Source organism: Nuphar pumila, chromosome 8 (genome assembly GCF_984573655.1).
Source record: "Nuphar pumila chromosome 8, dmNupPumi1.hap1.1, whole genome shotgun sequence".
NCBI classification, from domain to species: Eukaryota; Viridiplantae; Streptophyta; class Magnoliopsida; order Nymphaeales; family Nymphaeaceae; genus Nuphar; species Nuphar pumila.
Genome location: NC_143256.1, coordinates 65,538,431 through 66,115,146, shown reverse-complemented (window position 1 = coordinate 66,115,146; position 576,716 = coordinate 65,538,431). Strand labels below are relative to the sequence as shown.

Sequence of the window (576,716 nt, the reverse complement as noted above, 5' to 3'; positions counted from 1 at the left end):
CATGATATAGCATCCATCTGTTTCACCTGTTGTCCAGCAGTCGATTTCTATCTATGATTTTACTGCATGTTGTACATGCCCTGTATGTTATAACTATCAGAATGAGTGTTTGAAAATTTCGATGATCTGAAGATCTAATGAGTAAAGTGAAGGGTCATATCTAAATAATTTTGGTTCATTTCGTCATTGAGATCATGCGGAATCATTGAATGCTACTATTCAACTTCAATAATTATTAGATGTTACTAATCACCTGAATCGATACCTTGGCAATGTTTAAAAGAGAAAAGGGGGGGGGGGGTCTCAATAGGCAATCATGATCCAGCTTCAATCAGAACCAAACTATTACAGTTTTCAGAAATTTTCAATGATTATTCTTTTAGTGAGGTGATTGTTTCTGAATTTCATTGAAGAACGTGGCCTTTTTGAGGTAAGTTTGATAATTGGTCTACAGTGGGGCACATTTCGCATTCGACAACAATTGCTAATGGGGAAGACTATATCTGGGCTACGCAGCAGATTTGTGTCGCATCCTTGGTTTGATATCACCGGCTATACTCCTAACAACTAGCTTCACATTTTTTTTTACCACAGCACACCTTCACACTAACAAAAACTCACCTGTTAATACCATTGGAGTCTCTCTTGCCAGAGCAATTTCTGATTAAATGAATGGTCGTTCATTGCAAGTTATCGGTAACCCACGAATAAGTATCAGTCTACAGCAGGTTTGTTTTCATCAGACCATTACATATTTCCATGTTATCCATTTAATTCCATTTGAGACCAGCAACATCGCATGGTATTTTTTTATTATTATTTTCATCATACCATGTTATATATGCAATCCATAATGAATCATGTTGATAAAGTGCCTTGTTTGTCTTGGTGCATCATTTTTCTTAGATAAATATGACTGAGAAACTCAGAAAGTGATCGTTGAGTGTTATTAAGTTAAATTCTTTATCACTGAGTTCCCTGCAAATAGCTAGTTTTCAACCAAACCTTAGTGATTGATTGGTATTTTCTTGCTTCGGTATTCGTTCAGCATTCACCACGTGTGGCTGCATCATCTCTTAAACCATACTGAACCGAGTTCCAGGTCAGATTTACATCACGCCTATGAGCTGATCATAGTTTCACAATTGCATTCCATCACCCATCGTTGCTGTAGGGAAGTTTACTGAGATTCATACCTGGGATTAGCCGAGCTCAAAATTACAAACATTCCTGTGCTGTTAGTTGAGTCAGACTCTATTGACTCAAGTGTACTCGTAACTGACAGTGTGCGGGTAGTGTGTAAATCATTATCAGTATATGGATCTATACCAGCCGCTGGTCAGACCTGAGGGTCATTGACCGCATGCGATAAGTGGGTTAAATAGCGGGTTAGTGTGGACTATGTTATGGTGTCATCGGTTAACCTATGCATGAATGGTTGACATTAGCATTTGGTCAGTATATGTGACTGACAGTGCAGAGTTAGCAGTAGGAGATTCAGCAGTGTATGCATCATAAAAGCAGTTTGGGGGTATAGAAAAACAACATATCGATGGGTTATATCATCACATCAGTAGGACAAGTTAGCAGTCAGCCTTAGTATCTTCTGAAATCAAATGTGTTAGGTAATAAATGTATAGTAGCAGGGATCGGGTGAGGCATATGGTACAGTGGGTGATGATAACATAGGATGTGCTGGCGATCTGTGTGATTAGTATATATTATGTTTTTAGAATATCACATGATTAATGTATATAGTCAGTAGCATATAGTCATGGTGTGAAATAGTACCATATAGTTATCATTTTTTTTTTAAGTTCTACATCCAACTAAGTTTAACTGTTGATCACATCGAGTTTTTATGATGTTCTAGCTGATTGTCGAAATAATGATTCTCAATGCCCTGTTTCTCTCATTAATTGCTGATCTTCACAATAGATATTGTATTATTTCTTAATATTTTCCTCAATGCATCCCGCCAAGCATCTATGGTAGCAATCTCAGTCTTGTCATGGTTTATATTGACCCCGGTTCCAGTATATGTTCAATTTCTGGTGTTCGCATAAATAGGCTTGAGCATTGACATATGTATCATAATATGCAACACTCCCGTTGGTTTAGCATGCCATATTGTATCCGATTTTCCCTACAGTTGGAATGTCATTCATACATATCCTCAGTTGGCTCTTAGATAGGAGTGTACATGTTAATCCTTTGGCGTGATGTGTCTTTTTCTATGTTTGCTTATTGCCACCTTGAGTTTTGCAGGACACATATGAGATGTGTTATTCTTGAAATTTTGTAATTTCAAATCTCGATAAATGTTGTAATAAGTTAGGTATTAATGAAAAACTCTACACTTCCTGTTTTAGATAGAATGAATGAGCATTGTAAATATCTTGAATCACTTATTCTCATATTTTCTCCTTTATTCTCAAATTCTCACAAATGGCAACACGAATGACACGTGCACCATTTCGTAAGAGGTAATTAATCCTAAATTGATGATTTACATCAATGGCCATAGTCAGGATGTAAACAAAACTTAGGATTTTTATCTTTTATAAAATAACACTGGATCCTTTTCAAAAATCATCGTATTTTCAAATATTTCATCTTTTATCAAGGTTTAACTTAAAATTAATTCAATATATATACCAATGGCCATAGTCAGGGTATATTGAGAGTTAATTTCATTTTAAACTCTATAAAAGCTCAAAATATGTTTTATTCTTCACCTGAATTTAAATATAGATTATTATATAATACATTCAATGACCATAGTCAAGGATGTATTATATTTTCAATCTTATTTCAATTCATGTAAAGAATGAAATATGATTTTCAAAATCCACTTTCAAAATTCTTTAAATTCATTCATCATAGAACTGCATCATATTTTCAAAGTCCCCTTTTTTCAAAAACTCCAAGTAATGTAAATATCTTCTTCAATCAATCCTCAATTCTTATAAAATCCAATTCATCCTTTCATTTTTCAAATTCCATTTCATTTTCAAATCTCAAAAGTTCATTTTAACTTTGAGATTTCAAAAATACATTTTATATTCAAATTCAAATCAGATTTCAAAGTTCAATTTGACTTTGAAATTCCAAAATTCATCTTATATTCAAAACTCCAATCAAATTCAAAGTTCAAATTAACTTTGAAATTTCTGATTCATCTTCAAAATTCAAAACCAAGTTTATTTTTTATCTTCAAAATCAAAGTTTGAGATTGATTATGAATCTCAAAGCTTGACCCTTCCTAAATTTTAAAATTCAACCTAGGTTTTCAAAACCCAGATCCATTTTCAAAAGTCTCATTTGGACCTTCAGATCCAAATTTTCCTTTAGGATCCAGAATCCAATTTCACCTTGGATTTCAGACTTCAGATCCGATTCCACTTTAGGATCTAGAATCCAATTCCACTTTGGATCTCAGACTTCAGATCCAAATCCATCTTAGGATCCAGAACCCAATTTTACATCGGATCTCAGATCCCAGATCTTAAATCCATTTTAAGATTCGATTCCATTTCAAAATCTAGATTTCAAATCCAAGTCCATTCCTAGATCTCATTTGAACTCCCTAAATCCATTTCTATTCTTAAATACCATTTGATTTTCTCAGTCCATTCCAATTTCAAACTTCAAAATCTAAATTCAATTCCATCTCAAGTATTCATTTCCTTTCCAAAATTCATGTTCAGAATTCAAAGTCCATTTCCGACTTTGAAACTTCATTTTCCTTTCATTTTCAAAAAGCTTCAAGTCATTCTTTCTCAAAATCAAGATTTATTCTTCCAATTCTGATTCACTTCAAAAACTTAGAACTTCTCTGATCTATCACAAGTTCTAAAGTTAAGATTCAAACATTTCTTCACCCCATTACCAAGTTCATCTCAGAATCCTTGGAAATCTTCAAAACATCTTTCAAAAAGAGCATACATCCTTGCATTGCACAAGCATGATTCTTTGTGCATTTAGATCTTTAGGATAAATTCTTAGATAATATTTAGGCAAAGCAAAAGGCATAGATTCGATCCTTGGTTCGATTACCCCTGGTAAAGGCGCCAGGAACGGTCGAACCTCGTACCGACGAGCGAATCCCGTCTCTCCATTTTTCCCGCAAATTTTCAAAACGGACGCGAGTTAAATTTCTAAATATTTTCAAATTAAGGTCAAGTGAGACCGCGCAAAAGAGTTCCTCTTCTCTTTTTCTTTCTTTCTTTTCTCTTCTCTTTCTCTTTTCTTTCTTTTATTCTTCTCCCTTCAAAAGGGAGGAAAATAGAGGTTGGAAAAGGAAAAAAAAAGGAAGAGAGAGAAACCACAAGCGAGGAAAAATTTTGCGATGATCACACCCAGGTCCATATATTAATCAGACCTTCGGGTCTGGACCCGAGTTTTAATCCGGTCTTAATTATCACTATACCTAGACATTATAGAGTTTGGTTCGGGTAGGGTTCGGGTAAACCAGACTTATTGACACCACTAATTAAGATAAGTGTTGAGCTTGTTATCAACTAGGAAAAATTAGAAACCAACGGGGACTCCCTGTGACTGGTCGGAGTGTCTTATAAAAACTGTAATTTTTTTGTACCCCTTTTTATTATAAAATAAATAAAGAAACTCTTGTTAGTTAAATTATTTACATAAAACATATTTCCTATAATTTTTCCGAAACCCATGTTCAGTTAGGAGGAAAAAAAGAGGGCTAAGATAAAAAATCATAATTTTAAAAACCTATTTTATAATTTAGAAATATGTGGTCTCATTTGTATATATATATAAACAAAAAAATCCAGAAGGACTGTCTTTATTTTATTAAAAACGGAGTTGACACATACACAAAATATGCCCGGCAAAATTCAGAGGTAAAATGATAAATTTTAAATAAGTTATTTACGACCTGTAGGTGATAACAGTCCTAATCAAGGTTGACCAACTTGTCATACCTCAACTAGATTAGGATCTAATTAAAGGAACCTAACTAAATCAAGTATAACATAGGTTTGAACTAGGTCACATGGGGCCTAACCCACACCCAAAACCGATAAAACAAAAGCTGTTAACAGGGTTAGATGCATGCTGGTATGGTCCTCCGGACCAGACTGCATGCTCTAATAAGGGTTCTGGTCTGAACCCATGGTTCAGACCAGACCCTTTGTCGGACTGAGTGAGCCCGAATTGGCTACCCAAACACCGAAATCTGAAAAAGAAAAAAAAATTGTGGCACCAAGATAGTGGAAAGAAGGATGAACCTGCCATAGGTCTGGTCCTCTGGACAAGACCATGCAGATGCGAAAAGAGGGATCTGAACCCATGGTTCAGACCGACCTCTACGCAGTGTAGCAAGTAGCTGCAACCCACAGCAGCAGCTCGCCCTTGGGTGACTGCATTGGGGTCGACGCTGAGCCAAAACGAGAGGGGTTGAGGACTGGTACCTAGGACCGGACCCACGCGGCCTGACATAACATTGGTCTGAACCCTTGGTTCAGACCAGGCACATGGGTTAGTGACCCTAGTCCCCCAAAACTGGGCCAAAACGGGTGTCCAAAGCTTCGGGTGACCCAAAATGCCAAGCTCCATAAATCAGAGAAGAAAAAAAGAAAATGGTAACACCGAAGGGCCATGGGCCACCTTTTTTTTTTCAAGTGGATCCTGGTCACACCGTGACCCAGGCCATGGTGCTCGTGTTGTGCCAGTCCCAAATGCATTGGGACTGGGTTGAGCCCAACACATTGACGCATCAAGAGAGGAGATGGCGGTTGCGATACACCACCCGCAACACGCCTACACTCCAAGGGGGTGTCGAAAAGGGCTGGGTGCATCTGGACGAGCCCAGCTTGGTCCAGAGCATGCCCAGCAAGGCTAACATGCCCACGGATGCGCCACCATGCTCAGCATCTGGAAAAGAAAAGGGCGACAACCTGAAAATCCAACAAAAATGCTAACGAAAGAAGAAAGAAGAAAAACAAAAGCATGACTACTCAAGGTAAACCTATGCAAATCAATGGTGAACAAATGTCGAAAAGAGATGCTTATCCAACTAATCTACTGATGGAGCATGCATGCATAGATGCATTGACTCCTCAGTTTCATGGTGTATTGCAACGAACATAGAACAAGTCGTGTTGAGCCTTCACCTTGGGAGCTCGGATGAAGAAGGTGGGCACAGTTGCAATGACGTTCTCCAATAAGGCTGCACCACCCACGGCTGGGAGGAAGAGAAGAGAAGAGAGTATGGGTGAGAGAGAGATGAGAGGGAAGAGTGGGAGCTCCTAGGCGTCACTCCAAAGGAATTCTCTCTCTCTTCTCACTAAAAGTTTTTATATCACCATGCTTGAAAGCCAATGGCTAGGATTGATGTTGCCATAGATGAGTGGCAGGGGTCAAACACGCCCCTCTAAGGTCTGAAAATTTAATGAGTGGCCACCCCATTTGGCCAATGCATGTTCTTTTTTCAAAAGGTCTATCATTTTTTTCAAAAACGCCCTTCAAAGGCCTTCACACTGCCATCAAAGTTTAATAGAATTACGCGGGGAGCCATTAGGCTGCCGCCCACTCTAGCCAAACGTTGGGCACTCTTTTAGGCTGCAAAGGAGGATTTATCAAGGTGCCATGGGCTGCCGCCCACTTGGCCAACCCATGGCTGGCACCTCAACCTAGGTGGGGCTATTACCTCTATGCCACCGCCCAGACCTGGTCAGCCCTTGACCAGCTGGCCCTTATGGCCACTACCATCCAAGAGCAAGCTCAAGTGGTCGACCATGGGCTTGGTAAACCCTTGACCAACAAAGGAATTAAATTATTATACTGATTTTATGGTTAAATGGGTTTTAAATATTTTTCCATCACGTATAATTATTTTTATTTTATATTATTAATATAAATAACATTTTGAAGCTACCCAAGTGAAGAAATCTCCATTACGAACGAAATGGGTCTCGTTTAGTCCCACGCTAAGTCTCTAGGCAATCTTCCGTAAATCACATGCACTGACGAAGTTTTTTCATCGTTCGGACCTCAAATTTGGAGACAATCACAATATAAGTATTATAAACTTGTCCTAAAAATTTCGGAGGTTAATTCGTTATAAATTTCCCTCAATTGCTTTTTATGTAAAATTATGTGATTTGACTTGTATCTCTATGTAGTCTTAAATACGAAAATTGCAATTTCAACAAAATTCTTGATCACAACACCATTCGTGTAATATTACCTCTAAATTAATCTTGTACCTTACATCCTCTCCTCCTTAAAAAGGGGTTTTGTTCGCGAAATCACCTATATTAGGTTACAAAAAGTTCTGGATATTTCTCTCTCATGCTCGCTTCTGGTTCCCATGTGCATTCTTCGATGTCATGGTGCTGCCAACTTACCTTAACTTATCGATTCTTTGCATGGAACCGCTAGGACGCTGGTGTTCCACCTTGACCTGCTGTAAACACCCCAAATTTTTACCCTCATCCAGTACTTACATTTCATGTGTCATTGCATATCATTGCATGCATTCGACATACCATTTCATTGCACTACATAGCATTGCATGTCATTGCATCTCATTTTCGAGATTCAGCACTCATGTTTTTAAAATATTTAATCCAGATTTGAGTTTTAAAACTTTTTCTTTCAAAAATCAATTTCAAAACCTGGGTTTTTATTCAACATTCTGTCATTTTCTAACCCCCAGGACCTTATATTTTGAAATACTTCCTTAGAAAACGATCTGGATTCATTTCAAACTCAATTTCAATTGATTTTAATTCTCAGATGAGGCCCATTTAGGTGGTGTCGCTTCTGGATTCCTTCACTTATCAAAAATCTCAAAAATCTTAGAGTCCTAGTTGGATCAGGACTCTTTTTCCAGAGTCTTAGTCGGATCAAAACTCTACTTTTCACTACCTTTTTACCTGTCTTTGAAGAAAACCTTTCAAAATCTGCTGTTTTGGCCAAAATTTTAGAGTCCTAGTTGGATCAGGACTCTTCTTCAAGAGTCCAGTCGGATCAGGACTCTTCTTCAGAGTTTCAATTGGATTGGGACTCTAATCTTTTACAGCTATTTTTATCCATTCTCAATCAAATCTTTCAAAATATTTCAAAATGAGTCAGAAACTTAGAGTTTCAGTTAAAACAGGACTCTGTTCAGAGAGTCCTAGTTGGATCAGGACTCTGATCTTGATTTCAATTTTGAGAGAATCTTTCAGAAATCTTTCAATCTACCAAAACTATTACACTTTTATCAAAGAATTTCAAAATTCTGAGATTTTATCTCAGAGTCCTGATCAAATCAGGACTCTACCCCAGAGTTCTGATCGAAGTAGGACTCTATCCAAAATTGATGTTCTCGCTTCATTTTCACTGGTTTTCAAAAGCTTTGCCCAAATTTCATCATTTGCCTACCAGAAAAACCAAAATGCTTAGATTTCTGATCGAATCAGAACTCTTTCTTAGAGTCCTAATCAGATCAGGACTCTGAACCAAAATTCAATTTCATCCTGTTTTTAACTGTTTTTCAAAATTCTCTCATTTGTTTTCTCAGAAAATCCAAAAATCTGGGAGTCCTAGTTCAATCAGGACTCTGTCCTCAGAGTCTCAATTGAATCAAAACTCTGTTTTATTCCAATATTCATTATTGTTTTCACTGTTTTGACAAGTTCTTTCAACTGTTTTTCAGAAAATACCAAAAAAATCTAGAGTTTCAGTCTGATCAGGACTCTGTCCCAGAGTCCTAATCCAGTCAGGAGTTTGTTCTAGAGTCTGTTTTTATTTCTATTTTCATTTATTTTCAAAATTTAGGTCATTTTGTAGAGTCCAGTTAATCCATGACTCTAATTTAGAGTTCTGATCGAGTTAGGAGTCTAACCCTGACTGTATTTTCTGACTTGTTTCACCATTTTCGATGAAATCTTTTCAAAAATTTCTTTATTTGGCTTTTAAAAACCAAAATCACAGAGTCCTAAAAATCCAGGACTCTAGCCCAGAGTCCAGTTCGCTTGAGACTCTATTTTCAAAAATCTTGAATTTCAAATATTGATTTTAACCCCTTTTCAAAACCATTTTCAGTATTTATTTCAAAATTCTTCAAAACTCGATGTGGGTCCACTCAGTTGGCACCATGTCCAGAGAAGTTCTAACCCAGTTAGAACCCTATGCAATTTCAAAACTTTTAATTTCAAGATTGCTTTCAAAAATCCTTTTGAAAATGCTTTCAATTTCAAGTTTTAAAATAGCTTTTTGAAAAACTCAAGTAGGGCCCACTCGGGGTGGAGCCATATTCGAGTAAGTCAGGGCTAGACTAGGGTTAGTCATTGTCCTAGTTAGGTTAGGGGTTTAGAGGAGTCAAAATCAATTTTAAAAATCCATTTTATTTAACTTTTAAACCATTGGTTTTTAAAGGTTTTAAATTCAGGTTTTAAAAACCAAATGTGGGTCCATACTAGGTGGTGTCACATTTGGACTTTTTAGGGTTTGATTAGGTATTAATTAGAGTTTAATTAGAGTTCATTTAGGGTTAGGAAACCACAAAAATTCGTTGCCCTTAGTGGATTTATTAGAAAGAGTCCTGAAAAAATGAAAAACCTCTTAATTAACCTTAATTAAGTGACTTTTTGAAAATCTATAAATAGGGGACCTAAAGGGGGTCAAAGGGGGGTCTTTTCTCTCTCAAATTTTCGTGGGTTCTCTCTCCTCTCCAGCATCTCCACCTTCCTCCATTGCAGCTGCAAGCACCAAGGTAATATTTTTAATATTTTTTTTAGTTTTATTCAATACTTTTTCATGTTTTAAATCAATTTTAGCCATTGGTGCCATCCCCTTCATGGATTAAACCATGGATTCAAGTCCAAGAACCTCAAGAGAGGTTCAAGAAAGTGATCTAACTCTGTTTCATAGTGTTTACAGGGATTCTAATCCATTAGAATCGATTTTAGCATTATCTTTTGCATTATTAACCAATAAAATACATGATTTACCCTTGTAATGGGTTAAATCTATGTTTTAAAGGTAATATTGAATTCCAGCCATTGATTCCCTGCTTTTATTTTATTTTCATGGTTTATTCATGTTTGTTTTACGTTTTATAGCATAGAAATAATTTTTATTTACTGTTTTATGGTTTATTTTGTTGTTTTTATTAGTTAATGCATATTTTCTCAAGTTTCTTAGATTTCTGTGTGTTTTTTAGTTTAGAACAGAAGAGAGCATGCTGTTTTGGATTGAAATATGTGTTGTTAATTTCTGGTTTTTTTATATGTGATGCATGCATATGTTATTGATCTACTGTAAAAAAAGCAGAGTTTTTAGACTTCATGAACCTTGTCAGAAAAATCAGTCATCAAATTGAGTTTTTAAAACTTTAAAATCGTTGTTAAAATCAAGAGGGTAACTTGCTGTGATGATATTTTTCTCATCTTTTATCCGATTTTAGATCTGTAAAGTGCCATGGATTCATGTTGATTAGATATGTCTACTGTGAAATTTTCAGAATTTTTTATTACTGTTTAGTATTTTTCCTCTGTCAGAGACTCTGATTTTCAATTTAAAACTCGTTAGGGTTTTCCAAAACCCTAATCAGACTTGTGTTGTTTATAAATCCCAAACTACAGATCCGATTCATGATCTTTAAAAAGTGAGTATTGTCATTTTTCTGTCAACTATTCACTGTTAAAATCTCAGATATTTTTAATAAGCACAGCTATTTATCCCGGAATTTTCAATTGAAAGTATCAGTTAAGACCAAAGTTAAAATCAATATATTCAAGTCCGGATTGTCGGATAGGGATCTCCCTGGTTTTAAAAGCTTTTTCATATCTGTAAAAAGGAAAAGTTCTGTTTTCTTGTCTATTTGTTCTCTGTAAAATTTCATAAATGTTATGGAGGTTTGACCCCTGGTTCGGGTCTTGGACTGAGAATGGTTGGTGAGCTAGGTCAAAAATAGCATATTTTTAGGGTTTAATGCAATTTTCGGATTAATTTAATACCAAAAAAATATTTTTACAATTCTAATTTGATATTAGGGTTATCACAAGTGCAGGTACCAATTTTGAGGATTTTTAGAATCCGTTTGATGCTTGAATGGCTTGAATTGCAAAACAGGGCACCCGAAGAATTCCAAAACACTGCAAAAATCACAAAATTTGTGATATTCTTGGATTATTTTGCATAAGCATATATTTTTAGGGTTTAATCATATTCATAATAATATTAGGATGCTTTAGGTTTAATTTGATGCTCATTTGATTTCATTTAGTGCATAAAACCTAAGTTTTTACCAAAATATTTTCTAAAAACCCTGATTTCAAGGCCATAGTCTTGCTGTCAGAGGCAATTTGGTCATTTAACCTCAATTTCGAAATTCCTAACCCTAATTTTCATATTTTGAATCATGTCATAGCATATTTAGTTTGATTTATTCTCATTTGTATTTCAAAACTTGCATTTTACCAAATATATTTCTAAAAACCCTAATTTCAAGGCCATAGTCTTGTTATTAGGGGTATTTTGGTCATTTTGACCCCAATTTCGAAATTTCATATCTTATCTTCCTTATTTATTCAATCTTATTTCATATTTTATCAATTTTGATTTAAGGGAATCATGGCAAAAAGGCTTATATCTAGCAAAATTAAGTAATTTCTAGATATTACTGGATAAATCTAGAAAAGCCAACATATCATCACTAACAAAGTTTTTTAGTTTTGCAGGTACATTGAAGACTTTATTTTTCATGTATTTAAATTTCAATAGTGATGTAAATTAAATTAACTTTGGAATAAGAATTTACATTTCCTGCTTAGCTTAGGCAGCATTGCATATAGTTTATTTTTTTAAATAATGTTAATGTGTGATGGATGATGATTCATGCATATTCAAACTCACTTTGGTCTACACGAATGGCACATACACTAGATTTTATGAAGTTTATAAACTTGGTGGAATTTGTATTTATGGCCATAGTCAGAATACGAATGATACCCAGATTTGTAATCTTCACATTAGCCACATTCAGCCTACACTCTTAGGCTAACTTCAAAATGCACTGCATTTCTCAAAAATACAAAAAGTATTTCTCAATTCCTCAAATCCATATTCATTCATTTCATGCATTTACCAATTCCAATTCAGAGAAATCAGTTTTCTCAAATTTCTCTAAGTCTTATTCAAAAATCGATTTTCTCAAAATATTGATTTGCCAATGATATTTCAAGTATTTTCCAAGTTCCAAATTCGATTTTCCAAGTTATATTTTCAATTTCAAAGTTTGAATTCAAAGAAATCAAGTTTTCCAAAGTAATTTCACATTTCTCAAAATCAATTTTCACAAAATCTCAAGATTTCTTCAGAAACCGATTTTTACTTTTCTGAGAAGAACATTTCAAATCCCAATTCACGATTTTCCATGTGATATCTATTCTAAGTGTTTCAGTTATTCAAAGCAAGCATCATGTTTTCAAATGTGCATTTTTAGAAATTCATAGCACATGCCTGATTTTATGTGCATTTAGAAATTAGAATATGATTTAGACAAGTTGAATAGAGCAGAGTAGTAGATTGGTCCTTGGTTCGATTACCCCTGTTAAAGGTGGCAGGAACGGTCGAACCTTGTACCGACAGGCGAGTCCCATTCTACGGAATTTTCATGCATTTTAAAACGGAGGCGAGTTATTTTCAAAATCTTTTTCAAATGTCAGTTTGACTCGCAAAAAGTTAAAAATTTTGCGATGATAACACCTGCAGACAAGTCAAGCACCTCGCAACGTACGTTGCTATCTCACGCTTCATACCGTTCCACCAATATTTCCATTGCAAATCCTTAAACATCTTCATTCTGCTTGGATGAATCGTATATCTTGACATATGTGCTTCATCAAAAATCTCTTTCTTCAGCTTAAGGTCGCTCAGAACTCAAAGTCGATCTCTCATACAAACACTACCATCATATGACAAACTAAAGGAGGTTTCTGCTTGTCTTGCCAAGGCTAGAAACTTACCATACTGGTCATCACGTTTCTGAGCCTCCACGATTCTAGGCAAAAACTCTGATCGAATGGTCAAACCAGACAATCTGATCGATCCGCCCCCAACTGAAAAAGGCTTCCAAACTACGAAATCTTCAATCATCTTTTGACTCCACATGAGACTAGCCAGAACACCACTCGACTTGTGACTAAGTGCATCTGCCACTACGTTCGCCTTATCAGGGTGGTAAGACAAAGTAAAGTCGTAATCCTTGATAAACTCGAGCCAACGTCGCTGTCTCATGTTCAACTCCTTCTGAGAGAACAGATATTTGAGACTCTTGTGGTCTGTGAAGACCTCAAACGATTCTCCATACAAATAATGTCTCCACAATTTCAAAGCAAACACAACTGCTGCTAGTTCCAAATCATGTGTCGAATAATTTCTCTCATGGGTCTTCAACTGTCTAGAAGCATAAGCAATCACCCTGTCGTGCTGCATTAGCATGCAACCCAATCCGGTACCAGAGGCATCCGTGTACACAACAAAACCACCTCTGCCTAAAGGTAAAGCTAACACTGGAGAGGTCGTCAGCTTTGACTTCAAGATCTTAAAACTGTCTTCACAAGCGCTATCCCACTCGAACTTGATACCTTTACTCAAAAGCTTCGTCAACGGTAAGGCAATCCTTGAAAAGTCTTCGATGAATCGTCGATAATATCCTACCAACCTGAGAAAACTGTGAATCTCTAACACATTCTGAGGTTGCTTTCAGCCTAAAACTGCTTCAACCTTTGCTAAATCGACTGACACTCCGTCCTTGGATATCAAGTGACCAAGAAACATAACTCGCTCAAGCCAAAACTCGCACTTGGAGAACTTGGCAAACAACTAATGCTCACGGAGAGTACTCAAAACAATACGCAAGTGTTCTTGATGCTGCTTAGGATTCTCTGAGTAGATCAAGATGTCGTCAATAAACACGATCACGAACGTATCCACGAATGGACGAAAAATTTTGTTCATCAAATCCATGAATGCAGCCGGTGCATTCGTGAGGCCAAAAGGCATCACCACGAACTCATATAAATCATACCTCGTTCGAAAAGTTGTCTTTGTAATGTCTTCCTCTCTAATACGAAGTTGATGATAACCTGACCTGAGGTCAATCTTCGAAAAAAGCTTTGCTCTCTGCAACTGATCGAAGAGATCTTCGATCCTGGGTAACGGGTATTTGTTCTTAATCGTCGCTTGGTTGAGCATCCGGTAATCGATGAACAACCTCAAGGATCCATCCTTCTTCTTCACGAACAACACTGGTGCTCCTCACGGAGAAGCACTGGGTCGAATGAAACCCTAATCTAAAAGTTCTTCCAACTGTCGCTTCAATTTCTCAAGCTCTGCCGGAGCCATATGGTAAGGTGCCTTGGAAATAGGAGTAGTTTCAGGCAACAACTCGATGAAAAATTCGATCTCTCGCTTTGGAGGTAAAACGGGCAATTCCTCTGGGAACACATCGAAAAATTCTTGAACCACGTCTAAGTCATCGATCAAAACCATCTCATGTTCGACTGGGGTAATACTGACCAAAAATGCAGTACCCCCGTTCCGCAAATATTTTTGGGCCTTAAAGGAAGAAATCATACGGCTATCACGTAAGGGCCGAGGAAGCTTGATCTCCAAGACAGGACAATCAGGCTGAAAAAGAACAACCTTACCTTCTCGACAGAAAACTTGAGCGTGATACTCAAAAAGCCAATCCATGCCTAGAATGACGTCAAACTCAGTCATGTCTAGCAGGATCACATCAGCTGACAGGTTCTGCCCTGCCACTGATACCACGAGGCTCAAAATGTAAGAATCACAAAAGGACTTATCACCTGTCGGAGTACGGACCTCCAACGGGTAATTCAAGGACTCTACGGTCAAAGACAATGTACTGGCAATTCTAGTAGCTATAAAAGAATGCAAAGCACCACAATCAAATAACGTAAATGTTGCATGTCCTGCGACTGGAATAGTACCTTGGACCAATTCACCCTTGGTCACCTGCTCCACAGTTGTCGCGTAAGCACGTCCGACAATGGCCTTCTGGTTGTCGTGCTTTGGCTGATGCAGTTGTTGCTGCTGATACGAATGAGGCTGCTTCGGTTGCGCCGACTAAGATGTATCGAGTGTGTTCCTTCGTTGATCGTCTGCTTGCTTCTTCCGATAGTTCTTGATATAGTGGCCCATCTTGCCACAATAAAGACATTCGCTTGTATCTCGTGGGCAGGGTCATCCTGGATGATCAACGGAGCACTTCAGACAACCTGCCGTTGTGATTTGCCTCTGAGGCTGCTGATACTGGCGCTGCTGTTGCTGATTCTGGGGTCGTCGGTTTTGGTATTGCTGTTGGTTGTTGTTGTTGTTGTTTATATTCTTCTTTGAAGGGGGATGAAACTTCTTTCCACCTTGATGTCTTTCAAACTGACGCTTTCTAGGTCAACTCTTTTGTCCTTGCTGTTGCTGTTGTTGTTCTCTAGATGCTAGTGTCCTCTGGGATTCTGTCCAATCATGCTCTAGAAGTGAGGCTGTCTCCAGAGCCTCGTCCACTGTCGTAGGTGCATGCGTATACACCTGGGTACGCAAAGCTGGCTTCAGACCTCGAGCAAACTTCAATGCTCGCTCATTCACGGTAGCGTATAGGTTAGGGCAGTATCTTTTAAGACTACGAAAATGAGTAACGTACTCTGCTAGCGTCGTACTTCCTTGCTGTAGGTCAAGGAATTCCTGCATCTTCCTGCTCCTCTCTTGAGCCAAGAAATATGCAGCATAGAAAGCCTCCACAAACTGCTCCCACGCGATCGGCTGGTTATCAAACTTGATCTCCCATGTGGTAGCCCACCACCTTTCAGCATCTTTTTGGAGACGATATGTCCCCGAAGTCAACCTTCCGATCGTCGCTCACCTGCAAGACATGAAAGATCCGCTCTGTCTCTCGTACCCAGTCTTCTGCTACTTCTGGTGTCGCCTTTCTGTCAAATGAAGAAGGATTCATGCTCATAAACTGCTTATACGGAACTACTGCGGCAGGAACTTGGGCAGGAGCTCCCTGGCCCTAGGCGGTCTGCTGTGTGTGTTCGCCCATGTTCCTCATCGTCTCAGCTTGAAGTCCAACCACCTCAGTGAGGTTGTTAAGCGTCTCCATAAGATCGTCACATCGTGTACGCCACGCCATCTAAGTAAGCAAAAATTACACATAAGCAACTAGGCAAGTACTCGAATGTAGAAAATTCATTGCATTAATAGAAAAATTGCATGCATTACAGAAACACCCTTCATCCAGACAGGGTTAACCAAAACACTGCTAACAACTTAATCAAAAACTCAAAAATGAAACACTGACTCAATGTTTCTAACAACATAATATAACATTCTCATGGCTTGCTAGTATAAAAATCTCGGTAGTCCTTCCGACTTCCACAATGTCGCAGCCTGATACGAGGAAGAGAAGCAGGAGTTCTCAACGGCGTATCAGATATCTCTTGGATTTCCATTAGTACTGGCAGCATAGGAGGTTCCAACACGTACTCTGATGAAACCGCGTAAGGATAAGATTCAGGAGAATACTGGGGAGAGTCCAGCGCTCCACGCCTGTCTCCATCCTGACTATCCACTTCAACCACCATGGGTCCAGTGACCGAAGACACATCATCAATATCGTCCGCATTGCTCTTCCAGAGCTCATCTCGCAGCTTCGTCTGACATTCTTCCTCAATATGCCCCCGAAGACTACAATAAGAGCAATCAAACAATTCACGGGGACAAATTTTTCCCGCGTGATCCACTAAACACCTGGCACAAGGAGGTGCATGTTGTGCCAACATATACACACTGTGAGCTAAGTGTTGCACAACTCCACCCAAGGACTCCTCGCCTCGGACCAAGTTCTGGAGAACTTCCAAAATCTTCTCGTAACTTGGGTTTGTCGCCATCTAACCCACACACAGAACCAAGCACACAATGCTAACTAAGAAGTAAAGAACATACAGATAAATAAAGAGTAATCATACTTACAGTGCGATGGACGATGCACGATGTTGTCTTGGACCACACTTAAATGTCGCTCTGATACCAAACTCTGTGGCGCCCCAAACCTCGAGCTTGGAAAAACCTTAGATTTTCTTATGATTTTTTTTTTCAAAGGTTTTACTGAAAACAGCAGAAACAAAGTGTAAAGACGGTGGCAATGCCGCAAGTCTGGACGGCCACAGGTAAGTACAACATAAGTAACTAACAACGTAAATAAAGGTACAATCACAAGTATCAAGGGGTATACATCCCAATAATTTAAAAGTTACAAAATGTGATAGTACAAAGAGTCTCAAAAATAGGGAATGTATCCCAACCAAAACCCAAAACCAATAGGAACAAGATCTGCAACTAAGTGTGAGTCTCAAGCCTCCACCGTATACCGTCGCATCAACACCGTGCCTATTCGTCACCTGCATCCCCATAAAACAGGGTCAGTCCTCTTGCAAGGTGGTGAAGAAACATCCACAATATATATATCATTTCTAAGAGGAAAAACATGAAGAAAAAATAAGAACTAACAAGTATATGTGTCTGTGTCAGGGTAGTGCATATGTGTCAAGTGCCAGCCAAGTGAAATAGGTAACAGATCTGAAGTAACTATTGAACAGGTAAAGTAACTAATACAATTGCTGAACAAGTAAAGTAACTAAAACAACTGCTAAACAAGTAATAGTAACTAAAACAACTGCTGAGCAAGTAAAGTAACAACTACAATATGTCAACTGTGATTGGTTAGTCCTTAAGTTCTTCTTGTTACTCCTTTGGGTACGCAAAAGAACCTTGCATTCTGTGAGACATGCACCCAGTGTCTGTTATTCACATTCTAATGTGGTAACCGGGGATGCTTCAGACCGAGTAAACCTCATGCGAGCAACACACAACTGAGAGAAACTCTCGCATAGGTAAGAATTGCAATCCATACTACTGCAGTAGTGAGGTCCTAAAAAGGCAACCTCGACCTCCCTGACTCTAAGTGACTAAAGATCAAAGGATGCTATAGCTCATGTCAAAACACGTGTCGTAGTAACGACAAGTCACTCAGGGTTGTACCATCTACCCTCTCCAAGGTGAGCCATTTTGTGAGTGGGGCGAAGCGGGTTTATCTTTCTTAGGCTCATTATTTAATCATACCTCTTGACGAAGATTTTATGCCTCGTGGTCCCCACGGGGTACGTAAAACAAAGACTTAGCCTGCCCATCCACGTGCTCAGCCTCACACGACTAACAAGAGCACATCGCTCGTGAAAGCGATCTTAACACCATATTATTTCTTTTCTAATTTAGGGTATAGTCACACGTGAGTTCACTCGCGACAGAAAGGGCCTTGCCTAGAGACTCCAACCGAGTCCAAATACAAATCATATTTATTCATACCCTATGGTGTTTAAACTTATGTTTCAGCCTTTTTATTTCATGAAGTAAGTGCACCTTGTGCACTCATCAATCCCTCAAGCAATGTACCAGTCGAGGTACACACTACTTAGTACGAGTGTCAGGATGTACTACGTGCAACATGTATATAAATACCACATGCTTTTCTATCAATTGCACAAACATAAGGAACAAAGGCATTATACAATTTCATATCTGAGAGACAAGATAATGTGCATGTGAGTGTACAGTTCATAAATTCCAAGAGACATACATATGCAATTTCATCACTCAAGTAGTTGGATCTAGACCATTAAGATTAGCACTTTACGTAACATGAGACGATTTCTGTAGGGAAGACTCATGATTTGGCGTACTTATGTGTTGAGATTGCAATCTACGATATTCCCAACTTATGGGAATAACATTAGCATTTCCACGGTTTCGGGTGCCGCGCCTGCGGACCCAATACAAAAATACTGAACAGTGTTCGTGACTTAAAACCACATAGGCTCTTGTGATCATCGCAAAAATTTTCCTCACTTGTGGTTTCTCTCTCTTCCTTCTCTTTTCCTTTTCTAACCTCTATTTTCCTCCTTTTTGAAGGGAGAAAAGAAAAAGAGAAGAGAAAAGAAGGGAAGAGAAGAAGAGGAACTCTTTTGTTGGGTCTCACTTGACCTTGATTTGAAAATATTTAGCAAATAACTCGCCTCCATTTTGAAATATATTGCGGGAAAATAGAGAGACGGGATTCACTCATCGGTACGAGGTTCGACCGTTCCTGGCACCTTTACCAGGGGTAATCGAACCAAGGATCGAATCTATGCCTTTTGCTTTGCCTAAATATTATCTAAGAATTTATTCTAAAGATCTAAATGCACAAAGAATCATGCTTGTGCAATGCAAGGATGTATGCTCTTTTGAAAAAGGTTTTGAAAATTTCCAAGCGTTCTGAGATGAACTTGGTAAAGGAGTGAAGAAATGATTAAATCTAACTTAGAACTTGAGATAGATCAGAGAAGTTCTAAGTTTTTGAAGTAAATCAGAGTTGGAAGAATAAATCTTGATTTTGAGAAAGAATGACTTGAAGCTTTAAAATGAAAGGAAATGAAGTTTCAAAGTCGGAAATGTACTTTGAATTTGAACTTGAATTTAGGAAAGGAAATGAATACTTGAGATGGAATTGAATTTAGATTTTGAAGTTTGAAATTTAGAATGGATCTGAGAAATCCAAATGGTGTTTAAAAATAGAGATGAATTTAAGAAATTCAGATGTGATCTATAGATGGAATTGGATTTGAAATCTGGAAATGAAATGGAATTGGTTTTGAAAGTTGGAATTAAAAATAGAACTTGATTTGAAATCTGGATTTCAAGATGGAATTCGAATCTGGATCTTTGAATCTGAAATCTGAATTGGATCCGAAATTTGAAATAGATTTTGGATCTGAGATCCAAGATGGAATTGAATTTTGAATCCTAAAATGGGTTTGGATCTGAAGTGTGAGATCCAAAGTGGAATTGGATTTCTGGATCCTAAAATGGATTTGGATCTGAAGTCTGAGATCCAAGATGAAATTGGGTTCTAGATCCTAAAATGGATTTGGATCTGAAGTCTGAGATCCAAAGTAGAATTGGATTCTGGATCCTAAAATGGATTTGGATCGAAAGTCTGAGATCCAAAGTGGCATTGGATTCTGGACCCTGAAATGGATTTGGATCTGAAGTCTGAGATCCAAGATGGAAGTTGAATTATGGATCCTAAAAATGGATTTTGGATCTAAGGTCTGAGATCCAAGATAGAATTGGATTCTGGACCCTAAGATGGACTTGGATCTTGAAGTCTGAGATCCAATGTAGAATTGGATTCTGGATCCTAAAAGGGAGTGGATCTGAAGCCTTAGATCCAGAGTAGAATCGGGTTCTGGATCCTAGAATGGATTTTGGATCTATAATCTGAGATCAAAGAGTGAAGATTTATACTTGGAAATCTGGATCCAAGTTGAGATTAGGATCTATCCTTGGAATTTTGATTTGAGATTTTGAACTCTGAATATATAAATGAATTTCAAAGTCAAATTAGACTTTGAACTTGAAAACTTGAATTTTGGAATTTAGAAGATGAATCAAGAATCTCAAAGTAAAATTGAACTTTTGAATTTGATTGGAGTTATAAAATGAATTTGGAACTTTTGAATTTGAATATAAAGTGAATTTGAAATCTCAAAGTTAATTTGAACTTTGAGATAGAATTTGAAAATGAAAGGATGAATTGGATTTTATAAGAATTAAGGATTGATTGAAGAAGATATTTACATCACTTGGAGTTTTGAAAAGGAAATTTTTGAAAATATGATGCAGTTCTATCCTAAATGATGAATGAATTTTAAATTTTGAAATTGGATTTTGAAAATCGTATTTCATTCTTTACATGAATTGAAATAAGATTGAAAATATAATACATCCTTGATTATGGTCATTGAATGTATTATATAATAATCTATATTTAAATTCAGGTGAAGAATAAAACATATTTTTGTGCTTTTATAGAGTTTAAAATGAAATTAACTCTCAATATACTCTGACTATGGCCATTGGTATATATATTGAGTTAATTTTAAGTTAAACCATAATAAAAGAATAAGATATTTGAAAATATGATGATTTTGAAAAGGAACCAGTGTGGATCCAGTGTTATTTTATAAAAGATAAAAATACTAAGTCTTGTTTACATCCCGACAATGGCCGTTGATGTAAATCATCAACTTAGGATTAATTTACCTCTTATAAAATGGTGGACGTGCCATTTGTGTTGCCATTTGTCAGAATTTGAGAAATTAAGGAAAAATGCATGAAGAACAAGTAATCTATGATATTTACAATGCTCATTCATTCTATCTAAAACAGGAAATATAAATTCTCATTAATATCTAACTATTACAATACATGAAATTGAATTTACAACTCCAAGTAATGATCTTTTCCTCATATTCTCCTGCAAAACACTTGATTAGTATGAAAAATAGAAGAAAATTGTATATAGATGTCAATGGTAAAACACTCATATGCCAAGATGTATATGATGAAGAAGATGGGATGGGGATACATATATACTTGTATTCATATATACAGGCATATCTATATATGTATATATATGTATATATATAGGTATATGTATAATCATATATATATATATATATATATATATATATATATATATATATATATATATATGTATATATTACACATGATATACAGGCAGCATAGGTGTTGATGAAGAAGAAATACAACAAGGAAGGAGATATACAATGTAAAGTGGTTCTATGAGAGTGAATGACATAGACATATATGCAGCTGGGAGGTTGAGTGAATATGCATAACATATGGTGGAAAATGCTGTATAGCAAGTGGTTGGAGCTAGATGGGTGTTATCACGAAGGGTAATGATACAAAACTAGGTTAGATATGATTGAAATAACAACCTATGACAGTTGGGAAGAAGTGTGCCCAGGTGCAGCTGCTTATGAGTTGCAAGGGCAGTTGTAATGGTGAAAGAAGCAAGGGAGGGTTAGACAAAGGGGAATTGTGAGGCAATAGGGAAAGTGGTTGAAGAGGGTATTAGGCAACCCAGGAAATGAATGGGGGATGGTGACAAGGTGAATGCATAACAGGGTGCAGGGGATAGGTATGCTACTGTGTTGACTGATGAAGAATTTGACATACTAGCGATGGTGTAGTGGTGTAAAGTGTTATGCTGGGAAATGATAACGATAAATGTGAGGTAAAGATGGAAGGGCTGGTCATTTATGAATAATAAGCGACCTGGTTATATGATCTTGCATATAATTCAGGGTTTATTAACATTTAAATATGCATGATTTTATGAAATAATGTTTCAAAAACCCAATTTTATGTTAGTTTTTGAGTAAATGTGCTAAAATAATTTAAAATTAGAAAATGAATAAAAAAAAAGTTTTATTTTACATTCTTATGCCTATTTTAGTTTTAGTTGGTTTTAGTTTTTATTAAAAAGAAAAAATTAGAAAAATAGTTTTATTCATTTTAAGTGTTGTGTTTTTTTTTTAGAAAAGAAAAGAAAAAATATAGTAGATTAGTTTTGAAGTTCTTTTATAAAGAGTTTTGTTTTTGAAAATTTTCACAGTTTTCTTTACTTTTGAAAAGAATAAAAATAAAAATAATAAATAAAAAAAAATAATAATACAAACCGGGCGGAACCGGTTTGTATTTATAAAAAGAAGAAAGTGAAAACCAAACCGGCTGGAACCGGTTTGGAAGTTTTGAAAATAAACAATGGTTGTTTCAAACCGGTTCCAACCGGTTTGAACCCTTTTAAAAAGGGGCGTAAAGCAGAATCGTGGGGGCCTTCAATTTGTGCGCCAAACTTCCCCTTCCCTCTCTGGTGTTCTGCAATTCCAATTTCTTCCATTTCACGTTGCCGGATATTTTTTCATCTCCTGCTGGTTCTTCTTCTTCTTCAGCCTATCTTCTTCATCCGGTGGTGGAGCTTCTTCAATCGGCGGCAGCGCATGAGGTGGAGGCCATATCTTCTCCGATTTCTTCCAGCTCCATTCCACGGTAAGTCTTCATCTTCTTCTTCTTCTTTTTCTTTCTGAATGATAATCTTCATGATGTTTGAATTTTAATTTGAAAAAAAAAAAAGAGAAAACATAAAAAGAAAAAAAATCTGTGAAGGAATCCGGCGATTGACAGGGATTCTGCCGGAATACTTGATCTGATGAATAAGTTTTGGTAATCTGATCTAGATTCAGTGGATTAATTTCTATTTAAAGAAAAAAAAAAGATTTGTTTCTAAAGAAGTATCGATCATCTGGATCGATCAAAATGTTATCCGATGAAATTTTTTTTCTGAAATCTTTGGCAGTTATTAAAGACTTCTGGTTCATTATCATTTTATCGATGAAATGAAATTCTGATCCAATCATTCACTGATAAATTCTGAGGAAACTTTGATTCAGCAAATAGCTGCCGGAATGATTTGTAAAAGTTGTAGAACTGTGATCTTCTGTCAAGATTCAATGTGAATTCGTCTGAGTTACTATTCATTGCTGGAAGTTCTTGCTTGTTCTGAAAAACTCTGCAACGGTCCAGCAGAGATCAATCTGATATCCATCTGCATAACAGAAGAATAATTTGCTTCATTACATTTGATGCATGAGCAACTAGAATCCAGAAATTTGAATGCTGGATTTCTGAAGTAAATGACTGAATTTTTTTTTAAGAATCCTATTACATGTAGTGTGAATTTTCATTCTGAAAGATATTGAACATATACTTGAATTTCTGTGAAATTCTGTTTTGTTGTTCTGTTCTCAATTAGATCATTTCTATTTTTTTTTCTTTTTTCCTTTTTCATTCAGTTCAGTTTGTCTTTTAAATTCCTTTTCTTTTCATTTTGATAAAATCAGTTTTTTAGTAAATTCATATTTTCTGTTTTGCAAAATCCTTTTTCTGATTTACATTTCATTTTCTATTTTTTTTTAGTTGACATAGGTCGATTTGCTGTTTTTCCAATCAAGGATTTTTCTTGTTTTGCTTCATTCAATATCTTTTACAAATTTGTTTCTTTTGCTATTTCTGTGTAATTTTCCAGTTTGTTTTTCATTAGTCATTCCTTGATGTTTACAATTCTTGATTTTACTGTTTTCAAATGTTTTAATATTGTATTTTTCAATAGTGTAAGTGCATAGCTTGTTAATAAAGTGTTAGTGATTAATTGTCTTCACTGTTCGTTAATTGAAATAATTAGATTTCATAAAGTTGAGTGTTAGTGAATTGAAATTTAGTTAATTGTGTTAGTTAATGTAGTGTTAATTGTCATTGAATTCTTTTGATGATATTCGTTAGTGTTTTTAGCATTTAGCTAGTTAATATAGGTTTCTATCTCTGGTACTGCTTGTGTTTATTTGAATTATGCAGGATAGCACAGACTGGAGCGGAAGCGATTACGTGACACGAAGTACAAAGAATAAAGTCTTTTTACTCTTTAGTTTAGATTTAGGAATTTAAAGTGGGTTTGTAAATATTGCACTTTACGCCCTCTGCGAAGGGTATTCATTTGTTGTAATAGCTAGTTGTGTTTACTTTTCTGAACATTTTACATTTCCATAATTCGGCAATAAAGATTAGTTTAGACTTGTGTACTTGAATACGATATATTCCCGTTCCCTGAGTTCGACCCGGTCTCATTCACTAGTGAGAACCGGTTTTTATTATTTGATGTCTGGTTTTCACATGTTTTACATTTAAAAATCTTTTCAAAATTACAACGATTGCAAAAAGACATCAAATTTTTGGCGCCGTTGCTGGGGAACGGCGTAATATTAGTATTCACTTTATTGCCTAGTGTTTGCTTTGCATTTAGGTTTAGAACCACGTATGTGCATATCTTAGAGAAGAGCTTACTTTTCTGCACAGCCAACATATTAGGATTCCCTTAGAGGTGACTGTGTACGATTGGTACCGTACACATAGATTTTATATTTCTTTGCCAAATCTCTATTATGTGTAACTGCGTGGTGTTTGTTTAGTTTTTGTTGTTTTTAGTTTACTCGCTTTGTGGTTTGTGTGGTTTGGCCGCTTAGTGCGTTAGTTAGGTAGAAAACCCAAAGTTAGGACGTGAGCTACACCGGTCTACTCTAAGGTGTATGCAAGGGCGACGCTCACTTGACCCTGAGCTGGTAGAGCCGATTGAGGACCCCGAGTCCCTTATTAGGAGAGCCCAGAGATCTGCAACCATGGCTGAGAATCAGCAGATTACTCGTCCCCTTAGGGAGTACTTCATGCCTAACACCTATACTCCCGCCTCCTGCATCACAAGACCTGATGTAGGAGCAAATCAGTTTGAGATTAAGGCCAGTGTAATCCAAATGTTACCCTCATTTTATGGCCTTAGCAATGAAGATCCATATCGTCATCTCGACGAATTCTTAGAGATTTGCTCTACAGTGAGAATAAACAACTTTGGAGATGATGCTATGAGGTTGACCCTGTTTCCCTTCTCTCTGAAGGATAAAGCCAAACACTGGCTGAAGGCATTAGATACAGTTAGAATTACCACATGGGAACATATGCAAAGAGAATTTTTAAAGAAATATTTCCCAATTGGTAAGACGAATCAGTATCGAAAAGCCATCACCAGTTTTACGCAAATAGAGGGGGAACTGTTTCATGAGACTTGGGAGAGGATGAAGGATCTTCTCCGCAAGTGTCCCTACCACCAGGTGCCTCGATGGCAACTGGTGCAATATTTCTATGACAGTCTTACTGAGAAGAATCGTCAAATGGTTGATGCCGCATGTGGGGGCACTTTCATGCTCAAGAGTGAGGATGAAGCGTGGTTGCTCTTTGAGACATTAAGCGAGAATTCGATGCACCACGCGACAGCTTCACGGTCTGATAGAGTTACACCTGTACATGATAGTGCTAAGAAGGCAGGTATTTTCGAAATAGGGATGAACCTTGAGTTAAGCAACAAGGTAGACCAACTGTCCCAGAAATTAGATCAATTGTTGTTGGGTCCCTCTCCTGCCATGCAGGTGTGTGCGTTGTGTGCGAGTCCTGCACACCATGTTCTCCAGTGTCCAGCTGCGTCACAGTATCCTGAGTTTGTCCAAGAGCAGGCTCAGATGGCTCAGAACTTCGCTAGGCCCGCACCCAATCCATTTGCCAATACTTACAACCCGGGCTGGCGAAACCATCCAAACTTCTCATGGCGTAACTCACAAGCCCAAGCTCCTAACCCTTCCCAGAATCAATCCAGGCAAGGTGGTTATACACCTGGATTTCACAGATCCAATGATCCTTCAACCCAACCTGCGTATAATCAAATCCATTTTCAGGAGCCTTCACATAGTCAGTCCTTCGAGGACAAAATGCTACAAGCATTTTCAGATATTAAGGCGAATTTGAGCTCACATACCCAGTCAATTTCAAAATTAGAAACTCAAATAGGGCAGCTCGCTGAAGCACTTAGCAGGAGAACTGAGGGATCATTGCCTAGTCAGCCTATAGTTAACCCTAGGGGTAAAGAACCTCTGCAGAGTTTGCATATGACAGATACACATCAAGAGCAGGCTCAGGCAGTAGTAACCCTTAGAAGTGGGAAGCAGTACCATTCGAGGGAGGCTGCAGAAGAAAGAGAGAAGATAAGTAAGAAGCAGCCAGTCCCTAATGTTGTACCTCAGGAAAGCGAGAAGGTTCTTCCATTTGAGCCTTCCACAACCCATATTCCTAAAGCCCCCTTTCCTGAGGCGTTAGAGAAACCGAGAGCATTAGGTAAGTCAGGAGTAAACATGCAAGAGATGCTTGAGATATTCAAGCACGTCCATATAAACCTTCTCTTACTAGATGCCATCCAACAAGTCCCTGCATATGCAAAGTTCCTCAAAGAGCTTTGTACGCAGAAAAGGAAGTTGAGGTCCCATGCGCAGAAGAAAATATATTTGACGGAGCAGATCAGTGCAGTATTGCAACACCAGACTCCACCCAAACTTAAGGACCCAGGGACCCCTATCATATCATGTGTCATAGGAAACATTACTGTTGAGCGTGCTTTGCTTGACCTTGGGGCAAGTGTTAACATTTTGCCGGGTTTCTTCTATGACAAATTTGGATTGAAAGAGATGAAATCCACACCTATGACGCTTCAATTAGCGGATAGATCGATTAAGGTCCCAAGAGGGATACTTGAAGATGTGTTAGTCAAGGTGGAGGATTGTTATTTCCCTGTCGACTTCGTGATATTAGATATGGAGGGAGTTGATAGCATCAGACAGACTCCTATTATTCTTGGTCGCCCTTTCCTAGCTACCGCCAATGCGTGCATCAATTGCCGCACTGGTGAAATGGATGTTTCATTTGGAAATAGGAAAATGAGGATGAACATTTTTTGTGCATCGATGGAGTCTGATACTGAAGAAGCTTCTTTTGAGGTTGATATCATTCAAGATATTATCGAAGCTGAACATGATTGGTTGTTGAGTGATCTACCTCAAGAAGAGATTGATGAATCATTCAAAGAGGATTGCCTTGATATGATAGATAGTGAGGCAGATAATGTCAGTGGGATTTGGCATCCTGAACCACTTCCAGAATTAGCTGAGAAGCCCGCAAAGCCATCAATAGAGAGTCCCCCAGAGTTGGAGTTGAAGCCTTTACCATCTTCACTCAAGTATGTCTTTTTAGGAAAAGAGCAGACTCTCCCAGTTATTATTTCTGCAAACCTGACAGATTCACAGGAGCATCAGTTGTTACATGTTTTGCATGAGCACAAGGAAGCTATTGGATGGTCTGTGGCGGATTTAAAGGGGATTGACCCCTCCTTTTGTATGCATCGGATCATTATGGATGAGGGAGCTAAACCTTCAAGAGAATCACAAAGGAGATTAAATCCTCACATGAAAGAAGTGGTGAAGAAGGAAGTAGTTAAATTGTTAGATGCTGGGATTATTTATCCTATCTCCGATAGTCAGTGGGTGAGTCCTACCCAGGTTGTTCCCAAAAAGTCTGGGCTCACTGTGGAAAAGAATGAGAAAGGAGAGAGCATTCCCATGAGGATTACTACGGGATGGCGAGTATGTATTGACTATAGGAAGTTGAACAGTGCAACTAGGAAAGATCATTTCCCGTTACCGTTCATCGACCAAATTTTAGAAAGACTTGCAGGCCAGCAATATTATTGCTTTTTAGATGGATATTCCGGATATAACCAGGTGGCCGTTCATCCCGAGGATCAGGATAAGACGACATTTACTTGTCCCTATGGTACATTTGCATATAGGAGGATGCCGTTTGGGCTTTGTAATGCCCCGGCTACATTTCAGAGATGTATGATGGCGATTTTCTCTGACATGATGGATGATGTCCTTGAGATTTTCATGGACGATTTCTCGGTTTATGGGTCTTCTTTTGATAATTGTCTCCAAAAATTATCTCGTGTACTTCAGCGCTGTAGGGAGACAAATCTAGTGTTGAGTTGGGAAAAGAGTCATTTCATGGTACAGCAGGGGATTGTTCTTGGACATATTGTGTCTGAGAAAGGTATTGAGGTCGATAAGGCAAAAGTGGAGACCATTGTCAAATTAGCTCCACCGACCTCTGTGAGGCAAGTGCGTTCATTTTTAGGGCATGCAGGTTTCTATAGACGGTTCATTAAGGATTTTAGTCAGATTTCTAGACCGTTGTGTAACCTGCTGTCGAAAGATCAGTCGTTTGTGTTTGATGATGCCTGTCTGAAGGCATTTTTAGCCCTAAAGGAAGCATTGACCACTGCTCCTATTCTCAGATCTCCTGAGTGGTCAGTGCCTTTTGAGATTATGTGTGATGCTTCAGATTATGCGGTTGGAGCTATTTTAGGACAGAAAATTGAGAAACGATCTCATGTTATTCATTATGCTAGTAGGACTCTTTCTGACACACAAATGCATTATACTACCACTGAGAAGGAGTTACTAGCCGTTGTATTTGCACTTGAGAAGTTTCGATCATATTTGTTAGGCTCCAAAGTTATCATTTACTCAGATCATGCTGCATTAAGATATTTGATGAGTAAAAAGGATGCTAAACCGCGTCTCATTCGTTGGATTCTTCTGTTACAAGAATTTGATATTGAGATTCGAGATAAGAGTGGATGTAAGAATCTTGTAGCAGATCATCTGTCTAGACTGACTATAGATTCATCTATTGATCAAGGACAGATGGTTGATTCTTTTCCGGATGAGCAGTTATTTCATGTCAAGCGTTTACCTTGGTTCGTGGATATTGTAAATTTTCTGGTTACTAGAGAGTATCCTGCGCACTGGAACCGAAATGAAAAAGATAGATTTTTTGTGCAGGTGAAACATTATTTTTGGGAGGAACCAGAATTATTTAGATCTTGCCCGGACCAGATGATTCGGAGATGTGTGCCTGAAGAAGAGTATCATTCCATTTTATCATTTTGTCATTCTTTAGCTTGTGGAGGTCATTTTTCTAGTCGGAAGACCGCTGCAAAGGTCCTTCAGTCTGGATTTTGGTGGCCCACACTTCATAGAGATGCTCACGAATTCTGTAGGAAGTGTTTGCGATGTCAGCAAACAGGTCGCATTACCAAGCGCGACATGATGCCTCTTTTACCTATTCTGATTGTGGAAATTTTTGATGTTTGGGGCATTGATTTCATGGGTCCTTTTCCACCATCATTTAGATTTACATATATTTTAGTGGCGGTTGATTATGTTTCAAAATGGGTCGAGGCTGTGGCCACCCGGACCAATGATCATAAAGAGGTGCTTCGGTTTATCAAGCACAACATTTTTAGTCGGTTCGGAGTTCCTAGAGCGATCATCAGTGATGGTGGTACGCATTTTCGTAATGTGCAGGTAGCTTCCTTACTTAGGAAATATTCTGTGCATCATCGGATTGCTACACCTTACCACCCACAAACCAGTGGCCAAGTTGAGGTATCTAACAGGGAGATAAAGAGGATTCTTGAAAAGACAGTCAGACCAGACCGCAAGGATTGGTCTCAGCGCCTTGATGATGCCTTGTGGGCTTATAGGACTGCTTTCAAGACCCCGATTGGTATGTCACCATTTCGATTAGTTTTCGGGAAACCTTGCCATCTTCCTGTTGAGTTAGAACATAGAGCATATTGGGCTATAAAAAAATTCAATTTCAACATGACCCAAGCTGGAGTCGAGAGAAAATTACAGTTGAGTGAGCTAGAGGAATTGCGTAATGAAGCCTATGAGAGTGCAAAGATTTACAAAGCTCGAACTAAGCATTTTCATGATCGATATATTGTTAGGAAACAGTTCGAGCCTGGGCAAAAGGTATGGCTTTATCATTCACGTCTTCATCTTTTTCCAGGTAAGTTGAAGTCAAGATGGAATGGTCCATTTGTTGTGCATAGGGTGTTTCCATATGGAGCGATAGATCTTTTTGACCCTCGTACGGGTGCTATTTTTAAAGTAAATGGGCAACGGCTGAAGCCTTATATATCAGATATTGTGACAGGACAAGACATTGAGGATGTTGATCTTTTAGAAGTTTAGGACTCACACATGTTTGTATATATTTTAAAAAATTTTGTAAATATTCATAGAAAAACAAATTTTTTTAAGAGTACTTTCATATAGTTCATGTGCATAATTCATAAACCATAATCATGGTAGGCATATGTTCACATTTTAGATCTCATTGAGTTTACTTTCTTTCCCTCATTGATTTTATCTCATGGGCATTCACTTAGTTTCACATAAGCATGGGGGAATGCCACTGGGACAGTGTAATTCAAGCATGGGGGAGGGTGTAGTAGCTCACCAGAATATTTTTGTCTACGTTCTTGCACATGTTTACACATCTCTCATAAAAAGTAGATTTTTAAAGAAAGAGTTTGAACTTATATGAATGTTATTTCAAATCTGATGTTTTTAGAGGATTTTTAAGCCCCACGAAAATTTTTTCTGACATAGATCTAAAAATTATGGTTGTTTATGTGGATTTCGAGGAAATGATGATAGATACATGTTAGAATTTATTTTGAGTCATAAATATGAATATGCACAGTTTTATTTTGAAAAACTAAGCAAATGAACAAAAGCATAAAAATGAGCTCAAAAAGTGAGAAAAAGCATGCGTTAGGTTGTTTGGATAATTTCACAATCCTTAGTAGATGGAACTTAGATGTAAGTTGAAACTTTTAAGTCCATTTGCATAGGGAGAGTGGAAAACTTCGTGATCCTAAGTAACTGAGAACAGATACAAGTTGAAATGTTTGACTCTCATGTTATAAGGGTGAATGAAGGAAGTCACTTTTATGTCTTAGTTGATATCTTTTGGTATGAAAAAGTATAGAAGATATTGACATTGCACAAGGCATAAAAGCAGACCACACGCAAGCTATATGAGAAAAATAAGTGCGCAAAAAGAAAAAGCGTGAAAAGAAAAAAAATAGAGAAAAGAGCTTAAAAAGAAAGAAAAGTTTAGTGCTTAGAAGTATGATTGAAAAAACCTGTGCAGAAAACATATGAGTGAGGATAAGTAAATAATAATATCTTTTTATTGGATTTTCTAAGAATAAAACATAAATAATTGTGATATTTAGAAAAGTGAAAGAAATTCTTTTTCTATGGTGGTACATAAAAGACTGTAATTATATTTTGATTTTGAAATAACAGGAAATATTTGTAAAAATAAAGTCTTTGATTACCTACTGATTATGAGGATGTGTAATATTATGCATACATGACAGAGATGTTTGTGGGTAGCATCACTGCAAACCCTCACGAGACCTTACTCGTCCACTGGGGTAACCCAGGGGGTGAAAGGGCTTGTTGCATGAGCTAAATGCAACCGTGATTCCTACGAAAGTGAGTTAGGTGATAGTTTGATTTCTTGCATTTTTATAGTTTGCTCGAGGACTAGCAAAACATAAGCATGGGGGTATTTGATCATGCATATAATTCAGGGTTTATTAACATTTAAATATGCATGATTTTATGAAATAATATTTCAAAAACCCAATTTTATGTTAGTTTTTGAGTAAATGTGCTAAAATAATTTAAAATTAGAAAATGAATAAAAAAATAGTTTTATTTTACATTCTTATGCCTATTTTAGTTTTAGTTGGTTTTAGTTTTTATTAAAAAGAAAAAATTAGAAAAATAGTTTAATTCATTTTAAGTGTTGTGTTTTTTTTTTTAGAAAAGAAAAGAAAAAATATAGTAGATTAGTTTTGAAGTTCTTTTATAAAGAGTTTTGTTTTTGAAAATTTTCACAGTTTTCTTTACTTTTGAAAAGAATAAAAATAAAAATAATAAATAAAAAAAAATAATAATACAAACCGGGTGGAACCGGTTTGTATTTATAAAAAGAAGAAAGTGAAAACCAAACCGGCTGGAACCGGTTTGGAAGTTTTGAAAATAAACAATGGTTGTTTCAAACCGGTTCCAACCGGTTTGAACCCTTTTAAAAAGGGGCGTAAAGCAGAATCGTGGGGGCCTTCAATTTGTGCGCCAAACTTCCCCTTCCCTCTCTGGTGTTCTGCAATTCCAATTTCTTCCATTTCACGTTGCCGGATATTTTTTTCATCTCCTGCTTGTTTTTCTTCTTCTTCAGCCTATCTTCTTCATCCGGTGGTGGAGCTTCTTCAATCGGCGGCAGCGCATGAGGTGGAGGCCATATCTTCTCTGATTTCTTCCAGCTCCATTCCACGGTAAGTCTTCATCTTCTTCTTCTTCTTCTTCTTCTTTTTCTTTCTGAATGATAATCTTCATGATGTTTGAATTTTAATTTGAAAAAAAAAAGAGAAAACATAAAAAGAAAAAAAATCTGTGAAGGAATCCGGCGATTGACAGGGATTCTGCCGGAATACTTGATCTGATGAATAAGTTTTGGTAATCTGATCTAGATTCAGTGGATTAATTTCTGTTTAAAGAAAAAAAAAAAGAAAAAAAAAGATTTGTTTCTAAAGAAGTATCGATTATCTGGATCGATCAAAATGTTATCCGATTTAATTTTTTTTCTGAAATCTTTGGCCGTTATTAAAGACTTCTGGTTCATTATCATTTTATCGATGAAATGAAATTCTGATCCAATCATTCACTGATAAATTCTGAGGAAACTTTGATTCAGCAAATAGCTGCCGGAATGATTTGTAAAAGTTGTAGAACTGTGATCTTCTGTCAAGATTCAATGTTAATTCGTCTGAGTTACTATTCATTTCTGGAAGTTCTTGCTTGTTCTGAAAAACTCTGCAACGGTCCAGCAGAGATCAATCTGATATCCATCTGCATAACAGAAGAATAATTTGCTTCATTACATTTGATGCATGAGCAACTAGAATCCAGAAATTTGAATGCTGGATTTTTGAAGTAAATGACTGAATTTTTTTTTAAGAATCCGATTACATGTAGTGTGAATTTTCATTCTGAAAGATATTGAACATATACTTGAATTTCTGTGAAATTCTGTTTTGTTGTTCTGTTCTCAATTAGATCATTTCTGTTTTTTTTTTCTTTTTTCCTTTTTCATTCAGTTCAGTTTGTCTTTTAAATTCCTTTTCTTTTCATTTTGATAAAATCAGTTTTTTAGTAAATTCATATTTTCTGTTTTGCAAAATCCTTTTTCTGATTTACATTTCATTTTCTATTTTTTTTTAGTTGACATAGGTCGATTTGCTGTTTTTCCAATCAAGGATTTTTCTTGTTTTGCTTCATTCAATATCTTTTACAAATTTGTTTCTTTTGCTATTTCTGTGTAATTTTCCAGTTTGTTTTTCACTAGTCATTCCTTGATGTTTACAATTCTTGATTTTACTGTTTTCAAATGTTTTAATATTGTATTTTTCAATAGTGTAAGTGCATAGCTTGTTAATAAAGTGTTAGTGATTAATTGTCTTCACTGTTCGTTAATTGAAATAATTAGATTTCATAAAGTTGAGTGTTAGTGAATTGAAATTTAGTTAATTGTGTTAGTTAATGTAGTGTTAATTGTCATTGAATTCTTTTGATGATATTCGTTAGTGTTTTTAGCATTGAGCTAGTTAATATAGGTTTCTATCTCTGGTACTGCTTGTGTTTATTTGAATTGTGCAGGATAGCACAGACTGGAGCGGAAGCGATTACGTGACACGAAGTACAAAGAATAAAGTCTTTTTACTCTTTAGTTTAGATTTAGGAATTTAAAGTGGGTTTGTAAATATTGCACTTTACGCCCTCTGCGAAGGGTATTCATTTGTTGTAATAGCTAGTTGTGTTTACTTTTCTGAACATTTTACATTTCCATAATTCGGCAATAAAGATTAGTTTAGACTTGTGTACTTGAATACGATATATTCCCGTTCCCTGAGTTCGACCCGGTCTCATTCACTAGTGAGAACCAGTTTTTATTATTTGATGTCTGGTTTTCACATGTTTTACATTTAAAAATCTTTTCAAAATTACAACGATTGCAAAAAGACATCATTATAGAAAGGTGGGGGCTGTGATAGAATGAAATGAACAAATTGAACACTTGTGAAAGGGGCTATGTGATGTAAGTAGGTTGTCGGTCAGTGGATGTGATGTTGGAGAAGCAACAGAAAAGAAATGCAGTGCAATTTGCAGTAATGGAGGCTGTGAGATGTGACTTGGTGACTGCCTGTATTAGAAAAATACTTTTAATGTATGTGAAAACACTGAGTTAGCAGGGAATTTGATTTGCAGTAAAACAGGGTTATGAATGAGAAGTAAAATTAGCAATGAATGTTATATGGATGTTGCTGTAAAGCACAGTTGCACCGGTGCACTGGGTTTGGAGAGGCATATCTTCATATTCTTTGTTCTTCCGCCTCAACAGAGATCGGGACTTCCTGTCTCTTACCTTACTTTTAGTCGACTGTACCAAACTTCCACTTGGAAAAAGATGACTTTGGCATGTGCTATGAATGTACCAAGTAAGCAAACCATATGTGTATTCCCCTTTGCAGGAATGGCTGATCTCCTGATTCTGTTGGGATTCTGAAAGGAGGGGCGGAATTCCTCCTTTATTCTACAGGGAATTTTACTCTATATTTGCAGATGCTCCAGAGTGGTCGTCTTCCTTCTGTCAGGTGAGAGAAACCCCAAGAAAGAAGAAGAAGAAGAAAGAGGGGAAGAAGAAAGAAGTAGAGGAAGAAAGTGATCGATGTGTGAAGCGCAATGAAGAAGTGGGGAATGGATGATACTTGAGCCAGGAGAGGTGAAGACGGATCATCGTGAAGGAGAATAAGAGGATGCTATGTACATGAAAGGGGAGGGGTGAAGACGATCCCTTTCTTCTCCTGCGTGATCCCCTTTTAAAGATGAAGAAGAGCCTTCGAGAGGGGATTTGTTGGAGATGGAGGGAGGAAAACCCATGCGCTGGTTGTAGATCGATGGTGGTGGGAAAAGAGGGAAATGCGCGGGAATGATCCGTTGTGGATTTTCCCCTTTTCTAAAAAGAGGTTTCCTTTTTTTTAGGAATTTCTTGAAAAATGGTTAAGAAATGAGGTTTTTGGCAAAATGATATCAAAAAAGCTTTAAAATCCTTCATTTTTCTTCATAGTCTTTCCGAATTTTTTGGTTTTTGTGTTTATTTATTTTTTTTTGTATTTTTGGAGTAGAAATCTAAGATTTTACGAGAAAACTAAGACTAAACATTAACTTTTTTTTGTATTTTTTTGAGACATATTTACAAAAGTGTTTTTCCGAGAATTTCAGACCATTTCGGGGAAATTTCTTCAAAAGAATGGGTTTGGACCCAAGTTTGGAGAAAATATTTGAGCCTTAAACCTCAAATCGAGGAATATAACGCGATGGATCCAAACGGATGTCGGATGTACTGTTCGAGCCTTTCAAAAAGCTGTTTTTTTGGAAATTTTGAGAATTTGATTTAAAAATTGGATAACGAAGCTTAGATTTGGATCTTTTATCTGGATCCTGATTCAAAATTGAGTCAGATATACAAAATGAATTTATTTTCAGAAAACTTGAGAAATAAAATAGGATTTATATTTAAAAGTGACTCAATTGCTCAGAAAATGTAATCAGGGGCAAAAAGAGGATATTTAAAAGATTTTGAAAATTTTTGGGTGTTCACAGATGCCCCTCTTTGCTACTAAGCCAGTTGAAAGCCGAGCTTAGTGGCAATGATAACACTCCAAATTTTGAAAATGCCCCAGTCAGCAGATCTGAACTGGGTGTGGAACAATTTATTTGAAAGACATGGTTTTTTTCAGGTTTAAAACTTTATCCTTGAATGGCTTGGGAGAGACGAAATCCTCGGAAATGATATGACTGCATAATAGAGATGAGGAAATCATGATGGGACTTTGGGCGAAGATCCCGAAATGATGAAAGATAAGAATTTTGATCCAGTCTCATGAGTGAGGCTAGATCAACTTTTGGAATGACTCAGGTTTAGCCCTTAACCTGGACGGGGTGAAGACATATCAAGATGACCTGAATGATGAAAGGAATATAAGTGGACCTTGATGGGACATTTTTTGGAAAATGCCTTGTGAGATGAAGCTTAAGTAGGATCCTATCCTGGATGGATATACAAAGCATGGATTCCTTTGTGGGGAACAATCATGATGGGACTTGGAAGAAAACACCTCGTCGAAACGAGACTCAGGTTTAACCCATATCTGAAAAAGGAAAATACCTCAAGGCACGAGGTTCGGGCTTAACCCTTAACCTGAAGGGGAACAACCATATGGATTTCTCGAAACCGTGATGGGACAGAAGAGATACTTCAGCTGAATGAGGCAACTCTTCTGGGAATGTGAGAGATGGAAAATAAGGAGATGTGAGACAAAATAAATGATGAATAAGGTAACAGGAGGCGAATCTATTGATGGGGTAAAAGATGAATAAGGCGAACCTCTTATCAAGGAGACGAATCTCTTGACAAGGCGAAAGATGGAAGAGGGCAAATCCTTTGGACAGGAGAAGGTGAAAGCGAGAAGACGGTGATGAAGATGGCAATTATTTTAGCAAGGAGAAGGTAAAATATGAAGATATGAAGATGGCAATTATTTTAGCAAGGAGAAGGCAAAAGTGAAATATGAAGAAGGCAATCCTTTTGGTAAGGAGAAGGCAAAATGTAAAATATGAAGAAGGCAATCCTTTTGGCAAGGAGAAGGCAAAAGAGGAATAAGGATATCCTTTTATCAAGGAGAAGATGAGTCTTTCGACAAAGCGAAAGACGGAGAGGGCAATCCTTTTGACAGGAGAAGGCAAGTCTTTTGATAAAAGTGAAAGATGAAGAAGGTGATCATTTAATCAAGGAGAAGGCAAGTCTCTCGACAAAGCGGAAGACGAGGAAGGCGATCATTTTATCAAGGAGAAGGCGAGTCTCTCAACAAAGTGAAAGACGAGGAAGGCAATCCTTTTATCAAGGAGAAGGCGAATCTTTCGATTAAAGCGAAAGATCTAGAAGGAGATCCTTTTAACAAGGAGAAGGTGAATCTTTCGATCAAAACGAAAGATGAATAAGGCGATCCTTTTATCAAGGAGAAGGCGAGTCTCTCGACAAAGCGAAAGGCGGAGAAGGCAATCCTTTTATCAAGGAAAAGGCGAGTCTATCAACAAAACGAAAGACGAGGAAGGCAATCCTTTTATCAAGGAGAAGGCGAGTCTTTCGACAAATCAAAAGACGAAGAAGGCAATCCTTTTATCCAGGAGAAGGCGAGTCTCTCGACAAAGCGAAAGACGGAGAAGGCAATCCTTTTATCAAGGAGAAGGCAAGTCTCTCGACAAAGCGAAAGACGGGGAAGGCAATCCTTTTAGAAAGGAGAAGGCGAGTCTCTCGACAAAGCGAAAGACGGGGAAGGCAATCCTTTTAGAAAGAAGAAGGCGAGTCTCTCGACGAAGTAAAAGACGGGGAAGGCAATCCTTTTATCAAGGAGAAGGCGAGTCTCTCGACAAAGCGAAAGATGAGGAAGGCAATCCTTTTATCAAGTAGAAGGCGAATCTTTCGACAAAGTGAAAGATGGACAATGCAACACCAAGATGTATCAAAACAGATGTCAAGTTCGTATTCCTTTATCAGGAAAGCTGGAAAATTTTGCCAAAATGATAAAATTTATAGTTGATTCAAGGTAATTTTAAGCACTTTCGGAAGATGTTCCCTCTTCCACCTAGAGTATTACCCCCAACTAGGTTAACTCTATAGAATCCAAGATCAAAGTCAAATTTTGTTGTTAGTTTTCTTCAAGAATGCTATCAATTTCCTAGATATGAAAGGAGAGGAAATATTCTTAGCTTCATAAAAGTAATTAAATGAGAAGATATTGATAGAAGAATTTTACATAGATAAAGAAGATTCTTTGTAGTTTGGGCCGTTTGATATCCTGGGCATTTTCCCATGATGATCTTTTTGCACTCTTTGAGTCATGGGGCTTTCTTGGGCTTTTACATCATCCTTCATTTTGGAGATGTCCTGACTTTTCTCTCTTTTTCAGGGAAGGATACGTCACAAACTCCTTCATCTTGGAGATGCTCTGATCCTCCTTTTTCTTTCTCAAGGATTAGGCTTGATGTTAAAAGGTCTTTAGATGATAGCATAAATCAAATATCTTTTAGGGTTTGTCGTAGGCTCATCACATCCGCCTTCATCTCGACGGTGATCCGAACTTTTCTTGGAAGGATTCGTCACAAACTCTGTCATCTTGGAGATGTTTCAAATCTTCTTTGGCCCCGGGGGTCTACTCGCTTAATTTGCCTTCATCTTGACGACAATTGAGAGATCCCTTTTGCGGATATTTGATTTACAGCTTAGCTGACTTGAGAAAACATGAATTGGGTAGGTTCTTTTCTGACTGCCCAGGATATTTCCACTGTCTTACTGCCAAATAATAATCTTTAAGAATGTGCCATAGCTATGATCAATATCAGCTCATTTATGGCTCTTCAGCATCATTGAATATTTCCTTTACCGGTTATGTCGAAGATTTTTCTTCATCCTCTTGGTTGACCAACAGAAAATTTGAAGTTAGAGCCTTTCTTCACAGAAGTTTCACCCTTTTGGAAGGAATACTAAGGAGATTTGAGGAAATTCTTTATGTAATAGAAGTTTGAGATCAACAACTATTTTATGGCAATTTGGCAAGATATTCCTGAAATCCTTGATGACGAAACCTTTGCTTAACATCGAATTTTGACATATCAGTGGGATTCTGGGGAAGAATCCAACATGAGGCTGAATTCTGAAGATAAATATAAACTTAAAGTTCTGAAGGTAAGCTTGGCATAAAACTGGATTTTGAAGGTAAGCCTTTGAAAGAATATTTGAATCAGGACTCGGATTCTACAAGGAAAATAGAAAAATTCGAGTCGAAACTCGAGTCTTCAAAGGAAAACTGGAAGGTTTGAGTCGGGGCTCGAATCTCAAAGGAAAACTTGAAAATTCATTTATTGAAGGCAAGAAAGCTCGAGATAAAACTCAAATCTTTGGGGCAAAGTAGGAGAATCTGAGTCAGGGCTCGAATCAAAACTTTGAAGGTTCATTTACTGAAGGCAAGAAAACTTGAGATAAAACCCAAATTTTTGAAGAAAAAGTAAAAAAATTCGAGTCAGGGCTTGAATCTTGAAGGAAAACTTGGAAAGTTCTTTTATTGAGGAAAACTCGAGATAAAACTCAAATTTTTGAAGGGAAGCAGAAAAATTCGAGTCAGGGCTCGAATCTCAACTTGAAGGTTCATTTATTGAAGGCAAGAAAACTCGAGATAAAACCCAAATTTTCGAAGGAAAGTAGGAAAGTTCGAGTCAAGGCTCGAATCAAAATTTTGAAGGTTTATTTATTGAAGGCAAAAAAACTCGAGATAAAACCCAAATTTTTGAAGGAAAGCAGGAAAGTTCGAGTCAGGGCTCGAATCAAAATTTTATAGGTTTATTTATTGAAGCCAAGAAAACTCGAGATAAAACCCAAATTTTTGAAGGAAACCAAGAAAGTTCGAGTCAGGGCTCGAATCAAAATTTGAAGGTTTATTTATTTAAGGCAAGAAAACTCGAGTTAAAACCCAAATTTTCGAAGGAAAGCAGGAAAGTTCGAGTCAGGGCTCGAATCAAAATTTGAAGGTTTATTTATTGAAGGCAAGAAAACTTGAGATAAAACCCAAATTTTTGAAGAAAAGCAGGAAAGTTCGAGTCAGGGCTAGAATTTGGAAAGAAAAACTTAGAAGTTCAGATTTTTGAAGGAAAGAATACTCGAGTTAAGACCCAAATCTTCAAGGAAAGTTGGAAAATTCGAGTCAAGGCTCGAATCTGATGGAAAGAGTTGGAAGTTTGAGCTGAAACTCAAATCTCAAAGGAGAATTGATGAGAAGGGATAGAAGAAGATTGGCAGAATTTAAGGAGAATTGAGGAAAGATTGTAACATGAAGGCTTGAATTTGAGATTTGAATGACCCGAAGGTTAACATTGGATTTAGAGCTTTGATTTTTGATGAAGGGTCAGCGCAAAGACTGATCCTGAGATGCTAACTGATCGGTCAGCCAGACACTAGCACGAGCGCTAGGCTTACCTGTATGAGTACTGGATTTTTCAAAAATGCCCCAGTATGAGTATTGGGTTTTCTGACGGAGATTTGAAGAAAAAAGGGACACCGACATTCTATGATACTTGAGAATTGAGCGAGAATGGTTGTCGGTGTTTTCAGGATTTTCCCTTATCCTGAAGGGGAAATGGAATAGACATTTGATGAGAATTTAGAAAGGAATGATTCAGGTTTACTCCTTAACCTGAAAGGGGAAAAAGAATAAAATTTATAAAAATGGAGAAGAAGAAAAGAAATTTATTTGAGAATTTATTTTGGAAAATAATTCTCACAGGTAGCACTAGTGTTCCTATGAGGGGTCTCAGGATTTTCCCTTATCCTGAATGAGAAATGGAATAGAATTTAAGGAAAATAAATGAAGATAAATTGATATAAGTTTAGGAAATCAATAAAGAAAAGTTGTGTTTACAAAAGAATTCTCGTAGGTAGCATTACTGCTCCTACGATGGGTTTCAGGATTATCCCTCATCCTGAAAAAAAAATAGAATTTAAGGAAAATAAGAGAAATTGATACAAATTTAGAAAATAAAGGTTGACGAAACTGGTATTTACAAAAGAATCTTCGTAGGTAGCGTTATTGCTACTACGAGGGGGGTCTCAGGATTTTCCCTTATCCTGAAACGGGAAAAAGAATTTAAGGAATTTTAATGAAGAGAAAATTTAGAAAATCAATGAAGGTTGACAAAACTTGTATTTACAAAAGGAATCCTCATAGGTAGCGTTATTGCTCCTACGAGGGGTTTCAGGATTATCCCTTATCCTGAATGGGAAAAAGAATAGAATAAGGAGAAATTAATATAAATTTAGAAAAATCAATAAAGGTTGATGAAACTTGTATTTATAAAGAATCCTCATAGGTAGCGTTATTGCTCCTACAAGGGGTCTCAGGATTATCCCTTATCCTGAATGGGAACACCTCAGACAACGAGGGTCAGGTTTATCCCTTAACCTGAGCGGGAAAGAAGAGTAAAGGAAATACCTCATGGGAAAGAGGCATCAGATTTATCCCTTAACCTGAAAGGGTAAAAAGAATTGATAAAATTTAATGGAATTTGAAGAAATATTTGATAAACTTGATAAAACTTGATAAAATTGATGTAAACTTGATAAAATATGAATAAAATGAATGAAACAGATAAAGATACCAAAAATTAACTGAAAATTTATAAGATTTGAGAAAAAGGAGTTTTTCTGATCCTGCCTGCATATGGGATTTTGAAAGGAAAATGTTTATTTAAAAGATAAATAAGAAATCATTTTGGGGGAAGAAAATTCACCACAAGAAGAATGATCAGCGCGAGATCTGATCCTTTAAATCAAACTTGAGAGATCATCATGAGGGTTAATTTTTTAAGGCAATGGTTTTGAAAACCTATTTTTGAAGAAGAAGATCAACAATAGATCTGATTTCTAAAAATAACAATTCGAAACTGATAATAAGATCAATACAAGGGTTGATCTTTGAATATAATGTTTTAAAACCAATCTTGGAAGATAAGACCAACACAGGGGTTGATCTTTGAATATAATGATTTAAAACCCATTTTTGGAAGATAAGATAACGCAAGGATTGATTCTTTAATGCAATGGTTCAAAAAACCTATTTTGGAAAACATGATCAACACGAGGGTTGATTTTTCAATGCAATGGTTCAAAACCTATTTTTTGGAAAATACGATCAACACGAGGGTTGAATTTTCAATGCAATGGTTCAAAACCTATTTTTTGGAAAAATGCGATCAACACGAGGGTTGATCTTTGACAAAACTTGGATAAAAGAATATTTGAACTTTTTGTTTACGAAGACTTTCAAAATTTCATGATTTTCGAAAAACCCTCATAGGTAATATCATTTCTCTCATGAATGATGTCAGGATTGGTCCCGCATTCTGAAAAGAACAGGAATTTAAATGTGGTTTTAATAGAAGCCGATGAAGAGATTTTTCAAATATAGATTTTCAAAAGCAAATGCCCCTATGTGGTAGAGGAAGAAAGTATTGTGATATCAAAGATATAAAAGAAAATTGACATTTCATTGATGGGCAAAACTGATAACAAAGAACTGAAATATTTACAAGTATTTTGACCAAAAAGTCACAAAAGGACCGAGCTGACTGGCCCCCTACAAGGTGACTGGTAAAAGGAGAGAAAAGTAGGAGAATTCTGGCATCTTCAATCTTCTGATTAGCCCGGGAAAGACTTGGTCATGACGGCTAGCTCGTCTTCCTCTTCGTCTTCAACAAAGAGACTCTTGTCGACGCAATCCTGAACAATATTTTTGAAGACGAAGCAGTGATCGGTGTCATGCCCCACTGCTCGATGGAACTTGCAGAATTGATTTGTGAACCTTCCCATGACCGTGGGAGGATCTGCGACTTTTGGGAGTTTAACCAATCTCTTGGCCAGCATGAATTCAAGGGCTTCTTCAAGCGTTTGCTTCAGAGGAGTGAACTCACGATCATTACTCCAACCTTCGCGCTTTATCTTTTCTTTCTGCGAAAAGTTAGACTGAGACGACTTGCTATTCTGCTTGGAAGACTTCTCCCTTTGAACTGCGTCGTGGTTCTGACCATTCTTGTTGTCATTTCTGTTTCTTCTGTTGCTATTATGATCATTGCTAGAGGTATCAACTGAATGAGCGAATTGCGCCTTTTTCTTCTGGTCTTGGACATTCTTGACCAGAGGCGTGCCCTCGTACAACCCACTTTCTATCCCTGCTTCGAGCCATTCAGCTCGCTCGATTAACTTGATGAAGGATTTCGCCGGTGAAGTGGCGATGAGGCTCCTTATGGGCTGAGAGAAATTGTTGAGGATTACCTGCAATGTGTGTTCCTCTGGAATGGGTACCTTCATCTTATTATAGGTGCTTCTCCACCTGTGAATGAAATCACTTGCTCTTTCAGTCTCTCCTTGCTTCAGGTTGTAAAGATGATTTAATGTAGGTGAGGCTTCAATGTTGAATAAGAAGCGCTCGATGAACATATTTACTACCTTATCGAACTCTCGTAGTTCGATAGGATTGATGTGGTCGGCATACCACCTGTCTGCTATACCCTCCAGACTGCGGGGAAAGCAAATAAACAACGCTCTGTTGTCTTTTCTGAAACGGTTGCACTCTGCATAAAAGGTGGCTAAGTGGGCTTTAGGGTTGCCAGTTCCATCAAACTTGAGAAATTTACGAGGAAGGTTCTCCAGGTTATCGTCCCCATCTAGACCATCGTAAAAATCTTCGCCAGTGTAGGTCTGCTTGCCCTTACCTTTGGCTTGAATGTCCTTGATCGCTTGATTCCTCTCCTTCATCTGCTTGCTCATCAGGTCCTCTGCTGGAGTCCCAGACTTGGGCTTGTTGACGGATTCATGCTCTTCTGTAGCTACCTTTACGGACTACCTTGGAGGATTCTATTTGTAAACAATTTGCTCTTCCTCTTCTGACTCTCCCTCGACTGACTCTGATTCCTCAGAAGTGATGTCTGGTTGTACCTTCTTCCTGATGATTCTGACTTGCTTCTTTACAGGCTTCTTCTTCAGCTTGCTTTTAGGAACTGCCTCTTTTAGCTTGGCTTCGGCTTGCTCCGACATCATCCTTGCCATCATCTTTTGGAACATATCATACATAGCGGAGTCAATGTCATCTCCCCTATTTTGACCTTGTCCCCTGACTGATTTAGGAGAGCTCATCCCTTCTGCCTCACTGTCGCTGAGTTGAGGAACTGTTTCTTTTCCAGCTCTTGTCTGAACCATTTTTGAATATCAGTGCTCTCTCTGTAGAGAAAAGTAGAGGTTTTTAGACCCAAGAAACTAGAAGTTTTTGACAAGAGGAAGGATTTAGGTTGAAATCTAAAAAAATTGTATCCCATTACTAGAGATTGAGTCACCACAAAATTTGTGACAATTGCGTTGTTTACCCTACGAGGGAGGGTAACCAACTAAAAAAAAAGAATATGAAAAAGAAAATATTATTTTGAAAAGGATATCTCTTGACGGAAAGAGATTTTTATGAAAATATAAACAAGAATATAAAATCAGATGAAAATAAGTAGAAAAATGGAATTTGAGAATAAATGGTAAAGATTTAAAATTTGAAGAACTTGCAGGCAGGATCAGAAGAATTTTTGAAGAAATGTAGAAGAAGAAGAGAAAGAAAAATACACCTGGGTTTTAGAAACAAAGAAGAAATTTTGAAATATATACCTAGGGTTTTGGAAAATATAAGGAAGATATAAAATATCACACAATCACAGATATACAAGCAAGGATGCACAAACAGCACTCCCTAAAGCTGACTCTATATGCAATATTTTAAAATGGCTGATAGGACCTTAATCCTAACTCTAAAATTTAGATCATCTGATTTCAATCAAGGTATGCCGATATACTCAAGCTGAAGCTTGAAGTATGTGGCATATAAGATATCTCTCCGGTTCTAAGGTAATGGCTTCCCAACATCCTTGAGCGCCTACTGATATACCTCAGACTATGGCCCTTAGGTACGTGGTAGGGGGGCGCGAACCCAAATAAGTGGTCCAGTTGTGAGGCTCTCTCCCGAACTATGGTTCAGTGAGACAGCCCAACAACGTGAAGACCAGGACATTATAGGTAGGGATGTTTTCAAAAAACATGATCAACATGCAAATAAAACCAGAAAAGCTCTAATGCAAGTCCTAAAGAGATAGATTTAAATGAAAAGAAGTATACACTTGCATACATTGTTTACATTCAATCCCTAGAATTGAGGAGAGTTGTATTTAAGACCTAAGTCTAATGTGAACATGGAATAATCTCCTCAATATAGTCCTACCAAACCATACTTAGATCCTATATGCAATGATGTCAGCTTTAGTACAGAATCTAGGCTCCTAAGGTTTACATGGAAAATGAAGCTGACATAGAAGAATAAAGACTTAGAAAATATTAAAGCAAAGCAAAGGCATAAATTCAACCGAACGAAGACGTGTCCCATCACGGTCGCCAAAACTGTGATCATCGCAAAATTTTTCCTCACTTGTGGTTTCTCTCTCTTCCTTCTCTTTTCCTTTTCTAACCTCTATTTTCCTCTTTTTTGAAGGGAGAAAAATAAAAGAGAGAAAAGAAAGAGAGAAGAGAAAAGAAGGGAAGAGAAGAAGAGGAACTCTTTTGTGGGGTCTCACTTGACCTTGATTTGAAAATATTTAGCAAATAACTCGCCTCCGTTTTGAAATATATTGCGGGAAAATGGAGAGACGGGATTCGCTCATCGGTACGAGGTTCGACCGTTCCTAGCACCTTTATCAGGGGTAATCGAACCAAGGATCGAATCTATGCCTTTTGCTTTGCCTAAATATTATCTAAGAATTTATTCTAAAGATCTAAATGCATAAAGAATCATGCTTGTGCAATGCAAGGATGTATGCTCTTTTAAAAGAGGTTTTGAAAATTTCCAAGCGTTCTGAGATGAACTTGGTAAAGGAGTGAAGAAATGATTGAATCTAACTTAGAACTTGAGATAGATCAAAGAAGTTTTAAGTTTTTGAAGTAAATCAGAGTTGGAAGAATAAATCTTGATTTTGAGAAAGAATGACTTGAAGCTTTAAAACGAAAGGAAATGAAGTTTCAAAGTCGGAAATGGACTTTGAATTTGAACTTGAATTTAGGAAAGGAAATGAATACTTGAGATGGAATTGAATTTAGATTTTGAAGTTTGAAATTTAGAATGGATCTGAGAAATCCAAATGGTGTTTAAAAATAGAGATGAATTTAAGAAATTCAGATGTGATTTGTAGATGGAATTGGATTTGAAATCTGAAAATGAAATGGAATTGGTTTTGAAAGTTGGAATTAAAAATAGAACTTGATTTGAAATCTGGATTTCAAGATGGAATTCGAATCTGGATCTTTGAATCTGAAATCTGAATTGGATCCGAAATTTGAAATAGATTTTGGATCTGAGATCCAATATGGAATTGAATTCTGAATCCTAAAATGGGTTTGGATCTGAAGTCTGAGATCCAAAGTGGAATTGGATTTCTGGATCCTAAAATGGATTTGGATCTGAAGTCTGAGATCCAAGATGAAATTAGGTTCTGGATCCTAAAATGGATTTGGATCTGAAGTCTGAGATCCAAAGTAGAATTGGATTCTGGATCCTAAAATGGATTTGGATCTAAAGTCTGAGATCCAAAGTGGCATTGGATTCTGGACCCTGAAATGGATTTGGATCTGAAGTCTGAGATCCAAGATGGAAGTTGAGTTCTTGATCCCAAAAATGGATTTTGGATCTAAGGTCTGAGATCCAAGATAGAATTGGATTCTGGACCCTAAGATGGACTTGGATCTTGAAGTCTGAGATCCAATGTAGAATTGGATTCTGGATCCTAAAAGGGAGTGGATCTTCCAATTTCTAATTTCAAACATCAAAATTCCAATTTCAAATATTCAAAATTCCAAATTTCGACCTTTTGGTCACCCAATAGCCAATTCCAAAAAATTTCTCTTGCGAGAGACCCTTTGTATAGGGAGAGTTCGAGGGAGCTCGCTCTTTTCGCATGCTATCCAATTCGTTCACTTAGCCCCTTTTCAGGGAGAGTTTGAAGGGACTCGTGTCTTTGTGAACCGTTTGCAAAAAAAAATTCCAAATTTCACAGAAGGAACCCTTTTTATAGGGAGAGACTCGACGGAGACTTGCTTTCCTTGTGGCCCCATAATTTCAGACTAGGCCATTTCATCATGAAGGACCCTCTTTTTAGGGAGAGTGTGATGAACTCGTTCCTTTATGACCAATTTACCCACCTCACCAATTTCGGCCCCCTTTCCATAAGAGAAGCCTAATGTTAGGAAGTTTTGACGAAAGCTTAATTTCTCTTCGAAAGTTCGTTTTGCAAACACCTCCTCTTTAGGGAAGAGAGGAGTAATTCCCAATTCTAATTTCTGAATCTTCTCCTTTAGGGAAAGGAGAAGAGAATTTCTGTCATGGATGTGTTGCGTTGTGCTTCAAATGCTCGCTTTCACAAAAGGATTTCAAGAAAGTTTTGCCAATTTGTCATTAAATATTTGTTGATTTCAAAAATCTTTATTGCATAAAATTCTTACCTCAGAATACCCTCAGTATTACTTCCGAAAGGACAAAGCTTTCGCGAAAAAAGATTCAAAGTTTTAAATCTTTCTATTGGCCAACCAAAAGGATGAAGAATAAATCCGCGATATGGCCAGTAAAGAAAACTCAATGATGTTGCAAAGCCATAAGTGATTGATATTGATCGCAGTCAATGACACATTTTTAAAGACCTTTCTTGAAAAATAAAGCAGTCGAAATATCCTTGGTGATACAAAAAAAAAATCCACTCAATCTCCATATCTCCTAAATCACCTAAGCTGCGATTAAAAATCTGCAAAAGGGATCTCTCAATTGTCGTCAAGATGAAGGCGAATTAAGCGAGTCGACCCCCGAGGCCAAAGAAGATTTGGATCATCTCCAAGATGACGGAGTTTGTGACGGATCCTTCCAGGGAAAGTTCAGATCACCGTCGAGATGAAGGCGAGTGTGATGAGCCTACCGACAAACCCTAAAAGATATTTGATTCCAGCTATCATCAAGAGATTCCCAACCAATGAGCCAATAATTATCAAGATAATCCCTGAGAGAAAAGAAGGATCGGCACATCTCTGAGATGAAGGAGTTTGTGACGTACCCTTCCCAAGGAAAAAAAGAGAGAAAAGTCAGGACATCTCCAAAATGAAGGATGATGTAATTCCCAAAAAATCCAAGAGAGCTTCAATCTGCTAAAAAAAAAAAAAAAAGAGTGCAGAAAGATCATCATGAGAAAAGAATCCCAGGATATTAGACTGCCAAATCTATCAAGAATCTTTTTAAATTTGTGAAATTCTTTTATCAATATTCTTTCACCAATAGCTCTCGCAATATCAAGAATACTTTGTTTCCCGTCCATATCAAGGAAATTGATAGCTTCCTTGAAAGAAAGCCAATTGCAAGCAATTTGAATTCGAATCTTGATTCTACGGAGTTAAGCCCAGTCGGAGGTAATACTTCAGGTAGAAAAGAGGGAATACTTTCAAAACAATGTGCATCATTTTCAATTATTTTGAATCAACAATAATTTTCAACATTTTGACAACATTTTCTAGCTATCCTGGCATAAAGCGAGAGCTTGAGGTTCATCTTTGGCGCATCCTGACACCATCCCTTTTAGGACTTGATAACGGGAGTTTTCAAGATTCCTTCCCTTCTTCGGTATAATCTGAGCGCACGGGCTCTCAGATTCGCACACTTCCCTGTGACCCCACTGTCCCACCATAGACAGTCCAATTTCGGCTTGAGGTTAAGCCACCAATTCCAGCAAAAGGCAATTTCAAAAGTTAATTAGTCTCAGCAATGAGACACCCAAAATCAATCCCTTTTCAAACTTTAGGGACCCCAATTTCCTTCCTTTTGCAAAACCCCTATCGGATTCATTGTGCGGAAATCCGAAGGTTCCATCACGGTCTCTTTTTTTTTAGGGTTCCGTCCATTTTCTGCCCAATCAGGTCAAGGGTACAAACCTGAGCCTCACTTTGATGAGGTATTTCATTTCCCAATCAAGTTAAAGGTTAAGCCTGAGCTTCGTTCCATACGAGGTATTTCCCGTCCCATCCAGGTTAAGGGCAAAACCTGAATCTTACTTTCTTTTAAAATAAAATTTTCTCCTTATTCTTCATTTCATATCTATCATCATCACTTGAACTAATTCTTTCATACCCAGTCAGATTTATCTAACTGGGGCATTTTTATGGTTCAAATTTGGTATGTTTTCTTTGCCACTAAGCTCGGCTCACAACCGGCTTAGTAGCAAAGAGGGGCATCTGTAAACACCCCAAATTTTTCACCCTCATCCAGTGTTTGTCCATTTCATGTGTAATTGCATATCACTGCATGAATTCGACATACCATTTCATTGCATCGCATAGCATTGCATGACATTGCATCTCATTCTTGAGATCCAGCACTCCAGCTTTTAAAACATTCAATCCAGATTTGAATTTTAAAGCTTTTATTTCAAAATCAATTTTAAAACCTGGGTTTTTATTCAATACTCTGTCATTTTCCAACCCCAGGACTTTATATTTCGAAATATTTTCTCAAGGAAACAATCTGGATTCATGTTAAATTCAAATTTCAATCGATTTCAATTCTCAGATGAGACCCATTGAGATGGTGTCGCTTCTGAATTTCTCTATTCATCAAATTTCTCAAATTTTTGAAAGTTTCAGTCCGATCAGGACTCTGTCTCAGAGTCCTAATCCGGTCAGGAGTCTGTTTTGAAGTCTGTTTTTATTTCATTTTTATTGTTTTCAAAGTTTAGGTCATTTTACAGAGTCCAATTAGTTCAGGACTCTATTTTAGAGTTCGGTCGAGTTAGGAGTCTAACCCTGACTGTGTTTTCTGACTTATTTCATCATTTCTTGATAAAATCTTTCAAAAATTTTTACATTTGAATTCTAAAATTTAAAATCTCAGAGTCCTAAGAGTTCAGGACTCTAACTCGGAGTTCCAGTTCGCTTGAGACCCTGTTTTCAGAAATCTTGAAGTTCAAATATCGATTTTAACCCCTTTTCAAAGCCATTTTCAGTGTTTATTTCAAAATTTTCAAAACTCGATGTGGGCCCACTCAGTTGGCACCATATCCAGAGGAATTCTAATTCAGTTAGAACCTTATGCCATTTCAAAAATTCTAATTTTAAGATTACTTTTGAAAATCCTTTTGAAAACTCTTTCAATTTCAAGTTTTAAAATCATCTTTTTGTAAAAACTCAAGTAGGGCCCATTCGGGGTGGCGCCATATTCGAGTAAGTCAGGGCTAGACTAGGGTTAGTCAGTGTCTTGGTTAGTGTTAGAGGTTTAGAAGAGTCAAAATTCATTTTAAAAACTAATTTTGAAGTTTAGTTTTTAAAACTAGTGTTTTTAAAGGTTTTTAAAAGGTGTTTTAAAATTCAAATGTTAAAAATGCCAAGTGGCATTACATTTGGGGATTTTTTAGGAGAGTCTAGGGGTTAATTAGGTATTAAATAGGATAATTTAGGCTAGGGGTAGGATAGTCTTTATACCCCAAAATCGCCCCCTCTTTAGAGTCCAAAATTTCCAAAATTTCCATTTTTTTAAAAAACCTAAAAATTTTCTATAAAAAGGGGCTATAGGGGGGACAAATGGTCCAGCCACCTCCTATTGGATTCTTGGAGCTTCTCTCTCCTCTCCAGCCTTCCTCCATTGCTGCAACTCCAAGGTAAATAATTTCTTCAATTTTTAATATTTTATTTAGTGTTTTTAATGATTTAAACCTAGATCTAGGCTTGGACACCCCTCCTTATGAAGATCCAACCATGGTTTCACCTCAAGAACCATCAAGAATCAGCAAGAACGATCCAAGAAGGTGATCTAACCCTGTTTTGGATGATTTACAGGGATTTTAATCCATTAAAATTGATTTTAATATGATTCTTTACATTATTAACCAATAAAATATATGATTTACCCCTTTTAATGGGTTAAATCTATGTTTTAAAGGTGATATCAAATTCCAGCCATTGATTCCCTGTTTTTATTTTATTTTCATGGTTTATTCATGTTTGTTTTACGTTCTATAGCATAGAAATAATTTTTATTTACTGTTTTATGGTTTATTTTATTGATTTACATTAGTTAATGCATGGTTTTTCAAGTTTCTTAAATTTCTGTGTGTTTTAGGTTTAGAACAGTAAAGATAATGTTATTTCGGATTGAAGTACTCATTTTTTATTTCTGATTTTTTTATATGTGATGCATGTATGAGTTATTGAGTTACTGTAGAAAAATCAGAGGTTTTGGATATCGGGAATCCTGTCAAAAAAATCAGACATCAAACCGGGTTTTTAAAGCTTTAAAATCGTGGTTAAAATCAAGAAGGTAACTTGTTGTGATGATATTTCTCTCATCTTATATCCGATTTTAGATCTGTAAAGTTCTATGGATTCACATTGAGTAGATATATCTTCTGTGAAATTTTTGGATTTTTTAATCCCTGTTTAGTATTTTTCCCCTTTCAGAGAATCTATTTTTAAATTTAAAACTCGTTAGGGTTTACCAAAACCCTAATCAGACTTGTGTTAGTCATAAATCCCAAACCACAGATCCGATTCATGATCTATAGAAAATGAGTATTGTTATTTTTCTGTCTAATGTTCACCACTAAAATGTCAAAGATTTTTGTTTAAAATTGCTATTTATGTCTGTATTTGCAATCTGAAGTAGCCATTTTAATCCCTGTTAAAAGTGATATATTTTAGCTCAGATTGCCGGAAGGGTTTCTCCCTAACCGGAGATGATTTTTCCAATCTGTAAATTGGGAAATCTCTATTTTTCTTCTTAGTTAGTCTCTGTAAAATTTCATAAATTTCCATGGAGATTTGTCCCCTGGTTCAGGTCTTGGATTGAAACTGGTTGGTGAATTAGGTCAAAAATAGCATATTTTTAGGGTTTAATGCAATTTTCGGATTAATTCAATGTCAAAAAATTATTTTTATAATTCCAATTCGACATTAGGGTTATAACAAGTGCAGTTACCAATTTTTATATATTTTGGAATCAATTTGATCTCTGAATTAAGCAAATTGCAAAACCGGGTTCCTGAAAGATCCAAAAACACTGCTAAAATCATAGTTTTTGTGATATTATTGGATTTTCGTGCATAAGCATATATTTTTAGGGTTTAATCATGTTCATAATAATATTAGGATGCTTTAGGTTTAATTTGATGCTCATTTGATTTCATTTAGTGCATAAAACCTAAGTTTTTACCAAAATCTATTTCAGAAAACCCTGATTTCAAGGCCATAGTCTTGCTATCAGGGGCAATTTGGTCATTTGACCTCAATTTCGAAATTCCTAACCCTAATTTTCATATTTTTAATCATGTCATAGCATATTTAGTTTGATTTATTTTTATTTGTATTTCAAAACTTGCATTTACCAAATATCTTTCTGAAAACCCTAATTTCAAGGCCATAGTCTTGTTATTAGGGGTATTTTGGTCATTTTGACCCCAATTTCGAAATTTCATATCTTATCTTCCTTATTTATTCCATTTTATTTCATACTTTATCATTTTCATTTAAGGGAATCATGGCAAAAAGGCTTATATCTAGCAAAATCCAGTAATTTCTAGATATTACTGGATAAATCTAGAAAAACCAACATATTTTCATTAACCAAGTTTTCTAGTTTTTCAGGTACATTGAAGACTTTATTTTTCATGTATTTAAATTTCAATAGTGATGTAATTTATAATTAAACTTTGGAATAAGAATTTACATTTCCTGCTTAGCTTAGGCTACATTGCATATAGTTTATTTTCTTCTTAATAATGTTAATGTGTGATGGATGATGATTCATGCATATTCAGACTCACTATGGTCTACACGAATGGCACATGCACTAGCTTCTATGAAGTTTATAAACTTGGTGGAATTTGTATTTATGGCCATAGTCAGAATACGAATGATACTTAGATTTATGATCTTCACATTAGCCACATTCAGCCTACACTCTTAGGCTAACTTCAAAAATGCACTGCATTTCTCAAAAATACAAAAAGTATTTCTCAATTCCTCAAATCCATATTCATTCATTTCATGCATTTGCCAATTCCAATTCAAATCTCAATTCAAAGACGTTTATTTCCTCAAAATCTCCTAAGTCTTATAGCAAAATCGATTTTCCCAAAAGCATTGAATTTCAAAGAATATTTCAAGTGTTTTTCAAGTTCATAAACTCAATTTTCCAAAGTTATGCAGTCAAATTCAAAGTTTGAAGTTAGAATTTTTCTAAGTCTTATTCAAAAGAATATGGATTTGCCAATGATATCTCAAGTATTTCCCAAGTTCCAAATTCAAATTTTCTAAGTTAGAATTTCAATTTCCAAGTTTGAATTCAGAGAAACCAAGTCTCTCAGAATCGATTTTCACCAAATGTCAAGGATTCCACAAAATCGATTTTTACTTTTCTCAGAAGTACATTTCAAATCCCAATTCACGATTTTCCATGTGATATCTATTCTAAGTGTTTCAGTTATTCAAAGCAAACATCATGTTTTCAAATATGCATTTTCAGAAAATTCATAGCACATGCCTGATTCTATGTGCATTTAGAAATTAGAATATGATTTAGACAAGTTGAATAGAGTAGAGCATAAGATTGATCCTTGGTTCAATTACCCCTGTTAAAGGTGGCAGGAACGGTTGAACCTCGTACCGACAGGCGAGTCCCATTCTTTGGAATTTTCCCGCATTTTAAAAACTGATGCGAGTTATTTTCAAAATCTTTTTCAAAGGTCAGTTTGATTTGCAAAAGTAAAAATTTTGCGATGAAAACAGGTTTGGCGACCGAGATGGGACCTGTCTTCGCCTGATCAATCTAATGCTCTACTTAGTTCAAATTGTCAAAATTGAGTTCCATGGAATGTCAGCTTTGCTTTATGATATCATGTGAACCTAGGAGCCTAGGCTTGAACCCAGCTGACATGGACTGCATGTAGACTAGGTATGGTTTGGTAGGACCATATTGAGGAGGAAATTTTCATGCTCACATAGACTTAGGTCTAATATAACCCTCCTCAATCTAGGTTTGATTGAAAACAATGTTTGTTTCTTCAAATTTTTCAAAATCTCTATCTCTTTAGGACTTAGAGCCTTTTGATTTGATTGCATGTGCTCATATTTTTCAAAAACCACCCCACCTATATTGTCCTGGTCTTCACGTTGCTGGGTTCTCTTCCAGAACCATAGTTCGGGACAGAGCCTCACAACTGGGCCACTTATTTGGGTGAAAACCCCCCTGCCACGTACCAAGGGCCATAGTCCAACGTATATCGACAGGTGCTCAAGGATGTTGGAAAACTTGAACCTAAAACCGGAGAATTTGATTTTATGCCACGTACATCGAGCCTTGGCTTGAGTATATAGGCATAACTGGATTGGACACAGATAATCTGAGCCTTAGAGTTAGGATTAAGGTCCTACAGCTATTTCAAAATTTGTGCATCTAGAGTCAGCTTTTAGGGAATGTTGTTTGTGCATACTTGTTTATGCAAAATTTGATTGAATATGTTATTTCCTTTTTATTTTCCATATTTTTCCCAATTTTCTAAAATACTGGACGATTTTCTCAAAATTCCTCAATCTATGTCCATGTACTGTCCATGTTTTAAACCTTGAATGATTTTCCAAATACTTTATTTTCCATTTATTTCTTCATATTTCATCAAACCCTGAACGATTTTTCAAATTTCCCTTAATTTCCTTCAAAACTCCAGGTGATTTCCCATCTTTCCTGTCTTCTGGATCTCGAATTTCCTACTTTATTTTTATCCTGCCTGCGTTTTCCTCAAATTTCCTGTATTTTTCCAAGTCTTATTCCAATTTCCATGTCTTCCAGTCCGATGGCATCCAGTCAGCTTGATTCAGTCTTCCCTGAGGGTCACATCTCCTACGACGTGTGACAAAGTCTTCCCGAACATCGAGTCCTCAGCACCGGATCCTTCTTTCCCCGGTGGTACTATTCATGGTTCAAGAATTTCTCTCGTATGTTTCCGGACCATCTGGACGAGTGTGGATTGGAACTGGCGTCCGCAGTGGGAAAGCAGACAGTCAACGGCAACTTGATCCATGCATTAGCAGAGCGATGGAATCCGAGCACTTCTACCTTCTGGTTCCCGTGGGGCGAGATGACAATACTGATGGATGAATTTTCAGAGATTATGGGATTGCCCGAGCCAGCCGGTCAGCCTGGAGATCCATTGGAGAAACAGTTTCTGATTAATGTTAAGGGTTTGGACCCTAAGGATGCCTTAGCTCGCATGACAGGACGCAAGTCTTGGCCATTGATAGAGGAGGATGGAAACGAATATGTGGACCTGCTCGAAATCTATAGACAGTATGGAACATTTGCAGAAGTCAGCTCGTTGTCCAGGACAGCTCGAGAAAGAATTCAGCATGCGATGGTTCTGTGCACGGTGGGATTAGCTTTCTTTCCCGACGGACGAAATTACATAGATATCAGGATAGTTCAGCTTCTAAGGAGATGGGGAAGTCGACAGACCAGCCGCCTCTCGATAGCCATGTCCGCACTCGCCTTTCTATACCGAGGGTTGACTCGTTTCGCACTCGGAGAGTCGATCCTAGTCGAAGGGTGCACCTACGCCTTGCAGTCTTGGTTCCTCCGGCATGTGCCCGCCCGAGCCAGTTCATTCAGATAGAACGGAGAGAAGCTTCTTCCAGTTGCGCGATACCGGTTCCTGATCGACAACCTTCAGGAGGAAGAAGTCGTATGGGATTACTTTGATCGTCAGGAATCACCTCCCAGATATACTTATGCATATGGCAAGCGATTCAGGCTACTTGGTCCCTTTTTCTGCGCATATTATCATCCAGAGCGGTGCGTCAGGCAGTTCTCTCAGAGGCAAAAGCGCGTAGAGATTCGTCCACTATCAGGGGTTTTGCCAGAATTCGATCTCACATCAGATCAGTGGTCCGGAGCATACCATTCTGCCAGGCATGGCTGGGATTCCTTTGTCAGTCTTACTATTTTTCCTGGTCCTCGTGTATCTTCTGATTATCCGGAGTGGTGAAAAATTGTTTGTCCCCCTCCCCTCTGTCAAGTGTATTATTGATAAAATCATGTTTTTCCCCTCAATAAAATTCCTCTATTTTATATTTTACTTTGGTTTGACAACCTCGCCTAGGTAACAAGGCATATTTTCAGTTGTTTATCTTGCAAAGAATAGCAACGCAATTGTCGTAATCCCAGCGATGACTCAATCCCTAGTAATGGGATATTATTTCAATTGTCTACTAAAATTCTCAACAAATATTTTCCTCCAAACCAAATTTCCTTCAGAAGCCTAACCATCAGTTCTACCTTGCAGAGAGCATAAGCAATATCCAAGAGAACATTTGTGATACCCGATGGTTCATACAAGGTGCGGAAAGAAAACCACATTAGTTGAAGGCGTCGCGTACTCAGTAGCTTCAGAAGAAGAGATGGACTCCCCCCGATAAGCTAAAAATCAGGGACAGCAGGTTGAGGATGACATTGATCCTCAAATGTACGTCATGTTCAAGAAAATGATGACCAAGACGCTGGCAGAGCAAGCCGAGGCCAGTACTGAGCAAATTCAGACCAAACAAAAGGATAAGGGTCATGCCGCCAAGAATGTGAAAAGTATCAAAAAGCAGAGTCGTCATGAGGAAGTATCTGATGAGTCAGAATCAGCTGACGATGCTGACAAGGAATGTGAAAATAAACATGAATTCAAAAGGTCGACTCAGGGCCAGAGGTCGGCTTACAAATCCAAAAATCAGTCTGTTGATGACCCTACTCAGTCACAGCTAAAAGACATGATGAGAATGGTCAAAGATCTGCAGGCCCGCGACAAGGGCAAGAAAGTCTTCACCAGCGAAGACTTCTATGATGGTTTAGATGGGGACGACAATCTGGATAATCTCCCCAGAAAATTTATCAAGTTTGATGCTTCTGGCGACCCTAAGGCTCATCTCGCCATGTTTTTCGCTGAATGTTCACGATTCAAGCGTGACAACTGGGCACTCTTCCTTTGCTTCCCTCGCAGTCTGGAGGGAACGGCAGCTAAGTGGTACTCGGAGCACATCAACCCCATAGAGCTGAAAGAATTTGATAAGGTGGTGAATATGTTCATTGAGCGCTTTCTGTTCAATGCTGAGGCGCTCCCAACCCTCAGCCACCTCTGTGGCCTGAAGCAGAGAGAAAATGAAAAGGCCCGAGATTTTATTCACCGCTGGAGGTCAGCTTGCAATAAGATGAGAGACCCCATATCAGAAGGGCATGCTTTGTCCTTGATTCTAAGCAATTTCTCGCAGCCTCTAAAAGGCCTCATCTCTACTGCACCATCCAGATCCTTTATTAAGTTAACAGAGCGGGCCGAATGGCTCGAGTTAAGCATGGAGAATGGCTTCTATGAAGGTTTCACTTTCACCAAGAACAGCGGCCAGAACGAGTCAAAGAAGAAGACTCACTTCACTAATTCTGTCAGTAATAATAAATGGAATCATCGCAAGGGACAGAATAGAGACTTCTGTTATGGGGCAGGAGGTTCAAACAGGAATGATCAGAAAGGGAAGGCGATCCCACAATTCAGCAAGCCGCTTCAACTAGAGCAGGGACCAAAACCCCGAGAGAAAGTGAAGCACGAAGGATGGAGCTATGAGAGGAAGTTCACTCCATTAGATCAATCACTCGAGACTGTGCTCGAGTACCTGTTAACCAAGGAGATGGTCAAATTGCCCAGACTGGTCGATCCTTCCGCTCCTATGGGAAAATTCAAACACCAATTCTGCAAATTTCATCGAACAGTGGGGCACAATACCGAGAATTGCTTTGTTCTGAAGAATATTGTTCAAGATCTCATTGATAAAAATCTTCTGGTAGAGGGTGCGGAAGATGAGAATATAGAAATTCTGAAATAACCATTTCCCCCTTATAATACAGTGGTCATCTCTGAAGGAATGCACTAAGGGCATTTGCTTGTCTTTTCATTTCCATTCTTTTATTTCCACATTCGGGATGATATCCCATTTCATTTTCATCATTGTCATTTTGATTAATTCTATCTTTCAATAAAGTTGCCAGTTTCCTTTGTCTGTCTTGGTGCCATTTGTCTCTTTACTCCTCAATATTAAATCTTCACAAAATTGAAATCATTTTGCTCTTTTATCTTTCCAATTATTTTCAATAAAAGCAATTTATTTCATGATGAGCAATTTCCCTAAATCAATTTATCCTCCAATTTTCAGAATGTCTTCCCGATCTATCAAGAAGCTCGTCTTTAATCCAAAAGCTTGTTCGAAATCAGCAATAATTCATCAGGTCAGAATAAGAACAGAATGCAGTCAGACTGCAAAGCAGTCAGAAGAATCCGCAGAGTTCGATTCAGCTCTTCAAGAACTGCCAGAATTTGCATCGGTTCAGAAGCAAGATGAGCCATCATCCTTAGTTCAAGACCCGACTGAGGATATCAATATCGGATAAGAAGACGATCCTAGAATTCTCAAGATTGGCAGTGGTTTGAGCCCAGGAGAGAAAGAAAGGCTTACTAATTTTCTCAAGCATCATGAAGAAGTATTCGCATGGACTTATGAGGATATGCCAGGTTTAGATCCGAAATTGGTGGAACATCGCCTCATTTTGAAACCTGAAGCGAGGCCAGTCAAGCAGAAGTTGAGAAAAATGGATCCTCGAATCGAACAACAGGTCAAGGAAGGACTTGAGGATCTGCTTAAAGCAGGATTCATTCGAGCAATTGATTACCTGGATTGGTTGGCGAATATCGTAGCAGTTCCTAAGAAGAATGGTAAAGTACGAATCTGTATCGACTTCCGTGATCTCAATAAAGCCACTCCAAAGGATGACTATCCGCTCCCGAATATTGATCTTTTAGTTGATAGCACGGCTGGGCATGCCATGTTCTCCTTCATGGACGGATACTCCGGATATAATCAAATCAAATTGGCCGCCCGTGACCAATCCAAAACATCCTTTACCACGCCATGGGGCACTTTCTGTTACACGGTTATGCCTTTTGGGCTCAAGAATGCTGGAGCCACTTATCAGCGCGCTATGGCCGTTATTTTCCATGATCAGATGCACAAGACTATGGATGCATATGTCGATGATATTCTGGTGAAATCCAAAGAAGAGGAAGATCACATCGAAGCTCTCAATCAAGTTTTCAAGCGACTCATTCTTTACAAGCTAAGACTCAATCCACAAAAATGTGTCTTTGGAGTCGAATCAGGCAAGTTGCTAGGATTCTTGGTCAGCAAGAAGGGGATAGAAATGGATCCCGCTAAGGCCAAAGCTATCATTGGCATGCCGCCCCCGACTAATCTCAAAGAATTGTGTAGCCTTCAAGGACGCATGCAATCAATTCGGCGATTCATTTCTAATTTGGCCATGAGATGTGAGCCTTTTAATCATTTGCTCAGAAAAGGAGTGAGGTTCGAATGGAGACCAGAGTGTCAGCAGTCGTTTGATCGCATCAAGAAATATCTTCTCAATCCTTCTGTTTTAAAGCCGCCAGAATTAGGGAAACCCCTATTGCTATACATTTCAGTTAATCAAGTTGCTTGCGGCGGATTCTTGGCGCAATACGAAAAAGGCAGCTTGATAGAACATGCCATTTACTATGTGAGCAAGACCTTTATTGATTATGAGAAGAAATACTCTCAGATAGAGAAGACATGCCTAGCTCTGGTATGGATGTGTCAGAAATTGCGACATTATCTATTGGCGTCTGAAGTCAAGATTCTATCTAAATTAAATCCTCTCAAGTATATTCTTGAACAACCATTTCTCAGCGAATGAATCGCCAAATGGCAAGTCCTATTAATGCAATACGACTTGGAATATGTATCTCAGCAATCTATCAAAGGCCAAGCAATTGCAGACCAATTAGCAGATTTTCCTCTAGCAGAGGATGTTAAAGCTGAGGATGATTTCCCCGATGAGCGGATCTGCAATATTCAACAATCCTCAATTTGGAATTTATTCTTCGACGGTTCCAAGAATATGGCAGGCATAGGAATCGGAATTCTGCTAATTACACCAGAGAAAGAGATGATTCTCTTTTCTCTTAAACTGGATTTTCAGTGCACTCATAACATGGCCGAGTATGAAGCTTTGATATAAGGTCTGAAAATTCTACAGGACTTCAATGTCAAAAGAGTGCATGTTTATGGCGATTCTTTGTTAATCGTCAATCAAGTTTTGGCCGAATGGCAAGTGAAAGATCAGAAATTACTTCCTTACCAGAAGATTGTCTCAGCTCTTGCAAACAAATTCGAAGAATTCCAACTTTTCCATATCAAGAGAGATTTCAATCAAGTTGCAGACAGTTTAGCTAATCTGGGATCCATCATGTCTTTCAGGAGTGGAGAATCTTGTCTCTCATTTGAAATTGGCAGACTTGATCAACCCGCTTTCGTCCCAGTAGAGTAGATAAACCAGGCTGAGCAAAAGAAGAAGCCTTGGTATCATGATATCAAGAATTTCATTAAAACTGGCGAATTTCCTCTAGAATTATCAAAGAGAGAGCAGCGAGCAATTCAACGCATGTCTGCTCGATATTTTATTCTTGCCGACGTCCTTTATCGTCGTGGATTCTGTTGTGAGTATTCTAGATGTTTGGACGAAGAAGAAGCCAAAGAAGTTGTGCAAGAAGCACATGAAGGCATTTGCGGTGGTCATGTTGGCTATCAGACTCTCGTCAAACAAATCATCCGAGCAGGATATTATTGGAGAACTATGCAACAAGATTGCTATCGTTTTGTAAAGAAGTGCATTCAATGTCAGATGCATGCGCCTTCCATATATGCGCCAGCGACATACTTGCAATTTGTCGTCTCACCATGGCAATTTTCCATGTGGGCTTTTGATGTTGTAGGCCCCATCACTCCTTCAGCCTCCAATGGTCATAAATATTTTCTTGCCGCAACAGAATACTTTACTAAATGGGTAGAAGCAGTCATTCTACGCACAGTAGAAGGTCAACACGTGGTTGCTTTCATCCATAAGAATATCCTTTGCCGTTTCGGTATACCGCATGATATTGTGTCGGATAATGACAGTCATTTCAAGAATGAGAGAATGAGGACATTATGCTCAAAATTTAGAATTCATCATCATTTTTCCGCTACTTATTATCCTTAAGGGAATGGTCAGGCAGAGGCCACCAACAAGATTCTGATTCGAATCCTGGAGCGAACTTTAGAAACGGGCCGTGGCTGGCATGAAAAGATTCATGATGCATTATGGGCATACAGAACCACCATTCGAACTCCAACGAATGCTACTCCATCAGAACTTGTCTACGGAACTGAAGTAGTACTGCCTCTACATGTTCAGAAACCTGCTCTGAAATTTGCATCACTTCTAGAATTACCTCTTGATCAGTATCAGCAACAGCGACTGGTACAACTTGATTTGCTCGATGAAATAAGGCTTAGAGCAGCAGAGCATGCTCAATCCTATCGCCAGAGGATAGCCCGACAATATGCAAAATCTGTCATTGAGAGAAAATTTCGGGTCAATGATCTAGTGCTCAGATCAACAGCTTATCTCAGGCACCGCCCGGGTGGCAAATGGTCGCCAAATTGGGAAGGTCCTTATGTTGTCAAAGAGGCACTACCTCGCAATTCATATCGGCTCATCAATGCTGATGGAATAGAATTACCAGATCCCATCAATGCTCGACATTTAAAAAAATTCTATACTTGAACAATTTCCTATTCTTTGTAATTCTTCTAAATTTTCTTCAATAATGATCAAAATTCTTTTTCCCAGTTACACTGGGGCATTTTAAAATTTTGTTTTTACTTACAAATGTCCTGTATGCAGGCAGGATAAACAAATCTCTCATTTCACGCACTTGTGCATTCATGTGCATCAATTTGCATTCATTTGCATTCAATCGCATTAATAATGATCTGGTCAGTATTGAGATTTCAACTATCAATCCCATCACAATTCCTAACGATTCAAGATTGAAAGACAATCACCAGAACTGAACCAAAATCCAGTATCCAAACTGGTATATTTTTAAAACCGGTATGCATAGCGGTGTCCTTTCAAAATTGAGCACTCGTGTTAGAATTCCACTGAATGGTCATGTCAGTCGACCTCTTGAGTTCAGTCCTCATGTTGATCACTCATCAAATTCCAATTTCCAATTATCAATTTCCAAATTCCAAAATTCCAAATTCCAATTTCCAATTATCAATTTCCAAATTCCAAAATTCCAAATTCCAATTTCCAATTATCAATTTCCAAATTCCAAAATTCCAAATTCCAATTTCCAAATATCAATTTCCAAATTCCAAAATTCTAAATTCCAAACTTCCAATTTCTAATTTCAAACATCAAAATTCCAATTTCAAAAATTCAAAATTCAAAAAATTTCCAAAAAATTTTTGGTCACCCAATATCCAATTCCAAAAAATTTCTCTTGCGAGAGACCCTTTGTATAGGGAGAGTTCGAGGGAGCTCGCTCTTTGCGCATGCTATCCAATTCGTTCACTTAGCCCCTTTTCAGGGAGAGTTTGAAGGGACTCGTGTCTTTGTGAACCGTTTGCAAAACAAAATTCCAAATTTCACACAAGGAACCCTTTTTATAGGGAGAGACTCGACAGAGACTTGCTTTCCTTGTGGCCCCATAATTTCAGACTAGGCCATTTCATCATGAAGGACCCTCTTTTCAGGAAGAGTGTGATGAACTTGTTCCTTCATGACCAATTTACCAACCTCACCAATTCCGGCCCCCTTTTCATAAGAGAAGCCTAATGTTAGGAAGTTTTGACGAAAGCTTAATTTCTCTTCGAAAGTTCGTTTTGCAAACACCTCCTCTTTAGGGAAGAGAGGAGTAATTCCCAATTCTAATTTCTGAATCTTCTCCTTTAGGGAAAGGAGAAGAGAATTTCTGTCATGGATGTGTTGCGTTGTGCTTCAAATGCTCGCTTTCACAAAAGGATTTCAAGAAAGTTTTGCCAATTTGTCATTAAATATTTGTTGATTTCAAAAATCTTTATTGCGCAAAATTCTTACCTCAGAATACCCTCAGTATTACTTCCGAAAGGACAAAGCTTTCCCGAAAAAGGATTCAAAGTTTTAAATCTTTCTATTGGCCAACCAAAAGGATGAAGAATAAATCCGCGATATGGCCAGTAAAGAAAACTCAATGATGTTGCAAAGCCATAAGTGATTGATATTGATCGCAGTCAATGGCACATTTTTAAAGACCTTTCTTGAAAAATAAAGCAGTCGAAATATCCTGGGTGATACAAAAAAAAAAATCCACTCAATCTCCATATCTCCTCAATCACCTAAGCTGCAATTAAAAATCTGCAAAAGGGATCTCTCAATTGTCGTCAAGATGAAGGCGAATTAAGAGAGTCGACCCCCGGGGTCAAAGAAGATTTGGATCATCTCCAAGATGATGGAGTTTGTGACGGATCCTTCCAGGGAAAGTTCAGATCACCATCGAGATGAAGGCGAGTGTGATGAGCCTACCGACAAACCCTAAAAAATATTTGATTCCAGCTATCATCAAGAGATTCCCAACCAATGAGCCAATAATTATCAAGATAATCCCTGAGAGAAAAGAAGGATCGGAACATCTCTGAGATGAAGGAGTTTGTGACGTACCCTTCCCAAGGAAAAAAAGAGAGAAAAGTCAAGACATCTCCAAAATGAAGGATGATGTAATTCCCGAAAAATCCAAGAGAGCTCCAATCTGCTAAAAAAAAAAAAAAGAGTGCAGAAAGATCATCATGAGAAAAGAATCCCAGGATATTAGACTGCCAAATCTATCAAGAATCTTTTTAAATTTGTGAAATTCTTTTATCAATATTCTTTCACCAATAGCTCTCGCAATATCAAGGATACTTTGTTTCCCGTCCATATCAAGGAAATTGATAGCTTCCTTGAAAGAAATCCAATTGCAAGCAATTTGAATTCGAATCTTGATTCTACGGAGTTAAGCCCAGTCGGAGGTAATACTTCATGTAGAAAAGAGGGAATACTTTCAAAACAATGTGCATCATTTTCAATTATTTTGAATCAACAATAATTTTCAACATTTTGACAAGATTTTCTAGCTATCCTGGCATAAAGCGAGAGCTTGAGGTTCATCTTTGGCGCATCCTGACACCATCCCTTTTAGGACTTGATAACGGGAGTTTTCAAGATTCCTTCCCTTCTTCGGTATAATCTGAGTGCACGGGCTCTCAGATTCGCACACTTCCCTGTGACCCCACTGTCCCACCATAGACAGTCCAATTTCGGCTTGAGGTTAAGCCACCAATTCCAGCAAAAGGCAATTTCAAAAGTTAATTAGTCTCAGCAATGAGACGCCCAAAATCAATCTCTTTTCAAACTTTAGGGACCCCAATTTCCTTCTTTTTGCAAAACCCCTATCGGATTCATTGTGCGGAAATCCGAAGGTTCCATCACGGTCTCTTTTTTTTGAGGGTTCCGTCCATTTTCTGCCCAATCAGGTCAAGGGTACAAACCTGAGCCTCACTTTGATGAGGTATTTCATTTCCCAATCAAGTTAAAGGTTAAGCCTGAGCTTCGTTCCATACGAGGTATTTCCCGTCCCATCCAGGTTAAGGGCAAAACCTGAATCTTACTTTCTTTTGAAATAAAATTTTCTCCTTATTCTTCATTTCATATCTATCATCATCACTTGAACTAATTCTTTCATACCCAGTCAGATTTATCTAACTGGGGCATTTTTATGGTTCAAATTTGGTATGTTTTCTTTGCCACTATGCTCGGCTCACAACCGGCTTAGTAGCAAAGAGGGGCATCTGTAAACACCCCAAATTTTTCACCCCCATCCAGTGTTTGTCCATTTCATGTGCAATTGCATATCACTGCATGAATTCGACATACCATTTCATTGCATCGCATAGCATTACATGACATTGCATCTCATTCTTGAGATCCAGCACTCCAGCTTTTAAAACATTCAATCCAGATTTGAATTTTAAAGCTTTTATTTCAAAATCAATTTTAAAACCTGGGTTTTTATTCAATACTCTGTCATTTTCCAACCCCAGGACTTTATATTTCGAAATATTTTCTCAAGGAAACAATCTGGATTCATGTTAAACTCAAATTTCAATTCTCAGATGAGACCCATTGAGATGGTGTCGCTTCTGAATTTCTCTATTCATCAAATTTCTCAAATTTTTGAAAGTTTCAGTCCGATCAGGACTCTGTCTCAGAGTCCTAATCCGGTCAGGAGTCTGTTTTGAAGTCTGTTTTTATTTCATTTTTATTGTTTTCAAAATTTAGGTCATTTTACAGAGTCCAGTTAGTTCAGGACTCTATTTTAGAGTTCGGTCGAGTGAGGAGTCTAACCCTGACTGTGTTTTCTAACTTATTTCATCATTTCTTGATAAAATCTTTCAAAAAATTTTACATTTGAATTCTAAAATTTAAAATCTCAGAGTCCTAAGAGTTCAGGACTCTAACTCGGAGTTCCAGTTCGCTTGAGACCCTGTTTTCAGAAATCTTGAAGTTCAAATATCGATTTTAACCCCTTTTCAAAGCCATTTTCAGTGTTTATTTCAAAATTTTCAAAACTCGATGTGGGCCCACTCAGTTGGCACCATATCCAGAGGAATTCTAATTCAGTTAGAACCTTATGCCATTTCAAAAATTCTAATTTTAAGATTACTTTTGAAAATCCTTTTGAAAATTCCTTCAATTTCAAGTTTTAAAATCATCTTTTTGTAAAAACTCAAGTAGGGCCCACTCGGGGTGGCGCCATATTCGAGTAAGTCAGGGCTATACTAGGGTTAGTCAGTGTCTTGGTTAGTGTTAGACGTTTAGAAGAGTCAAAATTCATTTTAAAAACTTATTTTGAAGTTTAGTTTTTAAAACTAGTGTTTTTAAAGGTTTTTAAAAGGTGTTTTAAAATTCAAATGTTAAAAATGCCAAGTGGCATTACATTTGGGGATTTTTTAGGAGAGTCTAGGGGTTAATTAGGTATTAAATAGGATAATTTAGGCTAGGGGTAGGATAGCCTTTACACCCCAAAATCGCCCCCCCTTTAGAGTCCAAAATTTCCAAAATTTCCATTTTTTTAAAAGACCTAAAAATTTTCTATAAAAAGGGGCTATAGGGGGGACAAATGGTCCAGCCACCTCCTATTGGATTCTTGGAGCTTCTCTCTCCTCTCCAGCCTTCCTCCATTGCTGCAACTCCAAGGTAAATAATTTCTTCAATTTTTAATATTTTATTTAGTGTTTTTAATGATTTAAACCTAGATCTAGGCTTGGACACCCCTCCTTATGAAGATCCAACCATGGTTTCACCTCAAGAACCATCAAGAATCAGCAAGAACGATCCAAGAAGGTGATCTAACCCTTTTTTGGATGATTTATAGGGATTTTAATCCATTAAAATTGATTTTAATATGATTCTTTACATTATTAACCAATAAAATATATGATTTACCCCTTTTAATGGGTTAAATCTATGTTTTAAAGGTGATATTAAATTCCAGCCATTTATTCCCTGTTTTTATTTTATTTTCATGGTTTATTCATGTTTGTTTTACGTTCTATAGCATAGAAATAATTTTTATTTACTGTTTTATGGTTTATTTTATTGATTTACATTAGTTAATGCATGGTTTTTCAAGTTTCTTAAATTTCTGTGTGTTTTAGGTTTAGAATAGTAAAGATAATGTTATTTCGGATTGAAGTACTCATTGTTTATTTCTGATTTTTTTATATGTGATGCATGCATGAGTTATTGAGTTACTGTAGAAAAATCAGAGGTTTTGGATATCAGAAACCTTGTCAAAAAAATCAGACATCAAACCGGGTTTTTAAAGCTTTAAAATCGTGGTTAAAATCAAGAAGGTAACTTGCTGTGATGATATTTCTCTCATCTTATATCCGATTTTAGATCTGTAAAGTTCTATGGATTCTGTGAAATTTTCGGATTTTTTAATCACTGTTTAGTATTTTTCCCTTTTCAGAGAATCTGTTTTTAAATTTAAAACTCCTTAGGGTTTACCAAAACCCTAATCAGACTTGTGTTAGTCATAAATCCCAAACCACAGATCCGATTCATGATCTGTAGAAAATGAGTATTGTTATTTTTCTGTCTAATGTTCACCACTAAAATGTCAAAGATTTTTGTTTAGAATTGCTATTTATGTCTGTATTTGCAATCTGAAGTAGCCGTTTTAATCCCTGTTAAAAGTGATATATTTTAGCTCAGATTGCCGGAAGAGTTTCTCCCTAACCGGAGATGATTTTTCCGATCTGTAAATTGGGAAATCTCTGTTTTTCTTCTTAGTTAGTCTCTGTAAAATTTCATAAATTTCCATGGAGATTTGTCCCCTGGTTCAGGTCTTGGATTGAAACTGGTTGGTGAATTAGGTCAAAAATAGCATATTTTTAGGGTTTAATGCAATTTTCGGATTAATTCAATGTCAAAAAATTATTTTTATAATTCCAATTCGACATTAGGGTTACAACAAGTGCAGGTACCAATTTTTATGGATTTTGGAATCAATTTGATTTCTGAATTAAGCAAATTGCAAAACCGGGTTCCTGAAAGATCCAAAAACACTGCTAAAATCATAGTTTTTGTGATATTATTGGATTTTCGTGCATAAGCATATATTTTTAGGGTTTAATCATGTTCATAATAATATTAGGATGCTTTAGGTTTAATTTGATGCTCATTTGATTTCATTTAGTGCATAAAACCTAAGTTTTTACCAAAATCTATTTCAGAAAACCCTGATTTCAAGGCCATAGTCTTGCTATCAGGGGCAATTTGGTCATTTGACCTCAATTTCGAAATTTCTAACCCTAATTTTCATATTTTTAATCATGTCATAGCATATTTAGTTTGATTTATTTTTATTTGTATTTCAAAACTTGCATTTACCAAATATCTTTCTGAAAACCCTAATTTCAAGGCCATAGTCTTGTTATTAGGGGTATTTTGGTCATTTTGACCCCAATTTCGAAATTTCATATCTTATCTTCCTTATTTATTCCATTTTATTTCATACTTTATCATTTTCATTTAAGGGAATCATGGCAAAAAGGCTTATATCTAGCAAAATCCAGTAATTTCTAGGTATTACTGGATAAATCTAGAAAAGCCAACATATTTTCATTAACCAAGTTTTCTAGTTTTTCAGGTACATTGAAGACTTTATTTTTCATGTATTTAAATTTCAATAGTGATGTAATTTATAATTAAACTTTGGAATAAGAATTTACATTTCCTGCTTAGCTTAGGCTACATTGCATATAGTTTATTTTCTTCTTAATAATGTTAATGTGTGATGGATGATGATTCATGCATATTCAGACTCACTATGGTCTACACGAATGGCACATGCACTAGCTTCTATGAAGTTTATAAACTTGGTGGAATTTGTATTTATGGCCATAGTCAGAATACGAATGATACTTAGATTTATGATCTTCACATTAGCCACATTCAGCCTACACTCTTAGGCTAACTTCAAAAATGCACTGCATTTCTCAAAAATACAAAAAGTATTTCTCAATTCCTCAAATCCATATTCATTCATTTCATGCATTTGCCAATTCCAATTCAAATCTCAATTCAAAGAAGTTCATTTCCTCAAAATCTCCTAAGTCTTATAGCAAAATCGATTTTCCCAAAAGCATTGAATTTCAAAGAATATTTCAAGTGTTTTTCAAGTTCATAAACTCAATTTTTCAAAGTTATGCAGTCAATTTCAAAGTTTGAAGTTAGAATTTTTCTAAGTCTTATTCAAAAGAATATGGATTTGCCAATGATATCTCAAGTATTTCCCAAGTTCCAAATTCAAATTTTCTAAGTTAGAATTTCAATTTCCAAGTTTGAATTCAGAGAAACCAAGTCTCTCAGAATCGATTTTCACCAAATGTCAAGCATTCCTCAAAATCGATTTTTACTTTTCTCAGAAGTACATTTCAAATCCCAATTCACGATTTTCCATGTGATATCTATTCTAAGTGTTTCAGTTATTCAAAGCAAATATCATGTTTTCAAATATGCATTTTCAGAAAATTCATAGCACATGCCTGATTCTATGTGCATTTAGAAATTAGAATATGATTTAGACAAGTTGAATAGAGTAGAGCATAAGATTGATCCTTGGTTCAATTACCCCTGTTAAAGGTGGTAGGAACGATTGAACCTCGTACCGACAGGCGAGTTCCATTCTTCGGATTTTTCCCGCATTTTAAAAACGGAGGCGAGTTATTTTCAAAATCTTTTTCAAAGGTCAGTTTGATTTGCAAAAGTAAAAATTTTGCGATGAAAACAATGACATAGACATATATGCAGCTGGGAGGTTGAGTGAATATGCATAACATATGGTGGGAAATGTTGTATAGCAAGTGGCTGGAGCTAGATGGGTGTTATCACGAAGGGTAATGATACAAAACTGGGTTAGATATGATTGAAATAACAACCTATGACAGTTGGGAAGAAGTGTGCCCAGGTGCAGCTGCTTATGAGTTGCAAGGGCAATTATAATGGTGAAAGAAGCAAGGGAGGGTTAGACAAAGGGGAATTGTGGTAGGGAAAGTGGTTGAAGAGGGTATTAGGCAACCCAGGAAATCAATGGGGGATGGTGACAAGGTGAATGCATAACAGGGTGCAGGGGATAGGTATGCTATTGTGCTGACTGATGAAGAATTTGACATACTAGCGATGGTGTAGTAGTGTAAAGTGTTATGCTGGGAAATGATAACGATAAATGTGAGGCAAAGATGGAAGGGCTGGTCATTTATGAGTAATAAGCGACATGGTTATAGAAAGGTGGGGGCTGTGATGGAATGAAAGGAACAAATTGAACACTTGTGAAAGGGGCTATGTGATGTAAGTAGGTTGTCGGTCAGTGGATGTGATGTTGGAGAAGCAACAAAAAAGAAATGCAGTGCAATTTGCAGTAATGGAGGCTGTGAGATGTGACTTGGTGACTGCGTGTATTGGAAAAATACTTTTAATGTATGTGAAAACACTGAGTTAGCAGGGAATTTGATTTGCAGTAAAACACGGTTATGAATGAGAAGTAAAATTAGCAATGAATGTTATATGGATGTTGTTGTAAAGTACAGTTGCACCGGTGCACTGGGTTTGGAGAGGCATATCTTCATATTCTTTGTTCTTCCGCCTCAACAGAGATCGGGACTTCCTGTCTCTTACCTTACTTTTAGTCGACTGTACCAAACTTCCACTTGGAAAAAGATGACTTTGGCATGTGCTATGAATGTATCAAGTAAGCAAACCATATGTGTATTCCCCTTTGCAGGAATGGCTGATCTCCTAGTTCTGTTGGGATTCTGAAAGGAGGGGGGGAATTCCTCCATTATTCTACAGGGAATTTTACTCTATATTTGCAGATACTTCAGAGTGGTCGTCTTCCTTCTGTAAGGTGAGAGAAACCCCAAGAAAGAAGAAGAAGAAGAAGAAAGAAGTAGAGGAAGAAAGCGATCGATGTGTGAAGGGCAATGAAGAAGTGGGGAATGGATGATACTTGAGCCAGGAGAGGTGAAGACGGATCATCGTGAAGGAGAAGAAGAGGATGCTATGTACAGGAAAGGGGAGGGGTGAAGACGATCCCTTTCTTCTCCTGCGTGATCCCCTTTTAAAGATAAAGAAGAGCCTTCGAGAGGGGATTTGTTGGAGATGGAGGGAGGAAAACCCAGGCGCTGGTTGTAGATCGATGGTGGTGGGAAAAGAGGGAAATGCGCGGGAATGATCCGTTGTGGATTTTCCCTTTTTCCAAAAAGAGGTTTCCTTTTTTTAGATTTTTTTTGAAAAATGGTTAAGAAATGAGGTTTTTGGCAAAATGATTTCAAAAAAGCTTTAAAATCCTTCATTTTTCTTCGTAGTCTTTCCGAATTTTTTGGTTTTTGTGTTTATTTTTAGTTTTTTGTATTTTTGGAGTAGAAATCTAAGATTTTACGAGAAAACTAAGACTAAACATTAATTTTTTTTTGTATTTTTCTAAGAAATATTTACAAAAGTGTTTTTCCGAGAATTTCAAACCATTTCGGGGAAATTTCTTCAAAAGAATGGGTTTGGACCCAAGTTTGGAGAAAGTATTTGAGCCTTAAACCTCGAATCGAGGAATATAATGCGATGGATCCAAACGGATGTCGGATGTACTGTCTGAGCCTTTTAAAAAGTTGTTTTTTTGGAAATTTTGAGAATTTGATTTAAAAATTGGATAATGAAGCTCAGATTTGGATCTTTTATCTGGATCCTGATCCGAAATTGAGTCAGATATACAAAATGAATTTAATTTCAGAAAACTTGAAAAATAAAATGGGATTTATATTTAAAAGTGACTCAATTGCTCAGAAAATGTAATCATGGGCAAAAAGGGGATATTTAAAAGATTTTGAAAAATTTGGGGTGTTCACAACTCTATATACGCAGAGTTTGCAATAGTGCTCACCCGTTTACAAAACTAGCCAACTGAAACGGAAACCAAGGTGTAAGTATTTTATTTATGATTGCATATTTATTGTCATTTTTACATTACCGATTTGTGGGTCTTAAACGAAACTTGGGTCGGGCCTAGGTCTGGTATAAAATTTCACAAACTATACCCAGGTCCATATATTAATCAGACCTTCGGGCCTGGACCCGAGTTTTAATCCGATCTTAATTATCACTATACCTAGACATTATAGAGTTTGGTTCGGGTAGGGTTCGGGTAAACTAGACTTATTGACACCACTAATTAAGATAAGTGTTGAGCTTGTTATCAACTAGGAAAAATTAGAAACCAATGGGGGCTCCCTGTGACTGGTCGGAGTGTCTTGTAAAAACTGTAATTTTTTTGTACCCCTTTTTATTATAAAATAAATAAAAAAACTCTTCTTAGTTAAATTATTTATATAAAACATATTTCCTATGATTTTTTCGAAACCCATGTTCAGTTAGGAGGAATAAAAGAAGGCTAAGAGCAAAAATCATAATTTTAAAAACCTATTTTATAATTTAGAAATACGTGGTCTCATTTGTATATATATATAAAGAAAAATCCAGAAGGACATTCTTTATTTTGTTAAAAACGGAGTTGACACATACACAAAATATGCCCGACAAAATTCAGAGGTAAAATGATAAATTTTAAATAATTTATTTACGACGTGTAGTTGATAACAATCCTAATCAAGGTTGACCAACATGTCATACCTCAACTAGATTAGGATCTAATTAAAGGAACCTAACTAAATCAAGTATAATATAGGTTTGAACTGGGTCACATGGGGCCTAACCCACACCCAAAACCGATAAAACTCAAAGTTGTTAATAGGGTTACATGCATGATGGTTTGGTCCTCCGGACCAGACTGCATGCTCTAATAAGGGTTCTGATCTGAACCCACGGTTCAGACTAGACCCTTCGTCGGACTGCGTGGGCCCGAATTGGCTGCCCAAAAACCGAAATCTGAAAAAGAAAAAAAATCTCTGGTGCCAAGACAGTGGAAAGAAGGATGAACCTGCCATAGGTCTAGTCCTCTGGACCAGACCATGCTGCTACAAAAAGAGGGGTCTGAACCCACGGTTCAGACCGACCTCTAAGTCGTGCAACGAGTAGTTGCAACCCACAACAACAGCTCGCCCTTAGGCGGCTGCCTTGGGGTCGACGCTGAGCCAAAACGAGAGGGGATGGGGACTGGTCCCTAGGACCGGACCCACGTGGCTTGACATAACACTGGTTTGAACCCTTGGTTCAGACAAGGCACATGGGTCAGTGACCCTAGTCCCCCGAAGCTGAGCCAAACCGGGTGTCCAAAGCCCCGGATGAACCGAATCGCCAAGCTCCAGAAATCAGAGAAGAAAAAAAGAAAATGGTAACACTGAAGGGCCATGGGCCCCCTTTTTTTTTTTCCCCAAGTGGATCTTGGTCACACCGTGACCCAGACCATGGTGCTCGTGTTGTGCCAGTCCCAAATGCATTGGGACTGGGTTGAGCCCAGCACACCGACGCATCAAGAGAGGAGATGGCGGCTGCGGTACACCACCTGCAGCACACCTCCACTCCAAGGGGGTGCCGAAAAGGGCTGGGTGCATCTGGATGAGCCAAGCTTGGTCCAGAGCACGCCCAGCAAGGCTAACATGCCCACAGACATGCCACTATGCTCAGCATCTGGAAAGGAAAAGGGCGACAACCAGAAAATCCAACAAAAATGCTAACGAAAGAAGAAAGAAGAAAAACATAAGCATGACTACTCAAGGTAAACCTATGCAAATCAATGGTGAACAAATGTCGAAAAGAGATGCTTATCCAACTAATCTACCGATGGATCATGCATGCATAGATGCATTGACTCCTCGGTTTCATGGTGTATTGCAACAAACAAAGAACAAGTTGTGTTGAGCCTTCACCTTGAGAGCTCGAATGAAGAAGGTGGGCACAACTGCAATGGCGTCGTCCAACAAGGCTGCACCACCCACGGCTGGGAGGAAGAGAAGAGAGTATGGGAGAGAGAGAGATGAGAGGGAAGAGAGGGAGCTCCTAGGCGTCACTCCAAAGGAATGCTCTCTCTCTTCTCACTAAAAGTTTGTATATCACCATGCTTGAAAGCCAATGGCTAGGATTGATGCTGCCATAGATGAGTGGCTGGGGTCAAACACGCCCCTCCAAGGTCTGAAAATTTAATGAGTGGCCACCCCATTCGGCCAATGCATGTGCTTCTTTCAAAAGGTCTATCATTTTTTTCAAAAACGCCCTTCAAGGGCCTTCACACTAGCCATCAAAGTTTAATAGAATTACGTGGGGAGCCCTTAGGCTGCTGCCCACTCTAGCCAAACGTTGGGCACTCTTTTAGGCTACAAAGGAGGATTTACCAAGGTGCCATGGGCTGCCGCCCACTTGGCCAACCCATGGCTGGCACCTCAACCTAGGTGGGGCTATTACCTTTATGCCACCGCCCAGACCTGGTCATCCCTTGACCAGCTGGCCCTTATGGCCACAACCGTCCAAGAGCAAGCTCAAGTGGTCGACCATGGGCTTGGTCGACCCTTGACCAACAAAGGAATTAAATTATTTTACCGATTTTATGGTTAAATGGGATTTAAATATTTTTCCATCACGTATAATTATTTTTATTTTATATTATTAATGTAAATAACATTTTGAAGCTACCCAAGCGAAGAAATCTCCGTTACGAACGAAATGGGTCTCGTTTAGGCCCTCGCTAAGTCTCTAAGCGATCTTCCGTAAATCACATTCACTGACGGATTTTTTTCGTCGTTCGGACCTCAAATTCGGGGACAATCACAATATAAGTATTATAAACTTGCCCTAAAAGTTTCAGAGGTTAATTCATTATAAATTTCCCTTAATTGCTTTTTTATGTAAAATTACGTGATTTGACTCGTATCTCTATGTAGGCTTAAATACGAAAATTGCAATTTCAACAAAATTCTTGATCACAACACCATTCGCGTAATATTACTTCTAAATTAATCATGGACCTTACAACGAGTGCTGGGTTTTGAAATACATCAGCACGAGCATGAGCACGAGCACTCGATTTTTGAAAAAATGTTCCAGTACGAGCACTGGGTTTTAGAAATGTACCGGTACAAGCACTGGATTTTGAAAAGGCATCAGTACGAGCACTGGATTTTCCAACTGGAAGTTGAAAAGGAGACCGACATTCTCAAGATGTTTGGAAATCGAAGCGAGAATGATTGTCGGGGTTTCAGGATTATCCTTTATCCTGAAGGGGAAGAAGGAAATACCTTGAAGGCCGAGGTTCAGGTTTATCCCTTAACCTGAGAGGGAAAAAGAATACCTCAAAGGACGAGGTTCAAGTTTATCCCTTAACTTGAAAGGGAAGAAGGAGATACCTCGAAGACCGAGGTTCAGGTCTATCCCTTAATCTGAGCGGGAAAAAGGAGATATTTTGAAGAGAATAAACCTGAGATTTGAATTTAGAAGAGAAATTCTTGATGAAAGATTATTAATTTATGATTTAGATGGACCAGCATGATTAGTTGTATGTGGTCCAATTTTCAGGATTAACCCCTTATTCTGAACAGGGAGGAAATAAATTTGAGAAGATAGAAAGAGATAGAATTTGATGGAAGATTGATAAAAATGGAGAAAAAGATTCCTATTTCGGGTTCTGAATTCAAAACTCAAGATCAGAGATCCCTTTTCAAAATTGATTTTTGAGAATCAAATTCAAATTCAAAGTTCATTTTAACTTTGAAATCTCATTCTTACTTCAAATTCTACCTTAGTACCAAATTCTTCTTTTCTCTTCATTTCTTCAAATCCAAGAGCTATTTTCAAAATCTTTGATTATCCCAAGACTTAGAACTTCAAGTCTCTTCTTCCAGATCCATTGTTCAAGTTCTGAGTAAGATTCAAAATCTAACTTTTTCAAACCAATTTCAACCTTTGGAATCATTTTCTTCAAGCATCTTCAAAATTTATTTCAAAAATCACTTGAAAAAATCCTAAAAATTTCTTAATTATTCTTTTCAAAAGAGCATACATCTTTGCATTCACACAAGCATGATTCTTTGTGCATTCTAGACTTAGAATAAATTCTTAGGCAATATTTAGGCAAAGTAAAAGGCATAAGTTCGATCCTTGGTTTGATTACCTCTGGTAAAGTTGCCAGGAACAATCCAACCTTGTACCAATGAGCGAATCTCGTCTCTCTATTTTCCCATAAATTTTAAAAAACGGAGGCAAGTAATTTCAAAATATTTTTCAAAATTTAGGTCAAGTGAGACATTTGCAAAAGAGTTCCTCTCTCTTCTTTCATTTATTTTTTCTCTTCTTTTCTGTCTTTTATTCCCCTTCAAAAATGGAATATAGGTCAGAAAGGCAAAAGAGAAGGAAAAGAGGGACACAAGAGGAAAAATTTTGCAATGATCACAGAAGTGGTGACCGTGATGGGACATGTCTTCGTCCGGTTGGATTTATGCCTTTGCTTTGCTTTAATATTGTCTAAATCTTTATTATTCAAATGTCAGCTTCGTTTTCATGCAAACCTTAGGAGCCTAGACTCTGTCCTAGCTGACATAAAAGCATATAGGATTTTAAGTATGGTTTGGTAGGACCATATTGAGGAGAATTTCTTCATGCTCACTTAAACTTAGGTCTGAAATACAACTCTCCTCAATTCTAGGGATTGAATGCAAACAATGTATTCAAGTGTATGCTTCTCTTTATTTAAAATCCATCTCTTTAGGACTTGCATTAGAAACATCTGGTTTTATTACATGTTGAATATGTTTTCAAAAACATCCCTACCTATATTGTCCCAGTCTTCACGTTGTTGGGCTGTTTCACTGAAGCTAGGCCAGGACGGGTAGCTACTCTTCTTCTTGATCTTCCAATAACAACTTTTTATCAATGCAGTCTTGGATGATGTTTTTGAAAACAAAGCAGTGCTCGGTGTCATGACCCATCACCCGATGGAATTTGCAGAACTGATCCTTGAACCTTCCCATAGTCACAGGAGGATCTGCTATCTTGGGGAGTTTGACCATCTCCTTTGTTGTCATATACTCAAAAACTTCCTCAAGTGATTGCTCTAAGGGGGTAAATTCACGATCGTATCCCCAACCGTCGTGCTTCGTCTTCCCTTGGGGCTTTGATTCTAACTGGATGCTCGAGGGAGTGATGTTATTATGTCTGCTGGTCCCATTCTCTTGACTGGAGCAATCATTTCTGTCTAATATGCTGGCATGGTTCTTTCTACCACCTCTTTTGTTTTTGCCGTTGTTGTTGTTAGAGGAACTGGTAGAGAAGGTGAAGTTGGTTTTCTTTTTCACGTCCTGACTGCCTCCTGCCAAGATGATGCCATGATAGGTTCCGTTCTCTAATCCCATTTTGAGCTATTCAACTCGCTCAATTAATTCAATGAAGGATTTAGACGGAAAAGTGGAGATCAGACCCTTCAAAGGTTGAGAGAAATTGTTCAAAATTATTAAGAGTGCATGCCCCTCTGATATCGGATCCTTCATCCTGTTATAGGTAGATCTTCATCTATGAATGAAATCTTTTGCCCTCTCATTGTCATTTTGCTTTAGGTTGAAAAGATGGTTGAGGGTAGGCGAAGCCTCAGTATTGAAGAGAAACCTTTCAATGAACAGGTTGATGACTTTGTCAAAGTCCAGCAGTTCAATCAGGTTGATATGGTCGGCATACCATCTTGCTGCAACTCCCTCCAGACTGCGCGAAAAGCATAAGAATAAAGCCCTATTGTTCTTTCTGAATCGGTTGCACTCGGCGAAAAATGTGGCCAGATGAGCCTTGGGGTTGCCGGTCCCATCAAACTTTATGAATTTACGAGGAAGATCTTCCCAGTTGTCATCCCCTTCTAAGCCGTCATAAAAATCTGCACCGGTGTAGATCTTTTTGCCTTTGTTCTAGGCTTGTAAATCTTTGATTGCACGAGTCATTTTTCTCATTTGCTCATGCACCAGATCTTCTACTGGGGTCTGAATCTTGACTTTGCTGGCTGACTCATGCCCCTCATTGACTTTTTTGGGTCGATACAAGGGATTGTGAAAATATGTCGGTTGCTCTTCCTCTGAGTCCTCCTCTGCTGACTCTGAAGTGTTGTTATACTGAACTTGCTTCTTGCTGACTTTTCCCTTGGCTTTGCTTTGAGAAGATATTTTCTCAGGGTTTTCCTCAGCCTGTTCAGACATCATTTTGGCCATCACCTTCTTAAACAACTTGTATGTAGCTGAATCAACATTGCTTTCTGCTTCTTGGCCCTGCTGCTTAGATGACTTGATGGAGTTCATTTCTTCTCCTTCACTGTCGCTTTGTTGTGGCACTGTTTCCTTTCCAGTCCTTGTTCGAACCATGATGAAATGTCAATGTCCTCTCTGTAGGTTAAAATGAAATATTTAGGAAATTTTTGGAGGAAATTATTATAAAGGAAAAAATCAAAGTCTGATAATGAAAATATCCAATTACGAGAGATCGGGTTGTCACCAAAAATTTGTGGCAACCACATTGTTTTTCTGTGAAAAAGGATAAAAATATGAATAAATATTTAATTTTGAAAGGGACATATCCTGACAAAAATTTTATTTTATCACAAAAGAGGGTAAAGAATAAAAAAGAATTTGAAAGAGGATATAAAAGAAAAATTTGAAGAAGTACGTGGCATAAAAAATATTTCTCCGGTTCTAAGGTAATGGCTTCCCAACATCCTTGAGCACCTACCGATATACCTCGGACTATGGCCCTTAGGTACGTGGTAGGGGGGCGCGAACCCAAATAAGTGGTCCAGTTGTGAGGCTCTCTCCCGAACTATGGTTCAGTGAGACAGCCCAGCAACATGAAAACCGAGACAAATATAAATAGGGATGTTTTCAAAAACATGATCAGTATGTAGATAAAAACAAGAAAGCTCTAATGCAAGTCCTAAAGAGATAGATTTAAAAGAAAAGAAGCATACATTGTTTACATTTAATCCCTAGAATTGAGGAGAGTTGTGTTTCAGACCTAGGTCTAATGTGAACATGGAATAATCTCCTCAATATGGTCCTACCAAACCATACTTAAATCCTATATGCAACGATGTCAGCTTAGGACAGAGTCTAGGCTCCTAAGGTTTGCATGGAAATATAGCTGACATTTGTAGAATAAAGACTTAGATAATATCAAAAGCAAAGCAAAGGCATCAATTCGACCAGACGGAGACGTGTCCCATCACGGTCGCCAAAACTATGATCATCGCAAAAAAATTTCTCTCTTGTGGTTTCTCTCTCTTCCTTCTCTTTTCCTTTTCTAGCCTCTATTTTCCTCCTTTTTTAAGGGAGGAAAATAAAAGACAGAAAAATAAGAGAGAAAAAAAAAGAAAGAAAAGAAGAGAGAGAGAGGAATTCTTTCGCGGGGTCTCACTTGACCTTGATTTGAAAATATTTAGGAAATTACTCGCCTCCGTTTTGAAAATATTGCAGGAAAAATGGAAAGACGAGATTCGCTCATCAGTACGAGATTCGATCGTTCCTGGCGCCTTTACCAGGGGTAATCGAACCAAGGATCGAATTTGTGCCTTTTTGCTTTGCCTAAATATTATCTAAGAATTTATCCTAAGTCTAAATGCACAAAGAATCATGCTTGTGCAATACAATGATGTATGCTCTTTTGAAAGATGTTTTTAAAAGTTTCTAAGTGTTCTGAGATAAATTTGATAATGGAGTGAACAAATGGTTTTTGAATAGTAGAATTTAACTTAGAACTTGAGATAGATCAGAGAAGTTTTAAGTCTTTGAAATAATCAGAGTTGGGAAAATAAATCTTGATTTAAAAAGAATGATTTTTGAAGCTGAGATAAAAGGAAAATGAATGAATTTTCAAAATCAGAAATTGACTTTGAATTTGAATTTTGAACCTGGTTTTAAGAGAAGGAGATGAAATTTGAAGTGATATTGAATTCTAGATTTTGAAGTCAGGATGGATTTGAGAAAATCAAATGAAATGGATTTAGGAAGTTCAAATGAGATCTAAAGATGGAATTTGGTTTTGAAATCTAGAATTGGGAATGGAATTGGATTCTGGATCCTGAATAAAATTGGATCCAAGATCTGGAATCCAAGATGGAATTGGATTCTGAATCCTAAAATGGGTTCTAGATCTTAAAATGGATTTAGGATCTGAAAGCTGAGATCCAAAATAGAGTTGGACTCTGGACCTTAAGATGGATTTTGGATCTGAAGTCTGAGATCCAAAGTGGAACTGGGTTCTGGATCCTAAAATGGATTTGGATCTGAAGTCTGAGACCTAATCTGGAAATTGGATTCTGGATCTTAAAATGAAATTGGATCTGAAGTCTGAGATCCAAAGTGGAAGTTGGATTCTGGATCCTAAAATAAAATTGGATCTGAAGTTTGAGATCAAAAAGTGGAGATGGATTCTGAATCCTAAATGGAATCGGGTCCAAGGTCTGGAATCCAAGATGTAATTTGGGTTTGGAGTCTAAGATCCAAAAGTGGTGATTGTATTTAGAAATATGGATCCAAGTTGATCTAACTTTGGATTTGGACTTTGAAAGTCCAAATGGGACTTTTGAATATGGATTTGGGTTTTGAAAACCCAGATTGAATTTAAAATTTAGGAAAGGTCAAGCTTTGAGAATCAGAATCAATCTCAAACTTTGATTCTTGAATTTGAAGATAGGAAGATAAACCTGGTTTTGAATTTTGAAGATGAATCAGAAACTTCGAAGTTAAATTGAACCTTGAAATTGAATTTTGAATTGAGTTAGGAATTTGAAGTTTGAATATAAAATGATTTTGGAATTTCAAAGTCAAATTGGACTTTGAAATTTGAGCAAGAATTGGAATTTGAAATAGAAATTTGAAAAAAAGAGGTTCAAAGATCACTTGGGTTTTTGAAAAGATTTTTGAAAATAATATGCAATTCTATCCTAAATGATGAATGAATCTAAATAATTTTGAAATTGGATTTTGAAAAGCTATTCCATTCTTTAAATGAATTAAACATAAGATTGAAGATATAATACACCCTTGACTATGGTCATTGAATGTATTATATAATAATCTATATTTAAATTTAGGTGAAGAATGAAACATATTTTGGTGTTTTTATAGAGTTTAAAATGAAATTAACTCTCAATATATCCTGACTATGGTCATTGATATATATTTTGAGTTAATTTTAAGTTAAACTTTGATAAAAAAAGAAGATATTTAAGGAAAACATGATGATTTTGAAGAGGGATCCAATGTGGATCCGATGCTAGTTCATAAAAGATAAAATTCCTAAGTCTTGTTCACATCCTGACTATGGCCATTGATGTAAATCATTAACTTAGGATTAATCACCTTTTATAAAATGGCGCACGTGCCATTCGTGTTTCACCATTGTGAGATTTTGGAAATAAAGGAAAATAATGAAACAAACAATATTTATATGCTCATCCATTCTAATCTAGTACTTGAAATGAAGTTTTTCTCATTAACATTTAGCTATTACAAATTTGAGGTCAAATGGAAATTGAAGTTCCTAAACTAAAAAGGAAGAAGCAATTTCTAACTGATTCCTGCAAAACTTCAAGTTAGCACAAGATATGTACAGAGGGCAAAGTCAGGGTTATTTGGGGGAAATTTCTTCAGAAGAATGGGTTTGGATCCAGGTTTTGAGAAAATGTTCGAGTTTTGAAACTCGAATCGAGAAATACAGCGTGATGGATCCAAACGGGTGTCGGATGGACTGTCCGAGCTATTTAAAAACTATTTTTGGTTTTTTCTGTAATTTTAATTTAAAAGTTGGATAACGAGACTCAGATTTGGATCTTGACAATGGATCCAGATCCGAAATCAAGTCAGATATATAAAGTGAATTTAATTTCAGTAAAACTTGAGAAATGAACTAGAATTTAGATTTAAAAGTGACTCAATTGCTCAGAAAATGAAATCAAGGGCAAAAAGGGAATATTTATAAGATTTTGAAAAATTTGGGGTGTTCACAACTCTTGAGGTCATCAGAAAAAAAAACCTTCATGAAAACTCTTATTCATTCCTTGAACTGGTGGTATCTGGATCATTAATCCACTCTGGGACAGTGGTAGGTGAATAGTACATTTCGCGAAATTCGTTTCTCTCTCGCAAGGGAGGGGAAAATTTTGCGATGATAACAGGTTTGGCGACCGTGATGGGACCTGTCTTCGCCTGATCAATTATGTGCTTTAACTTAGCTCAATTATCAAAATTATGTTTTATGGAATATCAACTTTAATTCCTGATATCATGTGAACCTAGGAGCCTAGACTTGAACCCAGCTGACATGGATTGCATGTAGACTAGGCATGGTTTGGTAGGACCATATTGAGAAGACTTATGTATGCTCACTTAGACTTAGATCTGAAATACAACAATCCTCAATCTAGGACTTCTATGAAAACAATGTTTGCTTCTTCAAAAATTTTCAAAATTCTATCTCTTTAGGACTTAGAGCCCTCTGTTTGTCTACATGTGCTCATATTTTCAAAAGCCACCCCACCTATGTCTACCCGGTCTTCACGTTGATGGGCTCTCTTCCAGAACCATAGTTCGGGACAGAGCCTCACAACTGGGCCACTTATTTGGGCTAACGCCCCCCTGCCACGTACCAAGGGCCATAGTCCAACGTATATCGGCAGGCGCTCAAGGATGTTGGAAAAACACAAGCCTAGAACCGGAGATGAATTTTTATGCCACGTACACCGAGCCTCAGCTCGAGTATATCGGCATAACTGGATTGGACACAATTGATCTGAGCCTAGAGTCAGGATTAGGGTCCTAAAGCTCTTTCAAAATCAATGCATTTAGAGTCAGCTTCTTAGGGATTGCTGTATGTGCATAATTGTTTGTGATTGAATGTATGATTTTTTCATCTTATTTTCTCATTTTTTTTTTTTCAATTTTTCCAAAATATCAGACAATTTTTCAAAAATACCTCATTTTCCATCTTTTGTGAAATATCTCCTTTTTCTCAAAAACCCTGGACGATTTTTCCAAATTATCCATCTTTTCTTCAAAACTCCAGGCGATTTTCCATTCTTTCGTTCCTCTGGACTTCGAATTTCCAGCTTTTATTTTATCCTGCCTGCAATTTTCAAAATTCTTGTATTTTTCCAAAAGTCTAATTTCTAATCTTCTTATCTTTCAGTCCAATGGCATCCAGTCAGCTTGATTCTGTTTTTCTTGAGGGTCACATCTCCTACGAGGTGCGACAAAGTCTTCTTGAGCATCGATCTCTCAGCATCAAACCCTTCTTCCCTCGGTGGTACTATGTTTGGTTCAAAAACTTCTCTCATATGTTTCCGGATCACTTGAGTGATTGCGGGTTGGAACTGGCATCTGCAGTGGGAAAGTTGACAGTCAACGGCAATCTGATCTATGCACTGGCAGAGCGGTGGAATCCGAGCACTTGCACATTCTGGTTCCCGTGGGGCGCGATGACACTATTGATGGACGAGTTTTCAGAGATTATGGGATTGCCTAAGCCAGCCGGTCAACCTGGAGATCCGTTAGAGTAGCAGTTTCTAATTAATGTCAAGGGTCTGGACCCTAAAGATGTTGTGGCTCGCATGACAGGGCGTAAGTCTTGGCCATTGATTGAAGAAAATGAAAATGAGTACGTGAGCCTGATCGAGATCTACCGGCAGTATGGAGAATTCACAGAAGTCGGCTCGTTGTCCAGGACAGCTCGAGAAAGAATTCATCATGCAATGGTTCTGTGCACTGTGGGACTTGCTTTCTTTCCAGATGAACAAAATAATGTGGATGTCAGAACAGTTCAGCTTCTGAAAAGATGGGGAAGTCGACAGACTAGCCGTCTCTCGATAGCCATGGCCGCACTTGCTTTTCTATACAGAGGACTGACCCGCTTCACAATGGGAGAGTTCATCTTAGTCGAGGGATGTATCTATGCTCTTCAGTCTTGGTTCCTTCAGCATGTGCCGACTAGAGCGAGTTCGTTCAGATACAACGGCAAAGAGCTCCTTCCAGTTGCGCGATATTGGTTCCTGATTGATTATCTGCAGGAAGAATAAGTGGTATGAGACTATTTTGATCGAGAATTATCGCCTCCCAGATACACCTATGCATATGGCAAGAGATTCAGGTTGCTTGGTCCATTCTTCTATGCCTACTATCATCCAGAGCGGTGTGTTCGACAGTTTTCTCATAGACAAAAGCACATAGAGATGCGGCTGCTATCAGGAGTTGTGCCAGAATTCGACCTTACATCAGCATAGTGGTCCGAAACATACCATTCTGCCAGATATGGCTGAGACTCTTTTGTTACTCTTCCACTTTTTCCCGACCCTGTTGTCTTTGCTAGTTATAAAGAGTGGTGGAAAATTATCTGTCCACCCTCTCTTTCCCAAGTTTATTATTGATACAATCATGTTTTTCTTTCAATAAATAAAAATCTTGCAAATTCTTTAATTCTTGGTTTGATGACCTCGCCTAGGTAACAAGGCATAATTTTCAGTTGTTTATTTTCTTTGCAAAGGAATGACAACGCAATTGTCGTAATCCTAACGACGACTTAATCCCTGGTAATGGGATATTCTTTCAATTGTCTACCAAAATTCTCAGCAAATATTCTCTTCCAATCAAAATCTCTTTCAAAAGCCTAATCATCAATTTTGCCCTACAGAGAGCATTCGTGATATTCGATGGTTCAGACAGGGTCAGGGAAGAAAACTGCACCAGTCGAAGGCATCGCATATTCAACAGCCTCAGACGAAGAGATGGATTCCCCGCGCTCGGGCAAAAATCAAGGGCAGCAGGTTGAGGATGACATGGATCCTTAGATATATGCCATGTTCAAAAAGATGATGAGCAAGATGCTGGCAGAACAAGCTGAAGCCAGTGCAAAGAAGACCCAAGTCAAGCAGAAGGCAAAGGGCCAGGTAGTCAAAAGGGTTTTGAAGTTGTCTAAGAAGCCTATTCAGGATGCTGATACAACAAATGAAGGGAAATCAGTAGAGAACACTGATGAAGAATATGAAGCTCAACAAGCATTTCAAAGATCCCCTCATAGACAAGGGATAGCCTATAAATTGAAGAGTCAAGCAATGGATGATCTAGTCCAAGTGCAGTTGAAGAAAATGGCTGAGGTGATTAAAAATTTGCAAGACCGTGACAAGGGCAAGAAGGTCTTCACGAGCAAAAACCTCTACGAAGGCATCACTCCTGTCAGGAATAATCAAGATCCAAAAAAGAAGATAAAGTCTGCCTTCTTCGTTAATGCCAACCGCGATGATTGCAAAGATAGCAAAGGCAATCATACAAGTCAAAAAGAGAAATCTTCTAAGCAGAGTGGAAAATTGAGTCAACAGAAAGAAAAGATAAAGCAGGACGGTTGGAGTTACGATCGCTAGTTTACTCCTCTCGAGTAGTCTCTCAATGAAATCCTTGAATATATGTTGGCCAAAGAATTGGTAAAACTCCCAAAAGTCACAAATCCTCCCACAATCATGGGAAGATTTATGGACCAGTTCTGCAAATTCCATTAGGCGGTAGGGCATGATACCGACCACTGTTTTGTCTTCAAGAACATTGTCCAAGATTATATCGACAAAAATTTCTTCGTTGAGAATGAGAAAGAATATTGGTCAACTATCTCGGCCAAGTCTCAACAGAAGTCAAGCAATCAGCAAAAAGTACAACATGACGGTCGGAACCAAGACCGCAAGATAGCCACATTAGATCAAATACTCGAGAGTTTCCTGGAATACATGCTCACAAAAGATATGGTCGGATCTCCAGAGGCTCATTTTACTCTTTCTGCCGATGATTGCAATCATGATAACTATTCAGAGGGATCTAAGGGCCAAAAAGAAAAGTTCTCCAACAATGATAAGCCTCTTCAATCTAGTCCTCAGCATAAAGAGAAAGGTCAAGAAAAGCCAAGCACAAGGATTGGAGAAAGGATCGAAAGTTCACCCCTCTAGATCAGACACTAGAGAGTGTTCTAGAATACATGCTCGCAAAAGATATGATCCGTTTACCTAAAGTAGCTGATCCTGCAACAGTCATGGGCAGATTCAAAGAAAAATTCTGTAAATTTCATCAGGCAATAGGGCATGACACTGAGAATTGTTTCGTTCTGAAGAACATCATTCAAGATCGCATCGACAAGATCCTTGTTGAAAATGAGGAAGATACCAGTTGACCATCCTCATCAAGTTTTCCAAGAAACTGATAATGTCAAGGCTATGTCATCTTTAATTATTTTGCTTTTGGTCATTTTAAAAGGACAATACATTCCCAGTTTTCTTACCAACTTGTTATTTCTCTTCAATGATTGAATAAATTACCTATTTTCCTCATAAACTTGATGTCACCTTTTATTCTCCTTCTCTGCAAAATGTTCTTTCATGAAGAATGACCCTCTTCAGAGTCCCAGAATCAATCCAAAGTTAAAAAGCATTCTTCAAATATCAATTACTTATCCTTTCCTCCAACTTCTCACTCCCCAGTTATACTGGGGCATTATTTTGAAAATTGTCTTCAAAACATCCTGTATGCAGGCAGGATCAAACAAATCTCTTATTTTGCATGCATGTTCATTCATTTACATCATTTTGCATACATTTGCATTTACATGCATTCATTTGCATTCATTAACATTCATTTGCATCAAATTCATTTCCCCTTTAGGTTAAGGGATAAACCTGAAATTCCCCTTCAGGTTAAGGGATAAACCTGAACAACCCATTCAGGATAAGGGATAAATCCTGAGACCCCGACAGTTGTCTAAGTCATCGTGAGGATGAAGATTGAAAATCTCTCATCAGAATCAGTTGGGTAAATTTTCAAAAATTCAGTATTCGTGCTGGTAAGATTTTCAAAAACCAGTGTTCGTGCTGGTAAAATTTTCTAAATCCAGTGTTTGTGCTGGTAAATTTTCAAAATTCAGTGTTCGTGCTGGTAAGATTTTCAAAATCCAGTGTTCGTGATGGTAAGATTTTCAAAATCCAGTGTTCGTATTGGTAAAATTTTCAAAATCCAGTGTTCGTGCTGGTAAATCTTCAAAATTCAGTGTTCGTGCTGGTAATTCTTCCAAAAACAGTATTTGTACTGATCCATTTTCAAAATCCAGTACTTATAATGGTTCATTTCCAAAATCCACTATTCACACTGGTACATTTTTCAAAATCCAATTGTTATTGGTTGGACTTTCAAAATCCAATTTTTATTGGTCAAACTTTCTAAATCTAGTTTACTGGTTAATGTTTTCAAACCTAATCCATGCTAGTCTAGTTTTCCTTCAGGATTCGAGTTCCGACTTGAATTTTCTTTCCTTCTAACTGGTCTAGTTGTCCTTCGGGATTCGAGTTCCGACTCGATTTTTCTTTCCTTCTAATTAGTCTAGTTTTCCTTCGGGATTCGAGTTCCGACTCGAATTTTGTTTCCTTCTAACCGGTCTAGTTTTCCTTCGGGATTCGAGTTCCGACTCAATTTTTCTTTCCTTCTAATTAATCTAGTTTTCCTTCGGGATTCGAGTTCCGACTCAAATTTTCTTTCCTTCTAATTGATCTATTTTTCCTTCAGGATTCGAGTTCCGACTCGAATTTTTTTTGCTTCCGCAATGGATCTAGTTTTCCTTCAAAGATTCGAGTTCCGACCCTAGTTTTCTTTTCCTTCTGAATTGGTCTATAAAATTAGAGTTCTAACTCGAATTTTCTTTCAAATCCAATTCAAATCTCTAGAATTGGTGTAGAAAATTAAAGTTCCGACTTGAATTTTCTTTCAAAACCCAATTCATTTAGTTTTTCCTTAAAGATTTGAATTCTGATTCAAATCTTCCCTTAAAACCCAGTTTAGCACCTGATCCATTCAAAGCTCATAAGTTGAATCCTTACTTCTTAGACTGTGATCCCTAGGTTAAATTCCTATGGAATTGATAGTTCGTAGGTCGAACCCCTACGGAACCAATGTGATTTGTAGGTTGAACCCCTTTCAAACTAGTCTCATCCTCAAAAATTCAATCTATAGGTTGAATTCCTATTTATCTCCGATTCTTAGGTTGAACCCCTTCGGAACTAATCCCACTGCCAAAAATTTGATTTGTAGGTTGAAGTCCTCCTGATCCACATTATTAGGCTGAATTCCTATTGAATCCATGTCGTTCCCAGTGAACCAATGTCGTTCTCAATTAAACCAGTGTCGTTCTTAGGCTAAATTCCTATTGAACACATGTTGTTCTCAATAAACTAATTTCCAATTTCGGCCTTCGGGTCAATCAATTTCAAAATTTCTAATTTCTAATTTCCAATTTCCAATTTCCAATTTCTAAATTCAAAATTCCAATTTCCAATTCCAATTTCGGCCCTTGGGCCACCCAATTACCAATTTCAGACCTCCGAGTCAACCAATTTCCAAATTTCTAATTTCGACCTTCGGGTTAATCAATTTCCAAATTTCCAATTTCGACCTCCGGGTCAACCAATTGTCAAATTTTCAAATTCGACCTTTGGGTCAATCGATTCCAATTTCGACCTTCGGGTCAATCAATTTCCAATTTCCAATTTCCAATTTCCAATTTCCAAATATCAAATTCCAAATTTCCAATTTCCAAATATCAAATTCCAAATTTCCAATTTCCAATTTCAAATATCAAATTTCAAAATTTCAAAATTTCAATTTCCAATTTCGACCCTTTTGGTCACCCAATACCAATTTCAATCATTTCCTCTTGCGAGAGATCCTTTTTACAGGGAGAGTTCGAGGGAGCTCGATCTTTTCGCATGCTATCCTTTGTTCACTTAGCCCCTTTTTAGGGAGAGTTTGAAGGGACTCGTGTCTTTGTGAACCGTTTGCAAAACAAAATTCCAATTTCATACAAGGAACCCTTAGTTCAGGGAGAGCTTCGACGAAAGTTTGCTTTCCTTGTGATCATAATTTCGTACTAGGCCATTTCATCATGAAGGACCCTCTTTTCAGGGAGAGTGTGATGGACTCGCTCCTTCATGACCAATTCACCGACCTCACCATTACCGGCCCCCTTTCCATAAGAGAAGCCTAATATTAGGAAGTTTTGACGAAAACTTGATTTCTCTTCGAAAGTTCGTTTTGCAAACACCTCCTCTTCAAGGAAGAGAGGAGTAATTTCTATTTCCAATTTCTGAATCTTCTCCTTTGGGGAAAGGAGAAGAAAATTTTTGTCATGGATGCGTTGCGTTGTGCTTCAAATACTCGCTTCCACAAAGGATTTCAAGAAAATCTTGCCAATTTGTCATTAAATATTTGTTGATTTCAAAATTTTTATTGCACAAAAACATTACCTCAAAATACCTTCAGTATTATTTCGGAAAGGTCAAAGCTTTCGTGAAAAAGGATTCAAAATTCAAATTCTTTCTATTGGCCAACCAAAAGGATGAAGAATAAATCCTCGATATGGCCAGCAAAAGGAAATTCAATGTTGTTGCAAAGCCATAAGTGATCGGTATTGATCGCAGTCAATGACACATTTTTAAAGATCATTCTTGGAAAATAAAGCAGTCGAAATATCCTGGGTGATACAGATAAATCCATTAAATCCCTATATCTCCTCAATCACCTAAGCTGCAATTAAATATCTGCAAAAGGGATCTCTCAATTGTCGTCAAGATGAAGGCGAATTAGGCGAGTAGACCCCCGGGGCGAAAGAAGATTTGAATCATCTCCAAGATGATGGAGTTTGTTACGGATCCTTCCAGGGAAAGTTCAGAGCACCGTCAAGATGAATGTGACTGCGATGAGCCTCCCGACAAACCTTAAAAGATATTTAATTTCTGCTATCATCAAGAGATTTCCAACCAATGAGCCAATAACCGTCGATATAATCCTTGAGAGAAAAAGAAGGATAGGAACATCTCCAAGATGAAGGAGTTTGTGACGTACCCTTCCAAAAAAAAAAAGAGAGAAAAGTCAGAACATCTCCAAAATGAAGGATGATGTAATAAAATCCACAAAAGCCCAAGAGAGCTCTAATTCTGCCAATAAAAAAAAGTGGGTAGAAAGATCATCATGAGAAATGAATCCCAGGATATCAGACTGCCGAATCTGTCAAGAATCTTCTTTAAAATCTGTGAAATTCTATTATCAATATTCCTTCACCAATTGCTTTCACAATATCAAGAATACGCTCTTTTCTATTCATCTCAAGGAAATTGATAGCCTCCTTGAAAGAAAGTCAATTGCAAGAAATTTGAATTCGAATCTTGATTCTACGAACTTAAGCCCAGTCGAAGGTAATACTTCAGGTAGAAAAGAGGGAATATTTTCAAAACAATGTGCATCATTTTAAATTATTTTGAATCAACAATAATTTTCAACATTTTGACAATATTTTTCTAGCTATCCTGGCGTGAAGCAAGAACTTGAGGTTCATCTTTGGCGCATCCTCACATCAGTTGTAATCCCTTTTAAGGACTTGATAACGGGAGTTTTCAAGATTCCTTCCCTTCTGATGGTATAATCTGAGTGCATGGGATCTCAGATTCGCACACTTCCCTGTGTCCCCACTGTCCCACCATAGACAGTCCAATTTCGGCTTGAGGTTAAGTCACCAATCATTTTCTCGCAAAAGGTCACCAATTTCAAAAGTTATTTAGTCTCAGCAATGAGGCGCCCAAAATCAAACCCGTTTTCAAGCTTTAGGGACCCCAATTTCATCCTTTTGCATAACCCCTATCAGATTCATTGTGCGGAAATTCGAAGGTTCCATCATGGTTTCTTCCTTCGAGGATTCCATTCATTTTCAACCCAAGCAGGATAAGGGTACAAACCTGAGCCTTCTTTGATGAGGTATTTCATTTTCCTCCCAATCAGGATAAGGGTACAAACTTGAGCCTCCTTTGATGAGGTATTTCATTCCCCGATCAGCTTAAGGGTCAAACCTGAGCTTCGTTTCTACATGAGGTATTTTCCGTCCCATCCAGGTTAAGGGCAAAACCTGAATCTCACTTCCTTTTGAAGTAAAATTTTCTTCTTTATTCTTCATTTCATATCTACCATTTTCATCAGGGCTAATTTCTTCATACCCAGTCAGATCCTTCAAACTGGGGCATTTTTATGGCCAAAATTTGGTGTGTTTTTCTTTGCCACTAAGCTCGTCTTCAAGCCGGCTTAGTAGCAAAGAGGGGCATCTGTAAACACCCCAAATTTTCCACATCTATTCTCAAACAATCCTCCTCAGGCAGTGCCAACCCTATTAGGTCAGTGTAGGAGTCAAACCCAGAGTCAGTTTCAGAAAATCACCATTTTACCCATTTTTACTAGGAAAATTACCATTTTACCCCTAGGTCATCCCAGACCCTAGTCAGTCGGAGTCAACAAAGCTCACTGGTCAGTTCAGAACATTTAGAATATCAGTCATTCCAAAGCTCATATGAGCTCACAGTGAGAAGACCATTTTCATTTCTGACAATTCCTGCCAAAATGGGATCATTTTTTCAGAAATAAGCTCATTTCTCACTCAAATCCAAGCCAATTGTTTTTGAGTGAGTCATTCATAGTCAGTCATATTCCCTAGAGTCTAACTTGAGCTCACTAGGAGTTTGAGTGCTCCAGTTTCAGTTCAAAACCATTTCTGAGTGCCCAAGAGCCCATTTTAGTCCATTTCAGCTCTTTCAGCTGAAATTGAGTTGAGTTCAGCCAATTGAGCTAGTGTTCGAGCTTCAATTTTAGTTCATGTCAGTATTACTGACCTTTATTTTAGCTCAAAGTCAGCTCAGGTTCGTAATTCATTTCGCTTCAGTGACCATTCCGTACTATTTCTCTAAAAATGGTAGCTTTTCTTGAAAATTTAGTCGGAAAGGTCAGTTGAGTCAGTGTCTAGTTAGTTCACATGAGTTTTAAAACTTTAAAACCCAGCTCAATCCAGCTCATTTCAGTTTAATTCAGCTCGAACCCCAATTTTCAGTGTCACTCTAGCCCAGTAGAGTCCCAAAAACCATTTCTTGAGCTATTTTGCAAATTTTATCAATTTTAATGCTTTTTGAACTGGTACAACTGTTAATCGGGGTCTAACATCCAAAATTCTTCATTCAGGGTCTGCATTTCGCATGTCATTTCTCATCATTTCATATCATTTCTCAGCATTTCATAACATTTCATCACATTTCATTTCATTTTCGAAGTCCAGAACTCCAGTTTTATAAATTTCAATCCAGATTGAGTTTTAAAAGTTTTCAGAAATCAATTTCAAACCCCGGGTTTCCAAAATTGACATTTTTACCCCCGGGAGTCTAAATTTGGAAATATTTTCTCAAGAAAAATAATCTAAATTTCTTTCAAAATCAAATTTTTAAATTCTACACTGGATTTGCTTCGCAACGGGGTATTGAACTTCAAAACCGAGCTCGTTTCAAAAACTTCCAAAAATAGCTTGTTTCGTCTGGAAATTTTCTGAAAAGACTATTTTACCCCTTTAATCAACAAAATGAATTTCAAAAGTGGAATTCGGACCCGCTCTGAGATGGCCCATCCATTTGCATTTTCTTGTTTTAATTTATAAGAAAAGAAAAAAAATGTATCTTTTTCTTTATTTTTTTTTGTTTATTTTATTTTATTTTTTTTTATTATTTTATTCTTCCTTAGGTGGGACCCACAAGGGCGTCGACCACCCTAGCCCACCTTACAGCTCAGCTCCTTTCTTCTTTTTCCTCCATTTTCTCTTTTTTATTTATTTTTTATTTTTTATTTTTTTATTTTTTTATTTTTTTATTTTTTTTCTTCTTTCTTTCTTTTCTTTCTTTCTTCTTCCTTTTTTCTTTCTTTCTTTCTTTCTTTCTTTCCTCCTTTTTTTCCTCACTCTCCACCTACGTACATCTTTTTCCAGCCTTCTCTTCCTTTCCCTCTCTTTTCCCTCCTTTCCTTTCCTTTTCTTTCTCCCCTCTTCTTTCCTTCTTCCCTTTCTATTTTTCCCTCCACAGCCGTATGACTACAGCCATTCATGTTACAACCCTTCTTGATTAATCAGGAAACTTATGGAAAGATAACATCTTTCCTAAGTTGCCAACCCAAAAACAAAAGACCATCATACGGCTGCCTCAAAAATCCCTCAACTTATCTCTCTCTCTCTCTCTCTCTCTCTCTCTCTCTCTCTTTCTCACCTCTTGGCTGTAGCTTTCAGCCATTGAAACAACACCCTTGCAGCCATCAGCAGCACCAGCTGGGCCTCCACGCACAGCACCCTTTTAAGCCATCAGCAGCATCAACGTCTTCATCTCCAACACCAACACAGCCACCATCTTTACCTTCCAACAGCAGCTGGTCTATTTTGCTCCAGCTTCAGCCAAAGGCAGACCAACTTCCATTGTTCCAGAAGCATGCTCCACGTTGAAGCCTCCTTCTAGCAGCCACCTCTGGATCTCCTTCTAGCATCCACCACGAGAGAACCGTCAGCCAACCCCTTTTGTGACAGCTACCACAGCCACATCTCCCAACAACAACCCCAGCTGCAGCTTCTTCTCTTCCAAGGCAACCCAACCTTGTAGCCGATCCAAGGTATTTTACTTGACCTCATCCAAGGATATATATATATTTTTTCTTTTGTTGCAAATCTGGTATAAAAATCATTTTTTTTTATGAAAAAGATGATCATAGTTTAGTATCAATCAAAACATGGTGATGTTCATTTTGAATCCTATTCTCTTTAGTAAAGACTATATGAATGAGAAGATCCATCCCTTCAATGGATCAGATCTTTCATCGATAGCCAATATCGAGGCAACTTCATGGATCCCTGCTTTTCTTCATTTTAAACATTATATTCAGGTTAAATATGCATTTTAAGCATTTTATTAATTTAGTTTTATTGTTTTATTAATAGTTTATTTGATATGCATATTAAGGCCTATAGAAGTTAGTGTTAGCATAAGTTACAGCCGTTATTTTATGCAGATTTTTGTTTCAATAAATCTAAAACAAAATCGTGGTAGTTAGGTCCGTTTGTCCGTAATCTCACCTTAAAAATTTGATTCAATTCAGGTTTCAGAACCCATCTAAACCGATCAAACCCTAAGTCGAGTTTTCTGACTCTCCAAACTTTTAATTTCTGCTTTAGCAGACAAAAACCTCCGGCACCACCCTCATGAAAGATTCGTATTGTCCTTTAAAAATTTCAGTGGATTTATAATTTAATCTACTAGTGATCTGGAAATTTTTAGGTTTTTCCAAATAGTTTTGTCTTCTGAAAAAAATCAGATTTTCCAAACTCTTGGGAAAATCTTGATTTTCCTTCGTCAGGGTATAGACAGACCTTAATGCACCGAGTCCATCCAATCTGTAACCTTTATGCAAAAACTTTAAACATTAAAGTTGTTACCAACATAATTTCTTGTCATTTCCCAAAATTTGGGATTTTTTGGATCTGTTTCAGTATTTTTTACAGATTTTTAATTTCTGTATGACAGATTTCAATATCCAGAAATCTCAGAGATTTAGGTCTCTGATAATAGTATGGCCTTTTCCAAACCATAACCCGAATCTCAATGGTGTCAAAAGATCAAACTTTACCCTGTTTTTCAGGGATAGTTTCCCATAATTTCAACCTTTTTACCATCTGTTTACTATTTTTCCCACATTTGTTTACCAAAACCTGTCTGTTTTCTCAAATCCTAGAGTCGCCGGATTCCGATCCGACTGGCCGGAGTGGCACAGCTCCAACCATAGGTCAAAACCAGAAAGTGTAAAAGGAACAAATCCTTGCCTTACTGTCCTATGTCACCCCATAAAATTTGGGAAATTTTTATGGAAGTTTGATATCCTAAATCCCCTTTAGAATCAACATTTTAGGCAAAAATCACAAAATTTAGGGTTTTTACTTGAATTTTCATATTTAAAAATACAAAAAAATTATATTTTCGAGCTCCATTCTATTTTTAAGAATATATTAGGTGTTCATGCCAAATTTGGTTCAATTCCAAGTTCATTTGCTCCATGTGTTAGTTTAACTTTAAATTCAGAAGCGAAAATCAGGTTAAATTTGATATTTTTGCCATTTTTGGGTTTTATTCATGTAAATTAGCATGTAGAATCATATTAGGGTTAATTTCAATGTCATTGGCATTTCACATTTTCCATTTTTGCAAAATTTATTTCAGAAAACCCTGGTTTCAAGGCCATAGTCTTGTTGTCGGGGGTATTTTGGTCATTTTGACCATAATTTCGAAATTTCAATTTCTAATTTCATCAATTTTCATGCATATCATCATATTTCATCATATTATGTTTGATTTATTTCATTTGATTTTAAAGATTCCAAAATTTACAAAAAAGTTTTCAGAAAATCCTGATTTCAAGGTCATCAGGGGCATTTTGGTCATTTTGACCCCAATTTCGAATTTTCAAGTTTATTTTCAAAATTTATTCATTATTTATCATGTTTATATCAAAGGGGGTATGAATTTGGGTTTATATCTGAATAATATCCGATAATTTCTCATATTTTTGGATAAATTCAGAAAAACCTACATTTTTTTGCTAACACTGTTTTCCAGTTTTGCAGAAATATTCAAGAAGAAGACTTAGCCATTTTATTTCTTTATTTTATTCAATTCAATGTAAAAAGCAATGTAATATTTGGAATAAGAGTTACATTTCTGCTTAGAATAGGACTGCATTGCATATAGTTTAATTTCTGCAAATTTCAATATTTGATGTATGATCATACATATTTATTTCAAATTCACTATGGTTTACACGAATGACACATGCACAAGCTCTTATGGAGTTTATAAACTCGGTGGGATTCGTATTTATGGCCATAGTCAGAATACGAAGAAAACCAAGATTTATGATCTTCATATTAGCCACATTCAGCCTACACACTTAGGCTAACTTCAAAAATGCACTGCATTTTTCAAAACTTCAAAAGGATTTCTCAATTCCTCAATGAAATTGCCTTTTCAAATTCATATTCATTCATTCATATTATTCAAATTGCATTATTTTCAAATTCATTTTCCAATTTCAATTTCAGAAAAATCAGTTTTCTCAAGAATTTCCAAGTCTTTTTCAGAATTAGGTTTTCTCAGAATTATGAGTTTTCAAATGAGATTTCAAAGCATTTTCTAAGTTCAAACCAAGATTTTCCAATGTTTTAAAATTCCTAAATTTCAAAATCCCCAGTTTTCAGAAATCGATTTTCTTAGATTTTCCATTTTCCTAAGGATCCAGTTTCCTGAGAATCTGTTTTCCATTTTAAGAAAAAAATCCTTTTTCAATGAATTTCTTAGATTTTCTCAGAATTCTCAAATCCATTTTCTCAGAAAAGCAATTCCAAATTTCAAAAATCGATTTTCCCAAGATTCAAGTTTTCCTGAGAATTCATTTTCCAATCCACTTTCTGATTTCCAATGAAATTTAATGGTTTTCCCAGGAATTCTAATTTCAAGCAATTTTCCAATTATTTTCTAGCATATTTCAAATTTTCAAAGCAAACATCATGTTTCTCAAACTTGCATTATTTTCAAAATTTCATAGCACAAGCCTGATTCTTTGTGCATTCTAGGAAAAATAGAGCATAATTTAGCTATTTGAGTCGAGTTAAAGCACATAATTGGTCCTTGGTTCAATTATCCCTGGTAAAGGCGCCAGAAACGGTTGAACCTCGTACCGATAGGCGGATCCCATTCCACGGAATTTTCCCACAAATTTTCAAAATGGAGGCGAGTTAATTTTCAAAAACCATTTTCAAAACTTTGGTCGAGTTTGACTCGCGAAATTTGTTTCTCTCGCGCAAGGGAGGGGAAAAATTTTGCGATGATAACAGGCGCCTCATTGCTGAGACTAAATCAACTCTTAAAACAGATGACCTTTCGCAGAAAGTTCAAGTTTAACCTTTATCTTGAGCGGGTGGTACCATGAGGAGCGAGGTAACAGGTTTAATCGCTAGCGTGAACGAATACAGAATCTTCGAAGAGCGAGAAAACTGTGATGGGACTTCTAGATTTTGCACAACAAATCTAAGAGGGGTTTGCAAAAGGAGAAAAATGGGGGTCCCTAAAGCTAGAAAAGGGATTGATCTGGGGCGTCTCATTGTTGAGACGAAATAGCTTTTAAAATAGATGACTTCTTGCAGAAAGTTCAGGTTTAACCCTTGAGCGGGTGGTACCTCGAGGAGCGAGCTAACAGGTTTAATCCTTAGGCTGAACGGATACAGAATCTTCGAAGAGCAAGGAAACTGTGATGGAACCTCTGAATTTTGCACAACAAATACAAGAGGAGTTTGCAAAAGGAGAAAAATGAGGGTCCCTAAAGCTGGAAAAGGGATTGATCTTGGGCATCTCATTGCTGAGATTGAATAGCTTTTAAAATAGATGACCTCTTACAGAAAGTTCAGATTTAACCCTTATCCTGAGCAAAAACTGTCTATGGCGGGACAGTGGGGAACACAGGGAAGTGTGCAAATCCGAGAGCCTAAGCGCTCAGATCAAAACAGAAGGGAAGGACTTTCCAGTCCTAATGAGGGACAACGCCAGAATATGCCAAAATGGACATCAAGTTCTTGCTTCATGTTGGGATAGCTAGAAAATATTGCCAATAAGATACAAAAATAGTAGTTGATCCAAAATGATTGAAATATGCACGTTTAGTGCAAAAAATATCACATCTTTCTACCTAGAGTTTTACCTCCGTCTCGAGCAGCAAAAGACAGAATCTATCATGCCATGATCCTATTCATAGTGGGATTAGCTTTCTTCCAAGATGGTCAGAATTTTATAGATGTCAGAGTTGCCCAACTCTTTCGAAGATGGGGAAGCAAGCAAACCCGTCAGCTTTCAGTCTCTATGGCAGGCTTGGCTTTTCTTTACCGAGGCTTGGCTCGATTTGCCCTTGGAGAGACCATTACGGTGGAAGAATGCACTTATGCCCTGCAGTCGTGGTTCCTGCGACATGTTCCATCAAAGGCCAATTCCTTCAGGTTCAACAGCAAGCAGTCGAAGTCCGCCATTCAGTATCGAGCATTGATCGAGAAACTACATCAGGAGGAGATCATTTGGGATTAGTTTGACAGGCGAGAATCAGTTCCTCATTACACTTATGCTCGCAGCAAGCGCTACAGATTGCTTGGCCCTTTCTTCCGTGTCGGTTATCAGCCAGAAAGATGTCTCAGACAGTTTTCGCAGCGGCAGGTTCGAGCCAACATTAACTTCCCGACGGGTAACATGCCAGAATTCAATCTGCAGTCGGATCAGTGGTCTGGGGCATACCATGTAACCAAATATACTTGGGATTCTTTTCTTTCTCTATCTATATTTTCGGGAACAAATGTATCTTCTGAATATCAAGAGTGGTGGCAAACTGTCTGCCCACCCTGTCTTTGTCCTTGAATTTACATCAATAAAGTTTACTTTTGTTCTACTGAAAAGTTTTTTTTGGGCAAAATTTTATTCTTTTATTTTGTTTTATAGCACAAATGGTCACAATTCTAGTGACGACCCCATCCCTGGTAAATTGGACATTCCTCCTATTCTTCTTTAATGTCTTTTATCATGGTTGACGACATCGCCTAGGTAACAAGGCACATTTCTCCGTTATCATAAAAATGGTAACACAAGTATCATAAGTCTTGTGATGACCCAATCTCGGGTAATGGGATAATCTCGCAGTTCTATAAATTCCACAAGGCAATGGGACATGATATAGAGTTTTGCTTCGTCCTGGAGCACTTGATCCAGGACTGCATTAACAAGAACATCCTCATAGAAAAAGAAGAGGAAGGAAAAATGGAAATCCTATCAGCTCCATTCCCAAACCATTCCACAACAACCATTTCAGAACACTCATTTCTTCCACAAAGCCATATATGTCCATGCTCCAGTGAGGACTTAAGTCTCCAGCATCAGGTAATGGTTCTGTATCGGGACCAGCCTACATCCCAGAAAATGAACATCATCTCAGTCCTAAATCAAATGAATTCGTCAGTTGAGAGCAAAAGGAGCCAAGGTTTCTCGAAAAGGTTCATTAAAAAAGAAGTCTTCATAGAGGAAACAGAAACCTCTAAGGCAGCCGAAGAGAGGGACAATATTCTCCAGAAGTTAGTCACGACACTCTCTAACATTTCAATCCTGGAATTAACTCATGATTCTCCCAAGCATCAAGAGGTGCTAGATGATCTATTAAGGAAAACTAAGGTGAAACCAGGCACCACGCCAGAAGATATGGCACAGATAGTAAATCAGGCAATGACTAATGCGCCTATCACCTTTTCTGATGAGGACTTGCGAAAACCTCATTCTTTCTATAATAATGCATTATACATCGTTGTAAGGACCAGGGGCATGACTGTCCCACATGTGCTTGTAGATGGAGGCATCAGCCTCAATATTTGGCCGAAAATGACAACAAAAGCCTTGGGATTAAAAGAAGAAGAATATGTGCCTGATCCAATTACAATCTACGGCTTCGACAATCATGGGCAGACTGCCAAGGGTAAGATCTTTTTGGAAATTTTCATCAATTATTCAGTGCACACAGTTTTTTTTCATGCCGTCAACCTATAATCTTCTATCAGGACGAACATGAATCCACAATGCTAATGTTGTTCCATCAACCCTCCATCAGTGCATAAAATGGTCCAAGGGAGGAATGATTACCACCATTCTGGAAGAAGATCCCGAAGAGAGTCGGCCACAATCTATGATTCTCCGTCCAACATTTACAGTAGACATTCCAAGCATCCGAGAAAGTGATAAAATCAACCTCAGCGAGAGTCTAGAAATGCTGAAGTTGAAAGATGTCCCGGAAGAAGAAAATATGGTTGCAGTAGTTCAATGGCAAGGACCTTGTTTCTTCAAGTTAAGATGACGTATCAATTACACTTCCTTCAAAGATCATCCCTTATTCCCTCAGTTTTCTAAAGCCAGAAAGGGATTTGATCTGCTGATAAAACACGGGTACCAGCCATTCTGAGGCATGGGAAAAAATGAGCATGGTATAGTGGAGCCTATCATTCCTGCTCAGCATGCAGATAGTTCAGGGTTGGGATTTACCGGCCAAACTTCCAGCAAAGGAACAATATTTGTCAGAGGGACCAAATGAGGAAGATGATGCCTTAGTTTTTCCTACTTTTCTGTTCTTGTTCTTTCGGTTAAATCTTATAAGGACGACATAGTCCCAACCTTTTTGTCAATCCTATAAATATCTCATTTCCAATCAATGAAAAGTTAATCTTCTCTTCATAATTTGGCATCTATCATTCTTGCTTATATTTTTGTTTATGCCATTGTTCTTTGCTTTGTACAAAAACTTGTTTTTGGGCTTGTACTTTCTCTTAAAAACCTTTCTTGACATTTTCAGAACCATAAAAAATGTAACTCTTGAATCGATGAAGAAATTTATTATCAATCCCAAATATTCCCAAAATAATTCAAAACTGGCAAGGATTTCTAAGATAAAGGTCAAAGCAGAGGTCATCCAGGCAACAGAGCAGACTGAAGAGCTAGCAGAGTTTGATTCAACTACACAAGAATTGTCAGAATTTGCTCACATTCAAAAGCAGGATGAACCATCATTTTTTGTTCAAGATCAACCTGAGGATATCAACATTGGTTCGGAAGATGATCCAAAAATCCTCAAAATCGGTTCGAGTCTAAATGCAGTCGAAAAAGCAAGACTCATCCAATTCCTTAAGCAGCATCAAGAAGTATTTGCCTGGACTTATGAAGATATGCCAGGATTAGATCCCAAGTTGGTTGAGCATCGACTCAAATTGAAACCAGATTCCAGACCAATCAAGCAAAAACTGAGGAAGTTAGACCCTCGAGTTGAGCAGCAAGTTAAAAAAGGACTTGAAGATTTGTTGAAAGCAGACTTCATCCGAGCCATAGATTACCCAGATTGGTTGGCAAATATCGTAGCAATTCCTAAAAAGAATGACAAAGTCCGGATTTGCATTGATTTCAGAGATCTCAATAAGGCTACCCCGAAGGATGATTATCCACTTCCCAACATTGATCTTTTGATCGATAGCACGACAGGCCATGCCATGTTTTCTTTTATGGATGGATATTCAAGCTATAATCAGATCAAGCTAGCCATTCGTGATCAGTCAAAGACTTCATTTACTACACCATGGAGAAACTTCTGCTATACTGTAATGCCGTTTGGGCTCAAAAATGCTGGGGCAACCTATCAGAGGGCAATGACCGTTATTTTTCATGATCAGATGCATAAGAATATGGATGCATATGTACATGACATTCTGGTCAAGTCTAAAGAAGAAGAGGATCACCTCGATGCTCTTGGTCAAGTTTTTAAAAGACTCATTCTTTATAAGTTGAGACTTAATCCTCAGAAATGTGTTTTCAGAGTAGAGTCTGGCAAATTGCTCGGGTTCATAATCAGCAAAAAAGGAATAGAGGTTGATCCAGCAAAAGCAAAAGCAATTATTGACATGCCACCTCCAACTAATCTGAGGGAACTGTGAAGCCTTCAAGGGCATATTCAGTCCATTCGATGATTCATCTTCAATTTGGCCATGAGATGTGAATCTTTCAATCATTTGCTAAGAAAATGAGTAAAATTTGAATGGGGATCGGAATGTCAACTCTCGTTTGAGCGCATCAAGCAGTATCTCCTTAATCCACCAGTTTTGAAGCCGCCAAAGTTGGGGAAGCCTCTCTTATTATATATTTTCATCACTCAGAATGCCTATAGTGGATTCCTCGCACAGTATGAAGAGGGCAGCCTGATAGAGCATGCCATCTACTATGTGAGCAAAACTTTCATTGATTATGAAAAGGAGTATTCTCAGATGGAGAAAACTTGTCTAGCTCTGGTTTGGATGTGCCAGAAATTGAGACATTACTTATTGGCATCTGAAATCAAATTCCTATCAAAGCTTAATCCTCTCAGATACATTTTGGAACAACCATTCCTCACTGAACGGATTGCGAAATGGTAGGTCCTTCTAATGCAATACGATTTAGAGTATGTTTCTCAAAAGTCGATTAAAGGCCAAGCGATCGCAGATCAGTTGGCAGATTTTCCCCTGACAGAAGAAATTAAAGCAGAGGATGATTTTCCTGATGAGCACATCTGCAATGTCCAACAGCCCCCAGTTTGGAACCTATTCTTTGATGGATCTAAAAATATGTTTGGCATAGGGATTTGAGTCTTGTTAATCACTCCAGAAAAAGAAATGATCCCTTATTCTCTCAAGCTTGGTTTCCAATTTACTCATAACATGGCTGAGTATGAAGCTCTAATACAAGGCCTCAAAATTTTGCAAAATTTCAATGTCAAGAGAGTGCATGCCTTTGGCGATTCATTACTTGTTGTCAGTCAAGTTAACATTGAGTGGCAGGTGAAAGATTCAAAATTGATCCCGTATCAGAAGATCGTCCTAGCTCTTGTGGAAAGCTTCAAAGAATTTCAGCTCAATCACATCAGAAGAGAGCACAATCAGATAGCCGATGGCTTAGCCAGCCTGGGCTCCATTTTATCCTTCAAAGGCAGTGAATCATGTCGTTCTTTCGAAGTTGGCAGACTTGAGCAACCTGCTTTTATTTCAACCATGCAAGTAAACCAGGTCGATCAGAAAGAGAAGCCTTGGTACCAAGATATCAAAAATTTCATTGAGACTGGTGAATTTCCATCAGAAATGCCAAAAAGGGAGCAACGTGCAATTCAGCATATGTCTACCCGTTATTTCATTCTTGCCAATGTCCTCTATCGCCGTGGGTTCAGTTCTGAGTATGCGAGATGCTTAGGCAAAGAGGAAGCTATGAAAATTATCCAAGAGGCACATGAAGGGATTTGTGGTGGCCATGTTGGCTATCAAACTCTCGTCCGAGTAGGGTACTACTGGAATACCATGCAACAGGATTGTCATCGATTTGTGAAGAAGTGCGTCAAGTGCCAAATGCATGCACCTTTCATTCATGCACCAGCCACATATCTACAATCAGTCGTTTCTCCTTGGCCTTTTTCTATGTGGGCTTTCGATGTCGTAGGCCCAATTACTCCTTCTGCTTCCAACAACCACAAGTATTTTCTGACCGCTACAGAGTATTTCACCAAATGGGTTGAAGCTATCACTCTGCGCATAGTAGAAGGCCGCCATGTGGTTTCTTTCATTCACAAGAACATTCTTTGCCGCTTCGGCATACCACATGATATTGTTTCAGACAATGGAAGTCATTTCAAAAATGAGAGGATGAAAACCTTCTTTTCTAAATTCAAAATTTGCCATCATTTCTCAGCTCCTATTATCCTCAAGGGAACGGCCAAGCAGAGGCTACCAATAAGATTTTGATCTGCATTTTGGAAAGGACCGTGAGAACAGGTCGAGATTGGCATGAGAAAATTCATGATGCACTTTGGGCATACCGAACCACCATTCAGACTCCGACCAATGCCACTCCTTCGGAACTTGTTTACGGAACTGAAGTAGTGTTGCCTCTCCATGTCCAAAAGCTCGCTCTCAATTTTTCCTCCCTTATAGAATTGTCACTTGATCAATATCAGCAGCAGAGATTAGTACAGCTAGATCTACTGGATGAAAAGAGGCTCAAGGCAGCAGAGCATGCTCAAGCTTATCGTCAGAGGATAGCTCGGCACTATGCCAAGTCCGTCATTGAGAGAAAATTTCGAGTTAACGATTTGGTGCTCAGATCGACAGCTCATCTCATACATCGACCACGGGGCAAGTGGTCACCCAATTGAGAAGGCCCTTATGTGGTTAAGGAAGCATTACCTCGCAATTCATATCGTCTAATCAACGCAGATGGGGTGAAAATGCCAGATCCCGTCAATGCTCTGCATCTGAAGAAGTTTTATAATTGAAATGTTCATTCTAAGCCTTTTGTACTATTCAAAGAGCCATTTCAATAAAACAAAGATCTTCTATCAATTCTCACATTCTTCTCCATAATACTGGGGCATTTTATGTTGATCTATAATTGTCTTCCTTCATCATATGCAGGCAGGATCAGACAAAAACTCTTTTTCTCAAATTTTACCAAATTTTCAATTGATCTTGTGATCTTTATTAATCTCATTCATTTTGGTTCACTTCTCTATTTAATCAAATTTTCATCAAACTATTGTCAATTTTTGTCAAGTTTCAACAATCTTTCGTCAATTTTATTTTTAAAATTTATCCATCTTTATCTTTAAAAATACCCTTTCAGGTTAAGAGATAAACCTGATGCCTCCTTTCAATGAGGTATTCTTTTTATTGTTTTTCCCATTCAGGATAAGGGGATAAATCCTGAAAGCAGACCACATACAGTTAAAACTATGATGGTCTATTAATTTTCACCAAAGATCTTTGATTTCTAAATTCTTTTTGAAAATCGAGCTCATCTTTAAAACTCGGTCCTCGCACTGGTTATTTCTCAAACTTTTCAATCATATATTGAGCTCATTTGGAAAATCCGGGCCTCGCACCGATAACTTTCTAAATTCAGTCTTCTGATCAAAGTCTTCCCTTCTACAAAATTCAAGTTCTGACTTAAATTTCTCAAAATTTGATGTATTCCAAAAGATCCAACACTCGTTGGTCATGTATACCAAAAGATCCAACACTCATTGGTCATGTATTCCAAAAGATCCAGCTTTTGCTGGTCATATATTCTGAAAAGATCTAGCTCCCGCTGGTCATGCATTCCAAAAGATCCAGTTCTCGCTGGTCGTGTATTCCAAAGGATCCAGCTCTCGCTGGTCATGTATTTCAAAAGACCCAGCTCATGCTAGTTGAGCTCCCAAATCAATTCACTTCATAATGAAACCTTCGGGTTTCGATTTTCCCATTCTATCATTTCCGAACCTTCGGGTTTCAATTTCTCAAATCTATCATTTTCTCAAACCTCGGGTTATAACATCCCAAGTTCAATCACTTTCAAACCATCAGATTAAATCTTTCATTTCAACATCCAGTTTTTTTAGAACTGGTTGAGATTTCAAAATCCAGTTTTTTATAACTGGTCGGGATTTCAAATCTAGTGTTTTCACTGGTCGGGATTTCAAAATCCAGTGTTTTCACTGGTCCGGATTTCAAAATCCAATTTTTCATAACTGGTCGGGATTTCAAATCTAGTGTTTTCATTGGTCGGGATTTCAAAATCCAGTTTTTCATAACTGGTCAGGATTTCAAATCCAGTGTCATAACTGGTCGGGATTTCAAAATCCATTTTTTCATAACTGGTCGGGATTTCAAATTCAGTGTTTTCACTGGTCGGGATTTCAAAATCCAGTTTTTCATAACTGGTCGGGATTTCAAATCCAGTTTCTTATAACTGGTCGGGATTTCAAAATCCAGTTTTTCATAACTGGTCGGGATTTCAAAATCCAGTTTCTTATAACTAGTCGGGATTTCAAAATCCAGTTTTTTATAAACTGGTCGGGATTTCAAAATCCAGTGTTTTCACTGGTCGGGATTTCAAAATCCAATTTCTTATAACTGGTCGAGATTTTAAAATCCAGTTTTTTCATAATTGGTCGGGATTTCAAAATCCAGTTTCTTATAACTGGTCGGGATTTCAAAATCTAGTGTTTTCACTGGTCGGGATTTCAAAATCCAATTTTTCATAACTGGTCAGGATTTCAAAATCCAGTGTTTTCACTGGTCGGGATTTCAAAATCCAGTTTCTCATAACTGGTCGGGATTTCAAAAATCCAGTTTCTCATAACTGGTCAGGATTATCAAAATCCAGTCTCTTATAATTGGTCAAGATTTCCAAAATCTAATGTCTTGCATCAGTCAAGTTTTCCAAAGTCTGATTCTTACACCATTTCCCTAAATTACAACTAAAGGTCTCATCAAAATCTATATTAAGTGATTATTTCACAAAGGAATTCTGGAACATTATGCCAATTTGCTAAAAACATTTGTTGATTCCAATAATCTGACTACACGAAAGAATTACCTCAGATTACCTCTAGTATTCTTTCCAAAAAAAGTGAATTTTTTTGCGAAAAAGGGATAAAATTCAAATATTTTTCCTATTGATCAACCAAGAGGATGTACGAAATATTCTTGGTATGATTAGTGAAAGAGATATTCAATGACGTTGAAAAGCCAGAAGCGAATTGATATTGATCATTGCTATGACGCATGTTTAAATATGGCTATCTGGCAATCAGACAGTGGAAATATCTTGTTCTATAAAAAGAATCTACTCAATCCATGTCTTCTCAACCATTTAAGCTGCAATCAAATATCTGCAAAAGGGATCTCTCAACTATCGTCAAGATGAAGACAAATATGCGAGCTAGACCCCCGGGGCCAAAGAAGATTTGGATCATCTCCGAGATGAAGGAGTTTGTGAAGGATCCTTCCAGGGCAAGTCCAGATCACCGTCGAGATGAAGGTGAGTGTGATGAACCTACCGACAAACCCTAAAAGATATTTGATTTCTGCTATCATCTAAAGACCTTTTGAGCTAATATCGTCAATAGAATTCCTGAGATAAAAGAAGGATCAGAACATCTCCAAGATGAAGGAGTTTGTGACGTATCCTTTCCCAAAAAAGAGAGAGAAGTCAACACATCTCCAAAATGAAGGATGATGTTAAAAACCCGAGAAAGTTCAATGACTCAAAAAGAGTGCAAAAAGATCATCATGGAAAAACACCCAGATATCGAACTACCAAAATTGCCAGGAGTCATCTCTTCTCATGTAACATTCTTTTATGAATATCTTTTCACTACTTGCTTTTATGAAATGAAGAATATTTCTTCTCTTCTCATATCAGGAAAATGGATAGCTTCCTTCAAGAAAATCATAAGCGCTAAAATTTTGAATTTGACTCTTAAGACCGAGCAGTTAACCTTGTTGGAGGAAATACTCTAGGTAAAAGAGAGAATGTCTTTTGCACATACATGCACATTTTTCAAGCATTTGTGTCAACTACAATTTTATCTTATTGGCAAAATTTTCTAGCTATTCCAAGAATGAAATAAATATTCAATATCCATTTTGATGCAACCTAGCGTTGTTTATATCTTTCCAAAAGAGCTGCCTCCTTCAGGAGAAGTATCTCTTCCTGTCCCATCACGGTTTTCTCATTCAAGAATTTCGTATGGTCATTCCCACTCAGGTTTGTTACGACAATGAAGCCATACATGATACTTCAAGTACAAGGTTTTGATGATGAGCAAGTGAAATCAACTGCATTTCAGCTAAGACAATGAAGACATTGAAGAATTCGATAAAGAATCTTTAAAGACTAGTGTCCAAATGTTAAATTCATTAAAAGTCTTAGATTCTTGTAAGAGCCTTACTTAGAGTGCATATTTAGATTGCATTTCACCTAAAAAATCTTTAGAAAAACTTTTCTAAAAGAACCCCTCATGAAAATCTTTTTTGAAAACTCTTTTTTTAAATTTTCGTGTTTATTAGTCGACCAATAGACTCACCAGTCGACTAATCCTTTCGCGCCATATTTTCTAAAAAGTCATTTTTGTCAAATTAGTCGACCAAAGGTTTTATCAGTCGACTGGACAAAATATCTGTTTTTTGGAAATTTAGCAGCAGTCGATTAATAACTTTATCAGTCAACTGAACAGAACATGTGTTTTCTGAAAATTTAGCAGCAGTCGACTAATGCTTTTATCAGTCGACCAGACAGAATGTTTGTTTTTCAGAAGATTTTAGCAGCAGTCGACTGAAAGGTTTTTCAGTCTACTGATGATATTATCAATCGACTAATTTTATCTCTAGTCGACTAAGTTTCAAAAGTTCGGATTTTCAAACGGCTCGATTAGCAGATCAGTCAACCGACGATAATTGTCAGTCTACTAATAACTAATTATTAGTTGACTAACTACTGTTCCAGTCGACTAATTTTGTCGTTTTTCCTGAAACATCAAAAAGGCGTGTCTTTTAGTTTTTCAAGCATTTTTATCATTCAAAATGGACTATTTTGACACCCTTTCATACCCTCAACGTATGGAAACTTTCAACTATAAATATGAGTGCATTTTACACTCAAAAGCACTTCAATTCAATCAATTTGAATCAATTACTCTTTGCTTTTCACTCATATTCATTTTCTCACTCACATGATATTTTCACTTCAGTTTTTCACTCAAATTCCTTTGAGAGATAGTGAATTCGTGAGTAGAGTATTTCGACAACCTCAAAATCCAATTGCATCTCAGTTGCATTCAAAAGAAGGGCTCATAGGTTGTATTGTAATTTGTTACTTATTTTCTGTAAAAGGAAGGACTCCTTGGTTTAAAGGAGTTGTTTGCTTTCAGTAGATGTGTTACTGAAAGTGAGACCGGATTTGGTCTGTATGATCTTGTAGTTACACAAGGTTGATAGTGGAAATCTCAAACGGGTTTTGCTTGGGGACTGGATGTAGGTCGGGAAAGACCGAACCAGGATAAATTTTGTGTTCTTTGTGTGATTGCTTTTCAAATTGCAAAATTCGTTAATATTCCGCAGACAATTTTTTTAAAAGCACTATTCACCCCCCTCTAGTGCTCGTTGCCTCGATCCTACTGCACTTTTATTTGGTATCAGAGCAGGTTAGCTATTATTTTGATTTGATCATCATCTAGCATGGCAACTACAACATCTTAGCACAAAGAAGGAAGCTCCTTTGTTCGTCCTCCTCTCTTCGATGGAACAAACTATGGATACTGGAAAGTGAGAATGACAATATTCTTGCAATCCATGGATCTCGATATTTGGAGAGTTGTTTCAGAAAAATACCAAACTCCATCAACTGATTTCAGTCGATGGACTGATGAAGAAAAGAAGACCGCTTCACTGAATGCCAAGGCGATGAATGCATTATATTGTGGCGTTGACAAGGTAGAGTTCAATCGCATCTCTCAATGCTCTACAGCAAATGAAATCTGGCATACTCTTCTCGTGACTCACGAAGGTACGTCAAAGGTAAAGGAATCCAAAATTGCTTCTTTAGTACATAAATTTGAATTGTTTAAAATGAAGCAAAATGAATGTATATCAGCGATGGTAACAAGAATGACCGATATAACTAACACTCTGAAATCCCTTGGAAAAGAATATTCACAAGTGGATTTAGTCAGAAAGATCCTAAGGTGTTTAACTCCTGAATGGGAGAGAAAAACCACTGCTATTAAAGAGGCAAATGATTTAAACACTTTCACTCTTGAAGATTTGGTTGGTAACCTAATGGCATATGAAGTTCAACTTCCAGACAGACAAGAAGAAGAACCCAAGAAGAAATCTCTTACTTTTAAGGTTACTTCTGACTCAGAAAATTCAGAAGAAGATGAAGATGAAGATATTGCCCTCATTATAAGGCAATTCAGAAGATTCATCAAAAAGAAAAGATTTCAAAGAAAGGTAAAGAAAGTAGATTCTTCCAATCCCATTGAAGTCAAGTGTTTTAATTGCAAAAAGGCTGGACATATCAAGAAAGATTGTCCTCTTCTCAAAATCAAGCCCAAGGACCAATTCAAGAAGAAAAAGGCATTTCAAGCATGTTGGGATGATAGTGACTCCTCTTCCGATGAAGAATCAAATGAAGAAGTCGCCAACATGTGCTTTGTAGCACAAGAAGATTCGGTAAGTCAATTCGACTATGATGAGTTATTAGAAGCATTTAATGATTTATATGCTAAATTTAAAAGTCTAAGTTCTAAAAACAAGGAGTTAAAAACTGAAAATTTAACTCTTGACTCTCAAAACAAAGTGTTACTTCAAGAGACAGAAGATCTCAAGAAGGAAAACTCTTGCCAAGCTTTTGAGATAAAAGAAATTGGAATCAGAACCGATCTCTTACAAAAAGAAATAATTAGTCTAAAAGAAAAATCAAATGATCTTATTTCTATAGTGACCAAATTCACAAATGGTCAAGAGAATCTAGAAAGACTTCTTGGTTGTCAAAGATGTTCGGTTAATAAAACCGGATTGGGATATAGTTTTTTTGATACTCAAAATAGACCAAACTATGTTGTGAAAAATCAAAGACAATATTCTCAACCATTTGTTTAAAGAACTAAATTTTCTAGTAGAAATGCATCTAATCATGAAACTTATAAGCCTAGACATGATTATTCTAGAAATGCTAAATCTTTTTATAGAAAGAATATTTATTATCAAAGGAAACCAAAATCCAAATGGATATGGGTTCCTAAGACTAACTCTCATGGACCCGAAAATAGAAAGGGGTCAAATGCTTTGTCTTCTAATTTTGTTGTAGGTACACAAAATAAAGAACAAATGGATATTGGACAGCGGTTGTTCCAAACATATGACTGGAAGGCCGGAGTTATTTTCCACCCTCCAAAGTAAGGATGGAGGAACCATCACCTTTGGTGACAATAACAAGGGAAAAGTAATAGGTATTGGTAATATTGGTAATTCAAAATTTCCCTTGATAGAAAATGTTCTTTTAGTAGATGGTTTAATGCATAATTTATTATCTATTAGTCAATTATGTGATAAAGGTTTTCATGTTTCTTTTGAAAATGATTTATGCTTAATTTCTGATTTTTAATCTAAAAAGATCATTTTTAAAGGTAAAAGAAAGAACAATGTGTATGAACTATATCTAGATGAGTTACCCATTTTTAATGAAAAATGTCTTATTGTTTCAAATGAAATTCAATAGTTATGGCACAAGAGACTTGGACATGTTAACTTTAAAATTATTTCAAAGTTATCCAAGAATGATCTTGTAAGAGGCCTACCTAGAATACCATATAAGAAAGATCACTTATGTGATGCTTGCCAAAGGGGTAAACAAATCAAGAGTTCTTTTAAAGCAAAAGATATAGTTTCAACAAAACGTCCTCTTGAACTTTTATATTTAGATCTATTTGGACCATCTAGAATTCAAAGTTTAAATAGTAGCAAGTATGCTTTTGTTATAGTAGATGATTATTCTCGATTTACATTGGTGATTTTTCTAAAAAGCAAAAATGATGCTTTTTATGAATTTTCCAAACTTTGTAGAAGAATTATAAATGAAAAATCTACATCTATAATTAAAATTCGTAGTGATCATGGTGGTGAATTTGAAAATGAATCTTTTCTAAAGTTTTGTGATTTACATGGTATATCTCACAACTTTGCTTTTCCTAGAGCGGCTCCACAAAATGGAGTTGTTGAAAGAAAGAATAGAACTTTGCAAGAATGTGCTAGAACCATGCTTCAAGATACCGACCACTGTTTGTCTTCAAGAACATTGTCCAAGATTATATCGACAAAAATTTCTTTGTTGAGAATGAGAAAGAATATTGGTCAACTATCTCGGCCAAGTCTCAACAGAAGTCAAGCAATCAGCAAAAAGTACAACATGACGGTCGGAACCAAGACCGCAAGATAGCCACATTAGATCAAATACTCGAGAGTTTCCTGGAATACATGCTCACAAAAGATATGGTCGGATCTCCAGAGGCTCATTTTACTCTTTCTGCCGATGATTGCAATCATGATAACTATTCAGAGGGATCTAAGGGCCAAAAAGAAAAGTTCTCCAACAATGATAAGCCTCTTCAATCTAGTCCTCAGCATAAAGAGAAAGGTCAAGAAAAGCCAAAGCACAAGGATTGGAGAAAGGATCGAAAGTTCACCCCTCTAGATCAGACACTAGAGAGTGTTCTGGAATACATGCTCGCAAAAGATATGATCCGTTTACCTAAAGTAGCTGATCCTGCAACAGTCATGGGCAGATTCAAAGAAAAATTCTGTAAATTTCATCAGGCAATAGGGCATGACACTGAGAATTGTTTCGTTCTGAAGAACATCATTCAAGATCGCATCGACAAGATCCTTGTTGAAAATGAGGAAGATACCAGTTGACCATCCTGATCAAGTTTTCCAAGAAACTGATAATGTCAAGGCTATGTCATCTTTAATTATTTTGCTTTTGGTCATTTTAAAAGGACAATACATTCCCAGTTTTCTTACCAACTTGTTATTTCTCTTCAATGATTGAATAAATTACCTATTTTCCTCATAAACTTGATGTCACCTTTTATTCTCCTTCTCTGCAAAATGTTCTTTCATGAAGAATGACCCTCTTCAGAGTCCCAGAATCAATCCAAAGTTAAAAAGCATTCTTCAAATATCAATTACTTATCCTTTCCTCCAACTTCTCACTCCCCAGTTATACTGGGGCATTATTTTGAAAATTGTCTTCAAAACATCCTGTATGCAGGCAGGATCAAACAAATCTCTTATTTTGCATGCATGTGCATTCATTTACATCATTTTGCATACATTTGCATTTACATGCATTCATTTGCATTCATTAACATTCATTTGCATCAAATTCATTTCCCCTTTAGGTTAAGGGATAAACCTGAAATTCCCCTTCAGGTTAAGGGATAAACCTGAACAACCCATTCAGGATAAGGGATAAATCCTGAGACCCCGACAGTTGTCTAAGTCATCGTGAGGATGAAGATTGAAAATCTCTCATCAGAATCAGTTGGGTAAATTTTCAAAAATTCAGTATTCGTGCTGGTAAGATTTTCAAAAACCAGTGTTCGTGCTGGTAAAATTTTCTAAATCCAGTGTTTGTGCTGGTAAATTTTCAAAATTCAGTGTTCGTGCTGGTAAGATTTTCAAAATCCAGTGTTCGTGCTGGTAAGATTTTCAAAATCCAGTGTTCGTATTGGTAAAATTTTCAAAATCCAGTGTTTGTGCTGGTAAATCTTCAAAATTCAGTGTTCGTGCTGGTAATTCTTCCAAAAACAGTATTTGTACTGATCCATTTTCAAAATCCAGTACTTATACTGGTTCATTTCCAAAATCCACTATTCACACTGGTACATCTTTCAAAATCCAATTGTTATTGGTTGGACTTTCAAAATCCAATTTTTATTGGTCAAACTTTCTAAATCTGGTTTACTGGTTAATGTTTTCAAACCTAATCCATGCTAGTTTAGTTTTCCTTCAGGATTCGAGTTCCGACTTGAATTTTCTTTCCTTCTAACTGGTCTAGTTTTCCTTCGGGATTCGAGTTCCGACTCGATTTTTCTTTCCTTCTAATTAGTCTAGTTTTCCTTCGGGATTCGAGTTCTGACTCGAATTTTGTTTCCTTCTAACCGGTCTAGTTTTCCTTCGGGATTCGAGTTCCGACTCAATTTTTCTTTCCTTCTAATTAATCTAGTTTTCCTTCAGGATTCGAGTTCCGACTCAAATTTTCTTTCCTTCTAATTGATCTATTTTTCCTTCAGTATTCGAGTTCCGACTCGAATTTTTTTTCCTTCCGCAATGGATCTAGTTTTCCTTCAAAGATTCGAGTTCCGACCCGAGTTTTCTTTTCCTTCTGAATTGGTCTAGAAAATTAGAGTTCTAACTCAAATTTTCTTTCAAATCCAATTCAAATCTCTAGAATTGGTGTAGAAAATTAGAGTTCCGACTTGAATTTTCTTTCAAAACCCAATTCATTTAGTTTTTCCTTAAAGATTTGAATTCTGATTCAAATCTTCCCTTAAAACCCAGTTTAGCACCTGGTCCATTCAAAGCTCATAAGTTGAATCCTTACTTCTTAGACTGTGATCCCTAGGTTAAATTCCTATGGAATTGATAGTTCGTAGGTCGAACCCCTACGGAACCAATGTGATTTGTAGGTTGAACCCCTTTCAAACTAGTCTCATCCTCAAAAATTCAATCTATAGGTTGAATTCCTATTTATCTCCGATTCTTAGGTTGAACCCCTTCGGAACTAATCCCACTGCCAAAAATTTGATTTGTAGGTTGAAGTCCTCCTGATCCACATTATTAGGCTGAATTCCTATTGAATCCATGTCGTTCCCAGTGAACCAATGTCGTTCTCAATTAAACCAGTGTCGTTCTTAGGCTAAATTCCTATTGAACCCATGTTGTTCTCAATAAACTAATTTCCAATTTCGGCCTTCGGGTCAATCAGTTTCAAAATTTCTAATTTCTAATTTCCAATTTCCAATTTCCAATTTCCAATTTCCAATTTCCAATTTCCAATTTCCAATTTCCAATTTCCAATTTCCAATTTCTAAATTCAAAATTCCAATTTCCAATTCCAATTTCGGCCCTTGGGCCACCCAATTACCAATTTCAGACCTCCAAGTCAACCAATTTCCAAATTTCTAATTTCGACCTTCGGGTTAATCAATTTCCAAATTTCCAATTTCGACCTCCGGGTCAACCAATTGTCAAATTTTCAAATTCGACCTTTGGGTCAATCGATTCCAATTTCGACCTTCAGGTCAATCAATTTCCAATTTCCAAATATCAAATTCCAAATTTCCAATTTCCAAATATCAAATTCCAAATTTCCAATTTCCAATTTCCAATTTCCAATTTCCAATTTCCAATTTCCAATTTCCAATTTCCAATTTCCAATTTCCAATTTCCAATTTCCAATTTCCAATTTCCAATTTCCAATTTCAAAATTTCAAAATTTAAATTTCCAATTTCGACCCTTTTGGTCACTCAATACCAATTTCAATCATTTCCTCTTGCGAGAGATCCTTTTTACAGGGAGAGTTCGAGGGAGCTCGATCTTTTCGCATGCTATCCTTTGTTCACTTAGCCCCTTTTCAGGGAGAGTTTGAAGGGACTCGTGTCTTTGTGAACCGTTTGCAAAACAAAATTCCAATTTCATACAAGGAACCCTTAGTTCAGTGAGAGCTTCGACGAAAGTTTGCTTTCCTTGTGATCATAATTTCGTACTAGGCCATTTCATCATGAAGGACCCTCTTTTCAGGGAGAGTGTGATGGACTCGCTCCTTCATGACCAATTCACCGACCTCACCATTACCGGCCCCCTTTCCATAAGAGAAGCCTAATATTAGGAAGTTTTGACGAAAGCTTGATTTCTCTTCGAAAGTTCGTTTTGCAAACACCTCCTCTTCAAGGAAGAGAGGAGTAATTTCTATTTCCAATTTCTGAATCTTCTCCTTTGGGGAAAGGAGAAGAAAATTTTTGTCATGGATGCGTTGCGTTGTGCTTCAAATACTCGCTTCCACAAAGGATTTCAAGAAAATCTTGCCAATTTGTCATTAAATATTTGTTGATTTCAAAATTTTTATTGCACAAAAACATTACCTCAAAATACCTTCAGTATTATTTCGGAAAGGTCAAAGCTTTCGTGAAAAAGGATTCAAAATTCAAATTCTTTCTATTGGCCAACCAAAAGGATGAAGAATAAATCCTCGATATGGCCAGCAAAAGGAAATTCAATGTTGTTGCAAAGCCATAAGTGATCAGTATTGATCGCAGTCAATGACACATTTTTAAAGATCATTCTTGGAAAATAAAGCAGTCGAAATATCCTGGGTGATACAGATAAATCCATTAAATCCCTATATCTCCTCAATCACCTAAGCTGCAATTAAATATCTGCAAAAGGGATCTCTCAATTGTCGTCAAGATGAAGGCGAATTAGGCGAGTAGACCCCCGGGGCGAAAGAAGATTTGAATCATCTCCAAGATGATGGAGTTTGTTACGGATCCTTCCAAGGAAAGTTCAGAGCACCGTCAAGATGAAGGTGACTGCGATGAGCCTCCCGACAAACCTTAAAAGATATTTAATTTCTGCTATCATCAAGAGATTTCCAACCAATGAGCCAATAACCGTCGATATAATCCCTGAGAGAAAAAGAAGGATAGGAACATCTCCAAGATGAAGGAGTTTGTGATGTACCCTTCCAAAAAAAAAAAGAGAGAAAAGTCAGAACATCTCCAAAATGAAGGATGATGTAATAAAATCCACAAAAGCCCAAGAGAGCTCTAATTCTGCCAATAAAAAAAAAGTGGGTAGAAAGATCATCATGAGAAATGAATCCCAGGATATCAGACTGCCGAATCTGTCAAGAATCTTCTTTAAAATCTGTGAAATTCTATTATCAATATTCCTTCACCAATTGCTTTCACAATATCAAGAATACGCTCTTTTCTATTCATCTCAAGGAAATTGATAGCCTCCTTGAAAGAAAGTCAATTGCAAGAAATTTGAATTCGAATCTTGGTTCTACGAACTTAAGCCCAGTCGAAGGTAATACTTCAGGTAGAAAAGAGGGAATATTTTCAAAACAATGTGCATCATTTTAAATTATTTTGAATCAACAATAATTTTCAACATTTTGACAATATTTTTCTAGCTATCCTGGCGTGAAGCAAGAACTTGAGGTTCATCTTTGGCGCATCCTCACATCAGTTGTAATCCCTTTTAAGGACTTGATAACGGGAGTTTTCAAGATTCCTTCCCTTCTGATGGTATAATCTGAGTGCATGGGCTCTCAGATTCGCACACTTTCCTGTGTCCCCACTGTCCCACCATAGACAGTCCAATTTCGGCTTGAGGTTAAGTCACCAATCATTTTCTCGCAAAAGGTCACCAATTTCAAAAGTTATTTAGTCTCAGCAATGAGGCACCCAAAATCAAACCCGTTTTCAAGCTTTAGGGACCCCAATTTCATCCTTTTGCATAACCCCTATCGGATTCATTGTGCGGAAATTCGAAGGTTCCATCATGGTTTCTTCCTTCGAGGATTCCATTCATTTTAAACCCAAGCAGGATAAGGGTACAAACCTGAGCCTTCTTTGATGAGGTATTTCATTTTCCTCCCAATCAGGATAAGGGTACAAACTTGAGCCTCCTTTGATGAGGTATTTCATTCCCCGATCAGCTTAAGGGTCAAACCTGAGCTTCGTTTCTACATGAGGTATTTTCCGTCCCATCCAGGTTAAGGGCAAAACCTGAATCTCACTTCCTTTTGAAGTAACATTTTCTTCTTTATTCTTCATTTCATATCTACCATTTTCATCAAGGCTAATTTCTTCATACCCAGTCAGATCCTTCAAACTGGGGCATTTTTATGGCCAAAATTTGGTGTGTTTTTCTTTGCCACTAAGCTCGTCTTCAAGCCGGCTTAGTAGCAAAGAGGGGCATATGTAAACACCCCAAATTTTCCACATCTATTCTCAAACAATCCTCCTCAGGCAGTGCCAACCCTATTAGGTCAGTGTAGGAGTCAAACCCAGAGTCAGTTTCAGAAAATCACCATTTTACCCATTTTCACTAGGAAAATTACCATTTTACCCCTAGGTCATCCCAGACCCTAGTCAGTCGGAGTCAACAAAGCTCACTGGTCAGTTCAGAACATTTAGAATATCAGTCATTCCAAAGCTCATCTGAGCTCACAGTGAGAAGACCATTTTCATTTCTGACAATTCCTGCCAAAATGGGATCATTTTTTCAGAAATAAGCTCATTTCTCACTCAAATCCAAGCCAATTGTTTTTGAGTGAGTCATTCATAGTCAGTCATATTCTCTAGAGTCTAACTTGAGCTCACTAGGAGTTTGAGTGCTCCAGTTTCAGTTCAAAACCATTTTTGAGTGCCCAAGAGCCCATTTTAGTCCATTTCAGCTCTTTCAGCTGAAATTGAGTTGAGTTCAGCCAATTGAGCTAGTGTTCGAGCTTCAATTTTAGTTCATGTCAGTATTACTGACCTTTATTTTAGCTCAAAGTCAGCTCAGGTTCGTAATTCATTTCGCTTTAGTGACCATTCCGTACTATTTCTCTAAAAATGGTAGCTTTTCTTGAAAATTTAGTCGGAAAGGTCAGTTGAGTCAGTGTCTAGTTAGTTCACATGAGTTTTAAAACTTTAAAACCCAGCTCAATCCAGCTCATTTCAGTTTAATTCAGCTCGAACCCCAATTTTCAGTGTCACTCTAGCCCAGTAGAGTCCCAAAAACCATTTCTTGAGCTATTTTGCAAATTTTATCAATTTTAATGCTTTTTGAACTGGTACAACTGTTAATCGGGGTCTAACATCCAAAATTCTTCATTCAGGGTCTGCATTTCGCATGTCATTTCTCATCATTTCATATCATTTCTCAGCATTTCATAACATTTCATCACATTTCATTTCATTTTCGAAGTCCAGAACTCCAGTTTTATAAATTTCAATCCAGATTGAGTTTTAAAAGTTTTCAGAAATCAATTTCAAACCCCGGGTTTCCAAAATTGACATTTTTACCCCCGGGAGTCTAAATTTGGAAATATTTTCTCAAGAAAAATAATCTGAATTTCTTTCAAATTCAAATTTTTAAATTCTACACTGGATTTGCTTCGTAACGAGGTATTGAACTTCAAAACCGAGCTCGTTTCAAAAACTTCCAAAAATAGCTTGTTTCGTCTGGAAATTTTCTGAAAAGACTATTTTACCCCTTTAATCAACAAAATGAATTTCAAAAGTGGAATTCGGACCCGCTCTGAGATGGCCCATCCATTTGCATTTTCTTGTTTTAATTTATAAGAAAAGAAAAAAAATGTATCTTTTTCTTTATTTTTTTTGTTTATTTTATTTTATTTTTTTTATTATTTTATTCTTCCTAAGGTGGGACCCACAAGGGCGTCGACCACCCTAGCCCACCTTACAGCTCAGCTCCTTTCTTCTTTTTCCTTCATTTTCTCTTTTTTATTTATTTTTTATTTTTTATTTTTTTATTTTTTTATTTTTTTTCTTCTTTCTTTCTTTTCTTTCTTTCTTTTCTTTCTTTCTTCTTCCTTTTTTTTTTCTTTCTTTCTTTCTTTCTTTCCTCCTTTTTTTCCTCTCTCTCCACCTACGTACATCTTTTTCCAGCCTTCTCTTCCTTTCCCTCTCTTTTCCCTCCTTTCCTTTCCTTTTCTTTCTCCCCTCTTCTTTCCTTCTTCCCTTCCTTCTTCCCTTTCTATTTTTCCCTCCACAGCCGTATGACTACAGCCATTCATGTTACAACCCTTCTTGATTAATCAGGAAACTTAGGGAAAGATGACATCTTTCCTAAGTTGCCAACCCAAAAACAAAAGACCATCATACGGCTGCCTCAAAAATCCCTCAACTTATCTCTCTCTCTCTCTCTCTCTCTCTCTCTCTTTCTCACCTCTTGGCTGTAGCTTTCAGCCATTGAAACAACACCCTTGCAGCCATCAGCAGCACCAGCTGGGCCTCCACGCACAGCACCCTTTCAAGCCATCAGCAGCATCAACGTCTTCATCTCCAACACCAACACAGCCACCATCTTTACCTTCCAACAGCAGCTGGTCCATTTTGCTCCAGCTTCAGCCAAAGGCAGACCAACTTCCATTGTTCCAGAAGCATGCTCCACGTTGAAGCCTCCTTCTAGCAGCCACCTCTGGATCTCCTTCTAGCATCCACCATGAGAGAACCGTCAGCCAACCCCTTTTGTGACAGCTACCACAGCCACATCTCCCAACAACAACCCCAGCTGCAGCTTCTTCTCTTCCAAGGCAACCCAACCTTGTAGCCGATCCAAGGTATTTTACTTGACCTCATCCAAGGATATATATATATTTTTTCTTTTGTTGCAAATCTGGTATAAAAATCATTTTTTTTTATGAAAAAGATGATCATAGTTTAGTATCAATCAAAACATGGTGATGTTCATTTTGAATCCTATTCTCTTTAGTAAAGACTATATGAATGAGAAGATCCATCCCTTCAATGGATCAGATCTTTCATCGATAGCCAATATCGAGGCAACTTCATGGATCCCTGCTTTTCTTCATTTTAAACATTATATTCAGGTTAAATATGCATTTTAAGCATTTTATTAATTTAGTTTTATTGTTTTATTAATAGTTTATTTGATATGCATATTAAGGCCTGTAGAAGTTAGTGTTAGCATAAGTTACAGCCGTTATTTTATGCAGATTTTTGTTCCAATAAATCTAAAACAAAATCGTGGTAGTTAGGTCCGTTTGTCCGTAATCTCACCTTAAAAATTTGATTCAATTCAGGTTTCAGAACCCATCTAAACCGATCAAACCCTAAGTCGAGTTTTCTGACTCTCCAAACTTTTAATTTCTGCTTTAGCAGACAAAAACCTCCGGCACCACCCTCATGAAAGATTCGTATTGTCCTTTAAAAATCTCAGTGGATTTATAATTTAATCTACTAGTGATCTGGAAATTTTTAGGTTTTTCCAAATAGTTTTGTCTTCTGAAAAAAAATAGATTTTCCAGACTCTTGGGAAAATCTTGATTTTCCTTCGTCAGGGTATAGACAGACCTTAATGCACCGAGTCCATCCAATCTGTAACCTTTATGCAAAAACTTTAAACATTAAAGTTGTTACCAACATAATTTCTTGTCATTTCCCAAAATTTGGGATTTTTTGGATCTGTTTCAGTATTTTTTACAGATTTTTAATTTCTGTATGACAGATTTCAATATCCAGAAATCTCAGAGATTTAGGTCTCTGATAATAGTATGGCCTTTTCCAAACCATAACCCGAATCTCAATGGTGTCAAAAGATCAAACTTTACCCTGTTTTTCAGGGATAGTTTCCCACAATTTCAACCTTTTTACCATCTGTTTACTATTTTTCCCACATTTGTTTACCAAAACTTGTCTGTTTTCTCAAATCCTAGAGTCGCCGGATTCCGATCCGACTGGCTGAAGTGGCACAGCTCCAACCATAGGTCAAAACCAGAAAGTGTAAAAGGAACAAATCCTTGCCTTACTGTCCTATGTCACCCCATAAAATTTGGGAAATTTTTATGGAAGTTTGATATCCTAAATCCCCTTTAGAATCAACATTTTAGGCAAAAATCACAAAATTTAGGGTTTTTACTTGAATTTTCATATTTAAAAATACAAAAAATATATATTTTCGAGCTCCATTCTATTTTTAAGAATATATTAGGTGTTCATGCCAAATTTGGTTCAATTCCAAGTTCATTTGCTCCATGTGTTAGTTTAACTTTAAATTCAGAAGCGAAAATCAAGCGAAAATCAGGTTAAATTTGATATTTTCGCCATTTTTGGGTTTTATTCATGTAAATTAGCATGTAGAATCATATTAGGGTTAATTTCAATGTCATTGGCATTTCACATTTTCCATTTTTGCAAAATTTATTTCAGAAAACCCTAGTTTCAAGGCCATAGTCTTGTTGTCGGGGGTATTTTGGTCATTTTGACCATAATTTCGAAATTTCAATTTCTAATTTCATCAATTTTCATGCATATCATCATATTTCATCATATTATGTTTGATTTATTTCATTTGATTTTAAAGATTCCAAAATTTACAAAAAAGTTTTCAGAAAATCCTGATTTCAAGGTCATCAGGGGCATTTTGGTCATTTTGACCCCAATTTCGAATTTTCAAGTTTATTTTCAAAATTTATTCATTATTTATCATGTTTATATCAAAGGGGGTATGAATTTGGGTTTATATCTGAATAATATCCGATAATTTCTCATATTTTTGGATAAATTCAGAAAAACCTACATTTTTGTGCTAACACTGTTTTCCAGTTTTGCAGGAATATTCAAGAAGAAGACTTAGCCATTTTATTTCTTTATTTTATTCAATTCAATGTAAAAAGCAATGTAATATTTGGAATAAGAGTTACATTTCTGCTTAGAATAGGACTGCATTGCATATAGTTTAATTTCTGCAAATTTCAATATTTGATGTATGATCATACATATTTATTTCAAATTCACTATGGTTTACACGAATGACACATGCACAAGCTCTTATGGAGTTTATAAACTCGGTGGGATTCGTATTTATGGCCATAGTCAGAATACGAAGAAAACCAAGATTTATGATCTTCATATTAGCCACATTCAGCCTACACACTTAGGCTAACTTCAAAAATGCACTGCATTTTTCAAAACTTCAAAAGGATTTCTCAATTCCTCAATGAAATTGCCTTTTCAAATTCATATTCATTGATTCATATTATTCAAATTGCATTATTTTCAAATTCATTTTCCAATTTCAATTTCAGAAAAATCAGTTTTCTCAAGAATTTCCAAGTCTTTTTCAGAATTAGGTTTTCTCAGAATTATGAGTTTTCAAATGAGATTTCAAAGCATTTCCTAAGTTCAAACCAAGATTTTCCAATGTTTTAAAATTCTTAAATTTCAAAATCCCCAGTTTTCAGAAATCGATTTTCTTAGATTTTCCATTTTCCTAAGGATCCAGTTTCCTGAGAATCTGTTTTCCATTTTAAGAAAAAAATTCTTTTTCAATGAATTTCTTAGATTTTCTCAGAATTCTCAAATCCATTTTCTCAGAAAAGCAATTCCAAAATTCAAAAATCGATTTTCCCAAGATTCAAGTTTTCCTGAGAATTCATTTTCCAATCCACTTTCTGATTTCCAATGAAATTCAATGGTTTTCCCAGGAATTCTAATTTCAAGCAATTTTCCAATCATTTTCTAGCATATTTCAAATTTCCAAAGCAAACATCATGTTTCTCAAACTTGCATTATTTTCAAAATTTCATAGCACAAGCCTGATTCTTTGTGCATTCTAGGAAAAATAGAGCATAATTTAGCTATTTGAGTCGAGTTAAAGCACATAATTGGTCCTTGGTTCAATTATCCCTGGTAAAGGCGCCAGGAACGGTTGAACCTCGTACCGATAGGCGGATCCCATTCCACGGAATTTTCCCACAAATTTTCAAAATGGAGGCGAGTTAATTTTCAAAAACCATTTTCAAAACTTTGGTCGAGTTTGACTCGCGAAATTTGTTTCTCTCGCGCAAGGGAGGGGAAAAATTTTGCGATGATAACAGGCGCCTCATTGCTGAGACTAAATCAACTCTTAAAACAGATGACCTTTCGCAGAAAGTTCAAGTTTAACCTTTATCTTGAGCGGGTGGTACCATGAGGAGCGAGGTAACAGGTTTAATCGCTAGCGTGAACGAATACAGAATCTTCGAAGAGCGAGAAAACTGTGATGGGACTTCTAGATTTTGCACAACAAATCTAAGAGGGGTTTGCAAAAGGAGAAAAATGGGGGTCCCTAAAGCTGGAAAAGGGATTGATCTGGGGCGTCTCATTGTTGAGACGAAATAGCTTTTAAAATAGATGACTTCTTGCAGAAAGTTCAGGTTTAACCCTTGAGCGGGTGGTACCTCGAGGAGCGAGGTAACAGGTTTAATCCTTAGGCTGAACGGATACAGAATCTTCGAAGAGCAAGGAAACTGTGATGGAACCTATGAATTTTGCACAACAAATACAAGAGGGGTTTGCAAAAGGAGAAAAATGAGGGTCCCTAAAGCTGGAAAAGGGATTGATCTTGGGCATCTCATTGCTGAGATTGAATAGCTTTTAAAATAGATGACCTCTTACAGAAAGTTCAGATTTAACCCTTATCCTGAGCAAAAACTGTCTATGGCGGGACAGTGGGGAACACAGGGAAGTGTGCAAATCCGAGAGCCTAAGCGCTCAGATCAAAACAGAAGGGAAGGACTTTCCAGTCCTAATGAGGGACAACGCCAGAATATGCCAAAATTGACATCAAGTTCTTGCTTCATGTTGGGATAGCTAGAAAATATTGCCAATAAGATACAAAAATAGTAGTTGATCCAAAATGATTGAAATATGCACGTTTAGTGCAAAAAATATCACATCTTTCTACCTAGAGTTTTACCTCCGTCTCGAGCAGCAAAAGACAGAATCCATCATGCCATGATCCTATTCATAGTGGGATTAGCTTTCTTCCAAGATGGTCAGAATTTTATAGATGTCAGAGTTGCCCAACTCTTTCGAAGATGGGGAAGCAAGCAAACCCGTCAGCTTTCAGTCTCTATGGCAGGCTTGGCTTTTCTTTACCGAGGCTTGGCTCGATTTGCCCTTGGAGAGACCATTACGGTGGAAGAATGCACTTATACCCTGCAGTCGTGGTTCCTGCGACATGTTCTATCAAAGGCCAATTCCTTCAGGTTCAACAGCAAGCAGTCGAAGTCCGCCATTCAGTATCGAGCATTGATCGAGAAACTACATCAGGAGGAGATCATTTGGGATTAGTTTGACAGGCGAGAATCAGTTCCTCATTACACTTATGCTCGCAGCAAGCGCTACAGATTGCTTGGCCCTTTCTTCCGTGTCGGTTATCAGCCAGAAAGATGTCTCAGACAGTTTTCGCAGCGGCAGGTTCGAGCCAACATTAACTTCCCGACGGGTAACATGCCAGAATTCAATCTGCAGTCGGATCAGTGGTCTGGGGCATACCATGTAACCAAATATACTTGGGATTCTTTTCTTTCTCTATCTATATTTTCGGGAACAAATGTATCTTCTGAATATCAAGAGTGGTGGCAAACTGTCTGCCCACCCTGTCTTTGTCCTTGCATTTACATCAATAAAGTTTACTTTTGTTCTACTGAAAAGTTTTTTTTGGGCAAAATTTTATTCTTTTATTTTGTTTTATAGCACAAATGGTCACAATTCTAGTGACGACCCCATCCCTGGTAAATGGGACATTCCTCCTATTCTTGTTTAATGTCTTTTATCATGGTTGATGACCTCGCCTAGGTAACAAGGCACATTTCTCCGTTATCATAAAAATGGTAACACAAGTATCACAAGTCTTGTGATGACCCAATCCCGGGTAATGGGATAATCTCGCAGTTCTATAAATTCCACAGGGCAATGGGACATGATATAGAGTTTTGCTTCGTCCTGAAGCACTTGATCCAGGACTGCATTAACAAGAACATCCTCATAGAAAAAGAAGAGGAAGGAAAAATGGAAATCCTATCAGCTCCATTCCCAAACCATTCCACAACAACCATTTCAGAACACTCATTTCTTCCACAAAGCCATATATGTCCATGCTCCAGTGAGGACATAAGTCTCCAGCATCAGGTAATGGTTCTGCATCGGGACCAGCCTACATCCCAGAAAATGAACATCATCTCAGTCCTAAATCAAATGAATTCGTCAGTTGAGAGCAAAAGGAGCCAAGGTTTCTCGAAAAGGTTCATTAAAAAAGAAGTCTTCATAGAGGAAACAGAAACCTCTAAGGCAGCCGAAGAGAGGGACAATATTCTCCAGAAGTCAGTCACGACACTCTCTAACATTTCAATCCTGGAATTAACTCATGATTCTCCCAAGCATCAAGAGGTGCTAGATGATCTATTAAGGAAAATTAAGGTGAAACCAGGCACCACGCCAGAAGATATGGCACAGATAGTAAATCAGGCAATGACTAATGCGCCTATCACCTTTTCTGATGAGGACTTGCGAAAACCTCATTCTTTCTATAATAATGCATTATACATCGTTGTAAGGACCAGGGGCATGACTGTCCCACATGTGCTTGTAGATGGAGGCATCAGCCTCAATATTTGGCCGAAAATGACAACAAAAGCCTTGGGATTAAAAGAAGAAGAATATGTGCCTGATCCAATTACAATCTACGGCTTCGACAATCACGGGCAGACTGCCAAGGGTAAGATCTTTTTGGAAATTTTCATCAATTATTCAGTGCACACAGTTTTTTTTCATGCCGTCAACCTATAATCTTCTGTTAGGACGAACATGAATCCACAATGCTAATGTTGTTCCATCAACCCTCCATCAGTGCATAAAATGGTCCAAGGGAGGAATGATTACCACCATTCTGGAAGAAGATCCCGAAGAGAGTCGGCAACAATCTATGATTCTCCGTCCAACATTTACAGTAGACATTCCAAGCATCCGAGAAAGTGATAAAATCAACCTCAGCGAGAGTCTAGAAATGCTGAAGTTGAAAGATGTCCCGGAAGAAGAAAATATGGTTGCAGTAGTTCAATGGCAAGGACCTTGTTTCTTCAAGTTAAGATGACGTATCAATTACACTTCCTTCAAAGATCATCCCTTATTCCCTCAGTTTTCTAAAGCCAGAAAGGGATTTGATCTGCTGATAAAACACGGGTACCAGCCATTCTGAGGCATGGGAAAAAATGAGCATGGTATAGTGGAGCCTATCATTCCTGCTCAGCATGCAGATAGTTCAGGGTTGGGATTTACCGGCCAAACTTCCAGCAAAGGAACAATATTTGTCAGAGGGACCAAATGAGGAAGATGATGCCTTAGTTTTTCCTACTTTTCTGTTCTTGTTCTTTCGGTTAAATCTTATAAGGACGACATAGTCCCAACCTTTTTGTCAATCCTATAAATATCTCATTTCCAATCAATGAAAAGTTAATCTTCTCTTCATAATTTGGCATCCATCATTCTTGCTTATATTTTTGTTTATGCCATTGTTCTTTGCTTTGTACAAAAACTTGTTTTTGGGCTTGTACTTTCTCTTAAAAACCTTTCTTGACATTTTCAGAACCATAAAAAATGTAACTCTTGAATCGATGAAGAAATTTATTATCAATCCCAAATATTCCCAAAATAATTCAAAACTGGCAAGGATTTCTAAGATAAAGGTCAAAGCAGAGGTCAGCCAGGCAACAGAGCAGACTGAAGAGCTAGCAGAGTTTGATTCAACTATACAAGAATTGTCAGAATTTGCTCACATTCAAAAGCAGGATGAACCATCATTTTTTGTTCAAGATCAACCTGAGGATATCAACATTGGTTCGGAAGATGATCCAAAAATCCTCAAAATCGGTTCGAGTCTAAATGCAGTCGAAAAAGCAAGACTCATCCAATTCCTTAAGCAGCATCAAGAAGTATTTGCCTGGACTTATGAAGACATGCCAGGATTAGATCCCAAGTTGGTTGAGCATCGACTCAAATTGAAACCAGATTCCAGACCAATCAAGCAAAAACTGAGGAAGTTAGACCCTCGAGTTGAGCAGCAAGTTAAAAAAGGACTTGAAGATTTGTTGAAAGCAGACTTCATCCGATCCATAGATTACCCAGATTGGTTGGCAAATATCGTAGCAGTTCCTAAAAAGAATGACAAAGTCCGGATTTGCATTGATTTCAGAGATCTCAATAAGGCTACCCCGAAGGATGATTATCCACTTCCCAACATTGATCTTTTGATCGATAGCACGACAGGCCATGCCATGTTTTCTTTTATGGATGGATATTCAGGCTATAATCAGATCAAGCTAGCCATTCGTGATCAGTTAAAGACTTCATTTACTACACCATGGAGAAACTTCTGCTATACTGTAATGCCGTTTGGGCTCAAAAATGCTGGGGCAACCTATCAGAGGGCAATGGCCGTTATTTTTCATGATCAGATGCATAAGAATATGGATGCATATGTAGATGACATTCTGGTCAAGTCTAAAGAAGAAGAGGATCACCTCGATGCTCTTGGTCAAGTTTTTAAAAGACTCATTCTTTATAAGTTGAGACTTAATCCTCAGAAATGTGTTTTCAGAGTAGAGTCTGGCAAATTGCTCGGGTTCATAATCAGCAAAAAAGGAATAGAGGTGGATCCAGCAAAAGCAAAAGCAATTATTGACATGCCACCTCCAACTAATCTGAGGGAACTGTGAAGCCTTCAAGGGCATATTCAGTCCATTCGATGATTCATCTTCAATTTGGCCATGAGATGTGAATCTTTCAATCATTTGCTAAGAAAATGAGTAAAATTTGAATGGGGATCGGAATGTCAACTCTCGTTTGAGCGCATCAAGCAGTATCTCCTTAATCCACCAGTTTTGAAGCCGCCAAAGTTGGGGAAGCCTCTCTTATTATATATTTTCGTCACTCAGAATGCCTATAGTGGATTCCTCGCACAGTATGAAGAGGGCAGCCTGATAGAGCATGCCATCTACTATGTGAGCAAAACTTTCATTGATTATGAAAAGGAGTATTCTCAGATGGAGAAAACTTGTCTAGCTCTGGTTTGGATGTGCCAGAATTTGAGACATTACTTATTGGCATCTGAAATCAAATTCCTATCAAAGCTTAATCCTCTCAGATACATTTTGGAACAACCATTCCTCACTGGACGGATTGCGAAATGGTAGGTCCTTCTAATGCAATACGATTTAGAGTATGTTTCTCAAAAGTCGATTAAAGGCCAAGCGATCGCAGATCAGTTGGCAGATTTTCCCCTGACAGAAGAAATTAAAGCAGAGGATGATTTTCCTGATGAGCACATCTGCAATGTCCAACAGCCCCCAGTTTGGAACCTATTCTTTGATGGATCTAAAAATATGTTTGGCATAGGGATTTGAGTCTTGTTAATCACTCCAGAAAAAGAAATGATCGCTTATTCTCTCAAGCTTGGTTTCCAATTTACTCATAACATGGCTGAGTATGAAGCTCTAATACAAGGCCTCAAAATTTTGCAAAATTTCAATGTCAAGAGAGTGCATGCCTTTGGCGATTCATTACTTGTTGTCAGTCAAGTTAACATTGAGTGGCAGGTGAAAGATTCAAAATTGATCCCGTATCAGAAGATCGTCCTAGCTCTTGTGGAAAGCTTCAAAGAATTTCAGCTCAATCACATCAGAAGAGAGCACAATCAGATAGCCGATGGCTTAGCCAGCCTGGGCTCCATTTTATCCTTCAAAGGCAGTGAATCATGTCGTTCTTTCGAAGTTGGCAGACTTGAGCAACCTGCTTTCATTTCAACCATGCAAGTAAACCAGGTCGATCAGAAAGAGAAGCCTTGGTACCAAGATATCAAAAATTTCATTGAAACTGGTGAATTTCCATCAGAAATGCCAAAAAGGGAGCAACGTGCAATTCAGCATATGTCTACCCGTTATTTCATTCTTGCCAATGTCCTCTATCGCCGTGGGTTCAGTTCTGAGTATGCGAGATGCTTAGGCAAAGAGGAAGCTATGAAAATTATCCAAGAGGCACATGAAGGGATTTGTGGTGGCCATGTTGGCTATCAAACTCTCGTCCGAGTAGGGTACTACTGGAATACCATGCAACAGGATTGTCATCGATTTGTGAAGAAGTGCGTCAAGTGCCAAATGCATGCACCTTTCATTCATGCACCAGCCACATATCTACAATCAGTCGTTTCTCCTTGGCCTTTTTCTATGTGGGCTTTCGACGTCGTAGGCCCAATTACTCCTTCTGCTTCCAACAACCACAAGTATTTTCTGACCGCTACAGAGTATTTCACCAAATGGGTTGAAGCTATCACTCTGTGCATAGTAGAAGGCCGCCATGTGGTTTCTTTCATTCACAAGAACATTCTTTGCCGCTTCGGCATACCACATGATATTGTTTCAGACAATGGAAGTCATTTCAAAAATGAGAGGATGAAAACCTTCTGTTCTAAATTCAAAATTTGCCATAATTTCTCAGCTCCTATTATCCTCAAGGGAACGGCCAAGCAGAGGCTACCAATAAGATTTTGATCTGCATTTTGGAAAGGACCGTGAGAACAGGTCGAGATTGGCATGAGAAAATTCATGATGCACTTTGGGCATACCGAACCACCATTCAGACTCCGACCAATGCCACTCCTTCGGAACTTGTTTACGGAACTGAAGTAGTGTTGCCTCTCCATGTCCAAAAGCCCGCTCTCAATTTTTCCTCCCTTATAGAATTGTCACTTGATCAATATCAGCAGCAGAGATTAGTACAGCTAGATCTACTGGATGAAAAGAGGCTCAAGGCAGCAGAGCATGCTCAAGCTTATCGTCAGAGGATAGCTCGGCACTATGCCAAGTCCGTCATTGAGAGAAAATTTCGAGTTAACGATTTGGTGCTCAGATCGACAGCTCATCTCATACATCGACCACGGGGCAAGTGGTCACCCAATTGAGAAGGCCCTTATGTGGTTAAGGAAGCATTACCTCGCAATTCATATCGTCTAATCAACGCAGATGGGGTGAAAATGCCAGATCCCGTCAATGCTCTGCATCTGAAGAAGTTTTATAATTGAAATGTTCATTCTAAGCCTTTTGTACTATTCAAAGAGCCATTTCAATAAAACAAAGATCTTCTATCAATTCTCACATTCTTCTCCATAATACTGGGGCATTTTATGTTGATCTATAATTGTCTTCCTTCATCATATGCAGGCAGGATCAGACAAAAACTCTTTTTCTCAAATTTTACCAAATTTTCAATTGATCTTGTGATCTTTATTAATCTCATTCATTTTGGTTCACTTCTCTATTTAATCAAATTTTCATCAAACTATTGTCAATTTTTGTCAAGTTTCAACAATCTTTCGTCAATTTTATTTTTAAAATTTATCCATCTTTATCTTTAAAAATACCCTTTCAGGTTAAGAGATAAACCTGATGCCTCCTTTCAATGAGGTATTCTTTTTATTGTTTTTCCCATTCAGGATAAGGGGATAAATCCTGAAAGCAGACCACATACAGTTAAAACTATGATGGTCTATTAATTTTCACCAAAGATCTTTGATTTCTAAATTCTTTTTGAAAATCGAGCTCATCTTTAAAACTCGGTCCTCGCACTGGTTATTTCTCAAACTTTTCAATCATATATTGAGCTCATTTGGAAAATCCGGGCCTCGCACCGATAACTTTCTAAATTCAGTCTTCTGATCAAAGTCTTCCCTTCTACAAAATTCAAGTTCTGACTTAAATTTCTCAAAATTTGATGTATTCCAAAAGATCCAACACTCGTTGGTCATGTATACCAAAAGATCCAACACTCGTTGGTCATGTATTCCAAAAGATCCAGCTTTTGCTGGTCATATATTCTGAAAAGATCTAGCTCCCGCTGGTCATGCATTCCAAAAGATCCAGTTCTCGCTGGTCGTGTATTCCAAAGGATCCAGCTCTCGCTGGTCATGTATTTCAAAAGACCCAGCTCATGCTAGTTGAGCTCCCAAATCAATTCACTTCATAATGAAACCTTCGGGTTTCGATTTTCCCATTCTATCATTTCCGAACCTTCGGGTTTCAATTTCTCAAATCTATCATTTTCTCAAACCTCGGGTTATAACATCCCAAGTTCAATCACTTTCAAACCATTAGATTAAATCTTTCATTTCAACATCCAGTTTTTTATAACTGGTCGGGATTTCAAATCTAGTGTTTTCACTGGTCGGGATTTCAAAATCCAGTGTTTTCACTGGTCGGGATTTCAAAATCCAATTTTTCATAACTGGTCGGGATTTCAAATCTAGTGTCTTCATTGGTCGGGATTTCAAAATCCAGTTTTTCATAACTGGTCAGGATTTCAAATCCAGTGTCATAACTGGTCGGGATTTCAAAATCCATTTTTTCATAACTGGTCGGGATTTCAAATTCAGTGTTTTCACTGGTCGGGATTTCAAAATCCAGTTTTTCATAACTGGTCGGGATTTCAAATCCAGTTTCTTATAACTGGTCGGGATTTCAAAATCCAGTTTTTCGTAACTGGTCGGGATTTCAAAATCCAGTTTCTTATAACTAGTCGGGATTTCAAAATCTAGTTTTTTATAAACTGGTCGGGATTTCAAAATCCAGTGTTTTCACTGGTCGGGATTTCAAAATCCAATTTCTTATAACTGGTCGAGATTTTAAAATCCAGTTTTTTCATAATTGGTCAGGATTTCAAAATCCAGTTTCTTATAACTGGTCGGGATTTCAAAATCCAGTGTTTTCACTGGTCGGGATTTCAAAATCCAATTTTTCATAACTGGTCAGGATTTCAAAATCCAGTGTTTTCACTGGTCGGGATTTCAAAATCCAGTTTCTCATAACTGGTCGGGATTTCAAAAATCCAGTTTCTCATAACTGGTCAGGATTATCAAAATCCAGTCTCTTATAACTGGTCGAGATTTCCAAAATCTAATGTCTTTCATCAGTCAAGTTTTCCAAAGTCTGATTCTTACACCATTTCCCTAAATTACAACTAAAGGTCTCATCAAAATCTATATTAAGTGATTATTTCACAAAGGAATTCTGGAACATTATGCCAATTTGCTAAAAACATTTGTTGATTCCAATAATCTGACTACACGAAAGAATTACCTCAGATTACCTCTAGTATTCTTTCCAAAAAAAGTGAATTTTTTTGCGAAAAAAGGATAAAATTCAAATCTTTTTCCTATTGATCAACCAAGAGGATGTACGAAATATTCTTGGTATGATTAGTGAAAGAGATATTCAATGATGTTGAAAAGCCAGAAGCGAATTGATATTGATCATTGCTATGACGCATGTTTAAATATGGCTATCTGGCAATCAGACAGTGGAAATATCTTGTTCTATAAAAAGAATCTACTCAATCCATGTCTTCTCAACCATTTAAGCTGCAATCAAATATCTGCAAAAGGGATCTCTCAACTATCGTCAAGATGAAGACAAATATGCGAGCTAGACCCCCGGGGCCAAAGAAGATTTGGATCATCTCCGAGATGAAGGAGTTTGTGAAGGATCCTTCCAGGGCAAGTCCAGATCACCGTCGAGATGAAGGTGAGTGTGATGAACCTACCGACAAACCCTAAAAGATATTTGATTTCTGCTATCATCTAAAGACCTTTTGAGCTAATATCGTCAATAGAATTCCTGAGATAAAAGAAGGATCAGAACATCTCCAAGATGAAGGAGTTTGTGACGTACCCTTTCCCAAAAAAGAGAGAGAAGTCAACACATCTCCAAAATGAAGGATGATGTTAAAAACCCGAGAAAGTTCAATGACTCAAAAAGAGTGCAAAAAGATCATCATGGAAAAACACCCAGATATCAAACTACCAAAATTGCCAGGAGTCATCTCTTCTCATGTAACATTCTTTTATGAATATCTTTTCACTACTTGCTTTTATGAAATTAAGAATATTTCTTCTCTTCTCATATCAGGAAAATGGATAGCTTCCTTGAAGAAAATCACAAGCGCTAAAATTTTGAATTTGACTCTTAAGACCGAGCAGTTAACCTTGTTGGAGGAAATACTCTAGGTAAAAGAGAGAATGTCTTTTGCACATACATGCACATTTTTCAAGCATTTGTGTCAACTACAATTTTATCTTATTGGCAAAATTTTCTAGCTATTCCAAGAATGAAATAAATATTCAATATCTATTTTGATGCAACCTAGCGTTGTTTATATCTTTCCAAAAGAGCTGCCTCCTTCAGGAGAAGTATCTCTTCCTGTCCCATCACGGTTTTCTCATTCAAGAATTTTGTATGGTCATTCCCACTCAGGTTTGTTACGACAATGAAGCCATACATGATACTTCAAGTACAAGGTTTTAATGATGAGCAAGTGAAATCAACTGCATTTCAGCTAAGACAATGAAGACATTGAAGAATTCAATAAAGAATCTTTAAAGACTAGTGTGCAAATGTTAAATTCATTAAAAGTCTTAGATTCTTGTAAGAGCCTTACTTAGAGTGCATATTTAGATTGCATTTCACCTAAAAAATCTTTAGAAAAACTTTTCTAAAAGAACCCCTCATGAAAATCTTTTTTGAAAACTCTTTTCTTAAATTTTCGTGTTTGTTAGTCGACCAATAGACTCACCAGTCGACTAATCCTTTCGCGCCATATTTTCTAAAAAGTCATTTTTGTCAAATTAGTCGACCAAAGGTTTTATCAGTCGACTGGACAAAATATCTGTTTTTTGGAAATTTAGCAGCAGTCGACTAATAACTTTATCAGTCAACTGAACAGAACATGTGTTTTCTGAAAATTTAGCAGCAGTCGACTAATGCTTTTATCAGTCGACCAGACAGAATGTTTGTTTTTCAGAAGATTTTAGCAGCAGTCGACTGAAAGGTTTTTCAGTCTACTGATGATATTATCAATCGACTAATTTTATTTCTAGTCGACTAAGTTTCAAAAGTTCGGATTTTCAAACGGCTCGATTAGCAGATCAGTCAACCGACGATAATTGTCAGTCTACTAATAACTAATTATTAGTTGACTAACTACTGTTCCAGTCGACTAATTTTGTCGTTTTTCCTGAAACATCAAAAAGGCGTGTCTTTTAGTTTTTCAAGCATTTTTATCATTCAAAATGGACTATTTTGACACCCTTTCATACCCTCAACGTATGGAAACTTTCAACTATAAATATGAGTGCATTTTACACTCAAAAGCACTTCAATTCAATCAATTTGAATCAATTACTCTTTGCTTTTCACTCATATTCATTTTCTCACTCACATGATATTTTCACTTCAGTTTTTCACTCAAATTCCTTTGAGAGATAGTGAATTCGTGAGTAGAGTATTTCGACAACCTCAAAATCCAATTGCATCTCAGTTGCATTCAAAAGAAGGGCTCATAGGTTGTATTGTAATTTGTTACTTATTTTCTGTAAAAGGAAGGACTCCTTGGTTTAAAGGAGTTGTTTGCTTTCAGTAGATGTGTTACTGAAAGTGAGACCGGATTTGGTCTGTATGATCTTGTAGTTACACAAGGTTGATAGTGGAAATCTCAAACGGGTTTTGCTTGGGGACTGGATGTAGGTCGGGAAAGACCGAACCAGGATAAATTTTGTGTTCTTTGTGTGATTGCTTTTCAAATTGCAAAATTCGTTAATATTCCGCAGACAATTTTTTTAAAAGCACTATTCACCCCCCTCTAGTGCTCGTTGCCTCGATCCTACTGCACTTTTATTTGGTATCAGAGCAGGTTAGCTATTATTTTGATTTGATCATCATCTAGCATGGCAACTACAACATATTAGCACAAAGAAGGAAGCTCCTTTGTTCGTCCTCCTCTCTTCGATGGAACAAACTATGGATACTGGAAAGTGAGAATGACAATATTCTTGCAATCCATGGATCTCGATATTTGGAGAGTTGTTTCAGAAAAATACCAAACTCCATCAACTGATTTCAGTTGATGGACTGATGAAGAAAAGAAGACCGCTTCACTGAATGCCAAGGCGATGAATGCATTATATTGTGGCGTTGACAAGGTAGAGTTCAATCGCATCTCTCAATGCTCTACAGCAAATGAAATCTGGCATACTCTTCTCGTGACTCACGAAGGTGCGTCAAAGGTAAAGGAATCCAAAATTGCTTCTTTAGTTCATAAATTTGAATTGTTTAAAATGAAGCAAAATGAATGTATATCAGAGATGGTAACAAAAATGACCGATATAACTAACACTCTGAAATCCCTTGGAAAAGAATATTCACAAGTGGATTTAGTCAGAAAGATCCTAAGGTGTTTAACTCCTGAATGGGAGAGAAAAACCACTGCTATTAAAGAGGCAAATGATTTAAACACTCTCACTCTTAAAGATTTGGTTGGTAACCTAATGGCATATGAAGTCCAACTTCCAGACAGACAAGAAGAAGAACCCAAGAAGAAATCTCTTACTTTTAAGGTTACTTCTGACTCAGAAAATTCAGAAGAAGATGAAGATGAAGATATTGCCCTCATTATAAGGCAATTCAGAAGATTCATCAAAAAGAAAAGATTTCAAAGAAAGGTAAAGAAAGTAGATTCTTCCAATCCCATTGAAGTCAAGTGTTTTAATTGCAAAAAGGCTGGACATATCAAGAAAGATTATTCTCTTCTCAAAATCAAGCCCAAGGACCAATTCAAGAAGAAAAAGGCATTTCAAGCATGTTGGGATGATAGTGACTCCTCTTCCGATGAAGAATCAAATGAAGAAGTCGCCAACATGTGCTTTGTAGCACAAGAAGATTCGGTAAGTCAATTCGACTATGATGAGTTATTAGAAGCATTTAATGATTTATATGCTAAATTTAAAAGTCTAAGTTCTAAAAACAAGGAGTTAAAAACTGAAAATTTAACTCTTGACTCTCAAAACAAAGTGTTACTTCAAGAGACAGAAGATCTCAAGAAGGAAAACTCTTGCCAAGCTTTTGAGATAAAAGAAATTGGAATCAGAACCGATCTCTTACAAAAAGAAATAATTAGTCTAAAAGAAAAATCAAATGATCTTATTTCTATAGTGACCAAATTCACAAATGGTCAAGAGAATCTAGAAAGACTTCTTGGTTCTCAAAGATGTTCGGTTAATAAAACCGGATTGGGATATAGTTTTTTTGATACTCAAAATAGACCAAACTATGTTGTGAAAAATCAAAGACAATATTCTCAACCATTTGTTCAAAGAACTAAATTTTCTAGTAGAAATGCATCTAATCATGAAACTTATAAGCTTAGACATGATTATTCTAGAAATGCTAAATCTTTTTATAGAAAGAATATTTATTATCAAAGGAAACCAAAATCCAAATGGATATGGGTTCCTAAGACTAACTCTCATGGACCCGAAAATAGAAAGGGGTCAAATGCTTTGTCTTCTAATTTTGTTGTAGGTACACAAAATAAAGAACAAATGGATATTGGACAGCGGTTGTTCCAAACATATGACTGGAAGGCCGGAGTTATTTTCCACCCTCCAAAGTAAGGATGGAGGAACCATCACCTTTGGTGACAATAACAAGGGAAAAGTAATAGGTATTGGTAATATTGGTAATTCAAAATTTCCCTTGATAGAAAATGTTTTTTTAGTAGATGGTTTAATGCATAATTTATTATCTATTAGTCAATTATGTGATAAAGGTTTTCATGTTTCTTTTGAAAATGATTTATGCTTAATTTCTGATTTTTAATCTAAAAAGATCATTTTTAAAGGTAAAAGAAAGAACAATGTGTATGAACTATATCTAGATGAGTTACCCATTTTTAATGAAAAATGTCTTATTGTTTCAAATGAAATTCAATGGTTATGGCACAAGAGACTTGGACATGTTAACTTTAAAATTATTTCAAAGTTATCCAAGAATGATCTTGTAAGAGGCCTACCTAGAATACCATATAAGAAAGATCACTTATGTGATGCTTGCCAAAGGGGTAAACAAATCAAGAGTTCTTTTAAAGCAAAAGATATAGTTTCAACAAAATGTCCTCTTGAACTTTTATATTTAGATCTATTTGGACCATCTAGAATTCAAAGTTTAAATAGTAGCAAGTATGCTTTTGTTATAGTAGATGATTATTCTTGATTTACATTGGTGATTTTTCTAAAAAGCAAAAATGATGCTTTTTATGAATTTTCCAAACTTTGTAGATGAATTATAAATGAAAAATCTACATCTATAATTAAAATTCGTAGTGATCATGGTGGTGAATTTAAAAATGAATCTTTTCTAAAGTTTTGTGATTTACATGGTATATCTCACAACTTTGCTTTTCCTAGAGCGGCTCCACAAAATGGAGTTGTTGAAAGAAAGAATAGAACTTTGCAAGAATGTGCTAGAACCATGCTTCAAGATAAAAATTTACCAAAATACTTTTGGGCTGAAGCAATAAATACAGCATGTTATGTCTTAAACCGTGTTCTTATTCGACCAATCTTACATAAAACATGTTTTGAATTGTATTATGATTGTATACCAAATATCTCATATTTCAAAATTTTTGGTAGTAAATGTTTCTTGTTAAATACCAAAGATAATCTTGATAAGTTTGATTCAAAATCATATGAATCAATATTTCTTGGATATTCCTCTAGAAGTAAAGCTTATCGTATTTTTAATAAAAAAAACATCTTGCATCGAAGAATCTTTACATGTTGCATTTGATGAGAATTGTGAGCAGGTTATACCTCTAAGCGAAGGAGAAGAAGTAATACTTCAAGAAGAACCCTTAATAGAGAGTACTTCTCAAGAAAATATTCCTCTTCAACCGGTTTGGAAAGAAGTTCCCAATCATCCACATGAACAAGTTATTGGAGAAATAAAGAGTAGTGTCCAAACTAGAAGGCAATTAGAAAAATATTTTGCAAATGTTGCTTTCATATCTAAAATAGAACCAAAGAATATCAATGTGGCTTGTGATGATGAATTTTGGCTTTTGGCCATGTCTGAAGATTTTATGAGAATTAAGAGAGAACTAGTCATTTGCTCATTTTTAGATTTATAAAAATGCTGATTTTTTAACAAAATCTCAAAATAGCACTATATTAGTCGACCGATGAAATTTTAGTCGACTGATGCTTTAAAATTTTAGAATGAATCGCACCATATTAGTCGACCGATATATTTCTAGTCGACTGTTGTTTTTAAAATTTTTAGAATGAGTCGCACATTCTTAGTCGACCGATGAAGTTTTAGTCGACTAAATTTTTTTTTTTAAATTTTAACTGAAGGGACCCTATACCCCTTGGATTTTTTTTAAAACACCCGTTTTTTTTTTAAAAGGGCATCGTTTCATTTCATTTTCACACCTTTTCGTTTTTCTTAAAAACGAAACCCTTTGAAAAACGAAAACTCTCTTTCTCTCTCTTTCCTCTCTCTCTTCCGAAAAACCCTCGGAGTGTCGTTCGAACCTATCCTCGTCGAGATTTTCTTGTCGTGACAGGGAGATGCCGGAATCCTTTGGCCGTGACAGGGAACGCCGGAATCCTCTTGCAGTAACTGGCGCATCTTCAAATCACGCCGGAATCCTCTTGCCTTGACGGTGTATCTTCAGCCATCGCCGGAATCCCCTTGTGACAGCCATTTCACCCGCCGTCAGCCATCGTATCCTCCTCTATTCCTGTTTCACAACGCCGGACATCATTTTCCTTCTGTCGGACGTCATTTGGAAGCCGACATTTTTTTTGGTAAATCTATTTTTTTAACCATGCCTCGTTCGAAGTCTACATCTGCAAAAGGTTTAGGTTCTCCTCCTCCTATACCTTCTTCAAGACATGGATTTTCGCTCAGATTACTTTAAAATCCTCTTTTATATGATACATTTGGATCAATTTCTGCACTACCTATTCTACCAGGCCGAAATGTACTATTTCACCTGTTTTCTCATTACAAAATAAGAGAGTTATTTCCAGGAATTTCACATCTTTTTGATGCTTGTGCAGATACCCTTCATTATCCTTTTCTGATTCACTTGTTTTATACGAATTTAAATATGGATCATGAAACTGGAGTTCTGTCTTCTCTTGTTCGTGATGTTGAAATCGAGTTTGATTCAAAACTACTTGGAGAAATCCTAGAAATTCCATCTTCAGACACTCTTTTCAACACTGTTGAACTGAACGATAAGAGAATTTTTGAACAAATTCTTCTTCCAGGTGCACCTCACTGCCCTTCTTTCAAAAATACTAATCTTCAAACTCGTGCACGCATTGCTAGACGAATCCTTGCCCACAATGTTCTACCTAAAACTGGTTCTTTTGATTATTATTCCACAGATCTATCTATGACTCTTTATGTTTTATTTGGAAATATTTCTGTAAATTGGGCCAATGTATATTTTACAAATTTGTGGAAACAAAAACCATTTCTTCCTTATGGATGTCTTCTAACTCATATTTTTAGACATTTCACAAATGAAAAATATATTGAGCAAAAAGAGTTCTTTGATCAAACAATTTTTAAAAGAATGAAAATTAAATATCTGCCTCCTTTAAATGTTGATCAAACTGAACCATCTGATCCTACTGAACCATCAATTTCTGAACCTTCACCTTCTACGACACCTTCATCTCATGCAAAAAGAAAGAAATTTTCTACAAGTCAAGACAATGATGAAGTTTTGCAGCGACTGGAAGCATTGGAGCTGCATCAACACACTTTTCGTGAAGATGTGACTCAACAACTTTCTTCGATTCAGAAAAATGTGACTACAATTAAGGATTTGCTCAACCAACTTTTCTGATCTTTATGTTCTGTCTTTACTAAACTTTGATACTTTATGGGTTGTAATATTTTAAACTTGTATCTCCATTTTGCTTATGCTATTTCTGCCCTTATTCTTTTTTATTATGACAAAGGGGGATAAAAAGATAAAAGATGGCATTACATTGAAATTGCAGGAGATCTTGCATGAGAAATGTGAAATTAAGAGAAAAAGAAAGCATTGAAATTGCATTTATGAAAAAGTTTTTAAATGCATGAAGTAATGATGAATGGAAATGCAAACCAATCAATATGTGATATATGTGCTTTAAATGTGCTAACTTTTAATGTTTTGCAACATATTGATAGGGGGAGTAAAATCTCCATCTATGTATCTAAATGCTTCACCTTTGATTAAGTTTGTCATCATAAAAAAGGGGGAGATTGTTACGACAATGAAGCCATACATGATACTTCAAGTACAAGGTTTTGATGATGAGCAAGTGAAATCAACTGCATTTCAGCTAAGGCAATGAAGACATTGAAGAATTCGATGAAGAAACTTTGAAGACTAGTGTGCAAATGTTCAATTCATTAAAAGTCTTAGATTCTTGTAAGAGCCTTACTTAGAGTGCATATTTAGATTGCATTTCACCTAAAAAATCTTTAGAAAAACTTTTCTAAAAGAACTCCTAATGGAAATCTTTTTTTGAAAACTCTTTTCTTAAATTTTCGTGTTTGTTAGTCAACCAATAGACTAACCAGTCGACTAATCCTTTCAGGCCATATTTTCTAAAAAGTCATTTTTGTCAAATTAGTCGACCGAAGGTTTTATCAGTCGATTGGACAAAATATTTGTTTTCTGGAAATTTAGCAGCAGTCGACTAATAACTTTATCAGTCGACTGAACAGAACATGTGTTTTCTGAAAATTTAGCAGCAGTCGACTAATGTTTTTATCAGTCGACCGGATAGAATGTTTGTTTTTCAGAAGATTTTAGCAGCAGTCGACTGAAAGGTTTTTCAGTCTACTGATGATATTATGAGTCGACTAATTTTATCTCTAGTCAACTAAGTTTCAAAAGTTCAGATTTTCAAACGGCTCGATTAACAGATCAGTCGACCGACGATAATTGTCAGTCTACTAATAACTAACTATTAGTCGACTAACTACTGTTCCAGTCGACTAATTTTGTCGTTTTTTCTGAAACTTCAAAAAGGCGTGCCTTTTCGTTTTTCAAGCGTTTTGATCATTCAAAATGGACTATTTTGACACCCTTTCATACCCTCAAATTATGGAAACTTTCAACTATAAATATGATTGCATTTTACACTCAAAAGCACTTCAATTCAATCAATTTGAATCAATTACTCTTTGCTTTTCACTCATATTCATTTTCTCACTCACGTGATATTTTCACTTCAGTTTTTCACTCAAATTCTTTTGAGAGATAGTGAATTTGTGAGTACAGTATTTCAACAACCTCAAAAGCAAATCGCATCTCATTTGCATTCAAAAGAAGGGCTCATAGGTTGTATTGTAAGTTGTTACTTATTTTTTGTAAAATGAAGGACTCCTTGGTTTAAAGGAGTTGTTTGCTTTCAGTAGGTGTATTACTGAAAGTGGGACCGGATTTGGTCTGTATGATCTTGTAGTTACACAAGGTTGATAGTGGAAATCTTAAGCGGGTTTTGCTTGGGGACTGGATGTAGGTCGGGAAAGACCGAACCAGGATAAATTTTGTGTTCTTTGTGTGATTGCTTTTCAAATTGCAAAATTCGTTATTATTCCGCAGACAATTTTTTTAAAAGCACTATTCTCCCCCCCTCTAGTGCTCGTTGCCTCGATCCTACTGCACTTTCAAGGTTAAGGGTCAAAACCTGAATTTTCTGCGAGAGGTCATTAATTTCAAAAGCTATTTCAGTCTCAACAATGAGATGCCCAAGATCATCCCTTTTCCAAGCTTTAGAGAACCCCATCTTCCACCTTTCGCAAACCCCTTTTCGAATTTCTTCATCCAAACTTGAGAGGTCCCATCATGGTTTCTTTGTTCGAGGATTCCATTTGGTCGTGCCCTTCAGGTTAAGGGTTAAGTCTGAACCTCACCCCTCGAGGTATCTTCCTTTTTCAGGTTTGGGTTAAACCTGAGTCTTGTTTCAACAAAGTTCCTCGTCTTGACGAGGTGTTTTCTTCCAGTCCCATCATGGTTCTTCCCATCGAGGAGTCCATGCTTTCTATGTCCATCGAGGATGGGATCCTACTTGAGTTTCATCTCCTGAGGCATTTTACAAAAATGTCCCATCGAGGTCCTCATGTATTCCTTTCCTCATTCAATTCATCTTGATATACCTTCGTCCCATCCAGGATAAGGGCTAAGCTTGAGTCATTCCAAAAGTTGATCTCGTCTCATCCATAAGACTTGACCAAAATTCTTATTTTTCACCATTTCGGCCTTTTCACCCAAAGTCCCATCACAATTTCCTCATTTCTGTTACCCAGTCATGCCATTTTCAAGGATTTCGTCTTCCCAAAGCCATTCAGGGTAAGGTGTTAAGCCTGAGAAGTCATATTTTCAAAATAATTCTTCCACACCTAGTTCAGATCTGCTGACTCGGGCATTTTCAAAATTTAGAGTGTTTTCTTTGCCACTGAGCTCAGTTTTCAACCGGCTCAGTAGCAAAGAGGGGCATCTGTGAACACCCCAAAATTTTCAAAATCTTATATATATTCCCTTTTTGCCCCTGGCCCCATCTTCTGAGAAAATCAAAGCAATTTCAAAACCAAATTTCAGTTATTCTTCAAATTTTCTGGATTAAACTCCATGTTGATATATCCAACTCAATTTCAGATCCGGACCTAGTGTTTTAAATCCAAATCTCAGCCTCGTTATTCAATTTACAAATTAAATTTATAAAAATGCCAAAAATATTTTCTGAATGGCTCAAATAGCTCATCCGGTATCCATTTGGATCCACTATCTTATATTTTCTTGATTCGAGGTCTGAAACTCAAATATCACCTCAAATTCTGGATCCAAACTCGCTTTCTGAAGAATTTTTCAAAAGAATAGCCTCGAATTCTTAGAAAACCCCTCTTTTGTAAATATTTCTCAAAATACAAAAAATTAGTTTAAAATCTTTTATTTTCTAGTAAATTTTAGGGTTTTATTCCAAAAATACAAAAAAATACGGAAAAAACAACAAAAAAACCAAAAAACTCAGAAAAACTATGCGAAGAACGAGTAGTTTTAAACTTTTAAAGTTTGTTTTATTAAAAAAAATCTTTTTAAAAACCACTTTATAAAAAAATTGTTTTAAAGGGACCTCCTTTTATAAAAAAGAAAAAATCGTAACGGCCCCTTCTCGTTCTCGAACTCTCTTTCTCTCTGCTTCGTCTCTCACCATCCACCCATCTGCCTTTGATCTCCTCTCCCTCCGTTCATCTTCAACTGATTCCCCCTCTCGAGCCTTCCATTCTCTTTTTAAGAAGAGGCATCCAAGCCACTTCTGATCATCGAGCATCACACAATCGATCTTCACCCTACCATCGCACCCTTCTCTCTCCTTCATTACTTCTATCTTCTTTCCTCCCTTGGAGCTTTCCTTCTTCTTCTTCTTCCTATTTCTTTGATTCTCCTCAATTAACAGAGGGGGAGATCGACCATCTCAGATCATACAGGAGGTGCTGCCCTTTCTTCAAAATTCCTGCAAAACTGTAAACACCCCAAATTTTCCTCAACCACTTTTGAATACACCCCTCGTGTAGGTGCCAACCCTGTTAGGTCAGTATAGGAGTCAAACCCCGAGTCAGTTCCAAAAAATCACCATTTTACCCACTCTTATTAGGAAAATTACCATTTTATCCCAAGGTCATCCTGAACCCCAGACAGTCAGAGTCAACCAAGCTCGTTGGACAGTTCAAAACATTTAGAATATCAGACATTTCAAGCTCATCTGAGCTCACAATAAACAGACCAGTTTCATTTCTGACAATTCCTGCCAAAATGGGATCATTTCTTCAGAAATGAGCTCATTCCTTGCTCAAATCCAAGCCAATTGCCTCCAAGTCAGTCATTTATAGTTAGTCATACTCTCTAGAGTCTAACTTGAGCTCACCAAGAGTTCGAGTGCTCCCGTTTCAGTTCAAAACCATTTCTAAGTGTCCAGGAGCCCATTTTAGTCCATTTCAGCTCTTTCAGCTGAAATTGAGTTGAGTTCAGTCAGTTGAGCTAGTGTTTGAGCCTCGATTTTAGTTCATCTCAGTATTACTGACCTTTGTTTCAGCTCAAACTCAGTTTAGGCTCGTAATTCACTTCACTCCAATGACCATTCCATACCATTTCTCTAAAAAATGGCAGCTTTTCTTGAAAATTAAGTCGGAAAGGTTAGTTGAGTCAGTGTCTGGTCAGTTCATTTGAGTTCTGAAACTCTAGAATCCAGCTCAATCTAGCTCATCTCAGTTCAGTCCAGCTCGAACCCCAATTGTCAGTGTCACTCTGACCCAGTAGAGTCCCGAAAACCATTTCTTGAACCATTTTGCAAATTTTATCAGTTTTTATGCTTTTTAAACTGGTACACCTGCCAATCGGGTCTAACATCCAAAATTCTTCATTCAGGGTTAACATTTCGCATGTCATTTCTCATCATTTCATATCATTTCTTAGCATTTTATAACATTTCATCACATTTCATTTCATTTTCGAAGTCCAGAACTCCAGTTTTATAAATTTCAATCCAGATCAAGTTTCAAAAGCTTTCAGAAATCAATTTCAAACCCCGGGTTTTTCAAAATTGACATTTTTACCCCCGAGATTCTAAATTTGGAAATATTTTCTCGAGAAAAACAATATGGATTTCTTTCAAAATTAAATTTTCAAATTCTACACTAGATTTGCTTCACAACGAGGTATTGAACTTCGAAATTCGAGCTCGTTTCAAAACTGCCAAAAATAACTCGTTTTGTCTGGAAATTTTCTAAAAAAGACTATTTTACCCCTCTAATCGTCAAAATGAATTTCAAAAGTGAAATTTGGACCCACTCTAAGATGGTCCATCCATTTGCAGTTTTTGTTTTAATTCATAAAAAAAAATTAACTTTTTCCTCATTTTCTTCATTTTTTTTATTTTATTTTTTATTTTATTTTTTTTAAGGTGGGACCCACAAGGGGGTCGACCACCCTAGCCTACCTTCCAGCCCACTTCCTTTCTTTTTTTTTTCTTTTTTTTCTTTTCTTTCCTTCTTTCTTTCTTTTCTTTCTTTCTTCTTCCTTTTCCTTTCTTTCTTTCTTTCCTCCTTTCTTTCCTCTCCCTCCACTCACGTGTGATTTTTTTTCCAGCCTCTATTCTTCCTCTTTCCCTTCCTTCTTTCACCTTTCTTTCCTTTTCCTTCTTTCCCTCTTCTTTCCTTTTCCTTCCCTTCCTTCTTTCCCCTTTCTTCCTTACTCCATTTCCATTTCTTCCAAAGCAAAAGGGATGCAGCCATTGGCGTAGAGTCATTCATCAAAGCCATCTAATATTATTAGAAACTTAGGTTTTAGATTATTAAAACCTAAGTTATCAAAAAAGCTAAAAAAAAAAAATCTACGGTGGCCAAGAACTCCCATCTCACGCTTCTCTTTTTCTCTCTCTCTCTCCCTTCAACTCTCTCTCCTTCTCTCTTTTGCTGCTACAGCCACAACAAAACTTTTTTTCCCCATTACACAACTCTCCAAACAGCAGCCTTGGCTGCAACTTCCAGCAAAAAGGGACACAGCCCATCAGCCTTTGGCTCCAGCCCATCAACAAGGTGCAGCCCCATCGTTGCAGCCACTCCATCGGTTCAGCAGCCTCCACGCCCAGCTCAGCCATGTCTTCAAGCTTCAGCCTCCACCTTGCTTCAGCCAGCCTCCACTTTGAGGCAGCCTTCCACCATCTGCACGCCATCCCCAGCAGCACTTGGAACCTGTCTTCAATCTTCCAGCCTTTCTCCAGCCAACAGCTGACCACCACAAAGCTTCCATCCTTCATCACCCTCAATAGCAACTGTGCGTCCCTCTTGCTTCAGCAACCGACACAACTCCTTTCACCTCCACAGCAAAGTAGTAGCATCTCCAGCCGATCGAAGCAAAACCCAAGGTAAAATTGGTTTCTTTTGATGGATTCGATATAAAAACCAGTTTAGAACTGGGTTTATATTGTAAAATTAAGGAAAAGCATGCTATCTTGTGTGTTCAAGCTACATAGTGGGAGCGGTCAATCCGATAAAGTGGATCGGATCCTCCACTCTTTAATAGCATATACCAAGTTAAGATTCTGTCCCCTTGAATTTTTTATTATCATTTTAGATAGATTTCATTTAAAAAAAAAATGTATTTAGCTTTGTCTTCATTGTTTTATGCCATGGAGCTTAGTTTCATTGATAGTTTATCATATTGTTGGTTTAGGCGTTCTGTCCTGCTATCATTTCATGTTTATTCTTTCATCATTAAATCTCGACAAATTATATTTCAGTTGAGTTTATTTGTTTGTGATATTCTTCCAAAAGCCCAGGTTCGTTCGGATTTTGGAACCCCTCTAAATCGATCAAAGCCTAAATCGGGTTTTCTGATTTTCTGAACTTCCAGTTTATATTTTAGCAGACAAGAACCTTCAGATTCACCATTGTGGGGGATTTGAATCATTCTCCAAAAATCACAGTAGATTCATAATTGAATTTACTAATGATCTGAAAATTTTGAGGATTTTCCAAGCAGTTTATTCTCTGTCAAAAATCGGATTTCCCAGGCCCTTGAGAAAATCTTGATTTTCCTTTGTCAGGGTATAGACAGACCCTAATGCATCGAGTCTGTCCAATCCGTAGCTCGTCTGCAAAAACTTTCAACACAAAAGTTGTTCCTAACATGTTTTTCTGTCATTTTCCAAAATTTAGGGATTCTTGGAACTGGTTCAGTATTTTTCCCAAAATTTTATTTTCTGTCTGACAGATTTTAATATCCTGAAATTCCAGAGATTTAGGTCTCTGATAACAGTCTGCTCTTTTCCAAACCGTAACCCGAATCCCAATGATGCAAAAAGATAAAATTTTCTCCTATTTGTCAGGGACAGTTTTCCACAATTTCAGCCTTTTTCCCATCTGTTTACTATTTGTCCCACATTTTCTACCAAAACCTGTATTTTTCTCCTAAATCCTAGAGTCGTCGGATTCCAATCCGACTTGCCGGAGTGGTACAACTCCGACAATAGGTCAAAACCAGAAAGTGTAAAACGCAAAAATCGTTTCCTTACTGTCCTCTATCACCACATAAAATTTGGGAAATTTTTATGGAAGTTTGATATCCGAAATCTCCTTTAGAATCAACATTTTAGGCAAAAATCACAAAATTTAGGGTTTTCATTTGAATTTCTATATTTAAAAATGCAAAAAAATAGATTTTCGAGCTACATTCTGTTTTTAGGGTTATTTTAGGTGTTCATGCTAAATTTGTCTTAATTCCAAGTTCATTTGCTCCATGTGTTAGTTTATCTTTAAATTCAGAAGCGAAAATAGGGTTAAATTTGCTATTTTATGATATTTTCGCCAATTTAGGGTTTTATTCATGTAAATTAGTATGTAGAATCATATTAGGGTTAATTTCAATATCATTTGCATTTCACAATTTCTATTTTTGCAAAATTTATTTCAGAAAAACTGACATTTTTGTGCTAACCTGGTTTTCTAGTTTTGCAGGAATATTCAAGAAGAAGACTTAGCCATTTCATTTCTTTATTTTATTCAATTTAATGTAAAAAGCAATGCAATATTTGGAATAAGAGTTATTTTTCTACTTAGAATAGGGCTGCATTGCATATAGTTTAATTTATGCAAATTTTAATATGTGATGTATGATTCATGCATATTTATTTCAAATTCACTATGGTTTACACGAATGGCACGTGCACAAGCTCTTATGGAGTTTATAAACTCGATGGGATTCATATTTATAGCCATAGTCAGAATACAAGGAAAACCAAGATTTATGATCTTCATATTAGCCACATTCAGCCTACACTCTTAGGCTAACTTCAAAAATGCACTGCATTTCTCTGAGTTTTAAAAAGATTTCTCAATTCCTCAATGAAATTCCCTTTTCAAATTCATATTCATTCATTCATATTATTCAAATTGCATTGTTTTCAAATTCATTTTCCAATTTCAATTTCAGAAAATTCAGTTTTCTCAAGAATTTCCAAGTCTTTCTCAGGATCTCATTTTCTTAAAATCCTGAGTTTTCAAAAGAGATTTCAAAGCATTTCCCAAGTTCAAACCAAGATTTTCCAATGTTTTAAAATTCTCAAATTTCAAAGTCTCAAGTTTTCAAAAAGATCGATTTTCTCATATTTTCCATTTTCCTAAGAACCCATTTTCTTGAGAATCCATTTTTCATTTCAAAAGTCATTTTCCAATGAATTTCTTAGATTTTCTCAGAATTCTCAAATCCATTTTCTCAAAAAAGCAATTCCAAATTTCAAAATCGATTTTCTAAAGTTCAATTTTTCCTGAGAAATCACTTTCCAATGCAAATTTCTGACTTCCAATGAAATTCAATGATTTTCTCAGGAATTCAATTTTCAAGCACTTTTCCAATCAATTTTCAAGCATATTTCAAATTTTCCAAAGCAAACATCATTTTTTCTCAAACATTGCATTATTTTCAAAATTTCATAGCACAAGCCTGATTCTTTGTGCATTCTAGGAAAAATAGAGCATAATTTAGATATTTGAGTCAAGTTAAAGCACATAATTGATCCTTGGTTCAATTACCCCTGGTAAAGGCGCTAGAAACGGTTGAACCTCGTACCGACAGGCGAATCCCGTTCCACAGAATTTTCCTGCAAATTTTCAAAATGGAGGCGAGTAATTTTCAAAACCAATTTTCAAAACTTTGGTCGAGTTTGACTCGCGAGATTCGTTTCTCTCTCGCAAGAGAGGGGAAAAAATTATGTGACGATAACAGGTTTGGCGATCGTGATGGGACCTGTCTTCGCCTGATCAATTATGTGTTTTAACTTAGCTTAATTATCAAAATTATATTCTATGAAATGTCAGCTTTAATTCCTGATATCATGTGAACCTAGGAGCCTAGACTTGAACCCAGCTGACATGGATTGCATGTAGACTAGGCATGGTTTGGTAGGACCATATTGAGGAGACTTATGTATGCTCACTTAGACTTAGATCTGAAATACAACAATCCTCAATCTAGGACTTGTATGAACACAATGTTTGCTTCTTCAAAAAAATTCAAAATTCTATCTCTTTAGGACTTAGAGCCCTCTGTTTGTCTGCATGTTCTCATATTTTCAAAAACCACCCCACCTATGTCTACCCGGTCTTCATGTTGCTGGGCTCTCTTCCAGAACCATAGTTCGGGTTAGAGCCTCACAGCTGGGCCACTTATTTGGGCTAACGCCCCCTGCCACGTACCAAGGGCCATTGTCCAACGTATATCGGCAGGCGCTCAAGGATGTTGGGAAAACACAAGCCTAGACCCGGAGATGAGTTTTATGCCACATACATCGAGTCTCAGTTCGAGTATATTGGCATAGCATGATTGGACACAGTTGATCTAAGCCTAGAGTCAGGATTAGGGTCCTAAAGCTCTTTTAAAATCAATGCATTTAGAGTCAGCTTCTTAGGGAATGCTATATATGCATAATTGTTTGTGATTGAATGTATGATATTCATTTCCATATTATTTTTTCATATTTTTCTTAGTTTTTCCAAAATATTGGATAATTTTCCAAAATACTTCATTTTTCCATTTATGAATCATTTCTTTGTAAACTCTGTATGATTTTTCCAAATTATTCACTTTTTCTTTAAAACTCTAGGTGATTTTTCATTCTTTTGCTCCTCTGGACTTCGAATTTTCAACATTTCACTTTATCTTGCCTGTAATTTTCAAAATTCTTGTATTTTTCCAAAGTCTACTTCCAATCTTCCTGTCTTTCAATCCAATGGCATCCAGTCAGCTCGACTCCATTTTTCCTGAGGGTCACATCTCCTACGAGGTGCGAAAAAGTCTTCCCGAGCATCGAGCTCTCAGCACCGGACCTTTCTTCCCTCGGTGGTACTATACTTGGTTCAAAAACTTTTCCCGTATGTTTCTGGACCACTTGAGCGATTGCGGGTCGGAACTGACATCCGTAGTGAGAAAGTTGACAGTTAACGGCAATCTGATCCATGCACTGGCATAGCGATGGAATCCGCACACTTGCACATTTTGGTTCCCATGGGGCGAGATGACCCTGTTGATGGACGAATTTTCAGAGATTATGGGACTGCCCGAGCCAGTTGGTCAGCCTGGAGATCCACTTGAGCAACAGTTTTTTATCAATGTCAAGGGTCTGGACCCTAAAGATGCTTTAGCTTTGTGATCATCGCAAAATTTTTCCTCTCGTAATATTTTCTCTCTTCCTTCTCTTTTCCTTTCCATTCTTTATCTCCTCCTTTTTGAAGGGAGAAAGTAAAAGACAGAAAGAAAGAGAGAAGAGAAAAGAAAAGAAGAGAAGAGGAACTCTTTTGCAGGGTCTCACTTGACCTTAATTTTTGAAAATGAAAAATAACTCGTCTCCGTTTTTGAAATATTTGCGGGAAAACTGGGAGACGGGATTCGCTCGTCGGTACGAGGTTCGACCGTTCCTGGCGCCTTTACCAGGGCTAATCGAACCAAGGGTTGAATTCATGCCTTTTGCTTTGCTAAGAAATTATCTAAGAATTTATCCTAAGTCTAAATGCACAAAGAATCATGCTTGTGCAGTGCAAAAGATGTATGCTCTCTTTTGAAAAAATGATATTTTGAAATTTTCCAAGTGTTTCTGAGATGAAGATAGAGTGAAAAAATGGTTTTTAACTCAGAACTTAAGATTTAAAGTTCGAAGTTTTTGGAGTAATCAAGAGCTTGGGGAAATAAATCTGAACTTTGAAAGAGATGATTTTGAAGTTTGAGATAAAAGGGGAAGAAAAGAAATTTCAAAGTCTTAAATGGACTTTGAGTCAGAAAAAAATGGAATTGAATTCTAACTTTGGAGTTTGAAATCAAAATGAAATGTGGGAAATCTAAATAGAATTTTGAGAAATAGAATTTGATTTGAAAGTTGAATTTCAAGATGGAATTTGAATCCAAAGCCTGGATTTTAATTTGAGATCAAAATTAAATTCTGGATTTAGGATCCGAAATGGGAACTTGATTTGAAATCTGGAATAAAATGGAATTGGTTTTAAGAATTGGAATCAAGATGGAATTCGGATTTGAAATTTTGAATGGAATTGGATTCAAGATTTGGAATCCAAGATGGAATTTGGATCTGAAATCTGAGATCCAAGATAGAATTGGACTCTGGACCCTAAGATGGAATTGGATCTGAAGTCTGAGATCCAAAGTGAAGTTTGGATTCTGGACCCTAAAATGGAATTGGATTTGAAATCATGAGATCCATAGTAGAGTTGGGTTCTGGATCCTAGAAGGGTTTTTTGGATCTGAAGTTTGAGATCCAAAAGTAGAATTGGGTTCTGTATCCTAGAACGGACATGGATCTAAAATCTGAGATCCAAAGTAGAATTGGGTTCTGGATCCTAGAATGGACTTGGATTTCAAGTCTGAGATCCAAAGTAGAAGTGGAATTTTGGACCCTAGAATAGATTTGATCTAATATTTGGAATCCAAGATGAAATGTGGATCTGAAGTCTAAGATCCAAAGTGGAATTGAATTCATACTTGGAAATCTGGATCCAAGTTGAGATTTAGGATCTAATTTTTGGATTTTTGGATTCTGAAAAGTCCAAATAGGACCTTTAAAGATGGATCTAGGTTTTGAAAACCCATATTGAATTTTAAAAATTTAGGAGGATTTAGATTTTGAGATTCATAACCAATCTCAAACTGTGATTGAAGATAAAAAGATATACTTGATTTTGATTTTGAGAATGAATCAGAAATTTCAAAGTTAAATTTGAACATTGAAACTTTGAATTTTGAATTGAATTGGAATTTTGAATATAAAATGATTTTTGAAATTCCAAAGTCAAATTGGACTTTGAGATTGAGATAGAATCAGAATTTTGAATATAGAATGATTTTGAATTTTCCAAAGTCAAATTGGACTTTGAAATTGAGATAGATTTGGATTTTGAAATAGAAATTTGAAGAAAAGATGTTCAAAATCACCTGGGTTTTTTTAAAAGGAATTTTTGAAAAGTATGATGCAATTCTATCCTAAATGATGAAATGAATTTAAAGAATTTGAATTTGGTTTTTGAAAATCTATTCCATTCTTTAAACGAATTAAAAATGAGATTGAAGATATAATATATCCCTGACTATGGTCATTGGATATATTACATAATAATCACATTTAAATTCAAGTGAAGAATAAAATACATTTTTGGTGCTTTTATAGAATTTAAAATGAAATTAACTCTCAATATACCCTGACTATGGCCATTGGTATACGTATTGAATTAATTTTAAATTAAATTCTGATAAAAGAGAAAAATATTTAAAGAAAATATGATGATTTTGAAAAGGATCCAGTGTGGATCCAGTGTGGATCCAGTGTTATTTTATAAAAGATAAAAACACTAAGTCTTGTTTACATCCTGACTATGGTCATTGATGTAAATCCTCAACTTAGGATTAATTATCTCTTACGAAATGATGCACGTGCCATTCGTGTTGTCATTTGTGAGAATTTGAGAAATAAAGAAAAAAATGCATGAAAACAAGTAATTCATGATGTCTACAATGCCCATTCATTCTACCTAAAGCAGGAAATGTAGATTCTCATTTAAGATCTAACTATTACATCATTTGAAATTGAAGTTCAAAATGATAAAGTTCTGAATCTAGGAAGGAACTTCAACGATTCCTGCAAAATTTCAAGTTAGTATATGATAGAAGATATAAACGATGGACAAATAAAATATCAGAAGCCTGCATGCATCCACACAAGCAATATATATATATATATATATATATATATATATATATATATATATAGGATATATATATGAAGGATATATATATGAATGCATAACATATGTTTGTGTTTTAACGTAGATACAATTATTTTGATGCAGATGCATATAGAATAATACTGAGATAATATGTAAGACAAGATGTGAATGGTAGCTTTGCAGAGAATATATGGGGGGCTTTCAAATGGGATATGTTGGTAGAATATTAGTGGTGTACAGGGCTGTGAATGAAGATGGAGTATGTGCAGGGTATCGAGATGACACTGTTGTAGCTAATGATGGTGGGATATTGGTGGTTTGTAGCAGAAAATGGCAACATATGATGGGCTGCTGGGCAGCTGTAAACATTGCTAGGGATGTTTGCAGCAGTCAAGACCATGACTATGCTAGAATGGAAGGTTATGTTCAATGGTAAGAAGGGAAGACTTACTAAAAATTATATACATAAAGAGATTTTCTACACTAAAAATTATAAACATTGCTAGTGGAATGGGGAATATACAATAGATGATTAAACAACATTGCTGAGTATAAAAAAAAATTTATAAAAAGGGTTGCTAGGTTAAAAGGAAGCAACAGATGGATATGCTTTAGGAGATATATTGATGGTGGGAGGTTTGGAGCCATACTGCATTCGGGCAGAGCTACTGTGATGCTGCTAAAACAAATCAAGGGATGAAACATGGTGGGAAAGGATGCAAGGGATGTAAAGGAATCGATGTTGATTATGTACTTTGCAATATATCAACAGAAGACAGAGAATGCAATGTAATTTTAGAAATCAAAATGAACATTAAAATGCAGACCAGAAATCACATGCAAATTTATAATAGAAATAAATAAAAGAACAAACAATTAGATATATACAGGATGACAATTTTTTGATTTTTTTTTTGAACAACCTTTATCCCCCCTTAGCGAGATCATTATCATAGCAAAATATTTTAGACATTTCAATTAAATGACAAATTGGCAGTGATTTAGCCAGTATTCACATCTATCCATGAAGCATGACATAAGAAAATGGAGGGAAATTGGTGTATATGAAAGCCAACACCTGCACAAGAGTATATCATCTGGTGGAAGAGCTCAACAACCTCCATACCATGTCTAGGCGTGGCAAGTACGTAATAATGTCTTGAATAGGGAAATAAAGAAGAGCTATAATCCCTTCTTAATGAAGGATTTATACCTACTGCAAATTAACATCATTTGTGGGTGGCTTTCAACAACAACCACTCGAATTCCCCCTTTTTTTTTTTTACTAAATGCAGACAATCTATGTATTACACTCAGCAACAACGATCAAGATATGATGAATATGGTATTGCTGCTAATGCATTGCTGACCCAATGGAACATACAAAAGACTACGAGACTCCACCTGTATGGAAAATAATGGAATCATGTATGGCAGAAAATGATGTTAAAAGAAACTAAATTGGATAAATAATGTTACAGAAGATTGACAACTAATGCTTACACAGAGTTGCGATAAAATCAAAGTGATAAACTATCCTGATGAGATAAGGATGCAAGATGTTGTGAGATGCCAGAGCATAATAATAGCAATGTGCTGTTATAAAAGATAAAATGAATAAGACAGGAATTACATATAGAAGCTACGCATGAAAATGTGCAAGTTATAGATGCTAATGACAATGTGGAAATTAAATGCACACGAAATATACCCAATGACAGTGGTGCTTGGAATGCATCAAGTCTGTAAGGTAGGCAAAAACCTTAACACTCTGCTAAGCAACTGTGATCACTGAGGTACACAGATGATTCGACTTCATCGGGTTAAGTCACATAGCTAACCCCTGCTATGAGTTAATTGCCCAGCGAATTGAGGTTTCAAGTTCTTATCCACCTTATGAATCGATCTTCATAAACTGATTCATCATTATAGTTCAACAGTTTAATTCTCAGGGGACCGGCCTATTAGAAAAAGAATGTTGTCTGGAGGTAAGGATTTCAATCCAAGGACACTTCCCAGAATCTATAAGAATTTCTACTGAATCCATTCCTGCTGAGCTTAAATTTTTTTTTGTTAGTTTTTTTTTATTTTTTTATTTTTAAACTTTGTTCACTGAGTAATGCCCGCCTCTTACTGTAAGTTGGAATCAACTATCTGTTGAAGTAATCAGGTCTTAATGTGATCTTTTGGTAAAAGAATTTTAGAGAGCATGAATGTCGAAATTGTATTAATTAGAACAGACCAATTATACAGAAATAACTGAATGAAGATGTAATAAGGAGGGATACGCAGGGTGAACTGAGGGAAACAAAAATACGTGAATGCAGGGGAAGATGATGACGACCTAAAAAAAAAAGTCGATGATCTAAATGCATATTTTACAGGTGATGGATCCAGGGATGGTACACTCTGTAGATCGGGTGTTGCCATTGGGCCATTAATTCGTAGATGATAAATTAAAATGCAAAATATATATATATATATATATATAAAAACAAAAAATGATGAAATCACCAGAACTAAATTCAACAACAAATATCAAATCACCGTATTGATGTTCCAAAACTCAGTCAAAATAAAATCATAAAGAAAAATAAGAAATGTGAAAAGGATGTTGAAACAATATTATTCCCCTTCAATTTTGCTTATTTGTAACTCAGTTTGCTATCTACAAACTGATGTTACAAAGTATGCATCTATGGACATGAATTGAAATACAAAAAAAAAAAATGAGTTGAAAAGAAGAGGAAAGGGGGATGAAAGCAAAACAAAAGAGAAATGCTGTAACGAAAAAGAAAAAAAAAAAAAAATGAAAGATTAGGAAAGAAAAGGATGAGGTACTGACCTGCAGAGGTTGATTTCCTTCGGGCTTCTGCAAAGGAGATGTTGTGTGGAGGTCGGGATGAGATCCACAGAGTGAATGTTGATCTTTTCTGGATGGCCTGAAACATTGAAATACCGCAGGGGCTCTGAAGGGATAAAGCTCGGTATGCTTTGCCTATTGCTTGCGGGAATTCGCAGGATGATGGCTGCTTTTAGGTTTAGGTAATCGTGAAAAGGGGGATGGTATCCGCTATTCAATGGCTGATGCTTGTTTTGCAGAGCCTTTTGAAAGAGAGAGCTCAGATGAAGGTGGATTGCAATGGATCATTACCGAAAAGATGGATGCTGAAGGGGAAACTTCCAGCCTGAGGATTGGTTGTATGAAATGTTAAGAAAGAAAATAGATGAAGTGAAGAAGACGAGTTTCAGAGGAGAAAAAAAATAGATGATCCTAGGAGGGGACTGAGTGCCTTCTCTTAAAGAGCGAGTGGAAGGCTCCCGAAGGTGGTTCGTTGGAGATGGAGGATGGAGAGAGATGGGTAGGCCGTTGCAGATCAGACGATAGAGAGCCATCCTGCGATGGAGGCTTCCAGAAGAAAGATATGCGGGAGAAGGGCGAGGCTGCGACCGTTTGCGATTTTCCCTTTTTCAAAAGGGGGGTCCATTTAAAAGAAACTTTTTTTATAAAATAGTTCAAAACTGAGGTTTTCAGCAAAAGCTTTTTTTAAAACCTTGAGAATTATTTGTTTTTCTTGTAGTTTTTCCAAAAAAGAAAATTTTTAATGTTATTTTTCAATTTTTTTGTATTTTTGGAATAAAATCCTAAAATTTTACGAGAAACCAAAGATTAAACTAATTTTTTTGTGTTTTTGTAAAATATTTACAAAAGGGAGTTTTTCTGAGAACTCAAGACGATTTTTGAGAAAATTTCTTCAGAAAGTGGATTTATGTCTGGATTTTTAGGAAATATTTGAGGTTTAGAACCTCGAACTAAGAAATATAGGGTTGAGGATTCAACAGAGTGCCAGGTGAAATGCCTGAGCTATTTAGAACCATTTTTGGTATTTTTATAATTTTAATTTGGAAATCGGACAATGGGACTCATATTCGGATTTAAAACACTAGGTTCGAACCCGAAATCGATTTTGAATGGATCAATATTGTTTTTAATCCAGAAAATATGAAGAATGACTGAAATTTAGCTTTGAAATCACCTTAATTTTCTCAGAAGATGGAGTCAGGGGCAAAAGGGTCATTTTGTAAACCTTTGGAAAATTTGGGGTATTCACAGATGCCCCTCTTTGCTACTGAGCCAGTTGAAAGCCGAGCTTAGTGGCAAAGATAACACTCCAAATTTTGAAAATGCCCCAGTCAGCAGATCTGAACTGGGTGTGGAAGAATTAATTTTGAAAATACGGCTTCTCAAGCTTAAAACCTTATCCTGAATGGTTTTGGGGAGACAAAATCCTCAAAAATGATATGATTGAGTAGAGAATGAGGAAATCGTGATGGGACTTTGGGTGAAAATACCGAAATGGTGGAAAATCAGAATTTGGATCAGGTCTCATGGACGAGACAAGATACGCTTTTTGGAATGATTCAGGTTTTAGCCCTTAACCTGGATGGGACGAAGATATATAAAAAATGAATTTAAAATGAGGAAAGGGATACACGAGGACCTTGATGGGACATTTTTAAAAAATATCTCGTGAGACGAAGCTCAAGTAAAATCCTTTCTTGGATGGATATACAAAGTATGGATTCCTCAATGGGAAGAACCGTGATGGGATTGGAAGGGAACATCTTGTTAAAACGAGGAATCTTGTTGGAACGAGTCTCAGGTTTAACCCAAACCTGAAAGGAAAATACCTCGCGAAGCGAGGTTCCGGGTTAACTCTTAGCATGAAATAAGAAATCTACCATACGGGTTTCTCAAATGGAGAAACCATAATGGGACCTTCAGAATTTGGACGAACAAATCCGAAAGGGGTTTTACGAGAGGAGGAAAATATAGGGTTCCCTAAAGCTTGGAAAAAGGAATGTTTTTGGGTGTCTCATTTGCTGAGACTGAAATAACTTTTTGAAATCAAATGACCTCTCACAGAAAATTCAGGTTTTGACCCTTAACCTGAGTGGGAAACACCATACGGAATCCTTGACTGAAGAAACCGCGATGGGACAGGAAGAGATACTTCAACTGAGTGAGGCAACTCTTCTGGAAGATATAGACAATGCTATGTTGCATCAAAAATGGATATTGAATGTTTATTTCATTCTTGAAATAGCTAGAAAATTTTGCCAATAAAGTAAAATTATAGCTGATTCAAATGCTTGGAAATGTGCACGTATGTGCGAAGATATTCCCTCTTTTACCTAGAGTATTTCCTCCATCGAGGTTAACTCCTCGGTTCTAAGAGTCAAATTCAAAATTTTAGCGCTGATGATTTTCTTCAAGGAAGCTATTCATTTCCCTGATATGAGAAGAGAAGAAATATTCTTAATTTCATAAAAGCAAGTAATGAAACGATATTGATAACAGAATCTCGCATGAGAAAAGATGACTTCTGACAATTTTGGCAGTTTGATATCTGGGTGTTTTCCCATGATGATCTTTTTGCACTCTTTTTGAGTCATTGGGATTTCTCAGTTTTTCACATCATCCTTCATTTGGATGTCCTGACTTTTCTCTCTTTTTCAGGGAAGGGTGCGTCACAAACTCCTTCATCTTGGAGATGTTCCGATCCTTCTTTTTCTCAGGGATTATATATGATATTGGCTCAAAAGGTCTTTAGATGTAGCTGAAATCAAATATCTTTTAGGGTTTGTCGGTAGGTTCATCGCACTCGCCTTCATCTTGACGGTGATCTGAACTTTTCCCTGGAAGGATCCGTCACAAACTCCATCATCTTGGAGATGTTTCCAATCTTCTTTGACCCCGGGGGTCTACTCGCTTAATTCGCCTTCATCTTGACGACAATTGAGAGATCCCTTTTGCGGATATTTGATTGCAACTTTTAAACAAAATGAGAAGATATGGGTTGAGTGGATTCTTTTTATAGCTCAAGATATTTCTACTGCCTGATTGCCAGAAAGTCATTTTTAAAACATGCGCCATAGCCAAGATCAATATCAATTCGCTTCTGGCTTTTCAACATCATTGAAGATTTCTTTCATTTGATCATATCGAGGACATTTCTTACATCCTTTTGGTTGATCAACAGGAAAAGATTTGAATTTTACCGCTTTTTCGCAAAAAGTTTCACCTTTTGGAAGGAAGCACTGGAGGTAATCTGAGAAAATTCTCTTTGTGTAGTAAAAATATTTAGAATCAACAAATGCTATTAGCAAATTGGCAAAGTTTTCACGAATTCTTTGTAAAATAATCACTCAATATAGATTTTGATGAGACCTTGAGTTATAATTTAAGGAAATGGTGTAAAAATCAGACTTTAGAAAACTGGACTGATGAAATACATTAGGTTTTGGAAATCTCGACCAGTTTATGAGAAACTGGATTTTGATAATCCCGACCAGTGAAAACACTGGATTTCAAATCCCGACCAGTTATGAAGACTGTATTTGAAAATCCCGACTAGTTATAAAAACTGGATTTGAAAATCCCGACCAGTTATAGAAACTGGATTTGAAAATCCCGACCAGTTATAAAAACTGGATTTGAAAATCCCGACCAGTGAAAACACTGGATTTAAAAATCTCGACCAGTTATAGAAACTGGATTTGAAAATCCCGACCAGTTATAAAAAACTGGATTTGAAAATCCCGACCAGTGAAAACACTGGATTTGAAAATCCCGACCAGTTATAGAAACTGGATTTGAAAATCCTGACCAGTTATAAAAAAACTGGATTTGAAAATGAAGGATTTAATCTGATGGTTTGAAAGTGATTGAATTTGGGAGGTTATAACCCGAGTGTTGAGAAAATGATGAGATTTCGAAGATATTGCAACCAAAGGTTGGGAAACTGATAGGATTTGAAAGATTGAAGATCTTGGAAATGATAGAATTGAAGAGTCGGTGGGGTTTGATCTTTTGGAATACACGACTAGCGGGATGCTGGATCCTTTGAAAATACATGACCAGCGAGATGCTAGATCTTTTGGAAATACATGACCAGCGAGATGTTGGATCCTTTGGAAATACATGCCAACGAGTGTTGGATCCTTTAGAAATACATGACCAACGAGTGTTGGATCTTTTTGAAAATACATGAAGTTTTAGAAGATTTAAGTCAGAACTTGAATTTAGAAGGAGAAAAGTCTTTGGTCCGAAGACTGATTTTAGAAGGTTACCGGTGTGAGAACCGGATTTTCCAAATGAGCTCAATTTTGAGAAATAACCAGTGCGAGAACTAGGTTTTGAAGATGAGCTAGATTTTCAAAATGCGTTTTTAGAAGATAATTCAGGATTTATCCCCTTATCCTGAACGGGGGAAAAAATAAAAATAATACCTCATTGAAAGGAGGCATCAGGTTTATCCCTTAACCAGAAAGGGTAATCTTTAAAGATAAAAGTAGATGAAATTTTAATAAGATTGAAAAATTTGTTAAAACTTGACATAAATGAGCAATAGCTTGATAAAAATTTGATCAAAACTAAAAAGTGAATCAAATGAAATGAAAATAAAGATCACAAGATCGATTGAGAGTTAACAAAATTTGAGGAAAAGAGCTTTCGTCTAATCCTGCCTGCATATGATGAAGAAGATGATTATAGATCAAAAATAAAACTGCCCCAGTATCATGGAGAAGAATGTAAGAATTGATAGGAGGTCATTATTTTATTGAAATAGCTCTTTGAATAGTACAAAAGGCTTAGAATGAACATTTCAGGTATAAAACTTCTTCAAATGTAGAGCATTGATGGGATCTGGCATTTCCACTCCATCTGCGTTGATTAGACGATATGAATTGCGAAGAAGTGCTTCCTTAACCACATAAGGGCCTTCCCAATTGGGTGACCACTTGCCCCATGGTCGGTGATTGAGATGAGCTGTCAATCTGAGCACCAAATCGTTAACTCAAAATCTTCTTTCAATGACGGACTTGGCATAGTGTCGAGCTATCCTCTGTCGATAAGCTTGAGCGTGCTCTGCTGCCTTGAGCCTTTTTTCATCCAGTAAATCCAGCTGCACCAATCTGTGTTGCTGATACTGATCGAGTGACAATTCTATAGTGAAGCAAATTTAAGAGCGGGCTTCTGGATATGGAGAGGCAAAACCACTTCAGTTCCATAAACAAGTTCTGAAGGAGTGGCATTAGTTGGGGTCCGAATGGTGGTCCGATATGCCCAAAGTGCGTCATAAATTTTCTCATGCCAATCTCGACCTGTTTTCACAGTCCTTTCCAAAATACGGATCAGAATCTTATTGGTTGCCTCTGCTTGGCCGTTCCCTTGAGGATAATAGGGAGCTGAGAAATGATGGGAAATTCTGAATTTAGAACAAAATGTTTTCATCCTCTCATTTTTAAAATGGGTTCCATTGTCTGAAACAATGTCATGTGGTATGCCGAAGCGGCAAAGAATGTTCTTGTGAATGAAAGAAACCATATGGCGGCCTTCTACTGTGCGTAGAGTAACAACTTCAACCCATTTCGTGAAGTACTCGGTAGCAGCCAGAAAGTACTTGTGGCCGTTGGAAGCAGAAGGAGTAATTGGGCCCACGATGTCAAAAGCCCACATAGAAAATAGCCAAGGAGAAACAACTGATTGTAGATATGTGGCCGAAGCATGAATGTAAGGCGCGTGCAATTGGCACTTGACGCACTTCTTCACAAATCTATGACAGTCCTGCTGCATGGTATTCTAGTAGTAACCTACTCGGACGATCTGCTTGACGAGAGTTTGATAGCCGACATGGCCACCACAAATACCTTCATGTGCCTCTTGGATAACTTTCATAGCTTCTTCTTTGTCTAAGCATCTTGAATACTCAGAACTGAAACCACGACGGTAAAGGACATTGGCAAGAATGAAATATCGGGTAGACAAACGTTGAATCGCACGTTGCTCCCTTTTTGGCATCTCTGGTGGAAATTTGCTAGTTTCGATGAAATTTTTGATATTTTGATACCACGGTTTCTCCTTCTGATTAACCTGGTTCACTTGCATAATTGAATCGAAAGCGGGTTGTTCAAGTCTGCTAACTTTGAACAAACGACATGATTCACTGCCTTTAAAGGATAAAATGGAGCCCAAACTGGCTAAACCATCAACTATTTGATTATGCTCTCTTCTGATATGGCTGAGCTGGAATTCTTCGAAGCTGTCCACAAGAGTTAGGACGATCTTCTGATACAGAATCAATTTGGAATCTTTCACTTGCCATTCAGTGTTAACTTGACTGACAACAAGAAGGGAATCACCAAAGGCATGCACTCTCTTGACATCGAAACTTTGCAGAATTTTGAGGCCTTGTATTAAAGCTTCATACTCGACCATATTGTGAGTGCATTGGAAACCAAGCTTGAGGGAATAAGGGATCATTTTTATTTCTGGAGTGATTAACAAGACTCCGATCCCTATGCCGGACATGTTTTCAGAGCCATCAAAGAACAAGTTCCAAACTGGGGGTTGTTGGATATTACAGATGTGCTCATCAGGAAAATCATCCTCTGTTTTAATCTCTTCTGTCAGGGGGAAATCTGCCAACTGATCTGCGATTGCTTGGCCTTTAATCGATTTTTGAGAGACATATTCTAAGTCATATTGCATTAGAAGGACTTGCCATTTCGCAATCCGTCCAGTGAGAAATGGTTGTTCCAGAATGTATCTGAGAGGATTAAGCTTCGATAGGAACTTGATTTCAGAAGCCAACAAGTAATGTCTCAACTTCTGGCACATCCAAACCAGAGCTAGACAAGTTTTCTCCATTTGAGAATACTTCTTTTCATAATCAATGAATGTTTTGCTCACGTAGTAGATGGCGTGCTCTATCAGGCTGCCCTCTTCATACTGCACGAGGAATCCACCACAGGCATTTTGATTGACAAAAATGTATAGTAAGAGAGGCTTTCCCAGCTTTGGCAGCTTCAAAACTGGTGGATTAAGGAGATACTACTTGATGCGCTCAAACAAGAGCTGACATTCTGATCCCCATTCAAATTTAACTCCTTTTCTAAACAAATGATTGAAGGGTTCACATATCATGGCTAAATTAGAGATGAATCTGCGAATAGACTGAATACGCCCTTGAAGGCTTCGCAGTTCCCTGAGATTAGTTGGAGGCGGCATATCAATAATGACTTTTGCCTTGGCTGGGTCCACCTCGATTCCTTTCTTGCTGATAATGAAGCCGAGTAATTTGCCAGACTCAACTCCAAAAACACATTTTTGAGGGTTAAGTCTCAATTTATAGAGAATAAGTCTTTCAAAAACTTGACTAAGAGCATCAAGGTGATCCTCTTCTTCTTTAGACTTAACCAGAATGTCATCCACATATGCATTCATATTCTTGTGCATTTTATCGTGGAAAATGACGGTCATTTCCCTTTGATAAGTTGCTCCGGCAATTTTGAGCCCAAATGGCATAACAGTGTAGTAAAAGGTTCCCCATGGGGTAGTAGACAAAGTCTTGGACTGATCACAAACGACCAACTTGATTTGATTATAACCTGAATATCCGTCCATGAAAGAAAACATGGCATGACCTGCTGTGCTATCGATCAACAGGTCAATATTAGGAAGTGGATAATCATCTTTCGGGGTAGCCTTATTGAGATCCCTGAAATCAATGCAGATCCGAACTTTTTCGTTCTTTTTAGAGACTACTACGATATTTGCTAACCAATCTGGATAATCAATGGCCCGGATGAAGCCTACTTTTAACAAATCTTCAAGTCCTTCCTTGACTTGCTGCTCAATTCGAGGGTCTAATTTCCTCAATTTCTGCTTGATTGGTCTGGCTTCTGGTTTCAATTTAAGGCGATGCTCAACCAGCTTGGGATCTAATCCTGACATATCTTCATAAGTCCAGGCAAATACTTCCTGATGCTTTCTAAGGAATTGGATGAGTCTCGCTTTTTCAACTTCGCTGAGACTCGACCCGATTTTGAGAATTTTCGGATCATCTTTCGACCCAATGTTGATACCTCAGTTGGATCTTGAACCAGAGCTGATGGTTCATCCTGCTTCTGAATGTGAGCGAATTCTAGCAATTCCTGAATGGTGGAATCAAATTCGGCTGGCTCTTCGGTCTCCTCTGCTGCCTGCCTGACCTCTGCTCTGTCTTTCATCTCAGGAAACCTTGCCAATTTTAGATATTTGGGATTGATAACGAATTTTGTCATTGATTCAGGAGTTGATGGTCCTGAAAATGCCAAGAGAAGGTTTTTAAGAGAAAATACAAGTCAAAAAGTGAGTCTTTTATACAAAGCAAAGAATAATGGCATAGACAAAATATAAGATAAGAATGACAAATGCTCAAATGTGAAGAAAAAATTGATCTTTCATTGATTGGAAATGAAGTATTTACAAGACATCGACAAAAGATGGGACTGTGTTTCCCCTACAAGATTAACAAAAGATAAGAAAAGAAAGCAGGAAAACTAAGGCATCATCTTCACTTGTTTCCCCTCACGAAAACTGTCTTTTTGCTGGAATCCTGACCGGTGAACCCCAACCCTGAACTGTCTGCATGCTGGACTGGAATGATGGGCGCTATCATGCCATCTTCATCTTTCCCCATGCCCCGGAACGGCTGGTATCCATGTTTGATCAACAGATCGAATCCCTTTCTTGCTTTGGAAAACTGAGGAAATAAGGGATGATCTTTAAAGGAGGTGTAATTGATGCGGCCTCCTAATTTGAAGAAACAAGGTCCCTGCCATTGGACCATAGCTGCAACATTCTCTTCGTTCATGACATCTTTTAATTTCAACATCTCTAGGCTGTCACTGAGATTGATTTCATTCGCTTCTCGGATGCTAGGAATATCAGCTGTAAACGTTGGTCGAGGAATCATAGGCTGCGGTAGCCTTTCCTCAGGGTCTTCGCCCAAAACAGTAGTAATCATTCCGCCCTTGGACCACTTAATGCATTGGTGGAGGGTCGATGGAACGGCATTGGCATTGTGGATCCATGTTCGCCCCAACAAAAAGATTGTAAGTTGGCGGCACGTTGACGACATGGAATAGCAGCGTGTGCACTGAATAGTTGATGAAGATTTCCAAAAAGATCTTGCCTTTGGCAGTCTGCCCGTGATTGTCAAAGCCATAGATGGTAATGGGATCAGGCACATACTCTTCTTCCTTTAATCCCATGGCCTTTGCTGTCGTCTCTGGGCAAATGTTGAGCCTGCTGCCTCCATCAACGAGCACATGTGGGACAGCATTGCCCCTGGTCCTTACCACAATATACACTGCATTATTGTGGAATGAATGAGGCTTAGGCAAGTCCTCATCGGAGAAGGTAATAGGCGCGTTAGTCATCGCCTGCTTTACAATTTGTGCCATGTCTTCGAGCGTGGTGCCCGACTTTACCTTGATCTTTCTTAGTAGATCATCTAGTTTTTCCCGATGCTGGGGAGAATCATGAGTCAACTCGAAAATGGAGATGTTGGAGAGCACTGTAATAGGCTTCTGAAGGCTTTTGGCCCACTCTTCTGCTGCCCCGGAGGTTTCTGCTTCCTCTGTGAAGGCTTCCTTTTTCAAAAATCTTTTTGGAAAAACTTGGGTTTTTCCGCTTTCAACTGCCATATTCCTTATGTTCAGAAATAAGAGGATATCCCCTCTCTGAGATGCAGGCTGATCCTGATGTAAAACCATCACCTGATGCTGCAAACTCATTTCTTCGCTAGAACATGGATGTATGTGACTCTGTGGCAGGAAGGAATGTTCAGAAATGGTTGATGCTGAATGTTTCAGAAATGGGGCGGACAAGATGTCCATTTTGCCTTCTTCTTCATCCTCGATGAGGATGCTTTTATCAATGCAGTCCTGGATCAGATGCTTCAGGACGAAGCAGTATTCAGTGTCATGGCCCATCGCTGTGTAGAACTTGCAATATTGTTCTTTGAATCTTCCCATGATCACTAGAGGATCTGCAACTTTGGGAAGTTTCACCATTCTGTGGGATAGAAAGTACTCTAGAATTTTTTCCAGAGGCTGGTCGAGGGGAGTGAATTTTTGATCCCTGCTTCAGTTTATATGCTTGGGTTTTTCTTGAAGGTCCCCTTTTTGTTGAGGACCGGTCAGAAGAGGCTTGTCACTGTTCTTGAAGAACTTCCCTTTCCTTCCTCTGTTCTGCTCGGACTTCGTGCCACTGCCGCTGCCCTGCTTGCTGCTACTGCCCTGGTTATCCCCTGGAACCTCGGCGGAGTAAGTGAAGTGTGCCTTCTTCTTTGGATCCTGTATATTCTTGGCCAGAGCGACACCTTCGTACATTCCATTTTCTACCCCCATCTCGAGCCATTTTGCTCGCTCCGTCAGTTCAATAAATGACTTGGAAGGATATGGGAAAAGGAGGCTTTTTAGGGGCTGGGAGAAATTGTTGAGAATGACCAGGAGGGCATGTTTCTCTGAAATAGGGTTTCTCATTTTGTTGCAAAGGCCCCTTTACTTGTGGATAAAATCTCTGGCCTTCTCATTGGGCTCCTGTTTGAGGTTGCACAAATGGTTCAGAGTAGGTACGGCTTCCGTGTTGAATAGGAAGCGTTCAACAAACATGTTGACAACTTTGTCAAAATCCCTTAGCTCAATGGGATTGACGTGCTCGGCATACCATTTGGCGGCTATTCTTTCCAGACTACGGGGGAAACAGAGAAATAGGGCATGATTGTCTTCGCTGAACCGGACGCATTTGGCAAAAAACATGGCAAGATGGGCCTTAGGATCGCCAGATCCATCAAACTTAATGAATTTTCTAGGGAGGTTCTCTAGATTGATGTCCCCTTCTAAACCGAGGTAGAAATCCTGTCTGGTGTATGACATTTTTCCTTTGTCCCGAATTTGCAGGTCTTTGACTATTTTGGTCAGTGCCTGGATTGAACTGTCTGCGGAGGGCCCATACTTGGGTTTGTTTACTGACAGTGGCTCTTTCACTGGCTTCTTGGATGATCGCAGATGTTTCGGGATGTAAATCAACTGCTCTTCTTCAGAATTCTCTTCTGCTGACTCAGAATCTTCAGAAGTACTGTCACGTTGTACTTTCTGCTTGCTGATTTTGACCGGCTTCTTTATGGGCTTCTTCTTAGCTTTGCTCTTGGAAGCTGCCTTCTTGGGAACAGCCTTAGCCTGCTTGGCCATCATCTTGGTCATCATTTTTTGAAAGACCCGGTACATGGCCGGATCAACGTCGCTCTCATCCCCTGAGTCATGTTTTTTGGATACTCTAGGAGAATTCATTTCCTCTGGTTCGCTGTCACTGTGTCGTTGAGCAGCCTGTTTAGCAGCCCTTGTCTAAACCATCTTTGGATGCCAAAGTTTTCCTGCAGAATATGGGAATGGTTAGAGTATGGAGAAGCTTTTTGAAAATTATAACTTTTTGAGGAAAAAGAATGAAGGATTTCGGTAGAAAATTTCAAGAGATTATCCCATTACCCGGGATTGGGTCATCACACGATTTGTGATAATTGTGTTACCATTTGATGATAACAAAGAAATGTGCCTTGTTACCTAGGCGAGGTCGTCAACCATGATAAAATATATTGAAGAAAAGTGTGGGAGGAATGTCTCTTTTACCCAAGATGAGGTCGTCACAAAAATTGTGACTATTTGTGCCATAAACAAAATACAAGAAACAGAATTTTGGCCAAAAAGTAATTTTTATTGATATTTTAACATTCAAAGACAAAGAGAGGGTGGGCAAACAATTTGCCACCACTCTTGATATTCAGCTGATACATTTGTCCTAGAAAATACAGATAGAGAAATAAAGGAGTCATAGGTATATTTTGTGACATGGTATGCCCCAGACCACTGATCCGACTGCAGGTTGAATTCTGGCATGTTGCCCGTCGGGAAGCGAGTGTTGGCACGAACCTGCCGCTGCGAAAATTGCCTCAGACATCATTCCGGCTGATAATCAACACAAAAGAAAGGGCCAAGCAATCTGTAGCGCTTGTCGCGAGCATAGGTGTATCAAGGAATGGTCTCTTTTCTGTCGAAGAAGTCCCAAGTAATCTCCTCCTTATGCAGTTTCTCGATCAAAGCTCGACACTGGAATGATTGACTTCGGCTGCTTACTGTTGAATCTGAAAGAACTGGCCTTCGAGGAAACGTGTCGCAAGAACCACGACTGCAGGGCGTAAGTGCATCCTTCTACCAGAATGGTCTCCCCAAGAGCAAATCGAGCCAAGTCTCTGTAAAGGAAAGCCAAGGCTGCCATAGAAACTGAAAGTTGACGGGTCTGCTTGCTTCCCCATCTTCGAAAGAGCTGGGCGACTCTGATATCTATGAAATTCTGGCCATCTTGGAAGAAAGCTAATCCTACTGTGCACAAGATCATGGCATGCTGAATTCTGTCTTTTGCTGCTCGAGACAATGTGTCAACCTCCTCATAAGCCCCATACTTGCGGTAGAGTCCGAACAGGTCGATAAATTGGTTCCCACTAATCTCAGTGAGAGGCCAGGATCTGCTCCCTGTTGCTCTGGCCAAGGCTTCTCGAACATCCACTCCTTTGATGTTGATCAAAAATTGTTGCTCGACAGGATCATCTGGCTGACCAGCTGGTTTGGGCAATCCCATAATATCATTGAACTCATCCATCAGTAGAGTCATCTCTCCCCAAGGAAACTAGAATGTGCAGGTACGTGGATTCCACCGCTCTGCCATAGCTTGAATCAAAGCTCCATTGATGGTTCGCTTGCCTACCGCTGATGCCATCTCCAACCCACAGTCATCCAAGTGATCTGGGAACATACGTGAGAAGGTGGCGAACCAAGAATAATACCACCGAGGGAAGAAAGGACGAGACTGGATGACCCGCTGATCCGGGGATCCATCCTGAATCTGATAGAAGACATGATCTTGGGGAAAGACAACATCGAGGGAATCAGACGCTATCGAAATGATACTGGGGTAAAGAAGAAATAAGGAGAATTAGATAGAATGCAGGACTTATAGATAGACTCTTTGAAGATGCAAACCTGGAATTTTTGAAAGATCGAGGAAATTTTTAAAGGAATTTTCTAGGATTTTTGAAGAAAATTTGATCTAAAAGAGAAAAGAAATGTAGGTAGAGAGAAATATACACCTGGGTTTTTTGAAAATAAGGGTAAGTTTTGAATAATACACCCAGGGTTTTTGAAAAGGGTTTGATACATATATATATATATATATATATATATATGAAAGAATAAGAGAATTATCATACAACTAAAAACTGCACAAACAAGGATGCGCACACAACACTCTCTAAAGGCTGACTCTAAATGCAATAGTTGAAATGGCTTGTAGGACCTTAATCCTAACTCTAGGGTTCAGATCATCTGATTCCAATCAAGATATGCCGATATACTCAAGCCGAGGCTCGAAGTACATGGCATAGAAATATTTCTACGGTTCTAAGGTAATGGCTTCCTAACATCCTTGAGCACCTACCGATATACCTCGGACTATGGCCCTTAGGTATGTTGTAGGGGGGAGCAAACCCAAATAAGTGGTCCAGTTGTGAGGCTCTCTCCTGAACTATGGTTCAGTGAGACAGCCCAGCAACGTGAAGACCGGGACAATATAGGTAAGGAGGTTTTCAAAATATGCTCAACATGCAAGAAATCAGACGGCTCTAATGCAAGTCCTAAAGAGATAGATTAAAAATGAAGAGAAGCATACACTTGCATATATTGTTTGCATTCAATCCCTAAAATTGAGGAGAGTTGTTTTTCAGACCTAAGTCTAATGTGAGCATGGAATAATCTCCTCAATATGGTCCTACCAAACCATACTTAAATCCTATATGCAATGATGTCAGCTTAGGATAGAGTCTAGGCTCCTAAGGTTTGCATGGAAATGAAACTGACATATGTAGAATAAAAACTTAGAAAATATCAAAGCAAAGGAAAAGGCATTAAATTCGACCGGACGAAGACATAAGTCCCATCACGGTTGCCAAAACTGTGATCATCGCAAAAATTTTCCTCTCGTAATATTTTCTCTCTTCCTTCTCTTTTCCTTTCCATTCTTTATCTCCTCCTTTTTGAAGGGAGAAAGTAAAAGACAAAAAGAGAGAAGAGAAAAGAAAAGAAAAGAAAAGAAGAGAAGAGGAACTCTTTTGCGGGGTCTCACTTGACCTTAGTTTTTTAAAATGAAAAATAACTCGCCTCCATTTTTGAAATATTTGCAAGAAAACTGGGAGACGGGATTCGCTCGTCGGTACGAGGTTCGACCGTTCCTGACGCCTTTACCGGGAGTAATCGAACTAAGGGTCGAATTCATGCCTTTTGCTTTGCTAAGAAATTATCTAAGAATTTATTCTAAGTCTAAATGCACAAAGAATCATGCTTATGCAGTGCAAAATATGTATGCTCTCTTTTGAAAAAATGATATTTTGAAATTTTCCAAGTGTTTCTGAGATGAAGATAGAGTAAAGAAATGGTTTTTAACTCAGAACTTAAGATTTAAAGTTTGAAGTTTTTGGAGTAATCAAGAGCTTGGGGAAATAAATCTGAACTTTGAAAGAGATGATTTTGAAGTTTGAGATAAAAGGGGAAGAGAAGAAATTTCAAAGTCTTAAATGGACTTTGAGTCAGAAAAAATTGGAATTGAATTCTAACTTTGGAGTTTGAAATCAAAATGAAATGTGGGAAATCTAAATAGAATTTTGAGAAATAGAATTTGATTTGAAAGTTGAATTTCAAGATGAAATTTGAATCCAAAGCCTGGATTTTAATTTGAGATCAAAATTGAATTCTGGATTTAGGATCCGAAATGGGAACTTGATTTGAAATTTGGAATGAAATGGAATTGGTTTTAAGAATTGGAATCAAGATGGAATTTGGATCTGAAATTTTGAATGGAATTGGATTCAAGATTTGGAATCCAAGATGGAATTTGGATCTGAAATCTGAGATCAAAGATAGAATTGGACTCTGGACCCTAAGATGGAATTGGATCTGAAGTCTGAGATCCAAAGTGAAGTTTGGATTCTGAACCCTAAAATGGAATTGGATCTGAAATCATGAGATCCAGAGTAGAGTTAGGTTCTGGATCCTAGAAGGGTTTTTTGGATCTGAAGTCTGAGATCCAAAAGTAGAATTGGGTTCTGGATCCTAGAACGGACTTGGATCTGAAATCTGAGATCCAAAGTAGAATTGGGTTCTGGATCCTAGAATGGACTTGGATCTGAAGTCTGAGATCCAAAGTAGAAGTGGAATTTTGGACCCTAGAATGGATTTGATCCAAGATTTGGAATCCAAGATGAAATGTGGATCTGAAGTCTAAGATCCAAAGTGGAATTGAATTCATACTTGGAAATCTGGATCCAAGTTGAGATTTAGGATCTAATTTTTGGATTCTGAAAAGTCCAAATAGGACCTTTAAAGATGGATCTAGGTTTTGAAAACCCATATTGAATTTTAAAACTTTAGGAGGATTTAGATTTTGAGATTCATAACCAATCTCAAACTGTGATTGAAGATAAGAAGATAAACTTGATTTTGATTTTGAGAATGAATCAGAAATTTCAAAGTTAAATTTGGACTTTGAAACTTTGAATTTTGAATTTTGAATTGAATTGGAATTTTGAATATAAAATGATTTTTGAAATTCCAAAGTCAAATTGGACTTTGAAATTGAGATAGAATCAGCATTTTGAATATAGAATGATTTTGAATTTTCCAAAGTCAAATTGGACTTTAAAATTGAGATAGATTTGGATTTTGAAATAGAAATTTAAAGAAAAGATGTTCAAAATCACATGGGTTTTTTTAAAAGGAATTTTTGAAAAGTATGATGCAATTCTATCCTAAATGATGAAATGAATTTAAAGAATTTGAATTTGGTTTTTGAAAGGCTATTCCATTCTTTAAACGAATTAAAAATGAGATTGAAGATATAATATATCCCTGACTATGGTCATTGGATATATTACATAATAATCACATTTAAATTCAAGTGAAGAATAAAATACATTTTTTGTGCTTTTATAGAATTTAAAATGAAATTAACTCTCAATATACCCTGACTATGGCCATTGGTATACGTATTGAATTAATTTTAGATTGAATTCTGATAAAAGAGAAAAATATTTAAAGAAAATATGATGATTTTGAAAAGGATCCAGTGTGGATCCAGTGTTATTTTATAAAAGATAAAAACACTAAGTCTTGTTTACATACTGACTATGGCCATTGATGTAAATCCTCAACTTAGGATTAATTATCTCTTACGAAATGATGCACGTGCCATTCGTGTTGCCATTTGTGAGAATTTGAGAAATAAAGAAAAAAATGCATGAAAACAAGTAATTCATGATGTCTACAATGCTCATTCATTCTACCTAAAGCAGAAAATGTAGATTCTCATTTAAGATCTAACTATTACATCATTTGAAATTGAAGTTCAAAATGATAAAGTTCTGAATCTAGGAAGAAACTTCAACGATTCCTGCAAAATTCCAAGTTAGTATATGATAGAAGATATAAACGATGGACAAATAAAATATCAGGAGCCTGCGTGCATCCACACAAGCAATATATATATATATATATATATATATATATATATATATATATATATATATATATATATATATATATATATATATATATATATGAAGGATATATATATATGAATGCAGAACATATGTTTGTGTTTTAACCTAGATACAAATATTTTGATGCAGATGCATATAGAATAATACTGAGATAATATGTAAGACAAGATGTGAATGGTAGCTTTGCAGAGAATATATGGGGGGCTTTCAAATGGGATATGTTGGTGGAATATTAGTGGTGTACAGGGTTGTGAATGAAGATGGAGTATGTGTAGGGTATCGAGATGACACTGCTATAGCTAATGATGGTGGGATATTGGTGGTTTGTAGCAGAAAATGGCAACATATGATGGGCTGCTGGGCAGCTGTAAACATTGCTAGGGATGTTTGCAGCAGTCAAGACCATGATTATGCTGGAATGGAAGGTTATGTTCAATGGTAAGAAGGGAAGACTTGCTAAAAATTATATATAGAAAGAGACTTTCTACACTCTCAAGAATTTGAACAACACTCTTACAACCTAACAGAGCTAAAAATCTTCTGCTGTGGCTCAAAGTTCTTCCACTGGACGTCCAGGAGCCTATATGTTGCCTTTTGCCATTTGCAGAAGCCACATTTTGTATAGATCTTTAGGTAGACCTTGTGAGGACTGTTTTCTTGGGTGAAGAGATAGGGGAGGTATTGATCACAGCCAGCTGATGGAGGCGGATGTACAGAAGGGAATATTCGAGATAGTAAAAATAGGCAAAAGTGGTGAAAACACAGGAAGTTGCAGGTGTTAGGTGGTGACTGCAGGGGCTATGTGATGCCTCAACTATAGTAGATGCAGTAGAGCAGCAGGTGAAGGTGTACGTATACAGTGCAGTGGAGAGTAGTGGAATGGAGAATATACAATAGATGATTAAACAACATTGCTGAGTATAAAAAAAAAATTATAAAAAGGGTTGCTAGGTTAAAAGGAAGCAGCAGATGGATATGCTTTAGGAGATATACTGATGGTGGGAGGTTTGGAGCCATACTGCATTCGGGCAGAGCTACTGTGATGCTGCTAAAACAAATCAAGGGATGAAACATGGTGGGAAAGGATGCAAGGGATGTAAAGGAATCGATGTTGATTATGTACTTTGCAATATATCAACAGAAGACAGAGAATGCAATGTAATTTTAGAAATCAAAATGAACATTAAAATGCAGACCACAAATCACATGCAAATTTATAACAGAAATAAAAAAAAGAACAAACAATCAGATATATACAGGATGACAATTTTGTGATTTTTTTTTGAACAACCTTTATCCCCTCTTAGCGAGATCATTATCATAGCAAAATATTTCAGACATTTCAATTAAACGACAAATTGGCAGTGATTTAGCCAGTATTCACATCTATCCATGAAGCACGACATAAGAAAATGGAAGGAATTCGATGTATATGAAAGCCAACACCTGCACAAGAGTATATCATCTGGTGGAAGAGCTCAACAGCCTCCATACCATATCTAGGCGTGGCAAGTACCTAATAATGTCTTGAATAGGGAAAGAAAGAAGAGCTATAATCCCTTCTTAATGAAGGATTTATACCTACTGCAAATTAACATCATTTGTGGGTGGCTTTCAACAACAACCACTCGAATTCCCCCTTTTTTTTTACTAAATGCAGACAATCTATGTATTACACTCAGCAACAACGATCAAGATATGATGAATATGGTATTGCTGCTAATGCATTGCTGACCCAATGGAACATACAATAGACTACGAGACTCCACCTGTATGGAAAATAATGGAATCATGTATGGCAGAAAATGATGTTAAAAGAAACTAAATTGGATAAATAATGTTACAGAAGATTGACAAATAATGCTTACACAGAGTTGCGATAAAATTAAAGTGATAAACTATCCTGATAAGATAAGGATGCAAGATGTTGTGAGATGCCAGAGCATAATAATAGCAATGTGCTGCTATAAAAGATAAAATGAATAAGACAGGAATTACATATAGAAGCTACGCATGAAAATGTGCAAGTTATAGATGCTAATGACAATGTGGAAATTAAATGCACACGAAATATACCCAATGACAGTGGTGCTTGGAATGCATCAAGTCTGTAAGGTAGGCAAAAACCTTAACACTCTGCTAAGCAACTGTGATCACTGAGGTACACAGATGATTCGACTTCATCGGGTTAAGTCACAGAGCTAACCCCTGCTATGAGTTAATTGCCCAGCGAATTGAGGTTTCAAGTTCTTATCCACCTTATGAATCGATCTTCATAAACGGATTCATCATTATAGTTCAACAGTTTAATTCTCAGGGGACCGGCCTATTAAAAAAAGAATGTTGTCCGGAGGTAAGGATTTCAATCCAGGGACACTTCCCAGAATCTATAAGAATTTCTACTGAATCCATTCCTACTGAGCTTAAAATTTTTTTTGTTAGTTTTTTTTTTTTTTTAAACTTTGTTCACTGAGTAATGACCGCCTCTTACTGTAAGTTGGGATCAACTATCTGTTGAAGTAATCAGGTCTTAATGTGATCTTTTGGTAAAAGAATTTTAGAGAGCATGAATGTCGAAATTGTATTAATTAGAACAAACCAATTATACAGAAATAACTGAATGAAGATGTAATAAGGAGGGATACGCAGGGTGAACTGAGGGAAACAAAAATACGTGAATGCAGGGGAAGATGATGCCAACCTAAAAAAAAAAGTCGATGATGTAAATACATATTTTACAGGAGATGGATCTAGGGATGGTACACTCTGTATATCGGGTGTTGCCATTGGGCCATTAATTCGTAGATGATAAATTAAAACCCAAAATATATATATATATATATATATATATATATATAAACAAAAAATGATGAAATAACCAGAACTAAATTCAACAACAAATATCAAATCACCGTATTGATGTTCCAAAACTCAGTCAAAATAAAATCATAAAGAAAAATAAGAAATGTGAAAAGGATGTAGAAACAATATTATTCCCCTTCGATTTTGCTTATTTGTAACTCAGTTTGCTATCTACAAACTGATGTTACAAAGTATGCATCTATGGACATGAATTGAAATACAAAAAAAAAAAATGAGTTGAAAAGAAGAGGAAAGGGGGATGAAAGCAAAACAAAAGAGAAATGCTGTAACGAAAAAGAAAGAAAAAAAAAAAACGAAAGATTAGGAAAGAAAAGGATGAGGTACTGACCTGCAGAGGTTGATTTCCTTCGGGCTTCTGCAAAGGAGATGTTGTGTGGAGGTCGGGATGAGATCCACAGAGTGAATGCCGATCTTTTCTGGATGGCCTGAAACGTTGAAATACCGCAGGGGCTCTGAAGGGATAAAGCTCGGTATGCTTTGCCTATTGCTTGCGGGAATTCACAGGATGATGGCTGCTTTTAGGTTTAGGTAATCGTGAAAAGGGGGATGGTATCCGCTATTCAATGGCTGATGCTTGTTTTGCAGAGACTTTTGAAAGAGAGAGCTCAGATGAAGGTGGATTGCAATGGATCGTTACCGAAAAGATGGATGCTGAAGGAGAAACTTCCAGCCTGAGGATTGGTTGTATGAAATGTTAAGAAAGGAAATAGATGAAGTGAAGAAGACGAGTTTCAGAGGAGAAAAAAAATAGATGATCCTAGGAGGGGACTGAGTGCCTTCTCTTAAAGAGCGAGTGGAAGGCTCCCGAAGGTGGTTCGTTGGAGATGGAGGATGGAGAGAGATGGGTAGGCCGTTGCAGATCAGACGATGGAGAGCCATCCTGCAATGGAGGCTTCCAGAAGAAAGATATGCGGGAGAAGGGCGAGCCTGCGACCGTTTGCGATTTTCCCTTTTTCAAAAGGGGGTCCATTTAAAAGAAACTTTTTTATAAAATAGTTCAAAACTGAGGTTTTCAGCAAAAGCTATTTTTAAAACCTTGAGAATTATTTGTTTTTCTTGTAGTTTTTCCCAATTTTATTTTATTTTTATGTTATTTTTCAATTTTTTTGTATTTTTGGAATAAAATCCTAAAATTTTACGAGAAACCAAAGATTAAACTAATTTTTTTGTGTTTTTGTAAAATATTTACAAAAGGGAGTTTTTCTGAGAACTCAAGACGATTTTTCAGAAAATTTCTTCAGAAAGTGGATTTATGTCTGGATTTTTAGGAAATATTCGAGGTTTACAACCTCGAACTGAGAAATATAGGGTTGAGGATTCAACAGAGTGCCAGATGAAATGCCCGAGCTATTTAGAACCATTTTTTGGTATTTTTATAATTTTAATTTGGAAATCGGACAACGGGACTCAGATTCGGATTTAAAACACTGGGTTTAGACCCGAAATCGATTTTGAATGGATCAATATGGTTTTTAATCCAGAAAATCTGAAGAATGACTGAAATTTAGCTTTGAAATCGCCTTAATTTTTCTCAGAAGATGAAGTCAGGGGCAAAAGGGTCATTTTGTAAACCTTTGAAAAATTTGGGGTGTTTACAAGCTTGCATGAAAGGGCGCAAGTCTTGGCCACTGATTGAAGAAAATGAGAATGAATATGTGAGCCTGATCGAGATCTACCGATAGTATGGGGCATTCGCAGAAGTCAACTCATTATCCAGAACAACTTGAGAAAGAATTTAGTATGCGATGGTCATATGCACTGAAGGGCTCATTTTTTCCCCCAGATATACATATGTGTATGGCAAGCAATTCAAGCTACTTGGCCCATTTTCCTGTACCTACTACTATCCAGAGTGATGCGTCAAGCAATTTTCTCAGAGACAGAAGCGCATAGAAGCTCGACCTTGCATCAACGCAGTGGTCCAAAACATACCATTCTGCCAGATATAGCTGAGATTCTTTCGTCACTCTCACTCTTTTTTCCAGTCCTCGTGTCTCTGTTGATCGTTAAGAGTGGTGACAGACTGTCTGTATGCCCCCTCTTTCTCAAGTCCACTATTGATGCAATCATATTTTTCCTTCAATAAAAAAATCCTTCAATTTTCATTCTATCATGATTTGACAACCTCGCCTAGGTGACAAAGCATATTTGCAGTTGTTCGTTCTCTTCACAAAGAATGGCAACACAATTGTCATGACTCCTGCGGCGACCCAATCCCTAGTAATGGGATGTTCTTCCAATTATCTACCAAATTCTCATCAAATATTTTTTTTCTATATTCATTTCTATCTTGAATCTTCATCATCAAAATTTAATCATCCATCTCATTCTGTAGAGAGCATCAGTATTCCCAAGTGGTTCAGATTAGATCAAATAAGAAAATGTTACTATATCAAGTGCACCAGTGATTTTTAAAGCCTCAAGTAAAAAGAGATGAATTTTCCAAAATCTGCCAGAAGACAGAGTCTGAATGATAGGGATGGCTTTGATCCTGCTACATATCAGATGTTCAAGAAAATGATGATTAGGATGATGTCTGAGCAAGCTGAGGACAGTTTAAAAAAGGCTCCCATCAAGGAGAAGACATATGTCTCCTCTCAGAATATCAATAGAAAGAGCAACGAGCAATTCAACGCATGTCTGCTCGATATTTTATTCTTGACGATGTCCTTTATCGTCGTGGATTCAGTTCTGAATATTTCAGATGTTTGGATGAAGAAGAAGCCAAAGAAGTTGTGCAAGAAGCACATGAAGGTATTTGCGGTGGTCATGTTGTCTATCAAACTCTTGTCAAACAACTCATCCGAGTAGGATATTACTGGAGAACTATGCAACAAGATTACTATCATTTTGTGAAGAAGTGTGTTCAATGCCAGATGCATGCACCTTCCATTCATGCGCCATCGACATATTTGCAATCGGTCGTCTCTCCATTGCTATTTTCTATGTGGGCCTTTGATGTTGTGGGCCCCATCACTCCTCCTGCTTCAAACGGCTACAAATATTTTCTTGCCGTAACAGAATATTTCACTAAATGGGTCGAAGCTATCACTTTGCGTATAATAGAAAGTCGACACATGGTCTCATTCATCCACAAGAATATCCTTTGTCGTTTCGGTATACCGCACGACATCGTGTTGGATAATGGCAGTCATTTCAAGAATGAGAGAATGAGGACATTTTGCTCAAAGTTCAGAATTCAGCATCATTTTTCCGCTCTCTATTATCCTCAAAGGAATGGTCAGGCAGAGACCACTAATAAAATTCTGATTAGAATCCTAGAGCAAACTCTGAAAACAGGTCGTGATTGGCATGAGAAGATCCATGATGCATTGGGGGCATACAGAACCACCATTCGAACTCCAATTAATGCTACTCTATCAGAACTTGTCTACGGAACTGAAGTAGTGCTGCCTCTACATGTTTAGAAACCTGCCTTGAAGTTCGCATCACTGCTGGAGTTACCGCTTGATCAGTATCAGCAGCAACGACTGGTACAACTTGATTTGCTTAATGAAAGAAGGCTCTGAGCAGCAGAGCATGCCCAATCATATCAGCAGAGGGTAGCCAGACAATATGCAAAATTTGTCATTGAAAGGAAATTCTAAGTCTATGATCTAGTGCTCAGATCAATGGCTTATCTCAAGCAGTGCCCAGGAGGCAAATGGTTACCGAATTGGGATAGGCCCTATGTTGTCGAGGAAGCATTACCTCACAATTCATATATGCTCATCAATGCTGATGGTGTGGAACTATCAGACCCCATTAATGCTCAACATTTGAAAATTTTCTATACTTAAATTCTCTATTCCATCCTTTGTAATTCCTTAATATATTTTCTTCAATAATGGTCAAATTCTTCTTTCCCAGTTACACTGGGGCATTATTTTGAAAATTGTTTTCAAAACATCCTGTATGCAGGCAGGATCACACAAATCTCTCATTTTGCATGCATGTGCACCCATTTGCATTCATTTGCATTTGCATGCATTCATTCACATTCATTTGCATCCATATGTATCGAATTCATTCCCCTTCAGGTTAAGGGATAAACCTGAACTACCCATTCAGGATAAGGGATAAATCCTGAGACCCTGACAGTTGTCTAAGTCATTGTGAGGATGAAGACTGAAAATCTCTCATCAGAATCAGTTGGGTAAATTTTCAAAAATCCAGTGTTCGTGCTGGTAAGATTTTCAAAAGCCAGTGTTCGTGTTGGTAAATTTTCTAAATCCAGTGTTCGTGCTGGTAAATTTTTAAAATTCAGTGTTCGTGCTGGTAAATTTTCTAAATCCAGTGTTCGTGCTGGTAAAAGTTCGAAATCCAGTGTTTGTATTGGTAATTGTTCGAAATCCAGTGTTCGTGCTGGTAAATTTTCTAAATCCAGTGTTCATGCTGGTAAAAGTTCGAAATCCAGTGTTTGTACTAGTAATTCTTCAAAATCCAGTGTTCGTGCTGGTAATTCTTCCAAAAATAGTATTCGTACTGATCCATTTTTAAAATCCAGTACTTATACTGGTTTATTTCCAAAATCTGGTATTCACAATGGTACATCTTTCAAAATCCAATTGTTATTGGTCGGACTTTCAAAATCCAATTTTTATTGGTCAAACTTTCTAAAATCTGGTTTTACTGGTTAATGTTTTTAAACCTAATCCATGCTGGTCTAGTCTTCTTGCGGGATTCGAGTTTCGACTCGAATTTTCTTTCCTCCGGGATTCGAGTTTCAACTCGAATTTCTTTTCCTTCGAAATTGGTCTAGAAGATTAGAGTTCCGACTCGAATTTTCTTCCAAATCCAATTCAAATATCCTAGAATTGATCTAGAAGATTGGAGTTCTGACTCAAATTTTCTTCCAAATCCAATTCAAATGTCCTAGAATTGGTCTAGAAAATTAGAGTTCTGACTCGAATTTTCTTCCAAATCCAATTCAAATGTCCTAGAATTGGTTTAGAAAATTAGAGTTTCGACTCAAATTTTCTTCCAAATCCAATTCAAATGCCTGGAATCGGTCTAGAAAATTAGAGTTCCGACTCGAATTTTTTTTTAAATCCAATTCGCTTGGCTTTCCTTTAAAGGTTTGAACTCCTACTCAAACTTTTCTACAATTTAGTAATTGGTCTAGAAGATCCAAGTTCCGACTCGAATTTTCTTTCAAAACCCAATTCATTTAGTTTTTCCTTGAAGATTTGAATTCCGATTCAAATCTTCCCTCAAAACCCAGTTTAGCATCTAGTCCATTCAAAGCTCACAAGTTGAATCCTTCCTTCTTAAACTATGGTCCTTAGGTTAAATACCTATGGAATTGATAGTTGGTAGGTTGAATCTCTGCGGAACCGATGTGGTCCTTAGGTTAAATCCCTATGGAATTGATAGTTCGTAGGTTGAACCCTTGCGAAACCAATGTGATTTGTAGGTTGAACGAACCAATACGGCTCATAGGTTGAACCCCTTTATAAACCAAAAGTCCTTCTCAACCTAGTGGTTCTTAGGTTGAACCCCTTTCAAACCAATCTCATTCTCAAAAATTCGATCTGTAGGTTGAATTCCTACTGATCCCCGGTTCTTAGGTTGAACCCCTTTGGAACTAATCTCACTTTCAAAAAATTTGATCTGAAGGTTGAAGTCCTCCTGATCCAATATTCTTTACAGTCCTTAGGTCGAACCCCTTTTGGATTGGTATTTTTCTGAAATGGGATTTGTAGGTTGAAGTCCTCCTGATCCAAGTTCTTAGGCTGAATCCCTATTGAACTCACGCCGTTCCCAGTGAACCCATGTCATTATTGTGAACACCCCAAATTTTTCAAAGTTTTGTAAAAATGACCCTTTTGCCTCTAATTACATCTTCTGAGAAAATCAAAGCGATTTCAAAACTAAATCTCAGTCATTCTTCAAATTTTCTGAATTAAATTCCATATTGATGTATTCAAATTCAATTCCGGATTTGAATCCAGTGTTTTGAATCCATATTTCCTCAAAATCCGGATCAAAACCCATTTCTGAAGAAATTTTCTCAAAATAGCTTTTTAAATTCTCAGAAAAATCACCTTTTGTAAGTATTTTTGCAAAAACACAAAAAAATTAGTGTTAATCTTTGTTTTCTCACAAACTTTAGGATCTTATTCTAAAAAAACAAAAAAATTGAAAAATAAACCAAAAAAAAATTGAGAAAAGCTACAAGAAAAATGAAGGATTTCTAAACTTTTTGAAGCCCTTTTTCCAAAAACCTCATTTCTTAAACCACTTTTCAAAAATATTTCTAAAAGAGGACCACCTTTTTGAAATAGGGAAAAATGTTAACGAACTCCTCCCGCGCTTCCCTCTTTTCCTCTCTCCATCGTCCATCTTCAAACAGCCATCATCGTTTTCCACCCTCAATCTTCAACGACATCCCACTCGAATCCTCCATGACTCCTTTAAGAAGGGACCTCCACCACTTCTCGAGAGAGCTCTTACCACCCATCAATCTCATCTCTTACAATCCATGAACTTCTGCTGATCGACATTTTCTTCTGAAAGGGATATCCATCAATTTCGTCCATTACCAACATCTTCATCACGGAGCTCATCTGCAAGAATCCAATTACCATCCATTTCCTTTGCCTCACATCAATTTCTCCATCTTCTTGGCATCGCTGAAGGAAGATTGCCCTTCCTCCCCTGAGGCTTCCCCTGTAAGAGCAGAAGAAGGGTCTCCTTACAAAAGCATCTCCTCTGTAGTCATCTAAAAGATATTCGAATCCCCTGCAGAGCTGCAAACAATCAAGTTAAATAGGGATCAACGTGAATCTGGATTATGAGGGATCGATTGAATCTCTAGAAGAGGCCACCATGTGAAACTCCTAAAGATGGATGGGTGTGTTCATCCCCTATTTCCTTTCTACCCTCAGCAAACCTATCATTAACCTGACATATCTCCCTGAAAACATCTTCATTGTCCGGAAAGAAGGTCTTCCAGGTCCGCAGGGTAAAAACCTGGAGAATTGTTGGGAAATAGGCTCTGGAAATTATTCTTGAATAATGATATCTCTAAGGGTGTCAGCTCGTAACATTCCAGTTAGAGTCTTCATTCAGCAGAAAGAAGGCGGATGGTGAAATGGAATATCCTTCCAAAGTTCAGGAATTATTGATGATGTTCAGTGGGTCAACGCTGGAAGCAATGTGGTATCATGGCCATTTAAACAGAATTCTCTTACTGCTTTGTAAAAAAAAAATAATAATAATATATATATACTTCAAGCTGATATGAGGGCATCATCCATACACCATCTTACAGTTTCTTCCCCATCTCATCCCACATGCTTTTGTCCCCTGCCATACTTACCCTTTTGGAGTTTATTTGATGCCGAAGTTGCTGGATGTCTGTAACGAGCTGCAGACAACTCAATGTATTCATGTGACCATAGCAAAACCTAAAGAATTCGCCAGCATCTCATTGAACATATTTGGTGTATGGGTTGTTTAGAATTAATAGAAATTCCCAAAGTATCACACCACTATCACAAACACTTTTTTTTCTTTTCTTTTTCAATCTCACTTTATCAGCACCTTCACTTATCGCACACCTGCACTTTCTGTAAGTAACACTATTCACCCTTTGTATATTAGTTACATATGCAGTCTCTTAGAATCCCCAATTCATCTTCACTGCAATAAACATGTCACCTCCTTTTATGTTCACAGGTTACAGTAACATGCCAATCCCTCAAATCTATATTGATTTCCCATCTTTCCTTAGTAGCCATAGCTTGTCCTGCACCTTATGGTATATTTTTATTTCATGTATCCTACCTCTAGATAAGACCTCCCACAGTGAATAACATTGGTGTCTTCATAAGTCTGTAAGCTTATATTACACTCCAACTTTTGAGAGGTGCTTAAAAGCATTCCACAGAAAGTGAATACCAGCAACTCAAGCACTACAACTCCATTTGTTACCTCTGTTGTAGCATCACATATACAGTCACCATCCCATTTGTCTTATACCCCATTCACTGCATCACCCACCATACATTTATGCCAAGTGCATATTTGTAACATGCGGTTCATCACACGTATACCTACAACAGGTATGCTCAAACTCCTCCCTGTCGTAAATATTAGCTTGCATCAGCTGAAACAGGTTATTATGGCTTTATCTTCAACAAATAGGCACCCAATCTCCTGTGTAGATACCCACTGCACTTTCACTATGTTCCCCCCCCACACACATAAGCATCATTGTGCTTATAACACCAATATTTTCCTTTTTGATGTAGGCATCCTCTGTATGATCCCCCATGTAGTGACCTTCCATCTGTTCACCATATGTTACATACTTGTATACAACCATGCTCATGTATTGATACCCATTTCAACCTTTTGCTATTACAACACTCAGCTGTGACCTAGGTGTCACTTATTGTATATGTCATAATGCCCATAATCACCATGTATTCCCTATCATACCTGTGTATGTTTACTATACCATAGGCATCCCATATAACATTTCCTGCATATTGCCATGACCATTTTTTTACACAGCATCTCACTATCAGTGTAAATACTTTCGTTTCCTGAACACTGTCCATACATAACCCCTTGCTATTCAAGTTTCCAGTCGTCACAGTGACTACTTGAAAGCAGTCTTGTTGTTAAGGAAGAAGTCCTTGATCCATTGCTGTCAGGAGAAGGAGAGTTGCTGAACTGATTTCACAAGAAACTCGATTCCTAGTATATGATCACCTTGACCCATGGATCGGTTGTTAAAGTTTTCAGTTATGTGTAATATAATTATATAGGGTTGTAGAGACCCTTTAAGTGATTTTGAAGGTAATTCACCAAGTCATTGTGCTAGGGTATATCGATTTGAGATATGCATCACCACTACCTACAACTCATTAGTTCATCTCCTCTCTCATATATCTATATCTATATATGTATATATATACACCTATATATATGACATGTGCATGTATATATACACATAAGCATGTGTATCATATCTTCTATCTTTCCATCATTCATGTTTTAGTGTAGGAACATTTTTTTTAGATATCCATGGGATATATGTCATTTCCCTTCTATTTCCATGTTATCTAGTTGTTTTGCAGGGAATATGTGGAAGATATCATTATTGGGAGTTGTAAAAGTTTATGTCTTGTAATAGTTAGATCTTAATGAGAACTTATATTTCCTGTCTTAGATAGAATGAATGAGCATTGTAAATATCATGACTTACTTGTTTTTCATGCATTTTTCCTTTATTTTTTAAATTCTCACAAATGGCAACACGAATGGCACGTGCACCATTTCGTAAGAGGTAAATTAATCCTAAGTTGATGATTTGCGTCAACGGCCATAGTCGGGATGTAAACAAGACTTAGTGTTTTTTATCTTTTATAAAATAACACTGGATCCATTTTCAAAATTCGTCATATTTTCTTTAAATATTTTCTTCTTTTATCAGAATTTAACTTAAAATTAACCCAAAATATATATCAATGGCCATAGTCAGGGTATATTGAGGGTTCATTTCATTTTAAATTCTATAAAAGCACCAAAATGTATTCCATTCTTCTCTTGAATTTAAATATAGATTATTATATAATACATTCAATGACCATAGTCAAGAATGTATTATATCTTCAATCTTATTTTAATTCAATTAAATAATGGAATAGCTTTTCAAACTCCAATTTCAAAAATTCTTTAAATTCATTCATCATTTAAGATAGAATTGCATCAATATTTTCAAAATTTTCTTTCAAAAACCCAAGTGATTTTAAACATCTTTCTTCAAGCTTCTATTTCTATTCCAATTTTATCTCAATTCCAAAGTCCAATTTGATTTTGGAATTTCAAAACCATTTTTTTTCAAACTCCAAAATTCCAATTCAATTCAAAATTTCAATTTCAAAGTTCCATTTAAACTTTGAAATCTTTGATTCACTCTCAAAATCGAGTTCATCTTCTTATCCTCAAATTCAAAAACCACAGTTTGAGATTGATTCTGAATCTCAAAAGCTTGACCTTTCCTAAATTTAAATTCAATCTGGGTTTTTCAAAACCCAGATCCGTATTCAAAAGTCCAATTTGGACTTTCAAAGCCCAAATCCAAAGTTAATCTCAACTTGGATCCAGATTTCCAAGTATGAATCCAACTTCACCTTGGATCTCAAACTTCAGATCCAAAATCCATTCTAGGATCCAGATCCCCATTATACATTGGATCTCAGATTACAGATCCAAATTCCAATTCTAGGATCGAGAATCCAATTCCACTTTGGATCTCAGATTTCAGATCCAAATTCCATTTAGGATCCAGAATCCAATTCTAATTTGGATCTCAGATTTCAGATCCAAATCCATTCTAGGATCCAGAACCCAAATTCTACTTTGGATCTCAGACTTCAGATCCAAATCCATTCTAGGATCCAGAACCCAATTATACTTTGGATCTCAGACTTCAGGTCCAATTCCATTTTAGGGTCCAGAATTCAAACTTCACTTTAGATCTCAGACTTTAGATCCAATTCTATCTTAGGGTCCAGAGTCCAACTCTATCTTGGATCTCAGACTTCAGATCCAAATTCCATCTTGGATTCCAAATCTTGGATCTAATTCCATCCTAGATCTCATATTTCAGATCCAAGTTTCCCTTAGGATCCCAAAACCAGAATTCAGTTCATCTTGAATCTCAACTCTATTTTAGAATCCAAACTTTAGATTCAAATTTCATCTTGAATCCCAGATTTCAAATCAACTTCTATTCCCAATTCCAATTCTTAAAACCAATTCCATTTCATTCCAAACTTTAAATCCAATTCCCATTTAGGATTCTAAATCCAGAATTCAATCTCATCCTGAATTTCAATTTTATTTAAAATCCAGACTTTGGATTCAAATTCTATCTTGAATTTCAACTTTCAAATCAAATTCTATTTCTGAAAATTCTATTTAGATTTCCCACATTTCATTTTGATTTCAAAACTCCAAAGTTAGAATTCAATTCCATCTTTTCATCTCTATTCTCATTCAAAGTCCATTTATGACTTTGAAATTTCTTTTCTTCCACTTTTATCTCAAACTTCAAAATCATCTCTTTCAAAGTTCAGATTTATTTCCCCATGCTCTTGATTACTCCAAAAACTTAGAACTTTAAATCTTAAGTTCTAAGTTAGAAACCATTTCTTCACTCTATTATCAAATTCATCTCAGAAACACTTGAAAAATTTCAAAAACATCTTTCAAAAGAGAGCATACATCTTTGCATTGCACAAGCATGATTCTTTGTGCATTTAGACTTAGGATAAATTCTTAGATAAATTCTTAGCAAAGCAAAAAGCATGAATTCGACCCTTGGTTCGATTACCTTTGGTAAAGGTGTCAGGAACGGTCGAACCTCGTACCGACGAGCGGATCCCGTCTCCCAGTTTTCCCGCAAAAATTTCAAAAACGGAGGCGAGTTATATTTTAAATATTTTCATAATTAAGGTCAAGTGAGACCCCGCAAAACAGTTCCTCTTCTCTCTATTCTTTTCTCTTTTCTTATCTCTTCTTTTTTTTTCTCCTATATCCTCCCTTCAAAAAGGAGGAAATAGAGGTTGGAAAGGGAAAATAGAGGGAAGAGAGAGAATATTAAGAGAGGAAAAATTTTGCGATGATCACAGTTTTGGCGACCAAGATGGGACCCATCTCCGTCCGGTCGAATTATGCCTTTTCTTTTGCTTTGACATTATCTAAGTCTTTATTCTTCAAAATGTCAGCTATATTTCCATGCAAACCTTAGGGGCCTAGATTTTGTCCTAAGCTGACATCATTGCATATAGGATTTAAGTATGGTTTGGTAGAACCATATTGAGGAGATTATTCCATGCTCACATTAGACTTAGGTCTGAAATACAACTCTCCTCAATTCTAGGGATTGAATGCAAACAATGTATGCAAGTGTATGCTTCTCTTCATTTTAATCTATCTCTTTAGGACTTGCATTAGAGCCATCTGTTTTCTTGCATGTTGAGCATATTTTGAAAACCTCCTTACCTATATTGTCCTGGTCTTCATGTTGCTGGGCTGTCTCACTGAACCATAGTTTGTGAGAGAGCCTCACAACTGAACCACTTATTTGGGTTCGTGCCCCCTACCACGTACCTAAGGGCCATAGTCCGAGGTATATCGGTAGGTGCTCAAGGATGTTGGGAAGCCATTACCTTAGAACCGGAGAAATATTTCTATGCCACGTACTTCGAGCTTCGGCTTGGGTATATCGGCGTATCTTGATTGGAATCAGATGATCTGAACCCTAGAGTTAGGATTAAGTTCCTACAAGCCATTTCAACTATTGTATTTAGAGTCAGCCTTTAGGGAGTGCTATGTGCGCATCCTTGTTTGTGCAGCTTTGGTTGTATGATAATTCTCTTATTCTTTCATATACATGTATCAAACCCTTTTTAAAACCCTGGGTGTATTATTCAAAACTTACCCATATTTTCAAAAACCCCAGGTGTATATTTTTCTCTACTTACATTTTCTTTTCTCTTTTTAGATCAAATTTTCTTCAATAACCCTGGAAAATTCCTTTAAAAATTTCATCAACCTTTTTAAAATTTCCAGGTTTGATTCTTCAAGAGTCTATCCGTAAGTCCTGCATTCTATTTAATTCTTCTTATTTCTCTACCCCAGTATCATTTCGATGGCGTCAAATTCCCTCGATGTTGTTTTTCCCCGAGATCATGTCTTCTATCATATTCAGGATGGATCCCCGGATCAACGGGTCATCCAGTCTCGCCCTTTCTTCCCTCGGTGGTATTATTCTTGGTTCGCCACCTTCTCACGTATGTTCCCAGACCACTTGGATGATTGTGGGTTGGAAATGGCGTCGGCGGCAGGCAAGCGAACCATCAATGGAGCTTTAATTTAGGCCATGGCAGAACGGTGGAATCCACGTACCTGCACATTCTGGTTTCCATGGGGAGAGATGACTCTACTGATGGATGAGTTCAACGATATCATGGGATTGCCCGAACCAGCCGGTCAGCCAGATGATCCTGTCGAGCAACAGTTTTTGATCAACATTAAAGGGGTGGATGTTCGAGAAGCCTTGGCCAGAGCAACAGGGAGCAGATCCTGGCCTCTCACTGAGATTGGTGGGAATCAGTTCATTGACCTGTTCAAACTCTATTGCAAGTATGAAACTTACAAAGAGGTCGACACTTTGTCTCGAGCAGCGAAGGACAGGATTCAGCATGCCATGATCCTATGCACAGTAGGATTAACTTTCTTTCAAGATGGTCAGAATTTTATAGATGTCAGAGTTGCCCAGCTCTTTCAAAGATGGGGAAGTAAGTAGACTCGTCAGCTTTCAGTCTCCATGGCTGCATTAGCCTTTCTTTACAGAGGCTTGGCTCGATTTACTCTTGAGGAGACCATTCTGGTAGAAGGATGCACTTACGCCCTGCAATCGTGGTTCCTGCGACACGTTCCCTCAAAGGCCAGTTCTTTCAGATTCAACAGTAAGCAACCGAAGTCAGCCATTCAGTGCCGAGCTTTGATCGAGAAACTGCATCAGGAGGAGATTACTTGGGACTTCTTCAACAGAAGAGAGACCGTTCCTCGATACACCTATACTCGCGACAAGCGCTACAGGTTGTTGGGCCCTTTCTTTTATGTTGATTATCAGCCGGAACGATGTCTCAGGCAGTTTTCGTAGCGGCAGGTTCGTGCCAATACCCGCTTCCCGACAGGCAACATGCCAGAATTCAACTTGCAGTCGGATCAGTGGTCGGGGGCATACCATGTCACTAAATATACCTGGGACTCCTTTGTTTCTCTGTCCATATTACCTGGGCCGAATGTATCATCTGAATATCGAGAGTGGTGGCAAACTCTCTGCCCACCCTCTTTTTGTCTTTGAATGTTAAAAATATCAATAAAAATTACTTTTTTGGCCAAAATTTTATTTCTTGTATTTTGTTGATAGCACAAGTAGTCACCATTTTTGTGACGACCTCGTCCCGGGCAAATGGGACATTCCTCCCGCATTTTTTTCTTCAATATATTTTATCATGGTTGACGACCTCACCTAGGTTACAAGGCACATTTCTCTGTTATCATCAAATGGTAACACAATTATCACAAATCGTGTGATGACCCAATCCCGGGTAATGGGATAATCTCTTGAAATTGTCTGCCGAAATCCTTTATTCTTTTTCCTCAAAAAGTTATAATTTTCAAAAAGTTTCTCCATACTCTAACCATTCTCATATTTCTACAGGAAAACATTGGCATCTGAAAATGGTTCAGACAAGGGCTGGTAAGAAGGCTGCTCAATGGCATAGTGACAGCGAACCAGAGGAAATGAATTCTCCTAGAGTATCCAAGAAGCATGACTCAGGGGATGAAAGCGACATTGATCCGGCCATGTACCGGATCTTTCAAAAGATGATGACCAAGATGGTGGCCGAGCATGCTAAGGCTGGTCCCAAGAAGGCAGCTTCTAAGAGCAAAGCTAAAAAGAAGCCCATAAAGAAGCTGGTCAAGATCAGTAAGCAGAAGATCCAGCGTGACAGCACCTCAGAAAATTCATAATCAACAGAAGAGAACTCCGAAGAAGAGCAACTGATTTATATTCTGAAGCATCTGCGGCAGTCCAAGAGGCCAGTGGAAGAGCCAGTGTCAGTAAACAAGCCCAAGTATGGGGCCCCCGCAGAGGATTCGATTCAAGCTTTGACCAAGATAGTCAAGGACCTGCAAATCCGTGACAAAGGGAAGAGGTCATACACCAGGCAAGACTTCTATCTCGGCTTAGAAGGGGACAAGGATCTGGAGAACCTCCCTCGAAAATTCATTAAGTTTGATGGAACCGGCGATCCAAAGGCTCATTTGGCAATGTTCTTCGCAGAATGTGGCCGGTTCAGTGAAGATAACCATGCCCTTTTTCTCTGTTTTTCCCGCAGCCTGGACGGGATAGCGGCCAAGTGGTACACTGAGCATGTCAATCCCATCGAATTGAGGGATTTTGACAAAGTTGTTAATATGTTTGTTGAACGCTTCATGTTCAACACGGAAGCCCTACCTACCGTAAACCACTTGTGCAACCTCAAACAGGAGCCCAATGAGAAGGCCAGGGATTTCATCCATAAGTGGAGGAGCATTTGCAACAAAATGAGGAATCCCATTTCTGAGGAGCATGCCCTCCAGGTCATTCTCAACAACTTCTGTTAGCCCCTGAAAAGCCTCCTTTTCCCATATCCCTCCAAATCATTTATTGAACTAATAGAGCGAGCAGAATGGCTCGAAATGGGGGTAGAGAACGGAATGTATGAAGGTGTTGCTTTGGCCAAGAACATCCTGGACCCAAAGAAGAAATCCCATTTTACCTACTCGGTTGATGTTCCCGAAGACAATCAGGGCAGTAGTAGTAAGAATGACAGCGGCAGTGGCATGAGGCCTGAACAGAATAGAGGTAGAAAGGAGAAGTTCTTCAAAAATAATGACAAGTCTCTCCCAACCGGTCCTCAACAAAAAGGGGACTTTCAAGAAAAACCTAAACACATCGATTGGAGCAGGGATAGGAAATTCACTCCTTTAGACCAGCCTCTAGAAAAGGTGCTGGAATACCTGTTGTCCCACGGGATGGTGAAATTGCCCAAAATTGCAGATCCTCCAGTAATCATGGGAAAGTACAGAGAGCAATATTGCAAATTCCATAGAGCCATGGAACATGATACAAAACACTGCTTCGTCTTGAAGCATTTGGTTCAGGATTGTATCGACAAGAGCATCCTCGTAGAAGATGAAGAGGAGGGCAAAATGGAAATTTTATCTGCTCCATTCCCGAAGCATTGAGCATCAACCATCTCAGAACATTCATTCCTTCCACAAAGTCATATACATTCATGCTCTAGTGAAGAGCTAAAACTCCAGCATCAGGTAATGGTTCTACATCAGGATCAGCCTGTATCTCAGAAAATGGATATCTTCTCACTTCTTGACCAAGTAAGTGTACCAGTCGAGAATGAAAGAACTTAATTTTTCCCAAGAAGTTTCCTTAAGAAAGAAGCCTGCACAGAGAAGGCAGAAACCTCTAAGGCAGCAGAAGAGCGGGCCGATGATTTTCAAAAGCCAATTACAGCACTCTCCAACATTTCCATTTTCGAATTAACTAATGATTCTCCCAAACATCAGGAAAAGTTGGACGATCTATTAAGAAAGATTAAGGTGAAGCCGGGCACCACGCCCGAAGATATGGCGCAGATCGTAAATCAGGCGATGATCAACGCGCCTATTACCTTCTCTGATGAGGACCTGCCAAAGCCTCATTCATTCCACAATAATGCATTGTATATTGTGGTAAGGACCTGGGGCATGACTGTCCCGCATGTACTTGTTGATGGGGGCAGCAGTTTGAACATTTGCCCAGAAATGACGGCAAAGGCCCTGGGATTAAAAGAAGAAGAGTACGTGCCCGATCCCATTACCATCTATGGCTTCGATAATCACGGGCAGACTGCCAAGGGCAAGATCTTCTTAGAAATTTTTATCAACTACTCAGTGCACACAGTTCTATTCCATGTCGTCAATGTGCCGCCAAGTTACAATCTTTTGTTGGGACGAACATGGATTCATAATGCCAATGTCTTTCCATCAACCCTCCACCAATGCATAAAGTGGTCCAAGGGCGGAATGATTACCACCATTCTGGGCGAAGACCCTGAGGAAAGGCTGACACAACCTATGATTCCTCGTCCAACATTCACAACTAATATTCCAAGCATCCGAGAAGCGGATGAGATCAATCTCAGCGAGAGCTTAGAGATGTTGAAACTGAAAGATATGGACGAAGAGAATGTCACAGCTACGGTCCAATGGCAGGGACCTTATTTCTTCAAGCTAGGAGGACGCATCAATTACACCTCCCTCAAAGATCATCCCTTGTTTCCTTAGTTTTCCAAAGCAAGAAAGGGATTTGATCTGCTGATAAAACATGGATATCAACCATTCCAAGGCATGGGGAAAAATAAAGACGGCATGATAGAGCCCATCATTCCAGTTCAGCATGCAGACAGCTCAGGGTTGGGGTTCACCAGCCAGGATTCCAGCAAAGAGACTATTTTTGTCAGAGGAAGCCAATGAAGAGATGATGCCTCAGTTTTTCCTGCTTTTTTGTTCTCATGTCTTTGTTTAAAACCTTATAGGGACAATACAGTCCCATCTTTTGTCAGTGTCTTGTAAATACTTTGCTTCAATCAATGAAAGATCAATCTTTTTCCTCATATTCGGGCATCTATCATTCCTTCTTATGCTTTGTCTATGTCATTGTTCTTTATTTTATGCAAAAATTTGATTTGGCTCGTACTTTCTCTTAAAAAAAAAAAACTTTCTTACATTTTCAGGACCATTGACTCCTGAATCGATGAAGAAATTCGTTATCAATCCCAAATATCTAAAATTGGCAAGGTTTCCTAAGATAAAAAATAGAGCAGAGGTCAGTCAGGCAGCGGAGCAGACCGAAGAGCCAGCCGAATTTGATTCCACTATTCAGGATTTGCCAGAATTTGCTCACATTCAGAAGCAGGATGAACCATCATCTTTGGTTCAAGATCCAACTGAGGATATCAACATTGGGTCGAAAGATGATCTGAAAATTCTCAAAATCGGGTCGGGTCTAAGCGAGGTTGAAAAAGCAAGACTCGTCCAATTCCTCAAGCAGCATCAGGAGGTATTTGCCTGGACTTATGAGGACATGCCAGGGTTAGATCCCAAGCTGGTTGAGCATCGACTCAAGTTGAAACCAGAAGCCAGACCAATCAAGCAAAAATTGAGGAAGTTAGATCCTCAAGTTGAGCAACAAGTCAAGGAAGGACTTGAAGATTTATTGAAAGCAGGCTTCATCCGGGCCATTGATTACCCAGATTGGTTGGCAAATATCGTGGCAGTCCCTAAAAAGAACAGAAAAGTTCGGATCTGCATTGATTTCAGGGATCTCAATAAGGCTACCCCGAAAGATGATTATTCACTTCCTAATATTGACCTGTTGATCGATAGCACAGCAGGTCATGCCATGTTTTCTTTCATGGACGGATACTCGGGCTATAATCAGATCAAGCTGGCCGTTCGTGATCAGTCCAAGACTTCATTTACTACCCCATGGGGAACCTTCTGCTATACAGTCATGCCATTTGGACTCAAAAATGCCGGGGCAACTTATCAAAGGGCAATGGCCATTATTTTCCACGATCAAATGCACAAGAATATGGATGCATATGTGGATGACATTCTAGTTAAGTCTAAAGAAGAAGAGGATCACCTCGATGCTCTTAGTCAAGTTTCTGAAAAACTTATTCTTTACAAGTTAAGACTTAATCCTCAGAAATGTGTCTTTGGAGTTGAGTCCGGCAAATTGCTTGGCTTCATTATTAGCAAGAAAGGATTCGAAGTGGATCCGGCCAAGGCAAAAGCCATTATTAACATGCCGCCTCCAACTAATCTCAGGGAACTGCGAAGCCTTCAAGGGCGTATTCAGTCTATTCGCAGATTCATCTCTAATCTGGCCATGAGATGCGAGCCTTTTAACCATTTGCTAAGAAAAGGAGTTAAATTTCAATGGGGATCAGAATGCCAGCTCTCATTTAAGTGCATCAAGCAGTATCTCCTTAATCCACCAGTTTTGAAGCCGCCAGAGTTGGGAAAGCCTCTCTTACTATACATTTCTGTCAATCAGAATGCCTGTGGTGGATTCCTCGCGCAGTATGAAGAGGGCAGCCTGATAGAGCACGCCATCTACTACGTGAGCAAAACTTTCATTGATTATGAAAAGAAATATTCTCAGATGGAGAAAAGTTGTCTAGCTCTGGTTTGGATGTGCCAGAAATTAAGACACTACTTGTTGGCCTCTGAAATAAAGTTTCTATCGAAACTTAATCCTCTCAGATATATTTTGTAACAACCCTTTCTCACTGGACGGATTGCGAAGTGGCAAGTCCTTCTGATGCAATATGACTTAGAGTATGTTTCTCAAAAGTCGATTAAAGGCCAAGCGATCGCAGATCAATTGGCAGACTTCCCCCTAAGAGAAGAGATTATAGCAGAGGATGATTTTCCTTATGAGCATATCTGTAATATCCAACAGCCCTCAGTTTGGAATATGTTCTTCGATGGCTCTAAAAACATGTCTGGCATCAGGATTGGAGTCTTGCTAATCACTTTAGAGAAAGAAATGATCCCTTATTCCCTCAAGCTTGGTTTCCAATGCACCCATAACATGGCCGAGTATGAAGCTTTAATACAAGGCCTCAAAATTCTGCAAAATTTCAATGTCAAGAGAGTGCATGCTTTTGGCGATTCAGTACTTGTTGTCAGTCAAGTTAACACTGAATGGCAAGTGAAAGATTCCAAACTGATTCCGTATCAGAAGATCGTCCTAACTCTTATGGACAGCTTCGAAGAATTTCAGCTCAGTCATATCAGAAGATAGCATAATCAAATAGCTGATGGTTTAGCCAGTCTGGGCTCCATTCTATCCTTCAAGGGCAGTGAATCATGTCATTATTTTGAAGTTGGCAGACTTGAGCAGCCTGCTTTCGCTTTGACTATGCAAGTAAACCAGGTCGATCAGAAAGAGAAGCCTTGGTATCAAAATATCAAAAATTTCATTGAGACTGGTGAATTTCCACCAGAAATGCCAAAAAGGGAGCAACGTGCAATTCAGCGTATGTCTACCCGATATTTCATTCTTGCCAATATCCTCTGTCGTCGTGGGTTCAGTTCTGAGTATTCAAGATGCTTAGACAAAGAAGAGGCTATAGAAATTATCCAAGAGGCACATGAAGGGATTTGTGGTGGCCACGTCGGCTATCAAACTCTCGTCAAGCAGATCGTCCGAGCAGGGTACTACTGGAATACCATGCAGCAAGACTGTCATCGATTTGTGAGAAAGTGTGTCAAGTGCCAAATGCACGCACCTTCCATTCATGCTCCAGCCACATATCTACAATCAGTTGTTTCTCCTTGGCCATTTTCTATGTGGGCTTTTGACGTCGTGGGCCCAATTACTCCTTCGGCTTCCAACGGCTACAAATACTTTCTGGCTGCGACAGAGTATTTCACAAAATGGGTTGAAGCTGTTACTCTACGCACAGTAGAAGGCCGCCATGTGGTTTCTTTTATTCACAAGAACATCCTCTGCCGCTTTGGCATACCACATGATATTGTCTCAGACAATGGAACCCATTTTAAAAATGAGAGGATGAAAACATTTTGTTCTAAATTCAGAATTTCCCATCACTTCTCAGCTCCCTACTATCCTCAAGGGAACGGCCAAGCAGAGGCTACCAATAAGATCTTAATCCGTATTTTGGAAAGGACTGTGAAGACAGGTCGAGATTGGCATGAGCAAATTCATGACGCACTTTGGGCATATCGGACCACCATTCGGACCCCGACTAATGCCACTCCTTCAGAACTTGTTTACGGAACTGAAGTGGTGTTGCCTCTCCATGTCCAAAAGCCCGCTCTCAAATTCGCTTCCCTTACAGAATTGCCACTTGATCAGTATCAGCAGCAGAGATTGGCACAACTGGATCTGCTAGATGAAAAAAGGCTCAAGGCAGTAGAGCATGCTCAAGCTTATCGACAAAGGATAGCTCGACACTATGCCAAGTCCGTCATTGAGAGAAAATTTTGAGTTAACAATTTGGTGCTCAGATCGACAACTCATCTCAAACACCGACCACGGGGCAAGTGGTCACCCAATTGGGAAGGCCCTTATGTGGTTAAGGAAGCACTGCCTCGCAATTCATACTGTTTAATCAACGCAGATGGGGTGGAAATGCCAGATCCCATCAATGCTCTGCATTTGACGAAATTTTATACTTAGAATTTTCATTCTAAAACCTTTGTACTATTCCAAGAGTCATTTCAATAAAACAATGATCTTCTATCAGTTCTTGCATTCTTCTCCATGATACTGGGGCATTTTATTGATCTATAATCATCTTCTTTCATCATATGCAGGCAGGATTAGACGAAAGCTCTTTTCCTCAAATTTTGTTAATTCTTAATTAATCTTGTGATCTTTATTTTCATTTCATTTGATTCACTTTTTGTTTGAGCAAATTTTCTTCAAGCTATTGCTCATCTCTGTCAAGTTTTAACAAATTTTTCAATCTTATTAAAATTTCATCTACCTTTATCTTTAAAAAGTACCCTTTCAGGTTAAGGGATAAACCTGATGCCTCCTTTCAATGAGGTATTTTCTTTTTGTTATTCTTCCCCCGTTCAAGACAAGGGGACAAAATCCTGAAAGTCGACCACATGCAATTAAACTATGATGGTTCACTAATTTTTACCAAAGAACCTTTACTTTCTAAAAATTTCACTTTGTTAACTCACCTCTTACAAACCAATCCTCGCCCTAGGATATTTCTCAAAATCTTTAATCATATATTAAATCCCATTTGGGGTTCTACATCCAGTCCTTTGATCAAAATCTTTACTTTTACAAAATCCAAATTCTGACTTAAGTCTCTCAAAAATTTGATATATATCCAAACAATCTGACACTTGTTGGACATATATTTCAAACGTTCCAGCTTCTTGCTGGTCAGGTATTTCAAATGTTCCAGCTTTTGCTGGTCAGGTATTTCCAAAAAAAGATCCAACACTCGTTGGTCATATATTTCAAACGTTCCAACTTCTTGCTGGTCAAGTATTTCAAACGTTTCAGCTTCCTGCTGGTCAGGTATTTCAAAAGATCTGACACTTGTTGGACATATATTTCAAACGTTTCAGCTTCTTGCTGGTCAGGTATTTCAAATGTTTCAGCTTTTGCTAGTCAGGTATTTCCAAAAAGATCCAACACTCGTTGGTCATATATTTCAAATGTTCCAGCTTCTTGCTGGTCAGGTATTTTAAAACGTTTCAGCTTTTTGCTGGTCAGGTATTTCAAAAGATCTCACACTTGTTGGACATATATTTCAAACGTTCCAGCTTCTTGTTGGTCAGGTATTTCAAATGTTCCAGTTTTTGCTGGTCAGGTATTTCCAAAAAAAAAAAAAAAGATCCAACAACTTGTTGGTCATATATTTCAAACGTTCCAGCTTCTTGCTGGTCAGGTATTTCAAACGTTCCAGCTTTTTGCTGGTCAGGTATTTCAAAAGATTCAACATTCGTTGGACATATATTTCAAACGTTCCAGCTTCTTGCTGGTCAGGTATTTCAAACGTTCTGGCTTTTTGCTGGTCAGGTATTTCCAAGAAGATTCAGCTTTCCGTTGGTCATGTATTTAAAATGTTCTGGCTTCTTGCTGGTCAGATATTTCAAACGTTCCAGCTGTTGCTGGTCAAGTACTTCAAACGTCCCAGCTGTTCGCTGGTCATGCATTTCAAACAGTCCAGATTTTGTCGGTAATACATTTCCAAGAGAACCAGCTCTCGCTGGTCATATATCTCAAAAAGTCCCAGCTCACAGCTATCGAGCTCCCAAAACAACCTATTCCACAAATCAAGCCTTCAGGGTGCAATTTCCCCATTCTCTCATTTCTAAGCCTTCGGGTTTCAACCTCTCAATTCTATCAAATTCCCCAACTTTCGGGTATAATGTTTATAACCAGTCATGTATTTCTTAAAAGACCCAACACTCGTTGGTCGTGTATTTCCAAAACGTTCCAGTTTTGCTGGTCAGGTATTTCAAAAGTTCCAGCTTTTGCTGGTCAGGTATTCCAAACATTCCAGCTTTCGCTGGTCAGGTATTTCAAAACATCTCAACATCTATTTGTCATGTATTCCAAAAGGTTCCAGCTTTCGCTGGTCATGTATTTTAAAAAGGGTCCAGCTTCCGCTGGTCATGTATTTCAAAGGTTCCAGCTTTCGCTGGTCATGTATTTCAAAAGTCCCAGCTTTTGCTGGTCATGTATTTCCAAAATCGAAGATACAACTCAAGTTCTCATCAAAATCTATATTGAGTGATTATTTCACAAACAAATTCATGAAAAATTTGCCAATTTGCTAAAAGCATTAGTTGATTCTAAAAGTTTGTCTACACAAAAAGAATTTCCTCATATTACCTCTAATATTTCCTTCCAAAAGGTGAAACTTTTTGCGAAAAAGAGGTAAAATTCAAATTTTTTCCTGTTGATCAACCAAAAGGATGTAAGAAATGTCCTCGATATGATCAATAAAAGAAATCTTCAATGATGTTGAAAAGCCAGAAGCGAATTGATATTGATCTTGGCTATGATGCGTGTTTTAAAATGACTTTCTGGCAATCAGGCAGTGGAAATTTCTTGAGCCATAAAAAGAATCCACTCAATCCATATCTCCTTATTTATTTATTTAAAGCTTCAATCAAATATCCACAAAAGAGATCTCTCGATTGTCGTCAAGATGAAGGCGAATTAAGCGAGTAGATCCCCGGGGCCAAAGAAGATTTGAAACATCTCCAAGATGACGGAGTTTGTGACGGATCCTTCTAGGGAAAGTTCGGATCACTATCGAGATAAAGGCGGATGCGATGAACCTACTGACAAACCCTAAAAGATATTTGATTGTTGCTATCATTTGGAGATTTTTTAAACCAATGAGCCAATATCACCAATTCCTGAGAAAAAGAAGGATCGGAGCATCTCCGAGATGAAGGAGTTTGTAACGTACCCTTCCCCAAATAGAAGAGAGAAAAGTCAGGACACATCCAAATGAAGGATGATGTGAAAACCCGAGAAAGTGCAATGACTCAAAAAGAGTACAAAAGGATCATCATGGGAAAACACCCAGATATCAAGCTGCCAGAAGTCATCTTTTCTCATGCAAAATTCCTTTATCAATATCTTTTCACTACTTGCTTTTATGAAATTAAGAATATTTCTTCTCTTCTCATATCAAGGAAATAGATAGCTTCCTTGAAGAAAATCATTAGCGCTAAAATTTTGAATTTGACTCTCAGAACCAGGGAGTTAACCTCATTTGGAGGAAATACTCTAGGTAAAAGAGGGAATATCTTCGCACATACGTGCACATTTTCAAGCATTTGAATCTACTACGATTTTATCTTATTGGCAAGATTTTCTAGCTATTCCAAGAATGAAATAAACATTCGATATCTATTCTGATGCAACCTAGCGCTGTTTATATCTTCCAGAAGAGTTGCCTCATTCAGTTGAAGTATCTCTTCGTGTCCCATTGCGGGTTTTTTCAGTCAAGGATTCCGTATGGTGTTCCCACTCAGGTTAAGGGTCAAAACCTAAATTTTCTGCGAGAGGTCATTTGATTTCAAAAAGCTATTTCAGTCTCAGCAAATGAGACGCCCAAAAACATTCCTTTTTCCAAGCTTTAGGGAACCCTATCTTCTTCCTTTCGCAAACCCCTTTCGGATTTGTTCGTCCAAGTTCCGAAGGTCCCATTATGGTTTCTCCATTTAAGAAATCTGTATGGTAGATTTCCTATTCAGGCTAAAAGTTAACCCAGAACCTCGCTTCGCGAGGTATCTTCCTTGCAGGTTTGGGTTAAACCTGAGTCTCGTTCCAACGAGATTACTCGTTTTGACGAGATATTTTCTTCCAGTTCCATCATGGCTCTTCCTATCAAGGAATCCATGCTTTGTATATCCATCCAGGATAGGATTTCACTTGAGCTTCATTTCACGAGGCATTTTTCAAAAATGTCCCATCAAGGTTCTCATGTATTCCTTTCCTCATTCAATTCATTTTGGATATATCTTCATCCCATCCAGGATAAGGGCTAAACCTGAATCATTCCCAAAAGAGTATCTTGTCTCACCCATGAGACCTGATCAAAATTCTCATTTCCCACCATTTCGGGATTTTCATCCAAAGTCCCATCACGATTTCCTCATTTCTATCATTTGATCACATCATCTTTGAGGATTTCGTCCCCCCAAAACCATTCAGGATAAGGTTTTTTAGCCTGAGAAGTCATATTTTCAAAATAATTCTTCCACACCCAGTTCAGATCTGCTAACTGGGGCATTTTCAAAATTTGGAGTGTTGTCTTTGCCACTAAGCTCGGCTCTCAACCGGCTTAGTAGCAAAGAGGGGCATCTATGAACACCCCAAATTTTTCAAAGTTTTGTAAAAATGACCCTTTTGCCTTTAATTACATCTTCTGAGAAAATCAAAGCGATTTCAAAACTAAATCTCAGTCATTCTTCAGTTTTTTTGAATTAATTTCATATTGATGTATTCAAATTCAATTCCGGATTTGAATCCAGTGTTTTAAATCCATATTTCCTCAAAATCCGGATCAAAACCCATTTCTGAAGAAATTTTCTCAAAATAGCTTTTTAAATTCTCAGAAAAATCACCTTTTGTAAGTATTTTTGCAAAAACAAAAAACAATTAGCGTTAATCTTTGTTTTCTCACAAACTTTAGGATCTTATTCTAAAAACACAAAAAAATTGAAAAAAAAAACAAAAAAAAATTGAGAAAAGCTACAAGAAAAATGAAGGATTTCTAAACTTTTTGAAGCCCTTTTTCCAAAAACCTCATTTCTTAAACCACTTTTTAAAAATCTTTCTAAAAGAGGACCACCTTTTTGAAATAGGGAAAAATGTTAACGAACTCCTCCCGCGCTTCCCGCTTTTCCTCTCTCCATCGTCCATCTTCAAACAGCCATCGTCGTTTTCCACCCTCAATCTTCAACGACATCCGTCTCGAATCCTCCATGACTCCTTTAAGAAGGGACCTCCACCACTTCTCGAGAGAGCTCTTACCACCCATCAATCTCATCTCTTACAATCCATGAACTTCTGCTGATCGACATTTTCTTCTGAAGGAGATATCCATCAATTTCATCCATTACCAACATCTTCATCACGAAGCTCATCTGCAAGAATCCATTTACCATCCATTTCCTTTGCCTCACATCAATTTCTCCCTCTTCTTGGCATCGTTGAAGGAAGATTGCCCTTCCTCCCCTGAGGCTTCCCCTTTAAGAGCAGAAGGGTCTCCTTACAAAAGCATCTCCTCTGCAGTCATCTGAAAGATATTTGAATCCCCTACAGAGCTGCAAACAATCCAGTTAAATAGGGATCAAAGTGAATCTGGATTATGAGGGATCGATTGAATCTCTAGAAGGGGCCACCATGTGAAACTCCTAAAGATGGATGGGGGTGTTCATCCCCTATTTCCTTTCTACCCTCAGCAAACCTATCATTAACCTGACATATCTCCCTGAAAACATCTTCACTGGCCGGAAAGAAGGTCTTCCAGGTCCACAGGGTAAAAACCTGGAGAATTGTTGGGAAATAGGCTCTGAAAATAATTCTTGAATAATGATATCTCTAAGGGTGTCAGCTCGTAACATTCCAGTTAGAGTCTTCATTCAGCAGAAAGAAGGCGGATGGTGAAATGGAATATCCTTCCAAAGTTCAGGAATTATTGATGATGTCCAGTGGGTCAACGCTGGAAGCAATGTGGTATCATGGCCATTTAAACAGAATTCTCTTACTGCTTTGTAAAAAAAAAATAATAATAATATATATATATATTTCAAGCTGATATGAGGGCAGCATCCAAACACCATCTTACAGTTTCTTCCCCATCTCATCCCACATGCTTTTGTCCCCTGCCATACTTACCCTTTTGGAGTTTATTTGATGCAGAAGTTGCTGGATGTCTGTAACGAGCTGCAGACAACTCAATGTATTCATGTGACCATAGCAAAACCTAAAGAATTCGCCAGCATCTCGTTGAACATATTTGACGTATGGGTAGTTTAGAATTAATAGAAATTCCCAAAGTATCACACAACTGTCATAAACACTTTTTTTTCTTCTTTTTTTCAATCTCACTTTATCAGCACCTTCACTTATCGCACACCTGCACTTTCTGTAAGTAACACTGTTCACCCTTTGTATATTAGTTACATATGCGGTCTCTTAGAATCCCCAATTCATCTTCACTGCATTAAACATGTCACCTCCTTTTATGTTCACAGGTTACAGTAACATGCCAATCCCTCAAATCTATATTCATTTCCCATCTTTCCTTAGTAGCCATAGCTTCTCCTGCACCTTATGGTATATTTTCATTTCATGTATCCTACCTCTAGATAAGACCTCCCACAGTGAATAACATTGGTGTCTTCATAAGTCTGTAAGCTTATATTACACTCCAACTTTTGAGAGGTGCTTAAAAGCATTCCACAGAAAGTGAATACCAGCAACTCAAGCACTACAACTCCATTTGTTACCTCTGCTGTAGCATCACATATATAGTCACCATCCCATTTGTCTTATACCCCATTCACTGCATCACACACCATACATGTATGCCAAGTGCATATTTGTAACATGCGGTTCATCACACGTATACCTACAGCAGGTATGCTCAAACTCCTCCCTGTCGTAAATATTAGCTTGGATCAGCTGAAACAGGTTATTATGGCTTTATCTTCAACAAATAGGCACCCAATCTCCTGTGTAGATACCCACTGCACTTTCACTATGTTCCCCCCCCACACACATAAGCATCATTGTGCTTATAACACCAGCATTTTCCTTTTTGATGTAGGCATCCTCTATATGATCCCCCATGTAGTGACCTTCCATTTGTTCACCATATGTTACATACTTGTATACAACCATGCTCATGTATTGATACCCATTTCAACCTTTTGCTATTACAACACTCAGCTGTGACCTGGGTGTCACTTATTGTATATGTCATAATGCCCATAATCACCATGTATTCCCTATCATACCTGTGTATGTTTACTATACCATAGGCATCCCATATAACATTTCCTGCATATTGCCATGACCATTTTTTTACACAGCATCTCACTATCACTGTAAATACTTTCGTTTCCTGAACACTGTCCATACATAACCCCTTGCTATTCAAGTTTCCAGTCGTCACAGTGACTACTTGAAAGCAGTCTTGTTGTTAAGGAAGAAGTCCTTGATCCATTGTTGTCAGGAGAAGGAGAGTTGCTGAACTGATTTCACAAGAAACTCGATTCCCGGTATATGATCACCTTGACCCATGGATCGGCTGTTAAAGTTTTCAGTTATGTGTAATATAATTATATAGGGCTGCAGAGACCCTTGAAGTGATTTTGAAGGTAATTCACTAAGTCATTGTGCTAGGGTATATCGATTTGAGATATGCATCACCACTACCTACAACTCATTAGTTCATCTCCTCTCTCATATATCTATATATATATGTATATATATACACCTATATATATGACATGTGCATGTATATATATACATAAGCATGTGTATCATATCTTCTATCTTTCCATCATTCATGTTTTAGTGTAGGAACATTTTTTTTAGATATCCATGGGATATATGTCATTTCCCTTCTATTTCCATGTTATCTAGTTGTTTTGCAGGGAATATGTGGAAGATATCATTATTGGGAGTTGTAAAAGTTTATGTCTTGTAATAGTTAGATCTTAATGAGAACTTATATTTTTTGTCTTAGATAGAATGAATGAGCATTGTAAATATCATGACTTACTTGTTTTTCATGCATTTTTCCTTTATTTTTCAAATTCTCACAAATGGCAACACGAATGGCACGTGCACCATTTCGTAAGATGTAAATTAATCCTATGTTGATGATTTGCGTCAATGGAAATAGTCGGGATGTAAACAAGACTTAGTGTTTTTTATCTTTTATAAAATAACACTGGATCCATTTTCAAAATTCATCATATTTTCTTTAAATATTTTCTTCTTTTATCAGAATTTAACTTAAAATTAACCCAAAATATATATCAATGGCCATAGTCAGAGTATATTGAGGGTTCATTTCATTTTAAATTCTATAAAAAAACTAAAATGTATTCCATTCTTCTCTTGAATTTAAATATAGATTAATATATAATACATTCAATGACCATAGTCAAGAATGTATTATATCTTCAATCTTATTTTAATTCACTTAAAGAATGCAATAGCTTTTCAAATTCCAATTTCAAAAATTCTTTAAATTCATTCATCATTTAGGATAGAATTGCATCAATATTTTCAAAATTTTCTTTCAAAAACCCAAGTGATTTTGAACATCTTTCTTCAAGCTTCTATTTCTATTCCAATTCTATCTCAATTCCAAAGTCCAATTTGATTTTGGAATTTCAAAACCATTTTTTTTCAAACTCCAAAATTCCAATTCAATTTCAAAGTTCCATTTAAACTTTGAAATCTTTGATTCACTCTCAAAATCGAGTTCATCTTCTTATCCTCAAATTCAAAAACCACAGTTTGAGATTGATTCTGAATCTCAAAAGCTTGACCTTTCCTAAATTTTAAATTCAATCTGGGTTTTTCAAAACCCAGATCCGTATTCAAAAGTCCCATTTGGACTTTCAAAGCCCAAATCCAAAGTTAATCTCAACTTGGATCCAGATTTCCAAGTATGAATCCAACTTCACCTTGGATCTCAGACTTCAGATCCAAAATCCATTCTAGGATCCAGATCCCCATTCTACATTGGATCTCAGATTACAGATCCAAATTCCAATTCTAGGATCCAAAATCCAATTCTACTTTGGATCTCAGATTTCAGATCCAAATTCCATTTAGGATCCAGAATCCAATTCTACTTTGGATCTCAGACTTCATATCCAAATCTATTCTAGGATCCAGAACCCAAATTCTACTTTGGATCTCAGACTTCAGATCCAAATTCACTCTAGGATCCAGAACCCAATTATGCTTTGGATCTCAGACTTCAGGTCCAATTCCATTTTAGGGTCCAGAATTCAAACTTCACTTTGGATCTTAGACTTCAAATCCAATTCTATCTTAGGGTCCAGAGTCCAACTCTATCTTGGATCTCAGACTTCAGATCCAAATTTCATCTTGGATTCCAAATCTTGGATCCAATTTCATCCTAGATCTCATATTTCAGATCCAAGTTTCCCTTAGGATCCCAAAACCAGAATTCAGTTCATCTTGAATCTCAACTCTATTTTAGAATCCAAACTTTAGATTCAAATTTCATCTTGAATCCCAGATTTCAAATCAACTTCTATTCCCAATTTCAATTCTTAAAACCAATTTCATTTCATCCCAAACTTTAAATCCAATTCCCATTTAGGATTCTAAATCCAGAATTCAATCTTATCCTGAATTTCAATTTTATTTAAAATCCAGACTTTGGATTCAAATTCTATCTTGAATTTCAACTCATATTTCAGATCCAAGTTTCCCTTAGGATCCCAAAACCAGAATTCAGTTCATCTTGAATCTCAACTCTATTTTAGAATCCAAACTTTAGATTCAAATTTCATCTTGAATCCCAGATTTCAAATCAACTTCTAATCCCAATTCCAATTCTTAAAACCAATTTCATTTCATCCAAAACTTTTAATCCAATTCCCATTTAGGATTCTAAATCCAGAATTCAATCTCATTTTGAATTTCAATTTTATTTAAAATCCAGACTTTGGATTCAAATTCTATCTTGAATTTCAACTTTCAAATCAAATTCTATTTCTCAAAATTCTATTTAGATTTCCCACATTTAATTTTGATTTCAAAACTCCAAAGTTAGAATTCAATTCCATCTTTTCATCTCTATTCTGATTCAAAGTCCATTTATGACTTTGAAATTTCTTTTCTTCCCCTTTTATCTCAAACTTCAAAATCATCTCTTTCAAAGTTCAGATTTATTTCCCCAAGCTCTTGATTACTCCAAAAACTTAGAACTTTAAATCTTAAGTTCTAAGTTAAAAACCTTTTCTTCACTCTATTATCAAATTCATCTCAGAAACACTTGGAAAATTTCAAAAACATCTTTCAAAAGAGAGCATACATCTTTGCATTGCACAAGCATGATTCTTTGTGCATTTAGACTTAGGATAAATTCTTAGATAAATTCTTAGCAAAGCAAAAGGCATGAATTCGACCCTTGGTTCGATTACCCCTGGTAAAGGCGCCAGGAACGATCGAACCTCGTACCGACGAGCGGATCCCGTCTCCCAGTTTTCCCACAAAAATTTCAAAAACGGAGGCGAGTTATATTTCAAATATTTTCAAAATTAAGGTCAAGTGAGACCCCGCAAAAGAGTTCCTCTTCTCTCTATTCTTTTCTCTTTTCTTCTCTCTTCTTTTTCTTTCTCCTATATCCTCCCTTCAAAAAGGAGGAAATAGAGGTTGGAAAGGGAAAATAGAGGGAAGAGAGAGAATATTAAGAGAGGAAAATTTTTGCGATGATCACAATTCTCAATTGAACCCATGTCATTCCCAGTAAACTAATTTCTAGTTTTGACCTTCGGGTCAATCAATTTCCAAATTCAAGCCTTCGGGTTACAATCTTACCAACATCAGTCATTTTCCTGCCTTCGGGTTACAACTTTATCAATATCTATCACTTTCTAAGCCTTCGGGTTACAACTTTATCAATGTCAATCAATTTCAAATCATCAAATTCAACCTCTCAATCAAAATTCTGCTTTCGAGCTGGTCGGTCAACAAATCCTGCTTTCGAGCTGGTCCGTTAACAAATCCTGCTTTCTAGCTGGTCGGTCAACAAATCTTGCTTTCGAGTTGGTAATTCAACAAATCCTGCTTTCTAGCTGGTCGGTCAACAAATCCTGCTTTCTAGTTGGTCGGTCAACAAATCCTGCTTTCTAGCTGGTCGGTCAACAAATCCTGCTTTCGAGCTGGTCGGTCAACAAATCCTGCTTTCTAGCTGGTCGGTCAACAAATCCTGCTTTCGAGCTGGTCGATCAACAAATCCTGCTTTCTAGCTGGTCGGTCAACAAATCCTGCTTTTGAGCCGATCGGTCAACAAATCCTGCTTTCGAGCTGGTCGGTCAACAAATCCTGCTTTCGAGCCGGTCGGTCAACAAATCTTGCTTTCGAGCTGGTAATTCAACAAATTCTGCTTTCGAGCTGGTCGATCAACCCAAATCCTGCTTTCGAGCTGGTAAGTCAAAATAAAACCCAACTTTCGAGTTGATCTTTTATCGAGTCTTTTCAAGACTCAATTTGGTCATGGATGTGTCAATTAAACCTCAAGCAATTTCTTTCACCAAGGATTTAAAGAACATTTTGCCAATTTGTCATTAAATATTTGTTGATTTCAAAATCCTTATTGCACAAAATTATTACCTCAGAATACCTTCAGTATTACTTTAGAAAAGACAAAGCTTTCGCGAAAAAGGATTCAAAATTTAAAATCTTTCTATTGGCCAACCAAAAAGATGAAGAATACATCTTCGATATGGCCAGCAAAGAAAATTCAATGTTGTTGCAAAGCCATAAGTGATCGATATTGATCGCAGTCAATGGCACATTTTTAAAGATCATCCTTGGGAAATAAAGCAGTCGAAATATCCTGGGTGATATAGAAAAATCCATTCAATCTCCATATCTCCTCAATTACCTAAGCTGCAATTAAATATCTGCAAAAGGGATCTCTCAATTGTCGTCAAGATGAAGATGAATTATGCGAGTTGACCCTCGGGGCCAAAGAAGATTTGGATCATCTCCGAGATGAAGGAGTTTGTGACGAATCCTTCCAGGGAAAGTTCAGAGCACCGTCAAGATGAAGGCGACTGCGATGAGCCTCCTGACAAACCCTAAAAAATATTTAATTTCTGCTATCATCAAGAGATTTACAACCAAAAAGCCAATAATTGTCAATATAATCCCTGAGAGAAAAGAAGGATCAGAGCATCTCTGAGATGAAGGAGTTTGTGACGTACCCTTTCAAAAAAAAAAGAGAGAGAAAAGTCAGGACATCTTCAAAATGAAGGATGATGTAATCCTCAAAAACCCAAGAGAACTCTAATTCTGCTAAAAATAAAAAAGAGTAGGCAGAAAAATCATCATGAGAAAAGAATCCCAGGATATCAGACTGTTGAATCTACCAAGAATCCTCTTTAAATTTTGTAAAATTCTATTATCAATATTCTTTCACTAATTGCTTTCACAATATCAAGAATAATCTCTTTTTTGTTCATATCAAGGAAATTGATAGCTTCCTTGAAAGAAAGTCAATTGCAAACAATTTGAATTTGAATCTTGATTTTACGGAGTTAAGCCCAGTCGAAGGTAATACTTCAGGTAGAAAAGAGGGAATACTTTCAAAACAATATGCATCACTTCCAATTATTTTGAATCAACAATAATTTTTTAACACTTTGACAATTATTTCTAGCTGTCCTGGCGTGAAGCGAGAGCTTGAAGTTAATCTTTGGTGCATCCTGACATCAGTTGTTATCCCTTTTAGGACTTGATAACGGGAGTTTTCAAGATTCCTTCTCTTCTGTTGGTATAATCTAAGCGCCTGGGCTCTCAGATTCACACACTTCTCTGTGTCCCCACTGTCCCACCATAGACAGTCTAATTTCGGCTTGAGGTTAAGCCATCAATCATTTCCTCGCAAAAGGTCACCAATTTTTAAAGTTATTTAGTCTCATCAATAAGGCGCTCAAAATCAAACCCCTTTTTAAGCTTTAGGGACCCCAATTTCATCATTTTGCAAAACCCCTATTAGATTCATAGTGTGGAAATCCGAAGGTTTCATCATGGTTTATTCCTTCGAGGAATCCATTTCATTTTCTGCCCAATCAGGATAAGGGTACAAACCTGAGTCTCCTTCGATGAGGTATTTCATTTTCCGCCCAATCAGGATAAGGGTACAAACCTGAGCCTCCTTTGATGAGGTATTTTATTTTCTGCCCAATCAGGATAAGGGTACAAACTTGAGTCTCCTTTGATGAGGTATTTCATTTTCCACCCAATCAGGATAAGGGTACAAACCTGAGCCTCCTTTGATGAGATATTTCATTTTTTGCCCAATCAGGATAAGGGTACAAACCTGAGCCTCCTTTAATGAGGTATTTCATTTCCCGATCAGGTTAAGGGTTAAACCTGAGCCTCATTTTGATGAGGTATTTCATTTCCCGGTCAGGTTAAGGGTTAAACCTGAGCTTCGTTTCTACACGAGGTATTTTTTGTCCCATCCAGGTTAAGGGCAAAACCTGAATCTCACTTCTTTTTGAAGTAAAATTTTCTTCTTCATTCTTCATCTCATATATACCATTCTCGTCAGGGCTAATCTTCATACCCAGTCAGATCCTTCTAACTGGGGCATTTTTATAGCCCAAATTTGGTGTGTTTTTCTTTGCCACTAAGCTCGTCTTCAAGCTGGCTTAGTAGCAAAGAGGGGCATCTGTAAACACCCCAAATTTTCTTCATCCACTTTTGAATACACCCCTCGTGTAGGTGCCAACCCTGTTAGGTCAGTATAGGAGTCAAACCCCGAGTCAGTTCCAAAAAATCACCATTTTACCCACTCTCATTAGGAAAATTATCATTTTACCCCTAGGTCATCCTGGACCCCAGACAGTCGGAGTCAACCAAGCTCGTTGGCCAGTTCATAACATTTAGAATATCAGACATTTCAAGCTCATCTAAGCTCACAATGAACAAACTAGTTTCATTTCTGACAATTCCTGCCAAAATGGGATCATTTCTTCAGAAATGAGCTCATTCCTTGCTCAAATCCAAGCCAATTGTCTCTGAGTTAGTCATTCATAGTCAGTCATACTCCTCAGAGTCTAACTTGAGCTCACCAGGAGTTCGAGTGCTCCCGTTTCAGTTTAAAACCATTTCTAAGTGTCCAGGAGCCCATTTTAGTCTATTTCAGCTCTTTCAGCTGAAATTGAGCTGAGTTCAGTCAGTTGAGTTAGTGTTTGAGCCTCGATTTTAGTTCATCTCAGTATTACTGACCTTTATTTCAGCTCAAACCCATTTCAGGTTCGTAATTCACTTCACTCCAATGACCATTCTATACCATTTCTCTAAAAATGACAGTTTTTCTTCAAAATTAAGTCAGAAAGGTCAGTTGAGTCAGTGTTTGTTCAGTTCATTTGAGTTCTGAAACTCTAGAATCCAGCTCAATCTAGCTCATCTCAGTTCAGTCCTGCTTGAACCCCAATTGTCAGTGTCACTCTGACCCAGTAGAGTCCCGAAAACCATTTCTTGAACCATTTTGCAAATTTTATCAGTTTTTATGCTTTTTAAACTGGTACAGCTACCAATCGGGGTCGAACATCCAAAATTCTTCATTCAGGGTTAACATTTCGCTTGTCATTTTTCATCATTTCATATCATTTCTCAGCATTTCATCACATTTCATTTCATTTCATTTTCGAAGTCCAGAACTCTAGTTTTATAAATTTCAATCCAGATCAAGTTTCAAAAGCTTTCAGAAATCAATTTCAAACCCCGGGTTTTTTAAAATTGACATTTTTACCCCCGAGATTCTAAATTTGGAAAACAATCTGGATTTCTTTCAAAATTAAATTTTCAAATTCTACATTGGATTTGCTTCGCAACGGGGTATTGAACTTCAAAATCCGAGCTCGTTTCAAAAACTGCCAAAAATAGCTCGTTTTGTCTGGAAATTTTCTAAAAAAGACTATTTTACCCCTCTAATTGTCAAAATGAATTTCAAAAGTGGAATTTGGACCCACTCTGAGATGTCCATCCATTTGCATTTTTTGTTTTAATTCATAAAAAAAAAGGAAAAAAAATTACCTTTTTCCTTATTTTCTTCATTTATTTTATTTTATTTTTTTATTTTATTTTATTTTTTTAAGGTGGGACCCATAAGAGGGTTGACCACCCTAGCCTACCTTCTAGCCCACTTCCTTTCTTTTTTTCCTCCATTTTCTTTTTTTTTCTTTTCTTCTTTTCTTTCCTTCTTTCTTTCTTTTCTTTCTTTCTTCTTCCTTTTCCTTTCTTTCTTTCTTTCTTTCTTTCCTCCTTTCTTTCCTCTCCCTCCACTCACGTGTGATTTTTTTTCCAGCCTCTTTTCTTCCTCTTTCCCTTCCTTCTTTCACCTTTTTTTCCTTTTTCTTCTTTCCCTCTTCTTTCCTTTTCCTTCCCTTCCTTCTTTCCCCTTTCTTCCTTACTCCCTTTCCATTTCTTCCAAAGCAAAAGGGATGCAGCCATTGACGTAGAGTCATTCATCAAAGCCATCTAATATTATTAGAAACTTAGGTTTTAGATTATTAAAACCTAAGTTATCAAAATAGCTAAAAAAAAAAAAACCTACGGTGGCCAAGAACTCCCATCTCACGCTTCTCTTTTTTTCTCTCTCTCTCTCTCTCCCTTCAGCTCTCTCTCCTTCTCTCTTTTGCTGCTACAGCCACAACAAAACTTTTTTTTTCCCCATTACACAACTCTCCAAACAGCAGCCTTGGCTGCAACTTCCAGCAAAAAGGGACACAGCCCATCAGCCCTTGGCTCCAGCCCATCAACAAGGTGCAGCCCCATCGTTGCAGCCACTCCATCGGTTCAGCAGCCTCCACGCCTAGCTCAGCCACGTCTTCAAGCTTCAGCCTCCACCTTGCTTCAGTCGGCCTCCACTTTGAGGCAGCCTTCCACCATCTGCAGGCCATCCCCAGCAGCACTTGGAACCTGTCTTCAAGCTTCCAGTCTTCCTCCAGCCAACAGCTGACCACCACAAAGCTTCTAGCCTTCATCACCCTCAATAGCAGCTGCGCCTCCCTCTTGCTTCAGCAACCGGCACAACTCCTTTCACCTCCACAGCAAAGTAGTAGCATCTCCAGCCGATTGAAGCAAAACCCAAGGTAAAATTGGTTTCTTTTGATGGATCCGATATAAAAAACCAGTTTAGAACTGGGTTTATATTGTAAAATTAAGGAAAAGCATGCTATCTTGTGTGTTCAAGCTACATAGTGGGAGCGATCAATCCGATAAAGTGGATCGGATCCTCCACTCTTTAATAGCATATACCAAGTTAAGATTCTGCCCCCTTGAATTTTTTATTATCATTTTAGATAGATTTCATTTAAAAAAAATGTATTTAGCTTTGTCTTCAATGTTTTATGCCATGGAGCTTAGTTTCATTGATAGTTTATCATATTGTTGGTTTAGGCGTTCAGTCCTGCTATCATTTCATGTTTATTCTTTCATCATTAAATCTCGAAAAATTATATTTCAGTTGAGTTTATTTGTTTGTGATATTCTTCCAAAAGCCCAGGTTCGTTCGGATTTCGAAACCCCTCTAAACTGATCAAAGCCTAAATCGAGTTTTCTGATTCTCTAAACTTCCAGTTTGTATTTTAGCAGACAAGAACCTTCAGATTCACCGTTGTGGGGGATTTGAATCATTCTCCAAAAATCACAATAGATTTATAATTGAATCTACTAATGATCTGGAAATTTTGAGGATTTTCCAGGCAGTTTATTCTCAGTCAAAAATCGGATTTCCGAGCCCTCTGGGAAAATCTTGATTTTCCTTTGTCAGGGTATAGACAGATCCTAATGCATCGTGTCCGTCCAATCCGTAGTTCGTCTGCAAAAACTTTCAACACAAAAGTTGTTCCTAACATGTTTATCTGTCACTTCCCAAAATTTAGGGATTCTTGGAACTGTTTCAGTATTTTTCCCAAAATTTTATTTTCTGTCTGACAGATTTTAATATCCTGAAATTCCAGAGATTTAAGTCTTTGATAACAGTCTGCGCTTTTCCAAACCGTAACCCAAATCCCAATGATGCAAAAAGATAAAAAATTTTCCTGTTTGTCAGAGACATTTTCCCACAATTTCAGCCTTTTTCCATCTGTTTACTATTTGTCCCACATTTTCTACCGAAACCTGTATTTTTCCCCTAAATCCTAGAGTCGCCGGATTCCGATCCGACTTGCCGGAGTGGTACAGCTCCGACAATAGGTTAAAACTAAAAAGTGTAAAAGGCAACAATCTTTTCCTTACTGTCCTCTGTCACCCCATAAAATTTGAGAAATTTTTATGGAAGTTTGATATCTGAAATCCCCTTTAGAATCAACATTTTAGGAAAAAATCATAAAATTTAGGGTTTTTATTTGAATTTCTATATTTAAAAATGCAAAAAAATAGATTTTCGAGCTCCATTCTGTTTTTAGGGTTATTTTAGGTGTCCATGCTAAATTTTTCTTAATTCCAAGTTCATTTTCTCCATGTATTAGTTTATCTTTAAATTTAGAAGCGAAAATCTGGTTAAATTTAATATTTTATGATATTTTTGCCATTTTAGGGTTTTATTCATGTAAAGTAGCATGTAGAATTATATTAGGGTTAATTTCAATATCATTTTCATTTCACATTTTCCATTTTTGCAAAATTTATTTCAGATAACCCTGGTTTCAAGACCATAGTCTTGTTATCAGGGGTATTTTGGTCATTTTGACCTAAATTTCGAAATTTCAATCTTTAATTTCATAAATTTTTATGCATATCATCATATTTCATCATATTGTATTTGATTTATTTTATTTGATTTTAAAAATTCCAAAATTTATAAAAGTTCTTTGAGAAAACCCTCATTTCAAGGTCATCAGGGGTATTTTGGTCATTTTGACCCCAATTTCAGATTTTCAAGTTTATTTTTGAAATATTTTCATTATTTATTATGTTTATATCAAAGGGGCTATGATTTTGGGTCTATATTTGAATAATATCCGATAATTTCCCATATTTTCGGATAAATTCAGAAAAACCTACATTTTTGTGCTAACCTGGTTTTCTAGTTTTGCAGAAATATTCAAGAAGAAGACTTAGCCATTTTATTTCTTTATTTTATTCAATTGATGTAAAAATCAATGTAATATTTGGAATAAGAGTTATTTTTTGGCTTAGAATAGGGTTGCATTGCATATAGTTTAATTTATGCAAATTTTAATATGTGATGTATGATTCATGCACATTTATTTCAAATTCACTATGGTTTACACAAATGGCATGTGCACAAGCTCTTATGGAGTTTATAAACTCAGTGAGATTAGTATTTGTGGCCATAGTCAGAATACGAGGAAAACCAAGATTTATGATCTTCATATTAGCCACATTCAGCCTACACTCTTAGGCTAACTTCAAAAATGCACTGCATTTCTTCGAGTTTTAAAAGGATTTCTCAATTCCTCAATGAAATTCCCTTTTCAAATTCATATTCATTCATTCATATTATTCAAATTGCATTATTTTCAAATTCATTTTTCAATTTCAATTTCAGAAAATTCAGTTTTCTCAAGAATTTCCAAGTCTTTCTCAGGATCTGATTTTCTCAAAATCCTGAGTTTTCAAAAGAGATTTCAAAGCATTTCTCAAGTTCAAACCAAGATTTTCCAATGTTTTAAAATTCTCAAATTTCAAAGTCTCAAGTTTTCAAAAAGATCAATTTTCTCAGATTTCCCATTTTCTTGAGAACCTAGTTTCCTGAGAATCCATTTTTCATTTCAAAAGTCATTTTCCAATGAATTTCTTAGATTTTCTCAGAATTCTCAAATCCATTTTTTCAAAAAAGCAATTCCAAATTTCAAAATCGATTTTCTAAAGTTCAATTTTTCCTGAGAAATCACTTTCCAATTCAAATTTCTGACTTCCAATGAAATTCAATGATTTTCCCAGGAATTCAATTTTTAAGCACTTTTCCAATCAATTTTCAAGCATATTTCAAATTTTCCAAAGCAAACATCATTTTTTCTCAAACATTGCATTATTTTCAAAATTTCATAGCACAAGCCTGATTCTTTGTGCATTCTAGGAAAAATAGAGCATAATTTAGATATTTGAGTCAAGTTAAAGCACATAATTGATCATTGGTTCAATTACCCCTGGTAAAGGCGCCAGAAATGGTTGAACCTCATACCGACAGGCGGATCCCATTCCACGAAATTTTCCCACATATTTTCAAAACGGAGGCGAGTAATTTTCAAAACCAATTTTCAAAACTTTGGTCGAGTTTGACTCGCGAGATTCGTTTCTCTCTCGCAAGAGAGGGGGGGAAATTTTACGACGATAACAAAAACCAGAGTCGAAATTCATCCGGTGCTCAGAGGAAAGACTCTTTTGTATAGCTTCATTGAGGTAAGAATAGACCCCTTTTTCTCGGAATTCATCCCTCTGTTTTTTTTTCTTGACAATGTCATTAATAGTATTGCTTATCCTTTTATGATTTTTCTTTCATTTTCTTTTTTATCTTTTCTCTTATTTCTGTTTTCCTTCAAATTTCCTTGTTATGCCCCATCGAAGCACCCATGTTGACATTGATTTGTTTACAACAAATCTATCTGCCCCTGTGCGACATTAACAAGAATGACTCGATTCCGATATGTTTTTTTTGTTGGTTTTGAATTCCAGTAGTGCTATATATGACGATATTCTGTTTATCATACAATAGATTGTGATTCTAACCAGTGTCTCATCCTACGGTGATTTCCTCTTTCCATCTCTGTTTCTATTTCATACATGATTTTCAGTTTTTCTTCTCTTTCCAACGATCGGTCAGTATTTTGATCATCCATCGCTGGTCGGATCTCTGTTTTGATTATATGCTGGATGTTAGACTAACGACCGATTGATCTCGATGGTCATAATGGTCTTATCTGTCCATGAATGGTCTACCTTCACCTTGGTTTCTTAGCAATTTATAGATTTTCGTCGGTTCCTTTTGATGAGGTCAAAATCATAAATAATTGATATTTTAGCGACGAATATCTTTCTCTCGCTACTCCATCACCAATTTGTGATGAATTTTGTCCGTCGCTGTGAACATCGCAAAATTTTTCTCTCGTATCCTTCTCACTTTTCCTCCTCTTTTGCCTTTCTAACCTATATTTCCTTTTTGAAGGGGAAATAAAAGACAGAAAAGAAAAGAAAAGAAAAGAAAGAGAGAGGAACTCTTTTGCAAAGGTCTCACTTGACCTTAATTTTGAAAAGATTTGAAAATTACTCGCCTCCATTTTAAAATTTTGCAGGAAAATGGAGAGACGAGATTCGCTCATCGGTACGAGGTTTGACCATTCCTGACGCCTTTACCGGGGGTAATTGAACCAATGATCGAATTTATGCATTTTTCCTTTGCTAAAATATTATCTAAGAATTTATTCTAAGTCTAAAATGCACAAAGAATCATGCTTGTGCAATGCAAATGCAGAGATGTATGCTTTTGAGAAAATAGTTTAGAAATTTGGGATTTTTCAAGTGATTCTGAAATAAATTTGATAAATGGAGTGAAGAAATGGTTCCAAGGTTTGAAATTGATTTGCAAAAGTTAGATTTTAAATCTAACTTAGAATTGGAAATAGATATGGAAGAGGAGACTTGAAATTCCAAGTCTTAGAGTAATCAAAATTTGGAAAGATAAGCCTTTAGATGAAGAGAAAAGGAATTCAGAATTGAAATTTTGAAATAAGAATGAATTTTCAAAGTCATAATGGACTTTGAATTTGGATCGATTTTCAAGAATCGATTTTGAGAAAGAAAATTTTGAATTCAGATTTGAGAAATAGATTTAAAAATGGCTTTTTGAAAGTAGGAATTGGAAATGGAACTAGATTTGAAATTTGGAATGGAATTTGATCTAAAATTTGAAATCCTAGATGGATTTGAATCTGAAATATGAATCCTAAATGGAATTGCGTCTGAAGTCTGGAATCCAAGATGAAATTGAATTCGGGATCTGGAATCCTAAATGGAATTGGATCCGAAGTCTGGAACCCTAAATGGAATTGGATCCGAAGTCTGGAATCCAAAAATGGAGATTGGATTTGGAAATCTGAATCCAAGGTGGAACTAGGTTCTAAATCTAGAATCTGTGATGAGATTGGATTTTGAGAATCCAAAATGGGACTTTGAAGATGGATCTGGATTTTGGAAATCCATATTTGAATTTAAAAGTGGGATTTAAACTTTAGAAAAAATCGGATTTTGAGATTCAGAATCAATCTCAAAACCTTGATTTTGAATTTGAGAATCAAGACTCAATCTTTGGGTAGAACTTTGGAGGTTTTAAAAAATAAACTTGATTTTGAACTTGAGTTTTGAAATCAGGAGATGAATAAAAAATTTCAAAGTTGAATTTAACTTTGAAAATTGAATTTGAAATTGAATCCTAGAAATGAATTTGGAATTTCAAAGTTGAATTTGAACTTTGAAATATGATATGGAGTATTGAATTGAATTTAAAATCGAATTTTGGAAATGAATTTGAATTTTCAAAGTTGAATTGAACTTTGAAATTAGATTTTGATTTGGAAATTGAGTTTTGAAAATGAATTTGAAATTTCAAAGTCAATTTAGACTTTAAAATTGAAAATTGAAATAAGATAGAATTTGATAAATAGAAAGAAGAATTTGAATTTATAAGAATTGAAGATCGATTTGAGAAGTAAAGAAGATATTTGAAGAATTATCTCAAAATCACTTGGGTTTTGAAGAAGAATTTTGAAAATACAATGTAATTTTATCCTAAATGATGAATGAATTAAAAGAATTTGAAATTGGGTTTTTGAAAAGCATATTTTAATCTTTAAATGAATTTGAAATAAGATTGAAAATATAATACATTTCTGACTATGGTCATAAAATATATTATATAATAATCATATTTAAATTCAAGTAAAGAATGAAATACATTTTGGTGCCTTCATAGAGTTTAAAATGAAATTAACTCTCAATATATCCTGACTATGACCATTGATATATATTTTGAGTTAATTTTAAATTAAGCCCTGATAAAGGAAGAAAATATTTGAAAATATGATGATTTTTTAAAAGAATCCAGTGTGGATCCAATATTATTCAATAAAAGATGAAAATCCTAAGTTTTGTTCACACCCTGACTATGGCCATTGATGCAAATCCTCAACTTAGGGTTTAATCACCTCTTATTAGAATGGTGCACGTGTCATTCGTGTTCCCATTTGTGAATTCTTGAAATAAAAGAAAAATAGCATGAAACAGGTAATTATGAGGTATATATGCACATACATTATAATCTAAGACCGGAAAGGTAAATATTCTCATTATAGTCTAACTATTACAATATTGGAATTGGAATGGAAATTCCTAATCTGAGAAGGAAAGCGACACTTTCTCACATATTTCCTGTAGAAAACTAAGTTAGCACGAAGTAAAACATATAGAAGGAAAGGGAAACATCATACCAAAACCCATATACATGTGATCAAGGGTGACTGTCTATGCAAATACATACATGCTAGGGCTAAGGAAGGAAATACATATGATTATGCCTAAATCATAAGGGAAATGCACATGAGAGTGTTTCTATCTAACTGCCTATAAGGACATGCCTACCTAGGTATAAGCCTAAATAGAAATGCAAACCTGATATGCATATATAACATTCATATGCAACATGTACGTACAATATGCATATGCAATATGAGATACTCATGCTCATGTCTATATGTTGCAGGTGATGGAGATGGTGCTATGAATGGGTGAAGCTATGAAGAATAACAAACATTGTGGTGGAGGTATGTAATGTGTTGTGCATATGCAGGTAAGTAGGAGAGGATAGGATATGGTATATGAAGGAAGTTACAACAAACACTGCTACAGACATGTGGAGGCTACAACAACTAAGAAAAATTGTGAGGTGTAAGTGGTGATTGCATGGTGCAAGGTGGAATGAAGGAATAAGTGGTGGAATGATGTAGGTAATAGATGGGTAGAATGAAGTGTAAAAACAGTGCATAGCTACCGTGAAGGATGCGGAATGCTTATAGCAGGGGAAGCAATAAATTCTAAAGGGGTTTTGAGCTTATCGTAACATGCGCAACAGGTGTGGCTGTATTGGAGACTTATGAAGGGTTGCTGGACCTAAAACAGACGTGATTAGTAGAAGTGGTCAGCAGATGTCGTGCACAGTGATGTGCACAGAAGGCATATGTTGTGTTGCAGAATCACAGAAAATTGTTGTGGAAGTGCTAGTGAAGAGGTAACGGTGTAAGGGCACTAGATAGTATGAAAATGCAGTGGACAAAGTTGTGACAGGGTGTTAGCAAGAGGATATGAAGGGTGATAATGCAGATGAGAGACATCATGAATGCTAAATGTTTGATGATATTGGAAGGGGATATAATAAATGCAACTGTGAAGGAATTGAAATATTCAGGGTATGCAAAGAGTTAGACTGCGAACACCACAAGCCAATCTATATATATTGTATAAGAAGAAAACTGAAGATAAGATGATATATGGGATGAGAGAGAGACTGGACTGGGGAGGCTGAATGCTATTATGAAAATCGCGGTAGGTGGTGACAATGTAATGAAGAGGCACCATGCTGTGAAGAAGGTGACATTGAGTGCATGATAATATGCCATGTGTTTTTTAAAATGAAATGATGAACATGAATGGTGAAGAAAACGCAAGTGTAGATACAAATAACAATTGTAACGCAATAGCGAAAAAAAAAGAAGAAAAAAAAGAAAGAAAGAAAAAATGACTCTACTAGCTGACATTCGCAGCGAAGATTCAACGCATCGAGCAATGGAGGTGTCATCATTTATGAAGACGAAAGTGCCTTGCAACGATGGTGAGAGTAAATTTTTTGCAAAAATGAAGGATTTTAATTCTGGAAGGGATGCAGCAGTAACAGCTCGTCCCCTGTAGTGCCCCGCCAAGACACGCCTCTTCGTATGTCATTCTCTGTCACCTCAGGATGAAAGAATCATAGACAATATTACAAACGATATACTGAAGTAGATGTAGGTTCAGGGATGTTGCAGGTACTCATAATTGTATCATAGATGTCAGATCCCCAAGTGATATAACGATTTCACCACCACTTTAATCACCAAAACATAGCCAGAGGAAAAGAAATGTTCAAATGAGAACACAACACTTCGTTCATACTACTGGATTACCATAAAGAGGGTTCTAGGATAAACAAACAACGAAATTGATTGATGAACAACATTCAATGCTTGCTATTTAACGCTAGTGAGAAATGGCCAACAATGATCTATTGGGCGAATTGCAATGGCCATTCATGCTCACTTTCACGGCAAATCTATCTGATTCTCATCTTATGACAAGACCGAGATCCTTGTATAGTAATGGCTAGCAGTTCTTTACAGCATATACAAATTCAGAACAAATCATGCCAAAGCTAAATAGCAGGTAAAACAGGAATTTGCAGCAAGTGAAATGGGAATGCATGAAAAAAAAAATGGACGTCAATCTTTTGAATGTAACATATAAAACCGACTAGCAGGTCCATCCCAAATATTGGACTCTTGCCAATCATAACCACTAGCTGATTTTTGTTGCTCAGGCATACAGGGGATCGATTCCCGCTTGGTGCTTAGTGAGTCCAGGTTGCTAGGCCATGGCTTGGAGAAGAGTAAGTCACTGCAAGGCCCACCTCCACAGGGAATCCAGACCCTTTGCTGGATATTGCTCTAATTGTGGTCTGGAGTTGGAAGCAAATTTATCAAGCAATACTCACAGACAAGAAATTAAGCTCCAGCATATACGAACGCGGTCAAACGAAACAAGATCCAGTGAACATGCACTCATGATGAACCAGAGTTCTTATAAACAGTCAACCATTATTAGCAAGATGTTGAAAGATAGGGTGAGATAGAATTCTGATGTGATAAAAGGAATGCAACATACCACTGAGCATGATAAATGGAGAATCCAGTATTGAACAGTGGGAACAACAAGAACTAAATATTATGAAAATGCATGTCTTAAGATGCTGAACTCAATACCCTTACAGAAGAGTGAGACTCAAGCCTCCTGTCTACTCAAATGGGTTTGATAATGTCAGCTTGGTAACCCTTCAATCCTTCTTCAAAAGTCGCTCGGACCCCATACAATTGAAAATATTATTTGAAACAAACCCTTACAGGTAATCAAACAAGTAAAATCTATGTCAAACTTAGAGGCATCCTAATTCTACAGCTGGATATTAAATTCAAATGCCATAACAACGTGAAAACTATCCAGACAAAGCAAAAAAACTGATACGCAGGTGAAAATGCTAATTGAAAATGTAACATGGTTAGTACAAGATGCTGTAATGGATTGATGTTGTATGGGATTCTACCATAGCATTGCCTTGACGATGTACATGGCGATCGTTCCCTTGTCGTAGATGACATGATGCAATAGGTGAACCAATGAATGAGAATGCAATGAAGAACTGAAAACACAAAAGAAAATGTGTTGGAATGAGAAATTGTAACGGAATAGTATGCAATCTAAGGTGACTGAAATACAGTAAACGAACACCATCTGATGCAGTTAAAATTAGAAATCAAATGCCCAAAAGTAATCAAAAGGGGAAAACAGGAACTCATTACATATGGCAATCAAAAGAAAAACCAAAAATAAGGAAGTGAAATGAAACGAGATATCAAAGCATGCAGCGAAGCGGAAAAGGCATACCGATGATGCTAAGGCATAAGATGAGTATTTTAAAGCACATGAAAATCAGAGTTATTCAGAAAAAAAAATGTAGGAATGCCAACATTCTGTTGCTATAGAACGAAGATGGGTTGATATTAGCATAGACCACATCAACCCATCAAGAGTGCATTAAACGAAAAAGAAAATAACTATTGGGGAATTTAGAGAAGACGACAGGAAAAGAGGGATTCTTACCGAAACGGGTTTTAGAAATTCAGCACGAAAGAGACGATGCTCCCTTAATGAAATCAGAGGGGAAACTCCCTGGTTTCCTTTTGCTCGCAGGGACTTGGGAAGAAGGGAGCGGAGGAAGACTTGCAGAGTTTGTGGAAGGAGGCGGGCTTCCTTCAATCACTTCAAGAAAGATCAGAGAGAGGAGGTTGAGAGGCGAGGTTAAAAAAAAAATGGATCGCTCGATGGATGTAGATGGATGGTGCAGAAAAAAAATGGATCGATCCTTGGCTTCCCTTGCGTGCCCCTTTTTAAAGAAGGAGAAGAAGGATCGGGAAGGGGCGAATGTCGTTGGGGATCGACAGACGAGGGGGGGGGGGGGGGGGGAAGAGGCAGACGGTTGGCGATGGACGGTTCGAGCAAGAGAGAGAGAGATAGAGGTTCATGAAGGAAGAGGCACATGGAGGGTGGTTGGAGATTGGTGGATGAGAAAAGGGGGGCATCGATCGAAGGGTTGAGCCAGTGAGAGAGAGACGGAGATGAACGAGAGCGTGATCAGGAGAGAGAAGAGAGAAAGACCGTTGCAGTTTTTCAATTTTTCAAAAACAGGGTTCTCTTAAAAAAGATTTTTCAAAAAGCGGTTTTCACTAAAACAACCTAAAAAGGGTCTCTCAACCAATCTTTCGTATTTGTCTTTTCTATTTTGATTTTTTTGTTCATTTTCTTTATATTTTTTTTATATTATTTTTGTGTTTTGATTTTTTTGGTCCTTTTCTTTATATTTTTGTATTTTTTTGTTATTTTTTAAAATAAAACTCTAAAATCTAAACGAAAATAAGGGATTAAAAAAAACTATTTTTATATTTTTGAGAAATATTCACAAAAGAGGAGTTTTTCTAAGGATTCGGGTTTAAACTTTTGAAATTTCCTCAGAAAAGGGGTTTTGGATCTAGAATTTGAGGAGATATTCGAGCTTTGGACCTCGAATCGAGAAATATAAGACAATAGATCCAAACAGATATCGGATGGACTATCTAAACCATTCAACGGTTATTTTTGGTATTTTTGTAATTTCAATTTAAAAATTGGATAACGAGGCTCAGATTCGAATTTTGATATTGGATCCAGATCCGAAATTGAGTCAGATATAGAAAATGGATTTGAATTCCAGTGAATCCAAGAAATAACTGGAATTTTGATCAAAGATGACTCAATTTACTCAGAAAATGGGGCCAGAGGCAAAAAGGAAATTTTTATAAAATTTTGAAAAATTTGGGGTGTTCACAGATGCCCCTCTATGCTACTAAGTTGGTTGAAAGCTGAGCTTAGTGGTAAAGAAAATACTCCAAATTTTGAAAAATGCCCTAGTCAGCAGATCTGAACTGGGTGTGGAAGAATTTATCATGAAAGACATGGTTCCTCAGGTTTAATACCTTATCCTGAATGGCTTTGGGGAGACGAAATCCTTAGAAATGATATGACTAAATAATAGAAATAAGGAAATCATGATGGGACTTTGGGTGAAGGTCCCAAAATGATGAGAAATAAAAATTTTGATCAAGTCTCATGGGTGAGACAAGATCAGCTTTTTGAAACGACTCAGGTTTGGCCCTTAACCTGGATGGGACAAAGATATATCAAGATGAATTGAATGGGGGAAGGAATACATGAGGACCTTGATGGGACATTTTTTAGAAAAATGCCTCATGAGATGAAGCTCAAATATAATCCTTTCCTGGGTGGATAAAAGGGGCATGGATTCCTCGATGGGGAAAACCATGATGGGACAGAGAGAGCTACCTCGTCGAAACGAGGAACCTCGTCGAAACGAGGAACCTCGTCGAAACGAGGAACCTTGTCAGAACGAAGCTCAGGTTTAACCCAAACCTGAACGAAAGATACCTCGTGGAGCAAGGTTCAGGCTTAACCCTTATCCTGAAAGGGGCGATACCTTGAGGAGCAAAGTTCAGGCTTAACCCTTATCCTGAATGGGACGACCATACGGAATCCTCGAAATGAAGAAACCAGGATGGGACCTTTGGAGTTGGGATGAAAAAATCTGAAAGGGGTTTGCGAAAGGAGAAAAATGGGGTTCCCTAAAGCTTGGAAAAGGGATGTTCTTGGGCACCTCATTGTTGAGACTAAATCAACTTTTAAAAACAGATGACCTCTCACAAAAAGTTCAGGTTTGATTCTTAACCTGAATGGGTGATACCTCGGGGACTGAGGTAACATGTTTAATCCTTAGCCTGAATGGATACAAAATCCTCGAGGAGCGAGGAGACTGTGATGGGACCTCTGGATTTTACACAACGAATCCAAGAGGGGTTTGCAAAAGGAGGAAAATGGGGTTCCCTAAAGCTTGGAAAAGGGATGTTCTTGAGTGCCTCATTGCTGAGACTAAATCAGCTTTTAAAAACAAAAGACCTCTTGCAAAAAGTTCAGGTTTTACCCTTATCCTGAGCGGGAACTGTCTATGGCGGGACAGTGGGAAACATAGGAAAGTGTGCAGATCCGAGAAGCTCAGATCAAATAGAAGGGAAGGACTTTTCAGTCCTAATGAGGGATGACGTCAGGATATGTCAAAACGAACATCAAGTTCTTGCTTCATGTTGGGATTACTAGAAAATATTGCCAATAAGTTGCCAAAAATTGTAGTTGATTTAGAATGATTAAACTGTACTCATATGTGTGAAAACATCACCTCTTTCTACCTAGAGTATTAACTCCAATTGGGCTAACTCTGTAGAATCAAGAATCAAATTCAAATTTGTGGCTGTTGAGTTTCTTCAAGGAAGATATCCATTTCCTTGATATGAAAAGAGAGGAAATATTCTTAGCTTCATAAAAGCAATCGAATGAAAAGATATTGATAGAAGAATTTTACATAGATAAAGAAGATTCCTGGCGGTTTGGCAGTTTGATATCCTAGGGCTTTTTCCCACGATGATCTTTTTGCACTCTTTTGAGTCATGGAGCTTTCTTGGGTTTTTGGGATAAGCTTATTACATCATCCTTCATTTTGGAGATGTCCTGACTTTTATTTTTTCGGGGAAGGGTACGTCACAAACTCCTTCATCTTGAAGATGCTTCGATCCTTCTTTTTCTCAGGAATTATATTGATGATATTGTTCATTGGTCAAAGATCTCTAGATGGTAGCAAAAATCAAATATCTTTTAGGGTTTGTCGGGAGGTTCATTGCAGTCGCCTTCATCTTGACGGTGGTCTGAACTTTCCCTGGAAGGATCTGTCACAAACTCCTTCATCTCAGACATTATCCAAATCTTCTTTGGCCCCGGGGGTCTAGCTCTCATATTCGTCTTCATCTTGACGACAATTGAGAGATCCCTTTTGCAGATATTTGATTGCAGCTTAAATGACTGTGGAGATATGAATTGGGTAGGTTCTTTTACTGCCCAAGATATTTCCACTGCCTTACTGCCAGAAGAACGATCTTTAAGAATGTGCCATAGCTATGATCAATATCAATTCACTTATGGCTTTTCAACATCATTGAGTTTTCTTTTGCCGATCATATCGAAGATTTTTCATCATCCTCTTGGTTGACCAACAGAAAAAGTTTGAATTCCGTTCTTTCTTCACAAAAGTCTTGTCCTTTTAAAAGTAATACTGAAGGTAGTTTAAGGTAATTCTTTGTGTAATAAAAACTTGAGATCAACAATGGTTTTTTATAGCAAATTGGCAAAATATTCTTGAAGTCTTTGATGAAAGTAATTGCTTGACATCGAATCGACACGCCCATTTCAAAATTCTCCTCCCTTTTTCCCCAAAAAGAGAGACTCAGGCTTAGCTCTTACCCAAATGGGAAGTAGGAAATACTCCTCTCTTCCCTTAAGAGGAGGTGTTTGCAAAACAGAACTTTTGAAGAGAAATTAAGTTTTCTTTAAAACTCCTTATCTCTAGGCTTCTCTTATGGAAAGGCGGCCGAAAATAAGGTTGGAAAAGTATCACAGAGGGACGAGTCCATCACACTCTCCCTGGAAGAGGGTCCTCTGTGAAGGGGTTAGCCAAAGATGAGAAAATTGGGGGCCACAAAAGGGAACGGGCTTCCGTCGAAGCTCTCCTTAGAAAAGGGTTCCTTTGTGTAAAAATTGGGTTGTTGTTTTGCAAACATTTTGCGAAGAAATGAGTCCCTTCAAACTCTCCCTAGAAAAGGGTTCTTGCGAACGAAAAGATGGTTGCATGCGAAAGGAATGAGCTCCCTCGAACTCTCCATGAAGAGAGTCCTTCGCAAGAGAACAAGATTGAATTTTGATAGAATGGTAACCCAAAGGTTGGAATAGAGATTTAGAGCTTGAATTGTGATACACGTTTAGTACAAAGACTGGACCTGGAGGGCTAACTGATCAGTCAGCCAGACACTAGCACGAGCGCTAGATGTACCAGTACGAGCACTGGATTTTAAAAGATGCACCAGCACGAGCACTGAGTTTTAAAGATGCACCAGTACGAGCATTGGGATTTGAAAAATACACCAGTACGAGCACTGGATTTTGAAAATGCACCAGTACGAACACTGGGTTTTGAAAAACACACCAGTACGAGCACTAGATTTTGAAAATGCACTAGTACAAGTACTGGATTTTTGAAAATGCACAAGTATGAGCACTGGATTTTGAAAATGCACCAGTACGAGCACTGGTTTTTTGAAAATGCACTAGTACGAGCACTGGGTTTTCAAAAATGCACCAGTACAAGCACTGGATTTTGAAAAAAACACACCAATACGAGCACTGAATTTGGAAAATATACCAGTACGAGCACTGGGTTTTGAAGATACACCAGTACGAGCACTGAATTTTGAGAAATATACCAGTACAAGCACTGGATTTTGAAAATGCACCAGCATAAGCACTGGGTTTTTTAGAATACACCAGTACGAGCACTGGATTTTGAAAAAAACACACCAATACAAGCACTGGATTTGGAAAATATACCAGTACGAGCATTGGGTTTTGAAGATACACCAGTACGAGCACTGGATTTTTGAAAATGTAGCAGTACGAGCACTGGATTTTGGAAATATACCAGTACGCGCACTAGATTTTGAAAATACACCAACACGAGCACTGGGTTTTTGAGAATACACCAGTACGAGCACTGGGTTTTGAAAATGCACCAGTACAATCACTAGGTTTTGAAAATGTACCAGTACGAGCAATGGATTTTTGAAAAGAAGACTGACACTCGCAAGATTTTTGGACATCGAAGCGGGAATGATTGTCGGTGTTTTAGGATTATCCATTTTCCTAAAGGGGAAATTCAGGTTTGTCCCTTAATCTGAAAGGAAAATAAAGAAAGAACTTTGGTCCAATACAAGCATTGGATCAAAAAGGGGAAATCTGATTCAGAACTCAAAATCGCGGTAATGGAAGATAAAGGGAAAAACCCGAGTCGGAACAGAGATCTTCAAACGAAAATATAAAAGGAAAAACCCGAGTCGGAACCCGGATCTTAAAAATAAAGATGAAATGGAAAACCCGAGCTTGAAAACTCGAATCTTCAAAGAAACGATTGGTTCCAACACGAGCGTTGGATCCAATAGGAAGTTTGAGTCGAAAGCCGGAACTTCAAACGAAAGATAAAAAGGAAAAACCCAAGTCGGAACCCGGATCTTTAAAAATAAAAGATAAAATGAAAAACCCGAGTTTGAAAAACGAGAATCTTCAAAGCAACAATTGGTTCCAACACGAGCGTTGAATCCAAAAGGAAGTCTGAGTCGAAACACGAAACTTCAAACGAAAGAGAAAAGGGAAAAACCCGAGTCGAAACCCGGATCTTTAAAAATAAAAGATAAAATGGAAAATCCGAGTTTGAAAACTCGAATCTTCAAAGCAACGATTGGTTCCAACACGAGCGTTGAATCCAAAAGGAAGTCTGAGTCAGAACCCGGAACTTCAAACGAAAGATAAAAAGGAAAACCCCGAATCGGAACCCGGATCTTAAAAATAGAAGATAAAATAGAAAACATGAGTTTGAAAACTCGAATCTTCAAAGCAACAATTGGTTTTAACATGAGCGTTGAATCCAAAAGAAAGTCTGAGTCGGAACCCGAAACTTTAAACGAAAGATAAAAAGGGAAAACCCGAGTCAGAACCCAGATCTTAAAAAAATAAAGATAAAATGGAAAACCCGAGTTTGAAAACTCGAATCTTCAAAGGAATGATTGGTTCCAACACGAGTGTTGAATCCAATAGGGATTTTGAGTCGGAACTCAAAACTCCCAATGAAAATATAAAAGGAAAAACCTGACTCGGAACCCAGATTTTCAAACTCAAAGAGAAAAGAAAAAATCGAGTTTGAAAACTCAAATTTTCGAGGTAACAATTGGCCCAATGCGAGTATCGGATCCAAAAGGAAGCTCGAGTCGAAACTCGAAACTTCAAAAATAAAATATAAAATGAGACCCGAGTTGGAACCCAGATCTTAAAATAAAAAGAGAAAATCGAGTTTGAAAACTCAAATTTTCGAGGTAACAATTGGTCCAATGCAAGCATCGGATCCAAAAGGAAGCCCGAGTTGAAACTCAAAACTCCAAAAATGAAATATATAAAAAAATGAGACCCGAGTCGGAACCCAGATCTCAAAATAAAAAGGGAAAATCGAGTTTGAAAACTCAAATTTTTGAGGTAACAATTGGTCCAATGCGAGCATCGGATCCAAAAGGAAGCCCGAGTCGGAACTCGAAACTTCGAAAATGGAATATAAAAATGAGACCCGAGTCGGAACCCGGATTTTAAAATAAAATAAAATGAAAAACAAAAACCTGAGTCGGAACTCAGATAGGAAGGAAGTGATTCCAACCCAGGAGTCGGATTCCTAGAGGGATTGACAAAAGGTATGAATAGATCCCAACGATTATGAAGAAGATGAGGGATTTCATTCAAGATCCTTGACCCAAGATGGCCTAAGCTTTGAATTTAATTATGGCGGTTTCCAGGATTATATCTTATCCTAAATAGAAATTCGACAAAATTGATAGAGATTGATAAAGGATAGAAGGAATTAATAAAGAAGAAAAAGAATCAATAAAATTGATGAAATTGACAATAAAAATTGAAAAAGATTGGTGAGAAATTGGTAGAAATTTGAGGAAAAAATGATGATAAAAGACTTTAAGATTATCCTTCATCCTGAAAGAAAAAGGACCTCGCAAAACGAGGTTCAGGTTAATCCCTTAACCTTAAAGGGAAAAAGAATAAAGGAGTACCTCATTGAAAAGAAGCATCAGGTTTATCCCTTAACCTGAAAGGGTATGAGAATAAGGATTTGATATAACTTAATAAAATCAATGAAATTTTTTTGATAAACTTGATAAAAACTGATAAAATTGATAGTAAATTGATGAAAATTTGATCAAATTGGAAAATGAATAAAAATGGATGAAACTAATAAAGGTAACAAGATTAACTAAAAATCGATAAGATTTTAGGAAAACAGAGTTTTGTCTGATCCTGCCTGACATGATGAAATAAAGATAGATGTATATAAAAAATAAAAATAAAAATGCCTCAGTATCATGGAGAAGAATGTGAGAATTGATAGAAGATCATTATTTTATTGAAAAGGCTCTTTGAAAAGTACAAAAGGCTAGAATAAACTTTTTAAGTATAAAATCTCTTCAAGTGCAGAGCATTGATTGGATTTGGCAGTTCCACCCCATCTGCGTTGATCGGACGATACGAATTGTGAGGCAATGCTTTCTTAACCACATAAGGGCCTTCCCAATTGGGTGGTCACTTGCCCCGTGGCCGATGCTTGAGATGAGCTGTCGATCTGAGCACCAGTTCATTAACTCGAAATCTTCTCTCAATGACGGACTTGGCATAGTGCCTAGCTATCCTTTGGCGATAAGCTTGAGCGTGCTCTGCAGCCTTGAGTCTCTTCTCGTCTAAAAGATCAAGTTGTAACAACCTTTGCTGCTCATACTGATCAAGCGGGAGTTCTATGAGCGATGCAAACTTGAATATGGGCTTCTGAACAAGGAGAGGTAATACCACCTCAGTCCCATAGACAAGCTCTGAAGGCGTAGCATTGGTTGGAGTCCGAATGGTGGTTTGATATGCCCAAACTGCGTCATGCATCTTCTCGTGCCAATCACGGTCTGTTTTCACTGTTCTTTCCAGAATGCGGATCAAAATCTTGTTGGTGGCCTTTGCCTGACCATTCCCTTGAGGATAATAAGGAGCTGAGAAATGATGATGAATCCTAAAATTCGAACAGAAGGTCTTCATCCTCTCATTCTTGAAATAGCTGCCATTATCTGAAACAATATCATGTGGGACGCCGAAGCGGCAAAGAAGGTTCTTATGAATAAAAGAAACCACATGTCGGCCTTCCACTGTTCGCAAAGTTACAACATTGACCCATTTGGTGAAGTATTTTGTAGCTGCGAGGAAATATCTGTGGCCATTAGAAGCCGGAGTGATTGAACCCACCACGTCGAAGACCCACATTGAAAAAGGCCAAGGAGAAACCACAGACTGCAAGTATGTGGCTGGTGCATGAATGGAAGGTGCATGCATTTGGCATTTGACGCACTTCCTCACAAATCGATGGCAATCCTGCTGCATGGTCTTCCAATAATATCCTGCCCGGATGATCTGCTTGATGAGTGTTTGGTAGCCGACGTGACAACCACAAATTTCCTCGTGTGCCTCTTGGACAACTTCCATGACTTCATCCTTATCTAAGCATCTGGCGTACTCAGAACTGAACCCATGATGGTAGAGAGTATTGGCAAGGATGAAATAATGGGCTGACATGCGCTGGATTGCACGTCATTCCCTTCTTGGCATTTTTGATGGAAATTCACCAATTTCAATAAAATCTTTGATGTCTTGATACCAAGGCTTCTCTTTCTGAGTGACTTGATTTACTTGTTTAGCTGAAATGAAAGCAGGTTGATCAAGTCTACCAATCTCGAAGGAACGACAGGATTCACGGTCTTTGAAAGACAAAATGGAACCCAGGCAGACTAAGCCATCTGCTATATGGTTGTATTCCCTCTTGACATGATTGAGTTAAAATTCTTTGAAGTTGCCTATGAGAGCTAAGGCAATCTTCTAATAAGGGATTAATTTTGAATCTTTGAATTGTCATTCAACATTAACTTGACTGACAACAAGCAATGAATCACCGAAGGCATGTACTCTCTTGACATTGAAGTTTTGAATAATTTTGAGGCCTTGTATTAGAGCTTCATACTCGGCCATGTTATGAGTACATTGAAAGCTGAGCTTAAGGGAATAAGGGATCATCTCCTTTTCGGGAGTGATCAACAAGATCCCAATCCCTATACCAGACATATTCCTGGCTCCATCAAAGAATAGGGTCCAAACCGAAGATTCCTGAATATTGCAGATGCGATCGTGAGGAAAATCGTCTTCTGCCTCGATCTCTTCTATCAGCGGAAAATCTGTCAACTGATCTGCTATAGATTGGCCTTTGATTGACTTTTGAGATACATATTTTAAGTCGTACTGCATCAGGAAGACTTGCCATTTTGCAATCCATCCAGTAAGGAAAGGCTGCTCAAGAATGTACTTGAGAGGATTGAGTCTTGATAGAATTTTGATTTCTGAGGCCAGCAGATAATGTCTCAGCTTCTGACACATCCATACTAAGGCTAGACATGTCTTTTCAATCTGAGAATATCTCTTCTCATAATCGATGAAAGTCTTGATTACGTAGTAGATGGCATGCTCTATCCAGCTGCCTTGCTCATACTATGCAAGAAATCCACCACAAGCATTCTGGTTGACAAAAATATACAAAAGAAGTGGCTTTCCAAGTTTTGGTGGATTTAGAACAGGTGGATTGAGAAGATACTGCTTGATGCGCTCAAACGAAAGCTGACATTCTGATCCCCATTCAAATTTTACTTCTTTTCTCAATAAGTGATTGAAGGGCTAGCATCTCATGGCCAAATTAGAGATGAAGCGTCGAATTGACTGAATGCGCACTTGAAGGCTCTTCAGCTCTCTAAGATTGGTAGGAGGAGGCATATCAATGATTGCTTTTGCCTTAGCCGGATCCACCTCTATTCCTTTCTTGTTGATCATAAAGCCAAGCAATTTGCCTAACTCTACTCCGAAGACACACTTCTGCGGGTTGAGCCTCAACTTGTACAAAATGAGTCTTTCAAAGACTTGGCTGAAAGCATCGAGATGATCCTCTCCTTCTTTGGACTTGACCAGGATGTCATCCACATAGGCATCCATGTTCTTATGCATCTGGTCATAAAAAATAACTGTCATTGCTCTCTGATAGGTTGCCTCAGCATTCTTGAGCCCAAATGGCATGACTGTGTAGCAAAATATACCCCAAGGCATGGTAAAAGAAGTTTTTGATTGGTCACGAGCGGCCAATTTGATTTGGTTGTAGCTTGAGTATCCATCCATAAAGGAAAACATGGCATGGCCCACCATGCTGCCGATGAAAAGATCGATATTGGGGAGTGGATAATCATCTTTTGGGGTAGTCTTGTTTAGATCCCTGAAATCAATTCAAATTCGGACCTTGCCATTCTTTTTGGGAACTGCTATGACGTTCGCCAACCAATATGGATAATCAATAGTCCGGATGAATCCTGCCTTTAACAACTCTTCAAGTCCTTCTTTAACTCGCGGCACCACTCGGGGATCCATTTTTCTTAATTTCTGCTTGATTGGCTTGAAATCTGGCTTCAGCACAAGACGATGCTCGACCAGTTTGAGATCTAAGCCTGGCATATCCTCATAAGTCCAAGCGAAGACTTCTTGATGTTGCTTGAGAAAATGGATGAGTCTTTCCTTCTCATCTGAACTTAAGTTGGAACCAATCTTGAGGGTTTTTGGATCATCTTTTGAACCAATATTGACATCCTCTGTCGGATCCTGAACCAACGGTGATGGCTCATCCTGCTTCTGAATACTGGCAAATTCTGGCAACTCTTGAATCGCTGAATCAAATTCTATTAGCTCTTTAGTTTGTTCTGCCATCTTGCTGACCCCTACCCCTACCTTTGCCTTGCAGATCCTGGCCGGTTTGAAATTATTTTGAGAAAAATTGGCATTGATAACGAGCCTTTTGAGCTATTTAGGAGCCATGATTTGGCAATCCTGAAAAGCGCAAAGAAGGTTTTTGAGAAAAAGGTAAGAGATTCAAAATAGCCTTTTGTATAGAAACAAAGAATGGTGACATAGACAAAAATGTAAGCAAAGAATCATATGCCAAGACGTGAAGAGAAAAGATCAAAATTTCATTGATAAAGCAATTTATATATTTACAGATGATTGAAAGAAAAGAAAAACTGGGACTGAATTATCCCTACAAGATGACAAGAGAGAGAAAATAGAAAACATTGGCATCATCCTCCTCATTTTGCTCTCTTGATGAAGGTACTGCACTTGCCGAATGACTGACCCATAAAACCCAAACCTGCACGAGTGATATGACGAGCGGGGATGATTGGCTTCAGGATGCCATTCTCATTATTCCCAAGACCCCTGAAGGGCTGATAGCAATGCCTCATCAGAAGATCGAATCATTTCTTGGACTTTTTGAACTGATGGAAAAGAGGATGATCTTTGAGAGAAGCGCAATTGAGGCGTCCTCCCAGCTTGAAGAAATGAGGTCCCTGCCACTGAATTGCTACTGCAACGTTCTCTGTTGGCTGTACTTTCTTCAGTTTCAGCATGTCTAGAGTGGCATTCAAATTGATTTCTTCAACTTCCCTGATGTTCGGGATGTCAGCAATGAAAGTAGGGCGAGGAATCATGGATTGTGGGAGCCTTTCTTCTGGATCTTCCCCCAAAATGGTGGTAATCATGCCTCCCTTCGACCATTTAATGCACAGATGGAGGGTAGAGGGAACAACGTTGGCATTATGAATCCAAGTGCATCCCAGGAGAAGATTGTACGTGGGCGGCACATTTACCACGTAGAATAGTACAGAGTGAACTGAGTAATTGATGAAGATTTCAAGAAAGATCTTCCTCCTGACTGTCTTCCCGTGGTTGTCAAAACCGTAGATCGTTATCGGATCTGGGGTATGTTCTTCTTCTTTCAGGCCCAAGGCCTTGGCTGTCATCTCCGGACAGATATAGAGGTTGCTGCCTCCATCGACGAGTACATGATGAACTGTCATGCCCCTGGTTTGCACCACTATATACAAAGCATTGTTGTGGAATGTATGAGGCTTTGACAAGTCCTCATCTGAGAAAGTTATTGGTGCATTGGTCATGGCTTGGTTGACGATCTAAGCCATGTCTTGCGGAGTCATGCTTGGCTTGACCTTGATCTTTCTCAATAGGTCATTCAGAACTTGCTGATGTTTCAGGGAAGCATGGGCTAAATCCAGGATGGAGATGTTTGATAGAGATCATATTTTCAAAATTCTTTTTTAGAAATCCAAGTAATTTCCTTCAGGTATCTTCTTCACTTCTCAAATCAATTTTCAACTCTTGTAAATTCAAATATCATTTTCAGATTCTAACTTTAAATTTGAAGTCCAATTTGAATTTGAAATTCATTTGTATATCCAAAATTCAAATTCTAATTCTAATTCAAATCAAATTTCAAAGTTCAATTTAACTTTGAAATTTCTGATACATCTTCTAATTCCCAATTCAAACTTTAAATTCAAAGTCTGATTCGACTTTGAAATTCATTTGTATACTCAAAATTCAATTTTTAAATCAAATTCCAAATTCATTGTCAAGATTCAAATTCAAATTCAAATTCAAATTCAATTTAATATCTCAAAATTCCATTTTCAAAGTTCAATCTAACTTTGAAACCTCTGATTCATCTTCTGATTTCAAATTCAAAATCAAGTTTTCTTATCTTCAAAATCCAAGATTTGAGAGTGATTCCAAATTCAAGTCTTTTTCTAAGTTTCAAATTTAAATCTGGGTTTTCAAAACCCAGATCCGTCTTCAAAAGTCCCATTTGGGCTTTCTAAATCCATTTTAGGATCCAGAATCCAAATCCACTTTGGATCTCAGATTTCAGATCTAATTCCATTTTAGGATCCAAAATCCAATTCCACTTCAGATCCAGATTCCAGATCCAAATTCCCTATTTGATCTCAGACTTCGGATCCAATTCCATTTAGGATTCCTAAAAATCAACTTCATTTTGGATCTTAGACTTCAGATCCAATCCCATTCAGGGTCTTAGAAATTCAACTTCACTTTTGGATCTCAGACCTCAGATCCAGATTCCATTCCTGATTTCAAACCCAAATCTATCTTGATTTCCAAATTCCAAAAACCAAATCCATTTCTCTTAAACCCAATTCTATTTGATTTTCTTAAATCTCATTCTGATTTCAAAATCTGGAAATTCAATTCCATTTCAAACATTCATCTGGATTGAAAATTCTAATTCAAAGTCCATTTCTGACTTTGAAACTTCCTTTCTTCTCCTTTTTATCTCGAAAACATCAACTCATTCTTTTCAAAGTCTAGATTTATTTTCCCAAACTCTGATTATTTCAAAGACTTAGAACTTCAAACATCTATCCTAGATCTATCTCAAGTTCTAAGTTAGAAACCATTTCTTCACTCTATTATCAAGTTCATCTCAGAACACTTGGAAATTTACAAATCAATTTTCAAAAAGAGCATACATCCTTGCATTACACAAGCATGATTCTTTGTGCATTTTAGACTTAGGATAAATTCTTAGATAATATTTAGGCAAAGCAAAAGGCATAAATTTGATCCTTGGTTCGATTACCCCTGGTAAAAGCGCCATGAACGATCGAACCTCGTACCGACGAGCAAATCTCGTCTCCCTATTTTCCCGCAATATTTCAAAACGAAGGCGAGTAATTTTCTAAATATTTTCAAATCAAGGTCAAGTGAGACCCCGCAAAAGAGTTACTCTTCTCTCTTCTTTTCTTTTCTCTTCTCTCTTCTTTTTCTGTCTTTTATTTCCTCCCTTCAAAAAGGAGGAAATAGAGGTTAGAAAGGAAAAAGAGAAGGAAGAGAGAGAAACCACAAGAGAGGAAAAAATTTGCGATGATCACAGTTTTGGCGACCGAGATGGGACCCGTCTTCGTCCGGTTGAATGTATGCCTTTGTTTTGATTTGATATTATCTAAGTCTTTATTCTATAAATGCCAGCTTCATTTTCATGCAAATCTTAGGAGCTTAGACTCTGTCCTAAGCTGACATCATTGCATATAGGATCTAAGTATGGTTTGGTAGGACCATATTGAGGAGATTATTCCATGCTCACATTAGACTTAGGTCTGAAATACAACTCTCCTCAATTCTAGGGATTGAATGTAAACAATGTATGCAAGTGTATGCTTCTTTTCATTTAAATCTATCTCTTTAGGACTTGCATTAGAGCCTTCTGGTTTTATTGCATGTTGAACATATTTTTGAAAACATCCCTACCTATATTGTCCCGGTCTTCACGTTGCTAGGCTGTCTCACTGAACCATAGTTCGGGAGAGAGCCTCACAACTGGACCACTTATTTGGGTTCGCGCCCCCCTACCACGTACCTAAGGGCCATAGTCTGAGGTATATCGGTAGGTGCTCAAGGATGTTGGGAAGCCCTTACCCTAGAACCAGAGAATTATTTCTATGCCACGTACTTCGAGCTTCGGCTTGAGTATATCGACATACATTGATTGGAATCAGATAATCTGAACCATAGAGTTAGGATTAAGGTCCTACAAGCTATTTCAAATATTGCATTTAGCGTCAGCCTTTAGGGAGTGTTGTGTGTGCATCCTTGTTTGTGCAGCTATGATTATGTAATATTTCCTTGTATTCTCCTATATATATCAAACCTTCTCAAAACCTTGGGTATATTATTCAAAATTTCCTCTTATTTTCAAAAACCCCAGGTATATATCTTTCCTTTACCCACATTCTTTTCTCTTTTGTGTCAAATTTTCTTTAAGAACCCTGGAAAATTCTTTCTCTAAATCCCTTGATCTTTCAAAAAATTCCAGGATTTATGTTTATCCTCTTTCTTCTCATCAAGAGTCTATCTGTAAGTCCTGCATTCTATTTAATTCTCTTCTTCTTTGCCTCAGTATCATTCTGATGGCGTCCGATTCCCTCGATGTTGTCTTTCCTAGAGATCATGTTTTCTATCAAATAAGGGATGGAACCCTGGATCATCGGTTATCCAGTCTCATTCCTTCTTCCCTCGGTGGTATTATTCTTGGTTCGCCACCTTCTCGCGTAAGTTCCCAGACCACTTGGATGACTGTGGATTGGAGATGGCATCGGCAGTGGGCAAGCGAACCATCAACGACAGTTTGATTCAGGCTATAGCAGAACGGTGGAACCCGCGTACCTGCACATTCTAGTTTCCATGGGGAGAGATGACTCTACTGATGGACGAGTTCAGCGACATCATGGGATTGCTTGAGCCAGCTGGTCAGCTAGATTGTCCGATCAAGCAGCAGTTCCTGATCAATGTCAAGGGGATAGATGTTCGAGAAGCATTAGCCAGAGCTACAAGGAGCAGATCTTGGCCTCTCACTGAGATCAACGGAAGTCAGTTCATCAATCTGTTCGGACTCTATCACAAATATGGAGCCTACGAGAAAATTGACACCTTGTCTCGGGCAGCGAAGGAAAGGATCCAGAATGCCATGGTCCTATACACAGTAGGATTAGCGTTCTTTCAAGACGGCCAGAATTTCATCGATGTCAGAGTCGCCCAACTCTTTCGAAGATACGGAAGCAAGCAGACCCATCAGCTTTTAGTGTCCATGGCAGCTCTAGCCTTTCTCTACAGAGGCTTAGCTCGTTTTGCTCTCAGAGAGACCATTTTGGTAGAAGGATGCACATATGCTTTGCAGTCTTGGTTCCTGTGACATGCGCCATCAAAAATCAGTTCCTTCAGATTCAGCAGCAAGAAGCCGAAGTCTGTGGTTCAGTACCGAACTTTGATCGAGAAACTGCACCAGGAAGAGATCCTTTGAGATTACTTTGACAGATGGGAATCAGTTCCTCGCTACACTTATGCTCGTAACAAGCGTTACAGATTGCTTGGCCCTTTCTTCTGTGTCGACTATCAGCTAGAGAGGTGTCTTAGACAGTTTTCGCAGCGGCAGGTTCGTGTCAACACTCGCTTCCCGACGGGTCACATGCCAGAGTTCGATCTGCAGTCGGATCAGTGGTCTGGGGCGTACCATGTAACCAAGTACACTTGGGACTCCTTCATTCCTTTGTCTATGTTCCCTGGTCCTAATGTATCTTCGAAATATCGAAAATGGTGGCAAGTTGTCTGCCCACCTTCTCTTTGTATTTGAATTTTGTCACCAATAAAAATGCAACTTTTGTTCTGATAAAAAACTCTTTATGGCCAAATTTTATTCTTCTATTTTGTTTTATATGGTCACGATCCCCGTGACGACCTCATCCCTAGTGATGAGACTTTTTCTTATATTCTCCTTCGATTATCTCTCATCATGATGGACAACCTCGCCAAGGTCATAAGGCGCATTTTTGTTGCCGCAAAATGGTGACACAATTATCACAAAATTTGTGATGACTCGATCCCTGGTGATGGGGATAACTTGTCTAAATTGTCTATCAATTCCTCCTTTCTTGTCTTTTTCTCAAAGGGTCGCATTTTCAAAAAAAAAAAAATTGAGCTCTAACCATTCTGTTATTTCCACAGAAAATCACTTGGCATTGTCAGAATGGTTCAGACTAGAGCTGGAAAAGAGACTGCCCCTCAGCACAGTGAAAGCGAAGTCGAGGCAACGAGCTCTCCCAAGTCAGTCAGGGGGCAGAATCAGAACAAAGGCGATGATATCGATCCTGCCATGTACAACCTGTTTAAGAGAATGATGACTAGAATGATGTTGGAACAGGCTCAGGCCAGTCAGAAGAAGGTTGTTCCAAAGAGCAAACCGAAAAAGAAAGCCGTGAAAAAACCGGTCAGGCTCGTCAGAAAGAAAGTGCAGCCTGACACCACTTCTGAGGAATCAGAATCAGCTGAAGAGGAATCAGAAGAGGAAGAACAATTTGTTTATCATCAGAATCCTCCAACGCAGTTTGTAAAGACCGTTGTAGAGCCCGAATCAATAAACAAACCTATTCCGGCTAATGATCTGATGCAAGAGCAGATGAAAGAAATGAATCAGGTCATCAAGGATATTCAGGCCAAAAGCAAAGGCAAGCAGACTTATTCTGGTGAAGACTTTTACAATGGCCTAGATGGGGATGACAATCTGGAAAATATCCCTCGCAAGTTCCTTAAGTTTGATGGAACAGGCAACCCTAAGGCTTATTTGGCCACTTTCTATGCTGAGTGCGGCCGTTTCAGGAAAGACAACCGAGCATTATTCATTTGCTTTTCTCGCAGCCTAGAGGGTGTAGCAGCCAGGTGGTACGCAGACCACATTAATCCTATCGAACTATGAGAGTTTGATAAAGTTGTTAATTTGTTCATCGAACGCTTTATGTTTAATGTCGAAGCGTCACCAACCCTCAACCATCTGTACAATTTCAAACAGAATGAGAAAGCCAGTGAATTCATCCACAGGTGGAGGAGCACCTGTAACAGAATGAAGGTTCCCATCCCAGAAGAGTGTGCCCTACAGATTATTTTGAACAACTTTGCTCAGCCTCTGAGGAACCTCATTTCTACATCACCAGCCAAATCATTCATCAAACTATTTGAGAGAGCTGAATGGCTCAAGACCGGCTTGGACAACGGCTTGTATGAAGGATATCATTTTGTCAGAGGGAATCCTAATCAAAAGAAGAAGGCGCACATCACCTATTCTACAGAGCTTTTGGATCATGGCAGCGGCTCTAACAGCAAGAAGAGCAAGAAAAACCACAACAAAAATGAAGGACACTCTAGAGCTGAAAGGACCAATTCGGCAACTCAGAAAGGAAAATTTGTTAAGTCATAGCCCGTCCAATCAGCACCGCAGCCCGAAGCAAAGCAGCCAGAAAAGCCAAAACATGAAGGTTGGAGTTATGATCGGGAATTCACGGCCCTAGAGTAGTCCCGCGAAGACATCTTGGAATATATGATGTCGAAGGGAATGATAAAACTCCCCAAGGTGGCAGATCCTCCGGTCACTATGGGCAAATGGACTGACAAATTCTGCAAATTTCACCGGACTGTTGGACACAACACTGAGCACTGCTCTATCCTTAAAAACATCATTCAAGATTGTATTGACAAGAACTTGTTGATTGAGGATGAGCAACCATCAGAAATCTTGTCCAAACCTTTTCCTAAACATTCAGCTTCAGTCATCACAAAGCAGGTGTTTTCTCTTCAGGGCAGTATCCAGCCATGTTCTAGTCAGGACATTCAGGATCAACATCAGGTCCTCGTCCTTCGTCAAGCGCAGTCTTCCGCCAAGAGGGTGGATAATACTGTATTTTCCAGCAACAAGAAACCAGCAAAAGTAGCGGCAGACATTGCCAAGCTGGTCCTCAGGATTCTGAAGCGCTTTGTCAAGGAAACTTCAAAGAAAGAAGAGGCTTCAAGGTCAGTTCAGAAGCCAATTACTGCTTTATCCAACATTTCTATCCTGGATCTGACCCATGCTTCCCCAGAGCATCAACAAGTGCTAGAAAACCTGCTTAGAAAAATCAAGGTCAAGCCTAGTACAACACTGCAGGACATGGCTCAAATCGTCAATCAGGCCATGACAAACGCACCAATCACTTTTTCTGATGAGGATTTGCCGAAGCCTCATTCATTTCACAACAACGCCTTATACATAGTGGTGTGAACCAGGGGCATGACAGCCCCTCATGTGCTAGTTGACGGGGGCAGCAGCCTAAATATCTGTCCGGAAATGATGGCTAAGGCATTGGGTCTGAAAGAAGAAGAATATACCCCTGATCCGATCATAATCTATGGTTTTGACAACCATGGGCAGACAACCAAGGGGAAGATATTTCTCAAAATCTTTATCAATTATTCAGTGCATACTGTCCTTTTCCACGTAGTGAATGTGCCGCCCACATACAATCTTTTGCTCGGGTGCACTTGGATCCATAATACCAATGTTGTTCCTTCAACCCTTCACCAGTGCATCAAATGGTCGAAGGGAGGCATGATCACTACGGTCCTAGGAGAGGATCCGGAAGAAAGACTCCCGCAACCGATGATTCCCTGTCCTACTTTCACTGCCGACATCCCAAGCATCAGGAAAGTCGATGAAATCAATCTGAGTGAAAGCCTGGACATGCTGAAGTTAAAAGAGATCCAGTCGACAGAAAATGTGGCAGCAGTAACCCAGTGGCAGGGGCCTCGCTTCTTCAAGTTAGGCGGGCGCCTTGATTGTACTTCGCTCAAAGGTCACCCTCTTTTACCTCAGTTCTCGAAAACGAAGACAGGGTTTGATCTTCTGATGAAACACGGTTATCAGCCCTTCAGGGGCTTGTGCAGAAATGAAGACGGCATTCTAGAGCCGATCGTCCTCGCTCGGCATATGGATAATACAGGCTTGGGATTCACCGGTCAGTCGTCTGGCAGGAAGACCACCTTCGTCAAAGGAGCACAGTGAAGACGACAATGCCAGTGTTTTCTGCTTTCTCTTTTCTTTTTCGATGTCATCTTGTAAAGGGCAAAGATCCACCCCGGTTTCTTTCTTTCCTTCAACAATCCTCTGTAAATATCATAATTACTTGATCAATGAAATTTTTGTTTACTCTATTCATCTTGGTGTACACAAATTCTTTGTTTATATCCTTTGCTATGATTGTCATTCTTTATTTCTATACAAAAGGCTATTTTCAAACCTTTTATCCTTTTCTCAAAAACCTTCTCTGCGCTTTCAGGATTGCTGGAATCATGGCTCCTAAATCACTCAAAAAACTTGTTATCAATACCAACTTTTCCCAAAATAAATCCAAACCGGCCAGAATTTGCAAGGCAAAAGCAGGGGCAAAAGTCAACAAGATAACGGGGCAGATCGAAGAGTTAGCAGAGTTTGACTCAACGATTCAAGAATTGTCAGAATTTTCCAGTATTCAACGCAGGACAAACCATCACCATTGGTACAAGATCCAACAGAGGATGTCAACATCGGTTCGAAAGATGATCCGAAAATCCTCAAAATTGGTTCCATTTTGAGTTCAGATGAGAAGGAAAGGTTTATCCTTTTCCTCAAGCAGCATCAGGAAGTCTTTGCTTGGACTTATGAGGATATGCCAGGCTTAGATCCCAAACTGGTCGAGCATCGTCTCGTGCTGAAGCCAGATTGCAAACCAATCAAGCAGAAACTGAGGAAGATGGATCCCCGAGTAGCACTGCAAGTTAAAGAAGGACTTGAAGAGTTGCTAAAAGCAGGATTCATCCGGACTATCGAATACCCAGACTGGTTGACGAACATCGTGGCAGTTCCCAAAAAGAATGGCAAAGTCCAGATTTGTATTGATTTCAGAGATCTGAACAAGGCCACCCCAAAAGATAATTATCCACTCCCCAACATCGATCTTTTGATCGATAGCACGACAGACCATGCCTTGTTTTCCTTTATAGATGGATACTCAGGCTACAATCAAATTAAATTGGCCGCTCGTGACCAATCCAAAACTTCTTTTACTACACCTTGGGGTACATTTTGCTATACGGTCATGTCATTCGGGCTCAAGAATGCTGGGCAACCTATCAGAGAGCAATGGCAGTTATTTTCCACGACCAGATGCACAAGAACATGGATGCCTATGTGGATGAAATCCTGGTCAAGTCCAAAGAAGGAGATGATCATCTTGATGCTCTCGGCCAAGTCTTTGAAAGATTTGTCCTCTATAAGTTGAGACTCAATCCGCAGAAGTGTGTCTTCGGAGTAGAGTCAAGCAAACTACTCGGCTACATGATCAGCAAGAAAGGCATAGAGGTAGATCCTACCAAGGCAAAGGCGATCATTGACATGCCGCCTCCCACCAATCTTAAAGAACTATGAAGCCTTCAGGGTCGCATTCAGTCGATTCGTCGCTTCATCTCAAATTTGGCTATGAGATGTGAGCCCTTCAATCACTTGTTGAGAAAAGAAGTGAAATTTGAGTGGGGACCAGAATGTCAGCTCTTATTTGAGCGCATCAAGCAGTATCTTCTCAATCCACCTGTTCTGAAGCTACCAAAGCTCGGAAAGTCACTCCTTTTATATATTTTCGTCAACCATAATGCTTGTGGCGGATTTCTTGCACAGTATGAGGAAGGCAGCCGGATAGAGCATGTCATCTACTACATCAGCAAAACCTTCATCAATTATGAGAAAGGATACTCTCAGATGGAGAAGACATGTCTAGCCTTAGTATGGATGTGTCAAAAGCTGAGACATTATCTTTTAGCTTCGGAAATCAAGATTCTATCAAGGCTCAATCCTCTCAAGTACATCCTTGAGCAGCCTTTCCTTACGGGATGGATTGCAAAATGGCAGGTCCTCCTGATGCAGTATGACTTGGAGTATGTTTCTAAGAAGTCAGTCAAAGGTCAGTCCATCGCAGATCAGTTGGCAGACTTTCCGTTGACAGAAGAGATCAAAGCAGAAGATGATTTCCCTGATGATCGCATCTACAATATTCAGGAGTCCCCAGTTTGGACCCTTTTCTTTGATGGAGCCAGAAACATGTCTGGTATAGGGATTGGGATCTTGTTTATCACTCCCGAAAAAGAGATGCTCCCTTATTCCCTCAAGCTCAACTTCCAATGTACTCACAACATGGCCAAGTATGAAGCTATAATACAAGGCCTCAAGATTTTGCAAGACTTTGATGTCAAGAGAGTACACGCCTTCGGCGACTCATTGCTTGTTGTCAGTCAAGTTAACGCTGAATGGCAAGTCAAGGATTCCAAGTTGATTCCCTATCAGAAGATTGCCTTAGCTCTCATAGGCAACTTTGAAGAATTTCAGCTCAATCATATCAAGAGGAAATATAATCATATAGCAGATGGCCTAGCCTGTCTGGGTTCTATTTTGTCTTTTAAAGACAGTGAATCCTGTCATTCCTTCGAGATCGGCAAACTTGATCATCATGCCTACATTTCAGCTGAGCAAGTAAACCAAGCCACTCAGAAAGAGAAGCCTTGGTATCAAAACATCAAAAATTTCATCGAAATCGGTGAATTTTCATCAGAAATGCCAAGAAAGGAGCAACATGCAATCCAGCGCATGTCAGCACGTTATTTCATCCTCGCCAATACTCTCTATCGTCGTGGGTTCAGTTCTGAGTATGCCAGATGCTTAGATAAGGATGAAGCCATGGAAGCTGTCCAAGAGGCACACGAGGGAATTTGTGGTGGTCACGTCGGCTACCAAGCACTCGTCAAGCATATCATTCGAGCAGGATATTATTGGAAAACCATGCAGCAGGATTGCCATTAATTTGTAAGGAAATGTGTCAAATGTCAAATGCACGCACCTTCCATTCATGCGCCAACCACATATTTGCAGTCTGTGGTTTCTCCTTGGCCTTCGACGTGGTAGGCCCTATCACTCTTTCGGCTTCTAATGGCCACCGATATTTTCTAGCAGCTACAGAATACTTCACCAAATGGGTCGAAGTTGTAACTTTGCGGACAGTGGAAGGCCGACATGTGGTTTCTTTCATTCATAAGAATCTCCTTTGTCGCTTCGGCGTCCCACATGATATTATGTCAGACAATGGCAGCCATTTCAAGAATGAGAGGATGAAGACCTTCTGCTCGAAGTTCAGAATTCATCACCACTTCTCAGCCCCTTACTATCCTCAAGGAAATGGCCAGGCAGAGGCCACCAACAAGATTTTAATCTGCATTCTCGAAAGAACCGTGGAGACAGGCCGCGATTGGCACGAAAAGATGCATGATGCACTTTGGGCATACCGAACCACCATTCACACCCCGACCAATGCTACGCCTTCCGAGCTTGTCTACAGGACCGAGGTAGTGTTACCTCTCCACGTTCAGAAGCCCGCACTCAAGTTCGCATCACTCATCGAACTTCCATTTGATCAGTATCAGCAGTAGAGGTTGGTACAGCTTGATCTGTTAGATGAGAGAAGACTCAATGCGGCAGAGCACGCTCAGGCCTATCGTCAAAGGATAGCTCGGCACTATGCCAAATCAGTTATTGAGAGAAGATTCTGAATCAATGATCTTGTGCTCAAAACGACAGCTCATCTCAAGCACCGGTCGAAGGGCAAGTGGTCACCCAATTGAGAAGGCCCTTATGTGGTTAAAGAAGCATTGCCTCGCAATGCCTATCGCCTGATCAATGCAGATGGAGTGGAACTGCCAGATCCTATTAATGCTTTACATTTGAAGAGATTTTACACTTGAGTTGTTCATCATAACCTTTTGTACTCTTCAAAAGTCTTTCAATAAAGCAATAATCTTCTATTAAATTCTCACGTACTTCTCCCTGATACTGGGGCATTTTATTTGTTGATCTGTACTTATCTTCCTTCATCATATGCAGGCAGGACCAGACGAATCTTCTTCTAAAAATCTTATCAACTTCTCGGTTAATCTCGTTATCTTTACTAAATTGCATTCATTTCATTTACTAATCCAACCAAATTTTCATCAATTTATTGTCAATTTTGTTTTATCAAGTTTTATCAATTTTATTAAATTTTTTATTCCTTTATTTTTAAACCCTTTCAGGTTAAGGGACAAACCTGATGCCTTGTTTCAATGATGTATCTCCCTTTCAGGTTAAGGGATAAAAACCTGAACCTCGTTCCGCGAGGCCCTTTTATTTTCTTGCAAAGATAGGGGACAATCCTAAATCCTTCTATCATCAATTTCTCTCAAATTTCTGTCAATTTCTACTAAATCTTTATTGTCAACTGCATTAATTTATTTCTTTTATCAACCCTTTTATCCTTTATCTATTTCTATCAATCTTGTTAGACTTTGTCAAATTCTCTTCAGGACCAGGGATGATCCTGAAAACCATTCTAAATAAAATTCAGGTCTTAGGCCATCTTGGGTTAAGGACCTTGAATAAGTTTTTCATCCTCATCGTCGGAATCTATTCATGCTTTTTGTCAATCCTTCTAAAACTCGACTTTTGGGAAGGAGCTATTTTCCTCCCACCTGAGTTTCGACTCAGGCTTTGTTTTCATCTTATTTTATTTTCGGAAGATCCGAGCCCCGACTCAGATTTTCTCCTTTTTATCTTTTAAAAACCGGGTTCTGACTCAGATTTTCCCTTTTCGCATATTCTTATTTCTGAAGTTTCGAGTTCCGACTCAAACTTCTTTTTGAATCCAATGCTCGTATTGGAACCAATTATTATGTCGAGAATTTGAGTTTTAAAAACTCGACTCTCATTCATTCTTTTTATTTTTGAAAGACCGGGTTCCGACTCGGATTTTTGCCTCTTATATATTCTTATTTCAGAAGCTTCGAGTTCCAACTCGAACTTCCTTTGGATCCAATGCTTATATTGGGACCAATTGTTGCGTTGAGAATTCGATTTCTTAAACTCGATTCTCACTCATTCTTTTATTTTTAAAAAACCGGGTTCCGACTCGGATTTTTCCTTTTTATATATTTATTTTCGAAAAACCGGGTTCTGACTCAGACTTCCTTTTGGATCCAATGCTCATATTGGAACCAATTGCTACGTCAAGAATTCGAGTTCTCAAACTCGATTCTCATTCATTCTTTTATTTTTGAAAAAACGGGTTCTGACTCGAATTTTCCCTTTTATATATTTATTTCTGAAAAATTGGGTTCCGACTCGGACTTCTTTTTGGATCCAATGTTCGTATTGGAACCAATCACCACGTCAAGAATTCGAGTTCTTAAACTCGATTCTCATTCACTCTTTTATTTTGAAAAACCGAGTTCCGACTCGGATTTTCCCTTTTGTATATTCTTATTTCTGAAGTTCCGGGTTCCGACTCGGACTTCCTTTCAGATCCAATACTCGTATTGGAACCAATTGCTATGTCGAGAATTTGAGTTCTCAAACTTGATTCTCATTCATTCTTTTATTTTTGAAAAACCGGGTTCCGACTCTGATTTTCCCTTTTATATATTTATTTCTAAAAAATCGGGTTCCGACTCAGACTTCTTTTTGGATCCAATACTCGTATTGGAACCAATCACCACGTCAAGAATTCTAGTTCTTAAACTCGATTCTCATTCACTTTTTTATTTTGAAAAACCGGGTTTCGACTAGGATTTTCCCTTTTATATATTCTTATTTCTGAAGTTTCGGGTTCCGACTCGGACTTCCTTTCGGATCCAATACTCGTATTGGAACCAATTGATGCGTCAAGAATGCGGGTTCTCAAACTCGATTCGCACTCATTCTTTAATTTTGAAAAACCGGGTTCCGACTCGGATTTTCGCTCTTTGTATATTCTTATTTTCTCGAGTTCCGACTCAAATTTCCCCTGTCGATCCAATGCTCGTATTGGACCAAAAATTTCTCCTTGCCTTCCCTTTCAGGTTAAGGGACAAAACCTGAACTTCCCCTTCAGGATAAGGGGTAATCCTAAAACACCGACAATCATTCTCGCTTAAATTCTCAAGTACCTTCGAATGTCGGTCTCGTTTTCAACTCTCCATTCGAAAACCAGTGCTCGTACTGGTATGCATTTTCGAAAACCAATGCTCGTACTGGTTTGAAAATTCGAAAACCCAGTGCTCGTGCTGGTGAGCATTTTCGAAACCCAACGCTCGTACTGGGGTATTTTGGAAATCCAGTGCTGATGAGTTTTTCAAAACCCCGTGCTCGTGCTGGTACATCTTCAAATCCAGTGCTCATGCTGGTACATCTAGCGCTCGTGCTAGTGTCTGACTGAATGAGCAATTAGCCCTCCCGGTTCAGTCTTTGTACTAACCAATCATCATCATTCAAGCTCTAAATTCTCAATTTTAACCTCTGGGTTATTATTTTGTCAAAAAATCAATCTTTTTCTCTTGCAAAGGATCCTCTTCAGGGAGAGTTCGAGGGAGATTGTTCCTTTCACATACAACTATCTTTCGTTCGCAAGAACCCTCTTCCAGGGAGAGTTTGAAGGGACTCATTTTCTTCGCGAACAGTTTGCAAAACAACAACCAACTTTACACGAAAGAACCCTTTTTCCAGGGAGAGCTTCGACGGAAGCTCATTTCTTTTGTGGCCCCCCGTTTTTCGCATATTTGGCCAACCCCTTCACAGAGGACCCTCTTTTAGGGAGAGTGTGATGGACTCGTTCCTCTGTGATACTTTCTCAACTTTGTTCTTCGGCCGCCTTTCCATAAGAGAAGCCTAGAGATAAGGAGTTTTGACGAAAACTTAATTTCTCTTCGAAAGTTTCATTTTGCAAACACCTCCTCTTTGGGGAAGAGAGGAGTATTTCCAACTTCCCATTCAGGTAAGGGCTAAGCCTGAGTCTCTCTTTTTGAAGAAAAAGAGAGGAGAATTTTGTCACAGACGTATCGATCCGATATCAAGCAATTTCTTTCATCAAGGATTTATTGAATGCTTTGCCAATTTACTATCAAAATCATTGTTGATCTCAAAAGTTTTCATCACATAAAAGAATTACCTCAAACTACCTTTAGTATTATTTCCAAAGGAGCAAGACTTTTCCGAAATAAGAACTTAATTCAAGCTTTTTTGTTGGTCAACCAAGAGGATGAAGAAAACTCTTCGATATGACCGGCAAAGGAAAAGTTCAATGATGTTGAAAAGCCATAAGTGAACTGATATTGATCATAGCTATGACACATTCTTAAAGATCATTCTTTTGGCAGTAAGGCAGTGGAAATATCCTGGGCAGTAAAAAGAACCTACCCAATTCATATCTCCTCACTCATTTAAGCTGCAAATCAAATATCTGCAAAAGAGATCTCTCAATTGTCGTCAAGATGAAGACGAATTATGTGAGCTAGATCTCCGGGGCCAAAGAAGATTTGGATCATCTCCGAGATGAAAGAGTTTGTGAAGGATCCTTCCAGAGAACGTTTTGAGCACCATCAAGATGAAGGCGACTACGATAAGCCTCCCGAGAAACCCTAAAAGATATTTGATTTCTGCTATCTAGAGATTTTTGACCTATAAACCAATATCAAGCCTAATTCCTGAGAAAGAAAAAGAAGGATCAGAGCATCTCCAAGATGAAGGAGTTTGTGACGTACTTTTCCCCGAAAAAGAAAGAAAAGTCAAGACATCTCCAAAATGAAGGATGATGTAAAAAGCCCAAGAAAGCTCCATGACTCAAAAGAGTGCAAAAAGATCATCATGGGAAATGCCCAAGATATCAAACTGCCCAAAACTGCCAAGAATCATCTTTATCTATGTGAAATTCTTTCATCAACATCTTTTTTTTCACTCAATTGCTTTTATGAAGCTAAGAATATTTTTCTCTCTTATCATATCAAGAAAATTGATATCTTCCTTGAAGAAGCTCAACAGTAACAAATTTGAGTTTGATTCTTGATTCTACAGAGTTAGCCCCATTGGAGTTAATACTCTAGGTAGAAAGAGGTGATATTTTCATACATACATGCACAATTCAGTCATTTTGAATCAACTATAATTTTTGACATCTTATTGGAAATATTTTCTCATTATCCCAACATGAAGCAAAAACTTGATGTTCGTTTTGACGTATCCTGACATCATCCCTCCTTAGGACTGAAAAGTTCTTTCCTTCCGTCTGATCTGAGCGCTCTCAGATTCGCACGCTTCCCTGCGTTCCCCACTATCCCGCCATAGACAGTTCCTGCTCAGGATAAGGGTTAAACCTGAACTTTTTTTGCAAAAGGTTTGTCATTGTCAAAAGCTATTTTTAGTCTCAGCAATGAGACGCCCCAAATCATCCCCTTTTCAAGCTTTAGAGACCCCCATTTTCATCCTTTTGCAAACCCCTCTCGGACTTGTTGTGTGAAGTCTAGAGGTCCCATCACAGCTTCCTCGCTCTTCGAGGATTCTGTATCCATTCACGCTAAGGATTAAACCTGTTATCTCAATCCTCGAGGTATCACCCAAACCTTCTGTGAGAGGTCGTCTGTTTTTAAGAAAGCTAATTCAGTCCTAGCAATGAGACGCCCCAGATCATCCCCTTTCCAAGATTTAGGGAATCTCTTGTTTTTCTCTTCTCGCAAACCCTTTTTGGACTTGTCGTCCAAATTTCGAAGGTCCCATCATGGTTTCTTCACCCGAGGATTTCGTATGGTCGACCTTTCAGGTTAAGGGATAAGCCTGAACCTCGTTCTACTAGGTATCTTTCCATTCAGGTTATGGTTAAACCTGAGTCTCTTTTTGACTAGATATCCTTTCTAGTCCCACCACGGTTTCTTCATTTGAGGAATTTGTGTGATTCCCCCACTCAAGTCAAGGGTTAAACCTGAATCTCGCTTTGGTGATGCATTTTGTTGTCCCATCACGGCTTCCTTCGTTCGAGGATTCTGTATGGTCACCCCCTTCAGGTTAAGGGTTAAGTCTGAACCTCGTTCCACGAGGTATCTTCCATTCAGGTTTGGTTTAAACCTAAGCCTCGTTTCAATGAGGTAATCCTCCCATTCCCATCATGATTTTTCCTCACAAAGGAGTTCATGCTCTATACATCCACCCAGAAAAGGATCATGCTTGAATTTCATCTCAAGAGGCATTTCTCTCAAAATGTCCCATCGAGGTCCGCTTATATTCCTTTCCTCGTCCAAATTATCTTGATCTATCTTCGTCCCATCCAAGTTAAGGGCTAAACCTGAGTCATTCCGAAAAGCGTATCTTGTCTCACCCATGAGACTTAATCAAAATTCTTATCTTTCATCATTTCGGGATCTTCACCCAAAGTCCCATCATGACTTCCTCATTTCTATCATTCAGTCATATCATTGTCAAGGATTTCGTCCCCCCAGGACCATTCAGGATAAGGTTTTAAGCCTGAAAAGCCATGTTTTCGAAGTAAATCTTTCACACCCAGTTCAGGTTGGCTAACTGGGGCATTTTTCAAAATTTGGAGTGTTTCTTTGCCACTAAGCTCGGTTTTCAACCGACTTAGTAGCAAAAAGGGGCATCTGTGAACACCTCAAATTTTTTAAAATATTGTAAATATTCTCTTTTTGCCCTGGCCCCATCTTCTGAGAAAATCAAAGCAATCTCAAAGCTAAATTTCAGTTATTCTTCAGATTTTCTGGATTGAATCTCATGTTGATATATTCAAATTCGATTTCAGATCCGGATCCAGTAATCTGAGCCTCATTATCCAAATTTTTAAATTAAAATTTTCAAATACCAAAAGCAAATTTTGAATGGCTCAAACGGCTCATTCGGCATCCATTTGGATCCACTATTTTATATTTTCTCGATTTGAGGTTCAAATTTCGAATATCACCTCAAATTCTGGGTCCAAATTCACTTTCTGAAGAATTTTTCAAAAAGAATAGTATTGAAACTTTCATAAAACTCCCCTTTTTGTAAATTTTTATGAAAAACACAAAAAATATAGTTTTATCTCTCTTACTGCTTAAGTTTTAGAGTTTTTTATACCAAAAAAAAAAGAAGAATGAAAAATACAAAAAAAAGAGAGAGAGAGAGATGGGTTTACCCCCCCCCCCCTTTTTTTGGAAAAACCTATCTATTTTCCTTAGAACCACCCTTTAAAGAAATTTTCAAAAGGGAGCCACCTTTTAACAATTTTCAAAAACAACTTTTGGACCTTGTGAACACCCCAAAATTTTCAAAGGTTTACAAAATGACCCTTTTGCCCCTGACTCCATCTTCTGAGAAAATTAAGGCGATTTCAAAGCTAAATTTTAGTCATTCTTCAGATTTTCTGGATTAAAAACCATATTGATCCATTCAAAATCGATTTCGGATTCGGACCCAGTGTTTAAAATCCAAATCTGAGCCTCGTTATTCAATTTACAAATTGAAATTATAAAAATGCCAAAAATACTTTCTGAATGGCCCAAACAGCTCATCCAAAATCCGTTTGGATCCACTATCTTATATTTCTCAATTCGAGGTTCGAAACTCAAATATCACCTCAAATTATGGATCCAAACTCGCTTTCTGAAGAAATTTTCAAAAGAATGGCCTCGAATTCTCAGAAAATCCCTCTTCTATAAATATTTCTCAAAAATACAAAAAATTAGTTTTAAATCTTTGTTTTCTCGTGAATTTTAGGGTTTTATTCCAAAAATACAAAACTATGGAAAAAAACAACAAAAAAAACTAAAAAATTTGGAAAAACTATGCGAAAAATGAGTAGTTTTAAACTTCTTAAAATTTGTTTTACCAAAAAACTCCTTTTAAAAACATTTTATAAAATTTGTCTAAAAGGGACCTTCTTTTTGAAAAAAATAAAAACTTGCAACGGTCTTTCTCCCGTGCTCTCTCCCTCACACAGGCCTCCTTCCAGAACCATCCACCATCACTCAACTGTCACCCCCTTTCTCAATCATTCATCGCCAACCGAATCTCCATCATACATTGGATCATATCCTTCATCCCCTCTCGAGCATTCCATTCCCTCTTTAAAAAGAGGCATCCAAGCCTCTTCTGAGGCATCCGCCTTCACCCCATCTCCTTCTGATCGATTGCATTTCAACCTTCTTCCTTCTTCCCCTTTTCCTTCGATTCCCTTTATATCAAGTTCTTCCCGCTGGTTCTCTTCGGTTGAAAGAAGCAAACCTCCGCAGCAAGGCTACAGAGGCTTCTCCTTCCAAACAGCCGAAGACCGAAAGCACGGAGACCTCTCCTTTCAAATAGCCGAAGATAAAAAAAAAAACCTCTGTAGTTTCAGTGGAGGATCAATTGAATATCAGCAGAATCACCAGCAAGTATGTATCTCTCATCTTTCTTGAATTTTGATTTCCTGCAAAATTCCTTGCATTTCCTTTCTCGTTTGCTTGAACCTTTTTCCTTTGATTATATTCCCCTTTCCCCTTATTTTTTTTTCTTCTATTTTCCTTTGCTTTGTTTTGTTTCACCCATTAACGCATACCCTGCAATCCCGATTGGCATATAGCAAATCGGGTTGCAGCTAAGCAATATCAAGTGGAGCAGAGGCGTTCCAACAATTTTTCTTTTTTTTTCTTTCCTCCCCTTCTTTTTGTTTTATAATTTACTTGTTTCCTCCTATTTATGATTCAGATTCGATACCTTTGTGCAATCTGTTTGATCTTCATTTTTTTTTTTGATTCATGGTTTTGTTTATATACTGATTTCTCCTTTGAACCTGGGTTTCCTGATCATATGATGTACTCCTCTTTTGAGGAAAGACTATTTGTTTTCATATTAACCATCATCGTCATTTTTAATCATCTTCCTGATTCAGTCCTAATGTCTCTTTTGCTTTTCTCTATCACATTATCCTTTAGACAAAAACCTCAATTGTTGGGTATTGATCCCTTGATATAAGCTGAGCCCTCGTGAAGGTTAGTTCACGGTAGGCTGATAAAAGGGAATCTGGAATGATAATTTCCACCTATTAATGCAACGTTCATCCTGATGCTGTTAGTTTTATACCTTTTTTTTTTCTTTCCTTTTGAGAAAGACGATCTGTCCTGATTCACAATCATGCTCTTTTTATTTTTATTTTTATTTTTATTTTTATTTTTATTTTTTTTTGGTGATTTTAATCTAAGGCATATAAATCATCACAACAGGGGTTCATGCTTCATCATGACAGAAAACCTACGCTCGTGTTTATTAAGTCCCTACCATAATGAAGGTTTGCATTTAGGCATAATATAAATTTGCTCTTCCTGAAGGTGATTACGATCCGAATTCATTATGGGATAAGTACCTACTCTATCCCCAACATCTTATTTTGTACTAATAATCCTCCATCTTTTCTTTCAATCAACTACAAACCTTCTGATAATACAATACTAAGATACCTTGGTGAGGATGTAGTGTGGATATAATGTTTGATGTATACATGTTTTGCCAGAGGAACTTAGTGATGTTAATCAAAATGCCTATATCTGACTGAATCTTCATTGTGATTTATAGTGCAATAAGAGTATGTTGTTGCCTCTAACATCTGTAAGGTGGGTAGAATCCCATTGTTATTTCATCTGTCTGTTTACGTTTCCATCTAATTATCTGTCATAGTATCTCTCCCATCACCTGCAGAAAGATACCCTGCTGAAATCTCAATCAGAAAGGCAACTTATCGGCATTACTCATACAATTTGAATGTGAACCTGGGGTACCAAACCCCTGTGTGATCGACTCATAGCAGAGATCATCTGTGTGGCTTGATTCAGTGGAATTAGATCATTATCATAAAATTGGGGGTGTTAGCATGGTGATCATCTTTTTTTGGTTAGTTTAGTAGTATGAACACTCCAGAGATGTATTTAACTCAGTTTGATGCAATGCTTTCAAAGATGCAGCAGGGATTAGTCCATGAAACAAATAACAATCTGGTTACCCCTCGGTAACCCTCGGGAGAGATTAGCCAACGAGTTATGTGATCTGCGCCTGCAGAGAGGATCATCACCAATTCAACTACTGATAAGACCAGCTCCCTGCGATAATTAGTAATTTTTTTTTGTCACACAAGTGCTGAGAAGCAAGACTTGAATGTGGCAGCTCTGTTGAAGCTATGAGAATCCTTCTTGGGGATAATAGGAAGGCAACTGGAATGTAAATTTTGGAGGCACTTCTCCAGCTGTGATAACCCCGACCATCCTTTCATAGATGCACTCGCCTGTGCACCCAGTTCACCATTATCATATAATATCCTGGCGTGTTTATAACTCATCTATAGCATTCCATGTACATTTTTTTTCCTTTCTCTGTGGATTGGATTTATTCTAGAATTTGAATCAGTTTAACATGTTACCTTTTTTTTTAGTTTCCTCACTTTTACCCGAGTTTTGCTTTATTTTTGTCTTTAGGAATTAGTTTTTATTAAATCTGGTATAATAAAGGTTGTCCTTTTGTACTTATGTTTCAAACATTCATCTTAACATCCTTCTTATTTTGTGATGCTTTTTCTGTTAATTTTCTTCTGCATTTCTGTATTTTTAGCTTCAATCATCATTTATGTAATCCTGCGTGATAACCTCACTTCACGTACACAGTGGCTTGCCCAACACCCATCCACTCATATTACTCCCACCTCAACTATATACTGGTCATATTCCTCACTCTTCACTCATCTAAAATCACACTTTCACAATATCATGTTCCTATAATCTGTTACAGTGTTCCATCACAGTATACTATCCACTCCACTATGTATATTCCTTGTCACATCACGTCATTTACCATCACCCTTTGTTAAACTAAGAAGATGAAAAAGGCACAGAGGTGCTGGAAATATGATTGCAGTTTCTGTCAGTGGTAGGAAATTGAATATCACTACCAATAAGATTGTTGTAGATTACAAGTAACCGCATAGCCTAGATTTGTTCTGTTACTAAGCTTCACCGGAGATTCATCAACACATCCTTTCATTAGCCTGTTTATGACACCTTCATCAGTGTCTGCATAGGCGTCCCAAACCACCTTACATTCCATTGCGTGCTCATCTTTGGCGTTTCCACACTATTCATCGTCGTTTATCATACTTATTGCTTGCACCCCTTTCACAATGTCCACTGGTTGTAATCCTTGCAGCAATAACATCATCTTTGTACCTATCTCCAGCTTCATTAAACCCAGCACTTCTCATTTTTTTTATGGGCACCACATATCAGCCTCCAGAGAACCTCCATCGACTGTGATTTTCACAGTAACACTCATAAAAAAATAGATATCTGTAGCAAGATTGCTATGTCCATTTGCCTGTTGCACAGCAGCCCCTCCCATATAGTTGTACCCATGCCATTCCTATATCAGCCTATCCAACATATTTCCTAAGTTCCTTCCATTGCAGCATACCACTTCCAATGCCAATAACAATAGTAGCATCTTACTACAGGTCCAGCACACACACACCCTGCACTTCCTTCATAAGCAATCTAGGTTGTTGCACCTTCATTCAACTTTTGATTATCTTCTTCATTTACTAAATCCATCTGTAACACCATTTGTTGCAATCTCCACCTTTACATACCTACAAGATGTAAAATGCCTTCACATCATCCATACGTTTTGATATCCCTGATCATTATCAATTTAGGATATTATGTACACATGGTAGCAGTCATTTTCTTAGTAGTCTTGTGCATTGCACATATGCTCCAATATATATATGTATATATATTTTTCTTGTATATACATCCCTTTTGATGTTTTCTCATTAGCACACAGATATCATCAGGTGCATTCTAGTTTTATCACAACCTTTGAATTTCTCCTCATACTTGATGTTTTGCCGTATGATAAATTTTTTTTTGCAGGGAGGCAGGAAAAAAGTTGGTTTCCCCTCATAGATCAGGATTTTATCATTTCAATTTCAGTTTAAATCATTGTAATAATTAGATATAATGAGAATTCTTTACATTTTCCTACTTATGGTAGAATGAATGAGCATTGTGAATATCATGAATCGTTTGTTTTTCATGCATTTTGCCTTTACTTTTCAAACTCTCACAAATGGCAACACGAATGGCACATGCACCATTTCGTAAGAGGTAATTGATCCTAAGTTGATGATCCACATCAATGGCCATAGTCAGAATGTGGACAAAACTTAGTATTTTTATCTTTTACAAAATAACACTGGATCCACACTGGATCCTTTTAAAAAATCATCATATTTTTTGTAAATATTCTCCTCTTTTATCAGAATTTAATTTAAATTTAATTCAATATATATACCAATGGCCATAGTCAGGGTATATTGAGGGTTAATTTCATTTTAAATTCTATAAAAGCACCAAATGTATTTTATTCTTTTCTTGAATCTAAATATAGATTATTATATAATACATTCAATGACCATAGTCAAGGATGTATTATATCTTCAATCTTATTTTAATTCATCTAAAGAATGGAATAGTTTTTCAAAACCCAATTTCAAAAATCTTCAAATTCATTCACCATTTAGGATAGAACTATATCATGTTTTCAAAATTCTCTTTCAAAACTCCAAGTGATGTAAATATCTTCTTTAATCAATCTTCAATTCTTGTAAAATCCAATTCATCTTTTCATTTTCAATTCTATTTCATTTTCAAAATCTCAAAGTTCAATTTAACTTTGAGATTTCAAATTCACTTTATATTCAAAATCAAAAGTTCCAAATTCATTTTTTATTCAAAACTCCAATCGAATTCAAAGTTCAATTTTTCTTGACTCATCTTCTAAATTCCAAAATTCAAGCTTTTAAATTCAAAGTCCAATTTGACTTTGAAATTCATTTATATATTTAGAGTTCAAAGTCCTCAAATCAGAATTCCAAAGATAGATCCTAATCTCAACTTGGATCCAAATTTCCAAGTGTAAATCTCCACTCTTTGGATCTCAGATTATAGATCCAAAATCCATTCTAGGATCCAGAATCCAACTCTACTTTGGATCTTAGACTTCAGATCCAAATTCTATTTAGGATCTAGAACCCAATTCTACTTTGGATCTCAGACTTCAGATCCAAATCCACCATAGGATCCAGAACCCAATTCTACTTTGGATCTTAGACTTCAGATCCAAATCTCATCACAAACTTCAAATCCAAATTCCATTTAAAATTCAGAATCCAATTTCATCTTGGATCCCAGAGTTTAGATCCAATTCCCATTTCGGATTCTAAATCCAGAATTCCATTTTTTATCTCAAATTAAAATCCAGACTTTAGATTCAGATTTCATCTTTCAATTCCAACTTTAAAATCAAATTCTATTTCTCAAATTCTATTTAGATTTCCCACATTTCATTCTGATTTCAAACTTCAAAAGTTAGAATTCAATTCCATTTCATCTTTATTCCAATTCAAAGTCCATTTACGACTTTGAAGTTTCCTTCATTCTCCTTTTATCTCAAATTCAAAATCATTCCTTTCAAAATCCAGATTTATTTTCCCAAGCTCTGATTATTTCAAAAACTTAGAACTTTAATCTTAAGTTCTAAGTTACAAACCATTTCTTCACTCTATTTTTATCAGAAACACTTAGAGATTTCCAAAATCAATGTTTCAAAAAGAGCATACATTTGCACAAGCATGATTCTTTGTGCATTTAGACTTAGAATAAATTCTTAGATTATATTTTAGCAAAGCAAAAGGCATAAATTCGACCCTTGGTTCGATTACCCCTGGTAAAGGCGCCAGGAACGCTCGAACCTCGTACCGACGAGCGGATCCCGTCTCCCAGTTTTCCCGCAAATATTTCAAAATGGAGGCGAGTTATTTTTTTCAAATATTTTCAAAATTAAGGTCAAGTGAGACCCCGCAAAAGAGTTCCTCTTATCTTCTTTTCTTTTCTTTTCTTTTCTTTTCTCTTCTCTCCTTCTTTCCGTCTTTTATTTTCTCCCTTCAAAAAGGAGGAAATAGAGGTTGGAAAGGAAAAGAGAAGGAAGGGAAAGAATGTTACGAGAAGAAAAAATTTTGCGATGATCACAAACCTCCCACAAAAAAAAACCCAATGGCCTCCTCTGCGGCCAGGGAAAAACTGCAAGAGAGAGAGAGCTCCATCAGCCCTAAGATCGACTGCTCCTCCCTCTCCCGTTCATCTGCAACAGAATTCACTTCTTGACCCTTCCTCCATCTCCTATATAAACAAACTGCAGAGGAAGGCTAAGGGATCTCGTTTTCTGCCTCTCCATTACATCGATTAACACCATCATCCATCTTCAACATTAGAAGCGCATCCATTTTTCATCGAGTTTTCACCATCGCACTGATTTTCCCTTCCCTCCTGTCTTCAGGATTCCTGCAAAAACCCAGGTAAGAACCCCTTCTCTCTGTCATTTTTCTCTCGATTCCTTTTTTTTCTTTCTTTTTGTTTTGCCCCATTTTAAAGCACCATGGTGGCATTGATTTGCCTCTAGCAAACCAATCTACCTCTCGTGCAATAGTAATGGAGCAATCATGTTCCAACAACATTTTTTTTTCTCTCTCTTTCTTCTTCTTTGGTTCATGCGGCGATTTTGGGCTCAGGCTGTCGGATTCAATAATCCGACAAGATTCATCCGAATCCCAGTCTCATTTTGCTGCTAAAATTCGTTTTCATCTTGATTTTCTGTTAAAGTTCAGATTTCCTATATGATCCCAACTTCGGTATTTGATTTATCACCTGTATTAGCCATGATATCTTAATGCTCATCGATATTACTGTTGTTGATATGGTATAAATTTGATACCCATCCCAATGTGTCTTAATAATCTTCATAGTTTTTGTGCTTCACTGTTATCCCCTTTTGCTCATGTAATGTTATCAATTGTCAGCAGAGTATGATGCATTTGATGATAAATTTACTGTTTGTTTTCATAGTTACCCCCTTTGCTATTACATTCTCACACCCATATTTAAGCATTGTATCAGCATGTAGTCTGATCCAGTACTTGCATGGATATGATTCATGATGAAATCCACATCTACCCCATTTGTGATTTCATCGTGGATTCATCTATCGAATCTGTCATAAAAGGGATCTTCATGTCGACTGCGGAAACAGACTCCGACCTAAGATGCAATCTAAAAGCATCTCAACAGTATAGGAAATTATTCTCAGTAACTAATCTAAAAAAAAAATCGGGTCAGAACTGCTGAGAATGGTTTATCCAATTCGTTGGAGGTCTGGTTGGATCTGCTGCAAAAGAGGAATTCCACTGCCATACTGATAAGGTTTTGATACTTTTGTAATAATTCAAAGTGACATGTGCTATCAATTTGAAATTAGATATACATTTATATTCACTACAAAATTTTCTGATAAAATCTTTTGTCTATGACCTGCTGATAATTGGATCCACCACGAATTTTCTTCCATAGTAAGCTTGTTTCACTGGATTCCTTTTTGGGAAGTTTTTTTTTTCTCCTAAATCTGCTGTTGAAAATCCTTTGTTGTTAGAATGCCTTATGTTTACCGTAAAACCCTAGTTCATTATGAAGATCTTGCACTTGAGTATTTGATAGCATCTTTGATGCGTTTCTTAAAGAATTTATAGAATTTTTTTTTTGTGTTATAAGCTAAAGCATTGATTGCGATTGGGATAATATCTATTTGTGAGATCTGGAGTTAGCTTACAGATGCATTTACCTCTACTTTGTCGTTCACTAATGACAACAACCTGTGAAGAAACAATCTAGTTGCACTGAGACGACATCTAGTCGTTATTGCTGGATGATCTACTCTTAAGGTGGTTGAAGCCATGCTTCGTCCAAGAATATTTGTTTCGTATTGCACCAGGTCGGTTTGAGATGATCTCAAAGTTGGTTCAATATCTACTGATAATCAGGAATGAGAATTTAGAATAGGTGCTCTAGATTCAAATGTGAAAGTTCTGATGTTTTGTTTGCTATCATGTTCTTCCCTGCTAAAGACTCTTATGAACTTATCAAAAACCAGATTGTCCAGGGGATGCGGGAGTAAAGAATTTTCATTATGTCTCCCAATAGTCTCTATCATCTGCAACTCCCTTGTGAAGATCATTTTAAAACTCTGAACCTGTTATATCATATGCGATGTGATGAATCAAAGTCGGATAGTCCTATGGACTCATGATCAGGACCTATGCTTTATTATAAAACTGGGGATTTGCTGAATCAAAGTCAGGTGTTCTGTCAAGTTGAAATCAATCCACTGCTTTATTGTAGCACATGCAATGCCCCACCTATAACGCCTCGGATTTCCAAAACAAAGCTAAGTTAAAATTTTCATGAATTTTCTTTGCAGCGGAACTTAGAAAAGCTTTTAGCAGCGGAATCAGACGATAATGAGTCGTCGGTTTTAGAAAACTCCGAGCACGTTGCAGGTATGTGGCCAAGCAACTCATTGACCACCGAAGTGTTCCATTTATCGAAAACCACATGTTTATTACAACATTACTGCTTGGAAACACAGTATAGGTTCAATAAAAGGAAGCATTACAACTCTGTCTAGAGAAACCCTGGAACTTGATGCCGGCCTTGCTCCGCATATCGCCACGCAGGTACAACACCTGAAATCCCCATTAAACGGGGTCAGAACCACTGATGGTCTGGTAAGCAAGCAATCATATGTCCATTCAACTCAAGTATATACGATGACCACTCAGGGTTGCAATTTGTAATAACGACGCTCAAGCCTCCAAGGCTTAGCGTATATCGCAAGAGCCTCCTCAGGTCTATGAGTTGAACATCCACGCAAGTCTTCATGACTTCGTATAAGCCTCTTCAAGGCTGTGAGTTGGAATAATCGCTCGAGTCTCTACGACCTAGCCTTGACCTCTTCAGAGTCACGAATGGATGTCTAGCTCAAGCCTTTATGCTTGGCACATCCGTATCCTACGAATCTAAGGACAACTCTCTGAGCTTCGTTTAGTCGTACGGATATCGTTTGGGTTCTTTCCCAATCGGTCCAGTAGTATACCGACCACGACACCTTCACAAAGGTTATGCAGGACTGACTCAACAACGTACATACACGCATACATTCAAAGTATCGTTGTACCTAAGCTAATGCTTTGTTTCGATAATTGCACCTCCTCCTAGGCTTAGGGGACTCATATCTGGGCGACAACGCGATGATCTGAGGGTTGATTATTCTATGTATTTTAGATACCCCAGAGGCTTGTTGACTCTATCCCCTTAGTAGGACGGTACAGCATACCAGAAGAGATCCTTACTAGATATTCGAAAGCTTTCTGCCACTGCAGTAGTTGGGTTCAATCCTTAGATATTTAAGGATAACCACGACCTCTATACCTCTGAGTGACAGAGGCCATCAATGAACTCTATCAGGTTCAGGTGAAATATATGTCACTCAAGGATGCGCCATCACCGTCTTCCTCGGTGAGAAATTCTGAAAGGGGCCTACCGGTCTTACAATTACTTGACGAACATTGCTTGCCTATAGGGCAGCCTTTGAGAAGTATGTACCCGACCCCAATCAACCACACGGCTTTCACCGTGCAACAAAGGTTTTATTCATATGCATGCTTAACTCTGCTCTCGGCACTTCGGCCTTTACGAGCACTTCACCTCTTTCGGTGGAAACAACACACTCCGGCACAGCGGCCCTTACGAGTCTGGTTGTCTGATAATTCTCAATGAGCATGCACATGACTCGATCTCTACGGATCGGCTACTCGGCGTATTTTTATGCAACGAGCTCAGTACCTTGTCAAGGTGCTACCACTACTTCGGCGCAACGGCTCTTACAAGTATGGTGTTGTTATCATCGCAAAATTTTTCCCCTCTCTTGCGAGAGAGAAACAAATTTTGCGAGTCAAACTCGACCAAAGTTTTGAAAATGGTTTTTGAAAATTAACTCACCTCCGTTTTGAAAATTTGTGGGAAAATTCCGTGGAATGGGATCCGCCTGTCGGTACGAGGTTCAACCGTTCCTGGCGCCTTTACCAGGGGTAATTGAACCAAGGACCAATTATGTGCTTTAACTCAACTCAAATAGCTAAATTATGCTCTATTTTTCCTAGAATGCACAAAGAATCAGGCTTGTGCTATGAAATTTTGAAAATAATGCAAGTTTGAGAAAATATAATGTTTGCTTTGGAAAATTGAAAAATGCTAGAAAAATGATTGGAAAAGTACTTGAAATTGGGATTCCTGGGAAAATCATTGAAGTTCATTGAAAATCAGAAATTTGCATTGGAAAGTGATTTCTCAGGAAAACTTGAACTTTGGAAAATCGATTTTGAGATTTGGAATTGCTTTTCTGAGGAAATGGATTTGAAAATTCTGAGAAAATCAGAAGTTCATTGGAAAAGGATTTCTGAAAACTTGGGATTTTGAAATTTGAGAATTTTAAAATATTGGAAAATATTGATTTGAATTTGGGAAATGCTTTGAAATCTCATTTTAAAATTTAGAATTCTGAGAAAATCTAATCCTGAGAAACTTGGAAATTTTTGAGAAGACTGAATTTTCTAAAATTGAAATTGGAAAATGAATTTGAAAATAATGCAATTTGAATGAAATGAATGAATGAATATGAATTTGAAAGAGAATTTCAATTGAGGAATTGGGAAATCCTTTTGAAGTTTTGAAAAATGCAGTGCATTTTTGAAGTTAGCCTAAGAGTGTAGGCTGAATGTGGCTAATATGAAGATCATAAATCTTGGTTTTCTTCGTATTCTGACTATGGCCATAAATACGAATCCCACCGAGTTTATAAACTCCATAAGAGCTTGTGCACGTGCCATTCGTGTCAACTATAGTGGATTTGAAATAAATGTGCATGAATCATACATCAAATATCGAAATTTACATAAATTAAACTATATGCAATGCAGCCCTATTCTAAGCAGAAAAGTAACTATTATTCAAAATATTACATTGAGTTTTACATTGAATTGAAATAAAAGAAATAAAAACTAAATCTTCTTCTTGAATGTTCCTGCAAAACTAAAAAACAAGGTTAGCACAAAAATGTAGTTTTTTCTGAATTTATCCAAAAATATGGGAAATTATCAGATATTATTCAGATATAAATCCAAAATCATACCCCCTTTTGATATAAACATGATAAATAAAGAATAAATTTCGAAAATAAACTTAAAAATTCGAAATTGGGGTCAAAATGACCAAAATGCCCCTAATGCCCCTAATGACCTTGAAATCAAGGTTTTCTGAAAGAATTTTTGTAAATTTTGGAATTTTAAAAATCAAATGAAATAAATCAAACATAATATGATAAAATATGATGATATGCATGAAATTTTGGATAATTAGAAATTGAAATTTCAAAATTTAGGCCAAAATGACCAAAATACCCCCGATAACAAGACTATGGCCTTGAAACCAGGGTTTTCTTAAATAAATTTTGCAAAAATGGAAAATGTGAAATGCCAATGACATTGAAATTAACCCTAATATGATTACACATGCTCATGTACATGATAAAAACCCTAAAAAGGCGAAAATATGATAAAATATCAAATTTAACCTGATTTTCGCCTGATTTTCGCTTCTGAACTTAAAGATAAACTAACACATGGATCAAATGAACTTGGAATTAAGCCAAATTTGTCATGGACACCTACAATATTCCTAAAAACAAAATGTAGCTCGAAAATCTATTTTTTTGTATTTTTAAACATGGAAATTCAAGTAAAAACCCTAAATTTTGTGATTTTTGCCTAAAATGTTGATTCTAAAGGGGATTTAGGATATCAAACTTCCATAAAAATTTCCGAAATTTTATGGGGTGACAGAAAACAGTAAGTAAAGTTTTTTTTTCCTTTTACACTTTCTGGTTTTGACCTATGGTCGGATCTGTGTGACTCCGGCAAGTCAGATCTGAATCCGGCGACTCTAGTAAATGAAGGAAACAGACAGGTTTCGGTAAACAAATGTATGAAAAATAACAAACAGATGGGAAAATGGCTGTAATTGTGGGAAACTGTTCCGAACAAATAGAAAAAGATTTCCTTTTTTTACAAAATTTGGATTCGAGTTACGGTTTGGAAATGATCACACTGTTATCAGAGACCTAAATCTCTGGAATTTTGTTATATTGAAATCTGTCAGACAGAAAAGACAATTTCGGGAAAAATAATGAAATCATTCACAAAATTCCCAAATTTTGGGAAATGACAGTAAATAATGTTAGGAAGAACTTTTGTGTTGAAAGGTTTTGCAAACGGGCTACGGATTGAGCGGACTCAGTGCATTACGGTCTATCTATACCTTGACACAAAAAAATTGAGATTTTCCCAGTGGTCTAGGAAAATAGAATTTTGGCAGAGTGTAAATCTACTCGTACAGATTCCAAAATTTTCAGATCATTAGTGGATTCCATTTTGAATCCACTGTGATTTTTGGAAGACGATTTGAATCTCCCACAGGGGTGATTTCGTGGGTTCTTGATTGCTAAAGCAGAAACTGAAAATTTCTGGAAATGTGAAATTCTGGTTTGGAATTTGATTTATTTGAGAAGGTTTTGAAATCCAAATCGTACTGGGTTTTTTTCATAGTATCAGCAACAACCATGGGCATCCATGATAAAATTTTCAAGATTTATCATAAAGAATTCCTACGTAAAATAATGGATATACAGATAGAATATTAACTTAACTTTAATGAAATCAGAATAACACCTAAGCATAACATAAATCTAACTAGCATGATGTTTAAAGTATGTAACTAATCATGGAAAATAACGGAAAAAAAAGTAAGCAGGGGATATGAACCATTTTTTTATGTTGGCCGTAGAGATGAGGGATTCCATCCATAGAACGGATGGATCATATCATCCGGTAGCAATTTTATTGAAATATCATATATTTAAACAAATAAATATTGATGAAATGGGAGGCATACCATGGATTCCACCTTGTAACGGATAGATTGACTGCAGCCTTGAACATTGCTGGAAGAAAGTATTTTTGAGATGGGTTGTAGCCAATGGAGGGTGCTGATGGTGCTTTGAAGGAGGAGCTGGATGCTTGCTTGAGTTGAAGGTGGGTTGCACCTTGTAGACGTTTCAATAGAGCTGGAACCGGGGTTGAATGATGGTGGTGGCTGGGGTCGTGGCTGCTACAACCGGATGGAGCTACTTCATAGTTGGAGCCGAAGGGATGGCAGCCATGGCTGAATGGAATGCAAGAGAGAGAGAGAAAGAGAGAGAGAGAGAGAGAGAGATTAGAAGGGGGGCAGCCGTATGGGTCTTATTTTCTAGATTGATAACTTAGGAAAAATCCAAATCTTTCCCTAAGTTTTTTGTGGTTAATGAAAATAGAGCAAAAGGGTTTACGTGAAGATGGCTGGGCAAGAGGAAAAGGAAGGGAAGAAGGAAAGAAGGAAGGGAAGGAAAAAAGAAAAAAAATGGAAAAAGAAAGGAAAGAAAGAAAATGAGGGAAAAAGGAAAAGGGAAAGAAAAAATGAGAAAAAAATGGAAAGTGGGGCTGGAAGGTGGGCTAGGGTGGTTGACCCCCTTGTGGGTCCCACCTTAGGAAAATAAAATAATAAAAAATAAAAAATAAAACAAACAAAAAAATAAAGAAAAAGGTAATTTTTTTTTTTTTTATAAATTAAAACTGAAAATGCAAATAGATGGGCCATCTCAGAGCGGGTCCAAATTCCACTTTTGAAATTCATTTTGACGATTAAAGGGGAAAAATAGTCTTTTAAGGAAATTTCTAGACGAAATGAGCTATTTTTGGCAGTTTTTGAAACGAGCTCGGATTTTGAAGTTCAATACCTCGTTGCGAAGCAAATCTAGTGTAGAATTTGAAAATTTAATTTTGAAAGAAATCCAGATTGTTTTTCTCGAGAAAATACTTCCAAATTTATTTCCACACAAAACGAGCTATTTTTGGCAGTTTTTGAAACGAGCTCGGATTTTATAGTTCAATACCCCGTTGCGAAGCAAATCCAGTGTAGAATTCAAAAATTTGAGTTTAAAATAATTCCAGATTATTTTTCTTGAGAAAATATTTCCAAATTTAGACTCCCTGGTGTAAAAATATCAATTTTGGAAACCCGAGGTTTGAAATTGATTTCTGAAAGCTTTTGAAACTTGATCTGGATTGAAATTTATAAAACTGGAGTTCTGGACTTCGAAAATGGAATGAAATGTGATGAAATGTTATGAAATGCTGAGAAATGATATGAAATGATGATAAATGACATGCAAAATGCAGACCCTGAATAAAGAATTTTGGATGTCAGACCCTAATTGACACTTGTACTAGTTTAAAAAGCATTACAATTGATAAAATTTGCAAAATAGCTCAAGAAATGGTTTTAGGGACTTTACTCGGTCAGAGTGACATTGAAAATCAGGGTTTGAGCTTAAATGAACTGGAATGAGTTGGATTGAGTTGGGCTTTAGAGTTTCAGAACTCAAGTGAACTGACAATGATATTGACTCAACTGACCTTTCCGATTGAATTTACAAGAAAAGCTGCCATTTTTAGAGAAATGGTACAGAATGGTCACTAGAGCGAAGTGAATTACGAACCTGAACTGGGTTTGAGCTGAAACAGAGGTCAGTAATACTAACATGAACTAAAATTGAAGCTCGAACACTAGCTTAATTGACTGAACTCAGCTCAATTTCAACTAAAAGAGCTGAAATGAACTAAAATGGGCTCTAGGACACTTAGAAATGGTTTTGACTGAAACTGAAATACTCGAACTCCAGGTGAGCTCAAGTTAGGCTCTGGGGAATATGACTGACTATGAATGAATGACTCAGAGACAATTGGCTTGGATTTGAGCAAGAAATGAGCTCATTTCTGAAGAAATGATCCCATTTTGGCAGGAATTGTTAGAAATGAAAATGGTCTTCTCACTGTCAGCTCAGATGAGCTTTGGAATGACTGATATTCTAAATGTTCTGAACTGACCAGTGAGCTTTGTTGACTCCGACTGACTAGGGTCTGGGATGACCTAGGGGTAAAATGGTAATTTTCCTAATGAAAGTGGGTAAAATGGTAATTTTCTGAAACTGACTCAGGGTTTGACTCCTACACAGACCTAACAGGGTTGGCACTGCACGAGGATGGTTATTTGAGAATGGATGAGGAAAATTTGGGGTGTTTACAGATGCCCCTCTTTGCTACTAAGCCGACTTGAAGACGAGCTTAGTGGCAAAGAAAAACACACCAAATTTTGGCTATAAAAATGCCCCAGTTTGAAGGATCTAACTGGGTATGAAGAAATTAGCCCTGATGAAAATTGTAGATATGAAGTGAAAAATAAAGAAGCAAAATTTACTTCAAAAAGAAGTGAGATTCAGGTTTTTCCCTTAACCTGGATGGGACGAAAAATACCTCGTGTAGAAACGAAGCTCAGGTTTGACCCTTAACCCGACTGGGGAATGAAATACCTCATCAAAGGAGGCTTAGGTTTGTACCCTTATCCTGATTGGGAGATGAAATACCTCATTAAAGGAGACTCAGGTTTGTACCCTTATCCTGATTGGGCGGAAAATGAATGAAATCTTCGAAGGAAGAAACCATGATAGAACCTTCGGATTTCCGCACAATGAATCTGATAGGGGTTTTGCAAAAGGATGAAATTGAGGTCCCTAAAGCTTAAAAAGGGGTTTGATTTTGGGCACCTCATTGTTGAGACTAAATAACTTTTGAAATTGGTAACCTTTTGCGAAAAAATGATTGGTGGCTTAACCTCAAGCCGAAATTGGACTGTCTATGGTGGGACAGTGGGGACACAGGAAAGTGTGCGAATCTGAGAGCCCAGGCGCTCAGATTATACCAATAGAAGGGAAGAAACCTTGAAAACTCCCATTATCAAGTCCTTAAAAGGGATAACAACTGATGTCAGGATGCGCCAAAGATGAACCTCAAGCTCTCACTTCACGCCAGGATAGCTAGAAAATATTGTCAAAATGTTGAAAATTATTGTTCATTTGAAATAATTTAAAATGATGCACATTGTTTTGAAAATATTCCCTATTTTCTACCTGAAGTATTACCTCCGACAAGGCTTAACTTCGTAGAATCAAGATTCAAATTCAAATTTCTTGCAATTGACTTTCTTTCAAGGAGGCTATCAATTTCCTTTATATGAATAGAAAAGAGAGTATTCTTGATATTGTGAAAGCAATTGGTGAAGGAATATTGATAATAGAATTTCACAAATTTTAAAAAAGATTCTTGACAGATTCGACAGTCTGATATCCTGGGATTCTTTTCTCATGATGATCTTTCTACCTACTTTTTTTTTCTTTTTCTTTTTTTCTTTTTTTTTCTTTTTTGGCAGAATTAGAGCTCTCTTAGGCTTTTGGGGGTTTTATTACATCATTTTTCATTTTGGAGATGTTCTGACTTTTCACCCTTTTTTTTTTGGAAAGGTACGTCACAAACTCCTTCATCTTGGAGATGTTTCGATCCTTCTTTTTCTCTCAGGGATTATATCGACGATTATTGGCTCATTGGTTGGAAATCTTTTGATGATAGCGGAAATTAAATAACCTTTAGGGTTTGTCGGGAGGCTCATCGCAGTTGCCTTCATCTTGACGGTGCTCTGAACTTTTTCTGGAAGGATCCATCACAAACTCCGTCATCTTGGAGATGATTCAAATCTTCTTTGGCCCCGGGGGTCTACTCGCCTAATTCGCCTTCATCTTGACGACAATTGAGAGATCCCTTTTGCAGATATTTAATTGCAGCTTAGGTGATTGAGGAGATATAGGGATTTAATGGATTTTTCTATATCACCCAGGATATTTCGACTGCTTTATTTTTCAAGAATGATATTTAAAAATGTGCCATTGACTGCGATCAATACCGATCACTTATGACTTTGCAACAACATTGAATTTCCTTTTGCTGGCCATATTGAGGATTTATTCTTCATCCTTTTGGTTGGCCAATAGGAAGAATTTGAATTTTGAATCAATTTTCACGAAAGTTTTGACCTTTCAGAAATAATATTGAAGGTATTCTGAGGTAATGTTTTTGTGCAATAAAAATTTTAAAATCAACAAATATTTAATGACAAATTGGCAAGATTTTCTTGAAATCCTTTGTGGAAGCGAGTATTTGAAGCACAACGCAATGCATCTATGGCAGAAATTTTCTTCTCCTTTCCCCAAAGGAGAAGATTCAGAAATGGAAAATAGAAATTACTCCTCTCTTCCCTGAAGAGGAGGTGTTTCCAAAACGAACTTTCGAAGAGAAATTAAGCTTTCGTCAAAACTTCCTAACATTAGGCTTCTCTTATGGAAAAGGGGCCGATAATGTTGAGGTCGGTGAATTGGTCATGAAGGAGCGAGTCCATCACACTCTCCCTAAAAAGAAGGTCCTTCATGATGAAATGGCCTAGTACGAAATTATGGTCACAAGGAAAGCGAACTTCCGTCGAAGCTCTCCATTAACTAAGGGTTCCATGTATGAAATTGGAATTTTGTTTTGCAAACGGTTCACATAGACATGAGTCCCTTCAAACTCTCCCTGAAAAGGGGCTAGGTGAACAAAGGATAGCATGCGGAAAGAACAAGCTCCCTTGAACTCTCCCTGTAAAAAGGGTCTCTCGCAAGAGGAAATGAGTGAAATTGGTATTGGGTGACCAAAAGGGTCAAAATTGGAAATTGAAATTTTGAAATTTTGAAATTTGATATTTGAAATTGGAAATTGGAAATTGGAAATTTCGAATTTGGAAATTGATATTTGGAAATTGGAAATTGATTGACCCGAAGGTCGAAATTGGAATCTATTGACCCAAAGGTCGAATTTGAAAATTTGACAATTGGTTTACCTGGAGGTCAAAATTGGAAATTTGGAAATTGATTGACCCGAAGATCAAAATTAGAAATTTAGAAATTGGTTGACCCGGAGGTCTGAAATTGGAAATTTGGAAATTGATTGAGTCGAAGGTCGAAATTAGAAATTTGGAAATTGGTTGTCCCAGAGGTCTTAAATTGGTAATTGGGTGGCCCAAGGGCCGAAATTGGAATTGGAAATTGAAATTTTGAATTTAGAAATTGGAAATTGGAAATTGGAAATTGGAAATTTTGAAATTGATTGACCCGAAGGCCGAAATTGGAAATTAGTTTATTGGGAACAATATGGGTTCAATAAGAATTCAGCCTAAGAACGACATTGGTTCTATTGAGAACGACATTGGTTCACTGGGAACGACATTGGTTCTATTGAGAACGACATTGGTCCACTGAGAACGACATGGGTTCAATAGGGATTCAGCCTAAGAACTATCAATTCCATAGGAATTTAACCTAGGGATCACATCGATTCAGCAGGGGTTCAATCTACAAACTACCAATTCCATAGGGATTTAACCTAAGGACCATAGTCTAAGAAGTAAGGATTCAACTTGTGAGCTTTGAATGGACCAAGTGCTAAACTGGGTTTTAAGGAAAGATTCAAATCAGAATTCAAATCTTCAAGGAAAAACTAAATGAATTGGGTTTTGAAAGAAAATTCAAGTCGGAACTCTAATTTTCTAGACTAATTCTAGACATTTGAATTGGATTTGAAAGAAAATTCGAGTCGGAACTCTAATTTTCTAGACCAATTTAGAAGGAAAAGAAAACTCGGGTCGGAACTCGAATCTTCGAAGGAAAACTAGATCCATTGTGGAAGAAAAAGAAATTTGAGTCGGAACTCGAATCCCGAAGGAAAACTAGACCAGTTAGAAGGAAAGAAAATTTGAGTCGGAACTTGGATCTTCTAGACCAATTACTAATTTGTAGAAAAGTTTGAGTAGGAGTTTAAACCTTTAAAGAAAAGCCAATCGAATTGGATTTGGAAGAAAATTCGAGTCGGAACTCTAATTTTTCGAAGGAAAATTGGATCCATTGTGAAAGGAAAAGAAATTCGAGTAGGAACACGAATCCTGAAGGAAAAGTACATCAATTAGAAGGAAAGAAAATTCGAGTCGAAACTCGAATCTCGAAGAAAAACTAGACTAATTGGAAGGAAAGAAAATTCGAGTCAGAACTCGAATCCCGAAGGAAAACTAGACCGGTTAGAAGGAAAGAAAATTTGAGCCGAAACTCGAATCTTCGAAGGAAAACTGGATCCATTGTGGAAGGAAAAGAAATTTGAGTCGAAACTCGAATCCTGAAGGAAAAGTAGATCAATTAGAAGGAAAGAAAATTCGAGTCAGAACTCGAATCTTGAAGGAAAACTAGATCGGTTAGAAGGAAAGAAAATTCGAGTCGGAACTTGAATCCTGAAGAAAAACTAGACTAATTAGAAGGAAAAAAAATTTGAGTCGGAACTCGAATTTTCTAGACCAATTCTAGGACATTTGAATTGGATTTGGAAGAAAATTTGAGTCGAAACTCTAATTTTCTAGACCAATTCTAGGACATTTGAATTGGATTTGGAAGAAAATTCGAGTCGGAACTCTAATCTTCTAGACCAATTCAGAAGGGAAAGAAATTTGAGTTGAAACTCGAATCCCGTAGGAAAGAAAATTCGAGTCGGAACTTGAATCCCGCAAGAAGACTAGACCAGCATGGATTAGGTTTGAAAACATTAACGAGTAAAACTAGATTTTAGAAAGTTTGACCAATAAAAATTGGATTTTAAAAGTCCGACCAATAACAATTGGATTTTGAAAGATGTACCAGTGTGAATACCGGATTTTGGAAATGAACCAGTATAAGTACTGGATTTTAAAAACGGATCAGTATGAATACTGTTTTTGGAAGAATTACCAGCACGAACACTGGATTTTGAAGAATTACCAGTACAAACACTGGATTTCGAAATTTTACCAGCACGAACACTAGATTTAGAAAATTTACCAGCATGAACACTGGATTTAGAAATTTTACCAACACGAACACCAAATTTTGAAAATTTACCAGCACGAACACTGGATTTAGAAAATTTACCAACACGAACACTGGCTTTTGAAAATCTTACCAGCACGAACACTGGATTTTTAAAAATTTACCCAACTGATTCTGATGAGAGATTTTCAGTCTTCATCCTCACGATGACTTAGACAACTGTCGGGGTCTCAGGATTTATCCCTTATCTTGAATGGGTAGTTCAGGTTTATCCCTTAACCTGAAGGGGAAGTTCAGGTTTATCCCTTAACCTGAAGGGGAAGTTCAGGTTTATCCCTTAACCTGAAGGGGAAATGAATATGATGCATATGTATGCAAATGAATGCAAAATGATGTAAATGGGTGCACATGCGTGTAATATGAGAGATTTATTTGATCCTACCTGCATACAAGATGTTTTGAAGATAATTTTCAAAATAATGCCCCAGTGTAACTGGGAAAGAAGAATTTGACCATTATTGAAGAAAATATATTAAGGAATTACAAAGGATGGAATAGAGGATTCAAGTATAGAAATTTTTCAAATGTTGAGCATTGATGAGCAGATATGAATTGCGGGGTAATGCCTCTTTGACAACATAGGGACCTTCTCAATTCGGTGACCATTTACTACCCGGGCGATGCTTGAGATAGGTCATTGACCTGAGCCCTAGATCATTGACTCATAATTTCCTTTCAATGACAAATTTTGCATATTGTCAGGCTACCCTCTGCCGATATGATTGGGCGTGCTCTGCTGCTCACAGCCTTCTTTCATTAAGCAAATCAAGTTGTAACAGTTGTTGTTGCTGATACTGATCAAGCGGTAACTCCAGCAGTGATGCGAACTTCAAGGCAGGTTTCTAAACATGTAGAGGCAGCACTACTTCAGTTCCGTAGACAACTTCTGACAGAGTAGCATTAATTGGAGTTCGAATGGTTGTTCTGTATGCCCCCAATGCATCATGGATCTTCTCATGCCAGTCACGGCCTATTTCCAAAGTTCGCTCTAGGATTCTAATCAAAATTTTATTGGCGGCATATGCCTGACCATTCCCTTGAGAATAATACGGAGCGGAGAAATGATGCTGAATTCTGAACTTCGAGCCAAATGTCCTCATTCTCTCATTCTTGAAATAACTATCATTGTTTGACACGATATTGTGCGGTACGCCGAAACGACAAAGGATATTCTTATGGATGAATGAGACCACGTGTCGACCTTCTACTGTACGCAAAGTGATAGCTTTGACCCATTTAGTGAAATATTCTGTTGTGGCAAGAAAATATTTGTAGTTGTTTAAAGCACAAGGAGTGATGGGGCCCACAACATCAAAGGTTCACATAGAAAATGGCCATGGAGAGATGACAAATTGCAAATATATTGTTGGCGCATGAATAGAAGGTGCATGTATCTGGCATAGAGCACACTTCTTTCACAAAATAGTAGCAATCTTGCTGCATAGTCTTCCAATAATATCCTGCTCGGATGATTTGCTTGATAAGATTTTGGTAGCTGACGTGACCACCGCAAATACCTTCGTGTGCCTCTCGCACAACTTCTTTGTCTTTATCTTCATCTAGGCATTTGGAATATTCAGAACTGAATCCACAACAATAGAGGACGTCAGCAAGAATAAAATATCGAGCAGACATGCACCGAGTCACTTGTTGCTCTTGCCAATGATATTTTGAGAGAAGGAAACAGATGTCTTCTCCTTAATGAGAGCCTTTCTGAGACCATCTTCAGCTTGCTTAGACATCATCCTAATCATCATTTTCTTGAATATCTGATATGCAGCAGGATCAATGTCATCCCTATCATTCATACTCTGTCTTCTGGCAGATCTTGGAGAATCCATTTCTTCTTGCCTGCTTCTAAAATCACTAATGCACTGACACAGTGGTGTCTTCTTGCTTGATCTAATCTGAACCACTTGGAAATACCGATATTCTCTGCAGAGTGAGATGGATGATTAAATTTTGATGATAAAGATTCAGGATAAAAATGAATATAGGAAAATATTTGATCAGAATTTGGTAGATAATTGGAAGAACATCCCATTACTAGGGATTGAGTTGTCGCTGGAATTACTACAACTGCGTTGTCATTCCTTTGCGAAGAAAATAAACAACTGAAAATTATGCCTTGTTACCTAGGCGAGGTCATCAAACCAAGAATGAAAAATTTGAAAGTTTTTTATTCATTGAAGGGAAAACATGATTGCATTAATAATAAACTTGAGAAAGAGGGGGCAAACAAACAATTTGCCACCACTCTTTATGATCAGCAGAGACACGAGGACTGGAGAAAAGCGTGAGAATGATGAAAGAATCTCAGCCATATTTGGCAGAATGATATGTTCCAGACCACTGCGCTGATGCAAGGTTGAACTCTAGCATAACCCCTGACAGTAGCAGAGCTTCTACGCACTTCTGTCTCTGAGAAAATTGCCTGACGCATCACTCTGGATAGTAGTAGGTACAGGAAAATGGGCCAAGTAGCTTGAACTGCTTGCCATACGCATATGTATATTTGGGAAGAAGGTGAGCCCTTCAATGCACAAAACCATCGCATGCTGGATTCTTTCTCGAGTTGTTCTGGATAGCGTGCTGACTTCTGCGAATTCTCCATACTGTCGGTAGATCTCGATCAGGCTCACGTACTCATTCCCATTTTCTTCAATCAGTGGCCAAGACTTGCGCCCTGCCATGCGGGCTACGACATCTTTGGGCCCAGACCCTTGACATTGATCAGAAATTGCTGCTCTAATGGATCGCCAGGCTGACCGACTGGCTCGGGCAGTCCTATAATATCTGAAAACTCATCCATCAGTAGTGTCATCTCGCCCCACGGGAACCAGAATGTGCAAGTGCGCGGATTCCACCGCTCTGCCAGTGCATGGATCAGATTGTTGTTGACTATCAACTTTCCCACTGCAGATGCCAGTTCCAACCCGCAATCGCTCAAGTGGTCCGGAAACATACGAGAGAAGTTTTTGAACCAAATGTAGTACCACTGGGGGAAGAAGGGTCCGGTGCTGAGAGCTCGATGCTCGGGAAGACTTTGTCGCATCTTGAAGGAGATGCGACCCTCAGAAAAAACAGAATCAAGCTGACTGGATGCCATTGGACTGAAAGATAGGAAGATTAGAAATTAGACTTTTGGAAAAATACAAGAATTTTGAAAATTGCAGGCAGGATAAAATAAAAAGCTGGAAATTCAAAGTCCAGAGAAACGAAAGAATGGAAAATCACGTGGAGTTTTGAAGAAAAGGTGGATAATTTGGAAAAACCGTCCTGGGTTTTTGAGAAAAATGAGATATTTCACAAAAGATGGAAAATGAGGTATTTTGAAAAATTGTCTGGTATTTTGGAAAAATTGGGAGGAATATGAGAAAATAAGACGAAAATGAATATCATATATTCAATCACAAACAATTATTCACATACAGCAATCCCTAAGAAGCTGACTCCAAATGCATTGATTTTGAAAGAGCTTTAGGATCCAAATCCTGACTCTAGACTCAAATCAACTGTGTCCAATCCAGTTATGACGATATACTCGAGCCGAGACTCGAAGTATGTGGCATAGAAATTCATCTTCGGTTCTAGGCTTGTGTTTTCCCAACATCCTTGAGCGCCTGCCGATATACGTTGGACTATGGCCCTTGGAAAGTGGCAGGGGGGCGTTAGCCCAAATAAGTGGCCCAGTTGTGAGGCTCTGTCCCGAACTATGGTTTTGGAAGAGAGCCCAGCAACGTGAAGACCGGGTAGACATAGGTGGGGTGGTTTTTGAAATATGATCACATGCAGGCAAACAGAGGGCTCTAAGTCCTAAAGAGATAGAATTTTGAAAACTTTTGAAGAAACAAACATTGTTTTCATACCAGTCCTAGATTGAGGAGTGTTGTATTTCAGACCTAAGTCTCTGTAAGCATGAATAATTCTCCTCAATATGGTCCTACCAAACCATACCTAGTCTACATGCAATCCATGTCAGCTGGATTCAAGTCTAGGCTCCTAGGTTCACATGATATTAGGAATGAATCCATAGAACATAATTTTGATAATTGAGCTAAGTTAAAGCATATAATTGATCAAGCGAAGACAGGTCCCATCACGGTCGCCAAACCTGTTATCATCGCAAAAATTTTCCCCTCTCTTGCGAGAGAGAAACGAATTTCGCCAGTCAAACTCGACCAAAGTTTGAAAATGGTTTTTGAAAATTAACTCGCCTAAGTTTTGAAATTTTGCCTGTCGGTACGAGGTTCAACCGTTCCTGGCGCCTTTACCAGAGGTAATTGAACCAAAGACCAATTATGTGCTTTAACTCGACTCAAATAGCTAAATTATGCTCTATTTTTCCTAGAATGCACAAAGAATCAGGCTTGTGCTATGAAATTTTGAAAATAATGCAAGTTTGAGAAAATATGATGTTTGATTTGGAAAATTGAAATATGCTAGAAAAATGATTGGAAAAGTACTTGAAATTGGGATTTCTTGGAAAATCATTGAAGTTCATTGAAAATCAAAAATTTGCATTGGAAAGTGATTTCTCAGGAAAACTTGAACTTTGGAAAATCAATTTTGAGATTTGGAATTGCTTTTTTGAGGAAATGGATTTGAAAATTCTGAGAAAATCAGAAGTTCATTGGAAAAGGATTTCTGAAAACTTGGGATTTTGAAATTTGAGAATTTTAAAATATTGGAAAATATTGATTTGAATTTGGGAAATGCTTTGAAATCTCATTTCAAAATTTAGAATTCTGAGAAAATCTAATCCTGAGAAACTTGGAAATTCTTGAGAAGACTGAATTTTCTAAAATTGAAATTGGAAAATGAATTTGAAAATAATGCAATTTGAATGAAATGAATAAATGAATATGAATTTGAAAGAGAATTTCAATTGAGGAATTGGGAAATCCTTTTGAAGTTTTGAAAAATGCAGTGCATTTTTTAAGTTAGCCTAAGAGTGTAGGCTGAATGTGGCTAATATGAAGATCATAAATCTTGGTTTTCTTCGTATTCTGACTATGGCCATAAATACGAATCCCACCGAGTTTATAAACTCCATAAGAGCTTGTGCACATGCCATTCCTGTCAACCATAGTGGATTTGAAATAAATGTGCATGAATCATACATCAAATATCGAAATTTGCATAAATTAAACTATATGCAATGCAACCCTATTCTAAGCAGAAAAGTAACTCTTATTCCAAATATTACATTGAGTTTTACATTGAATTGAAATAAAATAAATAAAAACTAAATCTTCTCTTGAATGTTCCTGCAAAACTAGAAAACAAGGTTAGCACAAAAATGTAGGTTTTTCTGAATTTATCCAAAAATATGGGAAATTATCATATATTATTCAGATATAAATCCAAAATCATACCCCCTTTTGATATAAACATGATAAATAATGAATAAATTTCGAAAATAAACTTGAAAAATCAAAATTGGGGTCAAAATAACCAAAATGCCCCTGATGACCTTGAAATCAGGGTTTTCTGAAAGAATTTTTGTAAATTTTGGAATTTTGAAAATCAAATGAAATAAATCAAACATAATATGATAAAATATGATGATATGCATGAAATTTTGGAGAATTATAAATTGAAATTTTGAAATTTAGGCCAAAATGACCAAAATACCCCCGATAACAAGACTATGGCCTTGAAACCAGGGTTTTCTGAAATAAATTTTGCAAAAATGGAAAATGTGAAATGCCAATGACATTGAAATTAACCCTAATATGATTATACATGCTCATGTACATGATAAAAACCCTAAAAAGGCGATAATATCATAAAATATCAAATTTAACCTGATTTTCGCCTGATTTTCGCTTCTGAACTTAAAGATAAACTAACACATGGAGCAAATGAACTTGGAATTAAGCCAAATTTGTCATGGACACCTAAAATATCCCTAAAAACAGAATGGAGCTCGAAAATCTATTTTTTTGTATTTTTAAACATGGAATTCAAGTAAAAACCCTAAATTTTGTTATTTTTGCCTAAAATGTTGATTCTAAAGGGGATTTAGGATATCAAACTTCCATAAAAAAATTCCAAATTTTATGGGGTGACATAAGACAGTAAGGCAAGGATTTTTTCCTTTTACACTTTCTGGTTTTGACCTATGGTCGGAGCTGTGCGACTCCGGCAAGTCGGATTGGAATCCGGCGACTCTAGTAAATGAAGGAAACAGACAGGTTTCGGTAAAAAAATGTGGCAAAAATATAAAAATGTTGGTAAAATAGCTTAAATTGTGTGAAAATGTTCCTAACAAATATAGGAATATTTCCTCTTTTTACAAAATTTGGATTCGGGTTTTGGTTTGGAAATGATCACACTGTTATCAGAGACCTAAATCTCTGGAATTTCGGGATATTGAAATCTGTCAGACAGAAAAGACAATTTTGGGAAAAATAATGAAACCCTTTACAAAATTCTCAAATTTTGGAAAATGACAGGAAATAATGTTAGAAAGAACTTTTGTGTTGAAAGGTTTTGCAAACGGGCTACGGATTGAGCGGACTCAGTGAATTACGATCTATCTATACCTTGACAAAAAAAATCGAGATTTTCTCAGTGGTCTAGAAAAATAGAATTTTGGCAGAGAGTAAATCTTCTCGTACAGATTTCAAAATTTTCAGATCATTAGTGGATTCTATTTTGAAGCGACTGTGATTTTTGGAAGACGATTTGAATCTCCCACAGGGGTGATTTTATGGGTTCTTGTTTGCTAAAGCAGAAACTGAAAATTTCTGGAAATGTGAAATCCTGGTTTGGAATTTGATTTATTTGAGAAGGTTTTGAAATTCAAATCGTACTGGGTTTTTTTCAAGGTATCATCAACAACCATGGGCATCCATGATAAAATTTTCAAGATTTATCATAAAGAATTCCTACGTAAAATAATGGATATACAGATAGAATATTAACTTAACTTTAATGAAATCAGAATAACACCTAAGCAAAACATAAATCTAACTAGCATGATGTTTAAAGTATGTAACTAATCATGGAAAATAACGAAAAAAAAGTAAGCAGGGGATATGAACCATTTTTTTTATATTGGCCGTAGAGATGAGGGATTCCATCCATAGAACGGATGGATCATATCATCCGTAGCAATTTTATTGAAATATCATATATTTAAACAAATAAATATTGATGAAATGGGAGGCATACCATGGATTCCACCTTGTAACGGATAGATTGACTGCAGCCTTGAACCTTGCTGGAAGAAAGTATTTTTGAGATGGGTTGTAGCCAATGGAGGGTGTTGATGGTGCTTTGAAGGAGGAGCTAGATGCTTGCTTGAGTTGAAGGTGGGTTGCACCTTGTAGACGTTTCAATAGAGCTGGAACCGGGGTTGAATGATGGTGGTGGCTGGGGTCGTGGCTGCTACAACCGGATGGAGCTACTTCATAGTTGGAGCCGAAGGGATGGCAGCCATGGCTGAATGGAATGCAAGAGAGAGAGAGAGAGAGAGAGAGAGATTAGAAGGGGGGCAGCCGTATGGGTCTTATTTTCTAGATTGATAACTTAGGAAAAATCCAAATCTTTCCCTAAGTTTTTGGTGGTTAATGAAAATAGAGCAAAAGGGTTTACGTGAAGATGGCTGGGCAAGAGGAAAAGGAAGGGAAGAAGGAAAGAAGGAAGGGAAGGAAAAAATAAGAAAAGGGAAAAAGAAAGGAAAGAAAGAAAAGGAGGGAAAAGGGAAAAGGGAAAGAAAAAATGAGAAAAAAATGGAAAGTGGGGCTGGAAGGTGGGCTAGGGTGGTTGACCCCCTTGTGGGTCCCACCTTAGGAAAATAAAATAATAATAAAAATAAATAAATAAAACAAACAAAAAAATAAAGAAAAAGGTAATTTTTTTTCTTTTTTATAAATTAAAACTGAAAATGCAAATAGATGGGCCATCTCAGAGCGGGTCCAAATTCCACTTTTGAAATTCATTTTGACGATTAAAGGGGAAAAATAGTCTTTTCAGGAAATTTCTAGATGAAATGAGCTATTTTTGGCAGTTTTTGAAACGAGCTCGGATTTTGAAGTTCAATACCTCGTTGCGAAGCAAATCCAGTGTAGAATTTGAAAATTTAATTTTGAAAGAAATCCAGATTGTTTTTCTCGAGAAAATACTTCCAAATTTATTTCCAGACAAAATGAGCTAGTTTTGGCAGTTTTTGAAACAAGCTCGGATTTTGAAGTTCAATACCCCGTTGCGAAGCAAATCCAGTGTAGAATTCAAAAATTTGAGTTTGAAATAATTCCAGATTATTTTTCTTGAGAAAATATTTCCAAATTTAGACTCCCTGGTGTAAAAATGTCAATTTTGGAAACCCGAGGTTTGAAATTGATTTCTGAAAGCTTTTGAAACTTGATCTGGATTGAAATTTATAAAACTGGAGTTCTGGACTTCGAAAATGGAATGAAATGTGATGAAATGTTATGAAATGCTGAGAAATGATATGAAATGATGATAAATGACATGCGAAATGCAGACCCTGAATAAAGAATTTTGGATGTCAGACCCTAATTGACACTTGTACCAGTTTAAAAAGCATTACAATTGATAAAATTTGCAAAATAGCTCAAGAAATGGTTTTAGGGACTTTACTCGGTCAGAGTGACATTGAAAATTAGTGTTTGAGCTTAAATGAACTAGAATGAGTTGGATTGAGTTGGGTTTTAGAGTTTCAGAACTCAAGTGAACTGACAATGATATTGACTCAACTGACCTTTTCCGATTGAATTTTCAAGAAAAGCTGCCATTTTTAGAGAAATGGTACAGAATGGTCACTGGAGCGAAGTGAATTACGAACCTGAACTGGGTTTGAGCTGAAACAGAGGTCAGTAATACTAACATGAACTAAAATCGAAGCTCGAACACTAGCTTAATTGACTAAACTCAGCTCAATTTCTACTAAAAGAGCTGAAATGAACTAAAATGGGCTCTAGGACACTTAGAAATGGTTTTGACTGAAACTGAAATACTCGAACTCCAGGTGAGCTCAAGTTAGGCTCTGGGGAATATGACTGACTCAGAGACAATTGGCTTGGATTTGAGCAAGAAATGAGCTCATTTCTGAAGAAATGATCCCATTTTGGCAGGAATTGTTAGAAATGAAAATGGTCTTCTCACTGTGAGATCAGATGAGCTTTGGAATGACTGATATTCTAAATGTTCTGAACTGACCAGTGAGCTTTGTTGACTACGACTGACTAGGGTCTGGGATGACCTAGGGGTAAAATGGTAATTTTCCTAATGAAAGTGGGTAAAATGGTAATTTTCTGAAACTGACACAGGGTTTGACTCCTACACTGACCTAACAGGGTTGGCATTGCACGAGGATGGTTATTTGAGAATGGATGAGGAAAATTTGGGGTGTTTACAGATGCCCCTCTTTGCTACTAAGCCCACTTGAAGACGAGCTTAGTGGCAAAGAAAAACACACCAAATTTTGGCTATAAAAATGCCCCAGTTTGAAGGATCTGACTGGGTATGAAGAAATTAGCCCTGATGAAAATTGTAGATATGAAGTGAAAAATAAAGAAGAAAAATTTACTTCAAAAAGAAGTGAGATTCAGGTTTTTCCCTTAACCTGGATGGGACGAAAAATACCTCGTGTAGAAACGAAGCTCAGGTTTGACCCTTAACCTGACTGGGGAATGAAATACCTCAGCAAAGGAGGCTTAGGTTTGTACCCTTATCCTGATTGGGAGATGAAATACCTCATTAAAGGAGACTCAGGTTTGTACCCTTATCCTGATTGGGCGGAAAATGAAAGAAATCTTCGAAGGAAGAAACCATGATAGAACCTTCGGATTTCCGCACAATGAATATGATAGGGGTTTTGCAAAAGGATGAAATTGGGGTCCCTAAAGCTTGAAAAGGGGTTTGATTTTGGGCACCTCATTGTTGAGACTAAATAACTTTTGAAATTGGTAACCTTTTGCGAAAAAATGATTGGTGGCTTAACCTCAAGCCGAAATTGGACTGTCTATGGTGGGACAGTGGGGACACAGGGAAGTGTGCGAATCTGAGAGCCCAGGCGCTCAGATTATACCAATAGAAGGGAAGAAACCTTGAAAACTCCCATTATCAAGTCCTTAAAAAGGATAACAACTGATGTCAGGATGCGCCAAAGATGAACCTCAAGCTCTCACTTCACGCCAGGATAGCTAGAAAATATTGTCAAAATGTTGAAAATTATTGTTCATTTGAAATAATTTAAAATAATGCACATTGTTTTAAAAATATTTCCTCTTTTCTACCTGAAGTATTACCTTCGACTGGGCTTAACTTCGTAGAATCAAGATTCGAATTCAAATTTCTTGCAATTGACTTTCTTTCAAGGAGGCTATCAATTTTCTTTATATGAATAGAAAAGAGAGTATTCTTGATATTGTGAAAGCAATTGGTGAAGGAATATTGATAATAGAATTTCACAAATTTTAAAGAAGATTCTTGACAGATTCGGCAGTCTGATATCCTGGGATTCTTTTCTCATGATGATCTTTCTACCTACTTTTTTTTTCTTTTTTCTTTTTTTTTTTCTTTTTTTTTTCTTTTTTGTTTTTTTTTTCTTTTTTGGCAGAATTAGAGCTCTCTTAGGCTTTGGGGGGTTTTATTACATCATCCTTCATTTTGGAGATGTCCTGACTTTTCTCTCTTTTTTTTTTTTGGAAGGGTACGTCACAAACTCCTTCATCTTGGAGATGTTTCGATCCTTCTTTTTCTCTCTGGGAGTATATCGACGGTTATTGGCTCATTGGTTGGAAATCTTTTGATGATAGCGGAAATTAAATATCCTTTAGGGTTTGTCGGGAGGCTCATCGCAGTCGCCTTCATCTTGACGGTGCTCTGAACTTTCCCTGGAAGGATCCGTCACAAACCCTGTCATCTTGGAGATGATTCAAATCTTCTTTGGCCCCGGGGGTCTACTGTAAACACCCCAAATTTTCACCCTCATCCAGTACTTACATTTCATGTGTCATTGCATATCATTGCATGCATTCGGCATACCATTTCATTGCATCGCATAGCATTGCATGTCATCCCATCTCATTTTCGAGATCCAACACTCCTGTTTTCAAAATATTTAATCCAGATTCGGGTTTTAAAACTTTTCTTTCAAAATCAATTTTAAAACCTGGGTTTTTAATCAACATTATGTCATTTGCCAACCCCCAGGACCTTATATTTTGAAGTATTTTCTCAGAAAACAATCTGGATTCATTTCAAACTCAATTTCAATTGATTTCAATTCTCAGATGCGGCCCATTTAGGTGGTGTCGCTTCTGGATTCCTTCACTTATCAAAAATCTCAAAAAAATCTTACAGTCCTAATTGGATCAGGACTCTTTTTCCAAAGTCCTAGTCGGATCAAAACTCTACTTTTCACTACCTTTTTACCTGTTTTTGAAGAAAACCTTTCAAAATCTTCTGTTTTGGCCAAAATCTCAGAGTCCTAGTTGGATCAGGACTCTTCTTCAAGAGTCCAGTCGGATCAGGACTCTTCTTCAGAGTTTCAATTGGATTGGGACTCTAATCTTTTACATCTATTTTATTCATTTTCAATCAAATCTTTTAAAATCTTTCAAAATGAGTCAGAAACTCAGAGTTTTAGTTAAAACAGGACTCTGTTCAGAGAGTCCTAGTTGGATCAGGACTCTGATCATGATTTCAATTTTGAGAGAATCTTTCAGAAATCTTTCAATCTACCAAAACTATTACACTTTTATCAAAAAATTTCAAAATTCTGAGGTTTTATCTCAGAGTCCTGATCAAATCAGGACTCTACCCCAGAGTCCTGATCGAAGTAGGAATCTATCCAAAATTGATTTTTATACTTCATTTTCACTGGTTTTCAAAAGCTTTGCCCAAATTTCATCATTTGCTTATCAAAAAACCAAAATTCTTAGAGTTCTGATCGAATCAGGACTCTTTCTTAGAGTCTTAATCAGATCAGGACTCTGAGCCAAAATTCAATTTCATCCTGTTTTTAACTGTTTTTCAAAATTCTCTTATTTGATTTCTCAAAAAATCTAAAAATTAAAAGTCCTAGTTCAATCAGGACTCTGTCCTTAGAGTCTCAGTTGAATCAGAACTCTGTTTTATTCCAGTATTCATTATTGTTTTCACTGTTTTGACAAGTTCTTTCATTTGTTTTTCAGAAAATACCAAAAAAATCTAGAGTTTCAGTCCGATTAGGACTCTGTCCCGGAGTCCTAGTCCAGTCAGGAGTCTGTTTTGAAGTCTGTTTAATTTCCATTTTAAATCTTCTCCGTTTGTTTTCAAAAATTAGGTCATTTGGTAGAGTCCAGTTAATCCAGGACTCTATTTCAGAGTCCTGATCGAGTTAGGAGTCTAACCCTGACAGTATTTTCTGACTTGTTTCACCATTTTAGATGAAATCTTTTCAAAAATTCCTTCATTTGGCTTTTAAAATCCAAAATCTCAGAGTCCTAAGAGTTCAGGACTCTAACTCGGAGTTCCAGTTTGCTTGATACCCTATTTTCAAAGATCTTGAATTTCAAATACTGATTTTAACCCCTTTTCAAAGCCATTTTCAGTGTTTATTTCAAAATTCTTCAAAACTCGATGTGGGCCCACTCAGTTGGCACCATATCCAGAGGAGTTCTGACTCGGTTAGAACCCTATGCCATTTCAAAAAATTCTAATTTTAAGTTTACTTTTGAAAATCTTTTGAAACCTCCTTCAATTCCAAGTTTTAAAATCGCTTTTTGAAAAAAACTCAAGTAGGGCCCGCTCGGGGTGGCGCCACATTTGAAGAAGTCAAGGTTAGACTAGGGTTAGTCAATGTCCTAGTTAGGTTAGGGGTTTAGAGAAGTCAAAATCAATTTTAAAAATCCATTTTATTTAACTTTTAAACCATTGTTTTTTAAAGGTTTTAAATTCAGATTTTAAAAACCAAATGTGGGTTCATACTAGGTGGTGTCACATTTGGACTTTTTAGGGTTTAATTAGGTATTAATTAGAGTTTAATTAGAGTTCATTTAGGGTTAGGAAACCACAAAAAATTGTTGCCCTTAGTGGATTTATTAGAAAGAGTCCTGAAAAAATGAAAAAAACCTCTTAATTAATCCTAATTAAGGAGGTTTTGAAAACCTATAAATAGGGGACTTCAAGAGGTCAAAAAGGGCTCCTTTTCTCTCAAATTTTCATGGTCTCTTTCTCCTCTCCAGCACCTCTACCTTCTTACATTGCAGCTGCAGCCCCATGGTGAGTTTATTTAATATTATTTCATTATTATTTTATTAGTTTTTATAATTTTTCAGGACTTGTGTTCATGGATTTAACCATGGATTTCATCCAAGAACCCCAAAATTGACCCAAGAAGATGATCTAACTCAGTTTGAGGGTGATTTTAAGGATTCTAATCCATTAGAATCGATGAGAGGTACGTTTTTCATGTTCTTAACCGACAAAACGTGAGATTTACCCGTTAAATGGGTTAAATCCATGATTTCAAAGGTGAAAGCAAATTCCAGCCATGGATTCCCAGTATTTTATTTTTTTATTTGCTTATTCATGTTTATTACACGTTTTCCAGCATAGAAATAATTTTTATTTTACTGTTTTATGGTTTATTTTATTGTTTTTCATTAGTTAATGCATATTTTCTCAAGTTTATTAGATTTCTGTGTGTTTTTAGTTTAGAATAGAAACGAGCATACTGTTTCGGATTGAAATATGTGTTGTTAATTTCTGATTTTTTTATATATGATACATGCATATGTGATTGAACTACTGTAAAAAAATCAGAGATTTTTCACTTCGGGAACTCTGTCAGAAAAATCAGACATCAAATCGGGTTTTAAAAACTTTAAAATCGTTGTTAAAATCAAGAGGGTAACTTGCTGTGGTGATATTTTTCTTATCCTATATCAGATTTTAGATCTGTAAAGTGCCATAGATTCACATTGATTAGATCTGTCTACTGTAAAATTTTCAGAATTTTTTATTACCGTTTAGTAATTTTCCTATGTTAGAGACTTTGATTTTCAATTTAGAACTCGTTAGGGTTTACCAAAACCCTAATCAGACTTGTGTTATTCATAAATCCCAAACCACAGATCCGATTCATGATCTGTAAAAAATGAGTATTGTTATTTTTTTGTCTACTATTTACTGCTAAAATATCAGATATTTTAGATCAGTATTTCTATTTATCCCGAAATTATCAATTGAAAGCATCTGTTTTAGCCCCTATTAGATTTGTTAGATTTTAGTTCAGATTGCCGGAAGGGTTTATCCCTAACCGGAGATGCTTTTTCCAATCTGTAAATTGGTAAATCTCTGTTTTCTAAAAACCCTGATTTCAAGGCCATAGTCTTGCTATCAGGGGCAATTTGGTCATTTGACCTCAATTTCGAAATTCCTAACCCTGATTTTCATATTTTTAATCATGTCATAGCATATTTAGTTTGATTTATTTTTTATTTGTATTTCAAAACTTGCATTTACCAAATATCTTTCTGAAAAGCCTAATTTCAAGGCCATAGTCTTGTTATTAGGGGTATTTTGGTCATTTTGACCCCAATTTCAAAATTTCATATCTTATCTTCCTTATTTATTCAATTTTATTTCATACTTTATCATTTTGATTTAAGGGAATCATGGAAAAGGCTTATATCTAGCAAAATCCAGTAATTTCTAGATATTACTGTATAAACCTAGAAAAGCCAACATATATTCACTAACCAAGCTTTCTAGTTTTGCAGGTACATTGAAGATTTTATTTTTCATGTATTTAAATTTCAAAAGTGATGTAAATTAAATGTAAACTTTGGAATAAGAATTTAAATTCCTGCATAGATTAGGATTTGCATTGCATATAGTTTATTTTTTTAAATAATGTTAATGTGTGATGGATGATGATTCATGCATATTCAAACTCACTATGGTCTACACGAATGGCACATACACTAGCTTTTATGAAGTTTATAAACTTGGTGGAATTCGTATTTATGGCCATAGTCAGAATATGAAGGATATCCAGATTTATGATCTTCACATTAGCCACATTCAGCCTACACTCTTAGGCTAATTTCAAAATGCACTGCATTTCTCAAAAATACAAAGAGTTTTTCCCAATTCCTCAAAATCATATTCATTCATTTCATGCATTTGCCAATTCCAATTCAAATTTCAATTCAGAGAAATCATTTTCTCAAAATTCTCTAAATCTTATTCAAAAATCGATTTTATCAAAATATGGATTTGCCAATGATATTTCAAGTATTTCCCAAGTTCCAAATTTGATTTTCCAAGTTATATATTCAATTTCAAAGTTTGAATTCAAAGAAATCAAGTTTTCCAAAGTTATTTCACATTTCTCAAAATCGATTTTCACAAAATCTCTAGATTCTTCAGAAATCGATTTTCACTTTCTCAAATACAGTATCTCAACCTTGATTCATGATTTTCAAAGAGTTTATTTTCCAATTATTTTCAATATTCAAAGCAAACATCATGTTTTCAAATATGCATTTTCAGAAAATTCATAGCACATGCCTGATTCTATGTGCATTTAGAAATTAGAATATGGTTTAGACAAGTTGAACAGAGCAGAGTATAAGATTATCTTTGGTTCGATTACCTCTGTTAAAGGTGGCAGGAACGGTAGAACCGACAGGCGAGTCCCATTCTTCGGAATAATCCCGCATTTTAAAACGGAGGCGAGTTATTTTCAAAAACTATTTCAAAGGTCAGTTTGACTCGCAAAAGTTAAAAATTTTGCGATGATAACAGGTTTGGCGACCGTGATGGGACCTGTCTTCGCCTGATCAATTTAATGCTCTACTTAGTTCAAGTTGTCAAAATCGATTTCCATGGAATGTCAGCTTTGCTTTATGATATCATGTGAACCTAGGAGCCTAGACTTGAACCCAGCTGACATGGAATGCATATAGACTAGGTATGGTTTGGTAGGACCATATTGAGGAGAATTATTCATGCTCACATAGACTTAGGTCTAATACAACACTCCTCAATTTAGACATTGTATGAAAACAATGTTTGCTTCTTCAAATATTTCAAAATTCTATCTCTTTAGGACTTAGAGCCTTTTGTTTAATTGCATGTGCTCATGTTTTTCAAAAATCACCCCACCTATATTGTCTCGGTCTTCACGTTGCTGGGCTCTCTTCCAGAACCATAGTTCAGGACAGAGCCTCACAACTGGGCCACTTATTTGGGTGAAAACCCCCCTGCCACGTACCAAGGGCCATAGTCCAACGTATATCAGCAGGTGCTCAAGGATGTTGGAAAACTTGAACCTAGAACCGAAGAATTTGATTTTATGCCACGTACATCGAGCCTTGGCTTGAGTATATAGGCATAACTGGATTGGACATAGATGATCTGAACCTTAGAGTTAGGATTAAGGTCCTACAGCTATTTCAAAATTTGTGCATCTAGAGTCAACTTTTAGGGAATGTTGTATGTGCATACTTGATTGTGTAGGATGTGTTTAAATGTGTTAAAGTCATTTCTTTTTTATTTTCCATATTTTCCATATTTTCTAAAATACTGGACGATTTCCAATCCATGTCCATATACTGTTCATGTTTTAAACCCTGGACGATTTTCAAATACTCCATTTTATGAAATATTAAAACCCTGGACGATTTTCATGAAATTCCTCTATTTTCTTCAAAACTCCAGGTGATTTCCCATCTTTCCTTTCTTCTGGATCTCGAATTTTCTGCTTCATTTTATCCTGCCTGCAATTCTCTTTCAAAATTCCTGTATTTTCCCAAGTCTTATTCCAATTTTCTATGTCTTCCAGTCTGATGGCATCCAGTCAGCTTGATTCAGTCTTCCCTGAGGGTCACATCTCCTACGAGGTGCGACAAAGTCTTCCCAAGCATCGAGTCCTCAGCACCGGATCCTTCTTTCCCCGGTGGTACTATTTATGGTTCAAGAATTTCTCTCGTATGTTTCCGGACCACTTGGACGATTGTGGGTTAGAACTGGCGTCCGCAGTGGGAAAGCAGACAGTCAACGGCAATTTGATCCATGCACTAGCAGAGCGGTGGAATTCGAGCACTTCTACCTTCTGGTTCCCATGGGGCGAGATGACGGTGATGGATGAATTTTCAGAGATTATGGGATTGCCCGAGCCAGCCGGTCAGCCTGGAGATCCATTGGAGAAACAATTTCTGATTAATGTTAAGGGTCTGGACCCTAAGGATGCCTTAGCTCGCATGACAGGATGCAAGTCTTGGCCATTGATAGAGGACAATCGAAACGAATATGTGGACCTGCTCGAAATCTACAGACCGTATGGGATATTCATAGAAGTCAGCTCGTTGTCCAGAACAGCTCAAGAAAGAATTCAACATGCGATGGTTCTGTGCACGGTGGGATTAGCTTTCTTCCCCGATGGACGGAATTATATGGATATCAGAATAGTTCAGCTTTTAAGGAAGTGGGGAAGTCGAGAGACCAGCCGCCTCTCGATAGCCATGGCCGCACTCGCCTTCCTGTACCGAGGGTTGACTCGTTTCACACTCGGAGAGTCGATCCTAGTCGAAGGATGCACCTATGCCGTGCAGTCTTGGTTCCTCCGGCATGTGCTAGTCCGAGCCAGTTCATTCAGATACAATGGAAAAAAGCTTTTGCCAGTTGCGCGATACCGGTTCTTGATCGACAACCTTCAAGAGGAAGAAGTTGTATGGGATTACTTTGATCGTCAGGAAGCGCCTCCCAGATATACCTACGCTTATGGCAAGCGGTTCAGGCTACTTGGCCCTTTCTTCTACGCATACTATCATCCAGAGCGGTGTGTCAGGCAGTTCTCTCAGAGGCAGAAGCGCGTAGAGATTCGTCCACTAGCAGAGGTTCTGCCAGAATTCGACCTTGCATCAGATCAGTGGTCCAGAGCATACCATTCTGCCAGGCATGGCTGGGATTCATTTGTCAATCTTACTATTTTTCCTGGCCCTCGAGTGTCATCTGATTATCCGGAGTGGTGGAAAATTGTTTGTCCCCCTCCCCTCTGTCAAGTATATTATTGATAAAATCATGTTTTTTCCCTCAATAAAATTCCTTTATTCTACATTTCACCTTGGTTTGACGACCTCGCCTAGGTAACAAGGCATATTCTCAGTTGTTTATTTTGCAAAGGAATGACAACACAATTGTCGTAATCCCAGCGACGACTCAATCCCTAGTAATGGGATACTCTTTCAATTGTCTACCAAAATTCTCAGTGAATATCTTCCTCCAACCCAATTTCCTTCAAAAACCTAATCATCAGTTCTACCTTGCAGAGAGCATCAACAACATTCAGGAGAACATTTGTGATACTCGATGGTTTATACAAGATCCGGAAAGAAAACCTCATCAATCGAAGGTGTGGCATACTCAGTCGCTTCAGAAGAGGAAATGGACTCACCCCGATTAGTCAGAAGTCAGGGTCAGCAAGCAGAGGATGATGTTGATCCCCAGATATATGCTATGTTCAAAGAGATGATGACCAAAATCTTGACAGAACAAGCTGAAGCTAGTACAGAAAAGATCCAGGTCAAGCAGAGGGCAAAAGGTCGGTCAGCCAAGAAAGTTTTAAAACTATCCAAGAAACATATCCAACACGAGGATACATCTGATGAATCAGAATCAGTAGTTGGCACTGATGAAGAGTATGAAGTCTGGCAAGCACTTCCAAGATCCTCTCATAGACAAGGGACAGCCTATAAGTTGAAAGATCAAGCAATGGATGATCCAGTCCAAATACAGCTGAAGGAAATGGCCAAGATGATTAAAGATTTGCAAGCTCATGACAAGGGAAAGAAGGTCTTCAGGAACAAAGATTTCCATGATGGCATCACCTCCGTCAGGAATAATCAAGATTCAGAAAAGAAGACAAAACTCATATTCTTCGTTGTTGCCAATCGCAGTGATTGCAAAAATAACAAAGGCAATCATATAAGTCAGAAAGAGAAATCTTTAAAGCAGAGTGAAAAATTGAGTCAACAGAAAGAGAAGAAAAAGCATGACGGTTGGGGTTATGATCGCGAATTCACTCCTCTAGATCAGCCCCTCGAAGAGGTCCTTGAATACATGCTGAGCAAAGGAATGGTTAAGCTTCCAAGAATTGCTAATCCTCTGTACGCCCTAGGGAAATGGAAAGACCGCTTCTGCAAATTCCACCAAACAACGGGGCACGATATTGAACATTGTTTCGTCTTTAAGAATATTGTCCAAGATTATATCGACAAGAATTTCTTTGTTAAGGGTGAGAATGAATACCAGTCGACTGTCTTTGCTAAGTCTCAGCAGAAATCAAGCACTCGGCAAGAGGTACAACATGATGATCGAAATCAGGACCGCAGAATGGCCCCTTTGGATCAAATATTTGAAAGTTTTTTGGAATACATGCTCGCGAAAGATACAGTAAGATCTCTGAAGGCTCACTTCACTCTTTCTGCCAATGATAGCAAAAGCAATAAGAAGAATCATGATCACTATTCAGAGGGATCCAAGGGCCAAAAAGGAAAGTTCTCCAACAATAATAGGCCTCTTCAATTTAGTCCTCAGCATAAAGAGAAAGATCAAGAAAAGCCAAAGCGCAAGGATTGGAGTACGGATCGAAAGTTCACCCCTTTGGACCAGACACTAGAGGGTGTTTTGGAATACATGCTCGCGAAAGATATGATCTGTTTACCTAAAGCAGCTGATCCCGCAACAATCATGGGCAGATTTAAAGGAAAATTTTGCAAATTTCATCGGGCAGTGAGACATGACACTGAGAATTGTTTCGTCCTGAAGAATATCATTCAAGATTGCATCGACAAGAATATCCTTATTGAAGATGAGGAAGATACCAGTCGACCATCCTGAGCAAGTTTTCTAAAAATTGACAATGTCGAGACTATGTCACTTTCATCATTTTGTCATTTTGAAGTGATAATGTAGTCCCAGTTCTTCTATCAATTTGTTATTTCCTTCTTCAATGCATTAATAAATTTGTTAATCTTTCTTATGGTCTGGCGTCATCTTTTATATTCCTCATTTGCAAATGTTTAAATGTCTTCTTATAAGGGGTAACCTTTTTCAAAGTGCCTCTCTAATCAACCAAGAAGCTCATTGTCAGTTTTTACCTCGTTATGCTCAGAGAATTCTCATCAAATATCAACTACTTATCCTTTCATCCAAACTCTCACTCCCCAGTTATACTAGGGCATTATTTTGAAAATTGGCTTCAAAACTTTCTGTATGTAGGCAGGATCAAACAAATCTCTCATTTTGCACACATGTGCACCCATCTACATTCATTTGCATTTGCATGCATTCATTCGCATTCATCTGCATTCATTTACATCAATTTGCATTGAACTCCCCATTCAGGATAAGGGATAAATCCTGAGGCCCCGACAGTCGCCCAAGTTGTCGTAAGGGTGAAGACTGAAAATTTTCCATCAAAATCCATTAGTAATTCCTTAGAATCCAGTGTTCGTGCTGGTAATTTTTCAAAAATCCAGTGTTCATGCTGGTAAACTTTCAAAACCCAGTACTCGTACTGGTAATCATTTAAAACCCAGTGCTCGTACTGGTAACCATTTAAAATCCAGTGCTCGTACTGGTAATCTTTCAAAATCCAGTGCTTGTACTGGTACTCTTCCAAAATCTGAGGCTCGTGCTAGTTGAACTAGTCCCAAATGTCATCTTTATACTTATCAACTTTTCTTTCCTTTAAATGTCTTGAATTGGTCTAGAGGAGTCGAGTTCCGATTCGAATCTTCTTCCAAATCCAATTCAGAATTGGTCTAGAAAATCCAAGTTCCGACTTGAATTTTCTTACAAATCCAATTCGTATAATTTTCTTTCTTCTAGATTCTAGAATTGGTCTAGAAGAGTCGAGTTTCGATTCGAATCTTCTTCCAAATCCAATTCATAATTGGTCTAGAAAATCCAAGTTCCGACTTGAATTTTCTTCCAAATCCAATTCGTATAATTTTCTTTCCTCTAGATTCTAGAATTGGTCTAGAAGAGTCGAGTTTCGATTCGAATCTTCTTCCAAATCCAATTCAGAATTGGTCTAGAAAATCCAAGTTCCGACTTGAATTTTCTTCCAAATCCAATTCGTATAATTTTCTTTCCTCTAGATTCTAGAATTGGTCTAGAAGAGTCGAGTTTCGATTCGAATCTTCTTCCAAATCCAATTCAGAATTGGTCTAGAAAATCCAAGTTTCGACTTGAATTTTCTTACAAATCCAATTCGTATAATTTTCTTTCCTCTAGATTCTAGAATTGGTCTAGAAGAGTCGAGTTCCGATTCGAATCTTCTTCCAAATCCAATTCAGAATTGGTCTAGAAAATCCAATTTCCGACTTGAATTTTCTTACAAATCCAATTCGTATAATTTTCTTTCCTCTAGATTCTAGAATTGGTCTAGAAGAGTCGAGTTTCGATTCGAATCTTTTTCCAAATCCAATTCAGAATTGGTCTAGAAAATCCAAGTTCCGACTTGAATTTTCTTACAAATTCAATTCGTATAATTTTCTTTCCTCTAGATTCTAGAATTGGTCTAGAAGAGTCGAGTTCCGATTCGAATCTTCTTCCAAATCCAATTCAGAATTGGTCTAGAAAATCCAAGTTTCGACTTGAATTTTCTTCCAAATCCAATTCGTATAATTTTCTTTTCTCTAGATTCTTAAATTGGTCTAGAAGAGTCGAGTTCCGATTCGAATCTTCTTCCAAATCCAATTCAGAATTGGTCTAAAAAATCCAAGTTCCGACTTGAATTTTCTTCCAAATCCAATTCGTATAATTTTCTTTCCTCTAGATTCTTGAATTGGTCTAGAAGAGTCGAGTTCCGATTCGAATCTTCTTCCAAATCCAATTCAGAATTGGTCTAGAAAATCCAAGTTCCGACTTGAATTTTCTTACAAATCCAATTCGTATAATTTTCTTTCCTCTAGATTCTAGAATGGGTCTAGAAGAGTCGAGTTCCGATTCGAATCTTCTTCCAAATCCAATTCAGAATTGGTCTAGAAAATCCAAGTTCCGACTTGAATTTTCTTACAAATCCAATTCGTATAATTTTCTTTCCTCTAGATTCTAGAATTGGTCTAGAAGAGTCGAGTTTCGATTCGAATCTTCTTCCAAATCCAATTCAGAATTGGTCTAGAAAATCCAAGTTCCGACTTGAATTTTCTTACAAATCCAATTCGTATAATTTTCTTTCCTCTAGATTCTAGAATTGGTCTAGAAGAGTTGAGTTCCGATTTGAATCTTCTTCCAAATCCAATTCAGGATTGGTCTAGAAAATCAGAGTTCCGACTCGAATTTTCTTTCAAATCCAATTCGCTTAGCTTTCCTTTACAAGTTTGAACTTCTATCCTGCGAGTTGGTCTAGAAGATCCGAGTTCCGACTCGAATTGTCTTTCAAAATCCAATTCATCTAGTTTTCCTTGAAGAATTGAATTCCGATTCGAATCTTCCCTCAAAAACCCAGTTTAGCACCTGGTCCATTCAAAGCTCACAAGTTGGAATCATTCTTTTTTAAGCTATGATCCTTAGGTTGAATTCCTATGGAATTGATAGTTCGTAGGATGAACTCCTGCGGAACTAATGTCATTCTTAATTGAACCAATGTCGTTCTTAGGCTGAATCCCTATTGAACTCATGTTGTTCCTAGTAAACCAATGTTGTTCTTTATTGAACCAATGTCATTCTCAATCGAACCAAAACCGTTCTCAATTGAACCAATGTCGTTCTTAGGCTGAATCCCTATAGAACCCATGTCATTCTCAGTAAATCAATTCACAATTTCGACCTTCGGGTCAATGAATTTTCAATTTTCAATTATCAATTTCCAATTATTAATTTCTAATTTCCAATTTCCAATTTCCAATTTCCAATTTCAAATATCAAATTTCAAAATTCCAATTTCCAAAATTTGACCCTTTTGGTCATCCAATACCAATTTCAATCATTTTCTCTTGCGAGAGACCCTTTTTATAGGGAGAGTTCGAGGGAGCTTGTTCTTTTCGCATGCTATCCAATTCGTTCACTTAGCCCCTTTTCAGGGAGAGTTTGAAGGGACTCGTGTCTTTGTGAACCGTTTGCAAAACAAAATTCCAAATTTCACACAAGGAACCCTTTTTATAGGGAGAGACTCGACAGAGACTTGCTTTCCTTGTGGCCCCATAATTTCAGACTAGGCCATTTCATCATGAAGGACCCTCTTTTCAGGGAGAGTGTGATGAACTTGTTCCTTCATGACCAATTTACCAACCTCACCAATTCCGGCCCCCTTTCCATAAGAGAAGCCTAATGTTAGGAAGTTTTGACGAAAGCTTAATTTCTCTTCGAAAGTTCGTTTTGCAAACACCTCCTCTTCAGGGAAGAGAGGAGTAATTCCCAATTCTAATTTCTGAATCTTCTCCTTTGGGGAAAGGAGAAGAGAATTTATGTCATGGATGTGTTGCGTTGTGCTTCAAATGCTCGCTTTCACAAAAGGATTTCAAGAAAATTTTGCCAATTTGTCATTAAATATTTGTTGATTTCAAAAATCTTTATTGCACAAAATTATTACTTCAGAATACCTCCACTATTACTTCCGAAAGGGCAATGCTTTCACGAAAAAGGATTCAAAGTTCAAAATCTTTTTATTGGCCAACCAAAAGAATGAAGAATAAATCCGCGATATGGCCAACAAAGAGAATTCAATGTTGTTGCAAAGCCATGAGTGATTGATATTGATCGCAGTCAATGGCACATTTTTAAAGACCATTCTTGAAAAATAAAGCAGTCGAAATATCTTGGGTGATACAGAAAAATCCACTCAATCTCCATATCTCCTCAATCACCTAAGCTGCAATTAAATATCTGCAAAAGGGATCTCTCAATTGTCGTCAAGATGAAGGCGAATTAAGCGAGTCGACCCCCGGGGCCAAAAAAGATTTGGATCATCTTCAAGATGACGGAGTTTGTGACGGATCCTTCCAGGGAAAGTTCAGATCACCGTCGAGATGAAGGCGAGTGTGATGAGCCTACCGACAAACCCTAAAAGATATTTGATTCCAGCTATCATCAAGAGATTCCCAACCAATGAGCCAATAACTATCAAGATAATCCCTGAGAGAAAAGAAGGATCGGAACATCTCTGAGATGAAGGAGTTTGTGACGTACCCTTCCCAAGAAAAAAAAGAGAGAAAAGTCAGGACATCTCCAAAATGAAGGATGATGTAATTCCCGAAAAATCCAAGAGAGCTCCAATCTGCTAAAAAGAGAGTGCAGAAAGATCATCATGAGAAAAGAATCCCAGGATATCAGACTTCCAAATCTATCAAGAAACTTTGTTAATTTTGTTAAATTCTTTTATCAATATTCTTTCACCAACAACTCTCACAATATCAATAATATTTTCTTTTCCGTCCATATCAAGGGAATTGATAGCTTCCTTGAAAGAAAGTCAATCGCAAATAATTTGAATTCGAATCTTGATTCTACGGAGTTAAGCTCAGTCGGAGGTAATACTTCAGGTAGAAAAGAGGGAATACTTTCAAAACAATGTGCATCACTTTCAATTATTTTGAATCAACAATAATTTTCAACATTTTGACAATATTTTCTAGCTATCCTGGCGTGAGGCGAGAGCTTGAGGTTCATCTTTGGCGCATCCTGACATCAGTTGTTATCCCTCTTAGGACTTGATTACGGGAGTTTTCAAGGTTCCTTCCCTTCTTTGGTATAATCTGAGCGCACGGGCTCTCAGATTCGCACACTTCCCTGTGTCCCCACTGTTCCATCATAGACAGTCCAATTTCGGCTTGAGGTTAAGCCACCAATTTCAGCAAAAGGCAATTTCAAAAGTTAATTAGTCTCAGCAATGAGGCGCACAAAATCAATCCCTTTTCAAACTTTAGGGACCCCAATTTACTTTCTTTTGCAAAACCCCTATCGGATTCATTGTGCGGAAATTCGAAGGTTTCATCACGGTCTCTTCTTTCGAAGAATCCATCCATTTTCTTCCCAATCAGGTTAAGGGTACAAACCTGAGCCTCCTTTGATGAGGTATTCCATTTTCTGCCCGATCAGGTTAAGGGTATAAACCTGAGCCTCCTTTGATGAGGTTTTCCATTTTCCACCCAATCAGGTCAAGGGTACAAACCTGAGCCTCCTTTGATGAGGTATTCCATTTTCTACCCGATCAGGATAAGGGTATAAACCTGAGCCTCCTTTGATGAGGTATTCCATTTTCTGCCCAATCAGGTTAAGGGTATAAACCTGGGCCTCCTTTGATGAGGTATTCCATTTTCATTTCCCGGTCAGGTTAAGGGTCAAACCTGAGCTTCGTTTCTACACGAGGTATTTTCTGTCCCATCCAGGTTAAGGGCAAAACCTGAATCTCACTTCTTTTCGAAGTAAAATTTTCTCCTTATTCTTCATTTCATATCTACCATCATCACATGAACTAATTCTTTCATACCCAGTCAGATTCATCTAACTGGGGCATTTTTATAATCCAAATTTGGTGTATTTTCTTTGCCACTAAGCTCGGCTTTCAACCGGCTTAGCAGCAAAGAGGGGCATCTGTAAACACCCCAAATTTTCACCCTCATCCAGTACTTACATTTCATGTGTCATTGCATATCATTGCATGCATTCGGCATACCATTTCATTGCATCGCATAGCATTGCATGTCATCCCATCTCATTTTCGAGATCCAACACTCCTGTTTTCAAAATATTTAATCCAGATTCGGGTTTTAAAACTTTTCTTTCAAAATCAATTTTAAAACCTGGGTTTTTAATCAACATTATGTCATTTGCCAACCCCCAGGACCTTATATTCTGAAGTATTTTCTGAGAAAACAATCTGGATTCATTTCAAACTCAATTTCAATTGATTTCAATTCTCAGATGAGGCCCATTTAGGTGGTGTCGCTTCTGGATTCCTTCACTTATCAAAAATCTTACAGTCCTAATTGGATCAGGACTCTTTTTCCAGAGTCCTAGTCGGATCAAAACTCTACTTTTCACTACCTTTTTACCTGTTTTTGAAGAAAACCTTTCAAAATCTTCTGTTTTGGCCAAAATCTCAGAGTCCTAGTTGGATCAGGACTCTTCTTCAAGAGTCCAGTCGGATCAGGACTCTTCTTCAGAGTTTCAATTGGATTGGGACTCTAATCTTTTACATCTATTTTATTCATTTTCAATCAAATCTTTTAAAATCTTTCAAACTAAGTCATGAAACTCAGAGTTTTAGTTAAAATAGGACTCTGTTCAGAGAGTCCTAGTTGGATCAGGACTCTGATCATGATTTCAATTTTGAGAGAATCTTTCAGAAATCTTTCAATCTACCAAAACTATTACACTTTTATCAAAGAATTTCAAAATTCTAAGGTTTTATCTCAGAGTCCTGATCAAATCAGGACTCTACCCCATAGTCCTGATCGAAGTAGGAATCTATCCAAAATTGATTTTTATACTTCATTTTCACTGGTTTTCAAAAGCTTTGCCCAAATTTCATCATTTGCTTTTCAGAAAACCAAAATTCTTAGAGTTTTGATCGAATCAGGACTCTTTCTTAGAGTCCTAATCAGATCAGGACTCTGAGCCAAAATTCAATTTCATCCTGTTTTTAACTGTTTTTCAAAATTCTCTCATTTGATTTCTCAAAAAATCTAAAAATTAAAAGTCCTAGTTCAATTAGGACTTTGTCCTTAGAGTCTGAGTTGAATCAGAACTCTGTTTTATTCCAGTATTCATTATTGTTTTCACTGTTTTGACAAGTTCTTTCATTTGTTTTTCAGAAAATACCAAAAAAATCTAGAGTTTCAGTCCGATCAGGACTCTGTCCCGGAGTCCTAGTCTAGTCAGAAGTCTGTTTTGAAGTCTGTTTAATTTCCATTTTAAATCTTCTACGTTTGTTTTCAAAAATTAGGTCATTTGGTAAAGTCCAGTTAATCCAGGACTCTATTTTAGAGTCCTGATCGAGTTAGGAGTCTAACCCTGACAGTATTTTTTGACTTGTTTCACCATTTTAGATGAAATCTTTTCAAAAATTCCTTCATTTGGCTTTTAAAATCCAAAATCTCAGAGTCCTAAGAGTTCAGGACTCTAACTCGGAGTTCCAGTTTGCTTGATACCCTATTTTCAAAGATCTTGAATTTCAAATACTGATTTTAACCCCTTTTCAAAGCCATTTTCAGTGTTTATTTCAAAATTCTTCAAAACTCGATGTGGGCCCACTCAGTTGGCACCATATCCAGAGGAGTTCTGACTCGGTTAGAACCCTATGCCATTTCAAAAAATTCTAATTTTAAGTTTACTTTTGAAAATCTTTTGAAAACTCCTTCAATTTCAAGTTTTAAAATCGCTTTTTGAAAAAAACTCAAGTAGGGCCCGATCGGGGTGGCGCCACATTTGAAGAAGTCAAGGTTAGACTAGGGTTAGTCAATGTCCTAGTTAGGTTAGGGGTTTAGAGGAGTCAAAATCAATTTTAAAAATCCATTTTATTTAACTTTTAAACCATTGTTTTTTAAAGGTTTTAAATTCAGGTTTTAAAAACCAAATTTGGGTCCATACTAGGTGGTGTCACATTTGGACTTTTTAGGGTTTAATTAGGTATTAATTAGAGTTTAATTAGAGTTCATTTAGGGTTAGGAAACCACAAAAAATCGTTGCCCTTAGTGGATTTATTAGAAAGAGTCCTGAAAAAATGAAAAAAAACTCTTAATTAACCCTAATTAAGAAGGTTTTAAAAACCTATAAATAGGGGACTTCAAGAGGTCAAAAAGGGCTCCTTTTCTCTCAAATTTTCGTGGCCTCTCTCTCTTCTCCAGCACCTCTACCTTCTTCCATTGCATCTGCAGCCCCAAGATGAGTTTATTTAATATTATTTTATTATTATTTTATTAGTTTTAATGATTTTTCAATAGATTTCACCATGGAAACTCTTGTGTTCATGGATTTCATCCAAGAACCCCAAAATCGACCCAAGAAGATGATCTAACTCAGTTTTAGGGTGATTTCAAGGATTCTAATCCATTAGAATCGATGAGAGGTACGTTTTTTATGTTCTTAACCGACGAAACGTGAGATTTACCCGTTAAATGGGTTAAATCCATGATTTCAAAGGTGAAAGAAAATTCCAGCCATGGATTCCCTGTATTTTATTTTTTTATTTGCTTATTCATGTTTATTACATGTTTTCCAGCATAGAAATAATTTTTATTTTACTGTTTTATGGTTTATTTTATTGTTTTTCATTAGTTAATGCATATTTTCTCAAGTTTATTAGATTTCTGTGTGTTTTTAGTTTAGAACAGAAAAGAGCATGCTGTTTAGGATTGAAATATGTGTTGTTAATTTCTGATTTTTTTATATGTGATACATGCATATGTGATTGAACTACTGTAAAAAAATCAGAGATTTTGGACTTCGGGAACCCTGTCAGAAAAATCAGACATCAAATCGGGTTTTTAAAACTTTAAAATCATTGTTAAAATCAAGAGGGTAACTTGCTGTGGTGATATTTTTCTTAACCTATATACGATTTTAGATCTGTAAAATTCCATAGATTCACATTGATTATATCTGTCTACTGGGAAATTTTCAGAATTTTGTATTACTGTTTAGTATTTTTCGTATGTCAGAGACTTTGATTTTCAATTTCAAACTCGTTAGGGTTTACCAAAACCCTAATCAGACTTGTGTTATTCATAAATCCCAAACCACAGATCCGATTCATGATCTGTAAAAAGTGAGTATTGTTATTTTTCTGTCTACTATTTACTGCTAAAATATCAGATATTTTAGATCAGTATTTCTATTTATCTCGAAATTATCAATTGAAAGTATCTATTTTAGCCCCTATTAGATTTGTTAGATTTTAGTTCAGATTGCCGGAAGGGTTTCTCCCTAACCGGAGATGCTTTTTCCAATCTGTAAATTGGTAAATCTCTGTGTTTCTTTCTACTTTGTTTATGTAAAATTTTATAGATTTTCATAAAATATTGACCCCTGATTCGGGTCTAACTCTGAAACTGGTTGGTGAACTAGGTCAAAAATAGCATATTTTAAGGGTTTGATGCAATTTTCGGGTTAATTTAATGTCAAAAAAATATTTTTATAATTTTAATTCAGAATTATGATTATAACAAGTGTAGGTACCAAATTTGATGAATTTTGGAATCTGATTGATGGCTGAATTAAGCAAATTGCAAAACAGGGTACCCGAAGAATTCCAAAACATTGCAAAAATCACAAAATTTGTGATATTCTTGGATTTTTGTGCATAAGCATATATTTTTAGGGCTTAATCATATTCATAATCATATTAGGATGCTTTAGGTTTAATTTGATGCTCATTTGATTTTATTTAGTGCATAAAATCTAAGTTTTTACCAAAATATTTTCTAAAAACCCTGATTTCAAGGCCATAGTCTTGCTATCAGGGGCAATTTGGTCATTTGACCTCAATTTCGAAATTCCTAACCCTGATTTTCATATTTTTAATCATGTCATAGCATATTTAGTTTGATTTATTTTTTATTTGTATTTCAAAACTTGCATTTACCAAATATCTTTCTGAAAACCCTAATTTCAAGGCCGTAGTCTTGTTATTAGGGGTATTTTGGTCATTTTGACCCCAATTTCGAAATTTCATATCTTATCTTCCTTATTTATTCAATTTTATTTCATACTTTATCATTTTGATTTAAGGGAATCATGGAAAAGGCTTATATCTGGCAAAATCCAGTAATTTCTAGATATTACTGTATAAACCTAGAAAAGCCAACATATATTCACTAACCAAGCTTTCTAGTTTTGCAGGTACATTGAAGATTTTATTTTTCATGTATTTAAATTTCAAAAGTGATGTAAATTAAATGTAAACTTTGGAATAAGAATTTAAATTCCTGCATAGATTAGGATTTGCATTGCATATAGTTTATTTTTTTAAATAATGTTAATGTGTGATGGATGATGATTCATGCATATTCAAACTCACTATGGTCTACACGAATGGCACATACACTAGCTTTTATGAAGTTTATAAACTTGGTGGAATTCGTATTTATGGCCATAGTCAGAATATGAAGGATATCCAGATTTATGATCTTCACATTAGCCACATTCAGCCTACACTCTTAGGCTAATTTCAAAATGCACTGCATTTCTCAAAAATACAAAGAGTTTTTCCCAATTCCTCAAAATCATATTCATTCATTTCATGCATTTGCCAATTCCAATTCAAATTTCAATTCAGAGAAATCATTTTCTCAAAATTCTTTAAATCTTATTCAAAAATCGATTTTCTCAAAATATGGATTTGCCAATGATATTTCAAGTATTTCCCAAGTTCCAAATTTGATTTTCCAAGTTATATATTCAATTTCAAAGTTTGAATTCAAAGAAATCAAGTTTTCTAAAGTTATTTCACATTTCTCAAAATCGATTTTCACAAAATCTCTAGATTCTTCAGAAATCGATTTTCACTTTCTCAAATACAGTATCTCAACCTTGATTCATGATTTTCAAAGAGTTTATTTTCCAATTATTTTCAATATTCAAAGCAAACATCATGTTTTCAAATATGCATTTTCAGAAAATTCATAGCACATGCCTGATTCTATGTGCATTTAGAAATTAGAATATGGTTTAGACAAGTTGAACAGAGCAGAGTATAAGATTGATCCTTGGTTCGATTACCCTTGTTAAAGGTGGCAGGAACGGTCGAACCTCGTACCGACAGGCGAGTCCCATTCTTCGGAATAATCCCGCATTTTAAAACGGAGGCGAGTTATTTTCAAAAACTATTTCAAAGGTCAGTTTAACTCGCAAAAGTTAAAAATTTTGCAATGATAACATCTACTCGGCTAATTCGCCTTCATCTTGACGACAATTGAGAGATCCCTTTTGCAGATATTTAATTGCAGCTTAGGTGATTGAGGGGATATAGGGATTTAATGGATTTTTTTGTATCACCCAGGATATTTCGACTGCTTTATTTTCCAAGAATGATATTTAAAAATGTGCCATTGACTGCGATCAATACCGATCACTTATGACTTTGCAACAACATTGAATTTCCTTTTGCTCCCCATATTGAGGATTTATTCTTCATCCTTTTGGTTGGCCAATAGAAAGAATTTGAATTTTGAATCCTTTTTCACGAAAGCTTTGACCTTTCGGAAATAATACTGAAGGTATTCTGAGGTAATGTTTTTGTGCAATAAAAATTTTGAAATCAACAAATATTTAATGACAAATTGGCAAGATTTTCTTGAAATCCTTTGTGGAAGCGAGTATTTGAAGCACAACGCAATGCATCTATGGCAGAAATTTTCTTCTCCTTTCCCCAAAGGAGAAGATTCAGAAATGGAAAATAGAAATTACTCATCTCTTCCCTGAAGAGGAGGTGTTTGCAAAACGAACTTTCGAAGAGAAATTAAGCTTTCGTCAAAACTTCCTAACATTAGGCTTCTCTTATGGAAAGGGGGCCGGTAATGGTGAGGTCGGTGAATTTGTCATGAAGGAGCGAGTCCATCACACTCTCCCTGAAAAGAGGGTCCTTCACGATGAAATGGCCTAGTACGAAATTATGGTTACAAGAAAAGCAAACTTCCGTCGAAGCTCTCCATGAACTAAGGGTTCCATGTATGAAATTGGAATTTTGTTTTGCAAACGGTTCACATAGACACGAGTCCCTTCAAACTCTCCCTGAAAAGGGGCTAGGTGAACAAAGGATAGCATGCGGAAAGAACGATCTCCCTTGAACTCTCCCTATAAAAAGGGTCTCTCGCAAGAGGAAATGACTGAAATTGGTATTGGGTGACCAATGAAATTTTGAAATTTGATATTTGAAATTTGGAATTTGGAATTTGGAAATTGATATTTGGAAATTGGAAATTGATTGACCCGAAGGTCGAAATTGGAATCTATTGACCCAAAGGTCGAATTTGAAAATTTGACAATTGGTTGACCTGGAGGTCGAAATTGGAAATTTGGAAATTGATTGACCCGAAGGTCAAAATTAGAAATTTAGAAATTGGTTGACCCGGAGGTCTGAAATTGGAAATTTGGAAATTGATTGACTCGAAAGTCGAAATTAGAAATTTGGAAATTGGTTGACCCAGAGGTCTCAAATTGGTAATTGGGTGGCCCAAGGGCCGTAATTGGAATTGGAAATTGGAATTTTGAATTTAGAAATTGGAAATTGAAAATTTTGAAATTGATTGACTCGAAGGCCAAAATTGGAAATTAGTTTATTGGGAACAATATGGGTTCAATAAGAATTCAGCCTAAGAACGACATTGGTTCTATTGAGAACGACATTGGTTCACTGAGAACGACATTGGTTCTATTGAGAATGACATTGGTCCACTGGGAACGACATGGGTTCAATAGGGATTCAGCCTAAGAACTATCAATTCCATAGGAATTTAACCTAGGGATCACATTGATTCAGCAGGGGTTCAAGCTACAAACTACCAATTCCATAGGGATTTAACCTAAGGACCATAGTCTAAGAAGTAAGGATTCAACTTGTGAGCTTTGAATGGACCAAGTGCTAAACTGGGTTTTAAGGGAAGATTCGAATAGGAATTCCAATCTTCAAGGAAAAACTAAATGAATTGGGTTTTGAAAGAAAATTCAAGTCGGAACTCTAATTTTCTAGACCAATTTAGAAGGAAAAGAAAACTCGGGTCGGAACTCGAATCTTCGAAGGAAAACTAGATCCATTGTGGAAGAAAAAGAAATTTGAGTCGGAACTTGAATCCTGAAGGAAAAGTAGATCAATTAGAAAAGAAAATTTGAGTCGGAACTCGAATCCCGAAGGAAAACTAGATTAATTAGAAGGAAAGAAAAATCGAGTCGGAACTCGAATCCCGAAGGAAAACTAAACCAGTTACAAGGAAAGAAAATTTGAGTCGGAACTTGGATCTTCTAGACCAATTACTAATTTGTAGAAAAGTTTGAGTAGGAGTTTAAACCTTTAAAGAAAAGCCAATCGAATTGGATTTGGAAGAAAATTCGAGTCGGAACTCTAATTTTTCGATGGAAAACTGGATCCATTGTGAAAGGAAAAGAAATTCGAGTAGGAACTCGAATCTTGAAGGAAAAGTAGATCAATTAGAAGGAAAGAAAATTTGAGTCGAAACTCGAATCTCGAATCTCGAAGAAAAACTAGACTAATTAGAAGGAAAGAAAATTCGAGTCGGAACTCGAATCCCGAAGGAAAACTAGACCGGTTAGAAGGAAAAAAAATTTGAGTCGAAACTCGAATCTTCGAAGGAAAACTGGATCCATTGTGGAAGGAAAAGAAATTCGAGTCGAAACTCGAATCCTGAAGGAAAAGTAGATCAATTAGAAGGAAAGAAAATTCGAGTCAGAACTCGAATCTCGAAGGAAAACTAGATTGGTTAGAAGGAAAGAAAATTCGAGTCGGAACTTGAATCCTGAAGAAAAACTAGACTAATTAGAAGGAAAGAAAATTCGAGTCGAAACTCGAATTTTCTAGACCAATTCTAGGACATTTGAATTGGATTTGGAAGAAAATTTGAGTCGAAACTCTAATTTTCTAGACCAATTCTAGGACATTTGAATTGGATTTGGAAGAAAATTCGAGTCGGAACTCTAATCTTCTAGACCAATTCAGAAGGGAAAGAAATTCGAGTTGAAACTCGAATCCCGTAGGAAAGAAAATTTGAGTCGAAACTTGAATCCCGCAAGAATAGACCAGCATGGATTAGGTTTGAAAACATTAACGAGTAAAACTAGATTTTAGAAAGTTTGACCAATAAAAATTGGATTTTGAAAGTCTGACCAATAACAATTGGATTTTGAAAGATGTACGAGTGTGAATACCGGATTTTGGAAATGAACCAGTATAAGTACTGGATTTTAAAAACGGATCAGTACGAATACTGTTTTTGGAAGAATTACCAGCACGAACACTGGATTTTGAAGAATTACCAGTACAAACACTGGATTTCAAAATTTTACCAGTACGAACACTAGATTTAGAAAATTTACCAGCATGAACACTGGATTTAGAAATTTTACCAACACGAACACTAAATTTTGAAAATTTACCAGCACGAACACTGGATTTAGAAAATTTACCAACACGAACACTGGCTTTTGAAAATCTTACCAGCACAAACACTGGATTTTTAAAAATTTACCCAACTGATTCTGATGAGAGATTTTCAGTCTTCATCCTCACGATGACTAAGACAACTGTCAGGGTCTTAGGATTTATCTCTTATCCTGAATGGGTAGTTCAGGTTTATCCCTTAACCTGAAGGGGAAATGAATATGATGCATATGTATGCAAATGAATGCATGCAAATGCAAATGAATGCAAAATGATGTAAATGGGTGCACATGCATGTAATATGAGAGATTTATTTGATCCTGCCTGCATACAAGATGTTTTGAAGATAATTTTTAAAATAATGCCCCAGTGTAACTGGGAAAGAAGAATTTGATCATTATTGAAGAAAATATATTAAGGAATTACAAAGGATGGAATAGAGGATTCAAGTATAGAAATTTTTCAAATGTTGAGCATTGATGAGCAGATATGAATTGTGGGGTAATGCCTCTTTGACAACATAGGGACCTTCTCAATTCGGTGACCATTTGCTACCCGGGCGATGCTTGAGATAGGTCGTTGACCTGAGCCCTAGATCATTGACTCATAATTTTCTTTCAATGACAAATTTTGCATATTGTCAGGCTACCCTCTGCCGATATGATTGGGCGTGCTCTGCTGCTCACAGCCTTCTTTCATTGAGCAAATCAAGTTGTACCAGTTGCTGCTGCTGATACTGATCAAGCGGTAACTCCAGCAGTGATGCGAACTTCAAGGCAGGTTTCTGAACATGTAGAGGCAGCACTACTTCAGTTCCGTAGACAAGTTCTGACAGAGTAGCATTAATTGGAGTTCGAATGGTGGTTCTGTATGCCCCCAATGCATCATGGATCTACTCATGCCAGTCACGGCCTATTTCCAAAGTTCGCTCTAGGATTCTAATCAGAATTTTATTGGTGGCATATGCCTGACCATTCCCTTGAGGATAATTGGGAGCGGAGAAATGATGCTGAATTCTGAACTTCGAGCCAAATGTCCTCATTCTCTCATTCTTGAAATGACTATCATTGTTTGACACGATATTGTGCGGTACGCCAAAACGACAAAGGATATTCTTATGGATGAATGAGACCACGTGTCGACCTTCTACTGTACGCAAAGTGATAGCTTTGACCCATTTAGTGAAATATTCTGTTGTGGCAAGAAAATATTTGTAGCTGTTTAAAGCACAAGGAGTGATGGGGCCCACAACATCAAAGGTTCACATAGAAAATGGCCATGGAGAGATGACAAATTGCAAATATATTGTTGGCGCATGAATAGAAGGTGCATGTATCTGGCATAGAGCACACTTCTTTCACAAAATAGTAGCAATCTTGCTGCATAGTCTTCCAATAATATCCTGCTCGGATGATTTGCTTGATAAGATTTTGGTAGCTGATGTGACCACCGCAAATACCTTCGTGTGCCTCTCGCACAACTTCTTTGTCTTTATCTTCATCTAGGTATTTAGAATATTTAGAACTGAATCCACAACAATAGAGGACGTCGGCAAGAATAAAATATCGAGCAGACATGCGCCGAGTCACTTGTTGCTCTTGCCAATGATATTTTGAGAGAAGGAAACATATGTCTTCTCCTTAATAAGAGCCTTTCTGAGACCGTCTTCAGCTTGCTTAGACATCATCCTAATCATCATTTTCTTGAATATCTGATATGCAGCAGGATCAATGTCATCCCTATCATTCAGACTCTGTCTTCTGGCAAATCTTGGAGAATCCATTTCTTCTTGCCTGCTTCTAAAATCATTGATGCACTGACACAGTGGTGTCTTCTTGCTTGATCTAATCTGAACCACTTGGAAATACCGATATTCTCTGCAGAGTGAGATGGATGATTAAATTTTTATGATAAAGATTCAGGATAAAAATGAATATAGGAAAATATTTGATCAGAATTTGGTAGATAATTGGAAGAACATCCCATTACTAGGGATTGAGTTGTCGCTGGAATTACTACAACTGCGTTGTCATTCCTTTGCGAAGAAAATAAACAACTGAAAATTATGCCTTGTTACCTAGGCGAGGTCATCAAACCAAGAATGAAAAATTTGAAAGATTTTTATTCATTGAAGGGAAAACATGATTGCATTAATAATAAACTTGAGAAAGAGGGGGCAAACAAACAATTTGCCACCACTCTTTATGATCAGCAGAGACACGAGGACTGGAGAAAAGCGTGAGAATGATGAAAGAATCTCAACCATATTTGGCAGAATGGTATGTTCCAGACCACTACGCTGATGCAAGGTTGAACTCTAGCATAACCCTTGACAGTAGCCGAGCTTCTACGCACTTCTGTCTCTGAGAAAATTGCCTGACGCATCACTCTGGATAGTAGTAGGTACAGGAAAATGGGCCAAGTAGCTTGAACTGCTTGCCATACGCATATGTATATTTGGGAAGAAGGTGAGCCCTTCAATGCACAAAACCATCGCATGTTGGATTCTTTCTCGAGTTGTTCTGGATAGCGTGCTGACTTCTGCGAATTCTCCATACTGTCGGTAGATCTCGATCAGGCTCACGTACTCATTCCCATTTTCTTCAATCAGTGGCCAAGACTTGTGCTCTGTCATGCGGGCTACGACATCTTTGGGGTCCAGACCCTTGACATTGATCAGAAATTGTTGCTCTAATGGATCGCCAGGCTGACCGGCTGGCTCGGGCAGTCCTATAATATCTGAAAACTCATCCATCAGTAGTGTCATCTCGCCCCACGGGAACCAGAATGTGCAAGTGCACGGATTCCACCGCTCTGCCAGTGCATGGATCAGATTGTTGTTGACTGTCAACTTTCCCACTGCAGATGCCAATTCCAACCCGCAATCGCTCAAGTGGTTCGGAAACATACGAGAGAAGTTTTTGAACCAAATGTAGTACCACTGGGGGAAGAAGGGTCCGGTGCTGAGAGCTCGATGCTCGAGAAGACTTTGTCGCACCTCGAAGCAGATGTGACCCTCAGAAAAAACAGAATCAAGCTGACTGGATGCCATTGGACTGAAAGATAGGAAGATTAGAAATTAGACTTTTGGAAAAGTACAAGAATTTTGAAAATTGCAGGCAGGATAAAATAAAAAGCTGGAAATTCAAAGTCTAGAGAAACGAAAGAATGGAAAATCATGTGGAGTTTTGAAGAAAAGGTGGATAATTTGGAAAAACCGTCCTGGGTTTTTGAGAAAAATGAGATATTTCACAAAAGATGAAAAATGAGGTATTTTGGAAAATTGTCTGGTATTTTGGAAAAATTGGGAGGAATATGAGAAAATAAGACGAAAATGAATATCATATATTCAATCACAAACAATTATGCACATACAGCAATCCCTAAGAAGCTGACTCCAAATGCATTGATTTTGAAAGAGCTTTAGGATCCGAATCCTGACTCTAGGCTCAAATCAACTGTGTCCAATCCAGTTATGACGATATACTCGAGCCGAGACTCGAAGTATGTGGCATAGAAATTCATCTTCGGTTCTAGGCTTGTGTTTTCCCAACATCCTTGAGCGCCTGCCGATATACGTTGGACTATGGCCCTTGGTACGTGGCAGGGGGGCGTTAGCCCAAATAAGTGGCCCAGTTGTGAGGCTCTGTCCCGAACTATGGTTTTGGAAGAGAGCCCAGCAACGTGAAGACCGGGTAGACATAGGTGGGGTGGTTTTTGAAATATGATCACATGCAGGCAAATGGAGGGCTCTAAGTCCTAAAGAGATAGAATTTTGAAAACTTTTGAAGAAGCAAACATTGTTTTCATACCAGTCCTAGATTGAGGAGTGTTGTATTTCAGACCTAAGTCTATGTAAGCATGAATAATTCTCCTCAATATGGTCCTACCAAACCATACCTAGTCTACATGCAATCCATGTCAGCTGGGTTCAAGTCTAGGCTCCTAGGTTCACATGATATTAGGAATGAAAGTTGACATTCCATAGAACATAATTTTGATAATTGAGCTAAGTTAAAGCATATAATTGATCAGGCGAAGACAAGTCCCATCACGGTCGCCAAACCTGTTATCATCGCAAAATTTTTCCCCTCTCTTGCGAGAGAGAAACGAATTTCGCGAGTCAAACTCGACCAAAGTTTGAAAATGGTTTTTGAAAATTAACTCGCCTAAGTTTTAAAAATTTGCGGGAAAATTCCATGGAATGGGATCAGCCTGTCGGTACGAGGTTCAACCGTTCTTGGCGCCTTTACCAGAGGTAATTGAACCAAGGACCAATTATGTGCGTTAACTCGACTCAAATAGCTAAATTATGCTCTATTTTTCCTAGAATGCACAAAGAATCAGGCTTGTGCTATGAAATTTTGAAAATAATGCAAGTTTGAGAAAATATGATGTTTGATTTGGAAAATTGAAATAGGCTGGAAAAATGATTGGAAAAGTACTTGAAATTGGGATTTCTTGGAAAATCATTGAAGTTCATTGAAAATCAGAAATTTGCATTGGAAAGTGATTTCTCAGGAAAACTTGAACTTTGGAAAATCAATTTTGAGATTTGGAATTGCTTTTCTGAGGAAATGGATTTGAAAATTCAGAGAAAATCAGAAGTTCATTAGAAAAGGATTTCTGAAAACTTGGGATTTTGAAATTTGAGAATTTTAAAATATTGGAAAATATTTATTTGAATTTGGGAAATGCTTTGAAATCTCATTTCAAAATTTAGAATTCTGAGAAAATCTAATCCTGAGAAACTTGGAAATTCTTGAGAAGACTGAATTTTCTAAAATTGAAATTGGAAAATGAATTTGAAAATAATACAATTTGAATGAAATGAATGAATGAATATGAATTTGAAAGAGAATTTCAATTGAGGAATTGGGAAATCCTTTTGAAGTTTTGAAAAATGTCAGTGCATTTTTGAAGTTAGCCTAAGAGTGTAGGCTGAATATGGCTAATATGAAGATCATAAATCTTGGTTTTCTTCGTATTCTGACTATGGCCATAAATACGAATCCCACCGAGTTTATAAACTCCATAAGAGCTTGTGCACGTGTCATTCGTGTCAACCATAGTGGATTTGAAATAAATGTGCATGAATCATACATCAAATATCGAAATTTGCATAAATTAAACTATATGCAATGCAACCCTATTCTAAGCAGAAAAGTAACTCTTATTCCAAATATTACATTGAGTTTTACATTGAATTGAAATAAAATAAATAAAAACTAAATCTTCTTCTTGAATGTTCCTGCAAAACTAAAAAACAAGGTTAGCACAAAAATATAGGTTTTTCTGAATTTATCCAAAAATATGGGAAATTATCATATATTATTCAGATATAAATCCAAAATCATACCCCCTTTTGATATAAACATGATAAATAATGAATAAATTTCAAAAATAAACTTGAAAAATCAAAATTGGGGTCAAAATAACCAAAATGCCTCTAATGACCTTGAAATCAGGGTTTTCTGAAAGAATTTTTGTAAATTTTGGAATTTTGAAAATCAAATGAAATAAATCAAACATAATATGATAAAATATGATGATATGCATGAAATTTTGGAGAATTATAAATTGAAATTTCGAAATTTAGGCCAAAATGACCAAAATAAATTAACCCTATGGCCTTGAAACCAGGGTTTTCTGAAATAAATTTTGCAAAAATGGAAAATGTGAAATGTCAATGACATTGAAATGAACCCTAATATGATTCTACATGCTCATGTACATGATAAAACCCTAAAAAGGCGATAATATCATAAAATATCAAATTTAATCTGATTTTCGCTTGATTTTCGCTTCTGAACTTAAAGATAAACTAACACATGAACCTGGAATTAAACAAAATTTGTCATGGACACCTAAAATATCCCTAAAAATAGAATGGAGCTCGAAAATATATTTTTTTTGTATTTTTAAACATGGAAATTCAAGTAAAAACCCTAAATTTTGTGATTTTTGCCTAAAATGTTGATTCTAAAGGGGATTTAGGATATCAAACTTCCATAAAAATTTTCCAAATTTTATGAGGTGACATAAGACAGTAAGTCAAGGATTTTTGCCTTTTACACTTTCTGGTTTTGACCTATGGTCGGATCTGTGCGACTCCGGCAAGTCGGATTGGAATCCGGCGACTCTAGTAAATGAAGGAAACAGACAGGTTTCGGTAAAAAAATGTGGGAAAAATAAAAAACTGTTGGTAAAATAGCTTAAATTGTGCGAAAATGTTCCTAACAAATATAGAAAGATTTCCTTTTTTTACAAAATTTGGATTCGGGTTTTGGTTTGGAAATGATCACACTGTTATCAGAGACCTAAATCTCTGGAATTTTGGGATATTGAAATCTGTCAGACAGAAAAGACAATTTCGGGAAAAAGAATGAAACCCTTCACAAAATTCCCAAATTTTGGGAAATGACAGGAAATAATGTTAGGAAGAACTTTTGTGTTGAAAGGTTTTGCAGACGAGCTACGGATTGAGCGGACTTAGTGAATTACGATCTATCTATACCTTGACAAAACAAAATCAAGATTTTCCCAGTGGTCTAGGAAAATAGAATTTTGGCAGAGAGTAAATCTACTTGTGCAGATTTCAAAATTTTCAGATCATTAGTGGATTCTATTTTGAAGCCACTGTGATTTTTGGAAGACGATTTGAATCTCCCACAGGGGTGATTTTATGGGTTCTTGTTTGCTAAAGCAGAAACTGAAAATTTCTGGAAATGTGAAATCCTGGTTTGGAATTTGATTTATTTGAGAAGGTTTTGAAATCCAAATCGTACTGGGTTTTTTTCAAGGTATCAGCAACAACCATGGGCATCCATGATAAAATTTTCGAGATTTATCATAAAGAATTCCTACGTAAAATAATGGATATACAGATAGAATATTAACTTAACTTTAATGAAATCAGAATAACACCTAAGCAAAACATAAATCTAACTAGCATGATGTTTAAAGTATGTAACTAATCATGGAAAATAACGAAAAAAAAAGTAAGCAGGGGATATGAACCATTTTTTTTATGTTGGCCATAGAGATGAGGGATTCCATCCATAGAACGGATGGATCATATCATCCGGTAGCAATTTTATTGAAATATCATATATTTAAACAAATAAATATTGATGAAATGGGAGGCATACCTTGGATTCCACCTTGTAACTGATAGATTGACTGCAGCCTTGAACCTTGCTGGAAGAAAGTATTTTTGAGATGGGTTGTAGCCAATGGAGGGTGCTGATGGTGCTTTGAAGGAGGAGCTGGATGCTTGCTTGAGTTGAAGGTGGGTTGCACCTTGTAGACGTTTCAATAGAGCTGGAACCGGGGTTGAATGATGGTGGTGGCTGGGGTCGTGGCTGCTACAACCGGATGGAGCTACTTCATAGTTGGAGCCGAAGGGATGGCAGCCATGGCTGAATGGAATGCAAGAGAGAGAGAGAGAGAGAGAGAGATTAGAAGGGGGGCAGTCGTATGGGTCTTATTTTCTAGATTGATAACTTAGGGAAAATCCAAATCTTTCCCTAAGTTTTTGGTGGTTAATGAAAATAGAGCAAAAGGGTTTACATGAAGATGGCTGGGCAAGAGGAAAAGGAAGGGAAGAAGGAAAGAAGGAAGGGAAGGAAAAAATAAGAAAAGGGAAAAAGAAAGGAAAGAAAGAAAAGGAGGGAAAAAGGAAAAGGGAAAGAAAAAATGAGAAAAAATGGAAAGTGGGGCTGGAAGGTGGGCTAGGGTGGTTGACCCCCTTGTGGGTCCCACCTTAGGAAAATAAAATAATAATAAAAATAAATAAATAAAACAAACAAAAAATAAAGAAAAAGGTAATTTTTTTTCTTTTTTATAAATTTAAACTGAAAATGCAAATAGATGGGCCATCTCAGAGCGGGTCCAAATTCCACTTTTGAAATTCATTTTGACGATTAAAGGGGAAAAATAGTCTTTTCAGGAAATTTCTAGACGAAATGAGCTATTTTTGGCAGTTTTTGAAACGAGCTCGGATTTTGAAGTTCAATACCCCGTTGCGAAGCAAATCCAGTGTAGAATTCAAAAATTTGAGTTTGAAATAATTCCAGATTATTTTTCTTGAGAAAATATTTCCAAATTTAGACTCTCTGGTGTAAAAATGTCAATTTTGGAAACCCGAGGTTTGAAATTGATTTCTGAAAGCTTTTAAAACTTGATCTGGATTGAAATTTATAAAACTGGAGTTCTGGACTTCGAAAATGGAATGAAATGTTATGAAATGCTGAGAAATGATATGAAATGATGATAAATGACATGCAAAATGCAGACCCTGAATAAAGAATTTTGGATGTCAGACCCTAATTGACACTTGTACCAGTTTAAAAAGCATTACAATTGATAAAATTTGCAAAATAGCTCATGAAATGGTTTTAGGGACTTTACTCGGTCAGAGTGACATTGAAAATTAGTGTTTGAGCTTAAATGAACTGGAATGAGTTGGATTGAGTTGGGTTTTAGAGTTTCAGAACTCAAGTGAACTGACAATGATATTGACTCAACTGACCTTTCCGATTGAATTTTCAAGAAAAGCTGCCATTTTTTGAGAAATGGTACAGAATGGTCACTGAAGCGAAGTGAATTACGAACCTGAACTGGGTTTGAGCTGAAACAGAGGTCAGTAATACTAACATGAACTAAAATCGAAGCTCGAACACTAGCTTAATTGACTGAACTCAGCTCAATTTCTACTGAAAGAGCTGAAATAAACTAAAATGGGCTCTAGGACACTTAGAAATGGTTTTGACTGAAACTGAAATACTCGAACTCCAGGTGAGCTCAAGTTAGGCTCTGGGGAATATGACTGACTATGAATGACTGACTCAGAGACAATTGGCTTGGATTTGAGCAAGAAATGAGCTCATTTCTGAAGAAATGATCTCATTTTGGCAGGAATTGTTTGAAATGAAAATGGTCTTCTCACTGTGAGCTCAGATGAGCTTTGGAATGACTGATATTCTAAATGTTCTGAACTGACCAGTGAGCTTTGTTGACTACGACTGACTAGGGTCTGGGATGACCTAGGGGTAAAATGGTAATTTTCCTAATGAAAGTGGGTAAAATGGTAATTTTCTGAAACTGACTCAGGGTTTGACTCCTACACTGACCTAACAGGGTTGGCACTGCACGAGGATGGTTATTTGAGAATGGATGAGGAAAATTTGGGGTGTTTATAGATGCCCCTCTTTGCTACTAAGCCGACTTGAAGATGAGCTTAGTGGCAAAGAAAAACACACCAAATTTTGGCTATAAAAATGCCCCAGTTTGAAGGATCTGACTGAATATGAAGAAATTAGCCCTGATGAAAATTGTAGATATGAAGTGAAAAATAAAGAAGAAAAATTTACTTCAAAAAGAAGTGAGATTCAGTTTTTTCCCTTAACCTGGATGGGACGAAAAATACCTCGTGTAGAAACGAAGCTCAGGTTTGACCCTTAACCTGACTGGGGAATGAAATACCTCATCAAAGGAGGCTCAGGTTTGTACCCTTATCCTGATTGGGAGATGAAATACCTCATCAAAAGAGGCTCAGGTTTGTACCCTTATCCTGATTGGGCGTAAAATGAATGAAATCTTCGAAGGAAGAAACCATGATAGAACCTTCGGATTTCCGCACAATGAATCTGATAGGGGTTTTGCAAAAGGATGAAATTGGGGTCCCTAAAGCTTGAAAAGGGGTTTGATTTTGGGCACCTCATTGTTGAGACTAAATAACTTTTGAAATTGGTAACCTTTTGCGAAAAAATGATTGGTGGCTTAACCTCAAGCCAAAATTGGGCTGTCTATGGTGGGACAGTGGGGACACAGGGAAGTGTGCGAATCTGAGAGCCCAGGCGCTCGGATTATACCAATAGAAGGGAAGGAACCTTGAAAACTCCCATTATCAAGTTCTTAAAAGGGATAACAACTGATGTCAGGATGCGCCAAAGATGAACCTCAAGCTCTCACTTTACGCCAGGATAGCTAGAAAATATTGTTAAAATGTTGAAAATTATTGTTGATTTGAAATAATTTAAAATGATGCACATTGTTTTGAAAATATTCCCGCTTTTCTACCTGAAGTATTACCTCCGACTGGGCTTAACTTCGTAGAATCAAGATTCGAATTCAAATTTCTTGCAATTGACTTTCTTTCAAGGAGGCTATCAATTTCCTTTATATGAATAGAAAAGAGAGTATTCTTGATATTGTGAAAGCAATTGGTGAAGGAATATTGATAATAGAATTTCACAAATTTTAAAAAAGATTCTTGACAGATTCGGCAGTCTGATATCCTGAGATTCTTTTCTCATGATGATCTTTCTACCTACTTTTTTTTTGTTTTTTGTTTTTTTTTTGTTTTTTGTTTTTTGTTTTTTTTTTCTTTTTTGGCAGAATTAGAGCTCTCTTAGGCTTTTGGGGGTTTTATTACATCATCCTTCATTTTGGAGATGTCCTGACTTTTCTCTCTTTTTTTTTTGGAAGGGTACGTCACAAACTCCTTCATCTTTGAGATGTTTCGATCCTTCTTTTTCTCTCAGGGAGTATATCGACGGTTATTGGCTCATTGGTTGGAAATCTTTTGATGATAGCGGAAATTAAATATCCTTTAGGGTTTGTCGGGAGGCTCATCGCAGTCGCCTTCATCTTGACGGTGCTCTGAACTTTCCCTGGAAGGATCCGTCACAAACCCTGTCATCTTGGAGGTGATTCAAATCTTCTTTGGCCCCGGGGGTCTACTGTAAACACCCCAAATTTTCACCCTCATCCAGTACTTACATTTCATGTGTCATTGCATATCATTGCATGCATTCGGAATACCATTTCATTGCATCGCATAGCATTGCATGTCATCCCATCTCATTTTCGAGATCCAACACTCCTGTTTTCAAAATATTTAATCCAGATTCGGGTTTTAAAACTTTTCTTTCAAAATCAATTTTAAAACCTGGGTTTTTAATCAACATTATGTCATTTGTCAACCCCCAGGACCTTATATTTTGAAGTATTTTCTGAGAAAACAATCTGGATTCATTTCAAACTCAATTTCAATTGATTTCAATTCTCAGATGAGGCCCATTTAGGTGGTGTCGCTTCTGGATTCCTTCACTTATCAAAAATCTCAAAAAAAATCTTACAGTCCTAATTGGATCAGGACTCTTTTTCCAGAGTCCTAGTCGGATCAAAACTCTACTTTTCACTACCTTTTTACCTGTTTTTGAAGAAAACCTTTCAAAATCTTCTGTTTTGGCCAAAATCTCAGAGTCCTAGTTGAATCAGGACTCTTCTTCAAGAGTCCAGTCGGATCAGGACTCTTCTTCAGAGTTTCAATTGGATTGGGACTCTAATCTTTTACATCTATTTTATTCATTTTCAATCAAATCTTTTAAAATCTTTCAAAATGAGTCAGAAACTTAGAGTTTTAGTTAAAACAGGACTCTGTTCAGAGAGTCCTAATTGGATCAGGACTCTGATCATGATTTCAATTTTGAGAGAATCTTTCAGAAATCTTTCAATCTACCAAAACTATTACACTTTTATCAAAGAATTTCAAAATTCTGAGGTTTTATCTCAGAGTCCTGATCAAATCAGGACTCTACCCCAGAGTCCTGATCGAAGTAGGAATCTATCCAAAATTGATTTTTATACTTCATTTTCACTGGTTTTCAAAAGCTTTGCCCAAATTTCATCATTTGCTTATCAAAAAACCAAAATTCTTAGAGTTTTGATCGAATCAGGACTCTTTCTTAGAGTCCTAATCAGATCAGGACTCTGAGCCAAAATTCAATTTCATCCTGTTTTTAACTGTTTTTCAAAATTCTCTCATTTGATTTCTCAAAAAATCTAAAAATTAAAAGTCCTAGTTCAATTAGGACTTTGTCCTTAGAGTCTGAGTTGAATCAGAACTCTGTTTTATTCCAGTATTCATTATTGTTTTCACTGTTTTGACAAGTTCTTTCATTTGTTTTTCAGAAAATACCAAAAAAATCTAGAGTTTCAGTCCGATCAGGACTCTGTCCCGGAGTCCTAGTCTAGTCAGAAGTCTGTTTTGAAGTCTGTTTAATTTCCATTTTAAATCTTCTCCGTTTGTTTTCAAAAATTAGGTCATTTGGTAGAGTCCAGTTAATCCATGACTCTATTTTAGAGTCCTGATCGAGTTAGGAGTCTAACCCTGACAGTATTTTCTGACTTGTTTCACCATTTTAGATGAAATCTTTTCAAAAATTCCTTCATTTGGCTTTTAAAATCCAAAATCTCAGAGTCCTAAGAGTTCAGGACTCTAACTCGGAGTTTCAGTTTGCTTGATATCCTATTTTCAAAGATCCTTAATTTCAAATACTGATTTTAACCCCTTTTCAAAGCCATTTTCAGTGTTTATTTCAAAATTCTTCAAAACTCGATGTGGGCCCACTCAGTTGGCACCATATTCAGAGGAGTTCTGACTCGGTTAGAACCCTATGCCATTTCAAAAAATTCTAATTTGAACTTTACTTTTGAAAATCTTTTGAAAACTCCTTCAATTTCAAGTTTTAAAATCGCTTTTTGAAAAAAAACTCAAGTAGGGCCCGCTCGGGGTGGCGCCACATTTGAAGAAGTCAAGGTTAGACTAGGGTTAGTCAATGTCCTAGTTAGGTTAGGGGTTTAGAGGAGTCAAAATCAATTTTAAAAATCCATTTTATTTAACTTTTAAACCATTGTTTTTTAAAGGTTTTAAATTCAGGTTTTAAAAACCAAATGTGGGTCCATACTAGGTGGTGTCACATTTGGACTTTTTAGGGTTTAATTAGGTATTAATTAGAGTTTAATTAGAGTTCATTTAGGGTTAGGAAACCACAGAAAATCGTTTCCCTTAGTGGATTTATTAGAAAGAGTCCTGAAAAAATGAAAAAAACCTCTTAATTAACCCTAATTAAGGAGGTTTTGAAAACCTATAAATAGGGGACTTCAAGAGGTCAAAAAGGGCTCCTTTTCTCTCAAATTTTCGTGGCCTCTCCTTCCTCTCCAGCACCTCTACCTTCTTCTATTGCAGCTGCAGCCCCAAGGTGAGTTTATTTAATATTATTTCATTATTATTTTATTAGTTTTTATAATTTTTCAATAGATTTCACCATGGAAACTCTTGTGTTCATGGATTTAACCATGGATTTCATCCAAGAACCCCAAAATCGACCCAAGAAGATGATCTAACTCAGTTTGAGGGTGATTTCAAGGATTCTAATCCATTAGAATCGATGAGAGGTACGTTTTTCATGTTCTTAACCGACGAAATGTGAGATTTACCTGTTAAATGGGTTAAATCCATGATTTCAAAGGTGAAAGCAAATTCCAGCCATGGATTCCCTGTATTTTATTTTTTTCTTTGCTTATTCATGTTTATTACACGTTTTCCAGCATAGAAATAATTTTTATTTTATTGTTTTATGGTTTATTTTATTGTTTTTCATTAGTTAATGCATATTTTCTCAAGTTTATTAGATTTCTGTGTGTTTTTAGTTTAGAACAAAAACAAGCATGCTGTTTCAGATTGAAATATGTGTTTTTAATTTCTGATTTTTTTATATGTGATACATGCATATGTGATTGAACTACTGTAAAAAAATCAGAGATTTTGGAGTTCGGGAACCTTGTCAGAAAAATCAGACATCAAATCAGGTTTTTAAAACTTTAAAATCATTGTTAAAATCAAGAGGGTAATTTGCTGTGGTGATATTTTTCTTATCCTATATTCGATTTTAAATATGTAAAGTGCCATAGATTCATATTGATTAGGACTGTCAACTGTGAAATTTTCAGAATTTTTTATTACTGTTTAGTATTTTTCCTATGTCAGAGACTTTGATTTTTAATTTAAAACTCGTTAGGGTTTACCAAAACCCTAATCAGACTTGTCTTATTCATAAATCCCAAACCACAGATCCGATTCATGATCTGTAAAAAGTGAGTATTGTTATTTTTCTGTCTACTATTTACTGATAAAATATCAGATATTTTAGATCAGTATTTCTATTTATACCAAAATTATCAATTGAAAGTATCTGTTTTAGCCCCTATTAGATTTGTTAGATTTTAGTTCAGATTGCCGGAAGGTTTTATCCCTAACTGGAGATGCTTTTTCCAATCTGTAAATTGGTAAATCTTTGTTTTTCTTCCTAGTTTGTCTCTGTAAAATTTCATAGATTTTTATAAAAGATTGACCCCTGATTCGGGTCTAATTCTGAAACTGGTTGGTGAACTAGGTCAAAAATAGCATATTTTTAGGGTTTGATGCAATTTTCGGGTTAATTTAATGTCAAAAAAATATTTTTATAGATCTAATTCAAAATTATGGTTATAACAAGTGTAGGTACCAAATTTGATGAATTTTGGAATCTGATTGATGGCTGAATTAAGCAAATTGCAAAACAGGGTACCTGAAGAATTCCAAAACATTGCAAAAATCACAAAATTTGTGATATTCTTGGATTTTTGTGCATAAGCACATATTTTTAGGATTTAATCATATTCATAATCATATTAGGATGCTTCAGGTTTAATTTGATGCTCATTTGATTTCATTTAGTGCATAAAACCTAAGTTTTTACCAAAATATTTTCTAAAAACCTTGATTTCAAGGCCATAGTCTTGCTATCAGGGGCAATTTGGTCATTTGACCTCAATTTCGAAATTTATAACCCTGATTTTCATATTTTTAATCATGTCATAGCATATTTAGTTTGATTTATTTTTTATTTGTATTTCAAAACTTGTATTTACCAAATATCTTTTTGAAAACCCTAATTTCAAGGCCATAGTCTTGTTATTAGGGGTATTTTGGTCATTTTGACCCCAATTTCGAAATTTCATATCTTATCTTCCTTATTTATTCAATTTTATTTCATACTTTATCTTTTTGATTTAAGGGAATCATGGAAAAGGCTTATATCTAGCAAAATCCAGTAATTTCTAGATATTACTGGATAAACCTAGAAAAGCCAACATATATTCACTAACCAAGCTTTCTAGTTTTGCAGGTACATTGAAGATTTTATTTTTCATGTATTTAAATTTCAATAGTGATGTAAATTAAATGTAAACTTTGGAATAAGAATTTAAATTCCTGCATAGATTAGGATTTGCATTGCATATAGTTTATTTTTTTAAATAATGTTAATGTGTGATGGATGATGATTCATGCATATTCAAACTCACTATGGTCTACACGAATGGCACATACACTAGCTTTTATGAAGTTTATAAACTTGGTGGAATTCGTATTTATGGCCATATTCAGAATATGAAGGATATCCAGATTTATGATCTTCACATTAGCCACATTCAGCCTACACTCTTAGGCTAATTTCAAAATGCACTGCATTTTTCAAAAATACAAAGAGTTTTTCCCAATTCCTCAAAATCATATTCATTCATTTCATGCATTTTCCAATTCCAATTCAAATTTCAATTAAGAGAAATCATTTTCTCAAAATTCTCTAAATCTTATTCAAAAATCGATTTTCTCAAAATATGAATTTGCCAATGATATTTCAAGTATTTCCCAAGTTCCAAATTTGATTTTCTAAATTATATATTCAATTTCAAAGTTTGAATTCAAAGAAATCAAGTTTTCCAAAGTTATTTCACATTTCTCAAAATCGATTTTCACAAAATCTCTAGATTCTTCAGAAATCGATTTTCACTTTCTCAAATACAGTATCTTAACCTTGATTCATGATTTTCAAAGAGTTTATTTTCCAATTATTTTCAATATTCAAAGCAAACATCATGTTTTCAAATATGCACTTTCAGAAAATTCATAGCACATGCCTGATTCTATGTGCATTTAGAAATTAGAATATGGTTTAGACAAGTTGAACAGAGCAGATTATAAGATTGATCCTTGGTTCGATTACCCCTGTTAAAGGTGGCAGGAACGGTCAAACCTCGTACCGACAGGCGAGTCCCATTCTTCGGAATAATCTCGCATTTTAAATCGGAGGCGAGTTATTTTCAAAAACTATTTCAAAGGTCAGTTTGACTCGCAAAAGTTAAAAATTTTGCGATGATAACAGGTTTGGCGACCGTGATGGGACCAGTCTTCGCCTGATCAATTTAATGCTCTACTTAGTTCAAGTTGTCAAAATCGATTTCCATGGAATGTCAGCTTTGCTTTATGATATCATGTGAACCTAGGAGCCTAGACTTGAACCCAGCTGACATGGAATGCATATAGACTAGGTATGGTTTGGTGGGACCATATTGAGGAGAATTATTCATGCTCACATAGACTTAGGTCTAATACAACACTCCTCAATTTAGAAATTGTATGAAAACAATGTTTGCTTCTTCAAATATTTCAAAATTCTATCTCTTTAGGACTTAGAGCCTTCTGTTTAATTGCATGTGCTCATGTTTTTCAAAAATCACCCCACCTATATTGTCCCGGTCTTCACGTTGCTGGGCTCTCTTCCAGAACCATAGTTCGGGACAGAGCCTCACAATTGGGCCACTTATTTGGGTGAAAACCCCTCTGCCACGTACCAAGGGCCATAGTCCAACGTATATCGGCAGGTGCTCAAGGATGTTGGAAAACTTGAACCTAGAACCGGAGAATTTGATTTTATGCCACGTACATCGAGCCTTGGCTTGAGTATATAGGCATAACTGGATTGAACACAGATGATCTGAACCTTAGAGTTAGGATTAAGGTCCTACAGCTATTTCAAAATTTGTGCATCTAGAGTCAGCTTTTAGGGAATGTTGTATGTGCATACTTGATTGTGTAGGATGTGTTTAAATGTGTTAAAGTCATTTCTTTTTTATTTTCCATATTTTCCATATTTTCTAAAATACTGGACGATTTCCAATCCATGTCCATATACTGTCCATGTTTTAAACCCTGGACGATTTTCAAATACTCCATTTTATGAAATATTAAAACCCTGGATGATTTTCATGAAATTTCTCTATTTTCTTCAAAACTCCAGGTGATTTCCCATCTTTCCTTTCTTCTGGATCTCGATTTTTCTGCTTCATTTTATCCTGCCTGCAATTCTCTTTCAAAATTCCTGTATTTTCCCAAGTCTTATTCCAATTTTCTATGTCTTCCAGTCTGATGGCATCCAGTCAGCTTGATTCAGTCTTCTATGAGGGTCACATCTCCTACGAGGTGCGACAAAGTCTTCCCGAGCATCGAGTCCTCAGTACCGGATCCTTCTTTCCCCGGTGGTACTATTTATGGTTCAAGAATTTCTCTCGTATGTTTCCGGACCACTTGGACGATTGTGGGTTAGAACTGGCGTCCGCAGTGGGAAAGCAGACAGTCAACGGCAATTTGATCCATGCACTAGCAGAGCGGTGGAATCCGAGCACTTCTACCTTCTGGTTCCCATGGGGCTAGATGACGGTGCTGATGGATGAATTTTCAGAGATTATGGGATTGCCCGAGCCAGCCGGTCAGCCTGGAGATCCATTGGAGAAACAGTTTCTGATTAATGTTAAGGGTCTGGACCCTAAGAATGCCTTAGCTCGCATGATAGGATGCAAGTCTTGGCCATTGATAGAGGAGGATGGAAACGAATATGTGGACCTGCTCGAAATCTACAGACCGTATGGGATATTCATAGAAGTCAGCTCGTTGTCCAGAACAGCTCGAGAAAGAATTCAGCATGCGATGGTTCTGTGCACGGTGGGATTAGCTTTCTTCCCCGATGGACGGAATTATATGGATATCAGAATAGTTCAGCTTTTAAGGAGGTGGGGAAGTCGACAGACCAGCCGCCTCTCGATAGCCATGGCCGCACTCGCCTTCTTGTACCGATGGTTGACTCGTTTCACACTCGGAGAGTCGATCCTAGTCGAAGGATGCACCTATGCCTTGCAGTCTTGGTTCCTCCGCCATGTGCCAGTCCGAGCCAGTTCATTCAGATACAATGGAAAAAAGCTTTTGCCAGTTGCGCGATATCGGTTCTTGATCGACAACCTTCAGGCGGAAGAAGTCGTATGGGATTACTTTGATCGTCAGGAAGCGCCTCCCAGATATACCTACGCTTATGGCAAGCGGTTCAGGCTACTTGGCCCTTTCTTCTACGCATACTATCATCCAGAGCGGTGTGTCAGGCAGTTCTCTCAGAGGCAGAAGCGCGTAGAGATTCGTCCACTAGCAGGGGTTCTGCCAGAATTCGACCTTACATCAGATCAGTGGTCTAGAGCATACCATTCTGCCAGGCATGGCTGGGATTCCTTTGTCAATCTTACTATTTTTCCTGGCCCTCGAGTGTCATCTGATTATCCGGAGTGGTGGAAAATTGTTTGTTCCCCTCCCCTCTGTCAAGTATATTATTGATAAAATCATGTTTTTCCCCTCAATAAAATTCCTTTATTCTACATTTCACCTTGGTTTGACGACCTCGCCTAGGTAACAAGGCATATTCTCAGTTGTTTATTTTGCAAAGGAATGACAACACAATTGTCGTAATCCCAGCGACGACTCAATCCCTAGTAATGGGATACTCTTTCAATTGTCTACCAAAATTCTCAGTGAATATCTTCCTCCAACCCAATTTCCTTCAAAAGCCTAATCATCAGTTCTACCTTGCAGAGAGCATCAGCAACATTCAGGAGAACATTTGTGATACTCGATGGTTTATACAAGATCCGGAAAGAAAACCTCATCAATCGAAGGTGTGGCATACTCAGTCGCTTCAGAAGAGGAAATGGACTCACCCCGATCAGTCAGAAGTCTGGGTCAGCAAGCAGAGGATGATGTTGATCCCCAGATATATGCTATGTTCAAAGAGATGATGACCAAAATCTTGACAGAACAAGCTGAAGCTAGTACAGAAAAGATCCAGGTCAAGTAGAGGGCAAAAGGCCGGTCAGCCAAGAAAGTTTTAAAACTATCCAAGAAACATATCCAACACGAGGATACATCTGATGAATCAAAATCAGTAGTTGGCACTAATGAAGAGTATGAAGTCTGGCAAGCACTTCCAAGATCCTCTCATAGACAAGGGACAGCCTATAAGTTGAAAGATCAAGCAATGGATGATCCAGTCCAAATACAGCTGAAGGAAATGGCCAAGATGATTAAAGATTTGCAAGCTCATGACAAGGGAAAGAAGGTCTTCAGGAACAAAGATTTCCATGATGGCATCACCTCCGTCAGGAATAATCAAGATTCAGAAAAGAAGACAAAACTCTTCTTCTTCGTTGATGCCAATCGCAGTGATTGCAAAAATAACAAAGGCAATCATATAAGTTAGAAAGAGAAATCTTTAAAGCAGAGTGAAAAATTGAGTCAACAGAAAGAGAAGAAAAAGCATGACGGTTGGGGTTACGATCGCGAATTCACTCATCTAGATCATCCCCTCGAAGAGGTCCTTGAATACATGCTGAGCAAAGGAATGGTTAAGCTTCCAAGAATTGCTAATCCTCTGGACGCCCTAGGGAAATGGAAAGACCGCTTCTGCAAATTCCACCAAACAACGGGGCACGATATTGAACATTGTTTCATCTTTAAGAATATTGTCCAAGATTATATCGACAAGAATTTCTTTGTTAAGGGTGAGAAAGAATACCAGTCGACTGTCTTTGCTAAGTCTCAGCAGAAATCAAGCACTCGGCAAGAGGTACAACATGATGATCGAAATCAGGACCGCAAGATGACCCCTTTGGATCAAATATTTGAAAGTTTTTTGGAATACATGCTCGCGAAAGATACAGTAAGATCTCCGAAGGCTCACTTCACTCTTTCTGCCAATGATAGCAAAAGCAATAAGAAGAATCATGATCACTATTCAGAGGGATCCAAGGGCCAAAAAGGAAAGTTCTCCAACAATAATAGGCCTCTTCAATTTAGTCCTCAGCATAAAGAGAAAGATCAAGAAAAGCCAAAGCGCAAGGATTGGAGTATGGATGGAAAGTTCACCCCTTTGGACCAGACACTAGAGGGTGTTTTGGAATACATGCTCGCGAAAGATATGATCCGTTTACCTAAAGCAGCTGATCCCGCAACAATCATGGGCAGATTCAAAGGAAAATTTTGCAAATTTCATCGGGCAGTGGGACATGACACTGAGAATTGTTTCGTCCTGAAGAATATCATTCAAGATTGCATCGACAAGAATATCCTTATTGAAGATGAGGAAGATACCAGTCGACCATCCTGAGCAAGTTTTCTAAAAATTGACAATGTCGAGACTATGTCACTTTCATCATTTTGTCATTTTGAAGGGACAATGTAGTCTCAGTTCTTCTATCAATTTGTTATTTTCTTCTTCAATGCATTAATAAATTTGTCAATCTTTCTTATGGCCTGGCGTCATCTTTTATATTCCTCATTTGCAAATGTTTAAATGTCTTCTTATAAGGGGTAACCTTTTTCAAAGTGCCTCTCTAATCAACCAAGAAGCTCATTGTCAGTTTTTACCTCGTTATTCTCAGAGAATTCTCATCAAATATCAACTACTTATACTTTCATCCAAACTCTCACTCCCAAGTTATACTGGGGCATTATTTTGAAAATTGGCTTTAAAACTTTCTGTATGTAGGCAGGATCAAACAAATCTCTCATTTTGCACACATGTGCACCCATCTACATTCATTTGCATTTGCATGCATTCATTCGCATTCATCTGCATTCATTTACATCAATTTGCATTGAACTCCCCATTCAGGATAAGGGATAAATCTTGAGGCCCCGACAGTCGCCCAAGTTGTCGTAAGGGTGAAGACTGAAAATTTTCCATCAAAATCCATTAGTAATTCCTTAGAATCCAGTGTTCGTGCTGGTAATTTTTCAAAAATCCAGTGTTCGTGCTGGTAAACTTTCAAAACCCAGTACTCGTACTGGTAATCATTTAAAACCCAGTGCTCGTACTGGTAACCATTTAAAATCTAGTGCTCGTACTGGTAATCTTTCAAAATCCAGTGCTTGTACTGGTACTCTTCCAAAATCTGATGCTCGTGCTAGTTGAACTAGTCCCAAATGTCATCTTTATACTTATCAACTTTTCTTTCCTTTAAATGTCTTGAATTGGTTTAGAGGAGTCGAGTTCTGATTCGAATCTTCTTCCAAATCCAATTCAGAATTGGTCTAGAAAGTCCAAGTTCCGACTTCAATTTTCTGACAAATCCAATTCGTATAATTTTCTTTCCTCTAGATTCTAGAATTGGTGTAGAAGAGTCGAGTTCCGATTCGAATATTCTTCCAAATCCAATTCAGAATTGGTCTAGAAAATCCAAGTTCCGACTTGAATTTTCTTACAAATCCAATTCGTATAATTTTCTTTCCTCTAGATTCTAGAATTGGTCTAGAAGAGTCGAGTTCCGATTCGAATCTTCTTCCAAATCCAATTCAGAATTGGTCTAGAAAATCCAAGTTCCGACTTGAATTTTCTTCCAAATCCAATTCGTATAATTTTCTTTCCTCTAGATTCTAGAATTGGTCTAGAAGAGTCGAGTTTCGATTCGAATCTTCTTCCAAATCCAATTCAGAATTGGTCTAGAAAATCCAAGTTCCGACTTGAATTTTCTTACAAACCCAATTCGTATAATTTTCTTTCCTCTAGATTCTAGAATTGGTCTAGAAGAGTCGAGTTTCAATTCGAATCTTCTTCCAAATCCAATTCAGAATTGGTCTAGAAAATCCAAGTTTCGACTTAAATTTTCTTACAAATCCAATTCGTATAATTTTCTTTCCTCTAGATTCTAGATTTGGTCTAGAAGAGTCGAGTTTCGATTCGAATCTTCTTCCAAATCCAATTCAGAATTGGTCTAGAAAATCCAAGTTCCGACTTGAATTTTCTTACAAATCCAATTCGTATAATTTTCTTTCCTCTAGATTCTAGAATTGGTCTAGAAGAGTCGAGTTCCGATTCGAATCTTCTTCCAAATCCAATTCAGAATTTGTCTAGAAAATCCAAGTTCCGACTTGAATTTTCTTACAAATCCAATTCGTATAATTTTCTTTCCTCTAGATTCTAGAATTGGTCTAGAAGAGTCGAGTTCCGATTCGAATCTTCTTCCAAATCCAATTCAGAATTGGTCTAGAAAATCCAAGTTCCGACTTGAATTTTCTTACAAATCCAATTCGTATAATTTTCTTTCCTCTAGATTCTAGAATTGGTCTAGAAGAGTCGAGTTCCGATTCGAATCTTCTTCCAAATCCAATTCAGAATTGGTCTTGAAAATCCAAGTTCCGACTTGAATTTTCTTACAAATCCAATTCGTATAATTTTCTTTCCTCTAGATTCTAGAATTGGTCTAGAAGAGTTGAGTTCCGATTCGAATCTTCTTCCAAATCCAATTCAGGATTGGTCTAGAAAATCAGAGTTTCGACTCGAATTTTCTTTCAAATCCAATTCGCTTAGCTTTCCTTTACAAGTTTGAACTTCTATCCTGCGAGTTGGTCTAGAAGATCCGAGTTCCGACTCGAATTGTCTTTCAAAATCCAATTCATCTAGTTTTCCTTGAAGAATTGAATTCTGATTCGAATCTTCCCTCAAAAACCCAGTTTAGCCCCTGGTCCATTCAAAGCTCACAAGTTAGAATCATTCCTTCTTAAGCTATGATCCTTAGGTTGAATTACTATGGAATTGATAGTTCGTTGGATGAACTCCTGCGGAACTAATGTCGTTCTTAATTGAACCAATGTCGTTCTTAGGCTGAATCCCTATTGAACTCATGTTGTTCCCAGTAAACCAATGTTGTTCTTAATTGAACCAATGTCGTTCTCAATCGAACCAATGCCGTTCTCAATTGAACCAATGTCGTTCTTAGGCTGAATCCCTATAGAACCCATGTCATTCTCAGTAAATAAATTCACAATTTCGACCTTCGGGTCAATCAATTTCCAATTTTCATTTATCAATTTCCAATTATCAATTTCCAATTTCCAATTTCCAATTTCCAATTTCCAATTTCCAATTTCCAATTTCCAATTTCCAATTTCAAATATCAAATTTCAAAATTCCAATTTCCAAAATTTGACCCTTTTGGTCATCCAATACCAATTTCAATCATTTTCTCTTGCGAGAGACCCTTTTTATAGGGAGAGTTCGAGGGAGCTTGTTCTTTTCGCATGCTATCCAATTCGTTCACTTAGCCCCTTTTCAGGGAGAGTTTGAAGGGACTCGTGTCTTTGTGAACCGTTTGCAAAACAAAATTCCAAATTTCACACAAGGAACCCTTTTTATAGGGAGAGACTCGACGGAGACTTGCTTTCCTTGTGGCCCCATAATTTCAGACTAGGCCATTTCATCATGAAGGACCCTCTTTTCAGGGAGAGTGTGATGAACTTGTTCCTTCATGACCAATTTACCAACCTCACCAATTCCGGCCCCCTTTCCATAAGAGAAGCCTAATGTTAGGAAATTTTGATGAAAGCTTAATTTCTCTTCGAAAGTTCGTTTTGCAAACACCTCCTCTTCAGGGAAGAGAGGAGTAATTCCCAATTCTAATTTCTGAATCTTCTCCTTTGGGGAAAGGAGAAGAGAATTTCTGTCATGGATGTGTTGCGTTGTGCTTCAAATGCTCGCTTTCACAAAAGGATTTCAAGAAAATTTTGCCAATTTGTCATTAAATATTTGTTGATTTCAAAAATCTTTATTGCACAAAATTATTACTTCAGAATACCTCCACTATTACTTCCGAAAGGGCAATGCTTTCACGAAAAAGGATTCAAAGTTCAAAATCTTTTTATTGGCCAACCAAAAGGATGAAGAATAAATCCACGATATGGCCAGCAAAGAGAATTCAATGTTGTTGCAAAGCCATGAGTGATTGATATTGATCACAGTAAATGGCACATTTTTAAAGACCATTCTTGAAAAATAAAGCAGTCGAAATATCTTGGGTGATACAGAAAAATCCACTCAATCTCCATATCTCCTCAATCACCTAAGCTGCAATTAAATATCTGCAAAAGGGATCTCTCAATTGTCGTCAAGATGAAGGCGAATTAAGCGAGTCGACCCCCGAGGCCAAAGAAGATTTGGATCATCTCCAAGATGACGGAGTTTGTGACGGATCCTTCCAGGGAAAGTTCAGATCACCGTCGAGATGAAGGCGAGTGTGATGAGCCTACCGACAAACCCTAAAAGATATTTGATTCCAGCTATCATCAAGAGATTCCCAACCAATGAGCCAATAACTATCAAGATAATCCCTGAGAGAAAAGAAGGATCGGAACATCTTTGAGATGAAGGAGTTTGTGACGTACCCTTCCCAAGAAAAAAAAGAGAGAAAAGTCAGGACATCTCCAAAATGAAGGATGATGTAATTCCCAAAAAATCCAAGAGAGCTCCAATCTGCTAAAAAGAGAGTGCAGATAGATCATCATGAGAAAAGAATCCCAGGATATCAGACTTCCAAATCTATCAAGAATCTTCTTTAATTTTGTGAAATTCTTTTATCAATATTCTTTCACCAATAGCTCTCGCAATATCAAGAATACTTTCTTTTCCGTCCATATCAAGGGAATTGATAGCTTCCTTGAAAGAAAGTCAATCGCAAGCAATTTGAATTCGAATCTTGATTCTACGGAGTTAAGCTCAGTCGGAGGTAATACTTCAGGTAGAAAAGAAGGAATACTTTCAAAACAATGTGCATCACTTTCAATTATTTTGAATCAACAATAATTTTCAACATTTTGATAATATTTTCTAGCTATCCTGGTGTGAGGCGAGAGCTTGAGGTTCATCTTTGGCGCATCCTGACATCAGTTGTTACCCCTCTTAGGACTTGATTACGGGAGTTTTCAAGGTTCCTTCCCTTTTTTGGTATAATCTGAGCGCACGGGCTCTCAGATTCGCACACTTCCCTGTGTCCCCACTGTTCCGTCATAGACAGTCCAATTTCGGCTTGAAGTTAAGCCACCAATTTCAGCAAAAGGCAATTTCAAAAGTTAATTAGTCTCAGCAATGAGGCACACAAAATCAATCCCTTTTCAAACTTTAGGGACCCTAATTTACTTTCTTTTGCAAAACCCCTATCGGATTCATTGTGCAGAAATCCGAAGGTTTCATCACGGTCTCTTCTTTCGAGGAATCTGTCCATTTTCTGCCCAATCAGGTTAAGGGTACAAACCTGAGCCTCCTTTGATGAGGTATTCCATTTTCTGCCCGATCAGGTTAAGGGTATAAACCTGAGCCTCCTTTGATGAGGTATTCCATTTTCCACTCAATCAGGTCAAGGGTACAAACCTGAGCCTCCTTTGATGAGGTATTCCATTTTCTACCCGATCAGGATAAGGGTATAAACCTGAGCCTCCTTTGATGAGGTATTCCATTTTCTGCCCAATCAGGTTAAGGGTATAAACCTGGGCCTCCTTTGATGAGGTATTCCATTTTTATTTCCCGGTCAGGTTAAGGGTCAAACCTGAGCTTCGTTTCTACATGAGGTATTTTCTGTCCCATCCAGGTTAAGGGCAAAACCTGAATCTCACTTCTTTTTGAAGTAAAATTTTCTCCTTATTCTTCATTTCATACCTACCATCATCACTTGAACTAATTCTTTCATACCCAGTCAGATTCATCTAACTGGGGCATTTTTATAATCCAAATTTGGTGTGTTTTCTTTGCCACTAAGCTCGGCTATCAACCGGCTTAGCAGCAAAGAGGGGCATCTGTAAACACCCCAAATTTTCACCCTCATCCAGTACTTACATTTCATGTGTCATTGCATATCATTGCATGCATTCGGCATACCATTTCATTGCATCGCATAGCATTGCATGTCATCCCATCTCATTTTCGAGATCCAACACTCCTGTTTTCAAAATATTTAATCCAGATTCGGGTTTTAAAACTTTTCTTTCAAAATCAATTTTAAAACCTGGGTTTTTAATCAACATTATGTCATTTGCCAACCCCCAGGACCTTATATTCTGAAGTATTTTCTCAGAAAACAATCTGGATTCATTTCAAACTCAATTTCAATTGATTTCAATTCTCAGATGAGGCCCATTTAGGTGGTGTCGCTTCTGGATTCCTTCACTTATCAAAAATCTCAAAAAAATCTTACAGTCCTAATTGGATCAGGACTCTTTTTCCAGAGTCCTAGTCGGATCAAAACTCTACTTTTCACTACCTTTTTACCTGTTTTTGAAGAAAACCTTTCAAAATCTTCTGTTTTGGCCAAAATCTCAGTGTCCTAGTTGGATCAGGACTCTTCTTCAAGAGTCCAGTCGGATCAGGACTCTTCTTCAGAGTTTCAATTGGATTGGGACTCTAATCTTTTACATCTATTTTATTCATTTTCAATCAAATCTTTTAAAATCTTTTAAAATGAGTTAGAAACTCAGAGTTTTAGTTAAAACAGGACTCTGTTCAGAGAGTCTTAGTTGGATCAGGACTCTGATCATGATTTCAATTTTGAGAGAATCTTTCAGAAATCTTTCAATCTACCAAAACTATTACACTTTTATCAAAGAATTTCAAAATTCTAAGGTTTTATCTCAGAGTCCTGATCAAATCAGGACTCTACCCCAGAGTCCTGATCGAAGTAGGAATCTATCCAAAATTGATTTTTATACTTCATTTTCACTGGTTTTCAAAAGCTTTGCCCAAATTTCATCATTTGCTTTTCAGAAAACCAAAATTCTTAGAGTTCTGATCGAATCAGGACTCTTTCTTAGAGTCCTAATCAGATCAGGACTCTGAGCCAAAATTCAATTTCATCCTGTTTTTAACTGTTTTTCAAAATTCTCTCATTTGATTTCTCAAAAAATCTAAAAATTAAAAGTCCTAGTTCAATCAGGACTTTGTCCTTAGAGTCTCAGTTGAATCAGAACTCTGTTTTATTCCAGTATTCATTATTGTTTTCACTGTTTTGACAAGTTCTTTCATTTGTTTTTCAGAAAATACCAAAAAAATCTAGAGTTTCAGTCCGATCAGGACTCTGTCCCGGAGTCCTAGTGCAGTCAGAAGTCTGTTTTGAAGTCTATTTAATTTCCATTTTAAATCTTCTCTGTTTGTTTTCAAAAATTAGGTCATTTGGTAGAGTCCAGTTAATCCAGGACTCTATTTCAGAGTCCTGATCGAGTTAGGAGTCTAACCCTGACAGTATTTTCTGACTTGTTTCACCATTTTAGATGAAATCTTTTCAAAAATTCCTTCATTTGGCTTTTAAAATCCAAAATCTCAGAGTCCTAAGAGTTCAGGACTCTAACTCGGAGTTCCAGTTTGCTTGATACCCTATTTTCAAAGATCTTGAATTTCAAATACTGATTTTAACCCCTTTTCAAAGCCATTTTCAGTGTTTATTTCAAAATTCTTCAAAACTCGATGTGGTCCCACTCAGTTGGCACCATATCCAGAGGAGTTCTGACTCGGTTAGAACCCTATGCCATTTCAAAAAATTCTAATTTTAAGTTTACTTTTGAAAATCTTTTGAAAACTCCTTCAATTTCAAGTTTTAAAATCGCTTTTTGAAAAGAAACTCAAGTAGGGCCCGCTCGGGGTGGCGCCACATTTGAAGAAGTCAAGGTTAGACTAGGGTTAGTCAATGTCCTAGTTAGGTTAAGGGTTTAGAGGAGTCAAAATCAATTTTAAAAATCCATTTTATTTAACTTTTAAACCATTGTTTTTTAAAGGTTTTAAATTCAGGTTTTAAAAACCAAATGTGGGTCCATACTAGGTGGTGTCACATTTGGACTTTTTAGGGTTTAATTAGGTATTAATTAGAGTTCATTTAGGGTTAGGAAACCACAAAAAATCGTTGCCCTTAGTGGATTTATTAGAAAGAGTCCTGAAAAAATGAAAAAAACCTCTTAATTAACCCTAATTAAGGAGGTTTTGAAAACCTATAAATAGGGGACTTCAAGAGGTCAAAAAGGGCTCCTTTTCTCTCAAATTTTCGTGGCCTCTCTCTCCTCTCCAGCACCTCTACCTTCTTCTATTGCAGCTGCAGCCCCAAGGTGAGTTTATTTAATATTATTTCATTATTATTTTATTAGTTTTTATGATTTTTCAATAGATTTCACCATGGAAACTCTTGTGTTCATGGATTTAACCATGAATTTCATCCAAAACCCCAAAATCGACCCAAAAAGATGATCTAACTCAGTTTGAGGGTGATTTCAAGGATTCTAATCCATTAGAATCGATGAGAGGTACGTTTTTCATGTTCTTAACCGACGAAACGTGAGATTTACCCGTTAAATGGGTTAAATCCATGATTTCAAAGGTGAAAGCAAATTCCAGCCATGGATTCCCTGTATTTTATTTTTTTCTTTGCTTATTCATGTTTATTACACGTTTTCCATCATAGAAATATTTTTTATTTTACTGTTTTATGGTTTATTTTATTGTTTTTTATTAGTTAATGCATATTTTCTCAAGTTTATTAGATTTCTGTGTGTTTTTAGTTTAGAACAGAAAAGAGCATGCTGTTTCAGATTGAAATATGTGTTGTTAATTTGTGTTTTTTTTATATGTGATACATGCATATGTTATTGAACTAATGTACCGAAATTATCAATTGAAAGTATCTGTTTTAGCCCCTATTAGATTTGTTAGATTTTAGTTCAGATTGCCGGAAGGTTTTATCCCTAACCGGAGATGCTTTTTCCAATCTGTAAATTGGTAAATCTTTGTTTTTCTTCCTAGTTTGTCTCTGTAAAATTTCATAGATTTTCATAAAAGATTGACCCCTGATTCGGGTCTAATTCTGAAACTGGTTGGTGAACTAGGTCAAAAATAGCATATTTTTAGGGTTTGATGCAATTTTCGGGTTAATTTAATGTCAAAAAAATATTTTTATAATTCTAATTCAAAATTATGGTTATAACAAGTGTAGGTACCAAATTTGATGAATTTTGGAATCTGATTGATGGCTGAATTAAGCAAATTGCAAAACAGGGTACCTGAAGAATTCCAAAACATTGCAAAAATCACAAAATTTGTGATATTCTTGGATTTTTGTGCATAAGCACATATTTTTAGGATTTAATCATATTCATAATCATATTAGGATGCTTTAGGTTTAATTTGATGCTCATTTGAATTCATTTAGTGCATAAAACCTAAGTTTTTACCAAAATATTTTCTAAAAACCCTGATTTCAAGGCCATAGTCTTGCTATCAGGGGCAATTTGGTCATTTGACCTCAATTTCGAAATTTATAACCCTGATTTTCATATTTTTAATCATGTCATAGCATATTTAGTTTGATTTATTTTTTATTTGTATTTCAAAACTTGCATTTACCAAATATCTTTCTGAAAACCCTAATTTCAAGGCCGTAGTCTTGTTATTAGGGGTATTTTGGTCATTTTGACCCCAATTTCGAAATTTCATATCTTATCTTACTTATTTATTCAATTTTATTTCATACTTTATCATTTTGATTTAAGGGAATCATGGAAAAGGCTTATATCTAGCAAAATCTAGTAATTTCTAGATATTACTGGATAAACCTAGAAAAGCCAACATATATTCACTAACCAAGCTTTCTAGTTTTGCAGGTACATTGAAGATTTTATTTTTCATGTATTTAAATTTCAATAGTGATGTAAATTAAATGTAAACTTTGGAATAAGAATTTAAATTCCTGCATAGATTAGGATTTGCATTGCATATAGTTTATTTTTTTAAATAATGTTAATGTGTGATGGATGATGATTCATGCATATTCAAACTCACTATAGTCTACACGAATGGCACGTACACTAGATTTTATGAAGTTTATAAACTTGGTGGAATTCGTATTTATGGCCATATTCAGAATATGAAGGATATCCAGATTTATGATCTTCACATTAGCCACATTCAGCCTACACTCTTAGGCTAATTTCAAAATGCACTGCATTTCTCAAAAATACAAAGAGTTTTTCCCAATTCCTCAAAATCATATTCATTCATTTCATGCATTTGCCAATTCCAATTCAAATTTCAATTCAGAGAAATCATTTTCTCAAAATTCTCTAAATCTTATTCAAAAATCGATTTTCTTAAAATATGGATTTGCCAATGATATTTCAAGTATTTCCCAAGTTCTAAATTTGATTTTCTAAGTTATATATTCAATTTCAAAGTTTGAATTCAAAGAAATCAAGTTTTCCAAAGTTATTTCACATTTCTCAAAATCGATTTTCACAAAATCTCTAGATTCTTCAGAAATCGATTTTCACTTTCTCAAATACAGTATCTCAACCTTGATTCATGATTTTCAAAGAGTTTATTTTCCAATTATTTTCAATATTCAAAGCAAACATCATGTTTTCAAATATGCATTTTCAGAAAATTCATAGCACATGCCTGATTCTATGTGCATTTAGAAATTAGAATATGGTTTAGACAAGTTGAAAAGAGCAGAGTATAAGATTGATCCTTGGTTCGATTACCCCTGTTAAAGGTGGCAGGAACGGTCGAACCTCGTACCGACAGGCGAATCCCATTCTTCGGAATAATCCCGCATTTTAAAACGGAGGCAAGTTATTTTGAAAAACTATTTCAAAGGTCAGTTTGACTCGCAAAAGTTAAAAATTTTGCGATGATAACATCTACTCGCCTAATTCGCCTTCATCTTGACGACAATTGAGAGATCCCTTTTGCAGATATTTAATTGCAGCTTAGGTGATTGAGGATATATAGGGATTTAATGGATTTTTCTGTATCACCCAGGATATTTCGACTGCTTTGTTTTCCAAGAATGATATTTAAAAATGTGCCATTGATTGCGATCAATACCAATCACTTATGACTTTGCAACAACTTTGAATTTCCTTTTGCTCACCATATTGAGGATTTATTCTTTATCCTTTTGGTTGGCCAATAGAAAGAATTTGAATTTTGAATCCTTTTTCACGAAAGCTTTGACCTTTCGGAAATAATACTGAAGGTATTCTCAGGTAATGTTTTTGTGCAAAAAAATTTTGAAATCAACAAATATTTAATGACAAATTTGCAAGATTTTCTTTAAATCCTTTGTGGAAGCGAGTATTTGAAGCACAACGCAATGCATCTATGGCAGAAATTTTCTTCTCCTTTCCCCAAATGAGAAGATTCATAAATGGAAAATAGAAATTACTCCTCTCTTCCCTGAAGAGGAGGTGTTTGCAAAACGAACTTTCGAAGAGAAATTAAGCTTTCGTCAAAACTTCCTAACATTAGGCTTCTCTTATGGAAAGGGGGCCGATAATGGTGAGGTCGGTGAATTGGTCATGAAGGAGCGAGTCCATCACACTCTCCCTGAAAAGAGGGTCCTTCACGATGAAATGGCCTAGTACGAAATTATGGTCATAAGAAAAGCGAACTTCCGTCGAAGCTCTCCATGAACTAAGGGTTCCATGTATGAAATTGGAATTTTGTTTTGCAAACGGTTCACATAGACACGAGTCCCTTCAAACTCTCCCTGAAAAGAGGCTAGGTGAACAAAGGATAGCATGCGGAAAGAACGAGCTCCCTTGAACTCTCCCTGTAAAAAGGGTCTCTCCCAAGAGGAAATGACTGAAATTGGTATTGGGTGACCAAAAGGGTTAAAATTGGAAATTGAAATTTTGAAATTTTGAAATTTGATATTTGAAATTGAAAATTGGAAATTTGGAATTTGGAATTTGGAATTTGGAATTTGGAATTTGGAATTTGGAATTTGGAATTTGGAATTTGGAAATTGATATTTGGAAATTGGAAATTGGAAATTGGAAATTGATTGACCCGAAGGTCGAAATTGGAATCTATTGACCCAAAGGTCGAATTTGAAAATTTGACAATTGGTTGACCTGGAGGTTGAAATTGGAAATTTGGAAATTGATTGACCCGAAAATCAAAATTAGAAATTTAGAAATTGGTTGACCCGGAGGTCTGAAATTGGAAATTTGGAAATTGATTGACTCGAAAGTCGAAATTAGAAATTTGGAAATTGGTTGACCCAGAGGTCTCAAATTGGTAATTGGGTGGCCCAAGGGCCGAAATTGGAATTGGAAATTGGAATTTTGAATTTAGAAATTGAAAATTGAAAATTTTGAAATTGATTGACCCGAAGGCCGAAATTGGAAATTAGTTTATTGGGAACAATATGGGTTCAATAAGAATTTAGCCTAAGAACGACATTGGTTCTATTGAGAACGACATTGGTTCACTGGGAACGACATTGGTTCTATTGAGAATGACATTGGTCCACTGGGAACGACATGGGTTCAATAGGGATTCAGCCTAAGAACTATCAATTCCATAGGAATTTAACCTAGGGATCACATCGATTCAGCAGGGGTTCAATCTACAAACTACCAATTCCATAGGGATTTAACCTAAGGACCATAGTCTAAGAAGTAAGGATTCAACTTGTGAGCTTTGAATGGACCAAGTGCTAAACTGGGTTTTAAGGGAAGATTCGAATAGGAATTCCAATCTTCAAGGAAAAACTAAATGAATTGGGTTTTGAAAGAAAATTCAAGTCGGAACTCTAATTTTCTAGACTAATTCTAGACATTTGAATTGGATTTGAAAGAAAATTCGAGTCGGAACTCTAATTTTCTAGACCAATTTAGAAGGAAAAGAAAACTCGGGTCGGAACTCGAATCTTCGAAGGAAAACTAGATCCATTGTGGAAGGAAAAGAAATTTGAGTCGGAACTTGAATCCTGAAGGAAAAGTAGATCAATTAGAAAAGAAAATTTGAGTCGGAACTCGAATCCCGAAGGAAAACTAGATTAATTAGAAGGAAAGAAAAATCGAGTCAGAACTCGAATCCCGAAGGAAAACTAGACCAGTTACAAGGAAAGAAAATTTGAGTCGGAACTTGGATCTTCTAGACCAATTACTAATTTGTAGAAAAGTTTGAGTATGAGTTTAAACCTTTAAAGAAAGGCCAATCGAATTGGATTTGGAAGAAAATTCGAGTCGGAACTCTAATTTTTCGATGGAAAAATGAATCCATTGTGAAAGGAAAAGAAATTCGAGTAGGAACTCGAATCCTGAAGGAAAAGTAGATCAATTAGAAGGAAAGAAAATTCGAGTCGAAACTCGAATCTTGAAGAAAAACTAGAGTAATTAGAAGGAAAAAAAATTTGAGTCGGAACTCGAATCCCGAAGGAAAACTAGACCGGTTAGAAGGAAAGAAAATTTGAGTCGAAACTCGAATCTTCGAAGGAAAACTGGATCCATTGTGGAAGGAAAAGAAATTCGAGTCGAAACTCGAATCTTGAAGGAAAAGTAGATCAATTAGAAGGAAAGAAAATTCGAGTCAGAACTCGAATCTCGAAGGAAAACTAGATCGGTTAGAAGGTAAGAAAATTCGAGTCGGAACTTGAATCTTGAAGAAAAACTAGACTAATTAGAAGGAAAGAAAATTCGAGTCGGAACTCGAATTTTCTAGACCAATTCTAGGACATTTGAATTGGATTTGGAAGAAAATTTGAGTCGAAACTCTAATTTTCTAGACCAATTCTAGGACATTTGAATTGGATTTGGAAGAAAATTCGAGTCGGAACTCTAATCTTCTAGACCAATTCAGAATGGAAAGAAATTCGAGTTGAAACTCGAATCCCGTAGGAAAGAAAATTCGAGTCGGAACTTGAATCTCGCAAGAATAGACCAGCATGGATTAGGTTTGAAAACATTAACGAGTAAAACTAGATTTTAGAAAGTTTGACCAATAAAAATTGGATTTTGAAAGTCCGACCAATAACAATTGGATTTTGAAAGATGTACCAGTGTGAATACCGGATTTTGGAAATGAACCAGTATAAGTACTGGGTTTTAAAAATGGATCAGTACGAATATTGTTTTTGTTAGAATTACCAGCACAAACACTGGATTTTGAAGAATTACCAGTACAAACACTGGATTGGGAAAATTTTACCAGCACGAACACTAGATTTAGAAAATTTACCAGCATGAACACTGGATTTAGAAATTTTACCAACACAAACACTAAATTTTGAAAATTTACCAGCACGAACACTGGATTTTTAAAAATTTACCCAACTGATTCTGATGAGAGATTTTCAGTCTTCATTCTCACGATGACTTAAACAACTGTCGGGGTCTCAGGATTTATCCCTTATCCTGAAAGGGTAGTTCAGGTTTATCCCTTAACCTGAAGGGGAATTTCAGGTTTATCCCTTAACCTGAAGGCGAAGTTCAGGTTTATCCCTTAACCTGAAGGGGAAATGAATATGATGCATATGTATGCAAATGAATGCAAAATGATGTAAATGGGTGCACATGCGTGTAATATGAGAGATTTATTTGATCCTGCCTGCACACAAGATGTTTTGAAGATAATTTTCAAAATAATGCCCCAGTGTAACTGAGAAAGAAGAATTTGACCATTATTGAAGAAAATATATTAAGAAATTACAAAGGATGGAATAGAGGATTCAAGTATAGAAATTTTTTAAATGTTGAGCATTGATGAGCAGATATGAATTGCGGGGTAATGCCTCTTTGACAACATAGGGACCTTCTCAATTCAGTGACCATTTGCTACCCGGGCGATGCTTGAGATAGGTCGTTGACCTGAGCCCTAGATCATTGACTCATAATTTCCTTTCAATGACAAATTTTGCATATTGTCAGGCTACCCTCTGCCGATATGATTGGGCGTGCTCCGCTGCTCACAGCCTTCTTTCATTGAGCAAATCAAGTTGTACCAGTTGCTGCTGCTGATACTGATCAAGCGGTAACTCCAACAGTGATGCGAACTTCAAGGCAGGTTTTTGAACATGTAGAGGCAGCACTACTTCAGTTCCGTAGACAAGTTCTGACAGAGTAGCATTAATTGGAGTTCAAATGGTGGTTCTGTATGCCCTCAATGCATCATGGATCTTCTCATGCCAGTCACGGCCTATTTTCAAAGTTCGCTATAGGATTCTAATCAGAATTTTATTGGCGGCATATGCCTGACCATTCCCTTGAGGATAATAGGGAGCAGAGAAATGATGCTGAATTCTGAACTTCGAGCCAAATGTCCTCATTCTCTCATTCTTGAAATGACTATCATTGTTTGACACGATATTGTGCGGTACGCCGAAACGACAAAGGATATTCTTATGGATGAATGAGACCACGTGTCGACCTTCTATTGTACGCAAAGTGATAGCTTTGACCCATTTAGTGAAATATTCTGTTATGGCAAGAAAATATTTGTAGCTGTTTAAAGCACAAGGAGTGATGGGGCCCACAACATCAAAGGTTCACTTAGAAAATGGCCATGGAGAGATGACAAATTGCAAATATATTGTTGGCGCATGAATAGAAGGTGCATGTATCTGGCATAGAGCACACTTCTTTCACAAAATAGTAGCAATCTTGCTGCATAGTCTTCCAATAATATCCTGCTCGGATGATTTGCTTGATAAGATTTTGGTAGCTGATGTGACCACCGCAAATACCTTCGTGTGCCTCTCGCACAACTTCTTTGTCTTTATCTTCATCTAGGTATTTGGAATATTCAGAACTGAATCCACAACAATAGAGGACGTCAGCAAGAATAAAATATCGAGCAGACATGCGCCGAGTCACTTGTTGCTCTTGCCAATGATATTTTGAGAGAAGGAAACAGATGTCTTCTCCTTAATAAGAGCCTTTCTGAGACCATCTTCAGCTTGCTTAGACATCATCCTAATCATCATTTTCTTGAATATCTGATATGCAGCAGGATCAATGTCATCCCTATCATTCAGACTCTGTCTTCTGGCAAATCTTGGAGAATCCATTTCTTCTTGCCTGCTTCTAAAATCACTGATGCACTGACACAGTGGTGTCTTCTTGCTTGATCTAATGTGAACCACTTGGAAATACCGATATTCTCTGCAGAGTGAGATGAATGATTAAATTTTGATGATAAAGATTCAGGATAAAAATGAATATAGGAAAATATTTGATCAGAATTTGGTAGATAATTGGAAGAACATCCCATTACTAGGGATTGAGTTGTCGCTGGAATTACTACAACTGCGTTGTCATTCCTTTGCGAAGAAAATAAACAACTGAAAATTATGCCTTCTTACCTAGGCGAGGTCATCAAACCAAGAATGAAAAATTTGAAAGATTTTTATTCATTGAAGGGAAAACATGATTGCATTGATAATAAACTTGAGAAAGAGGGGGCAAACAAACAATTTGCCACCACTCTTTATGATCAGCAGAGACACGAGTACTGGAGAAAAGCGTGAGAATGATGAAAGAATCTCAGCCATATTTGGCAGAATGGTATGTTCCAGACCACTACGCTGATGCAAGGTTGAACTCTAGCATAACCCCTGACAGTAGCCGAGCTTCTACGCACTTCTGTCTCTGAGAAAATTGCCTGACGCATCACTCTAGATAGTAGTAGGTACAGGAAAATGGGCCAAGTAGCTTGAACTGCTTGCCATACGCATATGTATATTTGGGAAGAAGGTGAGCCCTTCAATGCACAAAACCATCGCATGTTGGATTCTTTCTCGAGTTGTTCTGGATAGCGTGCTGACTTCTGCGAATTCTCCATACTGTCGGTAGATCTCGATCAGGCTCACGTACTCATTCCCATTTTCTTCAATCAGTGGCCAAGACTTGCGCTCTGTCATGCGGGCTACGACATCTTTGGGGTCCAGACCCTTGACATTGATCAGAAATTGTTGCTCTAATGGATCGCCAGGCTGACCGGCTGGCTCGGGCAGTCCTATAATATCTGAAAACTCATCCATCAGTAATGTCATCTCGCCCCACGGGAACCAGAATGTGCAAGTGCGCGGATTCCACCGCTCTGCCAGTGCATGGATCAGATTGTTGTTGACTGTCAACTATCCCACTGCAGATGCCAGTTCCAACCCGCAATCGCTCAAGTGGTCCGGAAACATACGAGAGAAGTTTTTGAACCAAATGTAGTACCACTGGGGAAAGAAGGGTCCGGTGCTGAGAGCTCGATGCTCGAGAAGACTTTGTCGCACCTCGAAGGAGATGTGACCCTCAGAAAAAACAGAATCAAGCTGACTGGATGCCATTGGACTGAAAGATAGGAAGATTAGAAATTAGACTTTTAAAAAAGTACAAGAATTTTGAAAATTGCAGGCAGGATAAAATAAAAAGCAGGAAATTCAAAGTCCAGAGAAACGAAAGAATGGAAAATTACAGAGTTTTGAAGAAAAGGTGGATAATTTAGAAAAACCGTCCTGGGTTTTTGAGAAAAATGAGATATTTCACAAAAGATGGAAAATGAGGTATTTTGGAAAATTGTCTGGTATTTTGGAAAAATTGGGAGGAATATGAGAAAATAAGACGAAAATGAATATCATATATTCAATCACAAACAATTATGCACATACAGCAATCCCTAAGAAGCTGACTCCAAATGCATTGATTTTGAAAGAGCTTTAGGATCCGAATCCTGACTCTAGGCTCAAATCAACTGTGTCCAATCCAGTTATGACGATATACTCGAGCCGAGACTCGAAGTATGTGGCATAGAAATTCATCTTCGGTTCTAGGCTTGTGTTTTCCCAACATCCTTGAGTGCCTGCCGATATACGTTGGACTATGGCCCTTGGTACGTGGCAGGGGGGCGTTAGCCCAAATAAGTGGCCCAGTTGTGAGGCTCTGTCCCGAACTATGGTTTTGAAAGAAAGCCCAGCAACGTAAAGACCGTGTAGACATAGGTGGGGTGGTTTTTGAAATATGATCACATGCAGGCAAACAGAGGGCTCTAAGTCCTAAAGAGATAGAATTTTGAAAACTTTTGAAGGAGCAAACATTGTTTTCATACCAGTCCTAGATTGAGGAGTGTTGTATTTCAGACCTAAGTCTATGTAAGCATGAATAATTCTCTTCAATATGGTCCTACCAAATCATACCTAGTCTACATGCAATCCATGTCAGCTGGGTTCAAGTCTAGGCTCCTAGGTTCACATGATATTAGGAATGAAAGTTGACATTCCATAGAACATAATTTTGATAATTGAGCTAAGTTAAAGCATATAATTGATCAGGCGAAGACAGGTCCCATCACGGTCGCCAAACCTGTTATTATCGCAAATATTTTCTCCTCTCTTGCGAGAGAGAAACGAATTTCGCGAGTCAAACTCGACCAAAGTTTGAAAATGGTTTTTGAAAATTAACTCGACTAAGTTTTGAAAATTTGCGGAAAAATTTCGTGGAATGGGATCCGCCTGTCGGTACGAGGTTCAACCGTTCCTGGCGCCTTTACCAGAGGTAATTGAACCAAGGACCAATTATGTGCTTTAACTCGACTCAAATAGCTAAATTATGCTCTATTTTTCCTAGAATGCACAAAGAATTAGGCTTGTGCTATGAAATTTTGAAAATAATGCAAGTTTGAGAAAATATGATGTTTGATTTGGAAAATTGAAATAGGCTGAAAAAATGATTGGAAAAGTACTTGAAATTAGGATTTCTTGGAAAATCATTGAAGTTCATTGAAAATAAAAAATTTGCATTGGAAAGTGATTTCTCAGGAAAACTTGAACTTTGGAAAGTCAATTTTGAGATTTGGAATTGCTTTTCTGAGGAAATGGATTTGAAAATTATGAGAAAATCAGAAGTTCATTGGAAAAGGATTTCTGAAAACTTGGGATTTTGAAATTTGAGAATTTTAAAATATTGGAAAATATTGATTTGAATTTGGGAAATGCTTTGAAATCTCATTTCAAAATTTAGAATTCTGAGAAAATCTAATCCTGAGAAACTTGGAAATTCTTGAGAAGACTGAATTTTCTAAAATTGAAATTGGAAAATGAATTTGAAAATAATGCAATTTGAATGAAATGAATGAATGAATGAATATGAATTTGAAAGAGAATTTCAATTGAGGAATTGGGAAATCCTTTTGAAGTTTTGAAAAATGCAGTGCATTTTTTAAGTTAGCCTAAGAGTCTAGGCTGAATGTGGTTAATATGAAGATCATAAATCTTGGTTTTCTTCGTATTCTGACTATGGCCATAAATACGAATCCCACCGAGTTTATAAACTCCATAAGAGCTTGTGCACGTGCCATTCGTGTCAACCATAGTGGATTTGAAATAAATGTGCATGAATCATACATCAAATATCGAAATTTGCATAAATTAAACTATCTGCAATGCAACCCTATTCTAAGCAGAAAAGTAACTCTTATTCCAAATATTACATTGAGTTTTACATTGAATTGAAATAAACGAAATAAAAACTAAATCCTCTTCTTGAATGTTCCTGCAAAACTAGAAAACAAGGTTAGCACAAAAATGTAGGTTTTTCTGAATTTATCCGAAAATATGGGAAATTATCAGATATTATTCAGATATAAATCCAAAATCATACCCCCTTTTGATATAAACATGATAAATAATGAATAAATTTCGAAAATAAACTTGAAAAATCAAAATTGGGGTCAAAATAAACAAAATGCCCCTGATGACCTTGAAATCAGGGTTTTCTGAAATAATTTTTGTAAATTTTGGAATTTTGAAAATCAAATGAAATAAATCAAACATAATATGATAAAATATGATGATATGCATGAAATTTTGGAGAATTATAAATTGAAATTTCGAAATTTAGGCCAAAATGACCAAAATACCCCCGATAACAAGACTATGGCCTTGAAACCAGGTTTTTCTGAAATAAATTTTGCAAAAATGGAAAATGTGAAATGCCAATGACATTGAAATTAACCCTAATATGATTCTACATGCTCATGTACATGATAAAAACCCTAAAAAGGCGATAATATCATAAAATATCAAATTTAACCTGATTTTCGCCTGATTTTCGCTTCTGAACTTAAAGATAAACTAACACATGGAGCAAATGAACTTGGAATTAAGCCAAATTTGGTATGGACACCTAAAATATCCCTAAAAACAGAATGGAGCTCGAAAATCTATTTTTTTTGTATTTTTAAACATGGAAATTTAATTAAAAACCCTAAATTTTGTGATTTTTGCCTAAAATGTTGATTCTAAAGGGGATTTAGGATATCAAACTTCCATAAAAATTTTCCAAATTTTATGGGGTGACATAAGACAGTAAGGCAAGGATTTTTTCCTTTTACACTTTCTGGTTTTGACCTATGGTCGGAGCTGTGCGACTCCGGCAAGTCGGATTGGAATCTGGCGACTCTAGTAAATGAAGGAAACAGACAGGTTTCGGTAAAAAAATGTGGGAAAAATAAAAAACTGATGGTAAAATAGCTTAAATTGTAGGAAAAGGTTCCTAACAAATATAGGAATATTTCCTTTTTTTAAAAAATTTGGATTCGGGTTTTGGTTTGGAAATGATCACACTGTTATCAGAGACCTAAATCTCTGGAATTTCGGGATATTGAAATCTGTCAGACAGAAAAGACAATTTTGGGAAAAATAATGAAACCATTCACAAAATTCCCAAATTTTGGGAAATGACAAGAAATAATGTTAGGAAGAACTTTTGTGTTGAAAGGTTTTGCAAACAAGCTACGGATTGAGCGGACTCAGTGCATTACGGTCTATCTATACCTTGACAAAAAAAAATCAAGATTTTCCTAGTGGTCTAGGAAAATAGAATTTTGGCAGCGGGTAAATCTACTCGTACAGATTTCAAAATTTTCAGATCATTATTGGATTCCATTTTGAATCCACTGTGATTTTTGGAAGACGATTTGAATCTCTCACAGGGGTGATTTTATGGGTTTTTGTTTGCTAAAGCAGAAACTGAAAATTTCTGGAAATGTGAAATCCTGGTTTGGAATTTGATTTATTTGAGAAGGTTTTGAAATCCAAATCGTACTGGGTTTTTTTCAAGGTATCAACAACAACCATGGGCATCCATGATAAAATTTTCAAGATTTATCATAAAGAATTCCTACGTAAAATAATGGATATACAGATAGAATATTAACTTAACTTTAATGAAATCAGAATAACACCTAAGCAAAACATAAATCTAACTAGCATGATGTTTAAAGTATGTAACTAATCATGGAAAATAACGAAAAAAAAAGTAAGCAGGGGATATGAACCATTTTTTTTATGTTGGCCGTAGAGATGAGGGATTCCATCCATAGAACGGATGGATCATATCATCCGGTAGCAATTTTATTGAAATATCATATATTTAAACAAATAAATATTGATGAAATGAGAGGCATACCATGGATTCCACCTTGTAACGGACAGATTGACTGCAGCCTTGAACCTTGCTGGAAGAAAGTATTTTTGAGATGGGTTGTAGCCAATGGAGGGTGCTGATGGTGCTTTGAAGGAGGAGCTGGATGCTTGCTTGAGTTGAAGGTGGGTTGCACCTTGTAGACGTTTCAATAGAGCTGGAACCGGGGTTGAATGATGGTGGTGGCTGCGGTCGTGGCTGCTACAACCGGATGGAGCTACTTCATAGTTGGAGCCGAAGGGATGGCAGCCATGGCTGAATGGAATGCAAGAGAGAGAGAGAGAGAGAGAGAGAGAGAGAGAGAGAGAGAGAGAGAGAGAAAGAGAGAGAGAGATTAGAAGGGGGGCAGCCGTATGGGTCTTATTTTCTAGATTGATAACTTAGGAAAAATCCAAATCTTTCCCTAAGTTTTTGGTGGTTAATGAAAATAGAGCAAAAGGGTTTACGTGAAGATGGCTGGGCAAGAGGAAAAGGAAAGAAAGAAGGGAAGGAAAAAAGAAAGAAAAGGGAAAAAGAAAGGAAAGAAAGAAAATGAGGGAAAAAGGAAAAGAGAAAGAAAAAATGAGAAAAATATGGAAAGTGGGGCTGGAAGGTGGGCTAGGGTGGTTGACCCCCTTGTGGGTCCCACCTTAGGAAAATAAAATAATAATAATAAAAAAATAAATAAAACAAACAAAAAAATAAAGAAAAAGGTAATTTTTTTCTTTTTTATAAATTAAAATTGAAAATGCAAATAGATGGGCCATCTCAGAGCGGGTCCAAATTCCACTTTTGAAATTCATTTTGACGATTAAAGGGGAAAAATAGTCTTTTAAGGAAATTTCTAGACGAAATGAGCTATTTTTGGCAGTTTTTGAAACGAGCTCGGATTTTGAAGTTCAATACCTCGTTGCGAAGCAAATCCAGTGTAGAATTTGAAAATTTAATTTTGAAAGAAATCCAGAATGTTTTTCTCGAGAAAATACTTCCAAATATATTTCCAGACAAAACGAGCTATTTTTGGCAGTTTTTGAAACGAGCTCGGATTTTGAAGTTCTTGCAAAGCAAATCCAGTGTAGAATTCAAAAATTTGAGTTTGAAATAATTCCAGATTATTTTACTTGAGAAAATATTTCCAAATTTAGACTCCCTGGTGTAAAAATGTCAATTTTGGAAACCCGAGGTTTGAAATTGATTTCTGAAAGCTTTTGAAACTTGATCTGGATTGAAATTTATAAAACTGGAGTTCTGGACTTCGAAAATGGAATGAAATGTGATGAAATGTTATGAAATGCTGAGAAATGATATGAAATGATGATAAATGACATGCGAAATGCAGACCCTGAATAAAGAATTTTGGATGTCAGACCCTAATTGACACTTGTACCAGTTTAAAAAGCATTACAATTGATAAAATTTGCAAAATAGCTCAAGAAATGGTTTTAGGGACTTTACTCGGTCAGAGTGACATTGAAAATCAGGGTTTGAGCTTAAATGAACTGGAATGAGTTGGATTGAGCTGGGTTTTAGAGTTTCAGAACTCAAGTGAACTGACAATGATATTGACTCAACTGACCTTTCCGATTGAATTTTCAAGAAAAGTTGCCATTTTTAGAGAAATGGTACAGAATGGTCACTGGAGCGAAGTGAATTACGAACCTGAACTGGGTTTGAGCTGAAACAGAGGTCAGTAATACTAACATGAACTAAAATCGAAGCTCGAACACTAGCTTAATTGACTGAACTCAGCTCAATTTCAACTGAAAGAGCTGAAATGAACTAAAATGGGCTCTAGGACACTTAGAAATGGTTTTGACTGAAACTGAAGTACTCGAACTCCTGGTGAGCTCAAGTTAGGCTCTGGGAAATATCACTGACTATGAATGACTGACTCAGAGACAATTGGCTTGGATTTGAGCAAGAAATGAGCTCATTTCTGAAGAAATGATCCCATTTTGGCAGGAATTGTTAGAAGTGAAAATGGTCTTCTCACTGTGAGCTCAGATGAGCTTTGGAATGACTGATATTCTAAATGTTCTGAACTGACCAGTGAGCTTTGTTGACTTCGACTGACTAGGGTCCGGGATGACCTAGGGGTAAAATGATAATTTTCCTAATGAAAGTGGGTAAAATGGTAATTTTCTAAAACTGACTCGGGGTTTGACTCCTACAATGACCTAACAGGGTTGGCACTGCACGAGTAGGGTTATTTAAGAATGGATGAGGAAAATTTGGGTGTTTACAGGTTCCCTTACAGGTATCAAGGAGACGAGTCATTCTGACATCGTTCCAACAAACGGCATCGTTATGCCACTTAACTGGTTCTGGCAGTTGTTTTGCCAACCATTCTGTCAGCACCTCCTCTGCTCTAACGGCAGTGGTGTGACGAACCATTCTACATCGTAGAAGGCATTCCATGAACGGGGTAGCACTCTTGCTACGTTCTTTTTGAGTTATTCTTAGCTCCTTCAGGAATTTCAGCAGCACTTCCTCTCTTTAACGGAGAAAGCGTGCGTTTCTTTTATCCATTTCATCGACATCTCCCCTCTTTGGTGAGAAATCGCTACGCTTAACTCGGGAAATGAATGCGCACCGTTGTGCGTACTTTGCATCCATCAAGGTTACAGGAACTCTGGGCCATGACCAGGCCATACGTAATTGACTTAGTCTTTACGTAAAGAGCATTTTGCCAAAAAGCGAAGCCTTTCCAATAGGGGCTTCATTCGTCAAGCAGAATCTTGAACGAGGAGCGGTAAGGGGATTGCATTGGCGATTTGGAGTTGATCTCCATTTGAACGCTCATTTACGCGCTATATATGTAGTATAAGCAGAAGCTTGTGCTTTATACAGCGGCGGCGTAAAGGAAGGCATATACTATTGTTCAGGGTGTGTAATTGAACGAAATATTCTACATATATATTTGCAGAAAGCAGGAGCCTTGGTGTCATTCAACACGACGGCGTAAGTAAATGCATAATCGGAAGTGCAATAATTGGAATTTGCAGAAAACAGGGAGCCTTGGCATCATACGACGCGACGACAAAGGTAAATTACATAGCCTGTGCGATATAGGACGCGTCGGCAGAATCAACAGATATACACCTAGATCTGTATCCAACGATAGTTACGAGGTGAGCGAGTGAACACCGAAGTGTCCTAGAGAGCTCAACCAAGAACTAGGGTGAGATACTATTTTGAAGAACGCATATACTGCGCATTCGAACATATATATATTCGTGATAGTTACGAGGCGAGCGCGTGAACACCGAAGCGTCCTAGAGGCCTCAACCAAGAACTAAAGCAAGATACTACTTCAGAAAGTATATGCTATATACATACAATTAAATACTTGAGAGAGATGGTTTAATGAAGCGAACTTACTTCAATTCATGGAAGAAACGACTCTGAAACGCTTTGATGCTTCGAACGAGGCTCGACTTCGAAAAGGATCAACTTTGAACTTCGGATGAAAAAGGTCTTGGACTTTGACTTTGAACCAAACCAGGTTCAAGTCAACTGGGTTCGATTTAGGTCAGGTAGGTTCAGACCTAGGTCAAGTGGGTTAGGACCAGATCAGGCAGGCTCAGACCAGGTCAGGCAGGCTCAGGCTAAGTCAGGCAGGCTCAGACCAAGTGAGCTAGGTAATGGAGGTTTGGAAAAAGTAGGAGAGAGAGAAGGCAAAGGGGGGGGGGGGGGGGGGTTGGCGATTTTTTCTAAAGGAGGGGCTCCTCTATTTATAGGGGAGGTTGCTTAGGGGCTAAGCAACCCATTTGACCCTTTTTCCCTTTGGCTTTTTCAGAAATCCTGCTTGATCTTATCCATCTGACAGTTTGAACTTATCAAGAAGGAATATTCTATGGAATATTTCCTGGAAGGTGCTGAAAGGTTCTGAAATATTCTAGAATATTTTCTGAGAAATATTTCTGTGGGTCCCACAAATATTTTCACGGATCCCGCAAAAAAGTTGAGTTTTCGACATTTTTTTTCAAAAATTTCTGAGTAGGCCATTATCTTCATATTGATGTAACTAAGAAAGTTGTCTCGTACGAGTCTCTTGATTTCGTTCAGGTAGGAAGTTATGGCTTTTAGAGTGTTTGAGCATATATTCGTGAAGATACAAATATCTTAAGTAAATTTGGGTCACAGGAATCAGTTCGATTCGCTTTATGGTAAAAATGCTATTTTTCACTTGAGAATGCCTAAAAAATTTATTCAGAGTTATCTGAAAAATTGTGGGTTTACATCATTACCCCCTTGAAGGAATTTCGTTTGCGAAATTCAGTTAAGAGTACTAAGTGCGTAACTCGGGATATTTCTCCCATATGTTAGATTCATAATTTTATTCAGTTTGTTCAACATCGTATTTATTCCAATCATAACCTCATATCATGATTCATGATCGATGAGATATGCTTCTCATATCTGAGTTTAAATTATGCTACAACCACGATAGTTTGTTGAATCAATGTTCTTCCAACCAGATATCAACTTAGCCATCTTGTGTAACTATTTCATACACACAGATCATTCTTATTAGAATTTAACCATTTTAGAACAAGTCCCCTGTCAGACTACCTGGTATTGGAAACGTACCTCCTCACAGGTTCGCCCTCGTCAAACTTACCTGATATTGGATTAGTACACCCGCACAGAATCAAACTAGCCAAGCTACTGATTTTGGAACATATACACTCGCACGGAGCTGTATACCCTCACAGGCTCGCTCTGGCTAGACGATCTGATCTTGAATATGTAAAACCTCACAGGACTCACTTCTTGGGAACAATTTCTCCATGGTTTATTTTATTAAGTGACTTTTAGCGTTCTAATTACGCAGACTTAATTTCTCAATCATGAGGTCTTTGGCTATCAATTTTGGGTATAAGCACTTAAGATTTAATTTAACAAATCCAACATTACTTTAAAGAGCAAGGATACACATCGATCCAGATGACCCTACATAAGGTCATATGCCTCTTGTCTCAAGCATTCATTGGATCTTATCTTTCAATAGCTTTTTACCCATTATAACTCTGTCTATCAAGGTATCCAGATTCCTTGATATGATCATCATTATCTGTGAGTTGTTCGGCTGTCACCGCATAGACACGACCTGCCATGGGTTTCTGCTCTGCCCTAGGTAGTGACAGTCATTGTTATTGAGAGGGTCCTCCAGATCCCATATTTCTTCATTGAAGATCTGAGGTCTTCTTGCGGCATTATCTTACACGATGCCCTGGTTTTCCGCAATATAGGCAACCTCCTGTATCTCGAGGACAAACTCCTCCGGGATGATCTGAGCTACACCTCGGGCATCGAAAATTAGGTTGTTGGTAGGGCTGATTGGCTTCTACCATCTGAATGGCTGCTCGGCCGGTGGAGTAAAGTTGTTCTCCTGAAAATCCCTCTTATAAAAAGGTGGTCGTGATTCTTGGCCACCGGAGAACGTCCTCTTATGGTTCCCACCATCAACTACGGGCTTCTTTGCAACGATCACTTTAGATCGCGCCCAATCCTCTTGGATTTTTGAAGCTGCTGCCACTACAGCCTGAAAAGTTGAAGGTATGCTCGTTATTACTCGAGATCGAAGCCCTTCACGCAAACCATTCACATATTTGTCAGCCATTTCTTGGTCTGTCTCAAACAACCGATAGAAATAGCGCTTTAGGTTCTGAAATTTAGTGGTATAGTCCATTAAACTCATACCGCTCTGCTCTAACTCCAGAAACTCCATCTTTTTCTTGTTTCTGGAATGCAACGGGAAGTAGTTATCCATAAAAGTCCTCCGAAAGTCAGTCTAATGAATGACTTTGACTTGTGAGAACTAGATAAGTTTAGTGGTATCCCACCGCTTCCGTGCATTATGTTTCAACTGGTACGTGTCAAATTTGGTCTTCTTCTCTTCTGGTACTCCTAGTACCAGGAATGCACGCTCTGTTTCCTCGATCCAACTTTCTGCAAGCTCTGGATTGGCACTGCCAACGAAAACTGGTGGATCAAGTTTGAGGAACTTTTTATAAGTTATTCCTCCGAGGTTCTCGTTACGAGGCATGGTTGGTTCTTGTCTTGATTCACAAATGGCAGACACAAGCCTATTGAGTGTCTATAGCAAGAAGCCCTATGTATGAGACTTCTTGCTTGGCATGGTTCTCCTCGTCCTAGGAGCCATTTATCTATTCACGCAAATACACCCAAATAAAAAAAAGTATAAGATTTATACTTACAGTGCGATACCGCAAACAAGCCGAATCTTGAACTAGGTTTCTCAGACACAAGCTCTGATACCAATTCTGTAACGCCCCGGATTTCCAAAACAAAGCTAAGTTAAAGTTTTCATGAATTTTTTTTTCTTTGCAGCGGAACTTAGAAAAGCTTTTAGCAGCGGAATCAGACGATAATGAGTCGTCGGTTTTAGAAAACTCCGAGCACGTTGCAGGTATGTGGCCAAGCAACTCATTGACCACCAAATTGTTTCATTTATCGAAAACCACATGTTTATTACAACATTACTGCTTGGAAACGCAGTATAGGTTCAATAAAAGGAAGCAGTACAACTCTGTCTAGAGAAACCCTGGAACTTGATGCTGCCTTGCTCCGCATATCGCCACACAGGTACAACACCTGAAATCTCCATTAATCGGGGTTAGAACCACTGATGGTCTGGTAAGCAAGCAATTATACGTCCATTCAACTCAAGTATATACGATGACCACTCAGGGTCGCAATTCGTAATAACGACGCTCAAGCCTCCAACACTTAGCATATATCGCAAGAGCCTTCTCAGGGCTGTGAGTTGAACATCCACGCAAGTCTTCAAGGCTGTGAGTTGGAATAATTGCTCAAGTCTCTACGACTTAGCCTTGAACTTTTCAGAGTCACGAATGGATGTCTAGCTCAAGTCTTTATGCTTGGCACATCTGTATCCTACGAATCTAAGGACAACTCTCTGAGCTTCACTTAGTCGTACGGATATCATTTGGGTTCTTTCCCAATCGGTTTAGTAGTATACCGACCATGACACCTTCACAAAGGTTATGCAGGACTGACTCAACAACGTACATACACGCATACATTCAAATTATCGTTGTACCTAAGCTAATGCTTTGTTTCGATAATTGCACCTCCCCCTGGGCATAGGGGACTCATATCTAGGCGACAACGCAACGATCTGGGGGTTGATTATTCTATGTATTTTAGATACCCCAAAGGCCTGTTGACCCTATCCCCTTAGAAGGACGGTACGTCATACCAGAAGAGATCCTTACTAGGTATTTGAATGCTTTCTGCCACTGCAGTAGTTGGGTTCAATCCTTAGATATTTAAGGATAACCACGACCTCCATACCTCTGAGTGACGGAGGCCATCAATGAACTCTATCAGGTTCGGGTGAAATATATGTCACTCAAGGCTGCACCATCACCGTCTTCCTCAGTGAGAAATTCTGAAAGGGGCCTGCCAGTCTTACAATTACTTGATGAACATTGCATGCCTATAAGGCAGCCTTTAAGAAGTATGTACCCGACCCCAATCAATCACACGACTTTCACCGTGGAACAAAGGTTTTATTCATATGCATGCTTAACTCTCCTCTTGCACTTCGGCCTTTACGAGCACTTCACCTCTTTCGGTGGAAACAACACACTCTGACACAGCGGCCCTTATGAGTCTGGTTGTCTGATAATTGTCAATGAGCATGCACATGACTCGATCTCTACGGATCGGCTACTCAGTGTATTTTTACGCAACGAGCTCAGTACCTTGTCAAGGTGCTACCACTACTTCGGCACAACGACTCTTATAAGTACGGTGCCCTTAGAGGTATCAAGGAGACGAGTCATTCTGACATCATTCCAAAAAACGGCATCATTGTGCCACTTAACTGGTTCTGGCAGCTCTTTCGCCAACCATTCTGTCAGCACCTCCTCTGCTCTACCGACAGTGGTGTGACGAACCTTTCTACATTGTATAAGGCATTCCATGAACGAGGTAGTACTCCTGCTACGTTCTTTCTGAGCTATTCTTAGCTCCTTCAGGAATTTTATCAGCACTTCCTCTCTTTAACGGAGAAAGCGTGAGTTTCTTTTATCCATTTCAGCGGCATCTTCCCTCTTTGGTTAGAAATCGCTACGCTTAACTCGAGAAATGCATGTGCACCATTGTGCGTACTTTGCATCCATCAAGGTTGCAGGAACCCTGGGCCATAGCCAGGCCATACGTAATTGACTTAGTCTTTACGTAAAGAGCATTTTGCCAAAAAGCGAAGCCTTTCCAATAGGGGCGTCATTCGTCAAGCAGAATCTTGAACGAGGAGCGATAAGGGGATCACATTGGCGATTTGGAGTTGATCTCCATTTGAACACTCATTTATGCGCTATATATATAGTATAAGCAGAAGCCTGTGCTTTATACAGCGGCGGCGTAAAGGAAGGCATATACTATTGTTTAGGGTGTGTAACTGAACGAAATATTCTACATATATATTTGCAGAAAGCAGGAGCCTTGGTGTCATTCAACATGACAGCGTAAGTAAATGCATAATCGGAAGTGCAGTATTTGGAAATTGCAGAAAACAGGGAGCCTTGACATCATACGACGCGACGACAAAGGTAAATTACATAGCCTGTGCAATATAGGATGTGTCAGCAGAATCAACAGATATACACATAGATCTTTATCCAATGATAGTTACGAGGCGAGCGAGTGAACACCGAAGTGTCCTAGAGGGCTCAACCAAGAACTAGGGTGAGATACTATTTTGAAGAACGCATATACTGCGCATTCGAACATATATATATCCGACGATAGTTACTAGGCGAGCGCGTGAACCCCGAAGCATCGTAGAGGGCTCAACCAAGAACTAAAGCAAGATACTACTTCAGAAAGTATATGCTATATACAAACAATTAAATACTTGAGAGAGATGGATTAATGAAGCGAACTTACTTCAATTCGTGGAAGAAACGACTTTGAAACGCTTTGATGCTTCGAAGGAGGCTCGACTTCGAAAATGTTCAACTTTGAACTTCAGACGAAAAAGGACTTGGACTTTGACTTTAAACCAAACCAGGTTCAAGTCAAGTCAACTGGGTTCGACTTAGGTCAGGTAGGTTCAGACCTAGGTCAGGTGGGTTAGGACCAGGTTAGGCAGGCTGAGGCTAAGTCAGGCAGGCTCAGACCAAGTGGGCTAGGTAGGGGAGGTTTGGAAAAAGGAGGAGAGAGAGAAGGCAAAGGGGGGGTTGGCGATTTTTTCTAAAGGGGGGGCTCCTCTATTTATAGGGGAGGTTGCTTTGGGGCTAAGCAATCCATTTGACCCTTTTGCCCTTTGGCTTTTTAAGAAATCCTGCTTGATCTTATCCATCTGACTGTTTGATCTTATCCAGAAAGAATATTCCCTGAAAGGTGCTGGAAGGTCCTAGAATATTCTAAAATATTCTAGAATATTTTCTGAGAAATATTTCTATGGGTTTCACCAATATTTTTGTGGGTCCCGCAAAAAAGTTGAGTTTTCGGCATTTTTTTCCGAAAATTTCTTAGTAGGCCATTCTCTTTGTATTGATGTAACTAAGAAAGTTGGCTCGTACGAATCTCTTAATTTCGTTCAGGTAGGAAGTTATGGCTTCCAGAGTGTTTGAGCATATATTCGTGAAGATACGAATATCCTAAGTATATTTGGGTTGCAAAAATCGGTTTGATTCGCTTTACGATAAAAATGCTATTTTTCACTGGAGAATGCCTCAAAATTTTATTCAGAGTTATCTGAAAAATTGCGGGTCTTACATCATTACCTCCTTAAAGAAATTTCGTCCGCGAAATTCAGTTAAGAGTACTAAGTGCGTATCTCTGGATATTTCTCCCATATGTTAGATTTATAATTTTATTCACTTAGTTCAACATCGTATTTATTGCAATCATAACCTCATATCATGATTCATGATTCATGATCGATGAGGTATGTTTCTCATATCTGAGTTCAAATTATGCTATAACCACGATAGTTTGTTGAATCAATGTTCTTCCAACCGGCTATCAACTTAGCCATCTTGTGTAACTATTTCATACACACAGATCATTCTTATTAGAATTTAACCATTTTAGAACAAGTCCCCTGTCAGACTACCTGGTATTGGAAACGTACTTCTTCACAGGTTCTCCCTCGTTAGACTTACCTGATATTGGATCAGTACACCCTCACAGAATCAAACTAGCCAAGCTACTGATTTTGGAACATATACACTCGCACAGAGCTGTATACCCTCACAGGGTCGCTCTGGCTAGACAATCTGATATTGAATATGTAAAACCTCACAGGACTCACTTCTTGGGAACAATTCCTCGATGGTTTATTTTATTAAGTGACTTTTAGCGTTCTAATTACGCAGACTTAATTTCTCAATCATGAGATCTTTGGCTATCAATTTTGGGTATAAGCACTTAAGATTTAATTTAACAAATCCAACATTACTTTAAAGAGCAAGGATACAAATCGATCCAGATAACCGTACATAAGGTCATACGCCTCCTGTCTCAAGCATTCATTGGATCTTGTCTTTCAATAGCCTTTTACCCATTACAACTCTATCTATCAAGGTATCCAGATTCCTTGATATGATCATCATTATCTGTGAGTTGTTCGGCTGTCACCGCATAGACACGACCTGCCATGGTTTCTGCTCTGCTCTAGGTAGTGACAGTCGTTGTTGTTGAGAGGGTCCTCTAGATCCCATATTTCTTCATTGAAGATCTGAGGTCTTCTTGCGACATTATCTTACACGATGCCCTGGTTTGCTGCAATATAGGCAACCTCCTATATCGCGAGGACAAACCCCTCCGGGAAGATCTGAGCTACACCTCGGGTATCGAAAATTAGGTTGTTGGTAGGGATGATTGGCTTCTACCATCTGCAATGGTTGCTCGGCCAGTGGAGTAAAGTTGTTCTCCTGAAAATCCCTCTTATAAAAAGGTGGTCGTGATTCTTGGCCACCGGGGAACCTCCTCTTACGGTTCCCACCATCAACTACGGGTTTCTTTGCTACAATCACTTTAGATCGCGCTCAATCCTCTTGGATTTTTGAAGTTGCTGCCACTGCAGCCTGAAAAGTTGAAGGCATGTTCGTTATTACTCGAGATCGCAGCCCTTCACGCAGACCATTCACATATTTGTCGGCCCTTTCTTGGTCTGTCTCAAACAACGGAGAGCAATAGCGCTCTAGGTTCTGAAATTTAGTGGTATAGTCCATCAGACTCATACCGCTCTACTCTTACTCCAGAAACTCCATCTTTTTCTTGTTTCTGGAATGCAACAGGAAGTAGTTATCCATAAAGGTCCTCTGAAAGTCAGTCCAAGGAATGACATCGACTTGTGAGAACTAGATAAGTTTAGTGGTATCCCACCACTTCTGTCAATTATCTTTCAACTAGTACGTGCCAAAGTTGGTCTTCTTCTCTTCTGGTACTCCCAGTACCAGGAATGCACGCTCTGTTTCCTCGATCCAACTTTCTGCAAGCTCTGGATTGGCACTGCCAACAAAAACTGGTGGGTCGAGTTTAAGGAACTTTTCATAAGTTATTCCTTTGAGGTTCTCGTTACGAGGCATGGTTGGTTCTTGCCTTGATTCATGAATGGCAGACACAAGCCTGTTGAGTGTCTATAGCAAGAAGCCCTATGTATGAGACTTCTTGCTTGGCATGGTTCTCCTCGTCCTAGGAGCCATTTATCTATTCACGCAAATACACCCAAATCAGAAAAAGTAAAAGATTTATACTTACAGTGCGATACCGCAAACAAGACGGATCTTGAACCAGGTTTCTCAGACACAGGGTCTGATACCAATTCTGTAACACCCCGGATTTTCAAAACAAAGCTAAGTTAAAATTATCATGAATTTTCTTTTCTTTTTTTTTCTTTGCAGCGGAACTTAGAAAAGCTTTTTAGCAGCGGAATCAGACGATAATGAGTCGTCGGTTTTAGAAAACTCCGAGCACGTTGCAGGTATGTGGCCAAGCAACTCATTGACCACCAAAGTATTTCATTTATCGAAAACCACATGTTTATTACAACATTACTGCTTGGAAACGCAGTATAGGCTCAATAAAAGGAAGCAGTACAACTCTATCTAGAGAAACCCTGGAACTTGATGCCGTCTTGCTCCGCATATCGCCACGCAGGTATAACACCTGAAATCCTCATTAAACGGGGTCAGAACCACTGATGGTCTGGTAAGCAAGCAATCATATGTCCATTCAACTCAAGTATATATGATGACCACTCAGGGTCGCAATTCGTAATAACGACGCTCAAGCCTCCTAGACTTAGCGTATATCGCAAGAGCCTCCTCAGGGCTATGAGTTGAACATCCATGCAAGTCTTCATGACTTCACATAAGCCTCTTTATAACTGTGAGTTGGAATAATCGCTCAAGTCTCTACGACTTAGCCTTGACCTCTTTAGAGTCACGAATGGATGTCTAGCTCAAGCCTTTATGCTTGGCACATCCGTATCCTACGAATCTAAGGACAACTCTCCAAGCTTCACTTAGTCGTACATATATCATTTGGGTTCTTTCCCAATCGGTCCAGTAGTATACCGACCATGACACCTTCACAAAGGTTATGCAGGACTGACTCAACAACGTACATACACACATACATTCAAAGTATCGCTGTACCTAAGCTAATGCTTTATTTCGATAATTGCACCTTCCCCTGAGCTTAGGGGACTCATATCTGGGCGACAACGCGACAATTTGGGGGTTGATTATTCTATGTACATTAGATACCCCAGAGGCCTGTTGACAAGTGCTCGACATGTTTCTCTATGTTGCTGCTATAGATCACGATGTCATCTAAGTGGACTACCACGAACTTGTTAAGTAAGGGTAGAAAATTTGATTCATTAGGGTCGTAAACGTGGCTGAAGCGTTCGTCAACTCGAATGACATTACTAAGAATTCGTAAGCACCATAGCGAGTGACGTAAGTTGTTTTTGGTTCATCGTCATCTGCAATCCTCACCTGCCAGTAATCTGATCTCAAGTCTAGCTTTGAAAAGAGTCGAGCACTGCCCAACTGATCGAACAAGTCCACTATTAGTGGCAACGGGTACTTGTTCTTTACCCTGACCTTGTTTAGCACACGATAATCCACACACAATCGCTTGGAGCCATCATGTTTCATCGGAAATAGGACTGGTGCGCCAAATGGGGCTTTCAATGGATGAACAATGCCTGCATCCAACATCTGATCCAGTTGCTTGCGCAACTCTTTCAGCTCAGCTGGCCCCATGCGGCGTGAAACCATTGCGAGAGGCTTCGCTTTTGGGGTCAACTCAATTTTATGGTCGACCTCGCGTCTTGGTGGTAGACGCTTCGGCAGTTTCGGAGGCATCACCCCCCGAAACTCCGTCTACAGTGGGGCTAGGGTCGGCGACACTGTTGCTTGCACCTTCCCTTCTTCTGTGCACATGACAACTAAGAATGTTTTCTCCCCACGCTTGATACCCTTCCTCAACTGCATTGCCGACAACACTGAAAACTTGCCTTTTTGCGTTTAAGCCCACTGTCCCACCATAGACAGTCCAATTTCGGCTTGAGGTTAAGCCACCAATTTCAGCAAAAGGCAATTTCAAAAGTTATTTAGTCTCAGCAATGAGACGCCCAAAATCAAACCCTTTTCAAGCTTTAGGGACCCCAATTTCCTTCCTTTTGCAAAACCCCTATCGGATTCATTGTGCGGAAATCCGAAGGTTCCATCACGGTCTCTTCTTTCGAGGATTCTGTTCATTTTCTGCCCAATCAGGTTAAGGGTATAAACCTGAGCCTCCTTTGATGAGGTATTTCATTTTCTGCTCAATCAGGTTAAGGGTATAAACCTGAGCCTCCTTTGATGAGGTATTCCATTTTCAACCCGGTCAGGTTAAGGGTTAAACCTGAGCTTCGTTCTATACGAGGTATTTCCCGTCCCATCCAGGTTAAGGGTAAAACCTGAATCTCATTCCTTTTTGAAGTAAAATTTTCTCCTTATTCTCCATTTCATATCTACCATCATCATTTGAATTAATTCTTTCATACCCAGTCAGATTTATCTAACTGGGGCATTTTTATGGTTCAAATTTGGTATGTTTTCTTTGCCACTAAGCTCGGCCCTATACCGACTTAGTAGCAAAGAGGGGCATCTGTAAACACCCCAAATTTTCACCCTCATCCAGTGTTTATCCATTTCATATGTAATTGCATATCACTGCATACATTTTGCATATCATTTCATCGCATTGCATAGCACTACATGTCATCCCATCTCATTTTCGAGATCCAGCACTCCTGTTTTCAAAACATTCAATCCAGATTTGAGTTTTAAAGCTTGCTTTCAAAATCAATTTCAAAACCTGGGTTTTTATTCAATATTCTATCATTTTCCAACCCCAGAACCTCATATTTCAAAATATTTTCTCAGAAAACAATCTGGATTCATTTTAACTTCAAATTTCAATCGATTTCAATTCACAGATGAGGCCCATTGAGGTGGTGTCACTTCTGATTTTCTCTATTCATTAAATTTCTCAAAGTTTTGAAAGTTTCAGTCTGATCAAGACTCTGTCCCAGAGTCCAAATTCAGTCAGGAGTCTGTTTTGAAGTCTGTTTCATTTCCATTTTAAATCTTTTCCGTTTGTTTTCAAAATTTAGGTCATTTTACAGAGTCCAGTTAGTTCAGGACTATATTTTAGAGTTCGGTCGAGTTAGGAGTCTAACCCTGACTGTGTTTCTGACTTATTTCGTCATTTCTTGATAAAATCTTTCGAAAATTCTTTCATTTGAATTCTAAAATTTAAAATCTCAGAGTCCTAAGAGTTCAGGACTCTAACTCGGAGTTCCAGTTTGCTTGAGTCCCTATTTTCAGAAATCTTGAATTTCAAATATTGATTTTAACCCCTTTTCAAAGCCATTTTCAGTGTTTATTTCAAATTCTTCAAAATTCGATGTGGGCCCACTCAGTTGGCACCATATCCAGAGGAGTTCTAATCCAGTTAGGACCCCATGCCATTTCAAAACTTTCATTTTAAAAGTTTGCTTTTGAAAATCTTTTGAAAACTCCTTCAATTTCAAGTTTTAAAATCGCTTTTTGAAAAACTCAAGTAGGGCCCACTCGGGGTGGCGCCATATTCGAGTAAGTCAGGGCTAGACTAGGGTTAGTCAGTGTCTTGGTTAGTGTTAGGGGTTTAGAAGAGTTAAAATTTATTTTTAAAAACTCATTTTGAAAGTTAGTTTTTAAAACTAGTGTTTTTAAAGGTTTTTAAAAGGTGTTTTAAAACTCAAATGTTAAAAATGCCAAGTGGCATTACATTTGGGAATTTTTTAGGAAAGTCTAGGGGTTAATTAAGTATTAAATAAGATAATTTAGGCTAGGGGTAGGATAATAACTACACCCCAAAATCGCCCCCCCCCCCCCTTTAGAGTCCAAAATTTCCAAAATTTCCATTTTTTTTTTAAACCTAAAAATTTTCTATAAAAAGGGGCTATAGGGGGGACGATTTTTCCAGCCACCTCTTGAGCAAATCTTGGATCTTCTCTCTCCTCTCCAGACTTCCTCCATTGCTGCTACTCCAATGTAAATAATTTCTTCAATTTTTAATATTTTATTTAGTGTTTTTAATGATTTAAACCTAGATTTAGCCTTGGACACCCCCCCTTATGAAGATTCAACCATTGTTTCACCTCAAGAACCATCAAGAACAGTCCAAGAAGGTGATCTAACCCTGTTTTGTGTGTTTTACAGGGATTTTAATCCATTAGAATTGGTTTAAGCATGATTCTTTTCATTATTAACCAATAAAACATATGATTTACCCTTTTAATGGGTTAAATCTATGTCTTTAAAGGTAAAATCGAATTCCAGCCATTGATTCCCTGATTTTTTATTTATTTAATGGTTTATTCATGCTTATTATACGTTTTACACCATAGAAATAATTTTTATTTACTGTTTTATGATTTGTTTTATTGTTTTTCAATAGTTAATGCATGATTTCTTAAGTTTATTAGATTTCTGTGTGTTTTTAGTTTAGAACAGAAAAGAGCATGCTGTTTTGGGTTGAAATATTTGTTGTTCAGTTCTGATTTTTTTATATGTAATACATGCATATCTAAATGAACTACTGTAAAACAATAAGAGATTTTGGACTTCGAGAACTCTGTCAGAAAAATCAGACATCAAATCGGGTTTTTAAAGCTTTAAAATCGTTGTTAAAATCAAGAAGGTAACTTACTGTGATGATATTTTTCTCATCCTATATCCGATTTTAGATCTGTAAAATTCCATGGATTCACATTGATTAGATCTATCTACTGTGAAATTTTGGGAATTCTTTACTACTGTTTAGTATTTTTCCTCTGTCAGAGACTCTGATTTTCTATTTAAAACTCGTTAGGGTTTACCAAAACCCTAATCAGACTTGTGTTATTCATAAATCCCAAAATACAGATCTGATTCATGATATGTAAAAGGTGAGTACTGTTATTTTTCTAATAACTATTCACTGTTAAAATCTAAGATATTTTGAATGAGTGTTGCTATTTATCCCGGAATTTTCAATTGAAAGTATTAGTTAGGACCAAAGTTAAAATCAATGTATTCAAGGCCGGATTGCCGGAAGGGGATCTCTCTGGTTTTAAGGGCTTTTTCAGATCTATAAAAAGGCAAAGTTCTGTTTTTTGTCTATTTGGTCTTTGTCAAAAATCAGAAATTTTGATGGAGGATTGTCCCCTGGTTCGGGTCTTGGACTGAGACTGGTTGGTGAACTAGGTCAAAAATGGCAATATTCAAAGACTTAACGCAATTTTCGGATTAATTTAATGCCAAAAAAATATTTTTATAATTCTAATTTGATATTAGGGTTATAATAAGTGCAAGTACCAAATTTGATGAATTTTGGAATCCGATTGATGGCTGAATTGAGCAAGTTGCAAAACAGGGTACCCGAGGAATCCTGAAATATTGTCAAAATCACAGTTTTTGTGATATTCTTGGATTTTCGTGTATAAGCATGTATTTTTAGGGTTTAATCATGTTCATAATCATATTAGGATGCTTTAGGTTTAATTTGATGCTTATTTGACTTCATTTAGTTCCTAAAACCTAAGTTTTTACCAAAATCTATTTCAGAAAACCCTAATTTCAAGGCCATAGTCTTGCTATCGGGGGCAATTTGGTTATTTGACCTCAATTTCGAAATCCCTAAACTTAATTTTCATATTTTTACTCATGTCATATCATATTTAGTTTGATTTATCTTCATTTGAATTTCAAAACTTGCATTTTTATCAAATATCTTTCTAAAAACCCTAATTTCAAGGCCATAGTCTTGTTATTAGGGGTATTTTGGTCATTTTGACCCTAATTTTGAAATTTCATATCTTATCTTTGTTATTTATTCAATTTTATTTCATATTTCATCATTTTGATTTAAGGGAATCATGGCAAAAAGGCTTATATCTAACAAAATCCAGTAATTTCTAGATATTACTGGATAAATCTAGAAAAGCCAACATATCTTCACTAACAAAGTTTTCTAGTTTTGCAGAAACATTGAAGACTTTATTTTTCTTTAATTTCTTGTATTTAAACTCAATAGTGATGTAAATTAAATTAAATTTGGAATAAGAATTTAAATTTCAGCTTAGACTAGGATTGTATTGCATATAGTTTAATTCTGCAAATATTTAATATCTGATGAATGCATTATTCATGCACATATTTCAAATTCACCATGGTCTACACGAATGGCACATGCACTAGCTCTTATGGAGTTGACAAACTTGGTGAAATTTGTATTTATGGCCATAGTCAGAATACGAATGATACCCAGATTTGTAATCTTCGTATTAGCCACATTCAGCCTACACTCTTAGGCTAACTTCAAAATGCACTGCATTTCTCAAAAATACAAAAAGGATTTCCTCAATTCCTCAAAATCAAGTATTTTAAATCCATATTCATTCAATTCATGCATTTACAAATTTCAATTTCAATTTCAATTCAGAGATATCAGTTTTCTCAAATTTTTCTAAGTCTTATTCAAAAATCGATTTTCTCAAAACCTTGATTTTCCAATGATATTTCAAGTATTTCCCAAGTTCCAAATTCGATTTTCCAAGTTATATTTTCAATTTCAAAGTTTGAATTCAAAGAAATCAAGTTTTTCAAAGTTATTTCACATTTCTCAAAATCGATTTTCACAAAACCTCTTGAATACTTCAGAAATCGATTTTCACTTTCTCAAATACAGCATCTCAATCATGATTCACAATTTTTCAGGTGATACCATTTCTAAATATTTCAAATATTCAAAGCAAACATCATGTTTTCAAAGGTGCATTTTCAGAAAATCCATAGCACATGCCTGATTCTATGTGCATTTAGAAATTAAAATATGATTTAGACAACTTGAATAGAGCAGAGCAGTAGATTCATCCTTGGTTCGATTACCCTTGTTAAAGGTAGCAGGAACGGTTGAACCTCGTACCGACAGGCGAGTCCCATTCTTCGGAATTATCCCGCATTTTAAAACGGAGGCGAGTTATTTTCAAAATCTTTTTCAAAGGTCAGTTTGACTCACAAAAAAGTAAAAATTTTGCGATGATAACAGGTTTGGTGACCGTGATGGGACTGTCTTCGCCTGATCAATTTAATGCTCTACTTAGTTCAAGTTGTCAAAATCGATTTCCATGGAATGTCAGCTTTTAATTTATGCTATCATGTGAACCTAGGAGCCTAGGCTTGAACCTAGCTGACATGGATTGCATGTAGACTAGGTATGGTTTGGTAGGACCATATTGAGGAGGAAATTTTCATGCTCACATAGACTTAGGTCTAATATAACCCTCCTCAATCTAGGTTTGATTGAAAACAATGTTTGCTTCTTCAAATATTTCAAAATTCTATCTCTTTAGGACTTAGAGCCCTCTGTTTTCTTGCATGTGCTCATATTTCAAAAACCACCCCCACCTATATTGTCCCGGTCTTCATGTTGCTGGGCTTTCTTCCAGAACCATAGTTCGGGACAAAGCCTTACAACTGGGCCACCTATTTGGGTGAAAACCCCCCTGCCACGTACCAAGGGCCATAGTCCAACGTATATCGGCAGGTGCTCAAGGATGTTGGAAAACTTGAACCTAGAACTGGAGAAATTGATTTTATGCCACGTACATAGAGTCTTGGCTTGAATATATAGGCATAACTGGATTGGATACAGTTGATCTGAACCTTAGAGTTAGGATTAAGGTTCTACAGCTATTTCAAAATTTGTGCATCTAGAGTCAGCTTTTAGGGAATGCTGTATGTGCATACTTGTTTATGCAGGATGTGATTGAATATGTTATAGTCATTTCCTTTGTATTTTCCCAATCTTCTAAAAAAAAAAACTGGACGATTTTCTCAAAAGTTCCCCAATCTATGTCCATGTACTGTCCAGGTTTTAAATCCTGGACGATTTTCAAATACTTCATTTTCTGAAGTACTTTATATTTCAATAAACCCTAGACGATTTTCCAAATTTCCCTCCATTTTCTTTAAAACTCCAGGTTATTTTCCATCCTTTCTTTCTTCTGGATCTCGAATTTCTTGCTCTATTTTTATCCTGCCTGCATTTTCCTCAAATTTCCTGTATTTTCCCAAGTCTTATTCCAATTTTCCATGTTTTCCAGTCTGATGGCATCCAGTCAGCTTGATTCAGTCTTCCCTGAGGGTCACATCTCCTACGAGGTGCGAAAAAGTCTTCCCGAGCATCGAGTCCTCAGCACCGGATCCTTCTTTCCCCAGTGGTACTATTCATGGTTCAAGAACTTCTCTCGTATGTTTTCGGACCACTTGGACGATTGTGGGTTAGAACTGGCGTCCGCAGTGGGAAAGCAGATAGTCAACGACAACTTGATCCATGCACTAGCAGAATGGTGGAATCCGAGCACTTCTACCTTCTGGTTCCCGTGGGGCAAGATGACAGTGCTGATAGATGAATTCTCAGAGATTATGGGATTACCTGAACCAGCTGGTCAACCTGGAGATCCATTAGAGAAGCAGTTTTTGATTAATGTCAAGGGTCTGGACCCTAAAGATGCTTTAGCTCGCATGATAGGGCGTAAGTCTTGGCCACTGATCAAAGAAGATAGAAATGAATACGTGAGCCTGATCGAGATCTACAAACAGTATGAGACATTCGTAGAAGTCATCTCGTTGTCTAGGACAGCTCGAGAAAGAATTCAGCATGTGATGGTTCTGTGCACGGTGGGATTAGCTTTCTTTCCCGACGGACAGAATTATATGGATATCAGAATAGTTCAGCTTCTGCGAAGGTGGGGGAGTCGACAGACCAGCCGCCTCTCGATAGCCATGGCCGCACTCGCCTTTCTATACCGAGGGTTGACTCGTTTCGCACTTGGAGAATCAATTCTAGTCAAAGGGTGCACCTACGCATTGCAGTCTTGGTTCCTCCGGCATGTGCCAGCCCGAGCCAGTTCCTTCAGATACAATGGTGAAAAGCTTCTACCAGTTGCGCGATACCGGTTCTTGATCGATAACCTTTAGGAGGAAGAAGTCGTATGAGACTACTTCGATCGTCAGGAATCTCCTCCCAGATATACTTACGCTTATGGCAAGCGGTTCAGGCTACTTGGCCCCTTCTTCTGCACATACTATCATCCAGAGCGGTGTGTTAGGCAGTTCTCTCAGAGGCAGAAGCACGTAGAGATTCGTCCACTAGCAGGGTTCTACCAGAATTCGACCTCGCATCAGATCAGTGGTCCGGAGCATACCATTCTGCCAGACATGGCTGGGATTCCTTTGTCAATCTTACTATTTTTCCTGACCCTCGAGTGTCGTTTGATTATCCGGAGTGGTGGAAAATTGTCTGTCCCCCTCCCCTCTGTCAAGTGTATTATTGATAAAATCATGTTTTTCCCCTCAATAAAATTCCTTTATTCTACATTTCACCTTGGTTTGACGACCTCGCCTAGGTAACAAGGCATATTTCCAGTTGTTTATTTTGCAAAGAATAGCAATACAATTGTCGTAATTCCAGCGACGACTCAATCCCTAGTAATGGGATATTATTTCAATTGTCTATCAAAATTCTCAACAAATATTTTTCTCCAACCAAATTTCCTTCAAAAGCCTAACCATCACTTCTACCTTGCAGAGAGCATCAGCAACATCTAAAAGAATACTCGTGATACTCGATGGTTCATACAAGGTCCGGAAAGAAAACCCTATCAGTTGAAGGCATTGCATACTCAGTCGCTTCAGAGGAGGAAATGGACTCACCCCGTGGTCAAGGTCAGCAAGCAGAAGATGACATAGATCCCCAGATGTACGTCATGTTAAAAAAGATGATGAGTAAGATGCTGGCAGAGCAAGCTGAAGCCAGTACTGAGAAGATTCAGATAAAGCAGAATGATAAGGGTCGTGCCGCTAAGAATGTGAAAATTATCAAAAAGCAGAGTCGTCACGAGGAAATGTCTGACGAATCAGAATCAGTGGATGATACTGACAAGGAATATGAAACTAAGCAGGAATTCAAAAGGTCGACCCAGGGCTAGAGGTCGGCTTATAAGTCCCAGACTCAGTCTGTTGACGACCCTACTCAGTCACAGCTAAAAGACATGATGAAAATGGTCAAAGATCTGCAGGCCCGCGACAAGGGCAAGAAAGACTTCACCAGCGAAGACTTCTATGATGGTTTGGACGGGGATGATAATCTGGATAATCTCCCCAGAAAATTTATCAAGTTTGATGGTTCTGGCGACCCTAAGGCTCATCTCACCATGTTTTTCGCTGAGTGTTCATGATTCAAGCGTGACAATCGGGCACTCTTCCTTTGCTTCCCTCGCAGTCTAGAGGGAACGGCAGCTAAATGGTACTCAAAGCATGTCAATCCAATCGAATTAAAGGAATTTGACAAGGTGGTGAACATGTTCATTGAGCGATTTCTCTTTAATGCTGAGGCGCTCCCAACCCTCAGCCATCTCTGTGGCCTGAAGCAGAGAGAGAATGAAAAAGCTAGAGACTTCATCCACCGCTGGAGGTCGGCTTGTAATAAAATGAGAGATCCCATATCAGAGGGGAACGCTTTGTCCCTAATTCTGAGTAATTTCTCGCAACCGCTGAAAGGCCTCATCTCCACCGCACCGTCCAGAACCTTTATTGAATTAACAGAGCGAGTCGAATGGCTCAAATTGAGCATAGAGAATGGTTTTTACGAAGGCTTTACCTTCACCAAAAACAACAGCCAGAACGAGTCAAAGAAGAAGACTCACTTCACTAATTCTGTCAATAATAATAAATGGAATCATCGCAAGGGACAGAATGGAGACTTCTGTTATAGGGCAGGAGGTTCAAAAAGGAATGATCAGAAGGGGAAGTCGATCCCGCAATTCAGCAAGCCGCTTCAGCCAGAGCAGGGACCAAAACCCCGAGAGAAAGTGAAGCATGAAGGATGGAGCTATGACAGGAAATTCACTCAATTAGATCAATCACTCGAGACTGTGCTCGAGTACATGTTGACCAAGGAGATGGTCAAGTTGCCAAGGCTGGTCGATCCTCCCATTCCTATGGGAAAATTCAAAGATCAATTCTGCAAGTTTCACAGAATAGTGGGGCACAATACCGAGAATTGCTTCGTTCTCAAGAACATAGTTCAAGATCTTATTGACAAAAATCTTCTGATAGAAGGTGCCAAAGACGAGAATATAGATATTTTGAAAGAGCCATTTCCCCGTCATTCCTCAGCATTACCCTAAAAGAGCCGGATTAGGCTTTTATGGCAGAAGATCTCAGAAGGGCACTGTTTTTGTCAAGGGAACACATTAAAAGAATCCATCAGTCTTTTCTTTTCTATTCTTTTATCGGGATGATATCCCATTTCATTTCCATCATTGTCATTTTGATCAATTCTATCTTTCAATAAAGTTGCAAGTTTCCTTTATTCATCTGGGTGTCATTCGTCTCTTTACTTTTCAATATTAAATCTTCACAAAATTGACATTATTTTGCTCTTCCAATTACTCTCTCAATAAAAGCAATTTATTTCATGATGAGCGATTTCCCTGAATCAATTTACCCTCCAATTTTCAGAATGTCTTCCCAATCTATCAAGAAGCTCGTCCTTAACTCAAACGCCTGTTCGAAATCAGCAGTGATTCATCAGGTCAAAATAAGAGCAAAATGCAGTCAGATTACGAAGCAGTCAAAAGAATCCGTAGAGTTTGATTCAGCTCTTCAAGAATTGCCAGAATTTGCGTCAGTTCAGAAGCAAGATGAGCCATCATCCTTAGTTCAAGATCCGACTGAAGATATCAATATTGGATCAGAAGATGATCCTAGAATTCTCAAGATTGGCAGTGGTTTGAGTCCGGGAGAGAAAGAAAGGCTTGTTACGACAATGAAGCCATACATGATACTTCAAGTACAAGGTTTTGATGATGAGCAAGTGGAATCAACTGCATTTCAGCTAAGGCTATGAAGAAATTGAAGAATTCGATGAAGAATCTTTGAAGACTAGTGTGCAAATGTTTAATTCATTAAAAGTCTTAGATTCTTGTAAGAGCCTTACTTAGAGTGCATATTTAGGTTGCATTTCACCTTAAAAGTCTTTAGAAAAACTTTTCTAAAAGAAACACTTTTGAAAATCTTTTTAGAAAACTCTCTTCTTAAATTTTCATGTTTATTAGTCGACCAATAGTACCAGTTGACTAATCCTTTCACGCCATATTTTCTAAAAAGTCATTCTTGTCAAATTAGTCGACCGAAAATTTTATTAGTCGACTGGACAGAATGTCTGTTTTCTAAAAAATTAGCAGCAGTCGACTAATGGTTTTATCAGTCGACTTAACAGAACATGTGTTTTCTGAAAATTTAGCAGCAGTCGACTAATGCTTTTTATCAGTCGACCGAACAGAATGTTTGTTTTTCAGAAGTTTTTAGCAGCAGTCGACTAAAAGGTTTTAGTCTATTGATGATATTATCAGTCGACTAACTTTTCTCAAGTCGACTAAGTTTCAAAAGTTCAGATTTTCAAACGGCTCGATTAACAGATCAGTCGACCGACGATAACGGTCAGTCTACTAATAACTAACTATTAGTCGACTAACTGATGTTTCAGTTGACTAATTTTGCCGTTTTCCCGAAACATCAAAAAGGCGTGTCTTTTCATTTTTCAAACATTTTGATCGTTCGAAATGGACAGTTTTAACACCCTTTCATACCCTCAACGTATGGAAAACTTTAACTATAAATATGAGTGCATTTTACACTAAAAAATAACAAGAATTCAATCGATTTGAATCATTTACTTATTGCTTTTCACTCCTATTCATTCAAGTATTTGTTTTCTCACTCACGTGATATTTTCACTTCAGTTTTTCACTCAAATCACTTTGAGAGATAGTGAATTCATGAGTAGAGTGTTTCAACAACCTCAAAAGCCAATTGCATCTCAATTGCATTCAAAAGGAAGGCTCATAGGTTGTATTGTAAGTTGTTATTTCTTTTCTGTAAAAAAGACTCCTTGGTGTAAAGGAGTTGTTTGCTTTCAGTAGGATTGTTACTGAAAGTAGGACCGATTATGGTTTGTGTGATCTTGTAGTTAACAAGGTTGATAGTGGATAATCTCAAGCGGGTTTTGCTTGGGGACTGGATGTAGATCGGGATAGACCGAACCAGGATAAAATCTTGTGTTCTTTGTGTGTTTGCTTTGAGATTTGCAAAATCATTCAATATTCCGCAGAAATTTTTAAAAGCACTATTCACCCCCCTCTAGTGCTCGTTGCCTCGATCCTAGTGCACTTTCATTTGGTATCAAAGCACAGGTTTGCTATTACTTTGATTTGACCATCATCTAGCATGGCAACTACAACATCTTAGCACAAAGAAGGAAGCTCCTCTGTTCGTCCTCCTCTCTTCGACGGAACAAACTATGGATACTAGAAAGTAAGAATGACAATATTCATACAATCCATGGATCTCGATATCAGGAGAGTTGTTTCAGAAAAGTACCAAACTCCATCAACTGATTTCAGCCGATGGACCGATGAAAAAAAGAAGACTGCTTCACTTAATGCCAAGGCAATGAATGCATTATATTGTGGCGTTGACAAGGTAGAATTCAATCGCATCTCTCAATGCTCTACAACTAATGAAATCTGGCATACTCTTCTTGTGACACACGAAGGTACGTCAAAGGTAAATGAATCTAAAATTGCTTCTTTAGTTCATAAATTTGAATTGTTCAAAATGAAGCAATATGAATCTATATCAGACATGGTAACTAGAATGACCGATATAACTAACACTTTGAAATCCCTTGGAAAAGAATATTCTCAAGTGGATTTAGTTAGAAAGATTCTAAGGTGTTTAACTCCTGAATGGGAGAGAAAAACAACTGCTATTGAAGAAGCAAATGATCTCAATACTCTCACTCTTGAAGACTTAGTTGGTAACCTAATGGCATATGAGGTCCAACTTCAAGACAGACAAGAAGAAGAGCCTAAAAAGAAATCTCTTGCTTTTAAGGCTACTTCTGACTCAGAAAATTCTGAAGAAGATGAAGATGAAGATATTGCCCTCATCACAAGGCAATTCAGAAGATTCATCAAAAAGGAAAGATTTCAAAGAAAGGTAAAGAAAGCAGATTCTTCCATTCCCAATGAAGTAAAGTGCTTTAACTGCAAAAAGGCAGGACATATCAAGAAAGATTGTCCTCTTCTCAAATTCAATCCCAAGGACCAATTCAAGAAGAAAAAGGCATTTCAAGCCTGTTGGGATGATAGTAACTCCTCTTCCGATGAAGAATCAAATGAAGAAGTCGCCAACATGTGTTTTGTAGCACAAGAAGATTCGGTAAGTCAATTTGACTATGATGAGTTATTTGAAGCATTTAATGATTTATATGCTAAATTTAAGTCTTAGTTCTAAAAATAAAGAGTTAAAAACTGAAAATTTAACTCTTGACTCTCAAAATAAAGTGTTACTTCAAGAAATAGAAGATCTCAAGAAGGAAAATTCTTGCCAAGCACTTGAGATAAAAGAAATTGGAGTTAGAACCAATCTCTTACAAAATGAAATATTTAGTCTTAAAGAAAAGTCAAAAGATCTTCTTTCTATAGTGACCAAATTCACAAATGGTCAAGAGAATCTAGAAAAACTTCTTGGTTCTCAAAGATGCTCGGTTAATAAAACCGGATTGGGATATAGCTTCTTTGATACTCAAAATAGACCAAACTACGTGGTGAAAAATCAAAGACATTATTCTCAACCTTTTGTTCATAGAACTAAACTTTCTAGTTCTAATAGAAATGCATCTAGAAATGATTATTCTAGAAATGTTTATTCTAAATCCTTTTATAGAAAGAATATTTATTATCAAAGGAAACCAAAATCCAAATGGATATGGGTTCCTAAGACTAACTCTCATGGACCCAAAAATAGAAAGGGGTCAAATGCTCTGTTTTCTGATTTTGTTGTAGGTACACAACATAAGGAGCAAATGGATATTGGACAGCGGCTGTTCCAAACATATGACTGGAAGGCCGAAGTTATTTTCCACCCTCCAAAATAAGGATGGAGGAACCGTCACCTTTGGTGACAATAACAAGGGAAAAGTGATAGGTATTGGTAATATTGGTAATCCAAAATTTCCCTTGATAGAAAATGTTCTTTTAGTAGATGGTTTAATGCATAATTTAATATCTATCAGTCAATTATGTGATAAAGGTTTTCATGTCTCTTTTAAAAATGATTTATGCTTAATTTCTGATTTTCAATCTAAAAAGATCATTTTTAAAGGTAAAAGAAGAAACAATGTGTATGAACTACATCTAGATGAATTACCCTATTTTAATGAAAAATGTCTTATTGTTTCAAATGAAATTCAATGGTTATGGCACAAGAGACTTGGACATGTTAACTTTAAAATTATTTCAAAATTATCCAAGAATGATCTTGTAAGAGGCCTACCTAGAATACCATATAAAAAGGATCACTTATGTGATGCTTGTCAAAGGGGTAAACAAATCAAGAGTTCTTTTAAAGCAAAAGATATAGTTTCAACAAAACGTCCTCTTGAACTTTTACATTTAGATCTATTTGGACCATCTAGAATTCAAAGTTTGAATGGTAGCAAGTATGCTTTTGTTATAGTAGATGATTATTCTCGGTTTACATGGGTGATTTTTCTAAAAAGCAAAAATGATGCTTTTTCAAAATTTTCTAAACTTTGTAGAAGAATTACAAATGAAAAATCTACATCTATTATTAAAATTCGTAGTGATCATGGTGGTGAATTTGAAAATGAATCTTTTCTAAAGTTTTGTGATTTACATGGTATATCTCACAACTTTGCTTTTCCTATAGCGGCTCCACAAAATGGAGTTGTTGAAAGAAAGAATAGAACTTTGCAAGAATGTGCTAGAACCATGCTTCAAGATAAAATTTTACCAAAATATTTTTGGGCTGAAGCAATTAATACAGCATGTTATGTCTTAAATCGTGTTCTTATTCGACCAATTTTACATAAAACATGTTTTGAATTGTATTATGATCGTATACCAAAGATCTCATATTTCAAAATTTTTGGTAGTAAATGTTTCTTGTTAAATACCAAAGATAATCTTGATAAGTTTGATTCAAAATCAGATGAATCAATATTTCTTGGATATTCTTCTAGAAGTAAAGCATATCGTATTTTCAATAAAAGAACATCTTGTATTGAAGAATCTTTACATGTTGCATTTGATGAGAATTGTGAGCAGGTTATACCTCTAAGCGAAGAAGAAGAAGCAATACTTCAAGAAGAACCCTTGATAGAAAGTACTTCTCAAGAAAATATTCCTCTTCAACCTGTTTGGAAAGAAGTTCCTAATCATCCACATGAACAAGTTATTGGTGAAATAAAGAGTGGTGTCCAAACTAGAAGGCAGTTAGAAAAATATATTACAAATGTTGCTTTCATATCTAAATTAGAACCAAAGAATATCAATGAGGCATGTGATGATGAATTTTGGCTTTTAGCCATGTCTGAAGAACTTAACCAATTTACTAGGAATGATGTTTGGGATCTAGTTGATAGACCAAAGGATCATCCAGTAATTGGAACAAGATGGGTCTTCTGAAATAAGCTGGATGAAAATGGTGAAGTCATTCGTAACAAAGCAAGGCTAGTGGCACAAGGTTATAATCAAGAAGAAGGCATAGATTTTGATGAAACCTATGCACCAGTGGCTCGATTAGAGTCAATTCGAATGATGCTTGCTTTTGCTAGTTACATGAACTTCAAGTTATATCAAATTGATGTTAAGAGTGCATTCTTAAATGGACACATCAATGAAGAAGTTTATGTAGAGCAACCTCCAGGCTTTGAAAATGAGAAATATCCAGAAAAAGTCTACAAATTGAAAAGAGCCTTGTATGGACTCAAACAAGCACCAAGAGCGTGGTATGAAAGACTACGAAATTTTCTAGAACAATCTGGTTTTTCCATTGGTCGGGTAGACTCCACTTTATTTATTAAAAATCTTAATTCAGATATTCTTATTGTACAAATTTATGTTGATGACATAATATTTGGTTCTACTAATGATTCTCTCTGTAAAGAATTTGCTAAAGCTATGCAGGAAGAGTTTGAAATGAGCTTGATGGGCGAATTAAACTACTTCCTTGGACTTCAAATAAAGCAAACTGAAGAAGGAATCTTCATCAATCAGGCTAAGTATACAAAAGAACTTCTCAAGAGATTTGGGATGGACTCATCGAAATCAAGAAGGAATCCTATGAGTACAACTACTTCTCTTGATAAAGATGAAAATGGTAAAAGTGTAGATACTAAGCTCTATAGAGGTATGATCGAATCTCTATTATACTTAACTGCTAGTCGACCTGGTATTATGTTTAGTGTTTGTATGTGTGCAAGATTTCAAGCTAATCCAAAGGAATCTCATTTAACTGCAGTAAAACAAATTCTTCGTTATTTGAAAGATACTTCAGATTTCGGTTTGTTTTACCCAAAATCATCTTCCTTTGATTTAGTTTCATATAGTGATGCAGATTTTGCAGGAAGTAAATCTGATCGCAAGAGTACTAGTGGAACTTGTCATTTCTTAGAAAATTCCTTAGTCTCTTGGTTTAGTAAAAAGCAAAATTCAGTATCACTTTCAACAACTGAAGCAGAATATATAGCGGCTAGTTTAGCATGTTCACAAGTACTATGGATGAAACAAACCTTAAAAGATTTCGGTTTGAATTACTCTACAACAACTATTTATTGTGATAACACTAGTGCTATAAATCTTTCGAAAAATCCAATTCAGCACTCAAGAACTAAGCATATTGAAGTTAGACATCATTTTTTAAGAGATCATGTGTTAAAAGGAGATATTTCGTTAAATTTTATTTCCACTAAAGAACAACATGCCGATATCTTCACTAAACCTCTTAAAAATGAAGATTTTATGAGAATTAGGAGAGAACTAGGTATTTGCTCATTTTTGGATTTATAAAAATGCTGATTTTTGAACAAAATCTCAAAATCGCACTATATTAGTCGACCGATAAAATTATAGTCGACTGGTGTTTTATATTTTGGAATGTATCGCATCATATTAGTCGACCGATATATTTCTAGTCGACTGATGATAGTTTTCGAATAAGTCGCACTTTTTAGTCGACTAAATTTTTTTTTTAAATTTTTAAATGAAGGGACCCGACACCCCTTGGATTTGTTTTAAAACCCATTTTTTTTAAAAGAGGCATCGTTTCACTTCGTACCTTTTCGTTTTTCTTAAAAACGAAACCCTTAAAAAACGAAAACCCCTCTTTCTCTCTTGCCTCTCTCTCTTCCGAAAAACCCTCGGAGTGTCGTTCGACTCCATCATCGCCGGGATTTTCTTACCATAACAGAGAGATGTCGGAATATTCTGGCCGTGATCTTGAAACGCCGGAATCCTCTTGCAGTGACTGGCGCATCTTCAAAACACGCCGGAACTCTCTTTTCTGATCTTTGATCTTTGAAATACATACTTTATAGGTTGTAATATTTTTAAACTTGTATCTCTATTTTGCTTATGATATTTTTGCCCTTACTCTTTTTGATTCTGACAAAGGGGGAGAAAAAGATAAAGATAGCATTACATTGAACTTTCAGGAGATCTTGAGAAAAAGATGATAGCAATTACATTACAGGAGATCTTGCATGAGAAATGCAAAATTATGAGAAAAAGAAAGCTTTGAATGAATGTATTTCTAAATGCATGAAGAAATGATGAATGGAAATGCAAACCAATCAATATGTGATATATGTGCTTTAAATGTGCTAACTTTTAATGTTTTGCAGCATATTGATAGGGGGAGTAAAATCTCCATCTATGCATCTAAATGCTTCATCTTTGATTAAGTTTGTCATCATAAAAAAGGGGGAGATTGTTACGACAATGAAGCCATACATGATACTTCAAGTACAAGGTTTTGATGATGAGCAAGTGGAATCAACTGTATTTCAGCTAAGGCTATGAAGAAATTGAAGAATTCGATGAAGAATCTTTGAAGACTAGTGTGCAAATGTTTAATTCATTAAAAGTCTTTGATTCTTGTAAGAGCCTTACTTAGAGTGCATATTTAGGTTGCATTTCACCTTAAAAGTCTTTAGAAAAACTTTTCTACAAGAAACACTTTTGAAAATCTTTTTAGAAAACTCTCTTTTTAAATTTTCATGTTTATTAGTCGACCAATAGACTTACCAGTCGACTAATCCTTTCGCGCCATATTTTCTAAAAAGTCATTCTTGTCAAATTAGTCGACCGAAGTTTTTATCAGTCGACTGGACAAAATGTCTGTTTTCTGGAAAATTAGCAGCAGTCGACTAATGGTTTTATCAGTCGACTGAACAGAACATGTGTTTTCTAAAAATTTAGCAGCAGTCGACTAATGCTTTTTATCAGTCGACCGAACGGAATGTTTGTTTTTCAGAAGTTTTTAGCAGCAGTCGACTAAAAGGTTTTTTAGTCTACTGATGATATTATTAGTCGACTAACTTTTCTCAAGTCGACTAAGTTTCAAAAGTTCATATTTTCAAACGGCTCGATTAACAGATCAGTCGACCGACGATAACGGTCAGTCTACTAATAACTAACTATTAGTTGACTAACTGATGTTGCAGTCGACTAATTTTGCCGTTTTCCTGAAACTTTAAAAAGGCGTGTCTTTTCATTTTTCAAACGTTTTGATCGTTCGAAATGGACAGTTTTGACACCCTTTCATACCCTCAACGTATGGAAAACTTTAACTATAAATATGAGTGCATTTTACACTAAAAAACAACAAGAATTCAATCGATTTGAATCATTTACTTATTGCTTTTCACTCCTATTCATTCAAGTATTTGTTTTCTCACTCACGTGATATTTTCACTTCAGTTTTTCACTCAAATCACTTTGAGAGATAGTGAATTCGTGAGTAGAGTGTTTCAACAACCTAAAAAGCCAATTGCATCTCATTTGCATTCAAAAGGAAGGCTCATAGGTTGTATTGTAAGTTGTTATTTCTTTTCTGTAAAAAGAAGGACTCCTTGGTGTAAAGGAGTTGTTTGCTTTCAGTAGGATTGTTACTGAAAGTGGGACCGATTATGGTCTGTGTGATCTTGTAGTTAACAAGGTTGATAGTGGATAATCTCAAGCGAGTTTTGCTTGGGGACTGGATGTAGGTCGGGATAGACCGAACCAGGATAAAATCTTGTGTTCTTTGTGTGTTTGCTTTGAGATTTGCAAAATCATTCAATATTCCGTAGAAATTTTTAAAAGCACTATTCACCCCCCCTCTAGTGCTTGTTGCCTCGATCCTAGTGCACTTTCAAGGCTCACTAATTTCCTCAAGCAGCACGAAGAAGTATTCGCATGGACTTATAAGGATATGCCAGGCTTAGATCCTAAATTGGTGGAACATCGCCTCGTTCTAAAGCTTGATGCGAAACCAGTTAAGCAGAAGTTAAGAAAAATGGATCATCGAATCGAGCAACAGGTCAAGGAAGGACTTGAAGATTTGCTTAAAGCAGGATTCATTCGAGCAATAGATTACCCGGATTGGTTGGCGAATATCATAGCAGTTCCTAAAAAGAATGGTAAAGTTCGAATCTGTATCGACTTCCGTGATCTCAATAAAGCCACTCCGAAGGATGACTATCCGCTCCCAAATATTGATCTCTTAGTTGACAGCACAGCTGGGCATGTTATGTTCTCCTTTATGGACGGATACTTCGGATATAATCAAATCAAATTGGCCGCTCGTGACCAATCCAAAACATTATTTACCACGCCATGGGGTACCTTCTGTTATACGGTTATGCCTTTTGGGCTTAAGAATGCTGGAGCCACTTATCAACGTGCTATGGCTGTTATTTTCCATGATCAGATGCACAAAATCATGGATGCATATGTTGATGATATTCTGGTGAAATCCAAAGAAGAGGAAGATCACATCGAAGCTCTCAATCATGTTTTCAAGCGGCTCATTCTTTACAAGCTAAGACTCAATCCACAAAAATGTGTTTTTGAAGTCGAATCTGGCAAGTTGCTAGGCTTCTTGGTCAGAAAGAAGGGGATAGAGATGGATCCCGCTAAGGCCAAGGCTATCATTGGCATGTCGCCCCTGACTAATCTCAAAGAATTGCATAGCCTTCAGGGACGCATGCAATCAATTCGGCGATTTATTTCTAATTTGGCCATGAGATGTGAGCCTTTCAATCATTTGCTCAGAAAAGGAGTAAAGTTTGAATGGGGACCAAAGTGTCAGCAATCGTTCGAACGCATCAAGAAATATCTTCTCAATCCTCCTGTTTTAAAACCGCCAGAATTGGGGAAGCCCCTATTGCTATATATTTCAGTTAATCAAGTTGCTTGCGGCGGATTCTTGGCGCAATACGAAGAAGGCAGTTTGATAAAGCATGCCATTTGCTATGTGAGCAAAACCTTTATTGATTATGAGAAGAAATACTCTCAGATAGAGAAGACATGTCTAGCTCTGGTTTGGATGTGTCAGAAGTTGAGGCATTATCTACTGGCATCTGAAGTCAAGATTCTATCCAAATTAAATCCTCTCAAGTATATTCTCGAGCAGCCATTTCTCAGCGGACGAATTGCCAAATGACAAGTCCTATTGATGCAATATGATCTGGAGTATGTCTCCCAGCAATCTATCAAAAGCCAAGCAATTGCAGATTTTCCTCTGGCAGAGGATGTTAAAGCCGAGGATGATTTCCCCGATGAGAGGATCTGCAATATTCAACAATCCTCGGTTTGGAATTTATTCTTCGACGGTTCCAAGAATATGGCAGGCATAGGAATCAGAATTCTGCTAATTACACTAGAGAAGGAGATGATCCCCTTTTCTCTCAAACTGGATTTTTAGTGCACTCACAATATGGCCGAGTATGAAGCATTGATACAAGGTCTGAAAATTCAACATGATTTCAATGTCAAAAGAGTGCATGCTTATGGCGATTCTTTGTTAGTCGTCAATCAAGTTCTATCCGAATGGCAAGTGAAGGATCAAAAATTACTTCCTTACCAAAAGATTGTCTCAGCCCTCGCCAATAAATTCGAAGAATTCCAACTTTTTCATATCAAGAGAGACTTCAATCAAGTTGCAGACAGTTTAGCCAATTTGGGATCAATCATGTTTTTCAAGAGTGGAGAATCTTGTCGCTCATTTGAAATTGACCGACTTGATGAACCCGCTTTTGTCCCAGTAGAGCAAATAAACCAGACTGAGCAGAAGAAGAAGCCTTGGTATCATGACATCAAAAACTTCATTACAACTGGCGAACTTCCTCCAAAATTACCAAAGAAAGAGCAGCGAGCAATTCAACGCATGTCTGTTCGATATTTTATTCTTGCTGACGTCCTTTATCGTCGTGGATTCAGTTCTGAATATTCCAGATGTTTGGACGAAGGAGGGGCCAGAGAAGTTGTGCAAGAAGCACACGAAGGCATTTGCGGTGGTCATGTTGGCAATCATACTCTCGTCAAACAAATCATTCGAGCAGGATACTACTGGAGAACTATGCAGCAAGATTGCTATCATTTTGTGAAGAAGTGCGTTCAATGTCAGATGCATGCGCCTTCCATTCATGCGCCAACGACATACTTGCAATTTGTCATCTTGCCATGGCCATTTTTCATGTGGGCTTTCGATGTTGTAGGCCCGATCACTCCTTCAGCTTCCAATGGTCACAAGTATTTTCTTGCCGCAACAGAATATTTTACTAAATGGGTAGAAGCAGTCACTCTACGCACAATAGAAGGTAGACATGTGGTCTCATTCATCCACAAGAATATCTTATGTCGTTTCGGCATACCACATGATATTGTGTCAGATAATGGCAGTCATTTCAAGAATGAGAGAATGAGAACATTCTGCTCAAAGTTCAGAATTCATCATCATTTTTCCGCTCCTTATTACCCTCAAGGGAATGGTCAGGCAGAGGCCACCAACAAAATTTTAATTCAAATCCTGGAGCGAACTTTGGAAACAGGCCGTGACTAGCATGAAAAGATTCATGACGCACTATGGGCATACAGAACCACCATTCGAACTCCAACTAATGCTACTCCGTCAGAACTTGTCTATGGAACCGAAGTAGTACTGCCTCTACATGTTCAGAAACCTGCTCTGAAATTTGCATCACTTCTAGAATTACCTCTTGATCAGTATCAGCAACAACGGCTAGTGCAACTTGATTTGCTCGATGAAAGAAGGCTCAGAGCAGCAGAACATGCTCAATCCTATCGCCAGAGGATAGCCAGACAATATGCAAAAATCCATCGTTGAAAGAAAATTTCGAGTCAATGATCTAGTACTTAGATCAACAGCTTATCTCAGGCACCGCCCGGGTGGCAAGTGGTCGCCAAATTGGGAGGGTCCTTATGTTGTCAAAGAAGCACTACCTCGCAACTCATATCGGCTCATCAATGCTGACGGAATAGAATTATTAGATCCCATCAATGCTCGACATTTGAAAAAATTCTATACTTTAATCCTTTCCTATTCTTTGTAATTTTTCCAAATTTCTTTCAATAATAATCAAGTTTTCTTTCCCAGCTATACTAGGGCATTTTTAAAATTTTGTTTTTATCTACAAATACTCTGTATGCAGGTAGGATAAAACAAATCTCTCATTTTGCACACATGTGCACCCATTTACATTCATTTGCATTTGCATGCATTCATTTGCATTCATCTGCATCGATTTGCATTTGCATCGAATTCCCCATTCAGGATAAGGGATGAATCCTGAGACCTCGGCAAGGCATTCAAGTCATCGTCAGTTGGTAACCATTTAAAATCCAGTGCTCGTACTGGTAATCTTTCAAAACCCAGTGCTCGTGCTGGTAATCTTTCAACATCCAGTGCTCGTACTGGTAATCTTTGAAAATCCAGTGCTCGTGCTGGTAATCTTTCAACATCCAGTGCTCGTACTGGTAATCTTTCAAAACCCAGTGCTCGTGCTGGTAATCTTTCAACATCCAGTGCTCATACTGGTAATCTTTGAAAATCCAGTGCTCGTACTGGTAATCTTTCAAAACCCAGTGCTCGTGCTGGTAATCTTTCAACATCTAGTGCTCGTACTGGTAATCTTTGAAAATCCAGTGCTCGTACTGGTAACCTTCCAAAATCCAGCGCTCGTACTGGTAATCTCCCAAAACCCGGTATTCGTATTGGTAATTTTTCAAAACATAATGCTCGTATTGGCACATTTTCAAAATCCGGTGTTTACACTGGTACACTTTAAGATTCAGTGTCCGCATTGATTTAGTTTTCCTTCGGGATTCGAGTTCTGACTCAAATTTCTTTTCCTTCCGACCGGTCTAGTTTTCCTTCAGGATTCGAGTTCCGACTCGAATCTTCTTTCCTTCTAGTTGATCTAGTTTTCCTTCGGGATTCGAGTTCCGACTCGAATTTCTTTTCCTTCCAACCGGTCTAGTTTTCCTTCAGGATTCGAGTTCCGACTCGAATCTTCTTTCCTTCTAGTTGATCTAGTTTTCCTTCGGGATTCGAGTTCTGACTCGAATTTCTTTTCTTTCCAACCAGTCTAGTTTTCCTTCAGGATTCGAGTTCTGACTCGAATCTTCTTTCCTTCTAGTTGATCTAGTTTTCCTTCGGGATTCGAGTTCCGACTCGAATTTCTTTTCCTTCCAACCGGTCTAGTTTTCCTTCAGGATTCGAGTTCCGACTCGAATCTTCTTTCCTTCTAGTTGATCTAGTTTCCTTCGGGATTCGGGTTCCGACTCAAATTTCTTCTCCTTCCAAATTGATCTACCTTTCCTTCAGGATTCGAGTTCCGACTCGAATTACTTTTCCTTCCATAATGGACCTGGTTTTCCTTCGAAGATTCGGGTTCCGACTCGAGTTTTCTTTTCCTTCAGAGTTGGTCTAGAAAATCCAAGTTCCGACTTGAATTTTCTTTCAAATCCAATTCGCTTAGCTTTCCTTTACAAGTTTGAACTTCTACTCAAACTACTCTGCAAGTTGGTCTAGAAGATCCGAGTTCCGACCCGAATTTTCTTTCAAAATCCAATTCTAGTTTTCCTTGAAGAGTTGAATTCTGATTCGAATCTTCCCTTAAAAACCCAGTTTAGCACCTGGTCCATTCAAAGCTCACAAGTTGGAATCATTCCTTCTTAAACTATGATCCTTAGGTTGAATTCCTATGGAATTGATAGTTTATAGGTCGAACCCCTGTGGAGCCAATGTCGTTCTCAATAGAACCAATGTCGTTCTTAGGCTGAATCCCTATAGAACCCATGTCATTCTCAGTAAACCAATTCACAATTTCGACCTTTTTAGCCAATCAATTTCCAATTTCCAATTTTTAAATTTCCAATTTTCAGATTTCCAGCTTTCAAATTCAAATACCAAATTTCCAAATTCCAATTTCCAAAATTCGACCCTTTTGAGTCACCCAATACCCAATTTCAATCATTTTCTCTTGCGAGAGACCCTTTTTATAGGGAGAGTTCGAGGGAGCTCGCTCTTTTCGCATGCTATCCAATTCATTCACTTAGCCCCTTTTCAGGGAGAGTTTGAAGAGACTCGTGTCTTTGTGAACCGTTTGCAAAATAAAATTCCAAATTTCACACAAGGAACCCTTTTTATAGGGAGAGACTCGACGAAGACTTGCCTTCCTTGTGGCCCCATAATTTCAGACTAGGCCATTTCATCATGAAGGACCCTCTTTTCAGGGAGAGTGTGATGAACTCGTTCCTTCAATGACCAATTTACCAATCTCACCAATTCCGGCCCCCTTTCCATAAGAGAAGCCTAATGTTAGAAAGTTTTGACGAAAGCTTAATTTCTCTTCGAAAGTTCGTTTTGCAAGCACCTCCTCTTCAGGGAAGAGAGGAGTAATTTCTAATTCCAATTTCTGAATCTTCTCCTTTGGAGAAAGGAGAAGAGAATTTCTGTCATGGATGTGTTGCGTTGTGCTTCAAATGCTCGCTTTCACAAAAAGATTTCAAGAAAATTTTGTCAATTTGTCATTAAATATTTGTTGATTTCAAAATTCTTTATTGCACAAAATTATTACTTCAGAATAACTCCAGTATCACTTCCGAAAGGGCAATGCTTTCACGAAAAAGGATTCAAAGTTCAAAACCTTTCTATTGGCCAAACAAAAGGATGAAGAATAAATCCGCGATATGGCCAGCAAAGAGAATTCAATGTTGTTGCAAAGCCATGAGTGATTGATATTGATCGCAATCAATGGCACATTTTTAAAGACCATTCTTGAAGAATAAAGCAGTCGAAATATCCTGGGTGATACAGAAAAAAATCCACTCAATTTCCATATCTCCTCAATCACCTAAGCTGCAATTAAATATCTGCAAAAGGGATCTCTCAATTGTCGTCAAGATGAAGGCGAATTAAGCGAGTCGACCCCCGGGGCCAAAGAAGATTTGGATCATCTCCAAGATGACGGAGTTTGTGACGGATCCTTCCAGGGAAAGTTTAGATCACTGTCGAGATGAAGGCGAGTGTGATGAGCCAACCGACAAACCCTAAAAGATATTTAATTTCAGCTATCATCAAGAGATTTCCTACCAAAGAGCCAATAATCATCATGATAATCTCTGAGAGAAAAGAAGGATCAGAACATCTCTGAGATGAAGGAGTTTGTGACGTACCCTTCCAAAAAAAAAAAAGAGAGAGACAAGTCAAAACATCTCCAAAATGAATGATGATGTAATTCCTGAAAAATCCAAGAGAGCTCCAATTCTGTTAAAAAGAGTGCAGAAAGATCATCATGAGAAAAGAATCCCAGGATATTAGACTGCCAAATCTATCAAGAATCTTCTTTAATTTTGTGAAATTCTTTTATCAATATTCTTTTACCAATAGCTCTTGCAATATCAAGAATACTTTCTTTCCCGTCCATATCAAGGAAATTGATAGCTTCCTCGAAAGAAAGCCAATCGCAAGTAATTTGATATCGAATCTTGATTCTACGAAGTTAAGCACAGTCAGAGGTAATACTTCAGGTAGAAAAGAGAGAATACTTTCAAAACAATGTGCATCATTTTCAATTATTTTGAATCAACAATAATTTTCAACATTTTGACAATATTTTCTAGCTATCCTGGCATAAAGCGAGAGCTTGAGGTTCATCTTTGGCGCATGCTAACACCATCCCTTTTAGGACTTGATTACGGGAGTTTTCAAGATTCCTTCCCTTCTTTGGTATAATCTGAGCGCCTGGGTTCTCAGATTCGCACACTTCCCTGTGTCCCCACTGTCCCACCATAGACAGTCCAATTTCGGCTTGAGGTTAAGCCACCAATTTCAGCAAAAGGCAATTTCAAAAGCTATTTAGTCTCAGCAATGAGACGCCCAAAATCAAACCCTTTTCAAGCTTTAGGGACCCCAATTTCCTTCATTTTGCAAAACCCCTATCGGATTCATTGTGCGGAAATCCGAAGGTTCCATCACGGTCTCTTCTTTCGAGGATTCCGTTCATTTTCTGCCCAATCAGGTTAAGGGTATAAACCGGAGCCTCCTTTGATGAGGTATTTCATTTTCTGCCCAATCAGGTTAAGGGTATAAACCTGAGCCTCCTTTGATGAGGTATTCCATTTTCTGCCCAATCAGGTTAAGGGTATAAACCTGAGCCTCCTTTGATGAGGTATTCCATTTTCAACCCGGTCAGGTTAAGGGTTAAACCTGAGCTTCGTTCCATACGAGGTATTTCCCGTCCCATCCAGGTTAAGGGTAAAACCTGAATCTCATTCCTTTTTGAAGTAAAATTTTCTCCTTATTCTCCATTTCATATCTACCATCATCATTTGAATTAATTCTTTCATACCCAGTCAGATTTATCTAACTGGGGCATTTTTATGGTTCAAATTTGGTATGTTTTTTTTGCACTAAGCTCGGCCCTATACCGGCTTAGTAGCAAAGAGGGGCATCTGTAAACACCCCAAATTTTCACCTTCATTTAGTGTTTATCCATTTCATATGTAATTGCATATCACTGCATACATTTTGCATATCATTTCATCGAATTGCATAGCACTGCATGTCATCCCATCTCATTTTCGAGATCCAGCACTCATGTTTTCAAAACATTTAATTCAAATTTGAGTTTTAAAGCTTGCTTTCAAAATCAATTTCAAAACCTGGTTTTTTATTCAATATTCTATCATTTTCCAACCACAGGACCTTATATTTCGAAATATTTTCTCAGAAAACAATCTGGATTCATTTTAACTTCAAATTTCAATCGATTTCAATTCACAGATGAGGCCCATTGAGGTGGTGTCGCTTCTGAATTTCTCTATTCATCAAATTTCTCAAAGTTTTGAAAGTTTCAGTCCGATCAAGACTCTGTCCCAGAGTCCAAATTCAGTCAGGAGTCTGTTTTGAAGTCTGTTTCATTTTCATTTTAAATCTTTTCCGTTTGTTTTCAAAATTTAGGTCATTTTACAGAGTCCAGTTAGTTCAGGACTCTATTTTAGAGTTCAGTCGAGTTAGGAGTCTAACCCTGACTGTGTTTCTGACTTATTTCGTCATTTCTTGATAAAATCTTTTGAAAATTCTTTCATTTGAATTCTAAAATTTAAAATCTCAGAGTCTTAAGAGTTCAGGACTCTAACTCGGAGTTCTAGTTTGCTTGAGACCCTATTTTCAGAAATCTTGAATTTCAAATATTGATTTTAACCCCTTTTCAAAGCCATTTTCAGTGTTTATTTCAAATTCTTCAAAATTCGATGTGGACCCACTCAGTTGGCACCATATCCAGAGGAGTTCTAATCCAGTTAGGACCCCATGCCATTTCAAAACTTTCATTTTAAAAGTTTGCTTTTGAAAATCTTTTGAAAACTCCTTCAATTTCAAGTTTTAAAATCACTTTTTGAAAAACTCAAGTAGGGCCCACTCGAGGTGGTGCCATATTCGAGTAAGTCAGGGCTAGACTAGGGTTAGTCAGTGTCTTGGTTAGTGTTAGGGGTTTAGAAGAGTTAAAATTTATTTTTGAAAACTCATTTTGAAAGTTAGTTTTTAAAACTAGTGTTTTTAAAGGTTTTTAAAAGGTGTTTTAAAACTCAAATGTTAAAAATGCCAAGTGGCATTACATTTGGGGATTTTTTAGGAAAGTCTAGGGGTTAATTAGGTATTAAATAGGATAATTTAGGCTAGGGGTAGGATAGTAACTACACCCCAAAATCCCCCCCCCCCCCCTTTAGAGTCCAAAATTTCCATTTTTTTTAAAACTTAAAAATTTTCTATAAAAAGGGGCTATAGGGGGGACGATTTTTCCAGCCACCTCTTGAGCAAATCTTGGAGATTCTCTATCCTCTCCAGCCTTCCTCCATTGCTGCAACTCCAAGGTAAATAATTTCTTCAATTTTTAATATTTTATTTAGTGTTTTTAATGATTTAAACCTAGATTTAGCCTTGGACACCCCCCCTTATGAAGATTCAACCATTGTTTCACCTCAAGAACCATCAAGAACGGTCCAAGAAGGTGATCTAACCCTGTTTTGTGTGTTTTACAGGGATTTTAATCTATTAGAATTGGTTTGAGCATGATTCTTTTCATTAATAACCAATAAAACATATGATTTACCCTTTTAATGGGTTAAATCTATGTCTTTAATGGTAAAATCGAATTCCAGCCATTGATTCCCTGATTTTTTATTTATTTAATGGTTTATTCATGCTTATTATACGTTTTACACCATGTAAATAATTTTTATTTACTGTTTTATGATTTGTTTTATTGTTTTTCAATAGTTAATGCATGATTTCTTAAGTTTATTAGATTTCTGTGTGTTTTTAGTTTAGAACAGAAAAGAGCATGCTGTTTCGGGTTGAAATATTTGCTGTTTAGTTCGGATTTTTTTATATGTGATACATGCATATCTAAATTAATTACTGTAAAAAAATCAGAGATTTTGGACTTCGGAAACCCTGTCAGAAAAATCAGACATCAAATCGGGTTTTTAAAGCTTTAAAATCATTGTTAAAATCAAGAAGGTAACTTGCTGTGATGATATTTTTCTCATCCTATATCCGATTTTAGATCTGTAAAATTCCATGGATTCACATTGATTAGATCTATCTACTGTAAAATTTTGGAAATTTTTGACTACTATTTAGTATTTTTCCTCTGTCAGAGACTCTGATTTTCAATTTAAAACTCGTTAGGGTTTACCAAAACCCTAATCAGACTTGTGTTATTCATAAATCCCAAAATACAGATCCGATTCATGATCTGTAAAAAGTGAGTACTGTTATTTTTATAATAACTGTTCACTTTTACAATCTAAGATATTTTAAATGAGTGATTCTATTTATCCCGGAATTTGCAATTGAAAGTATCAGTTAGGACCAAAGTTAAAATCAATGTATTCAAGGCCGGATTGCCGGAAGGGGATCTCCCTGGTTTTAAATGCTTTTTCAGATCTGTGAAAAGGAAAAGTTTTGTTTTCCTGTCTATTTGATTTCTGTCAAAAATCAGAAATTTTCATGGAGGATTGACCCATGGTTTGGGTCTTGGACTGAGACTGGTTGGTGAACTAGGTCAAAAATGGCAATATTCAAAGACTTAATGCAATTTTCGGATTAATTTAATGCCAAAAAAATATTTTTATAATTCTAATTTGATATTAAGGTTATAATAAGTGCAGGTACCAAATTTGATGAATTTTGGAATCCGATTGATGTCTGAATTAAGCAAGTTGCAAAACAGGGTACCCGAAGAATCCTGAAATATTGTCAAAATCACAGTTTTTGTGATATTCTTAGATTTTCGTGTATAAGCATGTATTTTTAGGGTTTAATCATGTTCATAATCATATTAGGATGCTTTAGGTTTAATTTGATGCTTATTTGACTTCATTCAGTGCCTAAAACCTAAGTTTTTACCAAAATCTATTTCAGAAAACCCTGATTTCAAGGCCATAGTCTTGCTATTGGGGGCAATTTGGTCATTTGACCTCAATTTCGAAATCCCTAAACTTAATTTTCATATTTTTAATCATGTCATATCATATTTAGTTTGATTTATCTTCATTTGAATTTCAAAACTTGCATTTTTATCAAATATCTTTCTAAAAACCCTAATTTCAAGGCCATAGTCTTGTTATTACGGGTATTTTGGTCATTTTGACCCCAATTTTGAAATTTCATATCTTATCTTTGTTATTTATTCAATTTGATTTCATATTTTATCATTTTGATTTAAGGGAATCATGGCAAAAAGGCTTATATCTAACAAAATCTAGTAATTTCTAGATATTACTGGATAAATCTAGAAAAGCCAACATATCTTCACTAACAAAGTTTTCTAGTTTTGCAGGAACATTGACTACTTTATTTTCCTTTAATTTCTTGTATTTAAATTCAATAGTGATGTAAATTAAATTAAATTTGGAATAAGAATTTAAATTTCAGCTTAGACTAGGATTGCATTGCATATAGTTTAATTCTGCAAATATTTAATATCTGATGAATGCATTATTCATGCACATATTTCAAATTCACCATGGTCTACACGAATGGCACATGCACTAGCTCTTATGGAGTTGACAAACTTGGTGAAATTTGTATTTATGGCCATAGTCAGAATACGAATGATACCCAAATTTGTAATCTTCGTATTAGCCACATTCAGCCTACACTCTTAGGCTAACTTCAAAATGCACTGCATTTCTCAAAAATACAAAAAGGATTTCCTCAATTCCTCAAAATCAAGTATTTCAAATCCATATTCATTCAATTCATGCATTTACAAATTTCAATTTCAATTCAGAGAAATCAGTTTTCTCAAATTTTTCTAAGTCTTATTCAAAAATCGATTTTCTCAAAACCTTGATTTTCCAATGATATTTCAAGTATTTCCCAAGTTCCAAATTCGATTTTCCAAGTTATATTTTCAATTTCAAAGTTTGAATTCAAAGAAATCAAGTTTTTCAAAGTTATTTCACATTTCTCAAAATTGATTTTCACAAAACCTCTTGAATACTTCAGAAATCAATTTTCACTTTCTCAAATACAACATCTCAACCATGATTCACGATTTTCCAGGTGATACCATTTCTAAATATTTCAAATATTCAAAGCAAACATCATGTTTTCAAAGGTGCTTTTTCAGAAAATCCATAGCACATGCCTGATTCTATGTGCATTTAGAAATTAAAATATGATTTAGACAAGTTGAATAGAGTAGAGCAGAGCAGTAGATTGAGCCTTGGTTCGATTACCCTTGTTAAAGGTGGCAAGAACGGTCGAACCTCGTACCGACAGGCGAGACCCATTCTTCGGAATTATCCCGCATTTTAAAACGGAGGTGAGTTATTTTCAAAATCTTTTTCAAAGGTCAGTTTGACTCGCAAAAAAGTAAAATTTTTGCGATGATAACACAGGTTCGGGTGAAATATATGTCACTCAAGGCTATGCCATGACCGTCTTCCTCGGTGAGAAATTCTGAAAGGGGCTTGCCGGTCTTACAATTACTTGACGAACATTGCATGCCTATAAGGCAGCCTTTGAGAAGTATGTACCCGACCCCAATCAACCACACGACTTTCACCGTGGAACAAAGGTTTTATTCATATGCATGCTTAACTCTCCTCTCGGCACTTCGGCCTTTATGAGCACTTCACCTCTTTCGGTAGAAACAACACACTCTGGCACAGCGGCCCTTACGAGTCTGGTTGTATGATATTTCTCAATGAGCATGCACATGACTCGATCTCTACGGATCGGCTACTCGGCGTGTTTTTACGCAACGAGCTCAGTACCTTGTCAAGGTGCTACCACTACTTCGGCGCAATGGCTCTTACAAGTACGGTGCCCTTAAAGGTATCAAGAAGACGAGTCATTCTGACATCGTTCCGACAAACGGCATCGTTGTGCCACTTAACTGGTTCTGGCAGCTGTTTTGCCAACCATTCTGTCAGCACCTCCTCTGCTCTACCGATAGTGGTGTGACGAACCTTTCTACATCGTAGAAGGCGTTCCATGAACGGGGTAGCACTCCTGCTACATTCTTTCTGAGCTACTCTTAGCTCCTTCAGGAATTTCAGCAGCACTTCCTCTCTTTAACGGAGAAAGCATGCGTTTCTTTTATCCATTTCAGCGGCATCTCCCCTCTTTGGTGAGAAATCGCTACGCTTAACTCGGGAAATGGATGCGCACCGTTGTGCGTACTTTGCATCCATCAAGGTTGCAGGAACCCTGGGCCATAGCCAGGCCATACGTAATTGACTTAGTCTTTACGTAAAGAGCATTTTGCCAAAAACCGAAGCCTTTCCAATAGGGGCTTCATTCGTCAAGCAGAATCTTGAACGAGGAGCGGTAAGGGGATCGCATTGGTGATTTGGAGTTGATCTTCATTTGAACGCTCATTTACACGCTATATATGTAGTATAAGCAGAAGCTTGTGCTTTATACAGCGGTGGCGTAAAGAAAGGCATATACTATTGTTCAGGGTGTATAATTGAATGAAATATTCTACATATATATTTGCAGAAAGCAGGAGCCTTGGTGTCATTCAACACGATGGCATAAGTAAATGCATAATCGGAAGTGCAGTAATTGGAAATTGCAGAAAACAGGGAGCCTTGGCATCATACGACGCGACGACAAAGGTAAATTACATAGCCTGTGCGATATAGGACGCGTCGGCAGAATTAGCTGATATACACCTAGATCTGTATCCAACGATAGTTACGAGGCGAGTGAGTGAACACCGAAGTGTCCTAGAGGGCTCAACCAAGAACTAGGGTGAGATACTATTTTGAAGAACGCATATACTGCACATTCAAACATATATATATATATATTCGCGATAGTTACGAGGCGAGCGCGTGAACACCGAAGCGTCCTAGAGGCCTCAACCAAGAACTAAAGCAAGATACTACTTCAGAAAGTATATGCTATATACATACAATTAAATACTTGAGAGAGATGGATTAATGAAGCGAACTTACTTCAATTCGTGGAAGAAACGACTCTGAAACGCTTTGATGCTTCGAATGAGGCTCGACTTCGAAAAGGATCAACTTTGAACTTCGGACAAAAAAGGACTTGGACTTTGACTTTGAACCAAACCAGGTTCAAGTCAAGTCAACTGGGTTCGACTTAGGTCAAGTAGGTTCAGACCTAGGTCAGGTGGGTTAGAACCAGATCAGGCAGGCTCAGGCTAAGTCAGGCAGGCTCAGACCAGGTCAGGCAGGCTCAGGCTAAGTTAGGCAGGCTCAGACCAAGTGGGCTAGGTAGGGGAGGTTTGGAAAAAGGAGGAGAGAGAGAAGGCAAAGGGGGGGTTGGCGATTTTTTCTAAAGGGGGGGCTCCTCTATTTATAGGGGAGGTTTCTTATGGGCTAAGCAACCCATTTGACCCTTTTGCCCTTTGGCTTTTTCAGAAATCCAGCTTGATCTTATCCATCTGACTGTTTGATCTTATCTAGAAGGAATATTCCATAGAATATTCCCTAGAATGTGCTAGAAGGTCCTGGAATATTCTAGAATATTCTAGAATATTTTCTGAGAAATATTTTTGTGGGTTCCACCAATATTTTTGTGGGTCCCGCAAAAAAGTTGAGTTTTCGGCATTTTTTTTCTGAAAATTTCTGAGTTGGCCATTCTCTTTGTATTGATGTAACTAAGAAAGTTGGCTCGTACAAATCTCTTGATTTCGTTCAGGTAGGAAGTTATGGCTTCCAGAGTGTTTGAGCATATATTCGTGAATATACGAATATCCTAAGTATATTTGGGTCGCAGAAATCGGTTCAATTCGCTTTACGGTAAAAATGCTATTTTTCACTGGAGAATGCCTCAAAATTTTATTCAAAGTTATCTGAAAATTTGTGGGTCTTACACCACCACAAGCCAAATCCTCTGTGACACACATCTATTCCCTTGTCTCAGCCTATTGTTATCGTGAACCCTTGTGATCATACATGATTGGATCAACATTGTATCAGATGGCTAAAAATGTTAACTTCTTAACTGATGGTTGCAAGCTGAATCGCAGGAGTTTGGGCTTTTGTCCACAGATGATGATAACACTTGTCTTGAGCTAAAATCCCATATATTTGGATGCATGGTTTATATTAGATGATATATTGTCCATAGATCCCATCTTTCCTTGATTAAGTCGTGCCATCCAGGTTACTAGATTTCTCGGTGCTGGGCTGGCATTAGCGCTAAGCTTGAATGAAGTAAAGCATTCAGATGTGGATGGTGGTCAGATGAATGATATCGATTACCTGCCCCCAAAGGGGAAATTAACTGCTGATGCCTGACGAAAATGGTTGAGCTAGCTGGAAGATCTATCTGATAGTTGGGCGAGGAGCAAATGCTTCCTCGTTGGGGTTATTTGTTATCATAATGAGGACTGAGCCACAATCCATCATGAAAATCACAACAGTTTTCCCCTTTTGTTTTTTTTTGTTTGTTGTTTTTTGTTTTCTTTTTTCTTTTTTTTTATTCATCTCTGATTTATCTGGGCCCAAGTACGAAGTAAGAGATTACATCTTCAAAAGTTGTGGCAGAATCTGTTGGTTGCTGGGAACAAAAAAAAAAAAGAAGAAGAAGAGGTGAGTGCTCTTGGTACTTGTCGACCCACCTCATCATCATGAGGGGTCGATTTCCTGTAATTCTCAGTTCACATCTGTCGCTGGTTTGAGAGATTTCGTCTTCCTATTTTATGTTCATATTAAATTTTACCAAGACTTTCCTGTACACTGCATGTTAGACTTATTGGAGCCCCTCCCCTTGTATATATATATATATATATATATATATATATATATATATATGGTCTTCTAACCCCATTTGATGTTTATGCTTGTTATGATGAAATTTCCCATTTGGCACGGCATGGATTCACCACTAGAGGTGAGGATATGATAAAAAACATTTTTATGGCGGAGATATTGATGAAGCAGAAATCTGCATGGTTGAGGCCTAGTGAAGTGTGTTGCATAAGATGGAGACTGGGTCACATGAACCTGAATGGAGATTCGACCTTAGAGACTTTATGGAAGATACAACCTCTCATCTTTATAGAAAAGAAAGAAAGAAAGAAAGAAAGAAACGTAATATGATTCTGATTTTCCCCAATCGGATGGTTTCACACATCGACCTCTCATAGTGATTTCCATTTTGCTCGATGTCTATATTAAGTTATGTTCTGTACAGGGTCTCATCAAATAATCTATTATTTCATCAGCATGTACTGCCCTGTTTATATCTCACTGACGGCTACACCACATCACTATTTTCTTCACTTCCGCACATTTTATTTCTAATTTCCTTTGCTAATCACCTGCTGAAGTCTTTATACATATGCTTTTTTTTTTTACACAGCAGTGCCAATGCACTGCTGTGATCTCCATTCTCGCCTACAGTAGTGTCTGACACTGCTGTAGCTTTTCATAAACTCCCAGCAACGCTCATGCATTGCTATAATCCCTTTTTTTTTACCTATAGCAGCGTTAATAACTGTTGTAGCTTTTAATTTATCCATAGCAGAGCCAAAGCACTACTATGGCTCTTCCTTTGGAAGTTGACAGCAGCACCAAAGACACTGTTATGCCTCTTCCAGCCAACACACGGTTCCCAGCATACCAAGGCTTTAACCCCCAACATGCTACAACTCTGTATGCATTAGTATCTATACTTCAGCACCCTGTTCGCATCAAGCATTCCTCTACTACCAGCCGCCACTTGCATATGTCCACTTTCCTTGTTTAACATGTCATTCCTAAGCACGTTGATGCATCACTTCCCTTTAGGCATTCATGCATTATCTAGCACACCTCACAGCCTCAGCATCATATATATTTAGCTTTCTCATCAAAGTCATATCATAACTCTAGCATGAATGTTTGCTAAATCAGTTCATATATATCCTCTTATGTCCACATCTCACATGCATTCTTATAGATAAAAATTCAATGACATTGGTATAGCATATCATGCATATGCATATATTCAATGAAGTATAGTACGACATCTAGATGTTACATATGTATCTTCCACTCGGAGTAAGCTTAAATATGTGCATTTGCATTCTTTCTTTTTTCTTTTTCTTTTTTCTCTTAATTTCTTTTTATCCCTATTTTATACTAACCCTGTTTTGCAGAAAATGCATGGAAAAACATTATTCATATAGAGTTAGAGACTCTTGTAATCTTAAATCCAATTCAAGTTGTAATAGATAGGAATTAATGAGAATATTTACATTTCCAGCCCTAGATTAGAATGTATGAGCATGCATATTCCTAGAAATGCTTGTTTTCAAATCATTTTTCTCTTTTATTACAAAATCCACAAATGGTGAAACACGAATGGCACGTGCACCATTTCGTAAGAGGTAATTAATCCTAAGTTGATGATTTACATCAATGGCCATAGTCAGGATGTAAACAAAACTTAGTATTTTTATCTTTTATAAAATAACACTGGATCCACACTGGACCCTTTTTCAAAATTCATTATATTTTCTTTAAATATTTTCCTCTTTTATCAAAATCTAATCTAAAATTAATTCAATATATATCAATGGCCATAGTCAGGGAATATTGAGAGTTAATTTCATTTTAAACTCTATAAAAGCACCAAAATGTATTTCATTCTTCATTTGAATTTAGATATGATTATTATATAATACATTCAATGACCATAGCCAAGGATGTATTATATTTTCAATCTTATTTTAATTCATTTAAAGAATGAAATAGCTTTTCAAAATCCAAATTCAAAAATCTTTTTCATTCATCATTTAGGATAGAAATTGCATCATATTTTCAAAATTCTTTTTTAGAAATCCAAGTAATTTCCTTCAGGTATCTTCTTCACTTCTCAAATCAATTTTCAACTCTTGTAAATTCAAATATCATTTTCAGATTCTAACTTTAAATTCGAAGTCCAATTTGACTTTGAAATTCGTTTGTATATCCAAAATTCAAATTCTAATTCAAATCAAATTTCAAAGTTCAATTTAACTTTGAAATTTCTGATTCATCTTCTAATTCCCAATTCAAACTTTAAATTCAAAGTCCGATTCGACTTTGAAATTCATTTCTATACTCAAAATTCAATTTTTAAATCAAATTCCAAATTCATTGTCAAGATTCAAATTCAAATTCAAATTAATATCTCAAAATTCCATTTTCAAAGTTCAATCTAACTTTGAAACCTCTGATTCATCTTCTGATTTCAAATTCAAAATCAAGTTTTCTTATCTTCAAAATCCAAGATTTGAGAGTGATTCCAAATTCAAGTCTTTTTCTAAGTTTCAAATTTAAATCTGGGTTTTCAAAACCCAGATCCGTCTTCAAAAGTCCCATTTGGGCTTTCTAAATCCATTTTAGGATCCAGAATCCAAATCAACTTTGGATCTCAGATTTCATATCCAATTCCATTTTAGGATCCAGAATCCAATTCCACTTCGGATCCAGATTCCAGATCCAAATTCCTTATTTGATCTCAGACTTCGGATCCAATTCCATTTAAGATTCCTAAAAATCAACTTCATTTTGGATCTTAGACTTCAGATCCAATCCCATTCAGGGTCTTAGAAATTCAACTTCACTTTTGGATCTCAGACCTCAGATCCAGATTCCATTCCTAATTTCAAACCCAAATCTATCTTGATTTCCAAATTCCAAAAACCAATTTCATTTCTCTTAAACCCAATTCTATTTGATTTTCTTAAATCTCATTCTGATTTCAAAATCTGGAAATTCAATTCCATTTCAAACATTCATCCGGATTCAAAATTCTAATTCAGAGTCCATTTCTGACTTTGAAACTTCCTTTCTTCTCCTTTTTATCTCGAAAACATCAACTCATTATTTTCAAAGTCTAGATTTATTTTCCCAAACTCTGATTATTTCAAAGACTTGGAACTTCAAACATCTATCCTAGATCTATCTCAAGTTCTAAGTTAGAAACCATTTCTTCACTCTATTATCAAGTTCATCTCAGAACACTTGGAAATTTCCAAATCAATTTTCAAAAAGAGCATACATCCTTGCATTATACAAGCATGATTCTTTGTGCATTTTAGACTTAGGATAAATTCTTAGATAATATTTAGGCAAAGCAAAAGGCATAAATTCGATCCTTGGTTCGATTACCTCTGGTAAAGGGCCAGGAACGGTCGAACCTCGTACCGACGAGCGAATCCCGTCTCCCCATTTTCCCGCATTATTTCAAAACGGAGGCGAGTAATTTTCTAAATATTTTCAAATCAAGGTCAAGTGAGACCCCGCAAAAGAGTTCATCTTCTCTTCTTTTCTTTTCTCTTCTCTCTTCTTTTTTTGTCTTTTATTTCCTCCCTTCAAAAAGGAGGAAATAGAGGTTAGAAAGGAAAAAAAGAAGGAAGAGAGAGAAACCACAAGAGAGGAAAAATTTTGCGATGATCACACCAGGCCGATGCCACCAACAAAATTTTGATCTGCATTCTGGAGAGAACTATGGAGACAGGCCGTGATTGGCACAAGAAGATGCACAATGCACTATGAGCATACCGAACCACCATTCGGACCCCAACCAACGCTACTCCTTCAGAGCTTGTTTATGGGACCGAGGTGGTATTACCTCTCCATGTTCAGAAGCCCGCACTCAAGTTTGCGTCGCTCATTGAACTCTCGCTTGAACAGTATCAACAACAGAGGTTGATACAACTTGATCTGTTGGACGAGAAAAGACTCAAAGCAGCAGAGCACGCTCAAGCCTATCGTGAGAGGATAGCTCGACACTACGCCAAGTCCGTTATTGAGTTAATGATCTGGTGCTCAGATCGACAGCTTATCTCAAGCATTGACCATGGGGCAAGTGGTCACCCAACTGGGAAGGCCCTTATGTGGTTAAGGAAGCGTTGCCCCACAATTCCTATCGTCTGATCAACGCAGACGGGGTGGAACTGCCAGATCCTATCAATGCTCTATATTTGAAGAGATTTTACACTTGAATTGTTCATCCTAGCCTTTTGTACTCTTCAAAACGCCTCTTGCAATAAAGCAATAATCATTTATCAAATTCTCACATTCTTCTCCTTGATACTGGGGCATTTTATTTTGATCTATACTTGTTTTCCTTCATCATATGCAGGCAGGATCAAACAAACTTTTTCTAAAAACCTTATTAATTCTTTAGTTAATCTTAATTTTCTTATTAATTACATTCATTTTATTTTTCAATTTAATCTAATTTTCATCAGTTTATTATCAATTTTATCAATTTTTGTCAAGTTTTTATCAATTTCACTAAAATTTTATCAATCTTTACAAACCCTTTCAGGTTAAGGGACAAACCTGATGCCTCATTTCAATGAGGTATTTCTTTATTCTTTTTTCGTTTCAGGTTAAGGGATAAACCTGAACCTCGTCCCGCGATGTCCTTCTTCTTTCAGGATAAGGGATAGTCCTGAGATCTTTTATCATCAATCTTTCCTCAAAATCCTGCCAATTTCTACCAATCCTTGTTCTATTGTCAATCTCATCAAATTTTGATTCTTTTTCTTTTATCAATTCTTTTTCATCTTTTATCGATTTCTATCAATCCTTTTCGATTTTGTCAAAATTCTCTTTGGGATAAGGGATAATCCTGGAGACCACCATAAATAAAATTCAAATCTTAGGCCACCTTGGGTCGAGGATCTTGAATAAGTTTTTCTTCATAATTGTCAGAATCTATTCATGCCCTTTGTCAATCCTTCAAGAATCCGACTCTTGGGTAGAAATTATTTCCTTTCCATCTGAGTTCCGACTCAGGTTTTTTGTTTTCATTCCATTTTTATTATTATTTTGAAGATCCGAGTTCCGACTCAGGTTTTCCCTTTTTGTGTCGTTTGAAGTTTTGAGTTCCGACTCGAACTTCCTATCGAATTCAACGCTCGTTCCTTTGAAGATTTGAGTTTTTCAAAACTCGGGTTTTCCATTTTTATTATTATTTTGAAGATCCGGGTTCCGACTCGGGTTTTCACTTTTTGTGTCATTTGAAGTTTCGAGTTCCGACTCGAACTTCCTATCGAATTCAACGCTCGTGTTGGAATCGATCGTTCCTTTGAAGATTCGAGTTTTTCAAAACTCGGGTTTTCCATTTTTATTATTATTTTGAAGATCCGGGTTCCGACTTGGGTTTTCACTTTTTGTGTCATTTGAAGTTTCGAGTTCCGACTCAAACTTCCTATCATATTCAATGCTCGTGTTGGAACCAATCGTTCCTTTAAAGATTCGAGTTTTTCAAAACTCGGGTTTTTCATTTTTATTATTATTTTGAAGATCCGAGTTTTGACTCGGGTTTTCCCTTTTTGTGTCGTTTGAAGTTTCGAGTTTCGACTCGAACTTGCTATCGGATTCAACGCTCGTGTTGGAACCGATCGTTCCTTCGAAGATTCAAGTTTTTCAAAACTCAGGTTTTCCATTTTTATTATTATTTTGAAGATCCAGGTTCTGACTCGGGTTTTCTCTTTTTGTGTCGTTTGGAGTTTCGAGTTCCGACTCGGGCTTCCTTTTGGTTCCGATTTTGACCAATTGTTACGTCGAGAATTCGAGTTCTCAAACTCGATTTTCTCATTTATTCTTTTATTTCAAAAAACCGGGTTCCGACTCGGGTTTTCTCCTTCTTTGTATATTCTTATTTTCGGAGTTTCGAGTTTCGACTCGGGCTTCCTTTGGATCCGATGTTCGCATTGGGCCAATTGTTGCGTCGAGAATTCGAGTTCTCAAACTTGATTTTCTCATTTATTCTTTTATTTTGAAAAAACAGGTTCCGACTCGGGTTTTCTCCTTTTTTTATATATATTCTTGTTTCCGGAGTGGCGGGTTCCGACTCGGGCTTTCTTTTGGTTTCGATTTGGAGCAATTGTTACGTCGAGAATTCGAGTTCTCAAACTCGATTTTCTCATTCATTCTTCTATTTTAAAAAACCGGGTTCTGACTCTGGTTTTCCCTTTTGTATATATTTCTTATTTTCGGAATTCCGAGTTCCGACTTCCTATCGGATTCAACGCTCGTGTTGGAACCGATCGTTCCTGTGAAAATTCGAGTTCTCAAAACTCGATTTTTCTCATTCATTCTTTTATTTTTCGGAAAAAAATCGGGTTCCGACTCGGGTTTTTTCCTTTTGTATATACTTCTTATCTTCAGAATTCCGAGTTTTGACTCAGACTTCCTAATCAGATTCAATACTCATGTTGGAACCGATCGTTCATGTGAAAATTCGAGTTCTCAAAACTCAATTTTTCTCATTCATTCTTTTATTTTCGAAAAAAAATGGGTTCCGACTCGGGTTTTCCCCTTTTGTATATACTTCTTATCTTCGGAATTCCGAGTTCCGACTCAGACTTCCTAATCGGATTCAATACTCATGTTGGAACCGATCGTTTCTATGAAAATTCGAGTTCTCAAAAACTCAGTTTTTCTCATTCATTCTTTTTACCGGGTCCCGACTCGGGTTTTCCCCTTTTATCTTCTATTTTCGCGATTTTCGAGTTCTGACTCGAATTTTCTCCTTGTCGATCCAATGCCCGTATTGGACAAAAGTTCTCCTTGCCTTTCTCTTTCAGGTTAAGGGACAAACCTGAACTTCCCCTTTAGGATAATGGATAATCCTGAAACACCGACAATCATTCTCGCTTAATTCTCAAGTATCTTTGAATGTCGGTCTCTTCCTTAAACAATCCATTGAGAAACCAGTGCTCGTACTGGTGCATTTTCGAAAACCCAGTGCTCGTGCTGGTGTGCACTTTCAAAAACCCAGTGCACATACTGGTGTGCAATTTCGAAACCCAGTGCTGGTGTGCAATTTCGAAACCCAATGCTCGTGCTGGTGTGCACTTTTGAAAACCCAGTGCTCGTACTGGTGTGCAATTTTGAAACCCAGTGCTCGTACTGGTGTGCACTTTTGAAAACCCAGTGCGCGTACTGGTGTGCAAATTTCGAAATCCAGTACTCGTACTGGTGTGTGTTTTCAAAACCTAGTGCTCGTACTGGTACATCTTCAAATCCAGTACTGGTACATCTAGTGCTCGTGCTAGTGTCAGACTGACTGATCAGTTAGCCCTCCAGGTTCAGTCTTTGTACTAACCAATCATCAACAATTCAAGCTCTAAATTCTCAATTTCAATCTTCGGGTTACCATTCTTTCAAAAATTCAATATTTTCCTCTTGCGAAGGACCCTCCTCAGGGAGAGTTCAAGGGAGCTCATTCCTTTCGCATGCAACCATCTTTTGTTCGCAAGAACCCTCTCCCACGAAGAGTGTGAAGGGTCTCATTTTCTTCGCGAACAGTTTGCAAAACAACCAACCAACTTTACACAAAATAACACTTTTTCCAGGGAGAGCTTCGACGGAAGTTCGTTTCTTTTGTGGCCCCCGTTTTTCTCATCTTTGGCCAACCCCTTCACAGAGGACCCTCTTCTAGGGAGAGTGTGATAGACTCGTTCCTCTGTGATACTTTCTCAACTTCATTTTTTGGCCACCTTTCCAAAAGAGAAGCCTAGAGATAGCGAGTTTTGACAAAAACTTAATTTCTCTTCGAAAGTTTCGTTTTGCAAACACCTCCTCTTTGGGGAAGAGAGGAGTATTTCCAACTTCCCATTCAGGTAAGGGCTAAGCCTGAGTCTCTCTTTTGGGGAAAAGAGAGGAGAATTTTGTCATGGATGTATCGATTCGATATCAAGTAATTTCTTTCATCAAGGATTTCTAGAATACTTTGCCAATTTGCTAACAAAAGTCATTGTTGATCTCCAAGTTTTATTGCACAAAGAATTTCATCAAACCACCTTTAGTATTATTTCCAAAAGAGCAAGACTTTTGCGAAATAAGAGCTAAATTCAAGCTTTTCTGTTGGTCAACCAAGAGGATAAAGAAAAATCTTTGATATGACCGGCAAAGGAAAAGTTCAATGATGTTGAAGAGTCATAAGTGAACTGATATTGATCATAGTTATGGTACATTCTTAAAGATCATTCTTTTAGCAGTAAGACAGTGAAAATATCCTGGGCAGTAAAAAAGACCTACCCAATCCATATCTCCCCAGTCATCTAAGCTACAATCAAATATCCGTAAAAAGAATCTCTCAATTGTCGTCAAGATGAAGACGAATATGCGAGCTAGATCTTCGGGGCCAAAGAAGATTCAGATCATCTCCGAGATAAAGGAGTTTGTGAAGGATCCTTCCAGGGAACGTTCGGAGCACCATCAAGATGAAGGCGATTATGATGAGCCTCCTGACAAACCCTAAAAGATATTTGATTTCTGCTATCATCTAGAGTTTTGACCCAAGAATCAATGTCATCAAGCATAACTCCTGAGAAAGAAAAAGAAGGATCGGAGCATCTCCAAGATGAAAGAGTTTGCAACGTACCCTTCCCCGAAAAAGAGAGAAAAGTCAGGACATCTCCAAAATGAAGGAGGATGTAAAAGAACCCAAGAATGCTCCATGACTTAAAAGAGTGCAAAAAGATCATCATGGGAAAAGCCCCAGGATATCAAACTGCCCGAAATTGCCAGGAATCATCTTTTTCTATGTGAAATTCTTTTATCAATATTTTTTCGTTCAATCGCTTTTATGAAGCTAAGAATGTTTCCTCTCTTTTCATATCAAGGAAATTGATATCTTCCTTGGAAAAGCTCAACAACAACAAATTTGAATTTGACTCTTGATTCTACGGAGTTAGCCCAATTGGAGTTAATACTCTAGGTAGAAAGAGGCGATATTTTCACACATGTATGCACAATTCAATCACTCTGAATCAACTACACTTTTTGGCATCTTATTGGCAATATTTTCTCGTTATCCCAACATGAAGTAAGAACTTGATGTTCGTTTTGACGTATCCTGACATCATCCCTCTTTAGGACTGAAAAGTCCTTTCCTTCTGTCTGATCTGAGTGCTGTCAGATTCGCACGCTTCCCTATGTTCTCCACTGTCCCGCCATAAACAGTTCCCGCTCAGAATAAGGGTTAAACCTGAACTCTCTGCAAAAGGTTTGTTATTGTCAAAAGCTATTTTCAGTCTCAGCAATGAGGCGCCCAAGATCAACCCCTTTTCAAGCTTTAGGGACCCCCATTTTCATCCTTTTGCAAACCCCTCTTGAACTTGTTGTGCAAAGTCTAGATGTCCCATCACAGTTTCCTCGCTCCTCGAGGATTCTGTATCCATTCAGGCTAAGGATTGAACATGTTACCTCGCTCCTCGAGGTATCACCCAAACCTTCTGTGAGAGGTCGTCTGTTTTTTAAAAGCTGATTTAGTCTCAGCAATGAGATGCCCCAGATCATCCATTTTTCAAGCTTTAGGGAATCCCTTATTTTTCTCTTCTCGCAAAAACCCCTTCCGGATTTGTTCGTCTAAATTCCGAAGGTCCCATCATGGACTCTTTATCCGAGGATTCTGTATGGTCGCCCTTTTCAGGTTAAGGGTTAAGCTTGAACCTCGCTCTGCGAGGTATCTTCCATTCAGGTTAGGGTTAAACCTTAATCTCGTTTCGACTAGATGTCCTTCTAGTCCCATCACGGTTTCTTCATCCGAGGATTCCGTATCATCCCCACTCAGATCAAGGATTAAACCTGAATCTCGTTTTGGCGATGTGTTTCTTCCTGTCCCATCAAGGTTTCTTTATTCAAGGATTCCGTATGGTCGTCCTTTTAATGATAAGGGTTAATCCTGAACCTCGCTCCTTGAGGTATCGTCCCCTTCAGGTTAAGGGTTAAGCCTGAACCTCATTCCACGAGGTATCTTCCATTCAGGTTTGGGTTAAACCTGAGCCTTGTTTCAACGAGACAATCCTCCCAATCCCGTCATGGTTTCCCCCGCAAAGGAATCCATGCTCTATGTATATCCATCCAGGAAAGGGTCATATTTCAAATTTCATCTCACGAGGCATTTCTCTCAAAAATGTCTCATCGAGGTGCGCTTATATTCCTTTCCCCATCTAAATTATCTTGATCTATCTTCGTCTCATCCAGATTAAGGGCTAAACCTGAGCCTTTCCAAAAGTTGATCTTGTCTCACCCACGAGACTTGATCAAAATTCTTATCTTTCACCATTTTGGGATCTTCACCCAAAGTCCCATCACAATTTCCTCATTTTTTATTATTCAGTCATATCATTTTCGAGGATTTCATCTCCCAGAACCATTCAGGATAAGGTTTCAAGCTTAAAAAACCATGTTTTCAAAATAAATCTTCCACACCCAATTTAGGTTTGCTGACTGGGTCATTTTTCAAAATTTGGAGTGTTTCTTTGCCACTAAGCTCGGCTTTCAACCGACTTAGTAGCAAAGAGGGGCATCTGTGAACACCACAAATTTTTCAAAATGTTGTAAATATTCCTTTTTTTTTTTCCTGACCCCATTTTTTGAATAATCGAGTCAGTTTTAAATCTAAAATCTAGTTATTTCTCAGATTTTATTGAAATTAAATTCATTTTTATACATCTGACTCAATTTCGAATTAGGATCCATTACCAAAATCCAAATCTGAGCCTCATTATCCAATTTTTAAAGCAAATTCTCAAAATTGCCAAAATAACTTTTTGAAAGGCTCAAACAATTTGTCCAGTATCTGTTTAGATCCATCGCGTTATATTTCATGATTCGAGCTTCAAAACTTGAATATTTTCTCAAAATCTAGATTCAAACCCATTTTCTGCAGAATATTTCCAAAAATAAACCCCAAACTCTCAGAAAACCTTTCTTTTGTAAATATTTAGTTTAAAAAATTCCTTAGTTTCAGAACTTTATTTCAAAGATACCAAAAAAAATATAGAAAATGAAGAAAAGAACAAAAAAATAAAAAAATAGAAAGGAAAAAAATAGTTTTTGAAGACCTCCTTTTGAAAACATCTTTTTAACTAAAACCATTTTTTTGAAAATACTTTTGAAAAGGGTCACTCTTTTGAAAAGGGTTTTTGACGAATATTTTTAGGGGCTCTTTCGGACTCTCTCTCTCCATTCTCGCTCCATCGCTCCCTTTCCTTCCAGAGCCCTCTTCCCCATCGAGCTCCTCTACCGCCCATCACACAACCTCCATTTTCTCCCCATCCTCAACCCTTGATCCCCAACGATCTTGGGAAGCTTCCATGGCCAACGGCCTCCACCCTCTATCAACCGCCCAATTCCTCCCCATGGCTCTCCTCCAAACCCTCCATCGCCAACGGCCTCGCAGACCTTCCTCCACCCTCCGATCAAAGGCTCCAGATCCTCCAACCACCAATCTCCAACCGCATCGCACATTCCAGAAGCCTCTCTTCCTCCATAAAGAGGACACGCAGAAGGAGGAAGAGAGACATCGAGCAACATCCAATCGATCAATTTCCTCCATAAGCATCCCATTTTTCTTCCTCTATTCCCCTTATTCCCCTTTTTCCAGTAGTAGAAGGTTTCCATTCCGGAATGAAGAAGACCCTCTTCTCGCTATCAAAATCCCTGCAAAAGCCAGAAGGCCCTCACAGTAGAAGAGAGGATCTCGATTCCTTCATCCGGATTTCTACAGCACTTCAGTGAGTGCTTCTTCTTTCCTCTTTCATTTTTTTTAACCTCCTGGTTAGCTTCTCTCTCTTTTCGTTTGGATCTCTATTAACGCACCCTTGAGGGAGTTGGGTTGCTTTTAGCAACATCGACCCCTCTCCTGTGCAATAGTAAACATGATTTCTTAATCCTAACATTTCTTTTGAATTGCTATCTCCATTTTCATCGTTTAGTCCTGCGATTTACTTTTGCTCTATTCATGATATCAGATTCAATGATTTTTCCTTTTATTCCTTTTTTTTTTCTTTTCCCTTTCCTTCTTTCTCCATCTTATCCTGATTATATGCCTTTAATTTGTTTTGTAGTGTTCAGTCATACATTGATTTCTTCTATTTACATTCCTTCCAATTCCTGTTGAAAATCGTTTGACTACTTTTCTTTTTTTGCATATTTTTGTCTCAGTTGTGATTTGTTTCTGCATTTATATTTGCTATACAGCATGTCTCTAGCCCTGATTGTTTTATTTTGATGGTTTAATGATTGAAACGGGTGATATGGATGGTCTCCATTTCGGATTCAATGTGCATTTGGTTTTAACTCTGTTGATCTTCATTTCGTTAAACAACACTTACAACATCTGCATCCCATCAATGTCCCCATCGATTTTTCATATGCTGCAACGTAAGAAAACATATGGTTCGACATCATCAATCAGATCAGAGTAATTTTATTATGTTTTCAGCATTCTCGTTTGTGGTTATAATATCATTTTGTTGTTACAGTTGGTTTGTTATTGTAGGGGTTTGGTCTCAGGTGTGTATCGTATGGTCTTAATTAGTTCCTCTTTGATTATCTAACAAGTTCATGATATATCTTGTTATTGATTAGCATCATCCAAATTGCATATATGTCGCACTTACACATTGTAGTTGTAGGCATCCATTTCACAATATTTTGTCTTGATCATTCACCATCTTATCGGTCGTTTTGACTTCATCACCTGTTTTTTGTGTTATCTCCATCACCTTTTAAGTTTACATCTTACAGTAGGTGCCGACCCCTTGAGCAGATTTCAACTCCCCACAATCTTTGCTTACCCCATATTTCATTTTATGGCATTGGACTACCTTATGTCTTCATTCCAGCAAAATTCTGGTACATGTTTTCACCATCCCACCGTGTGCATTATACCTTGTATATATTTTTTTCACTGTAGCAAGTCTGGTACAAGATCACTCTCAGTCTTAGTTATGCATCCATACGGTTTGCCATGGTCTGAGTTTGAAGGATTGACAACATAACACTCAGAGTCATCAAATGCATCATCTGCTGTTGAGAATTTTGGATATCTTGCAGATCAGAGGAATGAGAGAGATGTAGTCCATTTCCTCTGTTTATTACACAGGCAAAGTATTGTTTCCAACTAGTGGCAAGATATCGTCTGATATTGGTGAAAAAGATCCAGGTGCGGATCTTAATGTTGTTCATTAATCCACGAACGCTCGTCGGTTGTTATAATTAGATGCAAACTCGAGTCATCGCTTTGCTCAGGAAAATATGGATGATTCGTTGCTTGTTCCAATTTGTTGTCAGTTTCTATTGGCCACAGGATTTGGCCTTTCTTGAAAATCTCATGCACATTTTTACCTGATACTGAACGTCAACTGAGTTAAGTTTCAGTTCTGGTAACAGTAAGAACACTTGCAACAATGATAGTCTGTTTTACTGCAGCGTGACCAGTGATATCTCCATAGTGCTGCGGGCTGCTGGGGATTCCTGTGTGTTTGTAATACAACAGCCTTACTACTGCTATGGATCCTCATATATGTTTTATAGCCTGCACCTCCGGCTTCACAACCGACACATAGCACCCGTCACCACAAGTGTACCATCATCTTCTGCACTTTACTACAAAGCACTATACTCACTTTCCCCACCATTTTTTCTTCTTCTTCTTTCTTTCCTTTTCTTTCTTTCTTCTGTTATTTTCTCTAATATCCAATTGTGTGCATTTCCTCCAGTCTGACTTTATATACACTTGAATTGACAGTGGCATCAAACTTTGATACACGGTTAAGAAAGCCATTGAAGAGGTCTTAATATCTCAGACCTGTAAGTATCAACTCTTCCGTTACATTTATTTTTATTATTACTGTCTACCAGTATGTCATAAACATGTAAAAACTGTTAGTATTCTATTAGACTCCAGGAAATCACTTCTCTTTACTTGATGTGATTGTCAGAATTATTGGTTTAGCTTCTTTTTTTTTTTTGTCAGGCATCACTACATTATGCAAAATTTTGTTTTAGACTGGTAGAGTCTGCTGAAGGCATTATTCCTTTGTGCACCGTGTCATTAAGAACCATCTGTGCTTCAAGTTTGTCCTAAAATGAAGATGCTAAGGGACTTTTTTTTTGAAATAGACAAGGAGAATATCAGTAGGGGATGCTAATTTTTTTTTTTTAGAAGACTGGCAGAGTCTCATGTAAAGTCACCATACTTATTTTTTCTGTTTTCTTTTTCCCTTTTAAGGTACAAAGATTTTGATCCTGTCTTTAAATATTGAAATCCAACTTGCGACTTGTCTTAGGCTGGTTTCAAGGTTAGCCTTAAAATCCATGTACACTTAATAATCTTGATAATTGCACTGCATGATTTCTGGGCAGCTTGTCATTCATCTAAGAAGACCAGGTTTTTCAGCACTTTGAGGACATTAGTTGAACTTTCTTCATGAAGTCACTCTCTTTAAGTTTAATATGATACAGATCATTATGTGGTTAATCTTTTAGTGATTGTAATAGCCAATGAAAGCATATTCACATTACAGATCGCACTTGATTTGTAGTTGCCATCTTCATGAGTTATGAAGATAAATCTTGAAAGCTTCAAGGTCATGGTCCTCTATCAATTTTATCATGGACCTTCAGTTTCTGCATGTCTTGATTAATATCTGCTCACTCATGTTACTCGTATGGGTCCTTTTGGTGAGACTTGCTCAAAAAACCAAAAAGCTGGTCTAGATCGCTGTTTTTTTTTTTTCCAAATTGAGGATCCATTTCTTTAAGTGGATCAAGTTGCTGAGCTATGCTGAGCCTGCCACAAAATAGAATTACAATTCCAGTTTCCCAACAAGCTTATGGTGGTTTGATGCTACTATAGCATCTGCAGAAACTAGATATGAGGAACCTGCAGCTAAAATCATCAGGGTTGCTCTAGGCTGTGGGGCACAAAGGCGAAAATGTTTTGCAATCGGGTCATGACACTGACTGCCTACAAAAGGGACAAATTTCCTGATTGTACTGATATTACCCATTATTTTACGCTGAGCTTTCTACCTGTTTACAAAAAAAACTGAACTGTCAACTCCTGCAATATCATTTACAACACCCTGATATTCCATTTGTCACATGTATATTGCATTATTGTCTGCTGCCCTTTATTTGCACCTGCCCCAATATGTTAGCTTCTGCACCTTAATCTTCAGTTTCATCATCTATCATAATAGCACATGTATATTAATTACTTGTATTTCTGCTATACATCATTGCACAGCCCCATACATTTCCATGACATCTTCATATCCATTTAGATGCATTCATATGTATATTTCTCATCTAACATAACCATGGTATGTCGGACTTTACTTGGTACCTTTCATCCTTATTCATATTTTTGCAATTTTTGCTTTATGGCTAACTCTATTTTTGCAGGAAGTGTATAGAAAATGTTATTTCTTTTCTTAATTTAGAGATTATAATTCAATGTTGTAATAACTAGATTATAATGAGAAGTGTACATTTCTTGCACTAGATTAGAATATATAAGCATCTTAGAAATTGTTTGTTTTCATATCATTTTTTTTAGGGCAAAATTTCACAAATGGGCACACGAATGGCACGTGCACCGTTTGATAAGAGGTGATTCAAACCCTAAGTTGATGATTTGCATCAATGGCCATAGTCAGGATGTGAACAAGACTTAGGAGTTTCATCTTTTAGGGAATAACACTGGATCCTCTTAAAAAATCATCATGTTTTCAAATATTTTCTTCTTTATTAGAGTTTAATTTAAAATTGGCTCAAAATATGTATCAATGACCATAGTCAGGATATATTAAGAGTTAATTTCATGTTAAACTCTATAAAAGCACTAAAATATATTTCATTCTTCACCCGAATTCAAATATGATTGTTATGTAATACATTCAATGACCATAGTCAGGGATATATTATATCTTCAAATCCTATTTACATTCGTTTAAAGAATGAAGTATGATTTTAAAATCAAAATTCAAAAATTCTTTTCATTCATCATTTAGGATAGAACTGCATCATACTTTCAAAATTCCTTTTTCAAAATCCAAGTGATCTTGAATATATCTTCAATTTCCATTTTCACTCATCAACTCTATCTCATTCTTCAAGATTCAAAATTTGATTTCAAAATCCAATTTGACTTTGAAATTTCAAAATTCCTTTGTATTCGAACTTCAATTTCCAATTCAAAACAAATCCACTTTGAAAATTCCAAATTCATTTTCAAGATTCAAATTCAAAATCAAATCAATATCTCAAAGCCAATTTCAAAGTTCAATTTAACTTTGAAATTTCTGATTCATCTTCTAAATTCAAATCAAGTTTGTTCTTTATCTTCAAAGTCTTGATTCTCAAATTCATAATCAAAGTTTAAAATTTAGTTTAAAACTCAAAACTCGATTTTTCTCAAGTTTTAAATTCAATCTAGGTCTTCAAAAACCCAGATCCATCTTCAAAAATCCCACATGGATCTTCAAAACCCACTTCCAAAATTAGGATCCAATTCAAATTAGGATTCTAGATCCCTAATCCAATCCATCTTGGATCTCAGATTTTAGATCCAAATTTCATTCCAGGTTTCGGATCAAAATTTCATCTTTGATCCCAGACTTCGGATCCAATCCCATTTAGGATTCTAGAATTCAACTTCATGTTGGATCTTAGACTTCAGATCCAATTCCATTTAGGATCTAGAATTCAACTTTATCTTGGATCTTAGACTTCAGGTCCAATTCCACTTAGAATTCCAGAACCCGGATCCAACCCTATCTCGGATTCAGTTCCATCTTGGATATTAGACTTCAGATCAAAATTTCATTCCAAATTTTCAAAACCAATTCCAATTCCAATTTTCAAAAGCCAATTTCAAATTTATTTCTCAAAGTCTAAATCCAAAAATAATTCTTGTTCAGATATTGAATTCAAAATCGATTCTTGAAGATCGATCTCAATTCAAAGTCCATGATGACCTTGAAGAATCATTCTTATTTCAAAATTTCAATTCTAAAATTCCTTTTTTTCACAGATTCATCTCTCCAAATCCTGATCATTCCAAATCCCGACTTGGAGATTCAAGTCTCTTCTTACAGATCCATTTCAAATCTTGAGTTGGATTCAAAATCCAAAAATCAAATTCAATTTCTTTGAATAATTTCTTCACTCCATCATCAAATTTATCTCAGCAAAAACTTGGAATTTTTCAAAATACTTTTCTCAAAAGAGCATGCATCTTTGCATTCGCACAAGCATGATTCTTTGTGCATTTTAGACTTAGGATAAATTCTTAGATAATATTTTAGCAAAGCAAAAGACATAAATTCAATCCTTGGTTTGATTACCCCTGGTAAAGGTGCCAAGAACGGTCGAACCTCGTACCGACGAGCAAATCCCGTCTCTCCATTTTTCCCGCAGATTTTTCAAAACGGAGGTGAGTGATTTTAAAACATTTTTTTCAAAATTTTGGTAAGATGAGACCTTGCAAAAGAGTTCCTCTCTCTTCTTCCTTTTTTCATTCTCTCTTCTTTCCTATCTTTTATTCCCCTTCAAAAAGGGAATAGAGGCTAGAAAGGCGAAGAAAAAGGAAAAGAGGAACGAGAGGAAATATTTTGCATGATCACAATCAAATTCTTCAGGACGAAACAATACTTTGTATCATGCCCCATTGCCCTGTGGAATTTGCAAAATTGCTCTTTGAACCTTCACATGATCACTGGAGGATCTGCAATTTTGGGAAGTTTAACCATTCTATGGGATAATAGGTATTCCAGGACTTTTTGCAGAGGCTGATCTAAAGGAGTAAATTTGTGATCCCTACTCCAATTGATGTGTTTGGGTTATTCCTAAAGATCCCATTTTTGTTGGAAATTATTCGAAAGAGGCTTGTCATTGTTCTTGAAAAACTTTCCTTTTCTTCCTCTATTCTGATCAGTTTTTGTGCACTGTTGTTGCCATTCTTGTTGTCACTGCCCTGAGTGTTGCCTGGGGTGTCGGCCGAGTAAGTAAAATGGGCCTTTTTCTTTTGATCTTGGGCATTCTTGGAGTAATAGCCTCATATACTCTATTTTTCATTCCCATTTCGAGCCATTCTGCTCGCTCTGTCAGCTCGATAAATGATTTGGATGGGTATGTGGAGACGAGGCTTCTCAAAGGTTGTGAGAAATTGTTGAGGATAATTTGGAGGGCATGTTCCTCAGAGATGGGATTTCTCATTTTATTGCAAATACTTCTCCACTTGCTGATGAAATCTTCGGCTTTCTCACTACTTTCCAGCTTGAGGTTGTATAAATGGTTGAGCGTGGGCAGAGCTTCTGTGTTAAACAGAAATCGCTCAATGAACATGTTAACAACTTTGTCGAAATCTCGCAACTTAGCATACCACTTAGCAGCTATGCCTTCCAAACTGCGAGGGAAGCATAGGAAAAGAGCACGATTATCTTCACTGAATCTAGCACATTCTGTGAAAAACATTGCAAGATGGGCCTTGGGATCGCCAGATCCATCAAACTTAATGAATTTCTTGAGGAGGTTCTCCAAACTGCTATCTCCATCTAATCCAAGGTAGAAGTCCTGTCGAGTATACACTTTCTTTCCTCTGTCTTGAACTTGTAGATCTTTGACTATCTTGGTCAATGCTTGGATTGAGTCTTCTGTGGGGGCCCTGTACTTGGGTTTGTTTACCGATACAGGCTCTTCAGCCACCCTCTTAGACTATCGCAGATGCTTTGGGATATACATCAGCTGCTCTTCTTCTTCAGAATCCTCTTCTGCTGACTCTATGTGTAAAACCCGTGAAATTTACAAAATTCTAAATGAAAAAAAAAGGAGCAGTTATGTGAAATAGTAAGATTTTAAGTTAGGCAGTACAATTTTTATGACTTGTGGTTTCTAGAATAAAACCTGTAACAAACTCTTAAAGGTGGTTTTTGGATCCGAACTTTAGCGAGATCCGATGATCCGACCCGGTTCACGAGGCCAAGTGGAGAAATCCGATGTTTTTTAGATAATAGCGTAAGATCCAAAGCACATTTATGGTGAGAGAGTACAAGTTTAGAACCAACGGGTGAAAAATCCACCTGAAAATGGAAGAAGTCCATCGACAAAAAAAAAAAACATCCAAATATGACATAAATAGAATTTTCTTGCAAAAAGTAAACACCAAGTGATGGTGTGGTGTAGTGGTAGGATGCACGGTTGTGGGGAGCCACAACCCAAGTTCAAAGCCCCGGAGTGCCTACCTAGAAATGAAAAACATTATTTTTTTTCATAAAATCCGGAACAAGACTAAAGAGTTAAATACACTTTAATTCACACACTTTGCAACGAAAAATAGTGTAGCACAAGTGGTGGGGCTCGTTACCCCGTAGGTTGATGACCCCGGTTCAAAACCCCTTGTGCATGGATTCTTCCTTTTTGCACAAAAAGGGGATAATGTAGGAAAAAAAAAAAAAACTGCTATCTCATAACCACCTCCCACCAAAAACGTGTGGGAGTTGGTTTGAACTCCACTTTTTTTCAAGAAATAAGGAAAATCCCACCAAATGGGGGAGGGTACCAATAAAGCAAACAACAAAAGTAGTTAGAGAAACTTGTGTTGAAGGTAAGTGGGGGCAATTTAGGAAATGTATACACCCACCAAAAACGTGGGATGAGGGTTGAGAATTGAATATTTGAAACTCCCCTAAGAAGGGGGGGGATTAAATGAGAACATTAATTATGATGGGGAGCCACACGAGACTACCCATCTCTCTCTCTCTCTCTCTCTCTCTCTCTCTCTCTCTCTCTCTCTCTCTCTCTCTCTCTCTCTCTTGTGTACAACCACCATTGTTGGAAGGTGAAAGTTTTCTTCTTCGTGACCAAGTGTGCTCCAACGTGGGAAAAAAAAAAACCACCATCGTTGTCGGTCAAAGCTTCGAACGAGGTAAGGAGTATTATATTTTATTTGTGCAAGTGTTCGATGTCCTGTAGCACAACCTTGTTGCAGCACCACCTTGTTGCAGCACCACCAAGGTTGTTTGCGACAACACCATCGACTTATGCAGACCATAAGATTATTGAGGCCACTTGTGTTTGGGGATGAGCCACCTATCCGTCTATATGATGGAACGCAGTGGTCCTGCCAATGGTTTTGGCCATGATGGGCATTGAGTAAGCTGGGTCTTACTGCTACACGCTTATACCCGAGTCAGCACTGTGAGTGGGCGTTGATTTGGTTACGCTATATGTATGGGCGTGCACCTGTATGCCAATCACTATGATGGAGTTAAGCATTCAGCAATATATGCAAGCTGGTTTGCATATTTTGTAATGAATACAGACCAAGACAATTCTGGAAAAAAAAAACGTTAGGTAGAATCTTACCTACGCACAACCTTATGCATGCTGAACATTATAAAATTTCATATATAAAAAAAAAAATTAAAACAATAACAGGCTAAAGGGAGTCGTCACATGCCATCGTGTAACCTTATTGATGCTGGTGTAAAACTGCTATACATATAATAGATATATATATATATATATACAAGAGTACCAGGATAGAAATATATAGATCTTCAGGTTTGTAAGTTCAGAAATTTATATATTAGAAATATAGCACAAACAACTTGTTTCATCTCTGTTGTATCATGCTAATGCACAGGTCGATTACGGTAGTTCTTGTTTAATGAAATCCGCAATTTAGGAAAGCATTAAAGAGGTTTATATGTGTATGACATAGCATTAATTAAATGCTTCTTTTTCTTCACCTATGGCTGAACGTTGGACTGTCATAAAGGTTCTTGTTTTCAATCAAAGAAAATTATGTGCATAGATATAATTGTAAAAGCATGTATATTAGCTCCTTGTTGTAACATGCATTGTGGTGATTACGTTACCACCATTTAACATGAGAAGTGAAGATTTCTTTTATGCTGTGTATGACAACCAACATATATAGTTAAGTTGGATTGGCATCAGCCATACAACTATCCACCTCGAAGGGGTGTGACTGATGATATTAAAATATATATATATATATATATATATATATATATATATATATATATATATATATATATATATATATAGTTATCTACCTATACTATTGTTGTTAAAATCGGTTCTGTACATAGGTGCAGGGAGATCGGGCTGGTTCGCTTGTTCCTTGTTGGAGTGAACCCAACCCACTGTGGGGTTAAATCGGATGGTGGCTCCTACCATCGTGTGGGGATAGTAGGCTAAATTAGTAGTATTTCAGCATTGGTGATGAAATTGGCCATGCCAAAGTAGGACTGGAACACCAATCTTTTGTGACGTGTTGGGCTGAATACCGATGCTAAATTTTCAATAGGTATGGGTGTGCCATAGTTAGCAGTGCCCATACCAGGTTTTGGGCTGGGGTCGGTTTGACTCCAGTCTGGTTCGGCTCATACCATGGCCGCAATACTGAATGGACCATGTGGGCAGTAGGCATCCGGAATATGGTTAGGTATGGTGCAGCCACAGCGTCTAACTCTTCTCAAACCGGTAGTTGTAGCCTTGTACCAGTGAGGGTGATAACCAGACCAAGTGGTCCAACTCCTTCTGAACCAGTGGCGTTAAAGAGGTTACATGTTTCGGGTCTCCTACATCATGGTGGTAACTATAAGACCACCTCTAGTCAATGGTTCATGGTGCTGGAGCGTGCCTAAGGTTTTACCAAATCATGCAGGAGCCTGTAAAATATATATATATATATATATATATATATATATATTAAGCCGCGTGGGTGGCTTGGTACGCGGGAGGCAAGTGCATACACCCTTGCTCCTAACTTAGATGATGACTGTGGGCTCCGAGTCAAGCCTTATTCCGAGAGATACTATCTTGATGGTGTTCATGGCACCCTGACAAAAAAAAAAAAAATATAAGAACATATGATGTGTGTGAACCCCAATGCGGGTTCGGGATTTTTAGAATCCTCTGTGGTGCAACGACTCGCACGGGAAAATAATTGAGAAATCAAATATGAGGCTCTGGGTATACCTAAAAGAAGGTATATGTTACCGGACCCCTCGTAGTGTGATAGCTCGCACTTGGTTATAAAGAAAATTGTAAAATGAAATATAAAACCTTTGAGACTCTGGGTATACCTGAAAGACGGTATATGTTACCGGATTCTTCGGGCTCTGGGTACACCTGAAAGATGGTGTATGTTACTGGACCCATGATCTACCTCGGAGAGGGTAGGTGGTACAAGCTTCGTGGACATTCTTGTTTTTGTGAGAGCTAGGCGTCTCACTGGGTCCCCAGTCCACGAAGTTAGGGGACCAGGACTACCAGTGCGTCCTAGGTGGTAGATCCAAGCCTTCTGCAGAAGTACAGGGTGCATCCTAATTTTTGTTCTAGACACTGGGGAGTTCTCTCTCGGTCACTGACCGTCCCCTTTGGATATCCGTACGGCTAGTCATACGGGTTATTTAAAAAAAAACACCCGTATGGTCTCGGTCCGCTACGAGGTCTATGCCTGTGCGTACCCACAGGGTAAGAGTAAGATAAACATTAAATATATTAAGTTAAATGAAATACTCATTCTTGAGGAATCGTGAATTGTTGATATGTCTTTCGTAAAACTTGTAGAATCTACAGATTATGCTAATATGAATAATTGTATCTTTAGTTCAGTCATCTTTTGCACTATATCATGAATTAGAAAGTATAATCATTTTCTTAGAATGATATAAATTTCTATGCTGGTTATATCTATAGTTGTTGCACATACTTGTACACAGGACACTGAGCACCACATATAAATATAATGCTTCTTACGCAGACAGGGGAGTCTGACCCTTCTGCTTTAAATGTTTTTCAGGTAGAAATTAAATCGGAGCATCGTTGGCATCGCGTATGGAAGTAGTCAAGAAATCTCAGTTTTTCAGTGTTTACTGTTCGAACTCTGATTAGTAGATTTACATTTCTGTTATGGGATGTAATTAATGACATTAATGTTTCAATTAATGAATGGTATGTTTAGTACTTCTCTGTTTTACCCTGTAATGCACCCGACTTGTGTTTTCGCACTTCCGCTATTTCAAAAAAAAAAAATTTACTCTAAAATTTTTACTATAAAAAGTCGGGGCGTTACAGTTTTGGTATCAGAGCAGGACTGAATAATCTGAGATCTTGGCTCTTACAGCGACCGCGATGACTCTGTAAGTATGTAAAAAAAGTTGTTTTTGTAATGTAGAGATAAAGATCATATGAGTGTGTACGATTAATTCACAAAATCATAGCTCAAGTTGTAACGAATTTTATTTGCTCGAATAGATGGCGTGGGCAAATCGTTGCAACGATATTATGGAAACACTACATAATTTGGCCGAAGTAGTAGGCCAGCAAGCTACGACAATGCAGCAGATGGGCGACAATCTACACCATGTGGCCCATGAGAAGAGTACAAACGGTGGGACTATGTCCTACAAGAAATTCATGGACCTGATGAATCGGGTATTCAGGCCATACTTAGACTCCTTCGTCATTATCTTCATTGATGACATACTGATATACTCAGAAAATGTGGAGGAACACAAAGAACATCTGAAGATCGTTTTAGAAACCCTCCGGACACACCAGTTATATGCCAAGTTCTCGAAATGCGAATTTTGGCTTGAAGAAGTCATGTTCCTTGGACATGTGATCTCGAAGGATGGAGTTTCAGTAGATCCTGCCAAAGTCGAAGCTGTGATGAATTGGTCACAACCAAAGAATATCAGTGAAATTCGAAGCTTCCTAGGATTAGCCGGCTACTATAGGCGATTCATTCAAGACTTCTCTCGAATCGCTATGCCAATGACAAAGCTTTTACGAAAAGGGGTAAAGTTCGAATGGAATGAGAAGAGTGAAGAAAGTTTTCAAACCCTTAAAGTTAAGCTTACCACGGCTCCGGTGTTAGCCTTACCATCTGGAAGCGGAGGATTCGTGGTGTACACGGACGCTTCTGCTACTGGACTGGGGTGTGTACTGATGCAACACGACAAGGTCATTACCTATGCATCACGACAACTGAAGATTCATGAGAGGAACTACCCCACTCACGACCTGGAGTTGGCGGCCGTGGTTTTTGCTTTGAAGGTTTGGAGACATTATTTATATGGGGAGAAGTTCGAAGTCTTCATTGATCACAAGAGCTTGAAGTATCTGTTTTCTCAGAAGGAACTTAATATGCGACAAAGAAGGTGGCTCGAGTTCATCAAGGACTACGAATTTACAATCTCGTACCATCCAGGGAAAGCAAATGTGGTTGCTGATGCCCTTAGTCGTAAGGCTGGGGGAAATCTTTCTAGCCTGGTAAATCTTGGATGGAAGATGATTTCTGAGTTCACAGAATGGAGACCTTTCTCCGATGATCAAGGCGTACTTAGGTTGGCTAGCATGACTGTACGATCAGAACTACAAGAGCGAATCAGGATTAAGCAAAAAGAAGATTCGTAGTACGGGAAGATGGAGGCGTTTGCATTGCAAGAAGACACTGCTTTCCAGCGCAAAGAGGATGAAAGTATATGGTTTATGGATCGACTATGGGTGCCGAGCGATCCAGAGACCAGAGAAGAGTTATAGGCAGAGGCACATAAGAGCAAGTATACCATTCACCCGGGCAGTACCAAGATGTTTAAAGATCTACAACTCGGGTACTGGTGGAATGGAATGAAGCGTGATGTTGCAAAATACGTTGCAAAGTGCTTGACGTGTCAACAAATCAAAATTGAGCATCAAAGGCCAGGAGGAACGATGCAGCTGATGGAAATTCCTCAATGGAAATGGGAACATATTACGATGGATTTCTTGATGGGGTTACCGCGAACCCGAAAGAACCATGACTCTATTTGGGTAGTGGTTGACCGACTTACTAAGTCAGCGCACTTCCTACCGATGAGGAAGGGTCAGTCACTGGAGAGCCTGACTGATCTGTATATCCAGGAGATAGTGCGACTACATGGGGTGCCAGTCTCGATTATTTCTGATAGAGACCCTCGGTTTACCTCACGATTGTGGGGGCAGTTACAAAAGGCATTGGGAACTAAGTTGAAGTTCAGCACTGCCTTTCATCCACAAACCGATGGACAGTCAAAAAGGACCATACAGACACTGGAGGACATGCTACGAGCCTGTATGTTGGATTGGAAAGGCGAATGGGACACTCACGTGGTACTAGCAGAATTCGCTTATAATAATAGCTACCATGCGAGTATTGGCATGGCGCCCTTCGAAGCACTGTATGGGCTGCCTTGTAGGTCACCAGTATATTGGGATGAAGTTGGCGAAAGAACAGTTGAGTCGCCAATGGTACTTCAACATTACACTGAACAAATACAGAAGATACGAGATCGACTTAGAGCAGCACAGAGTCGACAGAAAAGCTATGCGGATCAGAGACGCAGAGAGCTTAGTTTCGAAGTGGGAGATGCAGTGTTTGTCAAGGTATCGCCGACCAAGAGCGTTTTCAGATTCGGAAAGAAGGGAAAGTTGAGTCATAGATACGTCGGACCTTTCCCGATATTAGAGCGGATCGGTGAAACGGCTTATCGAGTTGAGCTACCATCTCAACTTGCCAAGATTCATAATGTATTTCACGTATCGATGTTGAGAAAATACATTCAAGATCCATCACACGTGATTCAGTTTGAGGACATCAGTGTGCAAGAAGATCTGACCGTAGAAGAGAGACCGATTGAAATCGTAGATCGCAGTGAGCGAGTGATACGAAACAAGATCATCCCACTAGTCAAAGTGAGATGGAGACATCATGGCTTAGAAGAATGCACGTGGGAACCAGAAGCAGCAATGAAGGACAAGTACCCTCAATTGTTTGATTGATATGTATTACAAATTTCGCGGACGAAATTTTCTTTTTAGAGGGGAAGGATGTAAAACCCGTGAAATTTACAAAATTCTAAATGAAAAAAAAAGGAGCAGTTATGTGAAATAGTAAGATTTTAAGTTAGGCAGTACAATTTTTATGACTTGTGGTTTCTAGAATGAAACCTGTAACAAACTCTTAAAGGTGGTTTTTGGATCCAAACTTTAGCGAGATCCGATGATCCGACTTGGTTCACGAGGCCAAGTGGAGAAATCTGATGTTTTTGAGATAATAGCGTAAGATCCAAAGCACATTTATGGTGAGAGAGTACAAGTTTAGAACCAACGGGTGAAAAATCCACCTGAAAATGGAAGAAGTCCATCGACAAAAAAAAAAAAAACATCCAAATATGACATAAATAGAATTTTCTTGCAAAAAGTAAACACCAAGTGATGGTGTGGTGTAGTGGTAGGATGCACGGTTGTGGGGAGCCACAACCCAAGTTCAAAGCCCCGGAGTGCCTACCTAGAAATGAAAAACATTATTTTTTTTCATAAAATCCGGAACAAGACTAAAGAGTTAAATACACTTTAATTCACACACTTTGCAACGAAAAATAGTGTAGCACAAGTGGTGGGGCTCGTTACCCCGTAGGTTGATGACCCCGGTTCAAAACCCCTTGTGCATGGATTCTTCCTTTTTGCACAAAAAGGGGATAATGTAGGAAAAAAAAAAAAAAAAACTGCTATCTCATAACCACCTCCCACCAAAAACGTGTGGGAGTTGGTTTGAACTCCACTTTTTTTCAAGAAATAAGGAAAATCCCACCAAATGGGGGAGGGTACCAATAAAGCAAACAACAAAAGTAGTTAGAGAAACTTGTGTTGAAGGTAAGTGGGGGCAATTTAGGAAATGTATACACCCACCAAAAACGTGGGATGAGGGTTGAGAATTGAATATTTGAAACTCCCCTAAGAAGGGGGGGGGATTAAATGAGAACATTAATTATGATGGGGAGCCACACGAGACTACCCATCTCTCTCTCTCTCTCTCTCTCTCTCTCTCTCTTGTGTACAACCACCATTGTTGGAAGGTGAAAGTTTTCTTCTTCGTGACCAAGTGTGCTCCAACGTGGGAAAAAAAAAAACAACCATCGTTGTCGGTCAAAGCTTCGAACGAGGTAAGGAGTATTATATTTTATTTGTGCAAGTGTTCGATGTCCTGTAGCACAACCTTGTTGCAGCACCACCTTGTTGCAGCACCACCAAGGTTGTTTGCGACAACACCATCGACTTATGAAGACCATAAGATTATTGAGGCCACTTGTGTTTGGGGTTGAGCCACCTATCCGTCTATATGATGGAACGCAGTGGTCCTGCCAATGGTTTTGGCCATGATGGGCATTGAGTAAGCTGGGTCTTACTGCTACACGCTTATACCCGAGTCAGCACTGTGAGTGGGCGTTGATTTGGTTACGCTATATGTATGGGCGTGCACCTGTATGCCAATCACTATGATGGAGTTAAGCATTCAGCAGTATATGCAAGCTGGTTTGCATATTTTGTAATGAATACAGACCAAGACAATTCTGGAAAAAAAAACGTTAGGTAGAATCTTACCTACGCACAACCTTATGCATGCTGAACATTATAAAATTTCATATATAAAAAAAAAAATTAAAACAATAACAGGCTGAAGGGAGCCGTCACATGCCATCGTGTAACCTTATTGATGCTGGTGTAAAACTGCTATACATATAATAGATATATATATATATACAAGAGTACCAGGATAGAAATATATAGATCTTCAGGTTTGTAAGTTCAGAAATTTATATATTAGAAATATAGCGCAAACAACTTGTTTCATCCCTGTTGTATCATGCTAATGCACAGGTCGATTACGGTAGTTCTTGTTTAATGAAATCTGCAATTTAGGAAAGCATTAAAGAGGTTTATATGTGTATGACATAGCATTAATTAAATGCTTCTTTTTCTTCACCTATGGCTGAATGTTGGACTGTCATAAAGGTTCTTGTTTTCAATCAAAGAAAATTATGTGTATAGATGTAATTGTAAAAGCATGTATATTAGCTCCTTGTTGTAACATGCATTGTGGTGATTACGTTACCACCATTTAACATGAGAAGTGAAGATTTCTTTTATGCTGAGTATGACAACCAACATATATAGTTAAGTTGGATTGGCATCAGCCATACAACTATCCACCTCGAAGGGGTGTGACTGATGATATTAAAATATATATATATATAGTTATCTACCTATACTATTGTTGTTAAAATCGGTTCTGTACATAGGTGCAGGGAGATCGGGCTGGTTCGCTTGTTCCTTGTTGGAGTGAACCCAACCCACTGTGGGGTTAAATCGGATGGTGGCTCCTACCATCGTGTGGGGATAGTAGGCTAAATTAGTAGTATTTCAGCATTGGTGATGAAATTGGCCATGCCAAAGTAGGACTGGAACACCAATCTTTTGTGACGTGTTGGGCTGAATACCGATGCTAAATTTTCAATAGGTATGGGTGTGCCATAGTTAGCAGTGCCCATACCAGGTTTTGGGCTGGGGTCGGTTTGACTCCAGTCTGGTTCGGCTCATACCATGGCCGCAATACTGAATGGACCATGTGTGCAGTAGGCATCCGGAATATGGTTAGGTATGGTGCAGCCACAGCGTCTAACTCTTCTCAAACCGGTAGTTGTAGCCTTGTACCAGTGAGGGTGATAACCAGACCAAGTGGTCCAACTCCTTCTGAACCAGTGGCGTTAAAGAGGTTACATGTTTCGGGTCTCCTACATCATGGTGGTAACTATAAGACCACCTCTCGTCAATGGTTCATGGTGCTGGAGCGTGCCTAAGGTTTTACCAAATCATGCAGGAGCCTGTAAAATATATATATATATATATATTAAGCCGCGTGGGTGGCTTGGTACGCGGGAGGCAAGTGCATACACCCTTGCTCCTAACTTAGATGATGACTGTGGGCTCCGAGTCAAGCCTTATTCCGAGAGATACTATCTTGATGGTGTTCATGGCACCCTGAGAAAAAAAAAAAAAAAATATAAGAACAAATGATGTGTGTGAACCCCAATGCGGGTTCGGGATTTTTAGAATCCTCTGTGGTGTAACGACTCGCACGGGAAAATAATTGAGAAATCAAATATGAGGCTCTGGGTATACCTAAAAGAAGGTATATGTTACCGGACCCCTCGTAGTGTGATAGCTCGCACTTGGTAATAAAGAAAATTGTAAAATGAAATATAAAACCTTTGAGACTCTGGGTATACCTGAAAGACGGTATATGTTACCGGATTCTTCGGGCTCTGGGTACACCTGAAAGATGGTGTATGTTACTGGACCCATGATCTACCTCGGAGAGGGTAGGTGGTACAAGCTTCGTGGACATTCTTGTTTTCGTGAGAGCTAGGCGTCTCACTGGGTCCCCAGTCCACGAAGTTAGGGGACCAGGACTACCAGTGCGTCCTAGGTGGTAGATCCAAGCCTTCTGCAGAAGTACAGGGTGCATCCTAATTTTTGTTCTAGCCACTGGGGAGTTCTCTCTCGGTCACTGACCGTCCCCTTTGGATATCCGTACGGCTAGTCATACGGGTTATTTAAAAAAAAAAAAAAAAACACCCGTATGGTCTCGGTCCGCTACGAGGTCTATGCCTGTGCGTACCCACAGGGTAAGAGTAAGATAAACATTAAATATATTAAGTTAAATGAAATACTCATTCTTGAGGAATCGTGAATTGTTGATATGTCTTTCGTAAAACTTGTAGAATCTACAGATTATGCTAATGTGAATAATTGTATCTTTAGTTCAGTCATCTTTTGCACTATATCATGAATTAGAAAGTATAATCATTTTCTTAGAATGATATAAATTTCTATGCTGGTTATATCTATAGTTGTTGCACATACTTGTACACAGGACACTGAGCACCACATATAAATATAATGCTTCTTACGCAGACAGGGGAGTCTGACCCTTCTGCTTTAAATGTTTTTCAGGTAGAAATTAAATCGGAGCATCGTTGGCATCGCGTATGGAAGTAGTCAAGAAATCTCAGTTTTTCAGTGTTTACTGTTCGAACTCTGATTAGTAGATTTACATTTCTGTTATGGGATGTAATTAATGACATTAATGTTTCAATTAATGAATGGTATGTTTAGTACTTCTTTGTTTTACCCTGTAATGCACCCGACTTGTGTTTTCGCACTTCCGCTATTTCAAAAAAAAAAAATTTACTCTAAAATTTTTACTATAAAAAGTCGGGGCGTTACACTATGTCCTCAGAGGTGCTGTCATGCTGGACTTTCTGTTTACTGATCTTAACATGCCTTTTTATGGGCTTTCTCTTGATTTTGCTTTTAGATGTTTTTTTTGGACCAGCACAAGCCTGCTCAGACATCATCTTTGACATCATTTTCTGAAACACTTTGTACATGGCAAGATCAACATCATCTTCTCCCTTTGGACCATGTCCCCTAGACGATCTGGGAGAGTTCATTTCCTCTATCTCGCTGTCACTGTGTTGTTGAACAGTTTGCTTGCCAGTTCTAGTTTGAACCATTCTGAAATGCCAAAGTTTTCCTGTAGAATAAGGGAATAGTTAGAGTGCGGAGGAAGCTCTTTTGAAAATTTTCTGAGAAAAGCAGAAATAGAGGGTTTGGTAGACAATTTTTAAGGTTATCCCATTACCCGAGATTGGGTTATCACAAGACTTGTGATAATTGTGTTACCATTTTCATGATAACGGAAAAATGTGTCATGTTACCTAGGCAAGGTCGTCAACCATGATAAAAGATTTTGAAGAAGAATATGAGGAATATCCCATTACTAGAGATGAGGTCGTCACAAGAATCATGACCATTTATGCTATAAAACAAAGAGTAAAATTTGGCCCAAAACAACTTTTCAGTAGAGCAAAAAGTAAATTTTATTGATAATAGATTCATATACAAAGAGAAGGTGGACATACAATTTGCCATCATTCTTGATATTCAGTAGATACATTTGATTCAGGAAATACAGATAGAAAAATGAAGGAATCCCAAGTATATTTGGTTACATGGTATGCCCCAGACCACTTATCAGACTGCAGATTGAATTCTGGCATGTTACCCATCGGGAAGCGAATGTTGGGACAAACCTGCTGCTGCGAAAACTGTTTGAGACACCTTTCTGGCTGATAATCGACACAAAAGAAGGGGCCAAGCAATCTGTAGCGCTTGCTACGAGCATAAGTATAGCGAGAAACTGATTCTCGCCTATCGAAGTAATCCCAAATGATCTCTTCCTGATGCAGTTTCTCGATTAAAGCTCGATACTGAATGACAGACTTCGGATTCTTACTGTTGAACCGAAAGGAACTGGTTTTTAATGGCACATGTCGTAGGAACCACGACTGCAGGGCATAGGTGCATCCTTCCACCAGAATGGTCTCTCCAAGAGCGAAACAAGCTAAACCTCGATAAAGAAAAGCTAAGGCTGCCATGGAAACTGAAAGTTGATGGGTCTGCTTGCTACCCCATCTTCAAAAGAGTTGGGCAACTCTGACATCGATGAAATTCTGATCGTCCTGAAAGAAAGCTAATCCCACTATGCATAGGATCATGGCATGCTGAATTCTATCTTTCGCTGCACGAGACAAGGTGTAAACCTCTTCGTAAGCTCCGTACTAGTGATAGAGTCCAAACAGATCAATGAATTGACTTTCGCTGATCTCAGTGAGAGGCCAAGATCTGCTCCTTGTCGCTCTGGCTAAAGCTTCTCGAACATCTGCCCCCTTGACGTTGATTAGAAATTACTGCTCGACAGGATCATCTGGCTGACTAGCCAGTTCGGGCAATCCCATAATGTCATTGAATTCGTCCATCAATAGAGTCATCTCTCCCCATGGAAACCAAAATATGCAGGTACGTGAATTCCACAACTCTGCCATGGCCTGAATCAAACTTCCATTGATAGTTTGCTTACCTACTGCCGATGCCATTTACAATCCACAGTCATCCAAGTGGTCTGGGAACATACGTGAGAAGGTGGCAAACCAAGAGTATTACCATCTGGAGAAGAAGGAATGAGTCTGGATAGCCCGATGATCCGGGGATCCATCCTTTATCTGATAAAAGACATGATCCCGGGGAAAGATAGCATCAGGGGAATTGGACACCATCAGAAATAATGTTGGGGCAAAGAAGAATCAGAAGAATTAGATAGAATGCAGGACTTATAGATAAATTTTTAAAGAAATGAGAATATATATAAATCCTGGAAATTTTAAAAGATTGAGGAAATTTAAAAGAATTTTCCAGGGTTTTTGAAGAAAATTTGATCTAAAAGAGATAAGAATGTAGATATAAAAAAAATATACACCTGGGTTTCTGAAAATAAGGGAAAGTTTTGAATAATATTCCCAGGGTTTTGAAAAAGGTTTGATATATATATAGGAGAATAAAAGCAAACATTGCATTATCACAACTGCACAAACAAGGATGCGCACACAGCATTCCCTAAAGGCTGACTCTAAATGCAATATTTGAAATGGCTTGTAGGACCTTAATCCTAACTCTATGGTTCAGATCATCTGATTCTAATCAGAGTATGCCGATATACCCAAGCCGAAGCTCGAAGTACGTGGCATATAAAATATTTCTCCGGTTCTAAGGTAATGGCTTCCCAACATCCTTGAGCACCTACTGATATACCTCAGACTATGGCCCTTAGGTATGTGGTAGGGGGGCACTAACCCAAATAAGTGGTTCAGTTGTGAAGCTCTCTCTCAAACTATGGTTCAGTGAGACATCCCAGCAACGTTAAGACCGGGACAATATAGGTAGGGATGTTTTCCAAAACATGTCCAACATGCAAGAAATCAGATGGATCTAATGCAAGTCCTAAAGAGATAGAATTTAAACGAAGAGAAGCATACACTTGTATACATTGTTTGCATTCAATCCCTAAAATTGAGGAGCGTTGTATTTCAGACCTAAGTCTAAGTGAGTATGAATAGATCTCCTCAATATGGTCCTACCAAACCATACTTAAATCCTATATGCATTATGTCAGCTGGGACAGAGTCTAGGCTTTTAAGGTTTGCATGGAAATAAAGCTGACATTCATAGAATACAGACTTAGATAATATCAAAGCAAAGAAAGAAGCATAAATTCCACCGGACGAAGACGTGTCCCATCAAGGTCGCCAAAACTATGATCATCGCAAAATTTTTCCTCTTGTATTTCTTCTCTTCCTTTCTCTTTTCCTTTCTAGCCTCTATTTCCCTTTTTGAAGGGTAAAATAAAAGACATAAAAGAAGAGAGAAGAGAAAAGAAAGAAGAGAGAGAGGAATCTTTTGCGAAGGTCTCACTTGACCTTAATTTTGAAAAGATTTAAAAGAATACTCGCCTCCGTTTTGAAATATTTGCAGGAAAAATAGAGACGAGGCTCGCTCGTCAGTACGAGGTTCGACCGTTCCTGGCGCCTTTATCAGGTGTAATCGAACCAAGGGTTGAATTTATGTTGTTTTGCTTTGCTAAAATATGATCTAAGAATTTATTCTAAGTCTAAATATACAAAGAATCATGCTTGCGCAATGTAAATGAAAAAATGTATGCTTTTGACAAAATAGTTTAGAAAATTTGAGATTTTCCAAGTGATTCTGAAAATAAATGTGATAATGTAGTGAAGAAATGATTCAAAGGTTTGAAATTGATTTGAAAAAGTTGAATTTTGAATCTAACTTAGAATTTGAAATAAATCTGGAAGAAGAGACTTGAAATTTCCAAGTCTCGGAATGATCAGAATTTTTAGGATTGGAATTTTGAAATAAGAATGAATTTTCAGAGTCATAATGGACTTTGAATTTGGATCGATTTTCAAGAATCTATTTCGAAAAGAAAATTTTTGAATTTTAAGACCTAAAAGAGGAATTGAATTTGAATTCAGATTTTGAAAAATGGATTTGAAATTATAAATGAGAATTGGAAATGGAAGTAGATTTGAAATCTAGAATGAAATTTTGATCTGAAATCTAAGACGGATCTTGATTTGAAATTTGGCATCCAAGATGGAATCAAAACTGGATATGGTATCCTAAATAGAATTGGATCTAAAGTCTGGGATCCAAGATGAATTTGAATCAAAAAATCTAGAATCCTAAATAGGATTGGATCCAAAGTCTGGGATCCAAGATGGAGTTGAATCCGAAATCTGGAATCCTAAATAGCATTGGATCCGAAGTCTGGGTCCTAAATGGATTTGGATTTGAAAATCTGAATCTAGGGTGGAGTTGGATTCTAAATCTAGAATCCAAGATGGAATTTTGGATTTCGAAAATCCAAATGGGACTTGTTGATGGATCTAGATTTTGGAAACCTAGATTTGAATTTAAAACTTTAGGAAAAACCAAATTTTGAGATTCAGAATTGACCCCAAGACTTTTGATTTTGAATTGAGAGTCAAGACTCAATGAAGAATAAAAGATAAACTTGATTTAAAGCTTGAGTTTTGAAATCAGAAGATGAATCAGAAATTGAACTTTGAAAATTGGGTCCAAAATGCTAAATTGAATTTTGAATTTGAATCCAGGAAATGAATTTGGAATTCTAAAGTTGATTTGAACTTTGAAATTAGATTTGAATTGGAAATTGAATTTTGAATATACAAATGAATTTGAAATTTCAAAGTCAAATTGGACTTTGAAATTGAAGTTTGATTTTTGAAATAAGATAGAATTGAGAATAAAAGATGAATTTGAGAATTGAAGATTGATTTGAGAAATGAAGAAGATATTTGAAGAATATATCTCAAAATCACTTGATTTTGAAAAAGAATTTTGAAAATATGATGTAATTCTATCCTAAATGATGAATGAATTAAAAGAATTTGAAATTGGATTTTAAAAAGCATATTTTATTCTTCAAATGAATTGAAATAAGATTGAAGATATAATGCATTCCTGACTATGGTCATTGAATGTATTATATAATAATCTATATTTAAATTCACATGAAGAATAAAACACATTTTGTTGCCTTTATAGAGTTTAAAATGAAATTAACTCTCAATATATCCTGACTATGGCCATTAATATATATTTTGAGCTAATTTTAAGTTGAACTCTGATAAAGGAAGAAAATATAAAAAAGAAAACTATGATGATTTTTGAAAAGGGATCCAGTGTAGATCCAATATTATTTCATAAAAGATGAAAATCCTAAGTTTTGTTCACACCTTGACTATGGCCATCGATGCAAATCATTAACTTAGGATTTAATCACCTTTTAAAAAATGGTGCACGATTCATGTTCCCATTTGTGAAATTTTGCAATAAAAGAGGAAAAATGATATGAAAACAAGCATTTCTAGAATATCTATGCTCATACATTCTAATCTATGCTGGAAAGTAAATATTCTCATTAATGTTTAGCCATTACAACATTGAATTTGAATCAAAATCCCTAAACTAAGAAAGAAAATCAATATTTTCATGTATTCCTGCAAAATACCAAGTTAGCACAAGACTGGATGTGATAATATAAATGACACTAAAAAATACTATTTTAAGAGCCAACGTGCACATAATGATAATGAAATATACATATGCCTATCTAAATGTGGTGATATGCTGGAGGTTGGAGAATATAACAACATGGAAGATGGCAGTGAGTGGGTAGATGAATGCAAAATAACAAGCTAATCCCAGTGTGAATGCCAAACAACAAATATATACACATACGACAACAACAGATTATCTTCATATCCACTACCAAACCTAGCAAAATGGCATTCATATGGTGGTTTGTAAAAGATTGATTCATTACAACATCAATGTATTATTTTTGGCTACGAAGAACCAACGAATTGATCATGACATACCAAGTTGGGGAATGGCTTCTGACAGCTATGAATCAGAATGCATGGGTACTAGGACAAAATGTGAAGATGCCAGGACAATAGCGTTAGCAAATAAAAATATGTATGGTGAATACATAGGTGCTATTGTAGACAGAGGGGTATATCTCGTGGAATGGTGTAGGCAAATACAATGGATAATGAGTACCAACGAGATGTTGTGTAGCAAGCATACAGTGGATGGTGCAGAGTATCGGGGGTAGGTGGTGGAATAGGTGATACAATACCTAGCACAACCCACAGGTGACGAAAATACAGAGAATGTGCAGATGCAGATAGGGTTTAAATGAATGTAGAAATGCATATGTAAAACGAACAAACAACAAGGCAATCACATGGTAGAAGAATGTAGCAGGTTGGTGGCTCATACTAAATCCATTCATTGAGCACCTGAATTTGCAGGTTATTCTTGACAGTTCCAATTGATACTACAGTAGAGAATGTGTATGCATAATGTATATGTACACTGTGGAAGCTGCAGGTGCAGTGTAAGCATGCTAAAGATGTGACAGTAGCGATGAACAATGCTATTTACAGGAAAATGCAGACATATATGGCTGAAGTGGGGCAATAGTGAATGTGCACGGTGGATTTAACAGGTGGCATATGCTATGAAGGTAGAGTAACATGAAATGGATGCATTGGTGATTGTGAATATACTGGGGATCATAGCTCAATATTAAAACCTCTTATGCAAACTCAAAGGTTGTTGCAAGACCTTAACTGAATCTTTTTGTTCCTCAAGTTAAGAAATACCTACTTTACAAATGGGAAGCCCAGATATTATGTCTGTATCAAAAGATCTTATCCTTCCGATAACCAACTTTTGTGAAAAATATCACTACGATGCTTGTGGCTTGATGACTCATTTCCCTGCAAACTCTGATGTCTCTGATAATATTTCAAATGTTAGTGTCACGGCATTTCCATCAGAGACATAACAAGAAACTTCTTCAATAGAAGCATTTACAGTAATTAATGGAGGTTCCTCCATGGGATTCATCATATCGGCGAGAACATCTATGTCAACCAATTTTGGTGGTTTTCCATCTCTCTTATGTCAGATGAGAGTCGATTCAGGTAGGCTTCGCATTCCATAGAATATCACGTTGGAGATTAATCCAAAATCCAAGATAGCGCAGGCCATATGAATGCTTGAAGTGAGCCACAGACCATATATATGTGAACAAGATATCAAGAAATGCAGTAGAATGTAAAACATAAATACAAGGAACTAAGATTACAAAAATCACTTATAAAGATCGAATAATTTGGATATTGAGAGGATGAGTGATCGGAACGACAAATGATATTAACAAATGCTATACACAATGTACCATGCTATGTAAGTGAGATCTCACGATTTTAAATATACCTAAATCGTAGGTGATAACCAACAAAAAGTGAAATGAAAGCAAGATGTGAATGATATTCAGATTGCATCCGGTGGCCTTAGGAAATATTATTTACTCCCTGTTACTGAGGCATATGCTATCAGATGGAGAACGAGCGAATGCAGAGATTTAGACTCTGAAATGTTGATTGACAAGCCCCCATATTCAGATTACACAGTATGTAGCTGCTATTGGTGAAATGCAGGAAAAGCTATAAAAATATGGTTGCAACTAACTGTTCTTCATAAACAAAACCAAATCATTGACTGATGTGCAATTTTAGCAGGATTATCAAAGGTGACCTAAACTTGATGATAACAGGTTACTGGATGTGGGTTGCAGGTAGTAAAGAGGGGGATAATGGATGAGCGGAGACCGGATTGGGTGAATCCGATCTTCAGCTGACTAACATTCTATGAAACATTTCACACTAGAGTATCTTGGGCTTTACTGCAGATCCTATAGTGATCTTATAACAAGGCACACATTGGTTCTTGTATCCACCGTGAAATCCCCAAAGATATTCATATCAGCATAATAAGATTGCGATGCCTTGCTGCATATCTTATAGGGTCTGGCAAGGCAACGATTCAGCAATTGTGCATTTCGTTATAACAAAGGATCAATAAACTCTCACCGGTGGGATTGTTCTTTTGTGTGAACTACGCAAGACTCAGCCAATTTCCCAAACATAAAACGCCTGATGAAGACAGGAAATCAAACACCAAAGGGGAATGATCATGACACAAAGAGCTAATCTGAATTTTACAAGAAAATCAAAGTATACACGGGCAATAAAACAAAATAAAATAAAATGATAATAATAATAATACAGAGGTATAGGAAGTGATCTAAACAAAAAAAACAAAACAAAACAAAACAAAACAAAAAAAAATGCTAAAGATTGAGGAAAATAAATTATGCTATAAAGTAAAGAGAATACCAGAATCTGAAGATTCCTGTTGATTTTGCAATAGATGGGTCGATTGATCATGCATATAATTCAGGGTTTATTAACATTTAAATATGCATGATTTTATGAAATAATGTTTCAAAAACCCAATTTTATGTGAGTTTTTGAGTAAATGTGCTAAAATGATTTAAAAATAGAAAATGCATGAAAAATAGTTTTATTTTACATTTTTATACATATTTTAGTTTTTGTTATATTCATAGTAGTCTAGTGTTAGTTTTCAATTAAAAATAAAAAAATAAAAAAATAGAGAAAATAGTTTTATATTCATTTTAAGTGTTTGTTTTTTTTAGAAAAGAAAAAAATATATAGTTAGATTAGTTTTTGAAGTTTCTTTATAAATAAATAGTTTTGTTTTTGAAAATTTTCATAATAATCCAATTTATACGGTTTTCTTGATTTTTGAAAATGAAAAAAAATACTAATAAAAACAAACCATTACATGGTTTGTAATTTTTGAAAATTGAAAAATAACTGAAAAAAAAAATAACACAAACCGGCTTGAACCGGTTTGCATTTCTGAAAACTAAAACTATAATAAGGAAACCGGTTCTAGCCGGTTTTGATTTTGTTAAAACAAACAGCAAACCGGTTCAAAACCGGTTTGCTTGTTTTTAAAACCCAGAAAAAACGAAATGGGGGGCGTCTCCCCATTTACGCCAAGTCCTTCTTCTTTCCCCTCTGTTCACTCTCTTTTCCCCCTTCTTCCACCGGATTTCCCTTTCTTCCCTCTCTCTTTTCCCTTGCCTTTCTCTTCTCCCTCTTTATCTTCTTCCTCAGTCCGGTGGAGATGTTCAGTCCGGCGGCGGCATGAGTGGTGGAGGCCACTTCTCTTCCAATCTATCTCGAGTTCACGCAGCAGCAACTATTCATCATCCGGTGGCAAGATCTTCAATCGATGGCGGCGCCTGAAGTGGAAGCCACCTCTTCCTTCCTTTTTCGGTAAGTAATTCCTTCTACTTCTTCTTCTTCTTCTTCTTCTTCTTCTTCTTCTTCTTCTTCTTCTTCTTCCAATTAGTTTTCTTCTTTTTTGTTTTTAATTCTTTCTGAAGGATAATCTGCTGAATCTTAATTTCAAAAAAAATAAAAAAAAAAAACAGAAAGAAAGAAAGAAAATAAAACAGATCGGAATCGTGAAGAGTTCCGGTCTGTATTTGAATTTCGGTCTGTATTTGAACTCCGGTGACTATCTGAAATTCCGGTGGATGTCTTCTGTTAAAGAAAATCAAAACAGAAAGAAAAAAAAGTTTTGTTTACTCGATCATTTCTGTTTCCAATTTTTTTTCCGATCTTTGATTTTTGTAATTGATGTTGTAGTTAAATGAACTTTGATTCGAGATTTATAGTCTGAAATCCATAATGTCACCGGATTACAATACTATGATCTAAAAATTTTTGATCGATCACCTAGATTGATGTCTGTGTTTTTTTCCGGCGATAATTTTTCCGGCAATCAAGATTAAATCCAATTTGTGTTCGGTTACCTGATTTCAATCAGCTAGAAGTTCAGATTAATATCTGATTTCTAGTGTTTAATACATCTGATATGTTTTTAGTCAAACTCTCTTCACATTTGCAATGAAAACCTGAGCCTTCTTGAATTGCCGGAACTATCTCTGAATCCATAAACTGATTTTCTGTTCTCAATTAGATCATGTCTGTTTTTTTTCTTTTTCATTCAGTTCAGTTTTTCTTTTAAATTTCTTTTCTTTTCATTTTGATAAAATCCTATTTTTTTTTTAGTAAATTCATATTCATATTTTCTGTTTTGCAACATCCTGTTTCTGTTTTATATTTTATTTTCTATATTCTTAGTTGACATAGGTCGATTTGCTGTTTTTTTATCCAAGGATTTCTTTTGTTTTGCTTTAGTCAATATCTTTTACAAATTTGTTTCTTTAGCTATGTCTGTGTAAGTTTCCAGCTTGTTTTTCATTAAGTCATTCCTTGATTATTAAAATTCTTGATTTTACTGTTTTCAAAAGTTTTAGTGTTGTATTTTTCAATATTGTAAGTGCATAGCTTGTTAATAAAGTGTTAATTGTCTAACTGTTCATTAATTGAAATAATTAGATTTCATAAAGTGGAGTGTTAGTTACTTGTGTTAGTTAAGGTAGTTTCAATTGTCATGGAAGTCTTTTGATAATATTCTTCAGTGTTCTTTAACATTTAGCTAGTTAATATAGGTTTCTATTTCTATTTCTGGTATTGCTCGTGTTCATTTTAATTGTGCAGGATAGCACAGACTGGAGCGGAAGCGATTACGTGACATGAAGTACGAAGAATAAAGCTCTTTTTGTTTTTATTTTTAGAATTAGAATTTTAATTGGGTTTGTAAATATTGCACTTTACGCCCTCTGCGAAGGGTATTCATTTGTTGTAATAGCTAGTTGTGTTTACTTTTCTGAACATTTTATATTTCAATAATTCGGCAATAAAGAATAGTTTAGATTTGTGTACTTGAATACAAAATATTCCCATTCCCTAAGTTCGACTCGGTCTCATCCACTAGTGAGAACCGGTTTTTATTATTTGATGTCTGGTTTTCACATGTTTTACATTTAAAAATCTTTTCAAAATTACAACGATTTAAAAGAAGACATCAAATTTTTGGCGCCATTGCCGGGGAACGGCGTAATATTAGTATTCGCTTTATTGCCTAGTGTTTGTGTGCATTTAGGTTTAGAACCACGTATGTGCATATCTTAGAGACGAGCTTACTTTTCTGCACAGCCCACCTATTAGGATTCCCTTAGAGGTGACTGTGTACGATTGGTACCGTACACATAGATTTTATATTTCTTATGCATACTCTCTTTTATGTGTAACTGCGTGGTGTTTGTTTAGTTTTGTGTTGTTTTTAGTTCACTCGCTTTGTGGTTTGCGTGGTTTGGCCGCTTAGTGCGTTAGTTAGGTAGAAAACCCAAAGTTAGGACGTATGCTACACCGGTCTACTCTAAGGTGTACGCAATGGCTGACGATCATCAATTGATCCGTCCTTTGAGGGAGTACTTCATGCCAAATACGTATACTCCCGCCTCCTGCATCACGAGACCTGATGTAGGAGCGAGCCATTTTGAGATTAAGGCCAGTGTGATTCAAATGTTACGTTCGTTTTATGGCCTTAGCAATGAAGACCCATATCGTCATCTCGACGAATTCCTTGAGATTTGCTCGACTGTGCGAATCAATAATTTTGGAGACGATGCTATGAGGTTAACTTTGTTTTCGTTCTCTCTCAAAGATAAAGCCAAGCACTGGTTAAAATCTCTTGAGACGGTTCGTATTACTACTTGGGAAGGAATGCAAAAAGAATTTTTAAAAAAATATTTCCCAATTAGTAAAACGAATCAGTTTCGTAAAGCTATAACTAGTTTTTCTCAAATTGAGGGAGAACAATATCACGAGTCTTGGGAGAGATTGAAAGATCTTCTCCGCAAGTGTCCCCATCACCAGGTGCCTCGTTGGCAGTTGGTGCAGTATTTTTATGACGGGCTTGCTGAAAAGCATCGTCAAATGGTTGATTCGTCTTGTGGGGGCACTTTTATGCTCAAGAGTGAGGACGAGGCGTGGTCTCTATTCAAGACCTTGAGTGAAAACACGATGCATCATAACTTGTCTTCACGGCTCGATAGGACTACATCTCTGTCTAGTGGTCCTAAGAAGGTTGGGATTTCCGAAGTTGGGTCCGAATTAGAATTGCGTACCAAGGTTGACCAATTGACTAGGAAGTTAGATCAATTCCTAGCCAATTCTTCGAGAAATCAAGTAGAAAGAGTGTGCGAGCTATGTGCTAGCCCTGCACACTGTGTTTCAGATTGTCCGGCAGCGCCATTATATCCTGAATTTGTTCAGGAGCAGGTGAATGCTACCCAAGGTTTCGCTAGACCCATGCCTGATTCGTTTACAACATCATATAACCCAGGTTGGCGAAACCATTCCATTCCCCTATCCCATCAGCCCTCCCAGACACAGTATAGACCCAGTAACCCTTCACAAGGTTACTCGCACCCCATTTTTTCACAGGTTCATCCCCCAGCACAACATACTTATACTCAACCCCAACCTCATGAGCCTTCATTTAGTCAATCCTTCCAAGATAGGATATTACAAGTTTTGAGTTCCCATACGCAGTCAATAGCCAAGCTAGAGACTCAACTGGGACAGTTGGTTGAGACTTTCACTAGGCAAAGCCAGGGGAACCTTTATAGTCAGTCTGTTGTCTCAAAGGGAGAGGATTCCATGTTATTTGACTTGCAACCCACTGATTCACATCATAAGCAAGTCGAATCTGTTACATCCCTTCAGTATGGGAAGGCGTGTCACCCCACTCAGGAATCGACTCATGAACCCCATATCATTTCTACTGACGGGTCGATCTCCATGATACCTCAGCAGAAGGGGCCTTACTCACAGCATACATTTTCATCATATAAAGCCCCATTTTCTCAGCCTTTAGGATCACCAATCGTTTTGAGTAAGCAAGAGGTGCAGATGCAGAAGGTGCTTGACCAAGTCAAGCCTGATCATATTCACCACTTGTCTGAAGTAGCATTCATTGGTACTCGGTCGGTCCTAGACTCTCGATTCTTGACCAGTCTCTCAGATGAGACTAATCTTCGTTCTTCATGTCAAGAGAGTCATGGTGCTACATTTGGAGGTAGAAGGGATGGAAACACAGTGCGTAGTGTCACAGATGACACTCTTTTCTATATAGAGCCCGGTTGAGTCTGACTTCATGTCCATTGATCTCATGGACGATGAAGGATTTTTCTAGGGATCCGTCTGGCTGGGGACGTGAAACTTAGCGCTTTATGGGAGGCAACCCATATCTTGTATATTATTAGATTTGCTGAGAATTTATAGATTTTATTTTGTTTGTACTTTTTCATGAGTTTTTCATGTTCTTTTTGTTTCATTCATGAGTTTTGTGTTTTGTCATGTATACATTGCATTTATTACATTCATAGAACGTGTATTTTTAATTCATCTTAGGTCATTCTACTCTTTTCCCTCATTTATTTCCCTCATGTACATTTACTTAGTTTTATTCAAGCATGGGGGAGTGCCACTGGGACAGTGTCATTCAAGCATGGGGGAGGGTGTAGAATGCACACCTTGATATTTCTGTTTACGTTCTTGCACATGTTTACACATTTCTCATGAAAAGTAGATTTTTAAAGAAAGAGTTTGAACTTATATGAATGTTATTTCAAATCTAATGTTTTTAGAGGATTTTTTAAGCCCCACGAATTTTTTTTTCTGACATAGATCTAAAAATTATGGTTGTTTATGCGGATTTCAAAGAAATGATGATAGATACATGTTAGAATTTATTTTGAATCATAAATATGAATATGCACAGTTCTATTTTTGAAAAACTAAGCAAATGAACAAAAGTGTAAAAAATGAGCTCAAAAGAAAAAATATAGCATGTGTTAGGTTGTTTGGATAATTCCACAATCCTTAGTAGATGAAACTTAGATGTAAGTTAAAACTTTTAATTCCATTTTCGAAAAGGAGAGTGGAAAACTTTCTGATCCTAAGTAACTGAGAACAGATACAAGTTGAAATATTTGACTCTCAAGTTATAAAGGTGAATGAAGGAAGTCACTTTTATGTCTTAGTTGATATCTTTTGATATATGTTGAAAAAGTATAGAAGATATTGACATTGCACAAGGCATAAAAGCAGACCACACGCAAGCTATATGAGAAAAATAAGTGGCAAAAAGAAAAAGCGTGAAAAGAAAAAAAAAGAGGAAAGAGCTTAAAAAGAAAGAAAAGTTCAATGCTTAGAAGTGTGATTGAGAAAACCTGTGTAGAAAACATATGAGTGAGGATAAGTAAATAATAATATGTTTTTATTGGATTTTCTAAGAATAAAACATAAATAACTGTGATATTTAGAAAAGTGAAAGAAATTCTTTTTCTGTGGTGGTACATAAAAAAAGTCTAATTATATTTTGATTTTGAAATAACAAGAAATATTTGTGAAAATAAAGTCTTTAATTACCTACTGCTTATGAGGATGTGTAATATTATGCACACATGACAGAGATGTTTATGGGTAGCATCACTGCAAACCCTCACGAGACCTTACTCGTCCACTAGGGTAACCCAGGGGTTGAAAGGGCTTGTTGCATGAGCTAAATGCAACCGTGATTCCTACGAAAGTGAGTTAGGTGATAGTTTGATTTCTTGCATTTTTCTAGTTTGCTCGAGGACTAGCAAAACATAAGCATGGGGGTATTTGATCATGCATATAATTTAGGGCCTATTAACATTTAAATATGCATGATTTTATGAAATAATGTTTCAAAAACCCAATTTTATGTGAGTTTTTGAGTAAATGTGCTAAAATGATTTAAAAATAGAAAATGCATGAAAAATAGTTTTATTTTACATTTTTATACATATTTTAGTTTTTGTTATATTCATAGTAGTCTAGTGTTAGTTTTCAATTAAAAATAAAAAAATAAAAAAATAGAGAAAATAGTTTTATATTCATTTTAAGTGTTTGTTTTTTTTAGAAAAGAAAAAAATATATAGTTAGATTAGTTTTTGAAGTTTCTTTATAAATAAATAGTTTTGTTTTTGAAAATTTTCATAATAATCCGATTTATACGGTTTTCTTGATTTTTGAAAATGAAAAAAAAATACTAATAAAAACAAACCATTACATGGTTTGTAATTTTTGAAAATTGAAAAATAACTGAAAAAAAAAATAACACAAACCGGCTTGAACCGGTTTGCATTTCTGAAAACTAAAACTATAATAAGGAAACCGGTTCCAGCCGGTTTGGATTTTGTTAAAACAAACAGCAAACCGGTTCAAAACCGGTTTGCTTGTTTTTAAAACCCAGAAAAAACGAAATGGGGGGCGTCTCCCCATTTACGCCAAGTCCTTCTTCTTTCCCCTCTGTTCACTCTCTTTTCCCCCTTCTTCCACCGGATTTCCCTTTCTTCCCTCTCTCTTTTCCCTTGCCTTTCTCTTCTCCCTCTTTATCTTCTTCCTCAGTCCGGTGGAGATGTTCAGTCCGGCGGCGGCATGAGTGGTGGAGGCCACTTCTCTTCCAATCTATCTCCAGTTCACGCAGCAGCAACTATTCATCATCCGGTGGCAAGATCTTCAATCGATGGCGGCGCCTGAAGTGGAAGCCACCTCTTCCTTCCTTTTCCGGTAAGTAATTCCTTCTACTTCTTCTTCTTCTTCTTCTTCTTCTTCTTCTTCTTCCAATTAGTTTTCTTCTTCTTTGTTTTTAATTCTTTCTGAAGGATAATCTGCTGAATCTTAATTTCAAAAAAAAAATAAAAAAAAAAACAGAAAGAAAGAAAATAAAACAGATCGGAATCGTGAAGAGTTCCGGTCTGTATTTGAATTCCAGTCTGTATTTGAACTCCAGTGACTATCTGAAATTCCGGTGGATGTCTTCTGTTAAAGAAAATCAAAACAGAAAGAAAAAAAAGTTTTGTTTACTCGATCATTTCTGTTTCCAATTTTTTTTCCGATCTTTGATTTTTGTAATTGATGTTGTAGTTAAATGAACTTTGATTCGAGATTTATAGTCTGAAATCCATAATGTCACCGGATTACAATACTATGATCTAAAAATTTTTGATCGATCACCTAGATTGATGTCTGTGTTTTTTTCCGGCGATAATTTTTCCGGCAATCAAGATTGAATCCAATTTGTGTTCGGTTACCTGATTTCAATCAGCTAGAAGTTCAGATTAATATCTGATTTCTAGTGTTTAATACATCTGATTTGTTTTTAGTCGAACTCTCTTCACATTTGCAATGAAAACCTGAGCCTTCTTGAATTGCCGGAACTATCTCTGAATCCATAAACTGATTTTCTGTTCTCAATTAGATCATGTCTGTTTTTTTTCTTTTTCATTCAGTTCAGTTTTTCTTTTAAATTTCTTTTCTTTTCATTTTGATAAAATCCTATTTTTTTTTTTAGTAAATTCATATTCATATTTTCTGTTTTGTAACATCTTGTTTCTGTTTTACATTTTATTTTCTATATTCTTAGTTGACATAGGTCGATTTGCTGTTTTTTATCCAAGGATTTCTTTTGTTTTGCTTTAGTCAATATCTTTTACAAATTTGTTTCTTTAGCTATGTCTGTGTAAGTTTCCAGCTTGTTTTTCATTAAGTCATTCCTTGATGATTAAAATTCTTGATTTTACTGTTTTTAAAAGTTTTAGTGTTGTATTTTTCAATATTGTAAGTGCATAGCTTGTTAATAAAGTGTTAATTGTCTTTACTGTTCATTAATTGAAATAATTAGATTTCATAAAGTGGAGTGTTAGTTACTTGTGTTAGTTAAGGTAGTTTCAATTGTCATGGAAGTCTTTTGATAATATTCTTCAGTGTTCTTTAACATTTAGCTAGTTAATATAGGTTTCTATTTCTATTTCTGGTACTGCTCGTGTTCATTTTAATTGTGTAGGATAGCACAGACTGGAGCAGAAGCGATTACGTGACATGAAGTACGAAGAATAAAGCTCTTTTTGTTTTTATTTTTAGAATTAGAATTTTAATTGGGTTTGTAAATATTGCACTTTACGCCCTCTGCGAAGGGTATTCATTTGTTGTAATAGCTAGTTGTGTTTACTTTTCTGAACATTTTATATTTCAATAATTCGGCAATAAAGAATAGTTTAGATTTGTGTACTTGAATACAAAATATTCCCGTTCCCTGAGTTCGACTCGGTCTCATCCACTAGTGAGAACCGGTTTTTATTATTTGATGTCTGGTTTTCACATGTTTTACATTTAAAAATCTTTTCAAAATTACAACGATTTAAAAGAAGACATCATCGATCCTGCTCTACGCAGGTCGATCCCATCATAGTTGCATTAGGACAAAATTGAAAGAAAAGAGGAAAAAGGGGCGAGAAGGATCTAATCAAAATGCAAGAATGTGATAAACCAAAGCTTTTATCAAAAACAAAAAGAGGAGACAATGGCTACTCACTGTGGCTTTGTGTTGCGGAATGGTCGGCTTCTTTAATCAGACGGAGGAAAACCCAGGAAGTAAGAAGGAGAGGAACTTACTGAAGCGGGTTGTGGTTCCTCGATTATGCTGGAAATCCGAAGGAGAGAAGAAATCTTCTTTGGCAGCCCAGAGGGGAATCACCGGAAGAGGAAGGAGACAGGGGGAAGAAAGAAGCGTCGAATGGTGGTGTTGAAGACAGATGCGTGAAGAACCAATCGAAGAGGTGAATGATGGATGGTTATGCTAACAATGGATGCCCTTTTCTGTTTCTTCGGCGTTTGATTATATAGGGAGGGGCAGAAAGATCGAGAAGGGTCAAAGTGGTTGTTGATCGATGGTGAAGATGAAGGGAGTGATCGATGGACGACCTCTAAGCGAGAGAGAGAGAGAGAGAGCGATGAAAGATGGTTCGAGAAGGGAGGGGTCATCCGTTGAAGATCAACGGGGAGAGGAAAATGAAGGTGGATGGAGGTTGGGAATCGATGGCCATCCGTGAAGGAAGAGGTGAATGAGGAAGGCGATGCCTGAGATCAGGATGATCGTGATCGAACGAGAGAGAAGATGGTGAAAGCCGTTGCCATTTTTCTGATTTTTCAAAAACAGGGTTCCTTTAAGAGATTTTTTTTTTGAAAAGGGTTTTTACAACCTAAAAGGGGTCTCTAAACCGATCCTCCATACTTTTCTTTTCTATTTTGATTTTTTTGTATTTTTAAAAATAAAGTTTTAAAACTATGGGAAAATAAGGGATTTAAAACTATTTTTTTTCTTTTTTTTCTATTTTTTTGGGAAATATTTACAAAAGGAAGGTTTTTTGAAAATTCGGGTTTAGATTTTTGGAAATCTCTTCAAAAAACAGGTTTGAATCTGGATTTTGAGGAAATATTCGAGTTTTTAACCTCGAATTGAGAGATACAGATCATTAAACCCAAATAAACACAGGATCGACTCTCTGAGCTTTTCAAAATTTCTTTTTTGGTAATTCTACGAATTTGGTTCAAAAATTGGAAAACGAGACTCAGATTTGGATTTTAACACTGGGTCTGGATCCAAAATCGAGCTAGATATGTAACAATGGGGTTTATTCCAGAAAATTCGAGAAATAAACTGGAATTTTAGCTCAAAATCGACTCAATTACTCAGAAAATGGGACCAAGGAAAAAAAGGAAATATTTTGCAAAATTTTGAAAAATTTGGGGTGTTTACATTCCTCCAAGCTGCTATCCTTATCTAAACTGAGGTAGAAGTCTTGCCTGGTATATACTTTCTTTCCCTTATCTCGGAATTGTAGATCCTTGACTATCTTAGTCAATGCTTGGATTGAGTCTTCTGCCGGGACCACATCTTTAGGCTTGTTCACTGATTCAGGCTCTTCTGCCACCTTCTTGGGATGTCGCAGATGTCTTGGGATGAACACAAACTGTTCTTTCTCGGAATCCTCCTCTGCCGATTCTGTATCCTCATAGGTGTTGTTCTGTTGGATTCTCTTCTTGTTGATTTTGACATGCTTTTTCACTGACTTTCTCTTGATCTTGTTTTTAGATGATGCTTTCTTTGAACCTGCCCCAGCTTGTTCGGACATCATTTTTGCCATCATTTTTTGGAATATCTTATACATTGTTGGGTCAACATCATCCTCCTCTGAATCATGTCTTCGGGACAATTTGGGAGAATTCACTTCCTCCACTTCACTGTCATTGTGCTGCTGAGCTGCTCTCCTCCCTGCTCTCGTTTGAACCATGATGGAAAGCCTATTGTTTTCTAAAGAATAAAGGAAGGGTTCAGATCGAAGAATTTTTGAAAGGAAGAGAGATGGTGAAGGAAAAGTTTAAAAGATTTGAAAAGAGATCTCCTGATCAAAAGAATTTTATAAGAAGAAGATGGAATATACGAAGAAAAGCATTTTGAAGATGGATGACAAGACTTGAATATTTTGAAAATTGCAGGCAGGATCAAAAGAATTGAAGAAATCAGAAGAGAAAAAGAGAAAATACGCCTGGACTTTTGAAAGATAGAGGAAGATTTAAAAGAATGTCTAGGGTTTAAGAAAATTATGAAAGAATAAAAAATGAGAAATATACAATCTTGGATTTTTTAGAAAATAAATACATTTTTGTGAAATAAACATCCAGGGTTTTGAAAAAGGTGAAGTAAATAAGAATTTACAAGATAATATTTACAAAAAGAAGCTAAGCTATACAAGAAAAGATGCACAAAACAACATTCCCTAGGAGCTGATTCTAGATGTAATATTTGAAATGGCTTGTAGGACCTTAATCCTAACTCTAAGGTTCAGATCATCTGATTTCAATCAAGGTATGCCGATATACTAAGGCCGAAGCTCAAAGTACGTGGCATAGATATTTCTCTGGTTCTAAGGTAATGGCTTCCCAACATCCTTGAGCACCTACCGATATACTTCGGACTATGGCCCTTAAGTATGTGGTAGGGGGGTGTTAACCCAAATAAGTGGTCCAGTTGTGAGGATCTCTCCCGAACTATGGTTCAGTGAGACAACTCAGCAACGTGAAGACCGAGACAATATAGGTAGGGATGTATTCGAAAATATGATCAACATGCAATAAATCAGATGGCTCTAATCCAAGTCCTAAAGAGATAGAATTTAAATGAAGAGAAGCATACACCAGCATACATTGTTTACATTCAATCCCTATAATTGAGGAGAGTTGTATTTCAGACCTAAGTCTAAGTGAGCATGAAGAAATTCTCCTCAATATGGTCCTAGCAAACCATACTTAAATCTTATATGCATTATGTCGTCTAGGACAGAGTCTAGGCTCCTAAGGTTTGCATGAAAATGAAGCTGACATTTGTAGAATAAAGACTCAGATAATATCAAAGCAAAGCAAAAAGCAAAAATTTGACCGGACGAAAACGAGTCCCATCACGGTCGCCAACTTCTGTGATCATCGCAAAATTTTTCCTCTCTTGTGTTCCCTCTTTTTTCTTTCTCTTAGCCTTTCTGACCTCTATTTCCCCTTTTAAAGGGAAAATAAAAGATAGAAAAAGAAGAGAGAAGAGAAAAGAAAAGAAGAGAGAGAGGAACTCTTTTGCGAAGGTCTCACTTGACCTTAATTTTAAAGAAATTTTGAAAATTACTCGCCTCCGTTTTGAAATATTTGCGGGAAAAAGGGAGAGACGGGATTCGCTCGTCGGTACGAGATTCGACTGTTCCTGGCACCTTTACCAAGGGTAATCGAACCAAGGATCGAATTTATGCCTTTTTTTTTGCTAAAATATTGTCTAAGAATTTATTCTAAGTCTAAAATGCACAAAGAATCATGCTTGTGCAATGCAAATGCAGAAATGTATGCTTTTGAAAAAAATAGTTAAGAAATTTTGAGATTTTCCAAGTGATTTTGAAATAAATTTGATAATGTAGTGAAGAAATGATTCAAAGGGTTGAAATTGATTTTAAAAAGTTAGATTTTGAATCTAACTCAGAATTCTGAAATAGATCTGGAAGAAGAGACTTTGAGTTTTGAAATAATCAAAGATTGAGATAGATCTGGTATTGAAGGATGAAGAAAAAAAGAGAATTGAAACTGAGATAGAATTTTGAAGTAAAGTTAAAATGAACTTTGAATTGGGTTCTCAAGAATCGATTTTGATCTTGGGCTTAAAATTCAGAACCTGAAACAAGAATTGAGTTTGGAAATTGAATTTAGACTTTGGGAAATAGATTTGAAAATGGTCTTGGAAATAGAAATTGGAATTTTGAAATCCATATAAAAAATAGAGCTCGATTTGAGAAATCCAGGTGGAAATAAAAAATGTAATTGGATTTGAGGAATCCAAATGGGATTTGGAAATAGAATTGGATCTAAAATCTGATTTCAAGATGGGATTGGAAGATAGAATTGGATTTCCAGATGAAAAAGGGATTGAATTTTGAATTGGTTTTGAGAAATCCTGAATTGATCCTTAAACCTGCCTTGAATTTAGAGAAAAACCAAATTTTGAGATTCAGAATCAATCTCAAAACCTTGATTTTGGATAAACGAATTGGATTGAGAATCAAGACTCAATCTTTAGATAGAACTTGGAGATTGTGGAAAAACTTGATTTTAAACTTGAATTTTGAAATCAGGAGATGAATCTGGTTTTCTTAAAGTTGAATTGAACTTTGAAATTGAACTTTGAAAATAGAAATGAATTTGAATTTTCGAAGTTGAATTGAATTTTGAATTTGGATTTGAATTTCGAAAATTAGAAATTGAAGTGAATTCAAAATTTCAAAGTCAAATTGAACTTTGAAATTGAATTTTGAATATAAAATGAATTTGAAATTTCAAAGTCAAATTGGACTTTGAAATTGAATTTTGAGATGAGATAGAATTGAGAAGATCGGTTTTGAATTCATAAATAAGAGTTGATTTGAGAAATGAAGAAGATATCTGAAGAATTATCTTAAAATCACTTGGATATTGAAATAATATGAAAAGAATTTTAAAAAATATGATGTAATTCTATCCTAAATGATGAATGAATTGAAAGAATTTGAAATTGAGTTTTTGAAAAGCATATTTCATTCTTTAAATGAATTGAAAAAAGATTGAATATATAATACATTCCTGACTATGGTCATTGAATGTATTGTATAATAATCAGTATTTAAATTCACATGAAGAATAAAATACATTTTGGTGCCTTTATAGAGTTTAAAATGAAATTATCTCTCAATATATTCTGACTATGGCTATTGATATATATTTTGAGTTAATTTTAAGTTAAACTCTGATAAAGGAAGAAAATATTTGGAAAAATATGATGATTTTGAAAAAGAGCTCCAGTGTGGATCCAATGTTATTCCATAAAAGATAAAAATCCTAAGCATTGTTCACATTTTGACTATGGCCATCAATGTGAGTCATTTGCTTAGGATTAGTTACCTCTTATTAGAATGGTGCACGTGCCATTCGTGTTTCCATTCGTGATTTTTTTTTAGAAATAAGAGGAAAATAACATGAAGCAAGAAATTTATGACATGCTCATATATTCTAGTCTAAAACTGGAAAAAAAATTCCATGGATCTCTAGCTATTACAACTTTGAATTTGAAAGATTATGAAGATTTTCAATTTAAGAAAGAAGCTTAGCATTCTCTACTTTTCCCTGCAAAACAGAGTTAACATAGAACAAGATTGCAAAATACATAGGCAAATGGAAGATATCAAGGTATGCATATGGCTAAGTGTATGCATATGAGAGTGGTTTTTTTGGTGAGATTTGTAAAGGAAGTGTGTTGGCATGTGCTGAGGTTTTATGCATAAGGCACTGTGAGAGTATTAGCGGCTGCTGAGTGAAGGCAACTAAAACGCAGGGATCTAGTGTGACAGAGGTTTATTGTAGTGCATATGTAGCATGATAAATATAAGGTGCAAAGTGATACATGCAATAATGAAATGGAGACAAGTGGATGCATGTGGGGGGTAACCGGTGTGGGAAGGTTGCTGAAGATAGATACATATATTGTATGTAGATGAAATGGGGAGTATGTGACAGATACCTGAATTTCTAGCATCATTGGCCTACATGTAGGGGACTTATGAAAATGGGTTCAAACCTAAAACAAGCTGATGAGAAATAGTGACAACATGGATGTTATAACAGGGTAGGAAAGTTATGTTGAGTTGCAACAGAGTGGTGTACACACAGGTGTGCAGGATGCTATGAACCGGATAATGAAGATATGGATGCTGGAATATATATATAGCAGGCGGCTGGAGGATATATAGGTGAGGGATGTGAGGGTGTGCAAGGTAGATACAGGTGGTCAACGTGGATGAATGTGTTGTGTAGCTGGGGACGACATTCATGTGGCTGAAAGATATATTGGTGGTGGATGATGATGATGAGGTGACTGCTGTGAAGGCAGTGAAACAGTAAACAATATGTTGATGATGCAGGGGATAAGGGGCAAAGCAGAGTGGAAAATTAGTAGAAGATAGCAAGTGCGGGTGAAGATGGCTACTAAGTGAATGGATGCACTGGAACTATACAATGCTGCAAACAGTAACAGGTGGATTATACGTAAAATGCTATTTGTGGGATGTGCTGAAACAAATGCAATGCTACTGTGGTTGTTTGTGAAGTATTTATAATGAGGTGTAATAGGGCTGTAGTGGAGAGAGTGTGGTGTTGTGGTAAGGCGGATGGACAATGCAAGAAGGTATATAGCAGATTAATAGCTATGCTGTAAGTGAGGGTGAAGCAAGGATTAGCCAATGAAATTTAACCGACATCAAGTGCTACCATGAATGGAGAATGGACGGCATCTCAGCAAATAATATGGATGGGGAGTAGGTGATAATGTATATAGGAATGAGCTGGAGCTAGAAGTTGTAGAGAGATAGTGTAGCAGGAAAGCAGGTGATAATGACAGTAGTGACTATGCAAGTGTAAATAATATTGCAACAATGTAGGGAAAGTAAGGTGCTGGAGAAGGGATTTTGCAGGGAGTCAGCAGCCCAAGAGGTGTATAGGTAATATGATGTGTAATATACAGGTGCAAGATAGGCAGTAGGTGCAAGTGGGTAAGGGTAAGTGATATGCAGTGGTGAGAACACTGTAGTGCTGCTATATATGATATGGTGGAGAAAAAATCAAAGTTTCAACAACCAGTTAACAAGCCCAAGTGATCTATTGCTTAAACAAAAACACACAGAACATACAAAATGAACAATTCAATGATGAACTTAAAAAAAAAATCTTTTGAATGCAAAACCTATCCACCCATATGAGATGATGATATTGTCTTCGTTGCATCTAGTGAGGAGGCCAACACCAAATTAACATGAGATAATCTTCTATGAAACAAATACTGTACTAATATTTTAGTCCTTGGGATATTTGAGAAAAGAAAACATGGTTCCAGTAAGGATGACAATAAAGTAAGGAACTCTTGACTGCCTTGCTACAGTCCACTGTCAAGCTCCAATGTCTCAATGAAAGGAGCTGAATCATTAAAAGCCTTGTTACTGAAATGCAATTGTGCAAACAAGCGAGAAAGTTGATCTAGTTATTGCAAACGATCTGGCTCCGGCGAGAAAAACCCCATTTCTAAAATATATGTTCATATAGAGGCATTGAAGTGTGCTACTAGCGTAGCAAGTCGTACCCAGATGAGCCAAAACCTGAAGATGACTTATTTGGAGAACAAAATCCATCGGTTGTATCTGGATCCAGACAAGCAATTATTTCTGAAGTTTTCTACTACAAACCAGACTTCATATGTCTGCTAACTGGAGGTAGACGTGTTGGAGAAAATTGAACCATGGAAAACAATTAACAAGATAAATGCAGCAGGAGAATGACATGCATTAAAGTGAGGCAGATGACTTCTTCAAACAAAACCATGGAAACAGAAAAGAAGACAAAAGGAGGTGTTTGACTCCTCACTTGGTCCTTTGAACCAAACAGGAGAATGGCAGAATTACCGGTGGTGGTGCACTTACAGGTGAAGAGATGCTGATGTCCAAACAGTGGATGCACGGGAGTAGTAGGGCATATACCTGAAACTCCTAAGTAAGATAACACCATCAGAATGTCACATGCTTTTGCAATTTTCTGCTTGTCCATTTCCTCTCAAACAGTCTCTGAATTCTATGCCACGACCCTGTCTCTCCCCAACTCACTCAATAGAGCAACCATCCTGACATGATGGAGGGTTTCTTCTGACAATAGTCATTCAGTATGCACCAAATTTTATTAGGCTCAGCAAAATGGAATCCAACTTCAAGGAAAGCTGCAAGACCTTTTGGATCATGAGGGTATAAATGCAACCTACGCAAGATGGTTTCCCATGATCTTGGTAGGATTGTTTGCTCTTTGGCAATTGAGGCAAATAGCCTCTGAAATCCATACAACCGTGGACTCTTGGACCATGGGCATGCGTGAGTAACTCATGGAGAATCAAAGCAAGCGATGAATACTAGCTATTTCTGAGTGCTCAATGCAGATATTCTAACAGCCGGACAAAAAAAAAGGGGTATTGTGGGCGCTTGAAGGGATACAATAGCACAAGTATCATCAGATTAATGGAATGCTATAAATAAACAAAGTAATAAAACAAAAATTAATAAATAAGATCAGAGAAAGGATGATATACTAAATTAACTGCCGACTCAAGCATATGACAGGTAGGTACGTGCGATTAGATGATGTTGAAACAACAATGTAATAAGGGGTTATAAAAGGCGTTCACACAATATGGCAAAATTTAAACAGAGATGCAGAAAGAAAACAAAATCAATATATTAAAACAGAGAATGAATTTTATACAGTGTAACCTCAAACGTAATAAGCATTGGAGTAGAAGCAGGATGTGGGTCAGAAGAGAAAATGTGAAATCAAAGAAAAGAAAGAAGAAAAAAAAAGAGAGAAAGAAACGCAGGTACATGGAAAATGACCTAGATGAAGGCTAAATGCTGAAGATAAATTTGAGAAAACAAATTGTTATAAAAGAAAGAAGCTATCGAAATCTAAGGATTCCTATTAATGTCGCAATGGATGGGTCGATCCTGCTATATGCAGGTCAATCCCACCATGGCTGCATCAGGATAAAATAAAAGAAAACAAGAAAAGAAATGAGAAAATGAAAGGATGCGATAAGGTGAGAAGAAGATCTTCACAGAGGATAAAAAAAAAGGAAAAAGTGATAATTACTCACCTGTGATTCTGCTGGATCTCTAAAGGTTGAAGGTAAGGTGGCCTTAAATGTGGGATCAAACTTCTTCAAGCGACTAGAAAACCAGAGAAAGGAATATAAAAGGAGAAGAAAGGAGAAAGAAGAAGGGGAGAGGGAGCATATGCCAGAAGGATGGAGGGGTGAAGGCGATAAAGAACGAAAGGAACCTTTGGCTTCTTTTTATAACGACAATCCGTTTTGGGTTTTACAATGGAGGTCCCCTACAATTTTCAAAAATTTCAATAAGAGGTTTTTTAGAAAAGACTTTTGCAAAAAAAGGGGTTTTTTGCTAAAGAGGGGTTCTAAAAGTTGTCTTTTTCTGAGTTTTTTAAAGAAAAACCTTGAAAGCGTAAGGAAGACATGAGATTTTTTTTCAAAAGATGAGGTATTTGAAGTATTTTTGCAAAACTTTTATTTTGAAATATAAGTTTTTTTTTAAATGAGGTTTTTGAGAAAAGAATTTCAGAAATGGCTCTGGGTCTAACAATTTTGATAAAACATTAGAATTTGGATTTCGAATTGAGATAGGACCCTGAATTGAGAAAAACCTTTGAGAAAATATAGAGAAATTGATTTTTTTGATTTTTTGAAGAATAAGAGATCCGAGATCAAAATTGGATCTGGATATCCGATTCAGATCAAAAATTGGGTCAAGAATAAAAATTGAGTCTGGATTCCAGTGAATCCTGAGAAATGAATGGAAATTTAGATTAAAAATTGACCCGATTATTCAGAAGATGGACCTAGGGGTAAAAAGGGAATTTTTGGATTTTTTGCAAAATTTGGGGTGTTCACAACCCCACACAGTAATGCCATTGAACAGTGAATACATATGCTTTATATAAAAAAAATGATGGTGAAAATATCAATCAGGTGTAAATAAAATGCACAAATCTGAAATCAAATCAATGATAATTTGATAGACATGATGCAGGGGAAATTGCAAGAAATAATATATTATAGAGATCAGAGAATGCTGATTTTTCGATAAAATCACACGCAAACTATTTAGGGCCTTACCTTAGAGGAATGGACTGGAATTGGTCTATTTCCAGCAAGCTAAATATGAATCCTACCTCTTTTTCTTTTTAACACCAAGCACATATCGATACTTTACTAAACATGAACAAATATCAGATCTCAAGGTATCACTATGGCCATCATGAATGAAGAACTCTCTGAGAAACCACAAATATTGAAAGTGTCTACTGTGTGAATTCAGGAGGGAACCATAATCAAAGGTCAGATCTCATTGATACAGCTATAAGAGCCTAAATGCTAGCACAACAGATGGATATGAATAACGAAGACATTATGGGGGATAGACATTGAACTGAGGCACACATATATGTCATAGCAAGACATAAATTTGTGCTTGCAATGGAATTTCGGGAAAGGAAATTACAATCCGACATAGTCATCGGTCATGCTTGGTGCATGAAAAAAAATCAAATAAAATCGATACAGAAAATAGCAATGATAAATGGAATTAACGACAAATCAAAAGGGATTCTAAATAAAATAAATAAAAAAGAAAAGAAAAAAGAAAACACAAACTCATGCTATAGCGAAGCGTGGCTATGTATTATGGTGAAGATTCAGGGGAATTCAAAGAAAAACAAGACCGGGATGACGATATGCAGTGAAAATAAGAGATCGGAAGCTAAAGAAAAATTTATAACACAGGAATGAAAATGTTGGAATCTGAGGATTCCTGTTGATGTTTGCAATGGGTGGGCTGATCCTGCTATATGCAGGTTGACCCTACCTCTGATGCATTTCAACAAAGAAAGTAAATAACAACGAGAAAGAAAAAAAAAGAAAAAGAACAGGAAATGAAGCGAAATACTGTTAAAGTTAAAAACTATAGTAAAACCGATAATCAAAAGAAACAGGGGGATGACGACTTACCTGTAGCTCTGCAGGGATTCTGAAGAATGGAGCTCAGGGAGGGGGAAAGCAAGATTTTTTCAGCGGCTTCAGAAGAGATCAGAGGGGAAGCACCAGAGGAAAAGGGAAGATCCGAGAAAAAGGGGAATGATGGGGTGAAACACGATGAAGAGGGGATTGGGGTGGGAACGGGTCGAGAGGGGATCAGGGTGTTGAGGTGAAAAACGGATGCCTTCAACCCTCCCCTACTCTCTTTATAACGAGAGGTCGTTAGGTATTTTACGATTTCGGTCCTTCCGAATTCTGAAAGTTTTCAAAAACAGTGTCATTTTCAAAAGTTTTTTTGCTAAAACATGGTCTTTAACAAAAAATAAATTTCCAATAGGGGTTTTCAAAAACCATTTTTTTTTTCTTTTCTATTATTTTTATGTTTTTTTCTTGATGTTTTCTACATTTTTTTGTATTTTGAAATAAAAACTTCAAAACTATGAGAAAATGAAGGATTTTAAACTATTTTTGCAAAATTTTAAAAATATTTATAAAAGATGGGTTTTCTAAGAATTCAGGGTTTATTCTTTGAAAGTTCCTTCAGAAATGGGTTTGGATCTAGGATTTTGAGGAAATATTTGAGTTTTGAAACTCGAATCAAGAAATACAGAGTATTGAATCAAAATGGATACCGGATGGACTATTTGAGCCTTTCAGAAATTATTTTTGGTATTTTTGTAAATTTGGTTTTAAAAATTGGATAACGAGGCTCAGATTTGGGTTTTATCATTGGATCCAGATTTGAAATTGAGGCAGGTATATAAAAATGAAGTTTATTCCAGAAAATCCGAAGAATAACTGAAATTTAGATTAAAGTTGACTCAATTTTCTCAGAAAATGGGGCTAGGGGCAAAAAAGGAAATATTTATAAAATTTTGAAAAATTTTGGGTGTTCACAGATGTTCAGGCTTAACCCTTAACATGAAAGGGACGATACCTCGAGGAGCGAGGTTCAGGCTTAACCTGAAGGGGACGACCATACGGAATCTTCGAATGAAGAAACCATGATGGAACCCTCGGAGTTTGGACGAAAAAATCTGAAAGGGGTATGCGAAAGGAGGAAAATGGGGTTCCCTAAAGCTTGGAAAAGGGATGATCTTGGGTGCCTCATTGCTGAGACTAAATCAGCTTTTAAAATATATGACCTCTTGCAGAAAATTCAGGTTTGACCCTTAACCTGAGAGGGCGGTACCTCGAGGAGCGAGGTAACAGGCTTAATCCTTAGCCTGAATGGATACAGAATCCTCGAGGAGCAAGAAAACTATGATGGGACCTCTGGATTTTGCACAACAAATCCAAGAGGGGTTTGCAAAAGGAGGACAATGGGTGTTCCTAAAGCTTGAAAAGGGGTTGATCTTAGACATCTCATTGCTGAGACTGAATAACTTTTAAAAATCGATGACCTCTTGCAGAAAGTGCAGGTTTAGCCATTATCCTGAGCGAGAACTGTCTATGGCAGGACAGTGGGGAACACAGGGAAGTGTGCAGATCCGAGAGTCCAAACACTCAGATCAAAACAAAAAGGATGGACTTTCCAGTCCTAATGAGGGACGATGTTAGGATATGTCCAAATGAACATCAAGTTCTTGCTTCATGTTGGGATAACTAGAAAATATTGCCAATAAGATGCCAAAAATTGTAGTTGATTCAGAATGATTGAGTTGTGCCCATATGTGTGAAATCATTACCTCTCTCTACCTAGAGTATTAACTCCAATTGGGCTAACTCCGTAGAATCAAGAATCAAATTCAAATTTGTTGTTGTTGAGTTTCTTTATGGAAGATATCAACTTCCTTGATATAAAAAGTTAGGAAATATTCTTAGCTTCATAAAAGCAATTGAATGGAAAGATATTGATAGAAGAATTTCACATAGATAAAGATAAATCCTGGCAATTTTGGCAGTTTGATATCATGGGGCTTTTCCCATGATGATCTTTTTGCATTCTTTTTTAGTCATTGAGCTTTCTTGGGTTTCAGGGAGAATCTTATTATATCATCCTTCATTTTGGAGATATCCTGACTTTTCTTTTCTTTTTGGGGAAGGGTGCGTCACAAACTTCTTTATCTTAGAGATGCTCCAGTCCCTCTTTTTCTCAGGAATTATATTAATGATATTGTTTCTTGGGTTGAGAATCTTTTGATGATAGAAGAAATCAAATATCTTTTAGGGTTTGTCGGGAGGTTTATCAAAGTCGCCTTCATCTTGACGGTGATCTGAACTTTCCCTGGAAGAATCCGTCACAAACTCCTTCATCTCGGAGATGATCCAAATCTTCTTTGGCCCCGGGTGTCTAGCTCGCATATTCGTCTTCATCTTGACGACAATTGAGAGATCCCTTTTGCAGATATTTGATTGTAGTTTAAATGACTGAAGAGATATGGATTTGGTAGATTCTTTTATTGCCCAGGATATTTCCACTATCTTACTGCCAAAAGAATGATCTTTAAGAATATGCCAAAGCCATGATCAATATCAATTCACTTATAGCTTTTTAACATCATTGAATTTTCCTTTGCCGGTCATATCGAAGATTTTTCTTTATCCTCTTGGTTGACCAACAGAAAAAGCTTGAATTATGTCCTTTCTTCGCAAAAGTCTTGTCCTTTTGAAAATAATACTGAAGGTAGTTTGAGGTAATTCTTTGTGCAATAAAAGCTTTGAGATCAACAATGGTTTTTTATAGCAAATTTGCAAAATATTCTTGAAATCCTTGATGAAAGTAATTGCTTGACATCAAATCGACACATTCGTGACAAAATTCTCCTATTTTTTCCCCAAAAAGTGAGACTCAAGCTTAGCCCTTACCTGAATGGGAAATAAGAAATACTCCTCTTTTCATTGAAGAGGAGGTGTTTGCAAAACGAAACTTTCGAAGAGAAATTAAGTTTTCGTCAAAACTCCCTATCTCTAGGCTTCTCTTATAGAAAGGCAACCGAAAATGAGGTTGAAAAAGTATCACAGAGGAGCGAGTCCATCACACTCTTCCTAGAAGAGGGTCCTTTGTGAAGGGGCTGGCCAAAATGAGAAATTGGGGGCCACAAAAGGAAAACGAGCTTCTGTCAAAGCTCTCCCTAGAAAGGGGTTCCTTTGTGTAAAAATTGGGTTGTTGTTTTGCAAACAGCTCACAAAGAAACAAGTCCCTTCAAACTGTCCCTGGAAAAGGGTTCTTGCGAACGATAAAATGGTTGCATGCAAAAGGAACGAGCTCCCTCGAACTCTCCCTAGAAGAGGGTCCTTCGCAAGAGAAAGTGATTGATTTTTGATAAAATCGTAACCTGAAGGTTGAAATTGAGATTTAGAGCTTGAATGTTGATGAGCGGTTAGTGCAAAGACTGAACCTGGGGGGGCAACTGATCAGTCAGCCAGACACTAGCATGAGCGCTAGATGTACCAGTACGAGCACTAGATTTTTAAAATATACCAGTATGAGCACTAGATTTTGAAAAATACACTAGTACGAGCACTGGGTTTTTGAAAATGTACCAATACGAGCACTGGGTTTTTGAAAATGTACCAATACGAGCATCGAATTTTGAAAGTATACCAGTACGAGCAATGGATTTTGAAAATGCACCAGTACGAGCACTCGGTTTTGAAATAGAGACCGACATTCTCAAGATATTAGTAAATCGAAGCGTGAATGATTGTCGGTGTTTCAGGATTATCCCTTATCCTGAAAAGGAAAAGAAAATATCTCAAAAAATGAGGTTTAGGTTTATCCCTTAACCTGTGAGGGAGTGAAAATTCGAGTCCAGAACTCGATTCTTTAGAGGAAAACTTTGGTCCAATACAAGCATTGGATCAAAGGAGAAATCCGAGTCGGAACCCGGAATTTCAAAATAAAAGAAGGAAAGCCCGAGTTTGAAACTCAAATTTTTGAAGAAATGTTTGGTCCAATACGAGCATCGGATCAAAAAGGAAGTTCGAGTCGGAACTCGGAACTTCAAATGAACTATAAAAAGGAAAAACCCGAGTCAGAACCTGAATCTTTAAAAATAAAGATAAAATGAAAAACACGAGTTTGAAAACTTGAATCTTCAAAACAACGATTGGTTCCAACACGAGCGTTGGATCCAATAGGAAGTCCGAGTCGGAACTCGAAACTCCAAACAAAATATAAAAAGAAAAAACTCGAGTCGGAACCCGGATCTTAAAATAAAGATAAAATGGAAACGATTGGGTCCGACATGAGCGTTGGATCCAAAAGGAAGTCCGAGTCGAAACTTGAAACTTCAAACAAAATATAAAAGGGTAAAACCCGAGTCAGAACCCGGATATTAAAAATAAGATAAAATAAAGAACCCAAGTTTGAAAACTCGAATCTTCAAAACAACGATTGGTTCCAACATGAGCATTGGATCTAATAGGAAATCCGAGTCGGAACTCGGAACTTCAAACGAAATATAAAAGAGAATAACCCGAGTCGGAACCCGGATCTTTAAAAATAAAGATAAAATGAAAAACCTGAGTTTAAAAACTCGAATCTTTAAAGCAACGATTGGTTCCAACATGAGCATTGGATCCAATAGGAAGTTCGAGTCGAAACTCGGAACTTCAAACGAAATATAAAAGGGAAAAACCCAAGTAAGAACCCGGACAAGATAAAATAAAGAACTTGAGTTTGAAAACTCGAATCTTTGAAGCAACGATTGGTTCCAACATGAGCATTGGATCCAATAAGAAGTCCGAGTTGGAACTCGAAACTTCAAACGAAATATAAAAGGGAAAAACCCGAGTCAGAACCCAAATCTTAAAGATAAAATGAAGAACCCGAGTTTGAAAGCTCGAATCATCAAAGCAACGATTGGTTCCAACACGAGCGTTAGATCCAATAGGAAGTCTGAGTCAGAACTCGAAACTCCAAACGAAATATAAAAGAGAAAAACCTGAGTTGGAACCCGAATCTTAAAGATAAAATGAAGAACCCGAGTTTGAAAGCTCGAATCTTCAAAGCAACGATTGGTTCCAACACGAGCGTTGGATCCAATAGGAAGTCCGAGTCGGAACTCGAAACTCCAAACGAAATATAAAAGGGAAAAACCTGAGTCGGAACCCAGATCTTTAGAATAAAAGAAAAACAAAAAAAAACTTGAGTCTGACTTTAGATGGGAAAGAAGTAATTTCAACCCGTGAGTCAGATTCTGGAGGGATCGATAAAAGGTATGAATAGATTCCAACGATCATGAAGAGATTCATTCCAGATTCTTGACCCAAGATGGTCTAAGTTTTGAATTTATTTAGGGTGGTTTAAGGACAATCCTTTATCCTGAAGAAAAATAGAATAAAAAATGACAAAATTTAACAAAATTGATAAAACTGATAAAGAATTAAAAGAATTGGTAAAAATCGATAAAAAATTAATAAAAATTGATAAAATTAATAAAGAATAAAATTTTGATAAAGAATTAACAAAGGTTGATGACCTTTGGTAAAATTGGCGAAAAATTATTAATGAAAGATTTCAGGATTATCCCCTATCCTGAATGAAGAAGGATCTCACAGGACAAGGTTCAGGTTTATCCCTTACCCTGAAAGGGAATACCTCGGAGAACGAGGTTCAGGTTTATCCCTTAACCTGAAAGGGGAAATAAAATTTATAAAAATAGATAAAAATTGAAGAAATTTATGAAATTTGTTCTGGAAAAGAATTTTCACAGGTAACATTGTTGCTCCTATGAGGGGTCTCAGGATTATCCCTTATCCTGAATGGGAACACCTCGAAGAACGAGGGTTAGGTTTATCCCTTAACCTAAGCAGAAAAAAGAGGAAAGGAATACCTCATTGGAAAGAGGCATCAGGTTTATCCCTTAACCTGAAAGGGTAAAAGAATAAAGATTGATAAACTTTAATAAAATTAATGAAAAATTTGATGAAACTTGATAAAAATTGATAGTAAATTGAATAAAATTTGATCAAGTTGAAAAATGAATAAAAATGGATGAAAAATAATAAAGATAACAAGATTAACTGAAAATTGATAAGATTTTAGGAAAAAGAGTTTGTCTGATCCTGCTTGCATATGTTGAAGGGAAGACAGATGTATATAAAATAAAATGACCCAGTATTATGGAGAAGAATGTGAGAATGACAAAAGATCATTATTTTATTGAAAAGGCTCTTTGAAGAACACAAAGGCTAGAATAAACATTTTAAGTATAAAATCTCTTCAAGTGCAGAGCATTAATGGGATCTGACAGTTCTACCCCATCTGCGTTGATCAGACGATATGAATTGCGGAGCAATGCTTCCTTAACCACATAAGGGTCTTCCCAATTGGGTGACCACTTGCCCCGTGGTCGATGCTTGAGATGAGTTGTCGATCTGAGCACCAGATCATTAACTCAAAATCTTCTCTCAATGATGGACTTGGCATAGTGTCGAGCTATCCTTTGACGATAAGCTTGAGCATGCTCTGCTGCCTTGAGTCTTTTCTCGTTCAACAGGTCAAGTTGTACCAACCTCTGCTGCTGATACTGATCAAGCGGAAGTTCTATGATCGATACGAATTTGAACACAGACTTATAAATATGGAGAGGTAATACTACCTCGGTCCCATAGACAAGCTCTGAATGAGTAGCATTGGTTGGAGTCCGAATGGTGGTTCGGTACGCCCAAAGAGCATCGTGCATCTTCTCGTGCGAGTCGCGGCCCGTTTCCACAGTTCTTTCCAGAATGCGGATCAAAATCTTGTTGGTGGCTTCTGCCTGACCATTCCCTTGAGGATAGTAGGGAGCCAAAAAATGGTGATGAATCCTAAACTTCGAACAGAAGGTCATCATTTGCTTATTCTTAAAGTGACTGCCATTATCTGACATAATATCATGTGGTATGCCAAAATGGCAAAGAAGGTTCTTATGAAGAAAAGAAACCACATGCCGGCCTTCTACTGTTCGCAGAGTTACAACCTTGACCCATTTGGTGAAGTACTCTGTGGCTGCGAGAAAATATTTGTGGCCATTAGAGGCGGAAGGAGTAATTGGACCTACCATGTCGAAGGCCCACATTGAAAAAGGCCAAGAAGATACCACAGACTGCAAACATACAATTGGCGCATGAATGGAAGGTGCATGCATTTGGCATTTGACGCATTTCCTCACGAACCGATGACAGTCCTGCTGTATGGTTTTCCAGTAATATCCTGCCTGGATGATCTGCTTGACGAGTGTTTGGTAGCCGACATGACCACCACAAATTGCCTCGTATGCCTCTTGGACATCTTCCATGGCCTCATCCTTGTCTAGTTACCTAGCATACTCAGAACTGAACCCACGATGATAGAGAGTATTGGCAAGGATGAAATAGCGGGCTGACATGCGCTGAATTGCACATTCCTCCCTTCTTGGCATCTTCGATGGAAATTCACCGGTTTCAATAAAGTCTTTGATGTCTTGGTACCAAGGCTTCTCTTTCTGAGTGACTTGGTTTACTTGCTTAGCTAAAATGAAGGCAGGTTGATCAAGTCTATCAATCTCAAAGGAACGGCAGGATTCACTGTCTTTGAATGACAAAATGGACCCCAGACAGGCCAAACCATCGACTATATGGTTGTATTCTCTCTTAATGTGATTGAGCTAAAATTCTTCGAAGTTGTCTATGAGAGCTAAGGCAATCTTCTGATAGGGGATCAATTTTGAGTCTTTGACTTGCCATTCAGTATTAACTTGGTTGACCGTAAGCAATGAATCACCGAAGGCATGTACCCTCTTGACGTTGAAGTCTTGCAAAATCTTGAGGCCTTGTATTAGAGCTTCATACTCGGCCATGTTGTGAGTACATTGAAAGCTGAGCTTAAGGGAGTAAGGGATCATCTCTTTTTCGGGAGTGATCAGCAAGATCCCAATCCCTATACCGGACATATTTCTGGCTCCATCAAAGAAAAGGGTTCAAATTGGAGATTCCTAAATGTTGCAGATGCGATCGTCGGGAAAGTCATCTTCCGTCTTGATCTCATCTGTCAACGGAAAGTCTGCCAACTGATCTGCGATAGACTGGCCTTTGACTGACTTCTGAGATACATACTCTAAGTCGTATTGCATCAGGAGGACTTGCCATTTCGCAATCTATCCAGTAAGAAAAGGCTGCTCAAGGATATACTTGAGAGGATTGAGCCTTGACAGAATTTTGATTTCTGATGACAACAGATAATGTCTCAACTTCTGACATATCCATACTAAGGCTAGACATATCTTTTTCATCTAAGAATATCCCTTCTCATAGTCGATGAAAGTCTTGCTTACGTAGTAGATGGCATGCTCTATCTGGCTGCCTTCCTCACTGTACAAGAAATCCACCACAAGCATTTTGATTAACGGAAATATACAGAAGAAGTGGTTTTCCCAGTTCTGGTGGCCTTAGAATGGGTGGATTGAGAAGATACTGCTTGATGCGCTCAAATGAAAACTGGCATTCTGATCCCCATTCAAATTTTACTTCTTTTTTCAACAAGTGATTGAAGGGCTCGCATCTCATGGCGAAATTAGAGATAAAGCGCTGAATCGACTGAATGCGCCCTTGAAGGCTCCTTAGTTCTCTGAGATTGGTAGGAGGTGGCATATCAATGATTGCCTTTGCCTTTACTGAATCCACCTCTATTCCTTTCTTGCTGATCATAAAGCCAAGCAGTTTGCCTGACTCTACTTCGAAGACACACTTCTGCGGATTGAGTCTCAGCTTATAGAGAATGAGTCTTTCAAAGACTTGGCCAAGAGCATCAAGATGATCCTCTCATTCTTTGGACTTGACCAGGATGTCATCCATATAGGAATCCATGTTCTTATGCATCTGGTCATGAAAAATAATTGTCATTGCTCTCTGATAGGTTGCCCCAACATTCTTGAGCCCAAACAACATGACTGTATAGCAAAAAGTACCCCAAGGCGTGGTAAAAGAAGTTTTTGATTGGTCACGAGCGATCAGTTTGATTTGGTTGTAGCCTGAGTATCCATCCATAAAGGAAAACATGGCGTGTCCCACTGTGATATTAATCAAAAGATCGATATTGGGGAGTGAATAATCATCCTTTGGGGTAGCCTTGTTTAGATCCCTGAAATCAATGCAGATTCAAACTTTGCCATTCTTTTTGGGAACTACTACGATGTTCGCCAACCAGTCTAGATAATCAATGGTCTGGGTGAATCTTGTATTTAACAAATCTTCAAGTCCTTCTTTAACTTGTGGTGCTACTCGGGGATCCATTTTCCTTAGTTTCTGCTTTATTGGCTTGAAATCTGGCTTCAGCACAAGACGATGTTCGACCAGCTTGGGATCTAAGCCTGGCATATCCTCATAAGTCCAAGCGAAAACTTCTTGATGTTGTTTGAGAAAATGGATGAGCTTTTCCTTCTCATCTGAACATAAACTGGAGCCAATCTTGAGGATCTTCGAATCATCTTTTGAACCAATATTGACATCCTCTGTCGGATCCTGAACCAAAGGCGACGGTTCATCCAATTTCTGAATACTGGCAACTTTTGAATCGCTGAGTCAAACTCTGCTAGCTCTTTAATCTGTTTTTCCATCTTGCTGACTCGTGCCCCTGCCTTTGCCTTGCAGATTCTGGCCGGTTTGGAGTTATTTTGAGAAAAATTGGGATTGATAACAAGACTTTTGAGCAATTTAGGAGCCATAATTTTGGCAATCCTGAAAAAGCGCAAAGAAGACTTTTGAGGAAAAAGTGAGAAATTCAAAATAGCCTTTTGTGTAGGAATAAAGAATGATGACATAGACAAAAAATGTAAGCAGAGAATTATATATGCCAATATGTGAAGAGAAGATCAAAATTTCATTGATTGATTAAAGCTAAGGAACAACAACTTTAATATTTACATGATGATCTCGATGAAAAAAGGAAAACTAGGATGAAATTGTCCCTACAAGATGACAAAAGGAAAAGAAAACAGAAAACGCTGGCATTATCCTCCTCATTCTGCTCCCTTGACGAAGGTAGTGTGTTTGCCTGAGGCCTACTCAGAAAAACTCAATCATGTACCAGTGATATGTTAGGTGGGGATGATTGGCTCCAAGACACCATCCTCATTCTTACCAAGGCTCCTGAAGGGCTGGTAGCCATGTTTCATCAGAAGATTGAATCCTCTCTTGGTTTTTGAGAATTTAGGGAATAGAGGATGATCCTTGAGAGAAGTGCAATTGAGGCACCCTCCTAGCTTGAAGAAATGAGGTCCCTGCCACTGAACCATTGTTGTAACATTCTTTGTTGGCTGGACTTCTTTTAGTTTCAGCATATCCAAACTATCACTTAGATTGATTTAATCAATTTTCCGAATGCTAGGGATGTCTGCAGTGAAAGTTGGACGAGGAATCATGGACTGTGGGAGTCTCTCCTCTAGATCTTCTCCCAAAACTATGGTGATCATGCCTCCCTTCGACCATTTAATGCATTGATGAAGGGTAGAGGGAACAACATTAGCATTATGAATCCAAGTGTGCCCTAGCAGAAGATTGTATGTAGGCAGCACATTGACCATGTGGAACAACACTGTATGCACTGAGTAGTTGATGAATATCTCGAGGAAGATCTTTCCCATGGAAGTTTGCCCATGGTTGTCAAAACCGTAGATCGTTATCGGATCCAGGACATATTCTTCTTGCTTAAGGCCCAAGGCCTTAGCTGTCATCTCTGTGCAGATGTTGAGGTTGCTGCCTTCGTCAACGAGCATATGTAGGACAGTCATGCCCCTAGTCCTCACCACTATGTAGAGAGCATTATTGTGGAATGTATGAGGTTTTGGCAAATCCTCATCTGAAAAAGTTATTGGTGCATTCATCATGGCTTGGTTGACTATCTGTGCTATGTTTTGTGGAGTCGTGCTCGGTTTGACTTTGATCTTCCTTAGCAAATCATCCAGAACCTACTGATGTTTAGAGTAAGCATGGGTTAAGTCCAGGACGGAGATGTTTGATAGAGCTGTAATTGGCTTCTGAACTGACTCCGATGTTTCACCCTTTGATGAAACACTTTGGGAACCTGGGAATCTACTTCGCAACTTATACTGTCGCTTTTGCTGGCTCACTGACTGGTTTCATTTTGCTAAGGACTGAAATGATATCCACCCTCTTGGTGGAAGACTGTGCCTGGTAGAGCACTAGGACATGATGTTGATCCTGAATGTCCTGACGGGAGCATGACTGAATACTGCCTTGAAGGAAAGTTGTTTGTTCTGAAATAACTGAAGCTGAATGTTTTGAGAAAGGCTTGGACAAGATTTCAGGTTGTTCTTCGTCCTCATCCTCAATCAACAAGTTTTTTGTCGATACAATCCTGGATGATATTTTTTAGGACAAAACAATGTTCTGTGTCATGTCCTACGGTTCGGTAAAATTTGCAGAATTTTTCCTTTCACTTACCCATAACAACTGGAGGATCAACCACCTTAGGGAGTTTGACCATCCCTTTTGACAACATATATTCCAAAACATCTTCCCGGGATTGTTCTAGAGTTGTGAACTCTCTGTCATAACTCCAGCCATCATGCTTAGGTTTCATTTGCTATTTGACCTCTGTCTGTGGCACTGGCTCAACAGGCTGCAGCTTGACAAACTTTCCTTTTTGGGATGCCTAGTTTGCTCTTTCAGCCTTAGAGCTTCCCGAGCCCTTGCTGCAGTTTTTCTTATTTTTCTTGCCGCTTGCACCGCTGCTACTGCCTGAGATATCTGCGAAGTAGGTAAAATGTGCCTTTTTCTTCTGCTCAGGGTTACCTCGAACAAGAGGGTAACCTTCGTAAAGGCTATTTTTTAATCCTGTTTTAAGCCATTCCGCTCGCTCAATCAACTTGATGAAAGATTTTGCAGGATAAGTGGAGATGAGACTCCTCAGAGGCTAAGACAAATTGTTGAGGATTATCTGTAGTGCATGCTCCTCTGGGATATGAATCTTCATTTTGTTACAGGTGCTTCTCCACTTGTGGATGAATTCTCCTGCTTTCTCGTTCTCATTCTGCCTCAGATTATATAAAGGATTAAGGGTGGGCGATGCCTCAACGCTGAACATGAAGTGCTCGATGAGTAAGTTTACTACTTTATCGAACTCTCGTAGTTTGATAGGGTTGATGTGGTCTGCATACCACCTTGTTGTTGTTCCTTTCAAGCTATATGGGAAGCAGATGAACAAAGCCCTATTGTATTTTCTAAAGCGGTCGTATTCCGCATAGAACGTGGCCAAAAGAGATTTTGGATTGCCCATTGCATCAAATTTGAAGAATTTACGAGGAAGATTCTCCAGATTATCATCCTCGTCTAGGCCATCATAGAAGTCCTCGCCGGTATAAGTCTGCTCGCTCTTACTTTTGGTCTGAATGTCCTTGAGTGCTCGAGTGTGAACACCCCAAATTTTTCAAAATTTTGTAAATATTCCCTTTTTGCCCTGGCCCCATTTTCTGAGTAAATTGAGTCATTTTCAATCTAAATTTCAGTTATTGCTCGGATTCACTGGAATCCAAATTTGTTTTATATATCTGACTCAATTTCAAATCCAAATCTGAGCCTCGTTATCCAAGTTTTACACCAAAATTACAAAAATATCAAAAATAGTTTCTGAATGGCTTGGACAGTCCATCCGGCATCCAGTTGGATTCACTACTCTGTATTTCTCAATTCGAGGTTAAAAACTCGAATATTTCCTTAAAATCTAGATCTAAACCCGTTTTCTGAAGAAATTTTCAAAATTTCAAACCCAAATTCTCATAAAACACTTCTTTTGTAAATATTTTTAAAATTTCACAAAATTAGTTTAAATTACTTTACTTTTAGAGTTTTATTTCAAAAATACAAAAAAATATAGAAAACATAAAGAAAAGAACAAAAAATCAAAAATAGAAAAGAAAAATACAAAAAGAATGGGTTAAAACCCCCTTTTTGAAAACCATCTTTTTGCTAAAATCCTCTTTCAGAAAAATCTTTTGCAAATGATCATTTTTTTGAAAAACTCTAAAAATTCTAAGGACCCGAAATGAAAAATTCTAACGGCCTCTCGTTATAAAGAGAGGCTGCAGGGAGGGAGGTCCATCATCGATCGGCTTCTCACCATTTCCCCTTTACGCTTCTTCCCTTCCCCCCTTTTCCTCTTCCTCTCATCTTCTTTTTTTTGTTTCCCTTTTCCCCATTGGTGAGGAAGATCGATCCAGTCTTTAGTGCATGGAAGGAACACCACCTTCTCTCCTCTCAAGCAGTCCATGGTGAGAGTGATTTCCTCTCTCCATTTATTCTCTGTTGATTTATACCTTAAACATCTCTTTCCCCTTTTGCATAAGCAATGTATACAATATCGGTTCATCTATAGTGATACTGATCTGCATCCTGCAACAAAAATTTGGCTCTCTGCTGGAACACATCTTCTTTGGTTTTTATTTTACATTTTTCTTTTTTTTTGATCTTTTGTATCTCTATCATGTATATATCACCAATCGTTTAAATCTTCTATTTTATTCTGACCTTAGTTTGCAACTTAATTTACGATTGGTATTTGTTTCATGTTTTGGTTAGTCTTGATTTCTATTTTACTTTGACATCAGTCTTAATTGATTTTGTAATTTGGTTCCTGTTCTCTTTCCCTGTCTTTGATTTATTTCTATATTTGGTCTATGTTCGGTTCATTTCTTTTCTTCTTCTTTTTTTTCTCCACCATTTCACTAGTTGCATCTCTGTATTAACATCCCATTTCAATTTGTAGTTTATACACATTACCTCATTGATATCATAAGCTATCTCTTATCATTTCATTCTCACATCTGCATTTGATATCGCACCGATAGATAGTTGGATTCAACTTCATAGCTTCATTCATCTGAGTTTGTACCTATTCACTATGTGCGCCTCATTGCATTTTTATTTCCTTTGTCTCATCCAATTCGTGAGTTTATTTACTGTGTAAAAACCAATTTGCCGAGGCTGATTTAATATAAGTAGATTATTGTATAGTTTAGATTGGATCAGTATATTGATTGTGCAAGGTTCAATTTGTGCCAGATCTCATGCTAATCTGCTAAGATTATTCAGTTGGATTATAGCAATGAACGTTAAATCGATCTGAAGTATCGATTGCCTATGTGATTAATTCGCAACTGAGTTCGTTTAATGTGATCCAACTTGGTGGAATCAAGTCATTAGTATTTATTTATTTTCTATTGATTCTTCTATTTACTGTATTTGATTCATCATCTACGTCTATAACCTACATATCCCCCTCTGCGTAATCCATATTCTTCGTGTTTTTGAGTTAAGTTACCTTCATTTTTAACATTTTGTTGATTTTGTTAGTAGTATTTTGCTCTCTCTGAAATTTTGTTTCATTGCATGCACATCCTCACTGATTTCCTATACACGCATATACCTTGCACTTATTCACACTGGCTTGCATCTGCATATTAGGTCTGGGACATGGCGAGAACCTGAGTTTTTGAGCTCTGATGTAAATTGATTGATTCTTATTTGTTCTTCATATGATGGTGGAATCAAGGTATCAATTAGCAAAATACAGATACAATGGTGTTTGCCAAGAGATATTGGATTAGGTGGGAAACTATCGGCAAATAACCCTCATTTTTAGCAGCAAAACCTGTCAATATTGAGGGGACTATAATGTTGTCATAGCCGCCCTTAGAGGTTGATGATTCTCATCAAGAAGAATTTGAATGCAAATGGCTCCATTGTTTTTATTTTTTTTTTAGTTTTTAGTCATCCGCACATCACCATGCCTGTGACATTCACCTTCCCTCACTGTATGGCATTTGCATATTCATTACAGATTTTCCGCGGTGATTGAATGTAGCACCTGTATATTCACAATCACCATACCACTTTCACAACATCATACACCCTTACACTTAATATCTCACCTACATTTTTCATCTCCCACTAATCACCACCTGCACTCACCTACCCTACTGTGTTCACTATACTCCACATATTGGCGCCATCACTACCCTGTCTTACCTGAATGCTTGCTTGATCCCATGAAAAACATTAGCATCTCACCATGCGAATATGTAATCCACATAGCTTGTCTGAAAAGGATGAAGTTTTGTTTTAAGTAACATGACCATATTGCTAAAAGACTTGTTTGCGACCTATCTGAGTTGTCAAAAAGAGAGAGAGAGAGAGAGAGAGATTTGATCAGGGATCACGGCAATACCCATACCTGAAACCTGTCAAAATAGGGTGGTTCAAACCTCCTGCAAGGACTATTGTCCCACATCTAGGGTTCATCATCATGTGATTGCTCACAAGTACTTGGAGTGTGATTCTCACGAGCACCAAAGAGGCAGATCAGCTTCATGCTCACCCAGAATTCGATCACATGCCTAGAAGATCAGCCATCATCAACTTTGGCATAAACGGTTCTCTTATCAGTTGCCAACCATGTGCAAAATGTGGATAGTCTCCAGTGTGTAAGATCACAGCCATGTCAACTTTGTTTAGTCGGCTCCCTCAGCAAATGAATATCATCCAGGGTTTGAAATAGGCCCTGGAAAGAGTATAAGCATTGTTGAACTGGACTTGTTATTACCACTAGATGGGGCCATCTTTGCAAGTCCCTGAAACTTAGAAAATCATTGTTCCTTCCTGAAACAGAGGTATCCAGTAGAATATCCTTTATAAAAGGTTCATTGCCTTCAATTACCGGAGTCCCTTGTGATATGCGACGGTAAGGAATCAGGTACATTTTCCCTTACATCGACAAGTGATGTTTCATATTCATTTAATGAAATTAGAGAAGCTGTTGAGAGGTATAAAGCATTTTCAATTCAAATGTGTGTAAAGCCTGATATCCTTTCCCTTACACTCCACTGAACACATGCACAGTATCAATATTTCCTTGTATGTGCATATCCTGCAAATGTCACTATTCACGTCACAAGGTCACTACACTTGTGCACCTGATTACTGTTCATTCATTTCCTGCACCCATAGTAGTTACCATTGCATTCCATTTTACAACTCCTTTCATACTCATTACCCAACAATCTCTCTACTGAAACACCTACCATTTGTTGTATCTGTCATATCACTCACGTTGGTCTCACAGCATCCTCATTACACACGCTTGATACAGTCCCCATGCCTATCGTAGCTCGCCCCAACACACATGGCCTTCACCTTTTACAGTCTGCAATATCCATTGCAGTACAACATTTCACAAGATCGCCCTGTGATCATCGCAAAATTTTTCCTCTCTTGAGGTTTTCTCTCTCTTCCTTCTCTTTTTCCTTTCCGACCTCTATTTCTCCTTTTTGAGGGGAGAAATGAAAAGACAGAAAAAAAGAGAGAAGAAAAAAGAAAAGAAGAGAGAAGAGGAAGGAACTCTTTTGCGGGGTCTCACTTGACCTTGATTTGAAAATATTTAGAAAATTACTCGCCTCCGTTTTGAAATATTTTGCGGGAAAATGGAGAGACGGGATTCGCTCGTCGGTACGAGGTTCGACCGTTCCTAGCGCCTTTACTAGGGGTAATCAAACCAAGGATCGAATTTATGCCTTTTTGCTTTGCCTAAATATTATCTAAGAATTTATCCTAAGTCTAAATGCACAAAGAATCATTCTTGTGCAATGCAAGGATATATGTTCTTTTGAGAAAATGTTTTGAAAATTTCTAAGTTTTCTGACATGAATTTGATAATGGAGTGAAGAAATGATTTCTGAATGGTTGAATCTAACTTAGAACTTGAGATAGATTAGGAAGGATATTTTGAAGTTCTAAGTCTTTTGAAATGATCAGAGTTGGGAAAATAGATCTTTGAATTTTGAAAAGAATGATTGGAAGATGAAGCTTCAAAGTCAGAAATGGACTTTTAAATTTGAATTTTAAACTTGGATTTAGGAGAGGAAATGATTATTTAAAGTGGAATTGAATTCTAGATTTAATGTTGGAAATCAGGATGGAATTTGGACTTGGGCAATCCAAATGAAATTTTAAAAATAAAAATAGATTTAAGAAGTCCAGATGGGATTTGAAAGTGGAATTGGATTCGAAATCCGGAAATCACGATAGAATTTGAATCCACAATCTGAATCCTAAAAGGGAATTTAAATCTGAAATCTGAGATCCAAGATGGAATTTGAATTCAAAGTCTGGGTCCTAAATAGAGTTGAGATCAAAATTGAATTCTGGATTTAGAATCCTAAATGGGAATTGGACTGGATATCTGAGATCCAAGATGGAATTGGATCTGAAATCCGAGATCCAAGATGGAATTTTATCCTGGATCTGAAATCTGAGATCCAAGATGGAATTGGATTCTTGATCCTAAATGAAATTTGGATCTGAAGTCTGAGATCCAAGATGGAATTGAATTCTGTATCCTAAAGGGAATTTGGATTTGAAGTTTGAGATCCAAGATGGAACTGAATTCTGCACCCTAAAGGGAATTTGGATTTGAAGTCTGAGATCCAAGATGAGGTTGAATTCTGGATCTAGGATCCTAAATGGGGATTGGATCTGAAGTCTGAGATCCAAAAGTGGAGATTGTACTTGGAAATCTGGATCTAAGTTGGGATTAGGATCTAACTTTGGATTTGGATTCTGAAAGTCCAAATGGGACTTTTGAATATGGATCTGAGTTTTTGGAAACCCGGATTTGAATTTAAAACTTAGGAAGGGTTAAGCTTTGAGATCCATAATCAATCTCAAACTTTGATTTTTGAATTTGAAGATAAAAAGATAAAACTTGATTTTGAATTAAAAGATGAATGAGAAACTTCAAAGTTTATTTTGAACCTTGAAGTTTGGATTTTGAATTTGAAAATGGAAGTACAAGATGATTTTGAAATTTCAAAGTCAAATTGGACTTTGAAATTGAATTTTTGAATCTTTGAGAAATAGAATTGAATTTGAATCCATAAATAAGGTTAGATATGAGAAATGAAGAAAAAGAATAACTTGGAACTTTGAAAAAGGGGATTTCGAAAATATGATGTAATTCTATCCTAAATGATGAATGAATTTAAAGAATTTTGAAATTGGATTTTGAAAATCAGATTTTATTCGTTAAATGAATGTAAATAAGATTAATGATATAATACACTCCTGACTATGGTCATTGAATGTATTATATAATAATCACATTTAAATTCAAGTGAAGAATCAAACATATTTTGGTGCTTTTATAGAGTTTAGAATGAAATTAATTCTCAATATATCCTGACTATGGCCATTGATATATGTATTGAATCAATTTTAGACTAAACTCTGATAAAAGAGAAAAATATTTAAAGAAAATATGATGAATTTTGAGAAGGATCCAGTGTGGATCCAGTGTTATTTTGTAAAAGATAAAAATCCTAAGTTTTGTTTACATCCTAACTATGGCCATTGATGTAAATCATCAACTTAGGATTAATTACCTTTTACGAAATGGTGCACGTGCCATTCGTGTTTCACCATTGTGAGATTTTGAAAAATAAAGGTAAAAGTATGAAAACAAACAATTTATGATATTTACTATGCTCATTCATTCTATCTAAGGGCTGAAAATATAAATTTTCATTAAGGCCTAACTTATTACAACACTTAAAATTGAAAATACAACTCCCAAGGAATGACATTTTCCACATATTCCCTGCAAAACAAAGTTATCACAAGGCAAAGATAAAAGCAAGTGGAAGAAATTATGTTGAAAATGCAAATGTAAATAGTTATACCAATTCTAATTGAGAATAAAATACTATTCTCATTTTACATGAAAATGCATATGGGCAAGCATCCTAAACTGATGGAAAATTTAGTGTGAGAATGTATATATAAAATATGCCAAACTAAGTAAAAGACTAAAAGTAAATGGATGTTTAAGCAAATGGAACTCCTACATGAGGAAATGCATATAATATATCAAATATTAAATCAAAATCAGGTACAAATTAGTGGGTTAGTGTATCCATAACCCAACTTATGAACCGATAGATTGGAGTTTTTCCACAAACTCTGTTAACTATTGCAGTAAGATATCAATCCAATCTTATTGATGAAATAACGATCTCCACAGATTGCAGGTGATGGATCAACTTTCTACAAATTGACATCCATAACAGTGATTAAATGACAAGTTGAGATGCCAATGGGTAGCCAACAAGGAAGTGGCAGGTGGGTCATGGTGTGAACACCCCAAATTTTTCAAAATCTTTTAAATATTCCCTTTTTTGCCCCTGACCCCATTTTCTGGGTAATTGAGACACTTTTAAAATCTAAATTCCATTTTATTTCTCAAGTTTTATTGAAATTAAAATCCATTTTATATATCTGACTCAATTTCGGATCCGGATCCATTATCAAAATCACATCTGAGCTTCGTATCCAATTTTTAAAACAAATTCTCAAAATTACCAAAATAACCTTTTAAAAGGCTCAGACACTTCGTCCGGTATTCGTTTAGATCCATCATGTTATATTCCTCGATTCGAGGTTTAAAACTCGAATATTCTCTCAAAACTTGGGTCCAAATCCATTTTCTGAAGAAATTTCCCCAAAATAGCCTTGAATTCTCGAAAAAATCCTTTTTTTGTAAATATTTTTTCTCAAAAATTATAAAATGATTTCTAAATCCCTTATTTCTCCCTAGTTTCACAATTTTATTTCAAAAAATACCAAAAAATGGAAAAAACAAAAAAAAATAATATACATAATAGAAAAGAAACAAAAATCGGTTTTTGAAAAAAACCTCTTTTTGAAAAAAACAACCTTTTAACTAAAACCATTCTTTTGCCAAACTTTTTGAAATAACCACCATTTTGAAAAAATTTCAACAGGGAACCGTGTTATGCAAAAAGCCTTTTCACGAAAAAACCTTTTTTTTTTTTAGGGTTTTGCAGAAAACTTTTTCCAGAACTTTCTCCCTCACTCGCTAACTTCCTCTCCTTCAGCCGCACTCCCCTCTCCCGTGGGTTTTTTTTCTCTGGAAGCCTCCATCGCAGGATGGCTCCCCCACCATTAATCTTCAACAAACCTCCTTTGTTCTCCTCCATTCATCCTCAACCGATTTCCCTTCAGGAACCTTCCCTCCTCTCTTTAAGAAGAGGCATTCAAGCCTCTTCCAGGCATCGAGTTTTCCTAATCCATCATCTACGCTCATACATCGATCTTTCCTTTAACATTTCATATCATAACAGACCTTCATGCAGCAACCCTGGAGACACCCCCTTTCTTCCATCGATCATCCACTATCGGTATCCATTAACATCCACTGCACATCCTGCGTCCAGAGAGAGTTCTCAGCACTAGTAACAACGATCGAGGGCGAACGAATATCAATATAGTTGCAGGTAAGTGAATATCCCTCCTCTTTTTCAGTTTACGGCCTCTAAATCTCTGCTTACCTTAGAAGTTCCTTTGGTCTACCATCAATTCCATTGTATTTCGTCATAGTTGTGCTATCTCTGTTATGTATATACATATATATTTAGTTTTCATTCACAGATTTTTTTTTGTTTTCTTTTTTCCTTTTCTTTCCTCTCTTTTCGTTCCCTTTAGCCATCTTCATAGCCAATATTCACATCCGATTATAGTGTAAACGCATGCTTCTACTTCTTGATTTTTGTTAAAAATGTGCGTTTGGATTCTGCCACAGCATGGATATGAGTTCATAAGCATCTAATTTCACTATGACACTCGTTTATGCTCTGCTATAGCATAAACGAGTCTGTTATTTCCTTTGACCTATACCTAAATATCCTCTCCAGCTCAATTTGCGGATCCCCTGTTATTTTCTATAGTTTTTTTTTTCTTCTTTCTTTTATTATTCCAATTTTGCATAGTTTACTGCTTTATTTCCCATTCATTAGATGCACAATCCGCAGTGTCGATCTGCATATAGCAGAATTGACCTGCATGTTGCAAAATCACAGGGATATATATAGTCCTACATTTTTTTTCTTCTCTTTTATTTTCTTTTTCTCTCAATTTCAGCATTTCTTCTTGCCAATTTCTCATTTTGAACTTCTAGTATGCCATTCATAGGTATTTATTTAGCATATTTTCTTTTTCTGGTGCAATCTACGTGTTCATCACGATGCTTATGTTATTCCCAATAGTTTTAATGATCACATTTCCTTGTTTATCTTGAACCAAAATTATGCCTTTCATCAAAATAATGTGGTAAAATTTGCAGCAGGACGCCTTCGTTATATCTAGGGCTCTTCCAGATTGACCTCGCATTATCATCCAATGTTAAATGCATGATTCAATTTCACTCTCTGCCTCGATCTATTGTAGATTCTCTTGATTCAAAGCCTCTGAACGATAGTTTGAAACTCCTCTCATCGGATGTTGTTCTGTGGAGGATAATGATTTCAGTAATATTGATTCAATCTAGCCGAGTTGATTCAGCATAGCATTCTACAGGTTGATCGTTCCTGGCTTAAGTTAAAGGTGTACAAGGGATCTGTCATCCCTATCGTCTATTTTTTTTTTTTCGCTCACCACCATCTTTAGAATTAAATATATATATATATATATATATATATATATATATATATATATATATATATATGAGTAAGCAAGTGAATGTCTGATTATTGCTGATTGATGAAACTTGTCTTGATTACTTTTTTTTTTAGTAGGTGGCCCAAATGATATTTCGGATTAACTAAAAACCTGTCCCAGCAACAGAAATTTTTGCCCAAGATTGATCGTGTAGCACTTCCATCTTGGCTGTTCAATTTTACCTCTGTGTTAAGACAGATAGATTCTGAGAGTATAGCCCTCTCTTTCATCTGTCTAAGAAGTCAAATACTCTGATCAATATGCCTGGGGTTGGAACATTAATATTGTCTCCTGCAGTTGTGAAATAAGTGCTAAGAGGAGCTCTGATGCTCTCATACATGTGTTTGACTAACTCAGAGGGAGCAATACGCGATCTCTGAGTGAAGTTTCTTTTTTTTTGTTGTTTTACTTATACAGAAGGCACTCATGGTACAACACCTCCATCTCTGTTGCACTATTCACAATGATGCACATATATTCACACACCATCATGACATCAGACATTATTTCTTGTTATCCACAACTTCATACTATCCATCACTTCTTCGTGTAACATATCCGGTAATTACCCTGCTGTGCGTTCAACCCCCCTCATGTTAGTGTGATCAATACATATAAAAGAGTAAGGAAGCAACAGTAGATCAGAATGCACAGAACCAATTTTTTTTTTTTAAGACCACCAAGATTAATCTGACAGATTCATTGGCAATCGATGATTAGGATTGATTCGTGCATTTACATTTTAGAATGGAATGTCGTTCTTGCCTCTCATGATCATATCTATTCGTTGTATATTCTAGAATCTTCTGGTTGAACAAAAATTTTCATTAGAAATTAACCTAACTTTTGCATTTAGAGGTCTGTTTGTGACATTTACAATCCCATTGGTGCAATACATCTATTTTTTTTATTGCATCTACTTCAATATAGCTACCTGCATTTTGTCAAATGACACTTGTGATTTAGCCTTGCTTACAGCAATCGGGTTCGGTTGGGCACAACATTCAAGGTCAGGCGTGAAGCCCCAGTATTCTTCATTATTGAGATAGTAATCATGCACCCTGATGTTCAATCATTTTTTTTTAGATTCCTGTTATCTCATGTCCTGTTGTTAGTAGTATAGTCACATGCTGCCATCATTCCTAAGACATTTTAGCTGCTTTTCTATGCAAAAGTTGTTTAGGTAGCTGGATTGCTACAGCTTGTCAAACGCAGGGGCATCCTTTGCCATATGTGCTCATGCACTATCTACATCATATTCAAAGTTTCTATCTTGTTTGCAATCAGAATCCTTGATTTGTCACATGACAGTAGGCATTATCATTTCACTGTAGTCCTCTATTACCCTGTTATAGCCGCTGTAGTCTTCTGTGCTCCAACCGCACAACAGCCGTAAGGCTAATATAGCCTTCTATATCTCGTAACCTGTTGTTTCCCATCATTTCACAGAATGCATATCCTCCACTGTTGCATTTATTTCACTTTACCTGTAATATTTGATACATTTACCACCAACATGTATTGCATAACTCCATAAGCCACAATGCACTCGCTGTAGGCATCATACAAGTCGCCAGTATCCCCTTGTGTCTCCACTTGTACAAATATAACAGCCTAGTATACTGCTGCAACACTTTTGTTGCAATTAGAACAACATGTCATACATCTTTTACTAAGTACAGGCCCCATCATTGGCGTACCCTTGTACCCGCCATTGCACGTCAATACTCATGCCCCCATGCTTGTAAATTCACACTTTCATTACACCCTGCCGATGGATTGTTGATCCCTGTGCTATCATTTTCACTCCGACCACCAGCACCTTAATACTTTGTCCCCTGTATTTTCTATTTGCACTAGCATCCAGATACTTCTTATTTCAACCACATCCACCCCCTTTTTTTTTTTAGCAGCACCCTGCTATATCCATTTCCATATATTGTGCACAACCAATGCACGTTGTTTGCATTTGCCACAACACTGCTGTCATCATCCAATATTTGCAGTTTCCTGCGTTTTCACCACTTCACTCTCATTTGTCTCTATATGATATAGAACACATGCATATATGTATACATAGATATATGTATATATATCCATATATATATACTTATATATATATGGATATATGTATATGCAGGTGTGCGTGTATATACATATATATGTATACATCATCTCTCACAACTTGAATTATGAAAATCATGGCATAGGAACATCTTATTTTGCATCTCTGAAATCAAAGTGATATTTTCTTCCATTTTTATACTCACCAAGTGTTTTGTAGGGAACTGGTGGAAGATGTCATTTCTTGAGGATTGTGATTTCAATTTATTGTAATAGATCTTAATGAGAATTTATATTTCCTGTCTTAGATAGAATGAATGAGCATTGTTAATATCATAAATTGTTTATTTTCATGCTTTTTACCTTTTTCCAAAATCTCACGATGGTGAAACACGAATGGCACGTGCACCATTTCGTAAGAGGTAATTAATCCTAAGTTGATGATTTACATCAATGGCCATAGTCAGGATGTAAACAAAACTTAGGATTTTTATCTTTTATAAAATAACACTAGATCCACACTGGATCCTTTTCAAAATTCATAATATTTTCTTTAAATATTTTTCCCCTTTTATTAGAGTTTAGTCTAAAATTGATTCAATACATATATCAATGGCCAAAGTCAGGATATATTGAGAATTAATTTTATTTTAAACTCTATAAAAGCATCAAAATGTATTTTATTCTTCAGTTGAATTTAGATATGATTATTATATAATACATTCAATGGCCATAGTCAGGAGTGTATTATATCATTAATCTTATTTACATTCATTTAAAGAATGAAATATGATTTTCAAATCCAATTTCAAAATTATTTAAATTCATTCATCATTTAGGATAGAATTGCATCATATTTTCAAAATTCTTTTTCAAAAACCCAAGTGATTTTTGAACATTTTTTCTTCAAGTTTCTATTTCAAATTCGAAATTCTATCCCATTTTCAAGATTTAAATTAAATTTCAAAGTTTAAATTGACTTTGAAATCTCCAATTCATGTTATATTCAAATTTCAATTTCCAAAACAAGAATCCAAACTTCAAAGTTCAATTTAACTTTGAAGTCATCTCCTGCTTCAAAAATCAAGTTTGTTTTCTCATCTTCAAATTCAGAATCAAATTTTTGAAATTGATTCTAAAACCTTAAAGTTTTACTCTTCCTCAAATTTTAAATTCAAGTCTAGATTTTCAAAACCCAGATCCATCTTCGAAAGTCTAATTTGGACTTTCAGAATCCAAAATCCAAAGTTAGATCCTAATCCCAACTTGGATCCAGATTTCCAAGTACAATCTCCACTTTTTGGACCTCAGATTTCAGATTTAAAATCCATTTTAGGATCTAGAATCCAACTCCATCTTGGATCTTAGACTTCAGATCCAAAATCCAATTTATGATCCAGAATTCAATTCCACCATGGATCTCAGACTTCAAATCCAAATTCCATTCCAAATTTAGGATCCACCTTGGATCTCAGATTTCAGATCCAAATTCCATCTTGGATTTCAGATCTTGGATCCAATTCCATTTAAAATCCAGAATTCAACTTCATCATTAGATCTCAAATTTCAGATTCAATTCCCCTTTAGGATTCTAAATCCAGAATTCAATTTCATCTTGGATTTCAACTCTATTTAGATCCAGACTTTGGATTCAAATTCCATTCTAAACTCCAAATTTCAAATCAAATTCGATCTTTAAATCTAAATTCCGTTCCAAGTTTTATCTTAAATCCAAAAACCGATTCTATTTCTCAATTCTATTTTGATTTCTCAAATCTTATTTTGATTTCAAGCTTTACAACTGAAATTCAAATTACATTCCAAATTTCGTCTCTATTCTGATTCAAAATTCTAAATTCAAAGTCCATTTATGACTTTAAAATTTCCTTTCTTCTCCTTTTATCTCAACTTCAAAATCATTCCTTTCGAAGTCCAGATTTATTTTCCCAAACTCTGATTATTCCAAAAACTTAGAACTTTAAATCTTAAGTTCTAAATTAAAAACCATTTCTTGACTCTATTTATCAGATTCATCTCAGAAATACTTGGAGATTTCCAAATCATTTTCCTGAAAAGAACATACATCCTTGCATTGCACAAGTATGATTCTTTGTGCATTTAGACTTAGGATAAATTCTTAGATAATGTTTTAGCAAAGCAAAAAGGCAAGAATTCGACCCTTGGTTCGATTACCCCTCGTAAAGGCACCAGGAACGGTCGAATCTCGTATCGACGAGCGAATCCCGTCGCTCCATTTTTCCGCAATATATTTCAAAATGGAGGCGAGTAATTTTTCTAAGTATTTTCAAATCAAGGTCAAGTGAGACCCCGCAAAAGAGTTCATCTTCTCTTTCTTTTCTTTTCTTTTCTTTTCTTTTCTTTTCTTTTCTTTTCTCTTCTCTCTTCTTTTCTATCTTTTATTTTCTCCCTTCAAAAAGGAGGAAATAGAGGTTAGAAAGGAAAAAGAGAAGGAAGAGAGAAAAATCAGAAGAGAGAAATTTTTTTGCGATAATCACAGTTTTGGCGACCGTGATGGGACTCGTCTTCGTCTGGTCGAATCTATGCCTTTGCTTTGCTTTGATATTTTCTAAGTCTTTATTCTATAAATGTTAGCTTCATTTCCATGCAAACATTAGGAGCCTAGACTCTGTCCCAAGCTGACATCATTGCATATAGGATCTAAGTATGGTTTGGTAAGACTATATTGAGGAGATTATTCCATGTTCACATTAGTTTTAGGTTTGAAATACAACCCTCCTCAATTTTAGGGATTGAATGTAAACAATGTATGCAAGTGTATGCTTCTATTTCATTTAAATTCTATCTCTTTAAGACTTGCATTAAAGCTTTCTGGTGTTATCTACATGTTGAGCATATTTTGAAAACATCCCTACCTATATTGTCCCAGTTTTCACGTTGCTGGGCTGTCTCACTGAACCATAGTTCGGGAAAGAGCCTCACAACTGGACCACTTATTTGGGTTTGCACCCCCCTACCACATACCTAAGGGCCATAGTCCGAGGTATATCGGTAGGTGCTCAAGGATGTTGGGAAGCCTTTACCTTAGAACTAGAGAATTATCTCTATGCCACGTACTTCGGGCTTCGGCTTGAGTATATCGGCATACCTTGATTGAAATCAGATGATCTGAACCCTAGAGTTAGGATTAAGGTCCTACAAGCCATTTCAAATATTGCATTTAGAGTCAGCCTTTTAGGGAAGTGTTGTGTGCGCATCTTTGTTTGTGCAGCTCTGATTGTGCGATGTTTCCTTGTATTCTCCTATATATATCGAACCTTTTTAAAACCCTGGGTGTACTATTCAAAATTTCCCTTTATTTTCAAAAAAAAAAACCCAGGTGTAGATTTTTTCTTTACCTACATTATTTTCTCTTTTTGTGTCAATTTTTCTTTAAAAGCCCTAGAATTCTTTTTCTAATAAAAATCCCTTGATCTTTCAAAATTTCCAGGATTTTTGTCTATCCTCTTCTTTCATCAAATGTCTATCTGTAAGTCCTGCATTCTATTTAATTCTCTTCCTCTTTTTTGCCTCAGTATCATTTCGATGGCATCCGAATCTCTCGATGCTATCTTTCCCAGGGATCATGTCTTCTATTAAATGAGGGATGGAACCCCGGATCATCGGGTCATCCAGTCTCGTTCCTTCTTCCCTCGGTGGTATTATTCCTGGTTCGCCACCTTCTCGCGTATGTTCCCAGACCACTTGAACGATTGTAGATTGGAGATGGCATCGGCAGTGGGCAAGCGAACCATCAACGACAGTCTAATTCAAGCTATGGCAGAACGGTGGAATCCATGTACCTGCACTTTTTGGTTTCCATGGGGAGAGATGACTCTGCTAATGGACGAGTTCAACGACATCATGGGATTGCCAGAGCCAGCTGGTCAGCCAGATGATCCAGTCGAGCAGCAGTTCCTGATCAATGTCAAGGGGATAGACATTCGAGAAGCATTAGCCAGAGCAACAGGGAGCAGATCTTGGCCTCTCACCGAGATCAACGGGAGTCAGTTCATCGACCTGTTCGGACTCTATCGCAAGTATGGCGCCTACGAGGAAGTTGACACCTTGTCTCGGGCAGCGAAAGAAAGAATCCAGCATGCCATGGTCCTATGCACAGTGGGATTAGCGTTCTTTTAGGATGGTCATAATTTCATCGATGTCAGAGTTGCTCAACTCTTTTGAAGATGGGGAAGCAAGCAAACCCGTTAGCTCTCAGTATCCATGGCAGCTCTAGCCTTTCTCTACAGAAGCTTAGCTAGTTTTGCCCTCGGAGAGACTATTTTGGTGGAAGGATGCACGTATGCCTTGCAGTCGTGGTTCCTGTGACATGTTCCATCGAAGGCCATTTCCTTCAGATTCAACAACAAGAAGCCAGAATCTGTTGCTCAGTATCGAGCCTTGATTGAGAATCTGCACCAGGAAGAGATCCTTTGGGATTACTTTGACAGACAAGAATCAGTTCTTTGATTTACCTATGCTCGCAGCAAGCGCTACAGATTGCTCGGCCCTTTCTTCTGTGTCGACTATCAGCCAGAGAGGTGTCTCAGACAATTCTCGCAGCGGCAGATTCGTGTCAACACTCGCTTCTCGACGGGCTATATGCCAGAGTTCGATCTGCAATCGGATCAGTGGTCTGGGGCATACCATATAACCAAGTACACTTGGGACTCCTTCGTTCCTTTGTCTATATTTCCTGGTCCTAATATATCTTCGGAATATAGAGAATGGTGGCAAACTGTTTGCCCACCTTCTCTTTGTATTTAAATTTTGTCATCAATAAAAATGCAACTTTTGTTCTTGGCCAGATTTTTCTATTTTGTTTTATATAGTCACGATCCCCGTGACGACCCCATCCCTAGTGATGAGACTTCTTTTTTTATATATTCTTCTTCTTCGATTATCTCTTATCGTGATGGATGACCTTGCGTAGGTCATAAGTCGTATTTTTTTGCCGCAAAATGGTGACACATTTATCGCAAAATTTGTGATGACACGATCTCTGGTGATGGGATAACTTGTCTAAATTGTCCATCAATTCCTCCTCTCCTGTCTTTTTTTTCAAAAGGTCGCATTTTCAAAAATTTCTCTGAGCTCTAACCATCTCTTTATTTCCGCAGAAATCATTGGCATTTGCGAGATGGTTCAGACCAGAGCTGGAAAAGAGACTGCCCCTCAGCACAGCGATAGCGATGCCAAGGCAAAAAACTCTCCTAAGTCAGTCAGAGGGCAGAATCAGAACCAAACCGATGATATAGATCCTGCCATGTACAACCTGTTTAAGAGAATGATGACCAGAATGATTTCTAAGCAAGCTGAGGCCAGTCAGAAGGAGGTCGCTCCGAAGAGCAAACAAAAGAAGAAAGCTGTGAAAAAACCAGTCAGGATCGTCAGAAAGAAAATGCAGCCTGACACCCCTTCTGAGGAATCAGAATCAGCTGAAGAGGAATCAGAAGAGGAAGAGCAGTTTGTTTATCATCAGAATCCTCCACCGCAGTTTATAAAGACCGCTGCAGAGCCCGAATTAATAAACAAACCCATTCTGGCTAATGATCCGATGCAAGAGCAGATGAAAGAAATGAATCGGGCCATCAAAGATATCCAGGCCAAAAGCAAGGGTAAGCAAATTTACTCTGGTAAAGATTTTTACGATGGCCTGGATGGGGATGACAATCTGGAGAATCTCCCTCGGAAGTTCCTCATGTTTGACGGAACAGGCAACCCTAAGGCTCTTTTGGCCACTTTCTATGTTGAGTTCGGCTATTTCAAGAAGGATAACCGAGCATTATTCATTTGCTTTCCTCGCAGCCTAGAGGGTATAGCAGCCAGGTGGTATGCAAACCACATTAATCCTATCGAACTACGAGAGTTCGATAAGGTCATAAACTTGTTCATCGAACGCTTCATGTTCAATGTCGAAGCGTCACCAACCCTCAACCATCTATACAATTTAAAACAAAATGAGAATGAGAAAGCAAGTGAATTCATTCACAGGTGGAGAAGCACCTGTAACAGAATGAAGGTTCCCGTCCCAGAAGAGTACGCCTTACAGATTATTTTGAACAACTTTGTTCAACCTCTGAGGAACCTCATTTCTACATCGCCTGTCAAATCATTCATCAAATTGATTGAGAGAGCCGAATGGCTCGAGACCGGCTTAGACAATGGCCTGTTTGAAGGGTATCCTTTTGTCAGAGGGAATCCTGATCAAAAGAAGAAGGCGCACGTCGCATATTCTACAGAGTTTTCAGATCATGGCGGCAGCTCTAGCGGCAAGAAGAGCAAGAAAAACCTCCAACAAGAACTCAGAGCATTCCAGGGCTGAAAGGACAAACTCAGCAGCCCAAAAGGGAAAATTTATTAAGCCACAACCCGTCTAGTCAGCACCTCAGCCTGAAGCGAGGCAACAAGATAATCCAAAACACGAGCGTTGGAGTTATGATCGAGAGTTCACAACTCTGGAGCAGTCCCGCGAAGACATCTTGGAATATATGATGTCTAAAGGAATGATCAAACTCCTCAAGGTGGCAGATCCTCCCGTTGCTATGGGAAAATGGACTGATAAGTTTTGCAAGTTTCACCGGACTGTTGGACATAACACCGAGCATTGTTTTGTCCTGAAAAACATCATTCAGGATTGTATTGACAAGAACTTGTTGATTGAGGATGAGGATGAGTACCAGCCGGAAGTCTTGTCCAAGCCATTTCCTAAGCACTCAGTTTCAGTCATCAGAGAGCAGGTGTTTACTCTTAAAGGTAGCAATCAACCATGTTCCAATCAGGATATTCAAGATCAACATCAGGTCCTCGTCCTCCGTCAAGTGCAGTCTTCCGCCAAGAGGGTGGATATTACTGCATTTTCCAGCAACAAGAAAACAACCAAGGAACCAGCCAAGGTAACGGCAGAAATCACCCAGCTAATCCCAAGGATTCTGAAGCGCTTCGTCAAGGCAGCTTCGAAGAAAGAAGAGGCTTCAGGGTCAATTCAGAAGCCAATCACTACTTTATCCAACATTTCTATCCTGTATCTAACCCATGCTTCCCCAGAGCACCAGCAAGTGCTAGTAGACCTGCTCAGAAAGATCAAGGACAAGCCTAGCACAACACCACAGGACATGACTCAAATCGTCAATCCGGCCATGACAAACGCATCAATCACTTTTTCTGATGAGGATTTGCTGAATCCTCATTCATTTCACAACAACGCCTTATACATAGTGGTGTGAACCAGGGGCATGACAGTCCCTCATGTGCTAGTTGACGGGGGCAGCAGCCTAAATATCTATCCAGAAATGACGGCTAAGGCATTGGGCCTAAAAGAAGAAGAATATACCCCAGATCCCATAACGATCTATGGTTTTGACAACCACAGGCAGACAGCCAAGGGGAAGATATTTATCGAAATCTTCATCAATTATTCGGTGTATACAGTCCTGTTTCACGTGGTCAATGTGTCGCCCACCTACAATCTGTTGCTTGGGCGCATGTTATCATCGCAAAATTTTTACTTTTGCGAGTCAAACTGACTTTTGAAAAAGTTTTTGAAAATAACTCACCTCCGTTTTATAATGCAGGATAATTCCGAAGAATGAGACTCGCCTGTCGGTACAAGGTTCAACCGTTCCTGGCGCCTTTACCAGGGGTAATTGAACCAAGGATCAATTGTGTGCTTAGCTTTGCTTAACTTGTCTAAATCATGTTCTATTTCCTAAATGCACAAAGAATCAGGCATGTTCTATGAATTTCTGAAAATGCAAGTTTGAAAACATGATGTTTGATTTAAAGATTGGAAAATATTTGGAGATTCTTGGAAAATATAACACTTGAAAAATCATGAATCATGATTGAGATACTGTATTTGAGAAAGTGAAAATCGATTTCTGAAGAAATATAAGGATTTTGTGAAAATCGATTTTGAGAAATGTGAAATAACTTTGGAAAACTTGATTTCTTTGAATTAGAACTTTGAAATTGAAAATATAACTTAGAAAAAATGAATTTGGAACTTGGGAAATACTTGAAATATCATTGGCAAATCCATATTTTGAGAAAATTGATTTTTGAATAAGACTTAGAAAAATTTGAGAAAACTAACTTCTCTGAATTGAAATTGAAATTTGTAAATGCATGAATTGAATGAATATGGATTTGAAACACTTGATTTTGAGGAATTGAGGAAATCCTTTTTGTATTTTTGAGAAATGAGTGCATTTTGAAGTTAGCCTAAGAGTGTAGGCTGAATGTGGCTAATACGAAGATTACAAATCTGGGTATCATTCGTATTCTGACTATGGCCATAAATACAAATTCCACCAAGTTTGTCAACTCCATAAGAGATAGTGCACGTGCCATTCGTGTAGACCACAGTGGATTTGTAAAGAATGTGCATGAATTGGCATACATAGCAGTTATATATCAAAATTTAAACTATATGCAATGCATCCTATTCTATGCAGGAATTGAAATTCTTATTCCAAAATTAATTACATTTAAGTTGCATCACTAATCAAATTTAAATACAGGAATTTAAAAGAAAATAAAGTCTTAAAAGTTCCTGCAAAACTAGAAAAATTGGTTAGTGAAAATATGTTGGCTTTTCTAGATTTATCTAGTAATATCTAGAAATTACTGGATTTTGCTAGATATAAGCATTTTTGCCATGATTCCCTTAAATCAAAATGATGAAATATGAAATAAAATTGAATAAATAAGGAAGATAAGATATGAAATTTCGAAATTGGGGTCAAAATGACCAAAATACCCCTGATAGCAAGACTATGGCCTTGAAATCAGGGTTTTCAGAAAGATATTTTATAAAATGCAAGTTTGGAAATTCAAATGAAGATAAATCAAACTAAATATGATGTGACATGATTAAAAATTACGGAAATTAGGGTTTAGAATTTCGAAATTGAAGTCAAATGACCAAATTGCCCCCGATAGCAAGACTATGGCCTTGAAATCAGGGTTTTCTGAAATAGATTTTGATAAAAATTTGAGATTTATGATTGAAATAACACAAAATAAAACATGAAACATCCTAATATGATTATAAACATGAACAAACCCTAAAATCACAAACTTATGCACGAAAATCAAGAAATATCACCAAAATTGTGATTTTATCAGTGTTTTTGGATCTTTCAGGTATCCTGTTTTGCAATTTTATTAATTCAGACATCAAATGAATTCTAAATTTCATAAAAATTGGCACAGACACTTATTATAACCCTAAAATCATATTGGAATTGCAAAAATAATTTTTTGACATTATTTTAATCTAAAAATTGCGTTAACAACCTAAAATAAGCTATTTTTAACCTAGGTCACCAACCAGTTTCAGAGTTAGACCCGAATCAGGGATTAATATTCCATTATAACTTCTGAGTTTTTACAAAGATAAACTAGGAAAAAAACAGAGATTTTCCAATTTACAGATCGGAAAAACCATCTCTGGTTAGGGAGAAACCCTTCCGGCAATTTGAACTAGAATCAAACAAACCTAACAAGGGTTAAAACAACTACTTCAGATTGAAAATACAGACATAAATAGCAAACTTAATCAAAAATTTCTTAAATTTTAACAATAAACAGTAGACAGAAAAATAACAATACTCACTTTTTACATATCACGAATCCAATCTGTGGTTTGGGATCTATGAATAACACAAGTCTGATTAGGGTTTTGTTAAACCCTAACGAGTTTTAAATTGAAAATCAGATTTTCTGTCAAAGGAAAAATACTAAACAGATATCAAAAAATCTCAAAATTTCACAGTAGATATATCTAGTCAATATGAATCCATGGCACTTTACAGATTTCAAATCGAATATAGGATGATAAAACTATCATCACAGCAATTTACCTTCTTGATTTTAACAACGATTTTAAAACTTTATAAACCCGATTTGACGTCTGATTTTTCTAACAGAGTTCCCGAATCCGAAAACCTTTGTTTTTTTTACAGTAGTTCATCTACATATGCATGTATCACATATAAAAAAATCAAGAATTAATAGTAAATATTTCAATCCGAAACAGCATGCTCTTTTCTGTTCTAAACTAAAAAACACACAGAAATCTAAGAAACTTGAGAAAACATGCATTAACTTTTGAAAAACAATAAAACAAACCATAAAACAGTAAATAAAAATTATTTCTATGCTGGAAAACGTGTAATAAACATGAACAAACAAATAAATAAATAAAAATCAGGGAATCAATGGCTGAAATTTGATGTTATCTTTAAAGACATGGATTTAACCCATTAAAAGGGTAAATCACATGTTTTATTGGTTAATAATGAAAAGAATAATACTAAAATCGATTCTAATGGATTAAAATCATGAAAAACAGCATGGAATAGAGTTAGATCATCTTATTGAATTGATTTTGGGGTTCTTGGATGAAATCCATGGTTAAATCCATGAACAAAAGAGTTTCCATGGTGAAATCTATTGAAAAATCATAACAAAACTAATAAAAAATAATAAAATAATATTAAATAACTCACCTTGGGGCTGCAGCTGCAATAGAGAAAGGTGGAGGTGCTGGAGAGGAGAGAGAGGCCATGAAAAATTGAGAGAAAAAGAGCCCCTTTTGCCCCTCTAAAGACCCCTTTTTATAGTTTTTCAAAACCCATGTAATTAGGACTAACTAATACCTAACTTTGACTTTTTCAAACTCTATCTAAAACCACCAAGGGAGGACGATTTTTTGTGGTTTACTAACCCTAAATGAACTCTAACTAAACCTTAATTAACACCTAATTAAACCCTAAAAAGCCCAAATGTGGCACCACCTAGTATGGACCCACATTTGGTTTTTAAAACTTGAATTTAAAACCTTTAAAAACTAATGGTTTAAAACTTAAATAAAATGGATTTTCAAAATTGTTTTTGACTCCTCTAAACCCCTAACCTAACTAGGACATTGACTAACCCTAGTCTAACCTTGACTTCTTCAAATGTGGCGCCACCCTGAGTGGGCCCCACTTGAATTTTCAAAAACGATTTTAAAACTTGAGAATGAGAGGTTTTTCAAAAGAGATTCAAAAGTAGACTTGGAATTAAAAGTTTTTGAAATGGCATAGAGTTCCAACTGGGTCATAACTTCTCTAGATATGGCTCCAACTGAGTGGACCCCACATCAGAGTTTTGAAAATTTGAAATAAATATTGAAAATGGCTTTGAAAAGGGGTTAAAATCAATAGTTGAAATTCAAAGTTTTGAAAGTAGAGTCTCAAGCGAACTGGAACTCCGGGTTAGAGTCTTAGATTTTCAGGACTCTGTGATTTTGGTTTTTAAAAGCCAAATGAAGGAGTTTTTTAAAAGATTTAATTGAAAATGGTGAAATAAGTCAGAAAATACAGTCAGGGTTAGACTCCTAACTCAATCAGAACTCTGAAATAGAGTCCTGAACTAACTGGACTCTGCAAAATGACCTAATTTTTGAAAACAAATAGAAATAAATGAAAATGGAATAAAAACAGACTTCAAAACAGACTCCTGACTGGACTAGGACTCCGGGACAGAGTCCTGATCGGACTAAAACTCTAGATTTTTGGTATTTTTCTGAAAAACAAATGAAAGAACTTGTGAAAGCAGTGAAAACAATAACAAATATTGAAATAAGATAGAGTTCTGATTCAACTGAGACTCTAAGGACAGAGTCCTGATTGAACTAGGACTCTCAGATTTTTGGATTTTCTGGGAAAACAGTTAAAAATAGGATAAAATTGAAGTTTTGGTTTAGAGTTTTGATCTAATTAGGACTCTGAGAAAGAGTCCTGATTCAATCAGAACTCTAAGAATTTTGGTTTTTCTGGTAAACAAATGATGAAATTTGGGTAAAGCTTTTGAAAACCAGTGAAAATGAAGTATAAAAATCAATTTTAGATAGAGTCCTACTTCGATCAGGACTGTGAGATAAAATCTCAGAATTTTGAAATTCTTTGATAAAAGTATAATAGTTTTGGTATATTTAAAGATTTCTGAAAGATTTCTGAAAGATTTATCTCAAAATTGAAATCAGGATCAGAGTCCTGATCCAACTAGGACTCTCTGAACAGAGTCCTGTTTTGACTGAAAATCTGAGTTTCTCACTCATTTTGAAAGATTTTGAAAGATTTGATTTAAAATGGATAAAAATAGTTGTAAAAGATTAGGGTCCCAATCCAATTGAAACTCTGAAGAAGAATCCTGATCCGACTGGACTCTAGAAGAAGAGTCCTGATCCAACAAGGACTCTGAAATTTTGGCCAAAACAGAAGATTTTGAAAGGTTTTCTTCAAAGACAGGTAAAAAGGTAGTGCAAAGTAGAGTGTTGATCCGACTAGGACTCTCGAAAAAGAGTCCTGATCCAAATAGGATTCTAAGATTTTGGCCAAAATGGTGGAAATGGACAAGGGATAGGACCATAGCTGGTTCAAAATCAGAATGATGTTTTAAAAAGGTTCAAAAAGATTCAAACTGATGAAAATACAGAGTCCTGATCCAACTAAGACTCTGAAATTTTTGAGATTTTTAATAAATGAAGGAATTCAAAAGCGACACCACCTAAATGGGCCTCATCTGAGAATTGAAATCAATTAAAATTGAGTTTGAAATGTATCCAGATTGTTTTATGAGAAAATGCTTCAAAACATAAGGTCCTGGGGGTTGGCAAACGACAAAATGTTGATTAAAAACCCAGGTTCTAAAATTGTTTTTGAAAGAAAAGTTTTAAAAACCCAAATCTGGATTAAATGTTTTGAAAACAAGAGTGCTGGATCTCGAAAATGAGATGTAATGACATGTAATGCTATGCAATGCCATGAAATGATATGCTGAATTCATGCAGTGATATGCAATGACACATGAAATGTAAGCACTGGATAAGAGTGAAAATTTGGGGTGTTTACAGATGCCCCTCTTTGCTGCTAAGCCGGTTAGAGGCCGAGCTTAGTGGCAAAGAAAAACACACCAAATTCAGACTATAAAAATGCCCCAGTTAGATAAATTTAACTGGGTATGAAAGAATTAGTTCAAATGATGGTGGTAGATATAGCATAAAGAGTAAAGAAGAAGATTCACCTCATCGAAATGAGGCTCAAGCTTAGCCCTTAACCTGGATGGGACGACAAATGAAATACCTCATCAGAATGAGGCTCAGGTTTAACCCCTTGACCTGAAAGGGGACGATACCTCGTAGAAAGATGAGGCCCAGGCTTGATCCTTAACCTGAAAAAGAACGATACCTCATGGAAAAAGGAGGCTCAGGCTTAACCCTTAACCTGAAAGGGGATGATACCTCGTGGAAAAATGAGGCTTAGGCTTAACCCTTAACCTGAAAGAGGACGATACCTCGTGGAAAAACGAGGCTCAGGCTTGACCCTTAACCTGAAAGGGGACGATACCTCGTGGAAAAATGAGGCTCAGGCTTAACCCTTAACCTGAAAGGGGACGATACCTTGTGGAAAAACGAGGCTCAGGCTTAACCCTTAACCTGAAAGGGGACGATACCTTGTGGAAAAATGAGGCTCAGGCTTAACCCTTAACCTGAAAGGGGACGATACCTCGTGGAAAAACGAGGCTCAGGCTTAACCCTTAACCTGAAAGGGGACGATAAACGAAATCCTCAAATGAAGAAACCATGATGGGACCTTCGAATTTTGCACAACAAATCCGAGAGGGGTTTGCAAAAGGAAGAAAGGGGGTTTCCCTAAAGCTTAAAACGAGATTGATCTTGGGCGTCTCATTGCTGAGACTGTATGACTTTTAAGACAGATGACCCTTTGCAGAAAAATTTAGGTTTAACCCTTAACCTGAACGAGAACTGCCTATGGTGGGACAGTGGGGAGCACAGGGAAGTGTGCTAATCTGAGAGCCCAGGCGCTTAGATTAAAACAAGAAGGGAAGAATCTTGGACAACTCCCGTCATCCGATCCTAAAAGGGATAACAACAACGCCTGGATACATCAAAATAGACATCAAGCTCTCACTTCATGTCGGGATAACTTGAAAAGATTGCCAATAAGATAAAAATTGTGGTTAATTCAAGAATGATAAGCATATATATGAAAAATATTCCCTCTTGTCTACCTGAAGTATTACCTCTGACTGGGCTTAACTCCGTAGAATCAAGATTCGAATTCAAATATCATTGCCTTTGACTTTCTCTCAAGGAAGCTATCAATTTCCTTGATATGGGCGTAAGAGAATATATTCTTGATATTGCGAGAGCTATTGGTGAAAGGATATTGATAAAAGAATTTCACAAAATTAAAGAAGATTCTTGATAGATTCGACAGTCTAATATCCTGAGATTCTTTTCTCATGATGATCTTTCTGCAATCTTTTTTTTTTTTTTCGACAGAATTAGAGCTCTCTTGGATTTTTTTCAGGAATTATATCATCCTTCATTTTGGAGATGTTCTGACTTTTCTCTCTTTTTGGGAAGGGTACGTCACAAACTCCTTCATCTCAGAGATGTTTCGATCCTTCTTTTCTCTCAGGGATTATCTTGATGATTATTGACTCATTGGTTGAGAATCTCTTGATGATAGCAGAAATTAAATATCTTTTAGGGTTTGTCGGTAGGTCCATCACACTCGCCTTCATCTCGACGGTGATCTGGACTTTCCCTGAAAGGATCCGTCATAAACTGCATCATCTTGGAGATGATCCAAATCTTCTTTGGCCCCGGGGGTCGACTCACATAATTCGTCTTCATCTTGACGACAATTGAGAGATCCCTTTTGCAGATAGTTAATTGCAGCTTAGGTGATTGAGGGGATATGAAGGTTGAGTGGATTTTTCTGTATCACCCAGCATATTTCAACTGCTTATTTTCCAAGAATGATCTTTAAAAATATGCTATTGACTGCGATCAATATCAATCACTTCTGGCTTTGCAACAACATTGAATTTTCTTTGTTGGCCATATCGCGAATTTATTCTTCATCCTCTTGGTTGGCCAATAGAAAGATTTTGAACTTTGAATCCTTTTTCGCGAAAGCTTTGTCCTTTCGGAAGTAATACTGAAGGTATTTCGAGGTACAATTTTATGCAATAAAGATTTTGAGATCAACAACTATTTTTCATGACAAATTGGCAAAATATTCTTGGAATCCTTGGTGAAAGAAATCACTTGAGATCTAAATGACACATCCGTGGCTAGATTCTCCTCTCCTTTCCCCAAAGGAGAGACTCAGGCTTGACCCTTACCTGAACGGGTAATAAAAAGATACTCCTCTCTTCCTTGAAGAGGAGGCGTTTGCAAAATGAACTTTCGAAGAGAAATTAAGCTTTCATCAAAACTCCCTATTTCTAGGCTTCTCTTATAGAAAGGGGGCCGCTAACAAAGATTAGAAGGATATCATAGAGGAGCGAGTCCATCACACTCTCCCTGGAAAAAGGGTCCTCGATGACGGGGGTGGCCTAACAAAAGACATTTAAGATTATAAGGAGGACGAGCTTCCGTCAAAACTCTCCCTGAAAAAAGGGTTTCTTGCGTGACAATAAAGATTATTTTGCAAACTGTTCGTGAAGCACAAGTCCCTTCAAACTCTTCCTAGAAAAAGGGGTTCAACGAACGAACAATAAAGACATGCGAAAAGAAACGAGCTCCCTCGAACTCTCCCTGGAAAAAGGGTCCCTCGCAAGAGAAGTACTTGACGATTGATTTTGATAACTCAAAGAACTGCTTGATAACACGAATGACTAGAGGTCTGACAAAATCGACAACCCGAATGTCAGATTAACAGAATGGAACGACCCAAGGGTCTGATACAGATTGTTTGGTTCGCAGGTTTGAAGATTAACATTGAGTATGAACCCCAATATGAGATTTATGTTGCGACCAGGATGAAGACCGAATTTTAATAAAATACCAGTACGAGCACTGGATTTTAAAGAATTACCAGTACGAGCACTGGATTTTGGAAGATTACCAGTCCGAGCACTGGATTTTGGAAGATTACCAATACGAGCACTGGATTTTAAAAAGGTTATCAGTACGAGCATTGGGTTTTGAAAGATTGCTAGTACGAACACTGGGTTTTAAAAGGTTACCAGTACGAGCACTGGGTTTTAAAAGAGTACCAGTACAAGCACCGAATTTTAAAAGATTACCAGTACGAGCACTGAATTTTAAAAGATTGTCAATACGAGCACTGAATTTGTGAAAGATTATCAATACAAATACAAGATTTGCTAAATCAACCAAGACGATGTTGGATTTCATAAAAGGACCAATTTGAAAATTGGATTTAACCGGACCGGTGGAAAACTGGGTTCGGTCGAAAGCTTTGAATCAGAATTCAAATCTTCAAGGAAAGACTAGATGAATTGGATTTTGAAAGAGAATTTGAGTCAGAACTCGGATCTTCTAGACCAATCGCCAAATTTGCAGGAAAGCTTGAGTAGAAGTTTGAATTTTTAAAGGAAAGCTAAGTGAATTGGATTTGGAAGAAAATTCGAGTCGGAACTCTGATTTTCTAGACCAATTCTGAATTGGATTTAGAAGAAAATTCGAGTCGGAACTCGGATCTTCTAGACCAATTGCCAAATTTGCAAGAAAGTTTGAGTAAAAGTTTGAACTTTTAAAGGAAAGCTAAGCGAATTGGATTTCAGAGAAAATTCGAGTCAGAACTCTGATTTTCTAGACCAATTCTGAATTGGATTTGGAAGAAAATTCGAGTCGGAACTCGGATCTTCTAGACCAATTCAAGACATTTGAAGGAAAGAAAACTAGATGAATTAGATTTGGAAGAAAATTCGAGTCGGAACTCGGATCTTCTAGACCAATTCAAGACATTTAAATGAAAGAAAACTAGATGAATTGGATTTGGAAGAAAATTCGAGTCGGAACTCGGATTTTCTAGACCAATTCTGAATTAGATTTGGAAGAAAATTCGAGTTGGAACTCGAATCTTCTAGACCAATTCAAAACATTTGAAGGAAAGAAAACTAGACCAATATGTTTTGTGTTTGGAAACGTTGACTAGGAAGAAAACCAAAAGAGTTTCAACAAGATTTAGAAAAGTATAAGCACGAGCATCGGATTTGAGAAGAATACCAGTACGAGCACTGGATTTAAAAAGGTTTGACAGTACGAGCACTGGGTTTTAAAAGGTTGCCAGTACGAGCACTGGATTTTCAAAAGAAGTCACCAGTACGGGCACTGGGTTTTAAAAGATTACCAGTACGAGCACTGGATTTTGAAAGGTTACCGGCACGAGCACTGGGTTTTGAAAGATTGCCAGTACAAGCACTGGATTTTTTTTTTAAAAAGGTTATCAGTACGAGCACTGGATTTTGAAGGGTCATCAGTTGACGATGACTTGGACGACTTGCCGGGGTCTTAGGATTCTATCCCTTATCCTGAATGGGAAACTCAATGCAAATTGATGCAGATGAATGCGAATGAATGCATGCAAATGCAAATGAATGTAAATGGGTGCATATGCGTGCAAAATGAGAGATTTGTTTGATCCTGCCTGCACACAGGTTGTTTTGAATAAAAGGCAACTTTATAACAAGAATGCCCCAGTATATTCTGGGGAAGAGAGATATTTCGATAAAAGAATAATTGATCATTTATTGAAGGGAATTTTTGAAGAATACAAAAGATAGAATAGAGATTTTCTAGGTATAGAATTTCTTCAAATGTCGAGCATTAATGGGGTCGGATAGTTCTACCCCGTCTGCATTAATCAGACGATATGAATTACGGGGCAACACTTCTTTCACCACGTAGGGACCTTCCCAGTTTGGTGACCATTGCCACATGGACGATGCTTGAGATGAGTCGTTGATCTAAGGACCAAGTCATTAACTTGGAATCTCCTTTCGATGACTGACTTGCATATTGCCTTGCTATCCTCTGACGATAAGACTGAGCGTGCTCTGCTGCTTTGAGTCTTTTCTCATCGAGTAAATCCAACTGTACCAATCTCTGTTGCTGATACTGATCGAGTGGTAGCTCTAAAAGAGATGCGAACTTAAGGGCGGGCTTCTGAACATGAAGAGGTAACACCACCTTAGTCCCGTACACAAGTTCTGAAGGAGTCGCATTGGTTGGGGTTCGAATGGTAGTTTGATATGCCCAAAGTGCATCATGGATTTTCTCGTGCCAATCACGACTCGTCTCAACGGTTCTTTCCAAGATGCGAATCAAACTTTTGTTGGTTGCTTCTGCCTGACCATTTCCTTGTGGATAATAAGGAGCTGAAAAATGATGATGAATTCTGAATTTTGAACAAAAGATCTTCATTCTCTCATTCTTGAAATGAGTACCATTATTTGACACGATGTCGTGCGGTATACCGAAATGACAAAGAATGTTCTTATGAATGAACGAGACTACATGTCGACCTTCCACTATACGCAGAGTGACGGCTTCAACCCATTTGGTGAAATACTCTGTTGCGGCAAGGAAATATTTATGACCATTGGAAGTTGAAGGAGTGATGGGTCCTACAACGTCGAAGGCCCACATAGAAAATGGCCATGGAGACACGACTGATTGCAAGTACGTGGCTGGCGCATGAATGGAAGGTGCGTGCATCTCACACTGAATGCACTTCTTCACAAAACGATAGCAGTCTTGCTGCATGGTTCTCCAATAGTATCCTGCCTGAATGATTTGTTTAACAAGGGTTTGGTAGCCGACATGACCACCGCAAATACCTTCATGCGCTTCTCGCACGATTTCTTTGGCTTCTTCTTCATCTAAGCACCTGGAATACTCAGAACTGAACCCACGACGATAAAGAACATTGGCAAAGATAAAATAGCGGGCGGACATATGCTGGATTGCTTTTTGCTCCTTCTTTGATAGTTCTGGTGGAAGCTCACCAGTTTCAATAAAGTTTTTATTATCTTGGTACCAAGGCTTCTTTTTCTGTTCCGCCAGGTTGACTTGCATTACAGGAACGAAGGCAGGTTGGTCAAGTCTACCGATTTCAAAAGAGCGACATGATTCTCCATTTCTGAAAGACATAATGGAGCCTAAGCTGGCCAAACCGTCAGCTATTTGATTAAACTCTCTTTTGATATGAAAAAGCTGAAATTCATCGAAATTGTTGATGAGGGCTAAAACGATCTTTTGGTAAGGGAGCAACTTCTGATCTTTTACCTGCCATTCAGCTTTGAATTGGCTGACTACGAGCAATGAATCGCCAAAAGCGTGTACCCTCTTAACATTGAAGTCTTGCAAAATTCTCATACCTTGTATTAAAGCTTCATACTCAGCCATATTATGGGTACATTGAAAATTCAGTTTCAGAGAAAAGGGGATGATTTCTTTCTCGGGTGTGATCAGCAAGATTTTGATCCCTATGCCGGCCATGTTCATCGAAAAATAGATTCCAAACTGGGGATTGTTGGACATTAGAGATCCGTTCATCGGGAAAACTATCCTCGATTTTAACATCTTATGCCAAAGGAAAATCTGCCAATTGGTCCGCAATTGCTTGGCCTTTGATAGATTGCTGAGAAACATACCCCAAATCATACTGCATTAACAAGACTTGCCACTTAGCAATCCGTCCACTCAGAAATGGTTGTTCGAGAATATACTTGAGAGGATTAAGTTTTGAGAGAATCTTGACTTCTGATGCTAACAGGTAATGTCTCAACTTCTAACACATTCATACCAGTGCTAGGCATGTCTTCTCTATCTGAGAATATTTTTTCTCGTAATCAATGAAAGTCTTGCTTACATAATAGATGGCATGTTCAATCAAATTGCCTTCCTCATACTGTGCCAAGAATCCGCCACAAGCGGCTTGGTTAACTGAAACATATAGCAAAAGAGGCTTTCCCAATTCTGGTGGCTTCAGAACGGGCGGATTAAGAAGATATTTCTTGATACGTTCAAACGATTGCTGACACTCTAGTCCCCATTCAAATTTCACTCATTTTCTGAGTAGATGATTGAAAGGTTCACATCTCATGGCAAGGTTGGATATGAATCTCCGAATTGATTGCATACGTCCCTGAAGACTACACAATTCCTTAAGAGTAGTTGGAGGTGGCATGTCAATGATGGCCTTTGCTTTAGTGGGATCCATTTCTATCCCCTTTTTGCTGACCAAGAAGCCTAGCAATTTGCCTGATTCAACCCCGAAGACACATTTCTGAGGATTGAGTCTCATTTTGTAAAGAATGAGTCGCTTGAAGACTTGACTTAAAGCATCAATATGATCTTCTTCTTCTTTGGATTTGACCAGGATGTCATCAACGTATGCATCCATAGTCTTATGCATTTGATCATGGAAAATGGCAGCCATTGCACGCTGATAGGTTACCCCAGCATTCTTGAGCCCAAACGGCATGACTGTATAACAGAAAGTGCCCCATGGCGTAGTGAAGGATGTTTTGGATTGGTCACGAGCGACCAACTTGATCTGATTATATCCGAAGTATCTGTCCATGAAGGAGAACATGGCATGCCCAGTCGTGCTATCAACTAGGAGATCAATATTTGGGAGTGGATAGTCATCCTTTGGAGTAGCTTTATTGAGATCGCGAAAGTCAATATAAATTTGCACTTTGCCATTTTTCTTGGGAACTGCAACGATATTCGCCAACCAGTCCGGATAATCTATTGCTCGAATGAATCCTGCTTTAAGCAAGTCCTCAAGTCCTTCCTTGACCTGTATCTCGATTCGAGGATACATTTTTCTTAACTTCTGCTTAACAGGTTTCACATCAGGCTTCAGAACGAGTCGATGTTCCACCAATTTAGGATCTAAACCTGGCATATCTTCATAAGTCCATGTGAATACTTCTTGGTACTGCTTGAGAAAGTCGATGAGCCTTTCCTTCTCATCTGTACTTAGGCTGGTGCCGATCTTGAGAATTTTCAGACTATCTTCTAAACCAATATTGATGTCCTCAGTCGGATCGTGGACTAGGGTCGATGGTTCATCTTGTTTCTGAATCGCTGCAAATTCTGACAACTCTGGAAGCGACGAATCAAATTCTGCCATTTCTTTTGACTGCTTTGTGACCTTATTGTCCTCTGCTCTTGCTCGGACCCGATGTATCTTTGCCGGTTTTGATAGGATTGAAGGATTAATGACTAATCTTTTTATCGGTTGAGAAGACATTCTGAAATTTTTGAAAAGGAATAGCTTTTAGAAAAAGTTCATTCACTATGACATAAATTGCATGAGAATAAAAAAGATAAGAATAATGAATTTTGAAGACAAATTGCAAAGGAATAAGAGAAAGATGACATCCAGATAGACGAGAAAATTGATAACTTTATTGAAGACTTGAAATTTAATGAAGACATGAACTGAAATGGGACATTGTTCTTACAAACTGCAGAAATCAAATTAATGAAATAGAAAAGACAGATGGTAGAAAATTTTTAATGGATCCCTTTAATGAAGACAGTATTTTTGTGAGATCTTTTGCCCATGAATCACAATTCTGCCCTGCGCGGATGATGATCAGGGACCACTGGCTCTATGCGGCCATCTTCGTTCTTGCCCAATCCTTTGAAAGGCTGATAACCATGCTTCAGTAACAGGTCAAACCCTTTCTTGGTTCTAACAAACTGCGGGAAAAGAGGATGGTCCTTGAAAGTACTGTAATCGAGACGACCTCCGATCTTAAAGAAATGTGGTCCTTGCCATTGGACCATCGCTGCTGTGTGGTTTGTCTCTGATGCTGCTTCTAACTTTAGCATTTCAAGGCTTTCACTAAGAACAACCTCTTCACTTTCCCTAATGCTGGGGATATCAACAGTATAAGTTGGCCTAAGGATCATAGGCTGAGGTACCCTCTCTTCAGGATCTTTGCCCCAAAACAGTAGTTATCATGCCACCTTTAGACCATTTGATGCACTGATGCAGAGTGGATGGTACGGCGTTGGCATTATGAATCCATGTTCTTCCCAGTAGAAGATTATACGTTGGCGGCACGTTAACGACATGGAAAAGCACTGTATGAACAAAGTAGTTGATAAATATTTCCAAGAAGATCTTTCCCTTTGCTGTCTGTCCATGATTATTGAACCCATAAATGGTGATCGGATCTGGTGTATACTCTTCTTCTTTTATACCCAGAGCCTTGGCAGTCATTTCAGGACAAATGTTGAGGCTACTGCCTCCATCTACAAGCACGTGGGGTACAGTCATTCCCCGGGTTCGCACTACAATGTACAGAACATTGTTATGAAATGCGTGAGGTTTTGGCAGATCCTCATCTGAGAAGGTTATGGGAGCATTGGTCATGGCCTGATTAACGATCTGAGCTATGTCTTCAGGTGTGGTGCCTGGCTTTTTGCCTTCTGCTTGACCTGGATCTTTTTTATACTAGCTTCGGCTTGTTCTGCCAGCATTTTGGTCATCATCTCTTGAACATGACGTACATTTGGGGATCCACATCATCCTCTGCTTGCTGACCCTGACTACGGGGTGAGTCCATTTCTTCTTCTCACGCGACTGAGTACGCGATGCCTTCAACTGATGTGGTTTTCTTTCCGGACCTTGTATGAATCATCGAATATCACAAATATTCTTCTGAATGTCACTGGTGCTCTCTACAAGGCAGAACTGATGATTAGGCTTTTGAAAGAAATTGGGTTGGAGGAAGATATTTGTTGAGAATTTTGGTATACAATTGAAAGAGTATCCCATTACTAGGGATTGAGTCGTCGCTGGGATTGCGACAATTGCGTTGCCATTCTTTGCAAAATAAACAACTGGAAATATGCCTTGTTACCTAGGCGAGGTCATCAAACCAAGATGAAATGAAGATTAAAGGAATTTTATTGAAAATATGATTTTAATAATACACTTGACAAAGGGGAGGGGGACAGACAATTTTCCACCACTCTTGATAATCAGAGGACATTCGGGGACCAGGAAAAATAGTGAGAGTAACAAAAGAATCCCAGCCATGTCTGGCAGAATGGTATGCTCCGGACCACTGATCTGATGTGAGATAGAACTCCTGCAAGACCCCTGATAGTGGGCGAATCTCTACACACTTTTGTCTCTGAGAGAACTGTCTGACACACCGCCCCGGATGGTAGTATGCGCAGAAGTAGGGGCCAAGTAGCCTGAGCCGCTTGCCATAAGCGTATGTGTATATGGGTGGTGATTCTTGACGATCAAAGTAGTCCCATACGACTTCTTCCTCCTGAAGGTTATCGATCAATAATCGGTATCGAGCAACTGGAAGAAGCTTTTCACCATTGTATCTGAATGAACTGGCTCGGGTTGGCACATGCCGGAGGAACCAAGATTGCAATGCATAGGTGCACCCTTCGACTAGAATCGATTCTCCAAGCGTGAAACGAGTCAACCCTAGGTATAGAAAAGCGAGTGCGGCCATGGCTATCGATAGGCGGCTGGTCTGTCGACTTCCCCATCTCCTTAGAAGCTGAACTATTCTGATATTCTTATAATTCCGTCCATCGAAAAAGAAAGCTAATCCCACCGTGCACAGAACCATCGCATGCTGAATTCTTTCTCGAGCTGTTCGAGATAAGGAACTGACTTCCACAAATGTCTCATACTATTTATAGATTTCGAGCAGGTCCACATATTTGTTTCCATCTTCTTCGATCAATGGCCAAGACTTGCGTCCTGTCATGCGAGTTAAAGCGTCTCGGGGGTCCAAACCCTTGACATTAATCAAAAACTGCTTCTCCAATGGATCTCCAGGCTGACCGACTTGCTCGGGCAATCCCATAATCTCTGAAAATTCATCTATCAGCACTGTCATCTCGCCCCATGGGAACCAGAAAGTAGAAGTGCTCGGATTCCACCGTTCTGCTAGTGCATGGATCAAATTGCTGTTGACTGTCTGCTTTTTCACTGCGGAGGCCAGTTCTAACCCACAATCGTCCAGGTGGTCCAGAAACATACGAGAGAAATTCTTGAACCATGAATACTACCACCGGGGAAAGAAGGATCCGGTGTTGAGGACTCGATGTTCAGGAAGACTTTGTCTCACCTCATAGGAGATGTGACCCTCAGGAAAGACTGAATCAAGTTGACTGGATGCCATCAAGGTAGACTGGAAAACATGGAAAATTTGGAATAAGACTTGGGGAAATACACAAATTTTGAAAGAGAATTGCAGGCAGGATAAAATGAAGCAGAAATTCGAGATCCAGAAGAAAGTGAGGATGGAAAATCACCTGGAGTTTTGAAGGAAATTAAGAGAAATTTGGAAAATCATCCAGGGTTTGATGAAATATGAAGAAATACTTCATAAAATGGAAAATGAAGCATTTGAAAATTCGTCCAAGGTTTAAAGCATGGACAGTATATGGAAATGGATTGGGGATTTCTGAAAAATCATCCAGTATTTTAGAAAATTGGGAAAATATGGAAAATAAAAAGGAAATGACTATAACACATTCTGCACAAACAAGTATGCACATACAACATTCCCGAAAAGCTGACTCTAGATGCACAAGTTTTGAAATAGTTGTAGGACCTTAATCCTAACTCTAAGGTTCAGATCAACTGTATCCAATCATGCTATACCTATATACTCAAGCCAAGGCTCGATGTACGTGGCATAAAATCAATTTCTCCGGTTCTAGGTTCAAGTTTTCCAACATCCTTGAGCACCTGCCGATATATGTTGGACTATGGCCCTTGGTACGTGGCAGGGGGGTGTTAACCCAAATAGATGGCCCAGTTGTGAGGCTCTGTCCCGAACTATGGTTCTGGAAGAGAGCCCAGCAACGTGAAGACCAGGTAAAGATAGGTGGGGTGGTTTTTGAAAACATGATCACATGCAAGAAAATCAGAAGGCTCTAAAACCTAAAGAGATAGAGATTTTGAAAATTTTGAAGGATCAAACATTGTTTTCAATCAAACCTTGATTGAGGAGGATTGTATTAGACCTAAGTCTATGTGAGCATGAAAATTTCCTTCTCAATATGGTCCTACAAAACCATACTTAGTCTACATGCAATCCATGTCAGCTGGGTTCAAGTCTAGGATCCTAGGTTCACATGATATCATGAAATAAAAGCTGACATTCCATGGAACACGATTTTGACAATTTGAACTAAGTTAAGCACACAATTGATCAGGCGAAGACAGATCTCATCTCGGTCGCCAAACCTGTTATCATCGCAAAATTTTTACTTTTGCGAGTCAAACTGACCTTTGAAAAAGTTTTTGAAAATAACTCGCCTCCGTTTTAAAATGCAGGATAATTCCGAAGAATGGGACTCGCCTGTCGGTACGAGGTTCAACCGTTCTTGGCGCCTTTACCAGGGGTAATTGAACCAAGGATCAATTGTGTGCTTAGCTTTGCTTAACTTGTCTAAATCATGTTATATTTCCTAAATGCACAAAGAATCAGGCATGTGCTATGAATTTCTGAAAATGCAAGTTTGAAAACATGATGTTTGATTTAAAGATTGGGAAATATTTAGAGATTCTTGGAAAATATAACACTTGGAAAATCATGAATCATGATTGAGATACTGTATTTGAGAAAGTGAAAATCGATTTCTGAAGAAATATAAGGATTTTGTGAAAATCGATTTTGAGAAATGTGAAATAACTTTGGAAAACTTGATTTCTTTGAATTAGAACTTTGAAATTGAAAATATAACTTAGAAAAATTGAATTTGGAACTTGGGAAATACTTGAAATATCATTGGCAAATCCATATTTTGAGAAAATCGATTTTTGAATAAGACTTAGAAAAATTTGAGAAAACTGACTTCTCTGAATTGAAATTGAAATTTGTAAATGCATGAATTGAATGAATATGGATTTGAAACACTTGATTTTGAGGAATTGAGGAAATCCTTTTTGTATTTTTGAGAAATGAGTGCATTTTGAAGTTAGCCTAAGAGTATAGGCTGAATGTGGCTAATACGAAGATTACAAATCTGGGTATCATTTGTATTCTGACTATGGCCATAAATACAAATTCCACCAAGTTTGTCAACTCCATAAGAGCTAGTGCACGTGCCATTCGTGTAGACCACAGTGGATTTGTAAAGAATGTGCATGAATTGGCATACATAGCAGTTATATATCAAAATTTAAACTATATGCAATGCATCCTATTCTATTCAGGAATTGAAATTCTTATTCCAAAATTAATTACATTTAAGTTGCATCACTAATCAAATTTAAATACAGGAATTTAAAAGAAAATAAAGTCTTCAATGTTCCTGAAAAACTAGAAAAACTCGTTAGTGAAAATATGTTGGCTTTTCTAGATTTATCCAGTAATATCTAGAAATTACTGGATTTTGCTAGATATAAGCCTTTTTGCCATGATTCCCTTAAATCAAAATGATGAAATATGAAATAAAATTGAATAAATAAGGAAGATAAGATATGAAATTTCGAAATTGGGGTCAAAATGACCAAAATACCCCTGATAGCAAGACTATGGCCTTGAAATCAGGGTTTTCAGAAAGATATTTTATAAAATGCAAGTTTTGAAATTCAAATGAAGATAAATCAAACTAAATATGATGTGACATGATTAAAAATATGGAAATTAGGGTTTAGAATTTCGAAATTGAGATCAAATGACCAAATTTCCCCCGATAGCAAGACTATGGCCTTGAAATCAGGGTTTTCTAAAATAGATTTTGATAAAAATTTGAGATTTATGATTGAAATAACACAAAATAAAACAAGAAACATCCTAATATAATTCTAAACATGAATAAACCCTAAAATCACACACTTATTTACGAAAATCAAGAAATATCACCAAAATTATGATTTTATCAGTGTTTTTGGATCTTTCAGGTATCCTGTTTTGCAATTTTATTAATTCAGACATCAAATGAATTCTAAATTTCATAAAACTTGGCACAGACACTTATTATAACCCTAAAATCATATTGGAATTGCAAAAATAATTTTTGGACATTATTTTAATCTAAAAATTGCATTAACAACCTAAAATAAGCTATTTTTAACCTAGGTCACCAACCAGTTTCAGAGTTAGACCCTAATCAGGGGTCAATCCTCCATTAAAACTTCTGAGTTTTTACAAAGATAAACTAGGAAAAAAAATAGAGATTTTCCAATTTACAGATCGGAAAAACCATCTCCGGTTAGGGAGAAACTCTTCCGGCAATCTGAACTAGAATCTAACAAACCTAACAAGGGTTAAAACAACTACTTCAGATTGAAAATACAGACATAAATAGCAAACTTATCAAAAATTTCTTAAATTTTAACAATAAACAGTAGACATAAAAATAACAATACTCACTTTTTACAGGTCACAAATCCGATCTGTGGTTTGGGATCTATAAATAACACAAGTCTGATTAGGGTTTTGGTAAACCCTAACGAGTTTTAAATTGAAAATCAGATTTTCTGTCAAAGGAAAAATACTAAATAGATATAAAAAAATCTCAAAATTTTACAGTAGATAGATCTAATCAATATGAATCCATGGAACTTTACATATCTCAAATCGAATATAAGATGAGAAAAATATCATCACAGCAAGTTACCTTCCTGATTTTAACAATGATTTTAAAGGTTTATAAACCCGATTTGACGTCTGATTTTTCTAACAGAGTTTCCGAATCCGAAAACCTCTGACTTTTTTACAGTAGTTCATCTACATATACATGTATTACATATAAAAAAATCAGGAATTAACAGTAAATATTTCAATCCGAAATAGCATGCTCTTTTCTGTTCTAAACTAAAAAACACACAGAAATCTAAGAAACTTGAGAAAACATGCATTAACTATTGAAAAACAATAAAACAAACCATAAAATAGTAAATAAAAATTATTTCTATGCTGAAAAACGTGTAATAAACATGAACAAACAAATAAATAAATAAAAATCAGGGAATCAATGGCTGAAATTTGATGTTACCTTTAAAGACATGGATTTAACCCATTAAAATGGTAAATCACATGTTTTATTGGTTAATAATGAAAAGAATAATACTAAAATCAATTCTAATGGATTAGAATCATGAAAAACAGCATGGAATAGAGTTATATCATCTTCTTGAATTGATTTTGGGGTTCTTGGATGAAATCCATGGTTAAATCCATGAACACAAGAGTTTCCATGGTGAAATCTATTGAAAAATCATAAAAAAATAATAATAAATAATAAAATAATATTAAATAACTCACCTAGGGGCTGAAGCTGAAATGGAGAAAGGTGGAGGTGCTGGAGAGGAGAGAGAGGTCATGAAAATTTGAGAGAAAAAGAGCCCCTTTTGCCCCTCTAAAGACCCCTTTTTATAGTTTTTCAAAACCCATGTAATTAGGACTAATTAATACCTAACTTTGACTTTTTCAAACTCTATCTAAAACCACCAAGGGAGGACGATTTTTTGTGGTTTTCTAACCCTAAATGAACTCTAACTAAACCTTAATTAACACCAAATTAAACCCTAAAAAGTCCAAATGTGGCAGCACCTAGTATGGACCCACATTTGGTTTTTAAAACTTGAATTTAAAACCTTTAAAAACCAATGGTTTAAAACTTAAATAAAATGGATTTTCAAAATTGTTTTTGACTCCTCTAAACCCCTAACCTAACTAGGACATTGACTAACCCTAGTCTAACCTTGACTTCTTCAAATGTGGCGCCACCCCGAGTGGGCCCCACTTGAATTTTCAAAAACGATTTTAAAACTTGAGAATGAGAGGTTTTTGAAAAGAGATTCAAAAATAGACTTGGAATTAAAAGTTTTTGAAATGGCATAGAGTTCCAACTGGGTCAGAACTCCTCTGGATATGGCTCCAACTGAGTGGATCCCGCATCAGAGTTTTGAAAATTTGAAATAAATATTGAAAATGGCTTTGAAAAGGGGTTAAAATCAATAGTTGAAATTCAAAGTTTTGAAAGTAGAGTCTCAAGCGAACTGGAACTCCGGGTTAGAGTCCTAGATTTTTAGGACTCTGTGATTTTGGTTTTTAAAAGCCAAATGAAGGAGTTTTTGAAAAGATTTATTCGAAAATGGTGAAATAAGTCAGAAAATACAGTCAGGGTTAGACTCCTAACTCAATCAGAACTCTGAAATAGAGTCCTGAACTAACTGGACTCTGCAAACTGACCTAATTTTTTAAAACAAATGGAAATAAATGAAAATGGAATAAAAACAAACTTCAAAAGAGACTCCTGAACACAGAGTCCTGATCGGACTAAAACTCTAGATTTTTGGTATTTTTCTGAAAAACAAATGAAAGAACTTGTGAAAGCAGTGAAAACAATAACAAATATTGAAATAAGATAGTGTTACAATTCAACTGAGACTCTGAGGACAGAGTCCTGATTGAGCTAGGACTCTCAGATTTTTTGATTTTCTGGGAAAACAGTTAAAACAGGATAAAATTGAAGTTTTGGTTTAGAGTTCTGATCTAATTAGGACTCTGAGAAAGAGTCCTGATTCAATCAGAACTCTAAGAATTTTGGTTTTTCTGGTAAGCAAATGATGAAATTTGGGTAAAGCTTTTGAAAACCAGTGAAAATGAAGTATAAAAATCAATTTTGGATAGAGTCGTACTTCGATCAGGACTCTGGGGTAGAGTCCTGATTTGATCAGGACTCTGAGATAAAATCTCAGAATTTTGAAATTCTTTGATAAAAGTATAATAGTTTTGGTATATTGAAAGATTTCTGAAAGATTTATCTCAAAATTGAAATCAGGATCAGAGTCCTGATCCAACTAGGACTCTCTGAATAGAGTCCTGTTTTGACTGAAAATCTGAGTTTCTGACTCATTTTGAAAGATTTTGATAGATTTGATTGAAAATGGATAAAAATAGTTGTAAAAGATTAGAGTCTCAATCCAATTGAAACTCTGAAGAAGAGTCCTGATCCGACTGGACTCTTGAAGAAGAATCCTGATCCAACTAGGACTCTAAGATTTTGGACAAAATGGGGGAAATGGACAAGGGATAGGACCATAACTGATTCAGAATCAGAATGATGTTTTAAAAAGGTTCAAAAAGATTCAAACTGATAAAAATAAAGAGTCCTGATCCAACTAGGACTCTGAAATTTTTGAGATTTTTAATAAATGAAGGAATCCAGAAGCGACACCACCTAAATGGGCCTCATTTGAGAATTGAAATCAATTAAAATTGAGTTTGAAATGAATCCAGATTGTTTTATGAGAAAATGCTTCAAAACATAAGGTCCTGGGGGTTGGCAAACGCCAAAATGTTGATTAAAAACCAAGGTTCTGAAATTGTTTTTGAAAGAAAAGTTTTAAAAACCCAAATCTGGATTAAATGTTTTGAAAACAAGAGTGCTGGATCTCGAAAATGAGATGTAATGACATGTAATGCTATGCAATGCCATGAAATGGTATGCTGAATTCATGCAGTGATATGCAATGACACATGAAATGTAAGCACTGGATAAGAGTGAAAATTTGGGGTCTTTACAGCACACTTGGATCCACAATGCCAATGTTGTTCCATCAACCTTACACCAATGCATCAAGTGGTCGAAGGGAGGCATGATTACCACGGTCCTAGGAGAGGATCCAGAAGAGCGACTCCCACAACCGATGATTCCCCGTCCTACTTTCTCCGCTGACATCCCAAGCATCAGAGAATTCGATGAAATCAATCTAAGTGAAAGTCTGGACATGTTAAAATTGAAAGAAGTCCAGCCGACAGAAAATATTGCAGCAGTAATCCAGTGGCAGGGACCTTGCTTCTTCAAGCTAGGTGGACGCCTCGATTGCACCTTATTCAAGGATCACCCTCTGTTTCCTCGGTTCTCAAAAACTAAGAGAGGGTTTGATCTTCTGATGAAACACAGTTATCAGCCCTTCAGAGGCCTGGGCAGAAATGAAGATGGCATTCTGGAGCCGATCGTCCTCGCTCGGCATATTGATAGTACAGGCTTGGGATTCACAGGTCAATCATCCGGTAGAAAGACTACCTTCGTCAAGGGAGCCCAATGAAAGAAGACAATGCCAGTGTTTTCTGCTTTCTTTTTCTTTCTTTTCCATGTCATCTTGTAGGGGCACAAAATCCGCCTCAGTTTCCTTCTTTTCATCAAAGCATATGTAAATACCAAGAATATTTCAAATCAATGAAATTTTGATTCCTATTTCTCATCTTGGCGTACATAAATTCTTTGCTTGTATCCTTGTCTATATTGTCATTCTCTAGTTTCTGTACAAAAGGCTATTTTTTTAAGATATCATACCTTTTTCTCAAATACCTTCTTTTGCGCTTTCAGGATTGCCGGAATCATGGCTCCTAAATCACTCAAAAAACTCGTTATCAATACCAACTTTTCTCAAAATAAATCCAAACCAGCCAGAATCTGCAAGGCAAAAGCAGGGGCAGAAGTCAGCAAAGTGACAGAGCAGATCAAAGAGTTGGCAGAATTCGACTCAGCGATTCGGAATTTGCCAGTATTCAGAAGCAGGATGAACTATCGCCATTGGTTCAAGATCCAACAGAGGATGTCAACATCGGTTCAGAAGATGATCCAAAAATTCTCAAAATTGGTTCCAGTCTGAGCTCAGATGAGAAGGAAAGGCTCATCTATTTCCTCAAACAACACCAAGAAGTCTTTGCTTGGACTTATGAGGATATGCCAGGCTTAGATCCCAAGCTGGTCGAACATCGCCTTGTGCTGAAGCCAGATTGCAAACCAATCAAGCAGAAATTAAGTAAAATGGATCCCCGAGTGGCACCGCAAGTTAAAGAAGGACTTGAAGAGTTGTTAAAAGCAGGATTCATCCGGACTATTGAGTATCCAGATTGGTTGGCGAACATCATGGCGGTTCCCAAAAAGAATGGCAAAGTCTGAATCTGTATTCATTTCAGAGATCTGAACAACGCAACCCCGAAAAATGATTATTCACTCCCCAACATCGATCTTTTGATCGATAGCACGACAGGTCATGCCATGTTTTCCTTTATGGATGAATACTCAGGCTACAATCAGATCAAATTGGCCGCTCGTGACCAATCTAAAACTTTCTTTACCACTCCTTGGGGTACTTTTTGCTATACGAACATGCCATTCGGGCTCAAGAATGCTGGGGCGACCTATCAGAGAGCAATGACAGTTATTTTTCATGACCAGATGCACAAGAATATGGATGCCTATGTTGATGACATTCTGGTCAAGTCCAAAGAAGGAGAGGATCGTCTTGATGCTCTCGGCCAAGTCTTTGAAAGACTTATTCTCTACAAGTTGAGACTCAATCCGCAGAAATGTGTCTTCGGAGTAGAGTCAGACAAACTGCTTGGCTACATGATCAGCAAGAAAGGCATAGAAGTGGATCCTGCCAAGGCAAAGGCGATCATTGATATGCCACATCCTACTAATCTTAAAGAACTGTGAAGCCTTTAGGGTCGCATTCAGTCTATTCGACGCTTCATCTCAAATTTGGCCATGAGATGTGAAGCCTTCAATCACTTGTTGAGAAAAGAAGTGAAATTTGAGTGGGGACCAGAATGTCAGCTCTCATTTGAGCGCATCAAGCAGTTTCTCCTTAATCCGCCTGTTCTGAAGCCACCAGAACTGGGAAAGTCACTTCTTTTATATATTTCCGTCAACCATAATGCTTGTGGCGGATTCCTTGCACAGTACGAGGAAGGCAGCCGGATAGAGCATGCCATCTACTACATCAACAAGACCTTCATCGATTATGAGAAAAGGTACTCTCAGATGGAAAAGACATGTCTAGCCTTAGTATGAATGTGTCAGAAGCTGAGACATTATCTGTTAGCATCAGAAATCAAAATTTTATCAAGGCTCAATCCTCTCAAGTACATCCTTGAGCAGCCTTTCCTTGCTGGACGGATTGCAAAATGGCAGGTCCTCCTAATGCAATATGACTTGGAGTATGTTTCTCAGAAGTCAGTCAAGGGTCAGTCAATCGCAAATCAGTTGGCAGATTTTCGGTTGACAGAAGAGATCAAAGCGGAAGATGATTTTCCTGATGACTGCATCTACAGTGTCCAGGAGTCCCCAGTTTGGACTCTATTCTTTGATGGAGCCAGAAATATGTCCGGTATAGGGATTGGGATCTTGCTAATCACTCCTGAAAAGGAGATGCTCCCTTATTCCCTCAAGCTCAACTTCCAATGTACTCACAATATGGCTGAGTATGAATCTCTAATACAAGGCCTCAAGATTTTATAAGACTTTGATGTCAAAAGAGTACACGCCTTCGACGACTCATTGCTTATTGTCAGTCAAGTTAATGCTGAATGACAAGTCAAGGATTTAAAATTAATTCCTTATCAGAAGGTTGCCTTAGCTCTCATAGACAACATTGAAGAATTTCAGCTCAACCATGTCAAGAGAGAGTATAATCATATAGCAGATGGCCTAGCCTGTCTGGGTTCCATTTTGTCTTTTAAAGACAGTGAATCTTGTTGTTCCTTCGAGATCGACAGACTTGATCAACCTGCCTACATTCCAGCTGAGCAAGTGAACCAAGCCACTCAGAAAGAGAAGCCTTGGTACCAAGACATCAAAAGCTTTATTGAAACCGGTAAATTTCCGTCGGAAATGCCAAGAAAAGAGCAGCATGCGATCCAACGCATGTCGGTTCGTTATTTCATCCTCGCCGATACTCTCTACCGTCGTGGATTCAGTTCTGAGTATCTGAGTACACCAGATGCTTAGATAAGGATGAAGCCATGGAAGTCGTCCGAGAGGCACACAAGGGAATTTGTGGTGGTCACATCGGCTACCAAACGCTCGTCAAGCAGATTATCCGAGCGGGGTATTACTTGAAAACCATGCAGTAAGATTGCCATCAATTTGTAAGAAAGTGCGTCAAATGTCAAATGCACGAACCTTTCATTCATGCGTCAGCCGCATACTTGCAGTCTGTGGTTTCTCCATGGCCTTTTTCGATGTGGGCCTTCAACGTGGTAGGCCCCATCACTCATTCAGCTTCTAATGGCACCGATATTTCCTAGCAGCTACAGAATACTTCACCAAATGGGTCGAAGTTGTCACTCTGAGGACAGTGGAAGGCCGACATGTGGTTTCGTTTATTCACAAGAATCTTCTTTGTCGCTTTGGTGTCCCACATGATATTGTGTCAGACAATGGCAGCCACTTCAAGAATAAGAGGATGAAGACTTTCTGCTCGAAGTTCAGGATTCATCACCACTTCTCAGCTCCTTACTATCCTCAAGGAAATGGCCAGGCAGAGGCCACCAACAAAATTTTGATCCGCATTCTCGAAAGAACGATGGAAACATACCGCGATTGGCACGAGAAGATGCATGATGCACTTTGGGCATACCGAACCACCATTCGGACCCCAACCAACGCTACTCCTTCAGAACTTGTTTATGGGACCGAGGTAGTATTACCCCTCCACGTTCAGAAGCCCTCTCTTAAGTTTGCATCGCTCATCGAACTTTCGCTTGATCAGTATCAGCAGTAGAGGTTGGTACAGTTTGATTTGTTAGATGAGAAAAGGCTCAAGGCAGCAGAGCACGCTCAGGCCTATCGTCAGAGGATAGCTCGGCGCTACGCCAAATCAGTTATTGAGAGAAGATTCCGAGTCAATGATCTTGTGCTCAGATTGACAACTCATCTCAAGCATCGGCCGAAGGGCAAGTGGTCACCCAATTGGGAAGGCCCTTATATAGTTAAAGAAGCATTGCCTCGCAATGCCTATCGCCTGATCAACGCAGATGGAGTGGAACTGCCAGATCCTATTAATGCTTTGCATTTAAAAAGATTTTACACTTGAATTGTTCATCATAGCCTTTTGTACTCTTCAAAAGTCTTTCAATAAAGTAATAATCTTCTATTAAATTCTCACATACTTCTCCCTGATACTGGGGCATTTTATTTTTGATCTGTACTTATCTTCCTTTATCATATGCAGGCTGGATCAGACGAATCTTTTTTTTAAAAAGTCTTATCAACTTTTCGGTTAATCTCGTTATCTTTATTAAATTGCATTCATTTCATTTTTTTCAATCTAATCAAATTTTCATCAAATTATTGCCAATTTTAGCAATTTTGTCAAAATTTCATCAATCTTTATCAATCTTATTAAATTTTGTTCCTTTATTTTTTAAACCCTTTCAGGTTAAGGGACAAACCTGAGGCCTCGTTTCAATGAGGTATCTCCCTTTCAGGTTAAAGGACAAAAACCTGAACTTCGTCCCGCAAGGCCCTTTATTTTCTTTCAAGACATGGGATAACCTTAAATCCTTCTATCATCAATTTCTCTCAAATTTCTGTCAATTTCTACTAAATCTTTATTGTCAACTGCATTAATTTATTTCTCTTGTCAACCCTTTTATCTTTCATCTATTTCTGTCAATCTTGTTAGACTTTGTCAAATTCTCTTCAGGACCAGCGATGATCCTGAAAACCATTCTAAATAAAATTCAGGTCTTAGGCCATCTTGGGTCAAGGACCTTGAATAAGTTTCTCATCATCATCGTTGGAATCTATTCATACTTTTTTCAATACTTCTAAAATTCTGACCTTTGGATAGGAGTTATTTCCTTCTCATTTGAGTTCCGACTCAGGCTTTTTTTCTCCCCTTTTATTTTTCTTTTAAGAGATCCAGGTTCCGACTCGGGTCTCATATATACTCTTATTTCCAGAGTTTCGAGTCCCGACTCGGACTCCCCCTTTTGGATCCAATGCTCATATTGGAACCAACCATTGCGTCGAGAATTTGAGTTCTTAAACTCGATTCTCACTCATTCTTTTATTTTTTTGAAAAACCGGGTTCCGACTCGGATTTTTCCTTTTGTATATTCTTATTTTTTCCCGGGTTCCGACTCGGACTTCCTTTTGGATCCGATGCTCGTATTGGAACCAATTGCTACGTCGAGAATTCGAGTTCTCAAACTCGATTCTCATTCACTCTTCTATTTTTGAAAAACTAGGTTTCGACTCAGATTTTCCCCTTTCATATATTTATTTCTGAAAAAACGGGTTCCGACTCGGACTTCCCTTTTGGATCCAATGCTCGTATTGGAACCAATTATTATGTCGAGAATTCGAGTTCTCAAACTCGATTCTCAATCATTCTTTTATTTTGAAAAAATGGGTTCCGACTCAAATTTTTCCCTTTTTGTATATTTTCATTTTCTATTCCCGAAGCTCCGGGTTCCGACTCAGACTTCCTTTTGGATCCGATGCTCGTATTTGAACCAATTGCTACATCGAGAATTCGACTTCTCAAACTCGATTCTCGTTCATTCTTTTATTTTGAAAAACCGGGTTCTGTAAACACCCCAAATTTTCACCCTCATCCAGTGTTTGTCCATTTCATATGTAATTGCATATCACTGCATACATTTTTGCATATCATTTCATCGCATTGCATAGCATTGCATGTCATTACATCTCATTTTCCAGATCCAGCACTCCTGTTTTCAAAAAATTCAATCCAGATTTGAGTTTTAAAGCTTTCTTTCAAAATCAATTTCAAAACCTGGGTTTTTAGTCAACATTCTATCATTTTCCAACCCCAGGACCTCATATTTCGAAATATTTTCTCAGAAAACAATCTGGATTCATTTCAAACTCAATTTCAATTGATTTTAATTCTCAGATGAGGCCCATTTAGGTGATGTCGCTTCTGGATTCTTTCATTTATCAAAAATCTCAAAAATTTTAGAGTCCTAGTTGGATCAGGACTCTGTATTTTCATCAGTTTGAATCTTTTTGAACCTTTTTAAAACATCATTCTGATTTTGAATCAGTTATGGTCATATCCCTTGTCCATTTCCTCCATTTTAGCCAAAATCTTAGAGTCCTAGATGGATCAGGACTCTTTTTCTAGAGTCCCAGTCGGATCAGAACTCTACTTTTCACTACCTTTTTACCTGTTTTCGGAGAAAACCTTTCAAAACCTTCTGTTTTGGCCAAAATTTCAGAGTCCTAGTTGGATCAGGACTCTTCTTCAAGAGTCTAGTCGGATCAGGACTCTTTTTCGGAGTTTCAATTGGATTGGGACTCTAATCTTTTACAGCTATTTTATTCATTTTCAATCAAATCTTTTAAAATCTTTCAAAATGAGTCAGAAACTCAGAGTTTCAGTTAAAACAGGACTCTGTTCAGAGAGTCCTAGTTGGATCAGGACTCTGATCCTGATTTCAATTTTGAGAGAATCTTTCAGAAATCTTTCAATCTACCAAAACTATTACACTTTTATCAAAGAATTTCAAAATTCTGAGGTTTTATCTCAGAGTCCTGATCAAATCAGGACTCTACCCTAGAGTCCTCATCGAAGTAGGACTCTATCCAAAACTGATTTTCTCACTTCATTTTCACTAGTTTTCAAAAAGCTTTGCTTAAATTTCATCATTTACTTATCAGAAAACCAAAATTTTTTAGAGTTGTGATTGAATCGGGACTCTTTCTCAGAGTCCTAATCAGAACAGGACTCTGAACCAAAACTTCAATTTCATCCTATTTTTAACTGTTTTCCAAAATTCTCTCATTTGTTTTCACAGAAAATCCAAAAATATGAGAGTCCTAGTTCAATCAGGACTCTTTTCTTAGAGTCTCAGTTGAATCAGAACTTTGTTCTATTTCAATACTTGTCATTGTTTACATTGTTCTTTCGTCTGTTTTTCAGAAAATACCAAAAAAATCTAGAGTTTCAGTCCGATCAGAACTCTGTCCTAGAGTCCTAGTCCAGTCAGGAGTCTGTTTTGAAGTCTGTTTTTATTTCATTTTTATTGTTGTCAAAATTTAGGTCATTTTACAGAGTCCAGTTAATTCAGGACTCTGTTTTAGAGGTCGGTCGAGTTAGGAGTCTACCCCTGACTCTGTTTTTTTGACTTATTTCGGCAGTTTTTGATAAAATCTTTCGAAAACTCTTCCATTTGAATTCTAAAATCTAAAATCTCAGAATCCTAAGAGTTCAGGACTCTAACTCGGAGTTCCAGTTCGCTTGATACCCTATTTTCAAAGATCTTGAATTTCAAATACTGATTTTAACCCCTTTTCAAAACCATTTTCAGTGTTTATTTCAAAATTCTTCAAAACTCGATGTGGGCCCACTCAGTTGGCACAATATCCAGAGGAATTCTGACCCAGTTAGAACCCTATTCCATTTCAAAAAATTTAATTTCAAAGTTTACTTTTGAAAATCTTTTGAAAACTCAAGTAGGGCCCACTCGGGGTGGCGCCATATTCGAGTAAGTCAGGGATAGACTAGGGTTAGTCATTGTCCTAGTTAGGTTAGGGGTTTAGAGGAGTCAAAATTAATTTTGAAAATCCATTTTATTTAAGTTTTAAATAATTGGTTTTTAAAGGTTTTAAATTCAGGTTTTAAAAACCAAATGTCGGTCCATACTAGGTGGTGCCACATTTGGACTTTTTAGGGTTTAATTAGGTGTTAATTAAGGTTTAGTTAGAGTTTATTTAGGGTTAGAAAACCCCAAAAAATCGTCCTCCCTTGGTGGTTTTAGATAGAGTTTGAAAAGGTCAAAGTTAGGTATTAATTAGTCCTAATTACATGGGTTTTGAAAAACTATAAAAATGGGTCTTTAGAGGGGCAAAAGGAGCTCTTTTTCTCTCAAATTTTAGTGGCTTCTCTCTACTCTCCAGCACCTCCACCTTCCTCCATTGCAGCTGCAGCCCCAAGGTGAGTTATTTAATATTATTTTATTATTTTTTAATTATTTTTTTATGATTTTTCAATAGATTTCACCATGGAAACTCTTGTGTTCATGGATTTAACCATGAATTTCATCCAAGAACCCCAAAATCAATTCAATAAGATGATCTAACTCTATTCCATTCTGTTTTTCATGATTCTAATCCATTAGAATCGTTTATTGCATTATTTTTTATATTATTAACCGGTAAAACATGTGATTTACCCTTTTAATGGGTTAAAATTCATGCTTTTAAAGGTAACATTAAATTTCAGTCATTGATTCCCTGTATTTTATTTATTCATTTGTTTATCCATGTTTATTACACGTTTTTCAGTATAGAAATAATATTTATTTTTCTGTTTTAGTGTTTATTTTATTGTTTTTCATTAGTTAATGCATGTTTTCTCAAGTTTCTTAGATTTCTGTGTATTTTTAGTTTAGAACAGAAAAGAGCATGCTGTTTCGGATTGAAATATTCACTGTTAATTGCTGATTTTTTTATATGTGATACATAAATATGTAAATGAACTACTGTAAAAAAATCAGAGATTTTGGATTTCGGGAACTCTGTCAGAAAAATCAGACATCAAATCGAGTTTTTAAAGCTTTAAAATCGTTCTTAAAATCAAGAAGGTAACTTGCTGTGATGATACTTTTCTCATCCGATGTCTGATTTTGGATATGTAAATTGATATGGATTCATATTGATTAGATCTATCTACTGTGAAATTTTCAAAATTTTTTATCACTGTTTAGTATTTTTTTCATGTCAGAGACTCTGATTTTCAATTTAAAACTCGTTAGGGTTTACCAAAACCCTAATCAGACTTGTGTTATTCATAAATCCCAAAATACAGATCCGATTCATAATATGTAAAAAGTGAATATTGTTATTTTGCTAATCACTGTTCACTGTTAAAATCTCAGATATTTTAGAATAGTACTTATATTTATCCCGGAATTTTTAATCTGCAGTGCCTGTTTTAACTCATGTTTGGTTTGCAATATTCAAGCCCGGATTGCCGGAAGGGGATCTCCCTGGTCCGAACTGCTTTTTCAGATCTGTAAAAAGTAAAAGTTTTGTTTTTTGTCTATTTTGCCTCTGTGAAAAATTAGAAGTTTTCATGAAGGGTTGACCCCTGGTTTGGGTCTTGGACTGAAACTGGTTGGTGAACTAGGTCAAAAATAGCATATTTTTAGGGTTTGATGCTATTTTTGGATTTATTTAATGCCAAAAAAAAATTTTTATAATTTTAATTTGATATTAGGGTTATAACAAGTGCAGGTACCAATTTTGAGGATTTTTAGAATCCGTTTGATGCTTGAATGGCTTGAATTGCAAAATAGGGCACCCAAAGAATTCCAAAACACTGCAAAAATTACAAAATTTGTGATATTCTTGGATTTTCGTGTATAAGCATATATTTTTAGGGTTTAATCATATTCATATTCATAATCATATTAGGATACTTTAGGTTAAATTTGATGTTCATTTGATTTCATTTAGTTCATAAAACCTAAGTTTTACCAAAATATTTTCTAAAAACCCTTATTTCAAGGCCATAGTCTTGCTATCGGGGGCAATTTGGTCATTTGACCTAAATTTCGAAATCCCTAACCCTAATTTTCATATTTTTAATCATGTCATAGCATATTTAGTTTGATTTATTTTCATTTGAACCTCAAAACTTGCATTTTATCAAATATCTTTCTAAAAACCGTAATTTCAAGGCCATAGTCTTGTTATTAGGGGTATTTTGGTCATTTTGAACCCAATTTCGAAATTTCATATCTTATCTTTGTTATTTATTCAATTTTATTTTATATTTTATCAATTTTGATTTAAGGGAATCATGGAAAAGGCTTATATCTAGCAAAATCCAGTAATTTCTAGATATTACTGGATAAATCTAGAAAAGCCAACATATATTCACTAACCTAATTTTCTAGTTTTGCAGGGACATTGAAGACTTTATTTTCAGTCATTTAAATTCAATAGTGATGTAAATTAAATTAAATTTGGAATAAGAAATTAAATTTCAGCTTAGACTAGGATTGCATTGCATATAGTTTAATTCTGCAAATATTAAATGTCTGATGAATGTATCATTCATGCACATTTTCATAAATTCACTATGGTCTACACGAATGGCACATACACTAGCTTTTATAAAGTTTATAAACTTGGTGGAATTCGTATTTATGGCCATAGTCAGAATATGAATGATACCCAGATTTATGATCTTCACATTAACCATATTCAGCCTACACTCTTAGGCTAACTTCAAAATGCACTGCATTTCTCAAAAATACAAAAAGTATTTCTCAATTCCTCAAATCCATATTCATTCATTTCATGCATTTTCCAATTCCAATTCAAATCTCAATTCAAAGAAGTTCATTTTCTCAAAATCTTTTAAGTCTTATTAAAAAATCGATTTTCTCAAAATATGGATTTGCCAATGATATTTCAAGTATTTCCCAAGTTCCAAATTCGATTTTATAAGTTATATTTTCAATTTCAAAGTTTGAATTCAAAGAAATCAAGTTTTTCCAAGTTATTTCACATTTCTCAGAATCAATTTTTCACAAAATCTCAAGATTTCTTCAGAAACCGATTTTTACTTTTCTCAGAAGTACATTTCAAATCCCAATTCATGATTTTCCATGTGATATCTATTCTAAGTGTTTCAGTTATTCAAAGCAAACATCATGTTTTCAAATATGCATTTTCAGAAAGTTCATAGCACATGCCTGATTCTATGTGCATTTAGAAATTAGAATATGATTTAGACAAGTTGAATAGAGCAGAGCAGTAGATTGATCCTTGGTTTGATTACCCCTGTTAAAGGTGGCAAGAACGGTCGAACCTCGTACCGACAGGCGAGTCCCATTCTTCGGAATTATCCCGCATTTTAAAAACAAAGGCGAGTTATTTTCAAAAACTATTTCAAAGGTCAGTTTGACTCACAAAAAGTTAAAAATTTTGCGATGATAACAGGTTCCGACTCAGATTTTTCCCTTTTTGTATATTTTCATTTTTTATTTCCGAAAGCTCCGGGTTTCGACTCGGATTTCCTTTTGGATCCAATGCTCGTATTGGAACCAATTATTATGTCGAGAATTCGAGTTCTAAAAACTCGACTCTCATTCATTCTTTTTATTTTGGAAAGACCGGGTTCCGAATCGGATTTTTCCCTTTTGTATATTCTTATTTCTGAAGCTTCGAGTTCCGACTCGAACTTCCCTTTGGATCTGATGGTTATATTGGAACCAATTGCTATGTCAAGAATTCGAGTTCTCAAACTCGATTCTCATTCTTTCATTCTTCTATTTTTGAAAGACCGATTTCCGACTCGGATTTTTCCCTCTTGTATATTCTTATTTCTGAAGCTTCGAGTTTCGACTCAAACTTCCCTTTGGATCCGATGCTTATATTGGAACCAATTGCTATGTCGAGAATTCGAGTTCTCAAACTCGATTCTCATTCTTTCATTCTTCTATTTTTGAAAGACCAGGTTCCGACTCAGATTTTTCCCTTTTGTATATTCTTATTTCTGAAGCTTCGAGTTCCGACTCGAACTTCCCTTTGGATCCGATGCTTATATTGGAACCAAGTGCTATGTTGAGAATTCGAGTTCTCAAACTCGATTCTCATTCTTTCATTCTTCTATTTTTGAAAGTTTGGGTTCCGACTTGGATTTTTCCCTCTTATATATTCTTAGTTCTGAAGCTTCGAGTTCCGACTCAAACTTCCCTTTGATCCAATGCTTATATTGGAACCAATTGTTGTGTCGAGAATGTGAGTTCTCAAGCTCGATTCTCACTCTTTTCTTTTATTTTGAAAAACCGGGTTCCGACTCGAATTTTCGCTTTTGTATATTCTTATTCTCTCGAGTTTCGACTCGAATTTCCCCTATTGATCCAATGCCCGTATTGGACCAAAAATTCTCCTTGCCTATTTCCTTTTCAGGTTAAGGGACAAACCTGAACTTCCCCTTCAGGATAAGGGATAATTCTGAAATACTGACAATCATTCTCGCTTAATTCTCAAGTATCTTCAAATGTCGGTTTCGTTTTCAACTCTCCATTGAAAAACCCAATGCTCGTGCTGGTGTGCATTTTTCGAAAACCCAATGCTCATGCTGGTGTGCATTTTTTGAAAACCCAGTGCTCGTGCTAGTGTGCATTTTCAAAACCCAGCGCTCGTACTGGGGCATTTTCAAAATCCAGTGCTGGTGTGTTTTTTGATAACCCAGTGCTCGTGCTGGTATATCTTCAAATCTAGTGCTCATGCTGGTACATCTAGCACTCGTGCTAGTGTTTGGCTGACTGATCAAGTTAGCCCTCCTGGTTCAGTCTCTGTACTAACCAATCATCATCATTCAAGTTCTAAATTCTCAAATTTCAACCTTCGGGTTATCATTTTATCAAAAAATTCAATCTTTTCTCTTGCGAAGGACCTTCTTCAGGGAGAGTTCAAGGAAGCTTGTTCCTTTTCGCATGCAACCATCTTTCGTTCGCAAGAACCCTCTTTCAGGGAGAGTTTGAAGGGACTCGTTCTCTTCGCGAACAGTTTGTAAAACAACAACCAACTTTACACAAAAGAACCCTTTTTCTAGGGAGAGCTTCGACGGAAGCTCATTTCTTTTGTAGCCCCCGTTTTTCTCATCTTTGGCCAACCCCTTCACCGAGAACCCTCTTCTAGGGAGAGTGTGATGGACTCGTTCCTCTGTGATACTTTCTCAACTTTGTTTTTCGGCCGCCTTTCCATAAGAGAAGCCTAGAGATAGGGAGTTTTGACGAAAACTTAATTTCTCTTCGAAAGTTATGTTTTGCAAACACCTCCTCTTTGGGGAAGAAAGGAGTATTTCCAACTTCCCATTCAGGTAAGGGTTAAGCCTGAGTCTCTCTTTTTGGGGAAAAAGAGAGAAGAATTTTATCATGGACATGTCGATTCGACATCAAGCTATTACATTCACCAAGGATTTATAGAACACTTTGCCAATCTGCTATCAAAAGTCATTGTTGATCTCAAAGTTTTCATCATATAAAGAATTACCTCAAACTACTTTTAGTATTATTTCCAAAAGAGCAAGACTTTTGCAAAATAAAGAACTGAATTCAAGCTTTTCTGTTGGTCAACCAAGAGGATGAAGAAAAATCTTCGATATGACCGGCAAAGGAAAAATTCAATGATGTTGAAAAGCCGTAAGTGAACTGATATTGATCATAGCTATGGCACATTCTTAAAGATCGTTCTTTTGGCAGTAAGACAGTGGGAATATTCTGGGCAGTAAAAAGAAAACCTACCCAATCCATATATCCTCAGTCCTTCAAAGTTGCAATTAAATATCTGCAAAAGGGATCTCTCAATTGTCATCAAGATGAAGACGAATTATGCGAGCTAGATCTCTGGGCCAAAGAAGATTTGAATCATCTCCGAGATGAAGGAGTTTGTGAAGGATCCTTCCAGGGAAAGTTCAAATCACCGTCGAGATGAAGGCGAGTGTGATGAACCTACCGACAAACCCTAAAAGATATTTGATTTCTGCTATCATCTAAAGACCTTTTTACTGATGTCATCAAGCCTAAATTCCTGAGAAAGAAAAAAAGAAGGATTAGAACATCTCCAAGATGAAAGAGTTTGTGATGTACCCTTCCCGAAAAAGAGAAAAAGTCAGGACATCTCCAAAATGAAGGATGATGTAAAAGCCCGAGAAAGCTCCATGACTCAAAAGAGTGCAAAAAGATCATCATGGGAAATGCCCAGGATATCAAACTGCCCGAAATTGCAAGGAATCATCTTTTTTCTTTTATCATTGTCTTCTCACTCAATTGCTTTTATGAAGCTAAGAATGTTTCCTCTCTTTTCATATCAAGGAAATTGATATCTTCCTTAAAGAAGCTCAACAGTAACAAAATTGAGTTTGATTCTTGATTCTACAGAGTTAGCTCAATTGGAGTTAATACTCTAGATAGAAAGAGGTGATATTTTTATACATAAACACAATTCAATCATTTTTGAATCAACCATAATTTTGGCATCTTATTGGCAATACTTTCTCAATATCCCAAGATGAAGTGTGAACTTGATGTTTGTTTTGACGTATCCTGACATCATCCCTCATCAGGACTGAAAAGTCCTTCCCTTCCGTCTAATTTGAGCGCTCTCAGATCTGCACGCTTCCTTGCGTTCCCCACTGTCCCGCCATAAACAGTTCCCGCTCAGGATAAGGGTTAAACCTGAACTTTTTGCAAAAGGTCTGTTATTGTTAAAAGCTATTTTCAGCCTCAGCAATGAGGCGCCCAAGAACAACCCCTTTTCAAGCTTTAGGGACCCCCATTTTCAACCTTTTGCAAACCTCTCTCAGACTTGTTGTTTGAAGTCTAGAGGTCCCATCACAACTTCCTCGCTCTTTAAGGATTCTGTATCCATTCAGGCTAAGGTTTAAAACCTGTTACCTCGCTCCTCGAGGTATCGCCCAACCTTTTGCGAGAGGTCGTCTGTTTTTAGAAAGCCGATTTAGTCTCAGCAATGAGACGCCCCAGATCATCCCCTTTTCAAGCTTTAGGGAATCCCTTGTTTTCTCTTCTCGCAAACCCCTTCCGGATTTGTCCATCCAAATTTTGAAGGTCCCATCATGGATTCTTCACCCGAGGATTCCGTATGGTCATCCCTTTCAGGATAAGGGTTAAGCCTGAACCTCGTTCCGCGAGGTATCCTTCCATTCAGGTTATGGTTAAACTTGAGTCTCATTTCGACTAGATGTCCTTTTTAGTCCCACCACGGTTTCTTCATTTGAGGACTTCGTGAGATTTCCCCCCACTCAGGTCAAGGGTTAAAACCTGAATCTCGCTTTTACGATGCATTTGTTGTCCCATCACGGTTTCCTTCGTTCGAAGATTCTGTATGGTCGTCCCCTTTTAGGTTAAGGGTTAAGCCTGAAATTCGTTCCACGAGGTATCTTCCTTTTTCAGGTTTGGGTTAAACCTGGGTCTCATTCTGATGAAGTCCTTCATTTTGATGAGATGTTTTTCCAGTCTCATCATGGCTTTCCCCACAAAGGAACCCATACTCTTTGTATATTCGTCCAGAAAAGGATCAATGCTTGAGATTTATCTCACGAGGCATTTTTTCCAAAAAATGTCCCATCGAGGTCCGCTCATATTCCTTTCCCCATTCCAAATTTTCTTGATATATCTTCGTCTCATCCAGGATAAGGGCTAAACCTGAGTCATTCCAAAAGTTGATCTTGTCTCACCCACGAGACTTGATCTAAATTCTTATCTTTTCATCACTTTGGGATCTTCACCCAAAGTCCCATCATGATTTCCTCATTTCTATTATTCAGTCATATCATTTTCGAGGATTTCGTCTCCCCCAAGCCATTTAGGATAAAGGTGTTAAGCCTGAAAAGCCATGTCTTTCAAAATCAATTCTTCCACACCCAATTCAGGTTTGCTAAACTGGGGCATTTTTCAAAATTTGGAGTGTTTTCTTTGTCACTAAGCTCGGCTTTTAACCGACTTAGTAGCAAAGAGGGGCATCTGTGAACACCCCAAAATTTTCAAAATCTTTTAAATATTCCCTTTTTTGCTCCTGACACCATTTTGTGGGAAATTGAGTCACTTTTAAAATTTAAATTCCATTTTATTTCTCAGGTTTTATTGAAATTAAAATCCATTTTATATATCTGACTCAATTTCGGATCTGGATCCATTATCAAAATCACATCTGAGCTTCGTATCCAATTTTTAAAACAAATTCTCAAAATTACCAAAATAACCTTTTAAAAGGCTCAGACACTTCATCTGGTATCCGTTTGTATCCATCATGTTATATTCCTCAATTCGAGGTTTAAAACTCGAATATTCTCTCAAAACTTGGGTCCAAACCCATTTTCTGAAGAAATTTCCCCAAAATAGCCTTGAATTCTTGGAAAAATCCTTCTTTTGTAAATATTTTTTCTCAAAAATTATAAAATGATTTCTAAATCCCTTATTTCTCCCTAGTTTCACAGTTTTATTTCAAAAAATGGAAAACACAAAAACATGAAAAAAATAATATACATAATAGAAAAGAAACAAAAATCCGTTTTTGAAAAAAACCTCTTTTTGAAAAAAAAAAACCTTTTAACTAAAACCATTCTTTTGCCAAACCTTTTGAAAAGACCACCATTTTGAAAAAATTTCAACAGGGAACCGCCTTTTGCAAAAAGCCTTTTCACGAAAAAACTTTTTTTTTTTTAGGGTTTTGCAGAAAACTTTTTCCAGAACTTTCTCCCTCACTCGCTAACTTCCTCTCCTTCAGCCGCACTCCCCTCTCCCGCGGGTTTTTTTTTCTCTGGAAGCCTCCATCGCAGGATGGCTCCCCCACCATTGATCTTCAACAAACCTCCTTCGTTCTCCTCCATTCATCCTCAACCGATTTCCCTTCAGGAACCTTCCCTCCTCTCTTTAAGAAGAGGCATTCAAGCCTCTTCCAGGCATCGAGTTTTTTTAATCCATCATCTACGCTCATACATCGATCTTTCCTTTAACATTTCATATCATAATAGACCTTCACGCAGCAACCCTGGAGACACCCTCTTTCTTCCATCGATAATCCACTATTGGTATCCATTAACATCCACTGCATATCCTGCGTCCAGAGAGAGTTCTCAGCACCAGCAACAACGATCGAGGGCGAACGAATATCAATAGAGTTGCAGGTAAGTGAATATCATGTTGAGAAACTCGGTTTTGATGTCACATAATATGATACACTGTCTCATTTGATTTTATATAATATGATAATATGTTCTCTTGAAATAATGTTATATTATGACTGAATATGTTTTGCCTTAAATCTAACGAGTATTTGATGCAAGGATATCTCACCCAATAAGGATGGAGACTTCCTGTTCAAGTACAACTATGGTGCAATCATACTCCTTGAAGAAAAGCTTGATGAGCCATGCTTTCCTAAAGTTCAAATGAAGAAATCGGCTACCTCAAGATGAAGATTTTTTTCTTCTTTAGAGTCATATGTAACAGAACCTTCAGGAACTTGCATATTGCATATTACATACTCATTCATAAAAACTATATCATAAAAGTATACGATAGTTTCAAAAAGCTCCTTTTTTGAAAACCAATAAGTGTACCTTCTTACAACCTTTTATGAAAAAGATATTTTGTCATATAATAATTGTACCTTCTTACAACCTTTTATGAAAAAGACATTTTGTCATTGTACCTTACACTATATACAAGACAACCTAAAAAAAGGAATGTAGGAAAAAGACAAAAAAACATAACATCGACTATATGGAGAAAACAAATAAAAACGACTACAAATAAAATATGTTTTTGAAAAGACTTTAGTTATCCTCTTTAATGAAATGTTTCTTAATACAAGAAGAAGACAAACATAAATCGGCTACACATAAGAAAAACAAATATTATATGATTTTAAAAGGACTCTAGTTACCTTTTTTCATAACCATAGAATGTCGACTTACTTGAAGTCATCATTCTCTCTACAAAGCATTAAATGCCTTCTGTAACAAATCCTTACTAAATATTCTTCCCAAAGAATGTCGACCTTCTTTTGGTCCTCATTCTCTCTGGAGACTTTGAAATACACAACATAAAGAAAACACTTGACATGACTATGTACAAATAAATATCTCAAAGCACTCATAGTACTTACACTCATTTAAAGTAAAGAAGTACTAATGTACCTCAAATCATTAATTAGAATAAAGACAAAACTACAACCCAACGTTCAATGTACCATTGTAAGAAATAGACTTTTTACATAAAATATGTATTACCTAAAAATAATACAACGACTAGTGTACCCTCTATTTCACCTTTATGGAAAAAGGCATTCTCGAACTTCTCTAAAAAATGTTTTTGAAATGACCTAACATTTCACATTTCAAAAAGTTACAATTCCAAAATGTAACGACTACTTTTTATAAGCTATATAAACACACACAAACAAACTATTCAGGATGGAATAAAATAGACGTGTGAGCTTACAAAGAGAAAAATTTCTATTCGAGATTTGAAAAGAGAGCCTTGAAAAAGAAAGAGAAAAAGAAAAAGAAAGAAAAGAGAAAAAGTCAAGTCCAGCTCTTTGACAAAGAGTATCCTCTGAGTGACAAACAGAACATTCTTAGAATCCTTCATTCGTGCATTCATATCAATCTGAAGGTTCTATAGGAAGTATTGTAACTCTGTTGTTCACTGTATACCTTCTTTGATTAAAGAAGTAGACCTCTGTGAAAGAGGGTGTTGCCCTTCTCTGTTGAGAGAAGAAGACCTCTTGGGAAGAGGGTGTGCCCCTTCTCTGTTGAGAGAAGAAGACCTCTTGGGAAGAGGGTGTTGTACTATTTATCCGGTGACTCGGATGTTATAGTGGAAATCTCAAGTGGTTTGCTTGGGGACTGGATGTAGGTCTGGATATTGACCGAACCTGTATAACTTCTGTGTTTTATGTGTTGTGCCTTATTGCTTAATTATTTTATTTTATCGATCATTATCATATTTCACTATTCACCCCTCCTCTAGTGGAATTTCATTTGGTATCAGAGCAAGTTTGTTGGTTTCGACGTAACAAGTCTTCCAGCACAAATGGCATCTACCTCTTATGCTCGTGATATTGAAGGTCAACACGCATCTCGTCCTCCTTTCTTCAATGGCTCCAACTATGGATATTGGAAGTGCAGAATGACTATCTTTCTCAAATCCATAGACTTTGCTGTATGAAAAATTGTTGAGCATCCATACACATCTCCATCCGCAGACTATAACTTATGGTCTGATGAAGAAAAGAAAATGGCAAACCTAAATGCAAAGGCTATGAATGCCTTATATTGTGCCATTGATCAGAATGAATTCAACAGAATATCTATATGTGAATCTGCATATGACATTTGGCATTCTTTGGAGGTTATTCATGAAGGAACCAACAAAGTTAAAGAAGCCAAAATATCATCTCTTGTTAGAAAATATGAGTTGTTCAAAATGAACAAAGATGAACCCATCACAGAGATGTTTACCAGATTCACCAACATCACCAATGATCTGAAATCTCTGGGTGTAACATATTCCCAGACTGAAAAGGTGAAGAAAATCTTGAGATCTCTCACAACTGATTGGGAGAAAAAGACTACTGCTATTGAAGAAGCTCAAGATTTATCTAAACTTACATTGGACGACTTAATATGCAATCTTATGGCCTATGAAGTCCACATGAAAGAAAGAAGGGAAGAAGAGCAACCAGTAAAGAAAACTCTAGCTTTCCCAGTCCTATCTGAGAATGAAGACTTAGATAAAGAATCAGAAATTGCGCTACTTACTAGAAAATTCCAGTGCTTCATGAGAAGGAACCGGCTTCCAAACAAGCACAAGGAAAGAAAAGATCTTAAAGAAGATCCCATGTGCTTTCAGTGTAATAAGCCAGGCCACTTAAAACGTGACTGTCCCCTTCTCAAAAGAAAATCCAAAACTGAGGCACCAAAGAAGAGGTTCTTCAAGAAAAAGGCTCTGCATGCTCAATGGGATGATTCAGAACCATCCACTAGTGAAGAGTCAAGTGATGATGAAGCCGAAACTGCAAATATGTGCTTCATGGCAAATGAAAGTTCGGTAAGTGAAATCTCTGATTTTTCCTTTGAAGAACTTCTAGATGCTTTTCAAGAACTATTTGAAGAATCTAGAAAATTGAGTTTCAAAAATAAAGTTTTAAAATCTGAAAATTTAAAGCTTTCTCAAGAGAATGAAAAACTCAGCAGTGAAAATTCCGAGTTGAAAAAGAAAAATCTTATGCTTATATCTGAAATTTCTTCTACTAGCTCCAAAACTAAAAATATGCAAGTAGAAATTTCAGAGCTAAAAAGTAAAACTGAGAACCTCATGAAAACGGTTTTCAAGTTTACTAAAGGTAAAGAGAACTTGGATAAACTCTTATCCTCTCAGAAGGTCTCTTTTTACAAGAATGGTATTGACTATTCTCATTTCAAAAAACCTTCTTGTATAAATCAAAAGACCACGTTTGTGAAAAGTTCATCTGAACCAAATAAGGAATATTATAATGATAATCTTTTTAACTCCTCTAAAGAGACAGACAAACCCAAATCCAAATGGATATGGGTTCCAAAGTCTAACAAAAAAGGACCCGATTGGGTACCAAAAAGGAGATTTACTTAATGTTTTGCAGGCTCCAAAGAAGAAGAACAGACACTACAAGAAAAATGTTAATTAGCGACGGAAATTTGCGACGGATTTTTTCCGTCGCAAATTAGCGACAGATTAGCTAGAGAAAACTTTCTTAATGAATCCGTCGCTAAGTAGCGACGGATTAGCGATGAAAGTTGTTTCATCGCTAATCAGTCGCTAATTAGCGACGAATTAACGACAACAATTATTTTGTCGCTAATTCTCAATACAAGAAAAACATTTTAGCGAGGGATTTAGCGAGGGAATTTTTCCGTCGCTAATTTTCGATTTAAACCGAGCGCGAAATTTTCCCTCTCTCCCTGTTTGAAATTTAAATCGACCACGCTCGATTTAAACCGAGCGACGTCGGAGAGCTTATTGGAGAGCATGTACATGAGAGTGGAGGACGGTGACGCCGGAGGACAGTCGGCGATCGCTGGAGGACGTCAGCGCCGGTTCACGGAGGACGACAACGCCGATTCACGGAGGACGGCGACGCCGGAGGACAGCGACGCCGGAGAACGGTCGGCAATCGCTGGATGATGTCGGCGCCGGTTCACGGAGGACAACAACGTCGGTTCACGGAGGACGGTGACGGCGAAGGACGGTCGGCGATCGCTGGAGGACGTCGGTGCCGGTTCACGGAGGACGATGACGTCGGTCCACGGAGGATGACGGCGACGCCGGTTCACGGAAGATGACGGTGCCAGTTCATGGAGGACGGCGACGCCGGAGAGCACCGGTTCATGGAGGACGGCGACGCCGGTTCGCGATGAGGCAGAGCGATCGTTATGTGCATGCAATGCCTGTCGGGTGCGGTATAAGTCCGGCTTAGTGCTGCCGGAATACCGCCCGACAAGGATCAATTTTTTTTTATTTTTTTTTTTAAATTTAGCGACAGATTAGCGACGGATAATGTCCATCGCTAATCTGTCGCAAATTAGCGACGGAATTAACGACAGATAATTTTTTCCGCTAATTAGCGAGCAAAAATTCGCGATGGCCTCTATCCATCGCTAATCCGTCGCTAAGCCGTCGCTAAACAGTTTAGCGACGGCTTAGTGACGGATTAGCGATGGATAGAGGCCGTCGCTAATCCACGGTTTTCTTGTAGTGAGATGGATACTAGATAGTGGATGTTCAAAGCACATGACAGGACATCCAGACCTTTTTGCTGTTCTTCATCATAAAGAAGGAGGAACCGTCACCTTTGGAGATAACAACAAAGGTTTGATAATTGGTATTGGAAATATTGGTAACATAGACAAACCTCTTATCAAAGACGTTCTCCTTGTTAAAGGCTTAAAACATAACCTACTAAGTATCAGTCAAATGTGTGACACAGGTTATAATGTTAGCTTTAATCATGATGCATGCCTCATAGCTGACACCAATGAAAACATCATCTTAAAAGGTATAAGAAAGAATAATATATATGAACTATACCTAGAAAACATCATAGAACATTGCCTCATAGCCAATAATGACACTCAACATCTATGGCACATGAGAATGGGCCATGTCAATTCTAAATACATGTCTAAACTAGCTAAAGATAAGTTAGTACGTGGGTTACCCAACATATCTTTTAAAAAGGATTATTTTTGTGATGCATGTCAATTAGGAAAATTGTCAAAATCTTCTTTCAAATCAAAAAATGTCATTTCAAGTAAAAGACCTTTAGAGCTTCTCCACCTGGACCTCTTTGGTCCTTCTAGGGTAGCTAGCCTTAATCAAAATAGATATACTTTTGTCATTGTAGATGATTACTCAAGATTTACTTGGGTAATATTTTTGAAAAACAAAAGTGACACGTTTTGTCAGTTTGAAATCTTATGTAAAAAATTACAAAACGAAAAATCGTGTTCTATTGTTAAAATCCGTAGTGACCATGGAGGATAATTTGAAAATGAACTCTTCGAAAATTTTTGTAACTTGCATGGTATTTCTCATAACTTTGCCTTTCCTAGAGCTGCACCTCAAAATGGTGTAGTAGAAAGAAAGAATAGAACCCTTCAAGAATCTGCCAGGACTATGCTCCAACACAATAATCTTGCAAAATCTTTTTGGGCAGAAGCTGTTAATACTGCATGCTACATAACAAATAGAGTTCTCATTAGACCCTTATTAAATAAAACTCCCTATGAACTATTCTATGACAAAACTCCAAGAATAGACTATTTCAAAGTCTTTGGATGTAAATGCTTTATCCTAAACACAAAAGATAGCCTCGATAAGTTTGATGCTAAATCTGTTGAAGGCATATTCTTAGGATATTCAAGTCATAGTAAAGCATACAAAGTTTTCAATAAGAGTCATAATACTATTGAAGAATCTATGCATGTTAGTTTTTGTGAATCTATTGATCAATCTGTTCATATACAAACTAATGATGATGATGTTGAAAGTACAGATTTATTTTTAGATAACACAACTAAGTCTAATGAAGATGATCACCAAAGAACCTTTGTCGATATCAAAGATCATCCTCAAAAGCAGATTTTGGGAGAACTAACAAAGAGGGTTAAAACTAGAGCTCAGCTAGAACGGATTGCAAACATGGCATTCATTTCTCAACTTGAACCAAAGAAGATTGATGAAGCCATCATTGATGAGTTCTGGATGCTAGCCATGACTGAAGAACTTAATCAATTCCAAAGAAATGACGTTTGGGGTCTTGTACCTAGACCAAAGGATCATCCAATCGTTGGGACAAGATGGATCTTCAGCAACAAGCTAGACGAAACAGGTAATGTTATAAGAAACAAGGTCAGACTAGTAGCTCAAGGATACAACCAGGAGGAAGGTATTGACTTTGATGAAACATTTGCTCCTGTTGCTAGACTTGAATCTATTAGAATGCTCTTAGCATATGCAAGCTATATGGATTTCAAATTATTTCAAATGGATGTTAAAAGTGCTTTCTTAAATGGTTTTATAAATGAAGAAGTCTATGTAAAACAACCTCCAGGATTTGAAAATGAACAATACCCAGATCATGTTTTTAAACTCAAACGTGCTTTATATGGTTTAAAACAAGCACCTCGTGCTTGGTACGAAAGACTTAAAACCTTTTTATTAAAAACTGGTTTTTCTGTTGGCAAAGCAGATTCTACACTATTTGTCAAAGTAGTGAATAATCATACCCTAATTGTTCAAATTTATGTCGACGACATCATCTTTGGATCTTCTAACAGCACTCTCTGTGAAGATTTTTCTAAGTCCATGCAGAAGGAATTCGAAATGAGTATGATGGGAGAACTCACCTACTTTCTTGGACTGCATATTAAGCAAACCAAGGATGGAGTTTTCATCAATCAATCTAATTATGCTCGTGAACTTCTGAAGAGGTTCAACATGAACTCAACTGCTTCAAAATCCACTCCTATGAGCACTACTATTGTGTTGGACAAAGATGAAGATGGTAAGTCTGTTGATACAAAGGTATACCGAGGTATGATAGGATCACTTCTTTATTTAACTGCTAGCCGTCCAGATATAATGTTTAGTGTTTGCTTGTGTGCTAGATTTCAGTCAAATCCAAAAGAATCACATCTTAAAGCTGTAAAAAGAATAATGAGATATTTAAAAGACACAGTTGATTTTGGATTATTCTATTCAAAATCCTCTACATTTGATCTAATCTCATACAGCGATGCTGACTTTGCTGGAAGTAAATCTGACAGAAAAAGCACAAGTGGAACATGTCACATGCTAGGGCACTCACTAGTATCATGGTTCAGTAAGAAACAAAACTGTGTATCATTATCAACTACTGAAGCCGAATACATTGCTGCTAGCCTAGCTTGTACTCAAGTCATCTGGATGAAACAAACTTTAAAAGATTTTGGTTTAAATTTTGAAAATACAACTATTTTCTGTGATAATACGAGTGCTATAAACCTATCTAAGAATCCTATTTTACACTCACGAACTAAGCACATTCAAATAAGACACCACTTCTTAAGAGAACAAGTCTTAAACAACATAATTAAATTAGAATTCATACCCACTAATCAACAGTTAGCAGACATATTCACTAAACCATTAAAACATGAAGACTTCACACGAATTAGAAGAGAACTAGGAATATGCAAACTAAGTGACTTATAAATTAATCACACTTATTATAATACTTCTTATAAGTCTTGTTTAAATCTTATTTTAATTTGCTTTCCTTCTTATCGATTTTAGTTAGTCAAACTAAGTTTCCATATTCACATATTCTTATAAGACTCATTCTTTATATCATTTAACTTATCATCTTTCAAGTACACATCCATTATAACTCCTTGTCCTATCTCCTTTCTCTCATATCCATAAGAACTAATTATATTAAAAGCCATCATAACAATGTTCACATCACTCAACTCCTTTATTATTTTTGTCCTTTTATAAAAACTTTTCTTACGGTAAATGGTCCTACTTAGTTTATGATAACTCATACTCTTCATTAGTTAAAATCGAATGACTATTTAGTTCCTTTAAAAGATTTAGTTGCTATATTCTCACGTAAATTATTTTTTTTTTACTATATCATCTGTTATATCATAGCCCTACAAACTATCTATTATTGTCTCTTTCGTATACAAATTAAGCCTCCATTCTTGTCAACTCTTGTTTAAAACTTAACCTTGTCGAGTTTCTTTAAGAATATAAATAATAATTCATATCAATCATAACTTCATGTCTTTCATCGACCTTTTTTTTACTTCTTTATTCTTCACAAAAATCCATATATGTCATCTCACTTCTCTCTATGACAACTCACATTTATTACTCTTCATTCATAAATATTTCTTTGTCTCCTCATTTCATCTCTCGAATACGTTTTTTTTTATTATACATTTTTGAATCCGACTCCTACATGTCTATTCTTATTTCAATTCTTATATATTTTTAACTCTTTCTCCTTCTTGTCTCATCATTTCTCTTACACTAGTCAAAGTCAAAATGTGTCCTTCTCATATCCACGTATACTCATAAAAATTACATATATTAATCATGAAACATTTTAAAAAAAAAAAGGCACTCTTTTCTTTAAAATGTCATATCTTTCAAAGTACACATCACATGATCACCCTATGACCTTTCTTTCCATCCGTGACCTTGCTTCTCTCTTATTGTATATCCCTCTAAAATCGAGAACCTTTAAAGTCTTGTCTCCAAGCAAACCCTTATTCTAACTTTACTTTATGTCATATCTAAATCAAGTAAATAGTCCTTTATCATCTTTCTCTCATCTCTAGATATCCACACCATCTTTTTATCTCCATTCACGAATTTAGAATCCCTCCACATAGAGTAACAAGTTGTTTGTTTTGTTAGGCCATTATTTTCAAGATCAATCATTTTTTTTATTCAACATGACACCCCATACTCTATTAATGGTTTCCCTCACTAGTCGATAAACTCATCCATAGTAAAATCTATATTTTTCAATAACTATGTCCTTCTCAATCTAATATAATACACTATCCTCAAACATTGATTTGATTTGTCATTCACAAGTCTCTTAACTTACTCCTCACGGATTTCCTTATTTAGCTAAAATCTAAAAATCACTCTCTTTCAATGTCATTCATTTCATATCAACAATTATTTTCTTCCTTCTATTTAATCAACTGGTTCATCTCTTACCATTCCATTCGAACTTTTCTATCCTTATACAAACTTTCTCTCGGTTCTAGCTCCTTTCTCTCCTAGTGATTTATTTTCAAGGCATTCGATAATGATTTCCTCCTCCACCAATCTGATCACCTCCGCCGATCTAAGGTATCCTGATTTGTTTCACACCTACAACTCACTCTGCTCTCGCCCCATTCATGAAGGAAAATTGATCAACTTTGACGACTTCATGTTCTTCGACTTAGACACCTATCTCCCCGAACTCCAACCTCTCTGTAGACCGTGACCACACCACCATTACATCCATGGTACATGGAAAACTCATCTCCTTCAATATCTCTCAACTAGGCTGCATTCTAAACCTTTCCTCCTATGGCATTGAGCTTCCTAACATAGTTCCGATAGATCGAACTGTGTTTAAGAAAGTCCTTCTCTCCACTCGCTGCACCCATTTCCCATGGCATACGAGCAATCTCAAACCTCATGCTCTAATACTCTCACACATCCTCTCATCCAATGTCTTTCCAAAGCTTCCTTCCAAGGGTTTCGTGGCAAACGAAATCTCCCTTCTCCTATATGCAATCTTCTACAACTTTCTCATCAACTGGTCCAGTATCATTTTCAATAACATGATCAATTTTCGGACCTTCCACTATCTTCCTTTTGAGTACTTCATCACCCATATCCTTCAACACTTCCAGGTGCCTCTCCACCAAGACATCATTCACCAGTCTGATCATGCTTTCGATGACTCATACCTCCCTGAGGAAGGGTCCCCTCGCGATCACTCTGACGATGAAAGCACCAGTGAAGCTGATCCCCCCGCAAGCTCTGACCCCGACATCTTCTCTACCCTCGTCGACATCCAAAATACCCAGACTCTACTTCTCAGGAATCAAGCCTCTCTGCAACAGGCCTTTGACTCCTTGACAATGGGCCAAGATTCACGTCGCCGCCGCCGCAAGCTCAATACCACTGACTCTGACTAAGACTCATTTTTTCATCTGTAATAACTTTTAAATTACTTTTTGGTCTGTAATAACTTTCTTACTCTGATCCCTCCTTTTTGTCCATGACAAAGGGGAAGAAAACCTGTCTCCATTATTGGAGAAATATTCTCACTTTAAACATTATTTCACTTTTTTATCATATTATTATTTCTATGCATAATGTCTTTTTGACAGGGGGAGCATATTTTGTCATCATCAAAAAGGGCGAGAATGTTGAGAAACTCGGTTTTGATGTCACATAATATGATACACTGTCTCATTTGATTTTATATAATATGATAATATGTTCTCTTGAAATAATGTTATATTATGACTGAATATGTTTTGCCTTAAATCTAACGAGTATTTGATGCAAGGATATCTCACCCAATAAGGATGGAGACTTCCTGTTCAAGTACAACTATGGTGCAATCATACTCCTTGAAGAAAAGCTTGATGAGCCATGCTTTCCTAAAGTTCAAATGAAGAAATCGGCTACCTCAAGATGAAGATTTTTTTCTTCTTTAGAGTCATATGTAACAGAACCTTCAGGAACTTGCATATTGCATATTACATACTCATTCATAAAAACTATATCATAAAAGTATACGATAGTTTCAAAAAGCTCTTTTTTTGAAAACCAATAAGTGTACCTTCTTACAACCTTTTATGAAAAAGATATTTTGTCATATAATAATTGTACCTTCTTACAACCTTTTATGAAAAAGACATTTTGTCATTGTACCTTACACTATATACAAGACAACCTAAAAAAAGGAATGTAAGAAAAAGACAAAAAAACATAACATCGACTATATGGAGAAAACAAATAAAAACGACTATAAATAAAATATGTTTTTGAAAAGACTTTAGTTATCCTCTTTAATGAAATGTTTCTTAATACAAGAAGAAGACAAACATAAATCGGCTACACATAAGAAAAACAAATATTATATGTTTTTAAAAGGACTCTAGTTACCTTTTTTCATAACCATAGAATGTCGACTTACTTGAAGTCATCATTCTCTCTACAAAGCATTAAATGCCTTCTGTAACAAATCCTTACTAAATATTCTTCCCAAAGAATGTCGACCTTCTTTTGGTCCTCATTCTCTCTGGAGACTTTGAAATACACAACATAAAGAAAACACTTGACATGACTATGTACAAATAAATATCTCAAAGCACTCATAGTACTTACACTCATTTAAAGTAAAGAAGTACTAATGTACCTCAAATCATTAATTAGAATAAAGACAAAACTACAACCCAACGTTCAATGTACCATTGTAAGAAATAGACTTTTTACATAAAATATGTATTACCTAAAAATAATACAACGACTAGTGTACCCTCTATTTCACCTTTATGGAAAAAGGCATTCTCGAACTTCTCTAAAAAAATGTTTTTGAAATGACCTAACATTTCACATTTCAAAAAGTTACAATTCCAAAATGTAACGACTACTTTTTATAATCTATATAAACACACACAAACAAACTATTCAGGATGGAATAAAATAGACGTGTGAGCTTACAAAGAGAAAAATTTCTATTCGAGATTTGAAAAGAGAGCCTTGAAAAAGAAAGAGAAAAAGAAAAAGAAAGAAAAGAGAAAAAGTCAAGTCCAGCTCTTTGACAAAGAGTATCCTCTGAGTGACAAACAGAACATTCTTAGAATCCTTCATTCGTGCATTCATATCAATCTGAAGGTTCTATAGGAAGTATTGTAACTTTGTTGTTCACTGTATTCCTTCTTTGATTAAAGAAGTAGACCTCTGTGAAAGAGGGTGTTGCCCTTCTCTGTTGAGAGAAGAAGACCTCTTGGGAAGAGGGTGTGCCCCTTCTCTGTTGAGAGAAGAAGACCTCTTGGGAAGAGGGTGTTGTACTATTTATCCGGTGACTCAGATGTTATAGTGGAAATCTCAAGTGGTTTGCTTGGGGACTGGATGTAGGTCTGGATATTTACCGAACCAGTATAACTTCTGTGTTTTATGTGTTGTGCCTTATTGCTTAATTATTTTATTTTATCGATCATTATCATATTTCACTATTTACCCCCCCTCTAGTGGAATTTCATATCCCTCCTCTTTTTCAGTTTACGGCCTACCATCAATTGGTCTACCATCAATTCCATTGTATTTCGTCATAGTTGTGCTATCTCTGTTATGTATATACATATATATTTAGTTTTCATTCACAATTTTTTTTTGTTTTCTTTTTTCCTTTTCTTTCCTCTCTTTTCGTTCCCTTTAGCCATCTTCATAGCCAATATTCACATCCGACTATAGTGTAAACGCATGCTTCTACTTCTTGATTTTTGTTGAAAATGTGCGTTTGGATTCTGCCACAGCATGGATGTGAGTTCATAAGCATCTAATTTCACTATGACACTCATTTATGCTCTGCTATAGCATAAACGAGTTTGTTATTTCCTTTGACCTATACCTAAATATCCTCTCCAGCTCAATTTTCGGATCCCCTGTTATTTTCTATAGTTTTTTTTTTCTTCTTTCTTTTATTATTCCAATTTTGCATAGTTTACTGCTTTATTTCCCATTCATTAGATGCACAATCCGCAGTATCGATCTGCATATAGCAGAATTGACCTGCATGTTGCAAAATCACAGGGATATATATAGTCCTACATTTTTTTTCTTCTCTTTTATTTTCTTTTTCTCTCGATTTCAGCATTTCTTCTTGCCGATTTCTTATTTTGAACTTTTGGTATGCCATTCGTAGTTATTTATTCAGCATATTTTCTTTTTCTGGTGCAATCTACGTGTTCATCATGATGCTTATTTTATTCCCTATAGTTTTAGTGATCACATTTCCTTGTTTATCTTGAACCGTGTTCAGCAGGACGCCTTCATTATATCTGGGACTCTTCCAGATTGACCTCGCGTTATCATCCAACGTTAAATGCATGATTCGATTTCACTATCTGCCTCGATCTATTGTAGATTCTCTTGATTCAAAGCCTCTGAACGATAGTTTGAAACTCCTCTCATCGGATGTTGTTCTGTGGAGGATAATGATTTCAGTAATATTGATTCAATCTAGCCGAGTTGATTCAGCATAGCATTCTACAGGTTGATCGTTCTTGGCTTAAGTTAAAGGTGTACAAGGGATTTGTCATCCCTATCGTCTATTTTTTTTCTCTTTTCGCTCACCACCATCTTCAGAATTCAAAAAAAAAAAAAAAAAAATATATATATATATATATATATATATATATATATATATATATATGTATATAAGAGTAAGCAAGTGAATGTCTGATTATTGATGATTGATGAAACTTGTCTTGATTTCTTTTTTTTTTTAGTAGGTGGCCCAAATGATATTTCGGATTAACTAAAAACCTGTCCCAACAACAGAAATTTTTGCCCAAGAATGATCGTGTAGCACTTCCATCTTGGTTGTTCGATTTTACCTCTGTGTTAAGACAGATAGATTCTGAGAGTATAGCCCTCTCTTTCATCTGTCTAAGAAGTCAAATACTCTGGTCAATATGCCTGGGGTTGGAGCATTAATATTGTCTTCTGTAGTTGTGAAATAAGTGCTAAGAGGAGCTCTGATGCTCTCATACATGTGTTTGACTCACTCAGAGGGAGCAATACACGATCCCTGAGGGAAGTTTCTTTTTTGTTGTTGTTTTACTTATACAGAAGGCACTCATGGTACAGCACCCCCATCTTTGTTGAACTATTCACAATGATGCACATATCTTCACACACCATCATGACATCAGACATTATTTCTTGTTATCCACAGCTTCATATTATCCATCACTTCTTCGTGTAACATATCCTCTAATTACCCTGCTGTGCGTTCAACCCTCCTCATGTTAGTGTGATCAATACATATAAAAGAGTAAGGAAGCAACAGTAGATCAGGATGCACAAAACCAAATTTTATTATTTTTTTTAAGACCACCAAGATTAATTTGACAGATTCATTGGCAATTGATGATTAGGATTGATTCGTGCATTTACATTTTAGAATGGAATGTCGTTCTTGCCTCTCATGATCATATCTATTCGTTGTATATTCCTGAATCTTCTGGTTGAACAAAGATTTTCATTAGAAATTAACCTAACTTTTTCATTTAGAGGTCTGTTTGTGACATTTACAATCCCATTGGTGCAATACATCTGTTTTTTTTTATTGCATCTACTTCAATATAGCTACCTGCATTTTGTCAAATGACACTTGTAATTTAGCCTTGCTCACAGCAATCGGGTTCGGTTGGGCACAACATCCAAGGTCAGGCCTGAAGCCCCAGTATTCTTCATTATTGAGATAGTAATCAGGCACCCTGATGTTCAATCATTTTTTTTTAGATTCCTGTTATCTCATGTCCTGTTGTTAGTAGTATAGTCACATGCTGCCATCATTCCTGAGACATTTTAGCTGCTTTTCTATGCAAAAATTGTTTAGGTAGCTGGATTGCTACAGCTTGTCAAACGCAGGGGCATCCTTTGCCATCTGTGCTCATGCACTATCTACATCATATTCAAAGTTTCTATCTTGTTTGCAATCAGAATCCTTGATTTGTCGCATGACAGTAGGCATTACCATTTTGCTGTAGTCCTCCATTACCCTATTATAGCCGCTGTAGTCTCCTGTGCTCCAACCGCACAACAGTTGTAAGGCTAATATAGCCTTCTATATCTCGTAATCTGTTGTTTCCCATCATTTCACAGAATGCATATCCTCCATTGTTGCATTTATTTCACTTTACCTGTAATATTTGATACATTTACCACCAACATGTATTGCATAACTCCATAAGCCACAATGCACTTGATGTAGGCATCATACATGTCGCCAGTATCCCCTTGTGTCTCCACTTGTACAGATATAACAACCTAGTATACTGCTGCAACACTTTTGCATTTTTTTTTATCAAATTTTTGCTGCAATTAGAACAGCATGTCATATATCTTTTACTAAGTATAGGCCCCATCATTGGCGTACCCTTGTACCCGCCATTGCATGTCAATACTCATGCCCCCATGCTTGTAAATCCACACTTTCATTACACCCTGCCGATGGATTGCTGATCCCTGTGCTATCATTTTCACTCCCACCACCAGCACCTTAATACTCTGTCCCCTGTATTTTCTATTTGCACTAGCATCCAGATACTTCTTATTTCAGCCACATCCACCCCCTTTTTTTAGCAGCACCCTGCTATATCCATTTCCATATATTGTGCACAACCAATGCACGTTGTTTGCATTTTCCACAACACTGCTGTCATCATCCAATATTTGCAGTTTCCTGCGTTTTCACCATTTCACTCTCATTTGTCTCTATATCATATAGAACACATGCATATATGTATACATAGATATATGTATATATATCCATATATATATATACTTATATATATGGATATATGTATCTAGAGGTGTGTGTGTATATACATATATATGTATACATCATCTCTCACAGCTTGAATTATGAAAATCGTGGCATAGGAACATCTTATTTTGCATCTCTGAAATCAAAGTGATATTTTCTTCCATTTTTATACTCACCAAGTGTTTTGCAGGGAACTGGTGGAAGATGTCATTTCTTGAGGATTGTAATTTCAATTTATTGTAATAGATCTTAATGAGAATTTATATTTCTTGTCTTAGATAGAATGAATGAGCATTGTTAATATCATAAATTGTTTATTTTCATGCTTTTTACCTTTTTCCAAAATCTCACGATGGTGAAACACGAATGGCACGTGCACCATTTCGTAAGAGGTAATTAATCCTAAGTTGATGATTTACATCAATGGCCATAGTCAGGATATAAACAAAACTTAGGATTTTTATCTTTTATAAAATAACACTAGATCCATACTGGATCCTTTTCAAAATTCATCATATTTTCTTTAAATATTTTTCCCCTTTTATTAGAGTTTAGTCTAAAATTGATTCAATACATATATCAATGGCCATAGTCAGGATATATTGAGAATTAATTTCATTTTAAACTCTATAAAAGCATCAAAATGTATTTTATTCTTCAGTTGAATTTAGATATGATTATTATATAATACATTCAATGGTCATAGTCAGGAGTGTATTATATCATTAATCTTATTTACATTCATTTAAAGAATGAAATATGATTTTCAAATCCAATTTCAAAATTATTTAAATTCATTCATCATTTAGGATAGAATTGCATCATATTTTTAAAATTCTTTTTCAAAAACCCAAGTGATTTTTTAACATCCTTTCTTCAAGTTTCTATTTCAAATTCGAAATTCTATCCCATTTTCAAGATTTGAATTAAATTTCAAAGTCTAAATTGACTTTGAAATCTCCAATTCATGTTATATTCAAATTTCAATTTCCAAAACAAGAATCCAAACTTCAAAGTTCAATTTAACTTTGAAGTCATCTCCTGCTTCAAAAATCAAGTTTGTTTTCTCATCTTTAATTGAAATTGATTCTAAAACCTCAAAGTTTCTCTTCCTCAAATTTTCAATTCAAGTCTGGATTTTTAAAACCCAGATCCATCTTCGAAAGTCCTATTTGGACTTTCAGAATCCAAAATCCAAAGTTAGATCCTAATCCCAACTTGGATCCAGATTTCCAAGTACAATCTCCACTTTTTGGACCTCAGATTTCATATCCAAAATCCATTTTAGGATCTAGAATCCAACTCCATCTTGGATCTCAGACTTCAGATCCAAAATCCATTTTAGGATCCAGAATTCAATTCCACCGTGGATCTCAGACTTCAAATCCAAATTCCATTCCAAATTTAGGATCCACCTTGGATCTCAGATTTCATATCCAAATTCCATCTTGGATGTCAGATCTTGGATCCAATTCCATTTAAAACCCAGAATTCAACTTCATCATTGGATCTCAGATTTCAGATTCAATTCCCCTTTAGGATTCTAAATCCAGAATTCAATTTCGTCTTGGATTTCAACTCTATTTAGATCCAGTCTTTGGATTCAAATTCCATTTTGAACTCCAAATTTCAAATCAAATTCTATCTCCAAATCTAAATTTCGTTCCAAGTTTTATCTTAAATCCAAAAACTGATTCTATTTTTCAATTCTATTTTGATTTCTCAAATCTTATTTTGATTTTAAGCTTTACAACTGAAATTCAAATTACATTCCAAATTTCGTCTCTATCCTGATTCAAAATTCTAAATTCAAAGTCCATTTATGACTTTGAAATTTCCTTTCTTCTCCTTTTATCTCAACTTCAAAATCATTCCTTTCGAAGTCCAGATTTATTTTCACAAACTCTGATTATTCCAAAAACTTAGAACTTTAAATCTTAAGTTCTAAATTAAAAACCATTTCTTCACTCTATTTATCAGATTCATCTCAGAAATACTTGGAGATTTCCAAATCATTTTCCTGAAAAGAGCATACATCCTTGCATTGCACAAGCATGATTCTTTGTGCATTTAGACTTAGGATAAATTCTTAGATAATGTTTTAGCAAAGCAAAAAGGCAAGAATTCGAACCTTGGTTCGATTACCCCTCGTAAAGGCGCCAGGAACGGTCGAATCTCGTATCGACGAGCGAATCCCGTCGCTCCATTTTTCCGCAATATATTTCAAAATGGAGACGAGTAATTTTTCTAAGTATTTTCAAATCAAGGTCAAGTGAGACCCCGCAAAAGAGTTTCTCTTCTCTTTCTTTTCTTTTCTCTTCTCTCTTCTTTTCTATCTTTTATTTTCATCCTTCAAAAAGAAGGAAATAGAGGTTAGAAAGGAAAAAGAGAAGGAAGAGAGAAAAACCAGAAGAGAGGAAATTTTTTGCGATGATCACACATGGATGAAGAGATGTTGCAGGAGATGAACAACAAGTGTGGTGGTGTGCAACAGTGGAGGGTTTGGACAGTGGTAAGTGGAGAAAATAGTTGTGTAAGATTAGGGAAAGGTGACAAAGGTGCATTTATGCTGAAAACGTAGCGGCATTTACAGTGTTAAGAAGCCATGAAGACGTATGTTATGCAGTAGATGTTAGGGAAGGTATGCTAGAGGAGCTTGGAGCTATGTTGCAGGTAAGGACTAATGAGATTTCACTGTGAATCAGCGACATAATGTGTTGTTATTAAACATAATATGACGGTGGTTGCTATAGGTGTCAGAAAGTCACAGTCGTGCTCAGCACTGCTGTGGATGAATGGGAAGTGAAGGGAGGTTGTTCTGTAAAGAAAAACATAGTAGTGTAGAGATGCTATGGTTAACAACATGAATTTTCCCTGCAAAAATTGTGACTTTTTGCAGCAGACAACAATGTTAATGTGCAATGGAGACATCAATATGAATGGACAATGTGTTTAGCACAAAAGAAGTGAATGGGTGGGGTGTTGATGCTACAGTGTAATTTAAAGCACAATGCAGGAAGTTGACAGGTGACTTTGAGAGGTGTCGTGGAGTATGGAAGATGCAGCAGATTGATGGTTGTGTTGTAGGTAGTGGAGTATAGCAGCAACTAGTGCCAACATGTATGTAGATGTTGTGGTGTGGTAGTAGTTGTGACTGGTTGTACCAGTGATGAAGGGTGTTGTTAATAGGGATTGGGCTTGTGGTCAAGTAGGCCAGGTGTGCTCTTAGGTGACAGCAACGTGAAGGAGGCTATATACAGGTGATAGGTGATTGGCATATGAGACAATGCCGTGTATGTGCGAGGTAGTATGCTATTGGAGAAGGTAAGTGGTATTGAAGAAAGCAACAAGGGTATGGATGATGTGGGTGTATGATTGGAAGTTGTATTATATATGATTGGTGAAGAACTCAATGGTGTATGGAGGATGTGAACGTGATGTAGAAGTGAGTGAATGGGGATGAGGGCATTACGAAAGGGAGTTGGAATGTAAGAAGATGTATGGTGCTGTGAAAAATACAACAGTGGTCGGGAAGATGCTGGGATGGTGGCTATTTAGAGAGATGAGCGACAGGTTAGTGGCTGTGTTATATGATGCGCATAACACAGGTGAAATGAAAAGAGGAATGTGCTGAAAGTGGTGAAGTGTGGTATGGGTCTATAGAGCTGCAAGAGGTGGGATCACTTGTGGAAATTACAGCTGGGCAATGGTGACAGCAATGAAAGTGGGTAACAACAAGGAAGTGTGGGAAGTAGATATGACAATGGGTGCTGGTGGAGATAGCATGTAGTTATAACAGGTAAGTGGAGTGCTGCGAGAAATAGTAGATGTGATAGCAGTCCTACAAATGACAGAATGACCAATGCAGCATGTTGTATTAAGATACAGGGGAGATACAGTTAGTGAAGATGGATAGATGAGCTGGTGATGAAGATCCTACAATAGGCGTGTGAAGAAGAAGTGCAACAAGGGTTGTTTTGTTATGACTACAGCAGTAGTGGTGACAGGTGACGGCTGGACAGGAAAACGTCTACAAAGGATGGATAGTGGATTTGTAGATGGTGTAAGCTTGAAGATAACAATGGTATGTGCAATGAGAGGCATCACTGGTGAATGGTCAGTGGATTTCCCATAGCCTGCACAACAATCATATCTCTGAACATCCCATGGTAGATGGACAGTGGATTTCCCATAGCCTGCACAACAATCATATCTGTCTTATATTTTTACCCTGCAATTTCAACTTGGTTCCCCATCTAGACAACCTCAAATCTTCCCTCATAGAAAAGAAATTTGGAAAGTAACGGAGGGGCGAATCTCAAAACAGGCATTCTTGCAGCAAGTCTAGACCTGATCTCCCAGTTGGATTCATGCTCATGCGTTAGGAGAAGGACAACAAATGACCCAGATAGTCATCCATGATGCTGCTGATGATCGAACACAGTGGAAACAGTTAAATCATATGAAAATGTTGAGTTTCATGATCATTTAAATGCTAATTACGTCAAAGCAATTCAGATCGGACAACTTTTTAGTACCAATTGAGTAGAGGATTTACAACAAAGAAAATTTGTTCTTATGGAAGATCGGATTTGCCTTCACAGCAAATCAAAATATCCCTGATTTCCACGGTGGTTCAGACAGAAGCACCTTGATGGAGTTACCTTCTCATGGTAGCAATTTCAGGGTAGATCGGACCTCTCTTTTTAAAAAAAAAAAAACAAAGAAAAAAAAAAAGAAATCCAGCAGAACAAAGAGTTTTGCGGTGAACCAGAGATTTACTGTGGGCTTCAGCTTCAGCAGATGCAAATGAGGTCTGGCCGATATGATACCAATATATATGATACATAAGCTATACAGGGGAATGATTAAAATGAAATTGAAGATATGAAGTGGAAGAGAATGCTCTGACTGAATTTCAAAACACATTTACATGACACCACTGATTATAAAGCAAAGAATCTGATGTAAATCGAGAATGTAAATTTACTATAATGATCAAGATTAACAGACCATCAAAATGAAAACAAAAATCTAAAATTTAACAGATAATCAGAATAAAACAAGAATTCATTATGAATGAGAAATCAAAAAGCGTGAGTGGAGAATCAGATAAGAAAAAAAAAAGCATAAGAAGATCAAATATGAACAAATATTTGATCAGAAAACCCAAGAAAACTCCATAAAAAGAAATGTCAGAATGAATATTCTGTTGTTGTTGCATTAGGTAAACCGAAATTGCCATAAGCAAATCGGATCTACAGGATATGCCTTTATTGGGACAAAAAAAAGAAAAAGAAAAGGAAATGCGGATTAGAGGGAGAAGGAGTTCTTTACAAGAGATCGAAAAGAAGAAACAAAAAAAGGGAAAAAGAATGATTACTTACCTGTGATGGTTGAGGTAATTGGTCTCTTACTGCTGCTAGTGGAGAATCAGGGAAGATATGAATATGAAGAAGACAAAGAAGGAGGGCGAGGGGAATTGTGGATGGAAATGGATCGATTGCTGGCGTTAATGGATGGTGTTAATGGATTGTAATCGATGGGGAGACAAGTTGTGGATGGAAATGGATGCCTCTGCTTCCCCTGTGTGCGCCCTTTTTAAAGAGGAAGGGGAGAGATCGAGAGACAAACTATTGGAGATGGAGGGCCATCCAGCGGGAGAGAGGGTGATGGAGGGTGCGCGGGAGGATGGCCGTTGCCATTTTCCTCAAATTCCAAAGAGGGGGCTCTTTTCAGGATTTTTCTAAAAGGTGGTTATAAAAAGTGTTTTTCAAAAGGGGTTTTTAGAAAAAGAGGTATTTTTAAAAAAGGAGGTTCTCAAAACTGTTTTTCTTTCTTTTCTATGTTTTTTTTATTTTTTTGTTCTTTTTAAAATTTTCTACATTTTTTTTGTATTTTTGAAAACAAAACTCTAAAAACTAAGGAATTTAAACTGATTTTACAAAATTTCAAGATATTTACAAAAGAAGGGTTTTTCTGAAAAATCAGGGTTATCTTGGGGAAATTTCTTCAGAAAATGGGTTTGGATTCAGGTTTTGAGAAAATGTTTGAGTTTTGAAACCCGAATCGAGAAATACAACGTGATGGATCCAAACGGATGTCGGATGGACTGTTCGAGCTATTTAAAAACTATTTTTGGTATTTTCTGTAATTTTAATTTAAAAGTTGGACAACGAGACTCAGATTTGGATCTTGACAATGGATCCGGATCCAAAATCAAGTCAGATATATAAAATGAATTTAATTTCAATAAAACTTGAGAAATGAACTGGGATTTAGATTTAAAGCGACTCAATTGCTTAGAAAATGAAATCAGGGGCAAAAAGGGAATATTTATAAATTTTTGAAAAATTTGGGGTGTTCACAGATGCCCCTCTTTGTTACTAAGCTGGTAAAAAGCCGAGCTTAGTGGCAAAGATAACACTCCAAATTTTGAAAAATGCCCCAGTCAGCAGATCTGAACTGGGTGTGGAAGAATTTATTTGAAAGACATGATTTTCAGGCTTAAAACCTTAACCTAAATGGCTTGAGGGAGACGAAATTCTTGAAAATGATATGACTGAAAAAAATGAGGAAATCGTGATGGGACTTTGGGCAAAGATCCCGAAATGATGAAAGATAAGAATTTTGATCAAGTCTCATGAGTGAGACAAGATCAATCTTTTGGAATGAGTCAGGTTTAGCCCTTAACCTGGATGGGACGAAGATATCTCAAAATAACCTGAATGGAGAAAGGAATATATGATGACCTTGATGGGACATTTTTTGAAAAATGTCTCATGAGACGAAGCTCAAGTGGAAATCCTATCCTAGATGGATATACAAAGTATGGGTTCCTCGATGGGAAGAACCATGATGGGACTCAAAAGAAAATACCTTGTCAAAACGAGGAACTTCATCAGAATAAGACTCAAGTTTAACCCAAACCTGAAAAAGGAAGATACCTCAAGGGGCGAGGTTCAGGATTAACCCTTAACCTGAAGGGGGCGAACAAATGGAATCCTCGAGTGAAGAAACCATGATGGGACATTCGGAATTTGGACGAACAAATCCGAAAGGGGTTTGCAAAAGGAGGAAGATGATGGGATTCCCTAAAGCCTAGAAAAAGGGATGAACTTGGGCGTCTCATTACTGAGACTAAATCAGCTTTTGAAATTGATGACCTCTCGCAGAAAGTACAAGTCTGACCCTTAACCTGAGTGGGTACGACCATATGGAATTCTTGAGTGAAGAAACCGTGATGGGACAGGAAGAGATACTTCTCCTGGAGGAGGCAACTCTTTTGGAAAATATAAACAACGCTAGGTTGCATCAAAATGGGTATTGAATATTTATTTCATTCTTGGATTAGCTAGAAAATTTTGCCAATAAGATAAAAATTGTAGTTGACTCAAATGCTTGAAAATGTGCACGTATGTGCAAAAAATATTCCCTCTTTTACCTAGAGTATTTCCTCCAACGAGGTTAACTCCTCGGTCTTTAAGAGTCAAATTCAAAATTTTAGCGCTGATGATTTTCTTCAAGGAAGCTATCTATTTCCTTTATATGAGAAGAAAAGAAATATTCTTAATTTCATAAAAGTCAGTAATGAATAGACATTGATAAAAGGATTTTGCATGAGAAAAGATAACTTCTGGCAATCTTGGCAGTTTGATTTCTGGGTGTTTTCCCATGATGATCTTTTTGCACTCTTTTTGAGTCATTGAACTTTTCGGGCTTTTTACATCATCCTTTATTTTAAAGATGTCCTGACTTTTCTCTCTTCTTTTTGGGGAATGGGTACGTCACAAACTCCTTCATCTTGGAGATATTCTGATCCTTTTTTTATCTCAGGAATTCTAATGATGATATTGGCTCAAAAAGTTTTTTAGATGATAGCAGAAATCAAATATCTTTTAGGGTTTGTCGGTAGGTTCATCACACTCGCCTTCATCTTGACGGTGATCTGAACTTTCTCTGGAAGGATCCTTCACAAACTCCTTCATCTTGGAGATGATCCAAATCTTCTTTGGCCCCAGAGGTCTAGCTCGCATATTCGTCTTCATCTTGACGACAATTGAGAGATCCCTTTTGCAGATATTTGATTGCAGCTTAACTGGATTGAGGAGACATTGGTCGAGTGGATTCCTTTTTATCGCTCAAGATATTTCCACTGCCTGATTACCAGATAGTCGTCTTTAAACATGCGCCATGGCCATGATCAATATCAATTCGCTTCTAACTTTTCAACATCATTAACTTTTTTTTTCGCTAATCATACCGAGGATATTTCTTTCATCCTTTTGGTTTGATCAACAGGGAAAAGATTTGAATTTTACCTCTTTTCGCAAAAATTTTCACCTTTTGGAAAGAATACTAGAGGTAACCTGAGGTAATTCTTTTGTGCAGTAAGAATATTGGAATCAACAAATGCTTTTAGCAAATTGGCAAAGTTTTCACGAATTTTTTGTGAAATAATCACTCAATATAGACTTTGATGAGACCTTGAGTTGTATCTATGATTTTTGGAAATTTCGATCAGTAAAATTGGGACCTTTTATTTAGCGACCAGCGAAGGAGTTGGGACTTTTGATTTAACGACCAGTGAAAAACTGGGACCTTTCATTTAACGACCAGCGAAGTAGCTGGGACATTTCATTTAACGACCAACGAAGTAGCTGTGACATTTCATTTAATGACCAGTGAAGTAGTTGAGACTTTTCATTTAACGACCAGTGAAAACTGGGACATTTCATTTAACGACCAACGAAGTAGCTGGAACCTTTCATTTAATGAGCAGTGAAAACAGGGACATTTCATTTAACTAACAACGAAGTAGCTGGGACATTTCATTTAACGAACAACAAAGTAGCTGGGACATTTCATTTAACGACCAGCGAAGTAGCTGTGACATTTCATTTAACGACCAGTGAAAACTGGGACATTTTATTTAACAACCAGTGAAGTAGTTGGGACTTTTTATTTAATGATCAGTGAAAATTGGAACATTTCATTTAACGATCAGCGAAGTAGCTGGAACATTTCATTTAACGACCAGTGAAAACTGGGACATTTCATTTAACAACAAGCAAAGTAGCTGGGACTTTTCATTTAACGACCAACGAAGTAGCTAAAACCTTTCATTTAACGACGAGTGAAAATTGAGACCTTTCATTTAACGACCAACAAAGGAGCTAGAATCTTTCATTTAACGACCAGTGAAAACTGGGACCTTTCATTTAACGACCAACGAAGGAGCTGGAACCTTTCATTTAACGACCAGTGAAAACTGGGACCTTTCATTTAACGACCAGCGAAGGAGCTGGAACCTTTCATTTAACGACAAGTGGAAACTGGGACTTTTCATTTAACGACCAGCGAAGTAGCTGGAACATTTCATTTAACGACCAGTGGAAACTGAGACTTTTCATTTAACGACCAACGAAAGAGCTGGAACCTTTCATTTAACGACTAGTGAAAACTGGGACTTTTCAATTAACGACCAGCAAAGGAGTTGGAACCTTTCATTTAACGACCAGTGAAAACTGAGACCTTTCATTTAACGACCAGCGAAGGAGCTGGAACCTTTCATTTAACGACCAGTGGAAACTGGGACTTTTCATTTAACGACCAGCGAAGTAGTTGGGACATTTCATTTAACGACAAGTGAAAACTGGGACTTTTCATTTAACGACCAACGAAAGAGCTAGGACCTTTCATTTAACGACCAGTGAAAACTAGGACTTTTCATTTAATGACCAGCGAAGGAGCTGAAACCTTTCATTTAACGACCAGTGAAAACTGGGACTTTTCATTTAACGACCAGCGAAGGAGCTGGAACCTTTCATTTAACGACCAGTGAAAACTAGGACCTTTCATTTAACGACCAACGAAGGAGCTGGAACCTTTCATTTAATGACCAGTGGAAATTGGGACATTTCATTTAACGACCAGCGAAGTAGCTGGGACTTTTCATTTAATGACCAGTGGAAACTGGGACATTTCATTTAACGATCAGCGAAGTAGCTGGGACTTTTCATTTAATGACCAGTGAAAACTGGGACATTTCATTTAACGACCAATGAAGTAGTTGGGACTTTTCATTTAACGACCAGTGAAAACTGGGACATTTCATTTAACGACCAGCGAAGGAGCTGAAACCTTTTATTTAATGACCAGTAACAACGGGGACCTTTCATTTAACGACCTTTGATTTAATGATTTGATCTAGGATTGAGACTTTCTGAGAGACAAACAACACGAGGACTGATTTTTGTGAATGAACTTGATCTTTAGATTTGAAGATTTTGAGAGGTAACCCGTGCAAGGACTGGGTTTTTCAAAGGATTCAACTTGCAAATCAAATTTGGAATAATGAAGATTCTTGACAAAGATTTAGAATTTAATAGACCATTCTAACTAATTGTATGTGGTCTGCTTTCAGGATTATCCTCTTATCCTGAATGGGCAATAGAATAGACATTTGATGAGAATTTAGAAAAAAAATGATTCAGATTTATCCCTTAACCTGAAAGGGAAAAGAATATTTTTGTGAAGAGATGACCTGAGACTTGAATTTAGAAGGGATATGACAAGATTTATGATTCATGATTTATGATTTATAATTTATGATTTAGATGGACCGGCAAATTTAGTTGTATGTGGTCCAATTTTCAGGATTAACCCCTTATCCTGAACGGAGAAAGGAAGGAATAAAATTTTGAGAAGATAGAAGGAGATAGAATTTAATGAGAGATTTGATAAAAATGGAGAAAGTTTGAAGAATATTGATGAAAAATTTATTTTGAAAAGGAATTCTCACAAGTAGCATTGTTGCTCCTATGAGTGATCTCAGAATTATCCCTTATGGGAAAAGAATAAAGTTTACAAAAGTGGAGAAAAGTTGAATAAATTTACGAAGACTTTGTTTTTTAAAAGAATGCTCACAGATAGCCTTGTTGCTTTTGTGAGGGGTCTCAGGATTATTTTTATCCTGAATGGGAACACCTCGGACAACGAGGGTCAGGTTTATCCCTTAACCTAAGCGAAAACACCTCGGACAACGAGGGTCAGGTTTATCCCTTAACCTGAAAGGGTATGATTTGATAAACAGTAATAAAATTGAGGAAAATCTGATAAAACTTGATAAAATTTGATAAAATTGATGTAAACTTGATAGAAATAAAATGAATGAAACTAATAAAGATAACAAAATTAACTGAAAATTTATAAGATTTGAGAAAAATGAGTTTTTCTGATCCTGCCTGCATATGAGATCTTGAAAGGAAAAATGTTTATTTAACAGATAAGTGAGAAATCATTTTTGGGAAGACAATCTACTGTAAGAAGAATGATCAGTGTGAGGGCTGATCCTTTAAATCAAACATGAGAGATCATCATGAGGGTCAAATTTTTGAAAGTAATGGTTTGAAATCTAATTTTTGAAAAAGAAGATCAACAATAGATCTGATTTCTGAAAATAACAGTTCGAAAGTGATAATAAGATCAACACGAGGGTTGATTTTTGAATATAATGTTTTAAAACCAATCTAGGAAGATAAGACCAATACAAGGGTTGATCTTTGAATGTAATGATTTGAAACCCATTTTGGAAGATAAGACCAACACAAGGGTTGATCTTTGAATATAACGATTTGAAACCCATTCTTGGAAGATAAGACCAACACAAGGGTTGATCTTTGAATATAATGATTTGAAACCAATCTTGGAAGATAAGACCAACACAAGGGTTGATCTTTGAATATAATGTTTCGAAACCAATCTTGGAAGATAAGACAAACACGAGGGTTGATCTTTGAATGTAATGATTTGAAACCAATTTTGGAAGATAAGACCAACACAAGGGTTGATCTTTGAATGCAATGGTTCGGAAACCTATCTTTGAAAACATGATCAACACGAGGGTTGATTTTTCAATGCAATGGTTCAAAACCTAATATGATCAACACGAGGGTTGATTTTTCAATGAAATGGTTTGAAACCTAATATGATCAACACGAGGGTTGATTTTTGACAAAGGTTGGTTTAAAAATATTTGAACTTTTTGGTTATCATAACGAAGACTTTCAAAATTTCATGATTTTTGGAAAAACCCTCATAGGTAATATCATTTCTCTCATGAATGATGTCAGGATTTGTCCCGCATTCTGAAAAAGAACAGGAATTTAATGCCCCAGTATGGCAAAGGAAAAAGAAGTATTGAATATAAAAGATATAAAAGAAATTGACATTTCATTGATAAGCAAAGGTCCGATAACAAAACTAAATATTTACAAGAACTTCGAAAGGAAAGGATTCAAAAAGACTGGGCTGACTTGCCCCTACAAGATGACTAACAAAAGGAAAATGACAGTGCAGGAAGACTTGGGCATCCTCAATTCTTTGAGTGATCTGGAAATGGCTCTGTCAGGACTGTTGGATGCTCTTCGTCCTCGTCCTCCACCAACTTACTTCTGTTGATGCAATCTTGTATCATATGCTTGAGGATGAAGCAATGCTCTATATCATGCCCTGTTGCCCTATGGTACTTGCAGAACTGGTCTTTGAATTTTCCCAAAATTACGGGAGGATCTGCTATTTTAGGGAGTTTGATCATCCCATGCTTTAAAAGGTAATCCAGAACTGTTTCCAAAGTTTGATCTAATGGAGTGAAGACTCGATCTTTCTCCCACTTTTGTATACTTGGGCTTCTCTTGAAGATCACCCTTTTGTTGGAGGCCAATTGGAAGTGGTTTGTCATTGTTTTTATAGGATCTTTCATTCTGCCCCTTTGTTCTGATCTATTCTCGGGCCACTGCCACTGTTGTTTTTGTTTCCTTTGCTGCTACTGCCAAGACTATTGCTGGAGGCATCAACTGAATGAGTGAATTGCGCCTTTTTCTTCTGATCTTGGATATTCTTGACCAGAGGCGTGCCCTCGTAAAGCTCGCTTTCTATTCCTGCCTCGAGCCATTCGCCTCGCTCAATCAACTTGATGAAGGATTTCGCCGGGGAAGTGGCGATGAGGCTTCTTATGGGCTGAGAGAAATTGTTGAGGATTATCTGCAATGTGTGCTCCTTTGGAATGGGTACTTTCATCTTATTAGAGGTGCTTCTCCACTTGTGAATGAAATCTCCTGCTCTTTCAGTCTCACCTTGCTTCAGGTTGTAAAGATGATTTAATGTAGGTGAAGCTTCAGTGTTGAATAGGAAGCGCTCAATGAATAAATTTACTACCTTATCGAACTCTCGTAGTTCGATAGGATTGATGTGGTTGGCATACCACCTGGCTGCTACACCCTCTAGAGTGCGGGGAAAACAGATGAACAGAGCCATGTTGTCTTTTCTAAAACGGCAGCATTCTGCATAAAAGGTGGCTAGGTGAGCCTTAGGGTTGCCAGTGCCGTCAAATTTGAGAAACTTGCGAGGAAGATTCTCCAGGTTATCATCCCCATCTAGGCCATCATAAAAATCTTTGCCGGTGTAGGTCTGCTTTCCCTTACTCTTGGCTTGAATGTCCTTCATTGCTCGATTCATTTCCTTCATTTGCTTGCTCATTGTGTCCTTTGCTGGAATCCCAGACTTGGGCTTGTTGACGAATTCGGGCTCTTCTGCAGCTATCTTTACGGACTGTCTTGAAAGATTCTGTTTGTAGACAATCTGCTCTTCTGATTCTGATTCTTCCTCGACTGATTCTGATTCCTCAGAAGTAGTGTCTGGCTGTACCTTCTTTCTAATGATTCTGACTTGCTTTTTTACAGGATTCTTCTTCAGTTTGCTTTCAGGAACTGCCTTTTTCAGATTGGCCTCGGCTTGCTCCGACATCATCCTCGCCATCATCTTTTGGAACAGACCATACATAGCGGGGTCAATGTCATCTCCTTTGTTCTGACCCTGTCCCCTGACCGACTTAGAAGAGTTCATCCCTTCCGCCTCACTGTCCCTGTGTTGAGGAACTGTTTCTTTTTCAGCTCTTGTCTGAACCATTTTCGGATATCAGCGTACTCTGTAGAAGAAAGTGGAGGCTTTTAGACCGAAGAAACTTTTGGAGAAGTTATGACATGAGGAAGGATTATGTTAAATATGTTAAAAAATTGTATCCCATTACTAGGGATTGAGTCACCACAAAATTTGTGACAATTGCGTTGTTTACTCTACGAGGGAGGGTAACCAACTAAAACACGAAGAAAATGCTATTTTAAAAAGGATATCTCTTGACGAAAAGAGATTTTTATTTATGAAAAAAATATAAACAAGAATATAAAATTAGAAGAAAAATAGGAGGAAAAATGAAATTTAAGAAAAAGATTTAAAATTTAAAGAACTTGCAGTCAGGATCAGAAGAATTTTGAAAAAAAATTAGAAGAAGAGAAAAGAAAATACACCTGGGTTTCAAAAACAAATAGGAAATTTTGAATAATATATACCCAGGGTTTTGGAGAATATAAGAAAGATATAAAATATCACACAATCACAGATATACAAACAAGGATGCACAAACAACACTCCCTAAAGCTGACTCTAAATGCAATATTTTAAAATGGCTGATAGGACCTTAATCCTGACTCTAAGATTTAGATCATCTGATTTCAATCAAGGTATGCCGATATACTCAAGCCGAAGCTCGAAGTACATGGCATAAAAATATCTCTCCGGTTCTAAGGTAATGGCTTCCCAACATCCTTGAGCACCTACCGATATACCTCGAACTATGGCCCTTAGGTACGTGGTAGGGGGACGCAAACCCAAATAAGTGGTCCAGTTGTGAGGCTCTCTCCCAAACTATGGTTCAGTGAGACAGCCCAGCAACGTGAAGACCGGGACAATATAGGTAGGAATGTTTTTCGAAAACATGTTCAACATGCAATAAAACCAGAAAGCTCTAATGCAAGTCCTAAAGAAATAGATTTAAATGAAAAGAAGCATACACTTGCATACATTGTTTGCATTCAATCCCTAGAATTGAGGAGAGTTGTATTTCAGACCTAAGTCTAATGTGAACATGGAATAATCTCTTCAATAAGGTCCTACCAAACCATACTTAAATTCCTATATGCAATGATGTCAGCTTAGGACAGAGTCTAGGCTCCTAAGGTTTGCATGGAAATGAAGCTTACATTTGTAGAATAAAGACTTAGAAAATATCAAAGCAAAAGAAAAAGGCATAGATTCAATCGGACGAAGACGAGGTCCTATCACGGTCGCCAAAACTGTGATCATCGCAAAAAATTTTCTCTCTTGAGGTTTTCTCTCTCTTCCTTCTCTTTTTCCTTTCTGACCTCTATTTCTCCTTTTTGAGGGGAGAAATGAAAAGACAGAAAAGAAAAGAGAAGAGAAAAGAAAAGAAGAGAGAAGTGGAAGGAACTTTTTTGCGGGGTCTCACTTGACCTTGATTTGAAAATATTTAGAAAATTACTCACCTCCGTTTTAAAATATTTTGCGGGAAAATGGAGAGATGGGATTCGCTCGTCGGTACGAGGTTCGACCGTTCCTGGTGCCTTTACCAGGGGTAATCGAACCAAGGATCGAATTTATGCCTTTTTGCTTTGCCTAAATATTATCTAAGAATTTATCCTAAGTCTAAATGCACAAAAAATCATGCTTGTGCAATGCAAGGATGTATGCTCTTTTGAGAAAATGTTTTGAAAATTTCCAAGTTTTCTGAGATGAATTTGATAATGGAGTGATGAAATGATTTCTGAATGGTTGAATCTAACTTAGAACTTGAGATAGATTAAGAAGGATATTTTGAAGTTCTAAGTCTTTTGAAATGATCAGAGTTGGGAAAATAGATCTTTGAATTTTGAAAAGAATGATTGAAAGATGATGCTTCAAAGTCAGAAATAGACTTTTGAATTTGAATTTTAAACTTGGATTTAGGAGAGGAGATGATTATTTAAAGTGAAATTGAATTCTAGATTTAATGTTGGAAATCAGGATGGAATTTAGACTTGGGCAATCAAAATGAAATTTTAAAAATAGAAATAGATTTAAGAAGTCCAGATGGGATTTGAAAGTGGAATTGGATTTGAAATCTAGAAATCTAGATAGAATTTGAATCCACAATTTGAATCCTAAAAGGGAATTTAAATCTGAAATCTAAGATCCAAGATGGAATTTGAATTCAAAGTCTGGGTCCTAAATAAAGTTGAGATCAAAATTGAATTCTGGATTTAGAATCCTAAATGGGAATTGAACTGGATATCTGAGATCCAATATGGAATTGGATCTGAATTTTGGAATGGAATTTGGATTTGAAATCCGAGATCCAAGATGGAATTGGATCCTGGATCTTAGAATGGATTTTGGATCTGAAATTTGAGATCCAAGATGAAATTGGATTCTGGATCCTAAATGGAATTTAGATCTGAAATCTAAGATCCAAGATGGAATTGAATTATGGATCCTAAAGGGAATTTGGATCTGAAGTCTGAGATCCAAGATGGAACTAAATTCTGGATCCTAAAGAGAATTTGGATCTGAAGTCTAAGATCCAAGATGAGGTTGAATTCTGGATCTAGGATCCTAAATGGGGATTGGATCTGAAGTCTGAGATCCAAAAGTGGAGATTGTACTTGGAAATCTGGATCTAAGTTAGGATTAGGATCTAACTTTGGATTTGTATTCTGAAAGTCCAAATGAGGCTTTTGAATATGGATTTGGGTTTTTGGAAACCCGGATTTGAATTTAAAACTTAGGAAGGGTCAAGCTTTGAGATCCAGAATCAATCTCAAACTTTGATTTTTGAATTTGAAGATAAAAAGATAAAACTTGATTTTGAATTAAAAGATGAATTAGAAACTTCAAAGTTTATTTTGAACTTTGAAGTTTGGATTTTGAATTTGAAAATGGAAGTACAAGATGATTTTGAAATTTTAAAGTCAAATTGGACTTTGAAATTAAATTTTTGAATCTTTGAGAAATAGAATTGAATTTGAATCCATAAATAAGGTTAGATCTGAGAAATGAAGAAAAAGAATTACTTGGAACTTTGAAAAAGGGGATTTTGAAAATATGATGCAATTTTATCCTAAATGATGAATGAATTTAAAGAATTTTGAAATTGGATTTTGAAAATCATATTTCATTCTTTAAATGAATGTAAATAAGATTAATGATATAATACACTCCTGACTATGGTCATTGAATGTATTATATAATAATCACATTTAAATTCAAGTGAAGAATCAAACATATTTTGGTGCTTTTATAGAGTTAAGAATGAAATTAATTCTCAACATATCCTAACTATGGCCATTGATATATATATTGAATCAATTTTAGACTAAACTCTGATAAAAGAGAAAAATATTTAAAGAAAATATGATGAATTTTGAAAAGGATCCAGTGTTATTTTGTAAAAGATAAAAATCCTAAGTTTTGTTTACATCCTGACTATGGCCATTGATGTAAATCATCAACTTAGGATTAATTACCTTTTACGAAATGGTGCACGTGTCATTCATGTTTCATCATTGTGAGATTTTGAAAAATAAAGGTAAAAGCATGAAAACAAACAATTTATGATATTTACTATGCTCATTCATTCTATCTAATGGCTGGAAATGTAAATTTTCATTAAGGCCTAACTTATTACAACACTTAAAATTGAAAATACAACTCCCAAGTAATGACATTTTCCACATATTTCCTGCAAAATAAAGTTATCACAAGGCAAAGATAAAAGCAAGTGGAAGAAATTAGGTTGAAAATGCAAATGTAAATGGTTATACCAATTCTAATTGAGAATAAAATACTATTCTCATTTTACATGAAAATGCATATGGGCAAGCATCCTAAACTGATGGAAAATTGAGTGTGAGAATGTATATATAAAATATGCCAAACTAATGAAAAGACTAAAAGTAAATGGATGTTTAAGCTAATGGAACTCCTACATGAGGAAATGCATATAATATATCAAATATTAAATCAAAATCAGGTACAAATTAGTGGGTTAGTGTATCCATAACCCAACTTATGAACCGATAGATTGGAGTTTTTCCACAAACTCTGTTAACTATTGCAGTAAGATATCAATCCAATCTTATTGATGAAATAACGATCTCCACAGATTGCAGGCGATGGATCAACTTTCTGCAAATTGACATCCATAACAGTGATTAAATGACAAGTTGAGATGCCAATGGGTAGTCAACAAGGAAGTGGCAGGTGGGTCATGGATGAAGAGATGTTGCAGAAGATGAACAGCAAGTGTGGTGGTGTGCAGCAGTGGAGGGTATGGACAGTGGTAAGTGGAGAAAATAGTTGTGCAAGTGTAGGGAAAGGTGACAAAGGTACACCTGTGCTGAAAATGCAGCTGCATTTACAGTGTTAGGAAGCCATGAAGACGTATGTTATGCAATAGATGTTAGGGAAGGTATGCTAGAGGAGCTTGGAGCTATGTTGCAGGTAAGGACTAATGAGATTTCACTGTGAATCAGCAACATAATGTGATGTTATTAAACAGAATATGATGGTGGCTGCTATAGGTGTCAGAATGTCACAGTCGTGCTCAACACTGTTGTGGTTGAATGGGAAGTGAAGGGAGGTTGTTTTGTAAAGAAAAACACAATAGTGTAGAGATGCTATGGTTAACAACATGAATTTTCCCTGCAAAAATTGTGACTTTTTACAGCAGACAACAGTGTTAATGTGCAATGGAGACATCAATATGAATGGACAATGTGTTTAGCAGGAAAGAAGTGAATGGGTGGGGTGTTGATGCTACAGTGTAATTTAAAACACAATGCTGGAAGTTGACAGGTGACTTTGAGAGGTGTCGTGGAGTATGGAAGATGCAGCAGATTGATGGTTGTGTTGTAGGTAGTGGAGTATAGCAGCAACTAGTGCCAACATGTATGTAGATGCTGTGGTGTGGTAGTAGTTGTGACTGGTTGTACCAATGATGAAGGGTGTTGTTAATAGGGATTGGGCTGGTGGTCAAGTAGGCCACGTGTGCTGTGAGGTGACAGCAACGTGAAGGAGGCTATATACAGGTGATAGGTGATTGGCATATGAGACAGTGTCGTGTAGGTGCGAGGTAGTATGCTATTGGAGAAGGTAAGTGGTATTGAAGAAAGCAACAGGGGTATGGATGATGTGGTTGTATGATGGGAAGTTGTATTATATATGATTGGTGAAGAACTCAATGGTGTATGTGAACGTGATGTAGAAGTGAGTGAATGGGGATGAGGGCATTATGAAAGGGTGTTGGAATGTAAGAAGATGTATGGTGCTGTGAAAAATACAACAGTGGTCGAGAAGATGCTCGGATGGTAGCTATGAAGAGGGATAGGCGACAGGTTAGTGGCCGTGTTATATGATGCGCATAACACAGGTGAGATGAAAAGAGGAATGTGCTGGAAGTGGTGAAGTGTGGTATGGGTCTGTAGAGCTGCAAGAGGTGGGATCACTTGTGGATATTACAGTTGGGCAATGGTGACAACAATGAAAGTGGGTAACAGCAAGGAAGTGTGGGAAGTAGATATGGCAATGGGTGCTGGTGGAGATAGCATGTAGTTATGACAGGTAAGTGGAGTGCTGCGAGAAATAGTAGATGTGATAGCAGTCCTACAGATGACAGAATGACCAGTGCAGCATGTTGTATTAAGATACAGGGGAGATACGGTTAGTGAAGATGGATAGATGAGCTGGTGATGAAGATCCTACAGTAGGCGTGTGAAGAAGAAGTGCAGCAAGGGTTGTTTTGTTATGACTACAGCAGTAGTGGTGACAGGTGACGGCCGGACAGGAAAATGTCTACAGAGGATGGACAGTGGATTTATAGATGGTGTAAGCTTGAAGATAACAAGGTATGTGCAATGAGAGGCATCATTGGTGAATGGTTAGTGGATTTCCCATAGCCTGCACAACAATCATATCTGTCTTATATTTTTGCCCTGCAATTTCAGCTTGGTTCCCCATCTAGACAACCTCAAATCTTCTCTCATAGAAAAGAAATTTGGAAAGTAACGGAGGGGCGAATCTCATAACAGGCATTCTTGCAGCAAGTCCAGACCTGATCTCCCAGTTGGTTCATGCTCATGCGTTAGGAGAAGGACAACAGATGACCCAAATAGTCATCCATGATGCTGTTATTATTTGCTTCATAGTTCAGATGCTTCTAGTAGATGCGCTGGCCAGATATTACTCCTCAGACCTCAAACAATAGAGAAAGTGATTCCCAGCATAATAACACATCCATTCTAATAACCTTAGATAATGATAGTAAAAAAATAAATGCTATATGCTGGAAGCTCATGCCACTGTGAAGTAACTTTCTTACAGAAATTTTTCAGCTCCTATAAGAAAACAAACAATTATTACCGAAATTTGAAACAGTATCGTCTTCAACTCCTCTATAGCATGCAGATTTACATTTTAGCAGTGACAGATTCTCCATAGATTCTTTTATAAGCAGCATCCGTCCATCTGAATCTTTCAATATGTACCTTTCAGTTCTATACCCACCTCATATCCTAGTTCACAGTGAACCGATCAATCCCCCTTCTCACTAGGTTATTGATTGTTATCATCTCAAAATTTTTAACTTTTGCGAGTCAAACTGACCTTTGAAAAAGATTTTGAAAATAACTCGCCTCCGTTTAAAATGCGGGATAATTCCGAAGAATGGGACTCGCCTGTCAGTACGAGGTTCAACCGTTTCTGGCGCCTTTACCAGGGGTAATCGAACCAAGGATCAATTGTATGCTTAACTTTATTCAACTTGTCTAAATCATGTTCTATTTCCTAAATGCACAAAGAATCACGCATGTGCTATGATTTTATAAAAATGCTAATTTAAAAAACATGATGTTTGCTTTGAGATTTGAAAAATATTTGGAAATTTTTGGAAAAGATAACACTTGGAAAATCGTGAACCATGGTGAGAGAATATTTCTGAGGAAAATGAAAATCGATTTATGAGGAATTTAGAGGTTTTGTGAAAATCAATTTCTGAGAAAGGTGAAATAACTTTGGAAAATTTTGATTTCTTTGAATTCAAACTTTAAAATTGAAAATATAACTTAGAAAATTAGGATTTTGAACTTGGGAAATGCTTGAAATATCATTGAAAACTCAATGTTTTTGAGAAAATAAATTTCTGAATAAGACTTGAGAAATTTTGAGAAAATTGATTTTTCTGATGGGGAATTTGAATTTGCCAATAAATGAAATGAATGAAATGGACTTGAAAGATTTGATTTTGAGGAATTGGGAAAATCCTTTTGTATTTTTGAGAAATGCAGTGCATTTTGAAGTTAGCCTAAGAGTGTAGGTTGAATGTGGCTAATACGAAGATTACAAATCTGTGTATCATTCGTATTCTGACTATGGCCATAAATACAAATTTCACCAAGTTTGTCAACTCCATAAGAGCTAGTGCACGTGCCATTCGTGTAGACCATAGTGAATTGGTAAAAATATGCATGAATTAGGCATACATTGCAGTTATATATCAAAGTTTAAAACTATATGCAATGCAAATCCTAATCTAAGCAGAAATTGAAATTCTTATTCCAAATTTACATTTAATTTACATCACTAATCAAATTTAAATACAGGAATTTAAAAGAAAGTAAAGTCTTCAATGTTCCTGCAAAACTAGAAAACTTTGTTAGTGAAGATATGTTGGCTTTTCTAGATTTATCCAGCAATATCTAGAAATTACTGGATTTTGTTAGATATAAGTCATTTTCCATATGATTCCCTTATATAAACTTAATAAAATATGAAATAAAATTGAATAAATAATGAAAATGGAATTTGAAATTTCGAAATTGGAGTCAAAATGACCAAAATACCCCTGATAGCAAGACTATGGCCTTGAAATCAGGGTTTTTAGAAAGATATTTTGTAAAAATGCAAGTTTTGAAATGCAAATAATAATAATTTGAACTAAGTAAGATATGACATGATTAAAAATATGAAAATTAGGGTTTTAAAATTTTGAAATTGAGGTCAAATGACCAAATTACCGCTGATAGCAAGACTATGGCCTTGAAATCAGGGTTTTCTGAAATAGATTTTTGATAAAACTTGAGATTTATAATGGAAATAAACACAAAATCAAACATGAAACAACCTAATATGATTCTAAACATGAACAAACCCTAAAAACATGAAATTACATACGAAAATTAAGAAATATACCAAATATCATGATTTTGGCAGTGTTTTTGAATCTTTCAGAGACCCTATTTTGCAATTTGATCAATTTAGGCATCAAACGGATTCCAAATTTCATAAAAAATTGGTATCTGCACTTTTTATGTTTCTGAAGTCAGATTGAAATCATAAAATTAATTTTTTGACATTATTTTAATCCGAAAATTGCATTAAAACCCTAAAATAAGCTATTTTTAACCTAGGTCACAAACCAGTTTCAGAGTTAGACCCGAATCAGGGGTCAATTCTCCTTGAAAACTTCTGAATTTTTACTGAGATAAACTAGGAAGAAATATAAAGATTTCCAAATTTAAAGATCGCAAAAAGCATCTCCGGTTAAGGAGAAACCCTTCTTGCAATCTGAACTAAAATCTAACAGGGGTTAAAACAGCTACTTAGGATTGAAAATACAGAAAAAAATAGCAAACCTAATAAAAAAAATTCAAATTTTATCAGTGAACAATGAATAGCAAAATAACAATACTCACTTTTTATAGATCATGAATCAGATCTGTGGTTTGGGATCTATGGATAACACAAGTTCGATTAGGGTTTTGGTAAACCCTAACGAGTTTTAAATTTAAAATCCGATTCTCTGACAGAGGACAAATACTGAACAAAGATCAAAAATTCCCAAAATTTCACAGTAAATAGATCTCATCAATATGAATCCATGGAACTTTACAGATCTTGAATCGGGCATTGGATGAGAAAACCCACACAAGTGCAAGTTACCCTTCTGATTTTAACAATGATTTTAAAGTTTTAAAAACCCGATTTGATGTCTGATTTTTCTGACAGGGTTCCCAAATCCCAAAACCTCTGATGTTTTTACAGTAGTTCAACTACACATGCATGTATCACATATAAAAAATCAGGAATTAACAGTAAATATTTCAATCCAAAACAGCCTGCTTTTTACTGTTCTAAACTTAAAACACACAGAAATCTAAGAAATTTGAGAAAACATGCATTAACTAATGAAAAACAATAAAATAAACACTAAAACAGTAAAATAAAAATTATTTCTATGCTGGAAAACATGTAATAAACATGAATAAACAAATAAATAAATAAAGATTAGGGAATCAATGGCTGGAATTCGATTTTACCTTTAAAAGCATGGATTTAACCCATTAAAAGGGTAAATCTCTTGTTTTATTGGTTAATAATGCAAAAGACAATGCTAAAATTGATTCTAATGGATTAGAATCCCTGTAAAACACAAAAAACAGAGTTAAATCACCTTCTTAGACCGTTCTTGATGGTTCTTGAGGTTGAATCATGGTTGAATCCATGAAATAGATGGTACCAATGGCTAAACTAGCATTAAATCATGAAAAATATTAAATAAAACTAAAGAAACTAATGAAATTTCTTACCTTGGAGTTGCAGCAATGGAGGAAGGGATGGAGAGAAGAGAGAAGCTCCAGGAAACCTCAATGAGAGAGAGTTGGGAAAATCGACCCCCCTATGGAGACTATTTATAGAATTTTTTTAGGTTTAGAAATTGGGAATTTTGAATTTTTTGGACTCTAACAAGGGGGGGGGGGGATTTTGGTGTGAGTTTACCTAACTACCCCTAGCCTAGATTATCCTAATTAATGCCTAATTAACCCCTAGCCTATCCTAGAAAATCCTCAACTGTGATGCCACTTGGCATTTTTCACATTTGGGTTTTTAAAGTTCTTTAAAAACCTTTAAAAACACTAGTTTTAAAATTCAAACTTCAAAATGAGTTTTTAAAATAGATTTTGACTCTTCTAAACCTCTAACACTCACCAAGACACTGACTAACCCTAGTCTAGCCCTGACTTACTCGAATATGGCGCCACCCCAAGTGGGCCTTACTTGAGTTTTTCAGAAAACGATTTTAAAACTTGAAATTGAGAAAGTTTTCAAAAGATTTTCAAAAGTAAACTTTAAAATTAAATTTTTTGAAATGGATTAGGGTTCTAACTGGGTCAGAACTCCTCTGAATATGGTTCCAACTAAGTGGGCCCACATCGATTTTTGAAATCTTTGAAATAACACTGAAAATAACTTTGAAAAGGGGTTAAAATCAATAATTGAAATTTGAGATTTTTGAAAATAGAGTCTCAAGCGAACTGGAACTCTGGGTTAGAGTCCTGAACTCTTAGAACTCTGAGATTTTGGATTTAAAAGCCAAATGAAAGAATTTTCGAAAGATTTTATCAAGAAATGATAAAATAAGTCAGAAAATACAGTCAGGGTTAGACTCCTAACTCGACCAAAACTCAAAAATAGAGTCTTGAATTAACTGGACTCTGTCAAATGACCTAAATTTTGAAAAGGAACGGAAGAGATTGAAAATGGAAGTAAAACAGAACTTCAAAACAGACTCCTGACTGGATTAGGACTCTGGGACAGAGTTCTGATCATACTGAAACTCTAGATTTCTGAGAAATTTGATAAATAAAGAAATCCAGAAGCGACACCACCTAAATGGGCCTCATCTGAGAATTGAAATCAATTGAAATTGAGTTTGAAATAAATCCAGATTGTTTTCTGAGAAATTACTTCAAAATATAAGGTCCTGGGCGTTGGCAAATGACATAATGTTGATTAAAATCCCAGGTTTTAAAATTAATTTTGAAAGAGAAGTTTTAAAAACCCAAGTTTGGATTAAATATTTTGAAAACAAGAGTGCTGGATCTCGAAAATGAGATGTAATGATATGCAATGCTATGCAATACAATGAAATGACATGTCAAATGCATGCAATGATATGCAATGACACATGAAATGTAAGCACTGGATGAGAGTGAAAATTTGGGGTGTTTACATATGCCCATCTTTGCTGCTAAGCCGGTTGAAAGCCGAACTTAGTGGCAAAGAAAACACACCAAATTTGAATTATAAAAATGCCTCAGTTAGAAAATTTTAGCTGGGTATGAAAAAATCAACTCTGACGGTGATCATGATAGGTGTGAAATGGAGAGTAAAGAAGATTTACTTCAAAAGAAGTGAGATTTAGGTTTTTCCCTTAACCTGGATGGGACAGAAAATACCTCGTGTAGAAACGAAGCTCAGGTTTAACTCTTAACCTGACCGGGAAATGAAATACCTCATCAAAATGAAGCTCATGTTCAACCCCTTATCCTGATCGGGAAATGAAATACCTCATCAAAGAAGGCTCAGGTTTATACCCTTAACCTGATCGGGCAGAAAATGAAATACCTCATCAAAGGAGGCCCAGGTTTATACCCTTAACCTGATTGGGCAGAAAATGAAATACCTCATCAAAGGAGGCTCAGGTTTATACCCTTAACCTGATTGGGCGGAAAATGAAATACCTCATCAAAGGAGGCTCAGGTTTATACCCTTAACCTGATCGGGCGAGAACTGAACAGAATCCTCGAAAGAAGAGACCGTGATGAAACCTTCGGATTTTGCACAATAAACCTGATAAGGGTTTTGCAAAAGGAAAGAAAATGGGGTCCCTAAAGCTTGAAAAGGGATTGATCTTGGGCGCCTCATTGCTAAGACTAAATAACTTTTGAAATTGGTGACCTTTTGCGAGGAAATGATTGATGGCTTAACCTCAAGCCGAAATTAGACTGTCTATGGTGTGACAGTGGGGACATAGGGAAGTGTGCAAATCTGAGAACCCAGGCACTCAGATTATACCAAAGAAGGGAAGGAATCTTGAAAACTCCCGTTATCAAGTCCTTAAAGGGATAACCACTGATGTCAGAATGCGCCCAAGATGTACCTCAAGCTCTCGCTTCACGTCAGGATGGCTAGAAAATATTGTCAAAATGTTGAAAATTATTGTTGATTCGAAATAATTGAAAATGATGTACATTGTTTTGAAAATATTAGTTTTTTTCTACCTGAAGTATTACCTATAACTGGGCTTAACTCCGTAGAATCAAGATTCGATTTCAGATTGCTTGCGATTGGCTTTCTTTCAAGGAAGCTATCAATTTTCTTGATATGAACAGAAAAGAAAGTATTCTTGATATTGCGAAAATCATTGGTGAAAGAATATTGATAATAGAATTTCACAAAATTAAAGAAGATTCTTGATAGATTCGGCAGTCTGATATCCTGGGATTCTTTTCTCAGAATGGTCTTTCTGCTTGTACTCTTTTTTTTTTCGAAAGAATTGGATCTTTTGCTTTTTGGGAAATTCATTACATCATCTTTCATTTTGAAGATGTCCTAGCTTTTTCTCTCTTTTTAGAAGGGTACATCACAAACTCCTTCATCTCAGAGATGTTCAGATCCTTCTTTTCACTCAGAGATTATATTGAATGGTTATTGGCTCATGGGCTGGAAATCTCTTGGTGATAGCAGAAATTAAATACCTTTTAGGGTTTGTCGGGAGGCTCATCGCAGTCGCCTTCATCTTGACAGTGCTCTGAACTTTCCCTGGAAGGATCCGTCACAAACTCCGTCATCTTGGAGATGATTCAAATCTTCTTTGGCCCCAGGGGTCTACTCGCCTAATTCGCCTTCATCTTGACGACAGTTGAGCGATCCCTTTTGCAGATATTTAATTGCAGCTTAGGTGATTAAGGAGATATGGAGATTGAGTGGGTTTTTCTGTATTGCCTGGGATATTTTGACTGTTTTATTTTTCAAGAATGATCTTTAAAAATGTGCCATTGACCGCGATCAATATCAATCACTCATGGCTTTGCAAAAACATTGAATTTTCTTTATTGGCCATATCGCAGATTTATTCTTCATCCTTTTGGTTGGCCAATAGAAAGATTTTGAACTTTAAATCCTTTTTCGCGAAAGCTTTGTCCTTTCACGAGTAATACTGAAGGTATTCTGAGGTAATGTTTTTGTGCAATAAAGATTTTGAAATCAACAAATGACAAATTGACAAAATTTTCTTGAAATCTTTTATGAAAGCGCAACACATCCATGACTAAACTGAATCCTGAAAAGACTTAGTAAGAGATCAACTCGAAGGTTAGGTTTGGTTTTGATTTACCAGCTCGAAAGCAGGATTTGTTGACCGACCAGCTCGAAAGCAGAATTTGTTGACCGACCAGCTCGAAAGCAGGATTTGTTGACCGACTAGCTCGAAAGCAGGATTTGATTTGACTTACCAGCTTGAAAGCAGGATTTGTTGACCGGCCAGCTCGAAAGCAGAATTTAATTTGACCGAACAGCTCAAAAGCAGGATTTGTTGACCAACCAGCTCGAAAGCAGGATTTGTTTTGACCGACCAGCTCGAAAGCAGGATTTGTTGACCGACCAACTCGAAAGCAAGATTTAATTTGACCGACCAGCTCGAAAGCAGGATTTGATTTGACTAACCAGCTCGAAAGCAGGATTTGTTGACCGACCAGCTCGAAAGCAGGATTTAATTTGACCGACCAGCTCGAAAGTAGGATTTGTTGACCGACCAGCTCCAAAGCAGGATTTGTTTTGACTTACCAGCTCGAAAGCAGGATTTGTTGACCGACCAGCTCGAAAGCAGGATTTAATTTGACCGGCCAGCTCGAAAGCAGGATTTGATTTGACTTACCAGCTCGAAAGCAGGATTTGTTGACCGACCAGCTCGAAAGCAGGATTTAATTTGACCGACCAGCTCGAAAGCAGGATTTGATTTGACTTACCAGCTCGAAAGCAGGATTTGTTGACCGACCAGCTCGAAAGCAGGATTTGTTGACCGACCAGCTCGAAAGCAGGATTTATTTTGACTTACCAGCTTGAAAGCAGGATTTGTTGACCGACCAGCTCGAAAGCAGGATTTAATTTGACCGACCAGCTCGAAAGCAGGATTTGTTGACCGACCAACTCGAAAGCAGGATTTGTTGACCGACCAACTCGAAAGCAGGATTTGTTGATTTGAAAATGATTGACATTAATGAAGTTGTAACCCGAAGGCTTGGAAAGTGATAGGTATTGATAAAGTTGTAAACCGAAGGTAGGAGCATGACTGATGTTGGTAAGATTGTAACCCGAAGGCTTGAATTTGAGAATCTGATAGAGTGGGCGGCCCAGAGGCCTGATTGATCAAATTGGATGATCCAGAGGTCAAGATTTGAGAATTACATGACCCGATAATCGAAATTGGGAGTCGAACGACACAAGGGATTTTAATGGGAAATCAAAGGTTGAGATTGAAAAATTGAATAACCCGAAGGTCGAAGTTGAGGATTTGAATGACCCGAAGGTCGAAATTAGAATTTGAGTGACCCGAAGGTAGAAATAGAGAATTGGGAATCGGAAATTGGAAATTGGAAATTGGAAATTGGAAATTGGAAATTGGAAATTGGAAATTGGAAATTGGAAATTGGAAATTGGAAATTGGAAATTGGAAATTGGAAATTGGAAATTGGAAATTGGAAATTGGAAATTAGAAATTGGAAGTTTAAAAATTGGAAATTGGAGATTTAAAAATTGGAAATTTAAAAATTGGAAATTGGAAATTGGAAATTGGAAATTGGAAATTGGAAATTGGAAGTTTAAAAATTGGAAATTGGAAATTGGAAATTGGAAATTGGAAATTGGAAATTGGAAATTGGAAATTGGAAATTGGAAATTGGAAATTTAAAAATTGGAAATTTAAAAATTGGAAATTGGAAGTTGGAAGTTTAAAAATTGGAAATTGGAAATTGGAAATTGGAAATTGATTGACCCGAAGGTCGAAATTGGAAATTGATTGTCCCGAAGGTCGAAATTGGAAATCAGAAATTCTGATGGATGATCAGCACGAAGACTGAACCTAGGAGATCGACTAACGCGACCAATGGGCAAGACACCAACACGAGTGCTAGATTTTTAAAGAGTACCAGTACGAGCACCGGATATAAATATTGGATTTTGAAAACGTACCAGTACGGGCACTGGATTTTTAAAATGAACCAGTACAATCACTGGGTTTTGAAAATGGACCAGTACGAGTACTGTTTTTGGAAAAATTACCAACACGAACATTGGATTTTGAAAGATTACAAGTACGAGCACTGGATTTTAAAAGATTACCAGCACGAACACTGGATTTTTAGAAGGTCATCAATTGACGATAACCTGGACGACTTGCCGAGGTCCCAAGATTTATCCCTTATCTTGAATGGGTGTTAAATTTGATGTAAATTGATGCAAATGCAAATGAATGCAAATGAGTATGAATGGTGAAAGATTTTGTTTGATCCTGCTGTGATCATCGCAAAATTTTTCCTCTTTCGTTGTTTCTCTCTCTTCATTTTCCAACCTCTATTTTCCTCCCTTTTGAAGGGAGAAGAATAAAAGAAAGAAAAGAGAAAGAGAAGAGAAAAGAAAGAAAGAAAAAGAGAAGAGGAACTCTTTTGCGCGGTCTCACTTGACCTTAATTTGAAAATATTTAGAAATTTAACTCGCCTCCGTTTTGAAAATTTGTAGGAAAAATGGAGAGACGGGATTCGCTCGTCGGTACAAGGTTCGACCGTTCCTGGCGCCTTTACCAGGGGTAATCGAACCAAGGATCGAATCTATGCCTTTTGCTTTGCCTAAATATTATCTAAGAATTTATCCTAAAGATCTATATGCACAAAGAATTATGCTTGTGCAATGCAAGGATGTATGCTATTTTTGAAAGATGTTTTGAAGATTTCCAAGTATTCTGAGATGAACTTGGTAATGGGGTGAAGAAATGTTTGAATCTTAACTTTAGAACTTGAGATAGATCACAGAAGTTCTAAATTTTTGAAGTAAATCAGAATTGGAAGAATAAATCTTGATTTTGAGAAAGAATGACTTGAAGCTTTTTGAAAATGAAAGGAAAATGAAGTTTCAAAGTCGGAAATGGACTTTGAATTCTGAACTTGAATTTAGGAAAGGAAATGAATACTTCAGACGGAATTGAATTTAGATTTTGAAGTTTGAAATTGGAATGGACTGAGAAAATCAAATGGTATTTAAGAATAAAAATGGATTTAGGGAGTTCAAATGAGATCTGGGAATGGACTTGGATTTGAAATCTAGATTTTGAAATGGAATTGAATCTTAAAATGGATTTAAAATCTGGGATCTGAGATCCGATGTAAAATTGGGTTCTGGATCCTAAGATGGATTTGGATCTGAGGTCTTAGATCCAATATAGAGTTGGACTCTGGACCCTAAGATGAAATTGGATCTGAAGTCTAAGATCCAAAGTAGAATTTGGTTCTAGATCCTAAGTGGATTTGGATCTGAAGTCTAACATCCAAAGTAGAATTGGATTCTAGATCCTAAAGTGGAATTGGATCTGAAGTCTGAGATCCAAAGGTAGAATTGGGTTCTGGATCTTAAATGGATTTGGATCTGAGGTCTAAAGTGAGATTGGATTCTGGATCCTAAAGTGGAATAGGACCTGAAGCCTGAGATCAAAAAGTAGAATTGAATTCTGGATCCTAAAATGGAATTGGATCTGAAGTCTGAGATCCAAAGTGTGATTGAATTCTGGACCCTAGAATGGAGTGGATCTGAATTTGGAGCTTGAATTTGGAATTTTGGAAAATGAATCAAGAATTCCAAAGTTAAATTGAACTTTGAATTTTGACTTTCAAATATAAAACAAATTTGGAATTTTCATAGTCAACTTAGACTTTGAAATCTGATTTGAAATGAATTTGAAATTTCAAAGTCAAATTGAACTTTTGAAATCTGTTTTGAATTGAATATAAAAATGAATTTGGAATTTCAAAGTCAAATTGAACTTTGAAATCTGATTTGAGTTGGAGTTTTTGAATATAAAATGAATTTGAAATCTCAAAGTTAAATTGAACTTTTGAGATTGAAAAATGAAATAGAATTGAAAATGAAAAGACGAATTGGATTTTACAAGAATTGAAGATCGATTGAAGAAGATATTCACATTACTTGGAGTTTTTGAAAAAGGGGACTTTGAAAATATGATGCAGTTCTATCCTAAATGATGAATGAATTTAAAGAATTTTGAAATTGGATTTTGAAAATCATATTTCATTCTTTACATGAGTTGAAATAAGATTGAAAATATAATACATCCTTGAGTATGGTCATTGAATGCATTATATAATAATCTATATTTAAATTCAGGTGAAGAATAAAACATATTTTGTGCTTTTATAGAGTTTAAAATGAAATTAACTCTCAATATACCCTGACTATGGCCATTGATACATATATTGAATTAATTTTAAGTCAAACCTTGATAAAAGATGAAATATTTGAAAATATGATGATTTTTTAAAATGATCCAGTGTGGATCCAGTGTTATTTTATAAAAGATAAAAATTCTAAGTTTTGTTTACATCCTGACTATGGCCATTGATGTAAATCATCAACTTAGGATTAATTACCTCTTACGAAATGGTGCACATGCCATTCGTGTTGCCATTCGTGAGAATTTTGAGAATAAAGGAGAAAATATGAGAATAAGTGATTCATGATATTTACAATGCTCATTCATTCTATCTAAAACAGGAATTGTAGAGTTTTTCATTAATACCTAACTTATTACAACATTTATCGAGATTTGAAATTACAAAATTTCAAGAATGACACATCTCATATGTGTCCTGCAAAACTCAAGGTGGCAATAAGCAAACATAGAAAAAGACACATCACGCCAAAGGATTAACATGTACACTCCTATCTAAGAGCCAACTGAGGATATGTATGAATGATATTCCAACTGTAGGGAAAATCGGATACAATATGGCATGCTAAACCAACGGGAGTGTTGCATATTATGATACATATGTCAATGCTCAAGCCTATTTATGCGAACACCAGAAATTGAACATATACTGGAACCGGGGTCAATATACACTATGACAAGACTGAGATTGCTACCATAGATGCTTGGCGGGATGCATTGAAAAAATATATAGAAATAATACAATATCTATTGTGAAGATCAGCAATTAATGAGAGAAACAGGGCATTGAGAATCATTATTTCGACAATCAGCTAGAACATCATAAAAACTCTATGTGATCAACAGTTAAACTTAGTTGGATGTAGAACTTAAAAAAAATGATAACTATATGGCACTATTTCACACCATGACTATATGCTATTGACTGTATACATTAATCATGTGATATTCTAAAAACATAATATATACTAATCACATAGATCGCCAACACATCCTATGTTATCATCACCCACTGTACCATATGCCTCACCCGATCCCTGCTGCTATACATATTTGATTTCAAAAGATACTAAGGCTGACTGCTAACTTGTCCCACTGATGCGATGATATAACCCATCGATATGTTGTTTTTCTATACCCCCAAACTGTTTTTATGATGCATACACTGCTGAATCTCCTACTGCTAACTCTGGACTGTCAGTCACATATACTGACCAAATGCTAATGTCAACCATTCATGCATAGGTTAACCGATGACACCATACATAGCCCACACTAACCCGCTGTTTAACCCACTTATCGCATGTGGTCAATGACCCTCAGGTCTGACCAGCGGCTGGTATAGATCCATATATTGATAATGATTTTCACACTACCCGTGCACTGTCAGTTACGAGTACACTTGAGTCAATAGAGTCTGACTCAACTAACAGCACAGGAATGTTTGTAATTTTGAGCTCGGCTAATCCCAGGTATGAATCTCAGTAAACTTCCCTACAGCAGCGATGGGGGATGGAATGCAATTGTGAAACTATGAACAGCTCATAGGTGTGATGTAAATCTGACCTGGAACTCTATTCAGTATGGTTTAAGAGATGATGCAGCCACACGTGGTGAATGCTGAACGAATACCGATGCAAGAAAATACCAATCAATCACTAAGGTTTGGTTGAAAACTAGCTATTTGCAGGGGACTCAGTGATGAAGAATTTAATTTAATCAATAACACTCAGCGGTCACTTTCTGAGTTTCTCAGTCATATTTATCTAAGAAAAATGATGCACCAAGACAAACAAGGCACTTTATCAACATGATTCATTATGGATTGCATATATAACATAGTATGATGAAAATAATAAAAAAAATACCGTGCGATGTTGCTGGTCTCAAATGGAATTAAATGGATAACATGGAAATATGTAATGGTCTGATGAAAACAAACCTGCTGTAGACTGATACTTATTCGTGGGTTACCGATAACCTGCAATGAACGACCATTCATTTAATCAGAAATTGCTCTGGCAAGAGAGACTCCAATGGTATTAACAGGTGAGTTTTTGTTAGTGTGAAGGTGTGTTGTGGTAAAAAAAATGTGAAGCTAGTTGTTAGGAGTATAGCCGGTGATATCAAACCAAGAATGCGACACAAATCTGCTGCGTAGCCCAGATATAGTTGTCCCCATTAGCAATTGTCGTCGAATGCGAAATGTGCCCCACTGTAGACCAATTATCAAACTTACCTAAAAAAGGCTACGTTCTTCAATGAAATTCAGAAACAATCACCTCACTAAAAAAATAATCATTGAAAATTTCTGAAAACTGTAATAGTTTGGTTCTGATTGAAGCTGGATCATGATTGCTTATTGAGACCCCCCCCCCCTTTTCTCTTTTAAACATTGCCAGGTATCGATTCAGGTGATCAGTAACATCTAATAATTATTGAAGTTGAACAATAGCATTCAATGATTCTGCATGATCTCAATGACGAAATGAACCAAAATTATTCAGATATGACCCTGCACTTTACTCATTAGATCTTCAGATCATCGAAATTTTCAAACACTCATTCTGATAGTTATAACATATAGGGCATGTACAACATGCAGTAAAATCATAGATAGAAATCGACTGCTGGATAACAGGTGAAACTGATGGATGCTATATCATGGGTGTAAATATTAAGTGGGAGGAGATATATGTAAATGAAAAAAAAATAAATAAAAGATCAACAGTTAGTGAGAGATATATCAGGCAATGAAACTAATCAAAGGCAAAAATAGTAAGTAAATCAAGGCAAGGAGGTAAACATACAAGAACAAATCAGGAGCGATACTGAGGATGGATCAAGTCTTTAGAAACCACAAGCACATCCTTGATAAGTAAAAAAAAAATGGCTTAAAGAAAAGACAATATAGTCAATGTAGGCAATGGTGGAACCTAAAGCTCGATCAATTATGTTGAACATAGTTTCACCATCTGGACCTCCCACCGTGAAAAACTGATTGAGCAAGTTGGATCAGTGATGGGACTTGATGAAATCAGATTGCAGATCCCCCTAACAGATTTGTATAAGGATGAACTTCACGATGGGATTACACTAGAACTTTCAAGCACTGAAACCCAACATGGGGTGATGAAACATAAACATTGCATAGCAACGGCCAGTGGTCCAGACCACGCAACATGATGTTTTTGAATTAAGCGAAATTAGAGGGATCCTTAAACGTCTGGACCAACTAAAAAAAATAAAAATAAAAGACAACTAAAACGAACAAAGAAGATGAATCGAAAGCATCTAAAACATCAAGTATTCAAAGTGATGCAGGAAATCTTTTGTAACAGGGGTTTGATAAGAACTGCAAATTGCTGAAAACAAGATCTGTTACTTATACTCATACACAAAACAAAAAACTGGGATCGAAGGTTATGGTGTAGAGAGGCGTGGGATTCAAAAAAAGAAATCAATACACCACTTCAGCGTGGTCCCGGACCCCAGAGGATGAACATGAATTCCTATTTACATAAACGAAATCTTATTATTAAAGGGGCAAAAGAAACTTAAAGAAATGCAATAAATACCAAATAAAAAAAAATGCAACAGAGAAGATGCGTATGAACTGATAATGAAAATGAAAAATGGGGAAAAGGCGCTAAAATCATCGATAATAAAAAAATTTATGAATAAAGGATAAAAGAGAGAGGGATAAGATGTTGGAATCAGAGATTTCGTTGCTGTAGCACCTGGTAGATCGGTCTTGCTATATGCAGACCGATCTCACCGTGTGTGCATAAATAAAAAAAAAACGAAGAGAAAGATATTCGTAAGGGAAAAGGAATTTTTACAGAAGATCTAAAGCGGAAGGGGAGGATTACTCACCGAGGCCTTGAAGGGATAACCGACCTTTCTGTTGATCGGAGAGCACCAGAGGGAGTAGGATGAAGACGAATTCTTGTTGTAGAAGAGAGGTGTGGTGGTGAAGAGGCAGTTGCTCGAAACCCTTGCAGGGGTAGCTGACTTCCTTCGGCCTGCTGGTGATTTGGAGGAGCTTCAGAGAAAAGAATCGTCGATCCGTAAAAGGCAGGGGTGATTCGAGCCCCCCTTTTCACCTCCCCTGTGCTCGTTCTTATAGATGAGGGGGAAAGATCGAGAAGCAGGCAGTTGGGGAATGGAAGGCTGGGATGAGAGAGAGAGAATCAGAGGGTGGAGAACGAGAGAGGGAATGCGCAGGAGAGAAGCCGTTGCGCCTTTTCAATATTTCAAAAAAAAAAAAGATCCCTTTAAAAACAAATTTTTGTAAAGTGGTTTTTTTTTAAAAGGAGATTTTTAGCAAAACCAACCTTAAAAAGCTTAAAAACCACTCGTTCTTTGCATAGTTTTTTCGATTTTTTTTTTTTTTTTTGTTTTATGTATTTGTATTTTTGGAATAAAACCCTAAATTTTACGAGAAAACAAAGATTAAAAACTATTTTTTTTTGTATTTTTGAGAAATACTTACAAAAGAAGGCTTTCAAAGTTATTTTGGGAGAATTTCTTCAGAAAATGGGTTTGAACCCAAGTTTTGAGAAAATATTTGAGTTTTAAACCTTGAATTTGAGAAATACAACTCGATGGATCCAAACGGATACCGGACGAACTGCCTGAGCGTTTCCAAAAGTTATTTTCGAAATTTTGAGAATTTGATTTAAAAATCGATGACGAAGCTCATATTTGAATTTTGATAATGGATCCAGATCCGAAATTGAGTCAGATATATGAAATGAATTTAATTTCAGAAACTGGAGAAATAAACTGGGATTTATATTTAAAAAAATTACTCAATTACCTAGAAAATGAAGATAAAGGATAAAAGGGGAATATTTATAGAATTTTGAAAAATTTGGGGTGTTCACACATGCCTGCATACAAGACATTTTAAAGATAATTTTCAAAATAATGCCCCAGTGTAACAGGGAAAACAAATTTTGGATAAAAGAAGAATAATAGACATTGGAAGGACGTTCTCTTAAGGCGATAAAGCAACTGACTTTTGATTGATTCAGGAGGGACTCTAAAAAGGTCATTCCTTATAAAAGAACATTTTACAGAGAAAGAGAATAAAAGGTGGCACCGAGCTTGCGGGAAAAATAGACAACTTTATTGATGTATTGAAGGAAAGTGATAAATCAAGGAAAGACAAACGAGATTGCATCATCCCTTTAAAATAATAAAAGTGAGATGAGAAATTGGGAAGGCGCTAGTGTTGTCAATTTCTTGAATGATTGAGGAAAAGCATGATCAGGATGATAGGTCCTCCTTTTCATCTTCAACAAGGAGATTCTTGTCAATGCAATCTTGGACAATATTTTTAAAGACAAAGCAGTGCTCAGTATCGTGACCCATTGCCCGATGAAATTGGCAGAACTGATCTTTAAACCTTCCCATGGTTACAGGAGGATCCACTATCTTGGGGAGTCTAACCATCCCTTTGGTTATCATATATTCCAGAACTTGCTCAAATGGTTGTTCTAAGGGAGTAAAATTATGATCGTATCCCCAACCATCATGCTTTGGTCTCCCTTGGGGCTTTAATTCTAGTTGGATGCTTGAAAGAGGGCTGTCATTTTGCCTAGTGATTCTGTCCTCTTGTCTTATATGATCATCTCTGCTAGGATTTGGGCTTCCTGATCCATCAGTGTGGTTCTTTCTGCCACCCCTTTTGTTTTTACCATTGTTGTTGCCTGTGGTATTCACCGAGAAGGTGACACATGATTTCTTGGTATCAGAGGTGCCTTTTGAGAGTGTGAGGCTCTCATATACCCCATTCTCTAATCCCATCTCGAGCCATTCAGCTCATTCTACCAATTCGATGAAAGATCGTGCTGGGGAAGTGAAGATCAGGCCTCTCAAAGGTTGGGAGAAATTATTCAGAATGACTGACAACGCATACCCTTCTGATATCGGATCCTTCATTTGATTGCAGGTGGATCTCCATCTGTGGATAAAGTCTATGGCCTTTTCACTGCTCTTCTGCTTCAGATTGTAGAGGTAATTCAGGGTGGGTAGCACCTCTGTGTTGAATAAAAATCGCTCAATAAAAAGATTGACCACTTTGTCGAATTCCTTCAACTAAATGGGATTAATGTGCTCTGAATACCATTTTGCGGCGTTGCCCTCCAGACTGCGAGGAAAACATCTGAACAAAGCGCGATTATCTCTCTTGAATCTATTGCATTCTGCAAAGAACATAGCCAGGTGAGCCTTGGGATTGTCAGTCCCATCAAATTTGACAAATTTACGGGGGAGATCTTCTAGGCTGTCATCCCCTTCCAGACCATCATAGAAATCTTCGCTTGTGAAGACCTTCTTGCCTTTATCGCGAGCTTGCAGATCCTTGACCATTTTGACTACGTCTCGGAGTTGTGGCTGAGTAGGATCGTCAACAAACTGATTTCTGGACTTATAAGCCGACCCCTGCCCCTGAGTCGACTTTCTGAATTCTTGTTGAGTTTCATATTCTTTATCAGTATCATCTGCTGATTCTGCTTCATCAGATGTTTCTTCATGACGACTCTGCTTTTCAGTGATCTTTACATTTTTTGTTGTATGACCCTTAGCTTTCTGTTTGTTCTGAGTCTGCTCTGTACTGGCTTCAGCTTGTTCTACCAGCATCTTGGTCATCATCTTTTTTAACATGGCGTACACTTGAGGATCAATGTCATCCTCAACCTGCTGCCCTTGATTTCTGCCAAAATGCGGGGAGCCCATCTCTTCTTCTGAAGCTGCTGAGTGTGCCATGCCTTCGACTTGTGCAGTTTTCTTCCCTGACCTTGTCTGAACCATTGAATGTTACGAGTGCTCTCTATATGACAAATGGGATGGTTAGAATGAGGGAAAATTCTTGAAGGCAATGACTTGGAGAATAGAAGGAAAATAATGGATGAAGATATGAAATTGGGTTGACAATTTGAAGGATATCCCTTTACCAGGGATGGGATTATTGCTGGGATTGCGATAATTGCATTGTTATTCCATGAGAGGAAATGAACAACCGAGATATGCCTTGTTATCTAGGCGAGGCCGTCAACCATGAAGAAAAAGATATTTTTGAAGGAATATAACAAAGTAATGCATAATTGGTAATGAGCTTCTCTACGAACTTGGTAGATTATCTGAGAAGGAAGGCAGGAAGAATTTTTTTTTTCAGGGAATAACATTCATCATAAAGGGCATATTGCATGAAAGTTCAGAAAACAACATCATGGAGAGAATGACCTCCAAATATAAGGAAAACTGATGATTTTATTGATGTCTGGGAGGAAGGATGACAAATTTAAAGAAAGCAACTAGAGACTACATTTATTCAGAGAAGCAAAAAGCAGAAATGATGGAAATGAGAAAGCATCGACATTTGTCATCTTTATGAATGATCAGGGAAAGGCTCGGTCAGAACGGCCGACTGGTCTTCCTCTTTAACAAGGAGATTCTTGTCAACACAGTCTTGAACAATATTTTTGAAGACGAAGCATTGCTCAATATCATGCCCTGTAGCTCGGTGGAATTTGCAGAAGTGATCTTTCCATTTCCTTAGGGCGACCGGAGGATTAGCAATTCTTGGAAGCTTAACCATTCCTTTGCTCAGCATGTATTCAAGGACCTCTTCGAGGGGCTGATCTAGAGGGGTGAGCTTGCGGTCATAACCCCAACCTTCATGCTTTGGCTTCTTTTGACTGCTTGCTTTCTGCTGGGAGCGAGATTGAAGGGGTTTGGCTTGGACGGCCGACTGGTCTGCTATTTTGCTTTCCCCTAGAATATTCTTATCAACATGATCCTGAATGATATTCTTGAGGACAAAACAATTTTCTGTATCCTGTCCTATTGCACGGTGAAACTTGCAAAATTGCTCTTTGAATTTACCCATGATTGATGGGGGATTGACGACTTTTGGTAAACAAACCATGCCTTTTGCGAGCAGATTTTCTAAAACAGTCTCGAGCTTCTGATCCAGCGGGGTGAACTTTCGATCAGTGCTCCAGTCTTTGTGTTTTGGTTTTTCTTTCTCTCTCCCTTTACGTTGGGGACTGGGCTGGCGAGGTCGATCATTTCGCTTGGCTGGTTCCTTTCTGGTGCTTGACTCGGGTAGCTCTAATAGCATTTTTGTTATCATTTTTTGAAACATTCTGTACATGACTGGATCAATCTCATCTTCATTTGTCTGGTCCTTCTTCTTGACCGGCCTTAGAGAACTCATCTCTTCG

The 576,716-nt window shown here is 37.2% G+C and overlaps 1 protein-coding gene across 1 annotated transcript; it reads right to left on the bottom strand.

Annotated features, from left to right (window-relative positions):
- Positions 1–14,316: 14,316 nt before the first annotated feature.
- On the bottom strand, positions 14,317–14,724 carry LOC149829960 (uncharacterized). Its single transcript, XM_090015346.1, has one exon. It carries the CDS (start codon positions 14,722–14,724, stop codon positions 14,317–14,319), a length of 408 nt encoding a protein of 135 aa, XP_089871472.1.
- Between the last annotated feature and the right edge of the window lie 561,992 nt (positions 14,725–576,716).

Excerpts from the sequence above, each read along its gene's own strand:
- LOC149829960 (XM_090015346.1), bottom strand. The coding sequence starts at position 14,724 with ATGGATTGGCTTTTTGAGTATCACGCTCAAGTTTTCTGTCGAGAAGGT.